This window comes from Lagenorhynchus albirostris, chromosome 13 (genome assembly GCF_949774975.1).
Source record: "Lagenorhynchus albirostris chromosome 13, mLagAlb1.1, whole genome shotgun sequence".
NCBI lineage: Eukaryota > Metazoa > Chordata > Mammalia > Artiodactyla > Delphinidae > Lagenorhynchus > Lagenorhynchus albirostris.
Genome location: NC_083107.1, coordinates 56,928,832 through 57,505,547, shown reverse-complemented (window position 1 = coordinate 57,505,547; position 576,716 = coordinate 56,928,832). Strand labels below are relative to the sequence as shown.

General features: G+C 40.4%; 1 protein-coding gene and 1 pseudogene across 3 annotated transcripts; one reads left to right on the top strand and one right to left on the bottom strand.

Annotated features, from left to right (window-relative positions):
* Nucleotides 1-107,237: 107,237 nt before the first annotated feature.
* Nucleotides 107,238-107,882, top strand: LOC132531484 (receptor-binding cancer antigen expressed on SiSo cells-like; annotated as a pseudogene).
* A 35,373-nt stretch (nt 107,883-143,255) lies between these two features.
* On the bottom strand, nt 143,256-556,060 carry SLC8A1 (solute carrier family 8 member A1). Of its 3 annotated transcripts, XM_060168805.1 has the most exons (11): nt 556,012-556,060; nt 467,753-469,584; nt 227,491-227,597; nt 224,006-224,026; nt 223,546-223,563; nt 223,431-223,445; nt 219,265-219,333; nt 213,985-214,115; nt 209,677-209,776; nt 188,191-188,466; nt 143,256-146,751 (listed from the first exon to the last, which is right to left on the bottom strand). In XM_060168805.1, exons 1-11 carry the CDS (start codon nt 556,039-556,041, stop codon nt 146,375-146,377), a joined length of 2,976 nt encoding a protein of 991 aa, XP_060024788.1. In that variant the 5' UTR covers nt 556,042-556,060; the 3' UTR covers nt 143,256-146,374. The 3 variants fall into 3 exon arrangements, with proteins under 3 accessions (XP_060024788.1, XP_060024790.1, XP_060024789.1); XM_060168807.1 differs by lacking the exons at nt 219,265-219,333; nt 223,431-223,445; nt 224,006-224,026; nt 227,491-227,597; nt 556,012-556,060 and adding exons at nt 226,858-226,961; nt 488,569-488,637; XM_060168806.1 differs by lacking the exons at nt 219,265-219,333; nt 223,431-223,445; nt 224,006-224,026; nt 227,491-227,597; nt 556,012-556,060 and having other exon boundaries at nt 467,753-467,864.
* Nucleotides 556,061-576,716: the final 20,656 nt, after the last annotated feature.

The following is a 576,716-nucleotide window of genomic DNA, read 5'->3' as shown; positions in this document are numbered from 1 at the left end:
GTAATTAGAACAAGGAAGTATTGAAGCATAAATAGACAAATACACCAGTGGAATAAAAGAGAAAACACAGTGATAGACCTATGGTCATATGGAAATTTAGTATAAGATAAAAGGCAAAGATAGACTTTTTAATAAAGGAAGCTTGGACAACCCTGTTACTGCTTGGAAAAAGAAAAAAATTAGATTTGTACTTTACACTATACAGCAAATGCATTATTAACTTAAAATGCATCAAAGATCTAACTGTAAAACCAAAACCGTTTAATACTCTAAGAAAACATGTTAACAGCTGATCTTTCAGCAGAAGCTCTGCAAGCCAGAAGGGAGTGGCAGGACATATTTAAAGTGATGAAGGAGAAAAACATACAACAAAGATTACTCTACCCAGCAAGGATCTCATTCAGATTTGATGGAGAAATTAAAACCTTTACAGACAAGCAAAAGCTGAGAGAGTTCAGCACCACCAAACCAGCTTTACAACAGCAGCTAAAGGAACTTCTCTAGGCAGGAAACACAAGAGAAGGAAAAGACCTACAATAAAAAACCCAAAACAATTAAGAAAATGGTAATAGGAACATACATATCAATAATTACCTTAAATGTAAATGGATTAAATGCTCCCACCAAAAGACACAGACTCACTGAATGGATACAAAAACAAGACCCGTATATATGCTGTCTACAAGAGACCACTTCAGACCTAGGGACACATACAGACTGAAAGTGAGTGTATGGAAAAAGATATTCTGTGCAAATGGAAATCAAAAGAAAGCTGGAGTAGCAATTCTCATATCACACAAAATAGACTTAAAAATAAAGACTATTAGAAGAGACAAAGAAGGACACTACATAATGATCAAGGGATCGATCCAAGAAGAAGATATAACAACTGTAAATATTTATGGACCCAACGTAGGAGCACCTCAATACATAAGGCAAATAGTAACAGCCATAAAAGGGGAAATCAACAGTAACAAAATCATAGTAGGGGACATTAACTCCCCACTTTCACCAGTGGACAGATTATCCAAAATGAAAATATATAAGGAAACACAAGCTTTAAATGATACATCAAACAAGATGCACTTAATTGATATTTATAGGACATTCCATCCAAAAACAACAGAATACACATTCTTCTCAAGTGCTCATGAAACATTCTCCAGGATAGATCATTCTTGGGTCACAAATCAAGCCTTGGTAAATTTAAGAAAATTGAAATCGTATCAAGTATCTTTTCTGACCACAACGCTGTGAGACTATATATCAATTACAGGAAAAGATCTGTAAAAAATACAAACACATGGAGGCTGAACAATACACTACTTAATAACCAAGTGATCACTGAAGAAATCCAAGAGGAAATCAAAAAATACCTAGAAACAAATGACAATGGCAATACGACGACCCAAAACCTATGGGATACAGCAAAAAAGTTGTAAGAGGGAAGTTTATAGAAATACAATCCTACCTTAAGAAACAGGAAACATCTCAAATAACCTAAACTTGCAACTAAAGCAATTAGAGAAAGAAGAACCAAAAAAAACCCCAAAGTTAACAGAAGGAAAGAAATCATAAAGATCAGATCAGAAATAAATGAAAAAGAAATGAAGGAAACGATAGCAAAGATCAATAAAACTAAAAGCTGGTTCTTTGAGAAGATAAAAAAAATTGATAAACCATTAGCCAGACTCATCAAGAAAAAAAGGGAGAAGACTCAAATCAATAGAATTAGAAATGTAAAAGGAGAAGTAACAACTGACACTGCAGAAATACAAAAGATCATGAGAGATTACTACAAGCAACTCTATGCCAATAAAATGGACAACCTGGAAGAAATGGACAAATTCTTAGAAATTCACAACCTGCTGAGACTGAACCAGGAAGAAATAGAAAATATGCACAGGCCAATGACAAGCACTGAAATTGAAACTTTGATTAAAAATCTTCCAACAAACAAAAGCCCAGGACCAGATGGCTTCACAGGCGATTTCTATCAAACATTTAGAGAAGAACTAACACCTATCTTTCTCGAACTCTTCCAAAATATAGCAGAGGGAGGAACACTCCCAAACTCATTCTACGAGGCCACCATCGCTCTGATACCAAAACCATACAACGAGGTCACAAAGAAAGAAAATTACAGGCCAATATCACTGATGAACATAGATGCAAAAATCCTCAACAAAATACTAGCAAACAGAATCCAACAGCACATTAAAAGGATCATACACCACGATCAAGTGGGGTTTATTCCAGGAATACAAGGATTCTTCAATATATGCAAATCAATCAATGTGATACACCATATTAACGAAGGAGAAAAACTATATGATCATCTCAATTGATGCAGAGAAAGCCTTTGACAAAATTCAACACCTATTTGTGATAAAAACCTGCAGAAAGTAGGCATAGAGGGAACTTTCCTCAACATAATAAAGACCATATATGACAAGCCCACAGCCAACATCGTCCTCAATGGTGAAAAATTGAAACCATTTCCACTAAGATCAGGAACAAGACAGGTTGCCCACTCTCACCACTATTATTCAACATAGTTTTGGAAGTTTTAGCCACAGCAATCAGAGAAGAAAAAGAAATAAAAGGAATCCAAATCGGAAAAGAAGAGTAAAGCTGTCACTGTTTGCAGATAACATGATACTATACATAGAGAATCCTAAAGATGCTACCAGAAAACTAATAGAGCTAATCAATGAATTTGGTAAAGTAGCAGGATACAAAATTAATGCACAGAAACCCTGGCATTCCTATACAATAATGATGAAAAATCTGAAAGTGAATTTAAGAAAATACTCCCATTTACCATTGCAACAAAAAGAATAAAATATCTAGGAATAAACCTACCTAAGGAGACAAAAGACCTATGTACAGAAAACCATAAGACACTGATGAAAGAAATTAAAGATGATACAAATAGATGGAGAGATATACCATGTTTTTGGATTGGAAGAATCAACATTGTGAAAGTGAGTACACTACCAAAAGCAATCTACAGATTTAATGCAATCCCTATCAAACTACCACGGGCATTTTTCACAGAACTAGAACAAAATATTTCACAGTTTGTATGGAAACACAAAAGACCCCGAATAGCCAAAGCAATCTTGAGAACGAAAAATGGAGCTGAAGGAATCAGGCTCCCTGACTTCAGACTATACTACAAAGCTACAGTAATCAAGACAGTATGGTACTGGCACAAAAACAGAAAGATCAATGGAACAGGATAGAAAGCCCAGAGATAAACCCACGCACATATGGTCACCTTATCTTTGATAAAGGAGGCAGGAATGTACAGTGGAGAAAGGACAGCCTCTTCAATAAGTGGTGCTGGGAAAACTGGACAGGTACATGTAAAAGTATGAGATTAGATCACTCCCTAACACCATACACAAAAATAAGCTCAAAATGGATTAAAGACCTAAATGTAAGGCCAGACACTGTCAAACTCTTAGAGGAAAACACAGGCAGAACACTCTATGACATAACTCACAGCAAGATCCTTTTTGACCCACCTCCTAGAGTAATGGAAATAAAAACAAAAAAAAACAAATGGGACCTAATGAAACTTCAAAGCTTTAGCACAGCAAAGGAAACCATAAACAAGACCAAAAGACAACCCTCAGAATGGGAGAAAATATTTGCAAATGAAGCAACGGACAAAGGATTAATCTCCAAAATTTACAAGCAGCTCATGCAGCTCAATATCAAAAAAACAAACAACCCAGTCCAAAAATGAGCAGAAGATCTAAATAGACATTTCTCCAAAGATATATAGATTGCCAACAAACACATGAAAGAATGCTCAGCGTCATTAATCATTAGAGAAATGCAAATGAAAACTACAATGAGAGGGCTTCCTTGGTGGCGCAGTATTTGAGAGTCTGCCTGCCGATGCAGGGGACATGGGTCCGTGCCCCTGTCCGGGAAGATCCCACATGCCGTGGAACGGCTGGGCCCATGAGCCATGGCCGCTGAGCCTGCGTGTCCAGAGCCTGTGCTCTGCAATGGGAGAGGCCACAACAGTGAGAGGCCCGTGTACCAAAAAAAACAAAAACTAGAAAAAAAAAACTACAATCAGATGTCATCTCACACTGGTTAGAATGGCCATCATCAAAAAACCTAGAAACAATAAATGCTGGAGAGGGTGTGGAGAAAAGGGAACCCTCTTGCACTGTTGCTGGGAATGTAAATTGATACAGCCACTATGGAGAACAGTATGGTGGTCATTAAAAGACTACAAATAGAACTACCATACGACCCAGCAATCCCACTACTAGGATTGCTATTTACAATAACCAGGACATGGAAGCAACCTAAATGTCCATAAACAGATGAATGGATAAGGAAGATGTGGCACATATATACAATGGAATATTACTCAGCCATAAAAAGAAACGAAACTGAGTTATTTGTAGTGAGGTGGATGGACCTAGAGTCTGTCATACAGAGTGAAGTAAGTCAGAAAAAGAAAAACAAATACCTTATGCTAACACATATATATGGAATCTAAGAAAAAAAAAAGGTCATGAAGAACCTAGGGGCAAGACAGGAATAAAGACACAGACCTACTAGAGAATGGACTTGAGGATATGGGGAGGGGGAAGGGTAAGCTGTGACAAAGTGAGAGAGTGGCATGGACAAATATACACTACCAAACGTAAAATAGTTAGCTAGTGGGAAGCAGCTGCATAGCACAGGGTAATCAGCTTGGTGGTTTGTGACCACCTAGAGGGGTGGGATAGGGAGGGTGGGAGGGTAGGAGGGAGGGAGACACAAGAAGGAAGAGATATGGGGACATATGTATATGTATAACTGATTCACTTTGTTATAAAGCAGAAACTAACACACCATTGTAAAGCAATTATACTCCAATAAAGATGTTAAATATATATATATATAACTATATATATATGTATATATATATAGGAGCTCAGTTAAAAAAAAAAAGAAAACATGAGTGAATTCCTATTTACTTGGTGTAGAAAAAGTCTAATTACACCTCAAAATCTATAGGCAATAAAGTGCTGATAACTCTTGCCTATGTAAAATAAGACGTTTTTACATGTTAGAAGAAAACACCGTAACTGAAAAACTGGGAGAAAATATTTGCAGCATATACTACAGACTAAAGCCGAATATCCGTTAACATATAAAAAGAAACCTTAAACGTCAAGGTGCCAAGAGCCAAAATCCAACAGAAAAGTGGGAAAGAGACACGATCAGATAATTCACAGATTAACATGTAAAATGGCCCTTAGATATGAAAAAGTTTACATTCATAATCAAATAAATGCAAATTAATAAAACCACCGAGATACCATTTTTCACCTATAAGGTGGGTGAAAATTAAAAAGTATTGACAACATACTCCATTGGCAAGGCTGTGGGGAACAGTTACTCTCATACCTGCAACATGAAATGCAAACAGATACAACCCTTCTTAAGGGTTATTTGGCAATGCCTACAAAACTGTGCTCACCTTTTGATTCTGCAATCTCGCTTCTCGGAATCTGCTCTGAAGATACATCCCCCCAAATATGAAAATTATAAATGCACAAGGTTTATCGTTGGTAATTGGAAAATACACATGGGAAAAATCTAGGTGTCCATCCATAGCAGAGTGACTGAGTCAGCTACAGTACCTCCATCCAATGGAGTCCTCTGCAGTTGTCAAAAGAATGAGGAAGGTCTCTGTGAATTAATACGAAGTGATTTTTCCAGGATACATTGGTTAAGTGAAAAAGTACAGAGAGTGTCCGTAATATAGTGCCCTTCAATATAGGTAAGAAGGAAATAGGAAAAGATATCTGTATCTGCTCATTTGTGTAAATAAATACAGAAAAGTTAAATCAGAAGCTTCTGACAGGCTCAGTGTAAAATTGGTGTCCTGAACCCTGGCTGAGATTTTTTTTTTTGAGAAGTATAGTTGACTACAGTATTAGTTTCAGGTGTGCAACATAGTGATTCAACAGCTAAATAACTTTACCAAACGGCCACCATGATAAGTCTAGCAACCATCTGTTACTATATGAAATTATTATAGTATTGTTGACCATATTCCTTACGTTGTATATTACATACCATGACTTATTTATTTTATAACTGGAAGTTTGTACCTCTTAATCCCCTTCACCTATTTCACCTCCCACCACCCCACCTCCCTTTGTTCTGGTAACCACCAATGAAATTTTTTTTTTCTCCCTATCCCCCTCCACAATATAAGTCCTCTCTCCCTACCCTTCCCTCCCTAGCAATAAGAACACCTAACGTGAGATCTACCCTCTTAACAAAGTTTTAAGTTCACAGTATAGTATTATTATCTGCAGCTACTCTGTTGTAGAGCAGATCTCTAGAACTTATACTTTATACCTGTTGAATAACAACTCCCCATTTTTCCTTCCCCACAACCCCTGGAAACCACCATTCTATTCTCTGTTTCTGTGACTTTGATTATTGTTGTATTTGGCCAAGGTTAGGTTTAGCTTTTAATCAGACATTAAGATCTCAAGGGCAGGGGTTAGAATAATTCATTCAAATGCCTTTTAAGGGGCTGGTTCTACTTGTTACTCTGTTAAACATTTGATAGATAGATCTTCCAACTCTTAAGATCAGTGCAAATGAGGAAAATGTGATTCTAGATTGATGCAAAACCCTGATGACTTCCCCCTGGAACTGATTGAGTATATAATTTGAGTTGCCTCTGAGCAAGGTTTCCTGTCCCTTCTGGGGCCCTCAGTCCTGCCGTTCCCACATTAGAGCCTCAAGATGCTTCTTCTGAGACGCCTATGGTTAAAGGTTAGCAGCTCTGCCTGTTCCTTGATAGAAAGGAGTATCTTCAGTGTCCAGTGGATTATGATCAAGCATCTGTGGAAAAGCAAATAAAGCCAGTCCTATTATTACAATCTGGGGCATATGTTACCTGGGACAAAGGCAGAACTAATAAGACCTAAGAGGTGGGAATTCTAATGCCTTATAGCTGTCTCTATGTTTATATATCCTATCAACTGGAATAGGAAAAAAGTAACGTTTTAGACAGGCAGTCACATGTGGGGAAAAGAGGAGGATTTGTATCAGAGAGACCCAAATTTAAATCCTGATGCAGATACTTATTAGATATAACCTTTGCAAACTGCTTAACTTCTCTGAGCCTCAGTTTCCTTATCTGTATGACAGAAGATCACCCTTTGGTTGAGCTGTCATGAGAACTGGATAAGGTACTGTGTATATCCAGGGTATGTACTAGATTTACAGTCAATGTTGGGTCGTTCCTTCCAATTATTATCTCATAATTTTATATCTTTTCATTCATTTCTGTATTTTTTTCTGTTTTATTTCAGTTCCCATTCACCTTCTCAGCTGCTTAATGACAGGGATTCTCCACAGTTGACTCCGCCTTTCCTCCTTCCTTTGTAGTCCATAGAGGTCTTCCCTCTATCCTTGGTTTTAATTATGATTTTCTTTCCCTGAGAGGAAACAGTATCAGTGTAAGAACAGTTTATATTGATTAGTACCAGGGAAGAATATTGCAAAACTACATTGATATCTAACTTATGGATCATTCAATCTCACTATCTATTGAAGACCTCCTTTGCATAAGGTATGGAGATAAAGTCATAAATGAGACCTAGACTTTTGAAGGAGTCTGGTTATAAGCCAATAAAAAATATAAGCAAAATAATAATAAATAATATAAATTTTTTTAATGTAATTTTAAACAAAAAATAAATTTTAAATAATAAAAGCAGAATGATAGGATTGAAATAGAGATGCATAGACTGTGCTATGGGATGTTAAAAGTCATTAATTATGACCAGAGAAATCTTTGCAAAGAAGATGCATTTAGAGTGGGTCTTGACGGAGGAGAATGTCAAGAGGAAAACCGTTTCAAAAATTGATTATTTGGTGATTTAGCTTAATTTTATTCAAAGCATATGAAAGAGGGAGAGGAGGGATCAAAGAGATCTAAGTAAACAAATAATATAATGTTCCTCGTTTTAATTTTCCCATTGGGTGGAAAATTGTTATAGGGCAAAGACCTGTGAGGAAAAAGCATTTTTCCCCCACTGTGTCATTTATAAGAAGTCATAAAAAGAGCCAGTATCAGGAAATTACCTCCTCTCTATTGAGACTAGCTAAGGACTTGGTTTAATAGAAACCACTCATTAGAGAAATTAACGGTAATAATCTCAATTATGATCCTCTCTCATCTTGTTATGTGGAAACAACAGAGCACTGAAACCTAACTGCAGACAGGGGCAGATGCCTAGAACCCTGATGTGGCACTGATGGAAATAGTCCCTCAACCTGGGGACACTCTTGGAGGGAGACACAAGTCCACGCTGCACTGTGTTTTGGGTCAGGTTTGTACTGAGCAGTAGCAGTAGCAGGAACTGACTTGTAACAATATTTTGTCTGTAGTTTATCAATTTGTTTGGTGCTTTGAACAAGATAGTTATGCAAGTTTACTTGTGAAGAGCATGACCTCCAAAATAAGGAAATCTGGACTCATTCACAGCTGTGTGACTTGGGGACCACAGTTTCTTCACAAATCAAATGAACCAATGTGACTTCTTACCAGGCTTGGTGAGAATTAAAGGCCCAAATCCAGATGAACACAGTTTAAAACTTTTAAAAGCTTTTACTCACGTCAGTTATTGTTCAAGGGCACATTAAATCAACCAATAAATTACCAGACATATGGCATTACCTTGTCTCGGGAAACCAGGAATTGTTCTCATTTTGTGGAGAAAGCTGGAAGGTCATTATTGAATTCTTCTTGTGGATGGTCTAGATAATAGCTATAAATTATGACTCTATTTCCTCCAAAATAGTGTCTTTCAAACTGTAGGTTGTCGGCATTATTGGGGCCTGGAATCAATTTAGAGTTGTCACTGGAATTTTTTTTTTTTCCTTACTGAAACAGAGAAAGTAGAATAGACCAGAATGCAATAGAAAATACACAACTGTATCATGGTCTAAGGGCACAAACTTTTTTTTTTTTTTTGCGGTACGCGGGCCTCTCCCGTTGCAGAGCACAGGCTCCGGACACGCAGGCTCAGCGGCCATGGTTCACGGGCCTAGCCGCTCCGCAGCATGTGGGATCTTCCTGGACCTGGGCACAAACCCGCGTCCCCCGGATCGGCAGGCAGACTCTCAACCACTGCGCCACCAGAGAAGCCCCAAGGGCACAAACTTTTAAATGAAGAATTTGTTACATGCCTGTACACATGTGCGCATGCACAAACACATATACACTTTGTAACTATTAGTTAGAAAGGTCAAATGTATTTCTTAAAATGGCTTGCAGTCAACATTTGAAAAACTTCCCTCTAGAGGGTTAATGATGAATGACATTCTTAAATTTTTTTCCCCCCCCAAGCTGCTGCTTTTCTCTCTGCAACCTGCCTCTGCTGATGGGGTCTTCGCTCATATTGCATTTCCCTTATTAGCATTCACTGGCCTTCTATTTTTTTTAACATCTTTATCGTAGTATAATTGCTTTACAATGGTGTGTTAGTTTCTGTTGTATAACAAAGTGAATCAGCTATACGTATACATATATCCCCATATCTCCTCCCTCTTGCGTCTCCCTCCCATCCTCCCTATCCCACCCCTCTAGGTGGACACAAAGCACCGAGCTGATCTCCCTGTGCTATGCGGCTGCTTCCCACTAGCTATCTATTTTACATTTGGTAGTGTATATATGTCCATGCCACTCTCTCACTTCATCCCAGCTTACCCTTCCCCCTCCCCGTGTCCTCAAGTCCATTCTCTACTTCTGCGTCTTTATTCCTGTCCTGCCCCCAGGTTCTTCAGAACCTTTTTTTTTTTTTTAGATTCCACATATATGTGTTAGCATACGGTATTTGTTTTTCTTTCTGACTGACTTCACTGTGTATGACAGTCTCTAGGTCCATCCACCTCACTACAAATAACTCAATTTCATTTCTTTTTATGGCTGAGTAATATTCCATTGTACATAGGTGCCACATCTTCTTTATCCATTCATCTGTCGATGGACACTTAGGTTGCTTCCATGTCCTGTCCTACATGTACATTGTGGTACATGTGTTTTTTTCAATTATGGTTTTCTCAGGGTATATGTCCAGTAGTGGGATTGCTGGGCCATATGATAGTTCTATTTTTAGTTTTTTAAGGAACTTCCATACTGTTGTCCACAGTGGCTGTACCAATTTACATTCCCACCAACAGTGCAAGAGGGTTCCCTTTTCTCGACACCCTTTCCAGCATTTATTGTTTGTAGATTTTTTGATGCTGGCCATTCTGACTGGTGTGAGGTGATACCTCATTGTAGCTGTGATTTGCATTTCTCTAATGATTAATGATGTTGAGCATCCCTTCATGTGTTTGTTGGCAATCTGTATGTCTTCTTTGGAGAAATGTCTGTTTAGGTCTTCTGCCCATTTTTGGATTGGGTTGTTTGTTTTTTTGATATTGAGCTGCATGAGCTGCTTGTAAATTTTAGAGATTAATCCTTTGTCAGTTGCTTCATTTGCAAATATTTTCTCCCATTGTGAGGGTTGTCTTTTTGTCTTGTTTATGGTTTCCTTTGCTGTGCAAAAGCTTTTAAGTTTCATTAGGTCCCATTTGTTTTTTTTTTTGTTTTTATTTCCATTACTCTAGGAGGTGGGTCAAAAAGGATCTTGCTGTGATGTATGTCATAGAGTGTTCTGCCTATGTTTTCCTCTAAGAATTTTATAGTGCCTGGTCTTACATTTAGGTCTTTAATCCATTTTGGACACTTACATTTTTTATCTCCTCTTACATTTCTCATAAGTCTTATTTTCTACATTCTCAACTGCCTACTAGACATTTTATCTAGGTTGTTTAGCTTTCATCTCAAACTGATATTCCTAAAACTAAACTCTCTCTACCTTCAAATCATTTTATTTTACTAAATTTCCATGTCTGTTTTATTCGCTATACTGCTGGTTATTCTTGGTCAAGCCCTTTGTAATTTTCAACTCTTGTCTGTCTCTTTCCCTCTCTTCCTCATCTTGAATCGTGGGGGGTAAAGAGGGTGTGGAACTGTCATTAACAAAGTACTTGAAATTTATCAGGCACCTTGCTGCTTGTTTTATATGTTGCTTCATGTAATTCTCATGATACCTTTATATGCAATGAGGCTCACAGAGGTTGAGGAGCCAGCCCCAAGTCAGGCAAATTGTATTTATGTAGAGCAGCTCTTTTCCTTCTGTCAGCTTAGGCATCTGACTCCAAAATACACATGCTTTCTGTCACATTCCGCCATCTTCCCAAATGTACTCTCCTTAAATTTATTTCTACAGAAGCTTAGTGCAGTTATGATCCAGAATAATAATCACGACAAGGTCTTGGGTTACCATCAGGGCTCATATTGCTGGAAAGGACTTCAGAGCCCTGAACTGTTATTTTACAAAAGACATAATTAAGACACAGAAAGGTTAAGTGATTTGACTTCAGCCGGAGGCTACCTGTGGCAGATCCTTGGTCAGAATTCAGGTCTGATTTTCATATAATGTTCGTTTCATGTCTCTTACTAGCCTGAGGAAGTAGGTGAAAAGACAGAAAAGACCCAGGATATCTACAGGGCAGAGCGCTTCGGCACCCCCTAAGGTGTCAGAATCTTTAGATGAAATGGGCTCCTTATCAAAGCCTTACGATCAGAAATCCTTTGAGATTTTTCGTCGGAATCATCATGGCTCAATATACTCCTAAAAGCCCTTTATTGGCCAGTCCTGTGTGCACGGCTGGAAGGCCTGGTAATGGGCCCTCTGATGAGTTAAGGATTCTAAATATTAGAGAAATGAACTCACTGAGGCTTTTGCCTTCCCTTTGGGGCTCCAGCTGACCGAGCAAGGGTGGGGTTGAAGTCAAGCCCAAGATTGTTGAAGCGCAGTAAGTGGGGTTTATGTGCCGACCCCTCATCCTTCCATTTCATCTCTTGATATACTCAGTTATCCCAACCTTGGTTCCGTGACTCATTTATTCATTTCAACTTTTGGTGGATCCGTTATGATTGTGTGTGTGTGTGTGTGTGTGTGTGTGTGTGTGTGTGTGTGTGTGTGTGTGTGTGTGTGTGTGTGTGTGTGTGTGTGTGTGTGTGTGTGTGTGTGTGTGTGTGTGTGTGTGTGTGTGTGTGTGTGTGTGGTACGCGGGCCTCTCACTGTTGCGGCCTCTCCCGTTGCGGAGCACAGGCTCCGGACGCGCAGGCTCAGCGGCCATGGCTCACGGGCCCAGCCGCTCCGCGGCATGTGGGATCTTCCCGGACCGGGGCACGAACCCGTGTCCCCTGCATCGGCAGGTGGACTCTCAACCACAGCGCCACCAGGGAAGCCCCTGTTTTTCCTTTTGATTTGTCCTTTAATAAAAGGACTATCCTCATACTTCTGGCCCATGTTTCCCCAGCTTATTTGCTTTTAAATCTTTTATCCTTTTAATTTTGCTTTCAATTTTTATGTAAATGAATTTAGTATTACATAATCCAGTTTCTTACTTCTTTCCATGAAAAGACAAGCAAAGAATGATAACCCGTACAGAATGACCAGAAATAATACCTGAGGCTCCAGTAGAGACAGCCAGATGCACAAAGCAATCTGTAGATGTCACATGTACAGCACAGGCAGCTATAAACTCCTTTCCAGAGGTGACTGCTTGTGGCTCTGATTGCATCACCAGGGAAGGGCAGTTTCTTTGGGGATTACGAACAAATAAAACTCTTCTGGAAACACAGATGAAAGAGTACAACATTGCCCAAGTCTATGGATTGATTATACCTATAATAACAAATGATCCCTTCTACAATACACTTCCGATATAACAGGGTATCTCTAGGAAGCAAACACCATCCGCATACTTAGGGATCTACATTTTAATGGACTTCTATGATAATACAGAGAATGAGACTTCAACTCAAGGATTTAAGTTTTTATGTTTCTTAAACTCAAGGATTTAAGTTTTCTATGTTTCTTAAAAATTATATACTTAGAGTATACGTTTAAATTCTTCAAAGAAAATTATTCATTTCCATCACCCAGACACACTGCTATTAACATTTTAGTAAATGTCTTTTTTTATAAGCAGTTTTAAAATCCGAATTCCTTTTGTGTGAACAACTATGTAACCTGCACTTCTCACTTATTAGTAAATGAAGGCACCTGGCTTTGTTATTCAAAACTATTCCTAAACATTTTAATAGCTATGTCAGTTATTCTTTGTGTAGCATATTTAGTTTTTTTCCATTTGTATCACTGTTATGGGTAATTCTATGATGAACATCTTTGTGCTTTCTCCACATTTATTATTATTTTTTAGGTTACTTCCAAGAGGTGAATTATGGAGTCAATATGAACTTCGTTAATTTTCACAATGTATATGGACAAATACAAATATTTACTTTTTCATAAAGAAAACTTTGCTGTTTTCCATATGTTTAATTTTGTCTGGCTGGTTTAGCCTTAAAGCCTTTAGGCTGATGTCATTGCTTAGCCCCAGACCTTATTGGAAGGAAGGCAGGAAGAGGGTAAACATGGCAGTGCCCAGAGGATGGGTTTCGGATGAACAGTTAAGTATAGAAAAGCGGAGGTTTTGAGACAGATTAAATTGCGCTCCAAGTATTTTATTGCTCAGGGTGTGTGGAGTTGGGAGTTTATTCAATGACCTCCCAAAGCTTCCTTATACAAGGTAGTGATTTAGCTGGGTTGTACTATTAACATATGGACTCTTCAGAAACGACAAGGATTCTGCAGAAGATAGACACAAATGAGCCCGTAGACTGTCGGCACAATGAATCAGCGTTTGTAGCACCAGGCCTGCCGGGCTCGGGATGATGTATAGGAAGCCCTGTGTCCCTCTTGGGAATCTGTGGGCAGACATACAGGATGGATGGCCAGCTACAGAAAACACATCCATGCCCACAGAGGGAAATCCTCTTACCGGAGCCACCTAGGGGGCTGGAGGAAATTTACTTTAGGCAAGAATTTACTTTGTCAGTTACATTGAACATGGTGGGATTAGTAGCAGAATTTAGGAATTCTCTTTTTCAAGTTCCTACTTGGTTTGGCAACAACTTTTTTTGTTTTTAATTCTCTTACATATAGCTATAGCTATTCTCAGTCTTCACTGTGAACCAGATTCACTTGTGGAGCTCATTAAAATGCACACTCTCAGGCCTTACCCCTAGAGACTCTGATTCAGTAGGTTGGAGTTGGGGCCCAGGAATATGGCCTTTTTAGGTGAAGCTGATGCAGGTGCTTCTTTGACTACAGGTAGAGAAACACTGACCTGGGAGCTGTGAGGACCAGCCAGGTGCTTCTCCCAAATCCCCCTTCTAGGAAGGATTGTTGTCCCCGCTGCTGGCAGTGCTCTCAGCCCCCTCAGGGATTGCTTCAGCGACAGAAAGCCTCTTTGCCCCCATCCCCAAAACAGTGACCGATCCAGGCAGGAGTACAAAGGCCTGGCGCACTCGGCTCATCATAGATCAATCTCATGGCCATGGTAGCTCCCAAGTCCCTCATGGTGTCGGCTGAGGCCCCAGGTCTGGCTTCACAGGACAGCTTCTCCCTTCTCCCCGTCCTGCTTCCTTTTCCCACCTTCCGCCAGGCTTGATCCCGGGGATACTTTCTAGTGAATTTTCTACACAGTAAATTCCATTTGAGACCGGGTTTCCCCCAGAACTTGACTATAAACGGGGGCTCACCCAGGTTCTACCATCATGTAAATCAAAAGAGGACAGAAAAGTAGAGGGCTAAATGGGGTGCCCTCCACTCCACTGGTAACCCCACCTACCCACTGGCCCCCCGCAGCCACCATCAGCTTGTCCTCTGACAAGTTCCACATCTTCTCCATCACCTGCTGCCTTTTCGTTACCCAAGGTTTATCCTTGGTTCATTCAGTTGTTCAGTAAACCTTTGTTAAATAGATTTTAATCAGATTTTCCCTGATTGAAAATATTATGGTCTGGAAGAAATAGAGTATAGAGTGAGGTTTTTTCCAAGATACTCTCCTCTCCAGAGTAGATCATGGTTTATAAGTGTCTCTCTTGTGATATGTAAGTTTGTGATATGAGTCACAAAGTGAGCTCTTACAAGGTTTATTGGAGTCTCTTTGTTAATGCTTCCCTTTGCTCTATCTTCCATTCGTACACCCTCCTCACCCACCCCACCTACAGAGGGCAGAGGCAGAATAGAATGGTGATTAGGGGCAGAGACTTCAGTGTCAAACTAAGTTGAGATACATAGTAAGAACTCAATAATAATTGAGCTAATATTTATAGAGCCCTTATTCTGTACCATGCACTGTTGATTTAATCCTTGCCCAGTTCTATGAGGTAGATACTATTAACCTCATACTCCAGGTGAGTAAACTGAGATAAAGAGAGATTAAACAACTTATTGGTCACATAACTATAAGTAAGTGATGGAGTTGAGATTCAAACCCAATTATTGATAATTATAAGCTATCAAAGTATCAATAATGATATTTGTTATTAATATCATGGAATCACCATCATTATTATTAATATGTAGAAAGCAATTCTCTTTTTCTTTTGTCAAACATTCCCCCGCGCTTTCAGAAACATTCTTAATTTGTAAAGCCAATGACTGAGGTCCAACATTGCGCTATTCATTTGTCATTGAGCAGTGCGCTTAGCTTACTGCCAGGGTTACTGGGCATGGGGTGACGCTTCCACAGTCCTAATTCACAATCCCCAAATTATTAAGGTCATCGTTCTGAGAAACATACACAATTAGTTTTTTACGGAACTGTGTCTCCAAAGCTTCATCCTTTTAGACACAGGTTGCTTTCTGCTTTTTTGTAATTGGTCTCCCATCTAACATCTAAACATTCCTGGGAAACTGGTGATGGGTTGGAGTCCCAGCGTTGCTTATAGGAAAATAAACTTTCAAACTCCTTAGATGGTTGGTCTCGGTTTACGCTTTTATTCTCAGCTTATGTCCTTATTTACACCAGGCCTGGGAAAAAAAGGGGGAAAGCCAAGTTCTGAAGCAAAACTTTGGAAATGAGATAAATTCCAGCTGCTTCAGCAAAAGGAAGCAGCTGTATTCAAGCAAAGCAAATGATAAAAACTGGATTACCCTCTCCTGCTGGAGACCAAAAGAGTTTCAAGAAGTTTGGGACAAAAATGGAATTATTTCTTTGAGTTTAATTTCAGCTTAGTATAAGGCATCCTCTGAAATGTGGATATTTTCACTTTAATGATTCTCCCACAGAACCAGGATGAAATGGTCTTTTTAGAGAGTGACCTTTAAAAGTACGTGGAGAGAAAAGAAGATGAAGGAAGGTGCTGGGCAATTGTCACCTTTTCATCAGAAGTGAAAAAATGTTTTATGTACCTCATCCCTAAAGGCTGGCATCATCATCATCATTACAATCACCAGTTACTGAGGTTGACTATGGGGCAGTCACTGGGGTACACAGATGATCTGTCTTTCTATAATATGTCCTTGACTATGTATAGATCAACACCTCTAACATCTGGCCCAACATTGCTCGGTATCACTCTTTGCTCTCCATCTATCAAATCTGTCATAGTCACCTGTTAACTTTCAATTAGTTCATTCATGCATCGATTTCTTCATTTATTAAAGAGTTGTTGAACATCGAATACAACGTAGGCACTGTGCGAGGTGCTTACAGCTCATTGGGGGAGATAAACTTATTCACAAAAAAAGTCACAGTGCAGAGATACGTGTTTAATGTTGGTGCTCTCGGAAAGGAGGAAGTGGTCATTGCTGCTTAGGAAAAGATTTCATGGGGGTCAGGGATGCCTCACGGGACGGGAGGAGGAAGAAGTGAAGGAGATGCTGAGTGGGTCTTGAAAGGAGCAGAAGTTTTCTAGCTTTTGCTCAGAGCTTGATTCTCCTACTGTGCTCCGTGGACCTTAAACACTGTTCAGACATGTTTTGGGGTATCTGTCCAGCCCATTCCCATAATGGTAAATCATATTTTATGGCATGCATCTACCTCCTTCCCGTATTTAATTGGACTAAGGGTAAATCTCTAAACTTAGCTGCACCAGTAAGATTCTCTTTTTTGTTTTTTCAGGTTCTTAATTAATAGACACAGAGGCTGTGATTGGGGAGTCGAGGACACTGGAGCCAAAAGATCAGGATTAAAATGTCAGACTAACTTTCCTCTCTGCTTGCATAACTTGTTATTGTTTAAATGGGCCCTGAGATACTGCAGCTGGACCCAAATAAATCAACAAATGAATTGATCACAGGGTGCTAGGATAATAAATATGGGATTTGGCACAGCAAGTGGAAGAAATTGGGAGCCACTTTCGATGGTGTGGTTGGGGAAGTCTCTCTGAGGAAACAATATTTCAGTCGGGATCTGAAAGGTGAGAAAAAACAGGCCATCAGACAATGAAGGCAAATGCCGCCCAGGCAGGAGCAGCAGCTGGAGTGCGTCCTAGCGGCAGAGCAGCGTGGCTTAGAGAAGTGAGTAAGGAGGAGAGGAGATCTGGACCCGTTGGGACCAGGACCTGGAGGCAGTTGGTATTTTACTCTTGATATAGAATAAAACCAGTAGCCATTAACGAGTTTTAAGCAGAGCTTTGACTATCTGAGTTAAGTACAGTCGTCCCTCCCTCTCCGAGGGAGATGCTTCCAGGACCCCCGCGGATACCAAAATCCATGGATTTTCAAGTTCCTCATGTAAAGTGGCCTAGCACAGTCGACCCTTCATATCTGTGGATGTGGAACTTGAGGATATGGAGGGCCAACTGTGGTATCAATTCATTTCAAGCTCTCAGTGAGTTGACCTAGCAGTAGGGATTTTTTTTTTTTTAGTTTTATTGAAATATAGTTGATTTACAATGTTGTGTTAGTTTCAGGTGTATAGCAACTTGATTCAGTTATACATCCATATAAAATACATCCTTTTTTTTACATTCTCTTCCATTATAGATTATTACAAGATACTGAATATAGTTCCTTGTGTTATACAGTAGGTCCTTGTTGGTTATCTATTTTATATGCAGTAGTGTGTGTATTTTAATCCCAACCTCCTAATTTATCTTCCCTCTCCCCGCTATCAACTTTGGTAACCATAAGTTTGTTTTCTATATGTGGAGGCAGTAGGCATTTCTAACACGTGGCGTAGGCTAGCACGATCAAAGTATTCTACATGTGTCTGTGGACTTCACATGACCCAGTCTGGCCCTTTTATGGGGCGCAATCTGTTACCTAGATACCCACAACTCAGTGGCATAGGAAACTAATGATTATCAAAATAGCAACATTTACAGATTCAGACTGTAAATATTTTTAATATAACGAACTGTATTTAAGCCTCACGTATTAGGTCAACTACCTATTAATGGGTAATTGGGGATGATTATTATCCCGAAGTCAAGAGAAGTTCCATAATTGATCAGTGGTGGAGCTGGGATTCCTGTTTAGGTTGTTCTGACTCTAAAGCTAGAATACTTAACTACTCTTTTGTCTCTTGTTATGTTAAAGCTGACTGAGATTTCTGAGCAGAATCAACTCCTACCCTCTCATTTTAGAAAGTGAGGCAGTCATGGCCGAATGTTAGGTGGGCTGGGTGAGGTCACACAGCAGCTAGTTGGTGGCCTAGCCTTGTTCCAGATTGTACTCACTAGTTCTCACAGACAGTTTTGAACTACATGTGCCCTCGTATTGCACGTACTGGTGCTAGTTACCTCCATCTTGTCTTAAGAATCTTTGGTTTTGTGACTCTTACAAGCAAGACGACAACACACTTTTGCATTAATGACAAAGTGAGATTACTTCACTGAAGAATTAAGAAGGAAAAATATCTATCTGTGGGAGGAAGGTCAGATAACATGCTATGCAAATGTAGCTCAAAATCATGTGGTCTGTCACATGTCAAGAGCAACAGCCAGAAAATGAAAGGCTTCCTATGGTGATGAACATCTCGGTACTTTTTTGTTAATCTGCATCTTATCCCACCTGGTGAACTTAAACCCACCTCCCCCACTTGCCTTTCATCTGTGAACACCAATCTGGGTTATTTTATTTTTAAGGCTCTACAGCTCCTAGGCTTCATCTTCCCATGACAGAGGAGAGGTTAATTATGAATATCTGAACGATGTTGTGTCAGTCATTCCCAATGTGTGTTTCTGGAATACTAGCTCTAGTGGGCATTATGTGAAAAAAGGGTTCTGTAGCCAAATGGGTTTGGGCAAGGCTGAGCTTACTGAGTTAGATAATTGTTTTTCCTACAAGAAACCTATGGTCTTTAGTATGCATTGTGACTATCAAAGACAGGGGTATAGAACATGGCATTTCCCGAATAGATTTGACAGTGGAAAACTTCTCTCAGGGTTTCCACTAAAACTCTCAAAACTGTAAGTGCTGGCCAATTCTCTGACCTAATTCTCAGGCACTAAATCGGCTACAGCCAGGCTTGCTCTATATAAATAAAGTCTGCTCCAAGTATAACAGTGAGATTCTCCATCCCTAGGACTCTTAATTAGTTTTTTACCCTTTCTTTATCTCCCAGCCTTTCTCTACTTTTTTATTTTTTCCATTTTCGTATCGGTACCTGGCAAAACCTTTTTAAAATTGAAAAATGCAACTCGATGTACACGTGGAGAAATATGTAGTCTGTGTAGTATAGTCTCAGAGGCACAGGAAAGGTACCTTTGCTCAAAACTATCTGTACTTCTCTTTAGCCCATTTTGTGATATGAATGATATACTTAACAACTCATTTATGTAGCTTTATTAGTATTGTCTTAGAAAGAGTATCTTCTGGCCATTGATAGCATCTGATGAATTAGATGCTTTAATTCTCTAATTATTTTCCCTTGGAAGGTTATAGGGAGAGGGCTTTGAGAGGGTAGGAATTTTGATAAGGACTGTTACAGGCTGTTGCACTTTGGGGCCAGAATCATCTAGCTGTTTCCTACTTGCCAGCACTACCCTTCCTTGACTGGGACACTCCTGATTCCCCAATCCACATTACTTTGATTCTGGAAACTTCCATAGGGAGTTCCAGAGTTCCACAGTAGACTCTGTTCCACTGTACACTCTGGGACTTGATGAGTGTTGAACAAGGCAGATAACTCTGCATGTAAATTCACACAGCATTTTGGCCTTTTAGGTCAAGAAGTAACAGTAAATCTTCAAACAGTAATACCAGTTACTAAACAGCAAAAACAGTTTATTTTGATACCACTTGATTTTACGTGACGCTTAAAAGTGGCTGGAATCATGGTTAAAAAGATGCGTTTGAACGTTGTGCCTCCTTCCGACTGTTTCCGGAATGCTGTTGGGTAGCTAACGGCTACCTAGGCAGTAGATGGACAGTTGACTCAGCGTGGACTTCCTGGCTTCTGGCTCACTATGCCCAGATCAAGAAGGGGGGAGGGAAGGGGAGGGGGTAAAGAAGGGAGCAACTAAGTGTGCAGTGGGGTAAGAGATTGAGGAATGAACTCTCCTGTCTCATGGAGACATTGAATCTTGTCACTGGAAGGGACATTTACATTGAGTTTAACTGCTATTTTTTAGAGGTCAATCAAGCAGACCAGAGAGGGTAAATGACCTGCCTACAGACATGCGTTAGAGCTTGGATCAGAGTTCAAGCCTAGCGCTCTGCTCTGTTAGACCACACTGCCAAAGACCTGCGGGCTGGGTGACATCAAAAGGATGATGGAGCCAGGAGAAAATGTGGGCAGAGCGACTTCTCTTCTCTGTCACCTCCATCTTCCCACTGCCCACTTCAGTGCTCCCTTCTTTCACATTTTTCCTTCCTTTTCTTGCCATTTGTCACAAAACCAGCCCCCTCTTCTTCTTTTGCTACTCCTTTTGTTTCTCATTCTTTCTCACCTTATTTCGTCACTCTTTTTTTTTTTTTTTTTTTTTTTTTTGCGGTACACGGGCCTCTCACTGTTGTGGCCTCTCCTGTTGCGGAGCACAGGCTCCAGATTCACAGGCTCAGTGGCCATGGCTCACGGGCCCAGCCGCTCACCGGTATATGGGATCTTCCCAGACTGGGGCACAAACGCGTGTCCCCTGCATCGGCAGGTGGACTCTCAACAACTGTGCCACCAGGGAAGCCCTCGTCACTCTTTTTTTCCCATTCTTTTCTCTTCCCACAATTTTAGCTACTAACTCATTTCTTTCCTATGTCTCAAATGTGTCTCTCCAAGGTGTCAATTCCTACAACTTCAACTGATTGGTAACTTGGTTCTATTCAAGTTGACTGCAAATGGCTATGCATCTGAGCGCACAACGCTAAGGGGTACAAAAACTTCAGTATGACCATCCCCTGTCCTCTGGTCCCATCCCCAACCAAGAACTTGATTTATATGCAACAAAATGGAAAAAAAATTGACAAACTTCCATTAGCTATGACAACTGCTCTCTAAGAAGGGCAGAGCTCGTATAGTCCTGCTGAGGAGCTTGTTGGGTTTGGTGAATGAAGGTAAGCTAAGACAGGCTTTTTCTATCTTGTCTTGGGAGAGTTGAATGGCTTTCCATAGCCCAAAGAGAGGAATTTGGAGTTGCATGAAGAAGAGAGATGAAATAGCTTGAATAAGAAGAAAGAAGCCAGAAAGATGGGGTGAAGCTGGTCTCAGGAGTAGCCAGTGGAAATTCCCCATGGTGAAGTGACCTAAAGACATCTTAAGAACGGGGATGCATAAAAGTTGTGACGGCAACAGCCTCTTCTGTCTCCCTCCAGATCCTAAGTTCATTGAATTTCAGTCGTACATGCTTTGGGGTTATGTTTGATTGATGGATTTGGAAATTGCTTACAAGGCTAAGTTTGACATTTGGGGACATTCAGTGCTGAGTGGAGAAAACAAGCCTATGAGAAATAGGAGCCTGGAGCAGAGGTGACCGTGAGCATGAGGCTGCCTAGGAATCTGAAAGAAAGTTTGGAGGGAGGGCAGATGTTTTGGACTTGCACTGAGCATGGAACAAGGATTGGAGCTGATTTTATCTACATTTCAAGGGGCCAGGATTCCTTGGCCGACATCTGGTTTACACATATATGATTAGAACACAGATGGGTTTCCCCAGGCCCAAATTATAACCACATAGCAGCAGCTTCTCATAAGCTGCTAAGAGAGAAGGTCATAGAGGCTCTTATCCAAGGGCAATGGCATGTTTACTTTTCATTTAGAAAGAAGGTCTTGGAAAAGATCAAATGGGTAAACTTGTTAATACAGCAAATGTGCAAAACCTGAGAGGAGTCTCTTCAGTGCTTATTGCCAGCTGGTACATGGCAGTTGCCTAAAGACTTAGAGACAGGGGGCCTGGAAGGATGATTAGAAACCATTTCCACTCATAACTGAGCAGGGATGCCAGGTAGGAGAAGTGTTGGCTTCCATAACGGGAAGACACTTTTCCTAATGAAATAGGATTTTTTTCTTTTGGAATTGACCGAAACACCATAGACCATAAACCATCATCACCCCTCTCTGGTTAAAGTAAAACAAGTATTGGAAAGCTGACATGGTCTAGGGTGCTGGTAAGCAGGACTCAGTGGTCCTCAGTTTCTTCCATTTCAGAGCAATGAGAGAATTTCCAGCAAAGAGGGTGTCTTTAAATAAAAATGCTTACCAGTAGGAAGCATTGATGTAACAGGCACTGTGCTAAATAAATGCATCACTTAATTAAATTTAATTCTCACCACAGATATTATTTGTGGCCAATGGAAGTCCTGTGGTTGCCCCACTTGAGCAAATATTGACTTTTTAGGCCTTTAGAAATGTCTGAAAGCAATCTGTCATTATCACTGTTGATTGATTAAATACCAATTAATTTTTACTACCATGCCCCCAGCTCAAAGAACAAATCAAATACAGCAGCTTTTATAGCTGGTGAGCAACAAGGGTAGGTTTTTAAAAAAAGTATGGACTACTTTGTTGATTACTCCTGAGGTCTTTGAGACGGATCTGCAGAAGTAGGAAAAAAGAAAACCCATTACAGGGGCAAAGCCAGGCACCTTAGGCTATAATCTTGGATAAATTGATAGTATTTCCTAGTCTCAGATCTTTTATTGGTAAATGAAGGGATTTGAAATGAAAATTCTTTTCTGGCCCCTCCAGCTAAAAAATCTGCTTCTACATTTTGAAGCTCTGGAGCTATTACTGTCTCTTCTGTCCTGATTTGCCTGATTTCCTGACAGTGTCACTTATAAATAAGAGATCAAGTGTGAATTGAATCATTCAACTGAGGACCAGGACACCTAATGTCCCTGAAACCAGCCCAGCAGTTGTGTCGTTCTGTTCCTCTCTCCTCTCAATTGGAAATAGAAACTGTCCTCACTTTTTCTAAGTAATAATATAATAAGATACACTCAATCCCATCAAGTTCCATAGAATGGAGTCTGTGTAAACAGGACATCAGCTAACATGGATAGAAGTCCAGACACACTGTTGCAGAAAAGCAAGTTACAGAATTTGTACAGTGTAACACTATTTATGTGACACATATAACAATTTTGTGTATGTGTGTGTGTGTCTATGCCAATAAATGCGTGAAAGTAATTAGGGGTAGTGGTTAAAGAGAATTTAAGTCTTATATATATTTTTTTAACAAGAACAAGGCATTATTTTTATTTGAATAATTCAAAGCAATTAAACTACACTGTAATTTTTGTTGGCTATACAATGATTTGCCATCTTTAGATGGAAACTACATTATGAAGTCTCTGAGAATGGACCAAAAGAAAACAGTCACCAACTTGAAGAGATCTGGTTGGTGTTTGCGTGATGGGAAGGGAAGTGGGTGTTGGAAGCATGATGCAATATGGGCGGTGTGATATCGGGAAATGGAATGTACGTGTATGTATTGCTGTGTTCTGGAGAAGCCTCTTTTTTGGTCTGTTTCTTGTTTTGATATTGCTTTGAGGAAAGAGTCCAAGAATATGGTTTTCTTTTAAAAAAAAAAAAAGGGAAGATGATACGGTGCCTGTGAAATTGAGGACAGGCGTGTGTGTGTGTGTGTGTGTGTGTGTGTGTGTGTGTGTGTGTGTGTGTGTGTTGGATGCTGGAGGAATCCTATACCCCTTGTTACTCTTTATTTAGGTTTTATAGGAATTAGTAGCTGAACACTTTTCAAAAACTTTCTATATTCATTATTTTGTTTTATCATTAATGAGGATAAAGGAGAGGAATCTGGAGCTCAGATAAATGAAATGATTTGCCCAAAGGATATACCACAACTGGACTTCATCCCAACTCACACCAACATCAGCCTGCTAATACCCTGCCCTGCTGTGGGCAGAAGGTTCAGAGGGCATGGCCTGATGACACAGAAGCCTACATTGGGTTGTGATGGTTAAAGAAGTAGGATACAAATACAAATACCAGTTTCCTGCTGGCCATATGATTAGTCCACAAGAAATGTCAGATATTATGCATTGTTCCAGTTATTCGAATTTCCAGAAACAATGAAGGACAATCCTCCAGACTTTGAGATTCTCTGACATGATTCTGCAAAGATTCCCCCACCTTTGCACTACCTCCACACCTCCTTCCCTTTGCTTTTAGGTTCCTTTTTTTTTTTTAATTTATTTATTTATTTTTGGCTGCGTTGGGTCTTCGTTGCTGCGCACGGGCTTTCTCTAGATGCGGCAAGCGGGGGCTACTCTTCATTGCGGTGTGCGGGCTTCTCATTGCGGTGGCTTCTCTTGTTGCAGAGCACGGGCTCTAGGTGCACGGGCTTCAGTCGTTGCAGCATGTGGGCTCAGTAGTTGTGGCGCACGGGCTTAGTTGGTCCGTGGCATGTGGGCTCTTCCCTGACTAGGGTGTGAACCCGTGTCCCCTGCATTGGCAGGCTGATTCTTAACCACTGCGCCACCAGGGAAGCCCCTGCTTTTAGGTACCTTGATGAGCACGATTTACATTTTAAGCATTGGTTGCTACCACCAGAGACCTGTTGTTGAGTTGCCTAAGTAGTTTGGAGTCCCTGACAAAGATCGAGGGCTTTGGCTTTAGCTGTTTCAGGAGGCAGTGGTGTGCATCTGCATAAACTTAGCTTAATCATGGTTGGCGCAGTTTATGAGGGACATAACATCAAATAAATAAATGACTCCTGGAAAACAGCTCATTCTAAAGCCAGCCACTTTTATTGCTGAGCTCTGATTTCACTATGATTAATGAGGATGTGCTTCCTCATCTTTGGAGATCAAAAGAACAGCTTCTCAAATCCCTTCCCCTCCCAGCACTGCCTTGCCGTTTAATCTATGAGACTCAAGATGGTTCCATTTCGTGAATACTCCGTGGCTTAGAAACAATTGTCCTGCACAAATAAATAGGACCGTTATGATCACTGTGCCGTCCTAAGACTCAGTCTCCTGCTCAGAGAGTGTAGCTTCAGGATAACAGTGGTAAGTGATTTCCCCCCAGTAATACCTCGTATGCTTTAGCACTTCTGAGGTTCTCGTAAAGGAATTCACTGGTACTGAAGAGGGAAGACATTTCCCTCAAGAAAGTTAGAAAGTCTCTCTGTGTAGAAAAGTGAGAAACTGTGTTCTTTGGGGTTTGCCTTTGAGTGTTGCTCTGGGCTTAATTCTTTGTGTTTTGTGTTTATTATGACTCAAGTAGAACATTCTCAAAGATTCAAACAACCCAGAGGCATGCAGAGCAAAACATGGAACTTCTCTCTGCTTCCTCCCCCTTTTCATTTCTTATTCCAGAGGTAGCCACAGTCAGCAGTCTGTCTGCATCTTCCTTCATTAATGCATTGACATACATGTCTAAAGCCATTTTCTTCCTGCTTATTTTATTTATTTTAAAGGAATGTGATTCTGAATGCAATATTCAACAATATACTCAATAATACACAGATTTTAAAAAAATTATGAAATATTTCAGGCACGTAGAAAGTTTCGACAATAATGAAATATCCACTTACCTAAGCTTTGTGAATGGTTACATTTTGCTTAATTTGCTTCATATATTTTAGTGAAGTTTCACAGTAGAAATACTTGTTGATGCTCCCTCCATATCTTTCCTTTATCCCTTCCCTCCTTCAAATGTAATCTCTATTCTAAATTTGGTGCTTATTCATCCCTAATATGTTTTTATACTTTTACTAAATGTTTTAAGGTAGAATTGATATATAAAATATTAGTCTCAGGTGCACAGTATAATGATTTGGTATTTGCATATATTGCAACTTTTTTTCTTGTGATGAGAACTTTTAAGATTTACTCTTAGCAATGTTCAAATATGCAGTACTACATTATTATTAACTATAGTCACCATGCTGTCTATTACATCCCCATGATTTGTTTATTTCACAGCTAGAAGTTTGTACCTTTTGACCTTCTTCATCCATTTTGCCCATCCCCCCACCTCCAATCTGTTCTTTGTCTCTATGAGTTTGGTTTGTGTTGGGGTTTTGTTGTTGTTGCTCTATTGGGTTTTTTTTTTTTTTTTTTTAGATTCCACATATAAGTGAGATCATATGGTGTTTGCCTTTCTCTGCCTGACTTATTTCACTTAGCATAATGCCCTTAAGGTCCATCCATGTTGTCTGAAATGGCAAGATTTCATTCTTTTTATGGCTGAATAATACTCCACTGCTCCACTTTGTGTGTGTTTGTGTGTGTGATAGCTTCTTTATCCATTTGTCCATCAATGGACACTTAGGTTGTTTTCATATCTTGACTATTATAAATATGCTGCAATAAACAGGGTGCGTATGTCTTTTTGAGTTAATCTTTTTGTTTTCTTTAGATAAATATCCAGAAGTGGAATTGCTGGATCATGTGATAGGAATATTTTTAATTTTTGAGGAAACCCCGTACTGTTTTTTATAGTGGCTGCACTGATATACATTCTCACCAACAACACACAAGGATTCCCTGTTCTCCCCATCCTCGTGGACACTTGTTAATTATCTTTTTCATGATAGCCATTCTAACAGGTGTGCAGTGATATCTCATTGGAAGCTTGATTTTTATTTCCCTGATCAGTGATATTGAGCAACTTTTTATGTACCTGAAGGCCATCTGTATGTCTTCCTTGGAAAAATGTCTATTTAGTTCTGCCCATTTAAAAAATTGGATCTTTGGAGTTTTTTGTTATTGAGTTGTATGAATTTTTAATATATTTTGGATATTAACCTTTTATCAGATATATAATTTACAATGCTTTTCTCACATTCATTAGGTTGCCTTTTCCTTTTGTCGGTGGATTCCTTTGCTGTATGGAAGCTTTTTAGTTTGATGTACCCCTACTTGTTTATTTTTGTTTTTGTTGCCTTGAGTTTTGGTGTCAGATTCAAAAAATCATTGCCAAGAGTGATGTCAAGGAGCTTACCACATACATTTGCTTCCAGGAGTTTTATGCTTTCAAATCTCACATTCAAGTCTTTAATCAAGTTGCTGTCCAGTTTTCCCAACATCATTTTTTGAAGAGACTGTCCTTTCCCCATTGCATATTCTTGGATCCTTTGTTGTAAATCAATTGACCATATATCTGTGGATTTATTTCTGGGCTCTCTGTTTTGTTCCATTGACCTATGTGTTGGTTCTTATTCCAAAACCATACTGTTTTGATTACCTTAGCTTTGTATTATAGTTTGAAATCAAAGAGCATGAGGCTTCTAGTTTTGTTCCTCTTTGCCAAGATTGTTTTGGCTATTTGGGGTCTTTTGTGTTTCCATACAAATTTTAGGGTTGTTTTATTTCTGTGAAAAATGTCATTGGAATTTTGATAGGGATTGCTTTGGTAGTATGAACATTTTAACAATATTCTTCCAATCCATGAGCATAGAATATCTTTCCAGTTATTTGTGTCTTCTTCAGTTTCTTTCATTAATGTCTTGTAGTTTTCGGTGTACAGATCTTTCACCTCCTTAGTTAAATTTATCCCTGTGTATTTACTCTTTTTGATGCAATTTAAATGGGATTGTTTTCTTAATTTCTCTTTCTGCTAGTTTGTTTAGAAATGCAACAGATTTCTGTATATTGATTTTGTATCCTGCCACTTTACTGAATTTATTAATTCTAACAGTTCTTAGATAGAGTCTTTAGAGTTTTCTATATATAATATGTCACCTGTAAATAGTGACAGTTTTACTTCTTCCTTTCCAATATACATGGCTTCTATTTCTTTTTCTTATCTAATTGTTCTGACTTGGACTTCCAATACTATGTTTAATAAAATGGTGAGAGTGGGCATTCTTTTCTTGGTTCTGATCTTAGAAAAGCTTTTAGCTTTTCACCATTGAGTAAGATGTTAGCTGTGGCCTTTATTATGTTGAGGTACATTCCCCCTGTACTCACTTTGTTGAGGATTTTTATCATAAGTGGATGTTAAATTTTTTCAAATGCTTTTTCTGCATCTATTGAGATAATCATGTGATCTTTATCCTTTCTTTTGTTAATGTGGTGAATCCCATAAATTGATTTGTGAATACTGAACCATCTTTGCATCCCTGGAATAAATCTCAATTGATCATCGTGTGTGATTCTTTTAAATATTTTGTTGGCTTGGACTTGCTAATATTTTATTGAGGGTTTTTTCAGCTATATCTATCAAAGATATTGGCCTATAATTTTCTTTTTTTGCATTGTCTTTGTATGGTTTTGATCAGGGTAATGGTGGCCTTGTAGAATGAATTTGGAGTGTTCCATCCTCTTCAACCTTTTATTAAAAACTGAAGTATAGTTGATTTACAATATTGTGTTAATTTCAGGTATACAGCATAGTGATTCAGTATTTTTTGCAAATTATGCTCCATTATAGGATATTACAAGACAATGGGTATAATGTCCTGTACTATAAAGTATATCCTTGTTGCTTATTGATTTTACATATATTATTGTATTTGTTATTCCCATACCCCTAATTTGTCCCTCCCCACTTACCTCTCTCCTTTGGTAACCACAAGTTTGTTTTCTGTATCTGTGAGTCTGTTTCTGTTTGCATATGCATTCAGTTGTATTATTATTTAGATTCCACATATAAGTGATATCATACAGTATTTGTTTTTCTCTGTCTTGTTTCAGTAAGCATAATATTCTCTAGGTCCATCCACGTTGATAAAAATGTCAGTATTTCATTCTTTTTTTTATGACTGAGCAATATTCCATGGTGTATACATGTGTATAAACACACAGAGCACATCTTATTAATTAATACAATCATCTGTTGATGGGCACTTGAGTTGCTTCCATGTCTTGGCTATTGTAAATAGTGCTTCTGTGAACACTGAGGTGCATGTATCTTTACAAATTAGCATTTTCAATGTTTTTGAATATATACCCAGCAGTGAAATTGCTGGATCCTATGGTAGTTCTATTTCTGATTTATTAAGGACCCTCTATATTGTTTTCCATAGTGGCTGCACCAATTTACATTCCCATCAACAATGAACAAGGGTTCCCTTTTCTTAACATCCTAGTCAGCTTTTGTTATTTGAGTTCTTTTTGATGATAGCCATTCTGATTTGTATGAGGTGATACCTCATTGTGGTTTTGATTTGAATTTCTCTGATAATTAGTAATGTTGACCATCTTTTCATGTGCCTGTTAACCATCTGTTTGCTTTATTTGATTTTGAGTTGTATGAGCTGTCTATATAATTTGGATATTAACCCTTTGTCATATCACTTGCAAATATTTTCTTCATTTCTGTAGGTTGTCTTTTGATTTTATTGATGGTTTCCTTTGCTGTGAAAAAACTTTTAAGTTTAATTAGGTCCCATTTGTTTAATTTTGCTCTTATTTCTTTTGCCTTAGAAGACTGATCCAAGAAAATATGGCTATGGTTTGTGTCAAAAAGTGTTCTGCCTATGTTCTCTTCTAGGATTTTTATGGCTTCAGGGCTTACACTTAGGTCTTTAAACCATTTTGAGTTTACTTTTGTATATGGTATGGGGAAATGTTCTAATTTCATGGTTTCACAGGCAACTATCCAGATTTCCCAACACCACTTGTTGAAGAGACTTTCTATTCTCTATTGCATATTCTTGCCTCCTTTCTCATAGATTAATTGACTGTAGGTGCATGCTTTTATTTCTGGGCTCTCTATTCTGGTCCATTGATCTATATTTCTCTTTTTGTGCCAATACCATGCTGTTTGGGTTACTGTAGCTTTCTAGTATAGTCTGAAGTCTCTAAGGGTTATAACTCTGGCTTTGTTCTTTATTCTCGGGATTGCTTTGGCAATTCATGGTCTTTTGTTGTTCCATGTATATTTTAGGATTCTTTATTCTAGTTCTGTGAAAAATGTCATGGATATTTTGTTAGGGATTGCATTAAATCTGTAGATTGCTTTGGGTAGTATGGCCATTTTAATAATATTGATTCTTCCAATTCAAGAGCATGAGTTATTTTTCCATTTCTTTGAATCATCTTCAGTTTCTTTCATCAATGTTTTATAGTTTTCAGAGTATAAGTCTTTCACTTCCTTGGTTAAGTTTATCCCTAGGATTTTTTTTTTTTTGATGCAACTTTAAACAGGATTTTTTTTTTTTACTTTCTCTTTCTAATATTTCATTATTAGAGTATAGAAAAGCAACAGATTTCTTTATATTCATCTTGTATCCTGTAACCTTACTGAATTCATTTATTCTAATAGCTTTTGGGTGGAGACTTTAGGGTTCTCTACATAGAATATCATGTCATCTACAAATAGTGACAAGTTTTACTTCTTACCTTAAAATTTGGATACATTTTTTTTTTCCTTGTCTGATTGTTGTGGCTAGGACTTTCAATGCTATGTTAAATAGAAGCACTGTGAGTGGGCATCCTTGTCTTATTCCTAAATTTAGCAGGAAGGCTTTCAGCTTTTCACTGTTGAGTATGATGTTGACTGTAGGTTTGTCATAAATGACCTTTATTAAGTTGAGGTATGTTCCCTCTATAGCCACTTTGATGAGAGTTTTTATCATGATTGAATGTTGAATTTTGTCAAATGCTTTTTCTGCATCTATTGAGTTGATCATATGGGTTTTGTCTTTCCTTTTGTTAATGGGGTGTATCACATTGATTTTGTGCATGTTGAACCACCCTTGTGACCCTGGAATAAACCCCTCTTGATCATGGTGTATGATCCTTTTTATGTGTTGGATTTGGTTTGCTGTAATTGAGGATTTTTGCATCTATATTCATCAAAGATATTGGCTTGTAAGTTTCTTTTTTGTAGTGTTTTTCTCTGGTTTTGATGTAATGGTTTTGATATAAGGTAATGGTGGTCTCACTGAATGCATTTGGGAGTGTTCTGTCCTCTTCAATTTTTTGCAGTAGAAAAGAATAGGTATTAGTTCTTCTTTATATGTTTGGTAAAATTCCCCTGTGAAGCCATCCAGTTCTGTACTTTTGTTTGCTGGGAATTTGTCTATTACAAATTCAATTTCACTTCTAGTGATCAACCTCTTCAAATTGTCTGTTTCTTCCTGATTCAGTCTTGTATGTTTCTAGAAATTTGTCCATTTCTTCTAGGTTGTCTGTTTTGTTGGCATATAACTCTTTGTAGTATTCATTTATGGTTTTTTTTTCATATCTCTGAGGTATTATTATTTCTCCTCTTTCATTTCTTATTTTGTTTATTTGGGTCCATTCTCTTTTATTCTTGGTGAACCTGGCTAAAAGTTTATCAATTTTGTTTATCATTTCCAAAAAACTCAGCTCTTTGTTTCGTTGATCTTTTCTATTTTTTTTGTCTTTATTTTATATATTTCCTCTCTGATCTTTATTTTCTTCCTTCTGCTAATGTTGGACTTTGTTTATTTTTTTTCTAATTCCTTAAGGTGGTAGATAATGTTGTTAGAGATTTTTCTTGCTTCTTGAGGAAGACGTGTAACACTATATACTTCTTTCTTAGAACTGCTTTTCCTCCATTCCATAAACTTTGGAGTGTTGTTTGTATTTTCATTTGTCTCTAGGTATTTTCTAATTTCTCCTTTGATTTCTTCATTGACCCACTGGTTTTTTAATTTATTTTTTGAATTTGAATTTTATTACTTTTATACAGCAGGTTCTTATTAGTTATCTATTTTATACATATTAATGTATATATGTCAATCCCAATCTCCCAGTTCATCCCTCCCACCCCACCCCCACCTCCCAGTCTTCTTAATAGCATGTTGTTTAGTCTCCACATAGTTATTCTTTTTCCAATTTTTTAAATTGTTGATTTCTAGTTTTATAGTGTTGGGGTTGAAAAAAATGCTTAATATAATTTCTATTCTCTTAAATTTGTTCAGACTTGTTTTATGGCCTGGCATGTGATCTGTCCTGTAGAACGTTCCATGTACAGCTGAAAAGAATGTGTATTCTGCTGTTTGGGGATGGAAGTCCAGCTGGTCTATTGTGTCATTTAAGACCACTGTTGCTTTATTGATTTTTCTGTCTGGATGATCTGTTCATTGATGTAAGTGGGGTGTTAAGGTCCCCTACTCTTATTGTATTATTGTCAGTTTCACCCATTATGTCTGCTAATATTTGCTTTATATATTTAGGTGCTCCTCTATTGGGTGCATATATGTTAATGTGTGTAATATCCCCTTCTTGTCTTATCCCTTTATCATTATATAATGCCCTTACTTGTCTTTTGCTATAGGCTTTGTTTTAAAGTCTATTTTGTCTGACAGGAACATTGCTGCCTCCACTTCCTTGTCATTTCTGTTTGCATGAAATATCTTTTTCCATCCTCTCATTTTCAGTCTGTATGTATCTTTAGTTCTGAAGTGAGTCTCTTATAGGCAGCATATAGATGAATATCTTTTTCTTTTAAATCCAATCAGTTAGCCTATGTCTTTTGATTGGAGCATTTAGTCCATTGACTTTATTTTTTTTTATTTTATTTTTTTTGCGGTACGCGGACCTCTCACTGTTGTGGCCTCTCCCGTTGCGGAGCACAGGCTCCGGACGCACAGGCTCAGTGGCCATGGCTCACGGGCCCAGCCGCTCTGCAGCATGTGGGATCTTCCTGGACCAGGGCACAAACATGTGTCCCCTGCATCAGCAGGCGGACTCTCAAACACTGCACCACCAGGGAAGCCCCTAGTCCATTGACTTTTAAAGTAATTACTGATAGGTATGTGGTCATTGCCATTTTATTACCTGTTTTCTGGTTTTTTGTGTAGTCCTTCTCTGTTTCTTCCCTCATGGTTTGCTAATTTTCTTTACGAGTGCTTGGGTTCTTTTCTGTTTAGTTTTTGTGTATCTACTCTAGGTTTTTTATTTATGGTTACCATGGGGTTCATATATGTTGACCTCTAACTATATTTACTTGTTTTAAATTGGTAGCCATTTAAGTTCAAACACATTCTAAGAGTTACATTTTTACTCTCCCACATTTTGTGTTTTTAATGTCATATTTTATATCTTGTTTTTCTGTTAGCCATTTATTAAATACCATATTTTTGCCTTTTCTAGTGGGATTTTCCCTTTCCTATAGACTCTTACTTCTTTTCTACTTAGAGAAGACCTTTTAACATTTCTTTTAGGATAGGTTTAATGTTGATGAACTTTTTAGTTTTTGCTTGTCTGAGAAGTTCTTTATCTCTCCTATTCTAAATGATAATCTTGCTGAATGGAGTATCCTAGGTTACAGGTTTTTCTTTTTCAGCCCTTTGAATATATCATGGCACTTCCTTCTGGCCTGCAAAGTTTCTGCAGAAAAATCAGCTGATAGCCGTATGGGGGTTTTTGTGTATATGACTTTTTGTTTTTCTCTTGCTGCCTTTAGAATTCTCTCTATCTTTATCTTTTGCCATTTTAATTATGATATGTCTTGGTGTGGGTCTACTTGGGTTCATCTTGTTTGGGACTCTCTGTGCTTCCTGTACCTGAATATCTATTTCATTCTTCAGGTTTGTGAAGTTTTCAGCCATAATTTCATCGCATACATTTTCTTTTAAAAAAAAAAACTGTATATCTAGGTATAATTTTATTTTTATTTTTTTAAATTTTATTGAAGTATAGTTGATTTACAGTCTTGTGTTAATTTCTGCTGTACAGAAAAGTGACTCCGTTGTAGATACATATTCTTTTCCATATTCTTTTCATTATGGTTTATCACAGGATATTGAATATAGTTCTCTGTGCTGTACAGTAGGACCTGGCTGTTTATCCATCCTATATACACTAGTTTGCACCTGCTAATCCCAAACTCCCAATCCTTCCTTCCCCCACACTCCCTCCTCCTTGGCAACCACAAGTCTGTTTTCTTTGTGAGTCTGTTTCTGTTTCATAGATATCTTCATCTGTCTCATAATTTAGATTCCATGTATAAGTGATATCATATGGTATTTGTCTTTCTCTTTCTGATTTACTTCACTTAGTATGATAATCTCTAGGTCCATCCATATTGTGGCAAATGGCCTTATTTCATTCTTTTTTATGGCTTAGTAATATTCTATTGCATATATGTACTACATCTTCTTTATCCATTCATCTGTCAATGGACATTTAGGTTGTTTTTGTGTCTTGGCTATTGTAAATAGTGCTGCTGTGAACATAGGGGTGCATGTATCTTTTCAAATTATAGTTTTGTCTGGATATATGCCCAGGAGCAGGATTGCTGGATCATATGGCAACTCTATTTTTAGTTTTTTGAGGAACCTCCATACTGTTTTCCATAATGGCTGCACCAGTTTACATTCCCACCAACAGTATAAGAGGGCATGTTTTCTCCATACCCTCTCCAACATTTATTGTAGACTTTTTAATGATGGTCATTCTGACTAGCGTGAGATGGTACCTCACTATAGTTTTGATTTGCATTTCTCTAATAATTAGTGATGATGAGCATCACTAATTATTAGAGAAATGTAAATCTTTTTAGGTGCCTATTGGTCATCTCTATGTCTTCTTTGGAGAAATGTTTATTTAGGTCTTCTTTTTGTTACTGAGTTGTATGAGCTGTTTGTATATTTTGGAAATTAAGTCCTTGTCTGTCTCATCATACGCAAATATTTTCTCCCAGTCCATAGGTTTCCTTTGCTGTACAGAAGCTTATAAGTTTGATTAGGTCTCATTTGTTTATTTTTGCTTTGATTTCCATTGCTTGGGAGACTGACCAAAGAAAACATTGGTATGATTTATGTCAGAGAAAGTTTTGCCTATGTTCTCTTCTAGGAGTTTTATGGTGTCATGTCTTATATTTAAGTCTTTAAGCCATTTTGAGTTTATTTTTGTGTATGGTGTGAGCGTGTGTTCTAACACCCGTTACATGTAGCTGTCCAACTTTTCCAACACCACTTGCTGAACAGACTGTCTTTTCCCTAATGTATAGTCTTGCCTCCTTTGTCGAAGATTAATTGTCCACAGGTGTGTGGGTTCGTTGAATACATTTTCAATCCTCCTCTCTCTTCTTCTGGGACCCCTATAATACGAATGTTGGTACGCTTGGTATTATCCCAAAGATTTCTTAAGCTGTTTTCATTTTTTTCAATTTGTTTTTATTTTTCTCTTCTAATTGGGTGATTTCCATTATTATATTTTACAGATTACTTATGCATTTTTCTGTATCATTTACTATGCTATTCATTCCGTCCAGTGTGTTTTTTATTTTCCTTATGAAATTCCTCATTTATGATTTTTTTTTCATATTTTCTAGTTCCTTGTTAAATTTTTCACTGTGTTCATCTACTTTTTTCCCCTAATTCAGTGAGCATTCATATTACTAATGTTTTGAATTCTTTATCTGGTAAATTGTTTATTGCTATTTCATTATTTCTTCAGGGGTTTTCTCTTGTTCTTTCAACTGAGAGCAGTTCCTCTGCCTTTTCATTTTGTTTAACTAACTCTATCTCTATGAATTTAGGTCCAACAATTATTAGTTGAGGTCTTGAAGTGGTGCCCTTACGTAGGAGTGTCCGCTATAGACTGCTTATGCCCAGTGCCTTTGATTGGAGAGATAGATTTGACGTGGACACAAGTCATGTCTTTCTTCAGGATATGCTGGCAGCTGTCACCTTGGTAGGAGGTGAGGCTGGAGATGGAGGGGCTAGATCTAGAGCCAGGTGTGAGGCAGAGCTCTGAGATTCGGGTCTGAGCTGGCTCTGTTTTCTTTATGTGTATGTTTTCCTCTCTCCCAACGCTGGGACCCTTGCCCAGAGGGGAGCAGTCCTAAAATAAGGGGGGCCTGTGTAGGTTCTTAGATATGATGGGGCATGGGCTGCAGCAGATCAGCTGCGGACAAAGGTCTAAGCTGCCTCTGATGCACTGTTTGTGCAGATACCAGCAATTTTTGCCCTCGCCCTGCTCAGCCCTGGCCTTGGGTCCAAGTACTCTTTGTCCCTCATAGCCAGTAACTCCCCCCACCCTGTTGTGGAGCTGTACTGCAGGGTAGATGGGACCCACGTTGCCTCTTTGCATGTACTGGGACATGGGCTGTGGTGGACTGGCCATCATCAGAGTTCCAGGCTGCTTCTGATGTGCTTCTGAGTACACACCAACAATGACTGCCCCCACCCCACCCAGATACCACCCTGTGTCTGAATTGCCTCTGTGCCCCATGGCCAACCTGTCTTCTCAGTCATGGCAGCTCTTGGTCCAATGCAGAGCTGTAACATGGAGTAAGTGGGGCTGGAGTGTTTGCTCAGCTCAGGCTGGGGCGTGTGCTGGCTGTGTCATAGGAAACTGGACAGAGAAGTCTTAAATCTGCCTTCTCCATTCTGCCTTTGGGGGCAAGAAAGCATGCACACACTCCTTATGAGTGGAGCCCAGGCTTTCCACAGCCCTCCTGTTAGTTCCAGCAGCCCTCCAACCAGCCAAGGGGCTTGTCTTCCCTAGATAAGAGTCAGGGATGGAGTGCCCAGTAAGTGGCTTGAACTGCTCACTCCCAGGGTGAATTTCTGCCCATGTAATCTCGCTTTTCCTCTGAGTCTCCTCCCAGGGCCATAGGTCCTGACCTGATTGCCTCTCTTCCTTTCCTACCCAATTCCATGTATATCCTTCTTAAAGCTTTGATTGTATAGGAGTCTTTCTGCCAGTTTCTAGTGAGAATTGTTCCATATGCAGATGTATTTTTGATGTGTCTGTGGGAGGACAGTGAGTTCCATGTCCTCCTACTCCACCGGCTTGATCTATCTGTGTCAAAACTGTAATGATTGATACTCTGCAAGTCACGTTCTACAAGACTTCGGAGAGTTTTCTAGAGTACCCACCATGAGCAAAATTGTTGGATTGTAGTTTATGTGTTATTCAGCTTTAATAAATATTGCCAGATTGTTTATTGAAGATGTTGTAGTTTAAAAAAATTACTTTTTTCTTCACAACTTCCTTAATACTTGGTATTGTCAGACGTTTAAATTTTTTGGTTTTTTTTTTTTATTGCTTTAACTTGCATTTCCCTAGATGTTAGTGAGGTTGACACAATTTTCCATGTTTATTGGACATTAAAGTTTCTACTTTAGTGAATTGTCTAGTTACGTCTTTTGCTAATTTAGTATTTCCATAGTAATATGTAACACTTAAAAAACACTTATTATATGTCAGGCAAATTGGAAGGGCTTTATGTATGAAGTCATTTTATCTAAACAAGAATCACGTGAAAAAACTCAACCAAGCTCGCATAGGCAGTAAATTGCAGAACAGAGATTCAAATTCATGAAGTCTGGTTTCAGAGTTTGTGCAATTAACCACTGTGCTGAAAGTACCCCCTCACCCACACCCACCCCTGTTATCTGCAGTTTCACTTTCTACAGTTTTAGCTACCCACAGTCAATCATGGTCTGAAAATATTAAGTGGAAAATTCTAGAAATAAACAATTCATAGGTCATGGCTTGATGATCCTCCTTCTGACTCATCAGAAAGTCAGTAGTAGCCTAAGCCTATGTCACAATGCCTACTTCATTCACCTCACTTTCTCTTATCATCTAGGCATTGTGTCATCTTACATCATCACAAGAAACGTGAGTACAGTACAATGAGGTATTTTGAGAGAGAGACCACATTCACATAATTTTATCACTGTATATTATAATTCTATTTTATTATTGTTGTTGAGCTGTTACTGTGCCTAATTTATAAATTAAACTTTATCATAGGTAGGCATGGGACAAAAACATTGTATATATAGGGTTGGGTACTATCCATGGTTTCAGGCATCCACTAGGGGTCTTGGAATGAATCCCCTGCAGATAAGGTGGGGGGGGGGTGCTGTAGTATCTGGCCAGACAGCAATCCTACCTTGTTCTTGTTCATATTCTTCTTCTTTATATTTCATGCCTATTCTGGGCTCTTGGCTCTTCCGTATGCATTTCAGGATTACATGCTTTTCAGATTCCTCCAAATCCTGTTGGAATTTTTAATTACATGGAAATTATAGTTTAATTTGGGAATACTTAACACTTTCACACTGTTGGGTTTTTCTCCCATGAGTGAATATGTTATATCTTACCACATATTTATCTCCTTTATTTGTCTCCTTAATGACTTTTAATGATTTTTAAAATAATTTTGTCCATGAAGGGGTGGCATATCTCTCATCCTCTCTTTAAATTTATTCCCGAAAAATGTATTGTTTTTGCTGCTGCTTTAAATGACATCTTTTTATCAATTTATTTTTACTTAAAAATTTTCTATATAAAAGCATAATTATTTTATACTTAGTTTTTATCTGGGAAATTTTCTGTTTCTCATTAGTTTTAATATTTTGAATAGAAATCTTTTGAATTTTCTAAAATCTACAATTTTAATTTCAGTGAAGGGAAGTTTTCTTTTCTAAATCTTATACCTTTATTTAATTTTCTTATCTTATAATTTCTTATGGTTTTCTTATGGTCCTTGTCTGTTATTGGAATCCAGGATTTACTTGCCTTCTAAAGAGTTAGAGAGAATTTCCTTTTTATCCACCCATTTTTATCTTGAATACTTGCATAATATTGGGATTATCTCTTCCTTGAATATTAGGTAAAACTTGTTTGTAAAATCATCTGGGCCTCCCCCCCACCCCTGCCCTGTAGGTAGATATTAAATTACTACTTCATTTCTTAAACAGTCTTCAGTCTATTTTTTTAAATTATCGCATTTTGAAAAATGACTTGTTCTTTAGAAAATTATTCATTTGTTCTGTGTTCATGTTAACAAACAAATTTTCTCATGATATTATATAACTTTTACTTTAAATTTTGGAACATTTAAAAGCTGTTGAAAAATATTTACGTAGAAAATGATGTAACAGAATCATATAAAATGTCAAGTTAGGTTTTAACTATTTGTCATATTTGCTTCAGATCTCTCTCTCCATCTCTCTCCCTTCCTTTCTCTCTCTCTCTCCCTCCCTTTCTCTCTCCCTCCCTTTCTCCATCTCTCTCACTTTCTCTCTCTCTTCTCTCAAAGAGAAAGGAAGGAAGGTGAAGGGAGAGAAAGAGGAAGGAAGAAAGAATATAATTGAGGAAGGAAAGAAGAAAATATTACAGATACAGTTAATGATACCCCTTCACATTTCATCTCGGTCTTCTCTCGAGATAACTGTTAACCTGAAGCAGTTGTACATCACATTTCTGTTTATTTTCTTACCTTCTCTATATATTTATATATGTATATTTAAATGATATAGTCTATTGTTTTGTGTGGTAAGCCAGATTTACATATGTGACAGCTACAGGCAGGTACTGTTCAGGGATTTCCTTTAACTATCCCTTAAAAAAATTACATATATATATATATATATATATATATATATATATATATATGGTTTTTATCACCTATGAATGTATTCCTAACAATATACTGTTTTGCTTTTCTTATAATTGGGCTTTGGTATTATGCTGTGTATTATAGTTTTCTGCAACTTACTATTCACTCAAATTATATTTCCAAGAACCATGTATCAATATGTTTTTCACATAGTTACCTTCATTTTTTCACTACTAAATAGTATTTTTTGTGTGTCATACAGCAATTTATTTATCCACTTATCTGTTGACAGTTATTTTTTCCAGCTTTTTGCTACTGTGGACAGTACTGCCTTCAGAACACTTCCTTCTTTCCTTTTCTTTATCAAACAGTTTTTTAAAAATATCTTTATTGGAGTATAATTGCTTTACAATGTTGTGTTAGTTTCTGTTGTACAACAAAGTGAATCAGCTATACATATACATGTATCCCCATATCTCCTCCCTCTTGCGTCTCCCTCCCACATTCCCTATGCCACCCCCCCATCCCACCCCTCTAGGTGGACACAAAGCACGGAGCTGATCTCCCTGTACTATGCGGCTGCTTTAATGAGTACTAATATGCTAGGCACAACTCTAAAAACTCGGGTCATAGCAGTGGACAAACCAATCAAAGATCTGTGTATTGGCAACTTAGATTCTAGAGGGCAAAACAGCTAAGAAACAAGACAAGTAAACTCTATAATCTGTTATATGGTAATAAATACTAAAGTAAAAAATAATATAGCAGAGAAGGGAGAAAGGAGGTCTTGGTAGCAGAGGAATGATCGTTTTGGAAAGGACGCCAAGGAAGCCCGTACTGAGAAGGTGCTCTTTGAGCAGAGACCCACAGGAGTGAGGAAATAAGCCACGCACGTGTCCAGGGAAGGAGAATTTCAGGCAGAGGTAGCAGGAGGTTCAAAGGTCCTAAGGCAGGAGCGTGCCTGGTACACTCCAGAGCCTTCAGGGAGGGCAGTGTGGCCGCCACACTGTTCAAGACAGAGGGTGACCAGAGATAAGGACAGAAAACTAGGGGGTGAGGGGGCAAGGGGAGGGTGCAGATCCTGGAGGGCCTTGTGACACAGAAGAGCATTTGGCTTTTACTGTGAGTGAGATAGCAAGTTCTTTCACTTCCATTTTTATCCAAATCCCTTTAGCGGCTGAGCTGAGAAAAGTCTATGCGGGCTGGGATAGAAGCAGAGAGACCGGTTAGGAGGCTGTTTCCGGAATCCAAGTATGATATTAGCCAAGGTCTGTACTTTATCTCACTTCATATTGCCCCACAACAACCCTTTAAGGTAGATATAATTATGCCCATTTGCCAGTAAGGAGTTGAGGCTCAGAGGAGGTGAGTCAGCTCTCTACCTAACCCTCTGTCACATGGCCTGTTCATGGCAGAACACGACTTGCACCTGAGTCTGACTTCAACTACTTTGCTACATTCCCAGAAATAGTTCCCAGTTACAACAAAACCATTTTGCCTAATTTAAAATCCCAAATACCAACAGGGGATCTTACAATGGACTGAACTATTCGAACCTGGAATTTTGCAAAGAACTTCAGCTATAGTGCTTCAGCTCTCAGATATTCATATCTACATACGGAAGAGGTATTACTGGAAGGCAAACTTAGTCCAAAGCACATGAAAAACACTGTTGGAACTGTGGCAGCTACAGTTGTCTACAGGCCCAGCCCTCAAAGATCACCCCATAATAATTACATGACTATAGTTAGATTCACTGAGGAGAATACATTTGTTTGTTTGTTTTCTGTTGACTACAGTCAAACTTTCAGGAAGGACCATGACCATTTGTTGCCCTCCACGTTCAGTTTTGGAAACTGCCTATTGAAGGTAACTGCTAGCAGAGTGTTTAACCTACAGATTATAAACAAGATTTTGTGCTTTAGAATTTCAAAGCCTTCTACAAATCCTAGGGAAATGTCACTGCATTGTGTGTTGGGCAGTAGGGTCTTTAATTGTGGAACTCACATGGTGTCATAAGATTTAAAGCAACAAGGAAACTCAGAATTACTTAGTGTACTACCTTTATTTTATAGAGGAAAAAAACTGAGGCAAAGAGAGGCTGATTGTTTAAAGTTAGTCATTGATCCAGAACCGAGCAAGGATGTTCTGAGAAGCGCTCCAGTGCATTTCAAGGAAAAGTCTTGAGACATCAGATGGACTTGTCTCTTTGACTGTCTGGCTGTGTGACCTTGGGAATGTTATTTAACATTCCTATCTCTCAGGTTCTCCATTAGTAAAAGCTGGATAATAACTATCTTGCAGAGTCATTGGGGAGAATTAGAAACATGTCAAAAGCTCCCAGGTAGTGTCTGGCACAAGGCAAATGCCAGCTATAATTTGTACTCTTCTTTGAGTTCAGGAGTCTTTTCAAGACTACCCTCTAAATTACCGACCTCAACACCTAAGGCCAAGCCAAGTTTTAAGCCTCATCTACACCGACAAATAATGCAGCTTTGACCATCTAGACACTCATTAAGAGATGTATTTTAGGTACATCATTGGGAAATGATGTATTTCATGAAGGCCCTAGGGCTCTCAGGGAAAGGGGAAAAGGTAGCTAGTCTTCAGAGCATCCCAGGTGAAGTAAATAAAGAGATAATGACTTTTTTTTTTTTGGTAGAGAAATTATGTGATTTCCCATTTCCAGGGGGCTGCAATCTCCCATGTGCACCCAACCCTGGTACTGCAAGTGTTTGGAGTAGCTTGTTCTTTCTAAATGGGTGTTCAGTGTGCTGGAGGGCATTTGATTGCAATGAGCTAGACTAGACACATTTCCTTTGGGTGCTAGAATGAGAAGTTATTGAATTCACAAGTTTGAATTACACATCAAGTCTTCACAATAAAAATGACTCCTGGCTGTTCTGACATCTGCATTAACTACTGTTCACCAGAACAAAATATCATCGTTTTGGTGGGGGGTACATTTGAATGATCTCTTGAGAGCACACAGTGCTATTGGAGGAGAACTGAACAGTCCTCAGGCAGGGGAACACTGTGTCTTTTCTGCTTTAAAAAAAAAAAAGAAAATGCTGCCGAACGAAGCTGGCGTTCGCTCAATGAAAGCCTCACTTAGGTATTCCTTGGTGGAGACTGCAGTTTAATGACAAGAGACAGCTTTCTGGATTCAATTTTCCCAGAGTTCCTGAGGCTCTTAGGTGTTGACACACAGTAAACCCCTAAGAAATACATGATAAACCAGGAAGTTGATACAGTGATTTACAGTGGGCTGAATATTTTTCCAGGAACTGGAGTACTGTGTTCAGTATCTGGGGCATCTTCTTCTTGGGGTCACGCTATTTGGCACACCAAATAAATGATCATGAAACTGCTTTGAAATCATGGAGTCAGAACCGACGGAGGCACATTGTCCTTAAAAATATTATCTCCAATTTTAGAGCAATAGATAAGGCATTGCTATTGACTGAAAACTGTCTCCCAAAGGGGTACATTGAAACACTCTGTGCAGATCACTTGACTTCTTTAACACTATCTATCTTCAGATGTGTTACTGGACCAAGGATTCCTTTAAAACTGTCTTTCATTACTGGCAGGCTATGCCGACCTTGACTGTTGCCCAGTTCTTCATCCGCGGTGTGTTTGCAAACCACTTCCGAATCATGTGTTGAATCTCAGTAGTTTCCTTCTCCAGGGATGACTTTACCTCTAAATCTTTGGAACCAGTATTTATTGTAGACTGCCACCCTGTCTGCTTGGCCCTAAATATGCAAATCTCACATGTGGATATCATCACGATGTCATAGGGGCTCTCAAGTTACACTCTTGGAGATCTCAACACCCATAGTAGTAGAAAGGACAGAGCGAGGACACACGGGCTTTAAGTGAAATAAACGGAAGGAGTTATTATTTTATTGACTAACCAGCCATGTTTAAAAACAACAAATATTCGGCATGTCTTCTCTTTGGGGACTACGGTCCTAGGCAGGCTTCAAAAGTTGGTGGATGGAAGTCAAAAGAGAGTTACACAAAGCAAAGCAAAATATATCTCTGAGTGTTTTTAATTTAAAAACCCTACTTGTGAAGGGTATTTGCCCCTCTTTCATCTAAAGTAAGGTTATGACCATATTAGAAGAGCAAAACCATTTTGAGGTTTCGACGTGCCATGTTTTATTTTACAACAAAATAATGATTTGTATTTTGTTTAAAATACCTTGCAGGGGGCTTCCCTGGTGGCGCAGTGGTTGAGAGTCCGCCTGCCGATGCAGGGGACACGGGTTCGTGCCCCGGTCCGGGAGGATCCCACATGCCGCGGAGCGGCTGGGCCCGTGAGCCATGGCCGCTGGGCCTGCGCGTCCGGAGCCTGTGCTCCGCAACGGGAGGGGCCACAGCAGTGAGAGGCCCGCATACCGCAAAAAAAAAAATAAATAAATAAAATACCTTGCAAAGAATCAGACATCAGGAATATTTGCACAATAGCTGACTTACTGGCACTACCTGGACCTCATTCCAGGATGGTCTGACAGTCATAAGTTGCCTGTATCACCTAGTATCACATGTTGTGACTCATTTTTCCACAGTGAAAAGTAGAGCAGCCAATAAGATGCAGTGGAGGAGGCTTTCTGGTCCACATGTGGGAACTTTTCCCTTTCCCCTCCAGTTGATTATACTGTAATTCTGTTGGCTAATGTCAGTGATACCTGGCAATAGGTAGAGTATTTAGGTGTTTAAATAGATCTTTTTCTACCACTGGATGAACCTCATCTTTCTCTCTTTTCCTGGGATTAACCTTCCTGTTATTCTGTTCCTTCCCTCTTCTCATTTGTGAATTAAGGGGAGAGACAAATCCTGAACTCTGTGACACCTATTTCCCCTCATTCCTCAGTCCTAGTACTTAGCGGTCTTGCTGCTGGTTTATCAGAATCGGTAACAGACAAGTTGGGTACTTTTAGGTTTGTCTGGACACAGGGGCAGCCATGGTGCTGGGGGACTATGATCACTTAATCCCCCTTTCTGAGCTCGAACGCTAAATTATATAGCGTTGTCAACATCTGTTGCATTTAATTTTTTTAAGCCGAATGTATTTTCTTAGGTATGGGTAAATCTGCCTAAAGAATTGTGTTTTATTAAGGAATGAAAATTCAATAAAAGATCTCGGCTGCTCAATTCTGCAAAAGGGCCAGTGATGAGTATTTAAACTGTTAGTAACCAAGTAACTTGAAGACCCAATAAGAGGACTTTTGAGTTCACCTCCTTCTTTTTGTTCTTGTGAGCATTTTCCTTTCACAGGGCTTGGAAGGGATTTGTCCTTTGATGTAAATTTAATATTTTGAGACCTATTGGAAATGAGAAAGTGAACATTGTTTTCTCACTGAGCTCTGTCCTGTATATGCTTTGGGGAAATATGTATTGATGAAGACAGTTTGAAAGCTGATGTGCAGGAATAAATCCTACATCTTTTACCGTTTGTTTGAAAGAAGCCAATCAAATGCTAGGAATAAATTTTCTCACCCTGCACCAGTGTTTTTGCCTCAGAAATCATGGTTTCATGTAAAATGCGGCCAAGCAGCGGCTCTCTGTACACTGTCAGATAAAAACCAAACAGCTTTTTTGTGGCTTCTCCCTGAAGCAGCCATGATGAAGGTATCAGCTGGGATTGCAAAAAAAGAACGTTGTTTTAGAGTCTCTCTTGCACCCGCTGTGTTCTCTGCTGTCAGTTTCATGCCCGTTCCGTGTGGGCCCTTCCACCCTTAGCCTGCTCCTATTCTGAGCTCCTTGGATGGGTACCACATTGCCATCCCCTGTATATCACCCTGTCTGTCCTCCACGATGGCCATTGGCCTATTTCTCATTGCTCTTCCCTCCACGTTCCTTCACTCACTGTTTCTGTCCATGTTCAACCTGGGTCTCTATGCATTGCTCACCGATCTGGGGGTTTGTTCCGTTCATCTTGGTCTGGGCTGACATGTCTTTGCTAAAAAGGCACAACCTATACTAGTACAGCTGAGTAGATTTCCCAGTGTTTCAAGAAATCCTTCAATTTTTTCCCCTTAACAGAGAGGCCAGGAGAAGCAGGAAGCCCCCTTTTTTTCTTTCAATATTGAGTGTCTATTTTGTTTTCTTTTCTTAAAATTAATTATTTATTTTTTGGGGGGCTGCGTTGGGTCTTCGTTGGTGGGCGTGGGCTTTCTCTAGTTGCGGCGAGTGGGGGCTACTCTTTGTTGCGGTGCGCGGGCTTCTCATTACGGTGGCCTCTCTTGTTGCGGAGCACGGGCTCTAGGCGTGTGGGCTTCAGTAATTGTGACATGCAGGCTCAGTAGTTGTGGCGCATGGGCTTAGTTCCTCCGCGGCATGTGAGATCTTCCAGACCAGGGCTCGAACCTGTGTCCTCTGCATTGGCAGGAGGATTCTTAACCATTGTGCCACCAGGGAAGTCCCAGGAAGCCCTTTTAATATCAGGTGTTCTGAGTCCTCAGAAGCTGAGGTCACCAAGTTTCCCTCCATTCTATGGTGAGCAAGCTTCAGCTGCCTGGTTGATGGAGACTTTCTGTAACTGGGCAGCTGTGCACCTTGGAGGTGAGGTGAAGAATCTGCATTATTGAAAACAGGGTAGGGCCTGGCATGAGGCACCTTCAGCCGTTCCTTCATGAGATGGAACTGGGAAGCCCTCTCCCCTGTGTGCTGGAAATCAGGGATCCTAGTGTGATATTTACAAAGAACGTCCTTGATTTCTCTGAGTAACCTGATTGGTTAGTTGTGGTTAGGCAAGGGTGATTTGTGTAGCAGTAAATTCCCTCTCAGAAATTTCCCCTGAAATACATATGGTGTCCTCTGGTTGGAGATGGGCTATTATTTTGGTACTTAAATTCCTGAAGGCCAGTGGTAACTTCATGCCCCCTCTCCACAGGGTTTCTGCTATTCAGTTATGCACTGGAAATGACAGGCTCTTTTCCTTGTTACCCTCTTTCCCTTAAACTAGGAGGCAGTAGGGGAGCGAACACCTGCTAGAATTTGTATATGTTTGTTATATTCTCTCAGTGTAATGAAAGCAGCTCTCTTTGGATGCCTACATAACAGCCATCACACCTTTCAACTGGCTGTCGTGATGGCATGTTTTTTCCAAGGAATCTCTCTAATCATACTAATCACAGTGCCCACCTGTGGCCCCATGTCCCAGGGAAGCTTTGTATTCTCACGTGTCTATTTGAAGTTTTTGTTAGAACTGCCCCCACCCCCGCCATCCCCATGAGTTCTGTTCTTCCTCCCCTCAACCTACTTTCACGTGGTTATTGGCTCTCTCCCAGGAGTGACCTCCCACCCTGGCTTTTTAAAGATTTCTATTTTTCTTAACCTATTTCTTCTCCCCACATGCCACTAGTCCCTTTCTTTCTGTCAAGGCAGCGCTGCTTCTGTCTCCCTTCTTTCTTCACCTTGTTTTTCAGTTGGTCCCACAGCCTTCCCAGATCAATCAACCAGCACAGTGATTATAGTAAAAATAACAGCAGCAAAACCACTACTATGGCCACCGTTACTGACTACCTACAAGTGCTGGTCCCTGCCCTTGCAAAACTCACTGTGAAGATGTCTCTTAAAAAGCAAGGTGGAGGTATCATTATCCCCATTTTACGGATGGGGAAAATAAAGCCTCGAGATGTTAGCTACTGTTCCTAAGTAACAAGACACTAGTTAGCAGACTTGAGATTCAAACCCGTAACTCTCCAACTCTGAGCCTGTGCTCACTGTACTGTGCTATCTGACAAGAAAAGCCGTGTACAGTTTCATGAAGTGTTGATAGCTCATCTTTATCTCATCTTTTCTTCAGATCTTGGCCATAGTTCTGTCAAGAAGAAACTGGCTCAGAGAGGTTCATGAACTGGTTCATAACCAGAAGGCTTGTAAGTGGCAGAAAATCCAGGATTGACCTGGAGCTGTGTTCTGTATCCTGCCACACATGGTATAGGGAAAGCCTTGGTTCTCTTTAGGTATAGCTGCTAAGAGCTGGGGGGGGACAACTCTGTTGCTGGCTTATAGTGTATTGTTTAGGCTCCATGTGTTTGTATTTTTTACATTTTTTCCCCTGTAATTGATATCTAGTCTCATAGTGTTGTGAGGAAAAGATACTTGATATGATTTCTATTTTCTTAAATTTACAAAGGCTTGATTTGTGACCCAAGATATGATCTATCCTGGAGAATTTTCCGTGAGCAGTTGAGAAGAAAGTGTATTCTGCTTTTTTCGGATGGAATGTCCTATAAATATCATTTAAGTCCATCTTGTTTAATGTATCATTTAAAGCTGTGTTTCCTTATTTATTTTCATTTTGGATTATCTGTCCATTGGTGAAAGTGGGGCGGTAAAGTCCCCTACTATAATTGTGTTACTGTCGATTTCCCCTTTTATGGCTGTTAGCATTTGTCTTATGTATTGAGGTGCTCCTATGTTGGGTGCATAAATATTTACAATTGTTACATATTCTCCTTGGATCGACCCCTTGATCATTATGGAGTGTCCTTCTTTGTCTCTTGTAATAGTCTTTAAGTTAAAGTCTATTTTGTCTGATATGAGAATTGCTACTCCAGCTTTCTTTTGATTTCCATTTGCATGGAATATCTTTTTCCATCCCCTCACTTTCAGTCTGTATATGTCCCTAGGTCTGAAGTGGGTCTCTTCTTTTTTTTTTTTTTTGCGGTACGCGGGCCTCTCACCACCGCGGCCTCTCCCATTGCGGAGCACAGGCTCCGGACGCACAGGCTCAGCAGCCATGGCTCACGAGCCCAGCCGCTCTGCGGCAGGTGGGATCCTCCCAGACCGGGGCACGAACCCGTGTCCCCTGAATCGGCAGGCGGATTCCCAACCACTGCGCCACCAGGGAAGCCCCCTGAAGTGGGTCTCTTGTAGACAGCATATATTCGGGTCTTGTTTTTGTATCCATTCAGCCAGTCTATGTCTTTTGGGTGGAACACTTAATCCATTTACATTTAAGGTAATTATCGATATGTATGTTCCTATTACCATTTGCTTAATTGTTTTAGGTTTGTTTTTGTAGGTCTTTTCCTTCTCTTGTGTTTCCTGCCTAGGGAAGTTCCCTTAGCATTTGCTGTAAAGCTGGTTTGTTGGTGCTGAATTCTCTTAACATTTGCTTGTCTGTAAAGGTTTTAATTCCTCCATCGAATCTGAATGAGATCCTTGCTGGGTAGCGTAATCCTGGTTGTAGGGTTTTTCCTTTTATCACTTTAAATATGTCCTGCCACTCCCTTCTGGCTTGCAGAGTTTTTGCTGAAAGATCAGCTGTTAACCTTATGGGGATTCCCTTGTATGTAAATTGTTGCTTTTCCCTTGCTGCTTTTACTATTATTCTTTGTATGTAATTTTTTTTCGGTTTTTTTTTTTTTTACATCTCTATTGGAGTATAATTGCTTTACAATGGTGTGTTAGTTTCTGCTTTATAATAAAGTGAATCAGTTATACATATACATATATCCCCATATCTCTTCCCTCTTGCGTCTCCCTCCCTCCCACTCTCCCTATCCCACCCCTCTAGGTGGTCACAGAGCACCGAGCTGATCACCCTGTGCTATGCAGCTGCTTCCCACTAGCTAGCTATTTTACGTTTGGTAGTGTATATATGTCCATGCCACTGTCTTGCTTTGTCACAGCTTACCCTTCCCCCTCCCCATTTCCTCAAGTCCGTTCTCTAGTAGGTCTGTGTCTTTATTCCTGTCTTACCCCTAGATTCTTCATGACATTGTGTTTTTCTTAAATTCCATATATATGTGTTAGCATAGGGTATTTGTCTTTCTCTTTCTGACTTACTTCACTCTGTATGACAGACTCTAGGTCCATCCACCTCATTACAAATAGCTCAATTTCGTTTCTTTTTATGGCTGAGTAATATTCCAATGTATATATGTGCTACATCTTCTTTATCCATTCATCCGATGATGGACACTTAGGTTGTTTCCATCACTGGGCTATTGTAAACAGAACTGCAATGAACATTTTGGTACATGACTCTTTTTGAATTATGGTTTTCTCAGGGTATATGCCCAGTAGTGGGATTGCTGGGTCATATGGTAGTTCTATTTGTAGTTTTTTAAGGAACCTCCATACTGTTCTCCATAGTGACTGTACCAATTCACATTCCCACCAGCAGTGCAAGAGTGTTCCCTTTTCTCCACACCCTCTCCAGCATTTATTGTTTCTAGATTTTTTGATGATGGGCATTCTGACTGGTGTGAGATGATATCTCATTGTAGTTTTGATTTGCATTTCTCTAATGATTAATGATGTTGAGCATTCTTTCATGTGTTTGTTGGCAGTCTGTATATCTTCTTTGGAGAAATGTCTATTTAGGTCTTCTGCCCATTTTTGGATTGGGTTGTTTGTTTTTTTATTATTGAGCTGCTTGTAAATTTTGGAGATTAATCCTTTGTCAGTTGATTCGTTTGCAAATATTTTCTCCCATTCTGAGGGTTGTCTTTTGGTCTTCTTTATGGTTTCCTTTGCTGTGCAAAAGCTTTGAAGTTTCATTAGGTCCCATTTTTTTGGTTTGTTTTTATTTCCATTTCTCTGGGAGGTGGGTCAAAAAGGGTCTTGCTGTGAGTTATGTCATAGAGTGTTCTGCCTATGTTTTCCTCTAAGAGTTTGATAGTATCTGGCCTTACATTTAGGTCTTTAATCCATTTTGAGCTTATATTTGTGAATGGTGTTAGGGAGTGATCTAATCTCATACTTTTACATGTACCTGTCCAGTTTTCCCAGCACCACTTATTGAAGAGGCTGTCCTTTCTCCACTGTACATTCCTGCCTCCTTTATCAAAGATAAGGTGACCATATGTGCATGGGTTTATTCTGAGCTTTCTTTCCTGTTCCATTGATCTATCTTTCTGTTTCTGTGCCAGTACCATACTGTCTTGATTATTGTAACTTTGTAGTATAGTCTGAAGTCAGGGAGTCTGATTCCTCTGGCTCCGTTTTTCGTTCTCAAGATTGCTCTGGCTGTTCGGGATCTTTTGTGTTTCCATACAAATTGTAAAATTTTTTGTTCTAGTTCTGTGAAAAATGCCAGTGGTAGTTTGATAGGGTAGTTTGAATCTGTAGATTGCTTTGGGTAGTAGAGTCATTTTCACAGTGTTGATTCTTCCAATCCAAGAACATGGTATACCTCTCCATCTATTTGTATCATCTTTAATTTCTTTCATCAGTGACTTATAATTTTCTGCATACAGGTCTTTTGTCTCCTTAGGTAGGTTTATTCCTAGATATTTTATCCTTTTTGTTGCAGTGGTAAATGGGAATGTTTTCTTGATTTCACTTTCAGATTTTTCATCATTAGTGTATAGGAATGCCAGAGATTTCTGTGCATTCATTTGTATCCTGCAACTTTACCAAATTCATTGATTAGCTCTAGTAGTTTTTTGGTAGCATCTTTAGGATTCTCTACGTATAGTATCATATCATCCGCAAACAGTGACAGCTTTACTTCTTCTTTTCCAATTTGGCTTCCTTTTATTTCCTTTTCTTCTCTGATTGCTGTGGCTAAAACTTCCAAAACTATGTTGAATAAGAGTGGTGAGAGTGGGCAACCTTGTCTTTTCCTGATCTTAGTGGAAATGCTTTCAGTTTTTCACCATTGAGGACGATGTTGGCTGTGGGCTTGTCATATATGGCCTTTATTATGTTGAGGAAAGTTCCCTCTATGCCTACTTTCTGCAGAGTTTTTATCATAAATGGGTGTTGAATTCTGTCAAAAGCTTTTTCTGCATCTATTGAGATGATCATATGGTTTTTCTCCTTCAGATCGTTAATATGGTTTATCACGTTGATTGATTTGTGTATATTGAAGAATCCTTGCATTCCTGGAATAAACCCCACTTGATCATGGTGTATGATCCTTTTAATGTGCTGTTGGATTCTGTTTGCTAGTATTTTGTTGAGGATTTTTGCATCTATGTTCATCAGTGATATTGGCCTGTAGTTTTCTTTCATTGTGACATCCTTGTCTGGTTTTGGTATCAAGGTGATGGTGGCCTCGTAGAATGAGTTTGGGAGTGTTCCTCCCTCTGCTATATTTTGGAAGAGTTTGAGAAGGATAGGTGTTAGCTCTTCTCTAAATGTTTGATCGAATTCGCCTGTGAAGCCATCTGGTCCTGGGCTTTTGTTTGTTGGAAGATTTTTAATCACAGTTTCAATTTCAGTGCTTGTGATTGGTCTGTTCATATTTTCTATTTCTTCGTGATTCAGTCTTGGCAAGTTCTGCATTTCTTAGAATTTGTGCATTTTCTTCCAGGTTGTCCATTTTATTGGCATAGAGTTGCTTGTAGTAATCTCTCATGAATTTTTGTATTTCTGCAGTGTCAGTTTTTACTTCTCCTTTTTCATTCCTAATTCTATTGATTTGAGTCTTCTCCCTTTTTTTCTTGATGAGTCTGGCTAATGTTTTATCAATTTGGTTTATCTTCTCAAAGAGCCAGCTTTTAGTTTTATTGATCTTTGCTATTGTTTCCTTCATTTCTTTTTCATTTATTTCTGATTTGATCTTTCATTTCTTTCCTTCTGCTAACTTTGGGGTTTTTTTATTCTTCTTTCTCTAATTGCTTTAGGGGCAAGTTTAGGATGTTTATTCGAGATGTTTCCTGTTTCTTAAGGTAGGATTTTATTGCTATAAACTTCCCTCTTAGAACTGCTTTTGCTGCATCCCATAGGTTTTGGGTCATCGTGTCTTCATTGTCATTTGTTTCTAGGTATTTTTTTATTTCCTCTTTTATTTCTTCAGTGATCACTTCATTATTAAGTAGTGTATTGTTTAGCCTCCATGTGTTTGTATTTTTTCCAAATCTTTTCCTGTAATTGATATGTAGTCTCATAGCATTGTCATTGGAAAAGATACTTGATACAATTTCAATTTTCTTAAATTTACCAAGGCTTGATTTGTGACCCAAGATATGATCTATCCTGGAGAATGTCCCATGAGCACTTGAGAAAAATGTGTATTCTGTTGTTGTTGGATGGAATGTCCTATAAACATCAATTAAGTCCATCTTGTTTAATGTATCATTTAAAGCTTGTGTTACCTTATTTATTTTCATTTTGGATGATCTGTCCATTGGTGAAAGTGGGGTGTTAAGGTCCCCTACTATGAATGTCTTACTGTCGATTTCCCCTTTTATGGCTGTTAGTATTTGCCTATGTATTGAGGTGCTCCTATGTTGGGTGTTTAAATATTTACAATTTTTATATCTTCTTCTTGGATCGATCCCTTGATCATTATGCAGTGTCCTTCTTTGTCTCTTCTAATAGTCTCTATTTTAAAGTCTATTTTGTCTGATATGAGAATTGCTACTCCAGCTTTCTTTTGGTTTCCATTTGCATGGAATATCTTTTTCCATCCCCTTACTTTCAGTCTGTATGTGTCTCTAGGTCTGAAGTGGGTCTCTTGTAGACAGCATGTATATGGGTCTTGTTTTTGTATCCATTCAGCCAATCTGTGTCTTTTGGTGGGAGCATTTAGTCCATTTACGTTTAAGGTAATTATCGATATGTATGTTCTTATTCCCATTTTCTTAATTGTTTTGGGTTCGTTATTGTAGGTCTTTTCCTTCTCTTGTGTTTCTTGCCTAGAGAAGTTCCTTTAGCATTTGCTGTGAAGCTGGTTTGGTGGTGCTGAACTCTCTCAGCTTTTGCTCGTCTGTAAAGGTTTTAATTTCTCCATCATATCTGAATGAGATCCTTGCTGGGTAGAATAATCTTGGTTGCATGTTTTTCTCCTTCATCACTTTAAATATGTCCTGCCACTCCCTTCTGGCTTGCAGAGTTTCTGCTGAAAGATCAGTGGTTAACCTTATGGGGATTCCCTTGTGTGTTATTTGTTGTTTTTCCCTTGCTGCTTTTAATATGTTTTCTTTGTATTTAATTTTTGACAGTTTGATTAAATATGTGTCTTGGCATATTTCTCCTTGGATTTATCCTGTATGGGATTCTCTATGCTTCCTGGACTTGATTAACTATTTCCTTTCCCGTATTAGGGAAGTTTTCAACTCTAATCTCTTCAAATATTTTCTCAGTCCCTTTATTTTTCTCTTCTTCTCCTGGAATCCCTATAATTCGAATGTTGGTGCATTTAATGTTGTCCCAGTGGTCTCTGAGACTGTCCTCAGTTCTTTTCATTCTTTTTTCTTTATTCTGCTCTGCAGTAGTTATTTCCACTATTTTATCTTTCAGGTCACTTATCCGTTCTTCTGCCTCAGTTATCCTGCTATTGATCCCATCTAGAGTATTTTTCATTTCATTTATTGTGTTGTTCATCATTGCTTGTTTCCTATTTAATTCTTCTAGGTTCTTGTTAAATGTTTCTTGCATTTTTTCTATTCTATTTCCACGACTTTGGATCATCTTTACTATCATTATTCTGAATTCCTTTTCAGGTAGACTGCCTATTTCCTCTTCATTTGTTAGGTCTGGTGGGTTTTTATCTTGCTCCTTCATCTTCTGTGTGTTTTTTTGTCTTCTCATTTTGCTTATCTTACTGTGTTTGGGGTCTCCTTTTTGCAGGCTGCAGGTTCGTAGTTCCCGTTGTTTTTGGTGTCTCTCCCCAGTGGCTACAGTTGGTTCAGTGGGTTGTGTAGGCTTCCTGGTGGAGGGGACTAGTGGCTGTGTTTTGGTGGATGAGGCTGGATCTTGTCTTTCTGGTGGGCAGGTCCACATCTGGTGGTGTGTTTTGGGGTGTCTATGGACTTATGATTTTAGGCAGCCTCTCTGCTAATGGGTGGGTTTGTGTTCCTGTCTTGCTAGTTTTTTGGCATAGTGTGTCCAGCACTGTAGCTTGCTGGTCGTAGAGTGAAGCTGGGTGCTGGTGTTGAGATGGAGATCTCTGGGAGATTTTCGCCGTTTGATATTATGTGGAGCTGGGAGGTCTCTTGTGGACCAGTGTCCTGAAATTTGCTCTCCCACCTCAGAGGCAAAGCACTGACTCCTGGCTGCAGTACCAAGAGCCTTTCATCTACACAGCTCAGAATAAAAGGGAGAAAAGGAAGGAAGGAAGGAAGGGAGGGAGGGAGGGAGGGAGGAAGGAAGGAAGGGAAGAAAGAAGATAAAATAAAGTAAAATAAAATAAAGTAATTAAAATAAAAATAATTTTTAAGAAAAAAATTTAAAACAACAAAAAAAAAAACGGACGGATAGAACCCTAGGACAAATGGTGAAAGCAAAGCTATACAGACAAAATCTCATACAGAAGCATACACATACACACTCACAAAAAGAGGAAAAGGGGAAAAATCATAAATCTTGCTCTCAAAGTCCACCTCCTTAATTCGAGATGATTCGTTGTCTATTCGTGTATTCCACAGATGCAGGGTACATCAAGTTGATTGTGGAGCTTTAATCTGCTGCTTCTGATGCTGCTGGGACGGATTTTCCTTTCTCTTCTTTGTTCTCACAGCTCCCGGGGCTCAGCTTTGGATTTGGCCCCGCCTCTGCGTGTAGGTCGCCTGAGGGCGTCTGTTCTTCGCTCAGACAGGACGGGGTTAAAGGAGCAGCTGCTTCGGGGGCTCTGGCTCACTCTGGCGGGGGGCGGGGAGGGAGGGCCACGGAGTGCGAGGCGGGCCTGCGGCGGCAGAGGCCGGCATGATGTTGCACCAGCCTGAGGCGCGCCGTGCGATCTGCTGGGGAAGTTGTCCCTGGATCCTGGGACCCTGGCAGTGGCGGGCTGCACAGGCTCCCCGGAAGGGGCTGTGGATAGTGACCTGTGTTCGCACACAGGCTTCTTGGTGGCGGCGGCAGCAGCCTTAGTGTCTCCTGCCCGTCTCTGGGGTCCGCGCTTTTAGCCCCGGCTCGCGCCCGTCTCTGGAGGTCCTTTAAGCAGCGCTCTTAATCCCCTCTCCTGGAGCACCAGGAAACAAAGAGGGAAGAAAAAGTCTCTTGCCTCTTCGGCAGGTCCAGACTTTTCCCTGGACTCCCTCCCGTCTAGCCGTGGTGCACTAACCCGTGCAGGCTGTGTTCACGCCGCCAACCCCAGTCCTCTCCCGGTGCTCCGACCAAAGCCCGAGCCTCAGCTCCCAGCCCCGCCCGCCCCGGCGGGTGAGCAGACAAGCCTCTCGAGCTGGTGAGTGCCGGTCGGCACTGATCCTCTGTGTGGGAATCTCTCCGCTTTGTCCTCCGCACCCCTGTTGCTGCGCTCTCCTCCGCGGCTCCTAAGCTTCCCCCGCTCCGACACCCACAGTCTCCGCCTGTGAAGGAGCTTCCTAGTGTGTGGAAACCTTTCCTTCTTCACAGCTCCCTCCCGCTGGTGCAGGTCCCATCCCTGTTCTTTTGTCTCTGTTTTTCCTTTTGCCCTACCCAGGTACGTGGGGAGTTTCTTGCCTTTTGGGAGGTCTGAGGTCTTCTGCCAGCGTTCAGTAGGTGTTCTGTAGGAGTTGCTCCACATGTAGATGTATTTCTGATGTATTTGTGGGAGGAAGGTGATCTCCGCGTCTTAATCCTCCACTGTCTTCTCTGCCTCCTCTTTTACAAGCACTGCCCAAGGCATGGACAATGTTTGAAGCTACTTTGGTCTTCACCTCCCCACCTCCCGACACTTGTAGTGGCCTGGCTCTCAGCATCTGGCATGAGGACAGCCACTGGACCCCTGTCATCTAAGGCCAATGCATGAGCTCACGTTCTGGCCTTGAAGTTAGAAGGCAGAGCTCCTCCAATGATGAAATGATGCATTTTTCCTCAAACACAAATCCATCTTAAACCTTTGGGTTTTTGTGTCAACGAATTTTGGTTTATGTTTGCTCAGGTTTTATTAAATTCAGGAGGGAATTATTGCAAGATTGACCTTTCACATCAGCCAAAACTTGTAATTGCTCTAACTTCTTTGCTAAGAATTTCTTTGGCCTTTCTCAAATTATTGAGGTGGCTTTAAAATCAATAGATGACGGGCCTGCTATAAATGATCCAAGTGGATCCCGGTTCTCTTTTATGGGTTTTGAGATTAAATAAAATCCATAACTAGTTAATGACTGGGAATTATGGGAAAGCTGTTATGCTGGTTTTCGTGGGGAGGGGCTAGGTAAAGCTGGAGTATACTTGGCATTCATATGATAGCTTCAGTGTTTTTGCTATTAATAGAAATTTTGACCATATCAATGGTTTCTAAATAATTGCTCGATTCAGACATTCTAATGTCCTGGTAAAATGTTCAGTGATAGTTTGGTTATTTTGACTAAAGTCAATTTAAGCACCATTGTGAGATTTGTGCTAAAAAAACATTATTTAATTTTTTTCAGCTCACACATTCTGATATTATAAACCGTTAGCAAAAATGTCATAGAGAACTAAAGTCATTTGAGTTCTCTTCTTTTCAGTGTGTATATTGTTTATTTCCTTGTCTATATCTTCATTAATTCAGATTATGAGTTAATATACAGTTTGTAGAATTGAGAGCTTTGCTGGTGAACTACTGTATAACAGCTTTCTTGAAGAGATGTACCTCTTCCATGAGATAGTTTAATGAGATACTTTAATTAACCTTTAAGTGCATGTAGGTACAGATAGGATTCAGTAGATCTGGTCTGGACTATTTGCATACAGAAAGAGCCCCCTTAGATTTTATGGCACTAAGCTCAGCTCTTAAATGCACATTGCTCAGTGCCCTTATGAGGTTTGCTTTGCGGACCAGGGCTTAATCAGATCAGTTTTTTAAGAATAAGAAGGACTAATAGAAAGACAAACAAGGACTAAAAGGAGACCGAGAGCAGAGATTCACACTTCTACTTAGAAACCCACTGAGTGTAAGATAGACCTCTGAGAAAGCTAAGCTTGGTTACGGTCAAGCAGGACATGCCCTCTGGCTGAGAATGACGGGGACCCTTGCAACTCTGCAAAGAGGCACACACACGGGTGACCTTCTGGAAAACAAATGTCATCAACAAGCCTCCAGAACTGTGTGAGAAAGGAAGCCCAGGCTTGACAATTGGCACATTCTGTGCTCCCTGACAGCTTTATTTCTTGTTGTGAAGTAATATACTGGCTTTCTGACATATAAGTTCATTTTTCCTACCATGGCCTGGATGAAGCAGGATTTGATGGTTCCTCGAAGAAGATCTTGATTTGTAACCTTGACAGAATACCCTCTGGGAACCAGCTGGCTCTCCTGTCAGCACAGTGGTACAGGGCTCTAGCTGATAAGGTTAAAGCTCATTGATGATACATTTAGCCTCAGGTATGACAATGTCAAGATAATTAGTATTCAAAGGTGGCAAGGTTTCCTTTTTTACTAATGAGACTGAAAGGACACTAAAAAAAGGATGCTTATAATGGAAACATTAGAAAGGATTAGGCAGAGCTTACATAAAAAGACAATAGGTCAGTAATCTTGATCATTTAAAGCCTGACATTGTGTTAATGTTGCACTTTTTTGGCCCCAGTCATCTTCACCACCATTGTCAGATTTTTCAAGAAATATTCATTGTGAACTTGCTTTATGCAGACCATATGCTGAACCCTGGGATATAGAGAAGTAGAAACATACCCCCTGCCTTCACGGGGCTTTCACTTCAGGGGGACAGTGACCTAGGAACTGGGACCATAACATACTGGGAATGCTTTTTGAGTGGCTTGGGGACTCAGTCTCTTTTATACCCATCCTATCATACCTCTTCAAAGATGACTCCCATTTTTCTAGGATCAAGCATGATGAATTCATCTTATCTATTTCTTCCTATCATAAGGTATTTTGGTGTCTACATATTTCTCTGTCTTAGAAGGATGGTAGCATTAGAAAGAATAGAAGGGTGTTGGTTGGTGGGGTGGTATTTACGAAAGGAGAAATGATGTCTGAAATACATAAAGAAAGAGAAATAATTTTTTTTCAGCTGTTTGAAGAATGTTGATACTAGCTCGTTATAGGTGGACCCAGTAACAACCTTGGTGTGGTCTTGGAATGATTTGCCATCATCACTTGGTATCCATGGGGGTACTGGTTCTAGGACTGCCCCCCCCCACTTCGCCCCATGGATACCAAAATCTGTGGATACTCAAAGCCCTATTGTAAAATGGTGTAGAATTTTCACGAAACCTATGCACATGCTCCCATATACTTTAAATTATGTCTAGGTTACTAATAATACCGAATAAAATGTCAGTGCTATGTAAACAGTTGCCAGTGTGTGGCAACTTCAAGTTTTGCTTACTGGAACTTTATGGAATTTGTTTTTTCAAATATTATCAATCCATGGTTGGTTGAGTCTGGGGATGTGGAAACTGTGGGTATAAAAGACCGACTGTATTTCAGTTATTATTCATCTACCTGATTGGTCTCAAGACTATGATGGCCTAAGTCAAAACAAGAGGAAAAGTCTTATCGTTCCTCTGCTCAGAAATCTTAAATCTGGAAAACATAATGTCGAGAGAGGAAAAAAAAATACAAGGTGCAGAAATGGTATTTACTGTAGGGTGCTACTTACATAACTTTAAAACCATTAGAATACTGTATATTGTTTATGGATTACGGATATATGGTAGAAAGTGGCATGCATGAGAATGATAAACAGAAAATCCAGGAGAGTATTTTGCTGTGGGTGAGAGGAAGGGAGGGTCATGCAAAGGAGAAAGTCTTCAAATTTGTTTATAATATTTCATCTCTCAAGTTAGTTGGGGAGAGCACAGATGGCCCATTATATTATTCTCCTAATTTGGGGGGTAAATTTTTTTTTTTTTTTTTTTTTTTTTTTTTTGCGTTACGCGGTCCTCTCACTGTTGTGGCCTCTCCCGTTGCGGAGCACAGGCTCCGGACGCGCAGGCTCAGCGGCCATGGCTCACGGACCTAGCTGCTCCGCGGCATGTGGGCTCTTCCCGGACCAGGACACGAACCCGTGTCCCCTGCATTGGCAGGCGGACTCTCAACCACTGCGCCACCAGGGATACCCAAAATTTTCATTTTTAAAAGTTTAGTTTCAGCCTGTGCACCGCAACGAAGAGTAGCCCCTGCTCACTGCAACTAGAGAAAGCCCGTGTGCAGCAACGAAGACCCAATGCAGCCAAAAAATAATTTAAAAAAAAAAGTTTCATTTCATAAGAAGAGTGGGAATTAGAGAATGTGCTGTTTGAATGCATATGTTAAATCATAGCTTACGTTGGTGTTATTTCCTTCCTTCATCTGTACTAGAGGTTCATGTGAGAAAATGCCAAATGTATCTGGTGTGACTCTGAGAGCTTAGTTCTGCTAGCTTCCGGTCAGCCTCAGACCAAGGATGGTTGGCCATGCAAATATTATTTCTGAACATTTTCTGGCCAGCATTTTCCTGTGTGCATGTCAGCTGCTCCCTTCGGTATCGATTTTGCACCTGCCCTCCCAGGGGGATTTACTTTGGCTGGGAAACTGCAGTGGGGCTCAAGTACTTTTTCTCATTAGAACTTTGAGCTGCTAAACCCATCCCTGGGCTCAGCGACTCTTTCCTTTGGTGAATGGAAGGTGAGGAGGGCCCGAGCTGCTGCTCCATAGGTTGAAGAGTGCAGCTGACATCTTTTCAACTGAGCCTTTTCATTTTGAGCAGTTTCTGAGTATTACTACTCATGGAGATGAGACCAAGGTGTTTAAAACTGATGGGTTTAATTTGATTTTTCCCCCGTTTGGCCTGAAGCACAACTCAAGTCATTCCTATTCTCTCTAGGCTTTGGCTAGTGATGAGAAGCAGGTACAATGCTGAGATACAAGTAAAATCTTGAAGCAACTGTCTCTACATTACAAGAAATAATTAGTAAGTGGATAAATTGTGATCTGTGGATGGTATAGTTGGATGGACAAAGGGAAAGTCCATCAAAAATGAGCCAGGAAAGGAAAGGAGTGATGAAGCAAGCAAACTTCATAGTCCATCACTCATCATGTGCACAGATAATCTGACTCCCTCAGAGTTTTCTTTAATAAAAATGTTAGTCTCCAGTAAGTAAATTTTTGTTTTAACTGAGAAAAGTTTGGTTTCCTTATCACACAATAACATACCTATATGTGTACATGTGTCTGTCTAGCTATCTACCATGTCTTTAAAAAATCTAAACCAACTTGTTTTACGTGCTACAAAGATTGGAATATAAACCAGGTGAAAAAGAAGTGCTCCTCTGTCAAACAAAGCTTTTGCCCCTGTTACAGTGCAGGAGCTGTCCCCCTTTCCTCCGGTTTTCATAGAGAGGAAGAAACTAGTACCCTACTGCCCCAACGTGGAAAAAAATGGAAGGAATACATGTGGCCTCTCATAAGCTCTCATTGTATTCCTCAGGGGAGATGGGATTAGGGAGTGTGGAAAATGAAGGGATTGAGCACGGAAGGCTCAGCCTTGCCCAGGTGTCTCTTGGAAAGACCTGTTCTCAGCAGTACTTCTTTGCTCATAACTGTCAGGCACTTTCTAGGTAGGTCCTGTCCCTACAGGGGGAGGGGGATGGCTTCAACTGTGGGGTGACATACAACTTGAGAGAGAGATTAGGAAGCTCAACTCTGGCCATAGGTCAAGCCCAACTCTTTAGTTTGGCCTCATCAGGAATGATGCTGTCATTTTTATTGTGATTTGTCCAATTTCTGTGTCTTATCAAACGGGGCCGAACTCACTAAGAGGAGAAGGATGTGACTAATGATTATCTCCCACTCCCGGTGACTCCCATGTGGTTCCTGCGTGTGTGAACATGTGTAGAGTAAGGTAGGCAAGGGATGTGGCAATGTCCTTAGTTCTCTTTCTGGACCAAACATGGGAAAAGAGTCTACATTCTCTATATCTAAAAATCTCTCTGTATTTGTATCGCAGGTTTCTCAACCTCAGCACTGTTGATGTTTTGGGCCCTTTATTCTTTGTTATGAGGATTATGCTGTGCATTCTAGGAAATCAGCAGCATTTCTAGTCTCTGTCTGCTACATGCCAGGAGCACCTACCCAGTTATAATGACCAGATGTCTCCAGGCATTGAAAAATGTCCTCTGGGTCGAGGGCGGCAAACTCACTTTCTGTTGAGAGCCTACACTTCCCTATAACATTCAATGCCTGTTTCTTATTTTTGCGAGACAGTCAAATGGAGAATAGTTTTTCTTAATATCTAAGAAACTTGTAGCAATGTAAATTGGCTTTCCACATACACCTCGCTATGTAATATACCAGAATAGGATTTAAGAGGCCTGGGTTCTAGTCCTGGCTCTGCCACAAAAAAGCTGTGTGACCTTAGGTAATTTACCCGCAAACCCCCTAGGTTAACTTTTTGTTATACATAAATTAGCATAAATGTTATGCAATAGATTCCTCCTGGTTCTTATATTCTATTATTCCACATTTGGAGTACACTTACACTTTCAAAAAGGGCTGCTTTTATGATCCTTGAGTCATTAATTCCACTTCATGTAATTTGTTCTAAGAAATACATGTGTTTGCAAAGATTTCCGTACAAGTATCCTCATTGCATTGTTGTTTGTAATGGCAAATAATTGGAAATAACCCCAAGGTTCAACTTTACATAGTTAGATAAATAAATTGTAGAACATCCATGCAGTATAATACCACTTAGCCATTGTAAAGAATAGGGTTGGGAGTTATCTATATGTATATATAAAATATGGAAATAAATATGAAAAGATGCACTACATACATTGATATGCAGGAATTAAACAAATAGAACATACTTTACAATCCTATTTATATTTACAAAATTATCTCTGTATATGTAAACACGTGAATAGAAAATATCCAGGCTTATACACTAAATTGTTAATGTTTGAGGGGGGTGGATTATGAATGAGTTTCTCTTTTACATTACATGTTTCTGTACCACTCAAAATGTTAAGTTTTTAAAGAAGAAAATAAGCAAGGTGTATTTTTAAAAGGAATGCGTATTTGCCTTCATACTGGACTGAGGTGGTTAAAAAAGTGATTTTATCGAGGTCATTGTTACCAACTGGAGGCAGTCCCCTCGCCCTCCTCCAGGGATACTTATCAATGTCTGGAGGCATTTTTAGCCGCCACAACCAAGGGTTAGGGGGCACTACTTGGCATCTAGCAGGTAGGAGCCAGGGATGCTGGTAAGCACTCTAAAGAGGTCAGGCCTCCCCCAACAAAGAATTATCAGGTCCAGGTGTCGATAGGGTCGAGGCTGGGAAACCTTGATCTTGGACATTTGATCAATAACACCTGATAGAAATGTACTGGTTGTGATGAAGTACTTATTTGAAGAGATTGTCTTTAAAACCTGCAGGGAGTATTACAGTGGAGCCTGATAGAGATATCCATCAGAGAGCATGTCCCTCATCCTATCACCTTTTTCCTGGAATATTAAAGGACATTATAAAAAACACTCTACCCAGTTTACCAAAAAGTGTTTTTCTCTCATATATATTTTTTTCACTCTTATTCTTTACATTCTCTCCTTCTTGAAAATCATGTCTACAATGAATTACTTACACATTCAGCGCCCCCCTGGCTTAACAACGTTATCAAAGTGCCACATCCCTGCCATCTCTAGTCTGCCATTCTCCACGTTGGCTTCATCCTCAGCCTTGTTGCAAGATGGCGAGTGCAGCTCTAGGTGCTGTTATTAATCACAGAGACAGCTGGAGGGAGAACAGAGCGTGCCTCTTTCTGTGGCTTTGTCCTAGGAGCGGCTTGGCTCGCTCTCACATCTCAAGAACCAGCGCTGGGTCATGTACTTACCACTGCCCTAATTACTGGCTGTGGACGAGGATTCATTTAGATCAACCACACCCACCTCTGGAGATATTGGGGAGGGAAGGGTGGTCAGCTTCCCCTTTCCTGACTATGGGTGGGGAGGATAAATACAAGAACAATACTGGGGTTCTGTTAAGAAGAAGAGGAAGAGCACTGGTTGTTGTGCAGGTAACTCAGAGTGTCCACATCTCAGGAGCATCCCTGTGTGCTCCAGTGTTGCTCAAGGACCTTCCATTAAAGGGCAAACCCATCCTAATTAACTCCACGGCCAGCTGAGTTAGTTCTGGATCATAAACTCCTTGAGAACAGGGATAGAGATTTGTTCATAGATTTATTAATTATTTATGCCTTGACTGCTTTCAAAAAGGACCTGAAATGACTTGCAATAAAGATGGATACAATAAAACTCTTAAAACCATAGTTATATAGCGAGTCATTTTATGAAAGGATGGGATTGAGTTTCATCTTTTTTACCTTTCACATCACCTACCTTAGTGCTTTGTGCATTTAAAAAAATGGTTCAGAATAAATACACCATTGGCTGGGAGCATAAACTTTATGAAATACCAAGAGAATCATTTCACAAGTAGCAGCCCCTGCTTCCCTGAGGGGAGGCATCAGAGTTGCTGATCAGGCTAAGGTTGAGCAGATATTTCGTGCTAAGGGCAAACAGTACAGGTGATGATTGACCTTGCCATTGGCAGCCACAGATGGATGGGTTGTTGTCCTTACACTGATCTTTTCAGTGTGGCACTTGAGTGGCAAAGAACCATCTAAACATCACCTATAAAACTCCCGGGATCAAAAATATGTGTGTGTGTAGATTAATGTGTATATCGGTTTATCCCTGTATATCCAAGACTTTCTGGAAATCCTTCCCACCAGCTAAACTATAACTTAAGGCACCCAACATTTCCTTCTGTTTTTTTTTATTCCCAATCCCCTCACCTAGGAAATAATAAGTATATTTATTTCCTTGAAAATGTAAATGAGTGAAGAGACTTGATGTGCTCTTATTTGACATTTAGATTTTAAGTAGAAGCAAAGCCTTCAGCTAAAGACAATTCTCCGATGGTTAGATTCTAGGCCCTGGGAGTTCTACTTCTGGTAATGGTGAACTTAGATGGTTCAGGTTAATCTTTCAGCTGGGAATAATGGAAAAGCTGGATCAAATATAAAAAACATCTATTCTAAGGCTTAAGAAAGTAGCGATACAGTGACAACTTATGTATCAAAGTTCTGGGGGAAGAAATCCGAAGAGATGAGGCTGGCCTTTGGGGCTGCTTTCCTGTAGAAGGAGATTCAAAGGCTAAGATTAAACAGAGCTTTAACAACCTTACAGGGCTGGTGAGACAAACACCAGAGTTAAGGGTTCATCAAGGAGGGAGCTCTGCTAAACCCCTCAGGTTTTTGTGTTGGGATTCCAAAGGCAAACCCTAGGAGTAAGAGTAAATTGGAAACAGTTGTTTTTCTTTGTAATTTTTATTGGAATATAGTTGATTTACAATGTTCTGTTTCAGGTATACAGCAATGTGAATCACATATATATATATTATATATGTATATATATATAAATATCCATTCTTTTTCTTTTCCCACATAGGTTATTACAGAATATTGAGTAGAGTTCCCTGTGCTATACAGTAGGTCCTTGTTAGTTATCTGTTTTATATATAGTAGTGTACATGTTAATCCCAATCTCCTAATTTATCTCTCCTCCCCACATTTCCCCTTTGGTAGCCATAACTTTGATTTCTATGTGTGTGAGTCTGTTTCTGTTTTGTAAATAAGTTCATTTGTATCATTTTAAAATTAGATTCCACATGAGTGATATTTGTCTTTCTCTATCTGACTTCACTTAGTATGGTAATCTCTAGGTCCATCGATGTTGCTGCAAATGGCATTATCTCCTTTTCTTATGGCTGAGTAATATTCCATTGCATATATATGCTACATCTTCTGTATCCATTCCTCCATTGATGGACATTTAGGATGCTTCCATGTCTTGGCTATTGTAAATAGTGCTGCAATGAACATTGGGGTGCACATAACTTTTCAAATTATGGTTTTCTTCAAATATATGCCCAGGAATGGGATTTCTGGATCATATGGTAGTTCTATACTTAGTTTTTTAAGGAACCTCCATACTGTTCTCAATAGTGGTTGTACCAATTTACATTTTCACCAACAGCGTAGGAAGGTTCCCTTTTCTCCACACCCTCTCCTGGAAATAGGTTTTGAATCATGTCAAACCCTGACTAAATTGTGGTGATCTGGAATTGTGAGTGTCCCTTGTCTAGATCTAGAAGCATGTTTAAAACTCCTTAGAAGGAAGATACCATATTGTAGAGCCTTAAATTTTATCTATATTTTTCGTATGAGGAAACACAAATTTGTCACCACAGACCAAAAGAAACAAGAGACAAAGGAACCAGATCCGTAGGGGATCCAGATAATGGCATTAATTAGACCCGAACTTTAAAATAACTAAGCTTAATATTTTCAAGAAAATAAAAGGTGAGACTGAGAGAGAATAGAACAGAAACAATATTTGAAGAGAAACAGGACAGAATTTTCCAGCAGTGATGAAAAAACCTTCAAACCAGAGATACATGCCATAAGCAGGACTAGTACCAAGAAAACAAGATAATCACGAGGAAAATAGATTAAAAAATAATAAATTCAATAAATCTGAATAAAGCCAAGATAGAGGGAGAAACGAGAGAGAGAGAGAAAAACACAGAACAGATGGGACCAACAGAAAGCAAATGGTAATGTGGTAGTTTAAACTCAAATACATGAGTCATTACATTTGAAATAAACATGCTAAAATATTCCAATTTAAAGATTGTCAGACTGGATTAGGAAAAAAAAAAACAACTCAGAGCCCAACTATATGCTGCTTATGAGACATACATCTTAAATATAGGGGTACAGAATTTTTCAGACACTAGAGAACTAAGTAGGACAGGGTTTGGCATGGGACACATTCTTCCACGTGCCTAGAGTAACTGCAGTGCAGAGCTGCCTTGCTGGGCTGGGTCTGCAGCTAGAAGGTGATTTATTAGGACACTGAGTAACTGCTGACTGACTTATCAGGCACATTTACCCAAGACTGTAATGTATTATGGGGTCTAGCAGAACGTATAGATTAAGGATTCCTAATCTTTTCACGATGAGATATAATGTTTTGGTTTCTCCGAAGCCTTATGTCATTGGATGATATGCACGAATGGAGGTGGTGGAGGGAAGGTGGCAGGTGAATTTTTCTCTTTCCTTCTTGAAATCTCTTAAAGCAGTGGGGTGAGACTTGAGCAGTTAGGCAGACGTGGAATTCGCCACGGGAGTCGGCTATGCTTTTTCAGATTGTAAGAAACAGTGACCTGCTTGGGCACATTTTGGTGATCAGTGTTTATGGGAAGGGTAGATGGGAAAGTGAGAAAACACAGGAAATCATCTCAATAGCCTGGTATTGGGGAGAAAGTGGATCCATAATCAGTGCCACTGGGGTACAAAAGGGGTCACCTTACCTTCTCCTCAGAAGTCTTTCTCCAGACTTCTAAATATGTGTCTTCTTAATCCCTGCCATTGAGAGAAATGTCTAATTGTCAGAGGATGGGGGAAGCAATTTCAATTGTATTATGAACGATCACTGTTCATAATTAAAACTAGCCTTTAAGATTTACTTCGGTAGTCATTACTGTGGTATCATCAGCAGTACAGTTCGATATAATGAATGCCTTAGAATCGTATAATAATTGTTCAGGGTATTGGTACTAGCATGATTATTTTTACCCTAATAGGGCACTGACGTCCCCGCTGTACTCTGCTGCTCATTCTGTGTGCCTGGGGGGTAGAGGGCACGAGAGGAAAGACAGCTTTGGTTTTAATGGCACTCCCTCTCTCTTCAGTTCCAGCTCATCTACGTTTCAGTTTTAATTAAGTTCTGCTTTCATGTCAGTGACTGCTCCATGTAGTTTATTAAAAAATAAGGTTAATTCATCTGGGGCTTCTATTAAATTGCGGTTGCTGGCCTGAGGGCCCAAGACTGTTTGGAACAGAGGGAAATTATGTATTTTTGTGTCCCTGGGAGGTGAGGCGACACACTGGTCCTGCACCATCTTCCCACGCCTCCAGTATTTACCAGAGCTGAACCCTCCTTGTAAATTTGTTGAATTGAATCCAAAGGTCGAGTATCTGAAGGAAGGAGCCTTGGGACACTATATTAATTTCATCCGTGCCATAAATTCCTAACCCATATTTTCAATGCACTAATGCACCATTTAAAGTAAGCCTCCTGAGAATCTTGTGAAATAGAACAGATTATGGTAGTAATTTATATAAACCCTCCCCTCCTTCCTCTGATCCATAATTTATATACAGATTTTGGGTTGAAATCTTAGAATTTCATAAATGGGATTTCCCTAAATTGAGGAGTACTTAATTTGAAACGTTTCCCAAGAGATGATTCTGTCCTTCAGGTCATTAACTTATTACATTTATCAATATTTTGGCAAAGGACCAAACATTTGGAAGTTGGATGGAAAACGGAAGGTGTATAGCTAGTTGTTTTTTTTAACACGCCAGATACCGTGATCCAGTAAAGCAAAGAGAACATTTTTCTTGACCATCAGTGAGTGTAAACTAGTCAACATATGCTATTTGCATTGAACCCAGCATGATTCTCTAATTTTTCTGATCTAATCACCCATAGGGGACCCGAAGTGTCATGTATATGTGGGTCACTGAGAAACGTCATCCATTTTCCCAAAGACAACTGTAAATGAGAGGAAAGAAAAACCACACTATATTTAATTCTAGTCTCTCCTAGCCTGCTCTGATGGTCTTCCAGGTCTTGGCATTGTAGGTCACTGTCCACTAAGGCGCCATGTCATGGACTAGGTAGAACCATACACTTTTGTATAATTCCACTCATTTCCACTATTTACTTGCCATCAAGTCTGATTAGGCCTCTTCCTGAAGCCTTCATTGTCAGCTTCAAACTGGATCTTCCTTTCTCCCTAGAATAGATGATCTATTAAAAAGCCAATTAGAGGGCTTCCCTGGTGGCGCAGTGGTTGAGAGTCCGCCTGCTGATGCAGGGGACACGGGTTCGTGTCCCAGTCCGGGAAGATCCCACATGCCGTGGAGCGGCTGGGCCCGTGAGCCATGGCTGCTGAGCCTGTGCGTCCGGAGCCTGTGCTCCGCAACGGGAGAGGCCACAACATGAGAGGCCCGTGTACCGCAAAAAAAAAAAAAAAAATTCACTAAACATTTATGAGATTTCTATTATGCAAATAATTATGCCTAGAGATGGGAAAGTACAACATAAATATGATTGACTTGGCACTTTCCTTTATTGAACCATTAAGAAAAAAACAAATTATGAGTTTTAAAGGATACTTTGACCAAAGGACCCCTTCTTTCATACTCTGTGGCTTTCTGGTGAGAAAAGAGTGATATTCTCAAGCTGGCTCTAGCCTGCAAGTTAAAAAATGGATGATTTCAGCCCTCTACCATAGGGTATTCTTCCCAGGACTGTCTCATTTACTCTTTGGCTAGAGCAGCCAGAGCTGTCAGAACAGGACTCTGTAGGAAACTAATACATCACAGAAAGAAACATCTTTGCAAAAAACAAGCCAAATCTAATGGCCACCAGTAGGGTCAAACCAAGTCAGATGGAGAGGCAAAACTGTGTGCTGAGAAATCTAAGATGGTGAATTTGGGTAGGACATCTGCTAGGTAAAAAAAAAAATTGTGATCCTGAGCCAGTCTTGGGGAAGGAAGTGCAGTATACTTGGATCAGGGTTGAGTTTGATTTCTGGCTCTACTGCTTTACTCAGGAAGCCTTAGTCTCTTCAGCTATAAAATGGAGATAATCACACCTAAGCAGGTTATTGGTGATTAGGAATAATATATGTGACATGCCTAGCACAGGAATAGCTGCAGATAATAAGGATGATGATGATGACAATGACTATTGACAACATCAGCCTGAAAACTGCCGAAGAAGCTGGCATCAGCACATCTGATTCCTATAGATTTGTGGCTGCCCGTTCCTGGAATTTTGAATTGGACTTTCCCACAGGCACAATTTACTGCTTATCATAAATAATCTCATTCTGCTTCCCTTTCCCCAGTTCCTCGTAACTTATTCACACCAGCTTTGTCCATCATAACATTGTGTTTGGAATATAACCAAGTCCACAATCATAAATGTTGAAAGTTCATTCAATTAGCAAATATTTATTGAGGTCCTACTATGTGCTAGGTGGTGGTGATTCAGTAATTAATAAAAATATGACTTGGTCTCTGCTCTCATGGCCACTTATAACTTGGTGGAGGGAAAAGAGGCCAATCGAATAATTATCCAAGTCAATATAAAAATATAATCTAAAAATAATAATTGCTGTAAAGAGATTATTGCTTTCATTGTTATGAAAGTTAATACAGTCTGGGGATAGGAGCTGGGAGCTAGAGAAGAGGGGAGTTATAAATTATTGGATATTCTCAAATTATTTGGTTATAGTAGAATTTCTGACATCAGTTACTATTTTGTGTAGTAATAAATAGGAGGAAAGGTGACTCATATTCATTAAATACCATGCTCTTCACAACAGCTTATAAGGTCATTTGATCTTTCAATTGCTAAGTAGTCTTTTCTGCATGAAACTTCTGGACATTAAGAATTAGTCCAGATAGGGCCCTGAACCAAGATGGCAGAGTAGAAGGATGTGCTGTCATTCGCTTTTGCGAGAACACCAGAATCACAACTAACTGCTGAACAATCATCAACAGGAAGACACTGGAACTCACCAAAAGATACCCCACATCCAAAGACAAAGGAGAAGCCACAATGAGACAGTAGGAGGGGCACAATCACAATAAAATCAAATCCCATAACTGCTGGGTGGGTGACTCACAAACTGGAGAAAACTTATACCACAGAAGTCCACCCACTGGAGTGAAGGTTCTGAGACCCACGTCAGGCTTCCCGACCTAGGGGTCCGGCAACGGGAGGAGGAATTCCTAGAGAATCAGGCTTTGAAGGCTAGCAGTATTTGATTGCAGGACTTCCACAGGACTGATGGAAACAGAGACTCCACTCTTGGAGGGCACACACAAAGTACTGTGTGCATTGGGACCCAGGGAAAGGAGCAGTGACCTCAGGGGAGACTGAACTAGACCTACCTGCCAGTGTTGGAGGGTGTCCTTCAGTGGCAGGGGGTGGCTGTGGCTCACCATGAAAACAAGGACACTGGCAGCAGAAGTTCTGGGAAGTACTCCTTGGCGTGAGTCCTCCCAGAGTCCACCATTAGCCCCACCAAAGAGCCCAGGTAGGCTCCACTGTTGGGTTGCCTCAGGCCAAACAACCAACAGGGAGAGAACCCAGCCCCACCCATCAGTAGTCAAGCAGATTAAAGTTTTACTGAGCTCTGCCCACCAGAGCAACAGTCAGCTCTACCCACCACCAGTCCCTCCCATCAGGAAACTTGCACAAGCCTCTTAGATAGCCTCATCCACCAGAGGGCAGACAGCAGAAGCAAGAAGAACTATAATCCTGCAGCCTGTGGAATGAAAACCACATTCACAGAAACATAGACAAGATGAAAAGTCAAGAGGGCTATGTACCAGATGAAGGAACAAGATAAAACCCCAGAAAAACAACTAAATGAAGTGGAGATAGGCAACCTTCCAGAAAAATAATTCAGAATAATGATAGTGAAGATGATCCAGGACCTCAGAAAAAGAATGGAGGCAAAGATTGAGAAGATGCAAGAAATGTTTAACAAAGATCTAGAAGAATTAAAGAACAAACAAACAGAGATGAACAATACAATAACTGAAATGAAAAATAAACTAGAAGGAATCAATAGCAGAATAACTGAGGCAGAAGAACAGATAAGTGACCTGGAAGACAGAGTGGTGGAATTCACTGCTACAGAACAGAATAAAGAAAAATGAATGAAAAGAAATGAAGACAGCCTAAGAGACCTCTGGGACAACATTAAATGCCACGACATCCACATTATAGGGGTCCCAGAAGGAGAAGAGAGAGAGAAAGGACCTGAGAAAATATTTGAAGAGATTATAGTCGAAAACTTCCCTAACATGGGAAAGAAAATAGCCACCCAAGTCCAGGAAATGCAGACAGTCCCATACAGGATAAACCCGAGGAGAAACACGCTAAGACACATAGTAATCAAACTGGCAAAAATTAAAGAAAAATTATTAAAGCAGCAAGGGAAAAATGACAAATAACATACAAGGGAACTCCCCTAAGGTTAAGAGCTGATTTCTCAGCAGAAACTCTACAAGCCAGAAGGGAGGGGCATGATATACTTAAAGTGATGAAATGGAAGAACCTACAACCAAGATTACTCTATCCGGCAAGGATCTCATTCAGATTCGATGGAGAAATCAAAAGCTTTACAGACAAGCAAAAGCTAAGAGAATTCAGCACCACCAAACCAGCTCTAAACAAATGCTTAAGGAACTTCTCTAAGTGGGAAGCACAAGAGAAGAAAAGGAACTACAAAAACAAACCCAAAACAATTAAGAAAATGGTTATAAGAAGATACATATTGATAATTACCTTAAACGTGAATGGATTAATCCTCCAAACAAAAGACACAGGCTTGCTGAATGGATACAAAAAGAAGACGCATATATATGCTGTCTACAAGAGACCCACTTCAGACCTAGGGACACATACAGACTGAAAGTGAGGGGATTGAAAAAGGTATTCCATGAAAATGGCAATCAAAAGAAAGCTGGAGCAGCAATACTCATATCAGATAAAATAGACTTTAAAATACAGAATGTTATAAGAGACAAGGAAGGACACTACATAACAATCAAGGGATCAATCCAAGAAGAAGATATAACAATTATAAATATATATGCACCCAACATAGGAGCACCTCAATACATAAGGCAACTGCTAACAACTCTAAAAGAGGAAATTGACAGTAACACAAAAAATAGTGGGAGACTTTAACACCTCACTTACACCAATGGACAGATCATCCAAAATGAAAATAAGTAAGGAAACACAAGCTTTAAATAACACAATAGACCAGATAGATTTAATTGATATTTATAGGACATTCCAGCCAAAAACAGATTATATTTTGTTCTCAAGTGCACACAGAACATTCACTAGGATAGATCACATCTTGGGTCACAAATCAAGGCTTTTTAAATTTAAGAAAACTGAAATCATGTCAAGCATCTTTTGTGACCACAATTCTATGAGATTAGATATCAATTACAGGGGAAAAAACATAAAAAACACAAACACATGGAGGCTAAACACTGTTACTAAATTACCAAGCAATAACTGAAGAAATCAAAGAGGAAATCAAAAACTACCTAGCGACAAATGACAATGAAAACACAACGATCCCAAACCTATGGGATGCAGCAAAAGCAGTTCTAAGAGGGAAGTTTATAGCTATACAAGCCTACCTCAAGAAACAAGAAAAATCTCAAGTAAACAATCTAACCTTACACCTAAAGGAAGTAGAGAAAGAAGAACAAACAAAACCCAAAGTTAGCAGAAGGAAAGAAATCATAAAGATCAGAGCAGAAATAAATGAAATGGAAACAAAGAAAACAGTAGCAAAGATCAATAAAACCAAAAGCTGGTTCTTTGAGAAGATAAACAAAATTGATAAACCATTAGCCAGACTCATCAAGAAAAAGAGGGAGAGGATGCAAATCAATAAAATTAGAAATGAAAAAGGAGAAATTACAACACACACCGCAGAAATACAAAACATCCTAAGAGACTACTACAAGCAACTCTATGCCAATAAAATGGACAACCTGGAAGAAATGGACAAATTCTTAGAAAGGTATAACCTTCCAAGACTGAACCAGGAAGAAATAGAAAATATGAACAGACCAATCACAAAGTAATGAAATTGAAACTGTGATTTAAAATCTTCCCCCCCAAAAAAAGTCTAGGACCAGATGGCTTCACAGGTGAATTGTATCAAAGATTTAGAGAAGAGCTAACACCCGTCTTTCTCAAACTCTTCCAAAAAATTGCAGAGGAAGGAACACTCAAAAACTCATTCTACAAGGCCATAATCACCCTGAGACCAAAACCAGACAAAGATACTACAAAAAAACAAAATTACAGACCAATGTCACTGATGAGTATAGATGCAAAAATCCTCAACAAAATACTAGCAAACAGTATCCAACAACACATTAAAAGGATCATACACCATGATCAAGTGGGATTTATCTCAGGGATGCAAGAATTCTTCAATATATGCAAATCAATCAATGTGATACACCATATTAACAAATTGAAGAATAAAAACCATATGATCATCTCAATAGATGCAGAAAAAGCTTTTGACATAATTCAACACCCATTTATGATAAAAACTCTCCAGGAAGTGGGCATAGAGGGAACCTACCTCAACATAATAAAGGCCATATACAACAAATCAACAGCAAACATCATTCTCAATGGTGAAAAACTGAAAGCATTTCCTCTAAGATCAAGAACAAGACAAGGATGTCCACTCTCACCACTATTATTCAGCATAGTTTTGGAAGTCCTAGCCATGGCAATCAGAGAAGTAAAAGAAATAAAAGGAATCCAAATTGGAATAGAAGAAGTAAAACTGTCACTGTTTGCAGATGACATGATACTATACATAGAGAATCCTAAAGATGCCACCAGAAACCTACTAGAGCTAATCAATGAATTTGGTAAAGTAGCAGGATACAAAATTAATGCACAGAAATCTCTTGCATCCCTATACACTAATGAAGCAAAATCTGAAAGAGAAATTAAGGAAACACTCCCATTTACCATTGCAACAAAAAGAATAAAATACCGAGGAATAAACCTACCTAGGGAGACAAAAGACCTGTGTACAGAAAATTATAAGACACTGATGAAAGAAATTAAAGATGATACAAATAGATGGAGAGATATACCATGTTTTGGATTGGAAGAATCAATATTGTGAAAATGACTCTACTACCCAAAGCAATCTACAGATTCAATGCAATCCCTATCAAATTACCAATGGCATTTTTTACGGAACTAGAACAAAACGTTTTAAACTTTGTATGGAGACACAAAAGACCCCGAATAGCCAAAGCAGTCTTGATGGAAAAAAACGGAGCTGGAGGGATCCAGGAGTCAAGACTCCCTGACTTCAGACTATACTACAAAGCTACAGTAATCAAGACAATATGGTGCTGGCACAAAAACAGAAACATAGATCAATGGAACAAGATAGAAAGCCCAGAGATAAACCCATGCACCTATGGTCACCTTATCTTTGATAAAGGAGGCAAGAATATACAGTGGAGAAAAGACAGCCTCTTCAATAAGTGGTGCTGGGAAAACTGGACAGCTACAGGTAAAAGAATGAAATTAGAACACTCCCTAACACCATACACAAAAATAAACTCAAAATGGATTAGAGACCTAAATGTAAGACCAGACACTGTAAAACTCTTAGAGGAAAACATAGGCAGAACACTCTATGACATAAATCACAGCAAGGTCCTTTTTGACCCATCTCCTACAGAAATGGAAATAAAAACAAAAATAAACAAATGAGACCTAATGAAACTTAAAAGCTTTTGCACAGCAAAGGAACCCATAAACAAGACGAAAGGACAACCCTCAGAATGGGAGAAAATATTTGCCAGCGAATCAACGGACAAAGGATTAATCTCCAAAATGTATAAACAGCTCATGCAGCTCAATATTAAAAAAACAAACAACCCAATCTAAAAATGGGCAGAAGACCTAAATAGACATTTCTCCAAAGAAGACATACAGATGGCCAAGAGGCACATGAAAAGCTGCTCAACATCACTAATTATTAGAGAAATGCAATTCAAACTACAATGAGGTAGTAGGTAGTAGGTAGTTAGGTAGTTTCTAACACCAGTTAGAATGGGCATCATCAGAAAATCTACAAGCAACAAATGCTGGAGAGGGTGTGGAGAAAAGGGAACCCTCTTGCACTGTTGCTGGGAATGTAAATTGATACAGCCACTATGGAGAACAGTATGGAGCTTCCTTAAAAAACTAAAAATAGAATTACCATATGATTCTGCAATCCCACTACTGGGCATATACCCAGAGAAAACCATAATTTAAAAAGACACATGCACCCTAGTGTTCATTGCAGCACTATTTACAATAGCCAGGTCATGGAAGCAACCTAAATGCCCATCGACAGATGAATGGATAAAGAAGAAGTGGTACATATATACAATGGAATATTACTCAGCCATATAAAGGAACGAAACTGGGTCATTTGTAGAGACGTGGATAGATCTAGAGACTGTGATACCGAGTGAAGTAAGTCAGAAAGAGGAAAACAGATATCATATATTAACGCATATATGTGGAACCTAGAAAAATGGTACAGATGAACCTGTTTGCATGGCAGAAATTGAGACACAGATGTAGAGCACTAACGTATGGATACCAAGGGGGGAAAGTGGTGGTTGGTCGTGGTAGTGGTGTGATGAATTGGGCGATTGGGATTGACATGTATACACTGATGTGTGTAAAATTGATGACTAATAAGAACCTTCTGTATAAAAAAATAAATAAAATAAAATTCAAAAAAAAGAAAAGAATTAGTCCACTGTCAGACTTCCCTGGTGGCGCAGTGGTTAAGAATCCATCTGCCAATGCAGGGGAGATAGGTTTGATCCCTGGTCTGGAAAGATTCCACACGCCACAGAGGAACTAAGCCTGCATGCCACAACTACTGAGTCCATGCACCCCAACTGCTGAAGCCTGTGTGCTCTAGGGCCCGAGTGCCTCAAGTACTGAAGGCTGCAAACCTAGAACCCGTGCTCTGCAACAAGAGAAGCCACCACAGTGAGAAGCCCATGCACCACAACAAAGAGTAGCCCCTGCTCACCACGACTAGAGAAAACCCATGTGCAGCAATGAAGACCCAACACAGCCAAAATAAATAAATTAATTTAAAAAAAAAAGAATTAGTCCACTGTCGACATGTAACTTTCTCCTCAATTCAGTGGAGAATCAGAGGACAGACTTGCATTACTCTCATTTCTACGTTCTAATATAAAGTTTCTGACCTGTGGACCAAGGGCTGCTGGTTTCATTAAGGGAAATTCTAATCGTTGTGTCACATTGACACCACGAGGCTTACCGGCTTTTAACTGAGTTAGCTTAGGAAAAGTGCTAAATTAACCTTAGGTTCTTCAGCTTTAGGAACCCCAACACTGATGTTTAACATTGGAGATGGTTTCAAAGGGCTTAGCTCTCTGATTCCTTCACTTAATATCGTCAATACATGTTCTGGTTTTGATTCCTTCACTTAATATCGTCAATACATGTTCTGGTTTTGATGGGCTTGCACTTGTGGGCCTTCTAGTTTTTTTTAAGTCCTTTTTCTCACCTCTCTACATGTTTCCTTCTCTAGCTCTTCTAACTTCTTTTTCTTCACAACTGTGGCTCCTTCAAGAGCCTCTTGCTAAAAAAAAAAAAAATCAACAAAGGAGAAGTGAAAGTCCTTTGACTTCTTTTAAACCCATGACATTCTCAGACCCACAGGATTAGAAGAGAAAAGCAAGGTTGGTCAAATGCTAGCAAGCAGTCCACTTCATATCTCTGCTGGTATAGATTTTTGGGTTCTGTTCAGCCTTATATCACAGCATCTCAAAGAGGGCCTGTTACGTAGTTGGTACTTCAATAAATATTCGAATGGATGATGAACAAACTCCAAATTTGACTTTGTCATATGTTCATTGGCAAGTTTCACTTCTTTCCTTTGGGATTGTGAAGATAGTTCTAAAAGTACAGCCCAACAGAAAATTGCTCTCCTTCTCTGTCTCGGCTACGTTCTGTTTCTTCTACTCACCTTCTTCATTGATCTTTATGTGTGAATCATGTCAGACTTTCCATTGTCCTTGGTTGTTTTACCAACTCACTCCCTATTTCCTCATGACCCTCTAATTTCTCAAATTGAGCTGGAGCTGGGCAGCATTTCAGGCTGGCTTAGCTGAGCAAGGAAGCTAGAGGGCATTGGCTCATAACTACCATGAGAAAACTAGTCAGTCAGTGCCTTTGAAGACAGCTCTAGTTAAATTTCAAGAGTGGCCACTGACGTTAGTGTAATTACTATCAATGAAAGTGGCAACTCCCATGGCGAATTAGACCATGTTTCCCAGAATAGCTGAGATTCTTATTGATAACACAGAGAACACAAGCAAATCAGGACGGAAAGAAGGCTATTAATTCTAAATAGTGAAAATTGAGAAGGGAAAATGAGTTTTTAAAAAAAGAAGTAACTCTGTGCTCAGAATAAACTTCTTTTATGGGTAGTTTATTATGTCTTAGAATTGTGCTAAGTGTTTTACATGTATTATCTCATGTAATCCTTTACCAGTGCTGTGGCTTAGAATTATTGTGTAATTGATAAGAAAATGGAGACTTAGAAAGTTTAAGTAGTGGACAATGGAACCAGGTAACCTAACTAAAACCCCTCAATTTTAGCCATTCTGTCATTCTGGGTAACTTATCTGGCTACCAATCACAACTATAATCGTACAATTGTCCCTCTGTATTCATGAGGTATTTGTTCTAGAACCCGCTGTGGATACCAAAATCTGTGGATGCTTAAGTCCCATAGTCAGCCCTGTGGTTCTGTGTTTCTGCGTTTCTGCATCTGTGGTTCTGCATCTGTGGCTTAGACCAACCTCAGATCGTGTAGTTCTGTACATATTTATTGAAAAAAAATTGTAAGTTCAAACCCGCGTTGTTCAAGCGTCAACTTTTCTCTCAACCATTTCTTGTTGCTCATTGAAGATGATGTACTGTATACATTTTGGACTCACTTGAATTCATAGTTGCCTTTGGGTTGTACTTAAAACTGGGTACTTGGGCAAAAGAAATACAAGGGCATTTTTACTAGTTTACTTTGACTACCTTCCTCTGAATAATTTTGGGTAGAGAAAATAACACAACATTTAGAGGAAAGAGAACTGGGTTTGAATGTAAACAGAGGCACTCAGGTATTATACAAGAAAATGTCATAAAAGGCACATGGCACTAAATAAATAGTTCATCCTTAAATGTAAATACAAAACAGAAAATACCTCAAATCTCCTTTCTTCCACATTTATCTTTTGGAAGGAGTAGAGATAGAGAAAGTAAGACTAGGAGAATGTGGAGGTAATGTTAGGAGCAGGAAGGAAGAGAAGAGAAACCAGGAGAACATATGTCCAAAGATGCATGACTCCATCAGGTAAGAGCCCACCAACCTTCTTTGTCACTCCTTCACCTACTGCCCCACCCCCCAATCTTGTCTCCAGTCCAAACATAAACACAAATGAAACATGAATCTCTGTCTTCATCTAAAAAAGACTCACAGCAAGATTCAATTTTGAACTACACTCCAGATGAGGGAGAGGTCTGTGGTTCCAAGTCTCACGTTTGTACTTTGCCGTTTGATGGGGTCCTGCACACTCAAGAGGAAGAATGAAAAGAGGGCTGAGTTGGGGAACTGAGGGCACCAGACGACAAGAGAAACTTTGCTGACTTTTCCTTTGGCAAGATCAGTCCTAAATTAATCCTAGGCTTCAAATGCAGTGAGGGATGAGGAGAATCTTCTGGAAGTTTTAAATGCCACCAAGTACTTGAGACTCTTTTCTGGGTATTTAAAAAGGTCATGAAAATCATGCTCACCTTTATTTGTCAGATATCTATGAGGTCATCATGAGTTAGGTTAAATGTGGAAACAAAGATTACAGGCTTGTATCTGATTCCAGAGTCCAAGTTATTATGGACTCCTCTCTCCTCTTCTCAGCCTCTGCCCTTGCTTTCAGGATGCCAAGGTAAAAGACTTTAGCTACATGCTTGTCATGGGACAGAGGGACAGGACTATCGACAGCACCAGATGTGGCAGTCCATGCCTTTGGTGATGTAGGTGATGAATTCCTGTGGGCCTCACCGACTGCCCCCTGCCCCCAAATCTTGTCTCCAGTCCAAACATAAACACAAGTGAAACATGAATCTCTGTCTTCATCTAAGAAAGACTCACAGCAAGATTCAATTTTGAACTACACTCCAGATGAGGGAGAGGTCTGTGGTTCCAAGTCCCGTGTTTGTCATTTGTTGGGGTCCTGCCCACGCTTGAATTCCTGTGGGCTCAGCACGTGTGGGACCTTGCTATTAATAAACTGTTCTGGTTAACTGAGAGGTACTAGTTGCCCACAGATAGACTGCCCATTTTTGAAGAATTATACAATTAAGCTTAATTCAATTTTTCTGTGATGATAGCCTTTGAGGATCAGGCAATTAGTGCTTCTGTCTCATTATCATGAATAGAAATTCTCATCATGCCAGCGAATTGTGGACGCAATGGCTCATGGAGAGCTCAAATAGAGAGCATGTCAGCAAGCCAGTATTTACTCTCTGAGGGTAACTAACCATTGTGGAGATACTGCTGGCGGCAAAGGATGTGACTATTCTAGAAGGGACGGGCAGGGGAAGTGACATTCCTTTTGATGTACACTATTGACCATCATTGAAATAAAGCCCACTTGAACTGATTTGCAAGCTCACACCATTGACTTCAGACATATGCGCTCCTGGGCACTGTGACGAGTTATAAAGAAGACCTGCTAACAGCACACAGTGCCCTTATAAGGAGCACCCTTTGGTTGTGCTGCAAATAGAGATTCGGAACTCTGGTTTTGAATCCATGCTGGTGTTGGCTCATTGAAAGGAGCATTCAAGTTTCCATTAGAGCTGTGGTAAATGAAAATCTATTGAATTCCACAAGCATTTAATAGAGTATTTAATGTAGGCAAAACTCTATGTTAGGTGATGTAGAGGTACAGGGATAAAGATGAAGGCGGGTGCCTGGTAATCCATGGGTTCCTGGTTGTAGGAATCCTCTTCACCTGGTTCAGCAAAGCTCTCGGTAGAGCCCACTGCATTATAGACAGATGTGAACAAGCGTGACACTGTGAAATACTGACTTTCCCTCTGTCTTAGTTCACATTCCTCCCCAAAGAAGACTGCGTCAGGAGTAGTTTACTTGGGAAGTGATCCCAGGAAGCACAGCTGAAGAACTGGGGAAGGTGAGACAGGGAAGGGAGAAAAGCCAGTGTAAAGTGTGTTGACAAGCACATCCCACTCTGGGTCACTGGGACTCTCTGAGGTACTTTGTAGGACGTGTGGCAGATGTCCTACTGGAGGATGGGGAGTTGAGACATCTATTGGCTCCCAGCCCCCATCAGTTGGGGATTGGCCTTGTGGTCACAAATTCCTCAGAAGTTCCTGGTGCAGAAAAGGCTGAGCAGGCTTGAGAGGCTGAGAGGAAATCAGGAGCTCCAGGTGGGAGCTGTCAGCAGGTTGGAAAAAATTTGTCCTAGAAGTCACCTCAGACTAGGGGATTTCTGTTGATTTCTTATAACAGTTGCATGTATTCACCACAGAAAGTTTGGAAAATAGAGAAAATAAAATTCTATAATCTCACTTCTCAGAGGTAACCACTGTCATCATTCTGGTGTATTTCCTACCCAAAATTGGTTTTTCGTTGTGTGTGTATGTGTGTGTATTCTGTGCATGTATATTGGTGGGGTTTTGCTTTGTTTTGTTGGAAATTCGACTTTTTCTTGCTTTTTCTCCACCATTCAAAGCAGCTCTATGCTTAATATTTACTTGTCTCAGGGAGTTTTGAAGAACTGCAAATAGACAGTACATGAAGTTAGTGCATCCTCCTGTCTTTTGTAAGAATGTTGCAGAGATTATTCTAGGTGTTCTGGAGGAAGAGGGGAAATGAGGGAACCCTGCTGGCTTAGTCAGTCTGGGCTGCTATTATGAAATACCATAGACTGGGTGGCTTATAAACAACAGAAAATTATTTCTCACAGTTCTGGAGGCTGGAAGTCCAAGATCAGGATGCCAGCGTGGTTGAGTTCTGGTGAGGGCCCTTTTCTGGGTTGCAGACTACCAACTTGTTGTATGCTCACATGGCAGAGAGCAGAGAGTTCTCTTGTTTAGGGCCTTTTATAAGGGCACTAATCCCATTCATGAGGGCTCCATCCCCATGACCTAATTGCCTCCTAAAGGCCCCTCCTCTTAATACCATGCCATTAGGGGTTAGGATTTAACACATGAATTTTGAGGGGCCACAAACATTCGGTCTATAGCACCTTGACAGTAGCAAGCGAGAGGAGATTCAATCCAAGATTGGAGGGTTGCTAGAAAAGCAACTCCTTGGTATCCCAGAAAGACTGGACCTTAGGCACAGGGACTCTAAGGCTTGCCAATGCTTCCAGAGCTTCACATAAGGCATAGAAGAAACAGATTCACCCTGCAGAAGGCCTCAAGCCTGCTGGGCAGTGGCATCTGGGGATGGAGTGACTGACCAGTGCAGACTGACAATGATTACCAAGGACCTAAGGGAGCTCCCTGCTGCTTGGCTCTGCATAATATTCTGGGACTTTTCCAAAATTCTAAGGAGGGGGAGACCTGCAGAAGTGACCGTGAATTATTCCATCACCACTGTGGATGTGGGCTCATAATTAGCTTTAGTTTGAGAGAGAGAGAGAGAGAGAGAGAGAGAGAGGGAGAGGGAGAGGGAGGGAGGGAGGGAGGGGGGGAGAGAGAGAGAGAGAGAGAGAGAGAGAGAGAGAGAGAGGGAGAGGGAGGGAGGGGGGGGGAGAGAGAGAGAGAGAGAGAGAGAGAGAGAGAGAGAGAGCAAAACGAGGATTTAAATTCCAGATTTCTGTAGATTCCCAGGGGATTACTTTCCCGTGGCCTCCTTGACTTTGGGTTCCTGAGTCAAATCTACTCCCTCTGATGAAGCTCACATCAACTCAGATATGCTGTTTTGCTCTTTCATCATTTTCCACAAAAAATAAAAACCACTTATTATAAATATTTTATCTGGTCAGTTTTACTAAAGACTGGGGTCCCGGGGAGAGATCACATTACCCTTCAGCGTCATGCCATCTCGCTGACTATCTTTCCTTTTCCTGTGTCTCCCCTTTCCACCTGCAGCAAAAATGGGCTCCACTGGCTCCTCTGTCTCTTTAGGCTAGGGTTTACTCTGATTCCTTGTTAAATGTATTCTCTGTTCTCGATCCTTCTTCTAAGAAGAAAAACAACTTTCTCTCCTTTTCATTTCATTACAAGTTGCTAATGACCTTTCTGAACTGGATCATGACCTTGGGAGTCTTACATTCTCCCAAAATTTCCTTAAGGAAATTGTTCTTCTAGATAGAGACAGTGCCCTTCCTAAAAGGCATTCTGTTGAATAAAGTTACATATGGTATATAAAACAGCCTCTTCAAGAATTTTCAAGCCGTGGATCGAGAGCATTATGGCAGAGACACCAAATCCCATTTCATTTTTCTCTTCTCGGGAACTCTGGAAGATGTTCTCTAGCTTCCCTTATAGTTAGGATGTGACTATGTGATGAGTCTGAGCTATGAGCCGTGGGCAAAAATGACAGATGTCACTTCCAGGCTGAAGGATGTCCAAGCCGGCAGGCAGCTCTCCAGCTCTCTCTCTGTCACAGCAGCTGCAGAAGTGATGTGATCAGATGGCAGAGCCGCAAAATGTAAGCAACCTGGACCACAGGGTCACCTCCTGGAGCAACTGCCCTGGAGAGTTGCTTGACTGATTGGACTTTGTGGTCTACTTGAGAAAGAAAGAAACTATTGTCATTTTAGGCCACTAAGACTTGTAGGTTATTTTGTAACTATAACATATCCTAAATTAATGGTTAAGCAGTGATCTAAGTAACATGACTAACTCTGGTATCAGACTTACTAGGTTCCATTCCGTGCCCTACCACTTTCTAGTTGTTGGACCTTAAAATAAACTAAAACAACCTTAATCTTACTAAGCTTCAGTTTCTTCATATCTATAACAGTACCTTACTAGTACAAGGAGACGACCAATATGAGGTACTTAGAATACTGTCTGGCACAGAAGAAGTGTTCAAAAAGCAATAGCTTTTTGATGACAAGTATCATGCCTGATGATGTTTAAACGCTAAAACAAAATTATTGATATAAGCATATAAGTACTCCCACGCAATTTCAATGTCCGTGTTCTTTGTTTATATTCGGAATCGATTATTCATCTAAAGTAAGAGCATTGGGAAAGCTATTTGTTGAGTCAATGTATGTTTACTTACTAAGGGCAGTAATCAAATGTGTGAGCCTTTGTTGCCACAAAGCTGCACGTAGCACTGTTTTATAGATATTTTCATCTTTCGCACCCATGATTATGTCTATGTATTATTTCTAAGCTAGCCTATTTTTGCTCCATTTTTCCTCCCTAAATTTGTTTTTCCACCAACTTGTCTTTCTATTATAAACAGAGGCCTGTCTTACCTCTTTCAGGTTGAGTACACATGGCAGTATATTCTTGATTCTGTCCATCTCCCTTTGTGCTCGTTGTCCGGGTGATGGGGAGAGGAGGCTAGAGATTGGTGAGGGATGAGACAAAATGCTTTCGCAGTTTAATGCCTGGGTGGTTGGCAGTTTGGCGGGGACCTTAGTAAAGTGAAGGCCACGATGAGCTAGTTTTCTCTCTGTAGTACGTGAGTACACTCTGGGGAGTGGGATTTCAGGCCGGTCAGCACAAAGCAGTTTTGTCGTGTGAGTTTGTGGTACCAGCAGACTGTTAAAGCGGAAACATCCTGTAGCTTTTGAGAAATGCAGAATTCCAATGTTGGAAAGAGTTTGCTCCTATATTTAGGAATTACTTACTTGAGAAGTTAAAATTGAAGAGATTGAGAGTAGAACAAAAAAAGATTCCTCAAATTAAGTAGAAGGAATAGGGGCCAATTAAGAGAACCCAGAGGAGGACCGTCGTAAGAGGACATTGCTCTGAAAGCTGAAGAGGAGAGTTCCGTGGAGTGTCTGGTACATAGACACTAAATACTTAACTATTAGAATGAGTGGATGGAAGGGCATTCAACCATGCTAAATGGCCCCGGCTCTTTAAGGAGAATGCAATCGAATCAGCCTCACTCCTGGCCCTAGGTTACAACCTTTGTATTCATTTTTAATTTTACTTGTTTTGTTTGTTTGGTGTTTTTCCAGCCCTTAGTTCTAATTTATTTTACCTTGCTGTCTTACCCGATTTCGGAGCAAAGATACTTAGAAATTAAAGCATTTTTTCCCCAAGCAATTCTAAATTAGCAGGATTTGAAACAAATCAAGAAAATATTTACTATTCAACCCCACCAGGAGATTTCTACCCAATAGAACATTATTATGAAACTTGGGATAAGCACACTGTCATAAGGACTGAACCCCAGATGCATCTGGATAGCAGTCATCATTATAAAAATAAGAGATTTCGTTCATAAAATATTTCCACGTAATTTCTGTTCTAATGAATGATATAATTACATAAGGGTCTGTATATAAAGCCATGTTGAGATGAGTGTGGCTAACCAGTGATAACATCGGTGACTTCTATAAATCTGTAGTTATCAGTCTCCATACAGAGCGTTTCTGGGGGAATGAAGATGGGACTGCTTATCAAGAGCTTGGCAATTTTCCTTCCTACATATTGAAGAAACTGGGCTTTTGGTTTTGGCGGCCGCCAGTCTCAAATCTTTCCTAACTCTTCACCCAACAAGCTGCCTCTCCTGCCTTTCCTTTGACTTAAAAGCAAGGACCTACCTTGCCTCCAGCCAAGGCTGCGGGCTCAACCATTTCCATCAGCTGGGGCACACAGGTGGCAGCTCCAGCGGGGAGGCGGCTGAAAGCTACGTCACATCCGGCTCCGTCCACCGCATCTACCTGCAGCTTGGTGCACCATGCCTTTTCCTGCCGGAGGCCAGTTTCTCTTTCTGAAGGCTTTCTGCTCCCTTGGCAGCAGGAGACCCAGAAGCAGAGTGAATTGGTAGTGGGCATGGGATTGGGGAGGAGGGAATGGGACTCTTTGGTGAGTCTCAGCCATATCCACAGGACCCCTAAGCATGAGGCTATTCTCATTAATGTGGCTATTCCCATTTGTCTCTGACATAAACAGCAGAAGGATGGGCTGGAGAGATCAGACAAGGCGGCGCGTTTTCCTTTGACAGAAGATACTGCATCTCTATTCCATTTTATGTTTCTAGAGTATTGTGACAGACAGCAGCTTAAATAGATTAATGTTTCTAATTCAAAATATAAGTCAATTCTACTGCACACATATATGGCTGAGTAGGTGCAGGAGGTAGGGGGAAATTAAGAGTCTTTTACCGGTTCTCAAGATATGTATGCTTTCATTTTCCCCCCGTTTGGGGGAGGAGAGGTAAAGACAGATAACATATAGGAAAAACACTCAAAATGAAAAACTTGCTTGAATTACTGCTAGTGCTAAACTGTTCCAATGTCATAAACTTGGATTCCTTAGGGCTTGCTTTTTATGATCTTTCTGTGTTAGAATTTTTTTATAGCAGACACTTGATGTACCACTCATACAGTTTCATTCACATTTGACACTGGATAAGAATTTTCTTTTTAAAACCAAAAATACAAGTGAATGCTGTATAAGTAAATGATTCAAGCTCTGTGTTCCCAGAATTCTGTGGGAATGGGGCTTTGAATAGGATAACTGAGCAGTCCCTGTTACTATTTAATTTACAAAAATTCCTTAGCGTTGGCAGTCATTTACATGTTCGTTTCATCTTTTTGCACTTAGTTAGGAGCTGTTTAGCTTTCATGTTGTACTTTTAGAACTAATAAATCAATGTCATTACTCTGATGGATGTGCCATTTCACTTTTAATCTGTGTGGCGGTTGCTTGCGGTGGCTTAATTGAAAAACTATAATTGCCATGTTATTTAATTTGGCAAATGGCTTATTTATTTACTTATTTTTGGCTGCCTTGGGCCTTTGTTGCTGTGCGTGGGCTTTCTCTAGTTGCAGCAAGCGGGGGCTACTCTTCGTTGCCATGCGCGGGCTTCTCATTGCAGTGGCTTCTCCTGTTGCGGAGCATGGGCTCTAGGTGCGCGAGCTTCAGTAATTGTGGCACACAGGCTCCGTAGTTGTGGCTCATGGGCTCTAGAGCGCAGGCTCAGTAGTTGTGACACACGGGCTTAGTTGCTCCGCAGCATGTGGGATCTTCCCGGACCAGGGATCGATCCCGTGTCCCCTGCATTGGCAGGCGGATTCTTAACCACTGCGCCACCAGGGAAGCCCCTGGCAAATGACTCTTCTATCACCACTTCTAGGAAGTGTGTCTTCTCTAGAATATTTCAGCTGAATTTGTTTCCTGACCTCTTCTCTGTGGACCTTTTGTTAGCTGATGTCATACCTGTCACTTTAAGTTGGGTATACTTTTTTTTTTTAAGCTTTTAGAGTACTTTTCTTTAAATAAAAGGTATCAACTAAATTTGACATTTTATGAGTAAATACAGCCCTACTTATCAGTGTGAAAGAAGAGGAGACAGATTGACTGGACTCTCTCTGTGGTGCCTAGGATGGCCTTAGAGTCCCAAAGAATTTGAGTCTAAATATCTGTTCCTTTAGGTTGTCTCTTCCAGGTTTTTTGGATTTTTTTTTCCATTGCACTTCTCAAGTATTCTGTGCCACTGTTAATCCCTAGGGATCCTGATACCAAATGGCTCATTGTGTATGATTATCTGAGATAATCCAAGTGATTAGTATGATAGAAAGAATATAGTTTGCTTAGGGATTTTTGTGTCTGGAGTTCTGGGAATTCTCAGTATTTCCTCATAGATAATGATGTCACTGACATAGAAGAATGCTAGGAAGCAGCCTGGTTCTCCTATCTCATCATTCCTCCTCAATACAGCCATTCGTTCTCATCCGTGCTCAGAGTAGATTGTACTATTCACAGAAACCATGCATAGGACCAGTCCAAATCCTAAGTGATCTGTACTCATCTTCCTTCTGTCCCCATGCCAACTCAACTTTTACTGGCATAAGGGGGAATATTAAATGTTGTTTCTTAACTATCTTGACTGATGGGCTCAAAGCTCTGTAAAAAATACAATAGTCAGGTTCCTGACTGCAAGCAAACGGTCTTAACTAAAAGGACACTGGCCAGCAGGATACTGGGAGGGATCCCTGCAGTTATAGGATGGATACTCAAGGTCCAAGAGTGGCAATTTGACAGGAAGCCAAGGGAGGCTTGGGGCAGAGCAGCCAGATACCCAGCCGGGGACATGCTGTAAAGCCACTTTGGTCCAAATGCCACTGCTCTTCCACAACTTCTCATCAATTTGAATGTTCAGTTTCCTCCTGCCTTGGTTACAGTCGCTCAAGATTCTGCGTCTCAGAAGCAAGCATCCGGTGGACTGGTCGTAGGTCCTATGAGCTTCCAAAGGAGGATCCTATTGGGGGAAGGTGGTGTTAGAAATCACCCTTCTGCAAGGCTCCACGGAATCTCTCCAAGGAAAGATGGAATGCTAACTGGAAGGGATAGAGATAGGATGCTAGACAGCCACAAACAAGTCAATGAGTATCTGTAAATGACTGCTGAATCAGCTAAGAATAATGACAGCGTTATCTTCAGGAACAGGAGTCTGGAATACAGTACTTGAGGGAAAAAATCTGAACTGTGCACTGAGTCTTGCAGCCAGCAGCCCAGCAAAGAGGTTCCGCCTGCAGTGCTGACCGCAACTCAGGGCTGAGCCTGAACTGCATGCAGTCAGGGAAAGCAGAGAGGAGTCTTACCCACACACGCGTGCAGGGTATCAAGGTTTCTCCCTGTGCCTTTGAACCGCCCACCCGCTGCTTCTTTATTGAACCAAGAAGCCAAGGAGTTTCTTGCTTCACTTCAAAGCCCTGGGTCCTCCGCAGCGAACCCTGGGTGGGTTCAGTGAGGTCTGGTTCCCACCCTCCTAGCCACCGTGCTTCCTGTCACTGCTTATCTCAGGCATCCTCCAGGAGACTGTCCTTTCTGGACTTCTGTGCTTTCCACGGAAGGGGCAGGTCAGAATTCTCAGGAATGTTGGAAATGTGGGGCCAGTTAACTCGGATTTCCTTACAAGAAATGTAAACTTGCCCCGCTTTAGCCAGGGCCCCCAGCGTCTTCAGTGAAGACGCTAAAATATACATACGTGTATTTTTTCATCTCTACCAATCTCATCTCCGTGTCTACGATCTACCTTAGCATCAGCCACCTGGCACGTTGTGTCTCATTTGGCTAGAAAAACTGAACAATGCTGGGCATTGTTCCATGTACTGAAAATGAGTGATTTGTTATTTAAAATCTAAATAATTTAGTATGCTCTCCAAGAAATTATCTGGTTTAGAAAGTCGACAGGGAAAACTGACGAAGGGGGAGGAGGAGGAAAGGGGTTGGGGGAGAAGGAAACCATGGACAAAAAAGGAAGCTTTTCTGAAATGAAGGAAGGAGGATAAAAGTCGTACTTTTTTTTTTTTTTTTTTTTTTGCGGTACGCGGGCCTCTCACTGTTGTGGCCTCTCCCGTTGCGGAGCACAGGCTCCGGACGCGCAGGCTCAGCGGCCATGGCTCACGGGCCCAGCCGCTCCGCGGCATGGGATCCTCTCGGACCGGGGCACGAACCCGCGTCCCCTGCATCGGCAGGCGGACTCTCAACCACTGCGCCACCAGGGAAGCCCGGAAGTCGTACTTGTTTTGAGCAAGTGTCTCCAGAGATGCAGAAAATCGGAGAAGGCCCTTGATCTCACTGTTCAAGGCAGCATGGCGTCTGGGGGTTCTCCGGCACCATACATTCCCATGCGGAAGGGAGATCTTTGCTCGATCTGGGAGCCCTGGTGCTGAGGTCCTGCTTCCAAGGGCATACCTGCCACTGCTTGTTCCATATTCACAGGTGAGGGAAAGATTCCCAGCTGACTCCACGACCTTCCTTTCCACTCTCCAAGCTCCCCAAACTTCCTGTTAATTTGGAGGGAATCCCTCCATCTTCATGTTTCCCTTCAAGTTCACTTGAAATTTCCAAGCCACCTAGCGAAATCTCTACAATGGCTGTGGGCTTTTGGACACAAAATCTGGGAAGGCTTGGGTAGCCCAGCTAAGACTACTTCCCCATCTCTCTCAAAGTAGGAAGCACTGAGCCTGCAAAGGGCGTATCAGGCAGCCTGCAACCTGTGGCCTCTTAAGATGTTCACGTACTCATCCCCGGACCCTGGGAACTACGGAAGTGTCAAATGATAAACTGATAGCATTTGAAGTCGCCAAGTTTGTGGTAATTTGTTATAACAGCAATAGGAAAATAAGCTGCAATCTACGTATGTTCATCCTGAGTGTGGAGCCACCTGAGAAATGAGACGCAAGAGACAGAAGGAAGGAGATTTAGAATGTTAGCTTTACTACTGTGGAAGGGGTTTTGAGAAGGTAGCTTTTTCTTTGTGTGCATTGTGGGCTTGTTAATCCTTTACCCCTGAGTGAGAAAGGCTTATGTATTCAGACCCTGGCAGAGCTCTGCTAACTCGTTCTCCAGGGAGTGCTCCCCTTGGCGGAGAGCAGAGAACCTGCACATCCTGAGGGCAGGACGAAGCAGGGGAAGGATACTTGGAAACAGCTCAGCCCAGCACACGCTGAGCTCACCAATTAGACATGTCACTGTCTCTTGGGCAAGAGAGGGTAAAGGAGCCAGAAAGGCAGTAGGTGTTCTAGCAGGAGTTCCTCAATCAGGATTATAAGGTCAGGGGGATAGAGGTCCCTCCTTGAATGTCTGCTGCCTGTCTTAATTTGTGAGGAGAAGAAGAAAACAGAAACTTCATATCTTGGAAATTGTCCTTCCATGTGCTTAATGTAAGTAATACTTCCCATAGTTTGAACTTAAAAACACAGATATTTTTTTAATCCTAAACTCCTCATTTATAAAAATATACGCACTACTATATATAAAATAGGACAACAATAAGGACCTACTGTATAGTGCAGGGAACTATACTCAATATTTTGTAATAACCTATAATGGAAAAGAATCTGAAAAAATGTATGTGTAACTGAATCACTTTGCTGTATACTTGAAACTAACACAACATTGCAAAATCACTATCCTTCATTTTTTTTTTTTTTTTTTTTTTTTTTTTTTTTTTTTTTTTTGCGGTATGTGGGCCTCTCACCGTTGTGGTCTCTCCCGTTGTGGAGCACAGGCTCCGGACGCGCAGGCTCAGCGGCCATGGCCCACGGGCCCAGTCGCTCTGCGGCATGCGGGATCCTCCCGGACTGGGGCACGAACCCGTGTCCCCTGCATCGGCAGGCGGACTCTCAACCACTGCGCCACCAGGGAAGCCCTATCCTTCATTTTTAAAAAGCCAAAAAAAAAAATCCAGATTTTTTTATCAATAGAAAATCAGATTCCCCCCTAATCTCTTTAAGTAAACATTAAACAGATACTTAAAGAAATAGGATTGAAAGGGCATCACATCATTACTCTTGCTCCGTCCTGTGTGTCTCTGTGTGTCCCTGAGTTTGTAGCTTCCCTTTCCTGTAGTTTTTTGGGGGCTTCCTCTCCCCTGCTGTCACCCTCCACTCTAGTTTCTCTCCTTGTCCCCTTCCATTTGCCACTCAGAACTCCTATTCACTGACGAACAAACTCCCTTATATCTTTGTGCTATTTATTTGATTCTCCCTGCACCTCCTGATTGTAGCAGAAACCAGGGTCCCACCTGGGATACGCCTTCCCCTGGGGCTCATTCTGCTACATCCCTCCGCTGATCCTAGGCTCGGATATGGCCTGGTGTGATTTTCATTCCCTAAGGCTGCCAGACCATGATCCTGCCATCTTGCTTCTTGGAGGCTCGTGAGTTTCGGTCCATCATCCTCTCATGTCTCCTTTTTGCTATCATTTGCTGACCACCCAGTGACTCCTTCTCACTGAGTATTCATCCTGATGGTGGTTTGCCTCTGCTTCCAAAGTCCAGTCATCATTCAGGGGGATTTTCATGCTCTATAAAGAACCCATCCTATACCTTGGCCTCTCAGTTTCTTTCTCTTCAAGGACCTCTTCCTCCATTCAGTTTCACCCTCAGACAGTCATAGTCTGGAGCCTGTCGATCAGCCAGAACCATTCCAGAATCATAATTCAGACTCATTGCTTGGAGCCTGCTGACTTGGTTATCCTCGTGACCCCTCTTATTCCACACATCAGGACTTCTCATTCATTGATTCCTCTACCTCCTGCCTCTCTCACTTTTATCTAGCCTATATGCAGCATTCTATCATTTCAAACTTCTCTTCTAATAAGCTAACTTCCCACAGTAATTACACCCACCTGGAAAAACCCCACATCCTGGACGGATCCAACTACCCACTTTTCTCATGTGCCTTATTGGGTGTTTTTTGACACTGTTTTAAATTCGTGGCCATCATCTCAATCTGAGTGCATGATACTACCCAGCAATCTCTCAGTCCACTCTCCCATTTCAAACTGTCTCACTATCCTCAAACTTCCAAACCAAATATATTCTCCTTCAATTAAGCTGATAGACCTGGCTCCTCTTTTGTACAGAAAATAGACACGATCAGACAGGAACTTGCTCAAATTAGTGCTGCCAAATTCACAAATCCAGCTATTTCAATCATATTTTCCTCCTTATCTGCTGCTGTCATTTAAGTGACTTTTATAAAATTCTGATTCCTACACTCTGTTTTAAATTGCACACCTTCCTTATTTTCCAGGAGCTTATCTTTTTCTTAAATCCCTTCTAATTCCAGGAGCTTTAATTTCTCCAAGTCTATTGACTCATTCCAGTCAGCTTTTCAACATTCTTAGATTTCCCCCATTTGAAAAAACAAAAAGCACGTAGATGGGGTAGAGATGAGAGTGCAAAGCCAGTACAGTTTACCAAATCTTTGGGGTGTGAGGGCATGATGAGCTCGGGAAGGGTGCCTGAGCACACCCCTCACTGGGCATCTTTCGTATTGCAGTTTTGGGCTGGGCCTTCCTTTCTGGGAGAAGAGCCCCCCATTTTTTTTTTACCTAGACCAAATCACATCTTGACTGCCTGCTTTACTTTTTGTCCTTTTCCAGCTAGTTCATAAGGGAGTTGTTATCACTGACCATCTCTATTTTCCAATCTCACACTCACTCCTCTACCCATTATAATGTGGTTCTACCCCCTCCAACGCTCTGTAACTGCTTTCATCAAGGTTGCCAATGACCTTCATATTGTCAAATATAATGGACAATTTGAAGTCCTTATTTAACCTCATGGAAACATTTGTCACCGTTGACCACTTCTTCCTCCTCAAAACTCCACTTATCATGGTTTCTCTGGTTATTCCTTTTCAGATTCCTTTATTAGCTCTTCTTCTAAGTAACCTGTAAGTGTTAGAATTCTACAGGGCTCTATTTTTCACTTGCTATACTCTTCCCAGCCCATCTCATCTACTGCCATGGTTTCACTGACTACCCAGATCCATCTCTGAGCCTAGCCAAGCCTCACCTACTCGTATAAAGCTTCTTATTTGATTTCTCCACTTGGATGTTCCAACACACCTTAAGATCTTTTGGAAACATGTCCAAGGCTGAATTTATCGACACCTTCCGCAAACTTGTGTGTCCCTCAGGGTTTTTTCCTATTGCATTTTATAAATAGTGCAAGACAAAGACTTGGTACTCCGTGACTCCTCTTTCTCACTTCTAGTCCTGTATTATCACTAAATCATATGGAAGGGCTCTCATAAATCTCTCAGATCGCCTTACAGTCGGCATCCTAGTCCGTGCACCCTCACTTCCCATCTGGGCTACCTTATTAATCTCCTTTTTTGATGCTCCTATGTTTATCTTTTTTTTCATTTGCTGCCATATCCTTAGCACCTAGGCAAATATTGTCATCAGTAGTTGTACAATATGTATTTAGTGAATGAATTAAGTTATTCATTCTTGTCTTTCTCACATCTAGCCTCTAGTCTACATACAACATATTCTTTGAAAACTGTAAGTCTAATTATATTACCCTTCCTGTTGTTATAGCTTAAATGCCTTCAATGGCATGTATTTGCTCCTAAAATTAAATCCAAACCTTGTTTAAGTAACACTTTGGCTCTGCTCACCTTTCCAACCCCATTGCACCCTGCTTCCATGTAGCCCCTTGGCTGCCTGCTGGGCGACTTTCATTTCCTCTCTCTCCAGACGTGTAAACATGTAGGAAAGACCTACAGCGTTCTTCACCACGCTCTTCTACTTTGCTAACTCTTGTTCATTCTTCGTGTTCAGTACTAGTTGTCCCTTCCTCACACAAGCCTAGTCTGACCCCCAGATAATTTTACCCATTATGTGCTTCTGCAGCTTCCTCTGCTGCACTTTTCATAGTACTTTTCACACCTTTAAAAACATCTGCAGTGCCTGTATTCCACACTAGCATTAAAGTTGAGACCCTCATTCATCGTGGTTTCCCCAGCACATGTAGCAGAAATCTTTGCTGAATGAAAAGATGAATTTAACAAGCATTCATCAGTATGAATAATTCACACCCTCCACCCAATTAATATATGTCCTAAGGACTGTGTATTCCTTTTGTTGTTTCTCCCTCTCTACATTTGATTTCTGAATTCATTTTGCTAGTTTGCAGAGTATGAGATAAGCTGAGATGGACACAGGGGTTGGAGATGTGATATCTGTTTGTGTTAGTAACCAAGATTGTTTGATTCCTTGTAAGTCCTCTGCTGGTACTGACTATTCTGACCTTGGACACAATCAGATCTGGAAGAACCTTGAGTTTGTCCAGTAATTCCTAACATAAAGCACCTTCCATTCCTTTGTATGTGGTTGGAAAACTGTTAGTTTTTTAAAAAGCATACTTGATAAGTATATCCATTTTGAATGTGGTTTAGATTAAAGCATTTCCCGAGGGTTTCATTTTTACTGCTGGTTTCATTGGCAGTTGGCAAATTTGTCCTTTTGTTAAACTATGTGAAAACAGCTCTAAAGAAATTGGCTCCAAAGGCGTTTTAATATTTTTCTTATGGGAGGAAATTAGTGGCCACATTTAACAAATCAACATCTCTACTTAATGCCCATCTCCACTGTTACCTTTGGAGCATTTTAAAGGATAGAAACCAGAAAAATCTCCTGAGTATGATATATAGAGCTTCTTTTAGCCTCTTGGAAATGATAGGGTTTGGGAGTGGGGAGGGAGGGATATTGGAAAGAGAGAAATAGGAATAAAAGTGAGGGATGATAGGATTATTTTTCTTTATATTTTTATTAGTTTGCCAAATATCTTAACCTGACATTCTAAATCCTCTTTTAAAATATCATGGAACTTTACCAGCAGATGAGTTTTCAGAAAAATTTCAGTATGAGAGCAGTGGAGGGATTGAGTCTTTTCTTGAGGCTTCAGGGTAAACATAGGGGCTGTTGCCAGGGCTAGGGATCAATAATGAGATGTGACTTCAGGGAAATCATCTATGAGCAGATTTCCCCCCCTCTTCCCCCAAAGCTCCATCACGAACCTATCACGGTGCCAGGAATTTTGCTGTTAATTATTCATTCCTCTAGGCTTAAGGGATTGTATACTTAGGAGTCTTCTATGAAAATGCAGTTTTCCCCTCTGAGGTCTCCGGCACACACACATAGATATACCACTTACCAGTTATGAACACTAATTAATCAAATGTCTTTCCTTAAGGTAAAAAAAAAAACATGGGGAAGGACATTCTGATGGGTGAGACCAGCATATGATGGTTCTTTGGATGCAAGCAAAATAAAGTTATCTTTACTAATAATAACTTATTGGAAGGACACTGTTGGTGCCCAGCATCAGAGGAGGAGACAGCCAATCAGGCCTTAAGACAGACAGTAACCAGGACTGGGAACTTAGACAAGATGATTACATTCTCATGCCTCTGTTTCCTCATTTGGAGACTTGGAGATAAATACAGTGCTGACTTCATGAAGTTGTTATGAGGATCAAATGAATTCCTATTCTTGAAATGCTTAAAACAGTGGCTAGCACTTAGTAGAAGCTCAATAAAAGTTATCTCTTAGCCTGAATGCAGGAAACTCTCAGAGGCTGCCAACAGAAAGACTCTGGTTCTTGGAGAGATGATGATGGCCTGAGCCAGGGAGATAGAGGGGGAGGTGATGAGAAATCATTATACTCTGGACTTCTATAGAAGGTAGAATGCCAACTGTATTTGCTAATTGATTAAATGTGAAGTGTGAGAGAAAGAGAGGAATGAAGAATGATGTCATGGTTTTGGATCAGAGCAAATGGAAAGTTAGAAGTTGCCATTTATTGAGATGGAGGAATTGGGGCAGATAAAGAGTCTGTTTTTAGACACTTTTAGTTGAAGATGCCTATAAGACTTCTAAGGGCAGATGTCAAGGTCAGCTGAATAAAGGAGTCTAGTGTTAAGTGCAGGGGCCCAGGCTTGAGTGGTGAATAGAAAACAGCAAGAACAATACATAGAGGAGCTAAAATAATTATTTCCTAACTACTTGCAAGGGTGTAGCTGATATTAATGAATTTCCTCTGACATTACCCATTCTGTATTCTCTTTCCCTCTTGCCCAAGCTTCAACTGATTCCGTTTCTTTGCCTAATGAAGCGATCTAAATTTTTATTCCAGAGGTTTCTGGGCTTTTGGTAGAACTGTCTGTCATACATTTGCTGCAGTCCTCCATTAACACTTCCTGTTGGATGTGGTAGATCAAGGTGGTACCTAGAGATCAACACTTCCTGTTGGACAGGCCTTGTGCAATTCTCCAGTGGGCAGCTTGGTAAAACAGGGCTACATGAAACCATTTTGAGGGAAGAAGTACCACGAGTGGGAAAAGGGTGAAGAAAATGAGAAGGGAATGTTCTAAGACAAGTTTATTTGCTCTACTGATGATTACTCAGTGTCTTTCTCCGGGGAATTGAAAAAGGCTCAGCTCACACCTGGCCTCCTTTCCTCACCCCACCCCTGGATCTCAGGTAGACGCCCCTCAGCCCTCCTCCATTTTAGCACACAAGATCAAAGCAGGCTGTGCTTGGATTCTTCTGCTCTGAATTTTCATTACCCAAACAGTCATTAAATGAAACTCAGCCCAGGTTTGTTTTCTTTTTTTTGTCCAGTTTTTATTACCACCACCTGACTAGTTATTAAAAAGCAAGCAAGCATCAATTAGCTGCAGACACATACATGACAATTACACTGGGGAGACACGACACATCCCCTGGAGTGCGGAATAACTGGCAGAGACCAGAGCTCCATGGATAAGCAAGAAATGTGTCTAATTGACTTCCTGGGAAATGAGGTCCTCATGTCAAAACATCTGGGCACAATTTTCTGGGCATTTAAACTACTCTCTGGCTCTGCAGAGGCATAGAGTAGGCCCCGGGCTGCATCTTGACTGGATTTAAACAGTCCCTTTGTACTTTATCCTTACCCGCTTCCACTCCTTGCCACATATGCCCTTGTCTTTAGCTCTTGGACAGACCCACCTGTTATGGTTTGAAGAGATGGGCTTTTCTCCCTACATCTCATCACCCTGTCCTCTGCCACACTGAACTTCTAGCCATTCCATGGACAGGCCTGAAGGGTCAGATTAGGTATTTTGTGTGTTTTCTTTGCCCCCGGTGTTACTGAAAATGTGTACTTATCCTTCAAGTGCTAGGCTAAATGTCACTGATTTAATGTGGCTTTTACGGAGTGCCCTCTCGCCGTTAGCTGTTTTGTACGCCATTCTCCCACTTCCTACCTCAGGAATAGTACTTATCAGATTTACACTGTCATTTAACTGCTCACACATCTGTCTTTTTGACTAGCACACGAGCTGCTTGAGTTTAGGAAATGTGTGGTTCTGCTTTTGTAGTCTAAGATCCCAGCTCATGAGCCATTTGGTGAAATTTTGTAGCATTTATAAATTGGTTTTTGCTTGGCCAACTCAAATAATGAGGTTCGAAAATATGACTGAAATAAATTTCATTTCAACAGTTGGTATTATTTTCCTGTCATTATTGCCCACTAATAAGAAGTATGGGCAGGTTTTATCTCCTCCCCAGGCTTGTGGAAGAGCCCTGGACAACACCTGTAATACATGAAAGAGCCGTGGTTCTCTGTGTGGTCAGAGGACCATTAGAATCACATGAGCTTGATGGGATGTGGATTTCTGAGCCCTTCTTCAGATCACAGAATCAGATCTTCAGGAGGTGGGGACTGGGAGTCTGGGTGTTCAAAACATTCCCTGAGGGCTTCCCTGGTTGCGCAGTGGTTGAGAGTCCGCCTGCCGATGCAGGGGGCGCGGGTTCGTGCCCCGGTCCGGGAAGATCCCACATGCCGCGGAGGGGCTGGGCCCGTGAGCCATGGCCGCTGAGCCTGCGCGTCCGGAGAGGCCACAACAGTGAGAGGCCCGCGTACCGCAAAAAAAAAAAAAAAAAAAAAAAAAAAACAGTTCCCTGAGTGAGTCTTAGAGACTCGTAAATTTGAAAGCCACCACGGTAGAGAGAAGGGAGATAAAATGTTCCCTCATAAATGCAACCAGGATGCACTACAGTATAAAATAAAACTAGAGACCAGAAAATACTGTGAGAGGCAAAACTATACGCCATCCTATTATGGAACAGGGATACCCTTTTATTTCTAACGTCTATTACTTGCATTCTTATCCTCCCTTCAACCATTATGTGATGCACATATCCTCATGCCTATGTGTGTCACAAAATTTTCACAAGTGCCCCTAATAGAAGAAAGTGAAGTTATACTTCTGGGATTCTGAGAGAATAACCCAGTGCCGCCTCCTGGTGAAAAACAACATGCCTCTAAAACCTTTAACTTTATCTTAAATATTCACGTTGACTATGAATTCTACTCCATAATATAGGTCACACACACACACGTATATATATTTGTTACATATAAATACATATCAATATATATTTGTTTTAAAATAAAAGTGATGTTTTAAAACACTTACTATTAAATAAAATTTAAGCTCCAGGAAATTTAACCTGTTAGTCCTTTGAGATAACTGTAGGGTTGTGGTTGTCTCCATTTAAGAAGGTGTCATCTTAAAATATCAGTGGATAAGGATTCTGGAAGGAGAAAAAATAGAATGATAAAGCCAGTGTAGCTGTATAAATAAAAAAGGAATGAGCTACTAATTGCTTCAAATATTCTTTGGAATCAGAACTCATTTATTGGCTATACAATCTTGGGCAAATGACAGTACCTCTTAGAACCTCTGATCCTTTGTCCATAAAATGAAAATAAACTACCAACCTTTCAACGACAGTTGTAAAGAATAGAGATAATGTATGTGAAACCCATGGTGCATAATAGAATCTCAAAAATTGCAGCGTTTTTTTCTTTTAATCAACTTTTGACCTTCTGGCCATGACAGGATAACTGGTACCTGAATAGTCTTCTCACTATAAAATCTGAAAACAACTGTTCCCAAAAATTTAGCCATAGACAGCAGAGGACTGTGGAGGTGGAGAAAAGAAAAACAAGGTGAACAGTATGATCATCCCAGCTTCCTACCTGCAGGCAACTTCTGGACTCTGCACAGGAAGAAAAAACCCAGGTAGAGCAAAGTGGTCTTGCTGAGCTGAGTAGTTTCAGAGATCAGAGTTTGAGGCACTAAGGTGGCTATAATTTGTGGCACAGAATACTAGAGAAAGAGAAAAGCATAGAAATCTGCATAGGGATTTCCTCAATTCCTTGGATAATTACTAATCTGAACACGTTTCAGTGAAAACTCCACAAGGCCAGGCAAAGAAGAGCTGCTGGGAAAATGATGAATTACTAGGGACCTAGAAGCTGAATAATTCCCAGAGTCTACTTAAATCCCATTCTTACTAAGTTTTATAAGAAGCCTCAAAATAATTTGATGATCCACACGTAAACTAAGACTAGCACTTTTTAAAGAAAGGAACAAAATCCAGTCACTAACAATTCACTGTGTCCAGCATCCAGTCATAAATTATTAGGTGAAGAAATAGGAAAATGTTACCCATAACCAAGAGAGAAATCAGTCAAGACAAACAGATAAAGAGATGATAAAATTAGCAAACAAGGATTTTAAAGAGCTGTTGTAAATGTGAACACAGTGTCAGTGACCTGTGGAAGAATTCCCAGTGGTCAAACACACATAAAATTGTAATCTTAGAAGAAGGAGGCAGCAAACTAATTGCAGCAATTGGCTGAAAAAATTCAAGTATGATGAAAAATATCAACGCAGATCATGTCAAAGTGAGGAGAGCAATTACATTAAAAAGGGTAAAAAAGGAGAGCTGGGCAGATAATCTGTGGGGTGACCACTAAAATAATTATGTCTTAGTTGCTGTTAATAGTCATGTCATCAGTGGATGACCACTTTTTGTGTGGAAGCAGAATTTTGTCTGGAATGCTTTAACTCACATCAAACAAATGAAGGTAATTTTAGATTCATGTTTGGAATATTTCATTCAGCTCACAGAATAGGAAAGCAGAAAATTCAGAGACAAAATCTGTCTAGTTCCAAAATCTGTGCAAGCTTGTTTGGACTTTCTCTGGTGGAAAAAAAGGGGGAAGAAAAGCAGGGGGACAAAGTAAGAAACCCAAGAGTATTTTAATGAAAATTGGAGATGATCTTTCTAATTCTTACTGCTGCTTTAGTTCAGGAGTAGGCAGTTTCGTAATAGAAGGCAATAGCTACTAAACTCAATTGAATCATTGTACAATGATGTCATTGTTATGGGTTCAAAACGCAGCTGGGCTAATTAGGTCTGTATATTTTATTAAGAGCCGCTCATTACATCTTTACCCTGGCCTATTGGTCATGAAGGAGTTATACTGGTTACAAGAAGAACAGGAAATGTGTGTGGATAGAATAGCAAAATTCATGAAATAGAAATGACAAGGCATACTGATCTTTGCTTAAAAACAAAAATATCAAAAAACAAAGAAAGCCAATACTTAAAGAATCAGGGTTGTTCAAATACAGTTGACCCTTGAACATGCAGGAGTTGGGGGCGCTGACCCTCTGCACAGTTGAAAATCTACGTGTAATTTATAGTCAGCCATCTGTATCTGTGGTTTCATATCCGCAGATTCAATCAAGCACAGATTGTGTAGTACTGTAGTATTTACTATTGAAAAATATCTGTGTGTAAGTGGCCACCCCCAGTTCAAACCTGTGTTGTTCAAGGGTTAACTGTATACTGTTCACTTAGCACTATTCACAATAGCCAAGAGATAGAAACAAACCAAATATCCATCAGTGGATGAATGGTTAACCAAATGTGTTTTATACATACAATAGAATATTATTCAACCCTAAAAAGGAAGGAATACTGTCACATGCTACAATACAGATGACCCTGAGAACATTACGCTAAGTGAAATTTGTCTATTACAAAATGTTATATATTGTGTGATTCCACTTACATGAGGAAACTAGTCAAATTCATAGAAACAAAGCAGCATATTAGTTCCCAGGGATTGGGGGTGGGAAATTGTTTAATGGATATAGCTTCAGTTTTGCCAGATAAAGTTCTGGAGATCTGTTTCACAACAATGTGAATAATACTTAACACTACTGAACTGTACACTTAAAATGGTTAAGATGGTAAATTTTATTTTACCACAATAAAAAAAGCGTGTGTGTGTATAAAATTTACTGAAAACGTACAGCAACCCTGTGAGGATAGACATTATTAACTTTAAAGGTGTGGAATTAGGTTCAGAGAAATAAAACGATTTGTCCGCAGTCATCCAGCTGTGTTCATAGCATAATGAGTTAAACTCAGCCGTCTGACTTTGAAGCCAGTGCCCCTCCTACTCATCTTGTTCCATGAAAGTGGACAAGCTCATTACTGCTGGGTGTCAAGCCGCTTGGAAGTCCATACACCATGAGCAAGTGCCCGTTCCTTGAGTTCCTTTGTATTTATCCGGTTTTCTGCCTCTCCTTTGAAGACATCTTTGTTCACCTCATCTGGGAGTGATTTTCCAGCCTTATCGATTTTTAGACTTGATATTACCTTCAAGCATCTAGTCCAGAGGTTTCCATCTCTGTTTTGTCTGCTTTGGATGACATGGCAAGAGGGGGATCCACCCAGTGTCTCCTGGGAAAGCTCTGCTTTGACTTATTTAATATACTGGAATTCTGTGTGAAGATTTCATTTATAAAAAATGAAAAGGGTGCTAATGCTAGGAAATGAACCTATTCCAACTACCCATAGGTGGGGAGACCGAGGCCCAGAGTGACTTGCCAGGCAGAAACAGCTAGTGAGTGGTAAGGCCAAGCTGAGAATTCAGATCTCTTTCATAGTCTCTACTTAAATTTGCTGCTCTCTGGACTCTGCTTGCTAAACTCCCGTAATCCCTCTTTTTGGCTACAAATGGATACTATCCTTCTTTTCATCTGGATGTGTGTGTGTGTGTGTGTGTGTGTGTGTGTGTGTGTGTGTGTGAGTTTTACTTCCCTTTCTAAAGTATAATGTCTTTGAGGGATGTCACTCATCCTGCTGTCTGATTGTCTGAGGACACAATACTTGCATATTCGTTCATTCATTCATTCCACATTGCAGTTGCCTGGTATATACCTGCCAATTACATGAATAAATACATCGATAGTGGATTTCAAACCCATATAGTCATTCACCTTGATCTGTTTCTGTGCTTTTCAGTGGCAAAAGTTATAAGTAAGGCTTGAAGGCCAGTTTCAAAAGCAGAGAGTTTTTAGAGCGGTTTCATTGTCAAAAGAATAGTAATAATTGGAATATGTTCTCAAGTTCACTGCTTGTCTGTATGGCTTTTGGTGAAAGCAGAGTGAGGTGAGTGGCAGGTGGGGACTCTGGGAGACCAGTGACAGAGGGCTTGGGGTCTGTAGAGCTGCAGCTGCATTTTGGGGGTGTTTCACCTGGCAAATACCTTTTCAAGTGTTTCAGGTTCGGTGAACTCAGAATGGGAATTTGGCTAATCGCCTTTTCCATTTGCTTCTCAAGCCTCTGTGTACTTAAGTGGCAATTTAATCCATCTGCTTCATTTTCATTTACACTTAACTCCCCTAAATATTATTTGGAGGGAAAGAAATCTGAGAACTTTCTGATTTAGGTAATGCGGATTGATCGTCAATTCCAGAAAGGAAAAGCATAAACAAATAAATACCAGGGTTGTTTAGTCTAATTCATAAATAAGAGGAGTTCTCTCTTCCAGCTGTAGGCATGTTGTGCAACATGGTGACATCAGAGTCTAACATTTAGCATGTCTCCTGCGTCAGCCCCCATCATTTACCTTCCTCTGGTGTCCTCCTCCTTGAATGCTCTGCTCTCTTAAAGTAGTACTCTAACCTCACGATGCCGTAAGACAATGCTCCGTATTTTTGTAACGCTTGCTTTACTCATTGGCAGATGATTTATCTGATAAAGGATAAATAAATACGTTGCAGAGTGGAAATTGAAGTTCAGGATGTCTGACTCCAAGGCCTGCACCCTTAACCTCCATGTTCACTGCCTCTTATAGACTTACTACCTTCTCAACATGTTTGCATTTAAGGGGCACTTCCTCGGATACCAGACTCTTAAAGAATGACGCTGGATGGAAGAGAAACAGGCATTAGCAGCAAAACAATCCCTCAGGACTCCGGAACTATAAAAGTTGAGAGTGTGTGAGAGAATTACTCCACTTTCATGTGAGGCTGACTCAGAAGATGCGAAATAGTTCCCTTTGTGAGGGTGCAGGTGTAAATCTACTTGTTTCAAGAATCTGTCCTGGTACTTTTAAAGTAGACAACAAACACACATTAATTTACAATGTGCATTGGATTTCCCCAACAGTTTGAGGCTCTGCAGACTGAATTTTTGCCTTCCCTCCAACCTCTCCAGGACATCACTAACCCCTCTGTCTCCCCCGGCACCGACCCCAGCATCATTATCTGAGTGTTATGGTTCTCAAAGTGTGGTCTCCAGACCAGCAACACCTAGGAACTTGTTAAAAGGGAAAATTCTTGGGCCCTGCTCCAGACCTGCTGAATCAGGAACTGTAGGGTTGGCGCCAACAATCTGTGCTTTAATGAGTCAGTCCTTCAAGTGATTCTGATCTACACTCAAGTTTGCACACCACTGTCTCTATGAAAGGAGTCAATAAAATGCAATATGGATCCTTAACACACTATACTAAGAAGTGTAGATCAACCAGAATAAGGCCAGGTCTGGCTCAAGGTACGGATACTGACGACAGACCCTTGGGGTTCTGCATGGCAAGGGTGAGGGTATAGCTGGTTTTTAACAGGAGACACAGCAGGGGGAGTAGCATCGACTTTGGAGTCCTGAGTTCGAATCCTAACTCTGCTATTTGATAGCTGTGTGACTTTAAGGAAGTTACTCAACCTCTCTGATCTGAAATTCCTAATCCATAAAATAAATAGTATCTACTCCATGGAGTTATTGTGATGGTTAATAGAGAATGTAAAGGTAAAATGTACACATAAAACCACTCACATGGTGTTCCATACTAAGTGGGTGATATCTATTTGAAGACAGCTTTGGCCACAGCTGTTCAAGTCTGGTCCTTCCCTTGTTATTTACAACAGGCTAAGCTATCATTATTCCATAGCTAAGACCTCAGATGCTGGAAAGGCTCTTATCTGTGGCCCTGGCCAACCAAAACAAAGGCTCAGACTGCTGTCTTACTTGAGAGAAGTCACTAACCCTTCCAACTCCAACCTGTCTCTTTCTTTGTGAGGGTCTTCAAACAACCCCCGGGCCGCGTGATCTCTGGCCAGTTCTACTCATTGACTCCTTGTTTACAACCCCACTCTAGGAGGGCCCTGATCCCCAGGACAAAGACAAGAGGCCACCGCAGGGTGAGCATCTGCATTCCCTCAGGGCTGATTTCTAGCCATGAGGTGGTGGGAGGCTGCAGGAAGCTAGCCAGGATGCAGGAACAGGACTTATTACTACCATGATCTCTACCAAAACAGCAGAAAAAACAGGTATCTGTTGACCCGTCTCAGCAGAAACGGACTGTCTGCCTCTCTTCTGGAGAGCAAGTTAACCCTTTTATGTAACCTTGGCTTTCATTGCAAACTTCTCCAAGGACTGCTTTCCCAGAACAGTCTCCAAGATGCAGCATGTGCCGCTTTGCTCCCTCATTCCTGTTTCTTCCGTTCACATGTAATTTTTCTCATTTAAATCCGGTCAGAATAGGTGAATGTGTGATGACCAGGGCAGTGTGTGCCCAGTGTAGCCTTAACAGGGCCTTACCCCTCCGCGGTCTGATTCACTCAGCGTCCTTGGTTAGCCTCACTCTTGTGGTTAAATTGGTTTATAATTCTGCCTTTTGCTCTTCTTTGTTTGTTCTCAAGATCTGCTGTGCGGTTTCTTCCGCCTTTATAGCTAATTCAGTTTGCACTAGCTACATTTGATCTCTTCTTCCTCCTCTGTATCACAGATTACCCTTCAGGTCAGTCTTCCCCCTGATATTGGTGTGTAACACACTTTCTTCATTCATCTCCAGCAAGTGAGAAGAGCAGTACATTTTCCTTCAGGCAGCCGGGACAGCCTGGGGTCAGCCACTGCCATTACAGCCTCGCTGAGCATCTCACCAGGGCACTGGGGGAGGGTAGGGAATCAAGATTACCTGTGCCAACCGAGGACTTGGAAGGTAGGGAAACGTTATTATCTTGTGCTAGGAAACCTCCCCATTACCTCTTGAAGGCTAAAGACCAGGCCCTTTTCCTAGTTCTGGAGGTATATGTATTACTACCCAGGGCAGGGTTGACATGGCATCCTGAGAATTCCAAAGGCAAGATATCAAGCTTCTGTGTTTGTGGGTGTACGGGTGTGTGCACACATGTGTAGTAGTGGCTGGGGAGTCGGGGGATGATGATAAGAATTCAAAACCAAATTTTTGCTTTACTTCAGTCATAGAGAATGGCTTTCACAGGGCCACACTGCTGACTGGTATCTTAATGTACATCCCCACCTCACAGCTAATAGAGCCAAGCCTACACTGGACTGTGAATAGCCAGCCATCTCCAGAGGATACCATCGCTACTATCTTCCTCTTGGCCATCCATTTGGCACTTTGACAAAAGTCCTGCTGTCCTTCCTCTGCCTAGAGCTGCTCAGCTCAGACAAGTAGCTTTGTCTTCAAGTCTCCCAGGAGAAGAACTTGAAGAGGGGCCCCCAGGTTTGTGTGTCATAGGTCAGAAGGGTCCACCAGCACCTAGAAGCTCGAATGAGGCTCCCCAATCCCCTGCTCCTTTTCCCCCTCCATCTCAATTTACCCCATCTTTCGCAACGCCTCGAGCAAAAGAGTGTCAACAGGTACTCGAGAACCAACTGTGATTCATCAGCTGTGACAGATCTACTCTGTGAGGAAAAGAAAAAGCACAGTTCTTTTCTCTGTTCTCCTGTTTCCTCTAGGGATTTCTCTGAAAGGTTCTGGTCTCATCTGAGGCAGAGCTGAGGGCTTTAATTGTAGCTCTTTCACGTCCCATGTGACATGGTGACGTGCAAGAGCAAAATGACTTCTCTGAGATTTGGTTTATTTGTTAAAAAAAAAAAAGTGATAATACTTACAGACTATGGTTATAATGATGAAGTAAGATAGTGAACATAGGGCTTCCCTGGTGGCACAGTGGTTGAGAGTCCGCCTGCCGATGCAGGGGACACGGGTTCGTGCCCCGGTCCGGGAAGATCCCACATGCCGCGGAGCAGCTGGGCCCGTGAGCCATGGCCGCTGAGCCTGCGCGTCCGGAGCCTGAGCTCCGCAACAGGAGAGGCCACAACAGTGAGAGGCCCGCGTACCGCAAAAAAAGAAAAAAAAAAGATAGTGAACATAAATGCCAAGTAGTGTGCCTGGGCCCTTGGAGGGTGTTCACAGCACGGGCTCTCTTCTTACCTTCCCTAAGTGGGAGCCACTGAGTGTTGAGGGGCACAGGACATCTCGGTGTTGACCTGCAGACCAGTGCTAAGAAATCATGTTTAAAAGCCGCTAGTCTAAGGATAATGATGGGATGTCATTGAAGCGACTGGAACCTTAGAGGTTAACCCAAATGAAACCACTTGTGTTAGGAAACGCGGCCTGGGACAAAGTAAAACCATGCCACACAGATAGGGAAGAGACCGTGGCAGAGGGACACGGGGGCTAATTTGTTTATGGACTCCAGTTCTGTGTCTGAATTGTTCTTCTCAGGTTGTGTGTTGTACATGACGGTATCCACCGATTCCAGGAAAGGCTGTTAGAAATCACGTCCCTAAAGGAATTTACCGTAAGAAGGCACAAATGCCACACACCAGAAAAAGGGGTTTAGTCATCTCCCCACAGGGAGATCTTTTATCCTGAAGAGTCCCTTCTTGGGAGAATCCCTTCTTGGGTTTCTAAGATTCCCAGGGGGTGAAAAAGGATCATAACCTTCTTTGCCCTTTCCTCTGGGATTGCTCTGTGGCTGAAACGAAGGGGAATCAAATTTAGAAACATCTGAAAGGAAATCCAGATCCAGGATATTATTAGATGCGAGGCAAGCCACAGTATCAGCGGGTGAGGTCCTGTCAACGGGATTTAGAGGATCTTAAATGAGAGCATGGCCCTAAGTCCACGGAAGCGGGAAGAGTCATGGGTTTTCATATCTTCCCCTCTTCAGAAGCCGAGGCTACAACTTCCTGTATGTGGCTTGTATATAACAAGGCTCATTTCATATAATAAGAAAAACAAATGTATTATTTTCAGGAAATGACAGGAAAATAGGAAGAAAATAAAGCTGTGTTTGGGGGACTATCTTAAAATTTTAAACGGTGCTATAAGAACTAAAAAAAAAGAATATAAAATAATGGAGTTGAACTACCGAGAGCCGCCTTCGAGGGCGAAGGAGGAGAGGCAGGAGGAGGGACTGGGGGAGGGTTTCCCGACGAGGGGGCGGCTGAGACAGAGCGCGCGCCCAGCGTTGAATGAGCGGGGCTGGGACTGAGCCGGCGGAGCGCAAACTCGAGGAAGCGACCAGCAGTGCGCGTGCGCGCGCCTTGTGTGCGCGCGCAGCCCGCAGCAGCTGGGAGCCTTCGCCGGGCGGGCGGGGAGGGGAAGGGGCAGGTTTTGATCCCCACCATGGGTATCACACAGTTTCGGTTATTTAAAGTTTGTACCTGCCTAGCAACAGTATTCTCATTCCTAAAGATATTAATACGCAGACCTGGCAGAGGACGGAAATTCAGTGGAGACCAAAGAATTTTGCCAACTACAGTCGATTATTCATCAGTTCCTAAGCAGACAGATGTTGAAGAGTGGGCTTCCTGGAATGAAGATGCACCCACAAGTGTAAAGATTGAAGGAGGGAATGGGAATGTGGCAACACAGCAAAATGCTTTAGAACAACTGGAACCTGACTATTTTAAGGACATGACACCAGCTATAAGGAAAACCCAGAAAATCATTATTAAGAAGAGAGAACCATTGAATTTTGGCATCCCAGATGGTAGCACGGGTTTCTCTAGTAGACTAGCAGTTACGCAAGATATGCCTTTTATTCATCAGTCTCCTGAATTAGGTGACTTGGGTACCTGGCAGGAAAATACCGATGCATGGGAAGAAGAAGAAGATGCGGCCTGGCAAGCCAAAGAAGTTCTGAGGCAGCAGAAGAGAGAGAAAAGAGAGCAGCAGAACAGCAAAGGAAGAAAATGGAAAAGGACGCACAGGGGCTAATGAAGAAAGAACAAAACAAAATTGGTGTGAAACTTTCATGACAAAATGTTCTTCAGATGTCATAGTGTCAGTACGAGAAACATGAGCTCCACAACCCAAGTAACATTTGTATGGAGCTAAGAGTAGTTTCAGAATACAAATACACTGCTTGATTTTAATGCATTCATCAGGCCATGCAGGACACCAGGGTTCTCTCAAAGTCCCTTGAACTCTTAGTGATCGAGACTCAACAAAAAAAGACTTGTGAGTTAATATTTTCTTCAACATGTTCCAACTATAAGACAATTGTTTGCTGTAGAGAAATTATTACAAATGGAACAGATCAGTACCTCTTCAAGCTAGTGTTTCTAGCTAATTAACTGGGTGTAAATTTTATGGTGGGAAAGAACTCTGCTGTCTATAAGGCTTTCCTTCAATGTGCATAATGATAAGTAATTTTAAATATTAAAAAAAAATAATGGAGTTGAGAACGTCTGTGGCTTAGGAGGCCGCCGTAGTTCACTGCTGCCCAAACTGCTCTACCTGGCGTTTAAAATATTTCATCCAAAGGTCTCACTTACCTATTCCAACCTTGTTGGATTTTAGGAGTCTACTTCCAGATTCTTCCCTTGACAGGTGCAAAAACTGATAACCAGAGATTTTAAGAGATGGCTCATTCTTATGCAGCTGGTTAGTATTAGAGTTGACAAAAGCAATGAAGTCTCCTATGAAAATATATTTGCCATATATTGTTAGTAAAAAAAAATCTTTTATTAAACAGTGTATTTCTACATGTGAGTATGTGTGTGTGTTTTCATTCTGGGTAATGAATGTGGTTGCTTTCTATTTTCTTCTTCTTCCTCTCTTTTAAAAAATTTTATGGAAGTATAGTTGATTTACAATGTTGTGTTAATTTCTGCTATATAGCACTGAATCAGTTATACATATATGTATTCTTTTTCATATTCTTTCCCATTATGGTTTTATCACAGGATATTGAATATTGTTTCCTGTGCTATACAGTAGGACCTTGTCGTTTATCCATCCTATATATAATAGTTTGCATCTGCTCATCCCAGACTCCCAGTACCTCCCACCCCCACCCTTGGCAGCCACAAGTCTGTTCTCTATGTCTGTGAGTCTGCTTCTGTTTCATAGGTATGTTCATTTGTGTCATATTTCAGATTCCATATATAAGTGATATATATAGTATTTGCTTTTCTCTTTCTGACTTACTTCATTTAATATGATAATCTCTAAGTCCATCCATGTTGCTGCAAATGGCACTATTTCATTCTCTTTAATGGCTGAGTAATATTCCATTGTGTGTGTGTGTGTATATATATATATACATACCACATTTTCTTTATCCATTCATCTGTCGATGGACATTTAGGTTGTTTCCATGTCTTGGCTATTGTAAATAGTGCTTCTATGAACATAGGGGTGCATGTATCTTTTTGAATTATAGTTTTGTCTGGGTATATGCCCAGGAGTGGGATTGCTGGATCCTATGGCAGCTCTATTTTTAGTTTTTTAAAGAACCTCCATACTGTTTTCCATAGTGGCTGAACCAATTTACATTCCCACTAATAGTGTAAAGAGGGTTCCCTTTCTCCACACCTTCTCCAGCATTTATTATTTGTAGACTTTTTAATGATGGCCATTCTGGCTGGTGTGAAGTGGTACCTCATTGCAGTTTGCATTTGGATTTCTCTAATAATTAGCTATGATGAGCATCTTTTCATGTACCTATTGACTATCTGTATGTCTTCTTTGGAGAAATGTCTATTTAGGTCTTCTGCCCATTTTTCTATTGGGTGGTTTGTTTTTTTGTTACTGAGTTGTATGAGCTGTTTGTATATTTTGGAAATTAAGCCCTTGTCAGTCACATCATTTGAAAATATTTTCTCCCAGTTCGTTTGTTGTCTTTTTGTTTTGTTTATGGTTTCCTTTGCTGTGCAAAAGCTTATAAGCTTGACTAGGTCCCAGCTGTTTACTTTTGCTTTTATTTCTATTGTCTTGGGAGACTGACCTAAGAAAACATTAGTATGATTTATGTCAGAGAATGTTTTGCCTATGTTCTCTTCTAGAAGTTTTATGTTGTCTTATGTTTAAGTCTTTAACCCATTTTGAGTTTATTTCTGTGCGTGGTGTGAGGGTGTGTTCTAACTTCATTGATTTGCATGCGGCTGTCCAGCTTTTCCCAAACCACTTGTTAAAGAGACTGTCTTTTCTGCATTGTACATTTTTGCCTCCTTTGTCAAAGATTAATTGTCCATAGGTGTGTGGGTCTATTTTCTTCTTTTGATTGTCTATTTTTTCCTTGATATACTTGTAAGACTATTGGTTGATTTGGAACAAAAAGGGAAGTTTAGTGGTTTATATGACTGGGAAGTCTAGGGACACTCTTTCCACAACAGTCAGAACATGTGAATCAAAGCAGGGTGTTGTCCTTCATTAGATTTCTTGACCCTGTTTCGCTCCGAGTGTTGGCCTCCTTCCCACCCACTGAAGGTGATCTTCCTCCATGTGGCCGGGAGACGTGGCCAATGGCAACACTACTTTGTTATTTCCACTCCATAACTCCAGGAGAAAGAGAGTTCCTCCAGATGATTCTGACTGGCCCTGTTACCAAGTCCAAGCTTGTACTGCTTGCCACATGACAGGCAAATAAATCGAGAGCTGAGTTGTTGGGGCAAAGAATAGCGACGTTATTTGGAAAGCCAGCAGACCGAGAAGATGGTGGACTAGTGTCCCAGAGAACCATCTTGCCGGGGTTTGGAGGCTAGTTTCTTTTACAGAACAAAGAGGGAGAGGTGAAGAGTAAAAAAGGCAATAAGTTGCTGCAAACATTTCCTGGTTCCAGCCAGACTCCAGAGGGGATGTGTTAATTTCTTCTTTCCTGCCGCCATTCACAGGTGGGCCTGGTCAGGATGTTTTCTGTGATCCCAACAAAGGTATTTTAGCTTAACACTCACACATGGGAGGCAGGGTTGCCAGAGATGGGCCATTATTTATACTTTAAGCTATAGGCAACATCCCTTTAGTTATTAACTTGTAGCGAAAGTGATAGAATACAAAGGTTAAAGTAAGAGAAACAGATCCAATGTGGAGTCAGACTTGTTCTTCCCTGTTATAGCCCCTCCTGGTCACATGACCCAGGTAGATTTGTAACTACGTTCAGGAGAGGGGGAGCCTCTCATGGATCCAACCAAGTCATGTGCCTCTCCTGTCACAGGGCACAATTCCATGGTAGAGATCCCTGACAATACTTTATGGAGTGGGAAGAATTAGTCCTCAGAAGAAAGACAGCCAAACCACATGTTTACCATAATATGTATTACTCTTTCAGTTAAAAAAAAAAAGAATATAGTTATTTTAGGAAAAAAGAAAGTCTTGTAACTTGTCTAGTCTCTTCCTGTCATCCTGTAGAGCGTCTCCATTTACTGCCCTCACTACTCTCTACTCCCAGCATACTTGGTCCTATCTCTGTGATGTTGCTGGGCTTTCCCTCTCTGACTGAAAGGAGCACGGTACCTACGTAGAAAGCTGGGTTCTAGTCCAACCTGTGCCATTAACCACTCTTTGTGAGTCTTGGATGTAACACCCTCTCCTGGAGCCTCAGTTTTCTTAACCCTGTGAATACATGAGTGGGGAGGGATTCAGATGACTAATAAACACAAGTATGAGGAGACTCCACATAAGGGGTCTCCCATTTTCCCAGTGGGAAGTATGGCAGGCACACAAAACAAGTTCAATTATAATAAGGAAACTTTTCAGAATGCACATGAGTATCAAATTGTACTTATTTGTAATTTCTTTATACAGACTTATGAAGATAGCATATTTTATAAAGCATTCATTAGTCACACAGTGTTTTCTACCCTCATGTTCTGTGAGTAATTTTATTTAATACACATAAAATATTTACCATGAGCATCATCCTCAACAGAGCCACTTTTGAATCACCTAACAGTTTTCCAGAGTATGCCATCTTTATTTCTATTGAAGTTTCTTGAAACTTAATCCCTTTTGAATCTGTGTAGGATGTTTTCACTGGCATTTATTATCCCTTGTCACAAATACTCATTCAAAAGACAGTATCCTTGATCTTCATTTCTTTTGTGTGTGTTTGTGATACCTACAACATGTCATTATGTTGATTTTTCAAATGATCTTTAAGAGTTTTGTTTACAATGGCATCCAGCGCTCACAATTATGAGCTCATACCCCAGGAATAATTCCTACATCTTTATTCGCTTTATTGTTTCCTTACTGTCGCCAACCTAATCCATCATGTGACTTCTATACACATCCAACTAGCATTAATAGTGGGTATTTCAGGTGAACATCTTTCATTTACTTCATTATTCCAAGTAAAGTTAATAGATGTGCACAGTTTGTTAAGAATGTGGATAATGTGACCCCCTCTTTACTGAGGGATAAATCGGAGAGAAACCCTCACCATAATATTTGTGATGGCAAGGGGAAGCAAGAAGAACAGCTGATGAAAGTCGGCTTTTGAAACTGTACACACCATAGAGGAGAGACAGGGATGATGCTGTATGAGAACTCAGTCATGTAGGGAATTAACCTGGGATGACCTGCCTGTGGCACTAGTACAAAGGCAGATGTGGGCTGTGTTGAGCCAGCAGAAGCCGAGTAGGGACCACTGGCACCTGGAAAGATAGGTCTTGGTGTGAGTTAAAGGAAAAGGAAGAGAGGGTGAGTTTTAGAAGGATCTCTCTGCCTGGAGTGAGAGCAGGAAGAGAAACAGGTCATTTGTTGCACCTCCATTTACTTCAGTATTAACATGTCACGAGTCCTTTCTCTAGGGCACTTGCTAGTCACGAATGTCACATTGCAAATCTGAAACAGCCTAAAAACTGTTGATAACTGTCACTGGGAAAAACTGAGAGGTAGATGAATAGTGAATACAAAGGAATAGGGATGAATCATCGACGTCATTTTCTGAGAGGCTGTATGAAATTTCTCACTGGGTGTGAGGGGAGAGACACGATCATCCGCAAAGACCTACCCCATATGAAAGTTAAGAATGTTATGACTCAGGTTGGATTTAACAGAAGATGGGAGAACAATGAGCTGTTCTTGTCTTGGTTTATTTGCACAAGCAAGGAAAGCGCTTCTGTGCCACTTCTGTCAGATAACATGTTAGTTGTACAAGTAAGCTCATGTTTTTGAAAACTATTTCAGAGACTTAAATGAATAAAATACATGATAATATTTGTTAATGAAGCATTTTCATGAACGTGATTTCATCTGATCATACACACCTGTGAAGTAGGCCTGTTACTGAACGCAAGTTTGTGTGCCGGACGCAGAGTGCGGCCAAAAAACAGAGACATTTGAGTTTGGAGCAGAGAAAGGTTTATTGCAGGGTCATGCAGGGAGACGGGTGGCTCATGCCCCCAAACCCCCGAACTTCTCGAAAGCACTTTTAAAGGCAAGGTGAGGGAGGCGGGTGGTTAGTTGTTGCAAACTTGTTGGTGTTGGATCCTTTGTTCTCGTAGCTGTCCACATAGGTCAGGTCACTATGTTCCTGTAAACCTCCAAAAAGACAAATGTTATTCTCTGTTTTACTTTTTATCTCTATATGAATGGACTCTTAAAGGTCAGAGCCCTAAGAATAGGCTATCCTGTACATTTCAGGCTATAGGCAACATTCTTTTATGAAAGGTGCAAAGCCAGCATGACTAAGCACAGGCAACAGCACAAAGGTTAAAGTAAAACAGATCTAATATGGAGTCAGATTTGTTCTTCCCTGTTATAGGCAGGCATTATCAAAATTCCTAATTTGCAGATGAACACAAGACAGAAGTACGAAGTAGTTAATTGCTCAAACCTACTTCAGTGAGGTGAGCTCAGAGACTATTGGACTTGCCTAGTAATGTTCCCTCTCATGCTGAGAGTTCTGAAACCATTTTACAGCATGGCACCCAGCACAAGGCTACAGTGAGGTTTACCCTCATCTCCTTCTTTGAGAAAAGTCAGGCAGTCCCGGTGCTGGGAGGAATCCCTCTTCTGCTGGAGGGAAAAATGCTCTGATGTAAGACTCACAGATTCAAAGACAAGAGAGTTATTTTGTTTCAGGGTGTCTTTGTTTTGCTGCCATTGGTTTAGAGTTGGTTTAGTAAGACATGGATGTGGCAACTCTCAAACAGTACAAAAGTTTACAGTGAGACATATGTTTTGGTCTTATGTGCTCCTGACCCTTAGTATTCCAGTCCTGATCCTAAGAGGTAACTCTCAAACCACTGTCTTATGAACGCTTCCAGAGAAATTCTCGGTATATCTAAGCACATTATTGTTTATCCCCTGTCAGTATATATTTTTTAACACAAATGGTAGTGTTGAATGCTGTACCTTCTACTGTATCTTGGAGGCTATTCCTGATCATTATACAAAAATCAAGCTTATTCTTTGTAGGAGCTACTTAGGATTCCATTAAGTAGATATGACATGATTTATTTATCAATATTTAGGTTCCACAAACAATGCTGAACCAAATATATTTTATAAGTTTGTGTATATACAAATATATCCTTGCAGAAAATAAATAGCTACAAATGTAAATTCTGCATCAAAATGTCTATGCATTTAAAATTTGGAAGACATTGCCAAATTATCATTCAAAGTAAACTAAACTATATTCCTATCAGTTATGAATGAGAGTAACTGTTTTCCCTCATCAGTGTTGTATATTACCAAACTATTGATCATGACCAATTTACTGGTAAAACTTACTTTTTAAAAAAAATTTATTTATTTATTTATTAATTTATTTTTGGCTGTGTTGGGTCTTCGTTTCTGCGCGAGGGCTTTCTCTAGTTGCGGCGAGCGGGGGCTACACTTCATCGCAGTGCGTGGGCCTCTCACTATCTCGGCTTCTCTTGTTGTGGAGCACAGGCTCCAGATGTGCAAGCTCAGTAGTTGTGGCTCACAGGCCCAGTTGCTCCGTGGCATGTGGGATCTTCCCAGACCAGGGCTCGAACCCGTGTCCCCTGCATCAGCAGGCAGACTCTCAACCACTGCGCCACCAGGGAAGCCCGAAAACTTACTTTTAATTTGTATTTCGTATATGGAGTCAGTATTTCTGAAGATTTGTTTCACAAATATGTGAAGAATTTTAAACTAGTTAACTGTACACTTAAAATGGTTAATATGGTAAAAAACATAAATTCATATATTCATGAATTCATACATATATTTTAATTTTTATTGAAATATAGTTGATTTATAATGTTGTGTTAGTTCCGGTGTACAGCTAAGTGATTCAGTTATACATACAAATATGTACATAGATTATTTTCCATTATAGGTTATTACCAGTTATTGAGTTTAGTTCCTTGTACTATAGGAAGGAAGAGTAGGTCATTGTTGTTTATTTTATATGTAGTAGTGTGTATCTGTTAAACTTCTAATTTGTCCCTCCTCCTCCCCTTTCCCTTTGGTAACCAAAATGTTGTTTTCTATGTCTATGAGTCTATTTCTGTTTGATAAATAAATTCATTTATATAATTATTTTAGATTCCACATATAAGTGATACCATATGATATTTGCCTTTCTCTGTCTGGCTTACTTCACTTAGTATGATAATCTCTAGGTCCATCCATGTTGCTGCAAATGGCAGTATTTCATTCTTTTTTATGGCTGAGTAATATTCCATTGTGTATGTGTGTGTATATATGTGTGTGTGTGTGTATACATATACGTGTGTGTGTGTGTGTGTGTATATATATATATATATCTCACATCTTCTGTATCCATTCATCTGTCAATGAACACAGGTTGCTTCCCTGTCTTGGCTATTGCAAATAGTGCTGCTATGAACACTGGGATGCATGTACCTTTTTGAATTATGGTTTTCTCCAAATATATGCCCAGGAGTGGGATTGCTGGATCATATGGTAGCTCTATTCTTAGTTTTTTAAGGAACCTCCATACTGTTCTCCATAGTGGCTGCACCAATTTACATTCCCACCAACAATGTAGGAGGGTTCCTTTTTCTCCACACCCTCTCCAGCATATATTATTTGTAGACTTTTTTGATGATGGCCGTTCTGGCCAGCGTGAAGTGGTACCTTATTGTAGTTTTGATGTGCATTTGTCTAATAATTAGCCATGTTGAGCATCTTTTCATGTGCCTTTTGGCCATCTGCATGTCTTCTTTGGAGAAATGTCTATTTAGATCTCCTGCCTATTTTTGCTTTTCTGATATTGAGCTGCATTAGCTCTTTGTAATTTTGGAGATTAATCTCTTGTCAGTTGCCTCGTTTGCAAATATTTTCTCCCATTCTGTAGGTTGTCTTTTCATTTTGTTTATAGTTTCCTTTGCTGTGCAAAACTTTGAAGTTTAATTAGGTTTCATTTGTTTATTTTTGTTTTTATTTCCATTACTCTAGGAGACAGATCCAAAAAGATATTTCTGCAATTTATGTCAAAGTGTGTTCTGCCTATGTTTTCCTCTAGGAGTTTTATAGTATCCAGTCTTACATTTAGATCTTTAATCCATTTTGAGTTATTTTTTGGATATGGTGTTAGAGGATGTACTAATTTCATTCTTTTACATGTAGCTGTCCAGTTTTCTAAACACCACTTATTGAAGAGACTGTCTTTTCTCCATTGTAGAGTCTTGCCTCCTTTGTCATAAATTAATTGACCATAGGTGTGTGGGTTTATTTCTGGTCTTTCTATCCTGTTCCTTTGATCTATATGTCTGTTTTTGTGTCAGTACCACACAAATAAATATAGTTTTATAGCCCTATATGCATTGTTTGTTCTTGCCTCTGTCCATTTTTTTCTACTGGCTTGATGCTCTTTTCCTTATTGGTTTTTGTTTGTTTTTGTTTTGTTTTTATTGCGGTACGTGGGCCTCTCACTGTTGTGGCCTCGCCCATTGCGGAGCACAGGCTCCGGACGCGCAGGCTCCGGACGCGCAGGCTCAGCAGCCATGGCTCACGGGGCCCAGCCGCTCCACGGCATGTGGGATCTTCCCGGACCGGGGCACAAACCCGTGTCCCCTGCATCAGCAGGCGGACTCTCAACCACTGCGCCACCAGGGAAGCCCTCCTTATTGGTTTTTAAGAGCTCTTTTTATTTTGAGGAATATAGTCCTTTGCCATCTGCTGCAAATATTCTTCCCAGTTTTTAATTCTTATGAAATTTATGGTATTTTTCCACACAAATTAAAAAATGGTCTTGTGTAATTCAAAATACTAATTTATTACTCAAATTTGATGTTTCTTAGAAAATATTTATTTTGTGATTGTTTTATAGGTTTTCTTTAAGGCTTTAATATTATTTTCATTTAAATTCTTAATGTATCTGAAATATATTTTGTTGCAGGGAGTGAGGCAAGAATCTTATATTTTTCTGAAATGAATGTACAGTTGTTCTAATATGTTCTATTAAATAATCTAGTTTTTCCTCCACTGAGTTAGAATGCTACCAAATTTCCACATGTAATTGAGTCTACTTCTGGACTCTCAATTCTGTTCAATTTATTAATCTCTGTATTCATTTACAAGTCCCAAACTGTTTATATTACTGTGATTTTATAATACATCTAATATACTTAGAAATTTAATATTTATTTTTATATTTTACTATTAAGTTGTCAAATGTTTTACTACTGATTAAAAACAAAACAAACAAAACAAAAACAACAGAGGCTACAATTTGAGAACACCCCTAAGCCAACCACCCATAGCCTTCTAACCAAAAATGAAACTGTCCTGATTTCACTAAAATGATGACTCTGACCTTAAAACTTAAGCATTCTTCACGTCAGCATGACCTTGCAACTTCCTAGCCAGTCGGCTACAAGCAAGTACCATCATGCAGTGCTACTGCTCTAAAAGGAATGTAAGTTTCTAGTAACCAATCACAACAGAAAACAATGTACTTCTTCATTCGTGCTTTATAAACTGAGCTGTAACTGCTGAGAGCCTAGCTTCTTAGCACTTTGGGTTTTAAAGTCTCCCTGTTCACCAATTTGTTTCTCAGTCAATAAAGTAGTCATATAAAGTGAGGCTTTCTGCATTTTCTTTTGACACTATTACCTGGGAAGAGCTATCATCTCATCACTATTCTTAACTTTTAAAATATCTTGAACTACTCTGTTCTCTACCTTTCATGTGAATTTAAATATCATCTACTGACCCTCCCCTTACCCTAAAAAGCTGTTGGTATTTTATTGGGATTATATTGCAGTGAGGGATTATTTGAGAAGAATTGACATTGTTTTTGAGTTTTCCTACACAGAAATAGGGCATTTATATTTATGCAAATCTTTTAGATCCCTTCATAAGTCTTTAATTTTTAAAACTTTTATTAAAATATAGCAAACATAGAGAAAAGTAAAATGACCAGAAAATTATCACAAAGTTAATATTCCCACATAACTACCACCAGGTCGATAAATAGAACAGTACCAGCATTTCAAATGTTTCTGTCATGTAACTGAGCAGGACCCTATGCGGACTTCCTGGAGACAGACCACTCCCCCCTGTCCTCTGCTGTAGCTCCTCTCTGAAGTACCCAGATAAGAGTATTTTGTGCATATTTCCTGAGTTTTTCAGATGCTAAACACCACCACCAAATGGAGGAAATTAACTACTTAATGATCATGAGCGCGTAGCCCCCAGACCTTTTGGTGCCTAAGGATTGATCATCATCAACGGATCACAGAATTGTGCATGAGCTGATCACATACCCTGCGATGCCCCTCCCTCACCTGGCCTTTAAAAATGCTTTGCTAAAACCCTTCGAGAAGTAGTTTGGGTTTTTGGTTTTGTTTTTGTTTTGCGCGTGAGCTACCTGTTCTCTTTGCATGGCCCTGCAATAAACCTTTCTCTGCTCCAAGCTCTGATATTTCAGTATGATCTGGCCCCATTTTGCATCAGGCACCCGAACTTGTGTTCGGTAACAGTCATACCTCCTCCCTAATACCACTCCTCATCTTCTGCCAAAATAATCACTGCTCTGACTTCCAGAATTAAAATTATTTTGCTTGTTTTTGGACTTTATACTATTTTTTTTTTATGTCTGGCTTTTTAAATTCCACCTTACGCTTGTGAGATTCATCAAATGATTGTGAATAGCTGTAGTTTGCTGAGTTTCATTTTTATATTGTATTCATTGCATAAATATAGCACAAGTCATGGAACCATGCTACTAGTGAACATTTGAGTTTTTTCCAGTTTGGGTTGTCAATATATATGCATAAGAATTTTGATGTATATTGCACACATTTCTGTTGAGTATTAGGGAATGAAATTGCTGGACCACAGGATATGCAAAGTTATACATTTAATAGATGATGCTGAATGATTTTCCAAAATGGTTGAACTAACAGTGCATGAGTTCCAATTATTCATGTTATTACCGACACTTGACATTGTCTTTTAAATTCTGGCCATTTGGGTGGGTATGTAGTATCATTACTGTGTAATTTTAATATGCATTTTTCTAGTTCCTAAAGTTGTTATTGCCTTTTATGTTTTGTTTATTTTGGGCAACTTGGATAGCCTGCTTTGCAAGTGTTTGTTCTACTCTTGTCCATTTTTCTGTTAATGTCTCTTCTTTTCATATTTTTACATAGAAGTTATTGGAGTTTTTAAAGATATTATACATATTTCTTGTTACAATTATGTCTATACAGATGACCCTTGAACAACATGGGGGTTGGGGCACTGATCCTCACACAGTTGAAAATCTGCGTGTAACTTATAGTCAGCCCTTCGCTTCCGTACATAGTTCGTCTGCGTCCACAGATTCACCCAACCATGGATCGTGTAGTACTGTGGTATTTACTATTGAAAAAACTCATGTAAGTGGACCCGTTCAGTCCAAACCTGTGTTGTTCAAGGGACAACTGTATTTTAAAATTGGTATTCCAACTGAGATATATTCTACTGTTACATTTTCTTTTCTTTTTCCTCTTTTTTTTTTTTTCCAGAGTATCTTCGGACTTTTCTAGGGGGTGGAGCAAGACTCCTTAAACCTTTTTTCTTGGGTAGTCCCATTAATGTCAAAATCTACTTTCATTTTGCCATCTTCAGCTCACAGAAAGGAAACTCTTATAGGTAGTGACTGACATTTATCCTTCTCAAGGCTTATCTTCTTAACACTGTTCTCGTCTGGCCTTTGCTTTCACATGAATATGGGTCAATAGAGACACATTAAGAGTTGTTGATGTGAGTGCTGGCTTAGTTGCTGATTCTGCCGTAATGAAATGTCCGGCCCTCAACCCAAAAGGCCTCCAATCACAGAAATAAGGTCACTTCAGAACTCTCTTAAACTTACACGCTCTAGGCTCTGAGATGAATTCATTCTTTAGCAGAGAAAACACCAGGTGTCCTGGATCCACAATTCGGTGCTGCTGTGAAGGATCTTGCTTTTTGTAAATTCTCTTCTCATTTTCTCTGTTTCCACAACAGTGTTCTGACCATGAAAACGCCATAGTATATCATACTAAATAGCTGGGTCCTTGTCTTATTCATTTAAACTTACTTAAGTTTCTGCCTGGGCTTCTTATCTGATACCCCGATTTCTCTGAAACTGAGGATTTACTTTGACTTCCATTAGTCTTTCCAGAATAGAGCACTGCTTCTGGGTCTGTGTCCCTGCTGTTGGCTGCCAAACGCTGGATGTTCTGGACAGCCTAGTTTGTTGTTATTGTATTTTCTTGATGTCACACTACCTGCTTCACTTAATGGAACTCAGTGGTTCTCAAAACGGTACATTAGAATACCTTGAGGGATAAGATTGCCAGATTTAATAAGGACTCATAGTTAAATCTGAATTTCAGAATAACAATAAATAATTTTTTAGTATAAGTATATCCCAACTGTTGCCTGGGACATACTTATACTAAACAATTACTTGTTTTTCAATCTGAAATTCAGCTTGAACTGAGCATCCTATCTTTTTACTTGTAGAACCTGGTAACTCGGTAAATTTTTGAAAACTACCTATACTCTACTCTACCACTTACCCCCACATGTAAAGATTTTGATTTAATTGGCCTATGGGGGTTCCTGAGCCAAGTGTTTATCTGAAATGTTCCCCTGGTGCTTGTCAATGTCTGGCCAGGGTGAAAACCACTGCTTTAATCGCCTGGAACTGAAATCTTCCCCAGGAACCTGATTTACCACAGTGGTCCCATCCAGTCTTTAGACTTTATTCTTGGCCTTTCCATTTATTCATCCATCCATCCATCCATATAATATGTGAATGCCAACTCCAAGCCAAGCATACGGCTATTGAGGCTTTGGGTTAATTTCCCAAACCTCTCCTGCATGAATAAATATGGCAGTTTAGTAAAATTAATCCCCAGAAGAAGTCAAGAAAGATTTCTGTATCCTGGCATATGAGGGGGAAAAAGTAAATTATGTCTTCTATGGGTTCTAAAACCTTCTCACTTTTTTTTTTTTTGTTTGTTTTTTTGGGTTTTTTTTTTTGCGGTACGCGGGCCTCTCACTGTTGTGGCCTCTTCCGTTGCGGAGCACAGGCTCCGGACGCACAGGCTCAGCTGTCATGGCTCACGGGCCCAGCCGCTCCGCGGCATGTGGGATCTTCCCTGACAGGGGCACGAACCCGTGTCCCCTGCATCGGCAGGCGGACTCTCAACAACTGCGCCACCAGGGAAGCCCCTCACTCGTTTTTAATTCCATTTAATCACTGACATAAAGACAATAGCTTATTAAATGTTTCTAATTATAAGTAGATCAAAAGGAAGCGCCCCTTTGCCAGTCATAGTGGATTTAGTCCTAAATTCTTATAGGCAGTCTTTGAAGCAAAGTAATTACCCTTAAAGCACTTTGCCAATTAAACACATGTTATTCCTAAGAGATTCTCGTATGCAGTGTGTAAGTGCTCATTTGTCATCTTGCCAGTGGGAGGAAATTAATCTCAACTCTGAACAGTGTATTGCTGTCTCATGCCTCCCATGGTTACAGTGCTACAGTGTCATTACAATGGAATGAAGAGGACAACGTACAAGTTTCCTCGGATGATTAGTGACTCTGCATCTTTCTCAGGGGTTCTTCAAAGATTTCTGTAAAATGTTCCCCCAAAACATACCTCATAAAGTTTTTGATCACAATAAACAGGTTCTTTCACTTTCTAACTTGTTGCTCTAAAAATATTAAAGGAACTATGAAAGAATTCAGAAGAAATTGTTCAAGTAGGCTAGGATGCAGTGTCAACTTCAGCATGATTTTCTGCAGTTAAATATTTGGTTTCCCTGTGAAAAAGATATGTATGCAGTTTAGAAAACTTTATGCATCTCAGCTTAGAAGACTTGATGCAGTTCAGTCTTCTAGAATGCGGTAGTTTATCAAGCATAAGCATTTGTGGTTATGAAACCAGTCACACCGTTTTTCACATTTTTCCCCACGTGGCAATCTTAGGCTCGAGTTTTAATATTTTGATGTGTGGGACTTTAAAAAAAAAAAAAAGACCCATCATGTAAGAATTACTTTTATTTTGACCATAGCAGAAGCCCGGTTCTGCAGTATGCATATGTACAATGACAACAATAATAGATCCATAGATTCACGAAAACTATGAAGGAGTAAGAAGTTATTTTGCTACTGGAGGAATTACACAGTGTAAAACTATCAAGATAATAAAAAATCCTCAAGGAGAACAGAAGAGAAAATTTCACAAGTAGGTTTCTTTATAGCTGTTACCATTTTCATCCAGTTCTACATGTGGTTTTTTCTAGAATTGCACCCCGTGTCCTGTCACTTATGTGGGAGTGAGTGCAGCTCAGTGGATGAGTGTACAAACTCTGCAGTCAGGCCCGTCCTCAGGCTGCTTCTGCATTGACCAGCCACGAAAGCCTCACACATTCGGAACCCCTTTAATTCTCAAGTTTTTGTTAGAAATATGGTGATAATAATACCTGACTTATTTTTATTTTGGGGTGAGGGTTGCTAAGTGCCTAACAGTGGCCGGTACTTAATAAAGGTGAACTATTGATATTATTTCTTTTTTTATATAAAGCAGTAATAAAGCAGAAGTTCTAGAGTACAGTCGACCCTTGAACAACACACGTTTGAACTGCACGGGACCACATATACATGGATTTTTTTTCAGTAGTAAGCACTATAGTACTACACGATCCGTGGTTGGTTGAATCAGTGGATGTGGAGAAACTGCTGAACTGGAGGGCTGACTCTACATTATACTCGGATTTTTGATTGCATGGAGGGTGGGTGCCCCTGCCCCCTGCCTCTTTAGCAGGCATCACTAAGTGTATCAGTACTTGAACCCATCAATCTTCCTTCTTTAGTCCACCCTCCTTTTCTTATTGTACACTAAAATGCTTCCTTTCAGTGTTCATTTTCCCGTCACCACTTTCTTCTCCTTTTGTATTTTTCCTTTTGTCTCTTCCCCATTGTGTCTCAGTTGCTTCTGTTCTTTTTCGTTTCTCTCCCTTTTTTTTAAACATACAGTAGAACTAAGTCATACTTCACTATGGGTAGATAGCAAGGAACCAATCACAGCTCTCTATCTACCGGCTACAGTGACAGTACATAACATTTACCTGGCACTCCTTCTGCGGCAGGCACTCTCTAGGACTTTGTGTGTATTAACTCATTTCATCTTTACAATAACTCCACGAGATAGGTGCTGTTATCCTCCCTATTTTACTTACGAGGAAACTGAGACATAAAGTAAATAATTGGTCCATGTTCACCTAGCTTAGCAGAGTCAGGATTTGAACTCAAGTAGTTCAGGTCCACAATTTATGCTCTTTACTCTCTAGTGCCCCTCTGGAGGAACATTGGGAGTTAGGCAGTTGAAATACAGTAACACTTAGACTCATAAGATTCACCCTGCAATTTTTCAAGTCATAGCAGGTCAAGCTCTAGTGCCTCCCATGACTAAAAAACATGATGTTCTATCTCAAGTTTCCTCTGACTCAAGTAAAAATGAAGTGCTCTTGCTGACTGAGCTGAAAGGGTCTGGCATTTGCCTAGGATTTTTTCTATTTCATTCTTCAATTCTAAAAGGCTCTAATCATTGTCTTTGCTCTTCTGGTAGCCATCGTGTGAGTGTGTGCGTGAGTCCTTTTTTGACAGCTGGACGTTTTTGGACATCTGGGCTACGCTTCACATTATCTTCAGAAAGACATAGGCACTCTGATCATTTGTTTCTACTGAATTGAAAAGCCTTTGGGGAAGGATGTTTGAAAAAAATCTCTCTGATTTCTCAACAGAAGGAGATTAGATAGGAATTTTGAGTTAATCTTTCCCTTGGAATTTGTGGAACTGTGGCGTAGTAGAAACCCTCACAAATATGTGAAGGATGAGGCATCATGGCACCTTCATTCAAGACAATACAGATTTTCTGTAATCAGTAATAGAACCGTAATTTTTGCCTCATTGCTTATTGCACTCTGGCCAAACATGAGTTGCCCTCAGATTAATCAAGGACAAAATTTTATCATTTGCAGGTTTAAGTCCTGGCTTCTTTAGGGCTGGGACTTAAGCACACTTGGAATTTGCTGGCTAGAATTTTGAAACAGATGGCCACTCCCTTTAGGAAATTTGCTTGGTTGTTTGTGCTCTAGTTCTCATGGTAACCAAAGAAGGTTGTTGACATTTTTTTTTCTCACAAAGTAAAACCAGCAGAGCTGTCAGAACAGGTACAGCTGTTTGATGAGGGCTTGACTTTCGTCGAATTTCCTAGTGTGTGTTACTAGATTACTATTACACTTGTACCTTCTTTTTAGTGATATAGTAGGAACAAGAACCCAGAAGGAATCCTTTGTTGCATATTTCCTATTTAATAATTTTTCATTGTTATAAAAAGTTAAAAATGTCCTTGCAATATCAGATCTTTGGTAATGAAGGCCAGCGTTATCGCTGACATGAAATGAATTCCTTTCAATAAACGGGATATGCCTGGGACCATTGTAGATTACCTTCATATGTTACAGATTTATCATCTCAGAATTTCTGAAAATATTTCATGGCATTCCATTCTCAACCAGTGGATGAGATATGGGAGCAGAGGCACTTAAAAAGGATCTGGCTAAGGTGCCAACTAAGGATTGAATGTGACCTTTTGCTAATTGTATATTTGTGTCCATTGTTATTCCTTGAAATGTGGTGAAGTTTCATCTGCCACTGAAGGGGTGAGCACAGATCCTAGGAAGAGCTACTAATAGTTCTGCCTATGTAAGCGCGTAAATTGTAGGATCCTGGGAATCTGCACTTAAACATATTTAATGATTGGGTTCTAAATGAACAGAAAAATCAAGGGTTTACTGGCATATCTCTGGATCTGTTTATATTGTCTTTCCCTGTCTGTGACTACATGGTATGTAGCTGATAAGCACAGAGACTAGGCACAATTGGAGAATCACAGCTGTTCACAGACGATGAAAATAGTGTTGCAACATAGCTAGTGCTATGGACAGTCTTAGAACAAACCGGTCATTTGGAATAAGAGAATTCCTGGTATAATCAAGCCCATTTTTGGACTGATAGCTCTTCCCATTCAGGATTATCTACCACAGGCATGTCATTTTTGTTGTTCTGGATTATCTTGTAACTTGCTTTGTTGAAAGAGCTGCGTTGTAAGTCTGTGAGTGAAATCAGGTTTATTTTTATTCCCACATCAGATGTGTACAGATAAGGCAGACCAGAACAGCAAGAAAGAACTATGTCTGTTTTCCATGGTTGTCTAAAATATCGAAGGTGGTGTTGGATGAGTTGTTTCCAACGTGACTTTGATGAGGCATGAAAAACTTATTTAGTGTGCCTTTCTTGCATCTGGGGGACATTAGCTAAAGTCTCTTTAGTGATAAGACATTCTATATAATCTCATATCACAAATTATAAGATCTATGATAGTAATGCTATAGGATTGTTACCATGGAGTTGTATATCAAGTTTTGATGAAATTTTTGGACTCACCTGGTGATCATGGTGATTGCATGGGTAGCATATATTGATAGATATTGTTATCATTTTATGTCATGTTGGGAGCTTGCTCAGTCCAAGCAGATACTTTCAAGATTGTGTTATTCTGCTTCTCTCTATCAACGATCATAAGCTTAAGCTTTGGAGTCGGGCAGACTGGATTTCAATTTCTGATTCTGCCACTTAGGTGTGTGATTTGGGGCAAGTATTTCTCTAAGATTCAAGTTCTCATGTGTAAAAAGTGAAAGAAATTATGCTCCTTTCGAAGGTTCTTGTGAGGATTTGGGATATAATCCAAGTCAAGTGTTTAGTACATTATCTGGTTGATAGCAAGCACTTGATACATCTTGGCTAAAGCTGCTATGGTGAAGAGAGTTAGAATTTAGCTCATTTGGTCTTTTCATCTTTCATCACGGAAGATGTTGCTGGCGTTAAAGAGAAACTTGTTCAGACACTTGTTAAAGATGGTAAGGAAGACTTTATTTGAAAAGGGGACTACTGCAAGTAGGGGAGAGAGACTGAGCTCAACTCTATAGAACGAAGACAAATGGGATTTAAAGCCAAGGAGCAGAGTCAGCGGTCCATGGATGGAAAATTACTAAAAGCAAACATCAAAGCTAGGTGGACTTTTGCTAGTCTGACTCAACAGGAATCTTGTTGGAGGCACAACCGGGTGATAAGCGTGGGGGATGGGAAACGCGATCAAGTATCAGAGGTTGGGGGGATTTTCACTCAACTGACCCAGCAGGATTTTTTGCCAAAACTGAACTAAGCGGGCCAAGGACAGAGCCCAAAGTCAGGGTCTAGTCAAGAAGAGGTCTCCAAGGAGCCTTACTCAAGTTTGGTCAAGGAGAAAGCTTTGTCACTGGTATAAGGGACGTAAGTAATATTTAGGACATCAATACCAACAACAATTTATTCACGGCCTTACGAGCATCAGGCACTCCATAAATGGTGGCTGTTTCATTTAACCTTTATGACAACCCTAAAGGATAGATACAATTAGTCTCATTTTACACAGAAAGAAACTGAGGTTCAGAATGGTTAACGGATTTCAACAAGATTACCCAGGTCAACTGACAAAGCTAGACTCTAAATCCAGAGTTTTCTGACTCTACCAGCCAGCACTCGGGGGGCACTGTTCCATCTCAGGCACGTGTGGCTGTATGGAAAGATCTAGTCTCATCTCAGGCGCTGAGCAAATATTCACAGCGAATGAATGAATGAATCTCTGTGCGAATGGCAAGTTGCTGTTGTTTTCAGCAGCTTCAGAGGAATGACAAGCGCTGCAAAAATTAATTTGTGATAGTAAAGTCAAGACATGAGCCACTCATCAACCTCATTGCCCTAAGTGCTGTGATGGCAGGAACCACAAGGTTTTATTGGGGCACCTCCTTGAATAAGAACAATGAGAATGTGGTGAGAGAGATGAATCTGGCTGTGAGTGTGTACAAGCACTTTTGAAAAGTGATAAATGGATATGGTACATGTGAGGCAATCTGTCATTGAGAACACATCTGGGTGTATTCCCTTCTGTGCTGTTCTGTAGATAAATATCCTTTCACAGACATTTTCTTCCTCTTTTACAGAATTCTTTGATACCCCACAGGGGTACAGTTTTAAGGGAATGTGATCTGATGCTACATTTTATGTGTAGCAAAGAACCTTAAGGATAATGTTTTAAAACAGAAATATAAATTTCAAGAGAAGACCTTTTAAGTGTTTCTTTTGGAGTTAGGGTCAAATCTCTTAAATTGAGTTTTAGTTTAATTCATTTTTAAATTTGACCTTAAGACAATACTTCTGTGAGCGATAGTTGCATTTTCCTGGGCCAAATGTACTGCATTTTAATCCAAGACTCTTCAGTGGATAATTTCTATCTCTGATATAACATAGAAACAAAGTAGTTTCTTAATTCTGTGAAAGTCACTGAAGAATGGTTTAGGGAAAGGTCAGAAATCCTCACGGGGTATGACGTAGGTTTGTGATTACTTTAGTCCTCAAAAATTCTCCCAATATTTGGTATAGAGCCTGATTCACAGCAGATACTCAATAAATATTTGTCAGACGAATGAATGAACTTTTGCCATAGCTAAAATGTCCTTGAGCCTGGACTTAACTATGACAGGGGAACATTTTGTTTCTCCTTTGTTTGGGTTAGTTAATGGGGTCACACTGAAGATACATAAAAAGTCAATAAAAAAATGAATGACTAATTTACAAACATTTATATTTAAGTGTTAGGAAATATGGTAAGATTCGGAAAACAGTTAAGACAATGATTTGTACAGATTTGACTAGTTCAGGCAATGAACACTTCACTGATCACAGTTTAACAAGTTAAATGTCACATGTAACATACATGTATGACAGTGCTTCTGATTTTGATATTAACATACCGTTAGTCATAAACATGAGAAATATTGCCAGTTCAATTTGGGGTTATGAAATATATAATTTGTTGGATAAGACATTTCAAATTACAGTATATCTCAGGCAGCATGCAGGAAAAGTCGTTTATTGTACATTTGTTAGGACACATCTTGCAACAAGCTTCCAGTTTGGGGTAGTTAGATCAACCATACAGAAACCATTGAAATGATGGTATGGTTGGAATCAGCAGTTGTATTTACTGACTGACAGAGAGAGCATTTCTGGTAAAAATAAAACTCTCTGAATTCATTCATCAGGAAAATGCACAGTGATCATAACCTCAATTCTTTAAAAATTGTTTTCACAATTAATTCTCATTTATTGGTGATACAGCAGCTGCAGGAAATCTGAATTCTGAGAGCTGGTTGTACATTAACAGCAGGAATTTATTCTTCTGTGGATTCACATGATTACAACAAAGATGCTTACCATTTGAAATCACATATTATAACAATGGTGCTATGCAAACATCACAAATATTTGGTGTTTCAGAGTCTAAACAAATATTATGCTGTGGTTATTTCACAAAGAGACTAGATTAACAGGCAGTGTAAATCACATATATCTTAAGATTTTAAAAATACATTTTATACAATAGGTTTCTAATTTCTTCACTAGCATTTAATTTTGGTGTTTGTTTGTTTGTTTTTCATCTCATATTTAGAGTCCTTAAATAATCTATGAAGATTTGGCTTATCAAGAAAGTAAGATTGCTGTTTCCCCACAGGAATATGGCTGAGTGTACACTGAATCACAGAGTCAATAAAGCAACATCTAACTTATAATAGATTATTTTTAAAATTCAAATAATATCTAATTATTTTAAAAGATAGTAGTTTGAACAAAACTATAGGCATCAAAAATTTTATTTACAAAACATTTGAATATATTTTTAAATGGCTAGTTCTTACTAACTGCACAAATTGAATATCCTCGGTGTACCTAGTCTGTTAACCTTCTACGCGACATTGTTAGACCTCTGAGTTAACGTACGTGAGATGGTAGGTGGGAAAATTAGGGGGTAATTTCCATCCGCTCAAGGTGCTTGAAAGGGAGTACTTTAATGCTTTCCATGTTGAGATCTACCGTTAATATTGGTGCCTTTAATTTGAAGAGATTAGTTGAATTTCCCAAATGTAATTTAGTGCAGTGTAAGAATTATAGGAAAGACTGATAAATTTACCATCAGATGTCAGACTTCTAATCTAACATTACACGGTTGATCTGAGTCATTGTATCAATATCTCTCATTTCCAAGGGGTCTGTGTATTACATTGGCTTAAAAAACATTTTCCTTGGTCCTTAGAAATACAAAATATTAATTTTCAAAAGATAGAGGATGAGAGGGTGAGCATTTCTTACAATCACATTCATGATGAAAGAAGTTAATCTACGTTTTACAGATCATTAAATGGTCTTTGGCAGAACGCTTTATAAATAACTTCCTCTACTTTTAACGTCTTGTGTAGGCCATTTTCCTTTGTGATAATCAGTTGTAAGCTCACTTGTTTACAACTATAGGTTAATAGGAAAACACCACAGATATAAAAATATTTAAGTTTAGCACATATTCTTTTTGAAAGTTAAATAAGTGTATTGACTCATACTAGAGATGCTATTTCACACAGGCATTTCTAACAGAGCTGCTTAAGATCATAATTTTGACAATATGGTCAGTAGAGAGAGGGTCCGAATACCTTTATTTCATACCAAATATTATCACTGAAACACACTGAAAGAATCCACTGGAATCTTTTTGATTATAGTACATTGTGTTTCCCACAAAATGAGTAATATATATGCATTTACCTGTGTGTGTGTGTGTGTGTGTGTGTACTTAAAAATGGCAAGTCTTAGAGATTACATTCATTGGCATGGAAGAATAAAACCTGAAAAATTCAGTTAAGTAGCCAAATGTATTACTGACATACCACTACTCAGGAATTCCAAAGTGTGGTGAAATTATTTAAAAATCAGCTTTAGACAGGTGACTCTCTCTTCAGGATCAACTAGAGGGACATTAGGATTGCTCACTTCATTTTTCGAGGCACGAACTCCTTCTCTCCACTTTGGCCTCTCTCCTTTCCACTCTCCCCCCCGCAGCCTGTGTTTGGAGGCTATTTTTGGTGGGTCCTTTAAACTGTGCATACAGGATGTGCACATGTGCACATGGGCTCGTCTTTCCTTTTCTGTCCTGTGTGGGGACTTCATGATCGCCTCTTTGGAAGAGTTTCTGGTACAGTGATCTGCCTCCCTTTTCTTTATGGATTGCCTATGAGTTCAGTTTACTATCAAAAGTATCTACCAAGCTTCTTCGGTAGGAAGGCATTGCCATCCTAACCATCAGAGGTGAGAGAGACATTCTAAATTTGTTTCCTACCTGAATTCTTCCATCTCGCCTGCCCTGGGGGGAACACTCCCAGTGGGACCGAGCAGTGTTTTGTGCAGATAAATAGTGTGTACAAGATGCTAGTTCCTTCTCTTGTCCTCCTCTAGGAAGCTCAAAATGTCTCCTCAGTGTGCGCTTCCTACTGTCTACAAAAATTAATGGGTGAAATCCAGGAAAATCCCTGTTGGAATAACAGTTGTGCCAACAGTTATTTTTCTGGCTTATTAGAATAATAGCGAATTACACCCCTGGCCTACGAAAATCACCATGAATGGCACTGAAAGGCAGAAGCTGTTGGGAGATTAAAGCAACTGTCTGTTACCTTGTCATGTCAAGGCCTTTTTAGTGTTTCACATAAGTTAATGGGCTTTAGAGCATGTAACTTTTTCTCTTAAACTTTCCAAGGGAAATTTTTAATCCAGGTTTGTTTCAAGATTTCAAGACTTGAGTCCATAACATAAACCATGGATTGTCGACAAAGCCAAGCCACCACTGTAGTTTTGCCTTGTGGACTACAGAGCTCTGGAAGGGAGGTCAAGGCTCTGGATCTGAGTGAGTCCCAGTCAGTCTGACCCAGCCCCTCCCCTGCAAATGTGCATGTTCCATCGCCAAGCACCTTGTCATTTGGTGATTATTCTAATAAGTATCTTCTCAGTGAGGCTTTAACTTTGAGTAAAAGACAGAATATGCAGATGGAAAGGACACAATGGTGGAGACAGAGGAAGGGGGGGCGGTGTTTTAGCTGGAGTTGTGTGGTGATCAGGTCACAGCTGGGGAAAGAGCCAATGAGAAAATGCTGTCAGAGACAGAAAACGGGACACCCAAATGCAACACAGATTTTAGAGAAGAAGGTAGAACATTATGATACATCAGTTATTCTTTTCCAGTAATTCCTGAAAAAGAGCAGGCAGTCATTCCAAGATATCTGACAAGTGTCTTCCTTCAAAGGAAGGCCTGGGGGTATAGTTTAGCATTTTCCTTCAGAATATCATTGTTGAGGTTCCATTTTAGGCCTCCTTTCGGCTACTCTGAATTTACTTTTCTGCATCAAAAAGAGGGGTCAACCCCTAGAGGGGTGGGATGGGGAGGGTGGGAGGGAGACGCAAGAGGGGGGAGGTATGTATACAGATAGCTGATTCACTCTGTTATAAAGCAGAAACTAACACACCATTCTAAAGCAATTATACTCCAATAAAGATGTTTAAAAAAAAAAAAGAGGGGTCAAAATACATATGGATGTTTTAGGTAGCTGTAAATGTGTTATTTTCAGGTTAGATTTAAGGAAGCACACACACATGCACGCACACACACAGCCCACAATCTTAAATTCCCTTTCCTAAGCCATTTTTATAAGCCAAGTTACTTGCTGGCCTTCCACTCTGGTTCTGCACCAATTCAAATGAGCCTAGAAAAAGCTCCCAGGGGTCTTGGGATTGATGTCTACATTGTCTGTGGTTTCCAGGTTTTATGAGCTATGTGAGCCTTTGACACTATCTTCGAAAACCCAAACACACTTAGAACCACTAGTCATTTGAGCTCAGTCCACACCCATTCTTCAAACCAATAGACCATGTCATTAAATATAACTCAGTTCTGTTACATGATGGCTTAGCATTAAGGTAAATGGGCCAGAGCTGATCAATTAAGGGAAAGGTGTCCAAGGTCATTCTCTAGGCCCTGGGCAGTCAGGCAAAGCGGATTTGCTGTTGGTTTTTTAAAAGAACTAGAAGAGCTGATGAGAAATCTTTCTGATTGGAGATCCTGCCTGAAGCTGTTAACACCAGTGAAGAACGTTTGTAAGGATTAATTTTCCTTCAGATTATATTTTATGTCTGAATGGTGGGCATTTCTGTCCATATATCAGAAGGTATTGGGCCTAGATGGAATCTATCACTTAAGCTTTTAAGCTTTTTCCTGTGAGGAAGCAGAGTTAAACAGTGGGTGACATGAACTTTTCTTGACCACTCAGAGCACTGTTTGTAGTTCTCAAACTTGAACGTACATCGGAATCATCCCAAGGGCTTGTTAAAACCCACATTGCTGGGCCCACTCCCAGAGTTTCTGATTCATAGGTCTGGGTTGGGGTCTCAGGTGGGAACAGGGAATTTATATACCCAACAGATTGCAAAGTTGCTGCTGATGCTGCCTTGTTGGGGACCAAATGTTACGAACCACTGTAGTAGCTTATCCTAAAACACACTAGTTATTCAATCACCTTAATTGCACTCCCAGGACAAAGCCTTTCCATTTGGAATGTGAAGGTCAGTGTTGGATTTTTTTCTGAGGCATTCTTATAATGTAGGCAAGGGACAGATTCAATTGGTGCTAGTTTAGTTCTTGAGAAACTAGAGGTGCAGAAGTTTAAGTCTCATATTAGCATATACAGCAAACCCCAAAGTGAAATACGACTCAAACTCGTGCTCTAACCTATGACCTTCCTCTGAAGAGAATATGCTTTTTATACATCACTAAATTTGAGTCCCAAAAGGCTATTTGCGGAAGACTCTATGGCCTTTCTTCAGGGAGTAGTATTTTAGGAATAGCGTTAAGTCTCTCTCGCCACACAGGTGATATTCTCCCTGAGACCTCAGGAGGATTAACATGATAACAGCTAAATTTGGTCGTAGTTTCTTCACTGAACACAAAGGTCTGTTGACTTTTTCTAGTACAGTCTTTTGTACAGCCTACCAAATGTAAGGACCTATATAAAAGAGTAAAGAGTGAACAAGAACAGCAAGGGCCTCTCCATGGAATCCCATTGATGAGGAATTCGGTTCAACAAGCTGTCAGCACGTGTAATTAGAGTTGGCGGTTCTTTTGACTGACAGGTGGACCTGGGTCGATCAAGAGGCTGGACTGGCACAAGGGGTTGAGGAAAAACAGACATGAGTTTGTCAGAAGGGGCCACTCCCTGTGCAGAAGAAGAACTCCATTTATTTATGGGTTCTCTGCCTTAAACCAAGCACCTACCGATGATCGACAGGGCTACCAGGATGGCTTTAAGGCAGTCACCTCTAGAAAATGCTTATGGCACGGATTTGTTTTAAAAAAAAGGCAGAAAAATCTACCTTTCCAATTTAGGATTTCCTAATCAAATGTGAAATGAGGGTCAAATTCAACATGAGGGACTTAACGGAAATATAAAAATAAGATGCCTACTGTAACTGAATAGCAGCTCTACATAAAGACATATAATGAGAGAAGGAAAAGTAATTTTTTCCCCAGGTGGAAGTTAGACAGTACTATAGTTAGGACAAAAATACTATCTTTTAATTTTCTCTCTCAACAACGAGGCTCGCGAGATCACTTCATCTGTTGCAATGCCAGGAACTTTTGTTTACCTTTCCCCCCCGACAAATATGGCTTTTTGCCTCAGTGCTAATAAAACTGGACTATCTTACTGCTGTGATGTTGCCATGGTTTTGTCAGTTCTGATGACATTCTAACTGGGATTCCTTCAAGAGAAAGCTTACATTTATTCCACTAAAACATTCCTTGTTTACATAAGCAGAGTTTGTCATGGTTGCTTTTTCTTTTTTTCTTTCTGTTCCCCATGGCAATGTCTACATCCTCTTGCTATATTTTCTCCAACCATGTGCAATTTCAGATTGCTAATGAGACATTTGGGCTGTGGCAAACCAGATGATGGCTAGGGATGGGATTTAAGTCTTTTTGTAAAATCTTTCTGAGGAGTCATTTTCTCCATAACAAGGGAGGCGTTTGAAAAGACAGTTGAATCTGCAGCAAATGCAATCCTTTTTTCATCTTCCTTTAGAATACTTATATCTTTTAATATCTTTCTCCTGGTCAGTGTGCATCCTGTCTGTATTCACACACTTTAGTATAAAATCACTGCTGGCTGTCTCTTTCTCCTAAAAGGTTGTCACTAAGTATAAAAATTGAAGAACAGGGCTTCCCTGGTGGCGCAGTGGTTGAGAGTCCGCCTGCCGATGCAGGGGACACGGGTTCGTGCCCCGGTCTGGGAATATCCCACATGCCGCAGAGCGGCTGGTCCCGTGAGCCATGGCCGCTGAGCCTGCACGTCCGGAGCCTGTGCTCCGCAACGGGAGAGGCCACAACAGTGAGAGGCCCGCGTACCGCAAAAAAAACAAAATACAAAAAACAAAAAGACAAAAATTGAAGAATAAAAGTGGAATTATTGTAGGAAACTGTGAATTCAAAATTTACATTTAGAAGAATAGCAGATTCAACCTTAGGAAGTCATTCCTATCTCATTAAATTTTCTATTGTTGGGCATCCCACAAAGGGAGAAACTCTTCACTCCAGTTAGGGAAGGGAAAGTTTTTCAGCAGTGCATAAAGAATTGTTTCAAAATAAATCTTTAAATTCCTGTCAGACTTAATGTGGTTTTATTGGCTTGAGGCTTACATTGGTAATCAAGTATTATGAGGAGTGTTATGAGGACCAACTGGTTCCCAACATAAAGCACCTTCAACCCATACCCACTGGATTGATACCAGGATCACGCCGGGGCTTCACGTGTTCTGGAAGACCAAGTTAAAGGTGAAGCCCCTCCATTTAATGATGAGGAAATTCAAGTCCAGAAAGAGCTCAGGATTCACAATCCTCTGAAACAATGAAATTCGAATTTTCAAAAGAAGAAAGCCTTTGAGGTCTCCTCTTTGGTGACTATTTGATGTTGAAATGAAGAGAACATTGTGTACTCAGACATGGGGATTGAGGTCTTCTCTTTTCTGGCTGTTAAAATGTGACAGCTGGAGTTGTAACTCACTGAAATACAGCCAGATGCCTCAAAGTCGAAAGAACATTAGGCAGAGTTAAGAAAATTCAGTGATGAACTAATATCCACACCCAGTAGAAAAAAATTCAGGAATGGGAAGGCAAATTATTTTTGGAACAAGTTTATCCCAACTTGAAACGCTGAAAGACTGTATGTCAGTCTCACACAGGCTTTGGTGCATTGTAGACTCTGGAGATGTTAGTTGAGTTTGTATCCATTTATCTCGTTGGTGAAAGATAGAATGTGAAGTTAAGAAAATGAGCAGTTCTATTTCTATTAAAGGAATGTTCCTGGATATTTTTCAGAACGGCTCCGTTTAGCAGTCTTAAACTGACAAAACGTCTCTAGACCGAAATGGAAGTTTAATTTAATTAGTGTACCATAGCTGGACTCTTCCTGACTACATTCAGGGCTAGTGCTAATTTTCTTGAAATTAACTTGTCTTGAATTCTTCATACTTTCTTAGGGTGCCTAGTATAATACTCTGCACAAAAGAAATGTTTGAGGTTTATGGAATTGTATGATTGAAAAAATGAAATAGACTCTGATAGTTGATTTAAAAATTGTTCCACTGCCTTGGCTCTATAGATGACTTTTTAAAAGTTTTAACTGAGTATCAAGTAAGTCAATGATCTTGGAGGACAGACTTGTAAATTTTGGCCCTCTTTGGTTTCTTTCTGATTCTCTTTCTTGGGCAATTTGTCAGTTGGTACTTAGCAAGCTCCAGTTTCCAGATCTGAATTTGAATTTGTGAGTACTGTCCAAACACTTTCTGCATTTTTCAATCCTTATTGATTTGCGAGGACTAGGCAGGAAGATAAAGTGACATTCGATATCCTGTCATCAAAGTGATTTCTGACCTTTGATTAAGGGTTGGAAATATTTCCTCAAACCTTTTCTTTTTGGTGTGGTTTGCAGTCACTTAAAACAAAGCCACTTAGTAAGTACAGTGTTAGTCAGTATGGAGACAATCAGAATGGTCTGTGTTTTTTGTTTGTTTTTGTTTTTGCGGTACGCGGGCCTCTCACTGCTGCGGCCTCTCCCGCCGCGGAGCACAGGCTCCGGACACGCAGGCTCAGCGGCCATGGCTCACGGGCCCAGCCGCTCCGCGGCATGTGGGATCTTCCCGGACCGGGGCACCAACCCGTGTCCCGTGCATCGGCAGGCGGACTCTCAACCACTGCGCCACCCGGGAAGCCCTGGTCTGTGTTTTTGTACAAAACTTCTCGATCAACCGATGAGGCACCTGTTTTTCTTTTTTCCTTTTATATCACAAGCTCTGGAATGGCTGTTTCTCCAGAGAGAATTAGGAAATAGAAGGCAGACTCTGGAGCTGTTGTCAGTACCTTCCCACTGAATAAATGTGGGGAAATATTCCACTGGGAGCCATGACAGCTAAAACCTTAGGTGGAAAAGCAGTACATTAAGAGAGGCTGTCAGAAGCCCAGCCCTCCTCTAACCCAGCAGCATGTGCTGAATCTTCTTCATTGTGTTCAAATGTTATTAAATATCTTGTCTGTTGCTTTAAAGGGACCGAAATCAATTCTGGTCTCTTCACAAAAAAAAACCTAGTCTTTGGGTAGAGTCATAATAATACTGCCCATGGATCTCATTTTTGGTTAGTGGAAGCTTCAAGCTCTGAAGAGGTATCAATTAATTGTGAACAATGACAAAGCAACTATTATTTTCATTTTACTAATGAAATGATTCTTAGAGTTGGAGTGTCAGTGCATTGGCTGGAAAGAAAAAAATGCAAGTTTAGATTCCTCACCACTAGGTCCAATACTTAAGTGTTTGTTGCTTTCTCAGTGTTTTAAAAAATTCGTTCCATGGCAACCAGTTTGGAGAGAGGGATTCACTCTCCAAGCAGGCAACAAGTATGTGATGGAGTTGCATGACTCTGTTTGGAAAGGTTTGAGTCAAACACAACATGCTGGCTCAGAGCAGAAAGGAATCTCTGCAGGTAATATTCCCATCAAGTGAAAACAATCCTTCTTGCATTGTTCTAATGTTCATAGACCATATATATCCAGCACGGTGGTGAGCAAAGTGGTGATCTGGCTCAAGGACTAGGACTGATCCCATCTATTTTGCCTACTTCCTGATGCCATCTAGTGACTAAATGGTGGTGTGATTATGATATTAATAGTGATCCGTCTCCCCTGCCTGACTGCTTGTTTGCCTCTAGATACTCTATGAACGGGATGGGGGAGGGCAGTGGTTGGGTACTGATGTTAGTAAATCCCACGTCTCAATGATCAACATAAATTCTCCTGACAGCTTTGCAAAAATGCAATCTTTGCTTCAGATCTGGGGTTTAAAAGCATCTCTCTCGGTTTTGTGTTTAATATTAAACGTTTGAAACAGTCACAGTTTTAAAGAGAAGAAGCAGGTTTCGTTCCTTTGGAAAGGGAGGACAACTCTTTTTTTTTTTTGGCTTTCTCTCACTGTCCGCAGTTGTTTCTGAAAGATATGCACAGGGCTTAAGAGTCAAAAGTAGGAAAAGGGGGCACTGAGGTAGAGCCACTGATGCAACCTAATGCTCACAGGTTCTTTGGGTGCTTATTGGGAAAATTCCCGATCCATTTTGTTGAGAAAGATACTCATTTGTTTTAGAAAAGTAAATCTATGCAGAGTCTGTGAGAACAACCTGAGAATATCAAGAATATTTTAAGCCTCCATATACATTTACCACACCATCCTCTGTCTCAAAGAAGATTCAAATTTCCTATCAGATTACTGATGGCAGCAAAAACTTGTGCTTAGAGTTTTAGACGGAAATATCAGACATTATTTTCTTCCAAATTGTAACAATAACAATGTAGCTAACAAAAATAACTTTACAGGGGCTTCCCTGGTGGTGTAGTGGTTGAGAGTCCACCTGCCGATGCAGGGGACACGGGTTCGTGCCCAGGTCCGGGAAGATCCCACATGCCGCGGAGCAGCTGGGCCCGTGAGCCATGGATGCTGAGCCTGCGCGTCCAGAGCCTATGCTCCGCAACGGGAGAGGCCACAACAGTGAGAGGCCCGCGTACCGCAAAAAAAACCCCCAAAACAAAAAAAACTTTACGTTTTGGCATGATGCCATCCCTTGCTTAGATCCAATACCACAAAAGTTTAGTTGATGCAATATCAATAAAATAAAGTCCTTGCAATATTTCTGATAGTAAGTGTCCCAAACAGAGTCCAGTATGTAATGAAGCATTTGACTAAATAGGTTCCAGTGACTTGGCATGAACATCACACCCCACTCTGTACACATTCCTCATCCTTCCCTTTGGAGAAATCTCACGTACCAACTGGTTGAAAGGGCTAGTTTGCCTGTTAGTAAGATCTTGGCAGCAAAACACTAAGGATAAGACAACTAGTGTATATGAGAGTTGAGGGTGGGTTTAGCTGAGAATATCTAAGCTAAACTACAGCTAGTGGAGAACCTACATGTCAGTAGATGATTAGGTATTTGTGGCAAAACTAGGTGGGAGTCCCATTCCTTTTGTCCCGACACGCCAAAACACAGTTCTAGAAAATATCAACTAATGTATGGGGGCTGATCTGCTCAGTGCTATGTTTCCAGGAAAATATAGACTCTCATCCTTTTAATCCCCCAGGATTTGACCTAGATGAGGATTTTTTTTCAAGAGCGGTATTCAAAACCCCCCAAAAGACAGAGAGTAATTGGAAAAGTCAGAAAGGAGCCCTAACTGATCCAGAAACTTTCTATCAGAAATGCTTGCCAAACGAGGAAAGAAAAAATGAATTTCTTTCTTTTAAAAATCTATGTATGTTTTTAGAAGGATAGATATAATTAACAGTATTCTAAGCAGTTTTCAAACAACTTGGAATTTACATCTTTAACTAAAAAGGAAAAAAAATTCAGGAATATGCTTCCTTCCACGTCTCCCCCCGCCTGCCCCCCTTCTCCCATTTATAAAAGAGATCTGATAAAAAGGAACACCCACCTGACATGGGCTTTCAGGGCAATCCTAGACATCTGAAAATGCCATTCGAGTTCTTTGACATACATCATCTATTTTTGTATTTATGTATCTCTATGCTCTAGGAAGAGATGGGATAGAGGAGATTTACTTCTGAAACCGTGTCTGATACTCACAGAAATCATTTCAAATTAGCATTTCAAATCTTTCTGCTTGTTTGTTTTTACACTGGTTGAAATGGCAACTTTCCGTAAAAAGAAGGTTGAAAACAGCATTTCTATTTGCTGTTCATGAAAAGGTCAGTGTTTCACAAGCCTTTTAACGACTGATAGGTCTGTCTGAGCTTTATCGTTTATTTGGGCTAGATTCCAGCTCAGTGTCCCATCTGATGTGTTATTATTTTAAATACTCAAATTATTTCTGAAATGTAACATAACATCAAAATAGAATCAGCCTTTTATAAATGAAATTATCAAGTTATTATGTTGTGAAATTTAGAAACTTCATGGCTTAAAAAAAAGAGGGTAGAAATTATTGGAGGCATTTTTATGAGACACCTGTGTAAGTCCAGTGCATTACACAAAGTAACTCAGCAGTATAGAAAAGTGTGCCAAAAACATACTTATTTTTTTTTTTTTGGTTGCCAAAGCCAAAGGTTAGGCATGCTCAGCTTTGATTTTCATATAAAAACTGAGAATGACGTGTTCATTGTACTGTTGTTTCTAAAAACTGGGAATCCATCTTCTGTAAGGATAACGGCTTTCTAATATCTTAGACAAGGGTAGCCTGGGATGAGATCTTAACAATTTTCTTTTGGCTAATTCTCTCATTTTTAAATATGTTCTTGTCAAGCACATAGATAATTCTCACCCACATCATTATTTTAGCCATGTTCTTTAATTATATGAGTATCATGAGAATGGAAAATCTTTTAAGATGTCTTCCTTGGGAAGAAATTACAAATTTTAATGTTGAGTGTAAGAAGGTAGAGAATTATTTTTCTTACAACTAGACACATGGGCCATATCAGCTTTATCTTAAATATTTATATAATGTAGTCTTTTTAGGTGAAATTGTTTGAAAATGGTTATATATTTGGTATACATTTAAGAGAAACTGTTCCTTCCACTTGGAAAGAACAGACTCTTCACACTGGAGGATGGGTCACTGCAAACCTAGGATCATGTTTTTAGGAAAGATCTCCTTGGAGAATTTATCTATTGCTCTACCACGTGGCTTTAAGAAGTCTAATAACAAATGCTGTAAATTAAATGTGGGTTATTTCAACTTGGGAATGTAGGGGAAATGTCTTTGAAAATCTCTGGGCCATATCCTTCCAGGCGAATAAACAATTTCCAGTACAGAGGGCTGTATAATCATTCTAGTAAATTAATTCCCTTCTACACTACTGGATTTGGGTAGGTAGATCTCTTTGCAGTCAACAAATTAGGAGGGCTGGGTTCTGCATTAACTGTCAAAATTGACTCAGTAACATTGACGTTAGCTAATTTCTCTCTTGGTGTGTTTGGTTACTAATGTGAATTTCCCTACCATTTGCATATCATGAATGTAATAACTACAGAGAAGCATTTGATCCACTCATATTTCTTGGAGGCATGGAAGCTATATATGATGGGTTTCTATGGTTACACACTTCACGTTTGGAGATGTACGTGGGGGTCTTTATCCTCGACCCATACCTGCATACATATATAGAATAAAAGGCTAGGTAGGTGGGCACTAAAACATGAAGCTTGTGATCCAGAGAGGAACAAAATGAACAGTGCTGCTGCAGTGTGTAGCTGTAGGGTCTAATCCTGTCCTAAACATTTATAGAGATACCACTGTCTGATGCCTGTTTTCCAGGTGGAACATCATTATATTTGACTTTCCAGTAACAAGTTCACTTTCAATAAAACATGACCAGAGTATTTTTAGTATGAGCCTTTTCCGCATTGTTGAGAGGTAATAGTAAACACTACTAAGGGTAATGAATATGATGGGAATAGCCATGGAAGAACTACAAAGGTTGGAAATCGGGAAAAAAAAAAGGTTAAGATTGCATATTCCCAAGGGGACACCTCTCTGGATCTTCGAAAAAAGGTTAGACTGCATGATTTTAAAGAATGTGAGCAGGTTAAGCAACTGTAAAATACTGCATTGATTACCAGGCAATTCTGGGCAAGCAATTCTTCCTGTCAAGACATGGGTCATAATTCTAACTACAAAGTTATATTGCTTTTTTGAAGTTATAATGTTCTGTTCTACAAATCAATCAATCAATGAAAATAATTTATACAATGACCACTGCTTTAAAAGTCCCATAGGAGAGTCAATGAGAGGACCTTTGACAAAATGGAAATTGGGAGAGCCTCTGAATGCTTCTGTTTGGATATCTTGGCAGGGAAGAAGTCACAGCTAGATACTCACCCATTTCTCATTGGCTGGAATGCCGAAGCACTCTCTCCCTTGGGAGTCCCACCACTTAGTGGTTGCTCCTCCTATAGGTAAGACATTCTCTGCTTTGGGAGATGATTAACCATGGCTGGGTTAAGCTCTAAAAATTAAATGTCTCTTACAATTGTTTCCCCTTCCTATGCTATCTTTGCAGGTGAAATATCATCAGGACCGACCAACACTTGACGTATGTTGGGTGGAAGACAACGAATGTGGCTAGAGGTGATAAGAACACAATGGTTGGAAAGAAGAGCAGAAATGCAATCCATTACCAAAAATCGGTAAGTAGATCTGAATGAAAGTTCATGAAGCCACTCATCACAGCACCTTTCTTTCTTTGTAAGAGAAATGTGATTTTTGTATGTCTCTTCTATGTCCTGTGCTTGTTTATCAATTGAAATGCTCAGTTTTACCAACAGCTGGAATGTCTTGGCCAAGTGCAGTGATTACTACAACAAAAGCCAAATGCCATTTTTAGGTCACTGTAAGCTCTAGTGTCGTACATGGTTGATCATGAAATGGCCAAGTATTCTTGAAGTTATGAAACTATACTCATGACTTGCTCTGGATATAACTGCCCATAATCAGACACAGACAGAAAACCATAATCAAAGAGAAACTACCCATCTTGAGCCAGGAAACACTGAAAGAAGTCTTAAAGGAGTTGATTTACATTCTTGAGATAGTGAAGTTTTGTCACCATTAGAGAATGTAAGGGCTTCATCATCTACCAGAGGAAACGTGTTATTTTTCTGATTGCTCCCACAATGTTCTCAGATGGAAGCAGCCAGACTGGTGAATCTCACTTTGACAGATTAGGAGCAGGGGCCCTGGGCTGTGGAATCAACAATGAATCTAGGCCCTCGTGGACAAGAGCATGTGTACAATGATCTTTTATTAATCGTGAGACCACTGCGGGGGAAGGTATTGCATCAGGAAGTCTCATTGTGGATGAGAGCCACCTATCAGAATAGCTGCAGAATTGAAGACAGCATGCTTTATAAGAAAAAATTATAAGAAGAAAAAACTGAGTGTGTTTATGCTGTGAGCCACAAAAGCAAAGCTCCATAAAACCTTCCCTGGTGGAAGGCTTGAATCGGAATCTTTGAAAGAATAAAATTAGCTTATAAGAGGTTAGAATCATTGGGCCACGGCATTTTGCTGAAGAGTTGCTCAACAGGCAAGGCTACTCTGGTCACTGAATTATTCCTTTTGCTGTTAAAGAAGTAGACATTGGCTGCTCATTCTGTGTTAAACCAAAGATTGGGTCCCAGGAGACACATTAATTGTTGATCCAAGAAAATTACCTTCCCACAGGAAAGTGTTCTGTGTATGACCATATATGGATATAATATGGGAATTCTAAAGAATAACATGAGGAATTCTAAAGAAAAATTTAAAGACAATGAGATGCATGAAGTATCATTTATCTCAATATTCTGACCCTGTGCTCCTTTGGGACATTAAAAGGAAACAGTGCGTGACCAAAGGGTTGACATTTGCCAAGTCGAATACTGGGCATCTATTTTCTTTCTTTTGGATGAGGATACCAATTGCACAATAATACCTTTTTGGTCTTTATTTCTTCAAAACATGAAAGCAAAAGATGAAGTAGATGACAATGAGAAGAGAGAAAACATTCCATACAGAATATGCTGTATCGCTAGTGATTAAATCAGAAACAATTAGAAACTTTATTTGTCTGTGTCAATAGTGTGTACCATTTATAAGGAACAGCACAATTAGTGCACTTCCCCCCCAAGCTGTGCATAATACACACAAAATAATCAAACAAAATTTTACACGACTATAATTCCTAATACAACCCTGAACAACCAGAATCATATTTTCTCGAAAACATGAAAATTTAAAAAGCAAACAAACAAACCAAAAAGCTTTGAAGTTGACCAACGGCAAGGATTTCTTAAAGTCCTTTGTGAAAATTTGCTGTGGGATTATTAGCATTCCAAATATGGCTAGAAAAGAGGGCAAAGTCTTTCTAATGTTTCAACAACTCCTATCCCTTGACAGTTTACTTGGTGTTCCTAGGCTAGCTTTCTATTTAATAAATCTTCAAAAAAAAAAAAAAAAAAAAAAAGGGTGAGAGTTTGCCCTCAAAGGAGTTAGGCCACCAGTGTGTTAGGCCATGACAGAGAGGGGTGGGGCTCCAAGAGATAGGAGAAGTTGTGGAGCTGTGGGGGGCATAGAAAAGTACTGCTGTCCAAGAAAGATAAAAATTGGGGTTAATTGGGCCTTCTCAGTGATTGGATCACCAGCACAATTGCCTTACTTGCTTTAAAATGGGAAGATGTGCAGATCTGCAAGATGGGCTAAGGATACATAGACTGCTTTTCGTACCCTATGCCTTATACTGTCTCAGGTAAAGACAATCTTAGATATTTAGACAAGAGGGTTTCAGAATTGTGTTTTTCTCGTAAGATCAGACTGTTTCCATGTGACTGTGTTAACCCCCTCTGGGCAGGGATCTGGGCTGTCTTGTCCATGGTTTAGTCCCCAAGAGGTAGCACAGTACCTGGCATATTGAGTGGGTAACCAGCATTTAATTATTCATTCGGTCACCCAATGTTTATTAAATGATGAATGAGCCTGATGATTAAGTGGAAGAAAATACAAATTAAAATTGTTGACAGTTAAGGATCTTTGAATCAATACAGAGGGCTTAGGGGTGTCTCCGGCCTGGGATTCTTTATGGCTAGAGAAGTGTCTGAGAGGGGACCTAAGTCATTCCATTTATACCTCATTCGTGGACTCATGGCTTTGGAATGTTGGGTTTATCCACCCTCTCTGATACTGTGAAACAGAAAGAGCCATTCCTTTTCCAGCGTTAAAAATCTCCCAGGGCAATGCTCCTGGGAGGCACTCATCATCCCATTTAATTGCTTCCTCCTTAGTCCTAAGTAGAGAAGATACACTTTTAAAGGCCTGTTGCTCACCACAGCTTCTTTCCCCCTCAGGAACTGCAGATACAATCAGAGGGGTCTGGATGGTGAAAGAAACGGCTCCAACTTGCCTTTTACATCCAAAAATAAAATGAACAAACCAGCACTATCTACCGCCTGTGCCAGACAGAGCAGATGTGAAATAAATACTTTGGGGGCAGGGGTGTTGTGGGAATGGAAGCTTTCAAAGCTCAGGCACATCTAGCGCATCCCCTTCTCTACACGCCCTTCTCCTTGGCCTTCCTGAACCAACAGGTGAGTTTTTGAGGCTCTGATGTGTACCAAGTGGCTAATTTTCCATGAAGATACTTTGCCTACTGTCCTCTCAATAGCTTTAACTTCCCATGTAACAGTTATTGCTTCTTAGAAATGGACATGCAGGTCCATGAATAAGCCATTTTCTCCTTTTATCCCTAATCAAACTCAATAACAACACAAAAGTTACAACTCAGGTGAAAAGAAAACTCACTTATGTCTTCAACGACCCATCAATCAACGTTGCCCAATGGGAGAACGGTATGTGCTATACTCTACTATGTACAGAGACGCCTGGTTTTGTTGTATTTGTTTTTCATCCATGCACTGTGTAACAGGTATCACAACAACATTCCCAAACAGGCCCATGAAGGAGGAGCAGATGTTCGGTCATGACTGGAACAGGCGTGTGCAGGCCATGGATGCTTTTGCAAACAAAACTGACGGACGATCCCAGGCAAGAGCAACGTGGGACTGGGACACACACTGATGCAAGTGGGAAAGGATGATGTGCTGTTGGAAGGGGGTTATTCTTCCTGTTTGTATGAGGGGAGGTGAGCAGGAGGGTTGGGATGGGGGGGGCCTGGGGGGTTAGCAGGGCTGGAACACCAGAATATAAGGGCCTTCCTAATCACAGTCCAGTGCAAAAGAGATAAGAAAGGATTTTGCATGTTCCTGGGAATCTAGGCGCGATGTTCCTGTACCTGGTGAACAAGGGTGCCAGGCCTATCTTTCACTATCAGACTCTATCTAGGACCATGTCTTTTCTGGGCTCCATTCCAGCTGCCATGTTTCTTCCTGGAGGCAGCTTCACCTCTGCTCCCATCCCAGAGATGCGCATGCAATTTAGTTATATGGTGAAGACATGCTTCTTTCTTCTTCCATGCCCATTTCCTCTCTTAATCCAAAATAATTTTTTAAATGTTTGGGGGAAGGGAGAGTTATCGTAATGATTTCCATTTTTACCCGAAACCCATTTGCATTTAGATTGGTCATCACCTCCCACAAGAGAAGCAAAAACCCTGATCCTCCCCCCAAAACCAAAACAAAAGCCTAACATCAACTACCTCCCCAACCCCACCCCCCAAACAAGCAAAAACAAACAGAAAACAAATCAAAGACTTTACGATTTATGAACCCGGGGAGAACACAGCCCTCAGAGGCTGAGCTGCAAAGATGGCCCTGCCTCCACGCCTGGGTCAACGTGACGACGCCCCTGGGAACAGGAGGTGATGCCTTCTCACTCCGGCCCTAGTACAGAGTCTGCTCGTGAAGCTGGATTCCATCAGCAGGTAAGTGGACATGACAAATGTCAGTTTCTTCTGTTCGTTATACATAATTTTTTATGTATATATATGTATATGTATATATAAATTTACTACATCTGATTGTTCCTTTAGAAGCCTTTTATGTGGCAGTAGGCCTCCAGGGAGGAGAAGAAAATGTACAAGAGCCACAGGAGCACAAAGAGGCAGGATGTGAGGAGCTTGGCAGTCCGGGGCCCACCCAGCTCACCTCCGATTTCTGGCCTCCGCCGATACAGCAGCACCCCGACATTGATGAAAGCAAAAATGGTGAAGAGAGTGACGGAGAAAGCCAGCGTGCCAGGGGACACTTTGAACTGTTCCCCGTTGGCTGCGTGGTAGATGGCAGCGATGGACCAGGCCACGCCAATTCCCAGGAAGACATTCACTGCGTTGCTGCCCGTGACGTTACCTATGGACGCATCTGCGTACTGGTCCTGGGTGGCGGCCACTTTGCTTGCAAATGTGTCTGTGGAGGAAGAGGAAAAAGGCCATGACACTTAGCCACTCAAAGAGGTCTGTGGAGTGCCGGCAGCTTCAGCTGCGTACTCTGCAATCAAACCGTCGATGGAGACCCCGTGACCAGGACAGAGCTTTGATGTTCCCTCGAGTCCCAGTCGTGTGGTCAGAACGACAGGATCCAGGTATCAGGACTTGCCGACTTATAGGTGACCTTGGTCAAGCTCTTTACCCACAGATACCACGGTTCTTTGTAACACTGAGTTTGCAGGGAGGCATGTTTCAGAGCGTTATCACGGCCTATCTACATCAGAATCAGATGGGGTCCTTCTTAAGAATGAATATTACCGGGCTCCGTCCAGCCATGCTAGATCATAAGTGCCGGGACTCGGGAACATGTTTTTACAACATGCCAAAAGATTCTAGGTCAATGAAGTGTGAGAACGGCTGCTGAAGGGTATTACTGAAGGCTGCTGTATCATCGGCTCTAGTTTATAGATGAGAAGGTTCAGGGCTCAGGAAATCTTTCCAAAGATTCAAGAGCAAGTCAGTGGTGGAAGTGAAACTAACTGACCCATGATAACAACTGACATTTGCCTAGGAAAGCAGATTCACCTATGTTATTGTGTTGACGGTGACAACAGTTCTATGAGGAGAGGAAACTTTATAGGTGAGGATACTGGGCTCTGAGAGGTGCAGCATCACCCAGCAAGGAAGAAGCCATGTTAAGCCTTGAGCTCACGCCTCCTGCCTTCATGCAAATGCTGTTCATCGTTCCATCTCACCCTTCCCCGGCCTGGCACGTTAATGGCCATCCTCAAAGCTCTTTGTTCGCCAGTAATCCTGTATGCATCTTTTCTCTGAAGCTGGGAAAATCATCCATTTCCTTTCTCTACAGGGAGTAGGACAAGACTGACTTACACTTGGTGAGTAGAGCACTGGGGCTTAGTGCAAACCCGAGTCAGAGGGTGTGGAATTCTGCCTGCACAGCTGAATGTGTGACCCCAGGCAGATGACTTCGTTTTTCTGAGACTCAATTTCCTAATCTGTGAAATGAGGATAGTCATGCCCACTTCAGAGTGCTTTTGGTAAATTGAGCTATTATATGTAAAATGCTAACGTTTCTTTGTACAAAGCAAGAGTAGCTCCTTTTGGTGCTTTGGGAAGACAATGTGAATGGAGCTGCCTAGATCCGTCTATTACAAGTTGACGCTGGATCTGAAATAGCTCCCTTTATTAAGAATGTGAACACGACTTGTAAGATATTCAACTTCCTTTCTCTATGCTCACCTAGTTACTGGTATCAAAGTCCTTTCAGTTACCTCTGCAAAATACGTTGCACAGTCGGTTTAGAGTAGATATTAGTAACTGTCAAGTTGCACTCACGTTTGCGAAGCCAGCAATGGCAGGTATGCTGTTACCTCAAGGCACTATGCTCTGAGCGTGCGTGTAGTTGTGTGCTATCTGGATTACTCTCTCCCCGCTGCTGCTATTCGTTGCCACTTCCAATGAGGATGATACGTAAAGCACGTACGTTTCTATCAGCCTGTAGATTCTTATGCTTTTACCATGGGTGCTGAGAAGCTACTGGATCTGTGCTGTCACGTTCTTTCTGAAAGGGAACTGGGTAACCTTGAGGGCCCATCTCACTGATCCTGACCTGTCTGTGACGGAAAGCAGATTTTAGTTACTGTTTTATAAAGGGGCGGACTGCTTGCTCTGTGCTACACATGTTACACGGATATTTTCATTCAATCCTCTTATCCACCTTATAGAGTAGATGTTACTATTTCCGCTTTTACAATGTGGGAAACAGCGATGTTGTGACAGTATGCCTCTTGGACAGGGTGTCCGTCAACAAAGCAAGGATTCTGAGACCAAATCTGTTTGATCTCAGAGCCCATTCTCACCCTAGACCTCACTGCCCCTCCTAGGAAGGCTAAAGGTTTCCTTGCCTCTGTCCATTTCAGGTTGCCCTGTTCCTTCCACTCAGAAACCTTGAGACAGCTCCTTCCTGTATCCGTGAGAGCAAAGACTGAAGCAGGTATAGGCAGCTTGCTAACCCGTCCTGCTGGACGGGTGCTGCCTCTTTGCATTCGTGATCACGCACCGCAGCCCTGTCAGGACCACCACAACAGAGGCCGGTGAGTAAAAGCCCAGTGAGACCATCGTCACGGTCTCTTGCTGTTCATTATTAAGAGTTGTTAGGACCTGACACAGCAGCAGCCTCAAAAACAATGAAGTCATTTTGCTTTGACTTTTCGGGGACAGACAGACAGCTCAGCAAGGGAAAGTAAAGGAACAGAGAAAGCCACTTACAGCTCAGCTGCTGCTGAGGGTCACCTGAGATGTTATTCTGCGCTGGCGTGGCTGCTGGCGGAGGCTAGTGCCTTCCCCCCAATGCTGCAGGGGCGGGGACCTGGCATGTTCCACAGCTTACGCATGCATACCTCCCCCGGCACGCAGTGTGTGGCACACTAGACTTCCTGGGTGCCCCATCTCCACTCAGAAACCCTGGACTTTCTGGATGGCATCTCTGCTGCCGCCCCAGAAGGGAGTGAGGCACAAATTCAAAGATGTACTGGGCCCTCCTGGGTCTGCAGGGACTTCTTCTCCCTTAAGCCATTTCTCAATAGCCTATTAATGTGAATAGCGCATGAGAATTCTTGTAATAATAGGTTCCTGTTTACAAATGCCTTTCTTTGGATTCTCTGAAAATTAGTTGCCAAAGCGATTAGCTCCTCACATAAATGAAACATGTTTGGGCCTCTGAATCAGGGAGGTTTTTTTTTTTTTTTACCTGGGTTACACATCAGACCTTTGCTTTTCAATTCAAAACCTGGGTAAAAAAATTGTAGGAACACAAGTAAATCCAAACCATCAGGCTTAACTGCAACAGAGACAACTCTGACTTCCAAATGAAGTGTGACGGAATCTCCCCAAACTACCTTCTCTCACCGCTGCTTAGTGCACAGAGCAGCAGACCACAGACTGCAGGCGAGGCCCTGCCAGGCCTGACCCTGAATGCCAAGCCCGCAACCTGCTATGGCTGAACAAGGCAAAAGCCACTCAAATGCCGTTCCCCAGAGTGAAGTCCAAACAAGGACTATTTGACATGGCGTGAGCATATTCAGAACTTGGCCCGTTAAATACAAACATGTATGAGTCAGATTGCCACTGTGATTGGTACCAACTAAGTTATGTTGATAATCATTTACATATGTGTGTATAGCTGTACCTACATATATACTTCAGGTTAGTATTCTAATAGTAATTTTTGCTTCTAACTCCCAACTTGAATTCTAATGAATTTTATATTTTTCCTTCCTTATAAACATCTTTATTCTCAAACTTCAGTTCTATGCATTGCTCAGCCTTATTATAATTTGTTTGCAATGTCTTTTATTATGTAATAAGATTCACAATAGGAATAATCTTGGCAAATATCGATGGGGTGGACACATGGATTAGTCACTATTCTGAGCCCTTTGCTCAGCCCCTGTAAACTTCTTGACGGAAATGCAAGCGCTAAAATTATACTCTTTTTTTTTTTTTAGCCACATTGTAAGGCATGCAGGACCTTAGTTCCCTGGCCAGGGATCAAACCCGCGCCCGCTGAATTCTAATACATTTTAAATTAGTCGTAGAGTTTTAGACTTTTGGTCCTGCCCCCTTGGTACCCACTGACAGGGAAGATTTGTTTGGGAGGCAGTGTGGCTGGAATTAAGCCATATGTTACAGAGTCAGGACATAATTGTTCTCTGCACCTAACCTTGGCGGCTAAGTCATCTAGTCAATATGCAGGAATATTGATTAGATATCAACACACTCCCCTTTCCTCCAGAAATGATTTTTTAACTGAACTTAAACTTTATCGCTACATACAGACTAAGCCTCAAACATCTCTTCTGTAAAAAGGATAGTTCTTACAGCCCTGCAGCTCACAGGAAGGGTTTACGTATTACCCAGAGTACCATCCCACGTGGTTTATCCTCGTCTTGACTCTGCATGTGTTGGGGGCCAGCTGTGCAACTCTCAAGTGCTTCACACTTAGGAGCAGATTTTGACTGGAGCCCAGCCTGCTACGGAGGCATGGTTGCTGCCTCCCATCACCTGTGAATTACTGATGACGCAGGGGACAGACCAGGTGGTTCAGAGCTTCCTGCTGCGTTAGTGGGAGAAGTCTCATCAAGGAGACCCTCTGGGCTCTTCTGTCAGTGTGTTCTTGGGCAAGACACTCACTCTCTGGGGGGGGGTTCTGGTTTCCTAAGTCTACTGTTTGGGTGGTACACAGAATACATCAAGAGACTAAATTCGTATCTATGATTTTGGTGGGATTTTTTCTTTTTTGCAGGCGTTTGTACATGACCACCCACCTTGCTTCAAATTGACTAATCGATGACGATATCTCATTTTAAAGAATAAATGACCTAGATGAAATAGTCAAAGTGATCTCTAGACCTGAAGATCTTGCCAGTGATGAAACTGTGGCAATATTTATGGAGTTGAACCACACAGCACAGGGTCATTTGACCTCTTAAAAATAGGTAAGAAATGTTGGCAAGGTTACTTACTTCAAATCACATGACCATTTATATGAGTGTAGCCATGCAATAACTGGTGGCAGTGATGACTTTCAGATACTGTGTATCATGTCAATCAAGTGTGCATATCACTGGCACTGGAAATACTGGGACAGCCTAGTTAAAAAAACAATGAAAATTTGGGGCTCCACCCTTCACCCACTTAATCAGAATCTGAGAAAAAGATACAGGAATACACATTTTAACAAGTGCCTGAGATGCCTAGCTTTTCCACCAAGGTTCAAGAACCACAGCTCTCAGGCATGGAAATGGAAGCTACTACTCCCAGTGCCCACAGTCTGGGGGGGGGCCTTGCTGGCAGGAAGAGATGTTTGAGTTTCAGGGAAGCAGCTAATTGCGAACTAAGGAGCAGCTGATTCCTCTTAGAGACAGTGATGCCCTCTGATAGAGTGGTCATTTGCTCATAAAACAGCTTGGTGGAGGGGCTGGGACTGCTTGACCACGAAGTCCCCCACTCTCAAGTTGTGCTATTAATTTTTTTTGGAAAAAAAAAACCCATTCCAGCATGGCAACTATAAAAGGCCAAGGAAAGAGTGAAATTTACTTAAATTAGTTGGATTCTGGCTCTTTCACTTGCCAGGTAAGAAGCTTACCTACTTTAATATGGTTTTGAGGGAAATGAGTTAACATGAACAGCGCTCAGAATAGGGCCTGGCAATTATGAGTGCTCAATATTAGTAATTTTTTTTTTTTTTTTTTTTTTTTTGCGGTACGCAGGCCTCTCACTGTCGTGGCCTCTCCCGTTGCGGAGCACAGGCTCCGGATGCGCAGGCTCAGCGGCCATCGCTCACAGGCCCAGCTGCTCCGCGGCATGTGGGATCCTCCCATACTGGGGCACGAACCTGTGTCCCCTGCATCGGCAGGCAGACTCTCAACCACTGCGCCACCAGGGAAACCCTAGTAATTATTTTTATAATACAACAGAGCCAGATCCCAAGAGAATCCATAAGTGGTCTGGAATTGTGAGTTACTGTAATGATTCTAAACTTCTGGGGAGTTATAACACCCTTTAAAGACATATTAACTTTATAGTCCTAGGTATTTAACAATGTGGTAGAACAGGGCTTCCCTGGTGCCATGAGCCATGGCCGCTGGGCCTGCACGTCCAGAGCCTGTGCTCCGCAACAGGAGAGGCCACAACAGTGAGAGGCCCGCGTACTGCAAAAAAAAGTAAAATAAAAATGTGGTAGAACATACAATTATTCTTAAAATCAAAGAGATTTTTATTTTGAAAATTCCATATAACCTAAGTCATAAAAAGACATTAGAGATCTGGTTTATGGCCCTAATTTTACTAGTGACTGAAAGGCAGACCTCTTTGCTTAAACAACGTATATATTCCTCTCTATTCTTTCCTCTCTTTCTATGCACTTTTTGTTTCCCTCTTTGAGAATTCAAATGGAAATTTTATTTATGTACTAATTCCTCTGTCACTAAGAACCTTAAACAAGTTTTTGCTTTCGGTTGTGATATTTATTTACCCCAGTAAATATGAAACCCACACTTTCTTACTTACATACACATACTCACTTCACTGGCTCAAACAAAAAGAAACCTTGTTTGGCATCCAGGTGAAGTTTAAGAGATCAGGGAATTACTGATGTTTGACTGAATAATGACCAGTTAGGAGAGGAGTTGTAAAAACTGAAAAAGGGAAAAACACTTAAAATTTCTGCCCATAAAAACTGTCCCTGAAAAAGAAATGGAGACAATGACACCTATTTTTAGAAGAGAAGAAAAGAGGTAAGTGAAAAGCTCAAGAGGACGCATGTTGGCAGGTCAGACACCTGTTGCTACTCATTTTTATCACCAGGGTAACTTTTGAAAAATACCAAATTGTGAGGTCCACTATGAGTTTCTGCTTCCTTGGTCTGGAATGCGGTCTGAGCACTGGCATCTTTTAAAGCTCCCCAAGCAGACCGAGGTCCACTAACCAACTACTCAGAGCCCTTGCTTCACCCTCTGTGTAAGGACAATGGCACCTTCCCTGGATTAGCTGAGATAATGCATGGAATAGCTCTGACACGTAGGTCAACAAAATCAGTATTTTGGGAACAACAGGGTGGAGACAAGATAGCAGAGTAGAAGGACGTGAGCTCACCTCTAATTATGAAAACACCAAAATCACAACTAACTGCTGAAAAACCATCAACAAAAAAGACACTGGAACTTAACAAAAAAGTTATCCTAAATCCAAAGCCAGAGAAGCCACAATGAGCCAGTAGGAGGGGCTCAATTGTGATAAAATCAAATCCCATACCCACTGGGTGGGCAACCCACAAACCGGAAAATAATTGTCACAGAAGTCCTCACAAGAGTGAAAGTTCGGAGCCCCATGTCAGGCTCCCAGCCTGGGGGTCTGGCAACAGGAGATGGAGCCCCCAGAGAATCTGGCTTTGAAGGCCAGCGGGGTTTCATCACAGGAATTCCACAGGAGTGGGGCAGACAGAAACTCCACTCTTGGAGGGCACACACACACACACACACAAGGTCTCGTGCACACCAGGACCCAGTGAAAAAAGCAGTGGCCTCATAAGGGCCTGGGCCAGACCTACCTGCTGGTGGTGGAGGGTCTCCTGTGAAGGCAGGGGTACCTGTGGCTCACTGTAGGGACAAAGACACTGGCAGTGGTAGTTCTGGGGAGTACTCACTGGTGTGAGCCCTTGGGGAGGCCACCATTTTCTCACCAAGACCTGGCCCCACCCAACAGGCTCTAGGCTCCAGTGCTGGGACTCCTCAGTCCAGACATCCAACAGGGCAGGAAACACAGCCCCACCCATCAGCACACAGGCTGCTTAAAGTCTTCCTGAGCATATAGCTGCCCACTTGACACGGCCCTGGCCACCAGAGGAACATACCCAGTTCCACCCACCAGTGGGCAGGAACCAGTCTCTCCCACCAGGAAACTTGCACAAGCCTCTGAGACAACCTCATCCACCAGGGGCCAGACAGCAGGAACAAGAAGAACTACAATCCTGCAGCCTGTGGAACAGAAACTGCAATCACAGAATGTGAGAAAAAATGAGACAGGAGAGGAAACGTCCCAGATGAAGAAACAAGATAAAACCCCAGAAGAACAACTACGTGAAGGGGCAATAGGTAATCTACCCAAAAAAAGAATTCAGGGCTTCCCGGGTGGCGCAGCAGTTGAGAGTCCGCCTGCCGATGCAGGGGACATGGGTTTGTGCCCCAGTCCGGAAAGATCCCACATGCCACAGAGTGGCTGGGCCCGTGAGCCATGGCCACTAAGCCCATGAATCCAGAGCCTGTGCTCTGCAATGGGAGAGGCCACAACAGTGAGAGGCCCACGTACCACAAAAAATAATAATAATAATAATTTAGAGTAATGATAGTGATCCAAGATCTTGGAAAAAGAATGGAGGGATGGAGCAAGAAGATACAAGAAATGTTTAACAAAGTCCTAGAAGAACTAACAGAGAGGAACAATACAATAACTGCAATGAAAAATACACTAGAAGGAATCAAGAGCAGAATAAGTGAGGCAGAACAACAGATAAGTGACCTGGAAGACAGAATGGTGAAAATCACTGCCATGGAACAGAATAAAGAATGAAAAGAAATAAGGACAGTCTAGGGGACAACATTGCACACACCAACATTCACATTAAAGGGGTCCCAGAAGGAGAAGAGAGAGAGAAACAACCTGAGAAAATACTTGAAGAGATAACAGCTGAAAACTTCCCTAACCTGGGAAAGGAACAAATCACCCAAGTCCAGGAAGCACAGAGAGAGAGTCCCATACAGGATAAACCCAAGGAGGAACACACCGAGACACAGAGTACTCAAATTGACAAAAATTAAAGATAAAGAAAAAATATTAAAGGCAACAAGGGGAAAGCAACAAATAACATACAAGGGAACTCCCATAAGGTTATCAGCTGATTTCTCAGCAGAAACTCTGTAGGCCAGAAGGGAGTGGCACAATATATTTAAAATGATGGAAGAACCTGTAACCAAGAAGACTATCCAACACCGCTCTCATTCAGATTCAACGGAGAAATCAAAAGCTTTACAGACAAGCAAAAGCTAAGAGAATTCAGCACCACCAAACCAGCTCTACAACAAATGCTAAAGGAATTTCTCTAGGTGGAAAAGAAAAGGTCACAACTAGAAACAATTATGAATGGAAAAGCTCACCTGTAAAGGCAAACATATAGTAAAAGTAGGAAATTACCCATACACAAATATGATATCAAAACCAGCAATCATGAGAAGAGGAGAGCAAAACTGCAGGATATTGGAAACGCACTGGAAATTAAAACAATCTTGTTTATATACGGATTGCTATATCAAAACCTCATGGTAACCAAGCCAAAAATCTACAATAGATATACACACAAAAGAGAAAAAGGAATCCAAACACAACACTAAGTCATCAAATCACAAGAGAACAAAAGAGGAGGGAAGAAAAAAGGCCTACAAAAACGAACCAAAAACCATTAAGAAAATGGCAATAAGAGCATACATATTGATAATTACCTAAAATGGATTAAATGCTCCAACCCAAAGACATAGACTTGCTGAATGGATACAAAAACAAGACCTGTATACAGGCTGTCTACAACAGACCCACTTCAGATCTAGAGACACATACAGACTGAAAACAAGGGGATGGAAAAAGCTATTCCATGCAAATGGAAACCAAAAGAAAGCTGGAGTAGCAATACTCATATCAGACAAAATAGACTTTAAAATAAAGAATGTTACAAGAGACAAGGAAGGACACCCCATAATGATCAAGGGATCAATCCAAGAAGAAGATATAACAATTGTAAATATACACGCACCCAATATAGGAGCACCTCAGTACATAAGGCAAATGCTAACAGCCGTAAAAGGGGAAATTGACAGTAACACAATAATAGTAGGGGACTTTAACACCCCACTTCCACCAACAGACAGATCATCCAAAATGAAAATAAATAAGGAAACACAGGACTTAAACAACACATTAGACCAGATGAATTTAATATTTATACAGCATTCCATCCAAAAGCACCAGAACACACATTCTTCTCAAGTGGACATGGAACATTCTCCGGGACTGATCACATGCTGGGCCAAAAAGCAAGCTTCAGTAAATTTAAGAAAATTGAAATGATATCAAGCATCTTTTCTGACCACAACACTTTGAGGTTAGAAATCAACTACAAGAAAAAAAACCTGTAAAAAACACAAACACATGGAGACTAAACAATACACTACTAAACAACCAATGGATCACTAAAAAAAAAAAAAAAAAAATCAAAGAGGAAATAAAATACCTAGAGACAAATGAAAAGGGAAGCACAACAATCTCAAGCCTAAGGGACGCAGCAAAAGCAGTTCTAAGAGGGAAGTTTATAGCAATACAATCTTACCTCAGGAAACAAGAAAAACCTCAAACAACCTAACCTTATACCTAAAGAAATTAGAGAAACAAAACCCAAAGTTTTGTTTGTAGAAGGAAAGAAAGTTAGTAGAAGGAAAGAAATCATAAAGATCAGAAATAAACGAAATATAGATGAAGGAAACAATAGAAAAGATAAATGAAACTAAAAGCTGGTTCTTTGAGATTAACAAAATTGATAAACCTTTAGCCAGACCCATCAAAAAAAAGAGGGAGAGGGCTCCAATCAATAAAATTAGATATGAAAATGAAGAAGTTACAATGGAAGCCACAGAAATACAAAGGATCATAAGACACTACTACAAGCAAACTATATGCCAATAAAACGGACAACCTAGAAGAAACGGACGAATTCTTAGAAAGGTACAGTCTCCCAAGACTGAACCCGGAAGAAACAGAAAATATGAACAGATCACATGTACTGAAATTGAAACTGTGATTTAAAAACTCCCAACAAACAAAAGTCCAGGACCAGATGGCTTCACAGGCAAGTTTTATCAAACATTTAGAGAAGAGTTAACACATATCCTTCTGAAACTCTTCCAAAATATAGCAGAGGGAGGAACACTCCCAAATTCATTCTATAATACCACCATCACCCTGATACCAAAACCAGACAAAAATGTCACACAAAAAGAAAACTACAGGATCAATAACACTGAGGAACATAGATGCAAAAATCCTAAACAAAATACTAGCAAACTGAATCCAAAAATACATTAAAAGGATCATATACCATGATCATGTGGGCTTTATCCTGGGGATGCAAGGATTTTTCCATATCCACAAATTAATCAGTGTGATATACCACATCAACAAGAATAAAAACCATATAGTCATCTCAATAGATGCAGAAAAAGCTTTTGACAAAATTCAACACCGATTTATTATAAAAACTCTCCAGAAAGTGGGCACAGAGGGAACCTACCTCAACATAATAAAGGCCATATATGACAAACCTACGGCTAACATCATTCTCAATGGTGAAAAGCTGAGAGCATTTCCTCTAAGATCAGGAACAAGACAAGGATGTCCACTCTTGCCTCTTTTTTCAACTTAGTTTTGGATGTCCTAGCCATGGCAATCAGAGAAGAAAAATGAATCCAAATCGGAAAAGAAGAAGTAAAACTGTCACTGTTGGCAGATGACACAATACTATACATAGAAAATCTTAAAGATGCCACCAGAAAACTACTAGAGCTCACCAATGAATTGGTAAAGTTGCAGGATACAAAATTAATACACAGGATCTGTTGCATTTCTATACACTAACAACAAAACATCAGAAGGGGAAGTTAAACAATTCCATTTACCATCACATCAAAAAGAATAAAATACCTAGGAATTAACCTACCTAAGGATGCAAAAGACCAGTACTCTGAACACTGTAAGATGCTGATGAAAGAAATCAAAGAGGACACAAACACATGGAAAGATCTAGTGTGTTCTTGGATGGAGGAATCAATATTGTGAAAATGACTGTATTACCCAAGGCAATCTGCAGATTCAATGCAATCCCTATTAAATTACCAATGGCATTTTTCACAGGACTAGAGCAAAAAATCCTAAAATTTGTATTGAGACACAAAAAATCCCGAATAGGCAAAGCAATCTTGAGAAAGAAAAACGAAGCTGGAGGAATCAGGCTCCCTGATTTCAGACTATATTACAAATCTACAGTCATCAAAAGAGTACGGTACTAGCACAAAAACAGAAATATAGATCAATGGAACAGGATAGAAAGCCCAGAGAGAAACCCACACACCTATGGTCAATTAATCTATGTCAAAGGAGGTAAGACTATACAATGGAGAAAGATAGTCTCATCAATAAATGGTGCTTGGAAAACTGGACAGCTACATGTAACAGAATGAAATTAGAACATTCTTTAACACCATATACAAAAATAGACTCAAAATGGGTTAAAGACCTAAATGTAAGACCTGATACTATAAAACTCCTAGAGGAAAACATAGGCAGAACACTCTGACATAAATCACAGCAATATCTTTTTCGACTGTCTCCTAGGGTAATAGAAATAAAAATAAAAATAAACAAATGGGACCTAATTATATCAGAAGCTTTTGCACAGCAAGGGAAATCATAAACAAAATGAAAAGACAACCCACAGAATGGGAGAAAATATTTGCAAATGATGCAACCGACTAATTAATAAGGGATTAATCTCCAAAATATATAAACAGCTCATGCAGCTCAATATTAAAAAAACAAACAACCCAATCAAAAAATGGGCAGAAGACCTAAATAGACATTTCTCCAAGGAAAACATACAGATAGCCAAGAGGCACATGTAAAGATGCTCAACATCACTAATTATTAGAGAAATGCAAATCAAAACTACAATGAGATTATCACCTCACACCAGTCAGAATGGTCATCATCAAAAAGTCTACAAATAATAAATGCTGGAGAGGGTGCAGAGAAAAGGGAACCCTCCTACACTGTTGGTGGGAATGTAAATTGGTACAACTTCTATGGAGAACAGTATGGGAGGTTCCTTAAAAAAACTAAAAATAAAACTACCCTATGATCCAGCAATCCCACTCATGGGCATATATCCAGAGAAAACCATGGTTTGAAAGGATACATGCATCCCAATGTTCATTGCATCATGGTTTACAATAGCCAAGACATGGAAGCAAACTAAGTGTCCATCAACAGAGGAGTGGATAAAGAAGATGTGGTACATATACACAATGGAATATTACTCAGCCATAAAAATAATGAAATAATACCATTTGCAGCAACATGGATGGACCTAGAGATTATCACACTAAGTGAAGTAAGTCAGATGGAGAAAGACAAATATCATATGATATCGCTTCTATTTAGAATCTTAAAAAAATGATACAAACGAACTTATTTGAAAAACTGAAACAGATGGACAGAAAACAAACTTACGGTTACCAAAGGGGAAAGGTGGTGGGGGGAGGGATAAATTGGAAGTATGGGATTGACACATACACACTGCTAGATAACCAACAAGGACCTACTGTATAGCACAGGGAACTCTGCTCAATATTGTGTAATAACCTAAATGGGAAAATAATTTGAAAAAGAATAGATACATGTATATGTATAACTGAATCACTTTGCTGTACACCTGAAACTAACACAACATTGTTAATCAACTATACTCCAATATAAAATAAAAAGTTAAGAAAAATCAACATTTTGTTATCAAATAATTTTTCATTTTGATATGTTAACTTGAATGTTTGCACTTTGCAGGGTTACCACTGGGACTTAATTTTCCTATGATGTATCTGAAATCCTGGTATATTTCAAGTTCAAAGAAAGATTAATTCCAAATAAAATAGAAAAATAATAGGGGTTTATTTATCAGGGAACACAAGGCAGAGAAGAGAATGAGCGATAACCAGCAGTGCTATTTGACCTGCCTTCCAAACTAATTTGATACATGTTCTCAAAAACAGTAAACACTCCACTCTTAAACATACCCATAACATATAGTCCCATAACGGGATTGTTTTTCAGAACAACGTTCATGAATGTCCAAGAGTGGATCCAAGGTTCCCCTTCCTTGTTCAAGCTCTTAGCTTCATGGTGTTTGCTAAAATTTTCTGAAGTCCGTGATTCTAATTCTTTGATGTTAGCAAAAACACTTTGAGCTTTCCAAAGAACTCTGATGGTTTATCTGAGATGGGGCTCTTCAATTTCTCAGTCATCTGTTCCCTCCTCTCACTGTTGATTCTGAAAAGAACCTTAAATCAACTAGCTGGGTGTAGAGGAAAGAAGCTGTGTTCTGACCTGCTGTCTCTTGAGACCTGGATTAACACGGTTCTGGAGTGGATCAGATTATGTATGCGTGGTACCCTGAAGTCCTGCTTGTTTACTTCCCCAAATAAAAACGTTGATGCAGATTATAGTGGTGGACATTCCAATGTGTGCCTGATCAGGTAAGGGGTACAAGGCTGACTGACTTTAAAGAAGTCTCCTTGCTCTGGTAAACCAGCAGCTGGATGACGACCATGGTGTCCTACAGTTCCCAGTTGGTCCATGTGAGGTAATGGTTCTGCTTAGCATGGAGATATTGGGCTGGCCAAACAGTTCATTCCGTTAGTGAATACACTGTTCAATAATATTCTTGGTGAAAATGAAAAATGTCTTTTATTTTCACTTAAAACCGAATGAACTGTTTGGCCAACCCAACATTTAGTAAGCTGAGGCCACCGTGAGTGGCCAGTTTGGTCACCTGAGTCTGTGTTACTCTGGATAACGACTACTGTTACTGAAGAACGCCAGTCCTAATAACTCTGGCCAGCGTAATATATCTAGTTACGGTAGTAAGGAGCCTAAGCTTAAGTAGGACCTGGTTCTGCTCACATTTGCCATGCACTGGCCGTGTGACCCCAGTATAACCTCCCTAAGCCTCTGAAACCTCATCTGTAAGAGAGATGAAATACAAGTCCTCATTTGTATGGCTGTGAAGATAATTAAAAGAAGTGATGCAAAAAGGCTTAGTGTGGCGTCTGGAAATTAGCAGGTGCACAACAAATGCTACCTCTTACTATATTTCAGAAATCTTTGTTCTGGTGATAACAAAGGAAATGATGATATTAAAATCTTTTATTATGGTTTCCTTCAGCCAGGTGATTTAGGGTTGATAGGCCTTATGCAGGATTATGGGAAAATGTGGTTCTGTCTTTGATGTCCAGAAATGATAGAGGAGATAAGGACAACAATAGTTAACATTTATATGGCTTCCTATGTGATGCACTATACATACATAGATTCTCATTTAATCCACAAACAGCCCTTTAATGTGGCTACTATTATCATCCGTATTTAACAGATGAGACAACTGAAGCCCAGAGTATAAGAAATTTGACCAAAGTTACACAGTCAGTAAGAGGTGAAGCTAGGATTCAGACCAGAGGAGTGTGACTCTAGCTGGAGTGCACGTTCTTAACCACAAGTCCATGGGGGGTGGATAAGGACTAGATAACTGACATACTTTAAACTTGAAAATGGACAAAGGGTTCAAAGAAAATGTACAGAAACTTCATCACATTGAACTATGATTGTAAGTACATGGTGTTAAAAACAGCTGATCATTTTGAGAGATCAATGACTGATAAAGTAATTGTTTTGACTCCTTATGTTCCTGGCTCCTCCCAGAATTACATTTACCCTGTCTTTAACCCATAAAAATGGGTTTGAATGAATCTACATTAAAAAAATAAAGTTTTTGATATTTTGAATTTTTAGCCATAATTCTCTTACTCTTATAATGAAGCTTTAATAATACCAAATCCATGAGGGTAAAAAAATCAGTAAGATGTAGTCAAGCAACATTTTCAAAAGGAAAAAAGGAAGGGCAGAATTGGGGCCAAAACAAAGAGCTGCATTAATTGTCACTTTCCTAAGCCATGTTGGTTTGTTATTAGAAAGATACAACTGAAACTCCCTTCTTGCCTCAAAAACAGTCCAGAGCTGCCCTGCACAAAAAATTGTCCCCCATTTTGCTTCTCCCTCCTTCTCTCTCTTAACCTTCCTTGCATTTGAAGCCTGGTTCTTTCTTCTATGCTTTGTTCTATTGTGGGGAACATCCATCTCTCATTTGAATCTTCTCAAATCCTCTCCCTCCTCTTTTCTAGTCCTACTTTAGACGTGGTAAAGCGAAAGGTCCCCCAAGTCTCACTAGAGCTAAATACAGCTGAGAAGGATCTGAACGAAAAATCTGGAGAAAAATGAAAAGAAACCCTTGCTCTCACCTCCAGGTAGCCTTAATGAGTCACAATGGAAACTCCCTGTCTGGTGGCTATACGGTGTGATCCTAAGTCTATGGATCTAGACAATACACTGAAGACAGTCAACCTGTGCTTTTGCCCTGTGGGTGCCTACGCAGCTTTTTATTCCACACAGAAATCCTCTTTTTGAAGAGGTTGCTTTGTGTATTATAAGCTCAGGAGAACATGAAAATTATTAAAAGTAGGCAAATGGAGGCAACTCAATAAACATAAAAGGCCAGTGCATACAACTTCAACCCAGCACTGGAGGCAGCAGGTGAGACTTGAGGGGGTTCTGGAAAGTTCTGACAATTCTCCCATTTCTGGTTCCTCCTTTCCTTGACTTGGTGTAACATTTCTCCCATTAATTCATTCCTATGAATTACATGGTGCAAAAAGACATGTCCATCAAAAGTCTTAAAAACCCACAAAATCTCTGGTCAAGCAATTCTACTTTTGGGAATTTAGAAGTAATTTTACAAGTGTGAAAGTGTATGTATGGGGATGGTCAGAGCACAGTTTTTATGTCAGAGAAAAATTAGCAACAACTGAATTGTCCATAATTTTGGTAAAATAAATTACAACTTCATATAACATAATACTGTGTAATTGTTAAAATAATGACATAATGGTACACGAGCAAAGAAAAATGTTCATGATGCATTGCTAACAGAAAAAGCAGGTTATATAACTATGTCTAGTATGAGTCCATTAAAAAATGTGGGTAAATATTTGACATGTCTTTGTATATACATTTTTGTGCAATTTATTTACATATCCCAGGATTTTAATATGTGAAAGATGGGAAATCAAGATGGAGTAAGAGGACATGGAACTCCCATCCCCCCATGAATAATTCTCACTTAAAACTAACTGGAAACTGGTAGAAGAACTCCTATACAACCAAAGCTGTAAGAAAGATACACACATAGTCAGGTAGGAAGGAAGAAAAGTGATTAGTTCAGGACCTGGGCCCCTAGAAGGGGACTCAGAGGAAAAGCGAGATTACGAGAGTGGACCTGTGGAGTGAGCAGGTCAAGCTACAGACCAGGCATCCCAGTTCTGGGGTCCTACTCAGAGGAGAGGCCCCCTTGCCTGGTTGGAGGAACACTGGGTCAGATGGAAAGGCTGGAGAAGCCTGGATACCGTTCAGGAGGAGCATGCATGTGTTGACCAGCTCCCAAGGCAGGGCAGAGAGAGGTCTACCCTAGTTAGTGGCTGCTAGGTTGCCAGTGACTGCCTCGGTCCACTTCCCAGCCTGACCTGAACAAATGCTCTGGCCCTGCTTACTCCACACCACAGTGCAGTACTGGATCTGGGGCAGCCAGGACCAGGGGACACAAAGGTGACCCATCCTGGGGAGGAGCCCAGGGGGGCAGCGGTAGCCAGTGTTGTCGCTTACTCAGGCAGCACACCAGGAGCCACCCAGATCACTGAGAGAGGCCCCTCTACCATGACTAATCTGCCAGCGCCTGCTGAGAGTCCATGCAGGTCCTTGCCAGACTTGCAGAGTGGTTCTACAATAGGGCAGGGGTGGCGGAGGCAGGGCTCAGTGATTGGCTTTGAAAGACAAAGGGGATTCACACCCAAGGCTGCATCTGAGTGGAGTACCAGATGCCTACACAGGCCGTGCACTGAACCTCTGTCTACATACAGGCCCCACATGCTTCAGCACACCCCTCTGGGGCAAAGGCCCTGGTGCAGGAGAGGGAAAAACAGACTCTTTAAGGGAACAGAGTCAGCTTGAGCCCGGCCCTCAGGGTTTCTGCTCCAGCAACTTGGGATCAGACCATGACCCTGACAAGGCAGTGATGGCCACTAAGCAGAGAGGAAGTCCCACTTCACACCTGGCATCAGCTCTAGCCCTCCATCTCCAGCCCTACCCCCTACCAAGGTGATAGCTGCCAACACACCCTGAGGAAAGACGTGACGAGCATCTACATCAAATCCAGCCCTCCCACCAAAGGCACTGGGCACATTTAGTCTGTATAGGGACACTCCCACATAAGAATGCCACTTCAAGGCCGGAACAACTGTTTCACCTAAATTCATAGAGGCAGAGAAAGTTAAGCAAAATGAAAAGGCAGAGGAACTACTCAAAATTGAAAGAGCAAGAGAAAACCTCTGAAAAAATAATAAAACAATTTTTCAGATAAAGAGTTCAAAACATTGGCAATAAAAATGTTAACTGAGCTACAACTCCTTTGAAAGAGAAGGATAAAATAGGAGGAATCATTTTATCCAGTGTTAAGACCTACTAGATAGCTATAGTAATGAAAACAGTGTGGTATCGATGGAGAGACAGATATATAGATCAATGGAACAGGTTAGAGAAACCAGAATTAGACCCACATGAGTATGTCCAACTGATTTTTGACAAAGGTTAAAAAATTCAACGGAGGAGAGATTGCTTTTTCAATAAATGGTGCTGGAGCAAGTGGACAGGCATAGGGAAAAATAGAACCTCAACCTAAGTTTCATACTTTATACAAAAATTAACTCAAAATAGATTACAGACTTAGATAGAAAACTAAAACTTCTAGGAAAAAACTTAGGATAAATTCTTAGAGGTCTATGTCTGGTCAGTGTTCTTAGACTTTACACAAAAAGCATGATGCATAAAGGGAAAATGTGATAAATTGGACCTCATTAAATTAAAAACTTTTGCAATATTTTGTAATAACTACAAATGGATATAACCTTTAAAAATTGTGAGTCACACAAAAAAATTGTGAGTCACTGTATTGTACACCTATAACTTATATAATATTGTACATCAACTATACTTCAATAAAAAAAGAAAAAAATGGAAACTTTTGCTCTGTGAAAGACCCTGTAAGAAGATGAAAAGACAAGCAATCGACTGGGAAAATATGTTTGCAAACCACATATCTGACAAAGGACTTACATCTAGAATATATAAAGAATTTTCAAAACTCAACAGTAAGAAAATAAACAATCCAATTAGAAAACAGGCAAAATACAGACATGAACAGACATTTCACCAAAGAGGATGTACAGATGGCAAATCAGTGCATGCAAAGATGTTCAACATCATTAGCCATTACAGAAATGGAAATTAAAATCACAATGAAAGCTCACTACATACCCACCAGGACAGCTAAAATAAAAAAATAATGGTAACACCAAATGATGATGAGAATGTGGAGAAACTCAAACATTTCTGGTGGGAATGTAAAATGGTGTAGCCCCCTGAAACAGTTTGTCAGTTTTTTACATAACTAACCAAGTCATACCACGTGGCACTCTTGGCCATTTATTCCAGAGAAATGAAGACTTATGTTCGTGCAGAGGCCGGTGCACAACTGTTCAGAGCAGCTTGATTCATAATAGCCCAAAACTGGAATCAACTAAAATTTCCTTCAGGAGTGGTTAAACAAACTGCGGCCCATCCACACAATGGGATACTGCTCAGTAATAAAAAGGAAGGAACTATTGGTATACACGACAACCTGGATGAATTACCGAAGAGTTATGCAGAGTGGAAAAAAAGCCCATCTCAAAGATTCCTAGCTTAAATTATACAAAATTATGGATAAGGGGAATAGATTGGCAGTTGTCAGGGATGGGGGAGGGAAGGAGTGGCTAAGGCTCTAAAAGGGTAGCTCAGGGCATCCTTGTGATGGAAATGGTCTCTATCTGGACTGTGGTGGTGGTCACATAATCTGCACATGTGATAACGTTTCATAGTGAGTGCATGTAAAAATGGTGAAATCTGAATAAGGTGGATGGATTGTATCACCGTCAGTTTCCTGGTTGTGCTATTATACTACAGTTGTGCAAGATGTTATATTGAGGGAAACTGGGTAAAGGGTATGTGGGATCTCTATGTGTTATTGCTTTCAACTGAATGTGAATCTACAATTATTTCAAAATGAAAAAAGAAGATCTAGAGAAAGATGAAAGAAAAAAAAGTTAACTGAATTAAGGAAAATAATTGATCTAATCATTGACCATTTTAGCAAGGAACTAGAAAATATAAAAGAGACCCAATCAGAAATGAATAATAGCTGAAACAAATACACCAGAAGGTATGCCTAGCAGACTAAGTGATACAGAAGAACACATAAGTGATCTGGAAGATAGAATTATGGAAATCACACGATCAGGACAGCAGAAAGAAAAACAAATTTTTAAAAATAAAAGCAATTTGAGATATCTGGAATGTGTTCTAACATTTGCATTATAGGGGTTCCTGAGGGAGAAGAGAGAAGGTGATCAAAAATGTATTTGAGGAAAATATGGCTGAAAACCTCCCAAACCTAAAGAAGGAAACAGTTACAGGAAACAAAGAGGGTCCCAAACAGGATGAGCCCAAACAGCTCCACACTAAGACATATCATAATTAAAATGGCAAAAGTTAAAGACAGAATGCTAAAGACAGCAAGAGAAAAACAAAGAGTCATATACAAAGGAATTCCCCGTAAGGCCATCAGCTGATTTTTCTGCAGAAACTTTGCAGGCCAGAAGAGAGTGGCATGATATATTCAAAGTGCTGAAAGGGAAAAACCTGCAACCTAGGATACTCTATCCAGCAAGATTGTCATTTAGAATAGAAGGAGAGATAAAGAACTTCTCAGACAAGCAAGAATTAGAATAATTCATCAATACTAAACCTACCTTAAAAGAAATGCTGAAGGGTCTTCTCTAAATAGAAAAGAAGAATCTATAGATTCTTCTAAAGGGAAAATCCCACTAGGAAAGGCAAATATATAATAAGGGCCGAGGGTCAACCATTTAACTAAACCAGTACCTAGATTAAAAGACAAAAAATTGTAAAAGCAACTATAACTAAAATAAACAGTTAAGCGATAAGCATGAAGATGTAAAATATGACATCAAAAACACAAAATATGGGAGGAGGGGAGTGTAGATCTCTTAGAATGTTTTTGGGCTTAAATGACTAGAAGCTTAAAACAAGTAGATATAATTACAGGTCAACATATATGAATCACATGGTAACCACAAGTCAAAAACCTACAATAACTATAACAAAAACCAAAAAGAAAGGAATACAAACATAATAAAAAAAAATCAACCACAACAAAAAGAAATGAACAGCTAAGAACTACAAAAGCAACCAGAAAACAAGTAATAAAAGGGTAATAAGTACATACCTATAAATAATTACTTTAAAAGTCAATGAACTAAATTCTCCAATCAAAAGACATAGGGTGGCTGACTAGATATAAAAGAGAGACTCACTTTAGCGCTAAAGACACACAGAGTGAAAGTGAGGGGATGGGAAAAGATATTTCATGCAAACAGAAACAACAACAAAGTGGGGGCAGCAATACTCTTATCAGACAAAATAGACTTTAAAAGAAAGGCTATAACAAAACAAAGAAAGGCATTATATAATGATAAAAGGATCAATATAAAAATAGAATCTTATACTTGTTAACATATATGTGCCAGATACAGGAACACCTAAATATATAAAGCAAATATTAACAGACATAAAGGGAGACATTGATAACAATACAATAATAGTTGGGGATTTTAACACCCCACTTAATGCAGAGATCACGCAGACAAAAAAAATCAATAAGGCAGAAGCAGTCATAAGTGACACAACAGACCAGCTGAACTTAGCAGATATATACAGTACACAATATCCGAAAAAGTAGAATACACATTCTTTTCAAGTGCACATGGATTTTTCTCCAGGATAGAGCACATGCTAGGCCACAAAACAAATCTCAAGAAGTTTAAGAGAACAAATTATCTCAAGCTTTTCTTTTTCCTTACCTCAATGGAATGAAACTAGAAATCAACTACAGGAAGAAAAAAAATGGGGAACTAGCAAACACATGGAGACTAAACAACATGCTACTAAAAACGAATGGATCAATGAAGAAATCAAAGAGGAAACTGGAATTACAATATTCCATAATCTGTGGGAATGCAGCAAAAGCAGTTCCAAGAGGGTAGTTTATAGCAATACAGGCCTTCCTTAAGAAACAAGAAAAATCTCAACCTAACCTACCACCTTAAGGAATTAGAAAAAGAACAATAAAAGCCCAATGTCAGCAGAGGAAGGAAATAATAAATATCAGAGAAAAAATAAAATAGAGATAAAAAATAGAAAAGATCAATAAAACCAAGAGCTGGTTTTTTGAAATGATAAAATTGATAAACCTTTAGACAGGCTCACCAGGAATAAAAGAGAGAGGAGCCAAATAAACAAAACAAGAAAGGAAAGAGGAGAAATAACAACTGAACCACATAAGTGGGGGGAGGGATAAATTGGGAGATTGGGATTGACATATACACATTACTATATACAAAACAGATAATAAAGACCTATTGTACAGCACAGGGAATTCTACTCAATACTCTGTAATGGCCTATATGGGAAAATAATCTAAAAAAGAGTGGATATATGTATAACTGATTCACTTTGCTGTACACCTGAAACTAACACAACATTGTAAATCAACTATACTCCAATAAAAATTAAAAAAACTGATACCACATAGATACAAAAAATCATAAGAGAATACTATGAAAAGTTATATGCCAACAAAGTGAACAACCTAGAAGAAATGGACAAATTTCTAGACATATACAACTTGCCAAGACTGAATCAAGAAGAAACACATAATTTGAACAGACTGATTACTACTAGTGAAATTGAATTTTTAACAAAGAAAACTCCCAGGAAACAAAAGTCCAGGACCAGATGGCTTCACTGGGGAATTCTACCAAACATATAAAAAAGAACTAATACTTCTCAAATTATTCCAAAAAATTGAAGAGGAAAAAACACTCTCAAATCCATTCTATGAGCCCACCATTACCCTGATATCAAAACTAGACAAAGACACTACAAAAAAGAAAATTACAGGACAATATCTTTGATGAATATAGATGAAAAAAATCAACAAAATGTTAGCAAGCTGAATCCAACAATACATAAAAAGAATCATACATCATGATCAAGTTGGATTTATTCCAGTAAAACAAGGATGGTTCACCATTTGCAGATATGCAACATTAACAAAAGGAAGGATAAATATCACATGATCATCTCAATAGATGCCAGAAGCCCATTTGACAAAATATAACATCCATTTATGATAAAAACTCTCATCAAAGTTGGTCTACACTCATCTCTCAACAGAAGGGCCATTTATGACTAACCCACACCAAACATCATACTCAACAGTGAAAACCTGAAAGCCTTCCCTCTAAATTAAGGAACAAGACAAGGATGCCCACTCTCATCACTTCTGTTTAACACAGTATTCAAAGTCCTAGCCATAGCAATCAGACAAAAAGGAATAAAAGGCACCCAAATTGGAAGAAAAGAAGTAAAACTGTCACTATTTGCAGATGACATTATTCTTTACATAGAAAACCCTGAAGTCTCCACCCCAAACCTATTAGATTTAGTAAATGAATTCAGCAAAGTTGCAGAATTCAAAATTAATATACAGAAATTTGTTGCTTTTCTATACACTAATAATGAACTATCAGAAAGAGAAAGTAAAAAAAAAAAAATCCTGTTTAAAATTGCATCAAAAAGAATAAAATACCTAGGATAAACTTTACCAAAGAGGTGAAAGACCTATGCTCCGAAAACTATAAAACACTGATGAAGGAAACTGAAGATGATACAAAGAAATGGAAAGATCTCCCGTGTTCTTGGATTAGAAGAATACTGTTAAAATGCCATAATTACCCAAAGCAATCTACAGATTTAATGTAATCACTATCAAAATACCCATGACATTTTTCACAGAACTAGAACAAATAATCCTAAAATTCACATGGGTCCCCTAAAGACCCTGAATTGTCCAAGCAATCTTGAGAAAAAAGAAGAAAGCTGGAGCTATCATGCTCCCAGACCCCAGACTATATTACAAAGCTAGAGTAATCACAACAGTGTGGTACTGGCACCAAAACATACACGTAGATCAATGGAACAGAGAGCCCAGAAATAAACCCATGCACCTATGGTCAATTAATCTATGAAAAAGGAGGCAAGAATGTACAATGGAAAAAAAGACAGTCTCTTCAACAAGTGGTGCTGGGTTAACTGGACAGCTACATGTAAAAGAATGAGATTAGCATATTTCCTTACACCATGTACAAAAATAAACTCAAATGGATTAAAGACCTAAATGTAAGACCTGAAAACATAAAACTCCTAGAATAAAACATAGGCAGAACACTATTTTGACATTAATCGTAGCAATGTTTTTTTGGATCTGTCTCCCAAGGCAAGGAAATAAAAGCAAAAGTACACAAATGGGACCTAATCAAACTTAAAACCTTTTGCACAGCAAAGGAAACAATCAACAATATGAAAAGGCAACCTATGGAATTAGCTGGAGAAAATATTTGCCAATGATATGACCGACAAGGGGTCAATATCCAAAATATAGATTGCTCATACAACTCAATATAAAAAAAAAAACAATCAGGGCTTCCCTGGTGGCGCAGTGGTTGAGAGTCCACCTGCCGATGCAGGGGGCGCGGGTTTGTGCCCCAGTCCGGGAAGATCCCACATGCTGCGGAGCGGCTGGGCCCGTGAGCCATGTCCGCTGGGCCTGCGCGTCCAGAGCCTGTGCTCCACAACAGGAGAGGCCACAGCAGTGAGAGGCCCACGTACCGCAAAACAAAACAAAACAAAAACAATCAAAAAATGTGCAGAAGAACTGAACATTTTTTCCAAAGAAGACACACAGGTGGCTAATAGACACATGAAAAGATGCTCAACATCACTAATTAATAGAGAAAGGCAAATCAAAACAACAATGAGCTATCACCTCAAACCTAGCAGAATGGCTAGCGTTAAAAAGTCTACAAATTACAAAAAGTTGGAGAGGATATGGAGAAAAGGGAACCCTAATACACTGTTGGTGGGAACGTAAATGGGTGCAGCTGCTATGGGAAACAGTATGGAGGTTCCTTAAAAAACTGAAAATAGAACTACCACATGATCCATCAATTCTACTCCTGGGTATATATCCGAAGAAAACAAAAGAATTAATTCAAAAGATACATGTACCCCAATGTTCATAGCAGCACTATTTACAGTAGCCAAGACATAGAAGCAACCCAAGTGCCCATCAACAGATGATTGGATTAAGAAAATGGTATGTGTGTGTGTGTGTGTGTATATATATATATATATATATATATATATATATATATATACACACATGTATATATGTATATATAATATGTATGTATATATACACACACACACATACATACACACACACACACAAAATGGGATATTAGCCATAGAAAAGAATGAAATTCTGCCAAGTGCAGTAACGTGGATGAATCTAGAGGATATTATGCTTAGTGAAGTAAGTTAGAGAAAGACAAATACTGTATGACATCATTTCTATGTGTGGACTCTAAAAAATAATGCAAATAAATGTATATGCAAAATAGAAATAGACTCACAGGTACAGAAAACAAACCAGTGGTTACCAATGGGGAAAGGAAAAGAGGAAGGGGCAAATTAGGGATATGGTATTAAGACACACAAACTACTATGTATAAAATAAACAAAAAAATATATCATATAGCGCAGGGAATTACAGCCATTATCTTGTAATAACTTTTAACAGAATATAACCTGTAAAAATACTGAATAACTATGTTGTATACCTGAAATTAATATAATATTGTAAATAAGTTATATGTCAATGAAGAATAAAACAATTGGATAAGATTAAAAGAAACTGAAATAAGATTACTAAAAAATGATGGAAACAAACTTATACACATTTGTGTTCTTAATCTTCCATGAACTCTCTGTCGAAACACACCAAACCATTTAGTGCTCCCTTTAATCCCATACTCTCTGCTTCAATAATTTACATTTCATTCACTTTCTCATACCCAATCTCACATGTCCAAGTTCTACTCATCCTTCAGGGCCTAAGTCAAAGTCCAGCTCTCCACAGACCTTCCCAGACACCCAGTGGAAACAAGAGCTACCTTTTCTGAGCCACCGCAGCATATATCCTAAGCTATGTCATTTCCTTTGTGGTACACCTTCATTTACCTCACTGAAGTGCAAGTTCATTAGAGCAGAGGCTGCTTTTATTCTCCATATGTTCAGTACTTGGTATACTATCTGGCACGTGGTTGATTTTTAACAAATGACTGGGTAAAAAGGCCTTAAGCGTGAAATCATTGAATCAATAGATATTATAACCCATAACACAATATGGCATCCTGTCAAATATTTGTGAAGAGATGTTTGTCCTAATCATTGGCCGTATGGAGACCTAGAGACGAAGGTCCAAACTGGCTTTAGAGACTTTCTCTCATGCGTAACACATAATATTTCAATTAAATATATCAGTTATGCTTATAAGAGGTATTCAATAAAAAAATTAAATGACAATCTATTGTCATGAGAAAAAACATAAAACAATGTAAAGTTCAGTGCGTACAGTTCATATGTATAAATATTCATTACAATGTTAACAGTGTTTATCTCTAGGGGGCAAGGTTATGAATGGTTTCTGTTTTCTTCCGTTTGCTCACTGTCCTTACCAAATTTGGCAAACATGCACCCCGTTTTGTGATATAAAGAAAAAAAAGGACACGGCCTTGAAAGGAAGCTTCTGACAACTGAGAGATCAACTTCATTCAATACAGTTATTTAACTGAGAAAGGAATAGAGAAACCTCAGTCAAGATGGTCTTTGGTCCCACTCTTACCACATACACCCCTGGCCCCTTCAAGAGGGGAACAGTATGTAAGGTAAAATAATTTCCCTGTGTGCAGAAATCTAATTTCAGATTCTTTGGTTGTTTGGATACTCTAAAATGACAAATGAAAAATAAAGGTAATACACTATATAAAATAAAATTTGAAAGATAGATACAAGAATGCAAATGATTGGGCTTCCCTGGTGGCGCAGTGGTTGAGAGTCCGCCTGCCGATGCAGGGGACACAGGTTCGTGCCCCGGCCCGGGAAGATCCCACATGCCGCGGAGCGGCTGGGCCCGTGAGCCATGGCCGCTGAGCCTGCGCGTCCGGAGCCTGTGCTCCGCAACGGGAGAAGCCACAAAAGTGAGAGGCCCGCGTACCGCAAAAAAAAAAAAAAAAGAATGCAAATGATTGTTGGGATTGTATTTCTTTGCTTATTAATATTTCCTATTATACTTACAAAGAATGTATTCAGTCTCATCTAAATAATGGGGTCTGTCTGGGAAGGGATGGAGGGTTGATTTTTAGCCTTTTCTGGTTCTTTCAGTAGTCATGAATATGGCAGTCAAATTCTTAGATGGAAGGAAGGCATCATACATACTGTACACAAAGCAGGTACATTTCACAGGGTGAGGAGGGGGAGTGGAAGAGATGAAGAGGATATTTCCTGGCCATTAGGTGCTGGCCTAGAGCTCAGAGACATGAAGGTACCCAGGACAGGCCATAAAGTGGAACAAAAACTCTAAAAAACAAATTTCACCCACTATAAAATATTCCCAGGGCCGGCTGTGAAGGGAAGAGATATGTCTCTCTTGGTTTCCTTCCAACCCCTCCTGTCAAGTAATGAAGGACTGTAGAGCGAGGCCAAAGTCCTCGTTTAATTTTGTATTACAGCAACACATTTTATTTACTAAGAGTTGATTTTATTGACTTCAACTCACAAAATTGCTTTGCATATTCACTGGACCTGACAAATACTTTTTACAAACTTGATAAGGGATTTGTGCCCTTGGCATGTCTGGGAAGGGATGTCACGCCCAAGTCTTTTATCATTTGTACCTGGGCTCTTACTAGACATGTCATTTGTTATGCAAAGACCAGAGAATAAGGGGTAGGGCTCCCTCTAAGCTCCTGTGAATATGTGATGAGTCTGAGCTTTCCTGTCATGTTTTGTCCTTGTCTCTCTCCCAGGTACCAACACAGCTTAGTATTTAATACATGTTTTTTGATAAATAGCTCTTAGTTTTACAACATCTTACAATTTTTAAAGCACTTCCACAGATGTTATACTATTTGTTCTTCCTGACAATTCTGGGGTGGGGGGTGGCTGGGAACAGTACCATCAGCCCCATTTTTTCAGGTAGGGAAACTGAAGCTCCCTAGGGTGGATGGGCTGTGAGTGCAGAGGGTGAGCCTAGAACCCACATTCAGTGATGCCTGTTGCCCAGGTCTTCACGCTGCAGTCTCGTTTCTAGGATCCTTTATCATATCCTGTTCTCACCACATATTACCCCATGCTCTGAACCTAACACATCTAGATTGCCTAACTCCCAAGGCTGCTGCGGATATCAAAGAGATAATTACACAAATGTACTTTTTGAACAATGAAGCTATGCAAATGTAGTTACTGTTCTGTGTTCAGTGCAAAGGCCCTGCCCTCATGAAATCATTAATACCTTGGTGTGGATCATTTGTTGCATATTCTGAAGCTATAATGAGGCAGGCTGGGACCCTTTACTGGAGTGCTTGCACCTGGACAATCGTCTCCTCAAGCAACAAAATACAAAGAAACTAGAAGGGATTAAAAATAACTGCATGCATATGCAATTGACGCAAATTATGGACAAAAAGATACAAAAAGACCAAGAAAACTCAAGTGCCACTTCTGAAGAGCCCAGAGCAAAAGCAGGGTACTGTGCCTGCCCCCTGCACACAACACCACTAAAGGGGTGGGCAGAACACCTAAGCCAGCCCTCTGGCCCGACCACTGGACACACCCCTAGCCTCACCCCGTGTAAGGAACAAACTTGCCCTCCCTTGGCGAGTGGGCAAGCAAGGGAACCTGTTACTTGCTTTTGCTCCCGCTGCTGCAGCAGGGGCCCAAATAAAGCCTTGCCTGAATTTCTTTTCTGGTCTGTGATCGATTTCTATTGATTAAGGGAGCCAAGAATCCTGGTTGGTAACAATCACCCAGAATATTCAGATGGGAGGAGAAAGGGTGTTGGGAAGAAACACTCAAGGCACTGACATCCTATCTGGTCAGAACAGAGGGCGTGGGAGTGACAAGAGTACTAGCTACCAGAGAGAGAAGGAAAACACCAGGTAACTCAAAGGCATTATTTGAAGTGGGGGGTCCAAGGAATGCAATACTTTTTCATAGTTTCTAAGACTAGAACTGTCTGGGTAAGTCTGCAAAGGGAACACCAAAGGCTTCAGTGATTAGGTGACTTGCCCACCATCAGTGCTATAAGGAGTCATACCACCCTATTAAAATACCCTCCCCACACACACTCGATTCCACGATCCTGTTTTGTTTTCTTAACAATATTCATCCTCACTGCTATCTGAATTTTATCATATTTTTGTTAAGTATCTGGCTTCATGGGATTAAATATCTGTCTTCTATTTCCCTCTAACTCCACCGTGTAGAACAGGGCCTAGCACTTAGTGTGTGCTCACTAAATATCTGTAAAATAAATAAATGAAAACGAAGGCAGAATGGCTCAGAAGCCTGTGCTTTGCCACTGTATCATATTGCTCCCTTTGTTTTAATTTTTTAAAATTTCCATGCCTAGTGACTGGTGAAGAGGGAAGACTGCTTAAATATTTGAGGATCAAAGATGCCACGTTGCCTCAGGGAGTCAGTTTGGGGGTTCCTCATTGGCTGTCGGTATCATCTGTCAGAAGAGTTTTTTAATTTTGAATATTACTAGTCATTAATATCCCCCCATAGACTCAGCTCAGGTGTAGACGTTGTAGAAGATCAGGTTTAATTCTTACTCTTAGGACAAGAACACTTGGTACAGCAGAAGTTACTGACGTCAGGTTCTTGTATGTGGTTTGCCCCCTTTCTCCCGAAATGTGAAACTCCAGAAGCTCAGAAGAAAGGGCAGGCAGTACCTGGAACCACTCCTAATGCAGCCTCACCCTGAGAGCCGGCGCCCTCTGAACAGCCGGCCTCTCATTTGACAAATGGGTTAGTTTAGGGGCTTTGCTTTGCCCTATTTCAACCATCTGAGGCATCACCGTCCATACCTAGAATCCTTCAGAGCAGGACATTTTCACAATCCTTGTGCGCAATTATGATTATTTTTCTTTTGCAACTGTAAGTCAGGAATGAAAGGGTGTAATTAGTCCTCTCCTGGGCCCATTTGTGGACCCCAGTGGGGATCATTTTAGTTTGGGACGACAGCAAGCCCTGCTTGTTATCTCAACACATGTGGGGTTTTTTTGTTTTTGTTTTTTGTTTGTTTCTTTTTACAGAGGTAACCTAATAATAGCTTGAAATTTATGGAGGACCATGTCAAAAATCCCCCTGGGCTCAAGAGGGCAGGGGAGGGGAGAGGGGAGAGAAAACACCACATAATTTCCTGATTGTAAATAACTGAACCAATATAAGCTCTTTTCTCCTGGTACACAAAATACTGGATTTATAGGCGCTGAGCTAAACAGAGGTTATCAAAAATAGTCACGAATAGAATTGGCATTTCTGGATCATGTGCAAGAAAATGTGGCTGAACCATATAAAGCATTTTATCGATTGAAATCCTTTCCTGGAATAAAGCAGAGAATAAACAGTCATGCATAGCTCGTGCTTCCCTCCTGCGGAGAGGCAGGATGCAAAGTCTGCGTGCTGAGGGGCAACAATGGCGTTCCAGCGGGCATCGTGCATAAATGCCAAGCACCGTGATTTCAGAGCCAGAATACACACCATCCCCAACAGATACTAAAATTCTTCTCCAGTCGCATGTAAGATTCGCCTTGTAAATTGAGTTAGCATCTCATCTGCCTTTTCTAAAAATACCAAGGCACCTTAAATTTGTTTTGTTGCTCGTGCAGTACTCATGACATGGAAATTAAATTATGCTTTTTTATAGCCCACAGTTTTTTAAGTTTAGTAACAATGTATCATTCTTGGGGGGGGGCGGGGTCCTGGCACGTGCCTCTGTTCTATAGGCCTTGGTCTCTGTTCCTAATGGTTTCCATGGATTTGTACTGATCCAAAGGCCAGCACGGTGATACACTCGGGCCATGGATGAGAATAAGCAGCTGCAGCTTGCCTCCTTAGTACTGTGTTATGATAAACTAACTAAAGGACTTTTAAAGTTTTTATTTTGTATTAAACGAGGTGTTACCCCAAGATTCATAGTGCTCATTCTAAGTACCACTGCGTGATATTTTCTCCCAGCAATCCCTAATATATGAGCCAAGGTTACTGCTGGCGGGAGGGTAATGGGACTGTTTTAAAAGGTGAGCAAATCCATATATGCACAAAACAATGAAGATGAAAAACGTCTCACACACGTAGACCGTAAACGTCTGTAGGGATTTTGTGATGAAATAAAAATGTTTAAATCTGACAGAATCCATGGTAAATCCCTAACATCATGTAGAACAAGTATAATTACTATCACATAGAGAATCCATGACATTTTGGCATTAAAATCGGTCCTCTTAAATATTGAGAACAGACAAATCTGTCAAGTCAAAAAGTATATTAGCGGTTATCTGGGGCTGGAGATAGAAACAGCGATTACCTATGTATGGCCATGAGGGGTCTTCCTGGGGTTATGAAACATTCTAAACCTGGATCAGGTTGTAACGGTTGCACAACACAGTAAATTTACTAAAAAAAAAAAAAAAATCACTGAATTGTATACTTCAAATGGGTGAATTTTATGGTATATAAATTATGTCTCAATAAAGTTGCTTAAAAATGCAGGCTGGGGCTTGAATTTAAAAGAAAAGAAAAAAACAGTGGCCCTTGAAAACTGTCATTTTCATTATCTTATTTTCAAATGTGCAAAGGGAGAAAGGAAAGTCATCACCTGTACGTTATTTATCGGTCACTCAGTAAAGACCCACACTTGTTAATCCACAGGAAGGAAAACACCTAACATGCTCTCCCTACACTTGACGCTTGCTCCCTTTGGAATACACCTTGAGAGAGAAAAGAGGAAGCTTACATTTGTTTACGACGCACATCCATAATCCCACGTCTCTAAACACAAAACACACACACACACACACGCACGCACGCACGCACGCACGCACACACACACACACACACGCGCGCGCCCCTGAACAGCATGATGTTTCTGCCAGGTGTCCTTGCTTTGGCTGACCTAGAGTTTATAAAAAGGCCCAGTTAAGAGTAGGATGACATATTTTTAACTCCCCTTCCTTCACACCGTGACTGTTACGAGACAGTGAAGGTGGCTGGCATGCGGTTGGGACACTAATCCTAAACCTGCAAAGCTTCAGATAAGGCGTGACACACGCTGAGTACCCCTGCTCCCCGGACCACCTCCTGCTAGATGACAACCTTGTTATCACCCTGGCTCCTCCCCAGCCTTGTGCTCAAGGCCAGGTGCCCATGCAGTGCTGCCCTTTGAGAAAAAGAGGGGTTGTAACTGACAATGAAAAAAACTTAACAGGATTGAATACAAACTCTTCTTTTGTAGAGTTTAAGTTTTGCAGAAGGAATAAAGTATGCAAATACAATTTTGAAATGGGTCTTTTCCAGGCTGGCTTTTACTAAATGCTTTTGGGCTTGCTGCATACAGTCTATTTTTAGTTGAGGATAATAGGCGTTTCTGGTGCCATTTATGGAGCAAATGTTGTGAAATCTGGTGTCTGGCTTTCCTTCATTTCGCTCTGTCCTTGTAAAGTTTTGCTTACGTAGGATCCCTTCAATTTTAATGACATCACCCATTCGTGGGAAAGTGCGCTAGAAAGTACAGGGTGTTTCACCCCCCAACAGCTCCTCACTGGTGTGAGGTTAAGATAAGTTTCCATGAAAAGACATTTGAGTGACTGGGGTGGCCCAGGGCTGCTCCTCTGGCTGTGTCCCTGGGTGGCTTTGCCTCCTGGCCTGACTACAGATCAGAGGGCCCGTTTGCAGCAGTTCTGACCTTTCCTGGTGGCAAAGAAACTGACTGTGTATTACAGCATTTGAAAACAAAATATACCTGCCCTTTAGGGTCCTCTTGGGAGAACTGACACCATAGCCAGTGGGAAATCTTGGCTCAGAGTAAAGTAATTCTGTTTTCATTCCCATTTAAGATGATGTGAAATGTTAATCCTCCAGTTTAACATGTATACACACGGGAGCAGTGACACTTCCTCTTCAACTTGCGCAGAGTTGAAATGCCAGTGCTCAGGGGTTAAAGCTCACAGAGAGTCAGAGGCACGGCAGGAGACAGGAACACATTTGGGGACGTTCACCTCATCAGAATTCTTAACATAGGATAATAATAAAAATAGCCTGAGAATGTTCTTGACTTTCTGTTTCTTCAACGGCTGCAATACAGCAGAGCTAAAAATACCGTGGGAAGCCTAAACCCATTTATCAGTACGTTCAAGGAGAAGGGGAAAGAGGTCTAACATTTTTTACCAGGTCCACTATATGTAGGGCCTTGCACTGGATACTTTATAAAGGCATTCTCATATAGTCCTCAACTCTGAGGTGGATTTTCATGTGCCCATTATCCAGGTTAAGAAACTAAGGCTGAGAGAAATTAAGCAATTTGCCTCTAGTAAGTGGGGGAGGGTGGGTTTGAACTCAGGTCTATCCGAATCTAGAATTCATGTTCTTTTATACTCTGTTGGTGCATGTTCACTAACATGGCACTAGAGAAGATTTTGCTTAATTTTTCTGAGATTGAGACTGTTAACCAGTTAACCTGTGAGTCCAGCAACGAGAACACCGCATCTGTTGGAAGTAGAATGGAGAGGAAGTGATTCAATCAGTCTGATTCCATCTCCAAGGTAGCTCAGATGACTGCGGGAATTCAGAGTGACTGGGTACAATATCCCCTGAGAAGAGTTTTGTTCTGGGTGGGGTGCTGCTGTGTTGCCTTATGACCCCATCTCTTTGGTTAGCTCAGGGGCAGGCTGAGTGTGTATGTGGCTAGATGCTTTGGACGGTAACCTCTAGCGATCCTGCCCCCTGGGCTTCTACTTCTGCTAGAACACTGGAACTTGATTTCCTAAGCTGCCCTTAGGTCTTTGCAGAACGTGACTGCTGAGAGAGCATCCCCAACACACCCTTCCTGGGCCCCACTGACCCCAGTGCCTGGGCAGCCACATATCACAGGCAGCTTTGGTCTAGACCTGGAATGACCTAACCTCCCGTGTGGTTTCGCTTAGCAGCCCATGGCTGTGCTGATGAAGGTTATCTTGGCATGCTATTTTTCACCAGCTAGGTCAGAGTTGAACATGTTTAAGAGTTTCCAGTCATCTTAGTATTTCCTACATATAAAAATTGAAACACTAAGAATCTATGGGTAGAAGATTAGGTCTTTATTCATTTCTGAAGTTTTTTGAAGCATGGACTCCATGAGGTGTTTGATGCCAAAGGGAATAATGATAGTGTCAGACCTCAAGGAGCTTGAGTATAATCCATTGTTGCATGCTTTAAAAATGGAAAATACTAAAATTAAGGCAAAAAGAGAAATGAGGGATTTCCCCCAAATTGTAACCTATATGGGAAAGAGTATATGAAATGCTTACTTTGAAACTAAATCCCAGGTGGAATGATAGAGCGGTTAAATAACAGATTATAAGAAAGAGATAATATGGATTCCACCATTTACCACTAATATAAACTTGGATGAAATATGGTCAAATCATTTCTCTATAAGCCTTAATTTTCTCCTGTACTGGTGCTCACTCTCCTATATGCTGTTAAGTAGCCTTTACACAGGGCCACCACTATATACATCCATGGATGTGGTACCCCGTACAGCTCCAGGGCATCATTTAGATGATGCTGAGCTCTTGAGATTGCAGCATACAACCTGGGCAACCATGTAAATCACTTCAGGATCCACTTAGAGATGAAGCAGCAGGACATAAGTTATAAGTAAATGTTACTTAAGCATACTCTAGACTATCTTCGTTTTCAGAGGTGTTAGAAGTCAGGAAATTGAAAACTGAAAAAAAGGAGTCAATTGCTAATATGTTGTTACAAAAACAAATATATTTTCTAGCACAGTGCCAAACAGATAGAAAAATCTCATTTTCAGGAGATGGGTCTAAGGGACCAAAAAACCTTGGGAGGAGGGAAAGTCACTTCAAATAACTTAATGATATAACCTAAACAAGATAATAAATAATGTATAATGTACAAATGGTATTTATGCCTAGCACACAGTTGGAGCTACGTAATAAATTAAAAGAATTTCCTTCTCTGGTCATAAAACTTTTCATTCTCATTTTCTGACGGTTTCTATTCCTTTTTTGGCATTTTGAGAGTTGATCTCATGTAAATAATGATAATTATTTCTTGCATTTTATACCAACTTACAGTTTACAAAGTGCTCTGAAATCTGTATTACTTAAATCTCACCAACTCTTTAAATTGCCATGGGTTATTATGGCTATTTTGTAGGCAAGAAAAGCAAGGCTGGGTCAAGAAATTAATTCCAGCAACACAGTGAATAATGATTAGAAGTTCTCTTTCCTGAATTCAGTTCTAAAGTTCGTTTCTACACCCTCTTGGTGCAATTCACCAACACTGCAATCAGAGAACAAAGTGAACAGCTAGTATGGCCGTTTTATAGCATGTATTTCCTATTGTATATAGGAGTCTGGAAGTGGTAACTTAAAAATGACATACAATTTCTCTAAAGAAAGATTTTTTAAAGAGATTCCATATACAAAATAGGGAACCCCCCTAAAGTTGTCTATTTCCTACTCCTCCATGCCTTAAAATCTAGGGCAAAATAATTCCTACTTGACAGAACTCAAAGCATATTCGAAACACTGCAAGCAAACGGAAGTCTGACAATGCCAATGGTTAAGGGACGGCCTAGAATACCCAAGCTTTAAACTGTTCTGGTCCCGAGAGTAAACAACCAGTAAAGGGAAGATAAAGTGGGCGGTAGGCGAGCTCCAGGCACAAGCCCAACCAAGATGTATGGAGAAGGACCAAGGCAGGACTTAGGTCCAACTATTCCCAACTCATCAACATCTCGGAGTTTCCTCCGTCATTCAGGAGGAATACTTACTTCTATTTGATTTGATTGAAAAGGAGCAAGAGATGAAAGAAAAAAAATCCATATTTGGAATATGACGTAGAAGCTTGTCTTAATACACACAAGTTTTACTCAAGTAAATGACTATGGGCTAAAAGAATGTCAATTACAGGTGGTCCCTGCTACAGAAAAGGCTGGGCTACAAGTGTTCCTTCTTACACTTTTTTTTCCCTTGAATTTTGAGCCTTTTTTTCCAGAGAAGCAATGTGATAATAACATGGTTATGAACCTATGACTGGCTACTGCAAATGCCTATTTAGCACTTCACAGAGAATACCTAAAGTTTTTTGGGCTCCGGACGCGCAGGCTCAGCGACCATGGCTCACGGGCCCAGCCACTCCACGGCATGTGGGATCCTCCCGGACCGGGGCATGAACCCGCGGCCCCTGCATCGGCAGGCGGACTCTCAACCACTGCACTACCAAGGAAGCCCCCAAGAATACCTAAAGTTTTAACAGTACTGGACTGAGTTCTGGGTCTTGGAAGCAGAGATTATAGGAGAGAAAAGAATGAAGAGAGAAAACACTATCTTCCTCCTCAGTTCCCACCATAGACACAACTATGAATGAGAAAAAAATGCTTCTGCTCTGAGACTCTTAGTGCTCTGAAGTTTAGTTTTGACCCTTCTTACTACAGTAACCTACTCGGGTATATTCTACTCGTCAAAAATAAGCTACACTATAGAAATAGCTGTTCATCTCCCTTGATTCTAACTTTAATTCTTAGCTGAATCTACAAGGTGTTAGGAAGAAAGCAATCTGACAAACCAATTCATACTCATGTGTAAATGATTGTCCATTAATTTATAATATACACATACACAAACACATGCACAAACATAATTGCATTACTTATGTGTTAGCTAGGCATCATTCTGGGGGCCAGGGATATAACAGTGGAAAAGGGCAAGGTTTCTGCTCCCATGAAGCTTACATTTCAGTGAGGAGGGCTGGCCAATAATAACGCTCCAAAACAAATAAACCAACAAATCCACAAAGTTATAAATAGGGTGATATAATACAGGAAAACTGGGTGACCACTCTGCATTGTGTGGTTAGGGAAGGTCTCTTTGAATAGGTGACATTTAAGATGAGATACAATTGAAGACAAAGAGCCAGTCTTGTGCACATGAAGGGGAAGAGCACTTTGGACAGCTAGCACAACCCTGAGGAAGGAATGGACTTGGTGCATGAAGGACAAGAAAAAGGCCAGTGGGGCTGAAGAGCAGTGGGCAAGGAGGTAAACAGAACAGAAACACAGGAAGGGGTCAAATCAGTCGGTCTTTGTAAGCCAGATTTATGCTTTTGAAGTTTATCCTAAGTGAAAGAGGAAGCCTTGGAAAACTGTAAGGAGAAATGTGGTCTGAGTTACATCTTAAAACAATCTCTAGCAGAAGCATGGAGACAGATAGGGGGCTACTGCAGGGATCAGATGAGAGAGAACGGCTGCCTAGACTAGCGTGGCTGTGGTAGAGACAGCTAAGTGGGTCTGATCAAGATATACTGTAGAGGAGAGATCTGCAGGAGTTATGAATGGATTCACTGGGGAGGAGGAAAAAGGAATCAGGAACACCTGGGTAGATAATACTGTTTTCCTGAGAAAGGTGAGATATGGGAAGAATAGGTTTGGTTGAAGGATAAGGCAGCTGGGCAGTAGAAGCCAACAGTTCTATTTGGATATGGTAATTTTGAGCTGTGAATTACACATCCAGCATTGATGTAGGAAGGCGGTTGGTATATGAATCTAGAACGCAGGGAAAAGTGGAGGCTGGGGAGCTACATTGGGTACTCACTGGCATATCGATGGCGTTTAAGCCTTGGATACTGGGATGATGGCCCAGGGGGTGAGCATGGACCAAGAGGCCTGGGGACCAGGCTCTGGCTCTCTCCAACATTGAGAGGTGGGAAGAGACTGTTCCTCTCTTCTCCAGACAGGCGGCTCTGTAGAAGGGCCATTCAGGCAAAGAGGCTGTTCCTCTATTAACAGTTGTGGGTCTTTAAGGTCTTATAGGCACACCTGAGGGTGGTCAGGAGTCCTTTTCTGCCAGTAGGTTATAATGAACATTTCACTACCAGTTGGTATGAAGAAGCTCTGTCTCACCTACAAAGTCATAAGCTCTTTTTTCCAAGATTTTGAATATGGTAAAAAAAAATACTATTAATGAGATACATAGATATTGAATCCTGCCCTGAGGCAGGAGGACTAATAGGGAAGGTTTTCAATGCCCATAAGGCCATCACAATCTAAGCATCTAAGTCTCACCTCCAGGAGGCAGCAGTTTACCAAACACTAGCCCGGAACCCTTCTGCCTTAGGAAAACTGTCAAGACTTCAGCCTAGACAAAGAGCTGGGCCCCAGGACCAATACAGATGAACGGTAGGGGTAAGTGAAGAGAATTAGTTGTCTTTTTTCTTCTGCCTATAGCAACTGGGCTTCGTCACTTGAGAATAGCATCTTTTTTTCCCCCGGTAAGTCAGGAGATACAATAAAGCAATGCTCTTGTTTATAGTTTCCTTTGCTGTGCAAAAGCTTTGAAGTTTCATTAGGTCCCATTTGTTTATTTTTGTTTTTATTGCCATTTCTCTAGGAGGTGGGTCAGAAAGGATCTTGCTGTGATTTATGTCATAGGGTGTTCTACCTATGTTTTCCTCTAAGAGTTTGATAGTTTCTGGCCTTACATTTAGGTCTTTAATCCATTCTGAGCTTACTTTTGTGTATGGTGTTAGGGAGTGTTCTAATCTCATACTTTTACATGTACCTGTCCAGTTTTCCCAGCACCACTTATTGAAGAGGCAAAGTGAGAGAGTGGCATGGACATATATACACTACCAAACGTAAAACAGATAGCTAGTGGGAAGCAGCCGCATAGCACAGGGAGATCAGCTCGGTGCTTTGTGACCACCTAGAGGGGTGGGATAGGGAGGGTGGGAGGGAGGGAGACGCAAGAGGAAAGAGATATGGGAACATAGGTATATGTATAACTGATTCACTTTGTTATAAAGCAGAAACTAACACACCATTGTAAAGCAATTATACTCCAATAAAGATGTAAAAAAATAAAAAAATAAAGCAATGCTCTGAAGCATCAGGGTTGAAAAATAAAGTCAGAAATATTGAACAAGATGCTGAATGAACAACTGGCCATTTTTGGCGGGGGGAGGTTTATATAGATATGATCATCTGAGATTATCTGTGAATATATTGTTTGGGGAGTATGCTACACAGTTAATACTGCAGCAAATTATAGGAATTCTCCCACTAACAGAGCAAAGAAATCTGTTTCCCAATGGGAAGAATTTACGGCAGTGTAGGGAAACCATTTTGACAACTAAGACTCGCTGTATTATCCCACAGGATTTCTTACCTCTTGATACCCCTATCTGGGTTCTGAGCTGTTTTTAAATGGCAGAACAAATGACTCCGAGCACTAGGTTCACTGTAATCCACATTTCATGTTACAGAAAAGAATTTAATCATACGGCTTCCATACTGTTCAAAAGAGTTCACTAATACAAGAGATACAGAGCCATTTTGGCAGACTGGTATATAGAAAAAGGAACCCGCTTTGAGATACTGGTATGACGAGTTGAGAAAAAGAGAAAAACACCCCGAGACATTTTCAGGCCCAAGGATTTCATGTAGGGGAAACATTTTAAAAATCCCTTTTAAAGCAAGAGATGCATTCGGTAGGATCAACTGCTGACTTTTCAGAAAGGCAGGCTAATTTTTGATAAGTGTCGTGAGACCTAAGTTTGCCTTCATTACCATAATTTGCACACATTCTCCTCAAGCGTTAAACCCATGGTCGAGAGTGTGTACTAACTTGGGCACCGCTTGATAGTGATTTAAGCCTTAAGGCAAGAAGGTTCCCCCAGACATTTTCCTACAGTAACCTCTGATAGAGCCATGGCTAACGATGATGCTTAGTTCCTGTGGTTGTATACTTGTTCTCTAAACAAAGCAACTTAATATGAATACTTTAAGTTTTTCCTCTTGCTTGCTACATTTCTGGTCATTTTTGGAAAAAGTTAAAAATAAAGACCAAATATAGACCTGTTGGAACACCGCTGGGGTTGAGCGGGGATCAATCAACCCCAGTTGATCAGCAGTCAACCGGAAGACTCTGCACAGCCCTGCTCACTAAGGCGGGGAGGGAGAACACTCTCGAAATCCCTCAGCTCCTCCATAACTCAGCTGGACCCCCAAAACCGTGCTGGGCCCAGCATGATCAGGACTCCTAAACAGTCGATCAGTTGTAATACACCATGTGCCACGGCTCACCAGGATATATCTGGACCTTTCATCCATCCTTCGGTTCTCAAGGGGTGAGGCGTCCAAATTCATACTCGTCAGATCCTCCTTAGCCATTCAACACCATAATCACAAGCGCTGCTCTTTTATTGAATCCCATGTCCCAGATGCTTTCCTAGCTATATAATTTTATAGGCGTTTTCTCCAATCCTTACCCTGATCCTGCAAGTTAATATGGTTGTCCCTATTTCATAAATGAAGAAACCGAGGCTCAGAGAAGTAATCTATCCATAGTCACTGAGATAATGAATATCTGAGAAGAACAGCCAGTGATTTCAGTCAAGAGACACATGGTTTAAACTGTGCTTGCTTTCAGACTCAAAAGCCAGGTCGCCAACTATGGCAAGCGTTAGTAGAAGTCACAGCATTTTCATTAAGACTGTGGCAAAGTGGGAAAGTGGGAGAGGAACGGCACCATCCGCAGGGCTGTATTTCCCCTCAATTCCTGCCTTTTCCCAAGCCCACTGCAACCCTTGTCATTGACCTTCTGTTGGTAGAGATGCAAGTCTTGTTGCTCTAAGTTGAGACTACACATCTGTCAAGATGTCAGCTAGTGACGGGAAGTAGGTCCAGAACTTCAGTTACAATAAGCTCTGATGTGTATCAGAATCACCTGTGAGCTGAACACACATTTCTGGGCCCTTCTTTAGACCTTCTGACTCCATAGGTTGGCTGTGGGTCTCAGGCATTTGCATTTTTAAAAACAAACTCCCAGGTAATTCTGATGCCCATCAAAGTTTGAAAATTACTGCTCTCAATGTTATGTTCAGGAGGATGAGATCTTACTCAGAAGAGGGAGTACACATAACGAGCTACAGTTGCAGGCTGGAAGAAAAATTCAGCTTAGCGGGAATGCATGAAGGGATGTCCACCTGGCCTGCTTATTTTGCTCAGGGTAACTTTTTCCTGTTCTGATCCATGTCTGTTTTCTATTTACTCCCATTAATGTTTGGGTCAAGAGAATCATCAGGTTTTAAATATTTATCTTAGTTACCCAACAAATACCGCGCTTCATCCAAACTTGACTAAATAGATAGAAGACAGAAATTTTGTTCTTGAAGATAATTCTGTAGTTGTGTTTTTGAAAGTTCTAATTGTAATGGGAAGCTGACCTATCAATCTATCCATCAAATCAATCTGCTCTCTCCGTGCAGGCAGGCCCTCTGGGAATGCTATCCTGTCATGATGATACTGACCAGCTTTCTAACCTTGAGAAATGCCATGACGATGTTCTGGCGGTGACCTTATGCACAGCTCTGGGCTTTTGTCTTTCCTAGGCCTGGTTTGTTAGCACGGCACTTGAAATTGTAGGAACAAAAGGGTCAAGAAAGCAAATGGGCTTCCGCTCCTGGGGGAATCACACAGGGATGTATTCATTACCTGGCACTGACGTTCCAAGTGCGACGAACACTACCGCGGTCACCGAATCCTTCAGGCCGATGGTGCAGCCGAAGTGGGAAGCCAGGTCTCCGATGAAAGCCGTCAGTATGCCAATCATGAGGATGGAGACGATGAAACACGCCCAGCCATTCCAGTATTCTGTAGGGGGGACGAAGGCGAAGAGAACCTTCCAGAACACAGTCAGAAAGTGCATCACGTAATCGAAGCAGGAGGGCAGCTTCTCCTCCCCACATTCATCGTCGTCATCATCTTCCCCTAGAGAGAAAGGAATGAAGAATATTTCATCAAAATCTGTGCTATCAGGGTTTTCCTCTCTCCCACTTTCTCCTTCCTAGGCCTGTTGGCCCTCCCTTGAGAGGTGGGTGAAGCTTTGGGTTTTCCAAGAGTCAATCATAATCAACCAAATCATTATTAAGGTACTGACATGCCCCCTCGCTGTGGTTCACGGATCAACAGCAAAACCTTAAGCCCCAACCAGTTCTGGTTATATGCAATCAACACATACTTTCTACTCCCACGTCACCTCCCGTGAGTATTGTCATTTCATGGAAGTGATAAGGATTTCTCCCCAAAGGCAGGAAAGTCGTGTGCCATGCTTGGAAAAAAGCCTCCTTTAATGAAAGAGGACTGACAGTTCTTCTACCAGGATTCTTTCCTTCCAGCTCGGAGTCTAGCTCTGGGGATTCATGGCCATATGATCCTGTATCGGACCATGTTGTAACAGGGCCCTCCAGCTTCATCTCCTGCAACTACTTCAAACTCAAACTTCATCCCAGCCAAATGGAATTATTTGCAATTTCTAAAAAACTGTATGTAATGTACTTTCTCCTACTTTTGTCCTTTAGAACTAAACGTGCTTGGCATATCCTAATCCCTCCCTCCTTATCCTTTAAAAAAAAAAAATCACTGCCCTTGTGAAACTTCCCCTGACCACCACCCTCCCGCCCCTTGCCCTCCAGCCTTCTGGGAACTTCTTGGGGCTTCCATAGCCCCCCCCCAACACTGCTAACACTGGATCACTGTGGTCCCTGAACAGCGGCAGGAGCACAAGGGAATTTTTTAGAAATGCAAATTTCTGGCCCCGCTGCATCAGAAACTAGGGGAGTGGGGGTAAGGTGGGAGGTGTTTGAACAAGGCTTCCAGGTGATTCTCATGCATGCTCAATTTGAGACCAGTCTCTAGATTGTGCCTGTTCACTTTCCTTCTCCATTTGACTATGAGCCTGTCAAGGGCAGGAGTTTGTTCATTTCTGTGTCCTTAGTGTTTGGTCTAATCTCCAGCGCATGCATGCATGTATGAATTTCCACTGACTTTATGTAACTACTTAATTACATAATACACATATGTAACTACTTAATTACATAACACACACACATGTAACAATGTTGCCAAGTAAATTCACAAAGCTTACTACTTAAAGGAGCCAGGAAATTAATAGTATTCTAAAACGGAAACTTCATTTACAATGTGATACAATCCCCATTCACATATTTTAAAATTGAGCTACTGAATGTCACCTCTTCTTGAAGTGGTGGCTAGTATATATTTATGTGTTTTGTAGCCATTTTGGAAAGAACTTCTCCTTGAGACTTTGTTTCACCACACCACCTCCCCGAACCTTGTCACCAGGGATCCACTTCCTCCAACCAATGCAGCCGGCAGCTGGTGAGGCTGTCACACTTCCCAGCTGTCTGCCCAATCTTAGATTGCCAGCATGGGGCGAACGTGCGTACTCTTCATGAGACACTCCTTGGTGAGGCCCTCTGGAGTGGCCCATAACTGGGAAACCCTCTTAAAGCCGAGGAGCTTTGAGGGAAAAGCGCCTCTCACAAAATACGAGGAGTGTCTGGATTTGTAACTTGTCATCTTACAGGACGAAAGAAGAGGCAATGGTTCGCTCTTCAGTGAGTGCACAGTCAGAATTATTATGCACATAAACTTTGGGGATCTGCAGAGAAAGTAGCCTCATCTTTGAGGCTCTGGAAGGTCTCCAATAAGCTCTCGGGAAGAAGCCCTCAGCAGACGGATGGAATCACCTTTGGAAACGAACTAGGTAGAGGACTTGACTCAGGTCAGCTGATGGAAAAGTGAGTGACACACTAGAGTGAAAGAGCCTAGTTGCCCATGTTAAAGTAATTGACCAAGGAGGCCATTAGACGGGAGTGGCTCTAACGCCTTAGTAACGGAATGTGAGCAAGCCGAAACCTCAGCCAGAGTCAATTCCTATAAATACATTTGTATCTGAGAAAATGAAACCGAGGAACCAACATTCACAAACAGCCCACCTAGGCTCTCCTAAGTCAGGCAACTGCTTAAGCTAGAGCCACTCAGCTTCCTTGCTTCACTTCTGAGTCTGCTCTATAAGAGTCTGTTCCCAGCTCCTAACGGCAGAGTGCCCCTAACCACTTTTGGTTCGATTCTGCCTGAGGTGAATCCATGTTTGCTCAAATAAACTCTTAAAAACTTTTAGTGTGCCTCAGTTCATAATCAACCATTTCCTACAGTGCTCACGCTGTATGGGTATTCCATATTTCTAATATCATCCGTGCCTGAAAGTAGAAGATGCTTTTAAGTAAAAGCACATGTTGTGGACTGAATTGTATCTCCTCCAAATTCACATGTTGAAGCCTGACCCCCAGTCAAAGAATGTGACTGTATTTGGAGATAGGGCCTTCAAAAAGATGCTTCAATGAAAACGGGGCTGTTAGGGTGGCCCTTTATCCAATCGGACTGGTGTCCTTATAAGGGGGAATTGGGACACAGAGAGATAGCAGGGACACATGCACATGGAGGAAAGACCACGTGAGGACACAGCAAGAAGGTGGCCCTTCCTCCCCCCAAGTCAAGGAAAGAGGCCTTGGGAGAAGCCGAACCTGCCAAAACCATGATCTTGGACTTTTATCCTCCAGAACTGAGAAAACGCATTTCTACTGTTTAAGCTACCCAGTCTGGGGTATTCTGCTATGGCAACCCTAGCAAATTAGTACAGCCCCTTTGGAAGCATCCTACGGCATAGCACTGACATATAGGAACAGCCACTCAGTGTTTCTATTACTTACTCCTTTCTTGTTTCCTTCCATTTCTTCTTTTTTCCTTCTGTTACTGAATCAGGTTCGTTTTGCCCCAAGCACAGCAAGCCAAAACGCTGAGAGAGTTTTTCCCCAAGGCAGCCAAGTGAAGAGACGGGAGAACAAGCCTCAAAGCTCCCTCTATGAAAGCAGAGGGTTCCGGGTATTTATGGGATGACCAATAAAGAAGCAGAGTGGTCTGGGGTGTGGGGAGCATGGGGAAAGGCGATTGGAAAAACGTGCGGTAACCTTGGTTCTGCTCAGGCGTACCTAAGCACGTTCAAAACGTCACTGAGCTAGCATCCACGCATGCCCAGAGGAGGGTCAGCGGTCCCACCCAGTCTTAACCAGCTCAGTTCCAACTAGACACAGCTGACTCCAAGTCCCTAAAACAACTTGGGCCAACATCTTATTGTTTAAGCTACTTGGAGGACCTGCAAGTCTCAAAATGGCCTTGATTAGTGAGGGCAGGTGAAATGGATTTGACTCTCAGTTTCACTTCTTTCACCTTTCTTCCCATTTCCCTTTTACCCTCCACTTGAGCTCCAGGTGGAACTCACTGTGAGAGCTGCAATTGTTAGTCCTTGTTTGAGGGGGGTAGGAAGAAGAGGACCATGCTAATGATTTCTCTACCTCCTTTTCTCCCTGCTTCCCAATCCAAAGGGGGGACTGCATGTACCCCAGGAAAGCTCAGAAAAAGCACTAGACTTTCTAGTTATATTTATTTTGTATCTGATCCTTCAAAATATCTATATTTGTAAATATTTTATCATTTTATAGGGGGTATGATTAAAACAGTTTGGAAAACACTAGATTTTAATCAATCATTCATAGAAACACAGATTATTCTGCCTCTAACTCTACAAAATTACTTAATTTGGGGTGTCTAAGTCTCATACTGTGGAGACGAACAAGAAAACAAATAATGGAGCTTCTGAGAAGAAATGACACTTATAAATTGAGAGTAGATGTTGTATTTGTCTTCAAGATGGAAATAATAACCCCTTTCCCATGAGGGATGTGCAAGGGAATAATCAGATCATTTCTGCAAAGTGTTTGAGGATATTTCAAGGTAATGATTATCATGGTAGTTATCATTATTTTCCTCCACTTAGGATTGTTACTGTGTTTCCCCATCATTATTTAATTACTTGGTCAAGATGCTGGGTCCTAAGGTGACATTCTCGGTTTTTAAAAACAAAATCTAATATTGCCCTCTGGAATTAACTTTATGACTTGTACGTGTACAATGCAAAATGTGTGTGTGTGTATGCATGCAAGAGAGAGACAGAGAGAGGGAGAATTTCCTTCTGTAGGCTTCCAACATTATAAGGAATATTAAACATCTTAATGCTTAAGTCTGGACTGGGAGGCCCATCTGTTTTATTGCATTTGAAAGTAGAAGTGGCTTCCCATCTTTTTCCTGGAATCTCACTGCTCTTTATAAATTTTAATCTCCCACTCAGATGTTATTTAAATATTAAAAATGACCCCTGACTGCCATGTATGAGACACAATTACCTTGTCTTGGAGAAGGACAAAGAAATATTATATTCATTCATCACCACCTGGACTATACTTAAAAGTGTGCTCCTTGCAAAGAGCAGTGGAGCATTAAACACACACACACACACACACACACACACACACACACACACACACACACACCTGGAGCATCTTTTATGTGATGGTAGAGATGACAGTAATTTGCTGGTATGTTTGCCAGCTCAGGGTTACTGGATGCTGCGTAATTCTTTCGAGTCTCTCTTCTGTATTAGCAAAGAAACAGGCAGGTTGGTGGGTTTCCTTTTATAGGATCCCAAACAAAGGATCCTCTTATCCCAGAATCCTTCATTTCAGCTTTATGGATTTCAGTAATGGGAAGATAACAAACAAGCTGTATTTGATTAATCCCTCCCATGGCTTTTTAAATGGTTTCCTTGATTCATACCGGACTTCCTAAATATAACTACAAAAGTAGTCTAATCATTAACATCACAGAGAGTGAACAGAGCATCCCTTCAACTACTGATATAATGGTACTTGCCCCGGCCCTGCTCTGGAGCATGAGAACAAGGGTACTGTCAGCACAATTAATTGATCAAGAAAGGCAATCCCTGGGCTTGGCACCTGCAGAGTACACAGCAGCTAAAGTAAACCAGGTGTTAATTTGTAGAGATGCTCAGGGTTTGGCCTCAGGGAGAACTTTAAGAACTAGAAATAGAGGCTGCTGGGGTGTAATGGACATTTGGGTCTGAAGACTTAAGTCAATTTCTGGTTGTAATAGCTTGTTTGGGGGCAAGACACTTGACCTTCCTGGGCCTCAATTCTTCATCGGAAGAGTTTCCTAAATCCCACATCACAGAGCTACTGTAAGGACCAGGAGAGGAAATGTCCAAGTCCTTTGTAAAACTGCAAACCCCTTTACAGACAGACATGCCATATTCCATCATTGTTATTTGTCAGAAGAAAGGCAGTAAATCAATATGATCTGAGTATCTTGATTGCACAGAATCTATATTCTGTTTGAATGAGCCGTTACCACTACAGCTTCCCCGAGCTGCTTGGTTTTAAGAAGAAAAAAGGAAGAAAGGAACAGAGGGAGAGAACATGATGGGGTGTCTACTAAATGTCAGACACTGAGCTAACTTTTTTCACATACCTGATCTTATTTAATCCCTACCATAACCGCATCATTAATCCCATCGTACAGATGAAGTTCAGAGATGTTAAGTGACTTTCTAAAATAATGACACAGTCAGTAAGTGGCTGAGTTGGGATTTGATCTAACAGCCCAGGGAACATTTTACTTCCCATGATGTCTTGTTGAAGCAAGTTGAGGACTACAGCATCGATCGTCACACACTGATTCAAAGTTTGAACCTGAGAATTCTTCTGATGCCCCACGCTATAGAAATGCAATGTTGCCTATCTGTAGGACTGTAAAAATGATGTGGCAGCATCAGTAATGTTTGTCTTCTAATTTATGTTCTAGCTATGATATGTTTTTGGCAGTCAGCCATATGCTCTTTCTCGAGTTCCTGGGGACCAACTAAACCCAGGAGACAAGACAATACAGTAAGGGAGAACATCATGGTTACGGCTGATGTTGACTCTCTAGAGTGTGGCAAGTTATTTTCATTTCCAGTCGTCAAAGGCCAACCATTTGAATCAAACATCCTGGTTTGCATCTAGCTCTTCACTCTAGAATTGGGGAAACTGGCCTAAATTATCACAACTCTGTAATGGAAAGCAGTTTAGAGAATCTTGTTAATCTGAGAAACTGACTTTCAATTCCTTCTAGATATTCATTTATTTATAATTAGTCCATTTTTATTTTGCAAGACTATCCTCCAACTATGAGAATAATGAGAACGATCAGAATGCTTTCCGGGAGCATGACACAATGGGTTTAGGATGGTATTTGTGGGCAACCACACTGCCTTCATGAGATCGTCTAAGCCCAATAAGTGTTACTCAGCGGCCTCATGTAATATACAAATCAATAACCGTGAAGGTGGATCACTACAGTGGTTTTCTTCATTCTGTAGACATTGTTTTGGGCATAATTTCTTTCTGAAATTTTATTCCTTTTTTCCCGTGTGGTTGATTTGATTTTGTTTCTCTTTCGTTTCTGAGCACAAAGATTTGTTCTCTTCAAACAGATTAACAAGCTAATTTGTTACTGAATGGGCTTTCTCTTCCATAGCTATCACTTTTTTTTTTTTTGCAACCCGATATACAATAATTATAAATCAAGTTCTACTCTTCTGTTGTATATTTCCATTTCTCTTATTCAAAGGTTCTTACAAAATTACTAAATATTTTAAATGAAAGAAACTTTAGCAATCAGCTAATTTACCCCTTCTAATTTTAAGAGAACAAACTGAGAACTGATTCAACTGATGAATTTTTGTTCACCTGACAGAAAAACCCGAGCGAACTTTTTGGCCAAATACTTATTCCCTGATGCAAAGTAGAAGATGTCAGCAACTTTTCTTCCAAGTATATTGCAAGATAATTCCTTATCAACAGAGATCTCAAAACACAGTTCACTCAAATTTCTAGATCTATGAGTTGCCAAAGCACAGGGAAAGAATACAGACATTTGCTTCTATCAAATGAAACGTGTGGGGATTAGAAAAATACCTGAACTTAAAGCACTGGAAGGGTTTCGGAACCTGCCCATGTCAGCTCCCTGTTTAATGTGAATTTCTTTAAAATCTCTTTGCCAAAAAGTCACCCATGCCACACTTGAGAGTCTCAGCTATTAGGGAGTTCATAGTCTCACAATGCACAGTTGAACAGCTCTGGCTGTCAGCTTGGGCTGGTAGGTCCATTCATTTGTCCGGGTCCCATTCCTTAAGCCACGTGGAGTAAGTTTAATCGTGTTCTACGTGACATTCCTTCAGGTACTTGATGCTGACTCCTCTCATTTCACCCTCAGTCCTCGCTCCAAGTTCAGTCTGGCCATGCTCCTCTAAGCAGTCTGCTGCTTCTTCTTTTTTTAATTTTTATTTTCTATTGGAGTCTAGTTGATTAACAATGTTGTGTTAGTTCCAGGTGTACAGCAAAGTGATTCAGTTATACACATACATGTATCTATTCTTTTTCAAATTCTTTTCCCATTTAGCTTATTACAGAATACTGAGCAGTGTTCCCTGTGTTATGCAGTAGGTCCTTGCTGGTTACCTATTTTAAATAGAGCAGCGTGTACGTGGAAGGGTAGGGGGAAGGGATAGATTGGGAGTTTGGGACTGACATGTACACAGCCTTCCTTTTTAGAATGCAGTGCGTGGAGCTGAATGCAACTCCAAGAGGCGCTTATTTGCCTGCACCGGGGAAGGTCTTTCGCCATCCTCATTCTGGGCACTTTTGTTAATGAACACGTTGGGCTGACATCACACATTGTCATACGAGTAAACCAACATCAACAATCCACTCTTCCGAAGACATTTCTAGGTCATGTCTTCCATTTTCCACACTAGCGTAATTGATTTTGGGGGACACAATTGTACAACCTTTCACCTATCCTTAATAGGAAGTGATTAAAAGAAGTGATTACTTACTGTCTTTTCAGTCCATGTAAAACTTTGTCATGAGAAAACTCGAATCTTGATAGCATACCAGCTCTTTCTAAGAAGTGTCACTCTTGAAGCCTTCTTTAAAATGTATTTGGATTATGACAAAGTCTCTTGGTGTGGCTAGTTATCCTTGTGGGTGGCGGGCTGTGGGCCCTTCTGATGGTCTCTAGTCTCACTGCCCTCGTCCCCTGCAGCCAAAGGCCTGAGAGCAAGCCTGGTCATATATCAAGAGGCCCGTCTTTACTAAGTCGTGGGGATCAGAATTAGTGTGGAGACCCCACGCCTAAAATCCACTGTGCCTAGACACCACAGCTAGGAGTATGTCCTTTATTCTAGAAACGACTTGACTGATCTCTAGTTTTCATTCTATTTCCTTGGAGAGATGCATTGGATATCAACATCATGTTGTAAGAAATATGACTGCTGTAGCTTTGTGACTTGAACTTCTGGCCTGTTCTTAGAGGGAGAGGACACCTATATAGGCCCTGTTAATCATCCCCACCATCTACTTCCAAGCCAGAGATAGCTATGGGCCATTCTGCCCCACAGGACCAGTGTGACTTTCACTCCATACTTGGGCGGTTAAGGAAAGGTGATATGTGACAATCCTGAAAGGGACACTTGAAGGCAGCTCACTCTCTGCGCATAACTTTCAACCCTGTTGGAAACAAATGAACCCCTGGGTGAAATTTTCCACAAAGAACAGAATGCTTAATTGTTGAGGTCATTATGGACCTTGTTAGGATGGTTAACACAGCACAAGAAATATCTAACGTGACAGAAATATTTCTCAGCAAATGTAGCCACTGTCAAAATGAAAAACGGATCCACTAAGGAGTTCTAGCTCCATGCAAGTTTGATTATTAGCCAAATGAATCAGTTTAAAGCTGAAACTCGATTGCTTAGCCTCTTGCTTTTTAAAGAATTCCTCTAGGTGAGCTGAGGGCTCCTAAATGACTGGGGGCTGACAGAATTAGTCACATGTGGCTTTTGCCCCAAGCTTAATTTTTGCAAAATCACTCCAAGTCAGGCTGAGTCTTGAAATTCAGAGGGTCCTCTTACCCTTTATTGATTGTAGGATTGACAGAATTTCAGGCTCTTGCAATAAAGGAGCATCTTGCCTGCAGACTGGAGCACCTAAGAAATAAACCTCCAAAAAGCAGAGGTGATACTCAGCAAGTGTAGATGCCTCCTGCTAGTTTAGATGGTTTAGTTAAAGTGGGGAGTATGTGGGCACACTAGATTCCAAGACTGGACCCAGGGCTCTGATAACTCTTTGTAAATACCAGCAGCTGTGTCTGAATTAGCCTCCTGGAGTGTGGGAAGCTGAGCCTTGGGGGAACTGGGCAGGAATAACCCTGTAATTGTCAACAACAACAAAAATCAACATTATGTCCTAGGAAAATGTTGAAATTTATATAAACGGTAGATGTGTATCAAAGGTTGCCCCACATGCAGAGGAGCACAAAGACGACCTAGATTCTCTTAAGATGCTGCTGCGATTAAACTATAAATTCAGATTCACTTACTAAGTGCCTAACTACCTTCATGCATATGGGTCGATACACACATTCCACTTAATCTCCTAGCAATCTGGTAAAGTAGGTATTATTTTCTCCATTTTAAAGATGAAGAAACGAAGGCTCACAGTTTAAGTGACTTGCTTATGAGATTTAAACTCTTTCACTTTATTGCAATTACTTGACCCATTTTTCCCAGAGAAAAAAATCTCTGTGGTTTGTCCAGCAACAATCCAATCTTAGATAAAAATCTAAGCTCATCTGACATTACTTTATGAAAAGTGTAATTGGGAAATAACCTACCTCCTTAAAATAAACCCCTGCATATGCTACCGTGTATAAAATACTGAATGCTCTTTCAGGGAATGAATGGATGGCCCTACTTCCTTTCTTCTTCCTAAAGAGTCTGGTTTTCTTTTACTCTTTGGGAAAATCCTCTACTGGTGGTTTATGTCAGCCCTGGGGGGAAGTGGGATTTTCTTCATACTGTGGCAAACATCAATCTCTCTGCATAGAGAATGGAATGGACTCTAGATAGCTCTTGGGCAAAGACAACTCCCCTGCTTTGTGACTGCTTTCCTGGTCTCAGGACCACTTGAAGGGACTTTCTTCTGATCATGGGCTTTGTGAGTTGATCTGCCAGCAAACTGGTGATGAAAGTGGGGTATCTAGAAATCTCATCATGGCCTCGGTTTGCACAATACAAAGTGACTGCAATCATTCAGGGTGCACCTCATCTGCTCGTCCCTGGTCCCTTCTCTCTTGTGATTTTCATTGAGATGCCAGTAAACAGGGCTCTGCACTGACAGCAAAGAGGCTTTGATGATTTCCATGTTCTTGGGCACCTCACAGATTCATCTCCTGGAAACAAAGGCTAGCCTCAACTACCCTTCTCTTTGGTGCGGTTGAAAAGATAAATGAGACTTTTTTTTTTTTGCGGTACACGGGCCTCTCACTGTTGTGGCCTCTCCCGTTGCGGAGCACAGGCTCCAAACGTGCAGGCTCAGCGGCCATGGCTCACGGGCCCAGCCACTCTGCGGCATGTGGGATCTTCCCAGACCGGGGCACGAACCCGTGTCCCCTGCATCGGCAGGCAGACTCTCAACCACTGCGCCACCAGGGAAGCCCGAGACTTTTTTAAAGAGAAGTGAGAATCTTATATGTAGTGAAATCGGTTTTGGACAAGAGGATTAGCTCCTTAGTGGAATTCAGGTGGAACATCCTGTTCCCTGACTGCAAGTGAACACTTCCTTTAAAGGGTAGGCTGCCTAAGGCGGGTGTTGACAATCAGATTTGTCTGTTCGTCAGTGGATTTTTCATCTCTTGTAAAAAAAAAAAAAAATCCTGTGATGGAGCTGTTTGATGCTTTTCTTTAATATAAAGCATCTTTAAAATATCCCTTCCCCTCTCATTATCAATGTCTGTGGCCTATTTTCCTTATTTGGTTAAGGCATGGAGAAAACGCTGTTACGTCTATAGGTCTGATCTCTAAAAGTATTTCAGGTCACTGTTTTGTCCCATAAGCCTAGGCTGAACCTCTAACCTGAACCAATATCCCTAGTAAAATAACCAATAAACCTCTTCTGCAAAGGGAATGCAGTGGTTAAAAGATAACTTCATTTGTACCATTCGTATCGGCAGTGAATATTTATTCATCATTTACATGTCAGGTACAGTTCTAGGCATTGAAACTGCAGACAAATAAGACCCCATAAAATGTCCATTCTGGTAAGGAGAGATTGATAGTAATCAGGTAAAACGAATGAACGAACATCATTTCAGATGTTGATCTGGGCTCTGAAGACACTGAAGTCAGAGAGTATAATAAAGAGTGACTGGGTTGTACAGAAAGTCTTCTGAGGTGGTGACCCGTGAGCTGAGACCTTAATGCTGAGAACATCCGGACGTGGAGGGAAAGCCTTCCATGCAGGGGAAAAAACTTATGCACAAGCCCTGAGGCAAGAGCAAAGTACGAGGAATAAAATAATAAGCTTGTGGCCTACGGGCATTAGATTCTGGGATGCACAAGTGTGACAAGATGGAAGGAGTACCAACCTTGGAACCAGAACCCATGGGTCCAAGTGTGAATCCCAACTTCTGTTTCCCCATCTCGTAAACAGGTTCCTCAATACCTACTGCACAGGGTTGCCGTGTGAGGCTGGTGTGAACACAAAACAACTATTCATCAAGAGCAGGGCCATTCACTTCTTTGAATGCTGCTAAACTGTTGGCCCAAGAAAGTTGTGGTCTTTTCTTCACTTAATCCTGAAGCCTCACGTCATCAAGAAACCCAGAGGTCCTTAGGTGACATCAGGGGACAGGCATGGAATAAGGGCAAAGGTGCTGGTTCCATAAAAGCCAACTTGGAAAGAATAATGAGAGCGGTGCTATGTGGTGTAGCAAGTACCCTGGGTTCTGAAACAGGCTCTGTGTGACCTTGGAGGAAATTCTTTCCCTCTCTGGTCTCAGCTTCTTATTTATTCAAAAAAAGCAAGGTTGGACTAGCTGATCAGTAAGGTTCTTTTCAGGTCTGCACCAGGATTCTGGTCTAAGATGCTTTCTCAGGACAAAAGAGACAACACCCAGCCAGATGTGAACAGGCACAGGCAAGGCAGGAGAGAGGCACGGGCTGTTGGGTTTTGTCAAAGCCTGTTGGTCCAGGCAAGTGGCTTTTCACTGCAGGAGTCAGAATGACAAGGTTTTTATCAAGACGGAAGGCTGTTAACAGCAAGAATTAATGCTGCAAGTCCCTTTCACAAGGCTCCTCCCCCTGTGTGTGTGTGTGTGTGTGTGTGTGTGTGTGTGTGTTTTGGGGGGGGATTGGTTATGTTTTCTCCTCCTTCCACCTCGCTGGATTATGCTGAAATGTTTCCCCCACTGGAAACAGTGTACAAAAGGCTCCCGCCTTGGGATGAAACCCCCCTCAATACCTCGTGCATTGATTTGGAAGCAACAACTAAAACTGTATTCACATCGCAGCAGCCGAAGCCAACAAAAGAGCTACTGGATCCAGTGATGGTGCATTGTTTGCAGAGCTGAGCTGCTGCCTCTCCTCCAAACCACATTAGAGATGTGACTCCAGGCTTACAAATAAAAACGCTGAATCATTCCCAAGCCTTTGGTACAGTGTTTTCCTCAAGATTCTGTAATAAGCAATTTAAGAGAAAAACAGCCCAACAAGCCAGTATTCTTTTCAGAAATATTAGCTAAAGCCGGGGGCCAGAAAATAATTGCTTGCTTCTCCCGCCTTCTTGTTCTCTCACCGCTGTGTGGCTGGCCTGCCTCTTTCTGAAACTAAGAGTTGAAGCTACCTGATTCAACGTTTTATTCTGCTACCACTGACATTTTAAAGTTGATAGATATCCTAGATTTGCTTTATCTACCTACCAATAATATGGCCCCAGAATATCTGCCATAAATAGTTTCTTTATGGAACTTACCGTCATCCTCTTTGTTACTCATGCCCTCTGCTTTTCCTCTTTCTCATTTTGGATCATAAAAACCAGCCAAAAAACACTAAAATTCCACTCAGGAAACTGACAGAAAATGCAATTTAAAATATGGATTTGCATATCCAATTTGCATACGCAAAAATAAATGTATTATATGGGTACAATTACATGCATTTGTATATCTGTATGTTCTGTGTATATTATATATGAATTAAATGTGTCTGAAACTCTTTGAAATATGGCATATGTACGGATGAGGGTATGTATGTGTTTATATAGATTTTTTCTAGATCAGACATGGCAGTATGATATAGGGAAAACAGGCTTTTAATCCAGTTACATGTAGATTGGAAAACATTGATTCCCACCTAAATTCATTCACTCTTTATTCAACAAATTCTTATCACTGTCAAACACTGGCCTGGTTACTAGAGAAATAGTGGTAAATAGAACAGATTTGCTGTTGTTAAAAAAAGTATTTTAATTTAGACTCTTTCTACTTCCAAGAGGACTTGAGCAGATCTGTACCTATTAATAAAGTTAAACTACTTTAAGATAAAATAGGACCAAAAAATATCTGAAGAAAGCAGAAATAAAGGACACTTTCAGACACGTAAGTTGAGTGAATATTGAATACTTGGACAAAAAAAATTGACTAAGCTTTCTGATGGTCAAAGCAAATAAGAAAACACTGAAAAAAATTAATTTGCTGAAAAAAACAAAACTCCTTTTCTTTAAACTAAAGTAGGAATTTATCATGTTTTCTTTCTTTTTTTTTTTTGCAGTACACGGGCCTCTCACTGTCGTGGCCTCTTCCGTTGCAGAGCACAGGCTCTGGATGCGCAGGCTCAGTGGCCATGGCTCACGGGCCCAGCCGCTCCGCGGCATGTGGGATCTTCCTGGACCGGGGCACGAACCCGTGTCCCCTGCATCGGCAGGCGGACTCTCAACCACTGCACCACCAGGGAAGCCCTATCATGTTTTCTTTAACTATAGTAAGGGACATCTTGAATAATAACTCTAACTCTAAGGAAAGATACAAATACTTTTCAAATATTATACTTTAAAGGTAAAAATTAAAATTATGATTAATTTATAATCCAGTGAGAGCAGTTTTGATAGGGGCTCTGATAAAAAGTTAAAGAAGCTTTACTTTCCTGATATCTAATTCAAAGCAAGGAAGAGCAGCTACTGAATTTAACGTGACCATTAGACAGTGTGTCTTAAGCATTAGATCTCTTAAATGAGCTTTGGCCCAGTTGGTGTAATTACCCAGTTTATCTAATATGTACTCTAAGGCAGATGTTTCATTGGACTAAAGCCAGAGCTCTAAATTGCAAATAGCAGTGCCATTGAGGGTAAGTCGACATTGATTGCTGAAAATGAAAGGTCCTTCAGAGGACCCTTTAGTACTTCCATGTTCCAAAAACAGAGGTCATCCATTCCAATGCCCTAACCTGTTTGTGGCCCATCAAACACACATTGTATATCTGATTTAATTATTAAAGAAAAGGGCACATTGACCAGAAGTAAAGAATGTCCACGTTAAAAATAAAACCTAAATGCCTCCCTTCCTGGAACTCCAACGCTGGTCTTCCTTGGGTGATAAGACTCTCTTCCCAGGTGCCAAGGCCATATTGACTTGCTGTGCACATGCTGGTCTGTTGTCTTTTTTTTCTTGAAACCTTGAAGAAATGTATCCCTGACTTGTATAATGTTCTTTGTTCTGATGAGATATAAGACTGTGCTGAGAAACACGCTTCTCAGGAGCAGTTTCTCAGAGTAATCTGGGAAGCTGTCTTGCAGGCTATAGTCTTCAGTTTGGCTCAAATAAAACTCTTTTCTATTTTTATTATAGACTATTGATTATTTTCATTGACATAGTAGACAAGCAATAAATGGTAACATTATTTAAGCAGAAAGTGGGCTGAAATTTTATACATAGGTTTTGGAGCAACTTCCTTAGAGGTAACTGTACCTACCATTTCTCAGGAAACCTCAGCTTTTTTCATGAACCTCAGTCAATTTCTATTTTTACATAAAGGATAATTAAGAATCTTTATAGTCACACAAGAAACAGGACAAAAATGAAAACTCCCAAATCCCTAACACCCTCTTCCCTCTTTGTTTTTCTGATTTTCTCAAAGTCACATGAAGTCTGTGTCAAACCTGACCTAGCAGGATTATTTTTTTTCAGCTGCTTAAATGGGATTTCCATATGACCCAGGGGTTTACACATTAACTAATGAGAGTGTCTCCATAGTAATGATGTTTGATAATAGACCCTAGAAAGATTCCTGCTTAGACCAGATGGCACGGCAACCCCTTGAAACTCACTGGAGGTACCATTTTTATTATTTATTATTTAGGACTTGGGCAGTGGATCAGTCTTCAGGTTGACAGGATTGTCAAAGTGAATTACTGTTCATGGGCACCACTGAGGTGACAGTTTTTGCTATTAAATAATTCAGTTTATCTGAGAGCACTTATTACTCTACATAACATGCAAGGATGAAAGACCGATGACAGAAGCATCCCCCAAACTGAGCTAGTCTCCAGACGGGAATGGTAGACTCAGGAGACCACACCCACTCCACCTGTTTATTTAGCTGGTGTCACTGTCTCTGATTTTAATCTACTGTGAAGTGTAGTGAGGGTGGACAGGCCAGTCACGTCTAAGATCCTGGCCTCCTGTTGAATGTCTGCCCTTCTTCTGTCAAGGATTCCACAGGGATTTCTGGGCTCCAATTACCAAGCAGGAAGAAAATTAGAAATATTCGAATCGTCCTCTCACTTCGTTTCTTTTTTTACAATGGAAGACTATCTTCTCATCCCTTTCCTTCTAGGAGAATAGATGTGAATTGCATGCTGCTATTATGCTGAATATTTAATATAAGCAAGCCAGGAAGGTGAGCAGAGTGTATTTTTTTTTTTCCATTGCTCAGAATCAGGTGGTCCATGAAACATGATGCCATCGGGGCCGTTGTACAACTACAGCTGACATCCACAGAGCTCCCAAAGTTCTATACTGGCTGGTTTCTTAGAACTCGCCTGGTCCAACCCTCTCATTTTACTGATGGTGACACTCAAATTCGGAAAGATTAAATACTTTGTCAAGTTATGCAGTTGACAAGAGACAGAATCAAGACTACAAAAAGACTTCTTTTTTCGGCCACTTTTGAGTGTTCCTTCATTATGAGAAGTCCCACAGATATTATATCAGATATGCAAAATCGATGTCAAAAGTAAAAGGATTTGAGAAAAAGCCTTAATGCGGGATACTTAGAATGATCAGGTAAAAGAGGGGGCAGTGTGATGATGTTCTTGAAAGAATGTCACCAATTACTAGGCAGGAGAAGACTACAGATGCACCTAGGGAAACAAACACTTCCCTCTGTTCTTTAGAGAATTGACTGGTGCCTTCCCTGAAGGAAACATGAGCTGGGCTTAAGGAGATTTAACAAATATTAAGGGGAAGAAAAACCCTTCATATTTCAATCTGCAGCTCAGTTATGCAAATGAATAAAGATACAGGCCATATAAGGTGCCTGTCTCTGTGCCTGTGTTTTGTGTATCTGCATGTATGCACACATACATGTCTGCATGCATCTGCGTATGTATGTCTACAGGTGTTCTATGTGTGTGTGTGTGCATGTGTGTGTGTGCTCAGGACTCAGGCACAGCGAGTGAGTGCACTTCTCACCCAGAAGAGAATCCCAGGCCGACATGTACCCCAGCGCTGACATTCACCAGCTTTGGCATCTTGGGCAAGTCGTCACATTGTTTTCCTGAATCTCACTCGCCTTATCTATCAAACGGCATGTGTAATACTACAAAGGAAAAAGGTCAACCAGTGTTTTTAGTCCCCTAGCCTTTTTAGTAATTAAACTGAATTGACTGCCTTTCCACAAAATTTGGTTCTATTTTATCGTAGAATATTCAAGAAGTTTGCCTCTCAAATAACCAACTGTGCTATCCCAATGCACAGACAGTCCTTGTGAAAATACGCGTTGCCTTGATCAATCCTTATGGCAACTCCATGAGTGAGGAACAGTTTTCTCCACTTTACACACGAGGGGACTGAGATTTAGAGGGGAAGGAATCTGCCTAGAGTCACCCAGGGAGTTTTTGGAGGTCTGGGACACAAATCCACATCTTACTCCAAAGCCAGGCTTGCCATCACTCTGTCCTTCACCTCACCACCACCCAAGGCTGCTGGAAAGAACAACAATGTTCCGGCTGTGGAACTGGCACTGGCATCCTGGTTCTCTTTACCCAGCTAACCTTTGCCCTCTTCCCTGAAACATCTGTTTCTCCCTCGTAGCCCAGCTGGTCCACAGTCTCTTAAAGCCAACCCTCCGTTCTGCCCTAGCCGAGACACTAGAAAGATGGCGGCACTGGGGGAAATTCAAACCAGACACACAGTGAGTGCTGGTTTCCCTTGGAAATACATCGGCTGCCACATCTTAAAGCACCTGATTGGGCTTCCCTGGTGGCGCAGTGGATGAGGGTCCGCCTGCCGAGGCAGGGGACGCGGGTTCGTGCCCCGGTCCGGGAAGATCCCACATGCCGCAGAGCAGCTGGGCCCGTGAGCCATGGCCGCTGAGCCTGCGCGTCCGGAGCCTGTGCCCCGCAACGGGAGAGGCCACAACAGTGAGAGGTCCGCGTACAGCCAAAGAAAAAAAAAAAAAGCACCTGATGGTACTAGACTTGCCTTGTAAATTTCTGACAGGCATTTCACTACCGCTACCGCTCCTGGTATTCTATGCAGGGAAAGACAGAAGGAGAACTGCCAGGACATGACTATATAATCCCTTCCTAATCCCTTGAGTCTCATAAGTCCTTTAACTCTTCAAATATTGAACTATAAGAACTTGGTTTACAGAAACATTATGGTCATAGGAGGCCCAGGGACTGAGCTATGAAATTCAGAGAAGACAGGAGGACCAAAAGACAGCCAGGGGGTTACCTTGAAATTAGCTTAAATATAATCAGTGGGAAACAGAAGCAAAATCCTAGTTATAAAATTATTACTTTTGTTTAGCAAGATAGATCGTCTCAATTTTGCACAGAAAATTGCACAGGAAAAAGCCTCCCAATAGAGACATTTAAAAGCAATTTAACATTTTTAATAAGGCAACTGTTTCTGATTCTCAACTATTTAGCCATGAAATCTTAAAATCCAATGAAATTCTGTTTTCAAGAAATACTGCTTTACAAATTGTATTGTCTACTTAACAACCCAAGAATAGTAACATTCTTTAGAGACTTAAATTTAATCCTAATGACAACAACTAAGCTTCCTAACTGCCCTTCATGTAATTTAATGGCTATAAGCTATGGGTTTGCTTCTCTGATATTTTGTCTCAAAATTGTAAAGAAGATCCATTTTACCCAGCAGCCTGCAAATTTCTGAGCCATTTTGTCTTGTTCCCAAGCAGTCACTTAGAAACATAAAACAGAATATATTGCATGATCAATAAGAACCTTTGAGAGGTTGGGCATTTCATTCATGAACCGTTCTTCAAAGGATCTGAGTGGGAGTTATTCTCATCATGTAAGTGCTGAAACCATGGCACCAGGAGAGGTGACGAGGCCAGCGTCACTCCATGAGCCAGATGGGAGGAGCAATTTTCCTCACTTGGAAATGTCTCGCTCTTCAGGGCAGTGGACAGCACATTGGACTAGTGTTTGGTAGATCAGGGCTCTGGGCTATACCTTCCAAAGGCAAGTTGCCTTGCTGAGGCCCAGATTCTTCCTCCAGAAGGTCAGGATGATCATAATACTGACCTCATGAGATTCCGAGAGCATTTGATTCAACATAAGAAAGTACTGGCCAACCAAAATCTTCCCCTTTAAAGTAAGAATGTCTTAGCATCTTTAGAGTTGTTTCTCTGTATACCTATTCTAACCAGGAGAAAATACACAACTTTGTTTGCAGCATAATCACTCTTGCTGTTTAAAACCACCCTTTTCCATTGCCATAGACTGGACATAAAATGTTTACCTTGGTCCCTGAAAGTTACAAAAATGTGTGAATGAACCAACACAAACCACTCCATGGCTAGAAAAGCAAATTCAGCAACGACGTGTCTATGGATGGCGTCTTTTTGGCTACCATCCAATGCAGCCTCTATGCACACTTCCTGTCTCCCTCCATGGCTTTGTTGTTCTCCATGACTAGCTCACCATCGTACAGACACCTTATTTGACTTCTTGCTTATTTTACTTATTTGCTGTCTCCTGCCAGTAGATGGTAAGCTTCATGCAGGGTTATTTGTCTTTTTCATTCACTGCCATAGCCTTCTCAGCAAGAACAATGAATGATTGACATATAGAAAAATGAATGAATGAGGTCCAGCTCGTGACCATCGTACAAATACTCATATATCTGCAGTCAAAGGAAACCTGGAAACTATTAGAAATGGTCTATTAAGGCTTATGCTGCTTTTAGTGTTTCAATTCTAGTATGTCAAAGCCCATAAAATAATTTGTTTGTTTTTTTTTTTTTTGCAGTACGCAGGCATCTCACTGCTGTGGCCTCTCCCATTGTGGAGCACAGGCTCTGGACGCGCAGGCTCAGCGGCCATGGCTCACGGGCCCAGCTGCTCTGCGGCATGTGGGATTCTCCCAGATCGGGGCACGAACCCGCATCCCCAGCATCGGCAGGCGGACTCCCAACCACCGCGCCACCAGGGAAGCCCTGGTTATTTTTCAATATTTTCTACCACTGGCCTTGTCAACAGTTTCTTATTCAAGTTATCTTTGTCCCTTTAGTTTTTGTTCTCTCTACGAAGAAGGAATATAGCTCATGCCTCAGGTATTAATCTTAGATTTATAGAAAAAATACAAGCCATAATGAGGGAGTACTATAGACTGAATATTTGCATCCCTCCCAAATTCATATGTTGAAACCTAATTCTCAATATGATGGTTATATAGAGGTGGGGGCCTTTGGAAGATGATTAGATCCTCATCAGTGGGATTAATGCCCTTATAAAAGAGACCTTGGAGAGCTCCCTCATCCCTTCCCCTATGTGGGGACAGAGTGAGAAGCTTATGAGACAGGAAGCAGGCTCTCACCAGGCGCCAAATCTACCAGGGCCTTCATCTTGGACTTCCAGCCTTTAGAACTGCCAGAAATAAGTTTCTGTAGTTTACAAGTCACCCAGTCTGTGGTATTTTGTCATAGCAGTCCAAAAGGACTGAGACACGGAGTCCCCACCTCCATTAGAACTTATGCGTACATTTCAGATCTACTCCCCTAAGCAATTACTCATCATTTACTGTTCATAAATTTCCACTGTATACTCTACTGCAAGAAACCAAAGTGTGATTATTAACAGCACTAATAATAAACAGGCACAAACGTTTTTTATCACCCTCTGTTCCCACAGTACTTGGGAGATCTGTCAAATTATTCTGTGGCAGATTGGAAAGACGGAGTTGTGTTAGAAGTCATGACCCAACCGCTAGTGACGCTGTTTCCATATTTTCCAGTCTGGGAAACACTAGTTAGAAAATTCTAGTTTTATTCATTAGCTGCAAGAGTAGAAAATGAGCCTGCGGTGATCTTTAAAGAGAAAGAACCAGTGGAAATGAAACAGAAGAACTGAAAACCAGAAAATCCCATGAGAGTGTTGCTTTCCTGAATCGTTGAAAGGGGCTTTCCTCCGCCTTTTTACAATCACACAGAGAGTGGACAAGGTTTGGTGACACAGAAAAGGGATACTTCTTTCTGAATTTAATTTCCTCAGGTGTCTGGCTCCTTGAGTTTGCAACCCTCTTCATTTTATAGGATCTTCCTAAATAAAACTCCACACTTTGCTTGTATAGGAAGAAACAGAATGTGATTCTATTTTCACTTCCAGAGCCAGTGCAAACACTTATTTGTTAGATGTTGTTGAAGAGAGTGAAAAATGATGCAGATGATGGTGGTGAAGTGTCTTAACGTCACCCTGTCCCACCTATGATTTTGATGGTTCCTTTCTGACCTGCACTTAGTCACTTCTCCTGCTCTCAGGGAATTTTCCAGATAAAGCCTGTGATTGGCTATCCATGAGTAAGAGACACAGTAGGCTTTAAATTTATCTTGTCTATTTCCAGAGAGAAAGACGCAATGTAGACAGAGAAGGATGTCCTGTTTGAAGACATTTGCTTCATTGCTTCTTAGAAAGTCTGAATTCGTCCCCAAAATGTGCATGAACATTACAAATACATTTATTTCTCTTTTAATTTTATCATGGAGAGTCTTTGGTGCTTTGGCCTAGACCAAGTGGTGACGGCAGGAAAAGTAAGCTCGGGACATTATCATTTATAATATGCAGAGAAAAGCACTCACCAGCACTGACAGTGATCGCTTCGATAAACTGCTCTCTCCAGCTGTTCGTCCCAACCACGAGGGCTAGGTTTGTCTTCTTAATAAGTTTGTCCACGGTACTCTAGAGAGGTTGAAAAGAATCAGAAAATAATTGTCGGGTTGGTTAAGGCCTCGGGAAATCTCAGACCTTGATGATTTTAAAACCCCCGAGTTATCTAAAGGGTAGCAGATGTTAGGCTCAGAGCAACAGTATTGACATCAAACACTGTTACGATTATGCAAACAAGCATCGTCCTTTCTTGGAAACATCCTGAAATGGAAACTTCTTCATAGCAAATACAAGCCTCCTTCACTGCCTAATAGCCAAGGAAGAATAGCCTCACCGGTTACAACTGAGGATGTTGCAAAAGCCCATCCCTTTCCCTCGGACGCTTCATGAACTTGCTTCTCTCCTGGCTTCATCTAGAGTGTGTGTCTGCAACTGAATTAACCTATGCCCTGCTCAGCACTACCTATCGGTGGATAACTGGAAGCGGCAGAGAGATGACGAAACTAAAACCTGTTCTTACTATACTTTTGTTGATCAATGAAATGCAGCCAGACAGCAAAGCGTCAAGGCTGCTGCTGTATGATCATTAATAAATGGATTTTCCTGTGGCTACTGGTTTTGTCAGCCTGGTGGCTGGTAGAGAATTCATCTCACCTGACTCCTGCGGCAAACAAGAAAAGACAAAAACAGTCAATTTGTATGGTTCAGGGCAAACTGCAATGACCTTGCACTGAATCTCCCCCTGCTTTACTAGCTCTGAGCCTCTTATTTTTCTTTTTCTTTAAGACCTTGTTTAGGCACTTGCTTCTGTACAATTAGCACTCTTAGCTTTCCAAATGAATGTCAGTTCACGGAACCGCAGAAGCAGTCAAGCGTTCACAAGAAAACTAAGTAAGAAGATGCACCCAAAGCGCTACCACAAATCACAACAATTACAGGGAGAAGGGTCACTTCCGGAACGTGAAGCTGTTCTTCCCAGAGAGACGACCACACCAACTTGTCCACGACGTGCCCCACCCTTACTGTCAGAGCATCCTCGAATTCCCACTTATTGCAAAGAGTCAGAAAACACGTATTATTTGTCTTAGGTCAAAATCTGTACATGTTTAGTGCAGTGTCCCTGAATTGACTAAGGTTTGAGAGAGCGTGTTATTAGCTAACCGGGAGGAAGGAAAATGCAATCCCAGGGGCCCGTGCAGAAGGCCAGAGCTACATCAGAATGTCAAGTGTGTTCGTTCAACCGTCATTGCAACTGACTTGAAACACTGAGATGATAATAAACATGAAAGGGCCCATCTCCAACTGGCCCACTCTGTATTTTCAACATCATCCTTTGCTAGATTGTTTGTCCTTATGGTGGTGACCTTTTGGCCTCTAGCTTTGTGTCTAGAACTGCCAGTGCCACTGATAATAGCTGTAACCATCAGGGCTCTTGGCTGCCATAGCCAGAGGCACATGACAAGCATCTGACTTTTCTCTGGACTTGGCCAATCTCATCAAGCACTGAGTGTCTCGGTTGATGCCAAATCAAAGTTCTTGTTTTTTTTTTTTTTTTTTTTTTTTTGCGGTACGCGGGCCTCTCACTGTTGTGGCCTCTCCCGTTGTGGAGCACAGGCTCCGGACGCGCAGGCTCAGCAGCCATGGCTCACGGGCCCAGCCGCTCCGCGGCATGTGGGATCTTCCCGGGCCGGGGCACGAACCTGTGTCCCCTGCATCGGCAGGCGGACTCTCAACCACTGTGCCACCAGGGAAGCCCCTGTGTAGAATGTAACAAGAAATAACCTTGACTTTTCCTAAATGTGATGGAAACTTGGGGCAGGTCTCTCCAAGGAAGCCCTCTTTACTCTAAAGCCAAGGCAGAGAATCCCACTTTCTGGGGGATAAATAATTGAAGAGTGAAACTGCTCTAACAGTTAAACACAGACTCGCCTCAGAAAATCTCTCTGAAGAACAAAGTTTTAAGATAAACTAAACTTAAAATGTATATTATAAAATGTATATATATGTATATATAATGTATATATATAAAACCTCGGGTAGATTGTAAACTTTAGTTCATGTTAACCCTGGCGGACTATGAGACAGCCTGGGCTCTTCCCTGGACTTAATTTACATATGTGTCCTCTCTTGACCTATAGGAGGAGAGGCGTGAATAGGAGAGGACCTATAGGAGGAGAGGAGGAATTTGAAATTTGATCCTTGAACTTTGCCACGGACACTGACCTGGAGGTTTCCTATATGTCAGTCATTAGCTCTTCACGGTGCTAGTCTGTAGCAATAGTTTTAACCTCAGCCATGGGTGTTAGAAAAGTCCAGCCCTTGGTCACAACATAGTAAACAAGAACCCAGTGGGCAAAGCAGACTCGGACATTGTGAGGTATCAGCCAGATTTGGGTCTTTAATGCAGTTCTGAGGGCTTTGAACAATTTCTTTAAAACGGCTATGGTCTAGAAAAAATTTCCTAAACAAATAATATGATATCAACATTGATGCTACAGGGCATTTCAGAAACATGCCCCAAGGTACCCTTCAGTGTTACCAGTAACTGTCCTGATGAACTTTGAGCAGATGGGAGGAAACAGTCTATGGAAGATATTCTAGGAAGATAAGTACCCCAAACAACAGGACTTATGGAGAGAGACTTGGTTGACTTTCAAATGCTCGGATCATTGGAGTGGTTACCAGACAGAGCTTTGGACACAAGAAAACTTTTATGCCTAGAAGACTGTGCCCTGCCGTACCCTTCCTACAGGAAGTGACTGTGATTTCTCTCCCTGGTCATGGGTGCATGGAAGGGGAGTGCTCGGGGTGGTCCCGTGAGGAAGAGGGCATACAATCATTCCCCATGAGAGTCCTGGGAGGGGTGGGGGACAAGCGTTTACAGAAAATGCCAAGCTGTAGAATCTCTGTGGTCGCAAGTGGCACCATGCCCTCTGGTTCCAGGTGAAAAGAGGGCGCGTGACGAAGAGTGAAGATGGAGATGGGAACAGACTGGTCCACAGAAATGGACAGTCTCAGATATCCGTGCCTCGGGAATCTCAGGGAACTTGTGCATATACCAGTCAAGTGTGTGCAGCGAGCCAGGTTCTGGATGAAACGCCAGGTGGGCTCTGATGGTGGGGGTCTGCCTAGAAAGCACTAGTCCCAGGGTCTGCCCTGCTCTTTCTTTCTGTGGGAACGAATGAGAGGAGTTAACACATACATCCATAGTGGCCTGAAGGGGAAAGTTTAATTGTGTTGTTTATCTTTTAAATGCCACTTTAATTTGCAAAGACATTTTTCTTTCCACCTGTCGCCTCTCAGGCACCTTCATTTGTGAACTAAATTAGAAAAATACTGAACGGGCCCAGCAAAAGGTAAAGAAGCCACTACTGTGAGAACTCCAGATACGATCCTGAGGCTTTTAGGTTGGTGACCTGATTCTCCCTTTGGGAATTTTCATTCTGGTTTTCCAAACAGGAGCAGAATCTGCTTTAAAAAAAATAAGTGGGGAAAATGCTGCTGTGCTCTGGCTTGTCGTTCTGGAAAACCAGAGAGAGGCTGCTCTTTTTCATGTCCCACTACAGAACGCAGGTGCGGCTCCCCCGGGGGCTTCTAGGTGTGAGGACCACATGAGTGAAAAGGGATGGGAGCTGGGGCAGGGGCCGAGGGGGCAGCTAAGAGTGGTCCAAAAGGTTCATTTCAAAGTCCTAAGCTCATCCTAAGGCCCATCTGCTTACCTTCTGAAAAATGACTTTCCTCATCTAGAGAACTGGAAATCCAGTTTCATCAGGGCAGTTATAAACCCTCCAGTTACAGGCACTCTGCCTTCAGTTTGTTGATTGTGCTCAAGTGTCCTAGGATCTTAAGAAGGTGACTACAGGGAAAGCTTACCATCCTTCCTCCGAAATAAAAGCCTCATTTTCCGCAGTGTCAAGGCTTTGCTTCTACTAGATTGATTAGCTTTTTCAAACAAAGCACGTTTCTTCCACACATAACAGTCTCTTGGAATCCATCTTTGCCTCTTCCTTGCTATCCAAAGCCCTCCCTTTAGGGTGCCTCTGACCTTGCACAGTGATGTGTGCCACCCACCAGACCCTGGTTCTGACACCGTTTAGTTTATAGGATCTCTTGTTTCCCTAGCAACTCGCGAATCCCATCTCTGCTCTAAAGGCCTCTCCCATCAACGAGCCAGTTCCTGAAATTACATCTGCCTCTCGTACAGCATAGACTGACGCTATGAACCGTCTTGGTACAGAGATGGGCCTGGCCTCCCTGGTGGGCGATGCTGGTGCGCGTACCTTGAACTCATAGGATTCTTCGATGATCACTTCCAGCCTGGTGTGCTCTCCCAGAATGGGACGCCCCATTTCTGCAATGCGCCTCTCCTCCTCTTCTTTGCTGGTTAGCGGCTGCTTGTCATCATATTCGTCTGTGAAAGGGAAGGGCAAGAGAGTGAGAACGCATTCAAATTTATTTGGAAATCCCCGGATCTTGCTACAAGAAAACCAAGAAGGAAGGAAGCCCTGATGACCTACTGAAAGCCCCTGGGGTGGTGCTGTAAGGCTGGAGGGGAGAATTGGACAGACACTTGTTGTGTGGGGCAGTGATCACTCTGACGGCAAGTGATCATAATATCCCACAACCTAAGCACCTGCCAAAGGGCACATCAAGAAAAGCAACTTATAGGGCCATATCACTGGTAAAGACTCTGTCCACATGTTGTCTGCGTTGAGGGAATCACCCAGCTGTCCCCTGGGACACTGGCTCACCTGGCTGTCTGTACACATCCTTTTAGCACATGACCAAGAGGAAACACAATTAAAGTTCCAGAGCGACTCAAGGAATGTAAGACTCTGGCCTCCTCTTCTCCACTTTCTAGAGGCAAAGAAAATGGCCCAGGGCCAAAGAGACGATAGATGGGAAATTCTGATCTTAGCCTCTCACTTGCCAAGAGCCCCTGCTGCAAGTTAAGAAGCAAAACATCCACGAATCCCACGGGTCAGTAAGACGCCTGCGCTCCAGAGCTGCCTCCCTCTGGTGCAAAGCTGAGATGGGTTGGGAGGACCCTGACCATGTTAACGTTAAAGGAAACAGGGAGAGCGAGGGTGAGGCCTTTGGGAAGTTCATACTTACTCACCATGGGGGCATGATTATTTCCGGAACCACCATGTAGCTTACAATCCAGGAGAGGCTAGTGGGTGCTCAGAAAATGCTAATGGACTTGAGAGTCCATTAATGAGGGGGAGCTCACAGTTGGGTCCTCTCTGTGTGAAGGTCATTAGGATAAATCCCAGACTGAAAAGGCCACACACATGTGAAGGACAAACAGTACTCCTGTAACCACTCAGCCTCCTGTCCTCAGGCTCACGATGCTGGAACAAGACAGGCCACTTCCCCTCACAGTCAAGCTGAATGGACCTCATCTCCAAGGAAGTAGTCTTGGTGGTACAGAAAGACCACAGCCCTGACGCCCTTGCTTCTAGAACCTTCCAGGCAAACTGCCTGCAACGGGAGTCTGTTGACTGAGGAGAGATGAGGAAGGGAGGGACTTCTAGCCCAAACTCCTTGCCTTTTGCATTTAGGCATCAGCTATTGCAGGAGTCCACATCTCCCATCCCATCCCACCCACACATGGCTTCCCTCTGCTGAGGGACCCTGCCTTGGTGGCTTCATTTGATGCTCTAGCAAATGATGCAGAAGACTAGTTCCTAGGCCAGTTGTTGATTACTGAGCCATGGAGCAGTTGGGCTAGAGGCACTGCTAGCATTTTACATACGAAGTGTCAAAACCAAGCAAAAGGCAAAAGCAGAAGGTAGCATATCAAAGAATTCTTTACTATGTATTCAATAGTGTCTTCCTAAAAATATATTTCAGAATCTGATTTCCTACCCCCAGTAATTACAGGGCCCCAAAGAAATTCGAAGAAGACTAAAAATAAGCGATCTTGGACTAGCCAAAGTCTGCTAAGTGTTAGCAGATGCACAAGAGAGGTGCAAGTAGGTTACTTCTAATGGTAAAAGTTATAATATTTCTCAGAGTAGGCTTGGGAGGTTATGACCCAAGGGAAGGCAAAGGTTTTTGATTGGTGTCCCCATGACTTGCCCTTGAAATTACGTGTGTAGTCAAGGGGGTGAGCTGAGGTATGTGAAGTCCCATTTATCCAATGCTCAAACCAATCGTATTTTGATGCCCACTGCTTTCTGATCTTAAGCCCAGGAAAATGTTATTAGAGTTTTCGTAGGAGCAGGTTCTATTAGTGTCTTTGTTCATAACCCTGGCTGAGAGACATGGAGACTTAGTCAAATAAGAATTATTTTTCCAGAAGTAAAACTATTACAACTTAGATTTTAATTTGAATTACAAAGCCATTTGGGGGAGAATATTTATTATGTCCCCCTTTTAATAGTTTACTTATACATGGGAAGTTGCTTTTAATGGGATTCAAGTCAATTTAGGTAAAAAAAAAAATAGAGAAATTATGAAAGAAAGGTGATGCGGTGGCATTGTTGAAAGCCGCATTTCGCAAAATGAAATGATTTGGAACATGGTATTAAATGAACGGACATGGTAGTAAATGAAATCAAATCACATAGTGAGTGAAAAGGTTATTCCCTTTTTAATCCTCCTTCAGTCCTTATGATGAAGAAGTTTGGTGCTGTCAGGTCTGTAACTAGTTCTTGACATTAGGGTTTCTACCATTTACGAAAGAGAAAATAGCTCTCAGGCATAGAGCATTTGACTGCATTGAGCTAGAAGTAATAACTTTTTTCATTCTAAAAATTTTAACCTTACTTTCTCTACGTGATAAATACTAGCTTTCTATTAGTGTTAGTAACTTAAAGTTTTTTTTTTTTAAACAAATCGAGTGAAGTAAAAACATGAGGCAAAAAATTGCATGAAGTAAATAATAGCATAGTTGGTATGCGGCCTAAGGAAATATTGTAAAAGAGGTATGCGAAAGAACAAAATTTTAGGAATTAATATTTAAACAGATTTTATACTAACCTAAAGAAAAGCAGGAACCTTGTTTCTATCACTTTCTACATTCTTGCTCCAAGCTAGACTTGAATTTAATGCCACACTTTATTCCACTGTCTACCCATCTGGAAAACCTTCCCCATTTTCATCTAGCTAAATCCTACTTACCTTTCAAAACCCTACCTCTTCTCGCATGAAATATCCCTCAATTGACCTATTTAGGAATGACCACTCTAACCTTAAATTAATTCTGAATATTTGTTGTGTGTACATATTAAACATGGACACTTCTAATATACTGCTTTTTAATATTTAAACTACCTTTACATACAGATATCCAACGTGTAAACTTACCAAGATAGAACAATATGTCTCATTGCTCTTTGGATTTTCCTCATATCCCTCAGAGCCTATTACTATGTATGGAAAGTAGTAGGTGCCCAATAAGTATTTGTCATGTGACTGTCCAACTCACTGTTAGACAAGCCTCTTCTTTGCTCTATGCATATAGTAAAGACCATTTGTTCATTTCACACGTCATTGCACTCCTACACTATGTCAGCATACTGAGGCCCCTCCCACCCCGCCTCTTTTTCCAGGAACTCATGGTCTAGTGGGAAGTGAGGCATATAGATGGGACAACTTCTAGTACAGCAAGGTAGGGGCTGAAGGTCCAGGGTCAGGGAGTAGCTCCCTCTGACCAAAGGAGTCAGGGAAGGCTTCAGGAAAGAGGAGATATTTGAAATTGGCCTTGAAGCATGTATAGGAGCTTGCCAGGTGAAGGTGGTGGGAAGGCTGGCTAGGAGGTAATAGAGGAAGGAGGGGCATTCCAGGCAGAAAGAAGTCAAAGCACAAAGGCCTAGTGTCATGGTAGGGTCAGGGATATTTTCACTTAATAAACATCGTGAACATTTAAGAGATAATTATACTTATATGTAACTGAGAGAAGACAGCTGGATAAATCCTATTGCTCTATAATGATACAGATAAATTAGTATTTGTGATCCAGATTTTTGAAACTGGCAAAGAAGAGAGCTAAGCTTATTTTTTTAAAGTGTCTTCTCTTTAGGTATCTTTTATTGAATAGGGAAATCGTTTAACGGCACATTTTTTGATCACCTATTTTTTTTTCACTTTGAGTGCTGGATCAAATGCAGTTCATTTTACTGTGGCCAAGTCAGTTTCATTTCCTTATTTATGCATATGCTGTGCTTTTAGTTCTGCTTCTCAGGTAGAGGAAATTCTCTATGTAATCCTGTTTATCTGTATATGTACATATATATGTACATATTTTTAAACTCATCATATTTTATTGAGAAGTTGATAATAAATTATATAACATCATGGTCTTAACCAACCAACCCAACTTAAAGATCAAATGCATAATTAACGGCCATGGTTAAAATCAGTATTGACAGGACAGAAAACAATCCTGTGATGAAATCATTGGTAGGGGTCCTCCCTTCCCCTGAGTAACTGATTTTGCAAATGACACATCACAATAGCTAATAGGTACCAGGGATCTGGGAAAAGCAGAATTATGAGAAAGCTGCTGTTAATGCTTTCTTGATCAGGCTGCATTTGGAAGCCACATCACTGTAAGAGGTGAAGGGCTGAGAACACGAATCTCTATTAGAAAACAATACAACCCACGTGGAGATCTGCACCCGAGGAGCTACTGTGGATATTCTTGAATGCATTTGCAATTTTTTGTCTCAACAAACAATGTAAAATTTGGAAATGGGTACAAGGCCAGTGGTGGGACAATTTGCTTGTGGTTATTTTAATCCTTCACTCAGATCTGTGTTGACAAGTCTGAGAGCGGAGATCTCTTTTTCAGCACCTGGCTTGTCTGTTTGATTAGAACCTAAAGAGACTGGTACTTTATTTCCATGAGGAATATTCTGGAACAACTCTGCAGTCAGGGCTGCATGATTACTGAATGGGGGTGTGGGATGCGAGAACGAGCAAAGTCTTACTGCAGCAGGCAGAAGTGTTTCTGCAGCCATGACCAGTGATGGGCGATGGTGACAACTGAAGAGTGAGTATCCGTGTCCTTATCCAGAGCTTGGTAAATTAAGGCAAGGGGCTCACACCCGGGCTCTAATCCTACAGTCGATCTGGGATCGCTTTGTCATCCTTTAGTCACCCTGTCAATGTTCCCCTCTGGAGAAACCCCACAGATGTACTGTCATCTGTGCATATTTGGCTAACATCATGTTGCCTGGCGGAAGGAAAGGCAGACTCTGGGAAGAGAGACAGCTTGCTTTTAAAGACATTTCATGACATTTGCAATGAAAGACCCATGTTGAAGAAGCAAGATTTGCAAGAAATCTGGAGTATACTGAAACTTGAGAGGCTATTGGACTCAATCTTCTCTGTAGGTCCATGCTTCCCCCTCCACCATGCATCCCGTCCTGGGCCGATGTGGTGTCTTGTTGCTGACTCATCATACCCCCAACTGCAGAGAAGCCACGGCATTGTGTAGCAATGCTTTAGAGGTAATGGGGGTGAACTGTGTCACTTTAATGTCGAAAGACCGAAAGAACCCTTGAAGGCAATTAAACTGTGGTTTTCAAGGACCATGATGAAATGAGTACCTGCGATGGTGATTATAGTAGAGGGGATCGGATGTTCTCTAGCATGAACTTTCCTGAAGACAGGTTGGCCTGGCAAAAGGACAGGCAGAAAGTCAGCAGACTGGATTGCACTGATTTGCCAGAAGAGCTTTGTGGAATTAGTAAGCTGAATGTCACGCCCAGATGCACCCAGTGCAAGCAATGTTAGTTTGGGGACTGAGTGGTCAGAGGTCACTGTTATGTAGGTTGAAGAAGTGAGCAAGTAAATAAACGGGGCAGGTGTTCTAGGAGTCCAATCAGATTGTGTGAATAAAGCACACACCCCACAGTAGGGTTGCAGCCAGATTCCTGCAGGTGTCTGAGATGGAGTATCCATGCCCGTCAAGTTCCTGCTTCCAGAGGCATCACGGAACAATGAAAAGCACTCGGTGTGATGACAGGTAGCCTCGTGGTGCCAACAACATGGCCTTAAGTAGGCCATTTCTCCAGTTACCCCATGTGTGAAATGGAGATAATAGTGCCTGCTCTGTCCATATCACAGGTCTGTGTGAGGGTCAAGCAACATAACACCAGGGAACATGCTTATTTGTTTCCTTGGCAGTCTGAATGGGAGAAGGTTGTACACACTGGCAGGTTTTACAAGGGTTCACCATTGTCACAGTGACTGGCTGGATTACCTAGTTTAGGGTTTTCATGAAACTCCTGGTTCAACTGACTACCTGCTTTTCGCTTCTACCAAGAGATCCCAGAACCGACCTGGAATCATGAGACTGGGACTGCAAATTCTGCCATATGCTTTCCATCTAAACTTGGGCAAAAGGTGTTTCTTTTCTCTGGGATTCAGTTTTCTCAATTGTACAATGAAGGCAAACTTGAAGGGGATTTGTTTCTCTAACCTATATACTGGAGTGACTAAAGTGTGTTTAACTGTCGGAATTTTCATAGCTTGGCTTCCTTAAAAAGCCATGTGCGTTATGAAAACTCACGTGATGAGCGTAATATGATTGGAAGAGTAACTTTTATTTATTTATTATTATTATTTTTTGCGGTATGCGGGCCTCTCACTGCTGTGGCCTCTCCCGCTGCGGAGCACAGGCTCCGTACGCGCAGGCTCAGCGGCCATGGCTCACGGGCCCAGCTGCTCCGCGGCATGTGGGATCTTCCCAGACCAGGGCACGAACCCGTATCCCCTGCATCGGCAGGCGGACTCTCAACCACTGCGCCACCAGGGAAGCCCCGGGAAGAGTAACTTTTAAAAAGGTATACTGACTGTTACATACTTTTAATTAATTAGGGAACTTTTTTGCTGCCTGTTTGGGGACAGAAACATGCCTCTATTTTTCCAAATTGAGCCAGAATGCTTAATTTTGTTAAAAATATCCAAATTAATGTACTCTAGTTTCCCCCTTTTGGGGTCCTCCTCATTTTTCATTTGACTGGAATTCATACTGATGGCATTTCAGAGACATAGCGAGGCTTTGGATCGAAAAGGGATTGAGATGCAGGTAGGAATATACAAGTTGAGAGAAAGGAGCTAAAGGTGCTGGGTTAAGGTAGTCATCACGTGGCCTTGGACTTAAAGTTAGGGGGCTGGGCTCTGAGCCCTGGCTGGATGACTGGAGTAGATTGATCGCCTTTGAACCTTCATTTCTTCTCCTATAAATGAGAACAAAAGATCTTATTCCATAAGGTTGAGGATTAAATGATATAATGAATAAGAAATACTTTCCAAATTCGAATGAGCTATAATGTACAGGGGGTTATCATGTTATGTGCCTGGAGGGTCAAGGGGGAATTACATCACAGGTCCCAACAAGGGCCTTTCAATGAGGCAAAGTCTGAGAGCAACAGGTGAAGATTTGCAAATTCCAAAAGCACCTCCAGCATTTAATGTCCATCACTAATGACACCTCTGAAATAGAGGTACTGGGTTGTGGACCAAATGACTTTTTCAATTTCCATATACCCTGCTTCAACTTTAGATTTTCACACTTAGCTGCACAAGACTGCATAAAAGCTGCAGGCAAAGTCCAAGAGTTAGATTCATTTTCCTTTACTGCCCCTGCGTCTCAAAGCGTTGACTTCAAAGCCTCAAACTGACTTCAAAGAAAAGCTCTCCAGGCCTTACAGCTGGTTTTCACTGTGTAGACCTAAATTTTAGAACTTTCCCCAGAGGCATCTATAGAGAGTGGATCCCAGGCATTCTGGCCTGGTTCCGGAGAAGAAGGATCATGTAAAGTGAGAGGAACAGGCCAATGTGGAAATTCCCAGAGGGTTCTGCAACTTTCTCTCATTTTAACTGCATCAATTTCAGGTTTTGGGAAGAGGAGGTAAAACAGGAAAATTGCTATTGAAGATTAAGGTTCAAACTATAAGAAAGAGCTTAATGAAGTGCATGAAGTAATAGAAAACCTTTGAAAGAAGTGATTCTGTCCTCTTGGATGCGTGATGTGTCCGAGACAGAAAATGTTGGACGTTACTGGTGGGGTATTCTAGAACTTGATACGAACAATTTCTGAGAAAAGAAAATTAGGGTCCCATTACCTAGTTACTAAAAAGGAAGATGTTTCAATGGAAGGAAGGCCCTAAAAGCAAACTCCTGACATATTCAATGATAAAACAGGAAGCTATCCAAACACATAAATGCGTTTTAACAAGGCATTCTACCACTAAAGGTTTTTAGTTAAGGTCTCATTATCAGGCTGCATAGGGCTGAGGGAGCTGTAGATACTATACTATTCCTCAAATGGGTGACTTTTTTTTTTTTAAATTACTTCAAGGAAGCCATGAAGACTGGCTTGCCGAATTTCTACCTTCCTCAAAGCTCACAAGGATCATTAACTTACTGGGTGATAGAATCAGAATATTTCCAAAAAGATTTCAATAAGTTAAAATGATGGGATGAAAAAAGGAAGATTAAAGTTTTAAAAGTAAATGTAAATTCCTTCACTCGGATTCAAAAATAGCATATTTGGCAGCACAGAATTTGGAAGACTTGACCTAGGAGAGTGTCAGGTGAATCAGGTTTAAGAAATCCTCTATGAGCACTTGTTCTATTTAATATTTTTATCCTTTTCAATTTCTATGTCTCCGAGAGTCTATGAATCATTTTGTCATTAAATGCCGTGTCTGGAGAGAAGAAGTGGAGGGCAATAGCCCATGTGAAATTGGACGCGTTCAGAAAGTTCCGCTTTGGACGGAATCATGTTGAAACTTCTTGATCATGAGTTTACACTGATGGTGGTTTAAGTTAACACCACCCCACACCATAACATTTTCAAACTTAGAATGTTTGAAAATATTTCCTTTCTAAATATTTTGTTTAGCTATCTGGTTTCAGAAAAAAATAATTAGAATATAGATATCTGCATAATTATATTGGAAAATGCCACGGCCATTAGGATGGCCTTTAAGGACATCTTCAACCTGCAGCTTCAGACAAATCAGGCCTACCATTTGATATGTATCTCCCTCTCTAAATCTACATAGATGATTCTGAAAGGGTGAGAAAATATTTAGGGTCAAAAGAGAGGATGCTGTAAGGAAATATCTTTCTTCTCTATGTAAGGAAATAGCTTTAGAGTCGTGCTGGCTAAAAAATGCAATCAACAGCGGCTGGGTACCATTATGAAATTAAGGGTTTTAAACTTTTTGACTGACATTTTGAGTTTTTACAGAGCACTTTGTAATCCACTGCAAGTGGCAGACATAGTACTCATTACCATGTTAAGAATGCTAAAACTTCGCAGATTGGTGTGGTGGGATGAGGGGAAGGCATGCTTTATCTTCTCCCAGTAGGGCATTATCTATGATTAGGACCCTGAGCTTGGGCCATGGAGTGGGCTTGTATGTCAACTCCTCTGTTTCCTTGAGACGAGCAACCGTTTTATTTCTTCTGGTACTCTCTGGAGCATCTAGCAAGGTACACTCACATCATCAGTGCTATGAGAACATCTGTAAATTGATCAGTGTCAAAATATGACCAATTACAGGTTCTCCACACAAATCTGCTTATAAGTAAACACAGCATACACCTTGTTAATGTGTAAAATGTTAAATGTGTAAACTCAGCAAAAGCACACCATGTGTCACAGCTAAACGTTAATGCAGGGCACGTAAGATGTGGTTTTTGTTTGATAATTAAGGGTATTTGGGGGAAAATAAAGAACATTAAAAAATTGTCTTACCATACAGGTATTTTCCTTCATTAAAAGGAAATAAAAATGAGAAATAATTTTTAAAAATGTAAACAACACACGGTACAAAATAAAATTTGGTTCATTAGACTTAAAAAATTCATACCTGTTATTGTGAAGCCACCTAAAAAAGAAAAAAAGAAAGAAATGTTACAATTCATTTCATTTACACTCTAAATAACAAATACCAGTGACATCAGACCGCCTGACAGCCTGTCCAAAGTACAAAAACTTGCCAAATTGTATATACAATTAAGAAAAATATGAAAACATCCATTCATGACTTAATCGCTGATCAATCTTTTAAGACTATGAGCTTTAATGTACAAATTTAATTCTTGTGCATACCTAAGAACGCACTGATTTTGTAAAAGGTCATACTGAACCCAAAGCAGAATGTAAACTACCCAACCTTCACAAAATTATGAGGCCAATGGCTCTAAACAACAATCTTGCTAATAAATCAGCAGAAATAAAAAATAAGTCAGAAAGCTACTGTAGCACCTGACAGAAATAGAAAATAACCTAGAAAAATGGAAAGGAAATGCAAGAAATGAAATGCTTACCAAGCTCATTCAATAACAGGGCTGTGAAGGAAACAGACAAAGACAAACACAGAATAAGAGACCAGATGAATAATGAAAGTAAGAGGAATATCAGCAGAAAGAAATCCAGGCAGATCTGATTACAGTGGTAGGGAGCTGCTACTAAAAAATTGGTGCACGCCAAGTTAATGTGGCATTGGGAGTATTTCCAGATGATCCCAGAACTGATTTCTGCAAACGTGTGTGACTGATTCTATATATATAAACAATTCACTTTATATATTATTTCTTGACATTTAAGAAAACATTTCTACCATATGTTTACACACAGTCTATACATCTAGTTTGCCAAATATAGTAGAAATATTTTATGAAGTTAATCCTAAACCTTATTTGAGTGAGCCTTCCTCTTGAAATAAGTGCCTGGCAGTTAGCGAATTCAACATATGGAAGTCTTAAAGCATCCAGGATCTCAGGGATTGTACCTTTCAATAGAAACAGAAAACATCTTAGGAAATTCCATTTTGGCCGCCCCGCCCATAAGGAGACTTTGGCCCAAGATGAAGTTCTCTGCTGGAGGTTCTATTTGCATGGTATTTTGGTCAGCAGGGAATGCTTATGTTTTTTAAATCCTCAAAATCTGCGTCCCAGGAATCAGTGCTTATTTGTGTGTCCTTATCTATGACCTGCACGGTATAATCCGACAACCAGATAGCTTCTTGTGGACACATAATTCCACAGAAACTGACAAGACAGGGAGGGAAGGCCTGGGGCAGCGGAGGTGGGGTGTGGGGCCTGACATACATAATTTGTCTTTCAGGTTTTGTGCTTTAAACCCAGACTATAGCTGTAGCACTTTATTCTGGTGAAAGCTACCTGACTAAATGTATCAAATAAATTACTTCTAGAGTTGTAGATGGGAAAGTTACAATTACCTTTTCAGGACCAGTTTTCTCTCTACTGGTAGTGGCATTAGAGGATACTTTATAAAACAAGTTAGTAATTTTATTTATGGTGACACAGATCCACTTGTTGGGTATCAAAAGCAAATAGTGCTATCAAGGAATTTTAATTTGCTTTTATATGAAGGCATATTTTACCAAAATGACAATTGAAAGAGGTGTATTCAAGATGCTCTTCCTTGAGATGAAAGGCAGTCCTTTGGAGGACTGCATTCAGAAGTAAGTGCTTTTTCCTGTATGTTAATGAGGCATTTTTGATCCCATCTTTGTAAGAAATCGGCACAGTTTTCTAGTGTCTTTTTCTTCCGCCTGCTGTCTGTGGAGCATATTAAATAGGCTGCATTAAAATGGGTCCCCAGTGCTCCTTTCTCCATCATTCCAAAGGCTCCTGTTACCTTTTTGAACATGATTAAGTCAGGACAACTTCGTTTTTGTTTGTTTTCTGATGGACTCTGAGGCCAGTGAGTTCTTACAAAAGTGGGATTAGTTAAATTCCCCCAAATGTTGGGTCTGTATAGGAATTAGTCCTTTGTATTTGATTTTTTTTCTTTACATGTAAAAGTTTACATTTCTTGCAAAGTGGTCACCTAATCATCTATACTGCCTTCATCAATGGTTTAAATGCAATTAATAAGAGCTATTAATAGGTACTATGCTCATTTTATATATATATAATTAAGTGTATACCATTGCTTTTAAAATGACCACTAGGGCTTCCCTGGTGGCGCAGTGGTTGGGAGTCCGCCTGCCGGTGCAGGGGACACGGGTTCGTGCCCCGGTCCGGGAGGATCCCACACGCCGCGGAGCAGCTGGGCCCGTGAGCCATGGCCGCTGAGCCTGCGCTTCCGGAGCCTGTGCTCCACAACGGGAGAGGCCACAGCAGTGAGAGGCCCGCGTACCGCAAAAAACAAAAACAAACAAACAAAATAAAATGACCACTATTAGAGGGTAATTATGGGACGCCCTCGGAATAATTCAGAATAAAAAAACTATTTTTAAAGCTGATATAAAATTCCTGTCCTTCCTTCTCAACTGTAGGCCATATAAAATAGATATAAAATCAAAGACAGCAAAAAATATGGCTTCTTTCTTCAAATAGTTTCTAAAAATATAAATACAAATCAACACAAAAATCTAATTATAAGGATACTGCTGTTTATTTTTTATTTTTAGAAAAAAATTCTATATGTTAGAAATGTGTCAATTCTACAAGAATCAAAAGATTTTGAAGCATAAGACAGGAACGGCTTTAAGTAAGGGCTAAGTTCTTACTGAACTACCATATCCTTCCTACTAAAGAAAATTGATATGACCATGGTTTCATACATATGGTCTCTTTTAAATATCATATCTGATGATATGAAAAATATTTTGCCAAAATGAACACTAGGATATTAATGCCACTACTCTTTAAGGATCTTTGTTCTAAGTTTTTTTTTTTTTTTTTGAAAACTGGCTTCTCTAAATTAGACTAATTATTGAATTCTTCTGAAATTTCCTATTAGTTGCCATTAGACCCATCTACCATGACTAATAGGCATTAAGTAGTCTCCATCACTAACATTTTAGGGGATATTTAATAGCTAGAATCAAATTTTAGAATGATTCCCGAATAGTGAAAAACTAAACCCAGAAATCATTCTTTTATGTCATCCCTTCTGAATTACAGAAATCTCTTCCAGTATTTCTGGAATCTGGTATCAATCAAGGTGAGCTGGCATTTTCTGAAGAAAAGGGACATTGTTTGGTGCATTTGTGAATATGGGCAGGAAAATGAAATGGCTAAAGCTTCAAAGGAGAGGAAGTATAGTACTTGGAAGCCGAGGAAGAGGAGAGAGTTAAATGTGAGAGTAGGAGACACAGAGAGAAGAGTACAATTTCTCGCTGGTATGTCTTTGTATACTCTCACACCTTTCATTCCTCTTCTTATCCATTTTGGTTCCTCAAGCACAAGGGAGAAACTGCACTCTTTCTCATATTCCTCACGGTCAAATATTCTAATGGTAATGATCTTCCTGTGGGAACACAAGACAAAGGCAAAACAAATGGTTGGAGTCACACACTCATGCTAGGTGTTCACCAAGCAGCATGTTACTGTGATGTTATGGAAGGAGAACTGGCCACACATGGACCTCCAGGAGTATGTAAAAGGGCATCCAGGTACTCTCAGCTGGCCCCGTTAAGTTTCCTCTAATCCATCATTTTTACAAATTCTTCCTGCTTCAATGAGCAGTCAGGAGGTATCCCAAATTAGGAAGAGAAATCAGAAAGTTGGCTTCATGTGGGTGCAGGAAGCATCAGCACCAACTTTCCCAGGCTCGACTGCACTGACAATGAGTAGCTCAGACTGCCATGTGCAGAGTGGCCCAAACTGGCTGCTGGAGCTCCAGGCTGGGCTCCCTGTGGCCCCAGAGGAGATCTATGCCCCGTTACATAGGTGGAGGGATGTGTGCATTGTAAGTCACGTTCTGGAGAGTGCAGGCATCCAGGGGTGGCACAGGCCAGCAGAAGCTGTTGGGCTCAGCCCTGGAGCAGTTCCCCCACCTTTCTTCTCACTCATCTCCACCAAGCGGGGCTCGCCAATCTCAAGGAGGAAGGTCTTGTTTTTCTCATACTCCTCATCATCAATTACCTTGACTGATATTGTTTTGCTGAAACAGAGAAGAATAGAAATTGACGAACAAGGGGAATAGGAAATAGGAGAGAAGGAACATAGAGAAGAGGAAAGCAAGGTTAACGAGTGGCACTTCCAGACAAACAGCAACTGAGAAACTTCTGGACCGTGAGACTGTCCTTCCAGAATGGGTGTGGGATGGGTCTGAAAGAGTGGAAAGGTCACCCAATGCACAGCTGCCCTGCCCAGGACCACAGAATTGTTTCAGCCAAAATACAGCATTCATACTACTACTAGGTTTATCATCATCATGGGAAGCAGAAAAACATAGATCACAATAATAAGAAAAGAAAAATAGATTTATTTAGTAAATGCCTTAACCACAGGATTGTCTGAGCTGTGCTCTGGAATTCAACCCTTTGAAACAAATCAGTAAACCACATCAAAATATGAACAGAGGTTATATCTGAGTAACAGGCATAAGGGTCATTTCTGGGGGCCTTCATTCTGCTTTACTGTATTTCCAAACATAACATTTTTACCATAAAATTTTATTAAAATAATAAATGCATAAGAGCATCACAAAATAAAATAAAAGTCTTTTATCTTACCCCACCCAATGTCCTAGACTCAAACTCTTTTTCAGGTGAGTCAGATTTTCCACCTAGATCACAAGGGGAAGTTGTTCATGTTTTGTTCGTCTTTCTAAAGATGGAAGCCTCCTAAGGTGGGGGTGGGGAGTCATGATGTTCTAGTTATTTTCTTCCCTCCCAAAGCTGACCTTCAACTTTGACAAAATACACTCTACCCTACTTTCGAACTCCACCGATACACCAAGGCATTTCATTAAGAATTCTTCCTGTAATCCATCCTTTAGAGCTTCTTGCCTTATCCTGTGGTTGTGATTGACAGGTAGGTAGGAAAAATGCAAATATTATGCAAATCTCAACTCCCCACAAGACCTGATGACTCTGAAAAGAAATTTAATGTTACCTTCTAATTAATGAGGGCTTAATCACTTCATGTATTACAACTTATTCAGAGCCCCCAAACACTTGTTTGTCCTTGAAAATATTCTTTTTGTTCAGTACCATTGGCCAAGAACATTTCTGACTAAAGGTTTTTTTTTTTTTTTTTTTTTTTTTGCGGTACGTGGGCCTCTCACTGTTGTGGCCTCTCCCGTTGAGGAGCACAGGCTCCGGACGCGCAGGCTCAGCGGCCATGGCTCACGGGCCCAGCCGCTCCGCGGCATGTGGGATCTTCCCGGACCGGGACACGAACCCATGTCCCCTGCATCAGCAGGCGGACTCTCAACCACTGCGCCACCAGGGAAGCCCTGACTAAAGGTTTTAAAACAATGACTTCATAAAGACACACAGTTTTAATGTCATGGACATTATTTAGTTTTGGTGGAATTTTCTAGGTCTTCTGGAAGGAAATTAGTCTATAACCTTTTTTTTTTCAATATTGATCAAAGCCCTCAAGTTTCATTTAGACCTATGCAAGCCAAAGAGCACCAGTCTTCTTTTCTTGTATGAAGGAGAATAAAGGTAGAAGTTGCTTTTAATTCTCTGAATTTCCCAGCCCCTAATGCTAAGTGAGATCAAATGATTGCTTCTGATTTTGGGGAGCCTCATAACCTCCTCGCTGCTCCTCAGCTAAAGAACATCCCCCATAGCGCTCACATCCCCATTTCTCACTACTAAGGAGTTGGAGCGCATGACGGTGCCTTTCTATCTCAGCTCTGTCCTCAAAGGCCAGATGAGCAGCTGTCAATGACTAAAGCAATAATCATTTTTTAAGAGCAATTAGTTACTTACAAAACTACCAACAGTACGACAAAAGTCCAACCACATGTGTATAGTGAACAGTTCCTGTCTAACTTCTAGAACTATTTTTCTGGAATTCACCCATTTACTTTATATATACATATATATATAAGTACCCTGGTGTAGTCAGGGCAGGCTGTATATATATGTACAGCCTGCCCTGACTACACCAGGATATCTGATCATTCCTCAATATCCAAAAAACACAAAATGTTAGAGAAAGCGCAAGAAGATGTAAGAAATGATATGTGTGTTAATTTCAGAACTGAATTTGATGTTATAAGTGAGATCAAATTTACTCTTCAGAAACCTGCCAAACGTCTACCCTCTTTGTCATGCAACTTATGTGTTTTAGGTATTAATTTCCATCTTACTGCCTTGTAATCATAAATTATACTTGTACCTCTCTGCTAAAGTCACCAGCATAATATGACCACGAGTGGGAAAACATTGGTGGGCATTAGAAGGGCCCTGCTGTCGTCTTCTGGCCCCAGTGGTCCCAAATTCATAATCAAGGCACTTCATGGTAGGGTACATTTTGCAATGCTCTTGCATATATTACTTTAAAACATTTGACTTATCTTTTTCCATCTTGTACTTCCAATCTATCTCACATCTCATATTTTATTAGATTGTAGAAATAGATGGTTGTAGTAGTCTTGCTAATAGGGCGAGCATTTGTTTAGGAAAGGCTCCCAGTTTCATTCCCAAAGGGCAACATGACCACTTATTCACAAATAAATAGAAAAACCCAAATAACATAGTGTTTCTTATCCTTGGTGAAGTTAATCTGCTATAGGTTTATTTTCTACACTCTGAGTAGCTGATGAATGTGAGAAATATAGGGTCCCACCCAATTTGTTTGTATAATAAAATAAGCATATAAAATTTATCAGTAGACTATCGCTATTCACTGGGATCATAATCCTTAGAAAACGTTTCAGTACTGGATAACTATGACACTGGAAATTCAACTTACGAAGGGAAAGAAAACAGTACCTCCGTAGGTACTTGGCAAAGATGCCTAAAATGAATGGGATTTGCATAATGGCATATTATTTCAAAATCATTAGTAATACAATCAGTAGTGCCCTTGACAGGAGGAGCCATTAAATTATATATTGAGTTTGCTTCTCTTGCACAGTAAAGCTATTAATAGGAAACTTGATTATTAAAGGACAATTCAGTCAATTTAAAGAGGCAAGATAAAGTCAATCATTATGAATTAGCCCTCTGAATCAAGAGGCAAAAATCAGAAGGGACTGGTAATGTTCACTTTTTGCTTCAGAACAGAACTATCCCTCCCCTTAGCAAAGGTGGAGAAGGTGAAATTAACCTATATAAATTTTAAAGGATCATATCCTTGCGATGTCTTTTGCTCACTTTCCAGAGCCTAACTAATACAGGAAAGGGACTGTCATTGCTTCTTCCATCACTGGGGATGTTACAGGAGATGGCGTTTATCTGGTGAAGAACCCAGTTCCACTAGCTTGATAATCAGCAGAAGTATACCTCTCTGTTCCTCACAGTTCTGCAGTGGAAATTATATCTCAAGGACTGAAGGGATCTTAAAGATCCTCCAGTTTGCCCCCCATTGCCACACCGATTCCCACATTCACAGGGCTTTTGCACTGTCCCAAAGACTCCCTCTCTCTGAGAACACAGATTCATGTTGTGTTGTACTTTGCTTCCATTTACCAATGGGAAGCAGTCAGATAGCTGTTGTTCTTTCTTTTTTTTTAACTGAAGTATAGTTAATTTACAATGTTGTGTTAGTTTCAAGTGTACAGCAAAGTGATTCAGTTATACATGTATACATATATATATTCTTTTTCAGATCCTTATATATATGTGTGTGTGTGTATATACGTATATATATAAACATGTTCTTTTTCAGATTCTTTTCCATTATAGGTTATTACAAGATATTGAGTATAGTTCCCTGTGCAATACAGTAGCGTTGTTATTTCTTTAAATTAACAGGTTAACCAAAACAAGATTGGAATAGTCAGGCAGACCCAGCCCTTCATCTAACAACAACCCCTGCACTATTATTACACTGATAAGGAACAGATAGAAAACTGTGTCATGCAATTTTCAGCTACTGTAATTATGATGAAGAAGGTAAGGAGAATTTCTCACTTGATCTTTTTTACATCACTTTAAAGTTGAAGAGTATACTATAACAATTATGTTTCCTAGAAACTAGCAACGAGTTACAAATCTCATGATAACATTAAAACATTAAATAATTTGTCAGGATGGCCAAAATTTTTATGGATATGCATTTTGGATCCACTTCTAGGAAAAAAAAAAGCATTTGGTTAAGAAAGATCAATTTATTTAGTGGAAAAATACAGGTTGTTCCTTTTGATTTTTGCAGTGCCTTTCCTTTGATGATACTAAGCCCACATCTATACTTTATTTCCAAGTCTCTCTCTTATCTGATGGGTCTCAAAGGACCAAACATCTTCAAACATTCTAGTAAGGAGTTCTTATATCAGGTGGTGACTCAGGTAAACTGTGAGAAAGAAGAGAAAGACATGGTGTTACTAGTGGGAGCTAAAAAAGAAAATCTCTTCAAAATACATTCTGATCTCTCATTATTAAGCCAAAGTCCTATCAGTCTCTTCAAATTTCAGCCTCAATTAGTCCTTCTGTGGTTTCTTTTCCCTAAGACCGCTCTTGATATTGGGAGAAGTGAGGAAAAGAGGTGGAGGATGAAAAAGAAGAGACTCTTTCTAAATCCTCATAAAATAAAAAAGATTTTAGTGAGGATTTCACACCTGTAGACGCTATAATTTCTCTTTTAAAATTTATTTGATTTTTAAGATTTAGCCTCTTTTTAGGCGTACTCAGGGGTCAATGGACTGATGGGCATTTTGCATGTTTTAGTTCGCCGATCAATCTTCAGAGCAGCCCTGGAAGCGACTTCTACAACTTGTACGATTCAGAGGAAACAATGACTCAGAGAAGTTAAGTAACTTCCAAGGTCACAGAGCGAGACTCCTGTAACTGGCTCCAAAGACCAACATCTTTCAATTACGTGACCCACGCAGTCCTTATTCATTCAGCTGTGCAGTAGTTTTATGACCACTTTAAAAGATCTGAATCATTATTTTGAAGTAATATACAGGTTTACTGTTTAATCTTTATGTTAACAAAGACCACCTGGATGAGCAACGATAGATTTTCAATTCTATTTTTAAAAGGAGTGCAGCACATATTACATTCGATGGCAGCTGTCATGAAAAGGCAAATCCTTGAGGCGATAAAGGTCCTGTTAGGATTAACTGAAAAGCACCATGAACACACGAGGGCTCCCCAACTCTAAGGAATACGAGCAACCGACCAGCAGCCTTGGCTTCACCTGGAGGCCTGTCAGAAACGCGGGATCTCAGGGCCCACCCCAGACCCACCAAATTGCATCTGCATTTTATCAAGATCCCCAGATGACGCTGATGCAAGCAAAAGTTTGAGAAGCGCTGATCTCGACAGGATAAAGGGTTCTTTCATTACAGATAATAAATGAAGAGGCTGGTGGTAATTGGGCTCATGTTTTGGAACTGTCTGCATATTTGAATCATGTGTGCAGCTTTGAAAACTCTAAATGCCTGGGCTCGGCACACTCCGGATCGGTGAGATGAATGTCTCTGGTTCTGGGGCCTCGGCACGAATACAGTTCTACAAAGTTTTTCAAGGGATTCTAATAATGTGGCTGGGAGCTGGCTAATGGAGAATCAGCATGTCTGGCCAGACGTTTAGAAGAATGTATTAAATAAGGAATAGGTAGCATTGTGAGGAAGTAAGGGTCAAAGCTAAATTTTAGATCTAATTAGTTATCTAGGCTGAAGCATGGGAGAGACATTTAACTTTGTCCTTCACTGGTATTCTTTTCTGGATTATAGAGAGCACATAAAGTTGTCGTTTTCTCCTCTCAGGAAATGCTGGTCTCCACAAGCAAACTTAATAGTTACAGATGAGAAAACACCTTTAGCCTCTGGGCAGCAGAGTGATTTCCTTCTCAGAGAGATAAGAATTCTGGTGCTAGGTTTTTAGACAACAGAGGTTCTATTTGGAGAACAGAAGAACTAAGGGTTTCATTTGCCACAGAAGACAGTAATTAATGTCTTATATTCTTTCTCTCAGAGAGCCTCTGAGCCATGTCAGTCAAAGGCCACGTCTGTGGAACTGGAAACTTTCCACCTGGAAGCCACAATCAGACTCAAGAAAGAAGTGACCCAGGACCGACCTCATCTGAAGGGAAAATATCTGGCAATTTCTCTGATCATAGAGTGATGTCATCAGGTAAGGCAAGTTTGAAATTGAATCCCCAGTACACCTGATGTTAAAAGCTTCAGGATAAACTCCTCTTACTCAAAAAAGACAAATAAACCAACTTAAAATGCGCAAAGGATCTGAACAGACTTTTCTCCATAGAAAGTAAACCAACGGCCAATAAGTACATGAGACGCTCGGCATCATTTGTCATCAGGGAAATGCAAATCAAAACCACAATGAGACGCCACTTCACCCCCACCAAGATAGCTATAATCAGAAAAACAGATAACAGTATGTGCTATATGGAGAATGTAGAGGAACTGGAACTCTCTTACATTGCTGGTGGAAATGTTAAATGGTATAGAGGCTTTGGAAAAGTCTGGCAGTTCCTCAGAAGTTTAAAAATCAGGTTACCATATGACCCAGCAATTCCACTTCTAGGTGGAACTCAAGAGATTTAAAAACATATGTCTACACAAAAACTTATACATGAATGTTTACAGCGGCATTATTGATAATAGCCCAAAGTTGGAAACAACCTAAATGTGTGTCAGCTGATGAATGGATAATCAAAATGTGATACATCCACATAATGGAATATTATTCAGCAATAAAAAGGAAGGAAATTCTGATACAGGCTACTAAAAAGTAGCGTTACTATGTCACCCCCAAACATACTGCTTTGGTATATTGATTATTTTGAGCTGGGGGTATGTAAAAATAGCAAAGGCAGGGAGACGCTGTCTCTGAACTTCTCCCATCTGCCTAAAGACAGATGTTCCAAAAGGAACTCAAATGTCATAAATTCCCTCCCTGAGAATTTCATCAACCAGGGAAAGTGACTCTTATCACAGGAGAGGAGACTAGAAGTAGACACCAAGCAAACGTTGTCACAAACTGTCCTATCTCCCATCTTTTCTTCTAAGGGTCCATTCATCTTTCCTAAAAATCATGTACTCTCCCCTAAGAAGCCAATATCCTCTCTCCCCGAGCCTGATTAAGACAGTATTCAAGCTTACATTTAAGCCAACTCAGAGAATGACTCATTTTTCCCTGGGTATCTCCCATGTACACATGTTAACAAACTTGTTTGTTTTTCTCTTGTTAATCTGTCTTTTATTACATGATCTCAGCCAAGAACTCTGAAGAGTAGAGGGAAAATTATTCTTCCTCCCCTGCACTTTGACATGGATGAACCTTGAAAACATTATGCTAAAGTGAAAGAGCCAGACACAACTGTTCAGACATTGTATGATTCTATTTATATGAAACGTCCAGAATAGACAAATCCGTAGAGACAGGAAGTAAATTAGTGGTTGCCTAGGGCTGGGGATTGGGGGATAAATGGGGGTGACTGCTAATGGGCATGGGATTTCGTTTGGGGGTGATGGAAATATTCTAAAATCGATTATAGCAATGGTTGCACAATTCTGAGACTATAATAAAACCCACTGAATTGCATATTTTAAATGGGTGAATTCTCTGGTATGTGAATTATATCTCAATAAAGCTGTTATTACAAAACACAACAGCAACGACAAACAAACTTCAGGATAAAATCGTAGTCTAGAAAAAGCCGTTTCCTTGGGTAAGAAAAGGTTGTGAGAATGTTTGGGGTGAATTTTCAGTTAGAAGTTTCAAATTTTGTTAGTACTGCCAAACAGAAAACTGGGGTGCTGCATGGCCCTGAGACAGTGAAAACCATTTGCATCAAAGCTAAGTGCCCTTGCTGTGATGGCTAGCTCCGCCACCCCTCAATCCCTCCCTCTCCCCAGGCAGAACACTCACTGCCTCCTTCAGGATCAAGGGCTGTTGATGTCGTGCTTTGACAGGCTAAGCATTTCTGGTGGATGTTACCTCAGGCCTGGCTTCCTTGGCAGGTTTCTTTTTCCCAGAGTATAAAGTCTCATGAAAAAATCAGAAGCAGCACTTCCTTCATGGCATTCATTTAAAAGGAAAGGAAAGGACTCTAATCGTGGGTTATGCCTGCTGCCCTTGCAAAGCAAACAGTTCTCTTCACACCACCTAGGGCATTATCCAGTGCTCTTTTCGGCATTGATTTCTCTCTACCAACAAGGAAAGATATGCTTGCTATGCGTTGCCTTTGTATCGCTTGGCTTAAATTCCTGGCCCATTTTAAGCCTTTTTTTTCCCTTCAAAAATTGACTTTGTGGGCTTCCCTGGTGGCGCAGTGGTTGAGAGTCCACCTGCCGATGCAGGGGACACGGGTTCGTGCCCCGGTCTGGGAAGATCCCACATGCCGTGGAGCGGCTGGGCCCGTGAGCCATGGCCGCTGAGCCTGCGCGTCCGGAGCCTGTGCTCCGCAACGGGAGAGGCCACAACAGTGAGAGGCCCGCGTACCGCAAAAAGAAAAAAAAAAAAAATTTGACTTTGTGAGTTGCTTGGTGATTAGGGAAAGAAAGGAGCAGTCAGAGAAGACCGACACATATATTCTCAACATTTTCCATAAGTGACCCCAAACAATTCCCCCCCAAATAACATTTTAAATAGGATAAGAACAGACTGCTTTTCATATTATTTCTAATAATACTTTTACGTCCTTTTCAGATTATTGGTGAGGAACTCTTGGCATGACTTCACTTGGGAGTTTGTTTAAGGTTCCATTCTAAGACGGTCATAGAAGAGGAACTAGATCATGACTTAAATCTACTGTTTCCTTCATTGAACTGTCCAGGGCACCAAACTAGGACTCCAATTACCCTGGATTTGTATCTTGACTCTGTCACTTTCTAGCTGAGATATGTGGGCCAGTTCTGGCATCTTTCTAGACCTTAGTGTTATCATCTATCAAATATGGATAAGGAAACTCACTTCGCAGTGACTATAATCTTCACAGTGTCGTGATGATCAGATAATGGGTGTCATCATTCAACAACTGTGGATAATAAAACTTCACACGTGATTGCAAAGGTCAAATAATATAATGCATGCAAAACCATTCTGCAAAGGACTATAAGATGTTAGGAAGAGTCGTTATTAGTTGAAAAGGAGTGGTTTACTTTATAGTTTTTACTTGCTCCTTCACCCAGTCACCCAAAGGGGCAGCTGGCAGGTGAGAGGTGGAGGTCAGAAAATACTCAATGGAGTAATGGGCAATACCCTCAAATTCACTCTCAGATGTAGCTTGGGACCACATCTCACATAATGGACTTTCCAGGTGCAGAACTCTAAACTTAAAGATGCAAAACGCATAAGAAGTACTGGCATATATCCGGAGAAAATTCTATCTCGAAAAGATACATGCACCCCAATATTTATAGCAGCACTATTTACAATAGCCAAGACATGGTAGCAACCTAAATGTCCATTGACAGATGAATGGATAAGGAAGATGTATATACAATGGAATATTACTCAGTAATAGAAAAGAATGAAATATTGCCATTTGCAACAACATGGGTGGACCTGGAGAATATCATACTAAGTGAAGTAAGTCAGACAGAGACAAATATCATGTGATATCACTTATATGTGGAATGTAAGATATGATACAAATGAACTTATTTATAAAACAGAAACAGACTCACAGATAGAGGAAACAAATTTATGGTTACCAAAGGGGGAAAGAGGGGAGGTATAAATTAGGAGTTTGGGATTAGAAGATTCAAACTACTATATATAAAACAAACAACAAGGTTCTACTGTGTAGCACAGGGAACTATATTCAATATCTTGTAATACACTATAATGGAAAAGAATCTGGAAAAGAATACATACATATATATATATATATATATATATATATATATAAAAACTGAATCACTTTGCTGTATACCAGAAACGAACACAACTTTCCAAATCAGCTACAATTAAATAAAGAGAAATACTGGTTAGCTTCCCAGTCCCAGCCCTGACAGGTGTCCACTCACCACATTAGCTGGATACACAAAGGGGACAGAAGTTGTACTTTTCCTGGAGCTCCTGGTATGAAGCAGAGCCTGACAAATCCGGATGGTACTATTCTTTAATTTAAATAGACTCCGAAGATGAGAGTTGCTAAAGTAGCTGAATCAAAGTAATTCTCCAGGAGGACTTGTCATCCGTGCACTGATCTCTTTGCATTATCAAGTGGTAACTGAAATCATTGCTTCAAGCAGAGCAAGGAGCGGGGACAGCTAAAATCCTGCTGTTCTCTGGGGCATACCAGAGGGCAGTGTCACAGAGCACTGGAGTAGGGATTGTCCAGCAGAACCTTGCTCTATTTTATTTCCCTCTGCTTGCTTTTGAATCTGAATGGCAACCAATTCATTTGTTCAAATGCAAAATAGGAACAAGTGTAATTCTTTTTCGATCTCTCTCTTTTTAGCAATCAATTGTCAGCTTTAGAGCTACCTTCCCATCCTTAGAAGACATGCTGGTTGACCACTTGAAAGAGACACTGCAGAGATCCTAGAGTTATTGTTCCAATAAGTAATATGCTGGGAACTCTGGCAGCCAACACCCTCCCCAAAAGGTTCTATCCTATGATGGTATGCTAATATGGAAATCACAAGAGTAAAGTTTGCGAAGAGAAAATGATATGGATGTATTTTAAATGTCCATAATTTTCTGATGTATAAAATGTATACCTTACCATTGCTTTATTTCCCTGCAGCTAATATATACTTCAGTCTTAAGAAGGCTAAATTAATAAGGATCCCGGGTTTGTTACCTACATGTGCACGCTGAGACGATTTGTCAATTTAGTGAAAAACAAAGTGGATCAAGCATTGGGCACCATGTTGAAATACATCCAAATGGATCTTAGCCTTATTGTTTAATAATACTGACACTGTGACAAGTTCCATGAGAGAGGCACTTTTAACAAAATGATGGAGGATTCTCACCAACTTTTAAACTGATTCCTTAATTTGTTAGGATTGTTTGTAATCTGAGATCTTCACTGTATTCCTTAAAGGGAACAAAAAAGGTCAAATTCTCTAGAAAAAGTTGTTTTAACAAATTTCTCAAGGTTGAGGATAACGTTAGGAGTACCTTGGGGCACCGAGTATCTTTTCTACAAACTGAACACATAAAACATTTTAGTTCAGTTTTAGAAACTTCTGTTAAATCCTCAATTTGCCACTGCCCTTTATAAGAATTTGAAATTAGATGAAATTGTTGCTGTTGAATTTCAAAGAAACAGTTGGTTTTCCATGCTTTTCAAAAGCTCTCTTCATCTTGAACATTTTCAACATTCCTGGGTTGTCATTAGACTCTCTCCAGAGATTACTTATACCTTTGGTCCTTCCTCCTTTGTCAAGATTCTTTGTTCAAAGTAAAGAGTTTCCCTGGAAAGCAATGGAAAGATTTCACTCTTAGAACATTATAGGACAGCAGCTAGAATATGCTGAAAGCATCTCTATCCAAAAGAGGCCAGCTTTAAAAATAGAACACCAAGAAATAAAGCTGGGCTTTCTTAAGGTTTTTAATTCATATCCTCTTTCTCTTTTCCTTCCTTCCCTCCTTTTCTCCAAAGCCACAAAATATTCAATGGCAAATCAATCTCTCTCTGCATGCATTTGTATAAAATATTCTGAAAGACAGGATGCCAGGAATTTTCTTGAACATAACTAAATAAATCAATAATTAAAGAATTGATGCTGATTTTTATATCTCACATTTCTATTCCATGTCTAATATTTTATTGGTATTCTACATTAGATTAAGCAATCAGTTCTTATGCCTTCATACTATTGTAGGGGTTCAGAATGAGCCTCCCCACTGTTGCATGAGGATTACTTCCAGCTAAAGGCAATCAAGACCCTGTGGATTCAAGAGAAACTACTGTCCCTCCATTAACTACCTAGAAGAAATTAAATTGGCGATTTTTCCCAGAAAAAGAGTATGACCAGAGATAAATTTTATCTAAGTGGCGTTATGTGTGTGGCAGGGCAAACATCTAATTACCAAACATCTGTTCTTCTCCTTACAGTCCTATGAATGACCCTCCTGACCTTGGGAGCCCCGGGTCCAGCTCCTATTCCTTAATTCAGGACGGCATTTATCTCATTTAACCTTTCTGCTTCGGAACCTCTCATGTATATGGGATCTCTGACCCTCTCATGCATGTTGGGTTCCTGTATGTATGAAATTAAATTTAATTTTCTCCTGTCAATCTGTCTCATGTCAATTTAATTCTTAGACGAGCCAGAAGAACCGAGAAGGGTAGAGGAAAATTTTTATTCTCCCTGACACTATCTATTCTATAAATATGTTTGGATTTTAATTTTGTATTTCACAGTGGAGGCCTATGGTTTACAGAAAAAAAAAAAATTTACTTACCCAGTGGGTATAAGGTTGGAAAGACAGATTGGGTTCAGGTTTCTTTATCCTGAAGGTGTTATGAAGAAAGCTCTCCAGGAAGTCTATTAAGCTATTCCAATGTTAATTTACTTCCATAAATAACAGAATTATTAAGACTAATCAGGTCCCTGTAACCATGACCATGGCTCTGAGTGGTTCTACAATACTGGTGGGGAAAAATGACCTCCTAAAATGCTGTCTTAGGAAAGGGACTCAGGTTGCAAAATTCTTATTCTGTCATTTACTATATGAACCTGTATGAGTTACTTCCTCTTCCTAAGGCTCCTGCACTGTAAACGGGTTATAAAAATGGTATTTATCTCTGACTGCTGCAAATAAATCGTGATAACATATATAAGGTGCTTAACACAGAGCCTGGCATATATTAAGTGCTAAATGAATATCAACTAGGTCTACTATGACCACGAGCAATATTGTGTTAAGAGCTGAGACTCTTGGGATTGAACTGCCTGTAAGTCGTGCAAATGAATTAATCTATGCCTTAGTTTCCTCATCAGTAAAAATAAAATAATTACATCTATATCATGAGGTTGTTCAGGGGATTATATGGGAAAACAGAACAGGACATGGCACACGGGAAGCACTCAATCAGTAGTGGTTATCATAATTACTGTTACAGAATGCAAGGAAGAAAGGGACTAGGGACTAAAGCATTTCAGTAAAGCTACTATCAAGGGGTAGGTTAGTAGAAATCAATACCACAGATTTTTTTAACATCAAATTTTCAGTGTATATCTTTGGCATTTGCTTTCCCTGATAACCCAGGCAAAACTTGATTCTGACCCTATTCATGTGAAACATCATAAATTGGCAGAATGAACAAGTTAGCATTAGCCAGTCTGTACTTCATGGGCTCTTTTCCACTAAATACAATTCAAGTAATATAAATTGCTTTCAGATCATTTTTGTGTTATTTTTCTAAAAGTGTTTTTCCTGCTTGTTAACATCATATTTATTCACCGTTGAGAATCTGACAAATGCAGAAATGAAGCAAAAGAAATAATAATCACCCATAAGCCTGCCACTAGAGATTACCATTTAACATTTCAAAATGTTCGCTTTTAGCTTTTAAAATACACAATTGCATAATTTGGACCACATTGTGTGTGTATGTATGTGTGGGTGTGTATGTATGTGTGGGTGTGTATGTATGTGTGGGTGTGTATAAATAAAATTTGGTGTCATGATTTTTCACTTCATGTTATATTTTGGACACTTCCCATGACATAAAAAAATATAAAAACTCTCCTTTAAAATGGCACAAGATGTTCTAGGAAATGTCTTCACAATAATGTAATTAACTATATTTTTTACAGTTATATGTGATAATGAATTATAATAGCAATGGATTGTGGGCCATTCATTTTTTTCTCTCTACTGTCCCTATCTAAACAGACTGATCTATATTTTAGTCAGGGGGTGGGGAATAACTAAAACACACCAAAAATATTATGAACTTTTGGCGCTTTCTTATGGATGAGCTACTGGGATTAGGTCTCTTAGAGCTGAATGCTTATTTTCCCTACAATCCTCCTTACATGCTTAGGCCCTATCCTGGACTCCTAACCTAGATGGTAACTGCCTTCTTCTAGTTCTTCTATTGGTCTTTATAGAAGTTCTTGTCTGAATTCTGCCCTATGGAAAATGTATACATCCATTTTTAAAAGGAGAAATTCTCTCCTTGGTCATTCCTAACCTTTTAGCCAGTTTTGTTGAAAAACTTTTCAAGTATCACCTGCCAATGTTGTTTCCCTAGAAGGCCATTCTGGCTACCTTGCTAAGCTTCCACTGATTATGTAACACATAGTTCCTCATGCTACATCACTCACAAAAACCAATGATTAGTGTCCTTCTACTAATCACCCATTCCCAGGTCTGTCATCAAAATAGCATCCGTCATTTTCCATTCAAATTCAGCCCCTGCCCTCCCAAACGCTCCACTCTCCAGTCTAGAAGTCTCTCAATCCCTGGTCATAGAAATCTGCTGGTTCATCTCTCATTATACAGATGAGCGAACTGAAACTCACTGAAATTAGCCCACACCTCAAAGCTGGTGGATGCCGGAATCAGGATTAAAACTCCTCTTCAGACTCTAAATCCACGTCTGGTATTTGTTTCCTCTGCAATTACCCTAGTGTTTTTCTTCTTGGGTGTTGCTGAAATCCATTTCACCACTCTTCATAGAAAACTTTTCCTTTCCCAACTCTTTTTTTTTGAGTTTTTGTTTTTGTTTTTTTTTGCGGTACGCGGGCCTCTCACTGTTGTGGCCTCTCCCGTTGCGGAGCACAGGCTCCGGACGTGCAGGCTCAGCGGCCATGGCTCACGGGCCCAGCCGCTCCACGGCATGTGGGATCTTCCCGGACCGGGACACGAACACGCGTCCCCTGTGCATCGGCAGGCGGACTCTCAACCACTGCGCCACCAGGGAAGCCCTCCCATCTCTTTTTAATGAAGTAAAAACTGATGCTGATAACAGAAGGAGATGCATGACTTTCTTTGTTAACTCATTGCCTTTTCATCATTGCCCATCTTGCTGACAGATGCTTTATAAATTAAACAGCCCATACGATGGAAACACAGACTTTCTTTAGTGAGGATGGCCAAACAGAGTCATGACCTGGTGAGTCTCTGACATGAAAACAATCTACAACATCCACAGAAACATTAAATAAAGAATAAATAAAAACTAACCCATAGTCTTATTTGTATCCCAAGTCTTCTGGGCACCATGTTTAGCCGTTATCCATCTTTGCATTTTTCTCTCTTTCCTTCCTTCTTCAACCAGAGCCATGGTGTGTCCCTATCAACCACTAGATAAGGAACCTGACAATCTATCTGTACTAGATGAGAATGGTGGATAATTGTGTGTATGTTTTTCGTTTACAACGTACTTCTAATTTTAAAGAGACCCCGTTTGCTTAATTCAAAGGGAGTAATTATGGAAGGAAATAGCTTTGCAGCCATGTGGCAAGGCTGTAAGTGCTCCGACTAGTGTGTGTCTATGTGGTGAAATATTTCCTGAGTGTCTAATCACAAACAGGTAAAAATTAAAACTGATATAAACTATGAATCAAAAGTTATTACGAGCAAAATATCAAGGGCCTCAATAGGCCCCCTGCTTTCTGCTTATGCTTTTCACTGTCTGCAGGACACAATGATTCCTTGACTGTGGACTCACACTGAACTTTTCAGGGGCGGCACTTATTTGGACGTTTAAATGTTTTCCAGGTATTCTATTTAGTTGAAAACCGCACAGACAGTTATATTTGGAGCTCATATTCTTAGCAGAAAGGACCCAAGGCATGTTATAGGTAATCATCACAGAGAAAATCAGCAAGAAGACAATTAAACTTCTTATGGATACAAGCAATTTAAAGCTGAAAATCAAAATTAACCAAAAACAGAATGGAGTTTATTGGCTTTGAACTGAAAATGTGTTTTGCCTTTTTTTCCCCCTTTTATGTTTCTTGTTTGTAATGGAAGTTTTCCCCAGTTAGACTTTATAGAACGAGAGCAGGTTTACAGAATGCATATAATGACATTGTTTAACAAAATTGAACCACTAGACCAAACACAGTGAGAAAGTACTTGGTGAGCAATTCTGGGATTAACCATAGGGATCCTGACGAGCTGCATTTAAAGTGCACATTGATTTTAAGGGAAAATCTGCAAGTCGGCTTGACAATATTTTTTGATTTTTGATTTTGTCACGGGTTGTATGTAGTTCACAGTTAGCGCTCAAAAAGCAAATCCTTGCCATTATATCAGCTTTTGATGCAGACATACTCTTCTTATAGGGAAAGGTTATTGTTTTTAGGCTTTGTGCTGTTTCATAAATTCTCTAGAAAGTCTGTACTTTTGTTCAGAGAATCTTGTAGGTGGCGGGGACATAAGAGATCTAGATTGGCATTTGCAACACAGATTTATAGCTTTTGGCTGTAAATATGTTATAAATATTTAAGGATATAAGTACATTTATAGAAACATAAATATGTTTATATTTATATAACATATACATATTTATATATGTTTTAGCAGCATGACCTTGGTCATGTCACTTTCTCTCTCCAAATTTCAATCTCATCGAATGTAAAATGAGAATTGACATGAAAAACAAATGAAATAATGTATATGAAAAAAGTTTGTACACTTTGAGCATTTTCAAGTGCAAGGGGCTAACTTAATCTTCTCATTTTGCAACTGAGGGAACTTAGGTCACTTGATTATAACAATCTTTCTATTTTAGCTTCCTCAGTTCCACTCTGAAATATGTATAGAATATGTATAGTATACTAATAATAATATTCCAATATTCATTTTTGGAAAATAGGAGTTTATTGTGTGAACAGAACAGCAATAATATCCGACACCTTTCCATGGATCTCCTTTCAGAGTTACATTTTATGTTTTTATAACTGAAACTTAGAATTTATAGCCACTATACTGTTGACTGCCAGAACACGAAATAATACTTTATTAAATATTTATTGATATGTCCTACTGGATTTTAACACTTCTATTAATTTTAATCATGGAGAATTAGATTTGACTTATATTAATCATAATATATGGTTCATTTAATAATATGAAGAAACAGAGAGAAATAAGAGTGCATCTCAAGGATAGGTCTATGTATCCCAAATAAATCCTACTAATTCAGTAGAAATGAGAATTACCTATCTATCTATCTATCTATCTATCTGTCTATCTATCTATCTATCTATCTATTTTTACTGTTTAGACCAGAAAACCCTTAAAAGGTTATTTATGGATTCTTCCCTCTGTATTAACTTACTGTCTCGGTGTAATATTCGTTAAGTCCTGAATACTTTTTCTACTGAGTTATCTTTGAGTTCCTGGCATAATCAAAATTCACTTTACGTTCTAACTAAATGTCTTTCATGACGTAAGACTTCCTGATACAGATATTCAAAGATTAGTGAAACTGATGGCGGAAATGAAGGCAATCCATAAAAACACAGTTCTGGGTCTTCAGAGCCCCAATAACGTAAAGTCTCTTGTCAAAGCCATCTACACTCAACAGCAACCACGTTGCCAAGTGCCAGGACAACCCTGGGTACCCTGTGTGCATTCCCCGTGGCGATGAGCACTATGCCAGGACATGGTGTTTGCTTGATAGACGTTTGTAATCAACACAGATATTCTCACTGTACATATTTGTACTTGAGTTTGTGCCAATCCATCAGGGTCTTTAGATTTCTCGGTAAAAACAGCCCACATGTTTTTTAGATGAAAAGATAGGCTTCTTAGCATAGATTTGGCCACGAGAGTGAACAAAATGAGCTTCGTGTACGTGATTCAAGCACATGACTTGCACTTTCCTAGGAAGGGCCAAGTGGACTTATCAGGCAGGTACACGTCAGATCCCTACGGCATGTTGTTTTGTCCAGCCATTCCACGAACCTTTATCTGGTATCAAACCATGGGTCAGGCCCATGTTAGGTGACAGGGATAAAAAGAGGAATATGAATTCCCAGCCTAGAGGAGTGAGAGGCATGTAAACCAAAGATTGCCTACCTCTCTATGTGCTAAATATAAGTGTGGGCTCTGTGCTGTGGGAGCTGGGGGGGGGGGCAACTTCACAAATGGCAGGAATAATTGGACTGGGTCTTGAAGAAAGAGTAGAGTTTTGCCACGCAGAAATGCAAGGAAGCCTCGAAGACAGAAAGAGAAAAACAAATGATGCAAATCACAGAGAAATGAAAAAGCACATCAAGAAGGGTGAGGTGCTGTCTGGTTCCTGTTTCCCATGTACACGTACCTGAAGGAGGGTTGATGGAAGGTGTATCAAGGAAGAGAGATTGGGGTCAGGAGAAATACTAAGTCATGTGGGCACCATTTGTTAATAAAGGGCCAACGGGCCTTCTTGATTTTGGGCTGCCATGATCAATTTTGACCTTTAGGATAATCAATCTAACTCTGGGAATAAAGCTTGTGTTGTAGAAGAAGAGAAAAAAGCGAAGGAGAAGGCCAGGGAAGCAGCCATGGAGAAAATGCTCTCCCCTGGACTGGCAAAGCCTAAAGTCCCGGCCAGAATATCCAGCCAGGGACCACCCCCCCCGCCCCCTCCCCCCGCCCCCGGCCCCCAGCAGCATGATTTGAGAAAGTGTTTGGCTCCCAGCCTCCAGTCTAGCTCTGTCAAAGCTGAAGAAATAGAGAGAAATTGCTTTAATTTCTCTTCTGCACCTACACCTTCCTGAAAACTTGTCTGGGGGGTTAGAGAAAACAAACTGAAATTCCATGAAAGGGTCACTCTGAGCTCTTCCTTTTGCCTGCAATGATCAATTTCTTATAACAAGATGGAGCTTGTAAAATTACAAATTCTGCTGGAGAAAATATCATCAGATTATGAAACTGACCTAGTTTTCACGAACAGAAAATCTAATTACCTACCATCAATTCAGGTCTGAGCACATATTTCATTTTATTTTTATCAACTGTGAGTGGTTTTGGCAAGCTTTACGACAAAACGATAACTAGATGTATACATTAAGTTTTTAAATGAAAGTATCAAAAACTGAAGTCTCAGGTTAATGAATTACATGGAAAATTGCTATCACATTACATTATCATATACAGTATTGGCAGGAGGATTGGTGAGAGAACACAACCAAAATGATGTAATGAATTGGAAATTTACAGGCTGGGGTGTGGGAAAAGGTAAAAAGAATATCATTCTCCTGATACAGTGAGAGGTCACTGAGAAAAAGTGTTTCTTAGGCTACTTAGCAGGCACTGTGTGTGTGTGTGTGTGTGTGTGTGTGTGTGTGTGTGTGTAGAGTGAAAGACAGAGAGAAAATAGAAAGAACAAAGTGCCTTGAGATCTATGGTGAGAAATAATAATTTACTATGGGAGGCAAATGAGATGTAAAAAGATTGAAGGCAGGAATAAAATGACATCTGTTCCCAGCACTTCTTTGTGTTAGGCAGATAGGAACCGTGAGGGGTTGAAAGCAAAAGAGATAACAAGGGTTCAGCTGCAACATTTGGTGTTACGTCTGAGGGCCAGGCCTGATTCATCACAGTGGGATGAAACAGACTGGGAAGAGGATGAGACTGGAACACGATCTGCCCACCGGACTAGAGCAGGGGTTTGGGAATGAGGGAGGCTGAACAAAGCCACCAAAAGTGGAGGCGGTCCATTCCAAAGCAGCAAAAAAACAGCACCTGGAAAGTATAGAAATATATGATAGATGGAAGCCAGGTAAACCACTGAATCAGATGGGCAAGAGAACATGAAGCTGAGTATTGTGGACTTGAGGATACAGCCACATCAAGAGTTCCAAGGACAAAGGGCTGCATACAGCATCACGTATCAGAGCCCCGTCCTCACCTAGGAGAGGCACCAGTCCTACAAAGGAACCGATGATAGGAATGACGTGCCTTCATTTAGGATAAACTGAAGTCATGAAATCAAGACAGGAAGGCAGAAACCAGATAGGAAATCAAACCTGACTTTCAGATTGATTTCAGAAATCTAGCAGTTTACTGCTTTTATCCTGAGTCCCTGGAAGAATACGTAGGATGCACAGCAATTCCACAGTGTTTGGGAAATGACAGCCTGGACTATTGGAACTGGAGGACAGGTCGGAATCTGATGGTCAATGAGCTTATTGACCTCAGAAGCCTAGGCTAGTGCTTCGGAAATCCCTTCTACTTAAGATCAGGGTGAAGTGGGGATGAGAAAGCTGGCCGGGATCAGTCTTGGCTTGTGAATAGGAGGAAAGAGATAAGGCTGCAAAAGTATTTGGAGAAAAAGTTGCAGCCACCATAAGGCCTTTTCCTTGGACTCTTTCTACCTGTTTCTTCCCACATATCTTCTGTATGGTTATGTATTTCTTTATGATGATCTATAACTATTAGATATTTAAGTAAATGGTGTTTCCAAGGGTCTAAGCATGGGAGATGGTTAACATCATGATGGGGAAGGTTAAGAAATTTTGTGGGGAGAAGATAGTAAACTTTGGTCTAGATATATTTAATCTAAGCTGTGACGTGAAATGTCTTAAAGAATGTATGGAATATGAGTCTTCAGTGAAGATTAAGTGTCTAGATGAGGAGTCTCTATATATTTGTCATGCATATTGACATGGAAATTGAGGCCATTCATATGAGCTGCTAGACTTTCTCCAAAGGAGGGACTTTAGAAAAAAAAGGCAAGGAATGTAGAACCCAATAATGCAGTATCTCTGGTAATAGTGTAAAGAAGGGGAGAGAGATGAGAGGGGGTAGGGAGGTAGGGAGCTAGGGAGGGAGAGAGGGAGAGAGGGAGAGAGGGAGAGAGGGAGAGAGGGAGAGAGGGAGAGAGGGAGAGGGAGAGGGAGAGAGAGCCAGAGACAGCAAGGCACCAGTGACCACAGGAAGGCTGAGAAATTGCAGGGTCCTTGCAGCTTAGGGTAGGATATCCTTTAACTTAAAGAAGGAGGCTTTAACATGCAAAATCAGAAGACCTGCAATTACAGGAAAAAAAAAAAAGAGTTCACGGTTTGGGTCAAGAGGATACTCTTGGAAATGAGGCCAAAAGGCCAATTTATGTAGTAATTTGAAGGGAGATAAGGCAAGAGTTTGAGGTAGCAATGTTGTTGGTGCACTCAAAGAGAAAGCAAATGAGATGGCATATGGCAGGAGCAGTCGTGATGAATGGTGACTTTCCTAGGAAGTGGCCTGAGAAAAATTCAGCGTGGATTAAAACTTAAGAAATGGGTTCTGAGTGAAAACAAGACTCATGGCATTATTTGAAATCAGATTCTGAACTTGTGAGTCCTGAGGTTTATGGAAGGAACATAATATCAGACTAGCGGTTCCTCCGATCCGGCGGATCACCAAAATTGCCTGCCGAGCTTTAAAAACAAACATACAGGTTCCTCGCTCTCACCATAGAATCAGAACCTAGGATGTATCGTAGGTGAAGGCTCAGTGGGGGAATTTATAGTGAGAAAAAGCTCCCTTAATAATTCTAAGACCACGATTCATCAATTGGCCTTAGGAAAATATTTTACTAGTGTCAACAGCAAATATCATTAAGAACAGCGCCTTAAAAAATCTGTCTTCCATACATGTCTCACTTCCCACACTGAAACAGTTTATGAAATGTATCTTTTTCCAAAACACTTTCCCAGATTGATCATATATCATATGGCCTATTATTCAGGGTAGAAGCAAAAGGTGGTACTTTGGGGCCCTTGCAGATTCTGCCCACTGTAATGTAGCAGGTACATTTTCCATCAAGTCTATTCTCAGTACATTGATTTGTGGTTAAAAATTCATAAATTAGCTCTTAGAATGACTAAGCCTGTGACGATTCTGCAGAGGGGGTATTCTTTATGGTAGACTGATTTGTTCTGCAGCCTGTATAATTGTCCGTTAGAATATCTCATGGAAATGTTCTTGTATATATCACATACATCAGGGGCTGCAAAGAAAATGGAGCTTGGCATTTATTACTGTGGAATTGGACCAAGTTCATCTGGCACTAGTCCAGGCAAAGACATTCGCCCCAGTTCCTATTTGGGGGTCAACTAAAGTAATTGCCAGGGTGTTTCAATAGTGACATCCTTCCTGATAAATTTAGCATTTACTGAGGGATCCACTTTCCATGCATGTGGGTAACTGTGCTATTTTCTCTGAGCCCGGAGATTATTGGCAGAAGTGACAGCTGGTGCCTCAGGATGGAGCTATAATTTTATGGTGCAGAGTCTAAGGCTGGAAATGGAACTAGTAAACCACAAATGCCAAAGACATCATAAAGAAAAACGTTCCTTAGGAAGTACTTGCCAATTTCTGAGCAATCAATTATTCCCTTACCTATATGCTGACTTTTATGAATAAAACAGCCCAGGAAGTGCATTTTTTAATTAAGCAGACAGTTATGATAAAATGAGGTACTTTCCATCTTTACCAAGAGACCTCTCTTTCATACCCTCCTCTGGAGTGCTTTCTGATGGATGTGTTCTTGGGTTCACTTCCGTTTTCCAAACTCTTTTATAGATAAGGTCTGTCAAGCAGAATTGAGTGTTCTTAGGGTGGCAGAGAACTGAGTAGTCAGAGTGAAACTGATTGTCTCCAAGACAATTTCCTGTTTGGAAATTTTCTCATCTTGCTACATCTTTTGTCCCGCAACTCTGTGGAACCGAGAGAGTAGTTTTATCTCTGAGATTCAAGGCCAGATCTATGACCAAAGTTCCAGGAGAGAAGGACTGCCCAAGAATGCTCCTTGGGGATGGCTTCTGTGGAGGAAAAGCAGTGCCCCTCTCCTGCATTTTAGTTCTCTCAGGTGCCTTTAGTGCCGAACTGACCACAGGTCATAAGGACTCCCATGAATGCATATCAGAATTGGCCAGATGGGGAGAAGCTGAGGACCACACGATTTAGGTCAGCTCCAGACTTCTAGAAAGACTTGTCAACTCTAGTCAGGTCTTTGGGCAGAAGGAAATATAGGGGATCTCTGAGTCTATTTCTCTGTGAAAATACAAGATGAAATTATATCACTAAAATTTATTCTACCTTAATTTTAAAAGTTGGGTATATATTAACTTCTCAAATGAATTTGTGGTAGTTTAAGTGAAAGATACAAGTACAAAGGAATTATGTAAACATGGGTAAAACACAGGAGTTAGAAATAAAGGAGGAGTTAGTGGTAGGGAAGATAATGGTAGCAAAAAATCCTCTTCACTTGGGAAACAACTGTTTTTGAAATGGAGCATTAGTCCCGTGCATGCCGGGTTAATTGACTGGACGATCTCAGGGAATGCTACTAACCAGAGCTCTTATTTGCATTTCCTTAGCCTAGAAAGATGATACATAAATATCAACATGAGATATTTATGCGCTGTCTGAAATGCCCCAACAATTGGTATCATATCTCACTAACTCATCTAAGTTCTATAAAATAATTCAAATATTAATTTCATTTGCTATGAGAAAATTATTTATTGATTTTTTAAAAAGGCTGTATTTAGTAAATCCTACCCAGCGTGTAAATACAAATGTAACCCACAGTAAAAAACAAAACAAGGGTTTCTCTGGTGGCGCAGCAGCTGAGAGTCCGCCTGCCGATGCAGGGGACACGGGTTCGTGCCCCGGTCCGGGAAGATCCCACATGCCGCGGAGCGGCTGGGCCCGTGAGCCATGGCCGCTGGCTCATGGCCTGCGCGTCCGGAGCCTGTGCTCTGCAGCGGGAGAGGCCACAGCAGTGAGAGGCCCGTGTACCGCAAAAGAAAAACCACAACAAAACAAAACAAAAGAAAAAATCCACAGTGGTATGAAAAATAAGGAGAATAAAACCCAAAGTCAGAGACCTTGGTATTTGATGTACTCTGCAGTTGTACCCAAAGCATGTTTGGAAGCATGTTAATGAGGACTGGCTGGATACTGTGGAGGTTCCCTCTTTAAGGCACTAATTACCCCCAAGACTGACTCTGAATTGTAGTTCCCAGGCCTTTACTATGGTGACAAAATTCACATCAACTCAATTGTCACTCCTTTTTACTATGAAGAAGTTGAAGGGATTTTTCTGTGCTCAAAGTTCTGAGCTTCCATAGGAATTGCAGTTTTATAGGAAGTCAACTGAAGGGAAAAAAAATAAAAGGAGTTGAATTAGGATCTGTTCTAGAGCCCATAACATGATTCTGAATTGTAAGTTTCCTGATGGAAAGCATTATATTTGAAAATTCTTTGGTAGTGCACTTAATAAATACAGACATTGGCTGCTAACATAATGGAAAGTTGTTCAATTTTAAAACCCCCCCAAATTAATGTGATCCCATTTTAAAGTGGAGCTAAAAATATTTCTCTATTTTTAGTCATCAGATTTAGGGTATTTGATGGGGCTTACTTGGAATCCTAGAAAACAGAGGAATTAAATAATATAATTTGCATAACTACTGCAGTGATGGAACTTCGGGAACCTTGACTGAATTACCAGTGGATCCCTGGCTTGCTTAGGAGAGAGCCTGGAGTGCAGGGGCTGTGTATTCTCCTGAAGCAGCATGCCTCTAGGCTAACACATGATATTCTTTTATTTATTTATTCATTTATTTCTTTATTTATTTTTGGCTGCCTTGGGTCTTCGTTGCTGCAGGTGGGCTTTCTCTAGTTGCGGCGAGTGGGGGCTACTCTCATTGCGGTGGCTTCTCTTGTTGTGGAGCACGGGCTCTAGGCACGCAGGCTCAGTAGTTGTGGCACACGGGCTTAGTTGCTCAGCGGCACGTGGGATCTTCCCAGGCCAGGGCTTGAACCCGTGTCCCCTGCATTGGCAGGCGGATTCTTAACCACTGTGCCACCAGGGAAGCCCCACATGATATTCTTAATCCATCATGGTCAGACTACAGAGAATAGACCTCCATAAGTTTAGTCTCTTATACTATATCCCAGGTGATCAAAACGCAGGCAGCCAGTAGGATTTATTTTCTAAGGGATGGATACTACTCTAGAATAATTAGACAACAAAGGAAGGCTGTAATAATTATGCAAAATTGTTCGAGGTGCAAATCCTTCTTTGTATATCACAGGCCCTCAGAATTAGGATTCTGAGGAGGAAGCAGAGCAAATTCTCCTATACATCTCTTGCCAGGAAATTACATTCTCAAAATTCCTCTCCTCATTTAGAAAAACATAGCTATAAAAATTCAGCCCCAGAGTTTGTGCATGTTGACACACATTGCTGATTCTACAGGGTAATGGATCACCTGGAAATTGACAGGACTTAGCATGAGGCTCTTGTTCTTAGTTCCAGTCTTCACAGGGGAAGTAGGAGAGGAATAAAGCATTACTCATCAGTGACCGTATTTGGCAAAGGCAAATCTCTCTCCCCCACTATTATCATTCATCCTGATAGAGCTGTGGCACAGACCAGATGTCATTCCAGTGTTAAAATTACATGGTTTTCATAACAAAGTCAGCTTACATCACTCTTAAATAGATCACACAAATGTTCCTCTGTATACTGTCATGGAGAGGATGAGCTAGATTTTTCCAGAGGACTTGCCAAGCACACACTATAGGAGGAGTTAAGATTTTCTCAGAACATTCCATAGCTGGCTCCCAACCTACAAATCTCCACATCTCTCTGCAGCATAAGTCACTGCAATATAAAACACCCTTTCTAGTGATTTCTTTGATTCCTAGAGGAAAGTACAGGTACTTGTCCTTGTGGTAGGTAGAAGGCCAAAGATTTCACTGGCTGGAGCTCTTTTCTTGCCTGTTTTCTTTGCCTTTCCTTCCTGGGCCTTGATGAACTTGAATTCATTTATGGTCCAAGTGCTTAAGAATAACATGTGCACTGTCTGTCCCATTGAACCTTTGAAACTTGGAAGATAATTCCAAATCCAGGAGCAGAATTCATATGGACTTAGCACATGGACACCATAATTCTGGAAGCTTATGAAGAAGAAGCTTATGAAGAAGTTCCTCCTTCCTCCCTTATGTCTCCTGCACTCCCACTTGCTTTATAACCTTTGTGGCCTTGATGATAGGATTGGGACCAAGAACTGAAGGCACTAGCAAAAGTCATCCTCAGGTAAATCGACCTCATGGTCAAATGCCAAATGAGGACATCCCTTGTTGACCGCGTCACTAAAACTCTCCAAACTATTGCAACGAGCCTAAAGAAAGACAGTTTTGGAGATTTTTGCCCCTAATTGACCTCATGATTCTAACTGTCCATAATATAATTCTTTAATGAAACATTCATATCGGAAAAATCAACCCACTTAGATATTTACCTATGATTAAACCAATGATTATGAACATTAGAAAAGCAAGCTAATATATTTAGTATTATAAGGAATGCTAGCATTTCTTTTCTCACAACACTCCCTCTCATTTCGTTCTTTTTTGCCTTTTAAGCAAATAAAAGAAAAGACTCAAGGTAGGGTATATTTCTAAAACCAAAATATCAGACATATTATTCTATTCTTGAATGGAGACCACATTCCCTTAAAACAAGCAAAAAATTGGGCTTCCCTGGTGGCGCAGTGGTTGACAGTCTGCCTGCTAATGCAGGGGACACGGGTTCGAGCCCTGGTCTGGGAGGATCCCACATGCCGCAGAGCGACTAGGCCCGTGAGCCACAACTACTGAGCCTGCGCGTCTGGAGCCTGTGCTCCGCAACGGGAGAGGCCGCGATAGTGAGAGGCCCGCGCACCGTGATGAAGAGTGGCCCCCGCTTGCCACAACTAGAGAAAGCCCTCGCACAGAAACGAAGACCCAATATAGCAAAAATAAAATAAATTAATTAATAAACTCCTACGCCCAACATCTTAAAAAAAAAAAGGAAAAAATTATCCATAAATAATACGTTTCTCCTTCAAGATCACTATGACACGTAAGACAAACGCTGCCATTGTTTCTCATGGGTCTGATTCTTGGTTTCTTGTGACTTAGTCAAGGTCTGATAAGTCGGGGTATAATCAGTGTTTCCTACTCATTCAATGCTCTTTGGCTCTATAACCAAAACGAAAATGAATTTATAGATATTTTGTGTGGTAAATCTGAGATTATCTATTCCTCCAAACCAGAGATTTTAAGGCAGGTATCAAGATTTTATTTTGGGAAGAAATGGAAATAAAGCTTGATCCACGATCAACCTCAGAAAAATCATCTCCAGCGGAGAACCACGGATCCAGATTGAAAGGACAGGCATGTTTCCACTTTCCCTGAATGACTGCACGGTATTTTACTGAGCTTTGGCTCTGGAAATGTAAACTTAGAGGTTCCAGAATATTCTGGTTTGAAGAGGCTTATGTTTATACGGATCATGTAAAGCAAAGGGTTATACGGTCTGGAACATGGAAAGCTGTTTGGTCGTAGGAAGTGATGAACATTTTACATATAAGTGCATATGTGTGTGTGTGTGTCTCTGTGTGTGTGTGTGTGTGTGTGTGTGTATGCTCCAGGCCTTTTGCTGCTATATTATCCTTCAGAGGATGAGTTTGTAGAGATTATATCAGCACCATGCAAAGAGCAAGGGATGAACATGAATCCAATATTGTCAACTCAGTGTAGTCAGGCAATCAGGTGTTTAAAGTTCTCATTGAGATCTGACTGTATTCACTTTTTGATGCAATTTTCCCCACCTCAAATGTCATTCCTCACATCTTTGCATGCCCAAAGCTCACTCAATCCTTTAAGACACAGCTATAAGGCCACCTCCTCCACAAAGCCCTCTATGATTTATCATTCAGAATGACTTCTTTCTTCTCTGAATTTACTATCCCACTTTTCTTGTAAATTCACACGGCATGTACCACTTTCTGATTTGCATGGTGATTCTGTTCCTGCCTGATCACCAGTATTGGGCTATAAATGCTTTGAGAACAAAATCTCTATCTGCTTCAACTTTGCATTTCTAAAGAGAAGGGAAAGCAATCAAGAAGTAGTTATTGAATCAGAATATATAATGATGGGGCTTCCCTGGTGGCGCAGTGGTTGAGAGTCCGCCTGCCGATGCAGGGGATGCGGGTTCATGCCCCGGTCCAGGAAGATCCCACACGCCGCGGAGCGGCTGGGAGAGGCCACAACAGTGAGAGCCCACGTACCGAAAAAAAAAAAAAAAAGAATATATAATAATGGCTATATATATATATATATACACACACACACACACACACACACACACACACACACACATATATTGAATACATATATGTATATATACACACATATATTTTTTTCTTCTGGGCCAACACCATTCCCCCTACTCTAAAAAAGCATTTGCAGAAAGCACTGAGACTGACAACATTCACTAGGTTTAGAAGTACACCGGAGCCAAACTGGACACCCACGCAAGCAGGGAGAGGTTCATCTCAAGGAGTCAAAGGAATCGTGGCTCTGGACAATCAACATGTCACTTCATTAAAAAGTCACTGTTCATGAAGTGCAATTACCCTTTGGTTTGAAAGCATTTATTCATGTCTAAGAAACTGTCATGAATAACATGCCCAGGTAGAGTACCCTGCTGGTCCCAGAGGAAGCTGATGCCAACCAGAAAGGCATCTATGTAAGCAACTTTAGGCGTGATTTAAGAAGTGCTCCTGTGATGAGCCAGGAGAGCTGGCATGCTATATTAAAGAACTCAGTGACTCTACAGCCGTGCTCCGCTTGGAGCCCACTCAGACAATCACACAGGATTGCTGTGTTTGTGCCAACTGCTCACATTCCATAAAGCAAAGGGATCACTTCTGGTCACCTTCTCTCATTCTCACCAGTTGGCTTATGTTAGTGCCGCTTTGCTCAGGACCCCTTAAGCATGTTTACTTGCAATTCCTTCCAAATGTCACTTATTAGAAACTCTGCATTCCTGATCCTGGAGGTAATAAACCTGGAGACACAACTTTCATTAGCAAATGGAAAGAGGCTCAAAGTATATCCAGAGACAAACAAATTAAAGGGCATAAAAGATTGGGGTGGTTTACAGCTAAAGAACTTCGTTGTAATGTACTTAGAAATGAGGCATTCTGTTCTCCCCATAACACTGCACTGCCATTGGCTCCTTCCATTCACTCGGTTTGATGGTTAGCAAAACCTAAACAGAAAATGTTCTACATTATGAGCTATTCCCAAATCACTGGACTGAAAAAAATGCCGTCCGTAGCATGCCTACTACTAAAACTTCCATTAGTTGCCCGAGAGAGCTGTAAGAATAGCTCAGAGAAGTCTTAGCCAAAAATACATAATTACAACACATGGAGAAAACCAATAGAATAATAAATGGAAAAACATGAACAGACTCAGTGCTGCTAACGGGGGAGCTTCCTTTCATCTAAGTTCCTCCATTCTAACAAGGTGAGGGTTAAAAACAATTTTACAAACCAAGTTTAAGAGAGGTAGGACAAAAAATGCAGAACGATCTGTGTGTTCTTTAGATGACAATTGAAACACGCTTGCATCCTTTTAAAAGCCATTTGTTGCTGTCTCTATTCAGGCAGTATGCTTGAAGGTCTGTTCAGAAAACATCTTAAACTTGGGATACATTGTTCTCTTTCACCATTGGTTTAGACCACTTACTTACTTAGTAAGAATTGTGGAATTATTCCAGGTGCGACATTTACAGAAAATTCCAAGATCTGAAAATTCCTAAAAGCCTATAAGGGCATTTAAAATGGATCCTTTTCCCCCCATGATCCCTTAAGAAAATCAACTACAGGTTTTCAGATTACTTTTCCATCCCAATTAAGGGTAACCACAATAACAACAACATACCTCAGTTTTCAGCAGAAGTGACTACACATTTTTGCCCTTAACTGAAGGGAAAACAACCATATGGACCTTGGTCTTAGCCAGCACTCCATTAGCTAATTAAATTTGCAAAGCCCAACCAGTGACAGACCACGGATTAGCCCCGTTTTAATGACTCCATCCCTTTGGCAGAGCTAATGGTGTCTTGTTTCAGAGCAGACTAGATAAGTTGCCTCATTCTGAATAGGTTAGACAGATTTGTGCAACAGAAATAGAATGTAAGCCACATATATGCATTTTTTGAAAGGTAAAAAGAAAAAGCAAAATGAATTTTAATCATATATCCAAAATATTATCTTAACATATAATCAACATACAATTTACTAATGAGATATTTCATATTCTTTTTTTCATACTAAACCTTTGAAAGCTGGGATATCTTTTACAGTTATGACATCTCTTAATGTAGATTAGCCACATTTCAATGATTTAATAGCCACAGACAGCTTGTGGCTAGCGTATTGGACAGTGCAGGATTGCACGGTGGCGTTTTCTACTCCATTTCTTTCCATTGTTCACACTCGTGATCTTTTTCAAGAGTTTATTACTTCACTTTTCACACCTGGACATTAGCTGAACATCCAACCCTTTGTAATGGTGAATGAACCTAAAGATAAAAGAGTAACAGCCAGCCTACCCCCTATGAAAGAAAACAATTTCTATCAAAAATCACATACATTTTTTAGGTCTAAAAAGTGCTAGAGGCAGAAGAAGGCCCGAATGTTTAGCCTGTTGGCCCATTTTGAGGTAAGTGATTACAGAATGTATCAAGCACCTTAAGGCATGATGTGAAAGTCTTGAGTTTGACTAAATCTCCAAAATGTTGTTAACTTTCTGCTTCATTTGTGTTGTGTACAACTGCCTCACAGGTACAGTGATCATTGTCTCCTCCCTAGAGATAGGAAAACACGATTTGGTAAAGGAATGGACTGTATTTGTATGATTTGTTGGCATAATCACTGAGACATGGAAATTAAATAGATTTAATGAAAAGGTTTCAACGGAGAAAATAAAATTATGGAAAATCAGGTTGTTTTCGGAGAGTTCACTAAATGTATGGGGGATAAATAACTAAGGTTATGCTTTACAATGATAACGGGACCAACAAAAGGACTGGGGCTATGAAGAACCAAAAAGAGCCAATGAGACTGTGTTCTCCCCTGATTTCTGCAACATGAGTATAAATAAGCCTGTGTTATTACAAACACCAGAGTTGTGGAAAATGACTGAATTTTAGTCATAAAATTAGGGTATCTGCCTCTTTGCTCAACATCTATCTACTTCTAGAATCAAAAGATGTCACTTCATCACCTTGAGACATTTATTTTAATCTGTCCTGGATGTAATTATTCGATCAAGCTATTGTCACAAAATCCTATTAACTCAAGGAGTGATTGCATTATTCACTTCTTACTCATGCCTTGATTTCATCGCTTATTAAATGCAAGTTTTAGTCAGCCAAAACGAAGGCTAAGCCTTAAGGGTTCTTATATCTTTTTAATTTTAGGAACTGTTTCCTATCTGATCTCATGAGTATCAGTCTCAAAGTGAGAATAAGCTAATGTTGGAGGTCATCGTAATGATATATCTAGGCATCAGAAATTCAGAGAAGGCCTAAAGGTTGTCATAAAAATTAAGAATAGGGGCTTCCCTGGTGGTGCAGTGGTTGAGAATCTGCCTGCCGATGCAGGGGACACGGGTTCGTGCCCCGGTCCGGGAAGATCCCACATGCCGCGGAGCGACTGGGCCCGTGAGCCACAACTACCGAGCCTGCGCGTCTGGAGCCTGTGCTCCGCAACAAGAGAGGCCGCGACAGTGAGAGGCCCGCGCACTGCGATGAAGAGTGGCCCCTGCTCGCCGCAACTAGAGAAAGCCCTCGCACAGAAACGAAGACCCAACACAGCCAAAAATAAATAAATAAATTTATTTTAAAAAAAAATTAAGAATAAAACTCATCAAATGACTCAAATACTTCCTTTGATTATCCTGAAAGGCAATCATCGAACGCAGGAGCATTAGAACCAGTGGAATAAGTATTAGGGCTTGAAATAAAATGTCAGAGGCAAAAGTTGTAGAACATCCTTTTCACCCCTAGAAACCAAATGGTTGAGGCCAATTTGAAGGAAGTGGAGAATCAAGTATGTTCCTGAAACAGAACTCACAAGGAGGTGAGCACCATGTCTAACTAACTACAGTCTTCTTAAGAGCCCAGCATCAATGGTTTTTTGTTTTTTCATAGATTCCTGTAAGAGGCACTACATCACTGATGCTCTTGATGGTACAAAATGTGAATTCATGTGGAGAAACATGAGCCTGAATGATTCCGAATTGCCAAGTGGGGCAGAAGAGCTGAACTCTGAAGGGAAGATGTTTTAACATAGCCATTTTTTTTCAAATGTATTTTTCTTCTTATGTATGAAAAAGAATAAGAAAAAAATCTAATTAAGACTAAAAGAGTCTGTTTCTCTAAGCATAAAATAAAAATTTTAGGTGATAAGAAAGCACTGTGTTTTAGTTACTTGTGGGCATTGTTCATTTGTTGCTGGTACATAAAATGTTGATAATAAGATGTACAATCAATGATGTTTGAAATTCGTGTAAAAATGATATTGACTCCTACACCCCCTTAATTTCCTAGGGCTTTTATCCCCCAAGTGACATGTTTCATCCAATGGGAACCATCTTCAGATGGCTGGCCACTTTCCAATCACCCCTCAGAGGTGTGTGATTTCATCCTTTTATGGGAAGAATGGCCTTGGAGAGAGAGGGGGGATATTGGCTCCCTGTATGATAAGACATTGGATGATTTGGTCTGCAACTGTCTCATTTTTCCTACAAATGACAGTATTCTCCTTTATTAAGCTCTGCAGAAACCACGATTACAGTTTCTTAAACTAAAAAAGTGATCCAAGGTAAGACAAAAGATCTTTTTCTTGGTTTTCTAATTTTGTTACTTGGAATGACTTTAAATGCTAAACAAACTAAATTATATTTATACACTTAACAAATCCACTTACTAAAAAGATGAACGTAACATGAGATGATTGCTCGAGAAAATATGAAGCATGAAGTCCCCATATCATAGATGCCGATCCAAGTTTCTAAATCAGAATATGGGACTCAGGCCAGCTGGAAAGTTTGCTTTAATCATCTATAAGGCCAGCTCTAGAGAATGTGATAAGTTGTTAAAACATAACCTCTCCCCCCACCTTTTCTTCAGCATTATTAGGGTGCTGCTCTTTGGAGTTCCCACTAGTTGCCACTTATTTTATCTAGAGGGTTTCTTAGGACATGGCCTCGGAATACATGCTAGGTCTCTTTTCAAAGTATGCTGCAGCTCTTTGAAATTGGCCAGATGGAAGTAACCTTGAAGCTTATGAACCAGACCTCCTTCATAGTCACATCACTGGAGGGACTGCCTCTCTCCCTGTAATCCAAACTACCCAAGAGAACTGTTATAAACATGTGTATCCACCTCCAGCCAAGGAAAGAGATGGGAGCATGAAGGAAGAAAAGGAGAGTGGCTTGCAGAAGGAACCCATTTATGCCTCAAGACAGTGAGTATAAAAGCAAATTCATCAGGTTTTTCCTCTGTGTCTCTCACTTTCTCATTAGATATGTCTTTCCCTAGTCGAGGTTCCAAAGGCTCACCTCTTCCCCCCTTTATAAAACCTTTTTGGCAAGAATAGATCTAAAGCTCATTTACAGTCTCTCCTAGAAACCACTAGGCACTCATATGTCAACGGGAGTGCACTTGAAGTCAAGTGAGTATTCCTGGAATGTTAACCTTTCAGGTACCACCGGGTAAGAAAGGGAGGGAACAGAGAGAGGTCCTTGGCCCTTTGTATCTGAGACTGGCAGCCTGTCTGGGAATGCAACAGAACCCCCTTTTCTCTGGGCATCATTCTGGGGTTTTGGTTACTATACTTGGAAGTGAAATTATACAGAGGGCAACAGTTTTCCCTTTGGCACATCCATCAGTCAACTCTGTCTGGAAGGTCCTATAAACAGGAAAGTGGACTAATTTGGGCACCAGAGGAATCCTTGGGGCCTTCAGCCTCCTCTTCCCCAGTGGAAAGCAAAGAAGGGTTGAAATGAGAAACCAGAGGGCAACGAGGGCCCCCTCTCCTCTCCTATATCCACTGAGACTTAAATGTTTCTTCAAGAATTCAGAACCCTGAGCACTTAATGCATGCTTATTTTTGAAGGGAAACGAATCAGAGAATGTCAAATTTGGGAGCCCCTTTGGGAAGCCCTTGCTTCCCTCCCACACCCAAGCCACACACCATTCATTTATTCATTCATTTACCAATTCTTCACAAATACCAATTATGCCAGAGACTGTTCTTGGGGCTGGATTTTGATCAATGAAACGAAAGAGGAAAAAAAAATCTTTGCCCTCTCCTTGAGGTGACACAAATGTATACAATACATATAATAAATAATTAAAATATATAATGCTAGAAATGCTATGGAACAAATAAAGGAGAGCTCGGGAGATAAGGAGTACTGGGGAAGGGGTGGCAGTTGTCATTTTAAATAAGATGGTGGAGGTAGGCCTTATTGAGAATGTGGCATTTAAGAAAAGGCTTCAAGAACAGGGAACTATACTCAATATTTTGTAATAACCTATAGGGGAAAAGAATCTGAAAAAGAATATATATATATATGTGTATATATTATATATATAATATAATATATTATATATTATATATTATATATATAATATATTATATATATAATATATTATATTATATATATAATATAATATACACACATATATATAGATGTGTATATATTATATATACACATACATAAACTGAATCACCATGCTGTACACCTGATATTAACATGAGATTGCAAATCGACTGTAAGGTGGCAAAAAAAGAAAAGGTTAGCATTTAAAGGTTTAAAACATGTATCACAATATACAATATATGCTAACTGCCTCTGATAAAAAAGGCATCCGATAAACTACAGAAATAATGTTTGTCACTGCTGACTAGTTGTATGACTTTGAGAAACAAGAAACAAAGTTATATTTTCTGTTTCAATTTTCCTAACTATTCAAAGTTGAAACATCCAAAAAAAAAAAAAAAGAAATGAAAAGAAAAGGCTTCAAGAGGTGAGGGAGTTCGGCATCCATATTTTGGGGGGAGGCAGAGGTGACAGTCGGTCCGGCCAGTACACAGGAGCATACCAATCTTGTTTATGGTTTAAGGAAGTTACTGTGGATGAAGAAAAAATGATCCAGGAGGAAAGGTGAGGGGTGAAAGCAGGGTGGAGGGGAGAAGGGTCATCCATGTGGGCCACGGAGACTCTCAAAAGGAATTTGCTTCTGAGCAAAATGGGGAGAAACGTTTTTCTTTTGTTTGTTTTTTTTTCTGGCCTCACGGCGCAGCACGTGGGATCCTAGTTCCCCGACCAGGGATCGAACCCCCACCCCCTGCAGTGGAAGCCCAGAGTCTTAACCACTGGACCACCAGGGAAGTCCTGGGGAGAAATGTTTTGTACAGAGAAGGGATATAATTTGACTGAAGCTTTAGAGGATCACTCTGGCTACTCTGTTGAGAATAGGTTGTAGAGATAAGGGTGGTAGCCAGGAGGCTACTGTAGCTCCAGGCAAAAGATGCGGGTGCTTCAGAACAGAATAGTAACATTTAGGAAGGCAGAGTGTATACTATAGATGCTGGCAGATGGGTGGATGTGGTGGTGGGAATCTTTGGAAAGTATTCTGATTGCTTCTCTTTTCTCAGGGAGCTGGGAAGCAAGATCACCAGCTGAGAGTGGGGGCAGAAGAAGGGAGGTACTGGACGTTTGAGTGGAGAAAAGGCTTGACTGAAATAGCTTAGGATGGTGGGAGTTGGAATGACTAGGGAGATACAGATTGACTGATGGCGTCATCGAGCGCTTACTACTCAATATTGCCTTCTTTCCCACAAGTATCAAAATCTTTCTCTGCCCAGAGCTCCAAACAGCCCTATTGATTGATCTGAGTTGGCAGATGAGAACGTGTTTTTGCTAGCTCTGATCTAACCTCACCTACTCCTTTGGTAAACTGAGGTCAAGAACATTTCTTTTAAACTTCCATCTTTGAGGATAGTTTACCAGTTACAGATTAGCTAGCACCCTAGTAAGGAAAACAATTTAGGATGCCTATCTAAATATCACGCACTGAGAGGACTGATGACTAAGGCTCCTGGGAATTCATGCTATAGGATAAGGGTACCAAGCTGCAAGCTGAGTGAAACGTGAGCTCTGTTAATGCAGCAGGAAGGAGACACCTTGTCACTCGATTTCCACTTAACTTTTACTTCTCTGCATTCCGACTCAAGGCTATATCTTTTTCACCTACTGGCTTCACTTTTCAAAAGGTTCCAGGGAGATGAGCAGGGTTTTTCTTTTGAATAAACTGGCATGACTCTTCAACTGGACCCAAAAGAATCACAACTAATTTCAAGAAGTTGAGGAGATAATGAAGAATCTTGGTCACTACGGAATGCGGTGTGTATGCCTGCTTTTGCAATTTAAAGGGAAAAAAAGAAAAATGTCCATGAAGTCCTCTTAAAAGGGTTCTTGCCATAAAATGAAACTTGGAGAAGGGGTAAATCTGAAATGCAAATGACTTTTCTGTTTCACCAGCAATTTAGTACTACTGAATGAATGCTGAGTAATCAAAGCACTTGTCATTTCTGCACCCACACTGGGAATTGGTTTCTGACCTTTAGAACACCCTACTCTTCTGAATTGCTTCTCATGAGTTCTCTCTCCACTCTCCTTCCCACTCAGTTTACTTCTTGGAAGGCTTGTTGACCTTTATCATCCTTCCTCTCTCTTACCTGATCTTAGTCTGCCCATCATTCTGTCCTTTATGTCAATTACAGTTTCTGAGAATGCATAAGTTTAGAAGGACCATTAACACTGTGAAGTCACACACGATTACAAGCAGATGACCAGGATTAGCTCACATATGACAGAGTTCTTGTTAGATTTTATCAAGACCTTCATTTTTCAAGTGGTCTATCACCTTTGGAAAAATCAGGCCACTCTTAAGTAGATCTTTCCTTTGTCTTTCCAGTCTAGAAATAATTACTACATCAAGTGCAACGATAAAATGAATGGCTGCCACTGACTGAGGACTTACGCTGAGTCATGGCACTAGTAGGAGTCTCTCTAATCATCTCACAACCACCATCCCAGCCTTGGCCCTTTTCATTCTTTTATTGTGGGTACTCATTAGATCTTCAATTCACGTAGATTGGCATCTCTAAAATAACGACAGGTTCTTCCTCTAAAAAGTTTTAATGACTTTGGGGCTTTTAAACTCAGTTTTTGATATTTGTTTGTCATTGTGAAGAGCCAGTGGGACTTATGGTTGGGCTTTTCCATAAGACAGCTAATAATGTGTACCTAAAGTTTACGACAAAGATTGGGGCCAAAGAGATAGATGGGAAAATGAACAATACTGAGATGACAGCTGTAGGTTTTGCAGAAGAAAAAAGAAAAGAACAGAAAAAAAGAGATCCTTGGAGGCACAAGCAGTGGCTGACGGCAGCAAGAGCACCTTGGGAGATTTTCATATTTAGGTAGTGGGAAGAGAAAGGCAAGTCATAAAAAGATCCATTCGGGGGAACGGAAAGAGATAAGCAGCAGACTTCTGAAAGTGGTATGGAAGTCAAAGGACTAGATCTTCAGGGTACTTCAAATGGTCAGGGCTATAGGGATCAAAAAAGAACTGCAGATATGGAACCTGGAAAAAAATCAGTCATCCTCAAAGGGTGGATTCAGCAAAGCTGTGGGTGAAAAAACCAGGTTCCAAGGGACGAATAACCCTCTTATTTCATGGGAGTAGAGAGAATCTTGGAGATGAGGAGAAGCATTAGTCTTAGAAAGAAGGAGAGATGATTTTTCTGCAAGAGTGAAGGGTGGAGTGATACATGACTAAAACATGAAAGACATAAAAAAGTGACACGTGAATAAAATATGGAACAGTGTATAGTACCATGATTCTATCTATACTTAGTCAAAACTTGATGAACAGAGTATAAAGCAGAAACAAAAGGAATTTTGAATGAATTCTTAATATATTCTCCAGTATACTGCATTTGTCTTATTTTTAAAAATCTATAAGTATTTTATATAATTTAAATAAGCAATGAAGAGGAGGAGGAAAGATCATTTCAATATGGTCCAGAGAGAGGGCAGAAGAGGGGACATAATTACTAGGCAACCTAAGGGAAGACACCAAGAGACAGTTAGTTCCTTTTTCTGGTGACTATCTTGTACTTATCACCAAGTGCTAGTCAAAAGGGATGTAGTATCTTGAACGCATCATGAGCACCTCAAAGAAGCAAGGAGGGCGTACTAAAGAGTGAAGACTTTCTGGGTTTTTCTTTCCTCCAGGAAACATTATTTTCAAATTCTTGGGCAGAGTGGCTTGGACTCAGAGCTCCTCTTTATGCAACAGTGCTGTCTTCTTCCAGCAGCTACATGGAGAACTCCTTTGGATGGACCCATACATTGGGGACCACAAAGCGTATGTATGGAGGTGGGACTGGGAGTGGGCAAGAGGGGTAAAGCTAAGTCAGGACCAAGCAGCTGACTTCAGGCTACCAAATAGAACCCTCAGGTCTGATTTGGGGAAGTGACATCAGTAGCTGCAGATCCATACAGGCCAGAATTTAAGAACTCAACTGGTGTGCCAACTTTAAATCTCTATCATCTCAAGTAGATGACCAAGTTCACTCTTCCCTGCAGGCCACCCCCTTGAACTTCAGAAAGGATAGCACATTTTTATTTCAGATATTCAGCCTCAAATTCCAGTTCTTGGTGATATCAGCAACCATAGATAATTTGCTGGGAAGATCACCATGTGACTCAGGGATAAAATCTACCATTAAAGGTCCAAGATATCTACTTAGAACTGCATTCCTGGCTTCCAAGCCCATCCCCTTACACACAGAGCCCACAGCCCAGGAAAATAGCCTTTCCCGGGCAGAATGGTTTTCATCAGCAGATGGAGTAAGCGTTTCCCAGAACTTTGGACCTGCTAGTTAGTGCTGCAGTCTTTCAAAAAGGGACAAAGCCATCCCCAACAACTCAATATTGAGCTTCGTGTGCAATTTCAGCTGGTGAATGTCATGAATGACATGGATGGCTCTTACCTGAAGTGCTTTGTAAGAGACAAGGCAGTTGTTCACGGATAAATGAATAACTGAGTAGGGAACAGTAGCCGTAGGGAAGCAGTGGGACACAGAGGAAACGGGGTGCTCAAAGTCCCCTCATTTCTTCACAATTTTGCTTAACACCAGCCCAGCCTCTGGGAAACAATCCCAACTGCAATTTTTTCCCCTCCATCTTAAATACTTTTCAAAAGCGATCCTTTTATTCTGTGGTTTGGGAGGAGGGCGGGATGGGGGAAAGTCCACTTTGCAGCTCTGTGAGAAGAGAAGAGAAGAGAGCTGTGTCAACTCTCACAGGCTGCCAAGCCTTTTTTTTTTTTTTTTGGCAGAAGTGCTGGGGATATTTCACCGGGGATAATTTATCATGCTTGCTTTGGGTGTTCCAAATCTGCAAGCTGTGGTTAATTTCCAGAGACGGCAGGGCAATCAACTCCACTCTCTTAAAAGAAAAACAATAACCGCATCACCTTTCAATTAAATGGGCCGTGAAAAAACGAACAGGCACAGACGATCATAGATATTCAGACATCCTCAGAAAGCCTGAGCCTGGCCACCAGTGGTGGGAATAACGACGGTGCGGCTCGAGAAGCCTGGCGTGAGGGTCTTAGGAATGGGCCCATGCATCTGCTTCTATATCTGCCTCTCTATACTTTTTCATGTATGAATACGCACACACATGCACACGTGAACCCTCACATGTTCAAGACCAAAACACACAACTGCTGGATGCTGACAGAGGAATTATGGCCTCTTTCACTATGAATCCAGTGAAGTCTTTCTCACAGTCCCTGAAGTCTGCTTTTCCCAACTCCTTTCTCAGTCCCCAGGTGCCCTCGCAGTGCCTCCTCAATCATCCCAGGCCCAGTAGAGCAGGAACCAAACAGCACCTCCCTCCGGATCACTGAGCCGTGTTGGGATGTGTCCTCACCCCCTCAGCTCTCCCTAAATATAACTGCCGCCCTTTATACTTTGCAGGCGAGGAGGGCTCCAGAAGTGGCTTAGCGGATCATCTATTTGTACGTTATGTTAACTCATAGCACAGATCAGTATTTTATAGGGAATTTCCAGGCCAACGTTCAAAGGAGTAGCAGATGGTGGGCATTTTGAGCGAGCAGTTAGTGCATAAAAGGAGGGGCGTGTGGGGCTGAAAATCTCATCCCAAGTAGGACGCCACCTTCAGATGCTCCTACTACTTTGGTGGTCCAGGATCACACCATCTGCTTCTATGGACATCCCAAGTACCTGCTCATTACGGAACCTAGCCCAGGACCACACAACGTGCCTCTAACGTTAGGGTAAGAGCCCCGGTGATGGGAGTTTTGCAGCGCAGGAGAACTCAGAGGTCAGCGGGGCATGCATTGTTTCTCTTTCCTCTCCAATTAACACAGCGCAGGCTGCTAGCTTAGTTTTGACCTTCTGACTTTTGTTTGTATGGATTTGTTCATGATTCGGCAGGATCAATACCTGTGGAGCACAGAACCAGCCTGGGCCAGTCTCTACTTTCAAATTCAGGAACGCTGTAAAGTGAGACAGGGTCTAATGAGTTTTGTAAGGCACTTGACATATTTTCCTAATTTTGGGGGGGGGGGATGGTAACCCATATGATTATGTCAATAGCCGCCCGCTCTTGCCCTGCTGAAGTGTTTATAAGGGTACAGCACACAGAACTCAATATATGTTTAGCTTTTATCCTCAAGACCTATTCCAATCATATTGCACAGCTCCCAGCTCCAAACCCAAATTGAGCTCCCCTCCTATCTTTCATAATCCTGCCAAACTCCTCTGTTCTGGTCTGACACCTGACAAAGTAACCTGCATTTAGGTGGTGGTAATGGGTGACTGTGGCTTGACAGATAAGCCTTCCTAGTGTATGTCACTTGTTGGCCTGAACCTCTCCTTTGGGCTTCAGTTTCTATCAGGCTTTGCCTCTGTCCTGTATGATTTTTCAGATGCTTCTCTTCCCTGCCCTCAAGTTCTTTCTGTTTAGGTAATGAGAGGTCATCTTTCGGGAAACCATCGAACGCTGCTCTTGGTGTTCTTCTGAGCTCAGGATTCTTCCTACTTTAGAGCGAACTGGGATCCCAACCTCTATCCCAGACTATGTGCAGAAGCCAGTGAAATAGAACTACAAGGTAAGGTTTTGTTAAAATGATTCCACCTGTCGGTCTGTGAAATGCCACGTTTGAAGATTTTAATCACAACATTGACACACATGGTGCTAAGTTCTTACAGTTTTGTAACTTAACAAATCAGCCCATCTAAGTTTTACTTGCATGGCAACAGAACTGGGGTTAAAAAGTGAAAAATATTAAGTAACCAGATACTTAATTTGTATTTCACCTCATAGCGAACAATGCTGTATTCTGAAATAAATCAACATGTGGTAGATAGGCTGCATGAAGGCATGCTTCACATCCAGGCCTACAGGCCCAATATTAAGAGGAAGGGAACAACTAATTTGTCTCAGTGGTGTAGCAAAGGGATGCAGCCTTCAGAATGTCATGGGCGATTCTATTTCAACTACTTACAGTTAACTTGAAAATCTATTTAACTCTGACGTTGTTAATGAACATTGCAGTTAATAACCACTCTGGTTCTAAATTTCACTTTATCAGTATTTCTCCCTTCTGCTACCTATTAGTACGCCCGGACTACTAGGCTTACATTTAAAAAATGCCCTTTTTCCCACTGCTAGCTGTGTTTTGTTTTGGTAAACTCATTGCAAATTGTGTTTAATTACTGCATTGTGAAAAAGGGAATGGCAATAAATTAGGCAGAACATTTTTGAATAAAATATCAACAACTAGAAAGACTTGTTTCTGAATCTCAACACATTTGGTATGACCAAGTAGGTTAAAATTACCATGATACATTTTTATTGACTGAATTTTATGTCTAAGGAGCAGAAGGGGGGAAAGAGGAAGCCTACCGTAGGCCTTAGCTTATGTATTTTTCTGATTTTACGGATGATTACGTTTACCTAGGGCCACTAATGCTTTATAAAAGATGAACACGTTCTTCCGGGAGGAAAAGCCCATTCATTTCCCTGTGTGCAGAGACTGGTAACCTTGTTTCTTCTATCTTAGGTTTCAGCGGAACACCCTCATCTTTGGATGAAAAATGCTGATCTTTGGATGAAAAATGCTGACCAGTGTGTTCTGGGAATCTTGGCTCACCCCGAGGCTAAGAGCGCAGTGTCTTGGCCACATGCCCAGCTTTCGTAGCAGGGAGTTACCCCTGAGTGCTTTTTTTAACTTACACTAAAGTTGTGACTTAGAAAGCAAGATCTGCCAGGGCATCAGAGGAAACTGGGCTTTCCCTTTATAACTATCAAAATCAAGTCTTATTTCTACTTGCAATCCTCAACTGGTCTCCTTGGTCTGATATAATCACCATATTCGTAAAAACCTTGGTGGGAGAAGTTAAGGAGAGAAGAGGGCATGTAGGCCTCCCTAGTTTTGGGGGACTCAATCTATGTGCCCCTGTCAATGGGGATGCAGGAGAGGGGCTGGGCAGTGAAGGTAAATCCAGATGTGTGTGTATCCACAGAGGAGCAATGGCAGAGAACAAGGAGAAAGGGAAAGTGAAGGGCAGCTGTCGTTGACCTTGTAGCTTGCTGCGTGGGATTAAACTTTAGAAACTTGCTGAGGCCTCCAAGGAGTGATCATGGATGGCATCCCTTACTGTCAGCACATGGCAAAGTTTGCTGTGGAGAGGAGAGCAGGGAATTCTCGCCAAACAATGCAGAATAGTGGTAATGTTTTCTTCAATTTCTCATCAACCCATAAGAGATCATGAGAGACATTAGAAATTCTCTGTCCAATTCAATGTTGCTAAAGTATTCCAAAGCAGAAGAAATAGAAATGGAATTGAAATAATATGCCTTGGAGGCTCCTTCAGTGATGCTTTCAGATATATAACAAAACTTGTCAACATTTTTAAATAGGCCTCAAACGCCACAGTTACAAGGTATTTTCCCCCCTTCAGCCTTACATTCTAATAAGCTGTTAGCCTACCTAACAAGTAAAGGTCTTCTAAAATCACTTCAACTTATAGCAGGGATGCTTTTATTTTAAGTTTTAGAAATAGCCATAAAGGAGTCAAATCAGTGTCTTAATTGGCATTATAATGTCCATAAGATAGATGTGATTCTAATTCAGTTTCCCATCCATGAGATGGTTTGAAAATTGTGATTTAGCCCTCGTAGAGCTTCCTTACAATAGGATGATTTTTAACAAATCAATGTCTTTCTCTCAGAGTTTGGTTAGGCAGAATTTGACTGAAATTGCACCTAGAAAATAAGATTCTTTTTATCTTGTTTGAGAGACGTAGATCACTATTTCTTATGTTTCCTTTTTTTCATCTCAGGCAAATGAGGCCAACCTTTCTTGGCTCTTCTTGTATCTCTGAGTCTCCAGCCTTACAGCTGGCTGGCAACAATATTGAGAAAGAATGGATTGTGGCTATGACTTAATAGGTTTTTCTCTGAAGAAAAAGGAGAAATAGAGACAAAGGAAGAGGAAAAAGATAAGGGAGGAGGAGGAAGGAGGGAAACGGTGGAGGGAAGAAGAAAATGGAAGGGAAAGGGAGGTAAGAGAGAAGGGGTTTGGGAAGAAGGAGAGAAGAATTTCAGTTGTCAGAGCTTCCACGGGAGTGCCAACTCGGACAGCTGAGACACCTCTAACTCGGCTTCTTCCCCTCCCTGTGAGGAAAGAACAGCACCATTTCCGAAGGAGGTCATGAGGGAGTCTGACCTAAGCTCGATGCTTTGCCATCACTGCTTGGGTGCTTGTTGGAAGGTCCCAAGCCAGGCGGCCCATTGGACACAGGTCTTCGTGCATTTGGTTTGCCGTAGGCTGGCCAGCTAGCCAGCTAGTCTGGGGACTGGTTTAGCCTCATAGCTCTTCTACTTTCTTTTCCTGACAAAGCAGTACTTCCATTAAGAAAAAGGCACTCAGCTATGAATTTCTGCTAACTCTGAATCTGGCCAATGAAACAGAAGCATGTGCAATTTCGTGTCCATTTTAGGGCATGGATATGGGAGAGATGAAAACTCTCTGCTTGGCCTAGAGCTCTGTGCATTCATCTCACTCTTCCCAGCTCTGTCTTCTCTGTTCATCATTTTCCTGACAGGTTGCCTGATGGTTACAAGAACTGTGCAGGATTGTAACGGGCTCAGACTGGATGGAGGAGGGAAAGACCATGGGAATAGCTGCCTTTCTTCTTAATAGTTTAAAAAAATAACATTTTCTTAAGAGAATGCCTTAGTGATCTTACGTACGAGTCACTGCTATAATGCTTTATTTTCTGAGGGGGGGAAATTAAAACCCTATATACTATATACTTTTACCCCTATATTCTTTCCCTCTCTCCCGAGGTTTTGGAAATTACTGGAGGAAAAAAAAAAAAGACCCATTTATACGTAGTCTCTGGTGCTTCACTGATAACTACATCACGATATTTTTGTTTGTTTGTTTGTTTTTGTTTTTGTTTTTTTGCGGTACGCGGGCCTCTCACTGTTGTGGCCTCTCCCGTTGCGGAGCATAGGCTTCGGACGCGCAGGCTCATTGGCCATGGCTCACGGGCCCAGCCGCTCCACGGCATGTGGAATCCTCCCGGACTGGGGCACGAACCCGCGTCCCCTGCATCGGCAGGCGGACCCCCAACCACTACGCCACCAGGGAAGCCCTACATCATGATATTTAATGTACTAAATGTTGGCCCAGAGAGCAAGCAGCAAACAATGGGTTATAGATACAAATGATTAAATACCCGTTTGATTCATTTCAATGAAGTAAATATTTTTATCACAAGAACAGCTTTTTTTCCTAATCTGTTCGACTGTCAATGTATTAGAAGTGAGTATATTCTAATTTATAAAGGAGAAGTGGGGAAGGATGAGCAAGACGTTTGCCCCGTCTCCATAATGATCAGAGACAAAACAGGAATGAGCCTTCACGAATCAGAATGGGTCTTGCCCAGAAATTACACAGGTAACCACCTAAGCGGTATGGGCCCAGCATAGTTTGGCTACAAATACACCCACCACAAAGATACTAAAGTGCTGGGCTTCCCTGGTGGCGCAGTGGTTGAGAGTCCGCCTGCCGATGCAGGGGACACGGGTTCGTGCCCCGGTCCGGGAAGATCCCACGTGCCGCCGAGCGGCTGGGCCCGTGAGCTGTGGCCGCTGGGCCTGCGCGTCCGGAGCCTGTGCTCTGCAACGGGAGAGGCCACAACAGTGAGAGGCCCGCGTACCGCAAAAAAAAAAAAAAAAAGATACTAAAGTGCCTAGAATTTCCACTATGTAGGGACTCAAACATGATATGATTTGGTAGGTAAATGATAGCTAATTATCTAGTGAGATGGAGTCACGTTAACTGATCATGTTGCTCCTTACTCTTTTTTCTTAAATGTTTATTGCATCTCTGAGTTTGTGTACTGAGAATCATACCCTGCCCATTTGTATTATTTTTTTTTTGGCTGCGTTTGGTCTTCGTTGCTGTGCACGGGCTTGCTCTAGTTGCGGTGTATGGGCTTCTCATTGCGGTGGCCTCTCTTGCTGCAGAGCACGGGCTCTAGGCGCGCAGGCTTCAGTAGTTGTGGCACGCAGGCTCAGTAGTTGTGGCTCGTGGGCTCTAGAGCGCAGGCTCAGTAGTTGTGGTGCACGGGCTTAGTTGCTCCGCGGCATGTGGGATCTTCCCAGACCAGGGCTCGAACCCGTGTCCCCTGCATTGGCAGGCGGATTCTTAACCACTGCGCCACCAGGGAAGTCCACTCCTTACTCTTTTTAACTGAACAACAAAGGTATAGGCTTAGCGGGAGACGAGGCTGTCTCTCAGAGGCTGATTGGGGTCCTTGGGGGAGGTTTGAAAGGATTGAGACTCTATTAATGAAAAAGCTTTAAGAAACAGTCAGAGAAGCCAAAAGGTTACCTTGCCTCCCCCAGATTTGCTGGGATTCAGGTCTTCCTAAAAGCCCTTAATTAACTTTACTGTTTAGAACAGGAAGATACCGAGGGCTACAACTCAATTACTTTATGAGAAAAGCAGCAGAATCCCATGAAGGTGACGAAGTCATAGCTGGAGAATAAGACTATTTTAGTATGTGTTTGGCGCTGTGCTAGGTAGTAGGAGGTTCACATACCTCCTCCAATCCAATCCAATGACTGCCAGCCATGGCCATGCATCTCAATCACCTGTGCAAGTGAAAAATACATAGTCTGCTTACATGTTCCAGCCCACCACCCACGAGAGAATCCACTTGCTTAGGCTTTGGGTTAGTGCTAGGCAAGTGTAGTTTTTTAAAAACTACACAGTGATTCTGAGTCACTGCAGGGTTAAGAACTATTTGTTGAATTCTCATAATTCTGTAAGGCAGGGATATTATTCCATCTTCTCCAGAAGATGAAAGTGACGTTCATATTTGACCAATTTCAGGGGACTAGAACTCAGGTCTATAATTTCCAGTTCCTTAGCTTTCCCATTTACTACAACAGCTTCCCTGGGACGCTGAAGTCTTAGGTTTTTTGTTTGTTTGTTTTGTTTTTTTCGGTATGCGGGCCTCTCACTGTTTTGGCCTCTTCCGTTGTGGAGCACAGGCTCCGGACGCGCAGGCTCAGCGGCCATGGCTCACGGGCCCAGCTGCTCCGCGGCATGTGGGATCTTCCCAGACTGGGGCACGAACCCGTGTCCCCTGCATTGGCAGGCGGACTCTCAACGACTGCGCCACCAAGGAAGCCCCGTTGCAGTAGTTTTCATTGTGGTTAGTTGTGTGACTATGGGCATGCCACCATGCTAAGCCTCAGTTTCCTCATTTGTATAACAGGGCTGATAAACAATATCTCAAATTGCATTTTAATATTAAATGAGAAAAACATATAAGGGAGTTAAAATAGTGTCTGGCACTTAATAGGCACTCCACAGGTAGTTGTTCTTTTTGGTTCCTAATAATCTTCTCTTGGCCAGATACTGGCATTTGTCCCACTCTTCTCTGCTTTCCCTTTTTCTTTAAACAAAATAACGTGGTGATGGGGTAGAAGGCACTAGACATGGGATACAGTCGAAGATTATAATGATTCGTGAAGAATCTCTCTTATACCCAGTGGAACATACATAATTTCTATATAAGGGGCTCGATATAAGAGTCAGGTTGGAACAGGGGACTTATCTCCAAGCCGTGTTCTCCTTTGGCTATCAAATCCTTTATTTTCTTCTTAGGAGGTGTTTTGGTGTGTGTGGGGGGGTGGCTGACGGAGACAGGGGTGGGGAGGTGAAAGCCCCCCCCCCCCCCGAAGATGCCTCTTGGTGACACCACTCCTCAAGCAACATTCTTTACCTTGGCATGGTTTGGATAAACAGATTCTTCTGGTGTAAACTTATGAGCTGCTAGACGTAGACAAGTACGGTTACCACTTGAATGGTGAGCCTCAGTGTTAGAACTGCTCTACCTACACTCTGCTCTGCAGGCAATCCTGATGCTTTTACGTAATCGGTGAGCTCCACTCGCTCAGCAAACAAATAAATAAGACGACAAACAATGCTCTCTTCACACAGGTTTATGATGAATTCACAAGCCAGCTTCACTGCCAATGACTCTGGCTAACTTAACCCATTTTAAATTACCTGAGATGAGAGCTGGTTTTATAGTTTTCCCTCGAAAAGTCAGCCCTTGACATGACAGGTACTTTACAAGCACAGGGAGCCTGCTGGGTGATGGGCAGGGCAAGGGATGGCAAATGGGGCTGGTTCAACACAATTACTCAAATTTAGCCTTGCTGGGTCTATGCAGCTCTTCTGCAGTTACACAACGCTCGCAGGCTCCAGAGAGGATGGAAGTTTGGAAGCATGATATACCATCTGGATTCTCTGTACGACAAATTTCTGTGATTTCAAGCGCCAGTTTTGTGGTCCACAAGAGATTGCAATGGAGGTTCGGGGAAATCACGGACTATAGGTGGGAACCACACTCCTGCTCAGGCACAGGGAAGGCCTAGAACGCCAAGGCACTTGAGAATCATGTGGCTTCTGTACACAGGCCTTGCCTCTGGATCCTTCCTCCATAGAGGAGCCAGTTATAGACACTTAGCGTTCTAGAAAGGGCCTGGCTTCTCCCACCTTACCCCCCTCCACTCTGGGGACAGAGAAGAATCAACAGTCTAGGCATTAGACTGACTTGCCTTTTGTTTCCTCTGAGATGAAGTGGAAGTGTCATTGACTAACGTGTCTACACTTGAATGTCCATAAGAGTAGCAAATGCAGGTGTCCAACTGTTCACGAATGATCTAAAAGATTAGCTTGTAGCTTTTAGCATAATCCTGAAATCAGTTAACGGAACTACTGCTAATGAGCATTTATTAATAAAGGCAACTGAAGTAATCCTGCTAACACGATGGACAGGAGGGATAATAAAACAAGTGGACAAAACCAACCTAATTCTGTTCGGTATCATAGTAGCTCTCTTGAAAAATTTAGAGCTGGAAAACACACTAGCTGTTAGTGGGATTAGAACACAACTAAAACGGTTTGGCAACAGGGGCATTGCTTGGTGGGGCTCACCATCGAGTTTTAAATGGGGTGGTGGATAGTGGTGCTTCAAGACCCTCTTTTTCCATAGGACCTGTCTTGATTATTTTTACTGGGTGTCAAAGCTTTGATTGTTTCTCTGAACTCTTCCTACATAACAAGGTGCCCATGCTTTTTAAGTCAACATTTAACTTTGCATGGCTTTTTGTTTTACGGGTGTCAGTACAGTCTCCACAGCGATATTATTAGCAACAGAAAACAGGGACCCTATTTATAATAGGATGTCTTCCCTAACTCTCTTCCTTCTCTCCAACTGTACCTCAGGGTTGAATGACTCCCATATTCCGTGATCTCATGGAGTGTACCTGTTTTGTACCTATTTTACACCCTAATCATACCATATTCAAATAACAACTAACTCCTTGATGAGGTTTTTGGAATCAGTGACTGTCTTTTCTCTCTCATTTCCTACACCTAGCATCAGGCTCTGCACAATGCCTGGGCAGTGCTGAGTATTTGTGACCAATGAAATAGTTGTGTTGTGTACATTCAGTTTGTTCTTCTGTCTTAGGGTCTAGAAATGGTTATTATTCACATTTTGCATACACAGAATTTAAGTCTTGCTGGTGAATAAATACCCCCAAGAGGAAATGCAATCAACATATGTGTTTAAAATTACTTTTCTCTTTCCACATGCAATCATTTATCTAATTTATAAAACCAATTTGCTGGCTGGAGAGGATTAAAGATGGTGGCATAGGAAGATCCTGAACTCACCTCCTTCCACAGACACAACAAATTTACAACTACATATGGAACAAGTCTCTTGGAGACAGTCCTGAAAACTAGATGAGCTGAGCCTCCACAGCAAAGGGTTAAAGGACAGCACCGAGACAGGTAGGAGAAGCAGAGAGATAGTCTCACCAAAGGAAAAACCACAACCTAGTTGCAGCGATCCACAATTGGGAAGGATCACAAAGGTATAGATCTTTCCCCTGAGGAGTGAGAGATTCAAGCTCCACGTTAGGCACGCCAGCCCCTAGATCCTGCACAAGAGAGATGAGTCCCTAAAACACTTGGCTTTAAAAACCAGCAGGGAATACATCTAAGCAAACCTTAGAACTGCAGGAAATAGAAAACCCACTCTTAGGGGGCCTGTATTGGAGGTTCACTTGACCTGCAAATCAGCACAAAAACAGCAGGTTGAAAAACACGTGGACCATGGACCACCTATTAATCTTGAAGTGTCTGCCAGAGAGGCAGGAACCAGTTGGGATGCTCCCTGGGGACTGAGGCACCGGTGGGAGCCATCTTTGTGACCTCAAGCTACCTTGCTAATACTGGTGGGTGCCATTTTGAAATTCTCCTTCTAACCTGTTAGCACCAGTGGACACGCCCCACTGAGCAGCCTGCCCAATCCTGAGCATCAGCTGGGCCTCAAAGCCAGCAGAGCAAGAGCCCTTCCCACCCCGCAGCAGCCCTGCCCACGAGTGTGTTGCGGTAGCAGCCATGGCCCCGCGGCAACAAGACTGTGCATGCATCCCTCATAGGAGATACTCCTTGAGTCCTTGGGTTCTGCTACCAGGAAGGATTGTGCCTCTGAGCCTCACAGGACATCTCTCTCTCAATTAAGGCCTCTCCGTAAGACTGGAAGAGATAGCTGACTTACCTAATACAGAAAACAAACAAAGAGAATTAGTCAATATGAGGAGACAGAAGAATATGTTCCAATCAAAAGAAGATAAAACCTCAGAAAAAGAACTAAACAAAATGGACATAAACAATCTACCCAATAGAGTGTTAAAAGTAATAGCAATAAAGATGCTTGCTGAACTCAGAAGAATGGAGGAACACAGTGACAACTTCAACAAAGAAAGGGAAAATATAAGAAAGTACCACACAGAAGTTACAACTGAACTGAAAAACTCAAAAAATTAAGAATATGGTTCCCATATGACCCATCTATTCTTATGAGTCTTTATCCAAAGAACATAAAAACACTTGTTTTAAAAGGTATACGCACCCCTATGTTCATTGCAGCATTATTTACAATAGCCAAGATATGGAAACAACCGAAGCATTCATCACTAGATGAATGGATAAAGAAGATGTGGTGTGTATACATAATAGAATACTACTCAGCCATGAAAAAGAATGAAATCCTGCCATTTGTGACAACATGGATGGACCCTGAAGGTATTATGCTAAATGAAATAGTCAGATAAAGAAAGACAAATACTACATGATTTCACTCATATGTGGAATCTAAAAAAACAGAACAAACAAACAAACAAAACAAAAACAAACTCATAGATACAAAGATTAGATTAGCTGTTACCAGAGGGGAGGGGGGCTGCCAGGTGAGCAAAATGGGTAAAAGGGGCCAACTCTATGGTGATGGGTGGAAACTAGACTTACATTGGTGATCACTTTGCAGTGTCTACAGATGTTGAATTATAATACTATATATCTGAAATTTATACAATTTAAAAAAATAAAAAGAAAACAACAACAAGAAAAACTCCAATTTGCCTTGATGACTGCCCTTAGTCAACAAAGTTGTTGACAAAGCCCTGTTCCCTGCTGTGAAATACAGAACTTCACATAATTGTTATTCTTCACATCATTTCTCAGTGGAAAGGATACCCAAGCACTGGCATTACATATGTAATATCTTTCTTCCTTCCTGCAGTTGCTATTAGCTTTAACTATGCTGGTGCACAGACCACGTATACACCAAACAAGAACCAAATATGCCTACATGAGAATTCACAGACCTGAAGCAGCAAGCTGGAGTTCGCTTTCAACTTTTAGGCATACATGACGATGTGGAAAAGGCTGCGGAAAATGCTGCCATCTACACTGGAACGACACTGGAATGACAGCCTATTGGAGGCGGCTGCAGTGGTCCGAGAAACAAAGTTGAGGAATCTGAAACCAGAAGCAAAGGCTGCAGCCCAAATCCCAGGCTGTCAAATGCCCTGCTGTGAGGCCTGGCACAGGCAGCAGTGGACTGGTATCAGTGAGCTTCACTTAATGAAAAGACCCCTAGGTCTCCCTTGCAGGCCCATTCCATTACTGCCATATTCTAGTCCTTGTTAAAGGTTTGCGCAGCAGGAGCTTCTCACATACAGACATCTGCTGCCATCTGTATGGAAAGCACACAGGATGGTTACAAGTAGTTTAAAACAAACCTGTTGGGCTTCCCTGGTGGCGCAGTAGTTGAGAGTCCGCCTGCCGATGCAGGGGACGCGGGTTCGTGCCCCGGTCCGGGAGGATCCCACGTGCCGCGGAGCGGCTGGGCCCGTGAGCCATGGCCGCTGGGCCTGCGCGTCCGGAGCCTGTGCTCCGCGACGGGAGAGGCCGCAACAGTGAGAGGCCCGCGTACCGCAAAACAAAACCAAAAACAAACCTGTTTTGAGGCACAAATCGTCAAGTACCTAGATTTTATCTGCAAACCATTGGGGGAGGAGTGTGTGGGATCAAGCTACACCTATGGTTATGGACATTATATGCTCAATATTTTGGTTATGTGAAAGGTGCTCAGTTTTCAGTTCTTGCCAATAATGTATTTTGCGAAATTGTTTCCCTTTTATTAAGCCTAAGGAAGGGAAATCAATTGTTCTTTTCATGTATTCAAGCCATCATTTATTGAAAGGCTACTATGTGCCAGTCATGGTTAATTTCATGACGGTTATGCGCTAAAATGTTCACATGCTAAAAAACTGTGTTTATTTTTATACATAACCTAATAACCATAACCATAAAGCTGAACTTTATTACTACCTTTCATTTAGACTCTGCCCCCAAAAGCTATTTACTTGGCTGTTGTTCACAAATAAATTGGATTTGTTCCATGTGCAATTAACAGGGATTAAACTTGAGTAGAAAAGGTGCCAAAGATAGCAAATGACCTCTGACCCCACCACGTTGCATGAATACTATTTTAATAATTATAAAAAATAGAAAAGTAAAAATGCCACTTCAATAGGAATTTATTTTCTCGTACATAAAGAAATTTGTATTTAAGAACACAAATCACACAACTTAGGAATTAAACAGAAAACACTTCAAAAAATCAATTGTCAGAGAAACCCCTTAATTCCTTTCAAAGCTGAATGAAGGTGTCCTCGCATTAATCTCTCGTTTTTTCTATGCAGCTGCAAAACTTCATTCGTTTAATCAATCAGGAGTTGAGATTATTTGCAAGACTCTCTATTGGCAAATGTCCCCCCAAAATACTTAGAGCTCTCCCTATTTCCACAGCACTGCCCACTGTTGCTAATATGCTTCATCTCCATGCCATTTCCTGGAAATGTTCACTATGATCCTCTGATGACTGTACTTCTCTAAAAATGCTCTGGAAACAGGCTGGCAAGATCTGTGTTGTATGTCATACACATTATCTTTTGCCCCATTGAATTCTGTTTGGTTTGTGTGTGTGTGTGTGTGTGTGTGTGTGCATTTGCTTATTGAAGGAGCAGTTATTCATGTGCAAAAGAAAGAGTATTAGGAAAAAGTATGTTGGTTGAAGCTATAAATAATGTACATCTAAGAGAGCCTAGTTACTAATGACCGTGACATCAGTCCCGAAAGCTAGATAAGTTCCTGTCTTACCTGATGGACTTGTTGTTGTTGATCTGGGAAAGATCCTAGAATCAACTAAACCAAAACTCTTGTCATTTAGATTTGGAACCGAGGTCTAGAAGGATGAATTGATTCCTTACAAGTTCCAGAGCTGGCACCTGAGCTGTGGCTACAATATTTCTGTAGAGCCCCAGTCTGGAACTTTTCCCTGGACTCCCAGCTCAAAGGCAAGCCTTTTCATCGTATTATGAGAAAGGTACTGGCTTCTCGTGAACTCCAGCCAGTTCAGAAACATCGTGGGTTCCTTTAAAGACTCAGCTTTTGCTAGGTTGGCTTTGTCTGCCCCTGTTCTTCTATATATAAATCTTCAGCTCCAAACGAATCCCGGACACTTCTGCCTTCTTGCTGTTCTGACTTTGTACCTTTCCCACTTCTTAGAATGCTCTGACCCTCATCACTTCATTCTAATTCCATTTGTACACATTCCAGAGGCTGGCTTCTATCCTAAGAGCTCACACATTACATCTTCGGTCAACTATTTAGATCCACAATGTAAAACAAAATAAACACTTGCCTTCACCTGTTTTATAATCTTAGTTCAACAAGTGAGACATTTATAACTTTATGTCTCAACTTTTACTTGATCACTCAAAGGATGTACATGATAGACAGGGATGGCTCAGTGAATGGAAAATGTTTATGTGCTGTTCAATTTTCCATTACAATTATAATTGAATACTGTTTAGAAAGAATGATCATATATATTTAATATAAAATTGACTGCAAATTTTGTATGTAAACCATGTCCAGCTCTTTATCGTATTTACTGTACTTTCATAAACAAATTAAAAGCATGGCTCTGCTTGCTCTCCATTTAGAAGAGCCTCTCTGTCTTATTTTTTAAAGCTTAATTCACATGGGAGGGAGTTCTCCACAGGCACATATCTGCTGCCATTTATGTGGGAAGCAGAAATAGGGAGCGTGGCTAGGAGCAGTTTAAAACAAATCTGTTTTGATGCATAAGTAGTCAAATGCTCAAACTATATCATCAGACCAAGGGGGTGTGTGGAAATCAAGCTTGACCACCTCTCTCAAGCCTTGCTTGATTTTCTCAACTGGACCCACTGCTTCTCCAAACTGGACTCATTGCTGCTTGCTAAAATCTTCCTGGCCTGCTTCGTCTTAGGATACAATATAAGGAATACTCAGTGTTTCTAGAAGAGTGATAAATGCCCCTTATGCAAGAGAAGGTGGGGTTCTTGGCACAATTTTTTCCTGAACTGAAAAAGGTGGCATGAAAGATATAAAGCAAAACTGGAGTTACATTTTGACGAGTCTAACAAATGCACACATGTAAGAAATGGAAAATATGCATTACCCTTTTGTCATTAACACCTAACTTGGGAGCATGTACCTAATATACATCTGTAGATCTTTACAGTTGCTCAGGATTCGAAATTTTCCCATTTTATCTCCATAGGTGATACTTTGCAAGGATGGCTATCTGTTTCTTTCCAAATGGCTGTATCAGCCCTTTATTTTCACCTCCTCTTTTTTTTTCCTCCTCAACTCAAGGTCAAACTACTTATTCATTTCTTGCAGGACTCTCTTCGGGTTTTCCCATCCGTATCATGAAGCTGGCGTTCTCACTGTTCTCTTAAAAGTAATTCTTCTCCAGTGTTCCTTCCACTGATCTCCTCCCCTGAGTTTCGGGCAATTATGTTCTCTCGTCTCTTTCACGTAAATCTCACTTGAAAGACAAGCTCCTCAGGTTAAGCTGCTGTGAGGTGTGTGCGTTTCTCATCAAGAGACAGCAACACCTACATCAATAGCAGCCACCTTCACTACCACCTGTGAAAGCGACTTACTTTGGGAAACAATTTTCTTTTTTCAGCATTCCTGTTTGAATGTGAATCCAGCCCAGGACAGGGACACCAGAGCCAGGTCTGGCTGTCCCTGGGCTCTGGCCTGGGATACTTATAATGTGGGGGGCACTGGACTACGGACTGGAGGGATGGACAACAGGAGTAAGATAAAAATCCTGAGATGAAGAAACTTACCATCTAATAGAATAAAGCTCTGCCCTAAGATAGAGCAGGCCAGGAAGGTGTTAGCAAGAAATGGGTCCAGTTCAAAGAGTAAAGCAAAGTTTAAGAGATGTGGTAGATCATTAAAGGTCAAGGTAGACAAAGGGTCAGAATCTAATTAGGGGTTTGTGGAAGCAGAAACCAACCCTGAGGAGACCTTGGCCATGACCAAATGACCATTTTCACCTGTCTTCTTCTGAGCCCTCAATTCTGTTTAGGCTCCCATGTTGTAGGAATATAACAGAAGGAAACCAGGGGCAACTAGGTAGGTGTGTCCTCTTTTGGTCGGCACATAGATGCTCTGATTACAGAGTGTGCTATTTTCAGAGAGATGGAACATGTAAATACAGCATAGGTTACTATTTTGGGGGCTTCCAACTTTTTTAAAGGAATGACAAGGGTTACACATTCAGGGTGATGTGCTATTTAGACGGCATCTATCTATGCAAAGAGATTGGAGATTAGGAGGTTGCGGTTAAGAGAAGGAGATTTAATCCATATCCTCAAATAGAATGGACTTGTAGAGGCAATCCTAATAACTTTCTGTTACTGTCCAACATTTTTTCTTACATGGCAATATCTTCCAAGTAAGAGCTATGGAGTAAGTCTTCGAAATTCCGTAAGTCTGTACATTCTATGAAGTTAAGTATGAGATTCTATTATATAAAGTAACTCAAGTATTGTTCAAAGATTTGCTTTTATGAATAAGTCTTTTATGAATTTTTTTTTTTCCTTCTGGAGGAAATTAACGTATATCATTATGTGTAGAAGCTACTCTCTCCTAACAGTAACAATGTAGGTGCTTAGATGTTATTTGCAGTTAATTTACCTTTACGGTGATAATTGCAGTAACCTTTTAAATGATCATACACACACACACCAGAACTCGCACCTGTCACTGCTGCCATGGAAACAGTTCCAAAACATAAGATACGATTCTGTTATGGAGGCCGTATAGTTTCCCAAATGAATTTTAATGAAACTGTGGCAGGTAAAATAAATAAATAAATACTTTTCTGGAGGTTTCTAAATTATTTAGTGAAATTTGCAACTAAAATCTGACTAAGACCACATGGTGGTAACATTCATCTGAAAGGGAAACAACAGTCAGTAAATGCCACGCATCCAAAAAGGAATATAAATGAGCTTTATTTAAAGATAAGCGAAGCACCCAAATGCTAGCTCTTTAAGGTTTATCTTTTTTTTAATTAATTTTTACTGGAGTATAGTTTTTTTTTTAACATCTTTATTGGAGTATAATTGCTTTACAACGGTGTGTTAGTTTCTGCTGTATAACAAAGTGAATCAGCTATATGTATACCTATATCCCCATATCCCCTCCATCTTGCGTCTCCCTCCCACCCTCCCTACCCCATCCCTCTAGGTGGTCACAAAGCACCGAGCTGATCTCCCTGTGCTATGCGGCTGCTTCCCACTAGCTATCTATTTTACATTTGCTAGTGTATATATGTCCATGCCACTCTCTCACTTCGTCCCAGCTTACCCTTCCCCCTAAGGTTTATCTTTAACATTGCCCATTTTCAATCAATAATCCTATCGTTGGTTGAAACATATTTGAGTATTAGCTGCTTGGGTGGTGCCTACTAAAATCAGTGAATCATTGGAAGACTTTTCCTAGTTTCAGTCATCTTTGGGCTTTCTACTGTTATGAGGTAAACAGATTTAGAGCAACAATGTTTTCAGAGCTGGTCTCTCTGGACATCTGTCTCTAAAGGACATCTATTCCAGCCACTTACTTTATAGATGAGGGAACTGAGGCCTAAAAAAGGTGACTGACTTATCCAAGGTAATAAAAGTTCATGTGGCTGGTCTACAACTCAGGTCCCTGACTTTCCTCCCCACAGGTAATCACTATGCTGCCTTGTGAACTGCAGCCCTCCTTCCTACCGGTTAAAACTTTCACGCAGGCAGGAAGTCAAGTTCCGAATTTGAATATCTGAATATTTGAGTATTTTTATTGCCCATTTTTACCTTCAAATGAGTTACTCCAATTTGCTAAATGAAATAAAATTTTCACTTCTCCCTTAAAGTATGTATGTCCTCAACGAATCTTGACTGCATGGGAATTACTACTTTGTACCTTGAAAACCAAACTAATACCTTCAGGTACTAAAAGAAGAGAAAGTTTTCTTGATTTGTAATCATTGCTGCACCTCTTCTGTACTCTGAAGTCGTGCTCATCAAATGTCCCAGGCTCATAATAAAGCCAACTGTGAAAACACTGCTCACCTCCAAGTCAAGAGCCTGGGAAACACATCCACGAGGCTTAACTTAAAGCTATCTAATGATGGCTGGGGCTCCAGTATATTATTTGGAGCACAAATTTATGGCAGTACACTTGGGGAAAGAAAGCCCTCATGGTCATAAATTATGACTGGGAAATGGGTACTCCCCAAGACAGAGGAGTACTTATTATGTAACTGTCGTTAAGTGTTGCCGGTGTGGCAGGCTCTGAGCCGAGTCTCTGGCAGGGCCGAGGACTCTCCAGGCTCTAGGAGGCCCCTGAGACAGTGTGTCATACAGTGATGATGGGTGGAAAATACTCTCACTGTTCAAGGTGTGATTGTTTTGGCCTCCTCTGCGTTAAGTTTTTGGCACTTGAATGGGACCCAGTGTAACACCACAGCTGGGAAATGACATTATTTGGATTGGGTAAGAGGAGTTTTTGAATTGAACTCCACTGTACTATTAAAGAAGGGAAAAATTCCTGCCATATTCAACAAATCCCAGAGGAGCTATGTCTCTGTCGTTCATATGTTCGCACATGAACGTGCAATATAAACACTTTTTTGTATAAATATACAGATACGTTAGATAGGTGAAGTTGTATAAATCTCTATTACTAGAATAATTCATTCCATAAATATTTATTGAGCACTTACTAAGTACCACGCATGCTGTTCCAGTATGTATATGTGTATACACACATGTCACTTCTAAAATAGAGATAATGAATTCCCTCCTCACAGGTATTAAAGAACACAGCATGAGAAAAACACACAGGGTGTAGGAGTCTGTCATAAATATTAGTTCCCCTTACATCTCTCCTCACTGTCCCCCAGCTTTGAGATATGAACAAATTTTCGGTCCTTCCAAATTCTGCAAAACACCCTCAACATGGTAGAGGAGGAAGGGTGTGAATGTGGTCCATTGAGGCCCAATTCAGAGCCTGTGACGCCCATGCTAAACCCTCTACTTCTAAAGATGGACCCCCCAGATTCTGAGAGTGACTTGTCACCTTTCAGATCTAGTAAGGACTGAGAGCTTTTTCATCATAAACATCTGCACATTTGTTCAAATCTTGTGAGACTAGACAGATAGACTTAGGTACTTTTATTCTGATTATAAAATATTTGTGTTGTTGAATATTTGAGATAAAACATATAAAAACTAAAGTGGAAAAGAATAATAATGTATATTTCTACAGTTCACGCGATGTTGACTCAAGAGTGTATATTGTCTGTTTCCTATAGCTTGTTTGACTTTGGGGGCAGACTCCCAAGAAATGAATATAATGTCTCAATTTTGACTACGTATATTGTTATATATGGCAGCAATGTCTTATGACTCCCCTAAGCAGTGAAGAAGATGTTTTGTGTAGTGTGTGTGTGTGTGTGTGTGTGTGTGTGCATGTGTGTGTGTGAGAGAGAGAGCAAGAGAGAGAGAGAGAGAGAGAGAGAGAGAGAGAGAGAGAGAGAGAGGAAGAATGCATATGAGATTGTTTAGGAGAAATGAATCCACTGGAATTTCACTGCAATCCAGAAATGAAAACGTCAAATATGTTTAACTAGGCCTGCCTAGTTCTCTGTAAATATAATTTTAGAAAATAAACTAAAACATAAGGGTAAAAAGCCTACACTTCGCTTTGCATTTGCAAATAAAGCTTACTTCATCAATGGCGAAATTGCTTTGCGTAATTCGTAATCTCATTATCATCCCGGACCCCCCCGACATGCTGCCTCTGTTTATGTAGCTTCCCCCTGTGGCACGTGCTCTAAGCAGAAAAGGGTATAATTATAAACCTCCATCCACTAACAAGAACAATGGTTGCACCCGGCAATTCGACTCTCCCTTTGTGAAGCTCTACACAGAAAGCAAAATGGTGCAGATACCGTTCTGAACGTGGAAGGCCTGAAACTATCAGGCAAACAGCTGCCACTGGGCACCTCTTTCAACATCTACTCATGGTACCATTTTATCCATCCTGTCAGGAGCCAACCAAGGACCAGAGTTTTGAAGATACTGTGCCTACAATGACTCGATAATTCCAGGAAACAGAGAGAGACAACCAAAACTTGTGTGTGAAGACTTTCCAGGCTTGCTTAGAAAAGAGAGACTAAATTTGTGCTCTCAGCAGAGTTAGCCAGACTGAAAAGAGAAATTTGAAATACAGAGTGTACTTTGCGCTATCCCCATTTTTATAAAGCAAAGTTAATGAGGGTCTGCTCTTTTTTTAACCATTTTTTAAATTGAAGTAGAGTTAATTTACAATGCTGTGTTAGTTTCAGGTGTACAGCAAAGTGATTCAGTTATACATATATATGTATACACGTATGTATATTTCTATTTTTTCAGGTTCTGTTCCATTATATGTTATTACAAGATATTGAATATAATCCCCTGTCCTTGTTGTTTATCTAGAGGCTCCACTCTTTACTCCATGATTATTAAGAATATTTTTCTAAATCTGGGATCTTGGAGGAAATAAATAGTGTGATTATGACAAATCACTCATTCTTTTCTTCACCAAACATGTATACAAGTGCCTACTGAATGTCAGTAAGAGCCAGACTAGTGACATCAAAGACTCATTTCAAAGCCCTTAACTTCTACATAAAGCAGCTGCTTGGATATTAAGGAAGCCCCTAAATCTTTAGGCTAAGTCAATTCACTACTTACTGGAGTTAAGAAGGTAGAAACATTTCTCAAGTCTAAATTCAACATTTAAAAAACTAGTGACATCATGGCTTTAGGGTCGGTTTAGCTGTTTTAGACTAAGAAATCCATTCAAAAGGGGCCTGTAGCTCATAACCTCACACTAGGAAAATGAACAAAGGAAGGCAATGTTACATCAGCACCATATATTTTTTGAAAGGTATTGCATTTTTCCTTTGTGATGGACTGGCCCATGTACCTGAAAATACATTCACAGTGGAAGGCACAAATTCTGCTGCACATTTATAGTAGGATCTATTTTTTTCCCTTACAGATAAAAAAATATTCAAGTGGGGGAAGAATTCCATGTGAATGCTCTAGCGCCTCCCTGTGATGGGTCTAAGTGCTGAATAAACAAACTTCATTTCTAAAACCTCAAGAGGAACACCTGAGTCAGGAGCCGTAGAAGAAGAAAGCAAGTAGAACGGGGACAGCTTTCAGGCAGATTATGACATTTCTGAGTACTGACTGAGTGCAGAGGGTTCTAGAGTTGGAGGGCCAACTCTCCTTCAGCAGTCCCCCTTCTCTGATATGAAAAATGAACATTTGAGTAATTTAAAGGAAAGTTGTGAAAATGTAGCTGCCAGCGTTACATTCCAAGTAGATTGCTTCCTCTAAGCTTTCCAATGTAGAAATTTTGAAGCCTTCCAGACCTCCTTACCAGGGGGTTAGAAAGTAAGAAGAAGGTCTGGGCTCTTGGATTTAGTGATGGGAGGTGGACCAGAAAAGAGTCAATGGAAATGAAAAGGGGCCACAGGCTAACTGCTGTCATTTATTGAACACCTACTATGGGAGAGTCTTATTCTGAGCGTGTCACGTCTATCACCTCCTTAAATTTCCCAACAACGCTAAGGTAATGACAGCCTTTCCTGCCAACCTATGAAGCCCAGGCTGGGAGTTGTCCAGTGATTTTTCCTGTATAATCTCGCCCTAAGGGAAGACGTTACTCTGATTTTTCCACCTCATGTTTTTCCCTGGCAATTGCTGTGAGAGAATGTTGTTTTTGGAGTTGAGTGGGCAAGTGTTGTGCATGATATGAAAAACCAAAAAAAAAAAACCCAAAAAAAAAACCCCACCCAAAAAACTGACACAAAGTACTAGTCAATTTCAGTCTCCCTGAATGAATGACTGAGGTCTTTTCCTACTGCTGGATATGTTTAAATGAACAGGTTCTACCTCAATTTTCAGCTGGGCTTTTGCTTTCTGTGGAGTGCCACCCCAGGCAGCTAGTCACAAATCACTAAAGGATCAGTTACACTGTACAGTAGCCGCAGGAGGTCACTCCTGAATCCAGAGGTTTCTCGCCACCAAGGACAGAGTTGCTGGAGTCCCAGCAAAGCCTGTGGGTTTGCTTCACAAAGGGAAGGAATGTCTGGAGGATAAGACTCCCTGTAATCATCCTCTAGAAAACATCTGCTGTATGTATTTGCCAAGCGATAAGGGATCTAGTAAATCCAAGACCATTTGACAATGTACTTCAGAAGTAGCTTCCTGGCTCTTGAAAGAGTTCCATAAATGGCCATGTTAAAAATAGGCAACCAATATAATCGAGCAAGCTGAAATAGACTATGATACACACCATATGTTATGGCTGTGACAAAATCAGAAGAAGAGGAATTCGGTATAAATTGAGAATCATTCCCACTCAGACTGACACAGTCTTATGGAAATGACACATAGAAGAGGGTCAGAATTCTACCCTTTGTGCTATTCTGTGTACAGATCTCTCTCCCTGATATGACAGCCTTCTCTCTATTTGGCGGGTCTATACCTGGTCCTTCTGATATCCCTTTCCAACTCCCAACACATATTAGGTAGTTACATTAAGTGTCTGTAAACTAAGAAATATGTTCAAAACATTTTCTCCTTGTGACAATGTTTCCAGTAAAAGGCCAAATGTCCACCTGGAAGAACAAGGTGCAAATCTAGAATGGATTAATAGAATTTTCTGAGGACAGAGTGTGGGAGGACAATTCAGCAAGCATGGAAGCTGACAAGGTAAGAACTCTGCATAATTCTGATTTTATGCTCTATGTACCTGTTTGCTTCTGTCTGAAAAAGAACCATTAATGTACAGAACCTACTTGAACCACCTAATTTAACATAAGAAACCAAACCAAACCAGTCCTGTAACTGCATTAATGTTTTTATTTGGTTTCATCTTACTTATAAAGCTGACTCTTTAAAAAACAAAAAACACTCCTCCCCTGCACTATTTGCTGCTATCTTGAGATGTATACTGTGATAAATGCAAACAAAAGGTTTTAAAATCATGCCAAATATCCCCAATTAAACGTTATGTCCAATTTCTAAGCTACAATGATATCATATATTATTATATAATATGTAATATAATTATATATATAATTATATATTATGAATGCTTTATATATATTACCTTATTTTATTCCACAAAATCTATTTTATGGATGAGGAAATTGATGTTTACAGAGGTCACGTAACTTGTCCAAGGTTACACAGTTAAGTTGCTCAGCTGGGATCTCTAGGTCTGTCTCAGCCTATAATTTTAACCATTATGGTATATGACCTATCTTAGACTAGTTTATAAAATAGCTATTCAATTAACCTCTTTGAAGAGTTTTTGCAGATTTTAAGTGCTTCTTTTCCTGGTTTGGCAATAACTTTTTAAGCCACACACAAGTTCAAATGAAAACAAAACAAAACAAACAAAAAAACAAACATTCTCCAGATAGAGACTTTATAGTTGCACTCCGTGGTTATGGGTGGTCACACCCTCACTACAAGCACATCCATCCATCCAGACCTAGCTTTAGAAACATATTCTGAAGAGGGGAAACTTGAAATATGCAGACTGTGGTCCTGACTCCACCTAAGAATGCCTGCTTTATTGGGTTTACCCTGTAATCATGCAAATTTTGGCCAGAGTCAAATAGGGCAACAGTTTTTCTGCTTGGACTTTACTCAGTATGGTTCGTTATAAATGCTTCCAGCCAGTCCCCAAGACAGACTTGTTCACTGCCGTTGTCCTTGAGTTTCACTCAGAAGAACCTCATACAACAGCAGCATAGCCCAGACATTGGACTGGTCAAACGGCTCAAGAGTCCATCCCTCTGCACATCCCACCTTTAGGATCTGCCAGTTGAGTCTGTTATGTCTCAACACTGTCCTCCAAATAGACCTTTTATAAAACAAATAAAAGTTGCTGCTTCTAGGGCTGTGCAAACACAGTCTAGTTCCCAGTGCCTGGCAAAGCTTCTACCTAACAGTTTTGCTGTTTAAAACAAACAAACAAACAAATTGAGCATTTTTGCATTATTGCCTCAGATTGTTCCATTTTTCCTCCATTTCCTGAAATGTAATACCTGAATGGTGGAAAAGAGTCATTTTAGTGTGAAAACATGCTGGAGTGGAAAGGCCAAGCATACTTTCTATAGACTAGTGCTAGAGAAGAAGTTGGCTGTCTTCCTGGGCAGACGTGGGAGTTGGTACCTTAGAATCAACTATTCACTACGTTAAAGCTTTGAGCCTTGGTCAATTTCCAGGCATGGGGCATTGGCGTTCTGCAGCCTGGAATGGAGAGGCCCACTATCCCCAGAGCGCATGGCAGGTACAGGAAGGGAACACTGCTGAGCTGAGGCCCACTGTGGTCCTAACCAGTCCAGATTAGAACAAATCCAGAGAAACCTAGTTTCACTTCACTTGCCCAGTGATTGAAAATGCTTAATCTCAGACTATGGAAGGAGCCCGACCAAATCAACTTTAAAACACATTGAAGGTGTGTATGTGTGTATGTGTATATGTGCATTTTTTGCTGTGTGTGTGTGTGTGTGTGTGTGTGTGTGTGTGTGTGTGTGTGTAGAGATGGGTCTGAGGCATGAATTTTACTAATGTGATTATTTAAATAAACTCTCCCATAAGCTAGAGCACCAGATGGTGCTACAAAAATGAGGGGAAAAAGGCTCAGAGCATATATGTCACATTAGCTGTACTGGCCTGCATTCAAATGGTAAACATTTTGATCACTCCAGTTTATAGCTCTGCTTAAAATTTTTGTTAATATGTTAATAGAAAATGCAAATTTACATAGGATTCTAATAAAAATGCATAAATAATTGGATTTTCTAAGAGAAATGGACTTTAGGGATAATCTCCTCCAGCCCTCATTTAAAGGTGAGGTCAAGAATTAAAGCAAAATGCAGAGAAGTTGAGTGACTTGCTCAAGGTCTTATAGCAAATTAATGGTAGGACTGTGATTAGAATATGGGTTCTCTGACTCCATGTCAGTACTATTTCCACTATCACCTGTAATAGATTTAGAAGCAAAAATAAACTCATGGGGCTTCCCTGGTGGCGCAGTGGTTGAGAGTCCACCTGCCGATTCAGGGGACGCGGTTTCGTGCCCCGGTCCGGGAAGATCCCACATGCCGCGGAGCGGCTGGGCCCATGAGCCATGGCCGCTGAGCCTGTGCGTCCGGAGCCTGTGCCCCGCAACGGGAGAGGCCACAACAGTGAGGGGCCCACGTACAGCAAAAACAAAAACAAAAAAAACCAGACTGCTTGATTTTTAAAAAATCTTAGCTATTATACGAAAAACATTTATGGATTTTTTTTTAGAAAAATCACATTCCAGGGGATAAATAAACAAAATTTTCAGATTTGGGGGACATTAAGGCATATTAAGAGAACTGAAAGTTCCAGATTGTAGATTAAAAATAAAGTACCAACTATAAGGTGCATTTGTCCATGGTCATTTGAAATTTCTTTTAGGGTTTCCCTACTGAGGTCTTATTGGGAATAATTATAAAAGATGTCAGTTTTTTTCTAGGTTTAATAAATCTCCTTTGATATTTAGTCTGGGCATAAACGGATTGGTATCTGTAACCAAATTAAGCTGATGGCAGCCAGGAAGAAGGTGGAACATGGGACTACTGGCTATTGAGAGAGAACTAGTTCTAATCTTTAGAACCTTAGGTTATTTCTGCTTTTGAAGGGGTTGTGTTACTAGTCTATTCATTGTAAAGTAACGTTTTGGTCATAAGCAACTTCAAAAGAAACAAAAAATCTACACCCAATGATATCTTTTACTTTGAGTCCACATCACCAGGGGCAAAAGGGATTTTGTTTTTAGGACCTTTGAGGGAGAACATGTTGACTAGCAGAGCTGAAGATGTGATCATCCTGTCAACTGCTACAGGATTGTGTCCTTGGGTTCTGTGTCCTGCTGTGACACCTTCTAGGAAGCAAACAAAGATGAATAACAGCTTCCACAAAACTCCATTGCTCTGGAGATGGAATTAGGGCTCCTTCCAGTTTTCTTCATGATGTTATAAGCAGATGAATTTTAAAAAATGACTGTTGAAGGAGACCAAGCTAGAGCTGCTCTACCATGCTAAAAACATAAGCAGGGCAATTAGTTTGCTATTGAACCTCTCAGAGCTGCCATTAGCTCATTAGAAATGCCTCTATTATGATATCTATCAAGTGGAACATAAGCTTGTTGATCTAATAAATGTCTGTTCATTTTGAGAGTAGATTCTCAAAACCTTTTGAAATAAGTAGAACACCGGCTGTAAAAATTCGGGGTAGCTTTACTTGGGATAAATGCTAAAAAATAAGGCAATATGTCCCATTACATCAGTGGTTTTCAAAATTCAGTCTATTAATTTGCATAATTCACCATGTTCCATAATATTTTCATAACCCGTTGTGTTTCTCAAATGGGTGGAGGCCTGGGCCTTACCCCGCCATAGTCTCCAACAAGGCGATGAGAGAGTGAGGTGTTTCTCTTCCCTCTATTCCTACCCTATTGAGAAGCACTATTCTAGATGATTCCTCCAAAAATATTCAAGCTTTTTAAAACCTGGCTTCAAATTTGTTTTTTTACTTAAAGTCAGTGTGAATATTACCATTGTTTTGAATATTGGCCATGTGTTCCTCATGTTGTAGGTAATAACGATTGCCAAAGGACTATTTAAATAGTAAGAGTATTGACAAACTATAATGTATTACATGGCTCAAAATACTTCCTAGTCTGATTACCTACCCAGACCTGCTGAAGACAAGGAAGGGTGGAGACTTCACTGCAAATGACTCACTGATGTTCAAACTGTAGATTCTGGTTGAAACAAATGTATTTTGATAAGTAGCAACAGTTGTTTCAAAGAAAGGTGTGGAGGCTATATTAAGAAATAAACATCCAAATCTACCGATCTAGTGTGTATGTGTGTGTGAGATATGTTTTAAGTAATTCATACTAGGCCATTGTTCTATACCCTGACTTAACAACCTACAAAACAATTACTTACCTAAACTTGTTAAAGGCATATTGTGATAGACATTAAAAATGTCAACAGAATAAAAATTGCCTGGAAATACAGTGAACTGTTTCTTAAGTATTACTTTATTATTTAAGGGGAAGAAATTTAAAAATGTGTAAGGAGACTGGGATTTTGGAATGAGGCTGAGTTAAAATTTTTGCTTTATCACTATGTGACATTAGACAATTCTTTGAGGTTCACTTTCTTAATCAAGAAAATGGGAATAGTATATGCATTACAAAGAGATTATAAATACTAACTAGAGAAAACAGTCCAAGGCTTTGGCAAATAACAGGTGCTCAACATTGCCAGTGTCATCAAAATCAATGATTATTAATTGGCACTTGGCAACAAAAATGACCTAGACAAATTTTCAATATACACATGCCCTGGTCCCATGACAGGAGAATCTAAGTCCAGGATGGGACTTGTGTGTTTGGAGAAAGCTCTCCAGATAGTTCTGATGTACACCTCTGGTTAAGAACGAATGGTCTAATTAATTTTAATCTTTTCACTGGATGTACTGATGGGGTATGATTGGGTCATCACTGCAGTGGTCTGCTACTAAAGAAACTTTCTCCTAGCCAAGAGTACCAATATGGTTTAAGTCTCTTCAAGCATCACATGTAACTTGGGGTTTGGGGAAAGACAAATGGGATGTTTCCCCAGAGTACTTCAGCACAATATAGTATGACTTAAGTGTACTTAAGTATATTTGTATGCAAAAAAGTGCCTATGCCTGTTTAGTAAGTAGTTCCACTACTTGGATCACAGAACTAAGGGATTACAAGTTTGACGCTCACTCAGGCTTTTTAGTTTTCTCTGCTTCATGGTCCCTGGCCCCTCAAGCCATCATCACAAGAAAGCATCGGGCAGGAGAGTGTGTACAGATCTACAGCACCTACTGAAATTACTAGGAAGAGTTAAATATTAGCAAGAAATGGTTTTATTCAGTATTCAATTGGAAGGTTTTTAAAAAAGAATCTCTTAAAATATTGGATATCTGAATGGGATATTCCTAAGATACTAGAGTGTGAAAATGATTCTCTTTTTTTAAAAAAAAAAAAAAAAACCTCAGTAGAAAAAAAACTCAGTGTGTTAGGGGGATAAGCTTCAGACAAAGGGACAGCCAAACCTGCTAGTCAAGAGATACAAAAAAATGTCCACAGCTACCTCATGTTGCCAAGGAGACTGTGCAAACAGACTAAAACAAAGAGAGGTGGCTGGCTGACAATAAGGCTAATGTGGAAAACCTCTTCATTGTTCTGTGGCATGCTTCTTTTCAGAAGAGCAGGAAGAGGTGGCAGGCAGAGAGGGAGAAAAACAAGAAGAGTCTTTCTTCCAAAGAGGGCCATCAGAGTCCCTGAGGGATGAACCTAGCTGACCCAGGTCAAACTGTAGTGAGTCACTTGGAAATAAAGGTTGGAAGCCCTGTGCATGGTGTCATGATTCCCTTAATACTTTACCCCTTGTACTTTGATAAGCTGTGTGAGGAGGTAGACTTGGGATCTCTTCATTCAGACATTCAACCTCTGTCTATTTTGTGCTTCCCAGGCAGGAGGGAATGCCTGGAAGTTCAACAAGGGAGTGAGCAACCGAGTCTGCATGACGGGGTCACCATTTAATGATGAAATACCCACACAGGAGGCCTCATAGGACTTACATCTCTTTACCCTTTTAGAAGAATATATAATCCAACTGTATGTCCAAATGCAATTATTTCCCCTTCATTAGCTTCATTCAATCAGCATATACAGGGTATTACAGGTAAATGCAGTATAGTTACAAGGAATCCATCCCTCAAAATGTTTATAGTGCATGGTATAGAAAAATGCTCTCATTATAAGTTTTAGAGAGGAAAATTTTGTGTTTTTGCACCACTAAATAAATATGCAGTATGATTACAGATCTATAAAACTCTTTAGCAAACAATAAACAAGTAAATAGTTAATGGCCAATAATAATGGATGTGAAAATTATGGACTATTATTTTTTTCCTTCTTTTTTCACGTCCAAATTTTTATCACGTGTCTATATGACTTTATTCATACAAAGAAAATTTATAGTTTATGAATGTGAATCTGGTTTCAGTTGTTGAACTTCGTAATTTATTCTTTTACAGAGTTCGAGACGAGCATGGGTAAGTTTGACAAAACCAAGATATAAAAACAGTTCTTTCTACAGCTATAAGTTTGTTGGCAAGATTTTTTTAAAAAGCACATGTCTTTTTCACTGTGTCTCTTCAAGCCTGTCATCATAGAAGTTGCTTGTTTTGAAGCGAGATAAAGTAAGACTGCAAGCCAGCCCTTATTACATTGGAAAGTTTCCACTCAATCAGAAGGCAAATGTTAGCATTGGTAGTTACATATTAAAAGAAAAAAATTTTTCCAACTGCTAAGTCATCACGAGATTAAAAATAGAAACAAGATTGGGGTCTTAAGTCATTTCTTTACACTGTAAGGGTTAAGCGAACACCACTTTGTAAGAAGGCAGCCCAGAGTCAGTGTTCAGAGTTGGCATATTGAATTAATAACTTTTTTTTTCCTATCAAACTGCTCCTAACTTGAGTTGTTAAACATGTGTTGTTTTTTTTTGCAGGCTGTTGTTATGCTGCATCAAGCAGCCTCTTCAGAAAGGTCGCCAGAAAACATGAAATTAAATGCAGCCTAGAGTTACTGTCTTGAACTCCAAAAATATCATTTTCTTTATAGAAATGAGTTAAAAAATTTTTTTTTTAAATTTCCCCCCCAGAAAATTGTGAGTTTTAATCTACAGGAGACATGCTTCAAGGTAATGCCATCCTAATAGGGTCTAGTTGGTCCCTAGAATAGGTAAATTTATCAGATCCCCCCAATTCTCAGGAGACTGTGAAGTCTGCCAGCATATTTGTTTCTGTTCATTTTCACAAGATTGACAGGCTCATTATGGTAATATTGACATCTCCACTTGAGAGCTCATATTGTGCAATGGTAAATTTGCATATGTTAATGAGGAGACAATTATATCAAAGAGTGAACATTTGGACTGATGTGCAAGACACCATTTAATAAGAACAGTAGGCGATTGAGCCCTGTCATTGATTCTTCCATTTTGTCTCCTTCCAACTTGTATTTCTTCCTAGATCTTCCTCCTCTGCTTTTTTTCTCCTCTTTCCTTCCTTCCCTCCCTCTCGATAAATGACAGATCTTTCTTTTTTTCATGCCCTCTCTCTATGGCTGCACTTGAAACAAGAATTCTTTCCTCCTAGTTGTTGGCTGACATCTGCAAATGTGAGAGAATCTGAACATGACAAACAACAAGGAATTCGAAATAAACTGTAATGGAACAGTGTCTCTTCTCTCCCCCCCTTCCATGGTGGAAACGATGATATCCTCACCATCTGCACCCTCACAGGCTGTGCGTGCGCAGAAAACCAGATGGAGTTGCAGCCCGTGGCAGGGATCCAGATCCTCAGCTTCTGGGAGGTCCTAGAAGCTCATGACGCCTCCCTGCTATTGGACTATCTCTTGCCATGTGCATTCAAAGGTAAAATGTAAAATATTTCTCTAAGCTATTCTGTATAGAGAGAATCTTCCACTACAAAAGGAGGCCAACGTAGAGTAGGGGATAGTGTTCTGGTCTGAGTGTCAGAGAACCTCAGCCCTTAGGGTCCTCCTTTTCCAAGTAGGAAATATTAGGTCTATTGCTTTCCCTCTCTGGGGTTTGGTTTTCTCATTTCTAAAGGGAGAGCTTTCAGCTTTAAAGTTCCATGATTCTGTTGGAAAATATGTGCAGAAATAAAAGAAGAATGAAAATAGTTTGAGGATGTATGTCTCCTATAATTGGGTTGACAGTCTATGTTAGGAGTGAAATATCACTGCACTACCAAAACATGTCTATGCCATGCTCTTCCCTTCAATTAGCTGAGGAAACGCGATCACTCTGAGTCTGCTGCTAAAAAGACAGAGGCAATAATTCTATTGATATTTGGTGCCCTCACTGGCACCACCCTTGTGTCCATGTATCAGAACTGAAATTAGAGCCATGGTACAGTCATCCCAGGCTGCAAACTGGAAAAGCAGGGCTGACTGGCCTTGGGAACTACTCCTGGTGCTACACTGCAACTCTGAAATCCAACAGAAGCCACAGGATGGGGATCTACATGGCAATATCTGTATGAAAAGCTACCTTGTGGCCTTGTGAGAGACTTCTAAAACCACAAGATACACAACATTTTTGATTCCTAACATGAACATCAAAGTATATTGATTCCTCCTCCTCCTAATAAGTGTCTTGTCATAGCAGTCTTAAGGACACTTCAAAATTCTATGGAAGAAGACAGGAGAGATACAGAAATATAAAATCACTTTGGGGCATGGCTGCTTGCATTCTAATGGGGTTACCCTAATACTCTTGAAAACCAAGGCTCATTGGCCAAGATACACTTTCATGAACCTGAGAATGTATATTAGTTATGACATAGCCCTAAATATGTGCATATATTTATATTATAAAAATGCCAAAATGAATGTAAAAGACAATCCTATTTTTCAAATGCTTCATAATGGAAGTGACTGTCTTTACGATCTAAAGCGTTCTGTTGGATATATTTAGTATTCTTCAATCCTCTCTATTAAATTATACGTTCCCTTTGGAGCACATGTTTGCTTTATAAATGGGCTGGGTAGCTTTTTGTTTGTTTGTTTTGTTTTTGACATTATTCAACACTTTTGGATGCTGAGGCCAGGCAGTCAGGGAAAAGCAAAACGTCTGTAGAGAAGCCCAAAGACCTATCCTCAGTTCTGAGCTGGGCTTTCCCAGAACACCCCCCAGGCCTACTGGATACGGGAGGTCAAAGGCACTTCCTGCGTCCACAGGGTTGGGCATGCTGGGTCTATCCCTCCAACCTGCCACCTGCTTGTTACACCACCCTCTGGCACCCTTCCCTCTCTGCAGCTGGCATGGGCGGGGTGGCGGGGGCGGGTAATGGTGTTAGGGAGGTGGGGAGGGAATGCTTCTGCAATTGAGGACAGAGATGAGGCCATCCCAAGTCCAGGACCTCTGCAGCTCCACCTGCCAAAGTACGGAGTTGAGTTCAGAAAAGAATTATATATATGTAATATACATACACTATATATGTGGATACATTAGATAGGTATATATACAAACACATGTATATACTCATAATTCTCAGCCTGAATCTTATAGTTTGCTATATATATAAACTATATATGTGTATATATATTACATATGTATGTATATAAATACATGTATATATTCATAATTCTCAGCCTAAATCTTATAGTTTGCTATAAGCTTTTTAGCTATGTTTTAGCCAAAAGCATGGGGAAAATTATTTGCAGATGTCATTTGCTCATTTTAAATGAACTCCAGTGTACTTTGGAGGCTTCTTAACACACCAGCGAGCTTCCATGTATTTCAGAAAACCTTTTTAGATATACCATAGGGGAGTATCTCTTAAACGAGTTCTCAACACACAGCTCCTAAACAGATGACATTTGACTCACTATGTCCCTGATATTCACTTGCTATCAGCTACTGATGGAGAATTAGATTGGCCCAAATCAGGGGAAACCTAAGAAAGATAATGAAACTCCTGTAAAAAAGCAATTACAGGACTTCCCTGGTGGCGCAGTGGTTGAGAGTCCGCCTGCGATGCAGGGGACACGGGTTTGTGCCCCGATCCGGGAAGATCCCACATGCCGCGGAGCGGCTGGGCCCGTGAGCCATGGCCGCTGAGCCTGCGCGTCCGGAGCCTGTGCTCCGCCATGGGAGAGGCCACAACAGTGAGAGGCCCGCGTACCGCAAAAAAAAAAAAAAAAAAAAGCAATGACAACTGTGAAAACGAGATTTTTACTACCCTTTCTGTGACCTTTTCTTCTTTTTTTTGACCCTCCTCACAGGCAGCCTAATTATGGCAGGAACATCATCAGTGAGGTCTCAGAGAAAGGAAACTGATTCTAGAGATAGCTACTATGTTCAAGAGCGTATCAGATCACGGCAAAGCACATTATGCCAACACTCCCCCTGTAACAATCTAGTCTTTACTGGAGTTAATTAAAGCAATTAATTACCTTGCCTTTCAAAGTAGAATGATTACACAAATAGATAATTTTCCAATGCGTACCCATAAGGCAAGTGATCTCTCCGCACTTCCCTCAGTATGCCAAAGAACCTAACTGAACTAAATTATCCTTATTCTTTGTATGTATGACCTTTCAGAAATTCTCCATCAACTTTGTCTATCTGGTTTGTTGTCCTATCTGGTCAGAGAGCAGAGCCACATCTCTGCGTGGACACAAGACTCCAAGCTTAACTAAGCCTTTCGCACAGCAAAGATGGGCGATGCCCCACCTGTGACCACAGTGACAGGAGTCCAGAGGATGGCAGGAGAAGGGCGGGTGCACATTCTGACAGTCACGGCCGAGCTTTCTTCAACAACAATTCCCCCATGTGGGTGATGCTGACAATAATTAGGCAAACAGAATGCCAGACAATTGTAAGAAAAGCTGTCAAACATTTTGTGTTATTATCCCCTGCACAGGCCTGTGATTTATTGTCACAGAAAAAGCACCTTTAAAAAAAATCTCGAAACAGTGACATTTTGTTCAAATTACAACCCCAGCTTCCCTGACTGCCTGCAGACTGACATCTCCAGCATCAGATGTAATGCTCGGCAATTTGTTCCCATCAATCGAGCAGTTCTTTGGGGTGGGCTCTAGCCGCTGTTAGGAAGAGCTGATGTACAAACAGCAAGAGCAAAGGACCTCTCAATGCATGGGATGCCAATTGCCTTCAGACCTCAAAATAAATAAAATAACCAACATCCGTATTTCCTTCTTAGATTCTCAGGGTCACATTGGTTCTAAAACTTGAAAAATGGTCTTCTCCACCAAGTATGGTCTTCCTACACATCATCTCTTTGTCCCTCTTCACCCAAGACCCTGTTTGGGCTCCTGGACTTGGTCAAACTATGTTTTGAGGGTTTTGATCTTTTCAATAGAAAATCAAATTTCCTGATGTCTCCAATGGCTATAATTGAACTGAAAGAAAAAGAAATGGCAACAGTTTTAATCCTATTATAATCCCGTTTCTTTAGAGTTTGGCATAGTCCTATGGATAATTTTTCCCCCCTATGGATAAATTCTTATACATTGAGAGAAATACTGCAAGGAGCCATCCTTGCAGAGGTCAGGAGCCAATGAAACAGATGTAAGGTGCTAATATTATTTTGTAAAACATCTACAGACAGTCTCTAAATTAGATATCTGGGTTGCTAAGCGTTGAAATGGGCCCTAGAGGTCATTTAATCTACCTTTTCAGCTAATGAGGGAAACCTCATCTATGAGATTTCTTGTGGCTATTCTAAACTGGAATGCTTCCAAGAATGGGGATGAGAAGCCCTCCCATCACAAACATGTGGCTGCTAAAAGACCTAAGACTTAGATCTCCACTGTCTTCAAGAGCCCATCCCATTCCTTCCTCAACATTAAGATCCACTTAACAGGGAGAGCCCCTATCTTCTAAATATTGCCTTACCCTTTAAATCAGCAGTCCCCTACCTTTTTGGCACCAGGGACTGGTTTCGTGGAAGGCAATTTTTCCATGGACTGGGGTTGGGGGAGGGATGGTTTTGAGATGATTTAAGCGCATTACCTTTATTGTGCACTTTATTTCTATAACTATTACATTGTAATAATATGCAATGAAATAATTATACAACTCATCATGATGCAGAATCAGTGGGAGCCCTGACTTGTTTTCACTTGCCACTTACTGACAGGGTTTTGACATGAATCTGCAAGCAACTGATTTATTATGGTCTCTGTGCAGTCAAACCTCTCTGCTAATGACAATCTGTATTTGCAGCCGCTCCCCAGCACTAGCATCACCACCTCAGATCATCAGGCATTAGATTCTCATGAGGAGCGTGCAACCTAGATCCCTCGCATGCGCAGTTCACAGTAGGGTTCGTGCTCCTATGAGAATCTAAAGCCGCCGCTGATCTGACAGGAGGCGGAGCTCAGGCGGTTAGGCAAGTGATGGGGAGCAGCTGTAAATACAGACGAAGCTTCGCTCCCTGGCCCTGCTGCTCACCTCCTGCTGTGCAGCCCGGTTCCTAACAGGCTATGGACCGCTACTGGTCCGTGGCCCGGGAGTTGGGAACCCCTGCTCTAAATAATGCCTTGCTTGAATAGCCATTTCTTTCCACTGTATTGGAAGAATTCGTTCCCACTTCTTTTTTCACCTTTTTTTTTTTTCACCTTTTTTTTTTTTTTCCATCTTTACACCCACAAGAGTACCTTTTCTTCTCGTGATCCTCTTTTGTTAGAGTTTGGACAGTCATTGAGTATCATCAGATCTTCATTTTACTCAGGCAGATTTCAATTTTTAGAAACAGCCAATAGTCATTTTACTCGAAATATGGCAAATCATGTAGGTTAGCACACAGAGTAAATGAGCTCTAATTTCCTCTTGCCCATGTATCTTCTTTCATTAATTTTTTCACACAGCATTCAATACCTCCATGATGATTGGTGGCTGCCAAGGGACCCTCTTACACTAGATTAATCCCAATTGGATGGCACTTAGGACCTTTTCCAACCATATTTCCCACCAAAATGTCTCATGTCTCATACCTAAGAAAGCTGATAGAGAACTCAATGGACTAATTTAAACCAGGGTATTCCCATCTTATATTTGAACACTTTAATTTACTGAAATCCAACGAACCATTTATACATCAACAATGACTCATTTCCTTAGCTCAAGAAAGTGAACAAAGGTTTGATTCTCTTTCTCTCTCTCATTCTTCTTTATATACAAATGTGAATTATCCCCACCACCTGCTCATCTAACTCTGAAAGTTATTTCTCAAAGGCAAACCATAAAGGAGGATCAGGTAAGGGATGTACAGAGCTCACTGAAAACCCACCTCAGCTACAGAATGAACAACTCAAAGGTCTACAGCCTGTGGAAGGCAAGTCCATGGTGTCAACTTTGAAGGTAAAGAACAGCTTCTTAACCAACCTCACCAAATCAATTTTTAACACTTCTGTCCCATGAGCTTCCAACCTACTTTCATAGACCTAGGCTGATAAAAAACAAAAGCATTAGCCGTAAAGACCAAAATAAATGAACTTCCTTTTAGAATTCTTCTCTCTTGCCAAAGTTGATGACTGAATAAATTCAGGGACAGTCAGATTTATATCAATTATACCAACAGTCACGAGAGATAAGGTAATAGGAATTCACACTTCCAGTAAAACAGATGTTGAAATGATAACTTTGGGATCCTTTTAACCCCATTTTCATTTCTGAGATAAGAAGTTTTGTTTTTTTTTTTAAATTTCCCACATGTGAGCACAGTCTCTGAAACACAGTGGCTCATTTTACACATCTGGATCCCTTCAGGCAAGAAAGAGAGTCATACCATTTTCTCTCCCTCATAGTCAGACCTGAGAGTGTGTGGCAAACATTTCAGAAATCAAAGTTTTTTCAAGAACTTTTCATCTTGTTTCCATCCACAAAATAAAAAGGGGGGGCGGGTGGATATCTTAATGTAGCCACAGCTGGGAATACAGTTTGTGGAAGAGACAGGAAGGGAGAGAGATGAAGGACTCCTATAAACTTTCCTTTACCATCTAAATATGTAGAATATATAAAGATTACAACAGAGACAGGTCAAAATGGCCCTTGCTGTACTTTGGGAAATCTTGACTATGAGGACCTTTTGCCGTAAAATGGTGGGTTCTTCTATCACACTGACTGGAAGGCCAGTCTGGGATGTGCTCACTGCATGTGCCAAGAGCAATTACCCAAAAATCTCTGTGGAGCTTCTCTTCTTTAGGAAACAGGGGAAGCCCAAGCCACCAGTATTCTGCACGTGCACTAACAGCCTGTGCTTGCAGAGGCGATAATTTTTCAGCTCCCTTCAGATTCTATTTATTGGTTATTTTCCCCTTTGGCTGAAAAGGTTTCTCCTTGGTACTAAGCATGGGCACCAATCTAACAGAGTGTATTAGAAACTGATCTATTGGTATTTCACTGGAGTTCTACTGGGGTTGAAGTGCTCAAACAAAATGTGATAAAAGTTTGAGAGTGTTTTGGGTGACTTTAATCCCAAGGTCCCACTTGGTGGACTCGATTTCCTGCTCTCAGAGATGTAGGCAATGCTAGTTTGGGATGGGAGGTCTGGTAGACCCTGAATACGAGGCAGCTTTTACATCAGCCATTTGAGGAAGATCCCATGCTATCCTGGATGACAAGATACTATGCCTTCATTTACGTGCATGAATAAATTCATGTGAATGAATTATTTAAAGAGGAAAATGTGGGAGTGAGCACTGCATAGTAATTCAGCTCAGTCTTTGCACTGGGTTTTTCAATAAGTACGAACATTTTCCTCTCATGTCTTCCTGCCTAAGACGAAGAGAAAATGATGATGGAGAAGGGATACCATTGATACCAAGGGAAGTTTTGGGATAGATAAGAGAACAGTCCTTTATGACTCTTATCAGAGTTTACAATTTCAAATTCCTTTGTATAGTGTCTGTTTAGTGCTTTCTCCACAAATAAATTGTAAGCTCCATGAATACAGGCTACTATAGTTCTTGGCACACAGCAAGAAAGGACAAATAAATACTTTGTCTCCTTTAAACCAACGGTTCGCATTCTTCTCCAAGTGAGAAGTTGGTAAGGATTTTCTTGAGGCTTGACAATGACCAAAGCCAGTGGTGGAATGGAGATTACCTGGTAAAGGTGGTCTTTGATCTATTGGGAATTCCAGTAATATCTGACTTTGATATCAAATGAGTATAATTCTATTATGTCCTAGACCATTTTGGTGTAACTGGTTTATAAACCATTTTAAGCTATAAATAGAAAAACTGTCTTATTTTAAAGAAAAATATAATAGCATCCATTTGTTCATTCAAGAACTATTTTCTGAGTCCCTACACTGTGCCAGGAATGGTCCTAGATTCATGGTGAATACGGCAGATGGGCTGCTCATGGCGCTTTCACTGTAGTGATGCATCTGTGATTGAACTGGTGGGCACAGAGGCCAAAGTAGCAGTTTTAGGCCAAACTGCTCTAAACAAATAATAAGAGACCAGAGAGGCGAGCTAAAATTTTGTTCATATTTAGTTTTCCTGTCACCTCGCTCACCAACTAAGGTGGGGTGAGGTGAATCTAGAAGCACAGAATGAAGTGGGGAAAGAGGTGTCCAGGGATCACGCAGTGACATTGTTCTTAGCAAATGGCCCTCCTATAATTCCCAAGAAGGTAAGATGTTTAAGCATTGAAATGGCTTCATGATATGGTAATGCCAAATCCAAAGTGGTTCTACCATGTGAATATCCCTTCAACGAATGATCTGAAGTTTGAACAACCTAAGAGCAGGCTCAAAGCATAGGCCGAGGAGTTGGTTGACAAGGATAATTTAAGTCATGGCGTTACTATTTTCTGGTTGATTCATGAGAAAGTTCCTTAACCTTTCTAAGCATCAGTTTCACCTGTAGGGTGGTAACAATGCCTAGGTTACAAGGTTGTTGTGAATACAAAAGAAAATAATACAGTGCAGGGCTTTCCTGGTGGCGCAGTGGTTGAGAGTCCGCCTGCCGATGCAGGGGACACAGGTTCGTGCCCCGGTCCGGGAAGATCCTGCATGCCGCGGAGCGCCTAGGCCCGTGAGCCACGGCTTACAGATATCCTCACTGCTTCTTAGAAATAAAACACCCAGTAGATGTAAGGTCTTCAGGAGAAAACTGACTTTCCTGTTGCTCTTATCCTTGACTTGGAATAAAATTAATTTTTTTCTATGGACATAGAAAGAAAATTCTCTGAGCAAAGGTTAATGGAAGGTAACTGAAAAGTTGGAGAGAGGTAGGCAGATAATAAAACTGGTTGAAAAGCTCTATTATTTTTGCAGAACACTTTATCTCCCATAGGTTCATGACCTGAAGATTACATGGGATGAAGGGAGGCCCTTATCAAAATCCTGCAACTTGGTAGCTACAAAATCAATTTTTAAATGATTTATGTTATGTTCTTTAGGACCGAAGGCAGTAACTCATTCTCCCTGTGGCACTCAGCTGCCACTTAGATGTTGAAAAATGATTAATTTTTATTTACAGTGTGCCTCCCCTCATATATCACTGGAAACAAGCTTTGAGAGCATAGCATTTCTATAGCATTAAATTATTAACTGAGGGAAGTCCCAGGCAAAGAGAAAAAAAATCTACTAAAAACCAAAGATCTCAGCATGCACTGAAATAATCATTCTGAAAAATTTTCAAGGCCAAATCTTCCCATCTATCTGGTTTAACGTATTTAACATAAGCAGCCCAAAACAGCTTCCCAAGAAGAGTCATTCTTGTATCAAATCATATTACCACTAACTTTAACAATGAGAGGATAAAGAGTTTAGAATTCCTATGGGTTTTGCTCCTCCAGAAGACTGAATTCAGAAAGTTTCTAGAATTTGGTGCATGAAGCTTATTTCAACTTCATTTGAAATGTGTGCATTTGAAAAAATTGCTACAAGTATGCCTCTTCTGGGCCACGACATGCAGGTATTTCTTTCTTTCAAAACTGCAGAACAACTATATTTCCAGGCTACCTACTCTTCAGCTTGCCAGCCTGAACCCAATATTACTATTACTCAGTCTATTAGTCCCTGAGGACCACCTCTACCTAGGACAAGGTTCACATTTTTCTCATCAACCATATCAACCCTAAAACTCCTCTAGGTCAGGGCTCACAGTAATTTGATAATAAGGGGCTACTGAGTATGTCCTTTGCACCTGGTGATCTTTAGGTTTGGGGTAAAGACCCTGAATAGCATGGAGGGAGATTAGGAACTACTCTGAGACCAGTGGAAAGAAGTTTGCCCATTGCTTCTCGACACTAGAAAAGTTAGAAGGCTGTGGAGAAGGGTACCTGCCATTTTATCTTCTACCATTGTCTAGGACAAAATTTCCCAAGGGAAGAGTTAGGAGAACTCAGCTTGGTCAATTACCAGCTCCATATTGCAGACCATTCATGGATGTGTGTACATTTGGTACCACATCTGTCTCCACAGTTCACTGCACATTCTCTCCTCATTGGGCTAATGATGTTGGTTAAGCTGCAGGTTGGTGCCTATAGATCACCATTTCCTGCATCATTAAGTATGGCCATATCCCTCCAGTGGGTTGTGAATGAAATCAGTACTCTGCTTCGCTCTCACTAACTTGGATGGTTTAAAAGCATGCTAGCTCATCAGTCAATGGCTTGAACTGGTATGACTAAGGATAAAACATCCTGTCAATACAAGTTATTTATTAAGGGCAGAGGCTGAGGGCTTTCCTTCCTGTTTTTAGTTTGTTTTGTGTATCGGATTCATCATTCATTAGCAAACTTTGGGAAGCCCAGTTCATTAGGTTTGCAGGGTAAAAATGTGGGCAACACTATCTAAAATAGAGTAAAAAAAAAAGAGGATTCTTCTACCACCATCAAATATTGAAACACTTACACTTATTAACTGGAATATAAGACAAGAAAACAAACGAGTAAGGGCTTTGCTGATGTATTAACAAGATCCTGGATCCTTCCCTTGCAGGAGAAAGACTGCATTTGCTTAAGTCACTTAGATGAGTCTTATGTCTCCAGATAACTTCAGCCATAACCCTTATCATTTGTAAGTGACAGAAGTAAAGGGATGGAGGCAGGAAGAATATATGGACTGCTATCCCAGAAACTTAATAACATTTACTTAGTAAGTGGGCTTGTAACACAGACAAATGACCATTTTTTTCATTAACATTTTCCTACCATGCCACTATTCTGTGTACTTTTCTTCTTCTTGAGTCCTATAGTTGTTTCTAAGAAACACCAATCCAGAGGAAGACACTAAGTTCTCACTCAGCACACTGTATTGTAATTGTCTGCTTGGCCCCTCTCAGTTGTAAGTGCTGTGAAAGTGGGAAACATGTACCTTGACTGTCTGTCCCAGCCGCCATTGTAGTACCTGGCGTGCAGAAGGTATTCAGCAACTTTTTATTGAATGAATGAGAAAAAATGATAGAATCTGTCGTTTATTAAGCACCTACTATGGGGTAGTGGTGCTAGGCATTTCACTAATCATATTTTGAATTCTCATAACAGCTCGAAAAGTAGATATTATTTTTCTCATATTATAGGAGAAGAAACAGCTTCAGTGAGTTTCAGGCATGTGTCCAGCACACGGGGGACTGTGCTGCAGCGATTCCCTCCTCTGTGACAATCAGGGCCCTTCCCACATAGTTTCCTATGAGTGTCCTGGGACCAGTCAGCAGGATGTCAGGAGGAGACTCGTGAATGACACTTTCCCACTGAGTGCTTATCTCTTGGTCAATGGGATGGGAGGGAGAAGGAAAACGAAATTAGGGAATTGTTGTTTCACATACTTTATCACATTGAATCCTGAAAATGAACTCATCATGCTGACATTACCAGTCTTATAATCAAATGAGTAATCAAAAGTTAGGAGATATCATATAGTATCACTTATATGTGGATCTAAAATATGATACAAATGAACTTATTTACAAAACAGAAACAGACTCACAGACATAGAAAACAAACTTATGGTTACCAAAGGGGAAAGGGGGTGCAGGAAAGATAAGTTAGGAGTTTGGAGTTAGCAGATACAAACTACTATATATTAAATAGATAAACAACAAGGTCCTATGTATAGCACAGGGAACTATATTCAATATCTTGTAATAACCTATAATGGAAAAGAATATGAAAAAGAATTTATATATATGTGTATAACTGAATCACTTTGCTGTACACCAGAAACTAACATAACATTGTAAATTAACTATACTTCAACTAAAAAAAATTAGGAGAGAGAAATGACTTTCTCCAAACTCCAGGCCGTGGTGCATATGGTGTAGGTACTAAAGATGAAGGTTCCTGGGCCCTGTCCCAGACTCACTAAGGTGGAATTCCTGAAAAATGGGCCCAGGAATCTGGAATCTCCATTTTTGCAACTCAATAAATAGTCCTTAATACAAACTAAAGTTTGAGAAGTGCTGTACTATGTCCATCTGCCTCTAAACGTACATTCTTGGGGCAAGAAATTTTTCATGCATTTGCACAATACTAGCAGCCAGATGGTCTATAAATAGAACCACCCCTTTAGCAAACATTGGGGTTGCATTTGCAATTCAGAATACAGGGAATGCCTTGGTAGCCCCCATTAATGTTAATGGGAATCATGTGGCTAATTCTCTATACTCCATGCTGAAAAGTGTTCCCTTTAGAACCAGGAGAGGCTATATTTAATCAAACCATCTGGATTCCTATGCACATGTGTAAGGGCAAAAAATAGGTCACAGTTAGTAAGCTACTTTCTGCAAACTATTCCATTGTATCAACAAGCTCCAAAGTCCTGAGAGGGTTCCTGCTCTCCTGCCTCCCTCAGTGGGTGACAGTCCCAGAGCCAAGGAAGGTCAGAGAGAGCGCAAACTTTAAGGAAAAAGAGTTTCAATAGCAAGAAAACAAAAGCAAATCATCCCCTAAAGATAAAAGTATGGAATAAACTTGTTACAAACTATTAACCTCTCCAAATAACACATTTCTACTCCAAAATAACCTCGCTTGCTGCTTAAGGAGAAGCATGAGATTAAGAAACACAATTTAGAGAGCATGAGAGCTCCAAATATGAACTCAGGTTGTCCACGAAACTTACAGACACTCAAGTTCCTGGGAAAACCACGATGATGATGGGTCTATGACCAGGAAGAGAGTCAGGCAGCCTTCACAAGCCTTTGAGAACTCAATTCTATTACTGACTATTTCTATTATAGGAGAGATGTTATAGAACTGTGCGAAGAAGTTTAAAGCAAGAAGAGGATTTATTGAGCTCAGTCTGGGTATGAACTTGAGCTCTGTCAAGTCTCGGAGCAGGAAGCTATTGATTACAAGGGCCAGGAGGGCCAGTGGGTCCTGGGCTCTTATAGTTCAGTAGATCAGAAGTCCTATGTCAGTGTCCACAGGGCTGTGTTCCTTTCCGAAGCCGGTAAGGGAGAATCTGTTCTGTTGCCTTCTCCACCTTCTAGTGTCCACCCACATTCCCTGGCTCACAGCCCCTTCCTCTATCTTCAAACCCAGCAATGTCGTATCTCTCTGACTATTCTTCCATAGTTACATCTGCCTCTGATTCCAGACAGCAAAGGTTCTCTGCTTTTAAGAAGCCACATGATTAGACTGGACCCACTGGGAAATCTAGGATTATTTTCCCATCTCAAGGTCCTTAACTTAATCACATCTTCCAAATCCACTTTGCCAAGTAAGGTAACATATTCAGAGGTTCTGAGAATTGGGACATGGACGTGTGTGTGTGTGTGTGTGTGTGTGTGTGTGTGTGTGTGTGTGCGCGTGCGTGCGTGCGTGCGTGCGTGTGTGTGTGTGTTGGGCATTATTCTGCCGACCACACAGGGTAAGAGGTGGTGAAGAGGGAGGTTCTCAGAGGTTCGAAGGAGCCCAGATAGGAAGCTAGGAGGAGGCTATCTTTATGAGCCTTCAGGTTGGTGCTATCTTTCCAGGACCTTTTAAGTAGTTCAGGCTGGTTTACTTTTCTTTTCTTCTTGGTTTGTTTTTTTTTTGGCTGCGCAGGATCTTAGTTCCCCGACCAGGGACCGAACCCGCACCCTCGGCAGGGAAAGCACAGAGTCCTAACCACTGGACCGCCAGGCTGGTTTTCTAAAGATCCCCTTTTCTTTATCACCCTCACCGCTACCACCATCGTTCCGGCCCATCCCCTCTCACCTGGATTATATACTCATCGTTCCTCACTGGTCCCCTAGAGTCCTACGTCCAAACCTGCCCTGCTCCAGGCTAATTCTCCATGTAGCAGTGAGAGTAATTTTTAAAAACACAGTCATATTATGCCACTCCCATGTTCAAAACCCTTTAATGTCTTTCTCTTACACTTAGAACAAGCCTCCCAAGCCCCTCACCATGGCTGACAGAACCCTACCTGGCCTGGCCCAGGACTCTTCTTTGATCTGCTCTCACCCTCCTTCCCCTGGTCACTGGGCTCCAGCAACACTGCCTCTCTGCTGTTCCTCAATCTCCCCAGGCCAGCTCTCTCCTAGGCCTCTGCTGCACCTGGAATGTTGACTCCAGATCTTTGCATGATGTGTTCCCTCCTCTCTTTCCTGAACCAGATGAGACATCATCTCCTCAGAGAACTTCTCTGACCAACCTCATTAAAACACCAAGCCCTTCCTTCACTCTCTATCTCCCTAGCTGATGTATATATTTATTTTTCAAGTTCCTTATCACTGCTTGACGTTGTATTTCTTTGTTGATTATTTGTTTCTGCCACTAGAATGCAGAAGTTACCTGAAGGCAGGGGATTCCCAATGAGCCAAGAACAGTGCCTTACACATTAAATATCTGTGTATTACATAAAGATTTAATTCAACACATATTTGTCGAGCACCAATATGTAAAAGACACTGAGATACAGCAGTGAAAAGGACATACAGCCTGCCCTTTTCCCTCAAGTGTCCCACTGATTGATTGGTTTTCCTATCCAGAGTCAACTTTTACTGATGCCCAAAGTTTACTTTTTAATTCCCATTTCCCTCTCATGGCTCTCCCCTGTTCTCATTCAGTCAACTTATATTTATTGAGCACCTAACCTAGATCCATAATAGGTCCCTCTCCCTGAAACAAGAACATCATGTTTGGGAGGTTTCTTTTGCTGGTGGCCATGATGAGAAGCAGATAAGGGGTAGGAAGTTTCTACGAAGATTCCCGCCTCTAATCCTACACACCTCTTCTTTTTCTCATCCGAATTCATCTGCAAAGATGAAAGCATCTTCACGTAATAACAGAAGCTCCCTAAAATAATCAAAGGATTTCGGTAATGGCGGAGTCAGGAGACATGGTCCCAGCATCAACAATGCAGAGATTGTGCCATATGGACTGGGTGAGGCCCCTGCAGACCTTGCCACATGGGTCTAGAGGTCACACTAGCTGATCCCCCAGCCAACTTAGAATAGGCATGCAATCCGAATTCCCAGCCCAGCCTAGGTGGCGCTATACCAGGCAACGCCATTTTAACATGTTCCACTTCTTGTTCACCATTGTGCTTGCAATTCCATGTTTTACTTAGAGAACATATGCTAAACAAATGTTTCTAAATTAGCCTGAGCTAATTTCACCTTTGAGCTCACTCTGCTACCATAGCCTATGGCAAATCAGATGGAGCACTGACACATGCCCCGCCTGTACTACAGGATGCGTGGTGCAGTTAGTTTGCGCTCTCTGTGAGAAGATGCACACACTTTAAATACTCTTAGTAATCAGGAAGTATAAAGAGATACTTCCTGGGAATGGATAAGCCAAGAAGAAGCTCCATAAGGTGTACAAATCCTGGTACTGCTCACCGATTTGTGCGGAAAAAGCTTGATGTCAGAAACTTTATTTAAAGTATAAGCCATATGGAAAGCCCCGAAGTACTCTATAGGGTGTCCAAAATTAGATGTCATTTATTCACTCTAATAAGGGCTAATACGGTCTAAGCATAACTCTATACTTTGAAAGCGAGGTCCAGTAATCAGTAATTCACTAAATAAGGTTGTTAAATGATACCACAGCATTTATAGGTCAGTCTGAACTTTTCCTCTCTCTGGTTTAATGCCTCAGGATGGGGTGAAATTCCTGACAAGTGATTCACAAGGGCACTTGCCCAGCAAAGAGGAGAAGGAAGAAGAAACAGTTAATATGCCATGTTCCTCTCTCCATTTTAGCTCGGTTGGGCTGTCAGTCACCTGTCTTGGCCAGAGCACGATGAGGTGGTCCTACTTCTCTGGGGGGCTCTGGTACTCCCAGGACTGCAGGGTGTTGGTATGCAGGCAGAGGGCTGTGCACTTCTCTGACGGTCCTGCCCTTCAGCTCTCCGCCCCCATAGAAAGAAAGGATCACATCGCTGCTTTTAGGTCATTTAGTCCCAGTTGCTCATTTCCTTCTCTGACTAGTTGGGGGTCAGAGGGCCACAGGGAGATGTGGATTAGCCCTTCTGAATGAAATGCTCAGGGCGCTGAAGCTTTCCCAGCTGTTTGCCTCCTGGGGTGACATTCACATAATTGTCTTCAACTAAGGAAACCTGGGGCACCACATCTTACCATGTTGCTAGCTCTGCCTCTGTGTATTGATTTATCCACATTTGCTCATTGTGGAAATAAACACATAATTTCTAGGATTAAAAATAAACTAGTAACAGCAAAGCTTGGCTGTCCAGCCCAATACCAAAGGGCAATGGAAACTGTGTCCCAAGACTTTTCAACCACAGCCAGGTCAAAAGTCAGGGAGTGGGGAAGTCCTGAAAATGAGACTGGCGGAGAGACCATTCGACTCTATGTGGGGGTACATGAACAAGAGATGTGAAACTCTCTTGATCATTTGACATCAATGCTCAGGAATAGAAACTTTGCAAAAGATTAGGTAATGATACGTGCATACCAACAGCTTCTATTTGTGCCGTAGGAAATCCAGATATAGAAATTCTTGCTTTTTTCATTGGAAAGCTAATTTCATTGCTGACAGTAAATCAAAATGTTCTATGGCCACCTAAATCATTATAAATGACTAAAAGTTATATATCCCCAGAGAAAAGAACAAATGCTTATAAAACTCAAAGTGCGTCTTAGAATCTGGTTGTTACAAATGGAGACTGGCTCCCAGAAGGTTCTGTAAATGGACAAGGGTTGAAGCTGTGGTTGGTTCTTCCCTTATATTAAATTGAGGTCATGTAGAAATATGAAATTATAATGGCACAAAGTGCCTATTTTCCACAAGCAGTAAGTAGACTACAAATACATGAATTAATTCCTTCCTCTAATGCAAAAGTGCATCAGAGTTAAGCATTTTTATTTAATATAAGATTTTAAGATTAATCAAATTAGAACCAAAATATTTGACAAATAGTTAAATTTTCCAACTCCCCCTTATTTTAAATGAATGGAATAAGGAGTACATACTTGTGTTTTACAAGTAAAACACTTTGAAATTGAATCGAAATTATTGTATTATAGTTTTTGTTATCCTGGAACAAGCAATAGTGGTATAGAGAGAAGACTGAAGAATCTGTATACAGCATCACAGTTAAGTCACTAATTCTCACCACAAGGCACCTACAGGACAGAGGGCCCATGAGACTCAAATCAATTCTATCTGAACAAAGGAGGAAATTGTCTTATGTGAAGGATCCAGAGTTAGCTTGGATACAAATGTCACTCGAACCTTGAACAAGTGTACTAGTTTTTGCAAATGAACCACTCTACCTATGGAGAAAATTAAGGTTAATCTGCAAAAGCAACGTATTCTCTGTGGCTTGGAGTGGAACCCGCTTTCATCCACAGTAGCAGGTTGTCTGGAAGGAGAACTGGACTTAAAGCCAGAAGGCCCACGTCTGAGGCCTTTCTCTTTTACTTGGCCCTTACATAAGCTTGAGTAAGCCATGGTCCTCTGTCGCCTGGTTTCCCCTGGCTTTAAAATGAAGATAAGGATTCTAGCCCTGTCGACCTCAAAGGTGGGAGGTCACATGGGATAATTATGTGCAAGGTGCTTCGTAAACTCAGAAATACTCTAATAAGGCAGGGCCTTGGGCATGTCCATTGATTTGCAAGGCTCTTCTGGGAGGTCAGCCTGGGAGGTGCCGGGGGCAAGGTGGTGCAGGGAGGGACTCAGTAACTTCTCTCTGCAGGATGGTGACCTCATTCAAGGCGGGGGGGGGGGGGGGGGATCTCTATATACACACCGCAGTACAAGTGGACTCTGAAAGTTCCATGCCCTGGCTCTTTTTTTTTTAACATCTTTATTGGAGTATAATTGCTTTACAATGGTGTATTCGTTTCTGCTGTATAACAAAGTGAATCAGCTATACATATACATATATCCTCATATCTCTTCCCTCTTGCGTCTCCCTCCCACCCTCCCTATCCCACCGCTGTAGGTGGTCACAAAGCACCGAGCTGATCTCCCTGAGCTATGCGGCTGCTTCCCACTAGCTATCTATTTTACATTTGGTAGTGTATATATGTCCATGCCACTCTCTCACTTCGTCCCAGCTTACTCTTCCCCCTCCCCATGTCCTCAAGTCCATTCTCTACGTCTGCATCTGCGTGTTTATTCCTGTCCTGCCCCTAGGTTCTTCATGACCTTTTTTTTAATTTTTTTATATTCCATGTATATGTGTTAGCATATGGTATTTGTTTTTCTCTTTCTGACTTACTTCACTCTGTACGACAGACTCTAGGTCCATCCACCTCACTACAAGTAACTGCCACAGCTCTTGTAATCTGTCCTGAGAGCTGACTGAGCCCAAGATGTTTACACTCTAACTTGTGAACAGATCTATATGGCGAGCTGTAAAAATCCAACACAGGAAATCTTCTGGTCTGAGTATTGCCAGTTTGATGTCTTTATATTGGCAAATTAGGGAACTGTTTGGAAAGTTTGAGTTTTGGAGCTAATGAAGAGCTGCTTTCCCTTCCCTTTCTGTCCCCCACCTGTTAGAGAAAGCAGAGGTCATCAGACTCACTGCCTCTCTTTGTGACTGTATGTTCCTTAAATGGATGCCTTTATAAAAAAAGTTGGTTAAATTGTTTCAGTGTGTGGCAAAGACTGAGGAAATAAGCCCTGAGATTATGTTTCCATTTGAATCTCTGAGGCTTAATGAGAACAATGGCTGAAAACAAAAGAGCCTTAAACAGATTTGATGTGTTTTCCTCATTTCAGAGAATGTCTATTTGTATGTATTATTCTCTAGCCAGCAAAAGCAAGGTGCCCAGCTCATTCTTTCTTCATGGACTATGGTTTTAAAGGACAGAGACTCTCAGCTATCAAAGGAATCTAGTGATTTCTAATCATATCAAGGCCAGCAAAGTGGATGATATAAAATATCAGGAAGGGGGTGCAGTGAAGGACAGTACTTTTCTTCCTTTGTCTTATTCAGCGTGTTGATAATTCCAGGAAACTACTACTTTAATCCTTCCAAATGCACTTTAAAGAGGCCATCGTTTTTATTGGACATCGTTATTCCAGATCAGAAGAATTTTTTATTCCTCTGCTTTGTTGACACCTGTACTAGGCTTCCTCAGGGTTGAAACGATTCACATCGGAGGATTTATTCTGGACATTGGCAATGTCCAATTTACATTGGGAATTATGGGGAAAACCACTTTTTGTGGTGGTTCAGCTTAGAAAGGTTACTTTCAGTTAAATGATGTAGGTTAGAAAAGTCTGAATAGGACAGTGAGATGCTACCTAGCAGAATTATTCAACTAAAAATAATGTCACAGGTAAATTAAAAACCAATGACCAAATCCTGCTACATGAACATCACAGTATAATGAGCAAGGATAAAGGAAGAGGAAGTTAACATAACAAAAATATATATGGTTTATGCTGATAGTAACAATAACACATACTGACATATTCTGGTTCTACCACTCGCTAGCTTTATTACTCTGACAAGTTACTTACACTGTTTGTGCCTCAGTTTTCTCATCTTTAAAATAGGGATAGTAATAGTAGCCACCTCATAAGATTGTCATAAAAATTAAATGACATAATCATTGCAAAGTGTTCAGCACAGTGTCTGAAATATTGTAAACACCCAACAAACATTAGCTGTTATAAAGTCAACAATATTTATTATTTGACTGCAAAAGTAAATTTAAAAAACAAAGAATAAGGACAACAATAAATAGGTATATAGTTGCTTGCTATGTGCTGGGCATTGTCCTAAATACATATCATCATTATATTTATTAACATATTTAATCCTAATACCAATTTCATAAGGTAGCTATGCTATTACCCCCATTGTACAGACAGGGAAACCAAGGAAGGCACAGAAAGGCAAAGTAACTTACCTGTCTACGTGATGAAGCTAGAATTTGACCAGGCGATCTGCAGGTATCTCAGTGTTTCCTGAGGTGATTTAACAAACTCTTGGTTTTTATAACTTGTTTATAACATCACTGGTTTCTTTTTAAAATATGCAATGGTTATTTTATAGGAGGCATTAACTCTATAATTTATTCACTTGGATCGCTGAAAATAAAGGTATCACAAAGGGATGACATGGGGAAATTAGAGTGACATTGTGTATTATTCACTCATACATGCAAAAAAAATAGTACCTAATGTGAAATGTGGACAAAACAATATACTTAAGCGTTAGAGAGTGAGATCTGGAGATTAAGGGCACTTTGATCTCTCTTTCATTTTTTTCTTACAAGGTACACACTGATAGGATGTCTGGACTCACGACCAGGAGGCCCTTTATCTCTCTTCTATTTCTGTACATCTAGCCCTGATTCTGTAACTAATGCCTGTACAAGAAAACAGAACGCCCCACTTGACATCTGAGCTCTTAAAAATCTTGTACAATTTAATCAATATTCACTTTTTATAGCTTTTTCTCCCATTCTTATTTTGTAATGATTTCCTCTACATTTTTTGATTTGTCTTCAAAGCCCAGATGCTTAAATATTGGTTGCACTAGATCTTAACGGTTACTCCAGAGCCATGGAATTTTAAATTTGATCTTAGACTTTTAAGACGTGACAGCTTGATGATTTTACAAGGCCCAAACCCTGAATCAAGCCTGTAATTTTAAGACTCAAAACTGTTTTCCCATTGATGCACACATTTTGAAATGTGTGGTCCATAGCTATTTACGAGTAGTTTACAGCTGTTGTCTCTTTGTGCCCAAGATCACGGAGAGTCCAAGAGGTGACCCTCCAGGGAATGCTATTAATTTCACTCTCATTTTAGACAGCGTTTCCTTCAACTAGCAATTTCCTGGCTCCGTTATACTACACTGTAGCCTCACGGCATTAAGGCATTCACAGGGCGCTTGGACAATTTATCAATAATACAGGCTTTTAAAACAGGCAACTTTTTCAAATGCTGGTGAAACAGAAAATGACTCCTGAATAAAAAAGCAAGTACCAGAAACTGAGGGGAAAAAATTACTTAAACTAAGACCGGGGCTAGGTAACTTCTTTAGTATAAGAAGAAGGGATTATTATAATATCAATTCGGGGCACTGTGATATCGGAAACACAATGGAACAATTCCTAACGTTGTAAGGAACCAGGCGATACTCTTTAGGGTAAATTAACCAACTTTTAGTGCACATGAACATGATTTGGGAAGTGCTGTATCTGATTCCATGTTTGATAGGGTCTGACACCTCTCTTCCCAAGTGTGCATTGGAAATCCTATTCTGGCCCTTCTTTTAAGGGAAGAAGTCAATATATCAGCCTTGAAAATCCGACAAACTTAAAGTACACTGGCATACAAAATAAAATCTATTACCAGGGTGAAAAATTGAAATTTTCCCTGAAGATCTCTAGCCCTTGTCCTCCTATTGTTTATTTAGTCTTTGACTGCTTATTCTTCAACTTGCCTACATTAACATTTTATTCCTGAGTTTCCTTATCTATAAGATAGGGGTAATAACAATATCATAGGATTGTTTTAAATGTTAAGCTCATTCGTATTTGTGACCGGTGAGAATTATGTCAGGCAAAGAGAAAACACTATATAAACGTTTGATGTAAAAAAACCTCTTCCCTGCCTCTTTTCCATTCTGATAAAATAAATCCTTAATATACAAGTGCATCTGTATGTGATAGACCATATGGTATTTAAAATCATGGGACCCACTTTCTTTTTTCGTAAGAAGAAAGCATTTTGGAATTGCAAGATATGAAAAGCAGTGAGTGCCACATTGAAAAGTTAGATAAGGGCAATAAAGAATGGAAAATCCCAGCCTCTTATATACTGATTGCAGCTTTTTAGGATTATCTCTGGCCCATGTAAATTGCAAAAGCAGACATGAACTCTGACACTGTAAACCCGACTAAAATATGACTCTAAAATATGAATGTCAGCTATTATAAAAGAATCTAATGATGATAAAACCTGAGGAAATAAACATTAGAAAATAGCAGGTTATCTCCTCTTCCTTAAAAGTCCTGAAATTTAATTTCACCATACACAGTCACAGGATAAAACATCTGTTCTAATGGAAAAACAACAAAAATCCATTTCTGAAAAGCTCCACAGAGAATTTTTCACATGAGTAGATGGAAATATGGATTCCATTTTTAGATAACTACTCTTTCTTGATGTAAAAAAGCCAGTGGTCCAAAAACACAAATATCACATTTGTTTCAATCCTGAAACTCTGATAAGCACAAAAAGTTGCAACATCATGCTTAATTAACTTGACGTTGATTTATGCATCCTCTCCCTTTGTAAACAGAGTGACATCCAGACACTGGGAATGCTGAAATAGAACATTTCATCCCTGCCTACGGGAGTTCACACTTTAGCCAGGAAGTCAAACACCAAATCATTAAAATATGATGTGATTAGCTCTGTGATAGAGAGAAATACAGGAGCAAGTCGAGGAGAAGCAACGAATCAGATCAGCAGTATCAGGAAAGGCTCCTTAGTAGAGGTGACATCTGAATGATGTCTTTAAGGGCCTGTAAAGATAGCCAGGGAAAGGCAGGAGGAATGGTGTGTGCAAAAGCAGAGATGGGTAGAAAAGGAACTGTAATATCTCAGACAGAATTAATCTCATATACAGCACCTTATCATGTCACCTATATTTCTGTTAGCATGAATATTATGCATATTCTTATGGACCTGCATGGCTCTCTCGGCGAACAACCACCTCCTAGAAGCAGGTCGATCCATCTTTGCATGTCCCGTTTTGTCCTGCACTTATACTTTCCCACGTAGGTTTGACAGAATTAATTACTAAATTACAGTGAGATTTCGCAAGAGTCACCTGTGAAATATATTCTTCACCAAAACACTCACTGAAACTCTCATTCACAAGAGGAGCCCTTCGGTTTTTGCAAACATGGCCCCATTCCCAGGGACAGGGCAGGAGAAAATCTTCTCATCTTTTCAAAGCATCTGATCCCCAAGACATTTTTGTGGTCATGTGGAAAAGGGTCTGGGAAATGTGCTCTCGGATGGCATGGCTGGAATGAGGAATGGGAACTATTTTGCCTTCTACACAGTTTCTGGAAAAGGCAGTGAGAACAGAAAAAGCATCTGTGTTGGTCAGCATTCTCAGTGCCGGAGTTGAAAGGTACTGTAATGCAGAAATGTCCCATACCCATTCCTACCCAGGGCCTTGCCGAGAATAGCTGAGCAGCAGGGCAAACCCACCAGGGCTTGTGGGCTCTGTCTCAGGACCCTGTGGAGTCCCATCCAGCACTTGTGAAGTTCGCTCTGAAGACAGAGCCCCCTTCCTCGGCTCAGCCCGGGGCCCGAGCCAGATCCACAGAAAAAGAGTTTCCTTTCAGAGCCGGAGGGGGCTCTGCTCCCTTTCAGCAACTTACAAAGGAAAGCTTTAAGTATATGGAGGCAGGAAGTTCTGGAAAGGTAAAGGCCCATCTTCTAAAATGGATTTCTTTCTTAAAGAAGTAGAGCAGAGAGCAGCGATTATTTCACCAGCAGCTTTCAGGGTAATATCTATAAGCCGGAATCAGCTAATGATGGTTATTAAAGGTAAACGTTCCCTGAGCCTCAGGAAGTGACTCTTCATCCTGGTGCTTTTGAAGCTTTGTCTTCACTTGAATCTTGGGTGGAAGAAATCCGTCCTGGATTCATCCTAATCAAATAGTCAAAACTGGTGATTCACAGGAGTCTGTTTATTCTTCTAAAAAGTGTGATAACAGTGGATTAGCTCTGTCTTCTAATTTCTCCATTCAGCTCCACCAGAAGAGCACAGCTTTATGACAAGAGCTCTGCATCAGCTGCCCCCTTCTCTCCTCCTTTTAACAGCAAAATAAGAAAATGCAGGGAAATGCCACTTTTCCTGTTTTTTTTCTTTTCCCTTCTTCTACAGCATTTATTTTCCTCACCTAATTCAGCGGCGTGCTGGGAAACTTAACTAAATCTTAAAGGAAAACCTTCTGGAAGGCCTTAAGACTGGAGTTGTAGTAGGGAATAATTTCTGATCCGGGATAAGCTCCTCTAATCAGCTTTCTCATCCCAGGTACAACACAATAAAACTAACCAACATTTGGGAGAAAAAAGAACGGATGTTACAGTTACCCAATAAAGTATCTTTAAACACCCAGCAGAGGGTAAAGACTTCTGTATCTTTACAGTAGCCAGAATATTGAGTATCATATTGAGGGCATGTATAATGCTTACTGAAATGCAAAGGCGGTCTAGTTTTGAAGTCTGCATGTGTACATTCATTATTGCACTCAGGCACATACAGTTAGCTTATTATTATTATCCAAGATCATAAATGCAAGCTAAAAGACTCTGCTTTCAAAAGCCCTTCCTTCGCCCAACTGCAATGCCAGGTGAGATGCATCTGTCTCATTTTCACACACTTCACTGCTCGATTTGGTCAAGTACGAAAAGGAAAACACGCCATAGCTTTTAAAGGAAGGGTGAGACCCTGTTCTTGCTGGAATTCATTGCTAGCAGTTTTTACTTTTTAAATTTTTTTTCTTTAAATTTATTTATTTATTTAGGGCTGCGTTGGGTCTTCGTTGCTGCGCGAGGGCTTTCTCTAGTTGTGGTGAGCGGGGGCTACTCTTCATTACAGTGTGCGGGCCACTCACTACGGTGGCTTCTCTTGTCGCGGAGCACGGGCTCTAGGCACGCGGGCTTCAGTAGTTGTGGCACGCGGGCTCCACAGCGCAGGCTCAGTAGTTGTGACACATGGGCTTAGTTGCTCCGCGGCATGTGGGATCTTCAGGGATTTAACCCGCGTCCCTTGCATTGGCAGGCGGATTCTTAACCACTGAGCCACCAGGGAAGTCCCACTAGTGGTTTTTATTTTATTTTATTTTATTTTTATTTATTTGTTATTATTATTTTTATGCGGTACGCGGGCCTCTCACTGTTGTGGCCTCTCCCATCGCGGAGCACAGGCTCTGGACGCGCAGGCTCAGCAGCCATGGCTCATGGGCCCAGCCGCTCCGCGACACGTGGTATCCTCCCGGACCGGGGCACGAACCTGCGGCCCCTGCATCGGCAGGCGGTCTCCCAACCACTGCGCCACCAGGGATGCCCCACTAGTGGTTTTTTAAAGGATCATCATTGCCCCTGTGTACAGTCCTGCCCAGGAAAAGAGAACAGCTATTAAAAGTATCCAAACACTGGCTGCAAGGGGAACTTGACCTCTGATACAGTGTACGTCCAACAGATGCAGACACACTTCCCATCAGCCCTTCCACATCTCTGACACTCCCCCCCACCCCCCCGGCCCCAACCACCACCAGGAATCTTGAAAACCCTAGAATTAGCCCTACTCTTTTGTCAGTACAGTGATGACCTATGCTTATACCCAGTTGGCCCTGCCTGATTAAATGTTCTTACTGGATGGATCTGATTTTCATTAGTTTTCTCTCTCATTCACTTCTTCTCAAAAAAGCCTTGATTCTTTATCAAGTCACTAGTTTTACCTTATCAAGCTGACTCTTCCACCAGATCTCAAGAAAATGCAGGAGCTGCTGAGTTTGCAACATGGTGTCAGAACTGGCCCGCTCAGCGCAAACAAAACAAAATAAAATCCAAACACTTTCAACGTTTTCCTTTCTTCCCCCCACAATGGGAGGAGAGGATGTGAAAGTGAAAATATAATGAAGTTAGTATCTTGACTGATTTCATGACTTCTCATCCAGTTAAACTGGTGTCATAGTAAGGGTGAGATGCTATTATTATCTTTGATTTTTTGATAAACCTGAAACACAAGTTAAACAAATGGTAAAACGTGGATTTCTGGCAGGCAATGACTCGTAAAAGAGAATAGCAAACAGTTAATTGGAGAGTGTTATATGGTTCAGCAGGGACCATTTTAAAGGTGTTTGCTCAGAACCTCCCTCTCAGAGACACCTACACAAGAGCCCTCAGCTGCCAATGATTCCAAGGAAGATTACATCTTCCCAACACACACCTCTGTGACAGACCTTTCCAAAATCACAAAAGAAAGCAAAGGCAAAGCGCAAACAGCAAAATCGGATGTCTCTTCATTTTCTCTTGCCCCCAGTCCTTGAAAACACCAAAGCACAGCTCTTTATGTGGGCTTCACTTCAGCTGTCCTTTCTGCCATACACACAGAAGAATCTGGATGCCCGAGTATATCCTTAACAGTCTTCCCAACAACAGACACTGAAGATGCGATAGAGCTAGACTTTCACTGACAAGGAAGGCTTTGAAAACAGAGATCTGTGATCAGGCAGAAAGAAAATAATAGGCAAAGTCAGTGGTTTGGCATATTTATCGCCCCCCCCTACTTTTTTTTTCTGAAAAGCAAAGCTGTATGGCTGTTCACCCAGGGATTTTGGTAGAGTTGAAGAAAATCAGGTTTGTAATTGTGTACTTCTAGTGGTTTAAGAGAAGCAGTGATCTTGGCCATAGTATAGAATATCTACAAATATGAATCCCAGACCCTTGGGAGGTTAAGCTGGAAAACAAATTTCTCATCTGTATTAAGTCTTGCATGTGAATCTTGTTTCCATTTTTCCCAAAAGATTTCAATGAAAAAAATATATATGTATTTTTTTGGTTAAAAATATACTTTTCTACATTTTCTTGGGTTATTGCTTAGTCTTATACTGAATGGTTAATGAAGTTTGCTCCCTCAATCTCCTTTCCCATGAAGTTTTGCTAGTGCATGTCAGCCCTGCTGACAACTGCTCACCAACGATGTGCTGCTCTATGCAGCTGAGCAGGAGAGGACGCTACCAGCAATTCTTCAGGAGCTAAAAGGGGCAGATTCCTGTACCCCTGGGAAGGAGCAAGCTTCATGTTCGTATGGGTGGTTATACGGGCAGGCTCTGGGCCTTCCTCAGTTCTCACTTTCATGCATGTTGATAGTCTAGTTTTATAACCAGAGAATGTCAGAGGTAGAAACATGATTATAAGCCTTCTAAGCCATAGAGTACAACGTTGCACAAAATCGTCTTTGCAAAATGGTCCACCAGACCCTGGGAACCGAGAGATGGCGGAATTTTTTCCTTCAGGAGATATTTATTAAGGCTTTATCAACAACTCTGTGAATTGGGTCTTATTATCTTGATTTTACAAATCAGGAAATGGAAACTCAAGATGTTCACAACTGGTAAGAGATAAAATGAGATCTTGAACCCAGGTCTGATCCCAGAGCCTACATTTTTTTAAATTAATTTTTACTGGAGTATAGTTTATTTACAATATTGTGTTAGTTTCAGTTGTACAACAAAGTGAATCAGTTATACATATACATATATCCACTCTTTTTTAGATTCTTTTCCCATATGGTCATTAGAGTATTGAGTAGAGTTCCCTGTGCAATACAGCGGGCTCTTACTAGTTATCTATTTTATATATAGTAGTGCGTATTTGTCAATCTCAATCTCCCAGTTTATCCCCACACCACCCCGCAAAGCCTGTATTTTTGATCCACTCTAATATACATCTCTGATGGCCATTCTCTTTAACTTTTTCACAACCGTAGGAAGAAGGTTCTATATAATGACAGATACGTGCTTTCAGTAATACTGTGTAAAAGAATAGCTTCATCAACTGTGAGCTTGGGTTCGGGAGTCAATTTCTAGTTTTTTGTAGTTTTTTAAAAAAGGTCGCCTAATATTCCATATCCACTGTCTCAAATAAAATATAACAACAATTGGTTTAAGAATTGAGCTTTGTTTTATGTCATCCCATCAGTGTTGAGTGTGATTCGTCTAAACCTATGGAATGACAACAGTAGAGAAGCCCTGTGTCACAAACAGAAAGAGGGCGATCACAGTGTTTGCACATGATATAATTGGCTTTTCTTCTGAGGCTGTATGCCAACTTAAATAATCACTCTCAGTTAAACAAAGTATAATTATTTTGCTAATACAAGGTAAGGGCACTGGCAGTGCTTTTGATTTTGCTCATTTCTCTTCACCAGATATTCACAATGCAGTTTTCACAACAAAATAACTTGTTAGTCCAATCAATTGAGACAGAAAGGAAAATCAGTCCCATTGGCCCCCAGGCATCAAAAAAGGATGGAATTCTTTACTTTTCATTTGGCTTTTCTTCATGGTTTTTAATAATGGAATATTTTGCCTGAAGTCTTTTACATAATCTGACTGGAGATTAAATGCCAAAACAATGTTCGAGACGCTAGAAATATTGCAGAAAATCTCTAAGAGAAAAATTTGAGAACCAGAAATGCTGTCTAAGAAGCAGAGATTGTAAGTCTGAGCTAGTTCTCTTTGCTGTTTACTGCTCAGTACACAGTGCCTAGAATAGTGTCTAGGCACGTAGTAGACAACGGTAGCTAATAGATGTCTCTTCAACGAATGAACGAAATCTACTATGGTGCCTCCTGCAGCTCCTAGAGGAGGACTCTTTCATTCCATTTTTTAAACTCCATTTTATCTTCCAAGAGAAGAGACTTCATTATAGGAATAATCCTAGGTTCACAAGGGGCATCTTCTTTTTATTTGTTTCTGAGCCAAGCTTCTACGCGGTAATCTAAGCAGCGAACTCAGAGCAGGACACGAAAGATAGGTGACACCTCCTGTAGTTTGCCATTACCTCAAGTGTGTTTATTTTGAGAGGTAACCATGCTGGAAACATGCTTATGTTAAAACTAATATATGAGCTTTCTGTAAAATGCAGTCATTGATTATAGAAGAGGGTTTTGTGACCAATAAACTCCTTGGGGATACCTTTGATGGCCAAAAGAGGAAAGACTTGGCTACCCCTTAATTACCAGTCTATAAGATGGGAAGTTTACCTTCTAAGTCAGCTGGGCTAAGGTGCCAGTCTAATGAGCTTTGTGCTAAGCAACTTATACTGGTGTCTCTGTTCCACTTATGACTGTCTTCAGAGTCCTGAGCTAAGATGGACAATTATGTTCAAACGGTGTCCATTCAGAACCATTCTTAAAATAGCTTTCAGTTGAAACTAAACAACCAGGGGCCTACCATGTGGAACTTGGAGCAACTGATGATTCCATGTGCAATGGATCATGTTATCTTCTAAGTCACATGTGTTAAATTGGTCTGACCAAAGTCATGATTGAACCAGCTCTGTACATGCATTCTTCCTTGCACTTTCAACTTAGACCCAGTGAAGTGGAAGGTGGATGTGATGGTGGGCAGGATGGAATCATACCATCAGGCCATTATGGAGTCAGACTTCAAAAAAGTGACCTCCTAGGGTCCTTAAGTAATATCTACCCTCTTCCAGAGGAGTAACAGATCATCAACTCCCTAGCCCCTCCAAAACACACACACACACACACACACACACACACACCCCATACACACACCACACACTTCCTAAAAAAAGCATTTTAAGTAATTTGGAGTTCAATAAGTGATGCTTTACTGAGCTTCCAGATAAGGTGGTCTGTCAGTAAATATTTATTAATACCACCCTGAGACAAATGTAAAGTATAACATGGAGTATTGTGGTGTCTAGTTGACTAGAAAAGACAAACACGAATGTAATAATTAAGGGGCAATACAATTCTATAGGTGTGGAATTAAGTGGTTGCTTGAGATGTCAGTGATCAAGGGTCTATAAAACACCTGCATTCCCAAAACGTGTTTGTAAGTTGGCAGCAGTCTATGTATGTTCTCAGAAAAATAAGGGGAGTGAGCCACTCACAAAAGCTTACGTGATCCATAACGCCCCTGAACCAGAGACTTAGGGATATAAATTCAGGATGCTCTATTGTTTCAAGAGGAACAGTATCTGGGATGCTGGGAATGTAATTGCCCAGAAGTTCCCTGCAAAGGGTTATCCTATTCCTGAGTCTCTCAGCCAACCAAGCCGAGAAAGATTGTAAATATATGTGTGTGGGGGCATATGGGCAAGGACAAGGGGGGTCTTAGCTCCAGCTCACTATAGCAAGATGATGGGGTCATGAAGGCTGGAGGAAGGGACAGGGGAGGATAACAGATGGAGACTTGAAGGATGGGAAACTGGAATGGGGGCTCTGCAGGGACTGATAATGAAGAACCATCCTGGCAAGTGGGAGCATGCAAGCTTGTCTCTTCTCCCCCCACCTGCTCTTCATGAACTCACCGTGGGAGTATAAGTCAGGCACTTTCTTCCTCTATATCAAGACAGAATAGCGTATGGAGGTCCCTTAAAAAGCTAAAAGAATAGAGCTACCACATGATCCAGCGATCCCACTCCTGGGCATATATCTGGACAAAACTATAATTCAAAAAGACACGTGCACCCCTATGTTCATAGCAGCACTATTTACAATAGCCAAGACGTGGAAACAACCTAAACACCATCGACAGATGAATGGATAAAGAGATGTGGTATATACAATGGAATACTACTCAGTCATAAAAAAGAATGAAATAATGCCATTTACAGCAACATGGATGGACCTAGAGATTATCATACTAAGTGAAGTAAGCCAGACAGAGAAGGACAAATATGATATAATATCGCTTATATGTGGAATCTAAAACAAAAAGAGATACAAATGAACTTATTTCCAAAACAGAAAGAGATTCACAGATGTAGAAAAAAAACCTTCTGGTTGCCAAAGGGGAAAGGGTGGTAGAGGAGGGACAAATTGGGAGGCTGGGATTAACACATACACACTACTATATATAAAATAGATAACCAACAAGGACCTACTGTAATAACCTATAAGGGAAAAGAACCTGAAAAAGAATAGATACATAACTGAATAGATACATAACTGAATACACCTGAAACTAACATGATATTGTAAATCAACTATATTTCAAAATAATTTTTTTAAAAAGACAGGATGGTGTAGTGGTAAAGAGTAAACTTCTGTTTACTTCTTTCACTCCTGGCTAGCTCTACAGGGCAGAGAGGAAGGATGGAAACAGAAGGCCCTTGCTCATCACGAATACCGCTCGGCCCTGCCAAGCTGATCATGGTTCCTGCAGGGATTCAGGAAAGGAGACGAGCACACAAGAGCTTATGAAACTTTAATGGGCAGTGGTCTGAAGCAACAAGGAAAAGAAAAAGAAGTGTATTTTTGTGTGAAAGCACAAAAAAAAGTCTTTTGGCTTAGAAACCACTTCTGCTTTCCCCTTCTGCTGTCCTTATCCACACTGTTCCCTGCAGACGCTCTGCAAACCATACGCAGTGTTTAAGGCAAGGTGGTCTGATCTGCAAATAAACCTACCCTGGGGCCTGGACTCATGACAGTGTTTTCATGAATTTTCATCTGAAAAACAAATACATACACCCATGGAGAACTGTTCCTAGGGCCTCACACACGAAATGAACTTCTCATCTGCTTTGCTTTTGTTTAACAGAATCACATTTTCGGAAAGTTAATCATCTGTCATTAAAGAATCTGAAACAAAGATAAGGATTTTTAAAAAATGGGCTTCAAAGGGAATGTATGTTCTTCTGAAGAAAAAGAGAAACTACAGAAGTTCTACCAGGGAAGTTCTGGCTTCAGCGAGGCTCTGTAGAATGAGATGAGTTGGTCTTTTGATTTTGCTGGCCACGACTTGGCCAAAATTCCTCCCATCTCCTGCCCCCTGACTTCCACCTCTACCTCAGCTAAAATACTCAAGCTAAGGGTAACTTTAAAGTGAGCAGAGGCATATCCTCATTTTATCGCACTTCACTTTATTGTGCTTTGCAGATACTGTGGGGTTTTTTTGTTTTTTTTTTTACAAATTAAAGGTTTGTAGTAACCCAGTGTTGAGCAAGTCCTTCAGCTCCATTTTTCTAACAGCATTTGCTCACTTCCTGTCTCTGTGTCACATTTTGGTAATTCTCACGATAATTCGGTAATTACCGAATTATAACGGTAATTACCAATAATTTGGTAATTCTCTCTCAAACTTTTTCATTATTATATTTGTCATGGTGATCCATGATCAACGATCTTTGATGTTACTACTGTAACTGTTTTGGGATGTCATCAACAGTGGTCATATAAGACAGCAAACTTAATTAATGAAATTGTGTGTTTTGACTGTTCCAATGACCAGCTGTGCCCCCATCTCTCTGTCCCTCCTTAGGGCTCCCTATTCCCTGAGCCACAACAATGTTGAAATTAGACCAATTAATAACCCTGCAATGGCTTCTGGGTGCTCAAGTGAAAGGAAGAGTCAATCAATGAGGCCGACTTCATTGTCTTTTTTTATGAAATTGCCACAGCCAACCCAGACTTCGGCAACCACCACTCTGTTCATCAGCAGCCGTCCACATGAAGGTAAGACCCTCCACCAACAAAAAAAGACAAGATTACAACTTGCTGAACGCTTAGCTCTTTGTAGCAATAAAGTTTTTTTGCGGTACGCGGGCCTCTCACTGTTGTGGCCTCTCCCATTCCGGAGCACAGGCTCCGGACGCGCGGGCTCAGCGGCCATGGCTCACGGGCCCAGCCGCTCCACGGCATGTGGGATCCTCCTGGACCGGGGCACGAACCCGTGTCCCCTGCATCGGCAGGCGGACTCTCACTCTCACTGCGCCACCAGGGAAGCCCCTCAATAAAGTATTTTTTAATTAAGGTGTGTACATTGTGCTTGTTAGACATAATGCTATTGCATGCATGACAGACTACAGTATAGCGTAGACATAACTTTTACATGCACTGGGAAACCAAAAAATCTGTGACTAGCTTTATTGTGACATTTGCTTTATTGCGGTGGCCTGGAACCAAACTGACAATACCTCTCAGGTGTGCCTGTATAGCCCATGTGTTGTGTTGTAGCCAGTTTATCCTGGCTGTTGGGAATCAAGTGTGCATATCTCTTCCCAACTCTATGTTCCGGGAACTCATGTTAGTAGCTTGCAATCATCCACGGTGGAAATATTAGCATCATGGGAATAGGCAAATGCTACAAATCAGGACTTTTCTTTGAGGAGGGCCAGTTTACCAGCAAAGAGTTTTTTTCAGAGAAGCTCAGAAAGTACTTGACTGTTAAGATGTTTCTATTAAATGACTAGAGAATATTAACGTATGCACATTACTATATATAAAACAGATAATCAACAAGGACCTACTGCAGAGCACAGGGAACTCTACTCAATATTCTGTAACAAACTATATGGGAAAAGAATCTGAAAAAGAATGGATGTATGTATGTTAAACTGAATCACTTTGCTGTACACCTAAAACAAACACGATATTGTAAATCAACTATACTTCAATATAAAATAAAAAAATTAAAGTAAAAAAAGTAAAAAAATTAAACATTTTATGAAAACATATAGTTTAAGAGCTAAATTTAATGCTAAAATGCAATGATTCTTTTTTTTTCCATTCACATGTGCTATAAAATCATAAATAATAGCATTTTTTCCTTTGGGGAAAATATGAGGATGTAAGCTATGAAAGAATAAAAAAGTAGATAGATTAACCAAATCTTTATTTTCAAAGAATAATTTGCTTTGATAGAATCTGATAGAAATGTTAAATTATTTGTAATAATGTTTCTATTTAGAACATATATTAGTATGGTTTATGTTACCGTACAAAGAGCAAAATTTCCCCTTTTCCGGTTACAAACATAATTTCACATTTGGGGGTGATGAGGGAGTCCGAAATGGCCTCTAACAACTTTCTCACCAGCTTGCTTTAGAGCCCTAAACGCCTGATTTGTAGTCTATCTTTGGCATTGAGCTACTACTATCTTCAGAAAATCTTCTTAAGATACCAATTGGTTCCCTGGAAAGGTAACATGGAAATGAAAGATTATCATATATAGATACAGATATAGATATAGATATAATCAGATTAGTAAACAGATAGGATTTGAAGGAGTGGAGCGAAGGACAAACCTATTTTGGTAGGTAGTTGGACCTAGAAGAAGTCTTGAGCAAGGGTTCTATTGGAGGAATAAGAGGTCTGGAATAGTGAATTTGCGGAAATATAAGGACACTTGCAGGATACAGAATTTTTGCCCATGATTTGGTCTCAAGTCTGGGAGCTGGACAGTTGGCTCCACTAAATCAAGGCCTCCATCTTCCTCACTGCTGTGCCTTGATGGTACCTGTGTCATTTTAAGTTCAATAAACAGCTGTTGACATAATGAAGAATGTAGCATAAAAGGCAAAAACTTACTGCTTTTCAAAAGTTTTTCTGTGTTTTTCTCTTAGTTTAGAATGTAAATGAGATAGCATAGTTTGGGCCAATTCTACATCTTCTATTTAATCCACATATAGCATCAATTCTCACAAAGTGTGGAGATAACATCAGATATTAAACTTATGTTCCTTTCACAACAATTATTTCATCTCCTCCTATAGATGGGAAATCCAAGTTGATAAGTTTTCAAAGAAAAAGACTGTGGCAGAATCAGGGCCAGATGTACAGTAATGAATTTCCTGCGATAACTTGCTGCTTTCTCATCCAGCTTAACTGTCCTAGGAGTCTTTGTTAGATGCTCAAAAGTAAAAGAATTACAGCAAAGGGAAATTGTGTCTCTAAAAAACAACAACGCATTTGTTGAAACCAGAAAACAAAGAATATTATAGCTGCTGTAGGTAAGTTTTGTGTTTCAGGCATCAGGATTCAAAGGACCATAAAGATTCCATTGCATCTAATAATGAATAATTACTTTTCTCTTTTTTCACAGGTACTTTCAAGCAGTCCAACAAAACCAAAAATGTTTCAAGCAACTTGGTTAAACTCTAAGCAACTCCTCTGGCAACTCTGACATTTTCCCCATGGTTTGTGCCCATGACAGAAATGTATAAGCAATGGGCATGTTTTCTAGGCGCAAAGATTCAATGCAACACACAGCAGGCAAAGTTTATGCCACTGAACATCTGCGTTCTTGATTAGTAGAAGTGTTTTCTCAAGCACACTTGCCAGCCTCCAATGTAAAGCCACAGCTGAAACAAAGGGAAGACATGTCCAAAGTATTAATCTGTGGCTTTAAGAATTTATGATTCCATGACTTTACATCTGAGTTCCTTACTCCATTCAACAAAATCTAAAAAATGAAAACAAAGTCTGCATATTATCAGTGGGGGGGGATAAGTTTTGCTGCTGAAATTCTAGAAGTTACCTGGATCTCACACTAGGAGTCTCTTGATAAAACCCAGGGCTCCACTGTCACAACCTGACCCACCCCCATTTGGAAATGAGCCACTGGGGTATTTTTTCTCAAAGAAACAGGCAAGTGGGGGAGACGTCTATCAATGGCATAATGGGGCTTTGCATTTTGAAAAGTCCTCGTGGTTACTCTCTCTCCTGTCACTCCAGAGCCCCACTGCCTCTAACGTCTCTGAAAGGACCACATGACCTCAAATAAAGAACAACTTCCCATGTCCCTCAAAAAGCCCTTTGTTATTTTTATTAATGTATTTGACCCACTGGATTTTTCAGTTAATGTAAAGTTTTTATCATATTTTCGTAAAACAAGCTAAAATGGATTCACTCTCAACTTCTACTGGGAGGTTGATGTCAAACTCAGTCACAACAGCACAGCGATTATTGGAAAAACACCTTTGTCTCTTTCAGCACCCACCAGATCACTTTGAAATTCTTGTAAGTTACAAATCATTAAAAACACCTGTACAGGAATAAAGACGCAGATGTAGAGAATGGACTTGAGGACACGGGGAGGGGGAAGGGTAAGGCGGGACGAAGTGAGAGAGTGGAATGGACTAATATATACTACCAAATGTAAAATAGCTAGCTAGTGGGAAGCAGCTGCATAGCACAGCTTGGTGCTTTGCGTCCACCTAGAGGGGTGGGAGGGAGACGCAAAAGGGAGATGGTATGGGGATATCCGTATATGTATAGCTGATTCCCTTTGTTATACAGCAGAAACTAACACACCATTGTAAAGCAGTTATACTCCAATAAAAATGTTAAAACAAACAAAAAAACACTTGTACATGCAACACACGTCAGAGATCTAATATCACATTAACTTGTAGTACCACATACTTAGCCGTGTAATTATTTTATTTTTAGTCTTTACATGTACGTGGTGAGTTAAATATAAACTATATAAAGAGTTTTTACATGTGATACCGTGGAAGGAAAGCAAGAAAAGAAGGAGGAAAAATTAAGCGATGAGATCAACATACGGGGTTTTTTCTTTCTAGGACATTTGTGTCCTCATCGGGGCAGTGACAAAAGAAAATAGTTTTTTTTTTCCAAAACTTTTCTACCTATGATGTTAACACATACGAGAGGAGTCTCCAAGTGCTTACTGCTGACAATCAGACTATTGATCTGTCCTTTCTCTCGTTTTTATTTCCCCGCCTCATAACGTGATAGCCTTTTTGGAGGATTTGGCAATAAAACTGCTAAACAGACAAGGAATCTCATGTGGGGCTTTGGGCTTTTTCTCCAGTATCTGAGCTGGACTTGGGGCCAAGCTGCTGTGGAATAGCTGCTTCCAGAGACCCCCCCCACCCCGCCCTTTGGAGATATCCCTTGTCACTTGTCACGATTTACATGATTATCCATCATGAGGACAAATCTATCCCAGGAAAACTCATCTCAGGATATAATATGGTGTGGATTCAAGACCTAATAGAGAGAAATACACCCAGAGGAGTGATTGTGATCTTTTAAATCAACAGAATCTTGGAAGCCTTCTGTAAACCGACTTCAGAAAATAACAGTTCCCTTCTCAACATACCACTGTACTTTTCGACTTGTCTTTTGTTAAGTCATTCTGAGGAAAGGGCTGAACCTGGGGATTTTAGACCTTGAATAGTGCCAACAGGGGATAAAAGAATGTTCTGTTATCCTGTCTATTATCTTTCCAAACTCAGTAAGAAGAGCATCTATTCCTTCATCCATCTAGTGGACTTTCAGGAAGGGCAGAGAGAATAGGCATTTAGAAATTCATCTTCAACTGACTTTGAGAGACCACAGATCATGTTAGAGGAGGGCCTGTGGACTTGTCCACCTTCATCCTGGGTTACTTCCCCCCTCGGTTTGTTCAGTGCCTTCTTTCCCTTGAGTAGATCACATTTTTTTTTCCTGCCTCAAAATCTTTGCACATGCTCTTTCTTCTGTCTTGAATTCCTTTTTCTAAATCTTACTTTGTACTTCAGGTCTCTGTCCAAACACTACTTCCTTAGCAAAGAATTTGCCTGACCACCTAATCTAAATCAGGTACCCCCTTTCAGTCTTTTATTGAACCCTTTCATTTTTACATTTTTTTTTTCACAATCTGCATTTACACTTTGGTTTGTCTCCTTTCTTATTTCTGTGATTCCTACCAGCATGAGAGCCTCACAAAGGCAGGGAACATATATGTAACACGCAGTAGGAACTAAACAAATATCTGCTGTATCAAGGAATTTTTTAAAATGGTGACTAAATGGAGTCTCTGAAAAAAAAACAAACCTGATAGCCGTATTGAATTTTAAATAAAGTTGTACTGATGTTATTGTGTCCAATTAAATAAACTTTAAACTTGGAGTTTTTGAGTTTTACACAAATCGGTGAGAGTTTTTTCAATCATTCATATTTTAAAATCACATTTTTCTCAATAGGAGCATGTCCTCCAGGTGAAATTTAAACACTTCATGCTTCCCATAATATCAGAATCTTTTTAATATCTAGCATTATTGGGCTTCGTAACTTCAAGAAAAATCACTGTATTGATGCTAAGTGAAAGGCAGAGAAAGCAATTCTATTAAGCTTTTGACCTAGCTTCTCTCTGGTTTCTTCAAGGCAATTGAAAAGTTCTCAACTGGGTACAATTTCTGGGTGGCTATTCCACTGCTATCCAGAGCCATACAGATGGAGTATGTTCTACAGACTTATCTATGGTATATTCATTTATATAATTTTTTGTCATAAAAAAGGTCAAAATCTTGATGTCATTTAATCAAGTTGTAAAATAAAGTATCCAGATGTTACTTTAGAAACGGTGTTAACTGGTACAGAGTTCAAGGCATTTCAATTATTATATGAAGGTTTATGTGGCAGGTTTAGTAAGCTTTGTGTATGTAAAGTGTGGGGATCAACAGAATCCATGACAATCTATTTAATATTTTCAATAAAGTGCTGAAGGGCAAGTGGGAAATCAACTAGAATCTGCTGCTTACACCTCAAACTGCAACGAGATATCTTTATGGTCAAAATTAACAAGGAGATTATTTATACAAGAAGATTATTTGTGCATTCCCTTTAATCCAGCAATTTTACCTCAAAGAGCTTATTTTACAGATTTTTTCGCAAGTGCATAAAAATTCTTAATGTAGCATTTTGGTTAAAAAAAAAACCTAGAAACAACTTAAATGTCCATCAGTATGGGATTTTCTTCTTCCTGACATACATTGCTTGCTATCTGCTAGAAATTGTTCTAAGCATTTCACACAATTACTCAGTTAATTTTCATAACAACAGCAATCTTCAATCCTTAAAGATGAGGTAAAGTAGCTTATGGGAGGCCATAGAGATATTAAGAGGCCAAGCTATGGTTTGAATCCAAGGAAGAATTTTTAAAAATGAGGTGGACCTAAATTTTCTGATAAAATATCCAGGAAATATTTTTAGGTTAAGAGAAGAAGCAAGTTGCATAATTACAAATACAGTTCTAATTAAATAGCACTATTTATGTATATCTACATATGCATATGCGTGCCTAGAAAAGGTCTAGAAGTTTCTGTCCAAACCAATCAGCAATTATGTCTTATTTGTAAGCAGAGGTTTAAAGTGGACTTTCATCTTTTACTTTTTTTAAACTTCTGAATAATTTTAATTTTATGTTTTAAATGGCAAAGAAAAGATATATTTCTTGGGTTATTAAAATAAAATTAAATGTAATTTAATTCCCATTCCCAACCCTGCCCTAAAAGCAACCAGTGAAAAGGTATAATGCTTAATGGTCATATTTTTGTTTCCTAATAATGAAAAGATGTAATGAAAGAATCTAATTTTATATAGCCTAAATTCACATGTACATATACTCTGTATGTAGCAAATCTACCATTCTGAAGAGATGACTCCCACTGAGGAAAAAAAAGAACAGAAGGAATGCCAGACTACTAAGTCCAGACCTTCCCCAAATTTCTTTAGACACACAGTATTTCCAAGAAAAATGATGACTACAGTGAATTCATAAAGATAACAAAATTACTTAACAAGGAATGAACTGAAGAGGAATACACTCAACAGAAAAATCATAATGGAATTTGTGACGAGTTGGTGTTTAATGCAGTCATTCTAAAAGGATTCACGTATCTTTCCAAAAATAGCTGTCTATAAATATGACTAAAGAAATGAGAAAATTCTTTGTCCTGATAATCATTTTATTGATTTAGTGTTAGGCTATGAAATTCTTCTATGTGATGAATGACCAAAGGCAGGATAAGAGTCCATCAGATTTCGATCACAAGATGGAAATGTGGTGCAAGAAAGGCCTGTCAGTCATGACATTATTGACAAGGAATTTTGGTAAATCCTCTATAGTGAGAATGTGATCAAAGATGATTAATCCTGTAAGTTAAATTCAATTTAATAAGCTCCTGTGAACACAAGAACTTTACCCTTAATCCCTCCACGAACAACCGACTTTTGGAATATACTACATCTAGAGACACAGCTATCTTAAGGCTCTAGGGCAACGTTCCTCTTTCCTGCTTCTCTAACAGCTCACTCCGGACAGCAGGAGAAGGAGGGGAGAGGAAGAGTGAGGGTGTGCCTGAGGAAAGGAGGCTGTGGGTGGTGGAGGCTGAAAGACAGTCCCAGCATCCAAGCGCCATCTTGAAAGCTGAGAGTTGCCCTTACTGCTAGAAAACGTGTCACCGCTCTTGGGCTTTGGCAAGATAACCTAATAATTTACTCAGTTTTGCAAAGAAATGAGGAACAAGCCTCAATCCACTTTCCTTAATCCATTTAGTCAGATCTGATTTGCATTGTGCATTAGTACTCCCTTGGTGGCAGGTGAAGAATATTAAAAGTGATTCTCAGGCTAGAAAGTGCTTCAGGTATTTTTTTCTTAACTAGGACAGCCCAAGAATGACGAGGTCCCCAAATTTCTAGGAGTGACATCTCCTTGTGGAGAGCCACCTAAAATATGCAGATGCTGCGGCTCAACTCCTAAGAACTTTTAGTTGTTTAACGCGACAGAGTGAGGATGCCGGCCAAGCAATAGCAGTAAACTGATTTCTTTTTCAAGAGGGTGTTATGCCTCATTTAGGAGATCTATTCAACTTCCAGGTAAAGCAAGATTTTGCTACCTTCTATGACTTTTTGAAACATTTTCCTATTTTCTGCCGTTAACTATATGGGTGGGATAAACTAGCAGATGATCTCTTCAAACTCTCCATTAACTAAGGGACTTTTGGTAAGTGGACATTTAAAATTGCAACTGAATGCCAAATTATGTGTTTTCTATACGTAAATGCATGCTAATGAAGAGACACACTAGGAGTGAGACAGGCTGGGACTTGGGACCCTTTGCTGTAGGGCTGCAGTGCTCGCACCTGGACACACCTCTCCTCCAGCAACAAAATACAAAGAAACTACATGGGGCTAAAAATAACTGACTGCGGGCATGCGCAGTGGGGGCAAATGCTGGACCAAAGGATACAAAAACACCCAAAAAAACCCGACTGCCACATCTGAAGAGTCGGCAGCAAAAACTGGGTGTCAGGAGCAAAAGCTGGGTACTGCGCATGCCTCCTGCACACACCACCACAAAGGGGTGGGCAGAACACCTAAGCCATCTAAGCTCTGGCCCGACCACTGGATACACCCCTACACTCACCCTATATAAGCAACACGCTCACTGCCCCCTTGGGGAGCAAGCAAGGGAACCTGTTACTTGCTTTTGCTCCCTTCTGCAGCGCAGGGGCCCCAATAAACAAACACTTGCTTGAATTTCTTGTCTGGTCTCTAGTCAATTTCTATTGATTGGGGAAGGCCAAGAACCCTGGTCAGTATCAGGAGTAGCTACTATGTACTTAAACATCCATCATTTCTCCTGCAAATGTGTTGAAACAAAATACTGAATATAAAAGATTTGTTATCTAATGTACAAAACTCAAACTGCCGCTTTAAGGCAAGCAGAAAAAGTGAAGATTTGCCTCTCTACAGAATACTTTTAAGGAATAAGGTAAGTCACGGAGAACTGGACAAAACTGAAGTCATTTAAAGCCAAAATTTTCATTTTTTTTCATCTGTAAAAAATACACCCCTTAATATGCCTTCACAGTACAATTTCCTAAATTCTCCTTTGATTCCTTTTTATTTCTCTTTTTACCAAATAAAACAAAATTAAGGACAAAACTCTGTTAAAAGTATTCAATGGAAAAAAAAACCAAAACAGCTAAGTCATTTTAATTCATTGTATTTGTTGTCAAGCTGGTTAGCTCCGGGCAGTGTTTTATATTTATTCCTATTAATTGTCCTTATTTTATTTTTGACTCATTTTACATCCTTTGAGAACTGTTTGTTGATACTGAAACTGTCACATAGTGCCTTTGCTCCTTCCTTTATGTCATCATCAGGTTCGTTAATTATCCTGTATTTTCACCCAAATAGTTGACGAAGTGTCAGACTGATCAAGGACTATTCTGTACCACTCAATTAGAGGCTCCCTTTGACCAAGCTGGCATTGAGCACCACACTTTGGTGGTTGTTACTTATTAGTTGCATAATCAGCAACTATTATGCATTCATATAAGCTTTTATGGTTTGCAGCACGCTTTCTTGTGCCCTTGCTCACATCATCCTTACAATAGTGCTGTATGTAAGTTACTACCTTTTTTTTTTTTTTTTTTTTTTTTTTTTTTTTGTGGTACGCGGGCCTCTCACTGTTATGGCCTCTCCCGCTGCGGAGCACAGGCTCGGGACACGCAGGCTCAGCGGCCATGGCTCACGGGCCCAGCCGCTCCGCGGCATGTGGGATCTTCCCGGACCGGGACACAAACCGTGTCCCCTGCATCGGCAGGCGGACTCTCAACCACTGCACCACCAGGGAAGCCCGTTACTACCTTTTTATGAGCTATTTATGCAACTCTGATCTCATATTTCTGTCTTGCTCACAGGACTATAATGAAAGCTTTTCATCAAAGTCTTGTTGGAGTGAACACACCTGGTACTTGTGGTATTTTTCTGGTCTTATCACTAGGAACTATGTCAAAAGACAGAGAGATAGAAAGTGAGTTGCTTGAGGGCAGGCACTGTACCCTACCCATGCCCGAGTTTCCAGGTTCAGCCCCATTAACTGCATGATATGTCAATATATGCTCAATAATCGTTTATTGGGAGATTCTCAGATGTTTGAAGAAGTTGCTTAGTGGTCCTAGAGATGCCGCTTTCTTATCGTGTGACTCAGTCTCTAAGAATCTGGGTTCTACATCTGAAACAAAAAAGTGCTAAAATGTTCTAATATCTTTTTCAGGTATAAAATTCTACCTGGAGTGACCACTGCTTACCTTGTAACAAAATGGGATGATGACCCATCTCCCCTAACCCTATCTAGTTTTCTGAAAGAAGTTAAAAATACGTATATTTTTGTGTCAGTACAACCTGATGGGCTTCCCTGGTGGCGCAGTGGTTAAGAATCCGCCTGCCAATGCAGGGGACACGGGTTTGACCCCTGGTCCAGAAAGATCCCCCATGCCGCAGAGCAACTAAGCCCGTGAGCCACAACTACTGGGCCTGCACTCTAGAGCCTGCAAGCCACAACTACTGAAGCCCGCGCGCCTCGAGCCCACGCTCCACAACAAGAGAAGCCACCGCAATGAGAAGCCCGTGCACCGCAATAAAGAGTAGCCTCCGCACGCCACAACTAGAGGAAGCCTGCACGCAGCAACAAAGGCCCAATGCAGCCAAAAATAAATAAATAAAATACATCCTGAGACAAAATCAGTGTGTTGTCTCCACATTGTGTAAATCAAATATTTAATCATATTTAATTAAATATGATTATATTAAATTAATCATATTTAATTTAATGTTGACTCTAAAGACTCAATGTGATGCCCATCATTTGGAAGCTTGGAAAAAATAATGCAGACTGGATTTTTCATCCAGCTGTTTAACATCTGTAAATATGAACTCAGAAACCCTAAAGTGCATTATTGGAAGGGTAGTGATCTTAGCATTAGGAGACGGACAATTCCAGGGAATGAGTGAACCTTTACTGACTCATCTGCAGTGGGTTCTTCCAAGAGGAGGGGCTACTATTTTAATATGGTAAACTGAAGAATTCTGTCCACAAACTAAGAGAAAGATGCATGGCTTAAGTGTGAGTTTCATACAGACTAAGAGAATTAGGAAATACCTATTCTAAAAAACCCTAGTGTCTCTGTTTACTGTGGCTAATTAGTGTGTGGGTCATAGAAATGGGGCACACACATCAAACACAAATTGGCTACTTTGTCCTGCATATTGCTTCCACCTGCCTCCTACTGGGAATCATACTGATTTCTTGGCCGTTTTCTTCCCATAAATGGATTAGGTTATAGGATAGGAAAACAGGGTATACTGTGTTTTTAGCAGCTTTATGCTAAAAAAAGGATTTATGAATGAAATCTGCTGTTTTTATTAAAAAGAACAATTTACTAAGGCATTTTTTTGGGGGGTGGATGAGAAATGGGGAATAGTGGAGGTGGTAATTTTAGGGGAAAAACATACATAGACAATATTCACCAACTTTTGCTGTCCCACAAGGTGATGAATGAGTTTAATCTTTTTAGATGAGTTCCAGATAAGTCCTACCACATTTCCTCTATTTTGAAAGAATTTAAAAGGCTAAGGTTTCAACATTGTGGTCAACGTGTAGCTCGTAAAGTGGTAGTAAATTACATACTCTAGAGCACTATTGTAAGGATGATGTGAGAAAGGGCACAGGAAAGCATGCTGAAAACCATAAAAGCTTATATGAATGTTAAATATAATTGCAGAGTACTATTATTGATGGTGAAATCAAATAAATGACTGTTTATTTAGAATTTAGAAATGTTTTTCCAGAACATTCAGAATGAACGATTTATATGTCTACAGCAACTAGTCGGTCCATACTCTGCCCTGGACTTCATCCCTCCTGCACTCCCCACCGCCGGCCACATATAGGGAATAAGGAGGGTGGCAATGTATCTGGATCCACTGGGGGCAGAGGTGTAAGCTACTCAAAGAGTAAGAAAAAACAAAGTTCCAGACTCTTAATTCTCCAGCATGATAATTACTGGAGGCATCTCTCACCAAGTGACCAGGATTCAAGGCTGCAGGGCATTGCACGACCCACCTCTCTGGGCATCAAAACCAAGTGAGATTGTTGTGCTGCCCCTACCAGCTAAGGTTTCTGTGGCTCTGTGTCACAATTTGTTTCTACATCTTCTGCCATCAGGATCCTGGGAAAGATGTCCATACTCATTATCCAGGAAAGGAGTTGATTGCCTAAGTGATTTGCCTGCTCTCCGCAGAGTGGGGAAAACCTGTTAAAGACACTTTAAGCCACAAGATTGCACTGTCAGCAGTCAGGCTCTCCTCCTTTCTTCCTCTCTCCTTCCCTCATTCTCTAATAGAAATTGTAGGTAAACTCATTCCCTGCTTGGACTGTTCATCTCTAATTCAAGAGCCCTGGAACATCTGTCAAGCCTGTTCTGAAGATGGGAGAAGGGAAGGGAGATGTAGGAAAGTTACAAATTGCTGGCTCACTTCTCAGGAAGGGGCACTGCAGAAACGGTCTGGAAACATTTGGACTCACGAGGGTGATGATCCAGGGGACTGGGGAATCGGCTTCTTGCCTGCATCCTCTCTCACCTTCAATTCCATCACTCTACTGCACCTGAAAGAGCTTCCCATGTGCCTCTGCCCAAACATCCTCCCAATGGAAATGCAGTTGGGTGGAAGTGTAAGCCCTGGACCATATTCTATGCTCATGAGAAAAATAAACTGAGTAACTTGCCAAGGAGTAGTCCTTTGTTCATACTAATCAGTCTAGGGCAGTGGTGACACAGTAGTGGCAAAATCCCCGGAAGAATCTCCCTGTGAGCATCCCTGAGCCTTCCTGAACCCCTGCACCCCACGCTCACGTAGATACCCCCATCGCAGTCCTGGCCCTCGGGAAAGGAAGTGAGTGCATTGCGCCAATACCTCCAAAGGGGAAAGGCGTCATACCTTCTACTTGCTTTGGTGACAAACGAGGAAAACAAGTGTGGTTTTTAATTTCCCATGCACCAATTAGCCTCTCAATAAGATCTAGGTCACTTAAGTTCCTCTAATACATACCAGGCAGGCATTAGGTACTACCTCCTTTTATCCCCCGAGCAATCCTATGAAGTCGCTATTGGTATTACATCCATTTTACACATGAGAAAACAGGCTTGGAGAGGTCACATAGCTAACAGAAGGTCACACAACTAGTAAACCGTGGAGCCAGGATTCCCAGCCAGCTCTGGATGATTCCAAAGCCTTTATGTCCCACTTCTTTCGAAAGCTGAGTGCATGAAATCTAGAATGTTCTATCCCACAGAGAAGACAGTGTACATTTCCTATTTATTTCCTTGGCTGAGTCATGATAAAGCATTGCTTCAGCTCCTCAGAATAAAACTGGAACAAGATGTGTATAATAGACCAGAATCCTTCCGAGTCCCACTGTGCCCCTGTGAGCCCAGGAATTCTCTGCGGTTCAAACCTCAGACACAAGCTCCGAGCTGCAGGCCCCTGAGCTTTGAGTTTTGTTGGAGCCCAACAAGTAGACCCAAGCACTAGGAAGGAGTAACCAACGCGTGTCTTACACGGGTAGGTTAAGGCAACTCAGTTCCTATTCAGGAAGAATCAATATTCAAGCATCCTTTCTGAGGACAGGAATTTTTCAAGGTGAAGAGAAACAGGAAAGTGTGATTGGGCCCTACAATCTTGTAGGAACAAAGCGGGGGAAGGAGGTTAAGGAATTTCATCTGGTGGGGAGTCAAGAGAGTCTAGCTTTCCATCCTGCCTCTTGTACCAACTAGCTCCACAATAACAAAAACAAAAATAGCGATAACAATTTTTGTTCACTGTATGCTACGTTTTGATAATTCGGCTAAGTGCTTTATATGTATTATTTCCTTTAAGATTTAGAACAACCCTCTAAACTAGGTGTTATAAGGCCCCTTCTTAGAGTTAAAGAAACTAAGGCTGGAGGAGTCGATGTAACTTGCCCAAGGCCATAAAGTTAGTGGGTGGCCAAGCTACTAGTAGAACATAAATATGAATCCAACACTCAAATTTAGGCTACTCTGCCCTTCAGAGTCTGTATCCTTATCCATAAAATTCTGACCGTGGGCCACAGGATCTGAAAAGCGCTTGCATGCCTAGCTCTGGGGTCCACGGAGATCTCAACACCTAAAATAGGCAAAAAAACCCAATATGGCATTTTCACATTCTCCCTCTCTTGCGGACTGTAAACACTAGCAAAATGAATTGATTCTGTATACTGTGTCTACACCCTGCCAGAATCGGATTTATTTTGGACAAGTGACTGTTTCCAGAAGTATAATTCTCAGCTGACCCTATGATGCTATGTTCCTTCAGTTTAAAAACTTTATACTATTCTAGGTTCCCCCATGCTCTCAAGAGCAGGAAAGAATCTTTCCCAAAGAGGAGGAAATTTTACTTCAAGTATGATCTCCTGCTTAACTGCAAACATATGCATCACATTCTAAGTCTAATCAGTGGCCCAAGGTCTCCTGGGGTCAACACTGGGGGTTGGGGGGGTGGAGAGTGGAAGGAGGAGATACTGTCTAGGTACCCACTGGTACCTTCACTCCAAAATGGATACATGGGCAGAGTACAGGGAGTTGTGGCAAGCGTAACCCATGGCAAGGACAAGACGCTGCACTAACTCACTTTGCTTTTCTTGGACCGTCTCGAGCTTGGGGGACCTCTAGAAGTCTGGTTGCTTGCCCTCCTGTGTGCTCCTGAAGTACCGGAGGAAAAGAAAAGCACAGATGGCAAGGACTTGATGTCAAGGCCTACTCATAATCTGAAATCAAATTAGGGACACAATTCAGAAGTACCATTTGCTATAAAAACATACTCAGAGGAAGCATTGGTGGGTTTCCCGAAGATTAAGCAACCTGTCCTTCTGATAACAGGATGGGGGATTCTGGGTTTTCCAGACCTCCTGTTGTTCAAGTCTGAGCTAAGTATGAGACACAGACCATTGCTGAAGCTAATCTGGGGAAGAGAGAGGAAGAACGGTTCCTCTCCTAAGGGACGTGGCTCTTCACCCAGCCAAATCTGGGCAGTGGACACCTCTCGCTCATTCCCAGAGCAAGTGAAACGTTCCAGGTCATGGTTAGAAGTCACAGGAACCTGGGACAACAAGATGTCGTTTACCAAGACATCTTGGTTAAGTCTACAGCTCCTTAAAAAGGGTTCTGGTAGCTTTTGAACAAACACATGAAACAAAGACCTTTAACAGTGCTCATAAACTTGGATAATGCCACATGTTCAAACACCATGGTAGCATTTTGACCACAGGCAAATACAGAAGGGCCGCCGGGACACGGATCCCTCAGAGATTTCCTTCCTCTAGTTCCTATTTGCCCCTTTGCTGTGATTTTTAGTCCGCTTGATCCTTTGTGAAGGAAATAAGGAGGATGTTGGAAGAGCAACTTTCAATATCCAGATTCCAGACATATCAGCCTGCTACAGACAGAACTCAAATCCAAGGCATTCCTGGAATCCCCATGTTAATTACCACATTATCAAGTCCTGGAAGGACTATGAGCTATTGTAGAAAGATTATGAGTAACTCGATTCCCCTAATGAACTCCAGCCACCCAGACAATGGAATGACAGCCTGTAGCCAGCCTGGGCTGCTGCCTCTCGCCCCTGCAGTCTCAGAGCCTTGGCCTCCCCCGGGTTTGGCACGTGGCCTGTCCTTTCCCACTGTCAGCCCCCTTGGCGCCGCCTGGCAGCCTTCCTCTTCCATGTGGACTGCCCAGAGTCTTGTCCCACCCCTTTCCTTGACCCAGCCGCCGCCGCTGCCGCTTATGCTACAGTGTCTGCTGGTTCATCACCACCACTGCCTTCTAGTCCGTGTGTTCTGCGTGGTTTCGCCTGGGTTACCAGCTACGGTTCTGGGGTCTCCAACTCCAGCTGTTTTCTGGGCTACAGCCCTGCCCGCCTAGACGGTGTGCTCCAGAGATGAGTCCAGGCGGTGCTGCTGTGCTCTCGCTGCCAGGTAAACTTGGACCGTTCCTTTGGAGCATCTTCAGCCTATCCGCTCCACCCATTTAACTCTAAAGACCTTGGGGTCAGTACTTTTCAACTTTCACGTGTGTGTGAATCACCTGAGGGTTTTGTTAGGGATAGGGCGGGTGGGAGGGAGACACAAGAGGGAGAGGAGATATGGGGCTATGTGGATATGTATAGCTGATTCCCTTTGTTATACAGCAGAAACTAACACACCATTGTAAAGCAATTATACTCCAATAAAGATGTTAAGAAAAAATAAAATAAATAAAATAAAAAGCCTTGGCCAATGCCAAAAAAGAAATGCAGATTCTGCTTCAGTAGATCTGGAGTTGGGCTTGAGATTCTGCCTTTCTAACAACTTCCTAGGTGGCTGCAACTCTGCTGGTCCAGAATCACATAGGAGTAGAGCAAGGCTCGAAGAAAGGGGCTTTGTTCTATTCATCCTTGCATTCCTGAAATGTCAACCTTATTATCACTGCCACCACTTGGTGAGGCCCTTCTACATATGCCCGCAGTGGACATACAAAGATGATCAGGACCTAGTCCCTGCCCTCCAGGCATGTAATCTGGGGCAGGGTTTCTTAACCCTTTCTTAGTCACATTTTGGGCTGATCATTTTTGGTTGTGGTAGGGCTGTCTTGTGAATTACGTCTATCAGCATCCCTGGCCTCTATCCACTAAATATCAGTAGCACCTCCCCAGTTGTGGCAATAAAGATGTCTCCCGGCATTGCTAAATGTCCCCTGGGGGTCAAAACTGCCCCTTGTTGAGAATCACTGGTCTAAGGAAAGAGACAGACATGTAAATTAAGAATTGAAATAGGGATCAAATTACAGAGCTGGGTGTACACTGTTCAGGGGAAAAAGTATCACTAACATCAGAGCATGTGATGAGCATTTGGCACATAGTAAGTGCTCAAGAAAATGTGTTAGATAAATGAATGTACTGCCAATGTCCTCACATTCCCTGGTGACTAAAACAATTTACCCTTCTGACCTCACCTAGTGGAAATGATCCTTGCACATTCCAAAGATAAACATCTAACTACTTCACTGACATAATGAATTTCCATGGATATATTTACCAGGTGCATGACAGGGGAAGAAAGCAAGCTTACCTTTCAGAATAATTCAGATGGAGTACAGATTTCTAAGAAAATGAGGTTTTTACAATAATAAATAACAGTTTTTTAAAATAGGAAGTTTGTACTGCTTTTTTGGCATTATATGAACTCTCATATTAGAAAATGACAGAAAAGAGTGTGTGGACATGTAACTCTGTAAATGAATTCAAGCAGAATGGTGCATTTTGTAGCTTGGCTCACCTTAACGTACACTCTTAAGCAGCTGCGTCTTTTCCCCTCCAAGTTTTGTGAGTATGAATGCATTTCCAAGGCCCTGTCTATTCTGAGATGCTTATGCTTCTACACAAATGCATCTGACATCTGACCACGCATAAACAGGATGGCAAGCCAGCAAGCAGATAAGCTTGGGGAACCCAAGTAAGAGGGAAGCCAGGGAGAGCCCACATTCCTGGGGTGGAGGAGATGAGAAGGACAGCTGTAGGGTAGCATTCCTGGTGCCCGATGGTAGAGTGAAGATGAATTTTGTCAGCATTTGGGCTCACATAACAAGGTCACAATTGAAGGAGTTTAGATTATATTCTGATATGGAGGCAGGAATAGAGAAGAGTATGAGTGTGAAGTGGAATAATAAATCTGTGGCAGGAGAATCCAGAGGTGCAAGGGCATTTGAGGACATGTAAGAAGAAGAATGGAGGAGAAGGGAGTGTGTAGCATGGAACATTTCTGTGCAAACTTTTAGACATCAACTTGGTAGATGTTATTATCCCTTAACATTGTGCAAATGGAAGCCAAAAATAGGCCCACGGGGAAAGTTCTTGGAAATATATACCGATTGGACTGGAATACCCACAGTTGCCAAAGGAAAGTGTGACACTCAGTCCCATTGCCAAAGTCTATAATAAGCCTTTGCCCAAATAATGGCAAACCTTTCCTTTCAGAATACGGTTTCTTAATTTAAGCCTCAATGTCCTTTCCTGAACAGAAGTGGAAATCAGCAGATCTGAAGTCGAAGCCAGGCTCCATGGCTAGTTGGCTATGTGAAACAACATTTTGGATCCAATTTTCCTATCCAGAGAATGGGGAAGCTAATACTTTCCACCAAACTATGCTGAAGAAATATTGTGATGAGTCAGAAGACAAATCTCTGATTTTTTTTAAAATAAAGACTGTTCCCACATTTACTGTAGTAAAGGCTCATTTAGTCCATAAATTGAAACAATCATGACACAAATAATTCAACCAGAGAAAACCAAAACCCCTTTAATAATACTCCCTTGTTGGTTTGAATATTAGAAATTTCCTAGAGGGGTACAGTCTCTGGTCAGATTTCTTTGCATGGGAAGCCAAGACCCCTGGTTACCAGAGGTGTCTGATTAGTAACACACTTTGTTCACATAAAGGAAACAAATCTGCAAATGTCAATTTAGGAGTATCGGCCCCCGTTCTATTGAGTTTGTGCCTTTCAGTGGCATGGGATAACAGCAAAGGCTCTGGAACCATCCAGAAGGGAAAATGGACAGTTTGTACTGCAGGCTGGGTTGTGATCATGTAACGTCCTAAGCAACCAACTCGAAAGACAGTAGTCAGTCCTGGGTCATTAAACCAAAACCAAAACCAAAACCAAAACCAATAAGAGATTCAGTAAAAGAAATAATACCAATTAAACAAGCACTATTCAACACTATTCAAGAGAGTTTCTTTTCTCAAGCCTAAGAAACCCATTTGGGTCCCAGAAGATGAACTACTAAAGCACGGAGTGGTTCTTTTGTGGTCACCTGCCTTTTGCTAGCTTCTGAGTAGTAGAAACTGCTTCATGATTTGCTGTAGTAACAATAATTTTTAATAATTATTCATTATTAATAATTCTTCCTGTGGTGAAAGGAGCAAGAATCTAAGTGGAATGATAGGACCCTAACAATAGGGCAGCATGGCCATTGTATGGAATCACCTAACTGGAGCCTCAATGTCTGGATTCTCCATCAATCACTACCTTCCTGGATCACGCTGGACAAGTCTAGACCTCACCTGGTTTCTTCTTCTGCAAAGTGACAAGACTAAGCTAGACATCTTTCAGACCTGCCGTGGAGACGCAGAGAGGGTAGGGCGGAAGAGTCACATCAAAATACTTTGATGCCACATGTGATGGAAAGTAACCAGTGACTCCTTGGTTTGAGGGAACCTGGATCATTCCTGCTGAGCAGCAAATAGGAAGAACCTGGGAAGTGATGCTATAAGGCTCTGAGCCACCAGGACTTCTGGGAATCATGGCTAATATTTTAGTGCTGAACTTCACTCAGGAAGCAGAAGGAATTTCTCTGCTGGAAAAAAAAAATCAAAACGGAATAAACACAAACCCCCAAAGGTGTGCTGGGTTCACAATTATTTCCGATAATTTCCGATAGCGGTTCAGTCCTGCTGGGGAGGAGGGAGCCAGGTAGATGCCGTGGAGATCAGGCACCTGGCTGATTAGCTCCACTGGGAATGCTACACAGGGCAAAGCTCTGTCATCCCATCTCTTTGAAGATGCATCTTCCCTGGAGGCCTTTAAAAATAGGACAGGCTCTCAGCAGGTAAGTTGATGTGATATAAACCTGCCTGGGGAATTGGATAGGAAAATATATTTCTCCAAATATTTAGGGCACTGGGTCCTGTGGACAGTTGGACTCCAAAGCTAACTGGAGATATTGAGATGATGTTTATTCAACCTGAAACTCCTACTAAACGCGGTGAAATATCAAGTTGAATCACTATTTTGGAGGAAAAAAAACCCTCTGATTGTGAAATCCAACTTGCTTTTGTTATTGTTGATTTTTCATTTTTTTAAAAGCTCAGTTTAGCTTTTGAGGGAACAGATACCAAAGTGGTAGTGCTTCAGGCAAAAATCTCACTTCTTCCCTATTTACCTTCTTAGTCAAGGTGTGTTTTTAATGTGTTTTAATGACAAGCACTACATTTTCAACAACACAGGAATAAAGTCTGCAGATATCTGTTCCTGCTGTTCTCTGCAGTGATCAAGGGAAACTCCTCCCTAGGGAGGACTTCCGGCTCTGGGAGCACACAGATAAAATGCACCTGTGTTTTTGGCTGTACCTACATGGTCCCAACCCTCTCCATGAAATCGGTTATTGAAATATTCCCAAATGTCTAAGCAGTTCATACTGTGTAAATAAATGATTACCTGAATGTGTTACTTAGTAAACAAATATTTTTTGAGATGCAATTTACATACCATAAAATCCACCCTACTGAAGTATATAATTCAGTGGCTTTTAGTATATTCGCAAGGTTGTGCAACCATCATCACTCTCTAATTCCAGAATATTTTAATCACCTAAAGAAGAAACCTTGTACCAATTACAAGTCACTCCTATTTTCCCCTTCCTCCAGCCCCTGACAATCACTAACCTACTTTCAGTCTCTACATAATGGCCTATTCTGGATATTTCATATACATGGAATCATACAATATGTGGTCTTTTGTGGCTGGCTTGTTTCACTTAGCATAACGTTTTCAAGTTCATATCATACATCAGCACTAATATTTTTTAAGCAATTACAAGGCAGCTAGATATTAAAGTTCTCCTTTTCTTTCAGCTGTAGGGAGTTGGAACAGACTCAACTCACCCTCATTACCAACTCTAGATGCCATGGTCCCAGGCAGCATGGTTCTAATGCAGGCCAAGGGTAACCAGGACCGAATAAGAGTTGGGGTAACCCAATGGGACATGGCAGATTTCACAGAACATAAGCAAGAGGCAGGACATAACTGGGGAATGAGGAAAGAAAGTACAAGATAAAGGAGGCCAAGGGGCACCGTTAAGATCTGAGTACAGAGTGAGAGGCCAAATAAGAGAGAAAGAGCAGTGTGTGAGATGAGGTCAGTGGCCAAGGATGTAGGCCAAGCAGCCAGGGATCTGTAGTATCTGGGTCTGTAGCAGCAGCCCTGACTTAGGGCTTGGGCTCCAGAGTTCTCTGTCACAGAACCACAGAATATTTGCACTGGAGGAAAACTTAGAGCTGTCTTCTCCAACTCCATCATTTTAAAATTGAACAATCTGAATCCCAGAGAGGCTAAGAGACCTCCCCAAGTTCACAAACCATAAAGACTATCTCCTTAGTCTCCTTCCTCTCAGTAGGATGTATTTTCTATGATAGCTCGCTGCCAAAGTCCTAGCAGTTGGATTTAGTCATATGCTGGTGTCAAAATACAGCCTAGCAGGCACATATTCACACAATGTCATGCTATGTAAGAGCCAGCTGAAGGTCTTAAGAGATTTTTACATTAGCTTCAAAAAAAGTTTGGTGTCTTTTGACCTCAGCCTTACTGGTTGTCTAAACATAGGGGGTTCCTTTATATTTTAAATAAATTTCACAAATTAGGATCAATCTGTAGGTTTAGAAACTGAAAGAAATGAATGAGGTTCCCTAAGAAGTCAGCCAGTGGAAAAGGCCTAATTCTGTACAGTGATTATTACAGTCATGCCCAGAATACACACATAAATATCATGTAAGGACCACTAAACAGTGCTCAGTGTTCAACAGTATTATAAAATTAACAGTTCAAAAGCTATGACTCCAAAAGCACTTTGTCATTTAAAATCCAGAACTACAGCTTTTTAATCAATTTCTGCTAGGATCATGCTACAGAGGAAATCTTTGTTCCTTCAGAAAAACAGAAAGGAAATTAAAAATAAATAGACCTTAACAGCTTTGAGATTGGTTAAAATTATTTTGGTGCATTCACAGAATGAAGCAACTGAAGGCAATAAGATGGTGGTATAGATGTATCCTTACTGGCAAAAAGAGTTTGATAACTTGTTGTTAATAGAAAAATGGTTACATAAGAATATTTAAAGTTTGATCTCTGTATATCATACACACACACACACACACCCACACCCACACACACAAAGAAGACATCTGGAAGGACATCCACAAAGTATTGAGAATTACATCCCCAAAGAGTGGAATTATAAGAGGATTTGAATTTTTGTTTTGTTTTGTTTTTGTTCTCTTTATCTTCTATTTTTTCTAAAATGAACACAGATTACTTATATAATTAAAATGCTAAAAACAGACCTTATTTTGAATATTGTGATTGCAAAACAGGTTCCTTATTATTTTTCCTACAAAAATATCTTTTAGAATCTGTAACAAAAATAAAACCGAAGTGCTTTTACCATCTTCAGAAACTCAGAAAGTGCTCAAATCTTCTGCATCAAATATGAATCAATACAAAAGGAAGCTTGTGAAAAGAAACAAATGCGTGGGGTCATGACCTATCTCCTCTCTTCCCCTCTTGCTTCTAGGCCCTTCTCTCTCTCGAAGAGGTGCAGCTCCTTTTCACTCCTTTTGATTTCTTAAATCAGAATCTTCTGTCTAGGTTAAGCATAGAATTCATGGTTTAGAATTTACCTTCAGGCTTTAGGTCATCTACTTGATATCTAAAACTTACAAATCACCTCTGCCTTGTTGCAAAGTTTACAGAAAGCATCCCTTCAAGGGGCATATTTGCTGAGTTTGTTTCTACCCACCTTCATCTCATAGGAAAGTCCTATTAATAGGGCACTTTGAATCACTCCATTTGCTTATTCATGAGGTTGAAAGCTACAAGAATAGATCATGTCCACTTTACAAGGGATCAGACTACCAGGGTCATCATAATGAACATTAGTGACAGGCACCATTTTCACCATAGAGAGACAGATTCTCCTTAGGTCTCCTGTAAATTTCACAAGTACTTTTAAGAATGGACTTCTAGTTCCAAAACCAGTGGACCACATTCATTGAAAAATACAAGATAGTACTGGATACCCAGCTGATCCCATGAACAGAATCGAAGCTCTTACTTTGAGATTTGGAATAATGGTTTGTTAGATATAGTGTTAGACTTTATCACTTGTTGCAAATATAGGTTACTTTTATATCTAATAACTTTTCACAATTATTCCCATACTCTCAAGGTCTATTGTTCCAGTTTTTGAGGTACCATTAACATATAATAAACTGAACATTTTAAAGTGCATTTTATATTTTTGATGGTACTGACTTTCTAATGTTAATTGGCATTTACTGCTAGTATATAGAAATACAATTAATTTTTGCATATTGATCTTGTACCCTGCAAACTTTTAAAATTCCTTTACTAATTTTAGGAGTTTTACTTTTGTAGGTTCCATTGGATTTTCAACATAGACAATCATGTTGTCTGTGAATACAGGGTTTTCCTTCTGCCTTTCTAATCTGGATGCCTTTCTTTTCCTTCCTTTATTGCCCTGGCTAGAATTTCCAGGATAACATTAAATAAAATTAGTGAAACAGATATTTTTGCCTTGTTCCTGATCTTAAGGAAAAAGCATTCAGCCTTTCATTGTTAAGTACGATGTTAGTTTTAAGTTTCTCATGAATTTCCTTTACTAGGTTGAAGACCTTTCCTTTAATTCCTAGTTTTTCTGAGAGTTTTTATTAGGAACGGATGTTGGATTTAGTCATTGCTTTTTCCACTATTGGGATGATCATATGATTTTTCCTTTTTGAGTTTATTAATATGATGCTCATCAGCTTAATAATATGATTAACACTTCATTATTTTTGCTAATGTTAAATTCCAAAACAAACCAATTTCTGAAAAAGCAGAAGGTTGGTCAAGGTTGCTGCCTCCATGCCATTGGCTTGGCCTGAGTGAGATAAACAAATAACTAGCAACGCTCCTTTGAATTTCAATTGTCTAAATCTGTTTCAACTGCCTTTCTGTCTACATTTGTGAGATGCAATTGTGTTAGTTCTGAATTAGCTTTAGAAAAGAGAAAGAGTGAATTTTAACGTAGATGTGAAGCTTTAAGTGTGGCCCCAAATCATGATCTCTGACTGAAGAATTGGTCAAAATAGATAAATACAAATAAAAATGGATTGCGTGTCTTTAATGACACTCTCTTATTCAAAATAAACCTTTTGGAACATTTATCTTTTCACGAAGCTAGAGTACCAGTCATATTAGAAAACTATATTCCAGTAACGGGGTCCCGGAGATATGAATTTATCTAAATTTCACCTTCGTTCTATGTAGCCTTTGGCACATGGGTATACTTCATTAAGAAACGAAAGTGAGGAAATACTCAAAAGTTTTTTGCAATTGAGAATGGTTGTATCAAGAAATGAACCTGAGAGCTTCCCTGGTGGCACAGTGGTTGAGAGTTTGCCTGCCGATGCAGGGGACACGGGTTTGTGCCCCGGTCTGGGAAGATCCCAAATGCCGCGGAGTGGCTGGGCCCGTGAGCCATGGCCGCTGAGCCTGCGCTCCACAACGGGAGAGGCCACAACAGTGAGAGGCCCGCGTACCGCAAAAAAAAAAAAAAAGAAAGAAATGAACCTGACATACAACCAAGACAAGTAATTGCACTGGTCTCAGGCCAATTTAAATTGTATATTAGAAACCTTCTATGTAAAAAAGGTTTATAGGTTTTGTATTCAAAAGTTTCATGGAAAAAACATCATATTAAAGTCTTTTGTTCTCTAAGCAGTATCTGAGTCTCCATTGTTGAGACAACCTCTCTGAGTATGTAGAATTCCTTGACATGGTATGCACGATGGAAAGAAAAGTGTTGGTTTGTGCTCATCATGGTCAATAAAAACATATTTGGTCTGTGAGCCACGATCCATTCAGACTGGCGCTATTGTGCACTAGACTGCACTTCCTTTTGCAGTCTAAGGAGCACTAGGAGACTGAGAAGTAAGTAGACTTGCCATTCGGGTGTTGGGGGAAAACAAGTAATTTACTAAAAGGAACACCACTTGAATGAGTTTAGATACTTCTGCAAAGCAATGCGTTCACTTCATTGGAAAAAACCTAGAGACATTCAAAGAGCTTAAGGGATAAGAATAATTTTTTCCTATTTGAGTGCTGTGTATGAACACAGAATTTGGTTAAACATTAATAAATAAGTCTTGTATAAAAAGTCTTCTTAGTTCATTATAGAAATTAAAAATAGGAGCATATTTTCTTTGTATAAGCATGATAAAAATTTAGCTGAAATCATGAACTTTTATACCACAATAATTTTTCCATTCTCAAAGTTTGTTTCCCTTTTAAAATAGCTGTAAGCATGAATTCAACAACATCAGCTTGTAGAAAAAATTTCTCCACCATTTTTAATGACTAAATAGCATTTCTAAGTTGACCTATAACAAAAAGTCTGAACATAGGTCATATGGGAATTACAAAAAATAATATAATAGTAATATCCATAATAATATAAACTAAAAGTTCCAGGGCTACCTATATCCATTTAAATGTTCATTGATATTCAACTGCTTAATAAAAATTAAATATCTATTGATCTCAGACTGTACTTTTATAGAATTATAGAGGCCAAGTTTACCCAAGTAATTATTAATTGAGAAAAAATTGCTTTTGATAAAATTACCAACTGCACTGATATTTCCATAAACTGACTGGTTACTGGTGATGTAGAAGCCAAGGTTAACCAAGTGATTACATAGATGTCAACGACATATACGGCAATCAAGAATGCTAATAATGAAATCATTACAAGGGCCAAATAAAATGATTGTGAAATCAACATACAATTACAGATTAACATGAAGAGGAGATGTAGTTCATTAAGTCAACTTATTTCACTCAGTTTTTTTTTTTGAGGGGGAAGTACGTTTTCCTTATTATTTGGCACAGAATCTTTAGAACCTGAATACTTCCATATACCATTCCTAAATCACTTGTGAACTTCAATGAGTTTAGTCAATCTGAACAAAAACTCAGAGTCAAGGAAAAAGCTCCATAAACACTTTTCTGCACAAACATAAAATAAATTTAGAAAACAAAAAACTAGACGACCTTGTCAGGAATATCAAAAAGGATGAAGCTGGTGGATGTGGTCAGTATGGTCTATCTAGGGACTGGATTACAGTTTTCTCAGAATCTGCTCCCGGCATCTTCAAATATATTTATGAACGAAATGCGCTGGGTTGAGCAGGTGCATTTGTAATTCCAAGGCTAGTGTCTCTTGAGGGCCTTGGGGACTTCCATTAACAGCTGAGATTTCAAAAATTACCAAATTTGAGATTATTGACTTCTGATTCCATCCTGCCCCCTCAGCAGTCATGATTTGGGTATTTGAATGCAGTCTTCAGATGTTTGTAATAACATGTGGGTTTGTTGGTTTTCATATCCTAATTCAACGAAAAACCCAGATAACTCTTCTTAAAGATAGTTAAGTGAAATATGAAACATAAAGATAACCACTGTGCAGAAGGGTAACATAATGGGAGTGTGAAAAATGATGCTGCAATGCCAGTGACAACAACGGATTCTCAGAATACCATTTGTTGACATTTTGGAGAGTCTTTCACAAAGCGCCGATGAGATTTTCCGCTAAATGGTTCCATCTGTTGCACACACAAGGCCTGTGTGTCAAGTCATGTTCTGATGGATTGTTTGCACCTTAAAATATAACCCTCAGTGACATGCACCGATGCAAAGACGTGGCAATGGGAAAGAAGGGAACATGTACCAGAGCTAGAAACAGACACGTAAAGAAAGCCATCCCTATGCTTCAGGATCTCTCATTTTATTGGTCAGAGAGAGGCACACAACTGGTGCAAGTACGTGACGTCGAACTCTCAAGGGAGAGTTAGGAGAAGGCTTCACAGAGAGGGTAGCGCTAAAGTGGTAACCGGAAAAATGAAAAGGGGGTTGCCAGGCAGATAATTCAGAAGTCATTGATATCTGACTTTAAGATGTGTTTGTACTACCTTTGAATAATGGTGGATCTAAAATTAGAATTTGAACACTATAACATTAATGTGTAATAGTAGTTAAGCCAGACTGCCTGGTTCTGTATACCAGTTCTTCCACTAAATTCGTAGTATGCTTTGGGGCATGTTATTCAATTTTCCTGGGCCTCAGTTTCCCTTATCAGCAAAATGGGGATAATAATAGTACCTAACTTATAGTGATGTTGGGAGGATGAAACGGCACATACATTTAAAGTGTTTAGTACAGTGCCTGGTACCTGGTAAGCACTGAATGAACGTTAACTATTATTATTAACATTATCCTCATCTTATAGATGATAAAATAGGGCCATAGCGACCCCATTTCCTAACCTGTAAAATATAGTGGATAAAAGTATTAACTTTCAAGTGCTACTGTCAAATTAGGATTTCAACCTAGGCAATTTGAGGCTGGAGCCGGTGGGCAGGACAGCCACACTCTAACATATTCTCAACACATCTGGCTGCTGGCATCATATGATGTGCCTAAGAGCCAAGGAGCCCTGTGAACTTCAACCCAGCTTCACCTCCCTACACAGGTGTTTTCCATGTTAGATCACTGGATTGTGAGCCAGTTTTTAAATCTTTATTTAGTAAATTCTAGGCTGCCCTTAATGGCATTACATCATTTTATTATCATTTGAGTAGGTTTTGTGATGCTGTGGGGTGGAGAACAAGAAATGGTGTAGCAAGACTCCATGCAAGAGAGACTTTTCTGTGCAAATCAAAACTGCAGTGAGGTCCCACCTCACACCAGTCAGAATGGCCATGATTCAAAAGTCTACAAATAACAAATGCGCCAGAGGGTGTGGAGAAAAGGGAACCCTCTTGCACTGTTAATGTATGAATGTAAATTGGTACAGCCACTATGGAGAACAGTTTGGAGGGTTCCTTAAAAAACTATGGAGAACAGTTTGGAGGGTTCCTTAAGAAACTAAAAATAGAATTGCCATATGATCTAGCAATCCCACTCCTGGGCATATATCCAGACAAAACTATAAAACAAAAAGATACATGCACCCCTGTGTTCATAGCAGCACAATTTGGCTGCTATAGCCAAGACATGGAAACAACCTAAATGTCCATCGACAGAGGAATGGATAAAGAAGATGTGGTGTAGATATACAGTGGAATACTACTCAGCCATAAAAAAGAATGAAATAATGCCATTTACAGCAACATGGATGGACCTAGAGATGATCATACTAAGTGAAGTAAATCAGAGAGAGAAAGACAAATACCATATGATATCACTTGTATGTGGAATCTAAAATATGACACAAATGAACTTATCTACAAAACAGAAACAGACTCACAGATATAGAAAACAAACTTACGTTTACCAAAGGGGGAAGGGAGTGGGGGAGGAATGGATTGGGAGTTTGGGATTCGCAAATGCAAACAATATTATATATATTTAAACTGAATCACTTTGCTGTACACCAGAAACTAACAGAACACTGTAAATCAACTATACTCCAATAAAATAAAGTTTAAAAAAAAGAGAGATGTTTCTGTCCCATCAGATCAGAGATCCTACAGATAACTTCCAGAGCTCCCCTACCTTAACAGGCGGTCCTTGGGAGCTGGTCAACAACCCTGTTGAATGAAATTGTTCTTAGTGAAGAAGCGGGAAGACAGAATCAAGTTCCTTCACAGAGTGGGAGCCTCACTCCCACTGGTGACCTGGTGGTCGAATTAGACACAAATTGCAGGGCCCCAGTTCCTGATTCAATAGGTCTGGGATGGGGTCTGGGATTCGCCTTTCTAATGAGTTCCCCTGATAAGAATATAAGTCACAAGAGGAAGCTACTACAAAATGAGCACAGTGATACATTAGGCCAATGCCAATTCCCTCCTGCAGATTTTGCCTGATAGAATTCTTACGCAACCCTCCTCACCTCTGCTTCTTCTCACATCTTTCCTGAGCACAGTTTCAAATGGGAACCTTATTTACATGCAGGGGGCCCTACGCAGCTGCCATCCAAAACACCTTCCAGCCCTACTTTGTGGTTTCTCTTCGTATATTACCCAGTAGTAGTCCAGCATCTCAGAGTGGGCAACATCTAATTTGTCTCATCAGGATAAGAAAAAACAACCAGGTTTCAGGGCCTTTGCTATCCCTAAAGCTCTCTATGTCTTTCTTATCCTGTCTTACGTTGTCGCTCCCTAATTTATTTATGCCTTCTTCTACTCAAATATAAGCTCCATGAGGGTAGAGAATTTGCTTATTTTGTTTCCTGGCTTGCAGTAAATGTTCACAATTTTTCTTAAACCGATAACACTTATTTTAGTAGTATCAGTAACACTGAACATAAATTCTTCCAGCATTAAGTTTTTCAGTTATTTAGAAGTTCAGCTTCTCTGAAGATATTTTTGGCAGAGGCTAGGTTAATTCTCCCTGACTCAAGTGGATACCATTTTCTAACTTCTCTTGTTCAATTTCTCTCTGATATTTACTCCAGGCTGGAAACAGACAGTATCCATCACTTCTCAGATTGAGAGAAGGCAGTGGTCATAAAATAAGCTACCTACACCATATTATCGCATTGGTTTTGTGATTCATATTTTTCTGAGTTAGGGAAAATAGCTGATTGGGTTTAGGCAGGAGTAGAATTCTAACTCATATCAACAAATCACTGACAAACTAGACACTGATAAAAATAAAAGACTGAAAACAACTTTTATTAGTGAAAACCTACAACGACTCTACACAACTATCGGTTAATTATGGGTTGACTCAATGTCCTTTAAAACAAAAACACACACAGCTATATGCCAACCATGAAAAAAACAGAATAATTGGAAAGATGGGATACTTATCAAAAATGTTATTCTGCATTGTGCTTTTTTTTTAAAGATAGAAACTATTGAAAAATGAATCATGCTCCATTTGTAATTGAATATAGAATTCCTCAAACCTTGTAAGTCTATTACTTTAAGTGGCTTTTAATTAAGAGAACTATTTATGTTTTTGCCTGCAGCTGTGCGGCACGCAGGATCTTAATTCCCAACCAGGGATGGAACCTGCACCCCCTGCAGTGGAAGCACAGTCTTAACCACTGGACCACCAGGGAAGTCCCCTAAGAGAACTATTTTTTAATCCAAAAATCATGGCAACATGTAAATAAGACAGTAAATTGTGGTGTTTCCTCAATATTTAAAAGTTGTGTTTTATCTTCATTACACTGGAAAACTGATGCTGGCATTTGCTTTACTCCTCACCATGGTATCTGAAGTTTTTTGATGTCACTGCTTCAAAGCGTACTGACAACATGGATTTCCTGGTGTGGTCAGGGCTGAGAAAAGCATGAGAGCAACAAGGGACCAGAAGAGGGTTTGGTTGAAAAAGACGGGCTAAATATGTATCCATAGTAACGAGTGCTTTCACATGGAAAACTGAATTTCCTTTTCCTTTCTTTACATCTTAAGCAGGCCAAGTAAACTTGCTGGAACAGGGCTAAGTTCGGAAGGAGGAAAAATTCAAAATCATCAACAAGTGATTTTCAAATTCTGGGACGCATCAGAATTTCCTGGAGAAATGATTCAAAATATGATTATCTGAGCCTCATCTCCAAACTACCTAATTAAAGACTCTCATGGAGAGGTCTGTATTTTTAGAAACCCATTTCAGGTGATTCTGAAACTCAGCACAACTTGAGGACTGCTGGCTTAGACTTCACACTTACTATGCACTAAGGACTGTCCTAAACCGTCCCCATGGACCATCTTAGATAATTTAATCATCTTCACTACAATTCTACAAGGCAAGTATTATTATTATCACCATTTTGCAGAGAAGGAAACCCAGACTTGCTACCTTTGCCAAGATCACATGACCCATAAGTGAAGACGCAACAATTATCTGGCTCTGAATCTCACACCCTTAACTGCTGTACCAATGGCTTCCAACCCAGTTGGGTAAATGTAGACCATTGCTGTCTAAGTAAAACCTAGATATTTATGAGTCTGTCCAAAAATAACACTAATATTTTTATCAACTGAGTATAACCAATGAGGAAAAAAATATATATATATAAATTGAGACATGAGCCTAACTGCTGTATTAAGTGACTTCTTTGTTCAGCATTTGGGGAGGTTATTTTTTGGAAGTTGTTCTTTTTTATCGTCAACGTTTTATTGAGATGTTTGAATGAAAAATTGGTGCTCAGGGTAAAAAACTTCTATGGACATTAAAGTTACCAGAATTTCAACAATGAATTGATAGATCTGTGACTGTTATAAAAACACCTACTGGGAAGCTCTCAGCTTCCAGGACACTGGATTTGAAAGGGTAAGACATGAATGCCCAGCTGAATACGTCATATAGGTAGACACAATGAGAAGACCTTTAATTCCTGGCATACTCCTGTTTACAGGAGGGTATGAGAATGGCTTTATTTCACAACAGAGAGAAATCAAAGTGACAAATTATTTTACAAGATGCATGTAATTACAACAAGAATCTCCCATTTCCTGAGTGGAACAATTAGCAGGTGTTCATGAAGCCTCTGGCAGGTCATACCATTTGGAATAAGACACAAATTGCTCAACATTAACTCTATTTAATTTTGCTTTGCTTCACTCTGCTCCGAGGTGGCGGGATTAAGGGACTCACTATGCCTCACTTCACATCATCAGGGTTTTATTCTTTAGTTCTCTGCAGCACAGCCCTTTCCAGTTGCTATTCAATTAATTCTTGGAGCTTCCTTTGTTACCTGGTTGAGCCAGCTTTGGCCATATCGATCACTCTCCAGGCCATAGGTTCTTTATTGGAGAGGTTCAGTACAAGTTTCCTAAGGAAACAATTCAACGAGTGAAAGAAGGCATGCCTCACGAAGCAGCCCATGCCATCGCCCCGTGTGTGAGCATTTCTGCCTGCCATAAACCCCCCATGTCAGGCAGAAATCTCCTTCATTCAGCTTTCCTCCAGTAGCCCTCATTCTGCCTTTCTGGATCTAGAAGCAACTCCTCCCAAGGGCTACGCCTTTAACATCTGAAAGAAGTGATTGTGAACACCTGAATCCTAAATCTTCCACATTCTTGTCAATTGTTTCTTTTAGAACACGACTTTCAGATATTTCACCATTTTGATCATCATTCTCGGGAGAGTTTGCCCATGTCCCACTTAAAAAGTGGCACTAAGAACTGAACGCAGTATTCCTGATGTGAGCTCAACACTGCAGTTTCCTGTGAATCTTTAACTTTCTTCTTCTCCACACTCCTGCCTCCTCCAAAAATAGTGTGTTTTATTGGCACAGATTTCAAGAGTTTATGTGGTATTTTAGGTGAGCAATGGTTTTTGCATTTATAAAATGCCTTATTATTTCCCTATATGCAGCACTTAAAAAACACGGGAATTAAATACTATTATTTGAACAATCAGCACGTGCCATGTACTATGAGGTACATTTAACATCCATGAAGGGCTTCCCTGGTGGCGCAGTGGATAAGAATCCGCCTACCAGTGCAGGGGACATGGGTTCAAGCCCTGGTCTGGGAAGATCCCACATGCCGCAGAGCAACTAAGCCCGTGTGCCACAACTACTCAGCCTGTGTGCTAGGGCCCGTGAGCCACAACTACTGAGCCTGCATGCCACAACTACTGAAGCCCACGTGCCTAGAGCCTGTGCTCCACGACAAGACAAGCCACCGCAATGAGAAGCCCGTGCACCGCAACAAAGAGTAGCCCCCGCTCTCCACAACTAGAGAAAGCCCGCGTAGCAATGAAGACCCAACACAACCAAAAATAAATAAATAAATAAATGGGGGGGGAAAAATCCATGAAGATAAATGGTGCAGAACAAACAAGGGGAGTCTTAGGATCTAGGAATAACTCTTATTCACCTTTGGTACATTGAGGTTTGTGACTTTTGATCAAATAGGAAGTATTCAATCAATGTTTTCCTGAATAAGTGGATGATTTCTCCATCTATTACATGCAGATTATGGTACCTCCCTTGTAAAGCTGTTGAAAGAAGGCAGAATGTAGATAAACTGCCAAGGACAGAAACGTGCATAGAGTTGGGACTTAATAAACATAGCATTTATTGTCACTGTTGTCATCATCATCATCATCATCATCATATTCTCTAAGTCACAGCCTGTATAGTTGCAGGTGTTTTTTATTTTTAACTAAAATCTCCCATCATACATTTATAGATATACACATATATATTTAGTTTTCACCAGAAAAAAATTTTTGAAAAATTATTCTGTAATTCAATGCAAACTTAATAGACATCCAATGTCTTCGCCAAAATACTGATTCAAATATTGGCCAGATGAAGACGGGTCAATCTTATCCTCCAACATTACATGATTCCCCAAACCATTATGTCCCACAGCACTTCTGCAGAGAGTTGGCTGGTCCGCTTTACCTGGGATTAGGGGATAGCTTTCTGAACACATAGCCTGCTTTCTTGCCATTTCATGTGTGTTTCAAGCTACGGATAACCCTCAACAAATCCACATGAAACTACAATTGGATGTTAAAAATGAAAAAGAATGGGATCTGCCCAAACTCAGAAATTTATTAAATAATAAGAAACTCACTTTTGGCTGAGCGACGTTACGTCTCTTTAAACTCTTAACATTTCCTCTTTGAATCACTTTGATGTGTATCTCATGGTTAAGAAGAGTGAGGAATGGCTTGATCTTAAATGGATCATGTAACATAGGAGATCATACTTACAAGAGACATTTTCTTCCATTTTCGATATTTTAAAAACTTGATCTTTTAAGAGTCTCCTCAAAAGAGCATTTGATGAAATGAAAATGCATTAAAATCATGACCTCTTCTCTCCCTGTGCTCTCAGAACATTCTATCAGTCACTGCTCAGAACAAAACTAGCCTATTTGGCTGTGAGTCATCAGCATCTTTTATTTCTTCATCCTAATAGCCCGTCCCCCTGCACTTTCCATTGTAATCATGCAGGTGGAGGGATTGGGAGTGAGAAACAGGCATGCAAACCAAAGGTGAATGGCTATAAAATCCCTGGTCTGACAGTTGGAAACCCTGAGCTACATCTGTCTCAGTCTGTTTTTCAAGGTCATACACCTACTTATGGTTCCACTGCCTCAATTTCCTCATCTACAAATTAAAGGGAATATGAAACTTTTTTTCCCAAAAACACAATACATACCTCTTTCTGTCATAGAAATCCAACAGCTGGATTTTTGCCTTTCTAATAATTACTTTAACATTGCATAGAAAACATCTGTTAAGGAATGTAATAGATTTTTCTGCTCTTCTGGTGTATGGTTTGCACAAGTCAATTATCTAAGACATTCACGACCACTTACATCAGTTCTGATTGGGATTCTGTTCATCAGAAAAGAAAGTGAACCTCAAGTTTGACATACTCAAACAGGCAGTGATCTGAAAACAGACCAGAAGACTCTCATTAAGAAGTGGGGCCTGGGGCTTCCCTGGTGGCGCAGGGGTTGAGAGTCCGCCTGCCGATGCAGGGGACACGGGTTCATGCCCCCGTCTGGGAAGATCCCACATGCCGCGGAGCGGCTGGGCCCGTGAGCCGTGGCCGCTGAGCCTGTGCGTCCGGAGCCTGTGCTCCGCAACGGGAGAGGCCACAACAGTGAGAGGCCCGCGTACCGCAAAAAAAAAAAAAAAAGAAGTGGGTCCTATGGGTTGTTACCTTCCAAGTTATGAATCCCCTGAGACACTGGTACATAAAGTATTTCCTACTCATCACTTCACAAGCATTTATTAAGCTTCTACTATCTGCTGCAACTGAGTAATCTTGTCACTCATTTGTCACCTTAGGATCTGCTGCTGAATCGCTGTGAAAATAGAAAGGCTCACGCATGACGTCTGACGCTAGAGTTGATATAATATTTATTCATAAGATTCATATATTCTTTTTTTAACATCTTTATTGGAGTATAATTGTTTTACAACGGTGTGTTAGTTTCTGCTGTATAACAAAGTGAATCAGCTGTACATATACGTATATCCCCATATCGCCTCCCTTTTGCGTCTCCCTCCCACCCTCCCTATCCCACCCTCTAGGTGGACAAAAAGCACTGAGCTGATCTCCCTGTGCTATGCGGCTGCTTCCCACCAGCTATCGGTTTTACATTTGGTAGTGTATATTTGCCCATGCCACTCTCTCACTTCATCCCAGCTTACCCTTCCACCTCCCTGTGTGATTCATATATTAAGAAGTAAATCAATTTCTTTGACTCTTTTTTCTCCTGTTACACCCCACTGAGTGAGTTTAGGAAAAGACTGCATTCGTAATGATTTCAGAAGGCTGCTCTGTGGCTTTGCAGAATATAAGAGCAGAGTTTTCAAAGTACTCCTTTGTTTACTAGCTAAGCTTCTTGAATGTAAGAACTATTTTATTCTTTTTTTTTTAACTTTTAAGGAACTATCCCATAGTAGGTATAAGCAATCCATAAATGTTTGTTGAAGGAAAAAGAAGCCATAATTTTCACCCATTTAAGGCCTTCACAGGTTGCCATTAAGCCAAGTTTGAACAATACTGAATTAATCAATTTAGTATGAAATAAGTAACAATGATGATTGTATAAATGCCACTTATATAATGCCTTCCATGTATCAGGCATTGTGTAATATATATATATAATTACATTACATTAATTAATATATACTGTATAAATATATATAATTATTTAGTCCTTAGAACAACACTTTATGCCTTTAGTTTCTATAATCCATATTTAAACATTAAAAATTAAGACATTTAGCATTGTTCAGGAAGGGTCACATTCCATTTCATTGCTACTGAGACTTTAGTCCAAGAGCTTTTATAATTTAAAATTCATTTGATTAAATAACAGTTAAAATGAACTAATGATCAATAGATTCAAAGGTTATTGACTTAAGAGAAGAATATTTACAGAAATAATCTTAATTCTTTGTAAAGCAACATCACATAGACAACTATCATGCTTTCTTTTCCAATAGTTTCTAGTGTCTTTTTCATAGACAAGTTACAAAGCTGATGATCATTTCTATTGAAAAGCTATAAAGATTGACACCCATAGCACAGTATCTACTTGATAATTAATCATCCTGATTTTTATCAATATTTCTTTTTCAGGATTTGAAATACAAACAGGAGGAACTTAAGACTTTAGTAGACTCATACAAGAAACTGCTACCCTCGAAAAGCCCAAAGGTCTCACAAATAGAATAATCATTTATTTCTTCAATTATCTGAGTCGCAAATTAATTCTTTACCTGTTTTTTTTTTTTTTAAAAGGTCAATTTCCTTGACTAAAAACAATTCTGAATGATTCATCTATTTGATGTAAAACAAATCTGGATTTCTGGCTTACTTGCCTGTCAAAATCCTCTTTTTAAAATCCTGAATTTAAAACTCTGTTAACACTCATTCCACAATATTTGTAAGGCAAAATTTAAGTACCAAAAAGCAGCATAATGTAAAATTAACAGAGTGGCATTATAAGGGACCATATGACCAAAACATCTGCAACCTGACGATTATTTGTCTTCTTGCCCAGGTTTGGGGGAGGAAAATACAACAAAGATAAACTCTCCTACCCAAGCAACTTCCAGGAGTGTTTAACTAAACTTTAAGAGCATTGCAGGGATTTAGAAACATTCCAAAATGTTTAAGTGATCTGAAACGATATTAGAATGTTAGGTCTCAACTTTTTTTTGGTGCTTATTTTGTTTTTGAATGCGCACGAGAAAATTATGAGAGGTGAGTCTAATTTCATAAGGTTAATTGTTTGAAAGATTAGAATAGAAAGAAGTTTGTAAAAATATTTTGCTCATTTCCATGCATACTTAACTTATAAGTAGAGTCACCATACAATTTATACTCCAAATTGGGACACTTGGTGAATAAAAGGGGCACTATTAATAATTATAGTACATGTAAACTAAGACTGCCTTATGAAAACTGGGACATATAGTCACCCTATTTATAAATTAGCATATAAAGAAGAGACGGAGATATCGAAACAGAAATCTATAGGACTGAAATAGGATGGGTTTAAAAGCATTAGTATTCTATGTCTGTGACTCTATTTCTGTTTTGTAAATATGTTCATTTGTACCATTTTTTTAGATTCCACATAAAAGCGATATCATATGATATCTGTCTTTCTCTGTCTGACTTACTTCACTCAATCTCTAGGTCCTATGACAATCTCTAGGTCCATCCATGTTGCTGCAATGGTTACCAGCGGGGGAAAGGGGCATGGGGAGGGATAAACTGGGAGATTGGGATTGACATATACACACTACTAATATAAAATGGATAACTAGTAAGGACCTACTGTATAGCACAGGGAACTCTACTCAATACTCCGTAATGACCTAAATGGGAAAAGAATCTAAAAAACAGTAGATATATGTATATGTATAACTGCTTCACTTTGCTGTACACCTGAAACTAACACAACATTGTAAATTCAACTATATTTCAATAAAATTTTTTTAAAAATAAAGAATTAGTAAAGAGCATTTAACTTTTAAACAGACTCTGGATTTAAAGGAAAGAGGTGGTCTGAATTGATACTATAAGTGAGAAGGAGGAAAGGGCTTACATTTTAAGAAGGGGGAAATGTTCAGAAAAATCAAGGAATGGGAGCTACATCTGGTTTTGAACAGACAGTGATAAAATGGGATCAAAAGTTAAGACGAGGCTATTTCAGAGGCTCTTCCTAAACCTACATAGCAGGATTATTTAAATGTCCTGTTTAAATATTACACTTAAAAAGGATCAAACCAGCAAGTTTTTTCCCTTCTAACTCTGGGGAAGTGTTCTTTCTCTTTGTTGTCACTGTAAGGGGAAACATCATAAATTCTTGTTCTAAATATGATTCAAAGTGAAGTCGTTCATTCACTTATTAAGAATATAAGGTTTTAGTCTCCACAAAGTAGCCATTCTGTTGACCGCCATCCCTCCTTCCTTTCTTCCCTTCTTACTTTCCGTCCTTCTTTCCTTCCTCCTTCCCTTCCTTCCTTCCCCGACTCACACCCCCTGTCCCTCCCTTTCTTTTAAGTAGAAACATAAATATCTCAGGTCTAAAGGTTATCAAAAACACACGACTTTGGATAACTCACAAAGGCAGTATCTTGCCAAGTTCTTGGTTTTACTGGAAATGCCACAGCACCGTGTGTCTTGTTATAGAAGCACAACCCACAGCATCTTCTGACAGTACAGCTGTTGTCAGGTGACGGTGTTGACGCCACCTCACCTCCTGCCGTGTGAGGACAGCATGGCTATACAGATGACATGGGAAAGATGTGGCCCACGGTTTGTGCCACGATCTTCAGGCCCTGCTTGTTTCCTTCCCAGGATTCTCTGCAGATCCTGACCGTGTGCTCAGCACACTCTCCTGCTCTCCTGCAACACCCCTTCTTTATTCCCAGGAAAACCCTGCCACATCACTTCCCACTCTTTCCTTAATAAATAATGACCCAATTTATTTATTTAAAGGCCTGCTTTCTCCCTCCAGACTCTGCAGAGAAAAACTACAAGTATTTCTTTTATAGAGAAAATGATTTACGTTTTCTGTTTTATGACCAGATAAAAAGCAGACAGTTTTACTTGTGAGGCTTTAGGTGTGATGCTCAGAGATTTCAGGAGAACACAACTCTGCCCCTTCTGCTAAGTGCGGTGAAAAACCTTGACCTTTAGAGGCAGGCCAGAGAAAATGTTTTTCAAGAGGACTGTCAAGAGCCTGGAGCCAGGGAGGAGTCTTAGTCTACCCCAGAGATGCTGCTTTTCCCTTTCAAACCAGCTGTGCAGATCAATAATTTGGCTAATGACATGCCTGAAAAAGGCATTTTTTCTAGAAACCCATTAATCAATTTACCAGCAACGCAAGCACATAAGAAGGTTGTACCTATTTACTATTTCATATGTTGTAATATATAATATATATTATACTCTAAGAATGTCATATTAAAATATCTTGGCTCAGCCCAGGGAACTATACTTAATATTTTGTAATAACCTAAAAGGGAAAAGAATCTGAAAAAAAAAGAGATATATATGTATGTATAACTGAATCACTGTGCTGTACACCTGAAACTAACACAACATTGTAAATCAACTATACTTCAATTAAAAAAAATAAAAAATAAAATTACCCATGTGAGACCGCTGACAATTTCATGTAATTCAACCTAATAGGTTCTTAATAAAGATGTACTGAATACATAAAAAAATAATAAAAAAGTAGAAAATCTTGGCTCAATGCCTTTCAGATCCAGTCTTAAAACCTGAATCAAGAGGTTTTTGATTTGCTGTCATAAAAAATAAGCACCTCTTCACATTGATATCTCTTTAAGTTTCATTGTCCTTTATAGACTTAAAATGAGTGAAAAGGTATTGGGTTGGCCAAAAGGTTTTTTAGTTTTTTCCCATAAGATGGTTCTAGTAGCACTTAGTTGTCTTTAACTTCATTCAAGACAATTTTGTTAGACTGTGTATGACAGCTGTCATATCAGCGTGCATTTAAAAAAAGACTTATCAAAATTGGTGAATTTTTGTGTAGCCATTTTAATATTCAAGATGGAAGAAAAAAGCAACATTTTCGGCATATTATGCTTTATTATTTCAAGAAAGGTAAAATGCAACTGAAACAAAAAAAGATCTGTGCAGTGTATGGAGAAGGTGCTGTGCCCGATCGAATGTGTCAAAAGTGGTTCGTGAAGTTTCATGCTGGAGATTTCTCGCTGGACGATGCTCCACGGTCATGTAGACCAGTTGAAGTTGATAGCAACCAAATCGAGACATTCATTGAGAACAATCAACGTTATACCACTCGGGAGACAGCCAACATACTCAAAATATCCAAATCAAGTGTTGAAAATCATTTGCACCAGCTTGGTTATGTGAATCGCTTTGATATTTGGGTTCACGTAAAACCCGTGAAAAACCTGGGTTCAGCGGAAAAACCTTCTTGACAGTCTTTCTGCATGTGATTCTCTACTTAAACGTAATGAAAATGTTCCGTTTTTAAAACAAACTGTGACAGGTGATGAAAAGTGGGTACTGTACAATAATGTGGAATAGAAGAGATCATGAGGCAAGAGAAATGAACCATCACCAACCACACCAAAGGTCGGTCTTCATCCAAAGAAGGTGATGCTGTATATATGGTGGGATTGGAAGGGAGTCCTCTGTTATGAGCTCCTTCCAGAAAATCAAACGATTAATTCCAACAAGTACTGCTCCCAATTAGACCAACTGCAAGCAGCACTCGACAAAAAGCATCCCAAATTAGTCAACAGAAAATGCAGTCTTGCATCAGGATAACGTAAGACCTCCTGTTTCTTTGATGACCTGACAAAAATTGTTACAGCTTGGCTGGGAAGTTCTAATTCAGCCTCCATATTCACCAGACATTGCACCTTCGGATTTCTGTTTATTTAGGTCTTTAAAAATTTTCCTAGCGGAAAAAATTTCAATTCCCTGGAAGACTGTAAAAGGCACCTGGGCCAGTTCTTTGCTCAAAAAGATAAAAAGTTTTGGGAAGATGGAATTATGAAGTTACCTGAAAAATGGCAGAAAGTAGTGAAACAAAAGGGTGAATACGTTGTTCAATAAAGTTCTTGGTGAAAATAAAAAATGTGTCTTTTATTTTTATTTAAAAACCAAAGGCACTTTTTGGCCAACCCAATAAAATACACATTAATGTCTGTGCTAGGGCACTCTACTGGGCCTGCCTAATGTCAAGAAACATGAGTTGCCTTCTTCAATAGCCCAAAGGAGAAAGTCTGCAACTCTGAACCATCCAGGACCGATTCATAAGCAGATGTAACACACCCTCTAGAAGCAGTTGTCCAATGTGTGCGGTTTTGGAATCAAGAATCATTTGTTCTATACCTTCTCCCCCAGTATCAGAAATTACCAAATCTTTGTCTATAACCAAACCCTTTAACTAACTTTCAAGCTCTGTACACACATGGTCTCATTTAATCAAACAACCAGCTGAAATAATTACTATTATTATCCCCACTTTAGAGATGAGAAAACAGCCTCAGAGGTCTTGAACTTCTAACTGGCTTCATCACAGACTTAATGATTTTATTTTTTAAAAAATTTGCACACAGGGAACAATACCCAGTATCTTATAATAATCTATTAGGGAAAAGAATCTGAAAAAGAATATGTATGTGTATATTATATATATATATATATATATATATACACACACACACACATAACTGAATCACTTTGCTGTACACTTGAAACTAACACAACATTGTAAACCAACTATATTTCAATTTAAAAAATAAATTTAAAAAAATTTGCAAAGCTTATTTATCCAGTTTTCCTTTTTATACCCCAACTCAATGATCATGCAGATGGAAACTACTACCATGGGCAGATGTAAATACTTAATTGGACTTTACAAATACATATAAATATGACCTTGCTATCCAATCTAAACTTGGAGTATCTGCTAGTACTGAGGATGAGTGATGAATTGAAGAATTGCAACTCTGAATTTTTGTTTCAAATACTGTCTTTTCTACCCTTAGAAAATGAAAGCTGCTTAAATTTCTCATACGCTTGGAGGAAAAAAAAAAAAAAAGAATCATTTGTTCTGGAATTTGTAGGCAGGTCTAGGTAGCAGAGATATAGTACCAGCTCATCTTCACCAGCCTTTTCAAACTCAGAGCTAAAAGGTACCCGGAGAAAGCATCCTATAGTTTCTTGATGAGTCTACACTCTCACTTTCCCTTCTACTACCAGTATTCTATTTACCCCATTATTTTGTACTTGTCTTTGCCTGTGATGCTGAACCTCCCACTTGTGATTCCAGAGAGTAGGTCTCTTTCTTGCCAAGACCAGCTCACAATATTGGCAAGATCAAAAATAGTCATGGCCTTTGAAAATACAGTGCTTCTGTTTGAAAGGCTCCCCTGAGCAGCAGGGAAGAGAAAAAAAGGTGAAGCAAAAGAACATCAGAGAGAGGCAGGCACACAGCTAAAATTCTTTCTTCTCTGCCCTTGGTCTTTTCCTGTCTCTTATTTCTTTCACAGCCCACTCATTTGCTCCCTCCCCTCTTCCTGGATTTTCACACTCTTAACTCTCCTCTCACTTTTCCTTTCTCTTTTAACCTTAGCACTGCCAACAGTTAAAGGACAAGATGGCGCCCTTATGAGCCGAAACAAATTCATCAATGGTGATGGTCACCACCGTAGGTGAATGGATTCTGACGGCCTGGTAATGACTTGTATTTTTAAAGAGGACACCTTCCAAGTTCTCTGCACAGCATTAGGTCCTTCATAGGAAACAAAACATTGCTTTTATGTAAGATGATTTCTAACAATACTACACTTTTAAGGCAACTTTTAAAAGTAAAGAAACCACTTGCAGTTCTACCACTCTGTCTTAAAACTTACCACTTTAATCTATTTTCTTTAATATTTTCCAGACATACATTTGAAACCATAATGCACAAATACTTTTGCACCCTGCTTTTTTTTTTTTTTTTGCGGTACGCGGGCCTCTCACTGTTGTGGCCTCTCCCGTTGCGGAGCACAGGCTCCGGACGCGCAGGCTCAGCGGCCATGGCTCACGGGCCCAGCCGCTCCGCGGCATGCGTGATCCCCCCGGACCGGGGCACGAACTCGTGTCCCCTGCATCGGCAGGCGGACTCTCAACCACTGCGCCACCAGGGAAGCCCTGCACCCTGCTTTTTTAAAAAATAATAATCACATTTCTAGGTTGGTAAATAGTCTTCATAGTTTTTAAAAATTGTATGAGTCCATTGAATGAAATATTTATATAGTTCACACATTCTATTATTACAACACTAAACCTCTGAACTGTTTTGAATAGAACACTGGCAAGCATGTTTGTGCATATGACATTTTCACATTTCAGATTATTTTTATAGACTATCATCCCAGAAGAGGTATTAATGTGTCACAGGAGGTAACCATTTTATGACACCTAACACATATTACCAAATTTCACATCATAGCTTTTCCTTAAGAAAAAAGTTTTGAGTACCTTCCTCGTGGAAAGCAGTCTGCTAGATTTTGAGGCAGAAATGAATGCACTTAAAATACAGTCTTTGCCCTGAAAAATCATGCAATCTGTTTAGGGAAATAATACATACACGTGTGAAAAGAGAACTATATCGACTATGGGGTTTCAGAGAAAAAAGAACAAGATCCTAGTGAGCAGCAGTGGCTGAAGAGTTAGACTCTTAACTGAGTCTCAACTGAGTTGAGATGGAAGAATATCCAGCCAGTTAACAGTATGATAAGGAAGGAAATGAAGCAATCCGAGGAATTCCCTGTGACTCAAAAGCACCATGTGAATAAATTTAACTCAGTCTGATCCACGTAGATTGTAAACTCCCCAAGGGTAGTTCCATTGCTAGTAATAGTTATTCACCCTTGTCCTTGAAACTTTCTCTTCGCTTGTTACATCTGATGTGATGCTATAGAGGCTTACCTCCTCTGCCTCTAACCAGTCCTCTTCTTTCTTTCAAGTTCTTCTTCTAACAACCCCTTTAAATAAGGCATTTCTCCCCATTCTCTTCCAGTCCTTCCACATTTTCTGCAGGTAATGTCACTTGATCTGTCATCTCTAGCCATTACTTCTTGCCACTAACTCCCCAATCTCTATTCCCAGCTCTCAATTCTCCTTTTTGGTCTGATACATTTCCACCTGCAGCTGACAGCATTTGAAATCCAACAAGTCCAAAACTGAACCCTTTCTGTGTTCTCCAGATCATCTGAAAGCCTCACAGTTCAGAAGCACCATCATCTCTGATGCCTCTTTCATCCTCATGGCTCAGTTCAATCAAGTTTCCAAATCTGGTCCCAGCTTCACAGTGAATCCCAATTTCCTCCTATTGTAGGCCGTCGAAATCTCTCACCTAGAATATTGTGAGGATTCCTATGTGATCTGCTTGCCTCTAACCTCACCCACTTCAATCTACGCCCCACACCATTACCAGGTACCTTCCTAAAGCACAGAATAGATTGTATGACTTGTCTACACGAGGACTTCCAATAGATCTAGTCAGAGGCAGAGTCAAATCCAAATACATTAATGCATCTCCACTAATCCTTTATGACTTGGACCCATTATACTTCTCTAATTTCATCTCCTCATGCTACACCTGTCTACAGACAGAGAGACAGACAGACAGACACACACACACACACACACACACACAACCTTGGACCATTTAAAATTTACTGAAAATAAACATGGACTTTAACCCAGCTGAACCTTTTCTTCTGCAGTTTCCTTTGAATTGAATACTCTCACATGCTCTGGTCTACTGAAATCTAATACAAACTCTAGGTCCAACCAAATGTCATCACTTCCAAAAAGCCTTCCCAGACCTCTGTCTCCTCAACTTGAACTCCTATGTTCTAACTTCCTATAATCTGCAGCACAGAGTGGTTCACTTACATTTCTGTCCGCATGACTAGAATGTTCCTTGTCTGAAGGTCAAGTTAAGAAATTCCATAAATTGAAGTGTGACTAATTTTTTAATCTCTCTGGCCAAAGGCTGAGCTTCCCCCTGCTACTTGATAAATGGCTATTAGAGGATTGCCAGCTAAACCTAAAAGCCTTCAAGAAGGTGTTCAATAGAATTCTTATCCAATAGGTATGGAGAGAGGAGGGGAAGGAAGGAAAAAAGAGTCTGAGAAGTTACCAAAGATTTTCCTCTCCAATCAGCCCTATGACATATCTTTAATGATACATGAGATATCAAGAACTCTAATCACTTGTCATGATGGGTTCTTAATAAAAAATGTGGCATTGCAAATTCAAGTTCTTGTGCTAGGCTCTTTTGTCCCCGGTTCAAGGCCCTTGCTTAGGTTTAAAGTGAGAGCTTTAAGTTCAGAAGACTCCCAGGCTCTTAACTGTTCCTCAATCCCTTGCTGTTCCATGTGATGCTGACTGGTGTCCTAGCACATTGTGGGATGCCCTGATCCCCAGATAAACCTGAGGTAGGACAGAGGCGAGAGAGAGGAAGGGAATTTGCAACCAACACTCCCGCTTTATTTATCACTTACCCTGGGAAAGTACTGAGCTAACAGAAAAGGAAAAAAGAAAGCCAAGTTATTTAAAGAGCGGGAGCTAAAACATCAGAAACATTAACGTTTCTAAATAAAAAAGGGTGTAGAGCATGAGACTTTTTTAAAGTAGATTTCATATCTTAAGAAAACTGGATTTTAAATGATATTTTTGAATGGACCATACAGCCCTGTTTATTAGGACTCAGGGTTATTCCCAAGACCTATTTCTGACTTCCTGAGTTCATGACCTTAGGTGGCACTGTATTTTTTCCATTTGCGTAGCAGAGGCAAGTTAATGATAGTATCTGCTTTTGCCTGAAGTGAGGCTGGTAAAAGAAACACAGTAAAATGATGAGGATAAATGGTCGTGTCTCATCAAGACCAGTTCTCCATTACTCTTCAGGCTAAATTCCCACAGTATTTTGTTTTACTTGTTCAAAAACTATACATGTTGTTGGATTACATGTATGAAAAGAATAAAAAACCAGTGAACAATAAAGGCAATCTCTAAGTCTGACTAGATTTGATAAACTAAAATGAAATAGAAATCTAGAAGACATAGAGTGACACCTGATGCTTATTCCAACCTGGTATATGCATACCAATAGCTTACAATCTGAGAAAGAGAAGACTGTCTGTACACAGAATGCCTCATACTCTTAGTCTGTCGATTCTCTTTGCAAAGGTGAATGCATCAATTACTAGCTCAGGAAAGAAAACAGAATGAAAACATATTCCCTTTTTTTGCACTGACTGTTAAATGACTGACTGATTATGATTCAGTAAACTAAGGCACTTTGAACAAACAGCAGAATTCACTAATGTAGAATCTAATGGATACATGTGCTACATAACTATAAACCTATAACGATAGCTAAATATCTGATCCAGCATTATAAATTTATCTGCAAATAAGAACCACATACAAAACAGAATGAATAGAACTGTCTCAAGATAATCATAAATTATTTCTTTTTCCAAGTGTTATAGAGTGCTTATTATATAGTGTGGAGCAGTACATGGGCAGAGCAGTAGCCCTGGCTTCCTAGGTCTACAGACAAGGGTTCAAATCCTGACTCTGCTAAAGCACTTAGTAGCCCTGGGATTTCAGGATATTTACTTAACCGTTTCACACCCATTTCCTCTCTCAGAAAATGAGGGTGATAATATCTATGTTACAGGATTGTCGTAAGAATTAACTGAGGGGATGCCATGTATCACGCTAAGCTTAGTGTCTGACACAAGATACAGTCTCAATAAATGTGCCTTCTATTATTATGAATGAGGCTAAAAAGTTGAACAGTCAAGACAGTGCTTCTAACTTCGTATTCTACAAGAAATTCACAGAACAATCTAGTTCAAACACACACGCAAAATGAAAATACTTCCCCCAGTGCCCAACTGTGCTTGGTATTTCTCCGATTTGCTTCCACGGCCCATTTTGACACATAGAGTGAAGACCTCCCAGGAGAATCAGAAAATGTCCTATATGTTAGTGGAATTTCCATTGAATGGAACGGGCTTTGGATAGAACCTTATCGATTATTTTCCTTGATGATGGTTTTTCTAATAGAGATTTACCAAAAGATTTCTGTAGTGACTTGGCAATACTCTAAGCATTTTATTTCTAAATCTTCTTATGCTTTTCTGAAGGTCATGGGCTGGGTCTATGTAATTCTCTTTGCAGCAACACATGCAATCGGTTGCTTAGGAAATCCTTTTTGAGATGGTGAAGAGCTCTGCTTCTCATTAAGTGGCTTTGAACTTTGGCACTGCCAAGTCCTGACTCTGGATGTACCCTTCACATTACTACGTAATTCAATTCAAACAGCAACGTGATTATCCTCTCTCCCCAAGACTTGAGGAATGGGTTTCCCCTTGGGCTTTCTTATGTATCTTTATCAAGCCAGTCCATTCTAACGAAAGGATTCCACTATTCCCTAAATTCCTTATTCTGACCCTTCTCTTAACTTGAAGTCTCAGTGCTGTGTTGTGACACTAGGGGGAAAAAAGGCTAGGGAGTCAAAAATGGGTTAGGAACATAATTCTCTACCACGCTGCAGAAAAGAAGGACAGGGTTGGCTTAAATCCAAAGGTCAAATATATACAGGCTTTCTTCTGGGAAAAGAATGTCAAACCTGTTTAAAAGTCTTTTGAAGTGAGTTTACACTCCCAGACTTCCAAAATTAACCATCCGGCTGAATCATTCTGATATTTCTGTGAGCAAAGTTAGATAGATTAGCTTTCCAGGGTTATGTGTTATCAGATAAACAAAGCAATATATTTTACATAAATACTTTCGACCAAAATGGCATGGGGGAGCACAAGAAGCTGAAAAGATGCCCTCTGGGACTGCCCAAGGTTTTTCATAGACAGAGAGAGCAAATTCGCCACGTGAATGTAATTTTCAACACAATACTATGCAAGCCGGAACAAATGTACAGCCTCCTTTCCTAACTCTTCTTTTATTAATGCTTCTAAATTATGTGAGAATTTTAGGGCTTCAAACTGGATTAAAGGTTGGCTGAGTAGGATGCTAAATTGCGGGGGGGGGGAAACCTTAACAAAAATTCTTGGTGTGTCCCGTAAAAAGTCTCTTTCATTTCAGAATTACTTTCATCAGAATGTCAAGGAGAAGAATCTCAAGTCTGTTCATTTTATTCAAGACCCAGGCCTCCCACTGAGCTCTCCCTGCTTTGTGATGGGAAACATATATGTTTCTATCACCATTATTTTCTGAAGAGTGTAAAGAAGAATGAATAAAACAGTTTTGATTTTTAGGGCCTCCTTAACTTAGTATTATTTTACCATATAATCAGTTGTCTCCTATTAGCTTGGAGTCAATAAACATCATATTATAAATACATCTATATGCAAAATCACGGATATCCCATTTTCTTGTGCCAACGTCAGCACATACAGGGAAACACAGAATGTTAGATAGAGTGAGTTAAAAGGAGGCTTAGAGATTATCCAGCTGCCTTATTTCAGAAGTTAATAAAATGAGCCTCAGAGAGGTTAGTCATTTCTCCAAAAAAAGCTTGTATCTGATCCTCCCCACAGCCCCCCCAAGTTCTAGTCCAGTGTGATACTGTGCGTGGAGGAAAGTAAAACTACCATGTACTGAATACTGTATGAGGCTTTCATGTCTTTTTCCCCATTCAGACACACTCAACAATTTAATATCATGCGTATCGTCATTTCTGTTTTATCCATAGATGTCCTAAGTGTAGTTTAAGGTCACGTATCTGGGCAATGACAATATTTTTTTATAGTCGTTGTGCATATTTTTGAAATAATACTAGAAAATAAAATTTATGAATACAATTTAGGTTATAACAAACAACACATATGCATAAACATTCTTAAAAGCTCATTTGATAGGTACCAGTAACAAGAGCATTATATGCGGTTCTACTAGGAGAAGAAAGGGTAACTTCTGCAATGCACTCAAAGGGCAAGAATCACTCTAAAAAAGGATGCTCTTAAAATGTCCCCCAAAACATTTTTATTCAGCCATAAATATGAATAACTGAAGTTGAGGGTTATAATGACAAAATTCTCAAACCATGGATCAAATGATGTCGTCTTTTCAGGCAGATAACACCATATTAGCAAAGAGGAAAGATATCAATTTGTGTCTGGGACATTTAAAATAAATATAATGAGAACGAACTGCCTTCAGTCCTACAGCTCTCTCATTCTCATCCTAAAAGCAACCCCTTAACCTGCCAGGGTTGGGGTAGGGAGTGGAAAGACACTTCATGCCATCCTGCGCTATCCTTTTCTGTCCCTGACCTCTACCAGGGCCTGCAGTAAAAATTACTCATCTATCCTATAGCCCCAAAGCCAAAAACCCTATTCATATTAACTCATAGATCTCAACCTCCTGGGAGGGACCAGTGCTGCAGTTTTGTATACAACCATATTCTAAATCTCAAACGAGTTTCCAGCTAAGATAGGTAGATAGGTAGATAGGTAGATAGATAGAGATGTGATATAGATATATACAATATCTATATATTCATCCTCCTGCGCAGGTGGCTTTCATTCCTACTATCTTAGAAATTTAAATGTTGTAAAGACAAAATAAACAGACATATGTCCAGAAAGTTCAGCAGCATGTTCGTATATTTTTCTAATTTCTTAAAATATCAAAGTATAAATAACCACTGAAAGAACAAATGACTACTGTATACTTGATGTCTTTCAAATGCCTTCATCTGGAAAACATACTCCCTCTGACTAAGCAAAAGTGGTTGGTCTATAACTGTATTTAAATACACGTTATGTTGTCAAGTTAAATTTGCAAATAATACTGTCTATGAATAGGAAAATAAGATAGGAATGCCTGACAACAAACTAACTTCTTTTAAGAAATATGATGAGCATAGCTTCTTTCCCTAAACTGTATTTTTTTAAAAATCATGTGAATCATACCAAAGTGTCTCTTCTCCAAACTTAGAACTGTGACAGCCCTAAAAGAACAGGAATGTCTATTTTCCATGGACCCCAGGGGCAACCCAGGAATAGCCCTTTAGTACAAACTGCACAGTTCACAGAATTTTAAGTAGTCTTAAATAAGGTGATCCTCTTCTCAATGGGAAATGAATGTGTTTTGAAGCTCTGTCTTTTACATGATTAGCTGGCTCTGTGTGAATCTGGGTCTTTAGGAATCTGACCTTATCGGTATAAGTGGAATGGGCCTATGGGAAAAAGTCAAGAAAGATAAATGAATGAAGTTTGGAAAACACAACTAGTTGGTATATCAATCAAGGGATTGAGAATGAGTGGGAAGAAAGGAAATGTCCCACAGAGAGGGTAATGTTAGAGCTATATCTCAAAAAAACTGGGATTTACAAGTCAGAGAACATAGGGCACTGCATTTCCTATGATGTCATGTCATGGTTACAAACCAAATTTCTGCCTATGATTAAAGGCCAATGGCTGGTCTCTGAGATTCTACACTTCACTCCAATAATAAGGCAGACTTTGGTTTCCCTAGGACCAGTTTGGCTGGAACTTTAAAGACACAGGAGCATCTCAAGTACAGCAATGATCACACTGCATTGTAATTATCTGATTGCCCTGTCTCCTCTACTTGAAGGCGGGGAACATATTTATATCACACTGTACCAGTGGCTGACAAATTTATACTCTCAAATGACTAAACAAATCAATGAATGAGTAAGGATTTAACCAAGACAGCAAAGGCCTTGCAGGGGCCACTCTTGCCCCTTGCAGTCTGTAATGATGCTCACTAAAAAAAGCTCAGAATGCCCCATGTTACACTGAGTCAGTTCTGAGTACCCCTGAGAGGTCTAAACCAGTCCAGAGGACTCCTTGGAGTTCCAGATCAATCTCAGTTAAAACTTCTCTGAAAAATAACTTCACATCCCTTAGGGAGGTTATCTAAACTGACCCTTTCCCCTGCAACTCCTCCAGCTACTGGTCTAGGCTCCACTTCTGGAGATGCTATCATAGCTACGGGTTGTTAGGTTCACTTTGGTTCACCACCAAAACAGGCACAGACCTCTGCGTCCTGCCAGCATGTTTCATTTCAGGGTACCTTAGTATTTTTGTTCCTGCTTCCTTTGTAAATGAAAAAAAACTTTTTTAAAAATATGAAATCCATGGAAAGATCATAGAATTTGGTGACAAAGATCTGAGTTTGAATCTTGGCTTTGCCACTTCCTGTTGGACCATGAGTGAGTTAACTCCCTGAGTCTCAGTTTGCTTACCTGAAGAAACAGGGATAATAGTACTTACTTCCTAGGAGGCAGTGGGCATCAAATATGACGTACCTGAGATAGTGCACCAAACAGGCATTCAGTAAATAGTGGCTTTAAAGATGCCTAAGAAAATAAGAACATTTTTGTAATGCACAAAAGCTAACCACTTTTTCTCAAGATGGCTGGAAACAAGGCGAATGCTACTTCTATTTAAATACAAACATGGTGATTGCATTAGCTACTTAATTAATATACTGGGCACATTTTGCAGCCGCTGTGTAGCTTTAAAAATGCAAAATAAATTCCTTTTACTTGAAGAATAGGAGGAAAAGGAAATAAGTTCACTGCGACAGAATGGTATGTTGAGATTTATACCTGAACTGCAATATTTTGTTAGGAATGGTTTTCCAGGAAAGGTTGCATCCTAATAATGATAATGTTTTATAAATAGTATAATGCTGTCATGGTCAGCTGATTTATACAGAAGTGTTTTTTTTATGTATAGTTGATTTACAATGCTTCAGGTGTATAGCAAAGTGATTCAGTTGTGTGTGCATATATAAACACGTGCATGTATATATACATATATGTGTACATACATAATACATATATGTGTGTGAACATACACATATGTATGTGCTACATACACGTATGCATACATGTGTGTACACACACACACACATATATATATACACACATATATATATTCTTTTTCAGATTCTTTTCCATTACAGGTTATCACAAGATGTTGAATGTAGTTCCCTGTGCTATACAGTAGGTCCTTGTTGTATATCTATTTTATATATAGTACTGTGCATATGTTAATCCCAAACTCCTAACTTATCCCTCCCCCCGCCACCTTTCCCCTTTGGTAATCGTAAGTTTGTTTTCTGTATCTGTGAGTCCATTTCTGTTTTCTAAGTTCATTTGTTTGTATCATTTTTTTAGATCCCACATATAAGTGATATCATATGATATTTGTCTTTCTTTGACTTACTTCACTTAGTATGATAATCTCTAGGTCCATCCTGTTTTATTGCCTTATGACTCTGAATTTTCTAAGCTTTAAAAGACAAAAGATGGCCTATCAAGGAAGTCAGGTAAAAAAGCAAGAAATACAGCAAACTATTCATCTCCATCAGCCCTTCCTCAATAATGCAACAGTAGTTATTCGATCCAAATAATGGGCACTCAGTGATAATATTCAGTATGGACTAATCTCTTACTTTTCTCTTTCCCTAGATACTTTCCCCATGGTCTCCTAGACTTTTTACCCTTGGTTTCCTCAATTTATTTTTCTTGTTAGTTATATTCCTATATTCCTATTTATGCTTCTAGGAAAATATAAAATCAATCTTTCTGTGTGTGGAGAAATATACCATCCTGACGATTCCAGGAAATCTCCCTATTTCAATTATTTTAAGTTTTCCAAAGTACTGCATGACCATTAAATGCCTTGATTCTTTTTCACCTGTCAGTTCTATCATTTAATAATCCTACATCACCTAAATTAAATCTGTCTTACTGGTATTTGGGTCAAAAAGTCACGTTTTAGGATGAGTTACAGCTGGAAAGGAAGAACCCCTAAGGCTCAGAGAGGTAAAGTGACGTAGGCAGCCTCACCCAGCTCATATGAACTCAGGAAACACGCGGGTCCAGAAGCTGTGCTCTGTCTCAACTCTCTCTCTCTCTCTCTCTCTCTCTCTCTCTCTCCTTCAATGAGGCTAAAACCCAGCCAATGGGTAATCTTAGTGGGCAGCATCTGGTAACTTTCCCGAAGACAGAGACATGTGAGTATTTGCAATAGAGAGGCATGGCCATTCTGCCTGTAAGGCAAATACTGACACACATAAAAGTAAATGTGACGCATACTAACCTGTACAAACAAACAATAGCGTGTGTGTGTATGTGAAGGCCAGTGTTCTACAAACTGGATGATATGAAAGGAACATCAGCTATTCTGAGAACACTGAACCTGCTGGTGGCAGTTTACCCTGGGATGGGATGCAACACAAATCAAGGCTCCTGGCCCACAAAACATGGTCCTGGATTCTGCTCCTGCTGTGTAAATGTCCTCATCTGGCACCAGACGCTATTGAAAGTACCCAATAAATATGTGTGAATGATTATTGAGAAGTGTAACTAACAAGACTGCAGGTGTGTTCCCAGCAATAAGTCACAATAACATGTTTCTATCACAAAAACTAGTGATGATTCTTACTCTGAAATTAGATGGTGAATGTCTTCAGTAATTAGATTTTCTGCTTGTTAAGATCTCCTAACAGGTACTGAAAGTTATACCATACACACTAGAGGAATCCAATAAAATGCTAGACTAACGACACATAGCTGTGACTTGAAATATTTGAAAACAATATATTACACATTAGAAATATAAGGAAACATAAATATAATTGAAATGATAAACAGGAATTAGCATTTGAGTTACCAACGAATACACGATCTTATGATAGAACTACCTGTTAAGCCACAGATGGTGAGCTTTCCTGGAAACCAGACTGCTGGTCTCAGTGAATGGGCTGCTCTTGTACCCCCAAGGCAAAGAAAATTCAATACCCTCAACACAGATCACACAAGCGCAGAATCTGTCTGAAGTTCAAAAACCAAGACGATTTATATATTAGTAAACAAATGCCCACTATTTGCCTCCAGCATCTTCTTTCAGGTTTCTTTGTTTAGTTCTTAGCAAGCATGCAAATAATGGGTGCCTCATTCCCGAGATGCCATTACCTGCAGCAACTGCTGTCTGGTAGGCTGTGATGCTCACGGCAGATCAGAGTATCCTGTTTAAAGATGGTCAGTGATTAGGTAAAGGGAACGTGCATTCTCTTGCTGCATTTCATCTACAGGTAGAGGCAGCCGTGCTCTGAGCTTCTCGCAAGAGCTGTGGCCATCCAGTTACAGAGAAGCTGAGGGTCCTCTAAAGTCAGGTGGGGCCACAACTCACTCCGTCATTTTTATATATACTTGGTCTTGGAATTTGTTTTAGAACCATGTCCTTTACCTTTTTCACAATACCAGATCAAAAGAGAAAATAATTGAAGTACAAGGTAAATAAGTTATGCACAGGTATGAAAAACTGTCCAGTATATACTCTTAAGTGAATAATGCAGGTTATGGAATAGAATGCAATCTATGATCCCCTTTAGCCATTTTGTATGTAACCAGTGAATGTTTGGCATGTGCATAGGGAAATTTGGAAAGTACTCGATTATTAGCAATGAACCGGGTAAGGAAGTATGAGGTATTGTGGAATACTTTCAATTTCTAAGGTGTATCCAAACAGCGAGGTGGTTGTATAGATAGATAGATGGATAGATACTACTGTGTAATTCGAAAAATCATGAACATACATCATGCAAAAAATAATCAAAATACAATATATCCTATGTATACCTATTGTGCATACCTTTACAAATTCAGTTAAAAATACTAGGCCAATAAAGCGGAATACATTTCATCACTTCATGATTTTTTCGAGGTTTTAATGTGCACTGTGGATACCTATTGAGAATAAATAGTCACGTGAAGCAGAATAAAAATGTTCATATAGGGCTTCCCTGGTGGCGCAGTGGTTGAGAGTCCGCCTGCCGATGCAGGGGACACGGGTTCGTGCCCCGGTCCGGGAAGATCCCACATGCCGCGGAGCGGCTGGGCCCGTGAGCCATGGCCGCTGAGCCTGCGCGTCCGGAGCCTGTGCTCCGCAACGGGGGAGGCCACAACAGTGAGAGGCCCGCGTACCGCAAAAAAAAAAAAAAAAAAAAAGTTCATATACAGAGAACAGAAGGTCCCGGTGCTCACTGTAGCCTGCACCCCTGTTAAATTTTGGCCAATCTGTTTTAAAGTCAAGATATTTTAGGTACTCTTTAGACATTAGAAGTGGTGGTCTATGATTCTGATCAACATATACCTTTGCTATCCATAAGGACCGTGTCGGGTTCAAATGCTCTGTCCTCATTCTGCAAATTGATTGGGCAAATTGGTCAAAAGGGCAATTGGGAGACTGGGCTTGTCAAACACAGCTCTCCGTTTCCTCCTTGAGAAACCCAAGTTCAGGCTCAGGAGTTTTGCTGTGTGATCCTCTACCCAGCATAAGGACCACACAGTGCTCAGGGTTTTCAGAGTTTAATACCTAAGTCTGACCCAGGCTAATCCATTTCTTGCTAAATTGCAAGCTCAGCGTGAGAGCAAGGAAAATGCAAGTTCTTCGTGCAAGTCAGCCTCATAGGTGTGGAGGTCTGGAGGAAGTCTGAGGGAGTTATTTCAGAGACAATGAGAGGGCAAAGCACCCTCTCCCTGCCCAAAACACACCAGAGAGCTAGGCTTGAGTTTTTGTTCCTTTTTGCTTAAGGCTTTGATTCCTGCACAAATACAAATTCTCCTGAAAAAGTTCACAGTTTGGGCTATCGTCAGCCATCTTATAACCTACTATGGGTCATTTTATGTTTTCCATTTGGGAGAAAGCTCTTAAAGGAGCTGATGCCCAAGAGTAGAAAGGAGTGGAGTCTACAGAGGAGGGGAAGTAACCTGGGCTACTTCCTTGTTTGATACAGGACTAGCTTTGCTTTGTGTGCTCTCTGGTGTTTCGTGCCTTTTTTTTTTTTCACATATGAAAAAGTGAGATCAGCAATTCATTGCCTTCCCCAAAACAGGTTAATTCATCTTCAGGAAGGAGCTCAAAGAGCATTAGCAAGCGCTTTTCCCTAGGGTTAGCTTGATTTTCAAATGCATGTCGCAAATTTGGATGGATAAATAAAGCAAAGCAAGTGGTGGTGGTCAACAGTTGTCCTCTCAGCTGGCCTTAACTACCCTTCTAACTAGAACCATCGCATCACAAAAACACATTTAGATTACTCTGGAGTCTAAATCAAGTAACTGAGATGGAAGCTCTGGGCATTTTTTGTAAAATGAAAGAGAGTTCCTTCCATGGCTTTGCTGATCCCTAGCTTACCTCCTATGAACTAAGTCCTTCCTTGGCTTACGTCCTATGAATTAAGAAATTTTTTTTAATAACAAAAATGCTGTAGTGTTTTCAAAATACATAACCAATCCAACTATTGTGTCTTTCAGGTCTTATGAGATTCCAGCAAATATCAACAACCAGTTAAAACATCATGGTTTTGGACCTGGATTCTAGTCCTAGGTTTCAGCACATATTAACATCATGTCTTTAGGAAAGTTTCCTAACGTCTCTGAGCTTCTCCTTCTTATGTGCAAAAAAAAAAAAAAAAAAAAAAAGCTTCTCTTTCTTATGTGTACAATTAATATCACCTAGTTCTCAAGATTGTTTGTAAGACTATATAAGTGTGTGTGAATGGACTCTTTTAAACCATAAGGTTATTTTAAAAACATTATTAATAATATTGGTTTTATGCACGACTTCCATTTCTGCCACCCACAGGGCAATGGTGATAATGGGCCAAATCTCACTGCACGGACCACCAAGGAGGATCAGAATTCTCACACTTGAGGCAGATTTAGCAAATCCTTCTAAAATGATGTACCCTATCTGCCTAGTGTATGGACACTGCTTATGATATTAAGGAAAAACATTTTTAACCTTAGAAAAAGGCAAAAAGGTGGATAGCATGTCCTCTCAGTATCATATGAGGGCACAGACCTAACCAAGGGTTATTTAATTATTTAGGGAAAGTATGTTTTGCTGGTTCAGTTTGTTTGTTATTGATTCAAGGTCCAAGACTTACTGAAGTTTTGTGTTAACGTGGAGAATTTTGTCTGGTATAAGTAATTTATGTCTGATAGAAAAGATAACCCCAAAGGTTGCAATGTATTGCTCAGTAGATATGTACTAACCGCTTCTGTATCTCGAACAGCAATCTTAGTCTAGCATTTATTAAATGGCCTATACATACTTGGCTCTTTAAACTGGACTTGTGATCTTACTGAATCCCTAACTAATAAATAAGTTGAATAAATTTTTGACACGTTCTTTATACGTATGTAAGTCATGTTTTTAAGTTTTCTTAAACCATGCTTTAACTGTGATACAGAAATTTTGTTGTTGTGGAGGTCCCAACATTTTTCCAGTATCCTGATACTGGAAAAGAGAGTAATAGAACATGAATGGGAAGAGAAATGGATGAATGGCTAGATGGAAATGAAGAGTTTCTGGAAAATTTCAGTTAAAAATACTGTATGATGTCACTTACACGTGGAATCTAAAAAATAATACAAATGAATGTCTATGCAGAACAGGAGCTGCTTCACAGACACAGAAAACAAACTCGTGGTTACCAAAAGGGAGAGGAAAGCGGGGAGGGGCAAATCGGGGAATGGAATTAACAGCTACTAACTACTATGTATAAAATAGATAAACAACAAGGATACACTGTATAGCACAGGGAATTATAGCCATTATCTTGTAACAAACTATAATGGAGTAGAATCCGCAAAAATACTGAATCGCTATGCTGTACACCTGAAACTAACACAATATCGTACATCAACTATATTTCAATTGAACAAATGTTAAAACTTGCCTTCTCTATGTATTCCGCCTGGGGGTCAACGTGCTGTTATATGGTTTATGGTGACAAGTAAGTTGGGGAAATTACTTAAAAAGTGGCTCCTTCTAATAACTGGAATGTACACTATCACAGTTGCACTTGATGATTCTAAATTCTCATGGAATAAACTTCAATGTGCATTACTATCCGCTTACACTTTATATCTGAGCTGATGGAAACCCAGAGAGTTTAGGGGGTAACTAAAAGATCAGTCACTTAAAATATGAACAGTATTCCGTATCCCTGACACTGTGCTAAACGTTCTCACCACTTTAAGATTTATACCTGGATGAAACGTATCCACACAGACGTCCTCACCACATACATTAAAAGATAGCAAGCCCAGTTCCAGCTGTATCCTGTAATTTCTGCATAAGCTTGGACTTTCAGGACTTAAGCCTTCAAGACCTCATCTAATTATGGAGATATTGGACTAAATCAAGACTCTCTTTCTCTGTGAAATATTCAACACAAAAAAGGGAAGGCAAAAGATATATGATTCAACGTAAAACCTGGGAAACGCCTACTTAAAAAGAGTCAGAGTAGTATATAATAGACTCTCTTAAAGAGTTCAGCTGCAAATAAACCTTTTAAATTCTGTTCAGTGATGCATTTCCTCGATCTGTTTGGCCATAGGATAACTCCCTTCTGCCCTACCGTTTGTTTGTTTGTTTGTTTGTTTGTTTGTTTGTTTTTGCACTACCGCGGGCCTTTCACTGTTGTGGCCTCTCCCGTTGCGGAGCACAGGCTCCGGACGCGCAGGCTCAGCGGCCATGGCTCACGGGCCCCAGCCGCTCCGCGGCATGTGGGATCTTCCCGGACCGGGGCACGAACGCGTGTCCCCTGCATCGGCAGGCGGACTCTCAACCACTGCGCCACCAGGGAAGCCCTGCCCTACCTTTTCTTGTCCATCACCTATGAACATGCCTATAAACAGCACCTATGAACTTTAAACTCAAGTTTTAAGTAACAGTTTAGGAAATTCTAGAATAATCATCTCTAAGGTCACTTGAGATAACTTCATTAAAATTTATATAGCACTTATTACTCTCCAGGAACTCTTCTATTCACTTAAGAAATATCAACCCATTCAGATCAGGTGAAAACACTGGTGCCTGTGACCGTCAACCTGGTATGTACTAGGGCCCATAGGATTGCATACCTACATATGCAAAATTGTTCAGGTAATTATGCAGAGCTGGCTAGGGTTTAAAACAAAGGCATCGATTTCTATAAATGAAATACAAATATACCATAAGTTCTATAGTTGTGCTTATTACTGATTAAGGGTAAAGAGGTTCACAACAGATTGAAGAAATATGTGAATGGAAAATATAGTTTGAAAACTGCTTCGGGAGTTTCCAGACCACTCTACTTGTCATTTGGAATCAAAGAAAAACTCTTAAGCTTCTGCTCATGATTGGGTGAAGCTCAGAAATATTCCTTTCCATTTTTATTATGGAAATGTTGGTGACCCAAACATACAAAGCCATTCAATAATCAATTGAGGGTCAACTACATGCCAGTACCTGGGTCAGGTACAGGGATGGAGGTCCCAGGAATTTCACAATCTTATGAGGAAGACAGGGTACGTACAACGTCAACCTAGTGGACCAGCCATAAGAGGGGAGAAAAGGTCCAGGGAAACTAACTGACCTAAGCCTTGGAGAAGTCATTTTGTAAGAAAGAAGGGGTCAGCGAGGGCAGATGTGAAAAACATACTCCGCTAGAGTTATTTAAAATATCGAGTTGTTAGCGGCAGAGGATCAAAATCACCTGCCTTTTCCTGGGACAATTCAAAAAGACAGGCTCTGCTCCTTTCACAAGCTGTCTGTCTGGGACTTACTGCAATATTATTTTAAGGGGTCAAGGTGTGAGTCTATGCCAATGTAGGTGAGGGAAGATGCAGTGGAGAGAGAGATTCAGTGCAAACAGTGCAGTGTAAAGAATTCAGTGCAGTGTAAAGAATTTCTATCCAACCCCTCCCCGTCCCTTAATGACAGAAGACAAAAGGGACAAGAAAGAGGGTCACCCCAGGTATGCACTACGAACATGCAGTAGTGGTTTTGTCTCTGAGAAAGTTCATCTTTGAGTAGACACCCAGACCCACTGTTTATTTTAATGTAAACTATTACAGAGAAAAACAACTAAGAGAAATGCACTCAGAAAGATCTGTGGAGGGTAAACTATCTTATGAAGCAATATTTAAACGCTGTGAGAAAAAAAAAATCACAAACTTTAAGTCTCCTAGTGGCCTTAGTCTCGGCCAATCTAGCCCAATGTACATAAGTTTAGAATTTTGATGTTGAGCCTGCTGGGAAGCTCTTGTTCAGGACTGGCCTCAGGTTGTGTACCTAGCATGACCTAGATTCCCGGACTGATGCCAAGAATTCTTGAACCTGATACTCAAAACTGAGCATTAAATGTGGTAAAAAGCAGTTGAGATCTGAGAGCACATATACACGCTTCCCCAACCAATCTCTCTTGCCCCGACCAATCACCTTATGAACCAATCGGCACTGGTTAGTTTGAACAAACTGTGGACAGCTTTGGGAGTTACCTGCAGTGTTTTGTTTGTTTGTCTGTTTTCGAAAAGGGGCAAGATGGTGTAATCCATGGATTTTCAAATTCGGTGACTGGCTCAGTTTGAGTAGTCCAAGATTGGAATACAAGGCTTTTCTAATCCTACTGGATCCTCCAGGGTCAAGACACTCTCTTCATTGTGTGGTGGATGCCTACGTTTCAGGGTGATAAGCGCGAAAAGTAAACATTTGAACACTCCATCTCCTTTGGTCACAATCAGAGCAGAGCAGAAAGCTTTCATTTTGGTACGACTACTCTTCACAGATCCCATACCTCTTACCACACACTTTAAAAGGAATGACTACATCTCTGCCTCATGAATACAACATACATATTTAAAAATAAACATGTTGGAAAACCAGTAGAGGTGCTTCACGACTAAATTTCCATTTATCTGCAAAGGAAATTGCAGCGTGATGGGGAAGAAAACATACTTATATTGGAGCTATGTAGGAAAGCATCCAGAAGATTCCTGGGAGCCCCAAGGAGAATGTCAGAGAAAGAACTCCACAGCCAAGAATATGACAGATGATACCTTCCAGCTCTTAGATGGACAGGGCCACTGATTTATTCCCAGAGCTGTCAGTCAATGAATAGAAGAAAAATGAAGCAAAGTTGTGTCTGAGTATCCCTAACTCTGAGCCATGATGCTTTACAATGACCAGAAAATCTGCATTTTGAAAACCTCTGATTTTCCTGAAGGATCCTGACTGTACTCTTCAGAACGAACAAGCTGCCTTGAAGACTCAGGAAGCCTGGCTGTGCATGTCTACATTTGGAGTTGTTTTAGTTTTCCTGTGTTGCAAACACTAAGTAATTGATGGCATGAGTAACAAGATTCCTTTCCCAAGTTGTTCTTTTGCTAGAGTTGCGACGGGCAGTTTCTTTCTTTATCACTGTACTCTGTGTTCAAGTGGATGGGCATCGCCAGGAATTTGTTAGAAATATAAGTTCAAGGGCTCTGCCCCAGATGGATTAGAATATCTGGGGGTGAGGCCCAGCACTCCGTGTTGTAACAGTCCCAGCCTTGAAATTACAGCACCATTCCTCCCAGGAGCACCGCCTGCCATCAGAGTTATCGTGACCCTTTCTGGGAAAAAGAACAAGCCTGAGTCAATGTTTCATTCTCTTCCACCAGAGCTCTTGCTATAATGGAAGTGACAAGTCTGGCCTTTGGAGTACAGTCCCCCAAATGGAATGTAGGACACAGGAAGGCAAAGAGGGAAAAAAGTCTGAGTGCCAAACAGAGAAGAATGACCTGTGGGGCTAAGTTGTTTTGTCTGTATCCTGTCTAAAGGCACCAAAATTTACAGAGGATAAACTAAGGGAAGAAAAAAAAAAATCTTGGAGCTCTATGATCATTCAAGTTTGGAGTAATTGTAAATTGAGTAATAATCTGCGCATATTTTCAACCAGCATCTGTGTTTCACTAAGTTTCAGTCTGGCTTTTATTTCCCTGAGTAATCAGCCCACATACAAGCAGGTTAAGAGATGGAAAAAACACTGATTCCACTTTCTATTTCCCATGTCTCCTTTTGTACACATATCAAGGTACAGCATAAGACATGAACAATTCCACAGAATCAAGGCAGTAGACAGAATTTTGGATAGAATTTGCATAGTTTTCTGTGCCTGAGCTCAAATTCTGGCTCTGTCACTTACAGGCTCTTTGAAATGTGGCAATTAGCTTACCCTCTGTAGGACTTCCTTGTTCACTGATTTATCCATTCAACAATTATGGGGTTTTTTAGTAAATTTATTTATTTTATTTTATTTATTTTTGGCTGCGTTGGGTCTTCGTTGCTGCCTGTGGGCTTTTCTCTAGTTGAGGTGAGCGGGGGCTACTCTTCGTTGTGGTGCACAGGCTTCTCATTGTGGTAGCTTCTCTTGTTGCAGAGCACCGGCTCTAGGTGTGCAGGCTTCAGTAGCTGTGGCATGTGGGCTCAGTAGTTGTGGCTCATGGGCTCTAGACTGCAGGCTCAGTAGTTGTGGCACACAGGCTTAGTTGCTCCCCAGCATGTGGGATCTTCCCGAACCACGGCTCGAACCCGTGTCCCCTGCATTGGCAGGCAGATTCTTAACCACTGCAACACCAGGGAAGTCCCAACAATTATGTTTTGAGTGGCTATTATGTACCAAAAAATGTTACAAATATCGCTTACACAGTGAACAAGAATGATACTATGATCTCATAGAACAAACTTTCCAGAGGAATTGACATTACTTTATATATATATATATATATATAAAGTAATGTCAATCTTGTGAAGAAAAATAAAGCAGGGTAGTAGGAATATAAAATGGGTGATGGTGAAGGTGATATTTAAACACAATAGGTAGTAAAGGCCTTTTTGATATTTGAGCAGAGAGCTGAGTGAAATGAAGACGTGAGGCTACTTCGGGAAAAAGCTTTCCAGAGGGAATAGCAAGTGCAAAAGTCCTGAGGCAGAAATGAGTGTGGAACGGTTGGAATACCAAGAAGGCCAATATGGCCAAGATGCATAAGGGAAAAAGAGGGTAGAGCTGGATCACGTGGGGTCTGTAGCCAATAGTATGGATTTGTGTGTGACAAGAACCCTTAACATAAGGTCCACCATCTTAGCAAATCTTTAAGCACACAATACAGTATTGTTAACTATAGGTACTATGTTGCACAGTAGATAACTACGACTTAGTCACCTTGTAAAATTGAAACTTAGTAACCTTTTAGTAAGGTTACTCCTCTTTCCTCCCCCCCCAACCCCCCACTGTCAGCCTCTGGCAACCACCATCCTACTCTCTGCTTCTATTAGTTTTACTATTTTAGATTCCTCGTATGTGCGGTATCATGTAGGGCTTGTCCTGTGTCTGACTTTTTCTTTTTTAAGCGTGACAGGAACACACTGGAGTTGGTTACACAGGAGAATGCTAGGATCTGACTTAGACTTTAAAGGATCATTCCAGCTGCTATGTAAGAATTCACTGGGGAGCTGAGAGAGGATGGAGTGGATCATGGGTAAGAAAGGAATCAGGTATCTGAAGAGAGACGGTGGTAGCTTGGACAAGCTGCGGAGGTGACGCGAGATGGACAGACAGGACATTTTTTAGAAGGAGGAGATAATCATTTACTAATGAAAGGATCAAGGATGACTGCTAGGTTTTTGCTCTGAGCAACTGGGTAAATGAGAATGATATTTATGGGAACCAGGAACCCAGAGAGAGGTGAGGGCTTGGGTGAGGAAAGGAATGTAAACCAAGAGTTGCTTTGGATGGGCTAAATTTAAGAGATCTATTTCCAATCTTCAAATTTGTAGTAGACACCTCATAGAGTGGATAGAGCATGACATGGATAAAATGGTGTGAAGTACTCAGCACAGTGTAAGGCATATAAGAAATACACAATACATTAATGGTAAGGATAGACATAGATCTCAGTCCTTCAGGGGAAACTGAGTGTTGTTTCCCCTCAGGCTGGAATAAGATGATTTAAGAATGATGTGGCCAGGTGTTGAGTTTGCAGTAAACAGAAAGCCAGTGCTACCTCAGCACTTCCTAGAAAGCTACCTAGCTTCTTCTCACCTATACATTTAACCACATAAAAGGCAGAAGCTTTCTGAGGATCTCATATACCACACTTCCTTTCACCACAGGGCCTTTGCATGTACTATCAAAGAAGTCAGCAAGGAACAATGAGGAGAACCCAGGGTTCTGAGCCAGACAACTTCAGTTCAATGCCTAGCTTCACCTCTTGCTATAAACGTGACATCAAAGAAGTTACATAGTTAACCTCTCTGACCCTTAGTTTCCTTATCTGTAAATGGGAATAACACACATACTGCAGAATTCTTGGGAAGGTTCAGTGAGAAAATATATGATTTTTCTTTAACGATACCAGGATTTTTTTAACTATGTATAACATCTATTGGCTTTAATGAAATGATCTATTAATGATTTTTAAATCAAGGAAGCTAAATACTTGCAAAATATTGTCCATTACTTTAACTTATAACTCTTGAAAAACAGGTGAAACATTATTGGCCAAAACTTGGGATCTTCATTTAGTCACCATTTATTTATCTCTTTGGCTATTTCCTTCTTTATATTAGAAGATATAATGGAATAAATGCAGTAATTCATTGTCTATGATGTCCTTTTGATTTCAGTCAAGCACAGTAGTCTAGTTTAAAACAAAAAGTCAGTAGTGAAATGTGAGATAAGAAAAAACGTCTCATGTTAGTGACAAAGGGAAAGATTTAGGAGTCAGTAGTATAGGATATTGAAGAGGAAAAATACACAGTTAAGGAATTTTGTCTTTTTTATTATTATTATTATTATTATTATTTTGCAGTACACGGGCCTCTCCCTGTTGTGGCCTCTCCCGTTGCGGAGCACAGGCTCTGGACGCGCAGGCTCAGCGGCCATGGCTCACGGGCCCAGCCGCTCCGCGGCACGCGGAATCCTCCTGGACCGGGGCACGAACCCGTGTCTCCTGCATCGGCAGGCGGACTCTCAACCACTGCGCCACCAGGGAAGCCCTAATTTTGCCTTTTTTAAATCACACTGACGGACTTGTTAGTAAAAAGATTTTGGCACCTCCCTCGTCCATTATCCTTAGAGAACTAAAAGTTGCTAAGTATCTTCTATAAAGCAGAGTGCTAGGCTCTTTAATATATCACCTTCCTTTATTCCTCAGAGCACAACTGTTTCTTACTATCATCTCCACTATACAGATCTGAAAACACGTTTAGAATTATCGAATGTGAATTCCAACACTGACGTAAGTGTTTAATCCTAAATTTAAAGGAAGGTTTTCTAATTCTAAAGCCCATGTATTTTCTATATTTTCACCTTCAAATCAACCACATCACTAGTAATAAAATATAGAAATGAAATAAAATGACAGCTTACAACTCATATGTTTTTGATTTTTGTCTAGGGATCCACATTCAAATTTACAAGCAATTTAAATTAGAACTTTTTAAATGTTTAAAAAAAATTAGCTGTGTTTGCTCCAGTGCTTATTTATTTACCAAAAGAAGAAGATCAGTAATTTGGGAGTTACAGAGAAGTTGAGAAGATGTTTTCCTCTTAATTTTCTCACAGGACTGAAACATTTTCAAGAACTGGAAGACAGCATGAAGGGCAAAAATGATACTGAACGTGCATGAGATTCTGGTTCAAACTGCAGTTTCTATCCGCTGGCATCTGAGGAAGAAGTCATTTAATGTCTCTGAAGGCAGGCATAACACCTCCTCTGTAAAAAAAGGGCTGGCTTAGCTAACTGTGCAGGCTCCTTCCAGTTTTGTATTTTGATCGTCCTGAGAACTGTTAGGGAAGAGCCATCACTGTGATCCTAAAAGGAAAATATCAGATCTCCCATCACATCAAAGAACCTATCTAGGGCTTCCCTCGTGGCGCAGTGGTTGAGAGTCCGTCTGCCGATGCAGAGGACACGAGTTCGTGCCCCGGTCCGGGAAGATCCCACATGCCGCGGAGCAGCTGGGCCCGTGAGCCATGGCCGCTGAGCCTGCGCGTCCAGAGCCTGTGCTCCGCGGCGGGAGAGGCCACAGCAGTGAGAGGCCCGCGTGCCGCAAAAAAATAAAAGACTGAGGCCATGTCGTCATCATAATTAGTCTCAGCATTGTGTCCTCTCCATTCCCTGCTCCCATCAACTTTCAATCATGACAGTTGATGGGGGCAGGGAGAGAGAGAGACAGAGACAGAGAGACATGCGGGACGTGGGGATGAATATGAATGAGTGATTTGGGAATTTCTGTTGAGAATGCTTTTTATGAAAAAAAAAAGAGGAAGACGAAATATTTTATGCTTACAATTGAAGTCAGAGAGACACAAAAGTGAATCCCATTCCTTCCCCATACTAGCTAACTGACCTCACTTAAGTTCCTTTCTGAACCTCAACTGTCTCCTCCGTGAAAGGGGATAATGGGAGTCTAGCTCACAGACTTACCGTGAAGATTAAAGAGCTAACAGATGAAAAGCACATGGCACAGTGCCTGGCATGTAAGGAGTAATCATTAAGCGAGGTATTTATCAACAACAAAAAGGTAAGGCCTATCTTCAGGTGGCAATCTCTGCAAATGTGGCAGCCTTCAAAAGTAATTTTGAAAACAAAACAAACTAGAAAAGAAAAACATATCATCTTCTTAACATTAGACTTATATATGATCATTCCAAAAAGGATGAGATTAATGTACGAGTCAAAAAAAGTTTGAAGCAAAGCAGAAAAAGAAATATGACATTTTCCCAGTAACACACAATTGTTCCTATTTCCTCAAGAGGGGACTATTAATGGTAATATTAATATTAAAACAGAGCACCAAAGTAAGGAGAAATACTCACATCCAGAGACCATTAAATATCAAAGACTAAAAGTCTGGGCTTTTGTCTTAGACCATGCATTTTTCTAAATTCATAGCTTAGCCATCTTTTTTTACTAGTTAATTTTATGGTTTTTTCGTCACTAGAATGTTTGTGCTTATATATTACTTATATCATATTTGTATGAGTGTTTTAAATCCATTTCACCCAAGGAAGCCAAAATTTGTCTAAAGCTGTATTATCAATATGCTATATATCTGTTCTTGATAAATATTTATGTGTTACAATTGCCCCACCAAGCACCACTTCCACCCAAACAAACGAAAAGCATTTCTGGGTATGGCTGAACTATTACTCTATATTTAAATTTGGCATACCATTCATTTTACATACATAATATTATTTTAAGCATAATATATCTTATTGTACAAAACCAAAAGATGTTATAAAATATAAAGGCACAAAAACTACTCTTTCGATTAGCATAAATTACCACTTTTTGAGTACCTGTGAATGAGCCAGACACTCTGGTAGGAACTTGGTATAAATTATCTTTAATCCTAAAAATTTTCCTGTCAAGAAGACATTATTGGGCTTCTCTGGTGGCACAGTGATTAAGAATCCGCCTGCCAGTGCAGGGGACATGGGTTCGAGCCCTGGTCCGGGAAGATCCCACATGCTGCGGAGCACCTAAGCCCGTGCACCACAACTGCTGAGCCCATGCTCTAGAGCCCACGAGCCACAACTACTGAGCCTGCGTGCACAACTACTGAAGCCCACGTGCCTAGAGCCTGTGCTCCACAACAAGACAAGCCGCCGCAAAGAGAAGCCCGTGCACCGCAAGGAAGAGTAGCCCCCGCTCACCACAACTAGAGAAAGCCCGCACAGCACTGAAGACCCCACACAGTCAAAAATAAATAAATAGTGTATATGTGTCAATTGCAATCTCCCTTAAAAAAATAATAAGTTCATCTATTCCAAAAAACTTAAAAAAAAAAAAGAAGATACTACTGTTGCCATTTTACAGATGATGAAATTAGGGCTTCAAGGAGCGTATGACCTGTCACAGGGCCTGGGCTATTATGTGACAGAGCTGAAAGGCAAATGCAGGTCCACCTAAACTTCACAGCTCCGTCCTTATCCTATTGCCTGTAATGCAAAGGACTGCATATTCTTTTAAGGAATATTTAATACACTAAGAAAATTTGGACAATCTCAGGTAAAGCATTATAACTTGATTTTGGCTAAGAATGGGACCTCCCACTATACTCTGTATCATTATTTTACAACATTTGTATATTTAGCAATTTATAACTGGGGCCACATCTTACCTACTTTATTAGGTAGAGACTGAGTCTGAATTTTATTTTCATACAGAGACATCTAAACAGGCAATGAGTGAATGAGTACATATTACAGATTTGAAACATACCATGGAAATGATGTAGAGATGAGGCATTTCCCCTGACCCTCTCATCTCTGGCTTCTCACCCATGTTCCCATCACCCTGGTTAAAAGGCAGTACAGGTGATGGAGAACAGGAAGACAGTGGTTGCAATGAGAAGTTCTAAAGGAGAGAAAGATGCCATGAGTCACAGAGGCTTCTTTACAGCACTTCCCTTCCACAGTGATTCCTGGGCTGCTCACGACTTATCTTCTGAGATGTCTTCAGTGCCCTTATCTCCAATTCTGGTGTCTGTTCTTAGTGATGTATTATACCTGAGTAGACTGGTCTACTGCATAGTGCATTCAGCAGAGAGCCAGAATACCTATATTTCAGCCCACTTTCCATCCAGGACAGAGCAAGCACTCCCAAACAACTTTCTGCATACACTAAAATCTGCCCATTTCTCATTAACTTGAAGAAAGATGCGTGGGGTGGGAGGAAGCTTTGATGGAGACAGTGAGGAACTCTGTGTACTACAGTTAACGGGTTAGCTTGCCTGTGTGTTGGAGATTATCCGAATGAAAGATTCAAACCGACAAATCCAAGGGACTCCCCTGGGATCGTAAGGTGATGTAGAGCAAACACAAATCAAAGGGTTTTCAGAGCAGATCTCTCCCACACCATGCAAAACAGGTATATGTGTCGTCATAAAGAATTCAAAAGAAGCAGAAACCAACCTAAGAAAAACAAAAGGTTTTTCAAATAAGCTTTGCTTATGTCCATCTAACTAAGGACTATACTCAACAATTGTGACAAGTTATTCTTTTAGAGATAAATAGATAAGTGGTTTGTATTCACCTAGTTGTTTGTTTTTGTTGTTTTTTAATTTAGTCACAAAAATTCAGGGAAGAAACCTGCACTTGCATTGGAGTTTGGAGCCAATGTATCCCGAGAACAATTCGATTTAAGAACACATTCAATTAGGGAATTAAAGTGGCAGAGGCTAAATTTAGCCCAGAAAATTAAGATTATTATTTCTGAAATAATATTCTCCAAAGCTAAGAATAAACCAGGATGTTTACTGTGGAGTATAAGATTTCAGTGAATGTCTCAAATGCCAACCTTATGCTTTCCCATGCTGTTCCTTCCATTGGGGAGTGGACATTTCTATTCGTTATACAAAGGCTGGTGAATTCTCTTTCCATAATCTCTGGCAACTCAAAGAAACTTATGAGTCATCAGAACTCAGTAACAAAAACAGGCATAGAATTTAATTTGATTATGAAGACTATAACATACAACTTTGTTCTTTAAAATTCTGGGAGCGGGTTTCCCTGGTGGCGCAGTGGTTAAGAGTCCGCCTGCCAATGCAGGGGACACGGGTTCGTGCCCCGGTCCGGGGAGATCCCACATGCCGCGGAGCGGCTGGGCCCGTGGGCCATGGCCGCTGAGCCTGCGCGTCCAGAGCCTGTGCTCCGCAACGGGAGAGGCCACAACTGTGAGAGGCCCGTGAACCACACCAAAAAAAAAAAAAAAAAAAAAAAAATCTGGGAGCAATTTTGGCTATAGGTAAAGAGTGGCTAAAGTGACCCTTTAAGGTGACTTCTATATGTACACAGGATTTAAGTCTCTAAGATTTGACTTAGTTCCTTTTGAAAATATGACTGATGTGGTCACATTTTAGCTCAAAAAAATTTTTTTTCCCATACAATTTGACTGCTTTAAGAAGGAGAGTGTTACTTTAAATTAACACCAGGATTCTAAGTTATTTGAAATTGGCATTGATGTTTGTCTGTTGGATCCAGCTGAGTTAATCCCCATTCTCCAGTCATGTCTATACCAAATACCAAGTAAGAGCCTTCCAAGTCTTTGTGGCTTATCTGGTACATCTATGAGAAACTAGGGAGGGTATTAAAAGCTGGCAGGGTGTACAGCTCATTTACGGAAGGTCCACACCCCACCTTATTTTTAAGTTCTTATCTCTGGATTCCTGAAAGGGTGGAGATCTCATAGTCACGCTTCTGTGTTCACCTTCTGACTTACTCCTGCTTCAGCCATAACTTTCTATCATCAATTACAAAGTTATTAAGGAGGAGAGGGGGGAAAATCTTTTTCGGTAAAATGTTTTGGTGAGAATACTTTTAGAAAACAGTCTCCTGAAAGCTCAAAACCTCCCTTCCTCAAATGTATGCTTGCTGTCGTATAGCTTCGTCTCTGTGTCTCCTTGGGGGCCAACCCCCGACAGCTAAAAAAGAGATGAAGCAAAAAATAGCAATGCTTCTCCTAGAGCCCTTCCTTGTGGCCCCATCCTTCTCCTGGTCACTCAGCCATGAACACTTGACATCCTCTGTGATCCTCCCCTGTTCCTCATAGCCTATCCAAGTCCTGTGGATTTCTCATTAAGGAAAATGGCCATTATTAAACAATTTCCACCCTAACCTCGCTCCTTTCATGTCCCGTTTTAAATCACTAACACATGGAGTCCAACATTCTAACATCGTGAGTAAAAAACATTCTCTGGAGCTGAGAACAGTGAGAAGAATCCCCAACTATAGTAAACTTTGGGCATGTTATCATTCTTGGCCTGAGAACTAAGAGAGAACTAAAGGAGTATAGCCCACAGATGTACCCTTCTCCCTTAAAACTGCCCACATGCTCTCTACCTCCTCTTCCAAAGTCCACTTCTCCCTTTAGAAACTTTTGTCCCAATTTCATCTCCCCAGTTGGTCCCTGATGGTGGTAAATGATACTATCACAGTTGCCATCTTGATGCCTGGACACCCTTTAATACAGGGAAAGCCCTTTGAAGGGAGGGAGACATCAAACTAGAAGCCACTTCCTCCTGGATCCAGAGCCTCTTTCTGACTTAGAGATGGGAAAATGAGTTAGACATTTAATAAGCATATCATTTTACTAACAGGGCACACAGATAGTAAGTGGTCGAACCATTAAAAATAAGGCCAAATTGAAAACTATATACATAAGTCATGTCATTCTTGTGCAGGTGTTTTCTTAGGACAGAGTCCCAGAAATGGGGTTGTTAGGTCAAAGGACAAATACGTCTCTAGTTCTGTTCATTATTTCTAGATCTTCCTCCATAAGGGTTATGCCACTTGGCGCTCCCTCTAGGAATGTATGGGAGTGCTTGTTTTCTCCCAGCTTTGCAACCGAGTGCGATGTCAAACTGCTGAATTCTACCAGTCTAATGAATGAGAAACAGTTTTTTGATGCAGTTTGAATTTACATTATTATGAGTGAGATTATCTATGTTTAAGGGCCCTTTGTATTCTCCCTTAAATTTCTGTATTTGGCAGAAGGCATTTGGTAATCCAAAGCCTTGTTTCTTTACCTGCAGGTCACACCCCATGGGCAGCTCGCCCATCTTCCACAGGTTCTAGAATTGAGTGAGGATGGATGGGACTTGTCTGTCAAAGGAACCCACGGATCTAGAAGCCTTTCTTCTTCTCATACTCAGTCTTTAGTTACTGGTTTGGCAGAAGCTGAATGTAGCGTGCGAAGGTGACTCTCCAGAGCATCGTAAGGAACATTACTTACTCCATAAATTTACATTCCGTGCTATTTTGGAATCTTGCCTGCATGATTAGTCTTCTCCTTTTTCTGAAATGTAGTATTCACAGTTTTGTAAGTTGTGTGAATTTTAAGAAAGAGAGGAATGAAGGAAGGATGGAAGGAAGGGAGGGAGGGAGGAAATATCATGTGACCCAGGTCTGATGTGGGGTACTCCACAAGGTCACGTTCAGTTCTAATCTCCTTTGACTTTATGAGGTAGGGCATGCCACAGAAGACATCTCTGTGGCAGGCAGGGACTCCCTCGGTCCATCTCACGGGCACTGTCAGAAGGGTGTGAGGGTCACCACTTCCATAATGCCATGAGAAATAGCCTAAGAAAGATGGGGGATTTTCTTTCAAATGGTATCGGAGACACTGACAATAATCATCATTCTTTCTCAGATGCAGAGCCACTCTGTTTTTATTGCTTGTCATGGACTTATGCGTCTAGATAACAGTTTACCCTGAGGTCACATCACCAAGTCCATCAGAATCGAGCTTCACTTTAATTTGTGGTGCACACACACCTGTCCCTGATCCAGATCAGTATTTAAATGTCAGTATAAACTCCCTGGTGGTCCCAATCATTCTGTTTCTTTGGCATTTGCTTTTCCTGGTATTTTTTGCCATTTTATTACAACAGAGATTCTGATCTGCCAATGTCACTAAATTACTAAAATTTCTTCGGGTTCCACAAACCCGTGAAGTGGGATTTGCTGCAAATGCCTCATGTTCTGCTTGGCCCCTTCATTCCTTCAGTCATAAACACGTGCTGAGTCTGCAATACAGCAGGCGCCCCGCTGAGGGCTGAAGGTCAAAGTCATTCATGGTTGTGCACGAGCTGTTTTTTCTGAATGTTCTGCCACACTCCCTCCCCACAGATGCACTTCAGATGCCCCCTCCTCCAGAAAGCCTTACTGAGCTTCATCTCAGTCTGGATTATGTATGCCACTGCCACCCCAAACCCCAGCTCCCAGGTAGCTCCTTCTACTGTTATATATAACATTACACCTAGACCACTGCATGCCTGTCTCCACCTTTGATCTCTATCCCCTCAGCATCTATGACTGCCACACAAGAAGTACTCAGATTTATGACTAACTGATCGAATCAAGGGATGAAGAAACAATTCTTGTTCTCAAAGATCACATAAAAGCTAGTTGAGCTTTCCTAAGTTATTGATAAAACCCAGCAATACGTTTACGATGTCTTAAATACAAATTGTAATATTTTTGAATTATGAAATGTCGTCCAATGTACCTTTCAAAGATAACCCGGGTAGTATTAGAATAAGTTGATGTTGGTCTCAACCTCAGTCAAGGTCCTGCACAGGGAAGGGTCAAGCCAGACTAAACCACAGCTGAGAGAGACACATCACACTTTGGTCTGTTTCAATCCACCTGCATCTTTCAGGCTGTCACCTCTCCCTGCTCCCTGCCTTCCACAAACCTTGTTAATGTGGTGACAAATCAATGTGAGAGAACAGCAGTCGTATTTCTAGGTTAATTACAGAAGCCTTGTCTCCTTAAGCCTCAATTATTTAAAAAAATGACAAAGGGTATATGCCATGTCTTCCTTGTTTCTTGTCATCAACTACCAAGTCCTACTGTAAACAAGGACACGCCACAACTATTCAGAGTTCAGTTACAACACAGCAGTCAGTCTGCCAGTTCTATCTGCAGAAAACTGCAGGAAAAACTTTACGGATGCAGGTATGTTGGGGCAGGCAGCTCCTATGACAAAGAGTTCCTGCTTTATCCCAGCCAACAGCCAGGAGAGTGTATTTTTATGATAATCACCTACCCTTGAAATGACATTCTAAAAGATATTTAAAGAAAGGACGTAAACAGCAATATTTCTGTGCTGAGTGTAGAAGCAACCTCGTCCTCACGTTGATAACCAGCCTATAGCATACCCGCTACCTCACTGAACGCTAATCAAAGAGATTCAAACCCACTGCCTGATGTGACAGTCCTTGGGCGTGTATCATTCTTCTTAAGGAAAGTTCGGTGGATGCCTTCTTGCTCTCCCTTTCTCTCTCTCCTCCATCCCCTGACTTTAAGGGGACTCAAGCTGCTAGGAAGACAAATCTTTGTTTTTGAGTTGCATGGTATCTCTGTGCTGCCAGATATGTTATCCTGAAGTGTTTATGTAAACGAGAATAAAAGGGAATTCATCACAAAGTTATTTTTGCTCAGTGAATGCCAAAAAGTAGATGCAGTGGAAGCAAAAAAGTTGCAGGGGGTGGTTCTGGTAATGACTTAGCCTTCATCCCCGTTATGATGAGGAAACTGGAGGGAGGCTGAGGAAAGCATCCATCCATGCACTCGTCCCCCCATTAACTCATTATTCATTCAGGCAAAATCCAGTAACTAGCTGAGGTTTTTACATCAGTCCTCAAATGCATGTACTTCTAAAAATTAAAATCTAAGCAGAGGATGAAAAAAAAAAGCCTACCACATGGTGCCTATATTTAAATACGTCCTAAAAAAATGTGGTTGCAGAAATACCTGTAGTCCCCATGAAGCATATTTCCATAGACATCCCGATAGCTAAAGAGTAGAAGTATAGTTTCAGGTACTTGGGAATACCAAAGGCAACGCATATATCAGAAATCTCCCCAAATTTGTTTTATTTTTCTTCATTGCAGCATCAAGGAGAGAACAAGGAATTGGGAGTAAGAAAATCCTGAGTTTGAGAACTGGCCCATCTTATTCTACTTATTCTCTCTAATTTATGGAGCTGAACTGAGGATCAAATAAATTAACTCATGCAATAACCATGTGGTTCACACGTTTATTCATATATTCGTTCATTCATTCAACACCCAAGTGCTGTCCTAGGTGTAGTAGGAGTACACGGGTGAGAAAAACAGACAAGGCACCTACTATCATGGGGTTCTTGGTGTAGCGGGCAGCCAGATGCTGATAAAATAATCACACTAATGAATTTATAATGACAAATTAAAGTGTGTATTCCAATGGAGGGGTATGCTTCTCCACATGCACAAAGAAGCCAACATTGACGGGGACACCGGGGCAAAATTCACTGAGGGAGACACTCTGAAGAGATAAATGAGAGAGTACTGGGTAATGCGGTAGGGATGGGATGGAATATGGAATGTGGAAAAGCCTCAGAAGAGAGCCCAGTGGTGGAAAAGAACCCTGAGGTCAATGTGGTTGTAAGCTGGGAATGGGCAGGAAAGAAGCGAGAGCGTAGCTCAAGATGGGGAGGGGGTGTCCAGCACACACACAGCTCCTTCAAAATGAAACATGCTGTCAATGCAAAGTTCACACTGAATTTCGAAGAGTTAGCACAAAAATAAATGCAAAATATCTCAATAATTACGTATATCGGTTGCATGTTGAAATGATAATATTTGGATATATTGAGTTAAATAAAATATATCATTAATTTCAGCTGCTTTTTTTTTTAATTTTTTAAGATGATTACTAGAGGTTACATACGTGGCTCATGTTATATGGTTATTGGAAGGTGTTGGTTGTACATGCAGAGCCTTTCAATTCCACACAAGCGTTTTTATCCTGAGCACAATGGGAAGCCTTGGACAGCTTTAAGCAGAGGAATGAGAGGATCATTCCAGCTTCTGGGTGGAGAACAGATCAAAAGCCAGCTAGAGGGGATCCGGAAAATCAGCTATGGACTGCAACAGACTAGACAAGATGCTTCACAGCAGCTCGGTTTAGGGTCAGGAAGTACAGAGATGGGCTTCCCTGGTGGCGCAGTGGTTGAGAGTCCACCTGCCGATGCAGGGGACACGGGTTCGTGCCCCGGTCCGGGAAGATCCCACATGCCGCAGAGCTGCTGGGTCCGTGAGCCATGGCCGCTGAGCCTGCGCGTCCGGAGCCTGTGCTCCGCAGCGGGAGAGGCCACAACAGCGAGAGGCCCGCATACCACCCCCCCAAAAAAAGAAGTACAGAGATGAGAAGGGGAGAGGATGGAGGGATATTTAGGAGGAAAACATCAACAGGCCCCAGCAGTGAACTGCATATGGTGTTGAGATCCTCCACGGGGCAGAACTCCAGCTGGGAATACAAGATATATAAGGAAATATGTGCTATAACATCCTAAGTCCCACCTTAGAGGTATGAACTCAGTGTCGTGCGAGCACAAAGTGAAAAACAAGACGTGCTTGATGTACCATACAATGCTGCTGCTGTTTCTGTTTTACGATGGGTTTCATTAAAAATCGGGTTCCCACATCACGCCAAGAAATTGCATTCTGGTTAAAGCACTAAATATCTTTTACCCAGAGCTGAACTTAAATCAACAGATACATAAAGAGTATTGACCATGTGCAAGAGACGGAAAGACTGTCTCCTGAGGAGAAAAGGAAAGAGAACTCATACTTATTTAGTGCTCACTACCATGTACCTGGAGCTTTGTATGTGTAACTCATTCAATCCTTTTGAGAACCTTATGAGGTCATATTATTACCCCATTTTAGAGATAAGTAAAATGAGGTACAAAAAGGTTAAAAAATTGATTGAAGCTCCATGAAGACGGGGGCCATTTTGATTTTTCTCCCCACTATATACCTACAGCCCAACTTTCTGCCTAGCATATACTGAAATGCTCAGTAAACATGGGCAGAATGAAAGAATAAATGTTATACAGTTCATAAGAAGTAGAACCAAGTTTCAACCCTGTTGCATCTTGACTCAACCACATGGTATCAAAGTTGGGGCTTTTTTTAAAAAACATAGAATTAGAGATAGCTTACTTATTTATATGTGGTTAACAGGTATTTATGTAATAGCTCTTTGTCTATGATAGATGGTCATCCCACACTTCACTGAGTAAGAACGTTTAACATTTCCTGAAAACATGGTATGCCAAATACTGTTCTAAGCATTTTACTTGCATTATCTTACTTATGCCTCATTCTTAGCATAAATACCTGTGAGGTAGGTATGATTATTTTTCTCATTTTATAGATTGGGAAACTGAGGCACAGTGAGGTTGTCACTTGCCCTGAGTCACACAGCTGTAAAGGCATTAACCCCAAGGAACCTAACTCAAGAGTCCATAACTCCCTTTGAACCACTCTGAGTCTGAACCCACTATTCCATGGGACCCTGGTTGTTACAAATATCTCCCTAGAATTAGTGTGCCATGGGTCCAGCACCCTCTCCCAGGGCCACACAGCGTGATGGTTTATCAGGGCACCTGCCCTGGGAATCTAGGAAATCATCCAAGGCTAAATGGTGATCAGACAACTGGAGAGTCAGAGCAAAATGAGTACAAGAAGAGCCTGTGGATCTCTTTCAATGCAAAGAGCACATTTATCCTGGGTCTAGAAACGTCCACTGGCAGGAAGCCATCATCTGTCTCAGATGACATTGTTTAGAGCAGGGAAAAGAGGTAAAACAAGGGGCTTAGTAAGCTGAAAACTTCCCAACAGCAGAGACCATCTAAGTAGGGTGTTAACAGTGAATTCAAGAGAGCCTTGTTTACTGATGGAGCTTAAGAGTTAAGATACTCTCTAAGCACACAGGGCATGAAGGGCTTACTAGCAGTTCAGATAATGAACTGGATGGTTGTGACCAGCCATCCAGGCATTTTATACGAGCTGTTTACTTCAAGTGTCAAATGACAAATTGATTCTGTGATGTCTAAGAGGGCTTAGTATTCTGATCTGGAAAATCTGTTGGGTAAATATGTGCCTGATGTGATCATTTCATTTCTTTCAATGCTTTAAAATGTCACAAACATTAGTAGAATCCCTAAAGGAATCACATTTAAAAAAATAGTCTTATTATTACTTATTAACAATTTTAGAACAATATTCAGTACCTGGCAGTTTGATATAAAAGGTTCCCATCTGGTGTCCATCAAGATGGTCTGAAGTACAAACAAGACCTCATTACAAGGTGGTCTAACCTATAAGGTGCCTCACTGCCTGTACACTGGGAGCAGCATGATGCTTTTCTACTCAATGGTGTCCTCTGCAGTCACTGGGAATTAGGAAAAGTCAATTGAATGCCCCGTGTGCTAAGTGGCCATACGTAATACATAGGGAGGACTGCCCCTGCCCACCTGGCAACCATGAGAAGTAACCTTGCCAAGATTCCCAGCACTTGCTCTGTCAGAGAATTTATCAGACCTGACTATAATTGCTTGTCTCTAACTCCAGGAAGGCAAATCCTGCCCTCCTTTTGTATTAATTTTACTTAATTTTCATTCTTTATTACGGCATCCCTAGCATCTAGTACAATGCCTGGCATTACACATAGTGAATGAATGAATAAAACTTTTATATGTCTCATTAAATGTTGTCAGGAAATTAACAGTTTTAGAAGACATTATGAAAATAGTGTTCTAGAAGAGTATTCTTCACAACGTCTTCTGGTGGCCTTTATAAATGTCCTAACGTTCAGACAAAAATTCTTAAGACCAGAAAATGAAGGCTGGTAATAAGGACTGAGGTGAAAGATGGAGTCAGTAGAAAAAAAAAAAAAAAAAGGTAACAGTATTTATTTGCAAATGTAATAAATTAAGAAATAAAAAAGGTATTCAACAATATGTGGTCAGACATATTTCTTTTGGAGGGAAAAGATTAGTAATTCATACCCTAGGGGGTGGAGAGAATTATTCATTCATCTGTTTTTTGATTTTGGGGTTTTTGTTTTGTTTTGTTTTGTTTTGCGGTACATGGGCCTCTCACTGTTGTGGCCTCTCCCGTTGCGGAGCACAGGCTCCGGACGCGCGGGCTCAGTGGCCATGGCTCACGGGCCCAGCCGCTCCACGGCATGTGGAATCCTCCCGGACTGGGGCACGAATCTGCGGCCCCTGCATCGGCAGGCGGACTCTCAACCACTGCGCCACCAGGGAAGCCCCGATTTGGGGGTATTTTTTACACAAAGCAAAGAGGAATAGTATATTACTTTTTACCTTGAAATTCACCTAAGATTCTTTGAAACATAGCTTTTTCTTTGAAAATTGCCTCCTTCTTTTAAACACTATATACTTTTTTATGTTAGCAAATATATTCATCTTGATTTCATTCAAATTTAATGCAACAGTAACTACGCTACTATAAGACATCTTCACTATTTATCTTTCTACCTTTCATCTAATAGGGAAGGAGTTGAACACCTTTGTATGGGTGTCTCACGGGTATCTGAAACTAAACACCAAGCTAATCTAAGAGGTCCCCACAGACCTCCTCACCACCCTGTACTTTCTATCTGGATGGACATTTACTTAAGGTGAACACTTTGGAATCATGTTTGCTTCCAGGTCTTTCTCCCACTCCCTTCCTTCATCTGCCCATATTTTGTCAGACATAAATTTTCTTTCCCAAATATCCTTTAAATCTATGTCTACCTTTCCATTCCCATTACCACTCTCTGTAAAATTTACATAATTTTCTAAACTGGTTTCTTTTCTCCCAGCTAGCCCCTAACCCCAAAAAAGCCTCCACATTATGTCATAACTAAATGCCTGTAAAATAAATGCTGATGTCACTTCCCTCTCTGTTGCTGAAGTAACAACTGCATAGAATAGCACTGGCCCAAGTTCTCCCCAGCCTGGACCCACCCACATTTCCAGGCACATCTCCTCTCCATCTTGTGATTTACCTTGAACAGGTTGCTCTCCAGACCACACCAGTCTATAAGTAAAAACAGGTCCACACCAGCAGGAACCAACCATATTTCAGTGGCTCTATTTCTATCTAATCTGAAGGAATGGCAACATCTTTCAAATTCCTCATAGCCAGGTCTTAGAGATCCCAAAGGGAAATTATTTTCTTCCCAAATGAACTATAATCCAATTTGATAATCTTTTCATCACATTCAACACCAGTTACCTCATGAAAATCATTACCTAGAAAAAAAATAATGATGAATGAATGTTTAAAGGATTGGTTCTAAATTAGCAGCAGTTCCGTAGTTTTGTTTACAATGGCAGCTATCGATCCTATCAGATCCAGTTCCTCTTTATAACAATATTTTATAACACTTTTCTTCCTTATCCATTATCTTAAATTAAACTTACTTACATTCCTAAAGGCAAATATACATACATAATGCACAGATGATAATATAAATTTAAAATGTAAGATATTAATTTACAATAAAATGTTATCGATTTAACTATGTAATTGTTCAATAATAATTACACTAGGCTACATCCTCCAGTAATGAATAAATTTGGATGTAAAAGAAAAATGAGAAGCGATTCCTGTCTAAAGGATACTGGAAAATGAAAAACAGATATACAGTATAAAGACGGGTCCCAGAAAAAGAAAAGGAAAAACAAAAACCAGTATTAGGATAAGGTGTAAATAATCTTAATTTAAAGTAGGAATAATTTATCCAAGACAAACTACCAACCATCAAAGTGAAGAAAGAAAGGAGTTATCATTGTGCTGCCAATTATCTTTAATATATAGGGTAGCAAAAAACAAAATAGTTTTTAATGCTTTGCTTAATATTTAATTATCAATAATATGCTATGCTAATAAAATTACATATTTGCATGTGACAGTTGTAACTGCAGATCAATATGGATATGGTGTCTTGATGACTCAAACAAGACAACTACTGTTGCCTTGGGATGCAATTTTCCAAAACTGTGAGCAATTCTTGGTAAAGTTCTAAACCAGGTGAAGTACAATCTTCCCTTTATTTGCAAGCCAGCTGCATCCCTCAAACATGATCAGATAATTATGAACTGAATTTTCACTCATGTGGATTTCTGGGAGACACTCAGAGTGACACAGAACACAAGGAGATTTTTTGTCATTTGAGACTCTGTCATGCAGTGCAGTTTATCCAGCACCCTAGTCCCCCACGTTCACTAAGTTCTAGTTCTGTTGCCTCCTCGTCACCAGGACAGCAATAACAAAGCCCCACCAATTATCCCAAAGCATCCCCAGAACCTCAACCCCCAGGAGGTACTGCTTTCATTCAGGATTACTGGCTTAGGACTTTTCTGTGTTAATCTGTACACCTGATCTAGAGGAATGAAAGAGTTTTTACTGGTAAAGGTTGGTATTAGATGAGTGTTACAATCATTCTCCACTTAAATAAAACTCAAGAGACACAAAACCAGACTTTCAGTCAATGAGATAAGCCATACATTCAACATGCTTTCTTTTTTGAATTTCAAGTTAAAGCTTATTGCCAAAAGAATAATACACAGCTGATAATATAAGCTGTCTCCTTGCCCTTTTGCTGTCCAACTTTATACCCACTGAAATAATAACGATGAAGATGATGATGATGAAGATAGCACCTAACATTCACTTAAGCGTTTATTTCGTGCCACCACTAAACTGAGTGCTTTGAAAGCACATAAGCTACATAACAGCCCTCCGAGCTCCTCTTTGCGGTCCTTGTGAAGATGATCGATGATCCACGAGAAATAACCTGTCAATCATCTGACACGTGGTAAAAGATTGCAAAACAAAAGCTACTACCATTAAATCCCAAACCACCCTGAGGCAATTACTCAAAAAAGCTTGTTTACCATCGTGTCAGTTGTTCAGTAGTTATTTAGTTATACCACGAACAATACATTTTTTATATAAACATGGAAACAAGCCCGTCAGATCAAGAGCCCTCCTTTAGATCTGCACCTCTTTGGCAGGTAATAATACATGTGCTTGGTTGGTTTCATTATTGATAACCGGTTGGGTTGAGGATTATGCCTAGTTAGGCAAATGGAGCTTTGGGTTTGGGCCCTGAGTTGTAACATTCATTTCTTTAAGGCTGATTGATTCTGGACAGCCACGTTATTTGCCTGTTCAGTAGGAGAAGAATTTTCCTAGGGAGATTTGCTCTGGTAGCATTTGGGGGGAAAAAATGCCTGTGAGTTTTGGGGAAAAATGTGAGCACAATATAAGTGGTTTAAAAAATAACTAATTAAAACTACCCTGGAGTTTCTCACCTTGTTACCTCTATAGCCCTAAAGATAGTTTTTATAAGAGCAATGGATGAGGATAAGAAGATACAACAGGTGGAAATTTTTATCCTTTAAAATTTTTTTTTATTGAGAGAAGAAAGGGAACAGGTTCAGGGTGTGTATAGATAACAGATGGGAGAAGAAAAGGGAGATTTTAAGGTTATGGCTGGAGTACATGTCTCTTTAATCAAGAGATCAAGTAAGGGTCGTATTTATTGTATTGCACGCATGTATTCTTTTAGCCCTAAAACCACTCTGGGATTGATCCATACTAAGCCATGTTCTCAATGAGTTATTTATGGTACTTTACCATTTTCTGAGTGTATTTAACTGCTTTACCTCATCTGAACCTCAGAAAACCACAGCGTAGGCAGGGAAGGTATTAAACTCAAATTTACACATGACTAAACCAAAAAGATGAAAATGGGACAAGAATTCAGACTTTCTCCTACCCAAGTTGGTGGTCCTTTTATCGGCTATATATTGTTGTATCATATTTTGATACTTAGCTTAATATCAGTTTGCTTCAGGGTTATGTTGTTATAAATTCAAACGTCTAAATAACCTGCAGAGAATAAAATCGATAATGTATGTGTTCACAGTTATCTAAATACTTGGCATCCACACATAATGAGAGATGATTAACTGCCCATTTCACTTTTCACCTAGATATAGATAGCCAAATAATATTTTTCTACTCTTGGACTCAATCACACCATTCAAGAACCCCTACGGTAGGGAGACTCGGAGTCCCCTTTGGAAGATATCTTCGGGAATACTCCTTCTTATGCAGAGAGCATAAGTCAGGTTTCCTGTTTATCCAATGACCTGTCCATACCTACATTTATACACATAAACATGTCACTCATTTCCCTTGCATTTGAGAGTCTAAACATTGCTCTACAATATTTAAAAAAAAATAGATTTGGGAGTCAGAAAACCAGGGCTTCATTCTTTCGCAGTACATTCCAAGCTCCCTGAAAACTGTAATGGATATGCCTGTTTTATTTCTGTATTCTCAATTTGTCATATGAGGGTAATAAGAGTACCTGCCCCATAAGGACACTGTTAAACGGACTAATAAACATACATACTTCGAGCAACTTATAGTAAGCGCTCAATAAACGTTAGCTTTTATTATTATTACAGTTGCCCGTGCTTCTTAAAATAGGCCTGGCACATGGTAGTCATAAAATAAATGTTTACGTGGCGCATGTAAAATGAGTTGCAGTTTTGCCAATATGTGATCTGGGGGGAAGTTACTTCATCAGAAAAATAAGAATATAAAACCCACGATAATGAAAACGGCCTCACAAGGCTGTTATGAAGATCAGATGGAATAATACACATCAGAAAGGCTTTATCAAGTGTGGAATAAATGTTAATTGTCGTGTTTATTCTCTAATTCCATCCTCACAATGACACTGTTCTGCAGCTGTGATTATGTTCATTTTATACATGAGGCAACAGGCTTAAAGAGGATTATGTAACTCGCTCAAGGTCATTTAGACGGCATGGAGGAACACTCAAACCAAAAAATTAGGTCTTTTTTGGTCCCTGCAATTCCAGTATCCTTTTCACTATTCATAACTGCTCCGTACAGAACTATGATCTCTCTAGAACATTATTTCTGTGTGTTGCTATGCTTGTTTTTTTATAAATGGCATTTGACAATGTTGATGAAAATGTAGTTTATATTTTAGAGAGATTTTGTCATTACAAAGGAATAAAAAAAAAGTGCATGGCAGCAATCCAATGACAGTAATTAACAAGTTTAATCAATCTAAAATCCTCTTAAAAGGACTTCATCTGCCAGTTTTAGGTTATACACATTAAAATTAAACATCTTAAAATTACACCGGAGATTTGCCATCTGATTTTCAAGGGTTTGAAGGTGGTCAAAAAAGAGAGATGAATTACTGCAGTTCTAGGTGATTTCATAGGAATTTTTCACAAAACCAAACTGGTAGAATTGTAAGACCTCTCTGGAGAGCCCAGCCCCTGCCAATGTGTTGGTCCCCAAAGACAAGCTTTCACATATAAAAGCTCATACCAACTCTTGCTGAGTCAAGCAGATGATGCCACATAGAATGAACAGTCCCAGCTCTGTCACCTGTGCTGGCCTCTGTGGTGCCACTTCTGGCTTCCTTGTTCCTCTTCCTGGTCGCTACCTCCAGTTATTTCCTGGACATCAAACGTTAAGTCTAATGTTCAGCGTCTCCTTCTGCCTGTGTCTCCCAGCCAACCTGGAGTTTCCTGACATTGACCTTGGCTTACCTTCTCTGACACTACACTATAACTACTCTAACATCCAACTCTGATCTCTGCTTTGTCCTCTGCATTCATGGTACCCACGTGCCCCCTTTTCCCTTACTGACTTACCTCCAAATTATGGCTTCTGGCCATAGCGGTCCAGCCCCATTTCTGCCCCTGCTCTGCTGATTTCTGATAAACGTTGGTAACTTGCTTCTTCCAATGGAAACACAATTTACCAAACTGTGCAGCAAGTCTTCTCCTTATCCCGTTGAAAACCACCCACCCAGTCTCAAGTAACGCAAATGGACATGTGTGATCCGTCTGTGCCATTCTGCCATAATTGTTCACCATCTCATCTAGATGCCTCTAGACTTTCCATGATATCTAAACATGCAGGTCTGAACTGGAATTGAATACTTGAGCTGTGATCCACCCAATACTGAGTGTAGGAAGACGATGAAATCTAAAAGATCTGGACGCATTGCTTCTGCTAAGATGCAGTCTAGGGTTACACCAGCTTTGTTCAGAGACACATTACACCACTGACTCACATGAAGCTTGAAGGCAACAAAAGCCTCCCTATCTTTACGGGAACTAGTGCCAGGCCAGGTCTCCCACTTCCTTATTATGCACTTGGTACTTTTTCAAAACCAAAATTCAGATCGTTGTATTTATCCCAATTTCTTCCTATAATCCAATATTAAATATTACTTATTAATATACTAGACATTATATGAATATAACCTAACTAATATTAATGTCTGACATTGAATTTTATCGGGAAGAAGGGGGATTTGCTAGTTCCAGGGTAATCCTCTTCCGTTTTTATTAAAATTAGAACCATTTTCTGTTATTACTGTTCTTACCACCCTCACGTTGTCGTCCTCTAAGGTGGGTTGTTATGGCTGTGTCTGCAACTCCACGATGCTCACGGAACAAGCACCTACGTGATAACCACTAGCTGAGGACATAAATTACTAAGTGGGGAGCAAAAGCACCTGCACAGAATCTCTTGATTATCAATGTGCATGAGCTTCAACAGCTCCACTTTAAGAAAAACTGGATATTTTTAACAATGCTAAAAAAAAAAAAAAAAAGTCATGAAGAACCTAGGGGTAAGACAGGAATAAAGACACAGACCTACTAGAGAATGGACTTGAGGATAAGTCCAGGAAGGGTAAGCTGTGACAAAGCAAGAGAGAGGCATGGACATATATACACTACCAAATCTAAAATAGATAGCTAGTGGGAAGCAGCCGCATAGCACAGGGAGATCAGCTCGGTGCTTTGTGACCACCTAGAGGGGTGGGATAGAGAGGGTGGGAGGGAGGGAGACGCAAGAGGGAAGAGATATGGGAACATATGTATATGTATAACTGATTCACTTTGTTAGAAAGCAGAAACTCACACACCACTGTAAAGCAATTATACTCTAATGAAGATTTAAAAAAATAATAATTTTAGAGCTTTGTCTTGTTTTCAGCCATCAGTGGTCTTGGGACGTTTCGTTCTATTCCAGTCCAATCTCAGTTGTTAAAGTAATGCTTATTGGGTCATGGATTGGCCAGCCCCATAGCCCCTGTCCTTCTATCTATGGCTTGTCAGGCATTTCAGTACATGTCAACACCAATACCACAGAATATGCCGGAAACAAAATTCTGGCAAGTCTACCGGGATTCTCTTTAGCAGCTTTTATAAATGTCTTTCCAGTTAAACTGTTGAGCCATTGGCTGAGCCAATTGGGGGAAATCAGCTGTGGGTTAAGCCTGGCGGCTGAACATCATGAGAAGGGATTTTACTTTACCACCACTGGGGCAGAAAAGAAATGAGGCAAAACACTGATTAGAAACATCGAAGAAATAATTCAGAATTTCCCCTTTGGTTTGTATCTTTGCAATATTTACATCTTGAAGGATAAAGATCTATGAAATAAAGCCCACAAAGAGGTAAGGAAGTTGAGATAACCATTAAACTTTGTGGGATGCCTGGTGGTCTTAGAAAACATGTCATGGAGAGGTACGGCATTCTAATAACTGCACATTTATAAATTCCGGATGTAAATTCTGGGCGACAGATTCAACAGAAATATAATACACATTAAAATTAAGAAAAAGGATTTCTTTCCTCTGTCACGGAGTCACTGCATGAACAGGAGTGGTAAGTCTTTCAGAGTTTCTTCTAGAACTGTAGCATAGGTTGGTGAGTTCTTAGGGCTTAGACATTTTTCTATAAGTTCAACAGAGGATGGGACATCAGATTCCCTAGGAAATCAATTTGCATTTCCAACCTTCCCTCCAGGACACCCTCTCCGCTAGCTTCTTCTATCAAAAAGCCTCTCAAATGTCTCTTTTCTCTCCTCCCCCTCATTTCACCTCAAACTTGTGTGTAGGCTTCACTGGCCTCCTGTTGTTTTTAAAGTGACTTTGCTTTTTCCTGTGTACCTAACAGTCTAAATTATTCCCGAGTCGACCACGATCTCCTGGTGAAAATTTTACTTCTTAGATACCTTATTCTTATCAGACGACTTGAGCTTCTTGCTAAAAGTGTGTTTAACTCTAATAGGGAATGACAAAATACGCTAAATTTACAAAGTACACTAAACCTATAAATATATTACAATGGGAGCAAAGAAAGTCTTTACTATATTCTTGGGTCAGTATCTCAAGAAATTAATACCAACTTTAGTGTTTTACAATTTACAAAGCACCTTCACACCTGTCTTTTTATTTTAATTATGACAACCTCATTATTAACAGTATTATTAAGACTGTACTACTATTATCATCTCCGCTTTACAAATAAAGAAACTGAAGGTCCAAGAAGTTAAGAAACTTGAGACATTGAGGAATGTAACCCCAACGCTCATGATTCTAAATTCAGTGCGTTAGTGTTTTTCTTTCCTTAGTCATCTGGAACCACCCCCTTAGATTTCCATAGCAATAAGGACCACCTAAATATCATCTTCTGACTTGGGAGAGCTACGACTCTCTGTCTTGCCTTTGCTCCAAGTTTCAGAAAAGTTTGTTTTAAGGGAATAATAACTAGAAAGGATTTCTTTTTTGCAAAATTGTGCCCAAGGTTCAAGGATTTCTAAGTATGATACTAGCGGCCTCCAGCCCCACTTCTGGAACGGTTCCAGTTTACATCATTTCAGGTTCTTGACCCAAGAACTTGGATTTCAAGCACAGACTGTGTCTTCTTTCCAAGGGATCAGCTTTTGATAAAGTGGATGAAAACTTCTCAGACTAAATTTCTATACTGTTGTCTTTCATACTAGCATCATCACGACAGAAATCAGGAGGGATTTGGGGAGGAAAAATAAGAGAAAAAAGGGCAAAGTCCCAGGACAGCCCTGTCAACTATCATAGACCTGACTGGGAAAGTCATGGATAGTTTTCGATGATTCTGAACATGAGTCTGATGTCTGGCAAACACTGACTTCAATTTTAACCAGCCTCAGTTTCCCAATTCTTAAACCAAAAAAAAGAGAGAGAATAATATATTTTCCCTCTTAGGATTTTTGTGAGAACTGACTGAGATCGTGAAAGTAAAGCATAAAGCGCAGAACTTGCACATAGTAAATGTTCAATAAATCCTAGTTCTTTTTATTATTATGGGATTTTTATCTGTTTCTGAAGATAGAACAAACGGAGATATCTATATTTCAAGAGGGAACATACAAGAATTAAAGGTTAAATTGTATTTCTTTGGGATGGGGTGTGTAAAACGGTCTCCATGCAGAGTTGACCCTGCTCTGTGGAAATGCTGTCTCTGGCATACAGTTTCTGAGCATGTGACATCGTTGGTTCCTCTGTTGCCATAGCAGCAGCCCTGCAGCCAGACAACATAGTTTTACAACAGAATGAGGTCCAGAGTCGGTCTCCCAGGCAAGCACTGAGAACCAAAAGCAGGCTTATATTCGTACATGAAATCGGGATGCAATGTCTTAGCCATTTCTTAGTTTATAAAAGCATTGTTTATTCTCTTCAGAGCAAATTCAATGCTTTTCCAAGCCATGGATGGCTGCAAAAGCCAAGTAATTTTTTAAAAAGAAGAAAATGACGACAAGCCCCTCCTAATGCAGGAAGGATTAGAGAGCTTGCTACCAGCGATCAAGAAATATTTACAACAATCACGTTCATTCCAGACTGTCATCTATGAATCTAAACAGAAAACTTTAATCCTACAGACTGTAAGCTGATGCCATGGCTATATATGGTCACAGAACTCCTAAGGGAAGAAAAAGGAAAAGAAGGAGGAAAAAACCGCAGATGCCACGTCTTTTATAATTTGTGTATATGTTCTAGCACCCGGATCTGTTAACCTTGGCAAAATTTACAAGTAAGCTTCATTAATCAGCTTTATTCAAGTACATGTAACACATTCCATTTTAAGAAGCCACAAACTCCCCTCCCTTTGGGAAATCTCACTGTTTACCACGCTGTATTTTCTTCACAGATAAAACTGCTAGGACAAACATCAAAGACAGCTGGATGCTGTACTCTGTGGGCTTGACCGCCCCAGAGAGGGCAAGACATATTAATTTTTCTTGGGGTCAACTTTTAAGACATTTTTTTTTTCCCCTCCTTTCTCTCTACCTCTTTTCGCCTTTAGGTTAGAAAAAATACTTCGTGAAAGCATTCAAATATTCTTAGAAATGGCAAATCTTCCCACATTCTTTCTGGGTTGAAGACACTTCCACAAAGAGTTTGGGTTCTAGGGACTCTTGCTGAAGATACTTCCTCTCTTGCAGTTAACAAGCCATTGTGTATAGGGTATTTCGTTGTTTCATCATTTCCCCCGTTTAACAATGGAAAGTCATTATCTCTGGCTTTGATCTTAACATAGGAAGGGAAAGCAAATTGCCTCACCTACTAGTGAATGGAAGGGAAATCCCGGGTGGTTTATAGGGAGAGGTGTCCAGGGAATACAAAGGAGAAAGGATGCTAAAGGGAAAAAAGGAATTCTTACAAAATACCAGCATCAACCTTATGGTTTCCATTGAAACTTACCCAACCGACTTGGAAAAAAATTAAACTTTGTTATCAACTTTAAACTGAGGAAGGAATCCCAGAAATGTCGAAATGTTCATCATCATGGTCATTATTACATTTTCTGGTTTGAAGGATGTCTCTTTAAAAAGCTGTTAACTTTTAGATTTGTGTTGTTACAATATTAAGAGTGGGTTTAAAAAAGGGTGACTGTCAATTGAGAAATTACAGTGCATGTGACTCTGTACCTTTACTAATATACAAAGCCCATAGGTCTTCTTTTTGGGTCAATCTCAGCAAAAGCGTGACTCTCCAAAAATAGATAATCACAATTGTGATTAAATCTCCCAGGCTCAAAATTCACTGTCAATTTGAAAAACACCCTAAATAACCAATAATAAAGTTATAGTCAACCTGCTTTTCCTCCCACTAAAATGACCCCAAGACTGATTTACAGTTTCAAGAGAAAACTAAGATCTCTTGAGTGCCTATTTTAAGGTAATCATTTTGCAGGTTGTTCTACACCTGCTACACTATTCAGCTCGCCCAACAACTCACTGGAATAGGCATTAATATATCTAATTTACAGATAAGTAAACAAATGCTCAGAGAACTTGAGTCCCAACCAAAATTGCACACTAAGAGCTGGAACCCAGCATTCTTACTTTTCCTGCCTACAAACAAACAAACAAAAAAACAGTAGGTAAACAAAAAAGGGTAAGGATCAATGGGAAGTGGTTTGGGTATTGGATTTTATTGTATGTATCCCCACCCTCCATTCCCCCATTCTTTGCTATCTGTGCACTACATCTTTTAACAGCACCCCTCAAGCAGTAGGTTTAGGTATCCTTCATACATCTTCAAATGAGTATGGATCAGATGAATAGGAAGGCAGCTTGACAGAGTAACTAAATTCGTGTCATCTTCCCAAGAAATCTCAGAGAGAGGTATTGGTCTGTTTACAGATATGCTCCTTGCCTGATCCAGTGTGAAACACAAGGTGCAATGAAGTAAAAGTTTGGACTTCTCTAGTGTTGGGGCACCCACAAGTTCATGGAGGACTCAAAAGAAACATCCAGAAACAATATTAAGCTACAGAAAGAGCTCTATTAAATGCCCCAAATGATATAGACAATGAAGGAAGTTCATTGGAAGGAAGAGGGAAGTTCCTTTGGATTCAGGTGGATAAGAAAACTCTAAAGAACAGAATGAATGAATGAAGAGAAATTAGATACGGAAAAGGTTTAAGCCTATTTTGCAGTGTGTCTGTGTGTCCGTGAATCATTTAGAATTATAAATTGTAAATTTTGCACGAGGGAGACTAGATCACAGCCAGGGAGATTATCTGGACCATGAATAGGCTTGTAGAAGGCGTGTAGAGGGGAGAGCTGGGCAAAGAAATCATGTAGAAAGTTATTACCCAAATCCAGCCTTGCTGGTGATAAGGTGTACCAATGTGTTAGCAGAAAGAACAAGGACAATCAGCTTCCCAGCCTGACGCACACACAGGATCCTTGCAGATACCCACTACTTCACATGGTGATAATGAAGCAGTACCAAGTGGTTTGTGAATGACCAAAGATGACATACATTCAAAGAGGTACTTTGCCTTTTGGAGTTGAAGCACTGAAAATATAGACTATCCATTATCTTTTAAAAAGGGGCCCCCTGCATTCTCATCTTTCTTATTTACCAGATCAAGTTTCATCGGTACAAGGGAGAAAGGTAATTCCAGAGCAATAAATCTTCCATGGAAAGCACTCTACCTCTGGCTGTTTGATAATGAATTTAATCATTCCGGAGAACAGCCCTGTCATTATGGATTAATCACCAAACACTCTGTTTTGGTAAGTTAATTGATGCTATGTTTGCAGCTGATGGCGGTCACAAGACACACTTGATATTTTAAAGAAATGTGAAGATCGAAGGAAGGCTCAATCAGTTAATTAGCAACCACAAAACACAGCAAACAAACAAACAGAAAAGAAATGCTAAGGGAGTTACAGAACAGCGAATATTACTCAGGTATCAGTACTTTTGGTTTTGATGACTTCTCAAGACGGGACTGCCCCAAAATATTGGTAATATTTCTCTTCTTGTTGGTCTGTTTGGTTTCTTTTTCAACTCAAGAAGGGAATTTTAAGACGATGGAGTCTAGAGCAGGGGGGATTTTTCTAACTAACAGATTTCCAATATATCCATTTTGCAAAGTGCAGCTTATTTTTAAAGGATATCTTAATTGGATAGGTTTATATCCAATTAAGAAGAATTTTTATATGTTCCACTTTCAACATGGCATCAAATACTATAGCATCTTCATTAAACTTTCACGTATAACATATGACTCCAGGATCATTACCACAGATAGAATTAACAAAGTTGGTTAAGAGATTTCTAGTCAATTATTCTCTTTAAAGGTGTTAGAGATTTTATTAGATAAGGAGAGATCCATCCCTCAAGAAACTGAAGCAACTGAAAGATTCGGCAACTCTATGAAGCCAAGCGTTAAGGTTTGTAGGTTGACTCCTTCAGCAAGATATTTAGAACTCAGAATAAAGAGGCAGACTTTCCAACTTAAAAGTGTCTCCAGAGTACATTTTTTCTGACATCATTATCATGTTATTTTCTTTTATAAATTTATTTATTTATTTGTTTTTATTTTTAGCTGTGTTGGGTCTTCATTGCTGTGCGCGGGCTTTCTCTAGGTGCGGCGACCGGGGGCTACTCTTCGTTGCGGTGCGCAGGCTTCTCACTGCGGTGGCTTCTCTTGTTGCGGAGCACAGGCTCTAGGCGCGCGGGCTTCAGTAGTTGTGCCTCGCAGGCTCTAGAGCGCAGGCTCAGTAGTTGTGGCGCACGGGCTTAGTTGCTGCATGGCGCGTGGGATCCTCCCGGGCCAGGGCGCGAACCCGTGTCCCCAGCATTGGCAGGCGGATTCTTAACCGCTGCGCCACCAGGGAAGACCCCTATCATGCTATTTTTAAGCTTCACTAATTGTTACACAAATTTGTGATTTAACTGTTAACCTAGCCTTCAAGTATTTCCTGGTAACCTCAACTGTGTAACGATGTACGGTGTAGGCACCCTAATGATTTCTTTTTTATGTGATCTGACCTAAGCCAATTTGCTTCTCAGTATTTTGGTAAATGTTCATGGTCACCTGGGATTAGAGGTAGATGGTAGCTATGGTCTCTTCTCTTACAATTTCACTACTAAGTGGCCTTTTCCATGAAAGCAAATCTAGGCCAAACTCTGCTAAAACTTCCACATTTACTTATAAGCAAGCACAAAAATAGGCATCATAAACGCAGGGAAGTCCCATTCTGTTGACAGTCGCACACGTGCCGTATAAGAAATGTTCATGCTGAGGCAGATGACAGCATCGAGAGCAGGACTAGGCAACCAATCAGTCGAATTGGCAGCAGAGCCCCCATGAAACAGTTGCCATCAGACCAATGATGCTCTGACCCTGAGTACGAACTGCTTCTAAGGTGTTGGACATCTGGGCTAACAGTTTCTATACATCCTTAATGCAGGCGCAGTGGGACCTACAGAATCTCTCCAGGCAGCCAAAAAGTTTGAACACTTCTCATTTCCAAAATGGAAACTTATCTCTTATATCTCGTAATTACCGAACTCTCTATTATGGTATGATTGGCAGATTTCTAAAATGACTCCCAGTGACCCATGACCGTGTATAATCCCCTTCTCTTGAGCATGGGAAGTACCTGTAACTTTCTTCTAACCAATAGAATATGACAACGGTGATGGGATAGCACTCCCAAGATTAGATTGTATTATATACCAAAAGTGCAGAGTGTGTGCAAATGTATTTAAAGTCCCCAATCATTTGACTTTGAGTTAATGAAAAGAGAGTTTTTCCTGGGTGATCCTCATCTAATTAGGTCAGCCTTTTATAGGCGGGTCCAGGTCATCACTGAAAAAAGATACTCAAAGGGATTCTCCTGTGGGCTTCAACAAGCAAGCCACCATGAAGTACAACCACGTGAACTTTGACAAGGCCCCCATGCATCAGAAAAGATCCCTGCCTTAACCAACACCTTGACTGCGGGCTTGTGAGACCCAGAGCCGAAGGCCCAGTTAAACTCTGCATGGGCTTCTAACCCGTGGAAAGTGCAAGGAGTTAAATGCCTATTGTTTGAGGCCACTATGTTTCCAGTAAATTGTTATGCGGTAATAGAAAACTAATATATATGGATCGTGATAAAGGTATTTGTAGTGCTTTAAGCACCACCTCTGGAATAGGTGTTTCAGATGCTAACTAACAGCCCTACCAACAGCCCTGGAGGACAGCTCAGAATGAATCAACGCACACATGCATCACATTGTTTATTCATAGGCATATCCGAATACCTTTCCACGTAGACAATAAAATACTCTGTTCCATATATTTGGTCTCTGGGCTACAGGTACCGCATTATAGTGTAGGAGCTGGAGGCATCCCCAGATAGGTTTGGTCCTCTCGCAGCCTTTCTAAACAGCTCTACTACTGTTCTCTCCCTATTACAGAAAACAAAGGAGAGCCCCAGAAATTTGCAGCCACTTTCTCAAGGCCGCTTGCTTGAAGACCAAGACTGAAGCTTCAGGACTTGAAAATCTCACAGCCAAGTGAAACCTTTTTTATCCCACCCAGCTGTAACCCTTCTCATGGCCCTATAATTCCCAGCTTAAGCTCGCCTTCAATTCACAGGCTTTATAGAAAATTATCCTGTATTCCTAGACATCACTTATTCGTTCATCAAACATTGATTAAGCACTTCCTCTGTGTCAGGCATTGTTCAAGGAGCTGGTGATAAAGGAGTGAACAGAACAAACAAATGTCCCTGTCTTCCCAGGGCTTAAATTCTGGTGAAAGGGCAATAGCAACTAAACACAACAATCAAATATATAATATAGTATATTTGATGTTGATAAGTGCAAAGGGGCAAAGTAGCACAGAGACGGATGAGGGAGATGGAATTTTCTATAGAGTCTCAGGGAAGACCTCTTGGAGAAAGTGACATTTGAGTAATGGCAGAGAGGATACTTAGAAGAATAGCACTCCAGGCAGAAGGAAGCATGCAAATTGGGTGGGTGGAGACCTTGAAGTAGGAGACCTAGAAAAACTGCAGGAGGCCTGGGTGGCCGAAGCAGGATAAGCCATGGGGAGAAGGAGCCTGAGAGGCGACGGGAGGCCAGGTCTGGAGGAGCTTTTATTCTGAATGAGGTAGGAAGCCAGGAGAGGGTTTTGAGCAGAAGATTGTCAGGGAGACGCCTTTCTTGGGACTTTTCAATTGGAACCAAGTCAAAGTGTTCATATATCTGGAAGTGGCTTCTACCCATCCTGTGGAAGAAGAGGCAGAGTCTTGTTGGCAGAGAAAGAGGAATGAATTAAATATGCGGAAAAGTGCGGAAGTCAGAGGGTAGGAAAGAACTCAGCCTGGCGTCCCTTTCATGCTCCTGTTCTTGTTAAACTCTTCTGGGGGCCCAGCTCCCTCACTGCCCTCTTTAGAGCGGCCTTGCCTCTCACTTCACTGAGAGGAGCTCAAATGTCACCTCCTTGGAGAGGCCTTCCCTGACCACATTTTCTAAAACAGCAGTCTCCCACACTTGACCCCCTCACCCATAGCATCTATCACCACTTTACATTACATCGTTTATTTGCTTGTTTAGTCTGTCCCCTGGGTCAGCACGTGCCCCCCATGAGGGCAGGCTCTCTGCCCATCTTTTTCACTGTTCTACCTCTACTAGTTTCTAGAATGGCATCTGCCTCAGAATAGAAGCTGTTTTAATACTTCTTGGAGTGAGTAAATGAAGAAATGCAAAAACTTCAATTCCCCATTGCTATTTACTCCCATATCAGTGGTTCCTCTGCTAGCGGGGGGGTTTGTGAAAACATGGGTGGCTGGACCCTCTCTCCAGAATTTCTGATTCAGGTTTGAGTGCCAGGATAGAGAGAACTGTTCTAGATCTAGTTAGCTTCCGTGAGTAGCGACAAGTTTCAGCTTGTAGAGATGACTTGAACTCTCTCTTTAAAAGTCGATTGGAGTTCTCAGGCTACATTTAAGGTAAATCCCATAACCACCGTAAAAGTGGAACAGCTCACTCAAATATTTTGCCAATACGGAGCTATTAAGATAGAGTTCTAGTAGATCTAATACTGTTGAAGATGGGCATGTGACTAAAGCATTTACAAAATAAATAAATAGATAAAGCACCCCCAATCTAGTTTGCAGTGACTTGATACCACACACCAGCACTTTGTGAAACTATAATTGCATCATAATATCCACAGTGAGTGTCACGCAAAATTGCATCTTAATACTTTTAACTTGTTGTTGCATCTCAACAGCAATACTAAGAGGTAAGCCAGACAGCTATTCTTGTACTCATTTTCCACATAACAGAGCTGAGGCTTGGAGAGGTTAACAGCCCCCAGGCCATGCTGAGAGGCAGTAGGATTAGACTCAATTATATGTCAAGGATGCCAGGTCCTTGCCTCCACAGTCTAGTGGCAAAACAACTTTAAAAAGAATAAATCAATCACAGGCATTGCCACGAAATGCCCCGAACATGGGCATTATTCAATTTCTTCATGATATTTTGGCATCTTCACAAAGAAAACTCACAAGGGGGAAAAAAAAAAGTATCTGTGTCATCCCACTTTTTTTTTTAACCAAGCACTATAAGACAGATGTTTAGATAATTCTTTGATTTGTTCATCGAAGTCTGACTGAAATCATCACTAATTCCTCTGCACAAGTGGGTTCTGCCAGCTGCTCTCGAAGCATGCTTCATTGTCCTAATAAAGCAAAAGAAAGTAACTCTTGGCAAGTGATGAGTGCCTTAATTATTTTGTTGCTACAGTTTTGAGGATTTCAGTGATTGTGCTTAAAGGAATTTCCTGAGTAATGAGGGTCCACACTGGATCTGAGTAGGTTTTTCACAACTTTAGGAAAGCAGAAATTACTGACTACTCTGGCAACGGCCAGATTTGGCCTTTCTACTAAAATAAGGGTTACCAGGTGTCCTACTTCTTTAGGGAATGTGCTACTTTTGAACAAATCACCCTGCGTATCTGACCCAAAGTAGGGCAGTAAAAATGTCTCTTTTTCTGTGACACGCCAGATTCTTTTCCTCCCTCAGCTTTGACTCGCAGAGTTGCCACACATTTCAGTGGCTGAGTTGGAAGCTTTTCCCAGGTTGAAGAAACCCAGACTCTGTGGGTCCCATATTCTCTATGCTTCCTAGAGGAGAATACGACCACAGAGAGAAAATTTTCCACCAAGCAGGCTAGCCAAGTTCTCTAGGTTGTAGATCCCCGTCAATCTCTGCGGTTGCCCCAGACATCAGAATCAGGGCTTGGCTGTGCTCGGCAATAACACCAGCTCTGCCTGAAATGGTTTACTGTATGATGAATGCTCAAACGTCACCTCCTCCAGGGAGCCCTTCACAATCCATCACATCCTCCACCCACCACACACACACCTGGTTGGAACTCTCCTTTCCATTTCTCTGTCCTTCCATAACACTCCTCTTATACTTCTCTTCAAATGATTATAACAGGCTGCCTAGTATTTTAGAAGCTCCAGTGGGACAAATTTCATGGCTGCTTCCCATATCTCCACGAACTTGTGAACCCTCAACCGATATTTCTAGAATAGATTTCTCCCTCTTCAGTTCAGCAAAATCCAATGCACTTTATCACATTCAGGTCAAATGTGCTCTACTGTACCCCATTCTTCCCGCCTCCATTCAGTTGGTCTAACCTTCCTTCCCAATCTCAGATACTCACACATTCGTCTATGTAACACTATATTGTAATTATTTATTTACATATCTGTCTTCTTCACTAGAGTGAATCCATTAAGATAAGCTAACTCCAATGGCCTTCCACAGAGCCTAGCGCATCGTAGGGACTCAGCAAGACTAGACAGGAGAAGCTCTCCTAACCAATCCCTACCTAATGATGAACTTAGAATGAACTTGATGATGACCTTTCTGCTCTCCATGGCAGGTGAAGTACCTGCCCCTAGTAGATTATTCTCAGGTATACTTGGACGGTGGAAGTGCAGTTACCAAGGGTCAGGCTGTTTATTCCCAAACCTGTTTATGCCACTTTTGTTACTGTAATTACATAATCTGATTAAATATCATATGAACTAATGAAATATGGCTGCTAAAGAGACAGTTATTCCTATGAAAATCCAGTAGAATGCTCTGCAAATACTCAACTAAGACTAGTGGTTGTTGCTGCTGCTGTTCTTAATTGTTTAATTTGATGTGGGCAAGACAGCTGTAGAAGATTGGGCAAAAAATCTGGATGAACTCTGCAATGAGACTGCCTTGCAACTATTAACTGCAACTGAAAATTGTACATTATGGGTGTGGTTTAAGCAAATAAGAAAACACAGAATTATAAGCAGCGGATTTTTACTTAAAGAAAAACTACTAATTCTGTGAAAATGTTAGTGAGTGAAAGTACAATTATATGTTTTAGTTGAAATCCAATGTCTATTCATTTTAAGTTTATTTGTAATTCCCGCTTTAATTTACATTGTGATTAACTACCAGGCAGAGAATTAGAGGGATTCTATTGTAATTATTTTATGTCCTTCTTGATTACTCATTCATTTGTTCATTTGAATATTTGATGAATACTACACTTTATTTGCTTTTATATTATCTAATGCACCATCTATCTGTATTATGGCTATAAGCTTGTTGACATATGAGTGTGGGATACAGTGCTTGGTAAATTAGAAGTACCTAATAGTTGCATAATTAATTAATGGAGACCTGTTATTCCTCACTTGGACTCTATTTTTTTTAATGTGCCTCTTTTGACACATCTTCTTACTCAAAAAAAAAAAAATGGAGTTGATAAACTGCATAGGAGTAAAAGTAGGAAGAAACAAGCTTTTCAGGTACTGGCTGGTATTTAAAATTAAATTTTTTTTTCCACATTTTTGCAAAGCTAATTGAAACCACATACACAACTTTGTAGCCAATCTACCTAAGAGGAGTTGATTGTTCCTCTTTGGTTGTACCTGACTTTCACTGCTATTTATCTGCATAAAGGGGCACCATAGAATGTAGAGCTATATTTTCATAGTACAATTGGTTGGGCTGATTATGCTGAACTCAACTGTACCAGCAGGAGATTAGCTTAGGGTACTTAAGAATTAGTTGAGACAGATGGGCCACTAACTAGTGGAGTCTCTCCCACTTATTAATCGATTCAGCCACATTGACGTATGTGTACAGATGAAAGCACAATCCTGGGAAGCATCTCAGACTGATATCTTTAAATTGTGACTGAAAACGACGTGACCCCTTTTCAAAACAATTACTGTGAAATATGTTCCCTTTTAGGCCAGATAAATAAACATTTATGTTATTGATGAGTAGAGCCACTTGGAAATAGGGGTTACTATGATGGACACTGATTAGAACGCTACATTTGAGAGTGTAATTAAATTCATAAAAGTGCTTCAACTTGAATTGCTTCAACAGTCATTTGGAGATGTTTCACAGATCATTTTAATATATGTATGTGTCCCTAGCAGACATAACATACATCTGTTACATAATGTTCTTCGGCTGTACACTTCATAGACGATGATTTTTGTCTCAGCGGTATCTTAACTCTCATTCCACAGTACTCATACATAATTGGTGATAGAGAAAATGCTGAAAAACATCTCTTTCAATACTGACTTCAAGTTTCTAGACAACAAGAAGGGTCTATTTAAAACTTTTAGGCTCACTTGCTGATGAGAGTGGGCAAAACAAACAACCTGTACATCTAAGCAACATTCTATAGTATCAGTAGTTCATGCTGCCTTGGCAAATGTTTTTGCTAAACCCACGGCTTTCTGACAATTTTTGTTGAACATTTTCCATTTTAAAATTTCTTGTTTTATTCAGAAGCTAGGGCCAAATCAAATGAAAACTCAGTGAGTTTTCCTATATATATACTAGGTACTTTGCTAAATACATGCACGTGTGTGTGTTGTGTGTGTGTATGTGTGTGTGTGTGTGTAAATAATGCTTCCAATGATGGCCTGAAGCTTTACCTAAAATATTCCTATTTCATATTTGATCCTGTTGATAGGTTTATTCAACAGAGACCATATTGACAATTTGTGGAGATCAATAATTGGCTAGTGCAGTGAGCATTTTTTTCCCCTTTATGTCTTAGCTGCCCAAGACAGTGATCTGACTTCCCTATCCCCAATCCCCTGGTGAATGCCCTGTGTACTAAGAGGGTGAGCTGAACACCCAATTCTTAAACCCTTTGGTGGCAATCTTAAGCCACGAATTCACAACACCTCCTGCTTACAATCTAACCTACGCTTCCAGGGTTTTCTCATAATATAACGATAATATAAAAATCCTTATCATTAAGTGTAAGTTTTAGCAAATGAAATTGCTATAGTATGGTTTGGACTAAATGTGGTTACAACAATCTCTGTGTTAGTTACCAAAAATCCTAAGCCTACCACTTAGACTATTTTTATCTTACCTAAAAAAACTTACTGCCCCATATGCCATCCAACTGAAGAAGCAGCCCAAACTCTCCCAGTGTTATTCCTTTCCTAACCCCAATGTCATTTGGTGGGTCTCATAACTCGCTGTAGGGCAGCAAAGGAGTTTAAATTACGAGAAATAATTTTCACCTAAATTTGTATTATAGAAACTTAAAGAGCTTATACATATAGAAAAGTATAATGAAGAAAATTACTATTATAATAATCCAGCACAGCTGATAATGCTTATTTTCTTCCAATTTATAGACACATACACACAATTTGGTATTCTACCATTTAACAACATGTCATGAACATTTTCCCCTCGTCATTCAAAATTCCTCAAAATTATCCTTTTCAATGGCAACATAACTATGCAGATATACCATAATTTATCGTTGGGCATTAGAATGAAAGAAACACCTCCCTGGAAGATCTGGACTATATGGCCTAGTTATTATAGTAAAATTAAAGTATTAATAGAAAGTAGACTATTTTTAGATGCTTTTTAAGTGACAGATTCAGCTTTCTCTTCCTGTCCCCTTCACTGGCGTTCCTTAAAGGGAAGGTTCTGTTCAGCTTGCGACTATCTCTCGGCTTAGAATCATATAACTATTCACCACTTTTTTTTAAAGTTTTCAGTTGTGAACAAGGTGTTATCTTAAGTGGGGCTGATTCACCTCAGCTCTAAAACTGATGGCAATTTCTCACATGCTTCCTGCTAATTATTCTAAATAGTTATAGGAGCATAATTATAATCCCAGTAGTTTCTGAGTGTGGTCTCTGAACCAGCTATCTCAGCGTTACCTAAGAATTTGCTAGAATGCCAACTCTTGGGTGCCATTCCAGATTTACTAAATCATAAACCCTGGGGATGAGGCTCAGCGATTTGTGTTTGAATAAACCTCCAGGTGACCTTGATGCTTACTCAAGCATGATCCTATAGCTAGACCATGCTGTTGAGGTAAGCCATCGCACATAAGCATACACCCACCTAGGCAAACACCAGTTCTTTCAAAAATCTGGTGCATAATACCCATCCCAGCAACATTTTCATGTCACTGGCCTGAGTCTATCTTCATCTGAACCCTTTGGTGTGATCACTCCAAATGAGCTTCCTAAGAGAATGTGCAGTAAAGTTCATCAAAGATCTCTAACCAATTGGGTGGAAGTTTTATCTTACCCTAGCATGTCTATTTTCTGATGGGAAGCAGCCTGAAGGGGCAAACAGTAAATATGGAAGCCACCAATGGCTCTCTGTGGCTGTATCCTGAGGCAGCTCTAGCATGCTGTGGAGCTGCTTCTGGACACATCACTGACAAGACAGATCATTTTTTTGGAGGCTGTTTATACTTGCTTTTGATTTTTTCTAACTTGAAAAATGTGACTCTCAAAAAGTGCTCCTCTGCTAATCCTTCCTGCCATATGTTCTATTCTCCTCTAAAATACACGTACACGTATTATATATTTAAAATCTAATCCATATATAATTTTATATTTAAATAACTCCATTTTAGGGGAAAGGCTAAGGCTGCTTTGAGAAAAAGTAATTTATTATTCAGAATAGGAAGGAGATGCTAGTGTGACATTAAGGATTTGAATAAATAGGAAGATGAATCCTTTCAAAAAAGCAGAGTATAAAACCAGAAATATCTTCTGTAAGCTCTGACGTCCTATTTTAAGAAAATGCAATTGTTCTGGCTAATGGTAAACCAGAAGCTTACAGCCTAATTTCTCTCTCCCTGTTCAGTGTGGGGTAGTCATAGAGCCAGAAGGAATTTGACACTAACCATAAAAACTTCTCCTGTAAATCTCCCAGGATTCATGAGAGCATTAGGTCTTTCATGCTCTTTCTTTCTCAGAGCCTTTACTTCAAAGTCTTCTGGGACTAGAAGAGCCCTTGGCAATCATCCAGTCTCCATACTGTTGAACTCTCAGTCCCAGACCCTAGAATTACTGAACCTTATAGGAAAGTTAGGGGGGCACTTAAACCAAATGTTCTCACTTATCAGCCAATACGATGAAGTCAGGTAGACAAAATGGTTTATCCATATCACACAGTAATAAAGAGACAAGGATCCACTTTTTCAGGCAGAGCCCTCAGCCCTATGTCACTGGCCTCCATCACTACCAATATCACCCTAGTGACGAAATGACCTTTACCACTGGGATGTTTTTACACAGAACTAAACTTGATCCAAGATCAAGTTCAACATCATTTCTTCTCATTCAGTCCTCAAGTGGAGACGCTGATGATCAAAAAGTATTAGAGGGGAAGATAAGAGAATGAATGAAGAGGACAAGGGAAATATCATGGTTATGATAAACGGATCAAAGAACGGCTTCTGGTATTAATGTTTACAAACATTAGGACAGATTATACTATTCGTCTCTGGGTTCACGTACTTTTACCCTACATGGAGTTAAATACTTACTGTTTGTGCCTTTTGAGAACCCTGAAGATTATCGTGTACTAGTAAATGCGTACACTTTTGGTGGCATGAGTCAGTAGATAAAACAAGGGTAGGAAAAATGCATTGTCAGATCAGTGCCAGTACTGACTGAATTTTATTGGTCTTTCATCTTTATCCCAGATATATAAACTCACTCAGATTATTTTAAAAATGTAAACTCTTTTATAGAATAAAATGTCAAGAACAAAGTCACGACATCCAAAACATAAATGTTAGCATTACCTCTAGACTTTCTGAAAATTCAAGAAGTGTGATAATGAGAACACACTTCTCACCTCACAGCTCTGTATTATTTAGCTAAGGAAAAAAACCCAACAACCATCCAAATATATCCTACTGCGCTTTGGGGACATTCATCAAAGGATGTACGCCAAGAAACCTACCAATCTTTGCTTGTGGTCACTTTATCTGGCATTACAATACAAAAAAATCTCACAAACAAAGTTTATGACATGACATTTACAGGATCAAAGGAAGGATTTCTATGCTCCAAATGTTTATCTGTCCTCTTACAGCTCAGCAGTTTTTCAGTACATAAAAATAATTTGCACTCCCACTTGCTGTAAAACATTATTACATTCTTTTCCTATTTCCATTGTGAAGACTTAATTCTGAAAAAAATATATATATACATACAAACTCTAATTTATATAAGCTCTTTCCAATTCCATATAAACCCATGTGAAGATGCTCACAGCAAACACAATGAGGGGATAACTGTGTAATGTAAAGGGATAAAAAGTTCGAATATTATCCTTGTGTTCTTTGATTTGTCAAAATTCACCTTGTAACATAATTGGATACCACAGCTGGAAGAATCAGTGATTTTAGTTATATAAGAATCTGTCACCAGACAAAGAACTAATGTAACCTAAGTGGACTAAATTACCCAATCAACCAAAAAACTGAAAAGGACAGCATTCATACCTATGCATATTACCTTTAGCGTGGCAGTAGGTTACTCAGTTATCACAAGCCCTGAGAACACAACTACGTTACTTTAAACTAGTGGTTCTAAACCAGTGGTCATTTGCCCTCTACGTGACATGTGGCAATGTCTAGAGACATTTTTAGTTGTTACAATTTGGGGGATGCTACTGGCATCTAGTGAGAAGGACCCAGGGCTGCTGCTGAATATTCCAGGATGCACAGGACAGCTCCCACAACAAAGAATTATCTGGACCAAAACGTCAACAGTGCTCAGCTGAGAAGCCCTGCCCTAAACATTAAGAACTAGACACCCAATACAGTTGCAATGTCATGCAAATCCCTACTTTCTAAGTGGGGACAGGATGGGTGAGGACTGTTATTCTAGGGAGAGTAATTTGTTCCAGTTTAGGTGTTTATGCCCACTAAACTAGTAAGATGTTTGCCTTCTCTAATGTGGATTTATCAGGGAAGTGAAATTTAAGTCTTATATTTAAAATTTGGTGTTTGCTCTTGGTGCTTTTTGTGATTTTCTGCAAGAGACAATTTTAACAAAGCAAAATGACAGATTTAATTTTATCGTCAAGTTTCTGCTATACACTTTGATAAGATTATACAGAGCATATTATGAACGTCTAATACATATTTATCACTTATGAAAAAAATAAAAGTCCGTGAACCAATTTCTGCTCTCTTCCTTTCTAGAGAACTGTGATTGCATTTTTCCTCTTTCTCTAACATGTATAAGGTACCCGTTGCCATAGCAATCACTGATTTAGCACATGTTTTTTCCTCCTTCTTTTAAAATATTAGTTTCCATTCCTGCCAAGGAGGAACATATTAATCTACCCATTATGCTAGCTTAGGGAAGCTAAAAGCCATACAAGTTGCCATTTACACAAAGATTCCCAGAAAGTCCATTGTTGGTATCTTTTGTGCCAAGAACTCTATCCCAGTCCCAGAGAGGAAATGGGACACTGAAATAAAAAGATTCTGGAGCTAAGAAGGTAGAGTCTCTCTTCTTTTCCACAAAGTTTCCCAGCAGGGTGTGAAACCTCAAACTTCCAAATATCATGTCTACCTAAACTAAGTAACTCTGTGACTGGATATAGCTTTAAAAACCACTGATATCCAGAAAACAGGCACTAACTAGATAAAACTTTTTAAAACAAAAATGTACCTTAATCTACTGACCTCTAAGGATAGGACCGAAACAATAACAACAATAAAAACAAAAAAGAAAACCCTTTGAGGGGACTAATACAAAAAGTAGGAAAGTCTCGCTGAAGAAACCAGAATCAACTGTTGAATTCTTGATAAAATAAAAAGTCCTGCTTGAGACTCCTGACTGATTAAACTCTTTCTAGGATTAGGTAACTCAGATCTTGAATCTGATCCAGCCTTGCTATGCAGACCTCAAAATGCCTATAAACATATCTCTCCAGAACTCTGTCCAGGCCTGTCTTAGGACAAGGGTCTGTGTTAACCTGGATTTTTATAACTGACATTCCAAGCTGGGAAGACCAGATTCTTCCCAATATCTCTAATCAAATCCACTGGCTTTCCTGCCTGTGGTATTCCATAAATCTGTCCAGCCACTAATGGGAAATGCCACATACCTGGGTGAATTTAGGCTCCCTAAAATTTCTGACCTACTTACTGCTTTAAGAGAAGAAAGGCAGTGGTGGGAAGAAAAACAAAAGGAAAGCTGAAGGATTTTCAATTTTTAGAAATATCTGCTTATTATCGGAGTGATGGAAACTCAAAATTAAGACATGGGAAAGAAAAGATTAGAGATGTGAAGTTAAAGCTGTCCCTTATCCAAAGCTTTACAGAATTGTCTCACAGCTACATAGGAGCCTGAAAGCACGAAAGGCCTGCTGTAAAGGAGTGGACCATTTGTTTTCACCAACAGCATCATGGAGAATGAACACACATCGTCTTTTAAACAGACCCTTAAATCTATCCTTGAAACTAACTCTTAAAAACTTAAAATTCAGCATATTTGCTATTATTTTCCACTAGAAAAAAAAAAAAAGGACTTGGCCATGCATTTCCTTTTAACATCATGGAAGTGGGCAAGGGCTTAAACAGAAGAAAGATATTACTTCCTGAAACCTTGGATGTTTTGCTAAAAACACTCAAAGGAATGCACCTCTGTTAGAAAAACAAAAACATTTGATAAAATGTTTCTAAAGCTATATTGGTCTGTAAAGGAAAACGTGAGAAATATGTAATTGGGAGCAAATATGCATTCGATTGCACTAAGTAAGACCATTCTTCTGCTTTAGATCCTCAGTTCACTGACAGAAAGTGTTTGTTAATTAGGCAGCAATTTAAAAGGTATCACCTTTCCTCTAGATGTCAATTGTTCACTCAGCCATGAATTGCGAAGGTTACGTGAATCTATGGACGGTTTGTAAACCGCTTAGAGCCCAGATTTCAATTCTGTTGCCAGTAATAATAATAATACCACCATTTTATCCTAGTATCTAATGCAAACTTAAGATCACTAGAAAACCATGATACAAATTTGAAAGCAACAGATTTCAAAACAAGACTGCACCAAAGGATAACACACAATTAAATACCTTTTCAATTACCTACACAACCTGGAAAAAATAGTTGACAACGAAAAAGTGTGATGAGAAATATCTGATTAACTCATTAATATTTTCTGGAACCTGATGTTTCACTAAGAAGAGAAAAAAGTTACTGGTGTAAAAAGATTTTATCTCTGTTAAGCGTATGCTTTTAGCCACCATCATCTCTAGAAACTAGGTAGAGCACAAGAAGAGAAATAAAAGAAACAAGCCAGAGAAACAGTAGGTGGTTGTGTTGATGACAGCTAATCCAGTGACGATGACTTGACTTTCTAGGTCAGTCCTCCAGCTACTGTATAGAGACTTAACTCTCAGGATGGCACTGAGAAGGTGTACTTTCTCGGCCTGAATAAGATTTGACAGGTTCTAAGCAGGAAGATCAGCATTTGCATCTGCAATTTCTATGGCCCTGGGAAAGTAATGTCTTAGTGCTGTTTCCGTAACTGAAACGTGGTGATGAGCATCTCTTAGGACTCCCTTGTAGGGACTAGACCAGTGAATTTTATTAAACAGAAAAAAACAGAACTGTTGTTTTACGGATTAAATAAAAATAAGTATGTCATGCTTAAAGCAATTCCTGGTACAGAGTAGGTATCCAATAATGTGTCTGATCTTTTCCCTTTGTCTCTTTCAGACCTATACTTCCATGTTCAGTATTCGTGGTGTAAACAGCTTATAAGCTAATGTGCCCATTTGATGGTCTAGTTTATGACTGCCAGGCCAGTTCTCTCAGTTGATACAAATGAGTATTATGGACAATTAAGTTCAGGATCGGTGCCAACAAGAATTAATTGCCTTGTCTTATTCCATAGTCAAAGGTCACCTCAATCGAGTTTTCCATTGCTTTCAATGAAGACAAGGAAACGAACTGTTACTAATCTGCTCTCATTGGTGGAAAATCAGTGCAAAATTACCCACAGATCGTAGGCATGAGCACCCCCTGTGCACACGAAAGTTTCCTTGTTGTCATTATTATATATCTGGATACATTTGCAGAGCCTGGCTATTCGAGATGGGCCTTCTCCACACTGGCTGCCCATTAGAATCATTTATATAGCTTCAAAAATATGTCAGTGTTCAGGCCTCACCCTGAGAAAAGCAGAACAAAGCTTTCTGAAATGGAAAGGGTTCTCACCAGGAGGACCACCCTGTGAATCCATAGAAAGAGAGATCAGGGGTCAAAGGAAAATATTCTCTTTCTCCCCTGAGAATCACCATCATTTGCACGGATCTCTAAGGCTGGCTACATGACCCAGAGCACTTTCTTAAAGTGGGACACAGTGTGCTCTGAATCCAGACCTGACACTGAATTTATCACGGCTGGGTAGCTGCTGCCTTACGGAGAATGGCCCATGGGACACTAAACTTACACATTCAACAGCTGAGCCAACGGATGCTTCAACTGCCAGGGACATAACAGAATGGGGAGACCCTCCGTTCACCTTCCATGGGTGCCAGCTTGGCAAAATGGCATTTTTTCCCTGCAGTCATTCAAAGAAAATAATCTAGCAACTCCCATAGCCTGTTAGCTCTCGAAATACTAGGAGGCATTTTTTCTTTACCAGCTTATTTTCAGTGCAAACCAGATTCCAGCCTCAAGAAAAGCACAAAGCACGCCTCCTTCTAGTCTTGATCTGATTTTTCAATTCTTCTGACTGATCTGGCCTCCAACTCGCTGGCTTTCCAGAGGAGTCTATCAGCGCTACTACGCTCTCATGATCGACTGTTGATGACCGTCCTAGGCCTCGGAAGAAGCAATGGATTTCAATGTTTACAAAGACTGTCACTGCAGCTTATCGAGAAACAGGCCAATATATATTACTGTCATATCCAAATGCCTTGAAAGAAAGAATCATTGCTGTTCACTGAAATTTTATATATATACTATATGATATACATATAATCCTATTTATATAATATCCTATATTATATATATATCCTATATATATATATATTTCCTATTTGTTCACTATTTTGGGGGGAAAGAAAATGAGCTAGAAGAAGCCCAGTCTTAGCTTCTTGACCTGTTACCATTTAAAAGTGACATTGAATTTTTCAAATTTTTCAAACTGTTCCTCATCACCTAAGCTACTAATTTATTCTGTTTTCTTTTTTGAAAAATGTTGTAACGCACATTTATCCACGGTGCAGGTCTGGGGTGAGGTGGGAATGTGTTCAAATGGGTCCTGCTTTAGTTGTGGTAACATAGGGCGCAGGGCTGGAAGCTTGCAGGTCCTATTTTTACTGTGGTGTTGAAGCAGGACAATAAAGTCCACTAGAAGTGCAAATATATACACACATATATTTATATAAATACATAAAACAAACATATATACATACACACATACATATGGCAAAATAAACTATACACAAAAATACTGTTTATATTTGGCAATAGATTTTATTTATTTACTTATTTGCGGTATGCGGGCCTCTCAACCACTGCGCCACCAGGGAAGCCCTATATTTGGCAATAGATTTTAAAAACTGACTTTTGAAGATGAAACAAGGCATGTGGAGGTATGAACAGCTGGAAAGCCCCAACGGACAGAGCACCTCTCAGAGATTCGTCCATTGGGATCAGCTACTATTTAGAAAGTCCACTTATATTTGCTAATATGTGCAATGCATATAAAAGAGGAAAGAACAGGCAAGGCAGCTGAAGTGTTACTTCACTCCCTTTCACTGGGTTAGGCCAGAACTGCAGAAGGGCTGAAGGTCCCCCACCAGCTTGAGCTCCCAACACTGGAAGGCAAGCTGCAGCCAGCAAGACTCCTTGGGGAAACCAAAGGTGAGATTGGCTGACATGACTTTTGTGAGGGCCTGTCTGCCTCCGTTTCCACACACACACACACACACACACACACACACACACACACACACACACACACACACACACACACACACACACACACACACACACACACACACACACACACACACACACACACACACACACCCGGGGTCAAGGCCACCGGGGAACAATGTGATCAGCACATGCCAGGCAGGCTGTGGTCACTGGGACCCTGCCCAGGTCACGGCCACACTAGCATGATTTCTGCAGAACCTCTGGAGGGGAAGTCGGCTGAAGGAATTTTACTCAGGTCTGAAACGGCCCAGTCTCTAGAGGTCTGGATCCAAAAAGATTCCAATTTTTTGTCTGATTCTCACCAGAATGAAAAACCATTTAAATCCTCCCTAGGGGCCTTAAATTGTTGTTTCCAAAAATGCTATGCTGTGGGAAACACTAATATTAAATAAATAGCCCCTCTCGCTTTTACCAAGGACATTTGAAAAAAAAAAAATCACCGATGAAGAATCGGGATGCTGTTTTAAGTTGCTGAAAGTGACAAAATGAAAACCATTTTTCTAAATTCCGTAGCCAATTAACAACCTTTCTCACTAGTCACTACATTCCATTCCCTTTAACAAATAGGTACCTTAAGTTGAGGGAGAACACAGTCAGAGGCTGAAGGCAGATCCTAGAACTGAAAGATGAGGGTGGATAACTGAGGGACAGACTCATCCAGCGGAGACAAAGAAAAGCAATCAGACTGGGCTATCTGAGAACTCACCAAGGGAGCTAGAAGCCAGGCAAAATGTCCTTGGCAAGATAGCAAATTTTTCCTTGAAAATCGAACCATACATTTACTGGGTTCTTCTTTTCCAATCTTTTGTTTTCTCTTCGCCTCTGAGTAACAGCTGTTTGTGAAACTTTCATGGGTCAGATGGGGCGGAAAGGGGAGAAGGAGAGGCAGCAGGGGGGAGGGAGGGGGAGGGCGTCCCTGCCGGCAAACAGCAGGGGCTGAACTGCCTCCTCCAGGGTGAGGGTGAAGTGGGAGGGCCAGGGCAGCCTGGGAGAGAGAGGTGCCAGTTCTCTTGCAAGGAGGGGTCAGGGGAGGGCTCTTCTCAGAAAACTGGGAGAGATTCCCAGGGTGATGTCAGAAACAGAGCACCTGCCTTCTAAGGACTTTGCCAACTGGCAGAGGGGGCATGGGCCGCAGTGCCAATTCTCTCTGTAAGAAGGAAAGGCAGGAAATGGGCAGGGAGCATTCAACTCAGTGGGAAAAGCCACCTTTGAATGACACGAGAGAGCCGACAGCAGGGGCAGAACGTGGCATCGCGGTCCCCGCGGTGAGGGAGACGTCCCTATTTTATATCTGCATGGCGTTTTACCGTCTACAAAACACAGCCTCCATCACACCCAAGCCTCACAGTGATCTGGCGAGGCGGGCACAATTATCGCTATTTTCCAGATGAAGAAATGATCACCCAGAAGTAAGTGATATACTTGATTGCCAGCTTTCTAATGTTCTTTCTACGACACGTAAGCAGCTTCTCTGGGGCACGTCTGCACAAAATGAGTAGAGTTAGAAGGGCTTTGAAAACAGTCATGTATTCATACGATGCTATTACTATTATTAGCATTGTTCCTGGCCAGTTCATACCTAGAGACAGTTGTTCTTTCCATGCGTAGAAGGAAAGAAGACAAACTCTGAGCTTAGAAGGAAAAATAAGGTATCTTCCCAAATACTATGACATCAAAGGTCTAACTCATCCACTGGCCACTGGGAGAGCCTCCTTTAACCGCTAAACCAATGACCTCACCGCCCCCCCCCCAAAAAAAAGCTACATCTTGACCTGTCCTAACTTCTAAATCATCTTGATTTGCTATCTCCCCAAATTTGACTTCCACGTATTGTCAGCCCTCTTTAGGAACACCACAGATAAATGAAAACTCTGCAGCAACAGGAAATACAGGGGATACAGTACCAAATCTGAGGTTCTTCGGTGAATCCAAATACAGTATTGATTTTGGTATGTGTTGGAATATCGGTTTCAATAAAGAACTATTCCGTTGGGTTTTGGGTCCTCATTTAACTTCATACTGCCCCAGAGCACTCTGAGTTTGCTGTTGAATCAGGCCCTCGTCGGGCTTCCGGGTTCAGGCAGATTTTGCCACTTTGCAGTGACTGCAGGCAATATGGCATCACCCACAGGCTGCTAGACAAGAAGGACAGAGACCCAAATCTCAAGCTGTTTCGGTCTCCATCTCCTAGTGACACGTTAGAAAACCCTAATAGGGGCTATCTTTGAGCGCCTTTCCTGTGCTTTGATCTTGATACAGGGTATCTTTAATCCTCACAATAACAGGCAAGGTAGATCCATTTTTTTGGACAGATGAGAAACTAAAGCCCAACAAAGTCAGATAACTTGACCAAGGTCACTAAATCAGCACACAAGGAAGCCATCCTTCCCTGTATCTAGAACTGCAAAACTTTCATCTTTCTCCACTCTACCCAAAAGGCATTTTTCCCTCATTTACTTTACAAACTTCAAAGATGATGAATGGTATCTTTGGAAGGTTGCCTTTAATATAAGTTTGTGTTATTAGAGTTCTACACACATACCCACCTGTTAATTTGCTTTCTTTCCCTATGTGCCCATGGCTTGGTTCTAAAGGCTCAATTCCAGGTATAGCCCTCCAGCCGGGAAGGAGAGTCCACATTCCACCCACCGAAGAACCACACTTTTGTAACAGCAGATTCCTCATCACTCCAAAAACCAAAACGATGGCTTAAAACTATCCTACTTTAAACTACATATAGCTGATGACTAATAATTATATTTATCCCGAGTCTATATTTCTTAATGAAATTTAGCAATAAAAATCCTGTTCGTTAATTGTATTCAATGCATGTAGTTGTACTTAATGCAGAATTTCAGGTTAGGATTCTTACAAATTTGAATGTAATCACAAAATAAGATGTCTAATTTTGGTATTTTTCTGGTTTTAAATGTGTATTTCCAATTGTGGAATCAATCACCTTCCGGTCGCCTGGCTTTGAATTGGCTTGCCCTCCATTCCAGTGGTCCTCCCTCCAGTCTATTCTATTGCAAGCACAAACATCCTTCAGGAACTGCCTGGAATCCAAGGTCTTAATCCTAAAATCCCCCTTTCAAACTTCAGTCTCCTTTCTGGCCATTCTTTATCTATCTTTCTTACTGACTTCCAGTTGCCAATCTATAGATTCTTAGCTCACAAAGTCTCTCAGGCATATTCCTTCTTTCCACTCTGCCTTCCTTTGATGTCCAAGTCCGTTTTTTTTTTTTTTTTTAATTTTACTCAAGTACAGTTGATTTCCACTGTTGTGTTAATTTCTTCTGTACAGCAAGTGACTCAGTTATACATACATATATATAATATATACACATATTATATGTATTCTTTTTCATATTCTTTTCCATTATGATTGGTCACAGAATATTGAATTTAGTTCCTGTGCTATACAGTATGACCTTGTCGTTTATCCATCCTGTATATCATAGTTTGCCTCTGCTAATCTCAAACTCCCATGTTCAAGCTCTTATCTAGTTTTCACTCAACTCAACTAACAAACCTATGCTCAAGTTCCATCAGACTAACTTTCATAGAACATGAATACAATTTTAAACTACTCAAAGAGCTCAGCCACTTGCCCTCTGAATATTAAAATGTCTACTTAACTTGGCATTCAAGGCCTTTGAAAAGTTTAACCCAACTAACCTTTTCAAGTGTTATCTTCTAAATACCACTTATTTTCAGGATTCTATACCTTAGATAAAGTACAGTGGTGTTATTCGTTAGTTTTCCTGTCTCTATGTCTTTGCTCGAGCTATTTCTGGCTCCTGAATAGCTCTGCCCAACCTAGATTGTTAGAATGTTACCCATGTCTTTCAAGGTCTAAGTCTCCATATTACCTGCTTTTCTTCTATGGTATCTTCATCATGATTCTTTGTATTACAGATATTTATATACATTTCTTCTCCCATACTAAATTTAACGTTGTATTCATTTTAATGTCTACTAAAACTTCTTGCACAGTATAAAAATTTAGTTTTGAATAAATGGGCTAGTGAAAAATAACTGAGTTCTTAATACCTATATCCTTGTATGTTAAATGAAACAATATTCCCTAAAGCCAAAGTAGATTCTACTTACAATTAGTGTTACGTTTTTACTAACTGAATTCTATATCCCACTTTTATGGAAAACTAACCTTTATCTATTTCTATATATCAATATAACATTTTGTGTGTGTAATTGTGGGGCTGTTTAATTCATTAAAATGAGTGAAATTTTTCAATTTTTCTTTGTTGAGTTTATGAGTCATCTTTAAAAACTAGTCAGTGCTTATTGAAAAATGGTATGCAGTCAGGTTTAACTAACTCTGAATTTAAACTAACAAAACTAACTTAACCTATAGACTTTTATTGATTAAAACATAGGTGCTAAACAGAACCTCAAATTTCACTTTGACTTTCATCACAACCCAGATTAGTATTCGTTTTTCCCTTGGTTATGGCTGCCATCTATCCAGTGCTCAAGATGAACTGTCTTCACCACATCACCCAGCAGAACTTCCATCCCGTCTTTTCCACCACAGGAAAGTGGGGAGAAGCTTGCAAGGACTGTTCTGGAGTCACTGTTCGGCTAGTCACCTTGACTCCACCATCATTACCTGTGCCTTTAACTCTGTGCTCAAGTATATTGCCTCTCTCAGATTAAAGCCTCTCTCAGATTAAAGCCTTTGCTATTAGCTGCGGACACAACTGCACCATTTGATTTTTATTTGTGGCCTGTTGCTCCAGACCTGAGTCACAGTTCACAGAATTAAAGCCATGAATTTCTCCTCTAATTGGGCATTTGTGCCTTTCATAAGTGGCCCTCCAATGTATAAGGTACAGGTTCTATCCACAAGACACATCAATAGCACCATATGAAATCATTGTTGAACTTAAAGTTAGATTTAAATTAGTGTTTCAAGTTAATCTGCACTGAATAGGAAATATTAAAAATGAGGCAGGTGTGAAAAATACCGAGCAACTGGCTTTATTCAGTACAGCATGCTAATTCCCTTTATTCAAAAGTAAACATTTTGCAAAGCAAAAAATTCTCCTATTAAACTCAAGCATTAAGAAGAAAGACTCTTAATTACTCGAGGAGGAAATGCATTTGCTCCAGGATTAGCAGGTTAGCAGCGTAAACAGCTGAGGGAGCTTTCTCAATGGCTCCCCTTCCAAAGAGCCCCAGCGGCCACCACTGCCTCATTCCCCTCAAGCCACAGAAGCCAACACCTGTGTCCATTAGCTGCAGTTTTCCATACTTACAAAGACATTATTGTTCACCAAGGGAGTGCCTGGGGTTTTGTCCTCACTTTCCCTACAGGAGGAAATTCAGTAGAACCCTCTAAATGGTCTGAAAGAATCAAGACATTGACCATCTGACTCCTAGGTTTTCTAGGCAATCTTCTCAGGTGGAAAACCTTCCTCTCTGTTATTCCTCTGTTCATACTGTTAGCTCGCAGTTCAACATTAGCTTCAGACCAGTAAGAGAACATTGTGCAAGTCTCAAAAAGCACAGATCCTATTCCTAGAAAGCACTCTGGCATCCAAGACAAATGTGTAACTAATAATGAATAATAATAGCATTGTCTTTGAAGGCAAGAGCACAAAAATACATCGATGAAGTAAAAATAACCCCCTAAAAAAATAAACAAACTCCTGACAGGGCCATATGTGCCCTGAAGAAAATAAGTAGAAAGCGTTTGTTGCTTTTGATTATTAAGTGGCACTATTTCATTTGATTATTTTAAAAATGTTACTTTTCATAGATTTAAGATGATCAGGGATTTACAGATACACTGGTATCTCATAGAGCATATTAACCTGAGACAAACAAGATAAAGGAAATCCATGAATTTTCACATAGTTCTCTACAGCTCCCTCAGCTGTCAATCATTAGTGGAAGAAATGCTTCTCTCTATACATATCTGACAAAAATCCTTTTTCTCTTTTTTTTGTCCTTATGTGTGTACACCTATGATCACCACACTTGCACCATTTTTTAGTCCTTTGCAAACACCAAGATCACTTCTACACTCCATCTGTAATGTATTGCTTTTGCTGATTCTTCGGGAATACGTTTTTTTTTTTTGCAACAGATACAGTGATATGAAAAGACCATATTAAAATATGTAATTTTATGCAACAGCTATCAAATTTGTAAAATTCAACATCCCAGGAGTTTGTGCATGTTGAGGAAACAAATCCAAGAAAGACGTAACTAAATTAATGAATCATCATTCCTTCACTGGTCATCAATGCCCCAGATTCACTAAAAGATAGAATATGGACTCTAAGGACCATCGGGCTGACTGAGGGTGATGTTTGCATTTTCATGATCAGAAAGCAGAACTAAAGCATTTCAGCAGTTCAGGCTGGCATGGGTACACTGCTTCCTAGTTTGAAATGCATAATTAACCAGAAAGCTAGTTGTCGAACAGCTAAACAGATTGTCCGAAAGTGACCTCACTGCTGTTCAAATGGACGCTGAAAGGTAAGGTGCCATGGTGGCTTTTTGTTTTCTAGACAAGCTACATCCGAGCAATTGACAAAGACTGATTTTTTTCTTTTTTTCAAAGCCTATGAAAGCTTATGGGTAACAGCAATTATTTATGTCTGTCAAATACTTGTATCCAGAAGTGGATTTAAAATCCCTTGAAAATTCTGTAATTTACTGAACCACTGAGTGAGCCCATGCTACTCCCCCTCCCCAGATCCACAGAATGTAACTCATTTCAATGGAGAATTGGAGTCAATGATGTAAAGGAGGGAGTCCTGATCGGCAGAAGGGGGAAAATGCTAGGAAAGCATGCTTCCCAATTTCCGTATAAGGTATAAGGGACGTAAGAAATACCCTTGTTTCTTAAATAAGCAAATACCAATTATTGGACAGAAGAGCCACATTTCAGAGCATAAATGCATCCCATTTTTGTTGCTGATGCAGATGTCAGGGCAGAATTAGTGGCTTAGCGTTAGGATGGGCTGTATACCTACATTTGCTGAAGCAATTACTGCAAGAAAAAAATAAATATGGGAAACATTTGTGGATCAAAGCCAAGGAATGTCTTAAATATAGACTGCTTAAGAAAAGTACATAGATGTTTCCATATCTTGTAAATGATAGTTTTCAAGAGGTTGTCTTTAAAATAAAATGGATGGGGACACTTGACCCCTTTTCCAGCATATCCTACAAACAAGAATTCTTGGGAGACATGCCCCAATTCATCTTCCAACTTCCAACAAAGAGAAAGGATTTCACTGTTTTACATTTGCACTACAGTGCTCGCATGATGGTTTCTGGTTAGTTTGGTCATGTTTCATTTTCAGAAATGTTAGAGTGGGAAGGATGAAATAATTCTTCAACCCTTAATCTTTGACAATTTTAACAAAATACAGTGTTTATACTTGTGCTAACAGGTGTTTTATTTTTTCCTTGTCCATTTTTTTCTACTCTGGTCAATCCATGTAACACACTAACTGTGAATTATTTTGACTGCATTAATAAGTTTTGACCTGAAATCTAATTTAAATTGCCATAAATTCGCCTTGTTCCTTGAAAATGATTAGCATGAGTTTGAAAAATCTGTTAGCTGAGTCCTCAATGACTATCAGAATCTTGACAAAATCATCCCATGCAATACATCGCTGTATGCTACATATTTATCATCCTCTTTCTTTCTTTTTTTTTTGCGGTACGCAGGCCTCTCACTGTTGTGGCCTCTCCCGTTGTGGAGCACAGGCTCCGGATGTGCAGGCTCAGCGGCCATGGCTCACGGGCTCAGCCGCTCCATGGCATGTGGGATCCTCCCGGACCGGGGCACGAACCTGTGTCCCCTGCATCGGCAGGCGGACTCTCAACCACTGCGCCACCAGGGAAGCCCTATCATCCTTTTTCTATAGTGCAGAGCTGCTCAGTGTTTTCCTCTCATGGGAAAAAGCAACTAATATTAGATTCATTTGTTATCAGTCATCTCTACAAAATATGCACGAACACAAATACACATACACACAGAAGCTCATTTCTTCAAAAAATTTATACAAATACGCCAAAGAGTGTGCTAAATATGGTCTCAAAAAACATTTAGAGCATGCTCCCTTGGATATGCAAGATGAATAAAACAGAAGATATATCTGCTCTTGGAGTTTTGTGCATTCCTGGACTTTCTGATTCTTTGTGAATGCACAGTGATTTTGGCAAGATGTCAGAATGTTCCCCAGCAATTTTCAATACAACGTTCAATACATAAATGCCAAACCGGGAACTTTAGAAATTTTAATTGGGTTGTAGGGCTATCGATGTCTGCAGCTTTTCACTACCAGACAGGTGGGGTGGGAAAGGATGTCAACACCTGAGCTGTGATGAGGGCTGAGTGTGGAGGGAATGGTAGGAAAGCCAGAGGTGAATTCAGCGTGGCGGAACCAAGGGAAAGCCAAGGGCCTTTCCTGCCCAGCACGGCTGCGTGTGCGGTGCTAAGGGCCTGGCCACGAAGACAGGGCCGGTGCAGTTATACGTTTCCATCAAGCCTACAATCTAACCACTGCAGCTGATCCCGTTGGTTCCAAGCCAAAGCATGTCGTGGGTCACTTCTCTGACGCTCAGAGGCATCCACAGAAGGACTTAATGTCCCACATTCACCGCTTTGGGCTTAAACTTAGGCAAGTTACCGTACGCTATGTACTCCCCGTATCTATGCCACATGCTGACTGTTATAGACATGAACAGGAACAACACAATCCGTCTCTGGGCTGTGTTCTCCCATTTCTCCCCCCAGTTTTCTTCCTTCATGATTGCAGTGCCAACAGCGGACTGAGGATGAGGCTAAGCGAGTTCTGGGCCCAGTGGTGCCCCTTCCGAACTGCACGAGCTTAGTAAGTCACTTCCTAGATTGCTCCTGGACTGGTTCCTTATCTATGAAAGGAGACGTTTAACTAGATGCTATCTAGGGTTCCTTTCGCTTCTAAATGTCACGGTTTCTTCTTTCTTGGTAGTTTGCTCTGTCCCTGCCTTTGGCCTGTGTCCATTTCTCCATTTCCATTTCCCAAGTTATGAATCCTTCACCTCAGTGAAGCTCCTCTTCCCACCTTCATGGGTCCCCTGCCTGGGAAAACATCATCTGTCTGGAAATGGAGCTCCCACAGCTCTCAGCATATAGGGTTCCATTGCTCTACCTGCATAGACCGTCAGCCTCTGTCAACAAAGACCTTTTCTCTCTTATTTCTCCTATCTTCCCAACTTTGTGACAATTAACACTGCATTTGGTAAGTATCTTTGGAATAACTGACTTTTCTAACCTTCTTGGAAGGTCCCCTTAGACAAAGAGAATGGTCACGAAGAGGCGCTCTTTGCTTTTCTGCTCAACTCTCTTCACAAAGAGCCGGCCTGGTGTTCTGTCTCTTCTGAGCTGACTTTTCTGAGCTGTGGGTCTTCACTGGTGCTTATAATTACTAACGCATTTGCATTTATTTACTCACAAGTACAGGCAAATAACTGTATTGGGCACCAAGGACTATATTCCATAAGTAACAAAGTCAGAGATATATTCTCTCCATAAGAGTTTAATCACCTTCTATCATACTAGTCTGTGAGTTTGGCCATGGAAGGGGACATGTTTTCTTTATCACTCTCAACTTCCTTCTTGATCTCTTTCCTCCCCATCATCCAACAACTCCTGACATAGCTGGAGGCATCAAACATCCTTTAGTACATGTTGACTGAACGTCTGGGGTTGAACCAGATCATGTCCAATCTACACTCATTCCCTCAAGTCTTCATTTTCCGTTGTTCTCTGTAAGATAGGCCAGCATTCAGATGCCCCTCCCGGCCTTACTTCATCCGTATTTTCTTTTAGGCAGTGGCTATCTTCATTGCTGCGGCACATCTCTGCTGAGTCACACAAACAGGGGCCCATTTGGAAATACAAAGTGGAGAGATTGTCTCTTGTTTTATTTTCTGTATGTCCCTCCTGAAAGCACGTGGAGTTTGGGCACTTTGGACTTTCCCTTCATGCAAAGGACACAATAAAACATAATTCAACTGCCTGAATCTGGGCTAAAAGAGACAGCACTTAGCGTTGGGAAACAAGGTAGCGACAAGTAGGTGGCCCAACTGGGAACAGAAAGCGCAGGGACAGAGCTGCTAATTAACAAACCGCTGCACGCTAAGCATGCCTTCGTGCTCACAAGAGTGGTGAGACAGCACTAAAGTCCCATATTTTGGAGAGGCTCTAAACTTCATGAGTTTGATCAGGGTTCAGCAATATAAATGATTTGTCCCTTGGGCTTGACCAATTCTGCTATGCTGAAAGATACAGCATGGGAGAAAATCTGAACTACGGTATTCAGTTAAAAGATATTAATATTGGAAAATAATTTATAGCCTTAGGAAGCCTTAGAAAAAAACAAATTTTCCTTGGTCACTTAACTGCAACTCACAGGAATGAAATATGTTATCATTATGTAACATGCTCTACATCAGAGTAAGTGATTATACTTAAACATAACTTTTGATATGATTGCAAAATACCAATTCAAGAAAGGCCTGCAAAAGTCTTCCTATTTTTGAGACCAGGAGCCAAGAATGCAAAAGGTACTTTCCTCAGAGAGAACAAATCTTCCTGAAAGAGTCACACTGGTTCAGCTTCTGGTCCTCATTTGAAATGGCCTATTAGTTGAATGAAATACCACCTATAAGCACTCAATCATATTTTGTTAATAGGGGTATATTCTGGGTTTTTTTTTCTTTTGGGAAAATAATTCTGCAGATTCAGCCTTCAGAAATACACTTGGAGACAACAGAGAAATCAGGGTTTTTGACCTGCTTCGTAGCCAAAAGATAATGCAGCCTTGGGCTCTTTGTCAAGAACTCCTGCTTCAAAATTGTCCAAAGCAAGCTGCTGGCCAGAAATGAATTTGAACCCCTGCAAAGGGTTTTAAATTCACAAACCTTCAGAAACACACACATACACAATACCACATCAGAGCTTCAGTTTCTCAAGAGTGGGTATGTGGTCATCAATTTAGAATACGCTAATTCTTACAGTACAAACTCCAACCATCATCTAGCTTGCTGGATAGAAAAGAGTTTGAGGCGTGGCAAATAATGAGGCTGGAGAGTGGAAAGAGGAGAAATAAAATACTCAGGGTTTTGGAAGTAATTACAATTGAATCATCTTGCACAGAACACGGTGGAAATTATGCATCCCGATGCCATACTGTCCAAAGGTTGGCAGTATCGTTCTAAAGGGCAGGAGTGGTAGTGGGAATGTAGTCCTATGCATATGGACCCCTTGTTCCTACTTTGCCTATCCACCAACCAATGAAGCCGCTAATTTATTCGTGATCTGTTAGTCCCTATTCCCATCCCTTCACCACCAAAAATGGGGTGCTGTGAGCAATGTAAAAATAGCCCCGTGAACAGAAGGAACCACGGACTAAGAGTGAGAAGAATAAAAAGGAGGACAAAGAAAGAAAAGAAAAAGAAGAGGGGGGGCAACCTCCAGAAGCACATGCTAGAGAAAACCTATAAAATACAAACTTTCTGGTTTAACTTTTCAATACATTATGGGGCTTTCCCATGCATGCCTCTTTTCACTAAAGCTTCAGGCAATAAATCTTAGATACGGTTTGTTAGATTATTATAGTACCCCTCTAAGGGCACTGAAATGATGTAATGAGAAATGAGAACATCAGAACACTAAATTATCCCATGTTTCAGGAATTCCAGCAAAACCTGTCAATTTGACTTGTTACTGGCCGAATAAGGATGAAACCAACATCGCATACGAGGGATAACACTGAAGGTAATTTTAATTGGTTTGCTTTAAAAGCTATCTACATGGTGACTAATAAAAGAGGCTTATGTAGTCTATCAGTAGTTGAAGATTTATGAGCACTACAGGAAAGATTAAACTTAGCAGATATCTATTTGCAGAAATAGTGGTGAAAAAATAGAATTGTGAGATTTTCCTACCATATAAATATAGTCGTCATCATAATTCTAACATGCCATTTTTACACGTCCTCTCACTCTTTGAAATCCCCTGTAAATTATCTTTAATATTTGACAATAACAATATTATCAATACCATTTTATTAACAAAGCATTTTTACATATCTCATGATACTGATCGCAGCACTTTAAGAAATATTTTCTTTTAGACAAAGAAACTGAGTCTTAAGAACATATAACTAAATTAGCTATGCCCACAAAGGCAGCAAATGAGATTCAAACTGAGGTTTTTGACCCCAAGAACGGCGGCCATTCTGTAATACTGCAATACAGCTGCAAGCTTAATAAATTATCTTGAAAAATAATTATTTTTTTAGCTTGTATTTGATTTTGGAACCAGACTAAAGTTATTTGGCACTAAGACTTTTAAATCATGTGAATGATCAGAAAGATAATACCGTATGGAACTTTTTAAAATAGATGTTATCTATGGCTCTGAAGATAATTTCAAAAGAGGAATACAAGAAGGACTTTGAAGAATAAGGGTATTTTGGAATCCAGGAACACTTCAAAGGTGACAAATTTAATGTATGAGAATGGCTGGCACAGTGTTTTGCACATAGTAGACAATAAATATTAGCAAAAAAATTTTAAGGGAAGCACTTCTATATCTAAGTACAGATAAGATTTTCTAATAAATAATCTCATCAGAAAATTATGCACAGATATTAGATATGTAAATTGGTACAGATTCTCCTAAAATAACTTGGTAAAAGTTACTAAGAGCCTTAATATGACTATATATTTTGGTCTACTTCTTCTAATTTAAGGATTTAACTTAAAGAACTAAGTGCCCACCAAGATTTTTTTTCCAAAATGTTCACATTCATTGTTTATATGTAAACACTTGTTGAAAAAAAAAAACAAAATCAAAAGAAAATCCAATAATAGGGGCTTCACTAAGTAAATTGTATTTATATAATAGACTATTACTCAGCTATTAAGATTTTATTTTAAAGAATTTTATTTATATAAGGAATACTTTAAACACATACCTACAAAGCAAAAGAGAGAGCAAAACAAAGATTATATATACTAAAAGGTAAAAAGTCATTATCTCTGGTTTGCGAGCTTACTTACAATTTTCTCCTTATCTTTTGAAAATATTTTATATTGGGTACACGATTTTTTTACAGACACCTAAGCTATTTTAAAGTCAGTATCTTAATAATGGTCAACATGGATTGAGTTTTTACCACGTGGCAGACATGGTTCTCACCTTTTTACAGATATTATCTCATTTACTTCTCATAAAAATCTTTGATGTGGAGCTATTTATCCTGTTTAATAGGTGAGAAAACTGGGGCAGGGAGACGTTAAACAACCAGCCCAACATTACCTTCCAAATAAACATCTGAGCTAGGACATGAAACAAATCATCTGACTCCAGACTCACGCTCTTCAGGACCACGCTCTACTATTCATCCTATACAGGTGGCTTAGGGATGTGTCAGAACATATTAACGTCACGGAGAAAGCAATCTCCTACAACTGGGAGAAGGTGAATAACCCTGTGGGTGAGATGGCTTGTGATTCTGGTGGTATACGAAGTGTATTTAACTTAATTTACTTTACACCTTCTCTCTAAATACCATGTGAGTTTCATATCACATGGAAACACTCATGTCATAGCTTTTTTGAGGCTTTATTACATATAATATTATTGCACAGCATGATAAACCCAAATCAACATCCTTTAAGTAGGAACTCAAAGGTATACAAAGGTGTAATGTGTGTCAAGAAGTTTTATTCCAATTTTCTTTGTTTATAAGGCAGATACTTACTAATCCCTGGGTACGTAGGTAAAAGTGTAATAGATTTAAATAAAAGAAGATGCATATGTTCTCATGAACGATAAGCTGACCCGTTGCAGGCACCTGGTGAAGTGTTTCACGAGGTAGCACCTGAATTATACAGATTGATTTACCACCTAACAGCTGCTCAGAAAATTCCTTTCTTGAGTCTCATATTTTATACCAATTGAAAAAGGAAATATATAGGAAGTATGCAAGAGAAATAACCTAATGTTTAAATTGCACCTTAATTGTAAGAACAATTTAGAAACAGAAAACTAAAACCTTGATTTCCCTAATGTAAAAAGATTGCTCATGCCCGTCAAGTAGTTTATAAAATGAAACACAAATCAAAGTGATTACAGAGCTACTAATGTCTGAAACTGCATTCTTTGCTGCCTTTTATTTTAGGTGTTGATTTTGTTAAAAAACAATATTGAGACCAAAACTCTGGGAACTGTTGAGGTTCTAGCCACTGAGACAGGTAGACTGTGGGGAAGTAAACATCTGTACATGTCTGCATCTATATATAGAGTTCTACATGAGATGTAGCAACCAGGTGGGTTTTAATGTGATGGTGTGACTGATGTGTACCTAGCACACTGGGACCACTGCATAATGTTACCTGTATATTCTGCTGAGTAACATGGGTGTGGTGAATTAAAACTCTCAGATTTATTTTTTACTAAAGGATATTTCCAGGTCTAATAATTCTGATTCTGTATTTGCCTGATTGATTTTTCCTTGGGCTAAATTCTCTATTGTTCTTGCCTTGATTGATCTATAATTACCTATCACTTCATTAATTTAAATACTGAATTCTTCCAATATTTTTCTCTTCCATCCACTCTTATGCTTAAATAAGGACTTGTTTTAGTCTCTTGGAATTTTATTCACCGTTCAGGTAATTTTGCAATACCTTTTCCCTTTCTTTTTTTTTTTTTTTTTTTTGTGGTACGCGGGCCTCTCACTGTTGTGGCCTCTTCCGTTGCAGAGCAGGCTCAGTGGCCATGGCTCACGGGCCTAGCCACTCCATGGCATGTGGGATCTTCCCGGACCGGGGCACGAACCCGTGTCCCCTGCATCGGCAGGCGGACTCTCAACCACTGCGCCACCAGGGAAGCCCTCCCTTTCTTATGAATCAATAAATAAGCCTCGTTTGTCATAACTTTATGATGAGTCAACATATGTACTACAGAAAACAGAGAGTTAACTTGACTGGAATGAATTGGCTTATGCCTAGAGATCAATATATTTTCCTTTCTACTCCTACATGGCCATCCTGAAAAGAACACTATAGGTTAAAAAAAGAAGAAAATGATTTATAATAAGACAGTAGGAATCAATGTAAGAAAGCCCTTTGCAGATGGTAACATAGGGGAAGAAAGACACAGATGGATCTGTGTCATCTGGATACCAAAGAGCATGGACCATCTGGCTCAGATGGTTGTTGTAGGAGGGAGTGGAAGAGTATGTAAGGACAGGGCCCAGAGGAGTATCCATGGAATGCATGAAGAATGATGGGGATAGCCTAAAGAAGCTCACCAAGCATTTCTCTAGGCTTGGCCAATCAAGTCTAAGGACATATAAGGTAAGACATGGTCACAGAGTCTCAGGAGGGTGTAATGCTGCTGAATAATTACATTTTAAAGCTGGAAGGGACTTCAGAGATTCTTTTTTTTTTTTCTTAAATAAAGACATAATTGGTAACTTTTTGTGTGCTCCAGAGAACACTATACTTACAATCCCACAGATCTGCTTCTACAATTTCCCTGAAGACAGAGAAGAAAAAATCAATTGTTTAATCCATACAAAAAATAAAAAGGAAACCTGTCAATGTGGTTTGACTAGCAAACCACCGGAGTTGTGGTTTAGGCATAATGGATTCCCTCTTCCATTGCCTCTAATCTAATTAATCCCTCATATCTGTCTGCATTCTAGAAGATGTGTTTACCAACCAAGTTGCATTAGATGATTTTTGAATAGCTTCATTGGAAAAAAAAATGGATAGGATGTGGGTAAGTGAAGCAGACAGAAACATCAAAGTCTTTCATTTCTGATGACTATTGCTCTCATTACAATTGTCTTTAGTAGAAACACAATCTCTACTTTTCTGAAACGGCACGCACTTAGAGAGTGGTTAAAATTAGGGTAACTATGCCATACTTCCTAATTATTACAACTGCATAATTATTAATAATGCCCCCCTTTACTAGAAAAAGTGCTCCGATATGGACAATAAATTACACGGTTACCCTAATACGCAGTGACAGGAATGTCGATTTAAATAAGACATCGTACCATTTTAACAGATCAATCCAGTCAGTGGATGTATATAATTTTGCAAATTCAGAACTTAGCAAGACTCCCTAAGAAAGGATTTAAGCTTCACTTATTTGGTTTTTAGGTTACTTGTTGTCTTTCAATGTGTCTCTTTTTTGTAAATGACTACGCCAAGAAAACTAAGGCACAGAGTGATTAAAAAACAAAAAACTACAAATCAAGTTTCCTCATACTTCACTGTAAAGCTTATTCAGTGTTACGTGATTTTTTTAAATGTCTTCTCTCAAAAGGACAGCAACCATTTCTTCTGAAATGGAAGAAAATGTATAAATCATTTACTGCAACTCTGATTTTACGGAAAACTGAGTTTACAAAAACTGAAGCTCAGAGAAATGAAATGACTTGCCCAAAGTTACTGGTCTGGTTAGTGGTAGAGCTGGGTCGGAGGACTCGGATTCACACATGTGAACATGTGTTTAGGACCCAGCCAACATTTCTCTCCGTGGGCAAAGTAAGTTTGTTTCCATAAATCAGCATTTTTTTTCTTTTTTTTTTGCGGTACGCGGGCTTCTCACTGTTGCGGCCTCTCCCGTTGCGGAGCACAGGCTCCCGACGCGCAGGCTCAGCGGCCATGGCTCACGGGCCCAGTCGCTCCGCGGCATGTGGGATCTTCCCAGACCGGGGCACGAACCCGTGTCCCCTGCATCGGCAGGCGGACTCTCAACCACTGCGCCACCTGGGAAGCCCCATAAATCAGCATTTTAAACTGTCTTAGACTATTGATATTTGACAACTTCTTAAAATAATGCAAAGAAGATCCTCCCTGTTCTGCATCTTGTCACTAACTTCAGTGCAACAGACTTTAACAGGAGAAAGAAGAATAGGAACTTTGGGAGGACTCGCCAAAGAGACATCACTGGGGATTGGGAGCTAAACTAAGAAAAGCATAATCAAGTTTTATTTCTTAATATTCAGTCTAATACAAAGTCTAATTGGCTTTAAAGCAAGTGTTAGGATTAGTTCTGCCAAAAATTTAAAGGTAAAAGTTTTAAAAAACGTGTTTAGAGCAATGTATTTAAGACAAAAATAGTGAAAAAGCCATCCTTAAAGTGCTTTTATTTCCTTCCTGACACAGATTTAAATACTGTGTTAGATATTGAGTTGAATTAGAATGTGCATTTGAATTCAGAGTAATATGTTTGCTCACTGAATTTATCATATCAATAAATTCTTCTTGTATTAAGATTTAGTACATATATTACAATAAATTCTTCTTGAATATATTGGATGCCCCCATCTGTCTAACACGTATACAAATTTAGACAAATCATGCTTATTTAGGGATTCTTTTCCATCATGGAATCAGTCAGTATGCTGTGAATATCGTGTATGGTCGTAATTGTGAAAAAACTGATTATCATTTTCAGATAGTTCAGATGAGATTTCACCATACTTTTCACAATTACCAGGAGGATTCAACTCTTTGTAACAAATATGTTTGGGGATTATTATTTTAAAAAGAAGAAGAAAAAGACAGGAGAGAAGAAAAATTAATCTTGTACAACTGCAGACCAAGCATTACTGAACTCCCAAGGCACTTTGTCTCTATCATCATGATTATATCACTATGTTAGAATTATTGTGTTATAATTGTTCTTTTTTCTATTTAAAATTTAAGCTTGGAAAAAAGGGACTCTCAATCGTCTTCAAGTCTCTAGATTAAGCACAAAAGCCACAGTTAAGAAGTTAATACATTTCTGCTGAATTAACTGGTCGATTAACACACGGATGGATGCAAGAAACAGAATTGGTAAGGAATAAAGATAAGTTTAGATAATGTGGACAAAAGCAGCATGTCAGGCATGATGAAGATCCATGGGTAAGTTGCTAATGTAACCAGTTTCTTGTAAGGCAGCATTATTAACATCGACATAAAAGGAATCACCCAAGTCCAAGGACCTGTGTATTTTGGGGTAAGACTAAGAATACTATCCTGGCATTGTCACGTGAGGAATTTCATTTCACAGCAATCATAACAGAAGTGGACATTCCACTACTTCAATACAGCATATTATTACTCTTATTATTCCAATCATAATCCGCCACCCACCTCTAACTCCTAGTAACTCGACTGATCTCACAAAAACTTCTCAGGCATATTTATATCATCATCCTAGATACTCCTGAGGCAAGGAGCTGCAGAGCACAAAGAATCAAAATGCAACACTTTTCCCCTCCTTGGCCAAACAATTTAATCGAAGTGGAACCTTGCTAAAATACTCTTCAAAAGGATAATAAAAGAAATAATTGGGCTTCCCTGGTGCCACAGTGGTTGAGAGTCCGCCTGCCGATGCAGGTGACGCGGGTTCGTGCCCCGGTCCGGGAAGATCCCACGTGCCGTGGAGCGGCTGGGCCCGTGAGCCATGGCCACTGATCCTGTGCGTCCGGAGCCTGTGCTCCGCAACGGGAGAGGCCACAATAGTGAGAGGCCCGTGTACCGCAAAAAAAAAAAAAAAAAAAAAGAAAGAAAGAATTGCCATGAAAACTTAGTGGGAATGAGAGTGGGTACCCAGCTAGGCAGCTTCTCCAGAGTTTGACTTGATAGCATATGAAAGAGATGTAGGGTAAGTACTAGACCCAACAACCAACCACTTGGTGTAAGGTCAAGAACGCCAAATGAGGTGTCAATATACTACTTGGTTTCCTGTTTGGGCTCTGCTATTTATTACAATTCTTCTCACTCTGTGAACTTACATTTTCTCACGTGTAAACGTTTTGTTGCTTCCCCCTTTCTTTCTGCTATCTTTTCAAAATGATTTGTTGAGCTCCTACTATGAATCCATCACTGTGGAACTCTCTCTGCCCTAAAATAAATGCACTAATGCCTCAAAGGATTGGTGTGAAGATGAAATACACAGGAACCTTGTAAATAGCATAGTGTTATGTAAAAGGAAAAAGTCTGATCTCTGACCCCTCCTGTGTTCTCTACTAGCCCTAGTTCTCTGGTCTCCATATTTTATCTTGCTTCCCCTCCTGCCCTCCACCAAAATTATGATTTCACTGACAGGGTATATTCTGGGCTGCATCTTATACTTTTGATCATTTTCTGTAGCTATCATTTTTACTAGGCTTGTAGAGACAACTAACTGCCTTGAGTTCCCCTCCCCTAAGCACAAGCACATGTGCACACACACAAGGTACACACACATGCACCACACACACAGTCCCAAAACTCCGTAGTGTGTGCGTCTTAAGAAAAGGAAGAGAAGAAATCCCTCTGCCTAATTCCCAGCAAGCCTATCTTAGAATTCCATAAATAACCAGCTGGAAAGTAACTGAAGGCTACAAGGATAGCACCTAACATTTACTGAGACCTTACTATAGTGCAGGTACGGGCTAGCTGGATTTAATCCTTTGAAATAGGTTCTATTATCCTCACTCTATAGATGATGAAACTGAAACACAGAGAGGTTGAAAATTTATGAATCTATGCAGTTGATGAGTGACAGAGCAAGGATTTAAGCCCCGGCTAGCGTGGCCCACAATCACTGCTCTCAATCATTATACTACCGCAGATGATGGTTCTGGGTAGCTACGACAACGGTCACAAAGACCATCAACTAAGGAAAGTGCTAAGACCTTCACTTCTGAACACTGTCATTTTGTGTCCATAATGAATACCTTCCATTCACTCTCATTCTGTGTGCAAGTTAGGGAAGCAACAAATTTTAAATGAACAGAGCAGAGTTAGGCACACTGACAGCCTAACTGTAAAAAAGGAAATATATATATATGTGTGTGTGTGTGTGTATGTGTGTGTGTGTGTGTGTGTGTATATATATATATATATATATATATATATATATATATATATATATATATATTACAAGGACTCAAAACTCAGTAGACTTAAAGACTGGAAAACTTTACTGTAAGACCAAAGACCCAGATCCACCTCAAAATATCCCAAGGATTTCCTATATGAGAACTGATTATTAAATTAACAACCAAATAAAAGCACATCCGTTTAAGAGAATATAGTTCACAATGGCTATGGAAGTCATGGGCTATTAGGAAAGATGTTCCTTTCCTAAAAGAATTCAAACTATACAATATGCTTCAGTTATTCAAACAACTAATTTGTGCAGGATATTTTAACCCTAGATATTGATAGGTAAATGAAGACTTAATATTATTATTTTATTATATCTACTTTTATATTTATAGCTATACTTGTGTTTGTATTTATTGTATTAGTATTATATTATATTAATACCCTTAATATTCTACCATCCTATTAGACTTTGTGTAGGTCAGATGAATGACTTCCTATAACACATCGACTTAAACCATGCCAGAACTCACCCACATAGAGTTCTTTTTCCTTATGAACAACTCAAAAAGGACCCCTGCAGTTTACTTTCTTGCCCTGGTCATCTGTCCATCCTCCTTCAACGCCGTGTCCAGATACTCTGCGATGCTGAGCTACCTGAGTCTGGGACCCTGAAGGCAGTAAGCCCCAGCTGATTGAATTCCTGGCTAGGTGGCTTCAATGTCTGTATTAGCCTTGTTGTTTATGCTCAATAAATTCATACCATTTAGAGGAAAGACTCAGACATGAGTAACATCCGCTTCCCCTCGTAATGCACAGGATTAGGAAACAAAGTTGAAGACAGGCAGCTGCTCAGGTTCAAAGCCAATATTGCCACCTTTCCCTACTTCACATCCCTCTGAGTTCACGATGGCTATGAACAATGAACCAGAATTGAATTGTTCCCAGTCTCTGCTCTTCTGGTCTCTATCTGAGAGGGCAGCCAAATGGTGACAAGAGCCATCTGGGGGCGCGGAACGGGAGGCGCCGTGTGGCTCTCTTCTGGGGAAGAGCAGGCACATGGCGTGGTTGCTTCTGCCCGCAGCCTTGCTGACAGCTCAGCATCCTTCCTTCTCAGCCTAAAGAGCAGCGGCAAAAGCCCCCTCAAAAGGCACTGTGAGGATGGGGCCCAGGAAGGCAGGATGGCACGGAGAGGCGATGGGCTGTGCTACAGCCATGTTGCTGTAGGACTGGGTATCTGTACATCTGCCGCCTCAAGTAGAGCGTGAGTTCTCCATGGCAGGGGCCGTGTCCTGGCCACCACTCTTGTCCCAGCATCTTACAAGGGACTTGACACAGGAGGGTATTCATAAAGTGGAGTGGGTACCAGCCCTACTGGATCCCACCAGCTTCCTCCGGCTCCTCAAGCATGTGTACATTTGACTCCAAGGACAAAGTGGCTGTCTATTTTTAATAAAGCAGCAGTTTGAGTGAATCCCACGTCTCTTTTCTTCCTCTTAAAATGCCTTTCGTTTGTTTGCTTGAGCAAGAATCTGAACTAATTCCAGGCTTCGCTTCATTTTAGTAACAGCCGAAATCTAATCAGGGCTGTACACTCTCTGCCTCTGTCTCTGTCCCTCTGCCCGCCTTCCTTCTTCCTTCTTCCCTCTTTCTCTGTCCATTCCCACCCTTTTCCTACTCTCCCTGCCTCCACCTCTCTTTCTCCCTCGCCTCTCTATTCTCTCCCCTTCTCTTTCTACAAATTAAACAGAATAGCTCGTTTTAAACACAGTGTCAAGTTAAGATTGCAACGTTTATTAACGTGCTAGGATGAAAGCTGTCCTTTGGGAGTTGTTTTTGTTTTATTGTGCCCTAAAAATTAAACTCTATGTTAATAGGACTTAATCTTGCCTTCCCACCCTTATCTTGGTAAATAATAAATGTGTGTGTGTGAGAGAGGAAAGTTCTCTTTTGAAAGGGAAAAGTTGGGGGCTTCTTAATGTTAAATGTTACAATTAGTTATATTTATAAACATATCGGCAGTGAATTTACTCCAAACAGACCAGTAATTCTCCTGCAAAAGTTTAAAAAATAAAATAAAACTTTACTTGAAAGCAAATGAGTTACAGACACACCTGAATACTGAGTTTGTATAAAGTGTATACAGGTTGTCTTTGGACAGTCATCTGACTCTAGTTCGAAGTGGTTTTGTTGCTGTTCTTGTGCCATAGAAAGAATGTAGGTCAAAAGCAAGAGTGACTTCGAATTGGACTTTTGAAAAAGCTGCTGAAAATTCCATTTGCTGTGGGTAGGTCTGTATCCTTTGAACTGCCATGTGGGTCCCTTCCTCTAGGAAAACCTCCTAACCAAGAATTCTTACTGTTAATGACCTCCAGGGTCAGAGATTATAACTTCTTAAACTTAGTGGCAGTGCTGACGCAAGGTAACAAGCATCCTCTGGTAGATGGGTCATCACTACTTTACACTGTCTTGTAATATACAGAAAGGAAAGACCAAGAAACTACTATTTTAAGAAAGGAGAAAAGCTGCATTCACTGTTCGGCCATATGAAGAAGTTAAACGTTACAGAGCCAGTGCAGGCGATGACAGAACGCTATTAATAGAGTTTCTTTACTCTTTAGGAAAAGAGGAAATAAATACTCTGAGAGAGAAGAGAATAGACAATAATTTGGGCAGGTCAGGTACATGGAGGGATTTAGAGTTTTTCTTGCTTCTCAAACGCAGTTCATCATGGCTCTTCTAGGTTGATGGAGTGTCGGGGGCAATGCTGTTCAAGAACTCCAGAAAAGATACATGACTGTTCTAGTTTCTCATCTTCGGAACTGCACGACCACATGTAGTCAGGGTCACAGCACCATGACCTGCTTGCTTGTCCCCATCTCACCTATGAAAGCCACTTGAGGGGAGGGGAGAACAGCCCAGAGGAGGCAACGTAGCCTTTACAGTCAGGCAGTCCTACTGCTAAATTCTAGATCTTCCCCTATTAGCTGTGTGACCCAAAGAAAGTTAGTTACTCTCTAAGCCTCAATTTCTTCATCTGCAAAATAGCACCTAACTAACACAGTTGTGAGGATTAAATCAAATGAATATTGTAAGGAAAACAGCATGAAACCTGGCTTTCAATATGTCTTGGTACCATCTCCGCCACCACTGTCGCTTCGCAAATTACCATCACATCCAAAACCACCACCTCCAACACCACCATTATCACCACCACGACCATCATCACCACCTGCACCACTACCACCACCATGTCCAAAACCACAACCTCTAATACCACCACCACCACAACCACCAGTATCATTATCATCACCACTATCACCTTCACCACCATCCCCACCACTACCACCATCATCACCACCTACACCATTACCACCACCATCACCACCACCATATCCAAAACCACAACCTCCAATACCACTACCATCACAACCACCAGTATCATTATCATCACCACCACCACCATCACCTACATACACCACTACCACCACCATCACCACCAGCTCCAGTATCACTGCCATTATCACCACTACCACCAGCACCACAATTACCAATACCATTACCACCATCGTCCTCATTTTACAGGTGAGGAAACTGACTCAGAGCTCAAGTAATTTGCTGAAAGTTACAAAGCTAGTAGGGGACAAAGGTAGATCTCCAATCCTGGGTATGGAAGCCAAGTTGAGAGCTCCTCCTAAGTCCACCTTTTATCTCAGAAAGCCTAACATGGAAAAGCCAGGTGGTCTTGGTTTCAAGGGTCACCCCAGGGCTTCAAGGGTACCCAGCACGCGGGATCTCTCTTACCTAACTTAAAAAATTGTATCTAGAAATAAAATATTCCAGGTTTGTCATTAATATCTGAGTTACCAGACATAGTGAAACTTCCCTGATTTCTGGTTGTTTTTGTCCCTTGCCTGCATATCTTCAACTGTCACAGAGAACACAATGCCTATTCCCCTATCTGACCCTATAGAGACACTGTAAGAGGGAAAGAAAATGTCATGGAGAGCACTGGGTCCTGGGGAGAAAGGCAGGAAATGAAAAGGCATTGTTTATTTCGCCTGGCTTTACAACAAGCCTGCTGTATAGGCCTGTAAAAAGAATGAGCTCTGGAAGGCTCAACCTTTGGCAAACAGATCTGGTATTACGTAGGCAGTCTGTCAAGCCAGGAGAGGAAGCAAAGGAGGAGATTTCCTTTAATTCTGCCCATATTGTTTACTGCTTGTTTTCTCTTCCAGGACTTTCTGGACTTCCCCACTCCCAGGACAGAAAGTGCAAGGCATTGTGGGAAGCCGGCAGCAAAACCCCACTAGCTGCTGGTTGGTTCCATTGACACCTTCCACAGGACTCCCCTCAGCTCGCTCACCCAAGCCAGTGATAAAGATCTCTAGTGCCACGGACCCACCTTGCATTTGGCTGTCCTTTCCTTCTTTCCTGCCACCTGGCCCAGAGCCACTTCTATTCTACTGTTGCAAGGATAACCCTTAAGAGTTGCATGGCATTTACAATGTAACAGGGGCCTAACAGCTTTCCTATCCCAAAGAATGAATCTCCAGTGAGCAGATTTCAGTAACCATGCCAGAACATGACCAGGATACCTTATAGGAAAACCTCTATGGTTCTCAAGCTATTGTAACCCATTGGCAATTTTCTACACCTCAGCTAACAAGGACAGAACAGCTAACAACAAATAAAACCCCATTACAGGTGCTACACCCTCAAGGTGGCTCCATTCAAAAGAATTAAGCACGTTTAAATCTCCTTCCATGGGTTACCAGTGACCTCAGGAAGGAAAACCAAAGAAAATCTTTTCCCACTTCACAATTTGATGTGACATCTGCCTGGGTTCTACCAAGATGATGGTTGTACACTGGTATCACCGAGAAGATGGAGGGAATGGGGAGGCAGAGTGGGTTAAGGGCTACTCCAGTTGTTATAGGATTAAAGGAAGTCAAAAGCATTTCTAGAGACCAAGGACTAATTCACTAAGTGCAAAAGAAAATACTGGCAACATTTTACTAGAAATCTTGTGAAGTTCGCTCAGAAACTCTAAGATGCAATGAGATATAAAGGGGCGAGGACATACGCTTTTTTTTAAAAAGTAGAACAGGTATTTTTTCATTTAACAATTTTTAATTTTTACGTTACTGTAGTAAAAAACATTTGACGAGATCCACCTTCTTAACCGATTTTTAAGAGTACAGCATAATATTGTTAACTACAGGTACAATGCTGTACGGCAGACTTCTAGAACGTACTCGTTTTGCATTACTGAAACTTTATACCTGTTGGTTAACAACCCCCCGTTTTCCCTTCCCTTTCCGCCGGCAACCACAATTCTGCTCTTTGCTTCTCTGAGTGATATCTCCTATCTATTTTAGATATCTCATATAAGTAGAATCATGCAGTATTGGTCTTCTGTGATTGGCTTAAAGGGATATATACTCAGATTAAGTTAAATGCCCTCATAATGACTTAAAATCCCATTAAATGAAATAATGCCATTTGCAGCAACATGGATGGACCTAGAGATTATGATACTAAATGAAGTAAGTCAGAGAAAGACAATTACCATATAATATCACTTACGTGTGCAATCTAAAATATGACACGAATGAACTTATCTACGAAACCGAAACAGATTCACAGACATAGCGAACAGACTCGTGGTTGCCAAGGGGGAGGGAGTTGTTGGGGAGGGACGGAGGGGGAGTTTGGGGTTAGCAGATGCAAACCAGTATATGCAGAATGGATAAGCAACAAGGTCCTACTGTGTAGCACAGGGAATTATATTCAATATCCTGGGATAAACCATAATGGAAAAGAATATAAATAAGAATGTGTATATATATATATATATATATATATATGCATATATATATATGCATTATATATATGCATATATATAATGCATATATGCATAACTGAATCACTTTGCTATACAGCAGAAATCAACACAACATTGTAAATCAACTATACTTCAATTAAAAAAATAAAATCCCACTAAAGAAAATGAATGGTCCCTGAGTCTTTCACTAATATTGAGAACCATCTTATTTATTGAAAATGTCCACACACTCAGGTTTACCAACTTATGATTCCATCTTAAAATGCACATCACATTTTTTTATCCAATTATGCTTCCAGCAAATGCAAATATTTTGCCCTAAATTAAGGCTTCTCCTACCACTTATACCTTATCTTTGTAATGATGTTCGTACTTCACAAAATATGTTATCTCATTAGCTCCCATTTTAGAGTATCTGGAGGATATTTCTTCTGTTTCCTTCATAATGATTAGCCCAGCGCTGAACGCAGATCAGGAGCTTAGCAAGTATGCGCAGATCGATTGTTATATAAATTCTTCTCTAACCCTGAACCAGAGAAACAAAGAGCCCCCTACGTGATAGCCTTGAATGATGACTCAGAAAAGAATCCATACTTTAAACACTTCAGTGTGTCTAAACTATGACATCTCCTCATGTGCTAAGATAAAACTTCTTTACATAACTATATCATAACCCCAGACTCTAATCAGCAGTGGGAAAATGAGGTTACAACAGCAAACACAGCAATCTGATTGACATGGTAAACAACCCTTCTGCACATAATCAATTTAGGCTCCCGCCAGCAGTGAATTAGAACTTGTCATTTTTTTTGGCTCTTACCCTGTCTTATTTTTTATAATAGTTATGCATGCATGAAAACATATACATTTATAAAAACATTTCTTGTAGTTATAGTTTAGATTTTCAGATGATACTACATGTGGTTCGCTTCTAAGAAGAGAGAAATATTCCAGACTGAAAAGATAACCCACCAAAGCAGAAGTCCATTAAAACCCTAAAATTATTCCACCCAAATTTCTTACATTACACAGGAAAACTTTATGTCAGTGTAAAATATCACGCTTCCGTCACTTTAATAGGCTAAACGTTACAGATAAAATGCTTCTGCCACAAAGTAAATCTGGAATATGTTGGATTCTAGGTAATATGTGCTAACGGTCTTTCTTGTCTAATACTACATTCTCTAGTTTTTTTCATCATTTTGGATTCCCCCAAACACACATTATTATTCTTGCTCTGATCATTTCAAATTTTCGAAATATTTTTTTCATTTTTTTAATAGCTGATTGCCTTCTCGTATTACATATTTGTTCTACTCTCAGAATTGAATTGCTATCTCATATAGCTAGGTCTTTACTCCTTGGGATTCCATAGAGCAAGAAAAGAATACTAGTAATATAAATAGCAAAACCAAAGTACTTATTTTCCGTGGAATATAATAATAATGATTCCACAAAACCTATATATTATTAAAAATTTCTTTTCTATGTATTTTTCCAAAAAAGTGATGCCAATATTTTGCATCCAAAAGCTATATTTGTTGAGATGTCTTGCATATCGTATGTGCTAGAGTTAATGAAGTTACAATCAAACTTGAAAATGTAATAGTCTTTAAAGCTAAATTAATTCTGGACAGATCCATTGCTTAACAAATTATGGCTAGAAACTCCCAGTAAAATGATTTGCTAAGCAAGATGTTATGTAAATTTTCCAACCTACATGCTTTGTTTTCCAACTTTGAATTTTAAATGTATAACAGTAAATGCTCATGATCTTTTGCGTAATCTTCCCCAAATGACATGATTGCTGGGCTATAACTAAGTAATTAAATTTGATTTGTATCTACTCTAGTTAATTAAACTTAACATTTTCCAGAACAGTCAAGCTAACACGTTAGACCTTGAAAAACCAAACAACATTTTGTAATAATTATTACCACTAAACTAGCATCATTAAAGAACAAACATCAGTAGCACTTCAAATCTGTGGATGTCACCTACCAAATCACAAATCAAATTAGCATATTCTTCATTTATTTTTTATTAGCTGTTAACATTAGACAGAATTCCCTGTTGAAAGTCAAGATCAGCTGGCATGGGTTTAGTATTTGTCACTGATTGAGTTTATACAAAAGCATGGGCTAACTGTTAATTATATCTATGTAATGAGTTTTTGCATTGTAATTTTCAAATGTTTTGCCGAGAATACATTTTATTAGAGACTACAAACACCACTTACCACTTACAGGTATTTTCCTCAAATATGGATTTTGATCTTAAAAGAGGTCATGTTGAAATAATTCAACTCATTTACATAAAAATATGAATGAATAGGTACAGACATGTTTATTTTCTAAACTTAAGAGACTTCTTCTACACTAAATATGAGGCAAAGATTAGGAATCTGTCTTGTTCTTAAAACCTATGAATCAGTAAACCTGATTGCCTCTTGATCTCCATCCCTGATCAGACTGGACCCTATTTCTACCTTGGTGAATGGCTTCTTAAACTTAGATATACTTTAAATCCAGGCTTTTCCAGGAATCTCTTTATGATGCTCTGGAAAGAATCATAAATTCTGGGTTCATGCACATCATTAAACAAACAAAAAAAATTTTTTTAAGTATCTAATGAAGCTCAGTGGCGTCAATAGTCCCATCTATGTATTTTAGGTTTTTGACAAAGTCATCTCTCAAGAGTAACGAATTGGATGAAATATAAATTCATTTTTAAAGATAAATCGAGTTGTGTCTACATAGTTCAACTAGGCTGCATGATGACAAACTCTCTTTCACTTGGATCTGACTGTGTGGACCTGGCATTGGAAACTACCAGAGGAAAAATGATCCATAACAAGAAAGAGTAAGGGATCTTGATAATATTATGTTTTTCTAAAAGCATTCTGTCTGAATTCTTGGTGCCTAGCCTAAGGCTAAGTCCCAGGCACTGCAATAAATTTATTCAAGCAATAGACTGATTAACCATCTACAAACCTCGTCAGTAGTAAAACTCTACAACATTAAGGTAAAAACGCCTTAAAATTAAAATTCTAGAAAGAAGAGAAAAATGTAGGGCTGTAATTTCATTTCACTTATAAATAAAATGTTTTGCCGTTGGTAAAATTTCATATCTCAACTTAGCAAATAAAATATAGGAAGAATTTTATAAAACTAGGAAATGGCCATTGATCTAGAATATGCCTAGAACACACATACAGAGATGCTGATAATTCCACCAGTTCTTACCGGCTTTCACAAGGTATCTAAAATTCTAAAGCTGAAATTTGGCAATATTCCTTCCTTAGCAAGAATGAAATCAATTTAACGGCACAGGCTGAATGTTTGAAATGGAGCTTGACAGAATAAATTATACCATCAAATCACTGTCTCTTTTTTTCCCTTCTTCATCTTCTACTACACTGTGCCCAAAAGAAAGTTATTTATTTATGCTTTGGTAGAAGTCCTGGATGGGAAAGTCTGCCTCTCGAACAAGTAGAGAGCCAGTATTCTCAGGAGAAAGCAAGATCACATTTTCTTGAGAAAACACCCTAAGTAAAATGAGTATATAAAACAAAACACTAATTTGCTCGTATTTAAGAGCTACCCTTGTGAGTTCATTTAACAACATGCAGTATTCCTTTAACAACATTCAATATCACTTGTAATCCATGTAAAACTGTATCAAATACAAGAGGGTTCAATAATTGAAATGATTATAAAATGGAATGAGCAAGAATTCCTAGCAAAGAAATAAAGTTTATGTGCTAATGTGGGCAGGATCACATTCAACACGGGCCTTTGGGAAAATCCTTCCTTGGGTGTGCAGTATATTCATTTGCTATTATATTACTATCTTTCAGTAAAATATTTGTCCCGACAAAACACATCTCGCTAAGCGGAACGTTAACAACGTAAGGACCAATGTAAACTAGATATTCAACAAAAGCTCTCCCCACATACACATCCGAAGATGGCTATTATCTCTCTTTGCTTGATTTCATTGTGATATCACACTAACTGTCCATCTCTATACAACAACGTCAAAGAGGTGATAGATACTGGAAGGCTCTTTCAGAAAAATCTGTTTCCTCTGCCCATCCGGCTCCCTTTGTTTTTGTTTTCCCTTCACTTCTTGTAGAAGAAATTTCATCTTGGAGAGAATGCACCCCATTTGATATATCACATGCCATTTACACAAGAGTTAACTATTTTGAGAACAAACTATATTTTATATTGTTTCTCCTGAAACTCCTAAGTTGCCAATGATTCCACCAACATAATTATCCACTGGAATGTCCTATTTTTGCACTGCAGATATTATAAATAGTTTCCTTTCGTCCTTCCAGTCTGGATACTGCTCATCGAGTCACATTTTCTGGTTTGCTTTTGGTAAGTGCAATGCCCCGGCCCTCGGCAAGGAAGGAGGAAAAGCTCTCTAAACGGCAGCTGTCTTTGGAATAATTATCGCACAACCCGCCATTCTGTGTTACAGTGTTGGCAGATGTCACTGTAAAGTGACAGTAGGAAAAGCAAATTGTTCCCCACTTTTTTTTCTCTGACCTGCTCCCTGTCAACTCGGATGCTTGGACAGAATCCTACTTCTCTCCCCATCCTTATACCAGCAGGGTAAAAGGGTTTGTTTAATCATGTAAAGTAAAATCAGACTGGAACTAAATAAGAGCTAAATGACTTTCCCCACTGGCATAAAACTGAAAAGGCAGGATTGGTCATTAAGTCATAATTAAGCATTAGCAGTTAAGCAGAAACATTATATAATCACAAAAACAGTGTCAGATAAAAGCAGCAGAAATCATTTCAGCCAGCCCTGGTAGCCAGGCAATTCTTTTCAAGGATGTTTCTTTTTTGGGCTCTCCCAATTTGTACACAGTAATGAAGTTAGGACATAATGGGAGGTTTTCAATGTTCCCTTTCTGTGTGTATATTACGTGATCAAGATAGAATACAAATTTTTCAACCCATCGTAAGTGCTTGGATAAATTCTGTCAGAAGACTCATTCTATAAATCTACTTAAAAACTATAAATGTACTTAAAAACTGTAAAAGTACAAAAGTAAAAATAAAATCAAATTAGGATCTCTGGGTATACAGTATATTGATCAGTGGTCTAGGAGCTAGAAGCTAGGATATTTCGATATTTTGAAAGTCGTCTTGTATAGTAACTACTCCATTCTTTCTTTGCCATTTAGTTTTTAAAAAAACAAGCACACATTCGCACATCCACAAACGCAACTCAACCACACACATAGGTATAAAGAAAGAACTTACACAATTTCATCGTTCTGGAACTCGAGCTCTCCGCACGTGTCCTCAAAGTCCTCTCCTCCGCCTCTGGCGGTCCCTTCAATGGTTTTATAGGGGACGATAACGTTTCCGCGTGCTCCAGATGTTCTCAATACTTTCACCTCCATGATGCCAATGCTCTCACTCACGTGAGTCACAGGTTCCTCAAAAGTAAAGATGCCTGCGTGGTCATCGTCAAAAATAGTCACGGTGGCAGTGGAGGGAGATCCCAGGCAAGCGAGTGTAGAGACATGATTGGCTTCCAGGATGCCATCTTCCGAGGCTTCAGAAGATACTTTGACGTTGCTGAGATGCACAAGGAAATTCTCATCTTCCTCAAAGATGTCGTCATCGATGATGCCAACTCTGATTTCCTTCTGGGTCTCACCAGGCTTAAAGACCACAGTTCCTTCGGTAAATTCGTAATCAGAGCCGGCATTGGCTGTACCATCCTCTGTTCTGAAGTCGACAAACACAGTGTTGGTCAAATCACCACCTCTGCGGATAATGGTCAGGGCTACCGTACCACAGTTCTCCAGACACTGATATGTTCCTTGTTCGAAGAAGATCTTACTGACGGGGTCATTTTCAGCCACTTCCGTGTTGACCTCGTGCATGCTGACGGCCTTCCTGGCTTGGTCAGCCGCATGCCTCTTTAAAATGTTGCCTGCTCCGGTCATCAGGCGGGTAGCCTGAATTCGGTAAAATGCTCGACTTTTTTGCTGCTGACTTAAGACCTGGTAGTTGGCTAATTCTATCAATTGCTCTATTTCCTTCTCCGGATGCTTCTGCTTGAGTTCCTTCAGAATCCTAGCCATTTCTCGCCTGGCTTCTTCATCATCTTGGTCCCTCTCATCGACTTCCAGAACTAGGGCACCATCTAAGAAACTGTCAACGTGGGAATTGACCACTTTCCCATCCATCTCAATTTCTGTCTTGGAAGATGGCCTGTCTCCTTCATGTTCAATAATCATTCCCCTCTGCTTGCCAGCCCGGTACCTCTTGTAGACATACTTGTAAAACAGAAGCCTCCTATCTGCCACCCAAGCGAACACAACACAGATGGGAAAGAAGAAGAAAGTAAGCAAACCTTCCCAGACCTCCACGACCCCAGGAGAGATGACAGACAAAATGATGTAAAGCCAGGTATAGGCAAAGATGCTCCAGGCTGCTGTCACAAAGAACACACGCAAATGCTTAATCTTCCTCGTCTCCCCATCTGGGACGACGTAAACACAAAGTGCAATAATGATGAACATATTGAATGCGGCACTCCCCACAATGGTGCTAGGACCGAGGTCTCCTGCAGTGAAGTTATGGCCACACACCTCAATTACTGAAAGGAGAATCTCTGGAGCTGAAGATCCCAGGGCCATCAAGGTCAGGTTGGACACCGTCTCATTCCAGATCCTCACAGTTGTCTTGGTGGTCTCTCCGTTGGGTTTCTTTATGGTGATTTCTTTTTCTTGAGACGTGATGACTTCTATAGAGGACATGAATCGGTCGGCAATGATAGAGACTCCGAGAAACATGTAGACCATGGCCACAAAATACACAGTCGCTCTAGCAATTTTGTCCCCAAAGGAAGGGTCTTGGGGCTCCCAAATGGGTAAAATCACCCCTTTCTTACAGTAATAGGAGCCAGTACACTCGCCGGTTTCATTGCCTTCTCCTTCCATTTCTGTCTCAGCGCTTATATGATCCACGTGGGAAAACAAGAGAGCCACCATGACTAACACATGAAATCCCATTGAAAAGGTGGGTGAGAGACTGAATCGCAGCATGTTGGACAATGGCAGAGTTCCAACTGTCCCAACCTACTGGGAAAAATAAGATAGGGGGAGGGTGGGGGGAAAAAATCACATCATTAGATCCAGATCCAAAGCATGACTAATTACTTATTTTTATTACTTTTACTAATGATTTGTTTATATTTGACTATCACAACATCTACGGAGAATCATGATTCTAAGAAACCATCTGTGATTAAGCAATCCTTGGTAACGTTTACAGCCCAGTCTCTCCACTTGAGGATTTTCTACATGTAATCCCCATTCACTGAGCAATGTACACAGCTGACTTACTGGAATGAAATGTTCAATTACATCCTTGCCTTGTTGAATACACATGCATGCATGCTAACAGCCAATGAGAAAAAACAAAAAATTTTGACACATTGAATAATTTTCTCCTTGTTGCTAAGGCAGATTTCCTTTTAAACTGTGGTTAGTACAATCACCTTCCAGAAACTGTTTCATCCCCAAAATCACCTCGTTAAGAGTGATGCTATGAAATTTAGACTCTAAAAATCCTACCAACGCAAGGCTTGGTGATGATCTTAAATTCTAGAGCACAACTTTTCACTGCATTTCATGAAATCATGTCCTATGGCTCTTGGCAGCAGAGAAATCTTCAAGCTTGCTTGCAGTCAAAGCTCAATGGCATTTGTACTTGAGAGGAAAAAAAATCTGCTATAAGGTAATATTTCCACACATTAAGTACAGTTTTTAAAAGCACGTTTTAACGAGAGCACGTTTCCTCCTAATTTTCAGCAAGCCCAGGTCTCCTGTTGCATTAGCAGCCGGGCATCTTGTTCCTCAAGCACTGCTCTTCATATCTGTGTACAGATCTCGCTCTAGAATCTGCAGGCTGCCCACACAGGAAGGGGAGATAAGCAGGTCCAGGTCTAGGAGTGTGTAAGTAAGACTCTTGCTTGGCAGGCTGTGAAATCAGCGTTACCAGCCATAAAATGTTCCTTCTCTGTGTCGATGTCAGACTCGCCATGGTCATTCTAAAATACATATTAGTTCTATAGAGGATTCAAGTGACCCAAAAATGCAAGGGCAATAATCCCATCTAAATTAGCTCATGTGACAAAATGACAGTGACCACAACGTATACATGTGATGAAGGGCAGTAAGCAATTAGGGATATGGCAACAGCATCACTGGCGGGGGAATTCAGGTGCATGGTAGCTCCATCCACCACTCTGCCTTGCTTACCAAGCTGTGTGCCTCTCAGTGACCTTGTATCACCTCTGATTCCAGGGCTCTGGTGAAGGTGGTGGGGGCAGGCGCTGAAGCTAAGAAGGGTCTGCTCCAAGTCAGGGTAGGTCTGTTCTGGAAAGCCAGTTATGGTTATGACACCGGATAACACGGGGATAAGAAGGGTCCTGAGACAGAGCTTAGCCCTGTGGCCTGACACAAAGTTAAAAGTGGAGCTGAGTTAGACCCGCTCATAGCCTCAGGCCGTCTGAGAGTCACACCCACATTCACCTAGACTCTCTGGCCTATGTTTGAGGCTGATGGCTTATACTGAAAACTGCACCTGGGCCCAGGAGAACCTCCACCCTGGCCCAGCCCATTCTGACACACCCTCCGCAAGCCCACCATCACCTAAAGTCCTTGTTTTTAGCTCATCAATGTTGGGGGATAAGTTTCGACCGTTTTCCCATGCTAAAGAAGACACAGCGGAGGGCTGCGGTGGTGGAATTCCATTCTAAGTAAAAGGTCGAAAACTAGAAGAAGCGTATTTTCAAAATATGCAAAAGTTCACGGTCAGTGTGTCTACTTGTTCAGTCATTACTGGGCTTGGGTGGGTTATAGGATTTCTCCTTAAAACAAGGTAACATTGAACCATCCTGTAAGAGCAGTGGCAGACCCAGTTCTAACTCCCTTATGCCACAATTTATTCCCCATATTAATGAGCCACACAGACAAATTTAAAAGGGTATGCTAGGCTCTCTTCTAGGTCCTGAGAATCCATCAATGAATTTTTTTTAAAGTCTCCATCTTTGTGGACCTTATATTCTAATGGCGAGGAAACAAACAAATAAATGTAAATGTCAGATGGTAAAAAGTACTATAGTGGTGGGGGGTAGGGAGCAATTTCAATAGGACAGGAAGTCTATGAGTGTCAGTGTGTGAGTGTGTTAGTGTGTGTGTCAGTGTGTGCACACACATGGCATGCATGATTTTATAATGGATGGTTTAAAGAAGGCCTCTCTGATAAGGTGCAAAGGACTTTGAGCAAAGTCCTGAAGGAAGAAAGGGGCCAAGCTTTGTGGATAGTTGCAGAAAGAGAATTCCAAGATAAGCGCAAAGACCCAGATGAGAATTGTGCTCTGCACAGTCTGGGAACCACGAAGAAACCAACGTGCTGAGAGGGCAGTGAGTGAAGGGAGCAGGGCTCAAGAGCTGGGAACACAGTGGGGGATGGATTACGAGGGCCACTGAGGACATTATAAGATGCTGGCTTTGACTGTGAGGGAGATGGGAATCGTAGGGAGGTTCCGATCAGAAGTGTGATGTGAGCTGATTTTCCTTTTCAAGTGATCTCTCTGCTCGTTCAGTGAAGAATAGACTATAGGGGTAAGAGTAGAAACAAGGAAGCCAGTATTTGCCTATTATAAAAAACAAATCTGATTTATAAATGACCCCCAATGCCTGCTAGGTATATAAAACGATACGGTAAAGATCTAAAGTTTAAAAAGGAGAAAGAAACATTTGCAGTGACCCTTTTGGAAGATTTACAGCTTAAAAAACGTCTTGGTAACCTGTCAGGATCAGAAAGGTTAAGTATTTGCTCAGAGGGAGTAGGACAGAACACAGAGAGCCAACACTGGACAGAGACTCGAGGCTGCGCCTGTCGCCAGAACTGATAGAATTAACCACTCCCTTCAAACCACTGCCAAGTCTCATCATTCCATTCCTCACGTTTCAGCCAAAACAAACTTCCTAAAGTGCAGAGCAGACTCTCTCACTCCCCTTAAAACTCTTCGTGGGCTGCCTATTGCCCTGAAGACAAACCCAAATCCCCTCAATAGGGCGTTTATACCGTTTAGGATCCGGCCTCTGAGCTCCAGAATCTGGGAATTCTCTCCACTCCCTGAACACGACAACACTTTCTTACCTCCAGGTCTTTGCACGTTGTGTTTTCTGTACCCTGAACTATTGTCCTTCTTAGAAGGAGGTTTCAAAATGGCACAACAGCAAATCAGAGTTGATTGCCTGAGACCGAAATACCAGGCTCCATTTTTAAACACTGTCCCAGACACCATGCTAAATTCTTCACAGGGGTCCTTATATCGAATACTTCTAAGAACCAGCATTGCCCTGTTACACAACTCCTAATGTTGCCATTTCCACTAGAGTCTGTGTGAACAGCACCCCTGGACTTGTGCAGTGCACAGTGCCCTAACAATAGCCCTATAGGATAGATATTATAAGCCCATTTTGTAGGTGGGAAGACTGAGGCTCAGACAGGTTCAGTTCTTGCTGAAAGTCAGACACATAGCAACTAAGATTCAAAGCCTGGTCTGTCTCTGAGATGATATAATTCACTGCTCCGTTCTACCATCCCTGAGAGTATGGAAAATAATCTTGGAGAATGATTGGATCTGGGCTTGGACTAGCCCACTGGAAAACCTCCTGGCTCCCAAGAGGAGGACCTAGGTAGCAAAAGTCCCACAAGCCCGGTTCTATGTTATGGATTAGAGGCTTAGACAAGCATTCACAGCTCTGAGGTAACCTGTGGGCTGGGATGTTCCTAGAGACAGCTGACCCCCGCTTTCCCACCTTTTAGCAATTACCTGGCAACCTCTCCTGCAAGTACTCTCAGGGCAATCTCTTAGGTCTGCCCCACCCACATCTCCCAATATGTTCTCAACCCAAAGGGCACCAATGTTTAAGGGTGGACTGAGCAGTAAAAATCCATCATCACTATCAGAGAAAAAGGAAGGGGGCTTCTGAGGTTAATTCAAAAATGTCATAATTATATTCAAAAGGTGGCAGTGGTCTAATTTGTGAAGTCAGTGGACAAAAAACACTGCTATAACTTATTAGCCATGAAGCAACTGGAAAGAACTCTCTGGACTTCAGTTTCTTTCTTTATTAAATTAACGCCAAATCTAAATGCTTGTGAGGATATGGGGTAGGTGTCATCTAAATGAGAGTTCTTTCTTCATTTTTTGTCTCCATTCTTTTAGGGTCTTGCCTCTGTCATCAGATTCAAAGAGATCTCTACCTGACTCTCCCCACTTTCTCCTCAAATATATATGTTCATGAAAATTAAGCAGGAAATAGAGGCCACTGATATGTTGGTCTGCTGCCTGGCCTTCTTCTGCCCTGATCTACTGAACTCTGTAACACAGGGTAGGCTGATCTTCATGGTGGTTTCAGATCAACTCTTAACATCCACAGCTAGTTCTTACTTAGGAATATCCATTACATCATCCAAATGAGCCTTCAGCACAGTAGCAAGAATACTCACATTATCTTCTGCTCACTATTTATTTATTTGTAAATTTATTTATTTATTTGTTTTTATTTTTGGCTGTATTGGGTCTTCATTGCTGTGCACGGGCTTTCTCTATCTGTAGTGAGCGGGGGCTACTCTTTGTTGCAGTGTGCGGACTTCTCATTGTCGTGGCTTCTCTTATTGCAGAGCACGGGCTCTAGAGCGCAGGCTCAGTAGTTGTGGCACACGGGCTTAGGTGCTCCGCAGCATGTGGGATCTTCCCAGGCCAGGGATCAAACCCGTATGCCCTGCATTGGCAGGTGGATTCTTAACCACTGCACCACCAGGGAAGCCCTCACTATTTATTTGAAAACAAACCAAACAGCCCCAGAACCTAGAGATGGCAGACCTGAATGGAACTGACAAAGGATGGTGAACAGGTATCAAACTGAGTGAGCCCAGCCACCTATGTTGAAGGGAGAGGTCCCAAAAATGGATGTATGTACCTGCAAGACAGATCTTTATCAAAACTGCCACAGTGGAGGTCCAACGAGCAGTTAGGCAGCGCAGCAGTGAGGAACTATGGCGGTTTTGACTACAAGGAGAACTGACTCAGACAGAAGGAATACCTCTGGCATTCTCACCAGTCCTATGCTTGGGGCAGCCTAATCTCATTCTGCTGACTGGCAGCTGGGGTTATTCCAAGGAACTCCCTGACTCTCCATCAGGACCTGGAATCCCCTTCTATGTGATTCTTGCTGACTGAAAGCCTAAAGCTAAGCAGTGAATCTGTTTCTAAGGCAACAGTAAAGCAACCATAAATTCTTATTCACTATGGATGCAAGCACTTCCAAATTCTTCTAGACAAAGAGATGATGCCAGAGGATGACTTTTCTTATCTGATCATCCACTGAGGGTGCCAATTACTGTTCTGGCCCTCAACCTCAGGCCATCAGGCCATGACCACACTTCAGAAAGGAGCTCGTTCAGTTTCCACAACGACTCTCTGCTATTACTTTTTTTTTTCTTTCCAGAGAGAGTTGCTTCTTTGCTGCCTGATAAATGAGGACAGGTCCTCTAGGAGACAAGCTGTGAGACATCACATAAGGGGCTCAAGCCCTCTTGCCTAAGCTTACAAGACTGGAGTCAGGACCCTGTCCCATCTCAGAAAACACCCACCTCATTCATCAAAGGTAGCAACTGGGGCGACAGGCAACGTGGCCAAAAAAAGAAAGATGGATTTAGGATTTAGGACAATGAATATGTTATTGAAAAGTCATGAGACTCTTTTTCTGTACTTTGTTTTTTGATATAGAAATTACTTTTTAATGAAGTATAGTTGATTTACAATGTTGTGTTAATTTCTGCTGTACAGCGAAGTGACTCAGTTATACACAGATATGCACTCTTTTTTATATTCTTTTCCATTATGGTTTACCCCCGGATATTGAATATAGTTTCCTGTGCTATATGGTAGGACCTTGTTGTTTATGCATTCTATATGTAATAGTTTGCGTCTACTAACCCCAAGCTTCCACTCCATCCCTTCCCCACCCTCCACCCCCTTGGCAACCGCAAGTCTGTTCTCTATGCCTGTGAGTCCTAGAACTTATTACTTTTTATACACTATATAATTTATTTAATGGTTCTGCTTATTGTCTCTCTCTCTCTCTCTCTCTCTCTCTCTCTCTTTCTCTTTCTCTCTAACGGATGTCAACGCTGTAAGAGTAGGGATTTCTGTCTCTTTTGTTCACCCAGTTCCGAGAGCAGAGCCTGCTATATGGAAGACGCACAGCACCTGCTTTTATTAAATGAATAAAATATTTCTCATTGGGTCATGTGCTGATTCACCAAATCTCTGATGTGGAATCAGAATCCGAGGGCTGAACCCAGGCCTATGCATTTAGAAATGTTCCTTATGTAAAAGGGATGCCCCTAAACTGAGCGGAGGCCGGTGTCAGACTGAAAAGCCAATGTCAGTGTTGGGTAGAGGAGAGGAATTGTGATTCAGTCATTCACAGAGAACCTCAGGCTAGAAAACCTGATCTCCAGCATCAGGAGAGGGGCTGGGACCCTGACATTTTCCCCAGCACCTGGTAGTTGGTCCTCCTATACCAGCCCTGGCTTGCTGATTTCTTCTGGAATGCCAAGATCATCTGCTCTGTTGAGAGGGTCCTAATATTTTGCACATCCTCAAGGGAGCATATCTTCTTCTCCTTTCAGGACACTAAAAAGACATCTAGTCAAACACCAACCCCCAATCACCTGTATTACAGAGGCCCCATAAAAGGGAAAGAGCACGAAGAATTTAAATATATTACCTCTGCATTCGGACATGGATATATGGGTAGAAGGAAGAAAGGTGGAGAATAGAGTCTTCCAATGGAAGGAAGAATTTGAAGGGAAGATACTCTGCTAATCTTGGTCTCCATGTAGAGTCAGCCAGGACGATCCTCAGATGTGTTCTGCCAGGACCAAGGGCAGTGGAAGGGCCCCCCTCAGGGGCCTTTATGACAATCATGACTGCCACCACTGACTGAGCACTTGATTTGTCCCAGGTGCTCTATTGATTACTCTGCATTCGCTATCTTTTCTGACAATATTGCAAGGAGGTACTGTCATTCCCATTTTACAAACGAGAAAAAATAAATCGTTCATCAAAGTAAACCAGGCTGAAATCATACGAACATAAGTGACAGACAGGATTTAAATTCAGGCATTTTGCATGATAAACAGAATGCTTTCCAAAACGGCAGGACCTTTTCATTTGTTTGTTTTCACTACACAGGTTAGCAATACTGTTCTGTCTTAGCAACTTACTTAGGTACTTAGTGTGGAATAACCTTCCCACGCTGCCCCTCCTTCCCACCTGAATAAACGTGTGTCTTTGGATCATCTCATTCACGTTTCCCTCTCCTGTCTCATGCCTGCCCACCCCGCAAGAAAGGCTTTTTGTAAGCACTCCTATTCATCACATAGCAAGGGAAAGAGGATCCACTTGGGGGATCATCAGCTAAAATCTGAGGTCTGAAATCCCTCCAAAGTCATGTAATAATCTCAAGGTTTTTCCATTCAGTCAGGAGAAAAGAAAATAGAGAATGAAATCCTAGCCATGAACAAGCAAAACTAAAATAAAAGAGGGCAATGCAGAAAGCTGGGGAGAATGATACTGAATTTTAGCCTAACAAGGAAGTTAATACTTGGCCCTAAAAACAATAAGTCAATATTTTTTCGAGAATCTCAATGCAGCAGCCCACAGATTTACTGTCTTGGGGTCAAGACACTAATTTTTAACTGTTAAGTAATCCAAATAAAAGGGAAAACAACACATTCATTCATGGGTTTGTCTGCCAAGTTTTTCTTAGCCACTCGTATGTACCAGACACCATGTTACAAAGATGAATAAGATAATATCCCCCCCCCAAAAATAAAAAGATAATATCCCCAAAGAAGCTCACATTCTAGTGGGGCCTTACAAGAGTCAAGGAGTGAGTCCCCTTTCTGGAAGACATAACTCTTTCATTAGTAGGGGATCACAGAAGAGGAGAGATTTTCCAGGGATTCCGACAGTGAGACCGTGACTACACCTGGACGCTCTCAAAGTGGACCACCTAGTTCCCAGGTTAACATATCTGGGGTCTTGGGGTCATAAAACTGGGCTTCTAGAAACCTCCAACTGCTCAGCATACAGTCCTGTAATCAAAAGATCTCAAATGTAGTGAATTCCCGGAGGAGGGCCTTGGATCGCCTTTTCTGTACTCTGAATCTTTCAGGGGCCTTGTGTTGGACAATGGTTACTATTTCAGGTAATAATTTGGTCACCATCCACCCTGAAGAGAAAGAGCAGCCTTTCTTTGATGTTCAACCTTACACACTGAAAAAAAAAAAAAAATGAGGCCATATGCATGCATTTATTTCTGGGTCACCAAAAAAGATTTCCTACCTAAAAATATTTTCCACACTAGCTTGTTGACATTTCACCTTCAGACCTTTGTTTCAGTGAAGTAGAGCCCTCCTGGTATTTCTAGTTCTAAGAGAGGGGATCATTCATTCATTTGTTCCTCAAACACTTATTGAGGGCTTCTATGTGCCAAGCACCAGACCCAACACCGTGGGAAGTACAAAGATGATTGACTCATGGCCCCTGTTTCTGACGAAGTTACAGTCTTCCAGTAATAGTTACTCAAATGACCATGAATAGAAGAATATGGAAAATTCCATAAAAGGAGGGGACTAGAAGGATGACAGAAGTCGGAGAGAGTTGAGGACATTCCAGAAGGAAGCAATGATATGACAAAAGGCATAGAACAATGCTTTTTCAACTTCAGGTCACCTAAGGATCATCTGGAAAACTCACTGAAGTACAGGCAACTGGGCCCTATCATCAGATACACAGTATCTCTAAGGAGGAACCCCCAAATCTGAATTTTCCCAAGCACCCTAGGTGATTCTGATATGGATGGTCTTGGCATTGGCACGTAGGGTAGAAAGGCAGAACTGGGTAGGAGGAAAAAACTGGCATAAAGGGCATCGGGCATGTTTAGCAAACAAAGACTGGAGAGCAGAGGACTTAAATAAGGTCCTCGATGGAAGGCAGTACCTTAAAATTAGAAGATAGCGTTTGTTGTAATATCAGTAAGTTGTTGATATGAAACAGTGTATCAGATGGGCTCTCGTTGTCACAGATTGGGACTCCAGACAGCATCGAAATATGAAGCCCCTTGGTGACTGTGTGTGTGAGGTAAGACAGAAGAGGGTAGAGAAAAATGGACCCTAACAGGAGCATCAACAGGGCCCCCCAAAGAGGAGATTAAATCATTGGGAGTAACTTACACGTACTTGGTAATTTTGCCAAGGGTTTGTTCTGCTTTCCTTAAGGAGAAACAGCTAAGGATGGCTAGGACTCCACATAGACACAGGACAAAGAACCAGACCCACGGAAGTCTTCAGAGACCTTCTAATCAGGTTCTGTCCACAAGCCCTGAACAGAGGTCAACAGTACACAGCAACAAAAACCCCAAACTGGAAGGCTTAGGTGGTGAGAAAAGCTGTGCTCTTTACATGAGGGGCTCTGGGTGGAGCCTCACCAACTCCCCTGTTCCTTCAACTCAAGGGTAAATCTTTGCAGTCCCTCTTCTGGCTTTCTAGTCTGCCTCTTGGGACTGGGGATGTTTAACACAGACTCCAATTTCAAGCTATGTGATAGGAACATGCAGATGTCTTTTTAAAAAAAATCTTTTTTAATAAGGAAAATACTGGTTATGTGAAGAGAGGCTGGTGAATTTCATCAGCTTTCTCCCTGAGTCATTAAGCTTCATCTTCCAGCAGATTGCTGTTTGGGGGATACGACCCTATCAACTCGAAGTTTGTAGGTCTTTTATATTTTCCTGCATAGTCAAAAAGCATAATCCTTTAAAGAATAAGATGCTCTTGAGGAGAACAGAAGTAGGAAGTAAAAAGAAATTAAAAAAAAAAACACCTCAAGTTGATACTCACATAATGGTGACCCTTCATCAATATTCTAAAGTTCCTGACAATATACACAGTGACATGGGTCTAAAACTAGGTGTGTATGTATATACAAAAAATCCATTTTTTAAATGGAAGCAGCTTAAGAAGGAACTAACCAAATTTTTGTTTACAGAAATAAATTGAGTAGCTTTTTGGGAGGGAAAATATGAACTTTTTACACAAAACCCTGAACACAGTTTATGAAACATACAGTTTCTCTACTAGGTAAGGTATCTAGTGAACATGTCCTTTAAACCAATCCCATACACCTGTATTTGAAGAATTGTTTAAATATCGGCTTATGGCTTATGGTTTTAATGTTGGTAACTATGCCACAACTATTATGTTATTGTCTTTTTGTGATAGGTGAGGATTACATAGGAGCTTTTGAAAAAGAGAAAAAATTTAGTGGAGAAAGAAATACTCATCATTTAATCATTTCATTAACAAGTGAAAATAGTAACCTGCCTATTAAGTCCTTGCTTAAGCAAGGACTGTTTTCACCAGGATCAATGACTAATGAGAGAACATGCATTCCTTCCTTCATTCAGCAAACACTGAATGTCTATTATACATCTGGCAAGATATGCGGGGCTAGAACCATGAACTAAACAAGACACAATCTCTCTCTTCCCTGAATTTATTATCTAGATGGGAAGACAGATGATAGATGTTAATTTAAATTGTTACAGAAAGAAGCATTTATTAATTGATAAATGCTATGAAGGAAAAACACAGTCCTACAAGAGTCAGTAATGGAGAACCTGACCTACTAGGGTATTAGGGAAGACTGCTGATGAAATAACATGAGTCAAAACTTTTTAAAAGACACTCAGCAGGAAGCCAGGCTAAAGGTTGCTGTAGTGCAAGGCCTTAGGTTAACACTTATGCAATTACCCTTCTCTGTAATGGGATTACTCACAGACCTACCTTCTTAGATATGCTGGGCATTGAGATCATGTTTAGACAATACTAAAAACAGCTTCCGTAATTTACATGAGAGTTTTCCCCTCTGAGGTCATAGCCAGACAGTTGAAATTAATTGCATGCTGCTGGGGGCAATATGGTAGATTGGAAGGGTCGTTGGTCTAGGAGCCAAAAGAAATGAGTGCTGGTCTTGGCTCTCACTGGCCAGTCATGTGGCCTTGGACAAGTCATTTTCCCTTTCTCAGCCTCGTCTGTAAAACTGAGGAATTTGGCTAACAACCCCAAGCTATGATATTCTGATCCCTCACTTTGGCATTCAAGGTCATCAATATGTTGCCTGTCTAACTCCCCAGGCTTACTGTTCCTGGTAGACAACTGAGCTACTAAATAAAAATTACCCAAATATGCACCTGTTTTTCTTTCTCATGCTTTTCTACCCGTCCTCCATGACCCATCTCGAATGTCCAATTCCCCTTCATTAAAATGCGTTTAGTGCCAGGAAGGCCCCTAAAAGTCATCTAACGTTGCCCCTTCCCCTTTTTCCCCCACATGAAAACTCAGGCCATCATAACTTAAAAGACTTTTTCAAAGCCATGCATCTCAGAAGTGACAGAGCCAGGCTCTAAAACAAGGTGTCTAAGTTTCTAGGCCAGATCTCTTCCCAGGACACCAACCCCTATTGCTGGGTTTCCTGCAGCCCCCTAAGACGGCCTGTGTGTATCTCTTACAATCTGTGTCTCAAGGGAGGCTCAAGAGGGAGGGGATATGGGGACATGTGTATGCATATGACTGATTCGCTTTGTTGTGCAACAGAAACTAACATGGTATTGTGAAGCAATTATACTCCAATAAAGATCTATTAAAAAAAAAGAGTTGGCAAACTATGGCCAACGGGTCATATTCAGCCCACCACCTGTTTTTATAATGCCTATTTAATTATTTTTTACATTTTGAAATGATTGAAAAAAATTTAAAAAAACAATATTTCATGACATGAAAATTATATGATGTTCAAATTTCAGTGTAAGTAAACAATGTTTTACAGAACACAGCATGTTCATGCATTTAAGTATCGTCAATGGCTTTCATGCTACAACAGCAGTGTTGAGTAGCTGTGACAGGCTCTGTGGTCCACAAAGCCAAAAATATTTACTATGTGGCTTTGAAAAACAGCTTTGTGACCTCTGGTGTAGTCCTTATGTATGCCCTTATTTTCGAGCTCTCCACGGCGACCTTCGCAATTAGCATGTCCACATAAAGGCGCACAGGTAGAAACAGTGCTCTCTCACTGGTCATCTCTCAAGTAGGAAGGACCAATCCTCACTGAGCACTCATGTGCCAGGGGCAGTTCCAAATGTTTTACAAGCATTAATGTATTATTCCTCACAAAAACCCCATAAGGTTCTCTACTACTATTACTCCCATTTCATAGATGAAGAAAATGAGGCACAGAAAAGTTAAGGATCTTGCACAATGTTAAATATGCCATTTGTTGAATTCAAACAAATATTAAAACTAACATGATATGCCTGCTGACCTCAGAGAACTCTGGTCTGAGTACCATAGGGAACTTCATTGCTTTTGCCAATATCCTCGATATAGAAGCAAATTCATAGTTTTCTTTCCACCTGAGGAAATCATTGCTGGACATCCACGGACTCCTGAGGCCAGAAAACACAGGCACATTTCTAGAGGGCTTCTATAGTATCAAAGAAAAAAGGGAGATGTAACTTTGGTGAAATGACTTCAGAGTCATAGATCTAGATTCAATAATGTCCCATTTCACTCTTATTGAGTCACTTAATTTCATATGGCCTCCATTTGCTTATTTGTTAATTAAAAAACTAGCTGATCTCTGATGTGTCTTCCAGTGCTAGCTATGGGTCTAAGCAGCACGAGCACTGATAAGGAGAAGTTCTGAAAAAGGGCCAGGGGCAGCTGCGCGGCCAGGAGAAGAAAGTGAGGAGTTAAGTTGGGGGGGGGGGAGAGTCACCAACTGTGTCCAACATCAACTCACAAATTTCAGCTCCAGGGGGCTCACATCCCCCAGCATTTGAAAGGCAGATGGTTTTGGAAGAATGACAACCTGCAACTTCTGAGGGACATGTGACACGTGACTGAGCCCCTCCCCAAGCTCTATCCTTTTGCCCCTGGCTGATGCCACTCACTTTGGGGGCACTACCAAGGTGCAGAGAGGAAGTGGAGGTTGGCGTGTAGAGTAAGCAGACCCATTCTCTAAATCTGCTGCAACTGGGTGCTATACATTGAACAGAGCAGAGCCAAAGGGGGCCCCGGGTCCTGTGCTTTAGGGGGTAGCGGAAGTGAGGAACTGGAGAAGCTCAAGGGAGAAAGCATCAGAGCCATTCGGTGCTCAAGAAAGAAAGAAAAACCACCTGTGATGGCCCAGAAAACATAACCGTCAAATTTAAGGTCTGTTCCTTGCTTCACCTCTCAGACTGATACAGCTTCTCTCCTCCAAGGCATGCTGGAAATTCATCAATTTTGGGTTCCCGTGTAAAATACATGTGAGCAGTGATTTATGCTAGCATCTGTTTCAGATCCACAGTTCCCATGGCATGGTCTTAACCGGGACATGCAGCTAGCTTGAAGTCTGGAAATGGCCCTAACCTTGCTCCAGGGTGGTCCTTGTCATAAATTAGCTGGGGCTGGTTTACATGTTTTAAAAATAGCGAGGCTTTATTTATTTGCAAAGTCCTTTCACTCTTTGAGAACCAACTATAATGCTTCCTCCTCCTCCATGAAGCCTTTTCCAATGTTCTCTTCTTCCTCTCAACTCTAAAGCACTGGGCTCATTAGATAGCTGCAGCCATCCATCTACCTCACTCAGCCCAGTGTTTAGGCGTTCTAGACCGTACATCCCTAATAACAGGGAACACAGCGCAAAGAGCATGTTTTGCGCATGGCTTTGAAACAGCCTCAAAAACGGGTACCATCACCTATTCACTCTTGGACAAGTTATTTAACCGAGCCATAGTCGTCATCTTTAAGTCAAGATCAGGATGCTTTCTTGCAACGGTGTTAAGTGAGAAAACATGTACAAAGTGCTTAGACTGATGTCTGCAACATAATGGGTATTCAACAAACATCACATAACTCCTCTTCAGCATCTGCATTCTCTGAAAAGCCCAGCGCAGTGCCTTGCATACACTGAGTGCTCAATAAATATCACAGTTGGATTGAAGAAAATTGCTGAATCACTCTCTTGTCTGTTTGACTTCATTTCACATTAGATTCAAGCAGGAAATTATTAACTTATTCTGACTTCACATGCAATGACATCTACAGAGTGATGACTTTTTCTATCTTTTCTAAAAAATTAAGATGGGGCTTCCCTGGTGGCGCAGTGGTTGAGAATCTGCCTGCCAATGCAGGGGACACGGGTTCGAGCCCTGGTCTGGGAAGATCCCACAGGCCACGGAGCAACTGGGCCCGTGAGCCACAACTACTGAGCCTGCGCGTCTGGAGCCTGTGCTCTGCAACAAGAGAGGCCGCGACAGTGAGAGGCCCGCGCACCGTGATGAAGAGTGTACCCCGCTCGCCGCAACTAGAGAACGCCCTCGCACAGAAACGAAGACCCAACACAGCCAAAAATAAATAAATAAATAAAAATTTAAAGTGACATGTCATTTAAAAAAAATAAATTAAACTAAAAAATTAAGATGGACTCTAATATTTACATTTATGTTCCTATGTCTATTACATATGCAAAAAAAATTTGTCCGAACAAGTATCACACTAGTGTTCTAGGTTACTAGTATGAATATTCCAAAATGATACAGTAGAAGCCATTCAAGACTTTAAGCATATGATTTCACACTACGGGACATATTTCACCCATTTCTCAGAAGAGTAAATTTTCAAGAAAGATCAAATTTTTGTTACCTTTGCTGACCCAGAAGTAAAATGTCAGGGTGACAGTTTATCTTTGCCTCTGTCTGGCTACTCTCTACCCCCCCACACCCCACTTCAGCAGCCTGGTTCCCGGGTACTTCCCCATCAGAATGGCCCTCTGGGGGCACTAACTGGACAGCAACCCATTTCAAACTTCTTTCACTTCCTCTGCATCATCCTGTGTTCCAGCGCTCAGAACTTTTCTGCCAGCTGATCTGATAAACCAATCCAAGTTAGTAAACGAACAGATGCGAATGGTTTGTGAGAAGGAATGGTAGCTCTTTCCTAGGTAATCTCGTTGCGTTCTATTAGGGATCTACTAGATAGAATTACTTTATTCAAATGAATGTCTCTAATACTGAGAATTTCTGATCCTACATTGGCTGAAGGATAAATGCTTTGAATCCAGGGATGTTTTGTGCTTCTCAAATCACTTTCTAGACAGCTGCCTATAACATACTTGCCCCTGATCACAAACACACTTCCATCACTGCAGCTGCTTTCCATCACTTCAGGACTTTTCTCCTTCCCTACATTCTCCTCCTCCTCCTGAAATTGGCTAGAAAGTTTCAGGTAGCGAGAAAATGGGATTCTCGTGAACCTTGGTCTATCCTGTTACTTACTATACACTCTTGGCTGCGCCGATCAAAGGACAATCACAAATGTAGACATAAAACACTTAGGGTTCAAAACATAGTTGACAACAAAGAGAGCCTACAACAAACACTTGAGGCCTCATGGGCTGCGAGCAACTGTCTTCCAAGTTGAGTCAACACGCTAGAAAAAGACGCCTAGTCTCATCTGTATTCTCAACTGCTTTTGAGGAAATCATGCCAGTAAGAGTAGTTTACCCTCGGAGTCTCCAGTTCAGAAAATGAGCTGTTTGATTTACAAACCCTATTGAGAACCTAATCATTGATTAGTTGTTTTCAAAATATGTGCTGTATACCTTTTGTGAAGTGTGTGTGTGTGTGTGCGTGTGCGCACGTGCGTATGCATGTGCCCTTTGGCCTGCATGGGCCTGTGTGTGTGTGTGCGTGCGTGCGTGTGAGAGGCTGAGGAGGGAGAGAGGGAGGCAGGAAGAGAGAGAAAAAGAGAGAGGACAGATGCAGACACATTCACACACAGGTATCTTTTGGAAGAGAAAAAAAGAAAACTGAAAATAATCCCACTTCACTTAATGAGGCCCCACTGGACTAGCCCTGAGTCCAAATCAGAGTCTCAGAGGCAAGACTCTGAAAGCTCACTTTCCCAGAACCCAGTCCCTCTCAGTGGATCAGACAGCACCTGACGTTTACTTCCACTAAATCTCAAGGACGTCTCCAGGGGATAGACCTCCCTTTGTTCAGAGAGAAAATTGGAAGCAGCGAGTTCAGCAACCTACTGCCTTCGTTAGCATCAATTACCACTGAAAATTAGAACCTAAGTGATAGGCAGCTGAGGGAATGCATTCTGAAATCTAGGGAAAGTCAGGGAGAACATTTGCCACAAGAGGGAGCAGAAGAATTGGATCAGATGGGAAACCGTTTGGTAGAGGTTATGACGAGAGGTCGGACCATGAGGTATGGATGATACTGGAAGACGTTTTGACGAGACATTTATCCCTTAGAGGAAAAAAAATAAAAGAGGATGGAAGGATCTGGAAGAAGTGAGATCTCAGCACCCTGATTCCTAAGTTGTTAGCAAATGTAAAGCAACAATTTTTAGAGAAAAGCAACATACATACATACAGCAAAAATATCAAGCTTGCAAGGTATGTGCTCTACCATCCTCTTTTAATTGTGTATTTCTTTTTCCAGATTTACTTCCTATTCCAATTTAGATCTTGTTTATTTCCATGCTGATGGGGCAGACTGCTCGCTTCTTACCTACGTGCTTTTCTTCCTCTACCTGAAGTCATCACGGAGAAAGGGCCTCTGTTACTGAATTGCAACATGAAAATCAGATGGTACAGTCCTAAAATGCACTTACTTTGAGAAAAACCCATCCATGAGCTAAATGTATGCTTTGTACTTGCAACTTCACTGGATCTACAGAGCTTTTCTCACCATTTATTTTGTCAAAGAAACAGATTAAGTACTTACAGGGAAGGAACTATGCGTTTACTTTGCAAGATAAATAAAAGTCTATTTTTGTCTGATAAAAAACATCTTAAATATAGCTTGCTAACAAAATGCTGAAGCTCTCCTGGAATATTTTATTTTCAACACATAGTAAGTTTGAAAGAGCAATTAATGTAATTCCTGCAAATAGTCCTGTAGGTGTTACTGACTATACTTCACCTTCTTTTTGCAATTTCACCTTCCTTTTGTAATTTCGTTTGTAGTTAAAGCACTGCTAGGGCTATGCATTTTTCTTCCCTTTCATGGTCAACAAAAGGGTCATCTAGTACTTAATCTTAATCCAAAATGATACAGTAGAAACCATTAAATAGTAATGATAAATAGAAAGATAGACAGTAGGTAGGTAGGTAGACAGGTACACAGATAGATAGATATAAAGCACAGCCTTCATATTCTTTTAATTTGTTACACTCCTCTTCCAGCCCTGCTAAGCTTTTAAGACAGAGTAAAGGAAGTCTGATTGTCATGGACACTTACATTCTTTGCTGTCCCTGCACAGCTCAGGAGTGAACAACAGTTTACCTCTGTCCAGTTTTTTTTCTTTTTCCCTGGGAATTAATCATGCCATATTTAATAAAAGAGCCAGTTTAGGGGGAAAAATTAAGGCTCCTTTTTTAGTAGGTGGGAGAAATCCTAGCTAAAGAGCCCTCAGATCCAAATGGAATCCTTCAAGCAGGCAGAGTCCCTAAAATGAAAACCATTTAAGAAAACACATACTGCTTCTGAGGAAATAAGGGGATCTTTCCCTACCTTCTCACTCTCAAGGCCCCAAAGATGGAGCAAGCTAGCTCTCTCTTCCTCCTTTTTTTCACGCGAGGCTAACCTCACAATTAAGCAAGTTTAGCAAACCCATAGAGGTAAATTCAAGCAACACAGGATTTGAAAGAGGAGCCTCAAAGCAATCACACCTATTCCGGCTTTGTTTTCTTTTCTGAAATGAATGAAACATCTCTATACATTTTCCTCCCTCTTTTCCTCACTTGCTGCACAAGTAGCTCTGAGAAAAAGAAAACGTGCGAGTGAGTGAGTGAGTGTGTGTGTGTGTGTGTGTGTGTGTGTGTGTGTTGGGGAGTGTGGGTGGGAGGTATGCTTTCAGAATCCCCTCCTGGTTGCACCCCATTTCCCTTAGGAAATCTTCACACAGATGCTAGACTGTGGATGTTCAGTTGCTCCTATTCGGAGAGACCCAAGCTATGCCTTTAACCAGATCTGATCAGACTCTCCACCTACTCTACTAGCTCCTCCATGACAGGGATGCCTGTACTGTCTTTACATCCGTCATTTTTTAAAAAGCTTCTTCCACTTCACCTCCTACTGATATCCTTTTTTTTTTCTTTTTTTAGTCTTTACACCTCCAGCAGGACAAAGTTTGTATTGTTATATTCACAACCACTAGTGGCTGACTAGCAGTAGACAGCGCCAGCAAGGGAGCCAGGCAAAGAGGGGTTAAACAAATACCTAGTGCAAAGCAGGACTTTCTTTCCAGCGACTGCGGACACCAAGCACATTGCTTTTTTTCACAAAATTCTTTGTTAAATTTGATCACTCTGCTCCCAACCCAACCATTGCCACTTTGTCTGGAGAGGGAAATACGAATTGCCGGCCCAAGCCATTCATCAGTCAACACAATCCGTAAGGGAAGGGGGAATTGAAAAACCACGGGGGCACACATACTATATTTTTAAAAGCATCGCCTGGGTGGATTTGGTTTCTGTAGCCTACCGTCCACCCAGAAGACCTCCCTCTTCTTCATTAAGGAGGATCCAAGAAGGATATCCTCACGTCTCAGAACACAGACCATTTCCCCAAGAGCCAGCGAAGCTCCGGAGGCAGACAATGCAGCGGCAAAGTTCCCTTCGAATGTCCTGGGGAAAGATGCCTCTGCGCGCAGGATCCCCAACGCACACTCGGGCTGGGTGCCCAGAGACTGGGACCCTGCAGCCCACTCCCCCGCCGCTTCTCTCCCTTGCCTGTCCCCCCGCCCCGGCCACACCTCCCTCCTCTCCGCAGTCGATGCTGAAGGAGCACCCAGGGCTGGCCGGAAAAGAGGAGACTCGCGAGTGTGGCCTTGGGGAAGACCCCAGGGATTACCGGGAGGAGGGGTGACCGCGGAGCAGAGCCCAGTGGGTGGGGACGCCTGGATCCCCAGCAGCGTTGCATTCCGGGTGGACTTCGCTCTTCGCGCCCTGAATCCTTAAGCCCAGCGCGGTGCAGGGTGCAGCATCTCTCCTCAGCAGCCCTTTCTTGCTCCGGCAGCCGGCACTGGCAGGCGGGCACCCTCAACGCCCAGACGCACCAGCCAGAGCAATTTCACTCCCCGAGAAGCGCGGACACCCCCAGAAAATGGGTGGGGACACACACAGGCACACACAATTTAGGAGCTGGTCCTTTGCCAAAGCGGAGGGAAGTGTAGCCTTCTGAACAAATGGAAAACAGTTGGCGGTATCTGACCAAATCCTTTCTGCTGCCCTTCCGAAGAGCCTACCTGGTTTGGGGGAGTGCGGCTGGATCCTTCCCCCGTTCCTCCACGTTAGTAGGAAAGACGGCGCACTCCCTCCTTTTAAATAGCTCCCGAGCTGGGAAAGGTCGCTCCCATCTTCGGGGGGAAGCACAAAGCGGGCGGCGGCGGGCAAGCTCCCGTGCAGCGCCGGCGCGAGCAGGAGCGTCGGCGGCGGCAGGCAGCCGGTGCGCGCGGGCGGGAGGCAGCGCGGAGGCCGGGAGGCTGGGAGGGCCGGGGCCCGGGCGGCGCGCGCGCTCCGCTCCCCTCCCTCCCTTCCTCCCGCGCACACTCGCCCGCCAGCCCGCCGCCCGCAGCCTCGCACTCGCTCTCACGCGCGCTCCGCCCCGCCGCCGCCGGCGCCCCGGCCCCCCGCGCGCCCCCACCCCGGCGGCCTCGGCCACCGCGGGCGAGAGGAGCCGGCGCGTTTCTGGAGCTCCGGGCGGGCGGGCAGCAATTCCAGCCTCCCAGCCTCGGCCGCGGAGAAGGTTTTTCGACGTCCTCCCGGCTCTCGGCCCCGCAGTGCGTCCCGGCCGCACGCTAGCGCTTTCCCCGGCGCCCAGCCCATGGAGTACACGCGCAGACCGACGCTGCAACTTTTCTTTGCCACCTTCCTCCCCTCACCCACAGACAGAACCGCCACCCCGGCTCGCCCACCCGTTTCTCACCTCTGAAACTGTTCAGCAAGATATATCTTTCTTCCTCCACTTTCTATCCCCCCGCTAAAGGAAGCTTTCCTTTAGCGGAGGGATCCGGGGAGGTATCAATGATTTTCTCTGAAATCCTCACTCCGTGTTTTTCCTACTTACCAGACCTGCACAGCAATACGCTGGCTAGGAGCTGCTGACACAAGCAGATAAGGATTGCGGGGCGGGGGCGGGGGGGTTGTTAATTCCCCAGCCAAGAACTCCAAAAGATTCTCCCTTTTGGTATTTCCCTCAAAGATTGCAGCTCACTTGGGAATAAAGACCAAGAGGCTGCTTAATGTGAAAGCCCTGCAGCTTTTAAAACTACAGAGAAGAGTAAAAGCTGAGCATTAAGGTTAAATTGGGAAAGATCTAATGCAGCAATCGACGAACCATTCATTGCCCTTTCCAAGAGAAGCATTATCATTGCCAATACACCACTTCGCCATAATTAATACAGGAGCATTGCATCAGGCCCTTGCTCTCTTGACAGCTCATTCATCCTTACAAATCCTTAATGACTTGGCAGGATGAAAGGCTAGACCCGTTGTGGAGTTCACATCAGACACACCTGGGAAGCTAGTTAAAAATGCGGATTGTAGCGTCCTATCTTGAGACTCTGATGCAGCTCTCAAGGTGGACTCCAAGTTTGTATTTTTAAAGCACGAGTTGGTGTTCGCCCCTGGTGTGGTTTGCTAAAGTGTGGGGCATCAGGGGCAGCTATGTGGAGGGTGAGAGTGGGAGGGAGACCAAAGTACTAGACAGAAAGTTAAGTTTCTTAATAGAGTTTTCCCCCCGTACTTACAGCACAGCTCTGGGCAGCCAGGCCACAGGAAAAGAGAGATTCGGACTCCAGGAATCCCACTGTTTGACTATGAGGCAAAGAGCAGGGGAATGGGAAAAGTAGCCCTCCTCTGCCTCTTTGCCAGTGGCTCTCAACCTCTGACTGCACCTCAGAATCTCCTGGGGAGCTTTTAAAAATCCCAGCGCTTAGGCCACACCCCAGACAGAGTAGCTTGGAATCTCTGGGGGTGGGACCTGGGCATCAGTAATTATTTTTAAGTTTCCCTGGTTGGTGCCTATGTGTAACCAAAGCTGAGAACCATGTTCTTGGCCAGTGCTCCTCAAACATGAATGCATATATGAATCACCTGGAGATGGCAGTTTCTGAAACAGGCCTGTTATCTGCATTTCTAGCAAACTCACAAGTGATGGTGATGCTTTCCGAATGAGAACTTCTCTTTAATGAGCAGGGGCTTGGTACATCATCCTAGTGGTTGTGGACACAGCTTGATGGAGGAAACTCTGAGCTTCTTCTTGTCTTGTATATTCCCAGGACTCATTCTTCCCTAAGAATATTTTCCTTTCCTCTGCGATGAATTAAACTTTCTTGGAAGCCACTCTCCATGCAAACTTTTTGTTAGACTGCACTGACTAATGGGTGTGAACAGAATGACATGAGGGGAGACGCAGGTCACCACCTCTCTGTTAGCGTATGTCCTCGGCCAAAAATGACATAGGGTCCTGACTTCAAGAGAGTGTGAGAGGCAGACATTTGGCCTACACTCAAGGAAAGGGGCTTGGAGAGACAAGTGGCTGCTTTGTCAATGACATTGAGAAAAGCATATAACTAAAGACTCCACCCATAGGAAATAGGACAAAGCTAACTGAAGGGATTGAATGGAAGAGCTAAATGAAAATGTGAGTGGACTACATCTCATTGGAATGGATTTTGTAGAAAGAGTGAGGCCTGTTATTGCTATTATGGACCACTTAGTGAAAGCACAGATTTTTCTTGAAAGTGTAAGCATGCTTGTGACATGGAGTGATAAAAGCCCTGTTCTTAAATGTCTATATTCCAGTGGTGCCCCAAATCCATCTTGTCGGCAGCAGAGAAGGCATTAAGATGACATCTTAGTTTTCTTTATTCCTCTTTCTTTCCAATTTAGACTGATATTTAGGTTAATTTGGATATTTGAGGAAAACAAACTACATGAAGTAGTTTTCTCTATTACCTAGAACCATTAAAAGGTAGCCTAGTACCTAGTGATTGGGCACCATTTTTTATTTGGCTCAATTTCTGACCCCTTAATTTTTTTTTCCTTTCATTTCTCATTAAAGGCATTTTTATAAGGGTTCCAGGGCCCCGAGGGAAATCAAACCCTTTGCTCCCTCCTAAATGTCATACATGACTGGATTCTTATTACAAGAATTATCAAAGGCTACATCACTGGCACAAAGCTCTAGGTAAGGAAACAGGCTGCTACAGGCTCTGACTTTGGAAAGAAAAAATATTGTATGTAGGAAGGTGGTGATTTACATTCCAATGGCAACACTATTTCCTAATTCATTCTTGCATATTGATTGCCATTCTTTCCTTTGGACTTAAGAGTCAGTTATGGGCCTCCACTGTTATCTAGCCAAAGCAGTTGGCATGACCATTTTGCAGACTCCACAGGGAAATCACTAAGAGTTGATATATTCTAAAGGTGCTTCAGATTTTCATGAACTATTTCCCTGGAAACCTTCAGGGGATCTTTTAGCAAACTCATTTTCAAACCAAATGAAAATATTGTGAATTAGGCCAGTCTACAGAAAAATTAGACATGTGATCGGGGGTACCCCAAATTTTACTTTTAATATTGTATTAAAACAGTCAACACTTTTCATCATGGGGAAAACAAGTACTTCGTTGTAATTCCTTTCACTTTTACAGTACTTTGAATTACTTAGGTCAGAGGTACCATCGTTGTTTTGTTTTGTTTCTTCACTTCTTGGAGCTCCTTCAGTGTGTTAATATAGCTCTAGTTTATTCCCACCTCATTTCCTACTCTGTCCGTCTTCACCACTCACCTATCTGCTCCTTCATGGGTTCAGTCTGATACTGATTTCTACATAAGAAAAAAGCATTATAGCATCTGCAGCCTGGCCAGCAAGAGAGTGGAGCTTAGCATTAGCTATTTTCCCATACCCAGGATCCTCAGGGGAACCGCTGGACCAGGTTTTGTTTGCTGCTGATTGGATCCTGGGTTTGCTTCAAGCGTGACTGTGGGGATTCTTGGTGACTTCTAAGTGCTACCGTTCCTCCTCCCTGCTGTCTTGTTCCTGAAATTAAATTTTTGCTTCTCTGTTTTGTTTTGACCAGTTGAACCCCACATAGTCAGTGGCCCTGCTGGTGGGTGGAATCAGCCTTCCCGGTAGACTCAAAGTTATAACCCACCCTTCCTCAGTGCTCCGTCACTGTAAAGTCACCCACTTCCTCTGAATTTGTCACAGTCTTTGGACACCAGAGGTCTTCACTTCTGCATTTGAGGAACTTATAGTCAACAGTTGGGCTTGTGCAAAATCCTGACACTTTCATTTTCCATTTCTTCCCCTTAGAACATTGAGGACATTCGTTTGTACCCCAAAACCTTATCAATGGTGAGGTTACCAGTCAGTAACTCAATGGCAGAATCATTATCTAGATCAACTGGTGGGTCAGAAAAGAACAGAGACTGGCTAAGAATTAAGGCTTTGGAGTCATACTACCTGGGTTTGAATCTCACCTCTGGCTGTATGACCTTGGGAAGTTTTTTTAACCTTTGTGTGTCACAATACCTTTGTCTGGAAAACCTAGATCACAAATCGCCTTCAAGAATTTATGAAAAGTATAAAATGTATATAATGTGCTTGACATAGTTCCTGATCATAGTAATTACTCAATGTTGTTGTTATTATTGGTAAATTTCCATAAAAATGATACCCATAAAGTAAAAAATATTCTATGTAATTGGGTTCAACATAATCAGGCCATGTCATTACTAATAATGATTATGTTGAGGTTTATGTTATGCAGAATTCTATACAATGAGTAATCCAGGAAAGTGGATGCCCCTACAGTACGAGAGTACTTTCCCTCTCTGTAATGAAAGAAGTTGCTTGTGCACTTTCTGATTTTGTAAGTACAGAGTGCGGTTACGTGATCAATAAAGGGGGTACCGCATTCTTGCTGGATCACAGTATTTCTTTTCCTATATGTTCCTCTTTTCCTATGATCCCCTCTCTATTATAATCTGAGGGTTTAATTTCCAATAGAGCCATTTTAAACAAATTCCACTCTGAGGAAGATTTTGTTTGTCACATTAGTTTTCTTAACAGGGGACCTTATCTAGAGGACAGAAACTTTTTTACTAAGTTTGCACAAACTCAACATTGATTCAAGGACTCCATCAACAGGAATTCAAGACGAAGTCCCTGGGGTCCTCTGTACCAGGAAGTTGTTCCCTACAATCCAGTTCTGAAGCAACATCCCTGAGAGATTGTACTTTAGGTTTTTCAGTAAATCTCTTTTCTTTGGCATTGTCTATGATATATAGCTCTCTCACTGCATCTTCAGTCGCTGGTCACTGATTAGAATCTCTGAGAACTGCCAGTGTTTTAGTGGTGACCACAGTGCCCGGACAGTCGCCCTTGAAAATGTTCATAACCAAGATACCTAAGGGGAAAATGGACTGAATTTATGGATGTCTTAATCCATGGTTTTAATGCTGCTGATTCTGCTACCACTGGAAGTGTCTGGAAGTAATGAAACTATATGCTCTTTTTTCTTTAAAAATTCAGAATCTTACATAGCGTGACCTAAAGAGTCCGTAGCAATGACGAGTCAGAAAAGTTCAGAAACTACATATTATTTTCCCTTTCTTTTAAAATGTTATCCTGTCACACAAAAGTCTTAGCCATCTTTGGATTTGTTTAAGAATTTCTGAGTGTAGACCCCCAAAAATGTTAGTTGTGTAGATATTAAAATTATTTATTAAAATTGTTTGACATCTACAACCTAAATTTTAGATAAGCAATCCTTATGAGCTAAGGAGGGAATTATGATTACCCTCATTTTACAAGTTGAGAAAGTACAGAGAGATTTGCCCCATACTAGCTGCACATAACTATCAGTTGTGTTGTTTCAAAATAATACTGAAGCCCAGGTCCACTCTTGGAGATTTTCTTCCCACTGGTCTGAAGTGGAATATGGGTACTGGCATTTTTTTAAGTTCCCTGGTTGGTTCTAGGTTCAGCCAGAGCTGAGAATCATGGGCCTAGGATCCAATAGCGAATTAGTGGTAAAGACAAGTGAAAAAAGTCCCCTTACATCTGCCATAATGCCGTTTCTATTCTGCTGCTGCATCGAACATTGGTATTTAACAGAATATAAAAATGGGGATGCCTCTTGGAAATGTAAGGGAACTTAGAAATGTTTAAGGACCTTTTCTGAGTCTCTAAGAGACACAGGTGGGTATCGTAATTGACCTGACAAAGATAGATGAGCAGATTGGAAGAGATGATCAAGAAAGCCAAATCCAAGACTGCAGGGCCTCTGTCTCTCTTTTTGAACTGTCAGACCCCAGCATCTACAGCAGTTTTGGGTTCATAGTAGATGAATTAATAAAACACATACTGTCCCCTATAGGGGGACTGGCCTATGTAGACAATAGATGGATTTGGGTTATAGGGTAAACACTTTGGCCCCTGTCCAGTGCAAATTGCAACTTAATAGCTATCATCTCCTCCTAGCTGCAGTGCAGGCTGTAGTTAGCAACTGACATGGTCACCATATCCACACCCACAGTCCTGCCTGGCCACCTGCTCTGTGATGACAGATTGTCTGTGACATTGCAGGAGACCGGACTACAAGAGATGGCAATCTGACCGAGACTCAGGCTTGCGCCTGTAAGCTGACCCCTTGTCAGTTATCTCAGCAATTAATTACTTATAAGCCCTTGTCTGATCCAGTTTGTAAGCATGTCAGAGAATCTCTTATTTCCTGTTATCTTTAGGCATGTATTGTGTAGATATTGACTTATATTTTCTTTTTGTCTTTTTCAAAAAAATCAAGGAATCAGTGAAGTTGCTGAGAGGTTCAAAATCAGTCATTAGGCAACTCTAATTAAAAGCAAGAAGCAGATTATGACCCATGCATTGCTCTCTTTTGAGATGAACAATGATAGATGTGAAGCCTAAAAATGATACTTGAAATAAGCATTTTTTGTCTTCCTGTTTCTTTTGTCAAAAAAAAATTTCTAAATGTACATATTGCTCAAGGAAAGGCAGATTTTAGACAAAATTATTCAACACAGCAAATGCCTACCTAACTCATACTAAATGATCAATAAGTATGTGTTGCTCTTCCCTGGTGGCGCAGTGGTTGAGAGTCTGCCTGCCGATGCAGGGGGCATGGGTTCGTGCCCCGGTCCGGGAAGATCCCACATGCAGCAGAGAGGCTAGGCCCGTGAGCCATGGCCGCTGAGCCTGCGCGTCCGGAGCCTGTGCTCCGCAATGGGAGAGGCCACAGCAGTGAGAGGCCCGCGTACCGAAAAAAAAAAAAAAAAAAAGGTATGTGTTGAATAAATGATGCAAATTCGTGGAACATGCCTAATTATAGGGCAGTCATTTAAAGAAAATTTCATAGCAGACTTACTAGCTGAATTTTTAAATAATTCAGGCAAAATTTAGCAAGGGACTACTCCATTCACCACCATGAACCAAGTCTTGTGGTGACTAAAAATGGCTTAGACACCACCCATGACCTCTAGGAATTTAGTAGCTAGAATTCGACTCGAGATTTTTGAGCACACAAGCCCTATAGCCAGACACACACTTTATGAAGAGGCATCTTGAGTGTATGACATGTAAGAGTGGGCGTGGTCAGGAATAAAGAGACCAGCAAGGAGTTGGTCACAGTCACCCCACAGAAGGCCAGGTGAGAGGACTCTAAACAACGACTGGAGAAGAAAGGGAAGAAAATAGTAATTTTTGCTTTGACTCAATTCTTGGCAGAGTCTTTTTTTTTTCACGTATGATCTCAATTTTGTTTCACTGATGTCTTAAATATTAATACACTGAGCACAGGAAAAAGAAGCTCAGAAAGGCATATATCAAAATGTTAACAATAATTATCACTAGGTACTGTGCTTCCAGGAGAATTCTATTTTCTTTGTGTGTCTGTGTGTTTTTGTGTCCTTCCCAATTTTTCAACAATTACTTTTGTAATTGAAAGCAAAAGTATGCCAACTGGACAAAGGAAAAAGGAGAGAAAAGGACACTCATGTCAGTTGCTGATCCTAACGTGAGAATGCCCACAAGTCTATTTCCAAATGACATAGTAAATATCATCCTCCTTGAAAATCAAATTATAAAAGGCAGGCTAGCATTTGGGAAAATAAAGACCAATTCAGAAGACAGAGCAGTGGCGTGTTCCCTGCAGAATTAGAATAGAGGCAGATCCTCATTTCAGATGATTCCCAAGTCCAGAGTGGGTTCACCACATGAGTGTGTGCCCAGCAGAAAGGAAAAGACCGGAGGAGCCTCACACACCACTCAAGAAGCCCATCAGGAAGGAGAGGCTCAGAAAGGAGAGACTCTTGGATCAAGCAGCACTCTCCCTGGCACTCAGGGCTCCCCACCCCCATATCTCTCTTAAGCTAAATTCGCACCCACCCAGCCCAGTATTTAAAAAAAAACAAAAAACAACACACTGGGTTTTCATTTTCAGAGGACTCATCATGGATGGTTTCCATTGGAACCCATCTGACTTCTATAAGTCTGTGAGTCTTCTGGGAAGAAACACTCCTTAAACAGTAGCCTGCTCAAGTGGGTAGGGGGCAGGGTAGCCTTCTCCAGCAGGCAGGGGGAACATTTCATCACTGAGAAGCTGCACAGGGATGAGAAAGAGCAGAGGACCCTTAGTTGGTTTTAGTATTGTGTTTAAGTTCTCTACAGACTATGCACCCCCTTATTCCTTGCAACTTAAATTGACTCTTCCCCCTGCCTAGTCCCCTGGATGTGTGGCTGCCTTTTAAAATAGGTTGTAGAAAGCTGAGAATATCTGGTAGTCTTTCTAAGACACATAGAGCTGAACTGTAACCAGGGAGCAGGTGAAAAGATTCTCTCTCCTACATGTACCCCATCCTCTCCACAAGAAAAGCTCCAGACATTTAAATCCATGGTGTGGGAAAGCCAAAGGGAGCCAATTTTGATGAAGTAGGGACTTCATAAAGAGCCTCTTGCTTCCCCTAACTACAGCTGCTTTTATTATTATTTTAGAAATATACAGAATCAGTGAAGGGAATCGGAATGGAATCGTTACATTTAATCAATTTTTTGTCTTTTGATTTTATATATATATTCTAAAGAACATTGTTTTGCTCAAAACAGTCTTATTTGTTGGCTAACAAATATCAATAGAAAGATAAAATCATTGGTTTGATTTTTCATATGTATTTCTGATATCCCTTGTGACACACCCTTGATCTGACACAAACTAGAAAATTATATCTATGTCATTATGAGAAATCTAGTGTTAATTTAACACTAAAACACTACTTATTGTAAGATTTATTTTTGAAATGGAAAGCATACGCTAGGCTTTTTGATCTTTATCTCCTTGTTTTAAGGTGAAATGTTTTTATTTTGTTTAAAAAATTTAAAAACATTTAATTATTAATTAAAATTAAATAATTTAAAATAAATTTATTTAAATAAATCAAATACAATGTTATTTATATGTAAATAGTAATGTTAGAAAAATACCTAATGAATTTCCTGACAAGTTTGGAACCTTCTTTCCTTCTTCTGTGAGAGACAGTGTCTTATGATCAGAGCAGATATGAACTTGAATTTTATGGAAGTGGGCTTGAGTTTTCGTACTTACCTGCTAGCTATACAATCATAGATAAAAGTTCTTTATTCATTCACTCACTTATTTGAGTATTTTAAAGTTCCTATTAAGCGGGGTACTGAATTAGACAGAAAGGGGTCATCAGTGCACACATGAACAAATGGGGCTTTCATCTTGGGGGGAAAAAGAGATATTTACAAAATTACACAATTTTCTAACAGAGGGAGCTGACCTTTTTTTTTTAGGAGTCTGTTCAGCTCTAAATATGGCTAGGAGCTGGCTAGGAGCAGAGGAGGGTAAATTCAGTTTAGTCCTGGACAGAAGAAGCTTCAGGTGCAAAGGCCCTGTGGTGAGAAGGCGCAGTCTAGGTACTCTAAGTAGGTCAGAGGGTGTAAAGCCCAGAAAGTGAGGAAGAGAGGGGTGTTAGCAGGGGCTAGAGGGTAGGAAGGGCCATGCTGTGCTGTAGGGTTTGGTATTTGGTCTCACTCTCAAGATCAAGATAACTCATCTGTGCATTCTGAGGACTTGCCTTAGTTTCTTCCGGAACAATTAGCCTTGCAATTACTAACTTCTCCTCACTTTCCGACTCTCCTTGCTCACACATGGTTTCCAGAATTCCTTCCACGTTTGGTATTAAGGGAGAGACTTAATTTGTTAAGTCACGTATTCCTGAGATGATTTTATTTAACGCCATTGCGCCTTATCAGGGTTCTCCTACATGATTACCAATAATCACTACAATGTCCAAAATTCCCTACCAGTTGGCTGTTCAGCTTATTCAGTGGAATCCTGATCTTTTTATGCCCACATATCTTCCAGATATGTTCTTCTAAATTACTCTCATGTAGTAATAGATAAGAAGAAATATCGATAGCCAAAGGGAATAAAAATGCACTGGCTCAATTCTGGAAGGAGACAATGCATTTCATGACTTTGAAACACTCCTACATCTTCACCTGTTTATTTGCAGTGAACATTTCTGCATGGTGGTATACAGACAAATTGGTGATTATGCCCAGTAAGCTACCCATTCTGTAATGAGCTGTAAGACAGTATTCAGCTAGTTCCTCCTTTTTGAGGTCAAGAGAGGAGGCTCCCAAAAGAATTGCTTTAAAAATTGTAAAAAAGCAAGGCATCTGATTTCCCAGTCTTAGCCTTCAGTTTACTTCTGAAGCATGTACTCCTTGAGTGGGGGAAAGAGCACGGGGAGAAATGGGATGGAGTGGTCTCAGAAGTGGGACTTTAGTGGGGAAAGGAGATAGGGACAGCAGACCTCCCAAGAACTCAGAACAGGAGACGGATTTTGTGTGAAGCCATCATTGTGGGGGTAGGGGGAGGAATCAACCTAAAATAATAGTCCTCCAGTCACACAGAAGTTCCTCAAAGCTTGGAGTAAAGGGTTCTACCCCGGGAGGACAGTGGCAGACTCTACCTAAAGATTCTGAGCATGTAACCAACAAGATGGGTCAGCAGTATGAAGGAGCTGCGACCCTGCCACAAGAGGGGTTACCTCCACTCCTGCCTGCCAGATCACAACAAGAGTGTAAAGGAAGGAGGGCGAGAAGAAGGTAGACCATATCCCCTTCCTCTTCAAGTCTCTCAAACAGTGGTTCTCGACTAAGGTGTTACTGCTACTTGGGGGAAACCTGGAAAGTCATTGGCTGCCTTGTCACAATAATATGGACATTGCAGTGGACATTTATGGGGCTGGACCAAGGATGCAACATTATCTTGCAATGTGTGAGATGGCCCCATACGATGAATATTTGTCCTCCATTCCACATACTTTTCAAATGTTCTCCAGGACACTATTATCCAAGCCTAGCGCCTTACTCAGTTTTTACATACGAACCAAGTATTTTTTGCACGTTTTAACATATGTTGATTGTTCCAGGAATGTAACTACTGTGTATATTGAGAAAAGATTATACTTTGTTTCATTTGGAATTTAACAAGAGCTAGTCACCATTTTGGAAAATCACTTCACTGATGCCAGTTACTTCATAATCAGCCTTTGCAGCTGTTGCCCTTAGGAGAGGGGGCGCTGCTTAATGGGACAGGCATCTGCTGTTCCATTGTATCTTCTAGGGTGAAAATTGAGTTCATAAATTGAACAACTTATTGATTTATTAGAAAATATTGGCAGATATTAGAGTTATAGTATGCAGAACTTGAAAAAAAATTATTCAGGAAATAGGTTATATTATCAATTTTATTTCAGTATGTTGGAAAAATTGCTACAATGTATTTTTATAAAAGGGGAAAGATGGGTCTGAAGGAATTGATAACCTCTCCAAGTTTGTTACTCTCTAAGACTTACAAATGCAGCCTGCTGTGTCAAGGGCAAGAGTTGGGAGAGAAATTTAAATCGATTATGATTATCAGATTGAAATTTAAAAATGAAAGGGAATGAGTCAATTACAAGAGGCTCTTTCAATAACTGAAACTGAAAATTTGCTGGACTAATATGCCCTTCAGGAAGCCACTGTAGGGAAGAGCTTCCCCAGAGCCCCACTGGAGGCTCTCCTTGGAAAATGACTCAAGGGTCTTTTCTGCAGCTATTATATCCAATTGGATGGTCGTCTACCTGCCACATAATTGAAGAGTGGAAAGAATATGTAGTTCCAGTTCTGCTACTAACTAGTTGCTGGTAAACTCACTACCACTGTAATCGAGCAGGACCCTATGAGGCCTTCCCAGAATAGACACCCGCCGCCATGTCCTCCACCTGCCTTTTGTCTGTAAGAAAACCTTAGTCAAAGAATAAGTTTAATCAGAGAAGTGAGAAAATACAGAAAGAAAGGAAAACAGTCAAGTAAGACAAAATAAAAATACTTTAACCATTAAAGTCAAGGACCTCTAGTTCTTCCTCAAGGGCTCTAGATACTACTCTGAGCCACGTCCTTTAAGCTGTTTTGCAGATACTGAAACCCTCACCAGGTGGAAGACGTTGACTGGATGCTGCCCACGAGCATGGACACCCCAGACCGGTTGGAACAAGAAGGTTGATGATGCTGACTCCCACTGACCTCACCACCAGCCAATCAGAAGAATGTCCACGAGCTGATCACACTCTGCTCATTGAACACTATAAGGCTCCTCACGTGGGAGACACAGTTTTGAGGGCACTTGCCTGCTGCAGCCCCCTTTGCCTGGCAATGCAATACAGTATTCTTTCCTATTTCACCCAAAACTCTGTCTCTGAGTTTCTATTTGGCACCAATGAACAGAGGCCGAGTTTCGTCAATACCACTCTGAGCCTTCCTTCCCTTGCAAATGGAGGGTGCTAAGAACTTGTCCGTTCTTTCAATATTACTGTGAGAATAATTTTGTACAATAAGTATAAAATGTTCTGTAATAAAAAGAAATACGATTCTGTACCTTCTTGCATTCCATGGCACTGAGACCCATGCGGGGCATGTAGGACTATCTAATAGTTCATGCTAGTGGTTGCATGTATCCGCACCCTTCCCGCCCCACCCCAAGGAGCACAGATGCTGAAAGTTTTGACTTGGTCTCCATATCTCCAACGGTTTATGCTTAATTTCTCCATTCACATGTATTATGTACCTGAAAAAAAAAGCTATTTATGATTACTTAACATCATTAACTTATTTCTAAATGGCCCAAGAGAGCATTAAATATAATAGTGTCTAGGTATTGAGATTAATCATAGATTTTATAGGAATTGGTGGCCAAAAAACAAAATATGCAGAGAAAGAAAGAAGCAGGATAAGTGTTTTAAAAGGTGAATTAGGGCTTCCCTGGTGGCTCAGTGGTTGAGAGTCCCCCTGCCGATGCAGGGGACACGGGTTCGTGCCCAGGTCCGGGAAGATCCCACATGCCGCGGAGCGGCTGGGCCTGTGAGCCATGGCCGCTGAGCCTGCGTGTCCGGAGCCTGTGCTCCTCATCGGGAGAGGCCACAACAGTGAGAGGCCCGCATGCCGGAAAAAAAAAAAAAAAGGTGAATTAATTTGAAAGTGAAATCCCACCTGGTGCACACCAGGAGAGAAGCTAATTAAATCCTCTGAAAGGAGCAGAGTGGATCCCCACGGCTGGCTGGAGGCTGAGCTGATTAGAACACAATGTTTCTCCTATCCCTTAAAGTATCTATCTGACCCTCAGGAGGGTCAATTTCAACTTTTCAGCTTTTTCAATTGTTCATCTTCAATTTTCACCTGTCCAAAGGCTCCACTGTTAACCCCAAGCTGCCCATCTTGAAAAAGTCTCCTTCTGTATAAGCTGAGATTGTGGTGGGGATTGATGGAAACTCAGTCTCAGTGCTAAAGGAACAACTCTGTATGAAAGGGTTTGCCCTATAGAGCATCGCCCTATAGATCACACGGTAGCACTGCCCTCCTAAACAAGGGGGTGATGGTGCTATTAAGTACTATTACGTATGGCCGGAGGGAGGACAAATGTCTAAATTGTTTCATTCACTTTTCTAAAATATCTTTCTCCTCTTAATTGAAAACATAGCTGGCTGCTGCCTTTGTCTCTATTTTCTCCTACAGAATGATGATTCGCTACCGTTTTGCTCTTTTGAGGCAATTTCTGCCTTAACTAAGAAAAGAGACGTATAATATCTCTTTGCATTTGACATTCACATGAATAACTTCTGTCCTTGTTATTCCCTTCAGAATGCTGTCCACTTTAATTAAATCCTGATTAATTTTCATTTTTTTCTCCAGAGAAAACAACAGTGGTTTTCTGTGGATTCACTAGTATCTATGTTCATTATCTTTATCTGTTACACTAAATGATATTGAATTTTTATGGCTCTTACCTTTGTAATCTTCACAAAATAATTTTTTTTTTTTTTTTTTTGCGGTACGCGGGCCTCTCACTGCTGTGGCCTCTCCCGTTACGGAGCACAGGCTCCGGACGCGCAGGCTCAACGGCCATGGCTCACGGGCCCAGCCGCTCTGCGGCATGTGGGATCCCCCTGGACCGGGGCACGAACCCGTGTCCCCCGCATTGGCAGGCAGACCCTCAACCACTGCGCCACCAGGGAAGCCCCACAAAGTAATTTTTGATAACAAAATTTGAATACTTTTTCATATGTGACTTATGATTGTGCAAAAATTAATTACTCTTAAGTATGGGTATAACTATAAGCAAATTGCTTCAGCTTCCTCGAACTCAGGGTGATTATCTGTAAAATCGGGATGTGGAACAGATTTCTGTCTCTTCCCCCAATTAAAACATTGAGATTCCATGATATAAAGTCTCAGTACTTACTCATGGTTTCAAAGTTCACTTCCCATTATTTGATCTACATTGTATCTAAGAGAGGTGATATGTAATTATTAACTTTCCCTTCCATGATTGGGAATTCTCTTAATTGTGTTCAAAACATAGTCATTCATTTTCCTTGGAAAGATAACTTTGAGATAACACGAACTTTAGTGGCACTTACGTTTTAAAAAATAAGTGGTATTTATGTATTTTTTTTTACTATTTACTATTATTGCTTTTTATAGAAATAGGCTCTTTCCTATTCATCTAAACAGTTATTTTTAAAATCAACAAGCACCCAATTATTTTGATTATGAAGACTTTTCATGTCTTTCCACACGCTTCTTAGCCCCTTCTGAAACAGAAAGGGCTTGTAGGTAATCATAATTTTCTATTTTTAATTTCTTCTTAATTAAGAGTAGCTCTACTGTATTTTGTGTATTCCCAGTGTACATAAATCTTTTGTATGCAATAATCTATGTTTACATACTTTCTTCACTTTTTATTGTAGTAAATCTCTAATATACATAAAAGTACACGGAGAAATAGAACCAGTTCCCATGTATCCATCTTTAGCTTCACTGGTTAATGACAAATAGTCAATTTTGTGGTACACAGATCTCTCCTCCAGCTTACAGGTTTGATCATTTTAAAGCCACTCCTGGATATCACAACATTTTTCTTTTGTCTTCAGCTGGAGATGGTATTTAAGGTGGTGGCTTGGGCCATTTCAGGGGGTTGCTTCCTTTTCCTAGGACTCTCCCATGTATACAGATGGTATACATGTTATTAAACTTCTGTTTGTTTTTCACCTTTTAATCTATCTTTTATCACAGGCATCTCAGCCAAGAGCCTAGAAGGGTGGAGGAAAGTTTATTTTTCCTCCCCTACACTCTCATCAATTCTTTGGTTACCCTGAATTTCGATTTGAACAGTGTTTTAATACTTTCATGAAATTCTCCCTGGGTACATTCCCTATTTTCTCTTATGTGAAATAGTCCATACATCTATATATTTCCTTTGGAAAACAGGATGTAAGTAAAAATTTGAAATTGCATTAATTTAATTAAAGCTCCATACTTTATAGAAACTTAAAAAATTTCCATTTATGTTTAAATCTAAACAGTTTTTCTAGAAGGCGATCTGGCAAAGTTTTTATTTTTATTGTGCATCCCCTTAAATCTACTTCGAGTAAGAAAATAATTGAAAAGTATGTAAAAATATAAATGCACAGAAATTCAACACAGCATTGTTTATAGTAGGAAAAACTTATTGCAAACAATCTAAATGTCTAACAATAGGCTGTCTAACACATGATGATCACCATGACAGCCATTAAAAATGGAATTACAGCTCTATGTTGACATAAACAGAATGATCTGTATATCAATACAGAATATAGATCTTTATTGACATGAACACATATTGTGTTAAAAGCATGTTACAAACCATTATGTATAGTTGGATGTTTTATTTGTAAAAAGAATAATTTTATATGAATAGATACAGGTATGTTGACATATACATAGAGAAATTCTGAAAGACTATCCTTTCAAATGTTACTTATATTTATTGATTTCTGGTAGCATTTGAGTAGTTGAGCAATTTTCTCTCTCTGCTTTACTTACTTTTAGTTTCACAATTAACTATGAATAAAAGTATTTATTCATATCAACAATAAATACTTCTTTAATTGAAAAAACCCAATAAATCAATTATCAATTTGTAAATAAAGAAGATTCCTGGTCATTGTCATTTAAGTCTAACAGGTACCACCGTTTCTTCTACACTTAAATCTCATAGTGCAGATTATAAACAGGTAAGTGGTTTTTATGTACTATGATTTCTACTAAGCCAACTTTTGAAATTTTATGTCTAGATTTGATGCTTCTTATTACCTGTGGAATTGCTGATTTTCTACTGAAGCAGGTTGAAGGCAGCTTTACACTGAAGGTTCAGTTGCTCAAACAGAAACCTTTCCACTGCTAATGTTCTGTGGTACGTGGGGCCTCTATATGTACATGCTATTTCATCTTTAGAACCACTCTCTGGTACAAGTATTGATAACCTTATTTTATAGATGAGAGAGAAAATCCCATTTTCACACAGCCACTAAAATCCTAAACTGGGACTTGGACCCAGGAATTTTTACTCAAGTCCATTTTTAGCCTGCTTGACCACTGCATTCCCATGTCAGTCTCATTCATTTCTTTCCTACCTTGAAGGTCTTATCCAACGTCCTAACCACACAGAGAATATCGTACTTAATTCTCTGCCACCACATTTCTGGAACAGATTACCTTATCCATCGATGTCTAAACTCTCATAGCACCAGCACAATTTCAGCTCCTGTGAAATAGGGACAGACTACTTCCCCAATCACCCTATGTACTGAGATGGTAATAAATTGTGAGCTAAGCACACTGAATTGCTATTTCTGCCTAAAAATAATGTTTCTCCATCAGTTATATAGAGGAAGCACACCCTTCATTAAAATAAAAAGTTACTGACCTCAGGCATCTCTCTGGAAATACCCTATTCATATACCCCAAGGCAATAAAGTTGACAGGAAATCTGGAATGATTGCAGCAATTGCAATGAGTTAAAACAGGTTTTTTAAAAAAATTATAAATAGAGACAATATCAGATAACTGTGGCAAGATAGGGCAAGATTCGTTTTTAAATGAAACTTAAGACAAAACTTTAATATACACTTTTCTATATCATGCTGGCAAATCTTAAAAAATGAAGAAATTTTAGAAGATGTTTATCCAGCTATGATGCATCATCTAATAGATGAAAAGCATAGAGCATAAAGTCCATAGGACAGAGCACTCTTCTGTCTTGGGAAAGGAATGGCCTGAGACTGACTGTGAACAAACTTGACCTATATCTAAACCAGAAGGATTATAAACACAGGCATAAAAGCAAAGGAATCAAGGTGGTATGAAAAGCCAAGTGCTGTCAATGGTGACATTCTGACTCACATATGTTAAAGACATGCCCATTTCACATGACAACCCTGCACTAAACTTAACTTACATGTTGTGTAATAAAAGACATAGGGCTTCCCTGGTGGCACAGTGGATAAGAATCTGCCTGCCAGTGCAGGGGACACAGGTTCGATCCCTGGTCTGGGAAGATCCCACGTGCCGTGGAACATCTAAGCCCGTGTGCCACAACTACTGAGCCCGCGTGCCACAACTACTGAAGCCCACCGCCTAGAGCCCGTGCTCCACAGCAAGAGAAGCCACTGCAATGAGAAGACCGCGCACGGCATCAAAGAGTAGCCCTTGCTCGCTGCAGCTAGAGAAAGCCCGCGTGCAGCAACGAAGACCCAACACAGCCAAAAATAAATAAAATAAGAATAAAAATAAATTTAAAAAAACATAAAATATTAAAGTGGAAGATCTGGATTCAAGCCTGACAACATGCATCACCCCAAATAATCTTTAATCTCTGTGAGCTTCATAAAATCGCTCCTTTTAGAAAATAGAAATGGAGCATTCCATTCCACCTACCCCATGGAGTTGGTGAGATTATATAAAAACACACGTGAGAAAGTATTTGCTGAAACATAAAGCACTATATTAATATAAGGCTGAGTGTTTAGAATTATTTGTCAATGACACCCAACACTTTTCTAGGCTGTTTCAAAGATGTATAGTCCTCCAAAACATATTTTTTTAAGTGCCTACTACGTACCAGTCCTATTCTAAGTGCTGCAGGTATAGCAGTAAACACCATAAAAGTTTCTGCCCTTCTGGAACATAATCAGTGGAGATTACAATTGTAGACTATTAGAATTGTGAGAGATATTGACTCATTCAACTCCACAGATGTTTCTGAGCACCTGCCATTGTGTCACGCATGATGATGGAATAGAAATATACATACCTGTTGTTGTGGAGCTGGTGGTTTAGAAGGCAGCCTGGAGCCTGCCAAGTTTAAGGTGAGCTTAACACAGCATAATACAGCTAAGGTAATGCATACAGGAGACTATAGTTGAGATCTGGGAGTCGGGAAGGCATTCTGAAAGAAGTACCACTCACACCAGAAGATAGAACACAGAATGGAGGTAGCGGGTAAATTTCCCATTCTCTTCTGCATTTTAGAGTATAGTGGTCTGGGCTGAGTATACCCAAGGGAGAGACACGGACGATCTAGAAATCATAGCACATGGCAAATGATGGAAGAACTGAAGATATTTAGTCTGGAATATTGAAGACCAAAACATAATAAATACCTAAGTGTAAATAAGTTACACTTATTTGGTATCATTCTAGTTAGCAAATTTCAATCAATGGCCAATTATAAACCTTCCCCAAATCCTCACTTCCACCTCTTCTATTTCTTCTGTGAATATCCTTCCCTCACTATTTAACTGACATCCCCTCAGCTCCATTCCAACACCCTTATCCCTCTTCCTTGCTTTATTTTTCTCCACAGCACATAACACCTTCTGACACATATATCTTTTACTTATTTTATTATGTATTAGTCTGCCTTGTCTCAAAATAATATGTCATGTGAAGGTAGGGGTTTTATATGTTTTGCTCATTGCTATATTTCAAGTTCATAGAAGAATGTCTGGTCCACCAATACTTGTTGGATAAATAAAGGAGTATTGTTCAAAATATGAAATGGATTGCCTCACAGAGCAGTTTATTTCCATTATAGACAATCAAAGCATAATGGATGTGTTTACTAGAATATTAATGCAATGGATAAAGAGTTGAATTAGATGGTCCTATGATTTTTTTCTGATAGAAAGATATAGACTTTTCCTTTTGTACATCCATTGGTGGGGAACTTATTACCTCAAACAAGATGGGTGGACATCTTTCATCTTTTCTCTTTTCTTCTTACTTTGGACCAAATTCTGCCATTCTGAAAGCTCTATTCAGTGATCCTAATTCTAATTTGAATTGATATGCAGTGTAGATATACACATAAACTGATTTAGGATTGAAAACATGCCAACATAGAACTTTCACAAATTATAATCCTAGAGCTAATATAAACATAATTCATATTATCTAGGACTTTCCATTTAAGATTATTTCCACTGCTGTCCTTTCTTCAGTGCAAATGATGAGGCTGGCTCTCTCAGTAGACTGTCTTCCTACAAGGCTGGTTTTCACGGTGTCCCATCATGCTATGTCAGGACAATTGTCCTCTAGCTGTATGATTTTAAATATAGCCTCCTGGCTTGGGAAGCTGAGTTGTCAGGAGATGATATATTAAGACTAACAGTATGTCTTTTCTATAATTACTGATCTTCATAAGGTGCAGTCTCATTTCTCCTTTGGGACATGCATTTAACATGCACAATGCAGCCTTATCACGTGGTTACTAGGTAGAGCACCAGAAGGGGACATTTATCAATACTTTTAGATGAAGATGTGTATGATTGGTCAGAAAATGATACTATCTCTGATACTATCTCCATGGTAAGAGTAAATTTATCTTTCAATTTCTAATTACTTTGAAATCCCAATACTTCCTAAGTTTTTAATGTCAGCTTCCTTTTTTCCTCCACAGTTCGTGATGATATTGTTTTATTCTCAGAAATGATTATAATGGTAGCTAACATTTCTATATTAACTATAATAGTAGCTAACATTTATTAAATGTGCCTAGCCCTGTTCTGGATACTCTACAAATATGAACTTATTTAATCTGCTTACCAGCCCTTTGGTTTAGGAACTAATATTATCCATATTTTGGAGTTAAAGAAACTGAAGCATGGAAGGGTTGAATAAATCTAGGTTGTTTGGTTTGGGAATCTGAGCTCATGGCCACAATGCTAGACCTTAAAACTCTCCATGGGTTACCATTTGGATTCATGTTTGTAAAGCTTTAGTTATCTGTAAGTGCAAATAAGCTGAAACAATTGTCTGAGTATACACTAAATACATTTGTGGAAAGAGAAAGACATAATGGATGCCAAAGTGTGTGTGTGTGTGTGTGTGTGTGTGTGTGTGTGTGTGTATACATATAAATCATGTATATATGATTTCTTGGAGACCTGAGAAATATATTTAACTAAAGTGATCGGGGCTATTTATTTTACTATATACTCATTGTCATAAATTTAATTTATAAAATACTTAGCAACCTATCTGTTGATAGTTTAGTGTCTTAGAGTGGCGGTAACTATGTGCTTCCCCATTATACTCTTAAAAATCAGTGTGGATCCAAAAGAGCTTTTGCTCATGTGGGTTCTACCTATACATATTTATTGTATTAGAAATGAAAACTAAGACTTTATTAATATTTAGTTATTCATTCAATAAAAATAACATACCCATTACATATGAACATAAATAACATTTATACCAAAATAACTACATTTTCCAAAATAAAAATTTTTAGCAAGAAGAATGATCTTGTTTTCCATATGTGCAAATATTTCTAAAGTTTGGGTTCAGAGAGACAGCTGGGTTTTCATATTTGCTTTTCCATTTAGTCTGTTGTAATATCACATACCCTGTAGCCTCTAGAAAGCTACAGTGTACACTTAGGAGAAAATGAGAATGAAAAGGCAAATACCATCTTCATATTATTATGAAAATAGCATTGACCTAATGGACCCCCTGAAATAGTCTCTGAGATGATCAGGGGTCCCTAAATCATTCTTTGAGAACTGCTGTCTTAGAATGACTGACTAGGAGAAAACCAAAAGAAAACTTACGGCTTCCTTGAGATGATTCCATAAACCGTAGTTTCTCCTAAAAGTTCTGTTTCCCCCCAAAATGTAATATTCTATGATGCTTCAGAATTTTTAAAGGGTTTTGGGGGAAATTATCTTGTCTAAGTAATTTTCTATTCAAAATATAGTTAACAACTTTAACATATTCCCAGATTTGTCTTATCTCTAAGAGCTCTCGTTTTGTTTCAAAGCATGGAAACAAATAAGTAATGAGAAATTAACAACATTATTTACAAGTCAATTAAAGCATTTTGAGGTTGTGGAAATTTTTGATTTTTTTATGAAAGCGTAAAATTCTCTGTCAGGAATCATGACTTTTTCCTATTCACGTATTCCTCATATCACCCCATTTATAACAATCTATCTTCACTGGTATTCCTCAAAGGGGACCCTATAGAGGCTCTGGGCCTGAGGCCTAAAGCTGAATGCTGTCTCAGTGTCCCAGGACTACCTGGCACTTTTGTCCAAACTCCTTTGCCTGACTGCATTTGCCAAGAGGCTGAATTTTTGATAGCTACTGGAGCCAGTTCATTCATTCAGGGACAGAGAAATAAAGTCTTACCCTTATGAAGCTTACCTTCAGCTGGGAAAGACTGAAAATAAACAAAGATGTAATCTAATGTTGGGTAGTAATAAGGCCATTAAACAGTTATGCAAGTTATGGGCTAGAGAATGGCAAAGAAGGGGTTTAGGTAAGGTGGTCAGGAAAGGGCCCCCTCAGCAGGCAATCTGAATAAAGTGACAGAGAAGGCTATTTCTAGGGCAAAAGCAGTCCTGGCAGAGGTCACAGAAAATGTGAATTCCCTGAGGTCAGAAGAAACTTAGCTTATTTGCATTTGAGAAAACAGCAAGAGCCACTGTGGCTGGAACCAGAAGAACAAGCCCTAGAGACAGAAAAAGTGACATGAAGGCCATCAGAAGCTGTTATAATTTATTCGAGCAGTGCCAGAAGTTACAGGAAGGTTTTGGGTAGAAGAGTCCCTCTGAGTACACCAGCGGGAATCAGCCTGGGGGCATGATGGAAACAGGGAGACAGTGGGGAGAGACTTGCTGGTGGCTTTCACTAGGATGTTAGCAGTAGGAGGGGACTGGTCCAGTTTGGGAAGTATTTGGACGGTAGAGACAAGGCGATTAGCTGATGGATCAAAAGTGGGATGGATATATGAAAAAGAAAGTAGACAAGGGCGAGTGGAGTTTTCTACTGAGCAAGTGGGTGAACGTAGTTGCTGTTTGGGGCTAGAAATAAAAAGTTTTGTTTTGAAAGTATTAAGTTTGAGATGCCTAGTTGATACCCAAGTAGGGATGTTGACTTCTCAGTTGAGTATATGAGTCTAGATCAGTATTGTGGCCTGAGACTGAAAATTTGAGTATTATTGGAATATTGAGTATATATGGTCACTAAATCCATGGGACTGGGTGGAATCAAATGAGTGAGAGCAGAAAGAAGAGGAGAAGGGGGTCTGAGGACTGAGCCCAGAGCACTCCCGCATTAAATGACTGAGAAAAAGAGGAGGACCTAGGAAGGACACTATTGATGGAACAAACGGCCATTGACGTAGGAGGACATCAAGGAGAATGTGATGTCCTGAGGGCCAAGAGATGCACAAGTTTAGGAAAGCAGGCAGCGGCCACACTAGATGGTAGGCCCTCTGCCTGCTCTGGATTCTACTCCTAAGGCTTCACTTTGAGTTATTCTGCCTTTATTTAGGTCTTATCCACTTCCTAGACTGTCCCTACCCTGTGCCACAGCAGGCTTGAGATGTCATAGACCAGGATCCTTGCCCCGTAACTGCTCAAAGCTCATCCCTCTTGACAGTTCACAGAGAAATCTGCTAATGAACAAACACCATATGTATCAACTCGAAACAAATTGGTTTGCTGTATTCAACCCCCAAACCCACAAAAAACAACAAGATAGTTGCCCAGTAGTTGTCTTCTGGGAACATTATATTCACTGAATATTTTTCATATTTATGGGAAAATAATTGGCGTTCATAATGATGTCCCTAAATTAATATGTGGTCCCCCAAACCTTCTGAATCATTAACAAAAAACTAATTACCCTGAGCATCTTTTAGGGTTAAGCATAATATCTCATGTTCTAGTTATTCTAGAATTAGGAATTAACGTGTGGTCATATAGCTAAACTCTACTAGCCTTAATAATTGATTGAATAAAAAATGATATTTTCTAAGCGCAGCTAATAAAAGACTTTGCTGGAAATTGAATCAGCAGAAAGGAGAGGCAGGAAATATCGGTGACGAGGGCTGTCTGTTTCTGTGCATGGTCAGTGCCAATAAAAGAACATGGATGGGGAACGAACGCGCAGGGGACGCTGAGGCTGCTGGTCTGGGAAGCGCACTTGGAGAACCACTACCCAGAGGAGACGCGTTAAGACCCAGCATCTCCAGCCTGCCTGCCTTTAAGCCAGGCCCAAGTCTGAGGAGCCCAGGATCAAGCTACTTGCCTGGCCTTCCCAAAGGATAAGAAGACCGAATATCTTCAGAGACATCTATAGTTCCACCAGCTGGAAAGCCCTAATCTATAGAAATGAAGTACCCATAGCACAGACCCTGTACTTCAAGTTCCTGGCTCTGTCCCTTACCCCGCCAAGAAAAACAACACAGAATTCCACCCTCTTGCCTTGGCTTACATTGCTGTCCAGCCTCCAAAGCCACACCAGAAATACATCTACACGCGGAACAACACCTACAGAACACCTACTGAACGCTGGCAGAAGACCTCAGACCTCCCAAAAGGCAAGGAACCCCCCACGTACCTGGGTAGGGCAAAAGAAAAAAGAAAAAACAGAGACAAAAGAATAGGGATGGGACCCGCACCAGTGGGAGGGAGCCGTGAAGGAGGAAAGGTGTCCACACACTAGGAAGCCCGTTCGTGGGCGGAGACTGCGGGGGGCGGAGGGGGGAAGCTGCGGAGCCACGGAGGAGAGCGCAGCCACAGGGGTGCGGAGGGCAAAGCGGAGAGATTCCCCCACAGAGGATCGGTGCCGACCAGCACTCACGAGCCCGAGAGGCTTGTGTGCTCAACCGCCGGGGCGGGCGGGGGTGGGAGCTTAGGCTCGGGCTTCTGTCGGAGCGCAGGGAGAGGACTGGGGTTGGCGGCGTGAACACAGCCTGCAGGGGGTTAGTGCGCCACGGCTAGCCTAGCCGGGAGGGAGTCCAGGGAAAAGTCTGGAACTGCCGAAGAGGCAAGAGGCTTTTTCTTCCCTCTTTGTTTCCTGGTGCGCGAGGGGAGGGGATTAAGAGCGCTGCTTAAAGGAGTCCCAGAGACGGGCGCGAGCCGCGGCTAAAAGCACGGACCCCAGAGACGGGCATGAGACGCTAAGGCTGCTGCTGCCGCCACCAAGAAGCCTGTGTGCGAGCACAGGTCACGGTCCACACCCCCCTTCCGGGGAGCCTGTGCAGCCCGCCACTGCCAGGGTCCCGGGATCCAGGGACAACTTCCCCGGGAGAACGCACGGCGCGCCTCAGGCCGGTGCAACGTCACGCCGGCCTCTGCCGCCGCAGGCCCGCCCCGCACTCCGTGCCCCTCCCTCCTCCCGGCCTGAGTGAGCCAGAGCCCCCGAAGCAGCTGCTCCTTTAACCCCGTCCTGTCTGAGCGAAGAACAGACGCCCTCAGGCGACCTACGCGCAGAGGCGGGGCCAAATCCAAAGCTGAGCCCTTGGGAGCTGTGAGAACAAAGAAGAGAAAGGGAAATCTCTCCCAGCAGCCTCAGAAGCAGCGGATTAAAGCTCCACAATCAACTTGATGTACCCTGCATCTGTGGAATACATGAGTAGACAACGAATCATCCCAAATTGAGGAGGTGGACTTTGAGAGCAAGATTTATGATTTTTTCCCCTTTTCCTTTTTTGTGAGTGTGTATGTGTATGCTTCTCTGTGAGATTCTGTCTGTATAGCTTTGCTTTCACCATTTGTCCTAGGGTTCTATCCATCCATTGTTTCCTTTTTTTTTAATTTTTTGCTTAATAATTATTTTTTATTTTAATAAGTTTATTTTATTTTATCTTATTTTATTTTATTTTATCTTCTTTCTTTCTTTCTTTCTTTCCTCCCTCCTTCCTTCCTCCCTCCCTCCCTCACAAGCTCCCTCCTTTTTTTCTTTCTTCCTTCCTTCCTTTCTCTCTCTTTTTTCCTTTCTTTCTTCCTTCCTTCCTTCCTTCCTTCCTTCCTTCCTTCCTTCCTTCCTTCCTTCCTTTCTTTCTTTCTTTCTTTCTCTCTTTCTCTCTTTCTTTCTTTCTAATTTTTCTCCCTTTTATTCTGAGCTGTGTGGACGAAAGGCTCTTGGTGCTGCAGCCAGGAGTCAGTGCTGTGCCTCTGAGGTGGGAGAGCCAACTTCAGGACACCGGTCCACAAGAGACCTCCCAGCCCCACATAATATCAAACGGTGAAAATCTCCCAGAGATCTCCGTCTCAACGCCAGCACCCAGCTTCACTCAACAACCAACAAGCTACAGTGCTGGACACCCTATGCCAAACAACTAGCAAGACAGGAACACAACCCCACCCATTAGCAGAGAGGCTGCCTAAAATCATAATAAGTCCACAGACACCCCAAAACACACCACCAGACGTGGACCTGCCCACCAGAAAGACAAGATCCAGCCTCATCCACCAGAACACAGGCACTAGTCCCCTCCACCAGGAAGCCTACACAACCCACTGAACCAACTGTAGCCACTGGGGATAGACACCAAAAACAACGGGAACTACGAACCTGCAGCCTGCAAAAAGGAGACCCCAAACACAATAAGATAAGCAAAATGAGAAGACAGAAAAACACACAGAAGATGAAAGAGCAAGATAAAAACGCACCGAACCTAACAAATGAAGAGGAAATAGGCAGTCTACCTGAAAAAGAATTCAGAATAATGATAGTAAAGATGATCCAAAATCTTGGAAATAGAATAGACAAAATGCAAGAAACATTTAACAAGGACCTAGAAGAACAAAAGATGAAACAAGCAATGATGAACAACACAATAAATGAAATGAAAAATACTCTAGATGGGATCAATAGCAGAATAAGTGAGGCAGAAGAACAGATAAGTGACCTGGAAGATAAAAAAGTGGACATAACTACTGCAGAGCAGAATAAAGAAAAAAGAACTGAGGACAGTCTCAGAGACCTCTGGGACAACATTAAACGCACCAACATTCGAATTATAGGGGTTCCAGAAGAAGAAGAGAAAAAGAAAGGGACTGAGAAAATATTTGAAGACATCATAGTTGAAAACTTCCCTAATATGGGAAAGGAAATAGTTAATCAAGTCCAGGAAGCACAGAGGGTCCCATACAGGATAAATCCAAGCAGAAATATGCCAAGACACATATTAATCAAACTGTCAAAAATTAAATACAAAGAAAACATATTAAAAGCAGCAAGGGAAAAACAACAAATAACACACAAGGGAATCCCCATAAGGTTCACAGCTGATCTTTCAGCAGAAATTCTGCAAGCCAGTAGGGACTGGCAGGACATATTTAAAGTGATGAAGGAGAAAAACTTTCAAGATTACTGTACCCAGCAAGGATCTCATTCATATTTGATGGAGAAATTAAAACCTTTACAGACAAGCAAAGCTGAGAAGTTCAGCACCACCAAACCAGCTTTACAGCAAATGCTAAAGGAACTTCTCTAGGCAAGAAACACAAGAGAAGAAAAAGACCTACAATAACAAACACAAAACAATTAAGAAAATGGGGATAGGAACATACATATCGACAATTACCTTAAATGTAAATGGACTAAATGCTCCCACCAAAAGACACAGATTGGCTGAATGGATACAAAAACAAGACCCATATATATGCTGTCTACAAGAGACCCACTTCAGACCTAGAGACACATACAGACTGAAAGTAAGAGGATGGAAAAAGATATTGCATGCAAATGGAAACCAAAAGAAAGCTGGAGTAGCAATTCTCATATCAAACAAAATAGACTTTAAAATAAAGACTACTAGAAGAGACAAAGAAGGACACTACATAATGATCAAGGGATCGATCCAAGATGAAGATATAACAATTGTAAATATTTATGCACCCAACATAGGAGCACCTGAATACATAAGGCAAATACTAACAGCCATAAAAGCGGAAATCAACAGTAACACATTCATAGTAGGGGACTTTAACACCCCACTCTCACCAATGGACAGATCATCCAAAATGAAAATAAATAAGGAAACACAAGCTTTAAATGATACATTAAACAATATGGACTTAATTGATATTTATAGGACACTCCATCCAAAAACAACAGAATACACATTTTTCCCAAGTGCTCATGGAACATTGTCCAGGATAGATCATATCTTGGGTCACAAATCAAGCCTTGGTAAATTTAAGAAAATTGAAATTGTATCAAACATCTTTTCCAACCACAACGCTATGAGACTAGATATCAATTACAGGAAAAGATCTGTAAAAAATACAAACACATGGAGGCTAAACAATACACTACTTAATAACGAAGTGAGCACTGAAGAAATCAAAGAGAAAATAAAAAAATACCTAGAAACAAATGACAATGGAGACACAACAACCCAAAACCTATGGGATGCAGCAAAAGCAATTCTAAGAGGGAAGTTTGTAGCAATACAATCCTACCTTAAGAAACAGGAAACATCTCAACTAAACAACCTAACCTTGCACCTAAAGAAATGAGAGAAAGAACAACAAAAAACCCCCAACGTTAGCAGAAGGAAAGAAGTCATAAAAATCAGATCAGAAATAAATGAAAAAGAAATGAAGGAAATGATAGCAAAGATCAATAAAACTAAAAGGTGGTTCTTTGAGAAGATAAACAAAATTGATAAACCATTAGCCAGACTCATCAAGAAAATAAGGGAGAAGACTCAAATCAATAGAATTAGAAATGTAAAAGGAGAAGTAACAACTGACACTGCAGAAATACAAAAGATCGTGAGAGATTACTACAAGCAACTCTATGCCAGTAAAATGGACAATCTGGAAGAAATGGACAAATTCTTAGAAATGCACAAACTGCCAAGACTGAATCAGAAAGAAATAGAAAATATGAACAGACCAATTACAAGCACTGAAATTGAAACTGTGATTAAAAATCTTCCAACAAACAAAAGCCCAGGATCAGATGGCTTCACAGGCGAATTCTCTCAAACATTTAGAGAAGAGTTAACACCTATACTTCTCAAACTTCCAAAATATAACAGATGGAGGAACACTCCCAAACTCATTGTACGAGGCCACCATCACCCTGATACCAAAACCAGACAAGGATGTCACAAAGAAAGAAAACTACAGGCCAATATCACTGATGAACATAGTTGCAAAAATCCTCAACAAAATACTAGCGAACAGAATCCAACAGCACATTAAAAGGATCATACACCATGATCAAGTGGGGTTTATTCCAGGAATGCAAGGATTCTTCAATATATACAAATCAATCAATCATTGTGATACACCATATTAACAAATTGAAGGAGAAAAACCATATGATCATCTCAATAGATGCAGAGAAAGCTTTTGACAAAATTCAACACCCATTTATGATAAAAACCCTGCAGAAAGTAGGCATAGAGGGAACTTTCCTCAATATAATAAAGGTCATATATGACAAACCCACAGCCAACATCATCCTCAATGGTGAAAAACTGAAAGCATTTCTACTAAGATCAGGAGCAAGACAAGGTTTCCCACTCTCACCACTCTTATTCAACATAGTTTTGGAAGTCTTAGCCACACCAATCAGAGAAGAAAAGGAAATAAAAGGAATCTAAATCAGAAAAGAAGAAGTAAAGCTGTCACTGTTTGCAGATGACATGATACTATACATAGAGAATCCTAAAGATGCTACCAGAAAACTGCTAGAGCTAATCAATGAATTTGGTAAAGTAGCAGGGTACAAAATTAATGCACAGAAATCTCTGGCATTCCTATACACTAATGTTGAAAAATCTGAAATTGAAATCAAGAAAACATTCCCATTTACCATTGCAACAAAAAGAATAAAATATCTAGGAATAAACCTACCTAAAGAGACAAAAGACCTATATGCAGAAAATTTTAAGACACTGATGAAAAAAATTAAAGATGATACAAATAGATGGAGAGATATACCATATTCTTGGATTGGAAGAATCAACATTGTGAAAATGACTCTACTACCCAAAGCAATCTACAGATTCAATGCAATCCCTATCAAACTACCAATGACATTTTTCACAGAACTAGAACAAAAAATTTCACAATTTGTATGGAAACACAAAAGACCCTGAATAGCCAAAGCAATCTTGAGAACGAAAAACGGAGCTGGAGGAATCAGGCTCCCTGACTTCAGACTATACTACAGAGCTACAGTAATCAAAACAGTGTGGTACTGGCACAAAAACAGAAAGATAGATCAATGGAACAGGATAGAAAGCCCAGATTAAACCCACGCACATATGGTCACCTTATCTTTGATAAAGGAGGCAGGAATGTACAGTGGAGAAAGGACAGCCTCTTCAATAAGTGGTGCTGGGAGAACTGGACAGGTACATGTAAAAGTATGAGATTAGATCACTCCCTAATACCATACACAAAAATAAGCTGAAAATGGATTAAAGACGTAAATGTAAGGCCAGAACCTATCAAACTCTTAGAGGAAAGCATAGGCAGAACACTCTATGACATAAATCACAGCAAGATCCTTTTTGACCCACTTCCTAGAGTAATGGAAATAAAAACAAAAATAAAAAAATGGGACCTAATGAAACTTCAAAGCTTTTGCACAGCAAAGGAAACCATAAACAAGACCAAAAGACAGCCCTCAGAATGGGAGAAAATATTTGCAAATGAAGCAACTGACAAAGGATTAATCTCCAAAATTTACAAGCAGCTCATGCAGCTCAATAACAAACAACCCAATCCAAAAATAGGCAGAAGACCTAAATAGACATTTCTCCACAGAAGATATACAGAATGCCAACAAACACATGTAAGAATGCTCAACATCATTAATCATTAGAGAAATGAAAATCAAAACTATAATGAGATAGCATCTCACACCAGTCAGAATGGCCATCATCAAAAAATCTAGAAACAATAAATGCTGGAGAGAGTGTGGAGAAAAGGGAACACTCTTGCACTGATGGTGGGAATGTGAATTGGGTACAGCCACTATGGAGAACAGTATGGAGGTTCCTTAAAAAACTACAAGTAGAACTACCATATGACCCAGCAATCCCACTACTGGCATATACCCTGAGAAAACCATAATTCAAAAAGAGTCATGTACCAAAATGTTCATTGCAGCTCTATTTACAATAGCCCGGAGATGGAAACAACCTAAGTGTCCATCATCGGATGACTGGATAAAGAAGATGTGGCACATATATACAATGGAATATTACTCAGCCATAAAAAGAAATGAAATTGGGCTTCCCTGGTGGTGCAGTGGTTGAGAGTCCGCCTGCCAATGCAGGGGACACGGGTTCATGCTCCGGTTCGGGAATATCCCACGTGCCGCGGAGCAGCTGGGCCCGTGAGCCATGGCCTCTCAGCCTGCGCGTCCGGAACCTGTGCTTCGCGATGGGAGAGGCGCAGCAGTGAGAGGCCCACGTACCGCAAAAAAGGAAAAAAAAAAAAAAAAAAAAGAAATGAAATTGAGCTAATTGTAATGAGGTGGATGGACCTAGAGCCTGTCATACAGAGTGAAGTAAGTTAGAAAGAGAAAGACAAATACCGTATGTTAACACATATATATGGAATTTAAGAAAAAAAAATGTCATGAAGAACCTAGGGGTAAGACAGGAATAAAGACACAGACCTACTAGAGAATGGACTTGACGTTATGGGGAGGGGGAAGGGTAAGCTGTGACAAAACGAGAGAGTCGTATGGATATATACACACTACCAAACGTAAGGTAGACATCTAGTGGGAAGCAGCCGCATAGCACAGAGAAATCAGCTGGGTGCTTTGTGACCACCTAGAGGGGTGGGATAGGGAGGGTGGGAGGGAGGGAGACGCAAGAGGGAAGAGATATGGGAACATATGTATATGTATAACTGATTCACTTTGTTATAAAGCAGAAGCTAACACACCATTGTAAAACAATTATACGCCAATAAAGATGTAAAAAATAAATAAATAAATAAAACGTGAAAACTGAAAAAAAAAACATGGATGAAGCTTCGGATCATAGTACATGCAGAGAAATGAAGTGAGGGTTGGTCTGGGTAATGCACGTTTTAAGGCAGGTGTTGTCAGGTGAAGAAAAGCGGACGTTAAGAGGAGGTGAGGCATAAATGATTGGGGAGTACATTGTGGTTCAGACACAATTTGCATGGGTCAGCCCTGAGGCCTCAGTTCCTGGTGGGAAACTAATGACATAAAGAAAAAATGACAGCATAAGGAATGGTTCTGAGGTTCTGATATCAGACTAAGAAAAAGTCGCTGTCACACCCTATGAATGCTTCAGCACCCCTGCTGTTGTATACTCTGGGTGTACAGTACAACCTCCAGGCAAGCTGGAAAAATGGTGAGGTGCCTAAGGACTGGAACTTGCCTGAAACACTGCAGATCTAGTACAGACCCAGGCATCCGCCTCTAAACAAGAAAGGGGAGAAGGTAAGGGAAAGTGAGTTCTCAACATGCATGGGAATGCTGCTTTCATTCACTTTTTAAATCCAATCATTTAACCAATGAACATTTAATGCAGTCCTACTAGCTGGGTCTGTGGAGAGAAGCAGAGGTGAATAAGTAAAAATCTTTGCCTTCCAGAAGTTTCCAGCTTGACATACGGGGAAGACAGAGGGACAAGCAAGCAAATACAGAATAGAGGTATGATTGGGGTGTTATGCCATGTAGAGAGAAGAGGGGGCTTTGCACAGAGAGGAAGGGAATGAAGAGGAGAAGATCAAATAGGGCTTTCAAGAGAAGCTGATGGCTGCGTTGAGTCTTAAAGGACCACTAGAGGTTTTCTAGGAAGACTTGCTGGAGGAGTGACATGCAAAACCACAGTGGCATGAGACATCAACTTGCTTCCTGTGATGTACAAAGACGTTTGGTCTGTTTAGAACGCTTAATGCATATGGAAAAGTGATGAGAAATAAAGACTGAGAAATACAGGGTTGTATAGGCCACCCAATCCAAATTTGAGATTTTAACTGAAGAATAAAAAAAAAAGTCAAAAGGATTTAGACTGTCACTAATTGATTGTGGCAATTTAGGTAGCTGGGACTTTGGTCCTTAGATCCCTACTATGAATTCTGATGCTTGAACATAATACCTTAACTCTTGGAGAGATTTTCATCTACACACAATTTAGCTGGTAACAGGGTCATCCCATGAGCTACCATAGCAACTTTCAGAGTTCAGATGTGGAGTGAAGGAAACCTCTTTACCGTCCTTACACTACACAATTCAATCATTCTTTTAATGAAGTTTATTGATTAACTCCTGTAGACAAAGGACTTTAATGTCTTTTCAAACTTATGAATGAACCTCCAAAAAGTGGGACACACACTTGGATGCTGTGAACTTCTGTTCTGATGGTATGACCATATCAAGAAGAGTAGAGTATCTCATGGGAAATGTACACTTCTTTACTCTCCAGGGAAGGTAACTGGGATGGAGGCTATGCAACGTTCTCTTGGTATAGTGATCAGCCATTTCAGGTTTCCTAATATAATCGTCTTTCCACAGTCTATCTTGTTCACTTGTTCACTCCTTTCCTTAGAGCACCAAGCCTAATGCCTACTGCATAATAAGTACACGTTAAATTTTGAAGGGGTGAGTGAACCAGTATATCAATGAATAAAGGTTATCAGACTAATTTCTCTGATATTTTGGTCTGGATAATATGGTTATAACTAATCTATGGGTACATTTTACCTATAGCCAACATAATATTGGCAATAACTGTGTCATGCATTATTTATAACATTCAATGTTAAAAACACACATAATGTAATTCTCTGAAAATGAGAATAAAGAGCTCATTAAATGAATATGTGAATTTTTTGGGCAACATGATCTTTTTTCATTTATTTATTTATTTTTAGTTTTTTAGTTTATTTTTCTAGGCCGAACTACAATGGAGTCTGAAGAAAATGTAAGGTTTCTATCATCTTAAAAGACAAGACCTTATGACATAGTCCTAGGCTGAGAGCTGAGTCTGTAGTTTCCTAGTCTTAGAACCCTCTGAAAACATGCAAGTAAATCAATCCAGTCCACTTTGCTTCAGGTTATTTATCTGTAAAATGATCCACCTGCTCCTCTCCCCCAGCCCCCTCCCTGTTTCTTTGTCCCACATTATTAGAAAGAGTATAACTTCTTGCCACTTAAACAGGACTTTAGAAATGATCCCTCAGCTTTTAAGGCACCACCCAAATGCAAAAGACTCTTGACCTTCTGCTGAAGGAAGAAAAGGGGTCAGGTGGCTTGGAAGGTTTTCCTTCCTCTGGCTGAAGATGAACTTTACTGCATTTTTCTCTGCTCTGTACACTTAAGCCACATGAGTAATTTGCCCTTGAGTTGAACTGCTGAATTTCAGTACAGATGTGTGTGTGCGCCTATGTGCATGTGTGTGTGTGTCTGTGTGTGTGTGTGTGTGTGTGTGTGTGTGTGTAGAGGGGGAGATTTGGTCAATGTGGGAACTGTATGCAAAGACATTGGTTAATAAAATCTCAAGGGGCCCCAGAAAATGCTTAGTACTGGGTTGTCCATCCCTGAGTTAGAGTAGCTTGACATGGCATAATGATTTTCCAGAGTAGTTTTGACTCAAAAGTTTTCAGGAGCTATTTGGACGGCAGCTCAGGGAAAGACCGAATGATCACAATATATTAAGAGCTTCTCAGAAAAAGATGCTATGTTAATACATGGCAGTGTTATTATTCCAGTCTTCCTTCTCGACCACAAATTTTGGCATCAAATTGTGAAAAGCCAGTGATACAGTTTCTGGAGAGTTGTTTCACACTTTTTTTCCTGTGTATTAATTTTGTTTGAGTGGTACTTTCTTCATTCTGCCTTTTCATATTTAGCTATGTCTTGGTTGGAGATGATAGAAACACTTTCCCCCTCCCAGTTTTTTAATCTCTACACACACACACACACACACACACACACACACACACACACACACACACACACTATTACCATTTTGCTGAAAAACAAAACAGGCCACATGTTTAAGGCAGTTCTACCTGTCACGGTGAGGACAATTGTTATTTGAGCCATAATCAGCAGGGTGCTGGGCTGAACCAATTGTCTTTGGTGCCCTGTTTACATATTGCTGAGGCCAACTAAACTCAATATGACCTTTACAGAGGCTAAACCATCCCGACAAATTGTAATAGCCAGTCATCTTTGTAACTGCAAATGCAAACATTAAAAAAAAAGAAATACTATTTAAAGCAACGTAAGTTAGTCAAATGTACTATTTATTTAAAAGTCTATGGTTTTTCTTTTGGGTGGTGAAAAGCTCAGGTAGTTTGTTCTTTTCCTTGACAAATTCTCCTGTACATTTAGTGTACATTTCTCTTTCTCTCCTGAAAAAAATGAGTCTCTGATGGGTTTCAAAGTATCTCAGAGAGAGTAGAATTTCAATATGATTTTTATACTTTGATGGACTTTTTAAACGCATTTTTACTGAAGTGTAGTTGATTTACAATGTGTTAATTTTTGCCGTACAGCAAAGTGATTCAGCTATAATATAAAATACATTCTTTTTTAATATTTTTTTCCATTATGGTCTATCATAGGATATTGGAATATAGTCCCCTGTGCTATATATAGTAGGACCTTGTTGTTTATCCATTCTATATGTAATAGTTTACATCTGCTAATCCCAAACCTCCAATCCATTTCTCCCCTACCCGCCCTCCCCCTTGGCAACCACAAGTCTGTTCTTTGATGGATTTTCTGAAAGGAAATTTATACCAGTTTCCCTAGATATTGCATTTCATTATCGACCAAATAATTTTAAACCTCAGGAAAACTTTCAGTCTTCATTAATTCAGACCTCTAATTCAGAACGTGCAAGCGTTCAAACGTGTTATTGTTGAATAAACATTTTAAGTATCTAAATTCTTAGGCTCCTTTTTGGTAGAAATTCAATTCTAAATTGGCATCTTTTAAAAATAAGTGTTCAAGAGATGCCATACTTTGTATTTTTGTATGTAATTTTAACTCATAAATTTAAAATTACTTTTCTTGTCTAATTACTTTATGTTTACAGCCCATGGTCACAATGAATTCATTGTCCCACTAGAACCTGAACACCAAATTCTTAATATGCTATTTATCTTCCTATCACAAACTTTCTCAGGCTTAGGGAATTCATAAATGTTCTCACAAACTCATAAAGATCTTCCTCTTGGTCACTTGGCTGGATACCACTTTTTTCCTCAATGTAGTCTGATCTCAAGTTAACAGTGATGAGTACTTCATACGTTCTACAGATGAGGACACACAGACGTTTCTCGTCTTGGTTAGAAAGAGAAAATATTCCAGGGGTAATAAGTAGGGTTTTCATGTTATCTTTTATAACACTAGTTTTATTTGTATTTGGGGAAAATCACTGCTAAAATATTAACAATAAATGATTGCTTCCATCTTGGTTTTGATCACAGGGTGCTTTGACATCCTAACACTTCTGCTTTTGGGGAAAACATTTTAAAAATCATTGATGTTGGGAGAGAAATACAGGCCTATTACACTTGCCTTCATTGTTTATCTCCTCAGAGGGGTCCGTTTTGTAGCTGTGCAACTGCTAAGCCCTGGTCCCCACCCATGTGCTGGTAATTAATGCCCTGGTCGATTTCTTCCTGACTCCACGATCTGTTGATGTAGCTATGAAAATGGACTGAGGGCCTGTGATAAGGTTTCCACAGAGACTTGATTTTACTGAGAAATGGGGGAAAAACAGGACAAGGCCAGAATACAAGAACAGAATCCTTTTCTTGTTTATTCAAATTGCGATTCTGATTTTCTCTAGTGCCAGGAGAGAGACCACAACATCTCCTCTTTAGAAGCAAAGCAAAAACCTCATGAAACCTTGAAAGAGGAAGCCAAAAGTTGCTCTCTTCCCTAAATGAACGGCTTTTGCCACCAAAGGTTAGGCTGCCCTAACTTTGCTTAGACGAAAGAGGTTGAGTGTATTAGTTGAAATCCTAACCAACAACCCTTGTTAGGGCGAAGGGGTTTCAGGCACATAAATATTCAAGTTGTGTTGGTACGCTGACCGCTCTTAAAATACCTCTTTTCCCAGATCGTATCTCATCAGGAATGAATGAACTCAGAGATGTGCTCAGAGATGAAGACCTGGATGCTGTGTGGTACCCGTGACCAGCACCCACTGTCTAATCTTACATTTTAAAGAAATCTGTGTGTCTATAACTGCATCAATGTTTAAACACAAGGGTGTAAAAATGCAAAAGACCACAACCATAACCTTTTAACTATACTAACATCCTTTAATGTGGGAAGAGGAGAAGGGAGTGCATTTTTTGCCCATAGATACAACTATGTCAAGAAAAAAAAAAAAAAAGCAGGACATCATTCATAGAGTTGTTCTCTAAAAGGAAGCAAACGTTCTCCTGTGTGTGTGTATGTGTGTTGTGTGTTTGTGTCTGTGTGTTTGCATACGTGCACAGGCACTTAGTATTTTAAAGAACATGAGTTAACATGGGGAGGAATAAGGGATATAAAAAAGAGAACAATTAATTGGTTCTGTGGCATATCATATCATATCTTTTCAAGGTTTAAGCTCTGAATGTCACCTCACATGCAGATGAGTGCCATGTGGATGTGTAAGCACCACAGTTTTCGGGGAGGTTGTCAAAACAGGCAATGAATTCAGCCATACCTGGACTTAAATCCCTGCCACATGTTGGCTGTGTGATTTTTACCCAAGCTTACTTAATCTGCTTGCGCTTTAGTTTTCTCATTCATAAAATAGGAATGCCACCTCTCTTGCTGGCTTGTTGTCAAAATTCAAGAAGATAACATTTGTAGAGCATCTAGCACTGTGTCTTTAAAAGAGTAGCAGTCAATAATTCTCAGATTCCTCTTGTCTGTCCGTCAAAAAACAACGTAGCTTAATTTGAGCTAATAAAATCTCATACTGCAGAGAATTATCATAATCTTTACCACTGGGCTCATGGGTAGGGGAGGGAATGGAATATTTATTCTTGAAAATACACAGATGGAAAACAAATGGTTCAGAAGTCTTAACCTTTTCAGACAAGTTGCTTTTGCATACTGAAAAGCAGGTTCCCCATTCTTCCTGTCTCTACTCCTGTCTGACTCTCAAAATTCAGAGAATTCCTTGACTGGGGCAAATCCTCACCAAGGGGGTCAGGTTTCTGATTCTTCCACAGCCTTTGGTTTGGCAATTTCAGAATCAGGGTTGTGTAGTTTAAAATAAGAATTTCAGAGTTGGAAAAGCTATTGCAATAGAGTGTTTCAAATTTTAAGGCACGTTAGAATCACTTGAAAAATGAAGATTTGTAGGACTCATCCCCAAAGATTCTCTTTTTGAAGGTGTATATTCCAGGTTCCTGCATTTTTTAAACAAGGTCCCGGCTGTTTCTGATTCAGTTGGCTCGGGCGCACATGGAGGGTGGGCTGAGGGCTGTGTAATCCAAGGTTTCACTCAGTGCAGGGCCATTTATGGCTCCCAATTCAATGCAAAACTGCCAGGGGATCCTTCAAGTTTTGTAGGGACAGAAACTTACACAGTTTGGCCGCCTGCTGTTAAAAAAACAAACAAAAAAGAACTTACTTTTGTAAATTTTGCCAAAGCATATAATCATGTGAACAGATTGCCAGGATTTCTCCCAGGGCCTGGGAGGGGACCCCTGGATATGAGGGCCTCTGGACATACGCTTCCTTAGCTTCACCATCCGCTTCCGAGTACCACCATGACAATCCATCCTCGTTATTGTCTGTGTTTTACACAATTAGAAAACTGAGGAACAGTGACATTAAGTAACTTGCTGTGGTCTCACAGTAAGTGGCAGAGCTCGGATTTGAATCCAGGCAGCTTGTCTCCAGAGCCTTTGTTCTTTTTGCCATGACAACATAATGCCTCTTATAGATACTTCCTGTTTTCTGAAAGCCATAGAGGCAATGCTTCTTATTTCTGTTACAGGAGTCACAGTTACACTCTGGATGAAATAAAGTGCTGATGACAATACATGAAAATATACAATGAGTAGTCAAATATTTATGCATAATTAGTGACTATTAAGTTACTCTATTGACATATATCTTTATATTTTAAAATCTAAATTTAAAATACACCATCACTCAAAATATATATTGAGAAATTTATATATGATAAATAATTGATGAAGACTTTGAGTGATTAAAAGTATAAGAATTTACATCTCTGACTCCCAGAAGCTTATAATTTCATAAACCAAGGGTGTGTATAAAGGGGGAGGGTGTGTAAGATAGTCTTAAATTTATAAGGAGTATGAGAAATTATGTGGGAAGCTTCAGCATTCAGAGAGGAGAGAAAGCAGAATCCTAATCTCCACAAAAGAATAGCCACGTTGAACAAAAACCAAACCAAACAAAAGAAAAAAAAAACTTACAGAGATTGCTAATCTTCTAGCCCAATATTCTGTTAGTAACAGACCCTTCAACTTTAACTGCTTTATAAAGTCTACTTTGCTGTAAAGTGTGGCCACAAGACTAAGTTCTGGCTGATGAGATGGAAACAGACATGTCATGTGACAACTTCTGGAAAACCTCTTAAAAGGCAGCTGACATGTTCCCTTTGTTTCTTTCTCTTCCCCTTTCTCCTTTCTGCTGGTTTGAATGCAGACTGATGGCTGGAATTTGAGCAGCTATGATGATTCGTGAGACAGCACACTAGGGTTGGCAAAGCATCAAGCTAGAAGGAGTCCTAGTGATCATTATATCAGCCCTGAACTGCTTATTTTCAGATTATGTTCATCAGAGAGAGACAGACCACTCTCTTATGTAAGAAATGTTTACGGTTTCTGTCATTTGCAGCTGAACTTAATGGTAACTGAGAGAAACTTTTATTACGAATGCTGACCCCAGCTACTGTTCTACTAAAAAGATTTCATTGTAGAAAGATATAACTGTAGCTAACATTATATGACTACGCTTTAAAAATGTATTATTTTTATGCATCCAAATAAAATGAGCACTCACGGACTGTCACTTTGGGAGGAAATATTATTATTCCAACTGGACCGCTACCAGTCAAATTAGTGTTAGAGATTTTCCTTTGGAACTGCATTTAAACGATTTCCATAGTCACCTTATTCTAAATTAGATCCCTTGGTAGACATTGCTTGGGTGATTTTTGCTTCTAAGTATTTGATATTCTTACTTTCTTTTTTGAAAATTCTCTATCTTATGAGTTTGGGTAACTCCCTCTGCCTTCTCCAGTCTTCTATCAGGATTTGTTTTCCCCTGCATCACTTCTTTTCTCACTAGATTACCTATTTATTATAAAGGGATATTAAAGGATACGAATCAACAGCTAGATGAAGAGATACACGGAGTGAAGGAATTCTGTCTTCCTGTAGTGTGGGGTCTGGCACGGAGGAATGTGCAAGTGTTCTGGGTCCCCAACAGGGAAGCTCTCCTGAATAAAGCGCTCCTTGCATCGCTTATTAACATTACCCCGTATCTTCCTCTAGAAGGAAAGCTCCGTGAAGGGAGGGACGATATCTTATTGTATCGCTCAACCCCAGGGCCTAGTGCATAATTGAGCCTGTCAGATCATAGGTGTTCAGCAATTATTATTTAGTCAATAAATGTTAAGTCAGAACTTGCTTTTCACCATAGATGTTGAAGAGTCTGGGTACTTGCTTCACTGGCCCCTGGGCACCTAGAATATGGGCACATAACCTGCCATCAGCCAAAGGCACCTGGCTCTGCCTCTTGAACAATGGAGCATCCGTTCTGGACTAGTGCAAGCAGCGGCAACGTCCAATTTCTAGGTACAGCAGTGCTTACAGTGGCCTTGGGAAGGACTAGCATTATCCAATATGGGAGAAGAAGTGGTGACACAAGCTTGGCATCCAGGAAGGTTTGTGATAAAGTAGTGTGGGTTGGAGTATGGCTGCCCACACTCCAAGCCTCCTTCTCCACTCTTCCCAGGGATGCCATGAGCTTCCCCGTATCCTTACAATAAATTAATTTTGGGTAACCTTATCATAGAGGCCCTCCCTGATGATTCTACAGCACCCTCTAGCATTCCCTGTCCTCAACACCCAAGCCTAGTGAGAAAGGCTTGAGAGTTTGAAATGTGCCTTCCGGAATTTGGAGAACATAATGTGTGACATACATTCAAAAAGTCAAAGGTGAGAGTCAGTTACTGTCACGTAAGTTAGCAGGGCAGAGGGAGAGAGGGCTGAGGTCTGCCTTTGGGACTTAAGTGAACAACCACAGGCAACATTCAGAGGATGTGTTAAGTGCTTCTCATGGACTAGATGTGGGCCACTAACCCAAGAGAGCTGGAGTGGGGTCATGTTAGCTTCTATATATTAGGGCCACCCCATCTGGTGTGTGATGGAACCTGAGGGGAAGGACACAGGGGAAGATGCAAGGGCAAGCCCGAGAAAAACACAATGAACTGCTTGCATGTTGGGAATTATAATTCAGTGTATCCCCTGCTGGGATCTCTTAAGAATCCAAGACAATTCCCGAGAGAGTCAGACACCTGCCAGATTATGAGAAATCATCCTATTAAAGAACTCTACTGTAACTCTGATTGGGTTAGCAAGAATAGAGGAGGGGGGGCTTCCCTGGTGGCGCAGTGGTTGAGAGTCCGCCTGCCGATGCGGGGGACACGGGTTCGTGCCCCGGTCCGGGAGAATCCCACGTGCCGCGGAGCGGCTGGGCCCGTGAGCCATGGCCACTGAGCCTGCGCGTCCGGAGCCTGTGCTCCGCAGCGGGAGAGGCCACAGCGGTGAGAGGCCCGAGTACCGCAAAAAAAAAAAAAAGAATAGAGGAGGGGGAGTGGAGAAGCCAGCAGGCAAGGAGAGCGCAGCCGTCTTCCTCCCCTCTCTCCCAGCCTTCACTCTGCAAGTCATCAGCCTGCAGCCATTCTCAACAGGGCCCAGGGAAAAGGGCGCAACCTTATATCAGATGAAACTGATCATTATGTGGAACCAGGCATCCTGCTTTCTGAACTGGGACTATGTTAATGTCCTGAAGGGACTGCAGAACTTCTACTAACAATCGCCTTTTACCACTTACTGCCCAGGTTTGTATCTAGGTTTAAAAGAACAGGGAGGAAAAACAAGGCTGCTTTTATGATCATTCCCTGTTAGTCTTGTTTGTTCAAATGGTCAGTTACTTTTAAATATCAGGGGATGGTAAGCAAACAACGCAGCGGGTGATAGTTCTTCCTCCCCTTGGTCATCTTCCCCTCTTTATCTCAGGGATCATTGTTGGCAGTTTGCTCTGATTTCTCCCATCACATGAAAACACAAATGGGAAAAGAATTCGAAAAAGAATAGATACATGTATATGTATAACCGAATCACTTTGCTGTACACGTGAAACTAACACAACGTTGTAAATCAACCATACTCCAATATAAAATAAAAATTAAAAAAAACACAATAAACAAACATTTTAAAAATTGAATAATTTTAACTGTGTTATTAGTGGCTAAAACTGTTGCTCTTTCTGGAATAATTACCACTTCAAAGAGATTCCCTGGAAAACAATATTAATAAAAAGTAATCCATCAATGCTGAAATTTTAACAAAGGAGAGAAGACATTCTATATATGGTACCTTTCCACCATACCTGCTAGAAAATTTAATATATGATCTGAGCATATCAGGCATTTAGTTATTTGTTGAATGAATAAATGATAAATAAATTGCTTGTCTACAAATGGCCCGGCTGGTAGATGAAATGCAAGTGCAAACTTCTGAGATGCGAAGGAAATTGGTGGAGAGTATGAAGCAAATCATTTTTACAGGGTAAGTGGTGTGGAAGGAAGGAGCAGATGTTTGATTCTAGGAGCAAAATCAACAAGTTCATGCTTGGAGAACCAATACTCATCATGAAAAATCAGCCAGCCAACATTGTAAAACAGTTGCTTTGGGGGGATTAATAATTAAACTAACAAAGCACTATCTTTCAGAAAAGAGAAAATCTGTTTCTTCTAAATAAATTAATTCAAGTATTAGAGAAAGATCAATTGCTCAATAATTATTTATTGAAAGCCCATGAAGTGATTAATACCATGGAGAATGACCTGGAATCTAAAAATCCCTCGGTACTGTATTGATTACTTGTAATTTTAATGATTCACAAACATTTTCCATATTTCTCCTAATCAATTGCATTGTTGGTTGTCTCATAGGTATCATAGCATTAGAGGTGGAAGGGATCTTTAAGAATGTTTCACTAATACTCAGCCCAAATTTTCCAAAATGTAATTCTTTATATGCTGGACATGTACCCTTACCATAAGCCACGTGCTTGATAATTTCTTTATTGGAAAATAGGTTACACGTGGTGATGACCTAGTATAAATAGCAAATGACTGTTGCAAATATTAGTTACACAGTTCATGTGTCTTCACATGGTATTATATACATTTTTATTGTCTATATTTCTGCATTTTCACTTTGTTGGTACAGAACTGTTATATTCATTCTATAAGTTCCTTAATGTTTGGTGGCTTTTTTCTCTTCACTCAGCTCAATGTCATTTCCTCAAGAAAATTTTCCCTGATCATCCAGAGGTAGGGACCCCTGCTACATACCCTATACTTCTAGAAATATACTTACTATAACTGTAATGAGTGAAAATTATAAAATTCGTGTTTACTATCTAGCTCTGCACTGCAGTGGAAGTTCATCAAGGGCAGAGAATGTTCCCTCTGGTGTTCCCAGCGTCAAGCATAGCAGATACACAAAGTAGGTACACTAGGATGTTGCCTGGCACATATGAGATGCCCAAGAAATGACTGCATGAATGATTGCAACAAATAATAATTGAGAACATATTTTGTTCTTCCCTTAACTGTGCAAATTATAAAATAGCCATAGTTCGATTTGGGGCCATTTTTCTTGGCCAACCTACTCTTCTAGCTCATCTGAGAGTGCCACTTTCATACTTCAAGCCCCTTAAGAATAAGTTTCCTGGGCTTCCCTGGTGGCGCAGTGGTTGAGAGCCCGCCTGCCCATGCAGGAGACACGGGTTCCCCGGTCCGGGAAGATCCCACATGCCGCGGAGCGACTGGGCCGCAACGGGAGAGGCCACAACAGTGAGAGGTCCGCATACAGCAAAAAGAAAAAAAAAAAAGAATAAGTTTCCTTTATTCATTCAATAAGTATTTGTTTTCACCTGTGTGTGAAGCTGACCTTATCTTCTGAATTTTACATTCCTTTGTTAACTTGCTACCTGCCATCTAATCAAATAATTCTAAATTGACTTGGGAGTGCCCTTAAAGGCTATATTGTACAAAATATTTTATAATAAAGCATTTTCTTTAGTAACACATCTCAGAATTAGTTGTCTGACACTCTTTGAACACTTTTAATCACCCTAAAGAAACTCACTTCTTTGCAAGGAAGCCCAACGGTTTGCTGTACCTATTAAATTACTGGAAACTTCCTTGTTGCTGTCCTGGACCCTTCCATACTATAAAGTCTCCTCTGGCTGCTGGTGTTGTACTCTAAACAAAACCGTCAACTTTTGTAAGATGGACCTTTCTGTGACAGCAGAAAGCTCTTATGCCTTCTCAAATAAATTTAAACATTCATGGCTCCTTCACCAGTTCATCACTGAAGTTCTGATCAGATGTTTTGCCTTACTTATCATTTATATTTTCTTAACTCTTTAAAAATGTGGTGGCCAAAGCAAGTACAGTATTCCCCAGATGGCAAATTTATTGCTTTGAAAAGTGGGAATTTTGCCACGTATGAACTTCATAAGGGTCCCAAGATTCAATATTAACTGACCGGCAGTTTGTCCTAAGATAACAGGGCATGATAAACGCACTATTTCCATTAGACTGTGCCCAGCGCCTCAGAAAACACGAAGAGCCCAATAATTGGCAGAGGCAGTTGTATTTTATCATTTCATTTCCCTTCACAAATGTCAATGATAATGAACCAATCAAACGTTGCTTTGGTTTCATCTAATTGTCTGCTTAACCTTCTCCACCTTGACAGGCTGGCAATACAAAACAATACAGTTGTTTATGCTACGGATTCTTAAGCAAATGGTCAACAAATGTATTCAAACAATGTCTTCTAGAAAACTACAATCATGATACAAGAGAAATAATATAGATGGCCAAAAAGAGTATTGATATCTTCTACTTCAGTGTGAGTATCAAATATGGTAGAAGTTATCTCAGCGTGTCCCTGGACCTGGATTCTTAATCAGATCATCTCCCATGAAACCTAATTCTACCATGAGACAATAAGATATATCTGTCTCTAACAATTCTATGTTTGACTTTTAAAAATTATCACAGTTTTGGAAAACACAGATGATAACATATCAATGTGTAAAAAATATAAAGAATATGTAGAAAACGGGAATTATGTCCAAGAACACCATATGAATGGGGTTTGCTGTTGGTATCATTCCAGTCTATTGTATGTAAAACCTTCAATGGAAGTTGCATAAATCGTTTTTGAGAAGAAGGTGGTATAAATTTTAAAAAGTATTGTTGAAAAATTCACTTTCTTTTTTCAACTATTCACTCAACAGCATGTTTTGTGTGTAGGAAATATACAATGCTATTGAGTTGTCGATGGTGAAAAATCCCGTGCTGTCATGCTTCCTGGAGGAGGTGGCATTAGAGACAAAATATGTAAGATGTAGGGATCCATACTACCAAATACTAATTTCCACTACTCAGACTCTCTCCTTAATATCTGACAATTTTCAACACTTTAGATCCATGATGTACATTTTCCCTAAATATCCCAGAAATTGCTTTAGTTATAGAAAATGGCCGATTGAGAGAAATTTTTCACATTTCTGTCTCCCTTTTTTTAATCCTCCAATTAAGATAGAGTCTAGTTTGGATTTCCTTTCTAAAACTAATGTCTCAGAGCTCTTAATAACCTTTTATTTTGCTTGAATAAAGCAGCACATAAACCTTTACTATTCCTGCAGTTTGGGAGAAGATAACTGGATATATTGATACAGTAGACAGAGGAAAAAGCAGTTAATTCCTATTCACTACTCAAAACAGAGAACCAGAGTTTCAATTGATATACTACCTTAAAAAGAAGGAAAACTGTCAACTCTCGTTACTCTGGTGGGGTGTTTACTCTGAATCCGAGGGAGTGAAAGAAGCCCTTTGCACTGCCTGCTGACTCAGACCAGTTTTCCCACTGCTGCTAAAAAGGCAGGGCTGGGTTGCCTAATTGAGAAAGCTTAATGGTCAGCCATGGCATTGAAGCAGACACTGGTGCTTAATCACTTTTTCATGCTCCAGTAAGTAAACTTTTAATGGACAGATAACACCATCTTAATCTCTGATACTACTTCATGGAAAAACAATACAACCAGTTCCAAGGAAGGAGACATTTAAAATAACAATGATAATAAGGGAGGTTAAAAAGTTTAAAGCCAGCTGACTACATATCTGGCTTTGAGTTTAGCATTAATTTACAGGTAGTAATGAGTCTTTGAATAAACTTTTATCCTTTCAGAAGCAAGAGCTAGTAAAGAGGTGGATAGACAGAAATGAAAGGTCTTTACATGTGTGGAATACACAAGATTAGATGAAATGCCAGACTAGCCTTTGCTGTTACCACAAGGGGGACACCTTCTGTGGACAGAGACAGACTGAAATAAAGTGAAGGCTTTTTAAATCCATATTCCTCCTCTCTCATCTCCCCTAAGCACACCGAGAAAGCTGGTTAAAGACTGTAAATGACAGGGAATTGCCATGAGACAGAATTGAGGAGATTCGGGCCATCAGAATGCTCTTAGGATTGACACTTGTCATCTCATTTCATAAATGTGCAGGCAAATTCTCTTGCAACAGAATTCACAAACTGCTCACTCTTGAGTTGTTTCTTTTTTTTTTTTTTTTCTTGAGAGCCTGCTCAGCCTGTGGAAAGAATGAGCATGTCCCCTTTTAACGGTCAAAAGGGAAGTCTCATCTGACAGTGTACTTTTGAACAAAACTGACTTTTTTTTTTTTAAGTAAAGTGACCAAAGGCTGGCTGGGGGTGGGGGAGCGTGAAGGGGGAAGAGGAAAAGCAAAGCAAAGATTTTTGCACTAAGCCATTCATTTCCTCATTCATATTTTGTCTTCTTCTCCTACCCCAAATCATCTTTACTCGTAAAGGTTGCTTAAGTTCACAGGGGGTCTTTCCTGGTGTCATTTTAGTATTAGATAGCATGTGATTTCTTTACTCAAATGAGATTTTTCAGGACTGTGTTCATGTCTTAGAATTCTTAATATCTTCACAGAGTATCTCCTCATTGTAACATTTCAGTGAAAGTGGAGAGAGGATACACAGGGCTCTGTGACTGAGCCTTCCATCTGCATGGGGGTAGATTGCAGTGCTGTAGGAGACTGTGGCTCTGTGACAGAGGAAAGAATCTTGGGTTTGAAAGGAGAAGATCCATGTTAGAATCCCACAAGATAATCATAATTATAGTAACAGTAATACTCTAACGAGGATAATTGTCATTGATTGGGTGCTTACTCTGAGTCAGGCACGGCATTAACTGCTTTGCAAACATCTGTAGCTGCTGCATCAACCTAGGAGGTTATCAGGATCCCTGTCTCACAGATAGAACACTAAGGCTTAGAAAACGAAAGAGACTAGCCTATGGGGACACATTGCTGGTAATTTACAACAGACACTGAGTTAGAAATCGGGTCTATCTGCTTAGTTTCACCATCTGTAAAACAAAAGTATAATGTACCTCAAATTTTGCTGTGCGTAAATAGGATTACATGAGCCTTGGAAACCAAAAATAAATATATATGCAAAAGTATTTGTGTTGGGACTTCCCTGGCGGTCCAGTGGTTATGACCCCGTACTTCAAATCCAGGGGGCGTGGGTTCGATCCCTGGTCGGCACTAAGATCCCACATGCTACGGGTGGCGTGTCCAAAAAAACAAAGAAAACAAAAGTATTTGTGTTAAGGTCAGCATGACATATAGACCAGGTGCCAAATGGGAAACGGAGACCTCATAAGGTGGGTTACAGGGCCGAGGAAAGTAGGGACAACTTGCCTTCCCAAGGTCATGGTTCTATGCCTTTTCATGAACCTAAAAGTCTTTTCTCACTTTTCTGAGATTGTGTTACTCCTTTAAGATGCCAGAGCAGCCTTTTCTACTCTGGTGGGAAGAGGACTGTGGCATATTGTTGGAAGGGGGATTGGGAAAGAGATTCAGTTTCACTGTGGGATTAGAACACTTTGGTTGAAGAAGGAGAGGGGCTAGAAGAAAGCTTGAGGGCAGAAGAATAGACAGACTCAGTTCTCTTTCTTGAGACAGACGCAGTACTTAATTCTTAGGCTTCTGCTTTAACAAGGGTCATTAAGTGGCTTCCTGACAACTTTCCCTGTGGTTGGTCTCCGGTCCGGAAAAGAATCAGAACGTTGGTCGGCGAGATTCTTTCATAGAAACAATCCCCAAACTTTAGCCAACAAAACATTTTTCTAAATTACCAAGAAGCCAATACGGTATCACCTTATTAAAAAGGCGGTCCTCAGGTTTCACAGCCCAATGTGAAGCTAGGAAACTCACTCACCTTCACATCACGGCCATTTCTTCAAACATTTTTAAAAATTAATTTATAGTGGCAAAATACACATAACATAAAACTTACTATCTTAACCATTTTTAATGCATCGCTAGTTGATTATGTATTAAGGATATTCATATTATTGTGCAAACATCACCACCATCCATCTGCAGAACTCATTTGCAGCAGCATGGATGAAACTGGAGGACATTATGTTAAGTGAAATAAGCCGGACACAGACAAATACTGTATGATCTGAGTTATGTGTAGAATCTAAAAAAAACTAAAACCAAAACCAAGCAAAACAAAAACATCAAACTCGTAGGAAAAGAGATCAGACTGATGATTACCAGAAGCAGAGGGAGCCAGGAGGGGGGATTGGAGGAAGGCGGTCAAAAGGTACTACAAACTTCCAGCTTTAAGGTAAATAAACACCAGGGATGTAATGTACAACGTGATGACTGTAGCTAACACTGATATATAGGAACGTTACTAAGACAATAAATCCTAAGAGTTCTCATTACACAGAGAAAAATTTTTTCTTTCCTTCTTTCTTTTCTTTTTGTTGTATCTATATGAGATGATGGAATTTAGCTGAAGCTATTGTGATAATCATTTCACAATATGTGTACATCAAACCATCATGATGTATGCCTTGAACTTATATAGTCACGTATGCCAACTATTTCTCAATAAAACTGAAACAAAACAAAAAAACCCTGAATTCATAGTAACAGGTCTGAGAGTTACCAGAGGTCTGAGAGAGGGGCAAAAATGGAGATTTAAAAAAATAATAAAGATAAAAGAAAGTAGAATGGTGGCTACCAGGGGCTGGGGAAAGGGGGGACGTGATGATATGCTTCTAACATTTTACATTGTGCCATTAAACCTGTGTTAAAAACAAACACAAAAATCTGTTTTTTCCTCTCCTATCAAGACACATTCATGAGAGCTTTGATGACATTAAATATGTATACGTTTTTCTTTCACCAAGAAACTAGTGAAAGTGTATGGGTATTTTACTCATATCCAAGGAAATATGCAACATTTTAACATCATAGATCACTTGGAATGTTTATTATGTATGAGGGCAGATGCAACGTATTTGACTTTGAAATATGTGGCTCATTGGAAAGCATGGAGAGATGGGTTTCTTGTTATTGTTTTAACCTTCAATTATTGATTTGGATTCTAAATAGAAACTTTAGTATTTCAGAAGGTAATAAACACAGAATAATTTTTGTTGTGTAGTTTTCAGATCTTCATTTACTCTTTTCATATCCTCTGTTTGTTTTTCTGAATCTTCCACTCATACATGGAATGCGTAAACTGTGCTTCTTTTTATAACCACAAATATATTAATTTATTCAAGACTGATTAGAACTTCCTAGATACCTAGTATTCCAATAACTGTTGAGGAAACAAAGATGAGTATCTTTTAAGTATTTAATGAAACTTCAATAAATGAAAAATGCTGTGTATATGCTGAAAGTGTGAAATTGCATATAACATGATAATATTTTGAGATGATTTGTGGGGAATGGGAAGAATCATGGATTCACAACTATCTATTCATATAGCCAGGGATGTCCAAGAATAAAACTTGAAATGAAAGACTTGTAAGTTTAGCAAAGATATTGAACACAAGGTATTAGTAATATCAGTGAAAAGAAGCAAAAATTACTGTATAAAGCACAGTAGAGCTTTATGATGACTGACATCTAGTTGGAACACATGAACACAGATGCTAATCGTATTATAGAGAAACATCTGTTATACTAGATTCAAAATAAGAATATTTACAAGTCAGGAACAATGGGGAATCGATAAGCAATCTTTTCTCATATCTGAACTTGAAAACACTGCCATTCACTATACTTCCTACCAAATTTATATTTCTTTAATATAAGAATGTGAAAATAAAAAGCTGCATGATAAAATATAGAATTTATATTCTGCATTTGTAAGGCCCAAAGACAAACTAACACAAAAGAGGTTCTCTCCGTATAAAAAAGGATAATACATAACATCTGTGTTTCTCCTGCACATAAAATTCAACCGTTGTGAGGGACCTTTGGTGATCATCCAATTCAAGCTCTTAGTTTATGGTAGAAGAAGCTTAGATCCAGAAAATGAAAATAAATTTACCAAGATCACAGAACTGGTGAGTTGGAGAACCTAGCCTAGACCCCAGTTCTTCTGCCATCATCATCCAGTGACTTTTCCCATATTATTTATGCCAGTGGACAGGCATTGGGACCTATAGACTGCATCTTAATGGGGTTTCCTTCTTTATTTTCTTTCTCCCAACTTTTTTTTTTTAAATGATACTTTTTCCCTTTTTGCAGCTTTGAGAAACGTGAGGTCAGACTCAATCTACCCAAATGTGCCTTCTCCCTTCTGCAGGCCTCTGCAATCACTATAATCAAATATTTGAGTCATTTGGCCCAAGTTCTAATAACACAGAAACCTGACAGGTCTGGCTGTCCCACTGCCTTTTGATGATACACCCATTTTCCTTGTTATTTCTTTTAGGTACCTGGGTATTTTTTTCCTCAATCCAATAACTCTTGAAAAATGTTTTTACTGCATACACTAAAAATAAACTCCAGGTTCCAAAGAGGAAACACAAGCGTGAGAAATTGTTTTGAGATTAAATAAATTATAAATATGTAAAGCCAAATGGGACCTAGAGGTTATTTAGTTTCATCTTTCCTTTGGCCGATGTTCAAGAAAGTTCATGTCACGCATTCATGAATGTAATTTGTGTCAGCCATTGGCAGAGCTGGGATCAGCAGCAAGAATTTTTGTCTTTCTGTCTGATGATTTTTCTTGTATTGTCTACGGAAAATGCAGATGGAAATACACGGGGAAACAATGAAAGGGAACTATTTGTCATATATCATGGTTTTATGTTTTCTCACCCGTCATCTCATTTGGCCATCCCTCCCCCACCAAAACCAGTGAAGCCTACATTCCTATTTTTCATTTACAAATGAAGAACTGAAGCTAACACTTGAGTGAGAAGTCATACTGCTGGGAGATGAAATTTGATACTAGATTTGTCTGTTTACCTTTAACATAAGCACCATGATAAATAAAGTGAAGATAAAGTTGAAAAGCTATATATCAGTTGATACACAATTTTATGATTGTTCATAGGCACAATCTCTTTAATGGTCACAAAATAAATAATGTCATTTTGCATGGTGATTATCTGAGTCATAAGACATGGTGGATAAAGCATAAATTTTAATGTCAGGCAGACATATGTTCAAATTCTGGCTTGTCTGTCTAGATAGAATGTAGTAGCTCAACAAACGAGAGTCATAATAATAATTTTTGTAATTATTCTCTTTGTGTCTGAAAGTAAAGTGTCTTCTGAGGAACAACATCCTATGTTAAAAATTTAGGAGAAAAGAGAAGGGTTCAAGTCCAGGACAAATTCTTAAAGCATGTTTTTATTTCATTTCCAATTATGCTTTCTTATTTCTCATCAGATGACAATGACTAGGACAATTTATGTAAAAATGATAAGCAATATCAAGAACAAAGAGTGGGCCTAGGAACAAATCACAGATGTATCAGCAGATAAAAAACCAACATGTACAACGAGAGCCTTGTTACAAGTCTATGACTCTATTGTTTCATGTAACTTTTGGCCATGAACTTTACAGCAAGAAAGGATTCCAGTGGTTACCAAGTCCAGCTACCTCATCCCATAGAGGAAACAGAGGTCTGGAGAAGATTAGTGCCTTGCCAATTATTCGCTTTGTGACAAAATTGGAACTTGGAGCCAGGACATAGAATTCTGAATGTAATAGTTTTCCTTTTAATCTCCAAGCCTTGAAACTGGTGCCTGTTTATAAAGACTTACCTCCTTTGTTGTTAGGGTTAACCTTTGTCATAATGGACTGTCAGTGATTCTTCAGTTGTTAGGTGTCAGAAATTATTTGGTCCTCAAAGAGTATCATTTTATCTTTTTTTTTTTTTTTAAATAAAGCAATCCCACTCAGGGGTACATTTGAAGAATTCGGGAGAAAACTCCTCTAACAATGATGAGACACTCACTGCTTACTCATTATCATTTTTTTCCTCATTGGCAGGAAACACTTTAACTCTAATAAATGGAAAAAATACAAAGCCTAAGTCAAATTTTAGGTTCTATCTAATTTTTTAGATGTTATCTAAATGGGATACCACATTGCTCTACATAAACAGATGATGTGACTAGAAATGCTTGGTATTTCCCATGTGCACATTGGTAAACTGAGGCAAGTTTCCAGATGCAAATGGAGGTATTACCCAAGCTGTATTTGGTTTTGTCTGATTAAAACCCATTTTTCAAAATATTACCCAAAAGGATTTCAGAACTGTCTGAACACAGAAAATACTGCTCATGACAAGTACTTCAAAATGTGGATTAAGATCTGGATAACCCTGCTAAAAATGCTAATGGAAACTTTTCGTTACCACCATGTGTTGCTTTTGCCCTTTATAACCGGATAAACCAGTGCTTGATTTTTGAAAAGTTATTCTCAGAATATTTTTGAATATTAGAAGGCAAAATAATTAAAAGGAAAATATTCATCTAGAAGAGAGATATTTCAATCACCCTCTCTTCCGTGTAAGTCCTCTCATGTTGAGGCTGGTAAGGTTGATAGCTTTTGAGATTGGTGAGTTTGGGCAGCTTTACAATAAACAGACTGTATATTCTGGACTTAAACCACCCAAGTCCACACATCATGTGAATGAGTAATGCTACAAAAAGTTAGGCAGGTGGACCTTAGAATGTAAATAACAAATAAGATTTTTAAAATTAGCTCAACAGGTTGGAGCTAAATGAGGAATAGACCTCCTGTTGGGGGCACGTGGAAGACAAGAGACAAACATAACTCCTTTGCATACATTTTCTTCTAGTTCTTCATCCAATGAGAATGATTTTGACTTATTCGTTTCATTATTCAATAAACATTTATGGACTACACCCATCGTATATCAGATACTGTGCCTTCATATGTAAAGTCCTTCATATGTAAAGATGAGTAAGATAAGTATGTGTCCCCAAGTTGCTTAGAGTCAAATGAGGAGGCAGAAAAATACACCTTGACAATACTAAGTATTATCACGAGACATATGCAGGGTGCAGTAGGAACACAAAGGGAGGATACAAATCAGAATCGGATAATGGGGAGGGAAGCCTCACAGAGAGAATGGTTCTTGTATTGAGTCTTAAAGCAAGTGCAGGGTTTGTTAAGTGAAAAGAGGGAAAAAAAAAAAAACACTGAAGAAAGAGGGCAAGGAACATGTGAGAAAATGGAGATCTGAGCCATTCTTGACTATTTCAGTGAAACGTAAGTAATCTGATGAAGCCGGGACACAGAACATTTATTGGGAGATAGAGAGGGCCAAGCTTAGGAAGGTACGCAGGGCTACAATTTCAAAGGTCTTTGGCCCCAAGCTAATGAATTAGGATTTTATCCTGGAAGATACAGGGATTCATTAAAAGATTTTACATATGTGTATGCCAGGTCAAGATTGTGTTGAACAAGATCACTTTGGCAACCAAGTGGAGGATAGCTGGGAGTGGCCAGGATGGGGGAAGGGCATCTCTTAGCGTGCTGTTGCAATAACTCATGTAATAAGCTATAAAAAGCAGTAATGGATATGAGAGACTTCAGGGGGTATGAACTAAAAGATTCAGTGACTGATTTGTTGTGGTGGGGAGACAGCAAGTCAAAGAAAGGAGTCTAAGCTGACTTCTTGGTTTAAGGTTAAAGTGTTATATAAACCAGAAACACTGGTGAGGTGGGTAGTAGGAAGATGAGTTTAATCTGCAACATATTAGGTTTAAGTAAGGGGACCTGTGGAAATAGGTTGAATAGAAAGTTGAATGTATGGATGGGAGGGTGGACAGTAAATATTAGTAACGGGAAACCAGAGTCAAAGATAAAAGTGATGGTAAAATGGTAGCTGGTTCCTCTAAATTTTTTCAGATACTTTGCATAAGTAAGTTACATTCCAATGTATGAAACCTTTTTATAAGAGAACGTTGAATCAGTCAGTACTCTTTGAGGAACTCTGGAGATTGGAAAAGGAGCTATGAAATTACAAATAAGCAAACAGAGTTTCAATGTTCAAAGTCAAGTCAGACTAACCTCATGACACTGAGGGATCTTAAACTAACTGAAGAGAAAAGTGCTGTTGGTACATGATTTCTGACCTTCATCAAGATGTTTTGCATAACTACACAGAAGCACTTTGGACCGAATGGAAGAATATGGACTGTCTGATTATGCGTTTAGGTGGAGTCCTTACTAAATAACGGTGCTCAAAGATTGCTGACTCAGGCTGGATGGAAAGTGACTGATGTGTTGCATGGCACTGTCCTTGCCTTTGGCTAAATACTTTGTCAGAGTATAGGATAAAGATATAAAAGCCATTCTCACCACATTTGCAATAGATGTCAAAGTTGAAAAATGAAAACAGACTGGATGGCATTCAGGATCCACAGACATCTTAATAGATGCAATTTAAAAAGGGTCAGTCTCTACATCCTACACTGTTGGTGGGAATGTAAATTGCTGCAGCCACTGTGGAAGACAGTATAGAGCTTCCTTAAAAAACTAAAGTTAAGGTTACCATATGATCCAGCAACCCCACTCCTGGGCATATATCCAGAGAAAACTCTCATTTGAAAAGATACATGCACCCCAATGATCATAGCAGCACTATTTACAATAGCCAAGACATGGAAGCCACCTAAATGTCCATCAACAGATGAATGGATAAAGAAGATGTGGTATATATATACAGTGGAATACTACTCGGCCATAAAAAAAATGAAATAATGCCATTTGCATCAACATGGATGGATCTACAAATTATCATACTAAGTGAAGTAAGTCAGAAAGAGAAAGACAGATACCATATGATATCACTTATATGTGAAACCTAAAATGTGATACAAATGAACTTATTTAGAAAACAGAAACAGACTCACAGACATAGAAAACAAACTTTCTGGCCTCTGTGTCAATGGCAATTCAGAATCTGGTTTTCTGGCCCACTGTCCTTGACTCTGATCCCAAGTCCTTACTAGAGAAGGAAAGGGCACCAAGCACCTTTTACTTTTAAAAATTCCCAGGCATCAACTTAAGTCCATAGAACCACAAGCACACAGCAAATATTAGATTTTCATGGAAAATGAAAAACAGGCTTCTTTGCATCTACCGGGGTTAAGAACAACCCTGATATTTTGGTAACTGCTAAATCAACGTGACACTGCTTTTGAATTGCAGTTTGGAGCTCCACACACCACTGAGTTTTCTACCCAGTAATCGAACTAAAATGCCTGGGTCAGATCTTAGAATCGTATCCATCCATCGTCTACTCCACGCTATCCCTGGACCATACCTTTCTCCTGCACTGCTATTCCCCATACTGAGTTCCATGGAAGGCTGGTGTCACAAGATATTATCTTCTTGAAAAAACAAAATCTATAGACATATAACTGGGGAACACTGCATATGATCAACAGTGCTTAGGTATTCCCAAAGCAAATTAGCTTCTTAAAAGAACTCCTTTAGTAAGAACCAGTTTACCTGGGTTTAACCTAGTAGTCCCTAGTTTATTCTCTCATAGAATTACCTTTAGTTTATAGCCCATTAATACTCAGTTCACTAGTATTTGGTGGAAGATTCTGGTAGCTACTAATTTTGGCTGATTTTCTTTGAACACCTACTCAGTACTAATTTATTGTTGAAAAAAGCCCTTTAATTAGGGCGAGCATATGTCCCAGTTTGCCTGGGACATTCCCAGTTCACTGCTGTTGATCCAGTGTGATTATAATTCTTCCCCCTTTTACTCTCAAAAATGTTCTGATTCTGATGACCAATTATGTAGACGCTCGACCTGTAAGGTGTCTATTATTATCATCTGCTTGCTTGCTTTACTTATTTATTTATTGCCTTTCTACAATTTATCCTCCCTGCTGCAGCTGGAATTAAGTGTTAAAAATGTAAGTTAGTTCATTTCATGTCTCAGTTCATAATCCTTCAGTAGATTCCTAGCACTCTTGGAATTAAAATCCCCTAACCGAGTCTTCCAAGTCTATGGGCTTCAAAGACCTAATGAATTAGCTGCTACCTATATCTCTGATGTCATTTTTTATCACTCTCCTACTTTTTATAGAGCCTCATTGGGCTCCTTATTGTTCCTAGAACAGATCACATATGCTCCTACCTCAATGCCTTTATACTTGCTAGTTTTTCCCTCTGTCTGGAAATCTTCTCCCCAATTATTCACCTGACTTGTTTCCTCACTGCATTTAGTTTTCTGCTCAAATTTCATTTCCTTTGACCACCCTCTCTAAAAGTACTTTCCCTCCTCTTTCTCTGTCTCCTTATCCTGCTGTGCTTTTTGTTTGTGTTTATATTGTCTGAGTTATAACTCTAATACCGCAGTTACATTAGCACTCCACTACCTCCATTGGAATGTGTATATCCTCTTTGTATACCATTTCTATAATGTTCAGTTCTTCAACATATTAGCAAAACAATTAAAAATAAATGCTCACCCTTGCTCACTTTAGAACACTGACATTTTAAAATAATTTGCCAATTTCATTAATCTCCCTCAGTGCTAGGTATTTTGATTGGCAAGTGCTCTCTTTCGACTGGCATGCAGTGTTTTGAAACATATGGATTAAATCTACCTTTCTCGTTTCCTTGTTTTTCAAAATTGATCTGTAATCGATCCAGAAACACTTAAAAGCAGAGACTTTCTAGACACCACCCAGTACAGACTCCTAGGAAGACAGGGAAGCACACTAAGGAAGGCAAATGTTCCTTCAAGTCCTTCAACAGGTATAGGGACATCTGTCACCTTTTGGTTTGTTCCTCATCAAGCCCTTTGGGAGTTGCCTGTTGCCCACCTGGCAGGGATTTCAATAGTGTTGCCACATCTCATCTCTTACACAGGTGGGACCTGAGCAAAGTTTAATAAAAAGAATATTTCATCCCCTGGGGATGCAGTGAGTGGCCCAAGTTTCAGATAGTGTTATAACCTTGGGATCATAGTATCAAAGGAACTCTTTCTTTCTATCTTCTCACTCTGCTTTACCCTCCATCCTAAATCAAGCTCTTACCATGAAGCAGCAAAGATTGGGTTCATGATCTCTGGACATCATCCTAATACTGGCCATTTCAGAAGAATTAAAATCCTTCCCTTTCCCAGCATACATATCAATTCCCCAATAGGATTCTGGTTGTTTCCATTTAGTTCATCCTAAGCCAATGCATATAAATATAAAGGCAAACAGACATGGTAGATATAACCCTAGAGATGAATGCTATACTATAGTCATTTTAAAACTTTCTTTAAAGCAATTCCTACTCATCACCCCGTGGTTTATCTTCCCAATGTATCCTCCCTTTCATCACAGCACACATTTGATCCACTGAAGAAGGCATAAACATTTTAGCTTGGTTTCTACCTTCCCTCCCAGCTTTATGTTGCTTTTTGACTTGTCCTGGATTAATGTTTTGTTATCAATCTCTGGAATGGTTCTCTTCTTTAACTTTACATCCTGCGCCTTTATTAATGAATTCTTTGAGAGGAAGGACTGTGTCTGAGTCATCATTTTACACACAAAAGCACAGCGTTTGGAAATAGTAGATGCTCAGTAAATACTTACTGAATGAATAACAATAATAGCTACCATTTATTGAGTAATTATTATGTGCTAGGAACTAAACACATTACATGCTTTATCTCATTGGTTCTTACAAGAAGAACGAGGTAATCATTTAAAAATATTTTTTTTGGGCTTTCCTGGTGGTGCAGTGGTTGAGAGTCCGCCTGCCGATGCAGGGGACACGGGTTTGTGCCCCGGTCCGGGAAGATCCCACATGCCGCGGAGTGGCTGGGCCCGTGAGCCATGGCCGCTGAGCCTGCGCGTCCGGGACATAAATAAATAAATAAATAAATAAAATATTTTTTTGGTATCTCCTTAGCGCAGGCGTGATTTGTTAGAGTATTTGAATACTTTTACATGATTTTAAATAATAACTACATTACTTAGAGTAAGTAAAGAATATTCATTTAGCCACTCAGTTATTCATCAGACATTAATTGTCTACTTTGTGTCAGGAAGTGGTAGTGGAGATACAAAATTAAGAGGTATCACAAATCTGGTCACAGCCCTGGCTCAACCTTTCTGTACTGCCACCCCCTCACCTCCCATTCCCCTGCCACTGCCTTCAGAACAAAGTTCCACCTTCTTAGCAAGATAAGGGAGTTTTTTTTTTTTTCTGCCATCGCATTTCCAGGCTCACCTCCGGCTAATCCACACCTCAAATCTCAGCAATAGCATAACACTGATAGAGATCAGTCTAGTGATTACCTTAGAGGGGAAAAATGTCTGGAAAGGGTTATCAGGGGACCTTCTGAGGTGCTGATAATGGTTCTGTGTCTTGATCTAGGTGCTGAATACACGGACACGTGAGTGAATTCTATTTATGAAAATGCGTTGAACCGCACAGCCACGTGTTTCTGGGGGTATCCTACACTTCAATAAAGAGTCAAAGACAAGTTAACCCAACCAAAAAGCCACCTCTTGCAATGCTGAACTATTTGCTGTTTCCCATCCCTAATGTGGCATATTTTCCTCCAGACTTTTGCGTATGCTGCCGCCTCCCTGGGTCACCACTGGCCTGTGCTATTAACTTTTCCCCATAGTTCTCTATGAAACTGCTTTGCGACAGCCTGTTCCTGTGATTCTCTGCCCCACCAGACTAAGTTCTTCAGTGCTGTGTCTCCTGGTATTTAATGTAGCTCCAGGAACTCAAGGAGTTTAGTATAGTGACAGAACCGCATAATTTTACTGGTGCGAAATGCTGGGAGAGCTCAATTCTAAGTGCTCTGGGAACACAATAAAAGAAAGCACACAGGCATACAAATACAGTACACAAACGTATCTTCTACAGAGGGCTGAATCAAAAGAGAACATATGATTTGTGCCTTTATCACCTCCCCAAAACAACAAAAACAATACTCAAAAGACTTTTCTATACTTTTAGAATAGCTATGCATATATATGGGTGAAGCTCTTCAAGTTGGAACTTAAACTGGCATTCTGTAAGCTAGGCACCCTTCTACTCTTTTTGCATAGAGATCCATTAAATAGCTTGTCCTTTGTGTTAAAACCATAGGCCTGGGTTTAATCAATTCTTTCAGAGTTAACTATTGATATTTCCAGGGGATTTTTCCATGATTGGATGACAGCTATATTTCATCCTATGTATTAACTCTTGTCAGTTAGTGGTGAGTGCCTGCAACAATTCACTGAGAATGACTCTGAGACGAATCTAGGCTGAGTCAGTGACGATGACATGATTGATGTTTGCCACGGATGCTGTGAGGTCAGGGAGGGCAGTGAATGGGCTACCTCTCATCTGGATTCTAAATCATCATTTAACATAACAACAAGGTCATGCCCAGATTATCTTTCTGCAGGATTTCTCAGAGCTAGTGACATGTTAGCGTGTCCTCTGAATATCTGAGATGGAGGTTCATTTTATACAATATATCACAGATGCTGTTTTTGGATAATGGAACCTTTGATTTCACCAAAGATATTGAAGAACAATTCCTTCTCAGATCCCATTTTGGAAGATGTGGTTTGGAAGGTCACAACCTTGCTGAACTTTTGGAGATCTGGTTCTCAAACCAGTCAATGAATATTTATTAGATGTTCCCTTGAAAAATAGATAAAATTATGCAGTAGATTGGGCATATTTTGTTTTAGCTAAACCCAAGTGGATTATTGAGGGGAAAAAAAATGAGCTTTGGGACAAATATTCTCTAAATTATTTATTTAGTCTGTGTTCCCCAAAAGATCATGGGCCTAAACTGTGGCTTTGGGACACACATACTGAACAAAAGCTAAGTATGTAAGTGTTACTTCAATTTTGTTTCTTTATAACGAAACTTCGGGTGTCTGGTATTTAGCATACTGTGTTTTTGTTTTAGGTTTTCAGTGCTTTGAATTGCTTAGGAAATTATGTGCTTTACGTTAATTATTATGGCTGTTGATAGTGCTGTTGATCGTTGATAGTTTAAAAAGTGTAACCTATTAGGGACTACAGATTTCTGGGAACTGCAGGAACCCCATTTTTTGTTTAAGTCGCTAATCTTTTGATTTTCTTTCCCTATCCCTTACGTGAATCAAAGTAGATATTTTTCTTTTTAAGGCAAAAGAATATTTAAATTAATAGCAGCAGAATCATCTCTGGGGAAACAATATAACAAATTATCTTGAATGTGTAACAGAGTAAAAATAGAGTGGTAGAAGGTGGATTTGACCTCGATTCCTCTGCACATGCCTGATAAAAAGTAAAGAGGTAATCTTTCATTACATTCTCTTTGCAAAAAAAGAAGTGAATAACTTCTTTATAATTTGTATTGTCATAGTTAAAATACACTTCATTATAATTTTCATAAAACTAATACACAACTCTACAATACTGGTGAAAATTTTATGTTGAATTCCTGAAGGTCTGATGCTCATAAGCATAATCTAAGATGTAAGTTGAATGCCGGGTAGAGCTCTTGTTCTTCATTTAAAATTTTGAATTGGAATTTAAATGCAGTTTAATATGTCTGTGAGATGGGTCCCTGAATACAATACTAACTTTCAATTAAACGATTTTTATCTCATTTTATCATTTTTATACAAATCATCTTTGCTACATAACTGTGAAGACGGGGAAGGATGTAAAAATTTTGACACACATTTATCGAAAAGTAGGTAATAAGGGAGGGAAAGAAAATGGAGTACAGTCCATTCTCTTTAAAATAACAGTTTAACCTCTATTTCTGAAAAGTGTCCAGTCAACAATTTATAAATGTTAGTTTATAAAGAGCAATCAATACCATTTCTTTCTTTTTTTTTTTTTTTGCGGTACATGGGCCTCTCCCGTTGCAACGGAGCACAGGCTCCGGACACGCACGCTCAGCGGCCATGGCTTACGGGCCCAGCCGCTCCGCGGCATGTGGGATCTTCCCGGACTGGGGCATGAACTCGCGTCCCCTGCATCGGCAGGCGGACTCTCAACCACTGCGCCACCAGGGAAGCCCAATACCATTTCTTATATAGTTGGTACTCAGAAACATTGTTTCAAATGATTAGTTTACTCATTAAACAGATTAAGTGGACAATAATCTGAGAATAACATGGTTTGCTCTCACTTCTTGTCAGACACTATGCTGAATACTTTTCGTACATTAATTTTTTCATACATTAATCTATTTGTTTCTATTTTTAAAAGGCCAAGAAAGAGTTGCGGGACAGGAAAACACAGAGGCTAAGAAGAAGCTTCAAATCCTGTCTCTTCTGTTTACTTGTTGTGTGACCTTGGGCATATTACCAACACTTCTTTGCATAAATATTCACAGAGTGGTTGCCAATCTTGTAAGGTAATTGTTAGAATTTATGAATTAATATATGTGACTTGCTTAGAAGTGTGCTTGGAAAATAGTGGAGTACAACGCATGTCAAGATAGTTATTAGGTAACTTGACCAACATGACAATAAGAAGTGTAGTTGGGATTTGTCTGAATCTAGAACTCAGAGTTTCAACCAAAAAAAAAGAATTTTTATTTCTTAATATTTTATCCATCTGGGTAAAGCAGTGGTAAAATTAGTGAAGATTTGGAAATAGTTTTTAAAATTATATTTTTTTGAATGAAATTCAACAACAGCTTGTGATGGATAATAGCATAATAACAGCATAATAGATAAGAGTATATATGTCATTTTACATACGATTGCATCTTATCTCTCAGAGAGCAAGCTGCTGGAGAAACTAAAGAACTAGAGTTATTATTACTATTATATATTATTATTATTTGGAATATAATACATTACTATGAATAGGGTAAATATTCAATGGATTCTTCTATCTCTACCTAAAACAGACCTTGTTCAGAAAAATGATTTAAGAAATACCTTTTTAACCGGTGCCCTTCTCTTCTATTAAGATATGACTTAATTTTTGAAAGTTTTTTTAATATTCATGAGGGAATATATATCTGTATCTTTTTTTTTTTTTTTTTGCGATACGAGGGCCTCTCACTGCTGTGGCCTCTCCCGTTGCAGAGGACAGGCTCCGGACGCATAGGCTCAGGGGCCATGGCTCACGGACCCTGCCGCTCCGCGGCATGTGGGATCTTCCCAGACCGAGGCACGAACCCGTGTCCCCTGCATCGGCAGGCAGACTCAACCACTGCGCCACCAGGGAAGCCCTCTATTTATTTTTGATATCTTAAATGATAGTTTCCAGACTCACCATGGTATGATTTGGAGTAAGAGGGGAATTCAATTTCATAATCAATCAGTTCAAGAGTATTTAATCAATATCTGACAAATGTTCAAAGTTAATGGTGGGTTAACTCTAGAAACTGACTTGAAAGGAATTTAAGAATTCATCTATACTCTCTTTGAGATGTCATCACTCTTCTGTTTAATATTTCTAGTGACAGGGAAGTTAGTCTCAGGAAAAATCCATTTGATTTTAACATTGCTTACAAAGATGGTACCACCATTTACAGGCCATTAAGCTAAACTCTTTATTTGAACTTTGCCAATTTATCCCTTCAATATGGTCATTGCTGTCCATAATTTGCAGAGAAGAGAAATAGAAGCTTAAAAAGATGATGTTACTTGTCCAAAGTCACACGGCCATTAATACATTGAAGAGCCAGACCTGAAACTCAGGCTGTCAGACTCCAATCACCCTCAGCAGTCATAACTCTAATCACTGCTCCACCCACTTTCTCGAAGAGTCCTCTTTACCCTGAGTTGGAATCTAGAGGAGTTATTTATTTTATCTCTACTTGCATTCAACCCAGAATCATTTCTGCAGGCCTCAGAGAGCCCAGCCTTCAGTTCCTACTTAAAGGAAAGGAGTCTTTTGTAGCCCTTCATTGCCTCTTGGTATTGTGGCTAGTGTTAGTTTCTTATTCATATGTATTGATATGTGATAAATTAATATATCTTCTGAGTAAAATCACACACCCTCTCTCCAAAGTTCTTGACATTTAGAAAGGCAAAAGGCAAAAAAGAGAATGATTTGCCTAATCCTTAGAAAACTGTTGCTATCCAAACTTAATATGCCCTTTCAAGATGACTATTTGATAATTTGCTAAAACAATATGAAACTTCATTTAGCAGTTATAGTTAAGAAACATAATGTCACATATACGTATATATATTTTTACCTTTCAATAATTGTGGTCAGCATTCACATAGGTTTCAGCCTAGGGAGCATGAGAGATATCAAATAGATCGATATCAGTACTTCATTGTAGAGAAAACTTCTTTTTAAATACGTTGAAACTTTTAAATAGGAACGCCCTGTCAGTGAAGATTACATCAATCAAACTTCCAGAGAAGTCCTCTTTCTTGGAAAGATTACACTTTTTTATCTTCATCTGTGGGTTCTGTTAACCTCCCCCCGCCCCGCGATGAAATAAATTGGACTGGTTACCACTTTTTTTTTTTTTTTTGCGGTACGCGGGCCTCTCACTGCTGTGGCCTCTCCCGCTGTGGAGCACAGACTCCGGACGCACAGGCTCAGCGGCCATGGCTCACGGGCCCAGCCGCTCCACGGCACGTGGGATCTTCCCGGACCGGGGCACGAACCCGTGTCCCCTGCATCGGCAGGCGGACTCTCAACCACTGCGCCACCAGGGAAGCCCAGGTTACCACTTTTTTACTGCAGAAAGAAAGGGCTTCTCAATGTTGGCTGCACATTAGGATTTCATGGGATAGATTAAAAAAATAAACTACCTTTGCCTGGACCCCATGAGCATATTTAGTTGATCAGGGGTGCAGTGGACATCACCCCCACCAAGTGATTTTAAAGTGTTGAGAACCATGGATCATCTCATGGGAAGACGTTGATGAAATAGGAAAGGCCATTTTCTCCTCAGCTAAGTGCCATGGGAATTTGTTCCCCTTTCATTACTTGATATACCTGAAAACTACTTTAACAATTCTCTGCCATGGAGTTTTCTTCTAATATCTCACCAGGACAATTGAAATGGAAGTGTAATTTTAAGTAATGAAAGAGGAGCAGTATGGGCAGATGGGTTCTGATCAGGTGAGCTTGATCTCTTCACTTTCCATTGATTGACCTTGGAGAAACTACACAGCCTCTCAGGCCTTTTAACTCCTCACCAGGACCATCTCCTAGTCTCATGCTTAACGTCATTTAAAAAAATCTTGAAATATTCAGTGGTTTGTCTGGGACCACTCAATTTTTAATCACTGGAGAAAATTATATTTTATTTGAAGTTTGCAAGGGAATTTTTTTTTTTAGAGTAACCATTGTTATCATTTCCTTGAAACTTAATGACCTTTCCTCTGGATCACAATTTTCCATGCCTTTGGAAAAGCATACAAATTCTCCCCCAACAGTTTCAGGGATATTGTTCATACAAATTCTCCCCCAACATTTTCAGGGATATTGTTTGCCATCAAAGCCCGTAAAAAGTCTGTTCCCCCTACTCATTGCAGCACCATCAACCAGGCCCAGGAACTATCCACCCTGGCCCTTCACAGACAGAATCCTCATATCTGTGCTCTACGCTCTTAGGACAAATTTCAACTTTCCTGTTATCCTTGGCCACTGTAAATTTACTTCTACATCAGCTAACTATAGCATAGAGCATTCATGTCATTTTTTTTTCCACAAAAGACTATCAACACTTCCAATTCTCTTCTCAAAATACGATCTCAAGATTTTCTAACACATACAGTCATCACCGAATGCTTAAGAAGTCATAAGTCATTAGTAGTTGATGGTCAATTTTTTTTCCATAGATGACATACTATATATATAAAATAGCAATAAGTCATTCTTTATTTCTTATATTACACTTCTTAAATTTGTTTGCTGAAGAAAAACAGGAACAGACATTTCTCATAAGAAGTGCACCCTTGAAATGTACTTGGCAATAAGCAAATGAGAAAACAGTAGATGATGTCATATACGTATTGCATCTTATCACAAATACTAGTGACACAATTTAGAATAACCTTTTACATATTTTACATATTGAAAACTGACAAAACTCCTGCTGTGCTGGTACTGTTCCTTTTGGAAAGCCGGCTGGTATGTAGTGTTTAAGTATTTTAAAACCATCCTTTTGTAGGCCTGTTCCACTTTAGCTAAAGTTATGACAGCTTAGTTAGCTCTGTTAGTTTAAAAAAAGACGGCATAGTTTATTCTCTCTCCCTCTCTCTCTCCTGCAGATACAGAATATTAGTATTGGCTTGGCCAAAAAGTTTGCTCGTAACAGCTTACGGAAAAACCCAAACGAACTTTTGGGCCAAGCCAATATTTTTAAATGAAGTAAAATAGCCTATTTTAGAGATGTGGAAAGGGTTAATTTGAATGTGTTGTTAATTTAACATGCTGTCAGTTTAAATAGACGAGACATGAACAGGAGTAATTTGATGATAATTTATAATAATAATATTTTAGTGATGATAATGTATTCTTACTGAAATAGAACCATGTTTTCTCTTTCCCTGCCACTTCTTTTGGTATTAGAGAACGTCCACAACTTGAAAAAAACCACTACATAACTAAAGTCACTTCACCTGTATCCTTTTCCCAACTATCTAATTTATCCAAAGAACATCTCCTTGGTTAGTATTACAAGCTGTTTTATTATTTTTTTACACTTGTTTATTAATCATTTTCCATGTCATGTTTTGTCATCAGAGAAGGAAAAAATTATATTCAATTTTTCTTTCTTTTTTTCTCTCATATTCTATCTTAAGATTAAAAAACTTAAGAGTTGGTTCAAATCTTCCTTGAAATACAGACACAATATTCTCAGCAAGAGAAATTTTCAATTTAAATTCCATTATCTTGTGTAAAAATTCTTTTAGTTCAATCTTGAAAACACACACACATTTTATAGATATGACCTGCAATTCTCCCCCCCGACTTCTGTGTTTTGCAGAGGTTCACAGGTTTTGCTAACAATTTTAAAAGAACTGCTTAATGATCTAATGATTACAATTTGGTAATTAGCTGGAATAGCATTTCAACATGTAACGGATATGCTTTGGCTGGGTCAACCAGTATCCTGGAAACTAGACTAGAGTCATAGCGATTCTGATATTGTTCTTGTCTTCAAAGCCATGCTTTTACTTTGGACCCCGAGACATCTAGCTTTTGTGATTCTGCCACTATCTACCGTTCCCCGAACATTACCAATAGCAAAACTATAGTCATGTAGCTTTCCCCTCAAGCTCCATAGTTTTCAGTCATTAGCCAAAAAGAAAGAAAATGTCGAAGGTACTGAGAAAAGTCTAGTGCTTAAAGCTGGTTTCAGCAATTTCAACTTGCGCAAGACCCCATGTTTGTGAAAACAACCCAAGAATCTTTGAACAGGATGTAATCAACCTCCGATCTGCTGAGAAACACTGCAAAAATGACTTCAGCTGCCAAAAATAATAACGTCGTTTACAAGCAGCTCTTCCTAGGTCTTAGGAAGAACTAGCCGCACATGTTAAGTTTATGCTGGATTTGGACGCATAAGCAAGGTAAAGGTCAAATCCTCCCTCCCTCTCCTAAAATACACTGCATCAGAACCCACGAGAAGCTGGGGCCCATTTCAAGGGTGCTGGCAATATTGAGGGAGATTCGTATCCCCAGAAATCCGAACAGTAAGTGACCCCGGACAAAGCGATTCTATTTGGGAGCAATTCCATGCTGCCACTCTCCCTCTGTAAACAAGCTGCCCTGTCTTGCGAAGGCAGAGCTGTTAAATACCTCTTAGTCACCAGCCCCAACCCAAATCTTTCTTTTTTTTTTCCAAAATATTATCTGGCAGCTTCCCTTAAGGGACATCAAGAGCTTGGGAGGGAATATTCACGAATGATCTTTTAGATAACGTTTCATCACAAAAGCCCTGCACCTACCTCTGTGGAGCCGGGCTGATCAGTCCGCATGGGCTGGATGTGAAAAAAGACCCGGGGTGATGGTTTCTCCAAATTTACCAGAAAGAAAGGACCTGGGATGCTTGTCCTTTAAGTGTCTCTAAACATGGTTTGCATAGCTGGATCTCTGCTTATCTGTGCCTTTCGGCTTTCGCTTCCATACATGGATCTGTTCCCAACAGTAACTCCAAGCTGTCGAAAAGAAGCTATCTGGCAGCACTCCGCTTCATCCAACACATGGCTGATAAAAATACACATATAGAGATCCTTCCAGCCAGGCCCATGTCCCGCCCCTCCATCCTGCCACTATGCCTTTTCGCAAATACACGTTCAGATTGGCATTTTTGCTCTCCAGACATTTAGAGAACAACCAGTTTTTACCTGATTCCCACATAGAGCTTTTAGGAGGTGGGTTTCCTGAGCTCTGTGAAAACAGATATGATTACAGTTCCTTACTAGGGTTTTCATCCTTAAAGATTTTAGTGATAAGATATATATGTGAGACCTGAAAAATATTAGGGAGTGAATGAATGAATGGCTGAACAATGGATAACATTGTATAGGGATGAATAAATACACAAGGTATTTCTTTAACTGGGAATAGTTGTTAATACTCTGGGTTGTTTGTCTTAAAGGATAAGGCAGTAGCACCTGGTCAAAGTAATCAAAATCTCTAAGAGAGGAGGAAGGGCCAGGTACTTATTTGAACAGCTTCTCACTTAGGATAATTGGGACAGTTCCTACTAAGCGACCATCTAGCATATGGTTTGAGATTCAGGAAACTTTTTTTCTTTAATGTTAAAGAATGTAAACCTGAATGGAATACTAATTACTACATTTGTTAACTGTCAGTAGTACTTTAACTGACACATAGCTGTGACCTACATTTTAAGTGGTGGGATGGGTGTGGAGGGGGATAGGTCCTGCTCTGTCTAGTAGAGACGTGAGACGTACTCCCCTAGGAAGTCCCAGTTCTTTTGAAATCTAGCTTTTCCGGTTTTAAAGTTCTCTCTCTCTCTTTTTTTTCAATTTGTTGTTACTCGTGTAATAAGAGGTCAAAATATGGAGAGAGAGAGAGATCTTTCAAATAACATTTCCCACTGGTTAACTTTTTCAAAATCATGTTAAAACTCTTGTGGAATCTCTTGTTAGAAAAAAAGAAGAAAAAAGAAATTTGAGGCATACAGGCAAAATTCATTTTGGTATATTGAAATGGAGCTAATTTGCTTAAAATATTCCAGAGGAAAAAGGGAGGGACGGACAAAACAAGGTTAACAAAATGATCATTTTTGCAGGTAGTCTATAGGTACACCTATCAACCTGTGAATAGAGAGGTCATTATATTACCTTCTCTACTTCGTGTAGGTTTTAACATTTCTATAGAAGAAAAAAGAGAGAAGGATACAAAACAGATATATTTATGACAAGTTAGAAAACTCCTAGGTTTTAGTAATCTCTGTGCAACAGCACTAAGGCCAGAACAATAGGAGGCAACATTGTTTTTTATTAAAAATATTCTGTTATTCCAACCTCTCCCTGCCTCCCTCCCAGCAATTTTTATATATGCAAATACTATATTTATGTATTTATATAAATATTTATATATACATTTTATGTATAATATATTATACATTATCTGCATAATAATCTATTCCCTTTATATTATTATATACTCTATATAATAATAATATTTATATCTAGTGAAAATTGAGATATGATATTTAAAAATCTGACTAAACGTAGCTCAGTGATGGGCTTGGTAGAAGGTGACCTTACCCAGGAGTCATTCAATACCCTCCCTTCCTTGCCTTTTTCTACTATAGAAGTGCAAAAGCAAAACTCTTTTTTCTCCTTGTCCCTTGCAGCTAGGGATGACCGTGTAACACCATTCTGGCCAAGCAGGTATAAACAGGAGGCCCCTGGGCGTGACTTCAGGAAAGCTTTTATTTATTTGTTAAAAAGTGACAGGTTCAGGGGCTTCCCGGGTGGCGCAGTGGTTGGGAGTCCGCCTGCCGATGTAGGGGACGCGGGTTCGTGGCCCGGTCCGGGAAGATCCCACATGCCGTGGAGCGGCTGGGCCTGTGAGCCATTAGAGCTGAACCTGTGCGTCTGGAGCCTCTGCTCCGCAATGGGAGAGGCCACAACAGTGAGAGGCCCGCGTACCGCAAAAAAAAAAAAAAAGGGGACAGGTTCAGTTTTTACCCGTCTTGTCCTTTTACCCCTTCCACCTAGTTCCTTCTGAGAGAGCAAACTCAAAGCCTGAAATTGCAGCTGCTGTTTGATGACCAGGAGGGGACAAGCAGGAGGACAAAGGCCTGCAAAGCAAGGAAGGTAGACCAGACAGACGATAGAATTTCAGTTCTTGCCAGTAATCTTGAGTTGCTGTAGTGATCTTGATCTGCCCACCTCAAACTTCTTATCAGAAGAGAAAAATAAAACCATAATGAATACAAAAGAGTGGATTCTGGATGATGAACTCAGGACGTGAATGAAAAGACGATGCTCTGGTCCTCGCTCTGTTACTTACGAGCTGCATGACATTGGTCACATCACAGTTCTGCTTCTTCATCTGCTCGTTCCTCAAGTGAACCCTTGACCTTCTTACCCTAGAATTATCCTATGAATTAATGTGTGTGGGATAGCTTCCCACACTGGAACGGATGATATGAATGTAAGGCATTCTTTAGTTAATTAGCAGGGCGGTTGATACATTAGGACCCACAGTGACTACGTGTAACAGGGCGCGGGACTCTCCTTTCTGTTCAAAGAATTTGCAGACAGTTTGACTGGCTTAACTTAAAACCTCGGGAATTCTTAGGAACATCCAAGGTATGAGAAGCTTGTATATTCCAAAATGTGTTTGCCCATTTTGGGTTGGCCAAACTGAGTTGGCATGTTCTCGGTGAGGGTGGCTGTGGAAGTGGCCCAGCTTCCTGCCTTAGCTTGGATAATCAGTACTCTAGGCCAGGGAGATCTTCCTCAACTCTGGAGGATGCCTTGGGGTGTGTGTATAAGGAAAAGATCTCTTGTTAAGGAGGTTCAAGGCCTATCATGCTTCCAATGAAAGAGGCTAAATTAGTCTCCGTGAAACTTGTAAATGAGAAAGTCAGGATTTAACGTATTGACATCAATTTGTCTAACGCCATGGAGAAGGATATAGCATAGTGCATCTGGGCACACTCTTTCACTATGGGATACTTTACACAAGATGTTCCTTTCATCGGAAAGTTCTGCACCTTCCCCCAAGGGTATATACACATGCATACACTCCACCTTCGTCTGCCCGAAGAACATACCTTCAGGCTTCTAAGATTCAGCTCAGTGTCTCTTCCTTTCTGAAGTCTTTCCAGACCTCACCGCCAGGTATTCTAAAGCACATATGGCATATTGTAGGTTTTTCCAACCTCTCCACCCTTGGCTATTAGACTGTGAACTCCTGGAGGACAGGGAAATCATGTTGCTGTCATTAGGGAATGCAAACTGAAACCACAAAGAGATACCACTCCACAAACACTAGGATAGCTAGAATAAAAAAGTCAGATAGGGCTTCCCTGGTGGCGCAGTGGTTGAGAGTCCACTTGCTGATGCAGGGGACATGGGTTCGTGCCCCAGTCCAGGAAGATCCCACATGCTTCGGAGCGGCTAGGCCCGTGAGCCATGGCCGCTGAGCCTGCACGTCCGGAGCCTGCGCTCCGCAACAGGAGAGGCCACAACAGTGAGAGGCCCGCGAACCGCAAAAAAAAAAAAAAAGTCAGATAGCAAAAAAGATAACATGCATGTGGAGAAATTGAACCCTCATACACTGCTGGTGAGAATATAAAATGGCGCAACTGCCTCAGAACACAATCTGGCAGTTCCTCAAATGATGAAACATAGAATTCCCAGCAATTCCATTCCCGAGTATATACCCAAGAGGAATGAAAACAAATGTCAATACAAACACTTGTACACAAATATTTACAGCAGCATCATTCATTATAGCCAAAAGTTGTAAACCATTGAGGTGTTCGCTAACAGATGAATGAATAAACAGCATAGGGTATATCTATACAATGGAATATCATTCAGCCAGAAAGAGGAATGAAGTATTGATTCATGCTACAAATGGATGAACTCTGGAAACACGCTAGTTGAAAGAAGCCAGTCAAAAGCAAAATGTTGCTTTTGTATTCCCAACACACATCACAGTGTCTGTTGTATAGTAACCTTCACAAGCTTGTTGAAAAACTAAATGCATTGATAAATGAGTGAAAAATGGATAAATGCCAGTTAACTCTCAACGAGTGACCGTTAGCCTGGCAGACCTCCTTGCTGCGTAAGGTATAAAAATCTCAAATAGCCCACTGTCCAGCTGGATAGAGACTGTCAACTCAAAGGAGACAGAAAAACAGAGCGTCCAAAAATATCAACATTGTTTTGATTTACCTGGGCAGATTACCTGATGCTTCCAGTTACCTAAAACAGCAGGCCACGGTGTTAGCACAGATCATTTAGAGTGGATGTCCGACACAAATTATTAGTATTAAAGAGGGAGGTGAGGATTGTCATTTTTAAAAAGATCACAGATATTCAATTTTTGGTGATTAAAATATTTTTTTTTGTCTAAGCATATGGAGGGAATCTTTTACTAAAGATTTTTAAGGCACACAGCAAGTTTTCAAAGGGTTTCAAGGCAAATTAATGGCAAAAAACCCCATTCTATCTTTCAAGACTAGCAATGAGAAAAAGAGATTAAATACAGTTCTTACCCTTGAAGAACCAGCTCGAATGTCATTTTTCTTCTAAATAGATTTGCTTGACTTGTTCCCAGTATCACCACTGACATAGTAATTAAATTTTGTCTGTTAGCACAGTGTCCGAACATCTTCTTTAAAGCACCTTTATTGAGATATAATTCACATGCCAGACCATTCACTGAACTCAAGTGTACATACAATTCAGTGGTTTTTAGTATATTCGCAGATATGTGCAACCATCACCACAATCAATATTAGAACATTTTCATCTCATTCCTATCCTTCCATCCTCCCCAGCTCTAAGGAACCAGTAATCAACTTTCTGTCTCTATGGATCTCCCTATTCTGGACTTTTATATGAATGGACTCATGTAATATGTGGTCTTTTGTGACTGGCTTTCTTTCATCTTCTTTCTTTCTTCTTTCTTTAGATTTTTTGCCCATTTTTTAATTGGGTTATTTGTCCTTTTATTACTCACTTGTAAATGTCCTTTATACATTCTAGATACAATTCACTTAGCAGATATATGATTTGCAAATACTTTCTTGCATTCTGTGTATTGTTTTTTCATTTTCTTGATGACACTCTTTGAAGTACAAGTTTTAAATATTGATCAAATCCAATTTATTTATTTTTCTTTTGTTGCTCATACATTTGTTATCATAGCTAAGAATCCTTTGCCATGTCAGAAGTCATGCAGGTTTGTCCCTGTGCTTTCTTCTAAGAGTTTTAAAGCTTTAGGTCTTACATGTAGGTATTCCATCTAGTTTGAACTAACTTTTCTTTATGAAATGCACTTCATTCTTTTGTGTCTTGATATCTATTTGTCCCAGCACTATTTGTTGAAAAGACTGTTCCTTCTCATTGAATAGTCTTGGTAACCTTGATGATTATCAGTTGACTTTAGATGTATAGGTTTATTTCTGGAGTCTCAATTTATTCCTGTTAAGCTATATGTCTATCCTTTGCCAGTAACACACGGTCTTCATTACATTATTTGGTAGTAAGTTTTGAAATTAGGATGTATGAATTCTCCTATTTGTTCTTCTTTTTTCCAGAATTATTTGGGTATTCTGGGTTCCTTTCAATTCAGTATGAATTTCAGAATCATATTTTCAATTTTTATAATGAAGTCAGCTGAAATTCTGATAGGAATTATGTTGAATCTGTAGATCGGTTTAGGGAGTAACGCCATCTTCACAGTGTACAATCTTCTGATACGTAAACATGGGATGCTTTCCATTTCTTTGGATCATCTTTAATTTCTTTCAAAAACGTTTTGTAGTTTTCAGAGTACGTTTTGCACTTTTTGATAAATTTATTTCTAAGTATGGTATTTTTTTGATGCTATTGTGGATGGAATTGTCTTCTTCCTTTCATTTTCAGATGGAAAATGAAGTCACCTGGGTCTTTGTTTTCTTTATGGGTAGTTTTTTGAAAACTAATTCAATCTCTACACTCGCTATAATTTTACTCAGATTGTCTATTTCTTCCTAAATTAGTTTAGGTAGTTTGTGTCTTTCGAGGAATTTGTCATTTCATCTAAGTTATCAATTTGTTAGCATACAATTGTTCACAATATTTCTTTTAATCATTTTCTATTTCTGTAAGATTGGTAATAATGTCCCCTCTTAATGTCTTGAGGCCCTTTTTTTCTTGCTCAAGCTAGCTAAACATTTGCCAATTTATGTTTACAATTGTTGTATCTTTCTGATGAATTGGCTTCTTTCCATTATAAAATGTCCCTTTTTATCTGTAGTAACATTTTCTATTTTAATATCTATTTTGTCTAACTTAGTATTTCCTATGGTTGCTATTTGCATGATCTATCATTTTTCTATCCTTTAACTTTCAATCCATTTGTGTCTTTGAATCTAAAGTGTATCTTCTGTAGACATGTCACTGGATCATGTCTTTCATTTGCTTGCTTTTAATCCAGTCCACATATTACATGAGTCCATTCATATAAAAGTCCAGAATAGGGAGATCCATAGAGACAGAAAGTTGATTACTGGTTCCTTAGAGCTGGGGAGGATGGAAGGATAGGAATGAGATGAAAATGTTCTAATATTGATTGTGGTGATGGTTGCACATATCTGCGAATATACTAAAAACCACTGAATTGTATGTACACTTGAGTTCAGTGAATGGTCTGGCATGTGAATTATATCTCAATAAAGGTGCTTTAAAGAAGATGTTCGGACACTGTGCTAACAGACAAAATTTAATTACTATGTCAGTGGTGATACTGGGAACAAGTCAAGCAAATCTATTTAGAAGAAAAATGACATTCGAGCTGGTTCTTCAAGGGTAAGAACTGTATTTAATCTCTGCCTTTTGATTGGATTGTTTAACCTACTCACATTTAATATTATTGATATAGTTGAATATACATGTTTCATTGTACTTTTTATTTTCTGTATGTCTCATGTCTTTTTTTTGTTCCCCTATTCCTACTTTACTGATTTCTTTTTCACTAAGTGAATATTTTTTAATGTAACATGTTAATTCCTTTAATGATTTTTTACTATGTTTTTGAATTATTATTTAGTGGTCGCTCTAGAGTTACTATATACATATTAACTCATCTCTTTTTCTCATTGCTAGTCTTGAAAGATAGAATGGGGTTTTTTGCCATTAATTTGCCTTGAAACCCTTTGAAAACTTGCTGTGTGCCTTAAAAATCTTTAGTAAAAGATTCCCTCCATATGCTTAGACAAAAAAAAATATTTTAATCACCAAAAATTGAATATCTGTGATCTTTTTAAAAATGACAATCCTCACCTCCCTCTTTAATACTAATAATTTGTGTCGGACATCCACTCTAAATGATCTGTGCTAACACCGTGGCCTGCTGTTTTAGGTAACTGGAAGCATCAGGTAATCTGCCCAGGTAAATCAAAACAATGTTGATATTTTTGGACGCTCTGTTTTTCTGTCTCCTTTGAGTTGACAGTCTCTATCCAGCTGGACAGTGGGCTATTTGAGATTTTTATACCTTACGCAGCAAGGAGGTCTGCCAGGCTAACGGTCACTCGTTGAGAGTTAACTGGCATTTATCCATTTTTCACTCATTTATCAATGCATTTAGTTTTTCAACAAGCTTGTGAAGGTTACTATACAACAGACACTGTGATGTGTGTTGGGAATACAAAAGCAACATTTTGCTTTTGACTGGCTTCTTTCAACTAGCGTGTTTCCAGAGTTCATCCATTTGAATTATTATTTAGTGGTTGCTCTAGAGTTACTATATACATATTAACTCATCAGAATCAGTTTCAGATTTAAAGTAGCTTAATTACAGCAATACAGAGAAATACTACTCCTATATAGCTCATTCCTTTTCCTCCTTTTTGTAATATTTTTGTTATATGTATTATAATTATTAATGTTCCAAAACCAACAGTACATTGTTACAACTATTACTTTACCACCTATAATCACTTTATCAGCCCAATACATCTTTGCTCCCACTGCCTCCTTTGTGCTATTTTTGGCAAATATATTACAGATTTATTACATTTTTATATGTTATAGGTCTAACAAGACTGCACTAAGGCCAATTTACTAAGGCCAGTTGGGAGCCAGAGGATCTTTTCAACCTGGAAAGTGAGCAATCTAAGGGCAAGAGTGAGCTTGTTGTTGTTATGTATAGAGATTTGTAGCTTAGTAAATGTTTTGGCTACTTTACCATTGACCATCACTATTTCTCTTTCACCTAATGGAGAAATTGACCACTAAACTTGTAAAGCTGTAGTTTTCATTATGTATTATAAATGTGTGATTAATGGAAAGAGATAGCTCTATTGGCAAAGCTCTATGAGTTCAATATAGTCCCATGGCTAGTAATTTTCTGACCTGGCTCAGTCTCTTAAAACTCCAAGCATAGGGTAGAGAGCTAGCTTTCCCTGTCCTTTCTATGTAAGGTGAACCTCAGCATTTATGGAGATAAACTTCCAAACTCCCTATTTGATTCTTCTTCTGACTTTCCTTCTTGTCAGCCAGTGTGTTTTCTGTCATTTCCTTCTCCAGACTGATTGGATGACTTTCAATCCTATCTTTCTCTCTGCTGTGGTCTCTCCACAGATTCCTAGCTGTTTAAACACCCCCTTTGTTTTGCAGGGCTGCACAAATTACCTCATCTAATTATTGCACTTATAGACATCCCAAGGGCAGGAATATTTACAAACAGTCATTAAAGACATGAGGTTTGGAGCTAGGAACAGGGCAAAAATTGGCAAATGAAGTATTACATCATGAGGCGTACTTTAGTATAAGATGTCTAAAATGTAGCCTCTTACCTAATAGGTGAAGTTGTGATCTGGTCTTCCATGACTATCTGCCTTGATTCTAACAAAATATCACATCATCAATATTTGTACTCATTTTTACTAAAATAGGCTATATTTTATTATCTCAGAAGCTTACTAGCTAATGGAACTCTGAAGTAACTTTCTTTTACTCTACAATCAAGCACTGAAATGTCTGGAAGGAAGTGAAACTATTAAATTCTGGTGGCATTCCCAGATGAAAGCGTCACAAGTCCAAACACTGAGTGACTCAGTCCACCCACTGGTGTGGCTTTTATCTCTGGTCCTCAGCAGGTATCAGATCTGTATCCCGGCGAGCAGGTTGCAGACGGCCCGGCGTACAGGCCTTCTGCCTAGGCTTTCTTAAAACTGCAGACCCACTTTGATTTTGTTTGTTTGTTTGTTTTTTGCGGTACGCAGGCCTCTCAACTGTTGTGGCCTCTCCCGCTGCGGAGCACAGGCTCTGGACGTGCAGGCTCAGCGATCATGGCTCACGGGCCCAGCCGCTCCACGGCACGTGGGATCTTCCTGGACCGGGGCACAAACCCGTGTCCCCTACATCGGCAGGCGGACTCTCAACCACTGCGCCACCAGGGAAGCCCTGATTTTTATATCTTTTTATTGAACTGAAATCACCAATAGATGACAAAATGTCTATCTAACACTAGGCATTATTTCTGCCTGTAGCTCATCCTTTTATTTAGATTCAGCATCTTGGTTACTGATACATAGGTGAACACAGACTGGGATCTTGCTATATTCCTTAAGACTTGTTTTAGTTCAGGCTGCATCAGCAGAATACCATGGACTGGGTGACTTACACAGCAAACATTAGTGGAAGTGCAGGAGTTCTGGAGTCTGGAAGGCTGAGATCAGGGTGCCAGTGTGATTGGGTTCTTGGTGAAACTCCTCTTCCTAGTTTACAGATGGGCACCTTCTTGCTGTGTCCTCACATGATGGAGACTGAAAGCATTGGTCTCTTCAGTCTCTTATAAGGGTACCGATCCCATCATGGGGACTTCATTCTCATGACCTCCTCTAAACTTAATTACCTCCTAAAGCCTTCATCACATTCAAATATGATTGGGGATTAGGGCTTCAACATATGGATTTCGGGCAGACACAGACATCCATTCAATAACAGGACTTGATTATTGTTACTTGTTATTCTTCACTTCTCTGTTGTGGAGGAGCTGCCACTGTGCCTTGTTATTTTAATTATGCACATAAGCCCTGTACTATAAATATCTCCCATTCTATGGGTTGCCTTTTCACTCTATTAATGACATCATTCTGATTTTCCTTTGGTTCTTTGAATAGCTGGCTTCTGTAAATCTTGTGGGTCTCACCTCAGATATAAAGTCCTCAGCAAGATCTTCTTTAATCACATTCTTTAGAATTACATCAATGAAACATTTTAAGCAGAGGCACGTCGTGATCGGATTTACATTTTTAGAAGATCAATCATGCTGCTGTGTAGATGATAGATATGAGAGACAAGTTAACATGCTCTTGAGAAATTCCCGAGTACATCTTGGTTGCCCTCGGTTTAAGACGGTGGCAGCAGAGGGGAAAGTAGTAGATGAAGTCTGAGATATATTTAACAGTGAAATCTGGGATTTGGTGAATTGAATGTGAGAGACTGAGAGAGACAGTGGTAGCATGTTTGCCTCTCAGGTTTCTGGCTTAAGTATTTGGGTGGATGAGTGCACCATTTAAAGCCAAATTCTTATCTTGCCCCTCCCTGTTCAACATTTTTCAATACTTCCCCAAACCCTTCAGGATAAAGTGTAAATATCTTAAATTAGTTTTCAAAATGTTTCAACAGTTACTTGTTCACATCTTATTCTCATCTCTGGTCACTCACCCACCAAGATTCTTTCATTTATTCACTGCAAATGACTTGGTGTGCATATGCATTCTGGCCAGTTAGAAAACCTTGGTTTTCCTTACACTTCTTATGCTATTTCCCCCCATGCCTTTTCTTTTTGCCTAGACTATCCTTCATTCTTTATTTAGCTAACTCTCTTTGAATTTAAAGGCTCAGATCAACTGTTCCCTCCTCTGGGAAGAAGATGTTTCCTGTATAGTTTAGGTAGTGGCATACATTGACATTCCACTCTATAATTGTAGGGTAATTACTGTTTTATTGGTTTGCTTTTCAATTAGCCTTCAAGTTTCATAAAGTCAGAAAATAGATTTGATTTGTACTTGTATCATTAGGACTTAGCATACAATAGGTGTTCAGTACACTATATAACTGAATAAATGACTAAATGGACAGATGAATAAATTATTCTTGATTCGAAGGATAGAGAAAGATTTCATGGAATAATTGCCTGGAATTTTGCCTTTGAATTAGACTCTTCACTCTTAAGCAGGGATAGGATTGAGACAGGCATAAATCCTGGCACAGATCAAGTACCAAGTATATGTGTCCTGAGTTCCTGAGTGAATAAATGGTAAGTGAGAAGGCAGGGATTCCGGGCAGACAGAAGAGTTGGGGTAGTAGTAACATGGTACTGGATGTGTTTGGCTAATTGTGAGGGGTCCACTTTTTTGGCTGACTCTCGGGGTGATTGAAGGGGATAGTGGAAACCCAGAGGGCCTCAAGTGGCAGGCACAGCATTTTGGTTTGTGGTCTGTTAAGTGGAGGAGTTATGGCACTGTCGAAATTGCTGAAGTTGGGATTAACATATACACACTACCATGTATAAAATAGATAACCCACAAAGACCTATTGTATAGTATAGGGAACTCTACTCAATATATTTTTTGTTTGTTTGTTTGTTTTCTTATTTTATTAGAGTATAGTTGATGTACAATGTTGTGTTAGTTTCAGGTATACAGCAAAGTGATTCAGTTATACGTCTACATACATTCATTCTTCTTCAGATTCTTTTCTCATATAGGTTATCACAGAATATTGAGTAGAGTTCCCTGTGTTATACAGTAGGTCCTTGTTGGTTGTCTATCTTATATATAGTAGTTTGTAATACTCAATGTTTTGTAATAACCTATAAGGGAAGAGAATCTGAAGAATATAGACATATATATGTATATATATATATACATATATAGGTATATATATATATATAACTGAATTGCAGTGCTATACACCTGAATCTAACACAATATTGGAAATCAATTATACTTCATTAAAAATTTTTATTGAAAAATTAAAAATTTAAAACATAAAAAAGGAATGATATTACCAACACCAAAAAATAATTGCTGTTTTTTATAAGACTTCATTTTCCTACTTGATAAGATTTGATGATAACAGAATACTAGAACAGTCATAGAAGCAAATGTTTACAGAGACAGGTTGGTGTATTCTCATTTGGCACCCTATGGAAGAAAATACTTAATGCCTTCTTTGTTCCTAAAGGGACACCTTACATTCTAAGTCAACTATTGAAATCAATACGTTAGAGGATAAGAAGGAAAAGACAGAGAGGTGTAGTATGTGTAATCACTGGTCAGAATGAAGTGCTGGGGCTTCAGCTAGTTTGAAAATTGATTTGCCGCATGCTAACATGATTGCTGGCATTTTAAATTCTGTCCAGAGCATTGGAAAGCAGAATCATTGTACTTAACATAATAGATTGCCTCTAAGAGGTCTCTTAAATAATTCTAATAATCCTATATAACAGGTATATTTAATTCGTTTGCTGTCTTTATTGTTAAAATATTTGATTATTTGTGTTATACATCCTTGTATTTCAGATTATGCGATCTGGTGCTTTGAAGTCATTACTGGAAACCTGGCTCTAACTGAGCTGGCCGTATCCAGGAAGATGATCTAAATCCATCTCATTGTCGCTCTCTTCGAAGGGCTTGATTCTCCTATTCTGTGCCATTTGTAAATGACAGGCTCTCTTGCCTCCTCTTCTTTCCAAACTCATGTCCCATGACCTGCAAGAAACGTTTTGTTACTATTATTATTTGCAAGGAGAATGTTCAAGCTTCTACTTAGGAGACCTCGAACAAAAGAATAGAAAGCCTGAAGTGGTCTCAAATTCCTTCTGGGCACCAAGGCCTCCAGCCCATCATAGGTGCCCAGTGATACTCTTTGCCTTTATGTGACATACGAGGACCTCACTCCAGGGTGGGGGCAGAACATTATACTTATTACAGAATCTAGTTCTATACCTCACTAAAAAAATAAGCAAGACAAAACAGTATTCAATTATTTTTGCTTTCTATTGGGACTATAGATTTTCCTTTTTAAGTGGATTCGAATATTCCTGACTTCAGAATCTGAGCCTATTATGCACTTTGTAATCTATTTATAATACCTAACATAGTGTTCTATTCTGAAATAAATGAATTCCTAAAGGAAGAAATAACTTCCTAAGGGAATATTACTTCCCTTAATTCACTCAGATTTTGCTCTTATCCAAATTATTTGTCACCAGACCCTGACTATAAAAAAAATCAGTGCTTAAAAAGCTTTACTAATTATAATACTGCATCATTTAAAGTCTTTTTTTTTTTTTTTTTTTTGCGGTACGCGGGCCTCTCACTGTTGGGGCCTCTCCCGTTGCGGAGCACAGGCTCCGGACGCGCAGGCTCAGCGGCCATGGCTCACGGGCCCAGCCGCTCCGCGGCACGTGGGATCCTCGCGGACCGGGGCACGAACCCGCATCCCCTGCATCGGCAGGTGGACTCTCAACCACTGCGCCACCAGGGAAGCCCTAAAGTCTATTTTAACTTCCTAAACAGACAGCCTCATTAAGCACAATTATGTCCATGGGCTTATCTCTATAGAACAGGCAGAGACATTAATGCTAAAATAAAGCCCAATGAAGAAGTGGGTTTTTTATTTTTTTGACATAAGTTTTGTTGAGTTATATTAGGCAGAGCTTGAAGAGATGAACTGAAATAAGAGTAAGCAATTTCAAGGCATGTTGACTGCAATTGTTGGACAACTGAGTGGAGAGAAAACACTGGAATGCCTTATTACCATTCTCTCTCAACAGCCTAGTTGGACCCCAGGGAATATTTTTTCGGGGGGAGGGTGATTTAAAGGCAGTGATGAATGAGCAGGCTAGCTGGGATCAGATTGAGTAGGGCCAGTAAGGTTGGTACTAACTTGGGGGAATTGAGTGGTGACGATGAGGCTGAAAATGTAGGAAAGCATTTCTCCAAACACACCTGGCCATTGGTCCCAAAGAAAAATCAAGAGACTTTAAAAAAATTGCGGGTTACTAAACATTTCTTAGGAACTAACCCTGTCTGGAGGCTCATTGCACCCGTCTAAGCCCATCAGTTATTATATATGTCATCTAAGCTATTCATTAACACGTTTCAAAAAATGCACAGATGTTACATGAAGATGTATGTTTCTCCCAACCAGAGATTATATTATTTAAGATATGTTAGAACTATCTACAAGCTACTTTAATGAGATGGCTTTCTGAATGAAACAAGTTCAGTAAATCACTCAGCTTTTCTTCAGTCTTTTCCTCCTGCTTGTAAACTTTTAACCACGGCGGAGGGAGAAAATCTCTGGTCCCAAAAACAACACATTTCGTATCCACAGGTACAGGTAAATGGAAACTACAGCTCTTCAATGACAGCATTAGTCATTGTGATTTTTAAAAATTTGTTACAGAGTCAAATAACGTGGTAAGCGTCATAAAATGCTTCAGCGTTTTCCTGTGCTTGTGCATTTGCTCTAAGGACATAAAGAGGCAAATCTTAAAGCAATGTGTTCTGGTCAAGAAACAGCTGGCAATGGCAGCAACCTGATATGGAGCCATCAAGAACTGAAGGTTTATTTTTTTATTTTTTGCGGTACGTGGGCCTCTCACTGCTGTGGCCTCTCCCATTGCGGAGCACAGGCTCCGGACGCGCAGGCTCAGCGGCCATGGCTCACGGGCCCAGCTGCTCCGCGGCACGTGGGATCTTCCCGGACCGGGGCACGAACACGCATCTTCTGCAGCGGCAGGCGGACTCTCAATCACTGCGCCACCAGGGAAGCCCTGAAGGTTTATTTTGAATGAGAGGTGTTGTCCACCTGTGAGACTGAGTGATGGCAGCCGAGAATAAGTGCAAACAGAATCAATAGTGAGTCCAGGTATGAAGTTATTGGGAATCTGTCTTGTGTTCCATCTTTTTCTGCTGCCGTGTTCACAGTACATCCACAGACTGCAATTCTGTCTGTGGAGGAGGAAGAAAGTTCTTCAGTTTATTCTTATTCTTAATGACAACTTCTGAGCTGTCATGATTTGGAATTATAATGATAAAAATGGCTCTTTCTGATAAAAGAAGCAATATATTCCAAAGTCGAATTATGTATTGGACAAGTAAGAATGCGTCATCATTAGTCTTTAATATGCTTTGCCTCTACAGTTTGCCATCAGTTTTTATATTAGTTGTTCTCCCTTTTCTGTAGTTGTATGGCTTTGAGCCAAGTCATTTCATCCTTCCTGGTCCCTACCAAGGCTACAATTTTATTGCTATAGACCATAGGAACTGCTCAATTAATTATTTGTTGTTGAACAACCTAAAATTGCAACATTTTCTATTTGGACGCCACTTTAAGAATTTGCGTAGGGAGGGTGGGAGAGAGGGAGACACAAGAGGGAAGAGATATGGGAACATATGTATATGTATAACTGATTCACTTTGTTATAAAGCAGAAACTAACACACCATTGTAAAGCAATTATACTCCAATAAAGATGTAAAAAAAAGAATTTGCAAATACTTTAGCATACATTATTTAATTGAACTTCACCGTGACACAAAGATAATATTGTCAAAAATATGTGTTTTTTTTTTTTTTGCAGTACGCGGGCCTCTCACTGCTGTGGTCTCTCCCGCTGCGGAGCACAGCTCCGGCCGCGCAGGCTCAGCGGCCATGGCTCACCGGCCCAGCCGCCCCGCGGCACGTGGGATCTTCCCAGACCGGGGCACGAACCCGCGTCCCCTGCATTGACAGGCGGACTCTCAACCACTGCGCCACCAGGGAAGCCCAAAAATATGTGTTTTTTAAGCCTCATTATTTTATAGTCATACTCCATGTATCATACACACATATCATAGACACAGAGAAAGACAGACACATACCTATGGAAGCAATATTCCCCAAACTTATGCTTTGTTTTAGGATTTCCTTATCAATAAAGTTAAAAAGAAATAGAAACCCTCCTCCTAGTTATATTACAAAAAAGACCATTTAATGATTCAGAAATCTTTCCCCTTTCCTTTTTTTGGGGGATTCCTATAATTATGTAAGGCACTGATTGGGCCAGTTACCACATGGAATATGAATATGAATAAGATGAAATTCTTCACTTCAATGAGATTAAAAGTCATTTGCTTTCTTCACCCAATCCTTCCCAACCAGCACTCTCACTAGACAATTTCAGTTGAAAAAAAGGCACTTATTTTAGAACCTGGGGAGGCAAGCTGGAGCCTGGGCAGACTTTACACTTGTTGGAACTGTTCTGACAGTGCTTAGATGTACAACACTCTTTTTCATCTGGTTGCCTTTATAATGCAAAGGGTAGAGGCAAATGATTCAGAGCACAATCAGTGGGTCCAGTATTGAAATACTCCTCTTAATGACAATACCAGCTTCCTTTATTTGTTCATGGATCACTTGACAAATGAGAAAGAACAGCAGGCCTTCAAGGACCTAGAGAGCTGGCTCCCGATTCATTACCAAGGGAGGGTGTTAAAATGCATAGAAATGTTAAATCCCTACGAAAAAAAATCAATGAATGACACATCTAGTTGCAGTTCATTTGACCTTGATTTAAAAATCACTTGCAATCTTAAAAAAGAATGGTTCTGAAGTATAAAAAGTATTTGAGTTTCACCTGCTGAATGTTAATGCATTTGAAATACCGGAGGGGAAGCTGTCAAAAGGAAGAAGAATATCTGTATCACCACCCACACTCTCTCAAACAAAAATTATAATGTAGTTGTACGGAAGTGCATTCTGTGTAACACGGATTTTGTTAAAATGTGTGTGTGTGATCCTATAGGCTTAAAAAGCGTCAGGTCTGACCATGAGACAAAATAATAATACCACTAGTTGGTATTCATACAGCATTTTTCTACTGAGGACCCTAAAGCGTTTTATGGGCATAACTCCATCTTCTTGTGTTGTTATTTGGAATCTTAGCCATGAATGCTTTAGCATATCTAGCAAGCTGGAAAATGGTCAAGCCTCCCTGTAGATGAAGTTTTTAGGGATTTAATTTCTTGTTGCAAACCTGGGAGACAAGAGGGTAATGATCGCTAAACCTAGGCAACTCACGCACCTGGGTGATGTCTCCGTGGAGTGTTGCTACACATGGTATGTAGGACATCATTTAAGCCCCAGCCCCAGCAATGCTACGCTCCATTTAATACTCTGCCAAGTAACAAATTAAAAGGCACAACTTTAACTCAATCACTTTTTTGAAAGGTCTTTACTTCAAACTGTCTTTACTGAGAAGTGAGGATTTATTCCAAAAATGAAAATCTGACGAAGAGGCTATATAAGACTTTCTAGTGTTACAGAAACAGTCTATAAAATTATTTTTCTAGTTAAAGCATTTATATTTCACATCAAGATTGTTATTTTAAGGTTAAGATTTTTATTAAGGTTAAGATATTTATTAAAGAACCACTGGGTCCTTATGATATGAGGATTTATCCAAGATAAAGCATATCGTTGCCATGGAGATCAGTAAATAGTCTTGATCTGGAATACTAGTTCCCACTGCCAAGACATGGGTAGAAGAAGGTGGTTCCCACAGACTCTGTTTTCTCTAGACTAAAAATACAGTATGATTTCTATTAAAGGTCAATTAAAAAAATTTCTTGGTGGTTTAGCCTAAAGGAAACATATCCTATCATTTTCAGGACAATTAAGCAGTGAGCTCACGATCCACTATTTTGAGATTATATTTGTAGGCAATATTAATTATGCTCACACTATGTCATGTCAAAGGTGGTGTAGCAACTGCAGCTTTTTTTAGTGCTGTTTCATATGGTCTTAAAAAAATAGTTTATAGAGATACATACATTACAGACATGAATTACTTCCTTTTAAGGTTGCCAGTATAAGCTTAGCACATTGAAGTTAACTTTAAAAAGTTGGGTTGGTTTGCAAAATATTGCCCCAGATGGTTGTGATGAACATGAATTCTATCAAGATTGTTTTTGTGCCCTCTAGTCAAGAAAGCGAAAGCCTTGCAATTTTTCCTGAAGTTTATTATTAAATAATATGTCAACATAAATTTAATTAACATATATATATTATATATGAGGCTATAGAATTTGCAAAGTGATTTTACCACGAATCATTTTGCCTGATGTACTTCACATTACGGTACACGGGCCTCCCACTGCTGTGGCCCCTCCCGTTGCGGAGCACAGGCTCCGGCCGCGCAGGCTCAGCGGCCACGGCTCACGGGCCCAGCCGCTCCACAGCACGTGGGGTCCTCTCAGTCCGGGGTACGAACTTGTGTCCCCCAGCATCGGCAGGCGGACTCTCAACCACTGCGCCACCAGGGAAGCCTAAGGGTAGGTTCTTTATACAGAGTATTTGTTCGGCTGTTTCCAGTTTTTTTTTTTTTTTTTTTTTTTTCGGTACGCGGGCCCCTCACTGTTGCGGCCTCTCCCGCCGTGGAGCACAGGCTCCGGACGCGCAGGCTCCGCGGCCATGGCTCACGGGCCAAACCACTCCGCGGCACGCGGGGTCCTCTCAGTCCGGGGTATGAACCTGTGTCCCCCAGCATCGGCAGGCGGACTCTCAACCACTGCGCCACCAGGGAAGCCTAAGGGTAGGTTCTTTATACAGAGTATTTGTTCGGCTGTTTCCAGTTGGTTTTTTTTTTTGCGGTACGCGGGCCTCCCACTGCTGTGGCCCCTCCCGCCGTGGAGCACAGGCTCCGGACGCGCAGGCTCCGCGGCCACGGCTCACGGGCCCAGCCGCTCCACAGCACGTGGGGTCCTCTCAGTCCGGGGTACGAACTCGTGTCCCCCAGCATCGGCAGGCAGACTCTCAACCACTGCGCCACCAGGGAAACCCAAGGGTAGGTTCTTTATACAGAGTATTTGTTCGGCTGTTTCCAGTTTTTTTTTTTTTTTTTTTTTTTGCGGTACGCCGGCCTCTCACTGTTGCGGCCTCTCTCGCCGTGGAGCACAGGCTCCGGACGCGCAGGCTCAGCGGCCATGGCTCACGGGCCCAGCCGCTCCGCGGCTTGTGGGATCTCCCTGGACCGGGGCATGAACCCGCGTCCCCTGCATCGGCAGGCGGACTCTCAACCACTGCGCCACCAGGGAAGCCCATGTTTCCAGTTTTAAATGAGTGTAATTCATCAAGGGATCAACGCTTACTAAAGAACTAAAGTATATGCATATTGATGGACTCTGCTTGTAGTTCTAAAGCACGTGCTTTCCTCTGCTGAAACATCACTTTTTTATGCAGGCTCATCCCTCCCTGAACATCATTTATAAAATCTGTAACTCGACTTGATAAGGAACTCATTTTTCTCACCTGCCCCCCAGGAGAGACGTCTGCTGGTTCCTGCTAGCCAGGTCCCCAGAGTTAAATGTTTTATGTCTCTATCGGCTTCCTTATCATCTTACCCTTCATTCCTACGAGCCACCTCCATGACTTTCCACAATTTTAATTCTCTCCTTAAATTATAGAGTTCGCTTCTTATGTTTGCAACCAGAGAATCCTGCTTGCTACAGAAGAGTAAAAAGAAAGTGTTTTAATTAGTGCTTTCTCCCCATTTGAGCAGTACTGTAAAATAACCCAATATTTTTGTCATCAGGCATTATTTATTACAGCAATATTATACTTTTCTTAAATTCCTAACATTCATTTACTGAGATATTGTAACTTTTGCTTGCCTCTCACAATGTTTTTCCTTCCCTGTTTTAGGGGGAGGGGCCCCAAATGAAATGTACCTGTTTACCAAAGCTCCCTAAAATCTTTATTGTTTGGAGCTGTGGCTCCCAAACTGTATTAGACTCAGCTGGGTTTCAGACTCACTCATTTGGACAGTGCACCACTTAAGAGTCTCATTTAGGAGACAGAGAAGCTGAAGTTTTGGTTGCCTAGGTAATTCTCTAGGTCAAGGACAAAATTGTGTCTCCTTTTCACCAGTCTAAGAATCTGTTTGCTCTGCTAATTGAACTACTCCAATCACATCAGTACTGTCCCTGACCCGCAGTGAGGCAGGTAAGAAATCCGTTCTGCAGTGGCGGGTGAGCCTCCTGCATGCCACCCACAAGTCTTAGCATAACAGACACTACTTGGCAAAGGTAAGCGTACCAAAGTGAAAGCCATGTTCTTGGTGAGTTCATTTATTCCTCCCAGAGCATTAGTATTTCCCCCTCAAAGATCATCATTACGTGACTGTGAAGAGATGCTTTCCAAACTCTGGAAATCACGAGGAGTAAAGACTAGTGGGGGAAGTGTGACAGTGGGTGGCTCTCACCCCCACTGCCCCTAGCGGTTAAAGCTCAGTTGATGTCTTGTCTTCCCCAATTTTGTATATTTACAAAAAACCCAGGTCCCGGGAAGCCTATGTTCAGTTCAGGGACAGAAGATAAATGCAAGCATCATCATATCCACTCTTTACCCCTTTTCCTTCTTAACATGTTAAAGGAGGAATGATGA

Excerpts from the sequence above, each read along its gene's own strand:
- SLC8A1 (XM_060168805.1), bottom strand. The coding sequence starts at position 556,041 with ATGCGGACTGATCAGCCCGGCTCCACAGAG. Across the intron at positions 224,027-227,490 it reads GGAGATGAGTGAGAAGAAAG|CCCTGTTATTGAATGAGCTT; the intron begins GTGGGGGAACTG and ends TTTCCTTCACAG. Across the intron at positions 214,116-219,264 it reads TACTATAATCACCATCGCAG|ACGAATATGATGACAAGCAG; the intron begins GTACTCATTTCA and ends TCCCTTTCACAG.